Source organism: Oncorhynchus masou, chromosome 10, assembly GCF_036934945.1.
Source record: "Oncorhynchus masou masou isolate Uvic2021 chromosome 10, UVic_Omas_1.1, whole genome shotgun sequence".
Lineage (NCBI taxonomy): Eukaryota > Metazoa > Chordata > Actinopteri > Salmoniformes > Salmonidae > Oncorhynchus > Oncorhynchus masou.
In genome coordinates this window covers 37827-614542 of record NC_088221.1, presented here as the reverse complement: position 1 = coordinate 614542, position 576716 = coordinate 37827, and the positions used below count along the sequence as shown (strand labels likewise).

Here is a 576716-nt window from a genome sequence, read left to right as displayed (position 1 = left end):
ACAGGAAAACCAAATCAGGTTATTCCTCCCGCTCCTCTTTGTCCCATACCTGTCATAGGTGAACCATTCGAGCATGTGGTGGTTGATTGTGTCGGACCGTTACTGAAGACAAAATCGGGTAACCAGTTTTTGTTAACGATAATGTGTATGGCTAAGATACCCCGAGGCCATTCCTCTGAGAAGGATTACAGCCCCGGTAGTGAGTAAAGCCTTAATAAAGTTCTTCACGACATTCGGGTTACCTAGGGTGGTACAAAGCGATCAAGGTACCAATTTCCTATCCAAGCTCTTTAGGCAGGTGTTAAAATCATTGTCAATTACGCACCGTGTGTCAAGCGCCTATCACCCAGAGTCTCAGGGTGCACTTGAAAGATGGCATCAGACACTGAAGTCTATGCTACGTAAATATTGTTTGGAATCTGAGAAAGATTGGGATGAGGGAGTTCCTCTAGTTTTGTTTGCTGCTCGTGAAACTGTGCAGGAGTCCCTAGGTTTCAGCCCGGCTGAACTGGTGTTTGGTCCCACAGTGAGAGGACCAATGAAAGTCCTTAAAGAACAGTTTTTGTCCCAAGAGTTGTGGACCAGAGATGAGAATGTGTTGGACTACGTTAGTCGCTTTTGTGAGCGCCTACACCAAGCTTGTGCTCTCGCAAAGGAAGCTCTGTCTTCCTCACAGAGGAGCATGAAAAGACACTATGATAAAGAGGCTGTTTCTCGTCCACTACAGCCAGGTGACCAAGTACTGGTGTTATTACCTGTTCCAGGATCTTCACTGTCAGCTCGTTTCTCGGGTCCTTATTTAATTGAAAAGAAAATAAGTGAAACTGACTATGTGCTTCAAACTCCTGATAGACAACGCCAATCTTGTGTGTGTTACATTAACATGTTGAAAGCTTACCACACCCGACCCATCACACAGTTAGAGAGTTCAAAAACAGAGGAAGGTACTGCTGTCTCCTCTGCTACTACTGCTATGATAGTGGACTGTCATATTGATGATGTTGATGGCTTGGAGTTGCGCAATACTCAGCAGCAGTGTGTTAGATTGCCCAACTCAGAAATGCTGCTGTCTATCCAATCCGGTCTGGTTCATTTAACGGGTGAACAGGCCAATGATATTGTGAGGCTACTACACAGTTTTCCATGTATCTTTAATGACGTTCCTACTCGCACAAATGTGTTGGAACATGACATTAATGTTGGAAATGCTAAACCTATCAAGCAACACCCATATCGTATCAACGCTTCCAAGAGGAAGATAATGAGGGATGAGGTGAGATATTTGTTGGAGAATGACCTGGCTAAGCCAAGTTCAAGCCCTTGGAGTTCTCCTTGCATTTTGGTTCCTAAACCTGATGGTACGTCCAGGTTATGTACGGATTATCGAAAGGTAAATTCTGTCACAATGCCAGATTCGTTCCCATTACCCCGACTGGACGACTGTATCGACACTATTGGTGCTGCTAAGTATGTAACTAAGTTAGACCTCTTAAAAGGTTACTGGCAGGTTCCGTTAACTTCACGTGCTTCTGAGATTTCTGCCTTTGTGACCCCAGACAACTTCCTACAGTACTCAGTCATGTCTTTTGGGATGCGAAATGCACCAGCCACCTACCAACGACTGGTTAACTCCGTATTAGCTGGCGTTCCTAATTGTAGTGCATACCTTGATAACCTAGTGATTTATTCGTCTGAGTGGTCAGATCATGTTGACTCGCTAAGGGTAGTATGTGAACGGTTGGCAGCTGCTTCTCTAACCGTGAACATGGCAAAGTGCGAGTTTGGGAAGGCTACTGTTACCTATCTCAGTAAAGAGGTTGGCCATGGACAGGTGCGCCCTGTTGATGCCAAGGTCTTGGCTATAACTGCATTCCCTGCACCTACCACCAGACGAGAGCTACGCCGCTTTTTAGGGATGGTTGGCTACTACCGTAGCTTCTGTAAAAATTTCTCTGCGGTAGTTGCTCCATTGACCGATTTGCTTAGTCCGGCTAGATCATTTGTGTGGTCCCCTGATTGTAAGAGAGCTTTTGAATCAGCGAAAGCACTCTTATGTAGTACACCTGTACTTGCTGCTCCAGATTTTGAACAACCGTTCAAACTTGAGGTAGATGTTAGTGCCAGAGGTGCTGGTGCTGTTCTACTGCAACAGGACAAGAGTGGAGTGGATCATTTGTTATTTGGAGTTATCATTTGTTATCGTTTGTTATTTTTCACGTAAATTTAATAAATGTCAAACAAACTATGCGACAATAGAACAAGAAGCTTTGCTTTGTTGTTGGCTCTGCAATACTTTGAAGTATATATTGGTTCCAGTGCCCTACCCGTGATTGTATATACTGACCATAACCCCTTAGTTTTTTTCTCCACCGAATGTACAACCAGAACCAGCGCCTTATGCGTTGGGCGCTGATTGTACAAAATTATAATTTGGAGATCCGCCACAAAAAGGGTTCTGATAATGTGTTGGCAGATGCTTTGTCTCATGTGTGAAAATGATTTCTGTATGTTTTGCAAGGTTGTTGCTTTGTTGTGAGTATTCATTGAAATACTGTAGTCGCAACCCCTAGGGTTGCTCTTTTAAGGGTGGGAGTGTTACGAATATAGTTATCCTGTGTGTGTGTGTGTATCCTGTGTGTGTGTTTCTTTTCTCTCCTTCTCCCCTCACAGGTGAAAATCATCACTCCCCAATCAGTCAACAATCAATCATCAATCAGAAGACACACCTCCTCCTATTTCCTAACCTATCACAGTTCCTTCTCCATGGTTTAAAAACCCCATCATTTGTTTGTTCTAGAGCTCAATCTCTCTGTAAATGCCATGTCTGTAGGTCTTTGTGTTTCATTCTCGCTTTGTGTCTTAACCTCTCTTTTGTTTAAGCACCTCATAGCACTTTGTCATCACCTGTGAGTATTGTTTTTGGTTATGGTGTTTGTTTGTTGCTGGTGGGAAAAGGGGGAAACCAAGACAAGTCGCCCATGGGCATGCACTACCCGTAGGTGAACTTTGTTAAATACACTAGTTGGAACTGGGCGGACCACCCACTGTATTTTTGGTTAGTTAGTTAGCTGTTGTTAAAGTAGGCTAGTCTAGCTTAGGGGTGTTTTTGAATACTTATTGTTTCTTTCCTTGGGTCCAGCTCAGCCCCTTTTCCTGCTCCCCCCCATTACCGTGTGTTTATAAATAAACCTGGAGTTTGACGGTAGATTTCTGTTGTCGTGGTTATTTCGTTCACACTTTTACTTTGTCACAATAATAATTTGCATGAGTTATGTTACTGGTCTCATTACCATCCCCCCCTAGACTGTCGGGCCAAAAGGGATTCGTAACAATGGGAAACAGTGTTTAAAACCTGTTGAGTGTAAGGGGCAGTATTTTGATGTTTGGATGCAAAACATACCCAATTGAAACTGCCTATTTCTCAGGCCAAGGAAGCTAGAATATGCATATAATTGACAGATTAGGATAGAAAACTCTAAAGTTTCCAAAACTGTCAACATATTGTCTGTGAGTATAACAGAACTGATATTGCAAGTGAAAACCTGAGGAAAATCCAACCAGGAAGTGACTCTTATTTTGAAATCTCCCTGTTCAATTGCATGCCTTCCCTCCATTTAAAGGGTTATCAACCAGATAACCAGGTCCCTATGGCTTCCACATGGTGTGGACAGTCTTTAGACATAGTTTCAGCCATTTATTCTGAAAAATGAGCGAGAACGATCACATCGTGTCAGTGGATGTCTGGGTGCCAGCAGAGTTTAGCATGCTCCAACAGCTTGGTGTCAGGATTTGGCCAGGGTTGTTCCGGGTTTTGGTCACTAGATGCCCCCATTGTGCTTTTTGACCTTATGTTTTTTCCCTTGTTCCCCATTATTATTTGCACCTGTGCCTCGTTTTTCCTCTGATTGTATTTAAACCCTTAGTTTCCCTCAGTTCTGTGCTCTGTGTTTGTATGTTAGCACCCAGCCCTAGTGTTCTGTGTATTCTTGTCGATTCCGGTGGATGCTCTTGTGGAATTCTGTTTTTGTTTTTGAGTATCTCTTAAGGCTTTTTTGTGCTATTCCTACCACCTTTTGGATTTACCATTTTTGTATTGAAGGACTTCTCCTTTTTACTTTATTAAATACACCGTCTTAAGTACTGCTGTGTCTGCCTCATCTTCTGGGTTCTGCTGACTATTCGTGGCTCAGTTGGTTAAGTGACTGTTTCTCACTCCGGAGACCCAGGTTCGTAACCGGGTCCTGACAGAAACACAGAGCCATAAATGAACCCAGAGGTAGCCAGTTCCCAGGACCTTTTTGCCATGCTGTCCCACCACCAGGAGACTGTCCAACGCCACGAAGCCGCCCTGGTTCAGCAAGAGGCCTTAATGGCTAGACATTCTCATCTTCTGTCGGAGATGCTGACTTCCATTAAGCAAATATCTGATCGTCTTACCCCGGCAACAGTTCCCGTCCCAGTACCTCAGATTCACGTACCCATGGCAGTTAACCCCCTGGCTGAACCTCGTCTTCCACCTCCCCAACGGTTCTCAGGTGATCCAAGTGCTTGTAAAGGGTTTCTCACCCAATGTTCTCTCTCCTTTGAGCTACAACCCTCGTCGTTTCCCACCGACCGGTCTAAGATCGCTTATATCATCACCCTGCTGTCGGAAAAAGCCCTGGCCTGGGCTACTGCTGTGTGGGATGCCCATAGTTCCTGCTGTGCCAGCTACTCTGCCTTTGCTGAGGAATTCAAACGAGTGTTTCAAGGCCCAAGCAGTGATTCTGACTCAGCCAAACAGCTCCTGACTCTCCACCAAGGTTGGCGCAGCGTGACGGACTATGCCATCCAGTTCCGCACGGTGGCAGCAGCAAGTGGCTGGAACAACGAGGCGCTCACGGTGTGCTTTCTGAAAGGCCTTTCCGACACTATCCAAGATGAACTGGCCACTCGGGAACCACCGGACAATCTCGAGTCCCTGATCAAGTTGGCCTCACGCATTGACCAGCGTCTGAGAGAGAGAGAACTCAACCGTAGACCTCTAGCCCCTATCAGTCCCAGCTCCGCGTCCCCACCTTAATCCTCGCTGGCTCCATTGGAACCCATGCAGATTGGACGCATCTCCCAGGCTGAGAGAGACCGCCGGATGAGGGAGCGACGCTGTCTATATTGCGGCAAACCGGGCCATTTCCGTTCCACGTGTCCCGGGCTCCAGGGAAACACTCTGTCCCATACAGACCGGGGGGAACTGTAACGGGAAACATAACCTCCTCCCATCCGTCCAACTCCCGTCTGCTCATTCCAGTCACCCTCTCCTGGGACAACCACAAGCTTCACCTTCAAGCCTTGTGGTAGACTCTGGAGCCGCAGGTAACTTCATGGATGGTGTCTGGGGGGAAGGAGAATGGCGTTCCCTCTGAACCTCTAAGTGAACCCATGAGGGTCACTACATTGGATGGAAGCCCTTTGGGATCTGGACTTGTCACTCATGTCACTACCTCCTTGCGACTTTCAGTTTCACAACACCAGGAATTGATGAACTTCCATTTGATCTCCTGTTCCGAGTTCCCTCTCGTCCTTGGATACCCCTGGCTTCACAGCCATAACCCTCACATCGACTGGTCTGTGGGCACTATCAAGCAGTGGGGTCCTACGTGCCAAGCTACTTGTATTTTCCAGAATTCCCCGAGTTCTACTCCCGAGTCTTTAGAATCCATCGACCTGACCCGAGTTCCCGAGTGTTACCATGACCTCAAACTGGTGTTTAGCAAACAGAGGGCCACCATGCTACCACCCCATAGACCTTACGATTGCCCCATCGACCTGTTTCCGGGCACTTGCCCCCCAGGGGTCGGATCTTTTCCCTATCTCCACCCGAACGAGCTGCTATGGATACCTACATCAAGGACGCTCTGGAAGCAGGCCTCATGCGTCCATCCACCTCCCGGCGGGAGCAGGGGTTTTTCTTTGTGGCCAAGAAAGACGGTGGATTACGTCCTTGCATCGACTACCGGGGACTCAATGCCATAACCGTCCGTAACCGTTACCCGCTACCCCTTATGGCCACAGCCTTCGAGCTGCTCCAGGAAGCAGTTGTTTTCACTAAGCTTGACCTGCGGAACGCATACCATCTTGTGCGGATCAGACCTGGTGACGAGTGGAAGACCGCTTTCAACACGCCTACTGGTCACTATGAATACTTGGTGATGCCCTTCGGCCTGACCAACGCCCCAGCGGTGTTCCAAGCGCTCATAAACGATGTGCTTAGGGATATGCTTAACATATTTGTGTTCGTTTACTTGGATGACATCCTCATCTTTTCGAGCTCCCTTCAAGAACACACTAAGCATGTCAGACAAGTACTCAAACGCCTCCTGGACAGCCATCTGTACGTTAAGCCGGAAAAATGTGAATTCCATTCATCCCGAGTACAATTCCTGGGATTTGTAGTGGAACCCGGTCGAGTCCAAATGGACCCCAGGAAGGTAGGGGCGGTAGCGGATTGGCCCACCCCAAATCCGTTAAGGAAGTTCAGCGTTTCCTGGGCTTCACAAACTTTTACCGCAAGTTCATCAAGAACTTCAGCTTGGTGGCAGCCCCTCTCTCAGCTTTAACCAAGGGTGGCAATGCAAGGTTTTTGTGGGGAAGAGAAGCTGAGACGGCCTTCCAAGGACTCAAGCAGCGCGTTCTCTCTGCTCCCATCCTGATACTACCGACTACGGATGAACCATTTGTGGTGGAGGTAGACGCATCAGAGGTTGGTGTTGGAGCTGTCCTGTCTCAGAGGGGTGAAGACAAGAAGCTTCATCCGTGCGCTTTCTTCTCACACCGGCTTACCCCGACTGAGAGGAACTACGATGTGGGGGATCGTGAACTCCTAGCGGTTAAGATGGCATTGAAGGAATGGAGACACTGGCTCGAGGGGGCTTCTCACCCGTTTCAAGTGCTTACGGACCACAAAAATCTGGAGTATATCCAGCAGGCGAAGCGGTTGAACTCTAGACAAGCTAGATGGTCTCTTTTCTTCAATCGATTCCAGTTTATCCTCACCTATCGACCCGGGTCGAAGAATCTCAAACCGGATGCCCTGTCCCGAGTCTACGCTCCTGCCATTCGAGATGACACGGACATGCCTGTCCTTCCTGCTGCTAAGATTGTGGCTCCGATCTCGTGGCAAGTTGAGGATACCGTGAGACGTGCTCAAGCTAGCGAACCGGCCCTGAAAGGTGGTCCTACCAATCGGTTGTTTGTCCCCAAGGCAGTGAGGACTCAGGTCCTTCTGTGGGGGCACTCCTCTCGCCTCACCTGTCATCCGGGCGTAGGTCGCACCTTGGAGTTCATCCAGCGTAAGTTCTGGTGGCCTACCATAAGAGAAGACGTTGCCACTTTCGTCAATGCCTGTCCCGTGTGCTGCCAGGGCAAATCTTCTCACCTCCGCCCTCAAGGACTCCTTCACCCTTTACCTGTTCCCCACAGACCCTGGTCCCATATCTCATTGGACTTTATTACTGGACTTCCTCCATCCCATGGCAATACTACTATCCTAGTCATAATCGACAGGTTTTCAAAGGCGGCCAGGTTCATCCCTCTGACTAAGTTACCTTCTGCCAAGGAAACGGCTGAGTTGGTAATTAATCATGTGTTCCGAGTCTTCGGCATTCCTCAAGATATGGTTTCTGACAGAGGTCCCCAGTTCGCCTCAAGGTTTTGGAAGGCCTTCTGCCAACTCATGGGGGCTTCTGCCGGTCTATCTTCAGGGTACCATCCGGAGTCCAACGGCCAAACAGAGAGGATGAATCAAGAGCTGGAAACCACCCTCCGATGTATGACTCGTGACAACCCGTCCACATGGTCATCCTTTATTGTTTGGGCCGAATACGCGCACAACACCTTGCGCTCCTCCTCCACTGGTATGTTCCCGCACGAGTGTCAGTTTGGCTATGCTCCTCCATTGTTCCCGGACCAGGAGGCAGAAGTCAGAGTGCCTTCAGCCTTGAAGTTCGTCAGACGCTGTCGGCTTATGTGGAGGAAGACCCGTCTTAATCTTATGCGTTCCTCACAGAGGTACCAACAACAAGCCAACAGACGTCGCCGTCCCGGGCCTACCCTGCGCCCCGGCACTCCACAAGAGTCTGGCTCTCCACAAGAGACTTACCTCTACGGGTGGAGTCTCGCAAGCTGTCCCAAAAATACATCGGTCCCTTCAAGTTTGCCAGGAGAGTTAACCCAGTTTCTTATCGCCTACACTTACCCAGATCCCTTAAGATTAATCCCACATTTCACATTTCATTGTTAAAACCTGTTGTTTTTTCTCCCCTTGTCCCGGCAGACAGACCTCCCCCTCCGCCTCGTGTCATTGGAGGCCAGCCGGCTTATACCGTCCATCGGATACTGGATTCCCGCCGGGTGCAGCGGTCCTGGCAGTATCTGGTGGACTGGGAAGGCTACGGTCCCGAGGAGCGCTCCTGGGTTCCTGCCAAAGACATCCTGGACCCTGACCTCATTCGTCAGTTCAGGGCCCTCCACCCTGAGAGAGCTGGTAGGAACGTCAGGAGCCGTTCCTAGGGGGGATTCTGTCAGGATTTGGCCAGGGTTGTTCCGGGTTTTGGTCACTAGATGCCCCCATTGTGCTTTTTGACCTTATGTTTTTTCCCTTGTTCCCCATTATTATTTGCACCTGTGCCTCGTTTCCCCTGATTGTATTTAAACCCTTAGTTTCCCTCAGTTCTGTGCTCTGTGTTTGTATGTTAGCACCCAGCCCTAGTGTTCTGTGTATTCTTGTCGATTCCGGTGGATGCTCTTGTGGAATTCTGTTTTTGTTTTTGAGTATCTCTTAAGGCTTTTTTGTGCTATTCCTACCACCTTTTGGATTTACCATTTTTGTATTGAAGGACTTCTCCTTTTTACTTTATTAAATACACCGTCTTAAGTACTGCTGTGTCTGCCTCATCTTCTGGGTTCTGCTGACTATTCGTGGCTCAGTTGGTTAAGTGACTGTTTCTCACTCCGGAGACCCAGGTTCGTAACCGGGTCCTGACACTTGGAGCAGATATTTTCTCTCTCTCCTATTGAAAAAGCTACGGTCCGGTTGAAATATTATCGATTATTTATTGTAAAAACTACCTGAGGATTGATTATAAAAAAAATGTTTGACATGTTTCTACAAATTTTACGGATACTATTTGGAATTTTCGTCTGCCCCGTCGTGACCACTCGAGCCTGTGGATTTCTGAACAAAACGAGCCAACCAAATGGAGGTACTTTGGATATAAAATAATCTTTATGGAACAAAAGGAACATTTATTGTGTAACTGGGAGTCTCGTGAGTGCAAACATCCAAAGACCATCAAAGGTAAGGGATTTATTTTATTGCTTTTCTGACTTTTGTGAACAATCTACTTTGCTGCTAGCTGTTTGTAATATTTTGTCTGCTAAGAGAGATGTCCTTACATAAACGCTTGCTTTGCTTTAGCTGTAAAGCTTTTTTGAAATCTGACATGCCAGGTGGATTAACAACAAGCTGAACTGTGTTTTGCTATATTGCACTTGTTATTTCATGAAAATTAAATATTTTTTGTAATTTAGTTTGAATTTGGCGCTCTGCAAAGATCCCGCTAACGAGATGGGTACGCCAAGAAGTTAAACCCTTTGCAATAAAGATGAGTGAATTATTTGGATTTTTATGAATTATCTTTGAAAAACAAGGTCCTGAAAAAGGGACTTTTTTGTTGTTGCTGATACATACATAGTAGTTTAACAGAACAGTTGTCTGTGATCACAGATGTCAGTGCTCTCACTGGTTCATTGTTTACATCCCAAAGGACACCCTATTCCTTTCATACACTGAACAAAAATAGAAATGCAACATGTAAAACGTTGGTCCCATGTTTCATGAGCTGAAATAAAAAAATCTCAGAAATGTTCCATACGCACAAAAAGCATATTTCTCTCAATGTTGTGCACAATTTTGTTTACATCCCTGTTAATGAGCATTTCTCCTTTGCCAAGATAATCCATCCAGCTGACAGGTGTGCCATATCAAGAAGCTGATTAAACATGTTTTTTTTTTAAATTTTTAAAACAAACGTGTGCCTTGTGCTGGGGATAATAAAAGGCCACTTTAAAATGTGCATTCGTCACACAACATAATGCCACAGATGTCTCAAGTTGAGTGTGTGCAACTGCATGCAGGAATGTCCACTGAGAGATTTTTGCCAGTAAGTCCAAGTGCCGTTGCCAATTTGGCAGTACGTCCAAATGGCCTCACAACCACGTGTAACCACGCCAGCCCAGGACCTCCACATCAGTCTTCTTCAACTGCTGGATTGTCTGAGTGGGGGTGGTGTGGTGCTGAGGAGTATTTATGTCTGAGTTTCACCCCACAAGGGCTTTATACCAATCTAATTGGCTGGGCCTGGCTCTCCAGTGGGTGGGCCTATGCCCTCCAAGGCCCACCCATGGCTGCACCCCTGCCCAGTCATGAAACCCATAGGCCTACTTTTTTATTTCAATTGACTGATTTCCTTATGAACTAACTCAGTAAAATTTTGTAAGTGTGGTAGAGACGCTAAGGCAGGGGTGTCAAACTCATTCCACATAGGGCCGAGCGTCTGCAGGTTTTCCCCCTTCAATTAAGACTTAGACAACCAGGTGAGGGGAGTTCCTTAGTGACATTACATCAGCATCAGTGAAAACCCAGACACCCAGCCCTCCGTGGAATGAGTTTGACATGTGCAAAATGTGTTATCCCTTGCTCATGATCACCAGTGGTCTGGTCATTTAGGAATCACAAAAACTTATGATCGGATCCTTCGACATTTCTTTTGGCCGGGTTTAAAACAAGATGTGGCTCAGTTCTGTCGGACATGCCACACATGTCAGATAACAGGAAAACCAAATCAGGTTATTCCTCCCGCTCCTCTTTGTCCCATACCTGTCATAGGTGAACCATTCGAGCATGTGGTGGTTGATTGTGTCGGACCGTTACTGAAGACAAAATCGGGTAACCAGTTTTTGTTAACGATAATGTGTATGGCTAAGATACCCCGAGGCCATTCCTCTGAGAAGGATTACAGCCCCGGTAGTGAGTAAAGCCTTAATAAAGTTCTTCACGACATTCGGGTTACCTAGGGTGGTACAAAGCGATCAAGGTACCAATTTCCTATCCAAGCTCTTTAGGCAGGTGTTAAAATCATTGTCAATTACGCACCGTGTGTCAAGCGCCTATCACCCAGAGTCTCAGGGTGCACTTGAAAGATGGCATCAGACACTGAAGTCTATGCTACGTAAATATTGTTTGGAATCTGAGAAAGATTGGGATGAGGGAGTTCCTCTAGTTTTGTTTGCTGCTCGTGAAACTGTGCAGGAGTCCCTAGGTTTCAGCCCGGCTGAACTGGTGTTTGGTCCCACAGTGAGAGGACCAATGAAAGTCCTTAAAGAACAGTTTTTGTCCCAAGAGTTGTGGACCAGAGATGAGAATGTGTTGGACTACGTTAGTCGCTTTTGTGAGCGCCTACACCAAGCTTGTGCTCTCGCAAAGGAAGCTCTGTCTTCCTCACAGAGGAGCATGAAAAGACACTATGATAAAGAGGCTGTTTCTCGTCCACTACAGCCAGGTGACCAAGTACTGGTGTTATTACCTGTTCCAGGATCTTCACTGTCAGCTCGTTTCTCGGGTCCTTATTTAATTGAAAAGAAAATAAGTGAAACTGACTATGTGCTTCAAACTCCTGATAGACAACGCCAATCTTGTGTGTGTTACATTAACATGTTGAAAGCTTACCACACCCGACCCATCACACAGTTAGAGAGTTCAAAAACAGAGGAAGGTACTGCTGTCTCCTCTGCTACTACTGCTATGATAGTGGACTGTCATATTGATGATGTTGATGGCTTGGAGTTGCGCAATACTCAGCAGCAGTGTGTTAGATTGCCCAACTCAGAAATGCTGCTGTCTATCCAATCCGGTCTGGTTCATTTAACGGGTGAACAGGCCAATGATATTGTGAGGCTACTACACAGTTTTCCATGTATCTTTAATGACGTTCCTACTCGCACAAATGTGTTGGAACATGACATTAATGTTGGAAATGCTAAACCTATCAAGCAACACCCATATCGTATCAACGCTTCCAAGAGGAAGATAATGAGGGATGAGGTGAGATATTTGTTGGAGAATGACCTGGCTAAGCCAAGTTCAAGCCCTTGGAGTTCTCCTTGCATTTTGGTTCCTAAACCTGATGGTACGTCCAGGTTATGTACGGATTATCGAAAGGTAAATTCTGTCACAATGCCAGATTCGTTCCCATTACCCCGACTGGACGACTGTATCGACACTATTGGTGCTGCTAAGTATGTAACTAAGTTAGACCTCTTAAAAGGTTACTGGCAGGTTCCGTTAACTTCACGTGCTTCTGAGATTTCTGCCTTTGTGACCCCAGACAACTTCCTACAGTACTCAGTCATGTCTTTTGGGATGCGAAATGCACCAGCCACCTACCAACGACTGGTTAACTCCGTATTAGCTGGCGTTCCTAATTGTAGTGCATACCTTGATAACCTAGTGATTTATTCGTCTGAGTGGTCAGATCATGTTGACTCGCTAAGGGTAGTATGTGAACGGTTGGCAGCTGCTTCTCTAACCGTGAACATGGCAAAGTGCGAGTTTGGGAAGGCTACTGTTACCTATCTCAGTAAAGAGGTTGGCCATGGACAGGTGCGCCCTGTTGATGCCAAGGTCTTGGCTATAACTGCATTCCCTGCACCTACCACCAGACGAGAGCTACGCCGCTTTTTAGGGATGGTTGGCTACTACCGTAGCTTCTGTAAAAATTTCTCTGCGGTAGTTGCTCCATTGACCGATTTGCTTAGTCCGGCTAGATCATTTGTGTGGTCCCCTGATTGTAAGAGAGCTTTTGAATCAGCGAAAGCACTCTTATGTAGTACACCTGTACTTGCTGCTCCAGATTTTGAACAACCGTTCAAACTTGAGGTAGATGTTAGTGCCAGAGGTGCTGGTGCTGTTCTACTGCAACAGGACAAGAGTGGAGTGGATCATTTGTTATTTGGAGTTATCATTTGTTATCGTTTGTTATTTTTCACGTAAATTTAATAAATGTCAAACAAACTATGCGACAATAGAACAAGAAGCTTTGCTTTGTTGTTGGCTCTGCAATACTTTGAAGTATATATTGGTTCCAGTGCCCTACCCGTGATTGTATATACTGACCATAACCCCTTAGTTTTTCTCCACCGAATGTACAACCAGAACCAGCGCCTTATGCGTTGGGCGCTGATTGTACAAAATTATAATTTGGAGATCCGCCACAAAAAGGGTTCTGATAATGTGTTGGCAGATGCTTTGTCTCATGTGTGAAAATGATTTCTGTATGTTTTGCAAGGTTGTTGCTTTGTTGTGAGTATTCATTGAAATACTGTAGTCGCAACCCCTAGGGTTGCTCTTTTAAGGGTGGGAGTGTTACGAATATAGTTATCCTGTGTGTGTGTGTGTATCCTGTGTGTGTGTTTCTTTTCTCTCCTTCTCCCCTCACAGGTGAAAATCATCACTCCCCAATCAGTCAACAATCAATCATCAATCAGAAGACACACCTCCTCCTATTTCCTAACCTATCACAGTTCCTTCTCCATGGTTTAAAAACCCCATCATTTGTTTGTTCTAGAGCTCAATCTCTCTGTAAATGCCATGTCTGTAGGTCTTTGTGTTTCATTCTCGCTTTGTGTCTTAACCTCTCTTTTGTTTAAGCACCTCATAGCACTTTGTCATCACCTGTGAGTATTGTTTTTGGTTATGGTGTTTGTTTGTTGCTGGTGGGAAAAGGGGGAAACCAAGACAAGTCGCCCATGGGCATGCACTACCCGTAGGTGAACTTTGTTAAATACACTAGTTGGAACTGGGCGGACCACCCACTGTATTTTTGGTTAGTTAGTTAGCTGTTGTTAAAGTAGGCTAGTCTAGCTTAGGGGTGTTTTTGAATACTTATTGTTTCTTTCCTTGGGTCCAGCTCAGCCCCTTTTCCTGCTCCCCCCATTACCGTGTGTTTATAAATAAACCTGGAGTTTGACGGTAGATTTCTGTTGTCGTGGTTATTTCGTTCACACTTTTACTTTGTCACAATAATAATTTGCATGAGTTATGTTACTGGTCTCATTACCATCCCCCCTAGACTGTCGGGCCAAAAGGGATTCGTAACAATGGGAAACAGTGTTTAAAACCTGTTGAGTGTAAGGGGCAGTATTTTGATGTTTGGATGCAAAACATACCCAATTGAAACTGCCTATTTCTCAGGCCAAGGAAGCTAGAATATGCATATAATTGACAGATTAGGATAGAAAACTCTAAAGTTTCCAAAACTGTCAACATATTGTCTGTGAGTATAACAGAACTGATATTGCAAGTGAAAACCTGAGGAAAATCCAACCAGGAAGTGACTCTTATTTTGAAATCTCCCTGTTCAATTGCATGCCTTCCCTCCATTTAAAGGGTTATCAACCAGATAACCAGGTCCCTATGGCTTCCACATGGTGTGGACAGTCTTTAGACATAGTTTCAGCCATTTATTCTGAAAAATGAGCGAGAACGATCACATCGTGTCAGTGGATGTCTGGGTGCCAGCAGAGTTTAGCATGCTCCAACAGCTTGGTGTCAGGATTTGGCCAGGGTTGTTCCGGGTTTTGGTCACTAGATGCCCCCATTGTGCTTTTTGACCTTATGTTTTTTCCCTTGTTCCCCATTATTATTTGCACCTGTGCCTCGTTTTTCCTCTGATTGTATTTAAACCCTTAGTTTCCCTCAGTTCTGTGCTCTGTGTTTGTATGTTAGCACCCAGCCCTAGTGTTCTGTGTATTCTTGTCGATTCCGGTGGATGCTCTTGTGGAATTCTGTTTTTGTTTTTGAGTATCTCTTAAGGCTTTTTGTGCTATTCCTACCACCTTTTGGATTTACCATTTTTGTATTGAAGGACTTCTCCTTTTTACTTTATTAAATACACCGTCTTAAGTACTGCTGTGTCTGCCTCATCTTCTGGGTTCTGCTGACTATTCGTGGCTCAGTTGGTTAAGTGACTGTTTCTCACTCCGGAGACCCAGGTTCGTAACCGGGTCCTGACAGAAACACAGAGCCATAAATGAACCCAGAGGTAGCCAGTTCCCAGGACCTTTTTGCCATGCTGTCCCACCACCAGGAGACTGTCCAACGCCACGAAGCCGCCCTGGTTCAGCAAGAGGCCTTAATGGCTAGACATTCTCATCTTCTGTCGGAGATGCTGACTTCCATTAAGCAAATATCTGATCGTCTTACCCCGGCAACAGTTCCCGTCCCAGTACCTCAGATTCACGTACCCATGGCAGTTAACCCCCTGGCTGAACCTCGTCTTCCACCTCCCCAACGGTTCTCAGGTGATCCAAGTGCTTGTAAAGGGTTTCTCACCCAATGTTCTCTCTCCTTTGAGCTACAACCCTCGTCGTTTCCCACCGACCGGTCTAAGATCGCTTATATCATCACCCTGCTGTCGGAAAAAGCCCTGGCCTGGGCTACTGCTGTGTGGGATGCCCATAGTTCCTGCTGTGCCAGCTACTCTGCCTTTGCTGAGGAATTCAAACGAGTGTTTCAAGGCCCAAGCAGTGATTCTGACTCAGCCAAACAGCTCCTGACTCTCCACCAAGGTTGGCGCAGCGTGACGGACTATGCCATCCAGTTCCGCACGGTGGCAGCAGCAAGTGGCTGGAACAACGAGGCGCTCACGGTGTGCTTTCTGAAAGGCCTTTCCGACACTATCCAAGATGAACTGGCCACTCGGGAACCACCGGACAATCTCGAGTCCCTGATCAAGTTGGCCTCACGCATTGACCAGCGTCTGAGAGAGAGAACTCAACCGTAGACCTCTAGCCCCTATCAGTCCCAGCTCCGCGTCCCCACCTTAATCCTCGCTGGCTCCATTGGAACCCATGCAGATTGGACGCATCTCCCAGGCTGAGAGAGACCGCCGGATGAGGGAGCGACGCTGTCTATATTGCGGCAAACCGGGCCATTTCCGTTCCACGTGTCCCGGGCTCCAGGGAAACACTCTGTCCCATACAGACCGGGGGGAACTGTAACGGGAAACATAACCTCCTCCCATCCGTCCAACTCCCGTCTGCTCATTCCAGTCACCCTCTCCTGGGACAACCACAAGCTTCACCTTCAAGCCTTGTGGTAGACTCTGGAGCCGCAGGTAACTTCATGGATGGTGTCTGGGGGGAAGGAGAATGGCGTTCCCTCTGAACCTCTAAGTGAACCCATGAGGGTCACTACATTGGATGGAAGCCCTTTGGGATCTGGACTTGTCACTCATGTCACTACCTCCTTGCGACTTTCAGTTTCACAACACCAGGAATTGATGAACTTCCATTTGATCTCCTGTTCCGAGTTCCCTCTCGTCCTTGGATACCCCTGGCTTCACAGCCATAACCCTCACATCGACTGGTCTGTGGGCACTATCAAGCAGTGGGGTCCTACGTGCCAAGCTACTTGTATTTTCCAGAATTCCCGAGTTCTACTCCCGAGTCTTTAGAATCCATCGACCTGACCCGAGTTCCCGAGTGTTACCATGACCTCAAACTGGTGTTTAGCAAACAGAGGGCCACCATGCTACCACCCCATAGACCTTACGATTGCCCCATCGACCTGTTTCCGGGCACTTGCCCCCAGGGGTCGGATCTTTTCCCTATCTCCACCCGAACGAGCTGCTATGGATACCTACATCAAGGACGCTCTGGAAGCAGGCCTCATGCGTCCATCCACCTCCCCGGCGGGAGCAGGGTTTTTCTTTGTGGCCAAGAAAGACGGTGGATTACGTCCTTGCATCGACTACCGGGGACTCAATGCCATAACCGTCCGTAACCGTTACCCGCTACCCCTTATGGCCACAGCCTTCGAGCTGCTCCAGGAAGCAGTTGTTTTCACTAAGCTTGACCTGCGGAACGCATACCATCTTGTGCGGATCAGACCTGGTGACGAGTGGAAGACCGCTTTCAACACGCCTACTGGTCACTATGAATACTTGGTGATGCCCTTCGGCCTGACCAACGCCCCAGCGGTGTTCCAAGCGCTCATAAACGATGTGCTTAGGGATATGCTTAACATATTTGTGTTCGTTTACTTGGATGACATCCTCATCTTTTCGAGCTCCCTTCAAGAACACACTAAGCATGTCAGACAAGTACTCAAACGCCTCCTGGACAGCCATCTGTACGTTAAGCCGGAAAAATGTGAATTCCATTCATCCCGAGTACAATTCCTGGGATTTGTAGTGGAACCCGGTCGAGTCCAAATGGACCCCAGGAAGGTAGGGGCGGTAGCGGATTGGCCCACCCCAAATCCGTTAAGGAAGTTCAGCGTTTCCTGGGCTTCACAAACTTTTACCGCAAGTTCATCAAGAACTTCAGCTTGGTGGCAGCCCCTCTCTCAGCTTTAACCAAGGGTGGCAATGCAAGGTTTTTGTGGGGAAGAGAAGCTGAGACGGCCTTCCAAGGACTCAAGCAGCGCGTTCTCTCTGCTCCCATCCTGATACTACCGACTACGGATGAACCATTTGTGGTGGAGGTAGACGCATCAGAGGTTGGTGTTGGAGCTGTCCTGTCTCAGAGGGGTGAAGACAAGAAGCTTCATCCGTGCGCTTTCTTCTCACACCGGCTTACCCCGACTGAGAGGAACTACGATGTGGGGGATCGTGAACTCCTAGCGGTTAAGATGGCATTGAAGGAATGGAGACACTGGCTCGAGGGGGCTTCTCACCCGTTTCAAGTGCTTACGGACCACAAAAATCTGGAGTATATCCAGCAGGCGAAGCGGTTGAACTCTAGACAAGCTAGATGGTCTCTTTTCTTCAATCGATTCCAGTTTATCCTCACCTATCGACCCGGGTCGAAGAATCTCAAACCGGATGCCCTGTCCCGAGTCTACGCTCCTGCCATTCGAGATGACACGGACATGCCTGTCCTTCCTGCTGCTAAGATTGTGGCTCCGATCTCGTGGCAAGTTGAGGATACCGTGAGACGTGCTCAAGCTAGCGAACCGGCCCTGAAAGGTGGTCCTACCAATCGGTTGTTTGTCCCCAAGGCAGTGAGGACTCAGGTCCTTCTGTGGGGGCACTCCTCTCGCCTCACCTGTCATCCGGGCGTAGGTCGCACCTTGGAGTTCATCCAGCGTAAGTTCTGGTGGCCTACCATAAGAGAAGACGTTGCCACTTTCGTCAATGCCTGTCCCGTGTGCTGCCAGGGCAAATCTTCTCACCTCCGCCCTCAAGGACTCCTTCACCCTTTACCTGTTCCCCACAGACCCTGGTCCCATATCTCATTGGACTTTATTACTGGACTTCCTCCATCCCATGGCAATACTACTATCCTAGTCATAATCGACAGGTTTTCAAAGGCGGCCAGGTTCATCCCTCTGACTAAGTTACCTTCTGCCAAGGAAACGGCTGAGTTGGTAATTAATCATGTGTTCCGAGTCTTCGGCATTCCTCAAGATATGGTTTCTGACAGAGGTCCCCAGTTCGCCTCAAGGTTTTGGAAGGCCTTCTGCCAACTCATGGGGGCTTCTGCCGGTCTATCTTCAGGGTACCATCCGGAGTCCAACGGCCAAACAGAGAGGATGAATCAAGAGCTGGAAACCACCCTCCGATGTATGACTCGTGACAACCCGTCCACATGGTCATCCTTTATTGTTTGGGCCGAATACGCGCACAACACCTTGCGCTCCTCCTCCACTGGTATGTTCCCGCACGAGTGTCAGTTTGGCTATGCTCCTCCATTGTTCCCGGACCAGGAGGCAGAAGTCAGAGTGCCTTCAGCCTTGAAGTTCGTCAGACGCTGTCGGCTTATGTGGAGGAAGACCCGTCTTAATCTTATGCGTTCCTCACAGAGGTACCAACAACAAGCCAACAGACGTCGCCGTCCCGGGCCTACCCTGCGCCCCGGCACTCCACAAGAGTCTGGCTCTCCACAAGAGACTTACCTCTACGGGTGGAGTCTCGCAAGCTGTCCCAAAAATACATCGGTCCCTTCAAGTTTGCCAGGAGAGTTAACCCAGTTTCTTATCGCCTACACTTACCCAGATCCCTTAAGATTAATCCCACATTTCACATTTCATTGTTAAAACCTGTTGTTTTTTCTCCCCTTGTCCCGGCAGACAGACCTCCCCCTCCGCCTCGTGTCATTGGAGGCCAGCCGGCTTATACCGTCCATCGGATACTGGATTCCCGCCGGGTGCAGCGGTCCTGGCAGTATCTGGTGGACTGGGAAGGCTACGGTCCCGAGGAGCGCTCCTGGGTTCCTGCCAAAGACATCCTGGACCCTGACCTCATTCGTCAGTTCAGGGCCCTCCACCCTGAGAGAGCTGGTAGGAACGTCAGGAGCCGTTCCTAGGGGGGATTCTGTCAGGATTTGGCCAGGGTTGTTCCGGGTTTTGGTCACTAGATGCCCCCATTGTGCTTTTTGACCTTATGTTTTTTCCCTTGTTCCCCATTATTATTTGCACCTGTGCCTCGTTTCCCCTGATTGTATTTAAACCCTTAGTTTCCCTCAGTTCTGTGCTCTGTGTTTGTATGTTAGCACCCAGCCCTAGTGTTCTGTGTATTCTTGTCGATTCCGGTGGATGCTCTTGTGGAATTCTGTTTTTGTTTTTGAGTATCTCTTAAGGCTTTTTTGTGCTATTCCTACCACCTTTTGGATTTACCATTTTTGTATTGAAGGACTTCTCCTTTTTACTTTATTAAATACACCGTCTTAAGTACTGCTGTGTCTGCCTCATCTTCTGGGTTCTGCTGACTATTCGTGGCTCAGTTGGTTAAGTGACTGTTTCTCACTCCGGAGACCCAGGTTCGTAACCGGGTCCTGACACTTGGAGCAGATATTTTCTCTCTCTCCTATTGAAAAAGCTACGGTCCGGTTGAAATATTATCGATTATTTATTGTAAAAACTACCTGAGGATTGATTATAAAAAAAATGTTTGACATGTTTCTACAAATTTTACGGATACTATTTGGAATTTTCGTCTGCCCCGTCGTGACCACTCGAGCCTGTGGATTTCTGAACAAAACGAGCCAACCAAATGGAGGTACTTTGGATATAAAATAATCTTTATGGAACAAAAGGAACATTTATTGTGTAACTGGGAGTCTCGTGAGTGCAAACATCCAAAGACCATCAAAGGTAAGGGATTTATTTTATTGCTTTTCTGACTTTTGTGAACAATCTACTTTGCTGCTAGCTGTTTGTAATATTTTGTCTGCTAAGAGAGATGTCCTTACATAAACGCTTGCTTTGCTTTAGCTGTAAAGCTTTTTGAAATCTGACATGCCAGGTGGATTAACAACAAGCTGAACTGTGTTTTGCTATATTGCACTTGTTATTTCATGAAAATTAAATATTTTTTGTAATTTAGTTTGAATTTGGCGCTCTGCAAAGATCCCGCTAACGAGATGGGTACGCCAAGAAGTTAAACCCTTTGCAATAAAGATGAGTGAATTATTTGGATTTTTATGAATTATCTTTGAAAAACAAGGTCCTGAAAAAGGGACTTTTTGTTGTTGCTGATACATACATAGTAGTTTAACAGAACAGTTGTCTGTGATCACAGATGTCAGTGCTCTCACTGGTTCATTGTTTACATCCCAAAGGACACCCTATTCCTTTCATACACTGAACAAAAATAGAAATGCAACATGTAAAACGTTGGTCCCATGTTTCATGAGCTGAAATAAAAAAATCTCAGAAATGTTCCATACGCACAAAAAGCATATTTCTCTCAATGTTGTGCACAATTTTGTTTACATCCCTGTTAATGAGCATTTCTCCTTTGCCAAGATAATCCATCCAGCTGACAGGTGTGCCATATCAAGAAGCTGATTAAACATGTTTTTTTTTTAAATTTTTAAAACAAACGTGTGCCTTGTGCTGGGGATAATAAAAGGCCACTTTAAAATGTGCATTCGTCACACAACATAATGCCACAGATGTCTCAAGTTGAGTGTGTGCAACTGCATGCAGGAATGTCCACTGAGAGATTTTTGCCAGTAAGTCCAAGTGCCGTTGCCAATTTGGCAGTACGTCCAAATGGCCTCACAACCACGTGTAACCACGCCAGCCCAGGACCTCCACATCAGTCTTCTTCAACTGCTGGATTGTCTGAGTGGGGGTGGTGTGGTGCTGAGGAGTATTTATGTCTGAGTTTCACCCCACAAGGGCTTTATACCAATCTAATTGGCTGGGCCTGGCTCTCCAGTGGGTGGGCCTATGCCCTCCAAGGCCCACCCATGGCTGCACCCCTGCCCAGTCATGAAACCCATAGGCCTACTTTTTTATTTCAATTGACTGATTTCCTTATGAACTAACTCAGTAAAATTTTGTAAGTGTGGTAGAGACGCTAAGGCAGGGGTGTCAAACTCATTCCACATAGGGCCGAGCGTCTGCAGGTTTTCCCCCTTCAATTAAGACTTAGACAACCAGGTGAGGGGAGTTCCTTAGTGACATTACATCAGCATCAGTGAAAACCCAGACACCCAGCCCTCCGTGGAATGAGTTTGACATGTGCATTAAGGGGTCTACAGAGAATACGCAAAGAGGTCTGACAGTATATTGCAATGTAATTATGGACCCAAACGGCCTGGCTCCTTGGAAAGGAAGTCCCGCCCGTGTTTCTAGTATCCATGGTTGTTTAAACAAAGAGATGGACATTCTGCTACTTCGCTTCTACTACTTGCACGCTTCCTTTGTGCTTTTATTTCTCGATTTGTTACGCGCAATTATGTATGTCTGTCCAGTTTTTAGGAGTGTCTGTGCCATCATAGATTAGCAAGTTTAGTTCAAACATCTGAAAATAGACACTGGTGTGTTTACTCAATTTAACTGATTTCAATCTAATTAGCAAACATTTTAACTCAAAAAGGAGCCCATGGAGATGGTTTAAGAGTGCTTGCAATGTATCCACCATCTGATATTCCCTGAGGGCCCATCGACAGGTGGTTCATCACCTCCAGGCCCTTCTGACCAACAATCAATGCACCTTCCAAGCCCACCCTTGCCCTCTACCCTGCAACTCCATCAACCTCCGCCCCATCTCCCTGACCAGGCTCAAATGGCCAGAAGAGGTAGACTGGAGGATCCTTTGGACACTGACATTACAAAGCGGGTGGATGAGTTATTAAAGAAACAGCAGCGTCTGGTAAAGGCCATCTATGACATCATGGTACCTTGGATAGGGTCTATTCATGATACGGATTAACACTAGTAACCGGGATCCTGAGACCACTAAACATTTTCCCAAAAAATGTAATTTCCTCAGGTCATGTCATCACGACATTTTCACCCCAATGTCACACCAATGCAATTCAATGAAGTACATGTTTTATTTCACCTTTATTGAACCAGGTAGAGCAGTTGAGAACAAGTTAAACAAACGTACAGTCTAACACAATAGAAACATCTACGTAGATGACGTGGAGCCAGTGGGTTTGGCGACGAATATGCAGTGTAAAGGCCAAATCAAGACGATCCACAGAGATCATCCATATAGATAGCTTCAGAGTTATCCTCAGTGAAGATTCATATACACTGAACAAAAAATTCAACATGTAAAGTGTTGGTTCCATGTACTGAAATAAAAGTTCCCAGAAATGTTCAATGCACACAACATTTTCCATTTCTCTCAAATGTTGTGCACAAATGTGTTTACATCCCTGGTAGTCAGCATTTCTCCTTTGCTTGGATAATCCATCCACCTGACAGGTGTGGCATATCAAGAAGTTGCTTAAACAGCATGATCCTGACACAGGTGCACCTTGTGCTGGGGACAATACAGGCCACTAGAATGTGCAGTTTTGGCACAACACAATGCCACAGATGTCTCAAGTTGAGGGTGTGTGTAATTGGCATGCTGACTGCAGGAATGTCCACCAGAGCTGTTGCCAGATAGAGAAATTAACATTAAACTACCATAAGCCGACAACACTGTTTTAGAGAATTTGGCAGTATGTCCAACCGGCCTCGACTGCAGACCATGTGTAACCACGGCTAGCCCAGGACCTCCACATCTGGCTTCTTTATCTGCGGGATCATCTGAGACCAGCCACCTGACAGCTAATGAAACTGTGGGTTCGCACAACCAAAGAAAGTCTGGACAAACTGTCAGAAACTATCTCAAGGAAGCGCATCTGCGTCCTCATCCTCACCAGGGTCTTTACCTGACTGCAGTGTGGCATCGTAACTGACTTCAGTGGACAAATACTCACCCTTGATGGCCACTGGCCCACTGGAGAAGTGTGCTCTTCACGGATGAATCCCGATTTCAACTGTACCGGGCAGATAGTGTGTATGGCATCGTGTGGGTGAGCGGTTTGCTGATGTCAATGTTGTGAACAGAGTGCACCATGATTGCAGTGAGTTTATGGTATGGACAGGCATAAGCTACGGATAACAAACACAATTGCATTATCACGATGGCAATTTGAATGCACAGAGATACCTGTGATGAGATCCTGAGGCTCAATGTCGTGCCATTCAACCACCGCCATCACGTTTCAGCATGATAATGCATGGCCCCATGTCGCAAGGATCTGTATACAATTCCTGGAAGCTGTAATGTTTAAGTGACCAACAGACGCATATCTGTTAACGTCATTTAATTATTTCCAATATGTTTTCATTAATTGAATTCACTTAGTCTATTTTATGAGAATTTGTAAGATTATTGTTTGCATAAAATAGACGGAGACCAGTCTTATCAATAATAGATAACAGTATTTATTCTCGGAGCCCGCTACCATGTTACCACAAACAACAGTTTGTATACAAAATATGACGTCATTGGTGAATGAATCTCCTCCTCCCAACCAAGAGAGAGCAACTATAAAAGTTCATTCTGACCCACTAGCACACACACAGGACACACAACATAACTGAATTAACTCTTGACCCCTCACCATTATCAATCACCACTTAGCTGACAGTTCTTGTTAACAGATAACCTAGGAATGCACACACTGCCTTATCTAAAACACCCCAGAGCTAAGTTTCATCAGTTCAACCAAAGGTTAACGACCCTATCTGCTTACTTAACCCACAACCCGTTCCTCCCCAGACTAGTTGGAATGGTGTTCATTATGTTTAATTACTCCTTGTTCATGCCACATAATCCCCCTTCTTTATGAACTAACATGATTAATCAGATATTGTAAAACGGCGTATAGTTTACTTAGTTACAGTTCTATTTAAAATGGGGATGTTGTTTAGTCATTTATTCATAAAATTCCTAACAATATCTGTATTTCCAGTCATGTGAAATCCATTGATTAGGGCCTAATGAATTTGGGTGGGTAGGCCTATGCTCCCCTGACCAGTCGTGAAATCCATAGGCCTTAATTTATTTATTTCAATTGACTGATTTCCTTATATGAACTCTACCTCAGTAAAATCTTTGAAATTATACAGTATCCAGAGGACTGGGTGATACAATAATAGAGATACATTTTGGCCCCTCAGAGAGGGAATGGCCGACTCGTCCTTAGGTATAGTCCTTTGTGCTTTCCTTGTGTTCCTGGACCATTTTCCATGCAGCTCCAGGTGACCGAGCCTACACAGTCCACAAGCATCCTGTCAAAAGGTTTGTCAAAAGCAGGAATAGGCTGAACACGTGCAACCGGCACAGTTTGGTTTACCCGTCAGTTGGCAAGCGTGACAAGATTTACAGTAAACCAACATCCTGTTTCAGACCAGAAGAAGTTACGCCAAATACGGTCATATGTCTTTTTGACGCCATACTACCGTCGCGAGGTAACCTCAGTGTAACTGGAACATCACTGAGATGCACTGGGCCAATCGTCTTGCCAAGAAATGGCGTGTCAAAATAGTCAACACAAACTTAATCAAACGCCTCCGGACATACAGTATCTCAACAAAAAGAGTAGCTAGCTGTGCCACTAGAGATTCTGGGCTCGAGTCCAGGCTCTGTCGCAGCCGGGAGACCTTTATGTAGAATCTCAAGGAGGGTTTCCCACAAATGCAGCCAAATCAGAGTTCATCTTTAAGAAAAATTCACTGCTTCAGAGTAATTTTAGCATCTACAGAAAAAATCTGGGGCACAAGATCCTGGACAAGACCTCAATGTTTTTACACTCCCCAATAACAAACCCCAAATCATCTATCAACAGAAAAAAGGTAACTAGCAAATGAGTCACTAACAACCAAAACGAAACAGGTGGGGTTTTAAAATGGGTTGTCAAAAGCATCCATGGGGGTGCTGGCCAAACAAACTTGAGTTACTAACACCCACTAGATGTACCTGATATCAGACAAACTAAAGGGAAAGAAAACACCCACCAACTTTTTAGGGGATAAAAACAAAAATGAAAACACTTTCTTTAACAACTTAATTAGGACATGCTAAATAGCCTTGTAGCTCTTCCAACATCTCTCACGCCCCTTATTTCTTTAACACTGCAGGTCTTAAATATCACCTGTGCCAGCACAAACTAATGAGGCGACAGGTGCAACACATCCTAACCAACGAGGATGATTCCAATCAGTGCACGTCCATACTACTCATAGAGAGATATAGAGGACTCATCTTTGTATCTGTGCCATTATAGTGTCTTTGACAGCAAGGGCTCCATTTTAAAAGTAGTCAATTTTCTTCTTCACGATTGGCTGATCCCTCCTGGACACGATGCTAACAGGGTCACCAGGAGGGATCAGCCAATGAAGTTGGAAGTCCCACACAGTTGATTCCTCTTGATACTCCCCATCCCGGATCCGGGATCGTGAATAAAGCCTCAGGCTCATTAGCATAACGCAACGTTAACGATTTCTGAAAATCGCAAATAAAATGAAAATAATGCGCCTGCTCTCAAGCTTAGCCTTTTCTTAACAACACTCATCTCAGATTTTCAAAATATGCTTTTGAACCATAGCAAATCAATCATTTGTGTAAGAGTATTGCAAGCTAGCTTAGCATTTTGCGTAGCATTTAGCACGCAACATTTTCACAAAAACCAGATAACCAAATAAATAAAATCATTTACCTTTGAAGAGCTTCGGATGTTTTCAATGAGGAGACTCTCAGTTACATAGCAAATGTTCAGTTTTTCCTGAAAGAATCTTTGTGTAGGAGAAATCGCTCCGTTTTGTACATCACATTTGGCTACCGAAACGAACCGAAAATTCAGTCACCAAAACGTCAAACTTTTTCCGAATGAACTCCATAATATCGACCGAAACATGGCAAACGTTGTTTAGAATCAATCCTCATGGTGTTTTTTCACATATCTCTTCATTGATATTCAGTTCGTGGAAGCCTGCTTTCCCTCAGATTCGCATGGAAAAATAACAGCAGCTGAAAATGACGCACCAATTTCGACGGAGGACACCGGGCGGACACCTGGAAAATGTAGTCTCTTATGGTCAATCTTCCAATGATATGCCTACAAATACGTCACAATGCTGCAGACACCTTGGGGAAACGATAGATAGGGCAGGCTCATTCCTCTCGCATTCACAGCAATATAAGGAGACAATGGAAAACAGAGCCTCAAAAATCCTGCTGATTTCCTGGTTGCCATTTCATCTTGGTTTTGCCTGTAGCTCCCGTTCTAGGGCACCCACAGACAATATCTTTGCAGTTCTGGAAAATTCAGAGTGTTGTCTTTCCAAAGCTATCAATTATATGCATAGTCGAGCATCTTTTTGTGACAAAATATCTTGTTTAAAACGGGAACGTTTTTCATCCAAAAATGAAAACCCCCAATGGCACTAGAGGCCTCTATCATTCTCTATGGCTCAACTCAATTTCTCCTTTCACTCCCTCATGGCAGATCCTCTCTCTCTCCTCTCTCTCTCCATCTCTCCTCTTCTGTCTGCAGCTGGAGCCTTTGATTACTTACACTTGAAATGATAATGACATCATAAAAGAGCCCAGCTGCTCCATTTTGCACCGAGACATCACACAGCCCGATGTGTGTTAAAAACAGAAGAACGAAAGGGATTCTAACATCTCCTAAACATGTACATGTGGAGTGGCTGTGGAGCATGTAAAGTTTAATGCATGAGTTGAATCAGCTGTGGGGTTGTTCCCCCTAATGAAAGATGATCCATTCTCAGTGTTGGATACTGAGCCTATCAGTCAGAAACAAACTGGGCATAGGGCAGTTTGAGCAAATGCCAAAAAGACTGGTCCATCCCAGGCCGGGATGGACCTGGGATGGACCATTGATCTTGTAGACAATGCAGCTTGTAGCGGCAAAGTTGATCGCATTCAAGGTAAACACAGCAGGTGTTGGTTCAATTGGAAATTACTTTTAAATGTCAAGCACACTTTAAAGCGTTTCGGATTGAAACCAGGCCTTAAACCAAGCCGGCCTTTCTAAAAATATTAATCTGATATTTGCAAATGAAGGAGCATTGTGTGGATTAGGCATCCACAACACCAAAATCTGTTAATATTCATATCAGAGTGGGATCATGTCTTTATCCATCTGAACTTAATTAAATAACAGAACAGATTCCTCTCACTTTGCGCGCTAATAGCTTTTCAATCGGTGACGTCACTCGCTCTGAGACCTTGAAGTTGTTGTTTCCTTTGCTCTGCAAGAGCTGTGGCTTTTGTGAAGCGATAGGTAACGATGCTTCATGGGAGGCAGTTCATGTGTGCAGAGGGTCTCTGGTTCGAGTCCAGGGAGGAGTGAGGAGAGGGACGGAAGCAACACTGTTACATGTGCACTTGGTGAAAATGAAAATAAGTACAATATCAATCTGGAAACCCATTGCACTTATAGCCGATAATAACCCACTGCTTTGATAATGTGGTTTTCCCTCTAGGTCTCAGAGCTTTTTCCGTGGCATGGGGTAACCCAATGGGCACAGACGTCAGTTCTAAATCTAGTTTTCATTTTTTTTGATTGAGTTATCAACTAACATGAATCTAAGGGAATCAACAAAAATCTGAACCATATCATTTGATATAGGTTGTTTAGTGGAAGAAAGGCAAAAATTAGTAGTATGTTTTTGTTGAAATTATGTGGAAACAGCTTTCAAATCAAATCACATTTTATTGGTCACATACACATGGTTAGCAGATGTTAATGCGAGTGTAGTGAAACGCTTGTGCTTCTAGTTCTAACAGTGCAGTAATATCTAACAATTCCACAACAACTACCTAACACACAAATCTAAGTCAAGGAATGGAATAAGAATATGTACTTATAAGATGCAATAGATGGTATAGAATACAGTATATACACCACCTTTCCAAAATTTGGGGTCACTTAGAAATGTCCTTGTTTTTGAAAGAAAAAGCACATTTTTTGTCCATTAAAATAACATCAAATTGATCAAATGTATACAGTGTAGGCATTGTTAATGTTGCAAATGACTATTGTAGCTGAAAACGGCAGATGTTTTATGGAATATCTACATAGGCGTACAGAGGTCCATTATCAGAAACCATCACTCCTGTGTTCCAATGGCACGCTGTGTCAGCTAATCCAAGTTGATCATTTTAAAAGGATAATTGATCATTAGAAAACCCTTTTGCAATTATGTTAACACAGCTGAAAACTGCTGTTCTGCTTAAAGAAGCAGTAAAATTGTCCTTCTTTAGACTAGTTGAGTATCTGCAGCATCGGCATTTGTGGGTTGGATTACAGGCTTAAAATGTCCAGAGACAAAAAACTTTCTTCTGAAACTCATCAGTCTATTCTTGTTCTGAAAAACTAAGGCTATTCCATGCAAGAAATTGCCAAGAAACTGAAGATCACTCTCAACATCAACAGTGAAAAGGCGACTCCGAGATGCTGGCCTTCTTGGCAGAGTTCCTCTGTCCAGTGTTTGTGTTCTTTTGCCCATCTAAATCTTTTATTTTTATTGGCCAGTCTGAAATATGGATTTTTCTTTGCAACGCTGCCTAGAAGGCCAGCATCCCGGAGTCGCCTCTTCACTGTTGACGTTGAGACTGGTGTTTTGTGGGTACTATTTTAATGAAGCTGCCAGTTGAGGACTTGTGAGGCGTCTGTTTCTCAAACTAGACACTCTAATGTAGGGGTGGCAGCGTTGCCTAGTGGTTAGAGCATTGGACTAATAATCGAAAGGCTGCAAATTCAAATCTCCGAGCTGACAAGGTACAAATCTGCCGTGCTGCCCCTGAACAATGCAGTTAACCCACTGTTCCTATGCCGTCATTGAAAATAAGAGTTTGTTCTTAACTGACTTGCCTAGTTAAATAAAGGTAAAAACTGTACTTGTCCTCTGGCTCAGTTGTGCACCAGGGCCTCCCACTCCTCTTTCTATTCTGAATAGAGACAGTTTGCGCTGTTCTGTGAAGGGAGTAGTACATAGCGTTGTACAAGTTTTTCAGTTTCTTGGCAATTTCTCGCATGGAATAGCCTTTATTCGTCCTTTGTTTCTGCCCATTTTGAGCCTGTAATCGAACCCACAAATGCTGATGCTCCAGATACTCAACTAACATAATTGCAAAATAGTTTTTCTAATGATCAATTAGCATTTTAAAATGATAAACTGGAATTAGCTAACACAACGTGTCATTGGAACACAGTAGTGATGGTTGATGATAATGGGCCTCTGTACACCTATGTAGATATTCCATTAAAAATCTGCCGTTTCCAGCCACAATAGTAATTTACAACATTAACAATGTCTACACTGTACTTCTGATGTTATTTTAATGGGCAAAAAATGACCACAAACTTTCCAACGGTAGCGTACATATGAGATGAGTAAAGCAAGATATGTAAACATTATTAAAGAGGCATTATTTAAAGTGATTAGCAATACATTTATTAACGTAGCCAATGATTTTGAGTCTGTGTAGGCGGCAGCCTCTCTGTGCCAGTGATGGCTGTTTAACAGTCTGATGGCCTTGAGATAGAAGCTGTTTTTCAGTTTCTCGGTCCCTGCTTTGATGCACCTGCAATGACTTCGCCTTCTGGATGGTAACGGGGTGAGCGGGCAGTGCCTTGGGTGGTTGTTGTTCTTGTTGATCTTTTTGGCCTTCCTGTGACATCGGGTGGTGTAGGTGTCCTGGAGGGCAGGACAACAGAGTCAACCAGTCTGTTCCAGTGCAGAACTCACCCTTGTCACCAACATGATGAGAGAACATGAGTATGATTGGTGTTATAGGCTCTTATTATGGCTCTCCACAAAATGTAAAAGTAATGTATGTGATGTACAAAGTTTGAAAACTCTGCAATCGGATAGTAAAGAGATGTGATTCGGCAATGATTGATGCTGTTCAATGTGAAACGTTCTTTTTCATATGTGTATTCAGCGAAGGAACTTAAATGAATTGAAGGGAGTCATCTATACAGAATATTTGTATAGAAGAGAATCTTCTGATCATTCAAGAACATCTTTCGGAGGCAGAGATCATTTCTATGAAGTGACACACGAGTTCCCAACTTGACACACCACACATGACAGTCTGTCGCAGAGCAGCGACCCTTGAGCGGTTTTGGGGTTATGTACCTTGATCAAGGGCACAATGGCAGTAGGTGTCCCCTGGAATGCTGATCCTCACTCCCACCAGATTTCTCTCGACAGCCCTGTATTAGAACCTGCAACCCTCTAGGGGTAATGGTCCCTCTCTCTAGAAATGGTTAGGAAAGATCCAGCACAGTGTCTTCAGTCAGTGGTAAACTTAGCGTAGACAATATGTTCGAATTGCAGAAGACTTTATTTCAGTATCTGAACAAGTTAATTAACAACTATGCAACGCAACAAAACAAATGCATATTTTTGGGCAATCAGACTACTGTGGAATGAAGTAGAAAATACATTATTTGATAAAGCAAGCCTCGAATGAATGAATTACGCTGACTAAAATGCTGTAAAATCATACAATAATGTTCTGCCAAGTCTATACGCTGTTGTATTAACTTCATGGATCACAAAGTGGAGTCTGATGGGGGTTCATTTAACATTGTCATGCAAATTGAGACAGGGAGGAATGCTTTGATTGCCTAGTCTCGCACAGATAAATAACCCAATTTCATTACAACACCATTATTACTACAGGAATTTGCATTTGTCAGCTCGGCAGAGATGTGGTCTTAGTAGGCAAATAATGCAAGTTATTTCAGGTCAATATAGGCTCTGTAGAAGTTCTAGTACACAGAATAAAGTAGAAATACATGTATGTCTATTACTCTTGGACATTCAAAATCATCTCTTACATAAATCAACTCTATTTATTTTTTAACAAGACTGGATTCAGAAAACAACACTGAAGGTTACCAGTCAGTGGCAGGGAACCATGGTGACCGGTCTATGAAATAACTGAAAGGTGGCATGTATACAATGAGTGTATAAAACATTATGAACACCTGTTTTTCCATGACATAGACTGACCAGGTGATTCCAGGTGAAAGTTATGGTCCCTTATTAGTGTCACTAAGTCCACTTCTAATCAGTGAAGGGGAGGATACAGGTTAAAGAAGGATTTTTAAACATTGAGACAGTTGACACGTGGATTGTGTATGTGTGCCCTTCAGAGGGTGAATGGGCAAGACAAAATATTCAAGTTCCTTTGAATGGGGTATGGTAGTAGGTGCCAGGTGCACCGGTTTGTGTCAAGACCTGCAACACTGCTGGGTGGAAAATGCTCAACAGTTTCCCGTGTGAATCAAGTGCATGCGTATGTTTACATATTCCTATTGGTTGGTTGAATTTACATATCAATAAGGTGTTATGCCATTGGTCATGCTTGCAGATAGGATATTGTGAACGTCAATTCTTCCCAGTCTGATATTGCTATACAAGCAGTAGGTCACATTCTGAAATACTCTATCCTATTTTCATATTTACAATGTGTCTGGGTACACTATGTACATTTCTAGATAGATAGATAGATAGATAGATAGATAGATAGATAGATAGATAGATAGATAGATAGATAGATAGATAGATAGATAGATAGATAGATAGATAGATAGATAGATAGATAGATAGATAGATAGATAGATAGATAGAGTATACCAAACATTAGGAACACCTTCCCAATATTGAGTTGCACCCACCCTTTTGCCCTCAGAACAGCCTCAATTCGTCAGGGCATGGACTCTACAAGGTGTTGAAAGCATTCCACAGGGATGCTGGCCCATGTTGACTCCAATACTTCCCACAGTTGTGTCAAGTTGACTGTATGTTTTGTTTATTCCATGTGTAACTCTGTATTGTTGTATGTGTTGAATTGCTACGCTTTTTCTTGGCCAGGTCGCAGTTGTAAATGAGAACTTGTTCTCAACTAGCCTACCTGGTTAAATAAAGGTGAAATAAAAAATAAAATAAAAAAGTTGGCTGGATGTACTTTGGATTGTGGACCATTCTTGATACACACGAGAAACTATCGAGCATGAAAAACCAGCAGCGTTGCAGTTCTTCAAATAAAATAAAATAAAATAAAAAAAATCAAATTTGATTTGATTTTTGTGGACCATTCTTGATACACACGAGAAACTATTGAGCATGAAAAACCAGCAGTGTTGCAGTTCTTGACGCCTGGAACCTACTATCATACCCCGTTCAAGGGCAAATACATCCTTTGTCTTGCCCATTCACCCTCTGAATAGCACACATACACAATCCATGTCTCAATTGTCTCAAGGCTTAAAAATCCTCCTTTAATCGGTCTTCTCCCCTTCATCTACACTGATTGAAGTGGATTTAACAAGTGACATCAATAAGGGATCATAGCTTTCACATGGATTCACCTGGTCAGTCTATGTCATGGAAAGAGCAGGTATCCTTAATGTTTTGTATAATTAGTGTATATATATGTGTGTGTGTTACCTGTTAGATATTGAGGGCTTCCTGGGGTGTGCTTTTGTATGTTATTGCTGTAAGAGCAAGTTAGCTAGCATGCCCTATTTGTAATGGTCACATTAGCTCCCTGCTAATTCACAGTTATTTCCATGCTAAAAGACAAATCACTAATCTACAGCAATCAACATATTCTTGTCCGGCACATCTAATGTGCTCCTTTGTGTCTATCTTCAGAATAAACACCAATCTGGGATCGCTGGCTGGACAGTCCTTTCTTTACAAACACAACTCAAGAGATTTATCAAATATGACCCATCTTCTTGTCTTCATGGGACATCTGTTACATGTGCTTGTGTGTAAAATGTCATTAAATTCATTCATTCAATAGCCATCTCCACAAGGAAAATTAACATATGATAACATCCAGAATTCTATGTTAGTGTGTATTGACCTAGAGTCTGTGGCTATTTCCCATTAAATATGTAAAGAGATTTTAAATAATGACATTGAATAATATATGCTGGAGACAATGTCAAAGATCAAATATGCAGGCCCTATTCTCTATGTGGTAATTATGAGATGTGTATTTACACGAGTAAACACAAAACAGTAATTTTCTGTTGGCAGTGGGTGGGCTCAGGTGGTGACCATATTAACATTTTAGTCCCGACAGAACACATACTCGTTATAACTCGTCCAGATTTTATCCTCGTTTGGGTCATTGCTGGTGTAGGCGCATGTGCCCGTGGAGCTACAAGCTACCATGTGAAAGCCAACCTCGGTCAGCTTGTCAAACGCCTGCTCAAGGAAATTGAATTTCAGGTAGTAACGGGACGTATACCTCTCCGGTGGCCGGTCGGGGTCCCTGCTCTCATTCAAAGTGTCCCCGAACACTTCTTTGGCAAGGGAAGTTTTCCCGCATACCGTGATGCGCGCCACTCTCCTGAACTTGGCGTCGGTTTGGATATCTCTCCCTATAGTGTACGATCCCCGGTATCCAATTGTGATGTAGCCCGACTTTCTGGACTCCAGAGACTGGGAGCGAGCGCTGCTCATTGCAGTCATCATGCGCAAAGTTTCCATGCCAACGCCGGAGGACCCGGTGCCGCACTGAAGCGCACCCTCCTCGGTGTCGCTCTGGCAAATCTCCTCGTTGATGGAGTTCTCTTTGCTCATACTGGGGCTCAGGCGCTTGGACAGGTCCCGCAGCTGGAAAAACTCAGCCTCCCTCTGCAGCCGGCTTTTCTCGGGGAAATAATCAGGCAGCACCAGGTTGAGGTCCCGCAGGTAGTCTAAAATATAACGGAACAAGAAACCGTCCCTGTCCAAGAAGTAGCGCCCTTTGCCGTCTCGCGCCAGGTCCTTTGGAGCCTTCTTGCTGAACATGGTCCAGAGGAGCGAGTCTGGAACGGCGACCAAAGTTATGTGCCGTGTCACATACACCTGTCCCCCAACATTCAGTTCAATTATGTCAGAGAATGGGGACCCAGACTCGGCTCGATTTGAGCTCCCCCACTCTATGTCCGTCATTGCCATCTTTACGCGCAGTTCTGTGTACTGTCACCGACTGGAATCCCTATAATAATGAGACAGAAAGTCTAGCGGTTTGTTTATGTAATGCCGTGCTTGAGGGGGGAGGAGAGAGTAGACAGCTGATTTGAATGATGACTGTTAACTCTTTACCAACAATAGACCTACAGTAGGCCTAGTCTATGACTGCATTCTATGACAATGGTGAGACTAGGGAAGACAGGACCCAATGGGCACAGATGTCAGTTTAAAGTGTAGTTTTGATTTAAATTTGCTTTAATCTAACATGAATTCAATGTCAAATCAACGACAAATGTCACCATGTCATTGGATTTAGGTTAAACGTTGGTGGAAAACAAGACTAAATACCCGTGTATGTTGATGACTTTTTGCAAATCCAATTCGTTTTACATGTTGATTCAACATCCTCTTATTGATTTTGGGGGTTGAAATGACATGGAAACAAAGTTGATTCAACCAGTTTTTGCTCAGTGGGGATATTGTACCATCGTTTTCTCTATTAGCCTAGATCAGTCATGTTACAAGAAAGGTACATTGAATAAGTCATACATTTAAAGGGACAATATGTTTTTGCAGGTTATTGGCATTTTGGCTTTTAAAGGCAATGTTCCCACGTTTGCGGAGATCCCATTCACAGTATATATCATCTCAATTAAAAATGTCTGTTAAAAGCATCAATGCCGAGGCTATAACCCGTGATTGGCCTGAATCCCGGCCTAGGTCAGGTCACCATAGAAAATGTTTGGGTCACAATATTGATTTTAATCCACAGTCTGACATATTTGTACCTGTGAAAAATAGCCTAATTGTTTCTTCGTTTGCCTATTTGTTATTCTGAACATAACTGCAATATTTTACTGTAATAGACTACACTGTAATACTTTTCTGTAATTTCAACAGTAAAACGCTTTAGAATGCATCCTGATCGGTTGCATCACCACCTGGTATGGCAACTGTTCGGCATTTGACCGTAAGGCGCTACAGAGGGTAGTACGTATGGCCCAGTACATCACTGGGGCCAAGCTTCTTGCCATCCAGGACCTATATACTAGGCGGTGTCAGAGGAAAGCCCAAAAAATTGTCAGAGACTCCAGTCACCCAAGTCATAGACTGTTCTCTCTGCTACCGCACGGCAAGCGGTACCGGATCACCAAGTCTATGACCAAAAGGCTCCTTAACAGCTTCTACCCCCAAGCCATAAGACTGCTGAACAATTCATTAAATGGCCACCGGACTATTTACATTGACCCCCCCATTTGCTTTGTACACTGCTGCTACTTGCAGTTTATTATTTATGCATAGTAGAGGTCAACCGAGTAATCGGAATGGCCGATTAATTAGGGCCGATTTCAAGTTTTCATAACAATCGGAAATCTGCATTTTTTTGGACACCGATTTGGCAATTTTTTAAAATATATATATATATTTTTTACACCTTTATTTATCCTTTATTTAACTATGCAAGTCAGTTAAGAACACATTCTTATTTTCAATGACGGCCTAGGAGCGGTGGGTTAACTGCCTTGTTCAGGGGCAGAATGACAGATTTTTACCTTGTCAGCTTGAGGGATTCAATCTTGCAACCTTACAGTTAACTAGTCCAACGCTCTATCCACCTGATTACATTGCACTCCACGAGGAGCCTGCCTGTTACGCAAATGCAGTAAGAAGCCAAGGTAAGTTGCTAGCTAGCATTAAACTGATCTTATAAAACACAATCAATCAATCATAATCACTACACATAGTTGATGATATTACTAGTTTATCTAGCATGTCCTGAGTTGCATATAATTGATGTGGTGCGTATTCGCGAAAAAGGACTGTCTTGCTCCAATGTGTACCTAACCATAAGCATCAATGCCTTTCTTAAAATCAATACACAAGTATATATTTTTAAACCTGCATATTTAGTTAATATTGCCTGCTAACCTGGCTCGTGAACTCTGTGAAGACTATTTCTCTGTGAAGACAGCCAACTTCGCCAAACGGGGGATGAATTAACAAAAGCGCATTTGCGAAAAAAGCACAATCATTGCACGACTGTACCTAACCATAAACATCATTTTTTTTCACCTTTATTTAACCAGGTAGGCATGTTGAGAACAAGTTCTCATTTACAATTGCGACCTGACCAAGATAAAGCAAAGCAGTTCGACACATACAACGACACAGAGTTACACATGGAGTAAAACAAACATACAGTCAATAATACAGTATAAACAAGTCTATATACGATGTGAGCAAATGAGGTGAGATAAGGGAGGTAAAGGCAAAAAAAGGCCATGGTGGCAAAGTAAATACAATATAGCAAGTAAAACACTGGAATGGTAGATTTTCAATGGAAGAATGTGTAAAGTAGAAATAAAAATAATGGGGTGCAAAGGAGCAAAATAAGTGAATTGAATACAGTAGGGAAAGAGGTAGTTGTTTGGGCTAAATTATAGGTGGGCTATGTACAGGTGCAGTAATCTGTGAGCTGCTCTGACAGTTGGTGCTTAAACTTCTTCGATATAGGGGGCACTTTTAATTTTTTGATAAAAAAACGTTCCCGTTTTAAACAAGATATTTTGTCACAAAAGGATGCTCGACTATGCATATAATTAACAGCTTTGGAAAGAAAAAGCTCTGACGTTTCCAAAACTGCAAATATATTATCTGTGAGTGCCACAGAACTGATGCTACAGGTGAAACCAAGATGAAATTTCAAACAGGAAATGGCCCATATTTTGAAGGCGCTGTGTTCCAATGTCTCCTTATATGGCTGTGAATGCGCCAGGAATGAGCCTACACTTTCTGTCGTTTCCCCAAGGTGTCTGCAGCATTGTGACGTATTTGTAGGCATATCATTGGAAGATTGACCATAAGAGACTACATTTACCAGGTGCCCGCTTGGTGTCCTCTGTCGAAATTATTGAGTAATCTCGAGCGCATTTTTCCATTTTCTTCAGAAGAGAAACCCAACTGCCACGAATGATTTATCATCGAATAGATATGTGAAAAACACCTTGAGGATTGATTCTAAACAACGTTTGCCATGTTTCTGTCGATATTATGGAGTTAATTTGGAAAAAAGTTTGGCATTGTAATGACTGAATTTTCGGGGGGTTTTCTTAGCCAAACGTGATGAACAAAACGGAGCGATTTCTCCTACACAAATAATAGTTTTGGAAAAACTAAACATTTGCTATCTAACTGAGTCTCCTCATTGAAAACATCCGAAGTTCTTCAAAGGTAAATGATTTTGTTTAAATGCTTTTCTTGTTTTTGTGAAAATGTTGCCTGCTGAATGCTAGGCTTAATGCTATGCTAGCTATCAATACTCTTGGTTGAAAAGCATATTTTGAAAATCTGAGATGACAGTGTTGTTAACAAAAGTCTAAGCTTGTGAGTGAATATATTTCTTTAATTTCATTTGCGATTTTCATGAATAGTTAACATTGCGTTATGCTAATGAGCTTGAGGCTACGATTACGCTCCCGGATATGGGACGCAAGAAGTTAAAGCTAGTGAGGGAGATAAGTGTTTCCAGTTTCAGAGATTTTTGTAGTTCGTTCCAGTCATTGGCAGCAGAGAACTGTAAGGAGAGGCGGCCAAAGAAAGAATTGGTTTTGGGGGTGACTAGAGAGATATACCTGTTGGAGCATGTGCTACAGGTGGGAGATGCTATGGTAACCAGCGAGCTGAGATAAGGGGGAACTTTACCTAGCAGGGTCTTGTAGATGACATGGAGCCAGTGGGTTTGGCGACGAGTATGAAGCGAGGGCCAGCCAACGAGAGCGTACAGGTCGCAATGGTGGGTAGTATATGGGGCTTTGGTGACAAAACGGATTGCACTGTGATAGACTGCATCCAATTTGTTGAGTAGGGTATTGGAGGCTATATTGTAAATGACATCGCCAAAGTCGAGGAATGGTAGGATGGTCAGTTTTACAAGGGTATGTTTGGCAGCATGAGTGAAGGATGCTTTGTTGCGAAATAGGAAGCCTGATGTATACAGAGAAGAGAGTCGGTCCAAGAATTGAACCCTGTGGCGCCCCCATAGAGACTACAAAAGGTCTGTAGCAGTTTGGGTCAAGAGTGTCCCCCCCTTTGAAGAGGGGGATGACCGCAGCTGCTTTCCAATCTTTGGGAATCTCAGACGACACGAAAGAGTGGTTGAACAGGCTAATAATAGGGGTGGCAACACTTTCGGCAGATCATTTTAGAAAGAAAGGGTCCAGATTGTCTAGCACGGCTGATTTGTAGAGGTCCAGATTTTGCAGCTCTTTCAGAACATCAGCTGAACGGATTTGGTAGAAGGAGAAATGGGGAAGGCTTGGGCGAGTTGCTGTGGGGGGTGCAGTGCTGTTGACCCGGGGTAGGAGTAGCCAGGTGGAAAGCATGGCCAGCCGTAGAAAAATGCTTATTGCAATTCTCAATTATGGTGGATTTATCAGTGGTGGCAGTGTGTCCTATCTTCAGTGCAGTGGGCAGCTGGGAGGAGGTGTTCTGAGTTAGTGTTGCAGGAAGAAAATTTCTGCTTGAAAAAGCTAGCCTTGGCTTTTCTAACTGCCTGTGTATAATGGTTTCTAGCTTCCCTGAACAGCTGCATATCACGGGGGCTGTTCGATGCTAATGCAGAACGCCATAGGATGTTTTTGTGTTGGTTAAGGGCAGTCAGGTCTGGGGAGAACCAAGGGCTATATCTGTTCCTGGTTCTATATTTCTTGAATGGGGCATGTTTATTTAAGATGGTTAGGAAGGCATTTAAAAAAAAAATCCAGGCATCCTCTACTGGCGGGATGAGATCAATATCCTTCCAGGATACCCCGACCAGGTCGATTAGAAAGGCTTGCTCGCTGAAGTGTTTCAGGGAGCGTTTGACAGTGATGAGTGGAGGTCGTTTGACCGCTGACCCATTACGAATGCAGGCAATGAGGCAGTGATCGCTGAGATCTTGGTTGAAGACAGCAGAGGTGTATTTAGAGGGCAAGTTGGTTAGGATGATATCTATGAGGGTGCCCGTGTTTAAGGCTTTGGGGAGGTACCTGGTAGGTTCATTGATCATTTGTGTGAGATTGAGGGCATCAAGTTTAGATTGTAGGATGGCTGGGGTGTTAAGCATGTTCCAGTTTAGGTCGCCTAGCATCACGAGCTCTGAAGATAGATGGGGGGCAATCAGTTCACATATGGTGTCCAGAGCACAGCTGGGGGCAGAGGGTGGTCTATAGCAGGCGGCAACGGCGAGAGACTTGTTTTTAGAGAGGTGGATTTTTAAAAGTAGAAGTTCAAATTGTTTGGGTACAGACCTGGATAGTAGGACATAACTCTGCAGGCTATCTTTGCAGTAGATTGCAACACCACCCCCTTTGGCAGTTCTATCTTGTCTGAAAATGTTGTAGTTTGGGTTTAAAATTTCAGAATTTTTGGTGGTCTTCCTAAGCCAGGATTCAGACACAGCTTGAACATCTGGGTTGGCAGAGTGTGCTCTAGCAGTGAATAGAACAAACTTAGGGAGGAGGCTTCTAATGTTAACATGCATGAAACCAAGGCTATTACGGTTACAGAAGTCGTCAAAAGAGAGCACCTGGGGAATAGGAGTGGAGCTAGGCACTGCAGGGCCTGGATTCACCACTACATCGCCAGAGGAACAGAGGAGGAGTAGAATAAGGGTACGGCTAAAAGCAATAAGAATTGGATGTCTAGAACATCTGGAACAGAGAGTAAAAGGAGGTTTCTGGGGGCGATAAAATAGCATCAAGGTATAATGTACAGAAAAAGGTATGGTAGGATGTGAATACAGTGGAGGTAAACCGAGGTATTGAGTGATGAAGAGAGAGATATTGTCTCTAGAAACATCATTGAAACCAGGAGATGTCATTGCATGTGTGGGTGGTGAAACTAATAGGTTGGATAAGGTATAGTGAGCAGGACTAGAGGCTCTACAGTGAAATAAGCCAATAAACTCTAACCAGAACAGCAATGGACAAGGCATATTGACATTAAGGAGAGGCATGCTTAGTCGAGTGATCAAAAGGGTCCAGTGAGTAGAGAGGTTGGTTGGGGGTCACGGCAATTTAGACAGCTAGCCAGGCCATCGGTAGCAAGCTAGCATAGGATGGAGGTCTGTTATTAGCCACCTCTTGCGTTCCGTCAGTAGATTAGTGGGATTCCTTGTGGTGGAGGGGATTGATCCAAATCACACAACAAAAAAAAACAATAGATATAGTTATTGAGGCTCAAGAAGAAAAAATAATAACAATAATAATAAAAATAAATGAATAAATTGTCCGATTGTCTATTCAGATAGCAGCCGATAAGACAGCTAACGGTTAGCGGGCCGCAGATGGGCGTTCAGGTAACGTCGCGACAGAGGAGCCAGCCGGATAACTCCTTTGGGTAGATAACGTCGGCAGTCCAGTTGTGAAGGCCCAGTGGGGCTCTGCGTAGGCAGTAAAACGGGTCCGGATAGGTGATTGTAGCCCAGGAGTGATTGATGGAACCTTCAGCTGGCTAGCTCTGGAATAATTGATGTTTGCTCCGGAATCGACGAAAGCCGATAGTCACACGGATAGCAGCTAGCTAGCTGTGAGATCCAGGTATGACTGTCCAGAGTTAGCGGTTGAAATCCAGGGACATGGAGAGAAAAATTGGTCCGGTATGCTCCGTTCCGAGCCGCGCTGCGCCGTACAAAACTGGCGATAGATTTTCGAGCTAAATGATAGCTGATGACCACAAACCGTGGTTAGCTGAATACTAACGATTAGCCAGTAAAGAAGCTAACTACCTTCTGATTAGCTTCTGATTAGCTTCTGGATTAGCTTCTGGCTAGCTCCTGGCTAGCTTCTGGCTAGTTTCTGGCTCGCTTCTTGGAGGATTACAGATTTGAGATAAATAATACTTTTTTTATAAATATAAATTGGTGAGGCGGGTTGCAGGAGAGTGTTTTGAAGATGAGTTTATGGAAAATTAAAAAATATATATAAAAAGGTATGTGAAAAAAGTTGTAAATATATATATATATATACGGGACACAACAAGACAAGGACAAAAGACGTCTGAACTGCTATGCCATCTTGGAATCCAGGAGTGCCTTTCTTAAAATTAATACACAGAAGTATATATTTCTAAACCTGCATATTTTGCTCAAATAAATCCAGGTTAGCAGGCAATATTAACCAGGTGAAGTTGTGTCACTTCTCTTGCGTTCATTGCACGCAGAGTCAGCGTATATGCAACAGTTTGGGCCGCCTAATTTGCCAGAATTTTATGTAATTATGACATAACATTGAAGGTTGTGCAATGTAACAGGAATAGTTAGACTTATGGATGCCATCCGTTAGATAAAATACAGAACGGTTCTGTATTTCACTGAAAGAATAAACGTCTTGTTTCCGAAATGATAGTTTCCGGATTCGATGATATTAATGACCTAGTATTTCTGTGAGTTATTATGTTATAACTAAGTCTATGATTTGATAGAGCAGTCTGACTGAGCGATAGTAGGCACCAGAAGGCTCGTAAACATTCATTCAAACAGCACTTTAGTGCGTTTTGCCAGCAGCCCGTTGCTGTGCTTCAAGCATTGAGCTGTTTATGACTTCAAGCCTATCAACTCCTGAGATTAGGCTGGTGTAACCGATGTGAAATGGCTAGCTAATAGCGTTTCAAAAGTCACTCGCTCCGAGACTTGGTATAATTGTTCCCCTTGCTCTGCAAGGGCCGTGGCTTTTGTGGAACGATGGGTAATGCTGCTTCGAGGTGGCTGTTGTCGATGTGTTCCTGGTTCGAGCCCAGGCAGGGGCAAGGAGAGGGAAGGAAGCTATACTGTTACACTGGCAATACTATTAGGGCCTATAAGAACATCCAATAGTCAAAGGTACATGAAATACAATTCGTATAGAGAGAAATGGTCCTATAATTCCTATAATAACTACACCCTACAACTTCTTACCTGGGAATATTGATGACTCCTGTTAAAAGGAACCACCATCTTTCATGTGTTCTCATGTTCTGAGCAAGGAACTCAAACGTTAGCTTTCTTACATGGCACATATTGCACTTTTACTTTCTTCTCCAACACTTTGTTCTTGCATTATTTAAACCAAATTGAACATGTTTCATTATTTATTTGAGGCTAAATGGATTTTCATTGATGTATTATATTAAGTTAAATAAGTGTTCATTCCGTAATGTTGTAATTGTCATTATTACAAATCACATTTTTGTTAATCGTACGATTAATCACTTTTTTTTGGTCTTCCAATAATCGGTTTCGGCAATGAAAAATCAGAATCGGTCGACCTCTAATGCATAGTCACTTTACATCTACCTTCATGTACAAATTACCTCGACTAACCTGTACCCCTGCACATTGACTCAGTACCGGTACCCCCTGTATGTAACCTCGTTATTGTTATTTTATTGTGTTACTTTTTATTATCACTTTTACATTAGTTCATTTGGTAAATATTTTCTGAACTATTTCTTGAACTGCACTGTAGATTCTTGATTCTTGAACTGTAGATTCTGCATATTCAAATGATCCGTTTTAGACACCAACCTCATGCTGTCTGGAGAGACATATGAAGCTCAGACTATTTTAATAAATATCTTCTTGAAGTGGCAGTGAAGAGGAAAAATATTTTCAGTAGATGCTGGGTAGTTACCTTGACTTGTTTATAAGTATCTTTATTGTTAGCGAACATTGATAGTTTATCATGCCTCCCTCAGAGAGAGACACACTGCTTCATGTGAGATCTCATATCTTTCAACATGGTTTTTACAAAAGTATACATTTGGAGTTAGATAACTTGGATTTCTCTGTAGTTGAAGTCGGAAGTTTACATTCACTTAGGTTGGAGTCATTAAAACTCATTTTTCAACCACTCCACACATTTCTTGTGAACAAACTACAGTTTTGGGAAGTTGGTTAGGACATTTACTTTGTGCATGACACAAGTACATTTTCCAACAATTGTTTACAGACAGATTATTTTACTGTATCACAATTCCAGTGGGTCAGAAGTTTACATACACTAAGTTGACTGTGCCTTTAAACAGCTTGGAACATTCCAGAAAATGATGACATGGCTTTAGAAGCTTCTGATAGGCTAATTGACAATTTGAGTCAATTGGAGGTGTACCTGTGGATGTATTTCAAAGCCTACCTTCAAACTCTGTGCCTCTTTGCTTGACATCATGGGAAAGTCAAAAGAAATCAGCCAAGACCTCAGAAAAAAATTGTAGACCCCCACAAGTCTGGTTCATCCTTGGAAGCAATTTCCAAACGCCTGAAGGTACCATGTTCATCTGTATAAACAATAGTACGCAAGTATAAAAACCGTGGGACCATGCAGCCGTCATACCGCTCAGGAAGGAGACGCGTTCATTCTCCTAGAGATGAACGTACTTTGCTGCGAAAAGTGCAAATCAATCCCAGAACAACAGGCAAAGGACCTTGTGAAGATGCTGGAGGAAACAGGTACAAAAGTATCTATATCCACAGTAAAACGAGTCCTATATCAACATATCCTAAAAGGCCTCTCAGCAAGAAAGACATCACTGCTCCAAAACAGCCATAAAAAAGCCAGACTACGGTTTGCAACTGCACATGGGGACAAAGATTGTACTTGTTGGAGAAATGTCCTCTGGTCTGATGAAACAAAAATAGAACTGTTTGGCCATAATGACCATCATTATGTTTGGAGGAAAACAGGGGAGGCTTTTAAGCTGAAGAACACCATCCCAACCGTGAAGTACGGAGGTGGCTGCTTCATGTTGTGGGGGTGCTTTGCTGCAGGAGGGACTGGTGCACTTCACAAAATACATGGCATCATAAGGGTAGAAAATTACGTGGATATATTGAAGCAATATCTCAAGACATCAGTCAGGAAGTTAAAGCTTGGTTAAAAATGGGTCTTCAGAATGGACATTGACCCTAACCATACTTCCAAAGTCATGGCTCAATGGCTTAAGGACAACAAACTCACGGTATTGGAGTGGCCATCACAAAGCCCTGACCTCAATCCAATAGAAAATTTGTGGGTAGAACTGAAAAGGTGTGTGCGAGCAAGGAGGTCTACAAACCTGACTCCATTACACCAGCTCTGTCAGGAGGAATGGGCCAAAATTCACCCAACTTATTGTGGGAAGCTTATTGAAGGCTACCTGAAACGTTTGACCCAAGTTAAACAATTTAAAGGCAATGCTACCGAATACTAATTTAGTGTATGTAAACTTCTGACCTACTCGGAATGATGAAAGAAATAAAATCTGAAATAAATCATTCTCTCTACTATTATTCTGACATTTCACATTCTTAAAATAAGTGGTGATCCTAACTGACCTAAGGCAGGGAATTTGTATTAGGATTAAATGTCAGGTATTGTGAAAAAATGAGTTAAATGTATTTGGCTATGGTGTATGTAAACTTCCGACTTCAACTGTATATAAATCACCATTGGTCAATCTAAAAATAAATAGTGAAATAAGGTAAATGTAAACTTACTCTCCACATCATGGCCTTCGCTCCGGATCAGAACTCCTATAAACCTACAACCTAATTTTGTCCAAAATTAACTGGAGAGATTACTGCTTCCAAGGTTTTATTTTTCCAAGTTATACAGAGGGTGCTCTAGCAAACAAACAGCAGAGACCTGAGGACACCATCCAAACTGGATCTGAGCTCCCAAGCTTGAAAGGACAGACCAGATACACACTCAATTAGCACTAAGGTGTGAAGTAAAGGGCTTTGGGCCCAACAAGTGTCATGAGTCTTTGAAGCTTCCTCTGAAGCCCCCCTCCTGCTGTTCAAATACCATTCACTGGCATTTTCTACAAGAAATCTGCCTCCAGAAATAAAAGATTCTCCCAAGTGGGTGTGACACCTACTCCCGTTGCCTGCTACACTTCCACCTGGCGATCTGGAACCCTCTGTTCCCCCATGTCAGTTTGTGAGTAATTGTTTGTATGTAATACGGTCCGTGATGTGGGCTCGCTTTTTTGTGTTGTATTTGTCTGTTTTTGAATAAATTATGTTTATTCATATCTGCTGTTACGGTTTTCTTCTGGTGAAAGAGAGGAGGACCAAAATGCAGCGTCGTTATCTTTAATGAAAGATGAAAAATACGAACAATTTACAAAACAAGAAACGAGAAAAACCGAAACAGCCCTATCTGGTGCAACAAACACGGAGACAGGAACAATCACCCACGAAATACCCAAAGAATATGGCTGCCTAAATATGGTTCCCAATCAGAGACAACGATAAACACCTGCCTCTGATTGAGAACCACTCTAGGCAACCATAGACTTTCCTAGACTACTTAACTAAACACAATCCCATAAAACTACAAAACCCCTAGACAAAACAAACCACATAAATCACCCATGTCACACCCTAGCCTAACCAAAATAGTAAAGAGAACACAGAATACTAAGACCAGGGCGTGACAGCTGTCCTGCGCCTGACTCCTATACGCAAGCTATACACAGACCTCGTTACAGAATTACTCACCAAGAATAGAGTCAGCAGGAGCAGACGCCCTCCCTGTGGCAAGAGAGGAGCGCGTCCAGCAGCACGCGACCATATTGCAATGTCTGGGCACCGCCATGGATCGCGTGCTGCAGACGATGTATCGTTGGGAGAGAGGAGTAGGTCGTCCAGCGCCTCCACCAGCCCCACTACAGCGGGCCCCACTGTCCATCCCTCCTTCACCCGGCTACACACAGACCTCATTACATTTGTATTCATGTTGCCTGATGAAATTGCTGTACAATAGGATCTTGTTGCCATCTGATGGACATTCAGATGTCATAAATAAACACTGCAGAGCTCTCCCTGTCCTATGCCGTGCCTTGATTGTATTACTGTTGATGATATCTGGAAATTTGAATGTATACCCTGGCCCATCTATTGTTGCTATCCCCAATTCTGCTCTCGTAAAAGCCTGCATTTTCTGCACATTAACACTAGAAGCTTATTACCTAAAATGGATCAATTGAAAATGTGGGTTCCAATTCAGATGTGTCTGTCATTACTGAGACGTGGTTAAGGAAGAATGTTTTGAGTACTGACGTTAACCTTTCTGGTTATAACCTTTTTCAGCAAGACAGATCTTCCAAAGATGGAGAGTGGCAATCTTTACCAAGGATCACCTTCAGTTCCTGGTTGTCTCTACCAAGTCTGTCCCCAAACAATTTGATTTGCTGGTTTTAAGCATTAAACTTTCAAATAGCTCTTTGTTGACTGTTGCTGGGTTCTATCGCCCTCCATCAGCATCGGCCTGTACCCTACCGGCCCCTTACACTAAGTCTACATTTGTCCTGCTAGGTGACCTAAACTGGGACATGCTTAAACCACCTGACCAAGTCCTAAAGCAATGGGACTCCCTAAATCTTTCTCAGATTATCACCGATCCCACAATGTATGACACCAAACACCCAGAAAAGGCTACTCTCCTCAATGTTATCCTCACAAATAATCCTGATGGGTATCAGTCTGGTGTTTTCTGTAATTATCTTAGTGATCACTGTTTGACAGCCTGTGTTCGTAATGGCTGCTCAGTGAAACGACCTGTTCTGATTTGTCATTAAAAAAATTAATGAGCAAGCCATCCTTCATGAACTGGCATCTGTAAAATGGTATAGAATCAGCTTTATTCCCTCTGTTGAAGACGCTTGGACCTTCTTTTTTATATTTTCAGTGGTATTGTTTACACACACACCCCCCCATGAAGAAAATGAGAATTAAAAACAGATTCAGCCCCTGGTTCGACTGTGATCTTGCAGAGATACTCCACCTCAAGAATTGCATTTGGTGAAAGGCTCGGCACATGCATACTCAGGCTGACTTGCTCTAGTTCAGACAAATGAGAAATAAGTGCACTCAGGCTATCCGGAAGGCCACATTTAGTTACTTTAAGGAGCAGTTCTCTCTCTGTGGGTCTAATCCCAAGAAGTTCTGGAAAATGGTTAGACCTGGAGAATAAACCCTTCTCCTCATAGCTGCCCATGTCCCTTAAATTTGATGATGTGGTTGTTACTGACAAGAAGCACATGGCTGAGCTCTTTAATCACCACTTCATTAAGTCAGGATTCCAATTTTACTCAGCCATGCCTCCTTGCCAGTCCAACATTTCCTCATCTCCCACCCCTTCTAATGTGAATATCCCAGATGCTTCGCCCTCTTTTTCCCCTGCCCCGGAACAAAGTTTCTCCCTGCAGGCAGTCACTGAGTATGAGGTGCTTAAGGAGCTCCTTAAACTTGACCCCGGAAAAACATCTGGGTCAGTTGGTTTAGACCCTTTCTTCCTTAAGGTTTCTGCCCCTAACATCGCCAAGCGTATTGCCAACCTTTTTAACCTGTCTCTCCTTTCTGGGGAGGTTCCCATTGCTTGGAAGGCAGCCACAGGTTGTCCTTTATTTAAAGGGGAGATCAAGCTGATCCTAACTGTTATAGGACTTTTTTCTATTTTGCCCTGTTTATCAAATGTGTTGGAAAAACTTGTCAATAACCAACTGACTGGTTTTCTTGATATCTATAGTATTCTTTCGGGTATGCAATCTGGTTTCCGCTCAGGTTATGGATGTGTCACTGCAACCTTAAAGGTCCTCAATGATTTTTTATTTATTTTATTTTTATTTCACCTTTATTTAACCAGGTAGGCTAGTTGAGAACAGGTTCTCATTTACAACTGCAACTGCAAAAGATAAAGTAAAGCAGACACATACAACAACACAGAGTTACACATGGAATAAACAAACATACAGTCAATAATACAGTATAAAAAGTCTATATACAGTGTGTGCAAATGAGGTAAGATAAGGGAGGTAAGGCAATAAATAGGCCTGTGGTGGTGTAGTAATTACAATGATGCCACCATTGCCTTTGATTCTAAGCAACATTGTGTTGCACATTTTATTGACTTGGCCAAAGCTTTTGATACGGTAGATCATTCCATTCTTGTGGGCCGGCTAAGGAATATTGGTGTCTCTGAGGGGTCTTTGGCCTGGTTTGCTAACTACCTCTCTCAAAGAGTGCAGTGTATAAAGTCAGAAAATCTGCTGTATTGGCCACTGCCTGTCACCAAGGGAGACCCCAAGGCTCGATCCTAGGCCCAACGCTCTTCTCAATTTACATCAACAACATAGCTCAGGCAGTAGGAAGCTCTCTCATCCAGTTATATGCAGATGATACAGTCTTATGCTCAGCTGGCCCCTCCCTGGATTTTGTGTTAAATGCTCTACAACAAAGCTTCCTTAGTGTCCAACAAGCTTTCTCTACACTTAACCTGGTTCTAAACACCTCCAAAACAAAGGTCATGTGGTTTGGTAAGAACGCCCCTCTCCTCACATGTGTGAGACCTACCTCTGAGGGTTTAGAGCTTGAGGTAGTCTCCTCATACAAGTACTTGGGAGTATGGCTAGACGGTGCACTGTCCTTTGCTCAGTACATATCAAAGCTGCAGGCTAAAGTTAAATCTAGACTTGGTTTCCTCTATCGTAATAGCTCCTCTTTCACCCCAGCTGCCAAACTAATCCAAACTAAAGGTCCCCAAAGCACACACATCCCTGGGTCGCTCCTCTTTTCAGTTTGCTGCAGCTAGCAATATGAATGAGCTGCAACAAACACTCAAACTATACAGTTTTATCTCAAACTCTTCATTCAGAGACTCAATCATGGGCACTCTTACTGACAGTTGTGGCTGCTTTGTATGATGTATTGTTGTCTCTACCTTCTTGACCTTTGTTTCACGGCTCAATCGGGATACGTTATCAGAGTCGGTGCAGCCACCAGGCTCTCCAGAGGGTAGTGAGGTCTGCACAAGGCATCGGGGGAAAACTACCTACACCACCCAATGTCACAGGAAGGCCAAAAAGATCATCAAGGAAAACAACCACCCGAGCCATTGCCTGTTCACCCCGCTATCATCCAGAAGGCAAGATCAGAATAGGTGCATCAAAGCTGGGACCAAGAGACTGAAAATCAGCTTCTATCTCAAGGCCACCAGACTGTTAAACAGCCACCACTAACATTGAGTTGCTGCTGCCAATATACTGACTCATCTCTAGACACTTTAATAATGAAAAAATTGATGTAATAAATGTATCACTAGCCACTTTAAACAATGCAGCGTTATATAATGTTTACATACCCTACATTACTCATATGTATATACTGTACTCTATACCATCTACTGCATCTTGCCTATGCTGTTCGGCCATCACTCATCCATATATTTTTATGTACATATTCTTACTAATTCCTTTACACTTGTGTGTATAAGGTAGTTGTTGTGAAATGGTTAGATTACTTGTTAGATATTGCTGCATGGTTGGAACTAGAAACACAAGCATTTTGCTACACTCGCATTAACATCTGCTAACCATGTGTATGTGACAATTAAAATGTGATTTGATTTGATGTACAATGTAGAAAATAGTAATGAGTAGGTGTGTCCAAACTTTTGAATGGTACTGTATATACAGTGGTGCAAAAAAGTATTTAGTCAGCCACCAATTGTGCAAGTTCTCCCACTTAAAAAGATGAGAGAGGCCTGTAATGTTCATCATAGGTACACTTCAACTATGACAGACAAAATGAGAAAAAAATCCAGAAAATCACATTGTAGGATTTTTCATGAATTTATTTGCAAATGATTGTGGAAAATAAGTATTTGGTCAATAACAAAAGTTTATCTCAATACTTTGTTATAGTCTTCACAAGGTTTTCACACACTGTTGCTGGTATTTTGGCCCATTCCTCCATGCAGATCTCCTCTAGAGCAGTGATGTTTTGGGGCTGTTGCTGGGCAACACGGACTTTCAACTCCCTCCAAAGATTTTCTATGGGGTTGAGATCTGGAGACTGGCTAGGCCACTCCAGGACCTTGAAATGCTTCTTATGAAGCCACTCCTTTGTTGCCTGGGCGGTGTGTTTGGGATCATTGTCATTGTCAACCCAGCCACGTTTCATCTTCAATGCTCTTGCTGATGGAAGGAGGTTTTCACTCAAAATTTCACGATACACGATTCATTCTTTCCTTTACACAGATCAGTCGTCCTGGTCCCTTTGCAGAAAAACAGCCCCAAAGCATGATGTTTCCACCCCCATTGTTCACAGTAGGTATGGTGTTCTTTGGATGCAACTCAGCATTCTTTGTCCTTCAAACACAACGAGTTGAGTTTTTACCATAAAGTTATATTTTGGTTTCATCTGACCATATGACATTCTCCCAATCTTCTTCTGGATCATCCAAATGCTCTCTAGCAAACTTCAGACGGGCCTGGACATGTACTGGCTTAAGCAGGGGGACATGTCTGGCACTGCAGGATTTGAGTCCCTGGCGGCGTAGTGTGTTACTGACGTTGGGCTTTGTTACTTTGGTCCCAGCTCTCTGCAGGTCATTCACTAGGTCCCCTCGTGTGGTTCTGGGACTTTTGCTCACCATTCTTGAGATAATTTTGACCCCACGGGGTGAGATCTTGCGTGGAGCCCCAGATCGAGGGAGATTATCAATGGTCTTGTATGTCTTCCATTTCCTAATAATTGCTCCCACAGTTGATTTCTTCAAACCAAGCTGGTTACCTATTGCAGATTCAGTCTTCCCATCCTGGTGCAGGTCTACAATTTTGTTTCTGGTGTCCATTGACAGCTCTTTTGTGTTGGCCATAGTGGAGTTTGGAGTGTGACTGTTTGAGGTTGTGGATAGGTGTCTTTTATACTGATAACAAGCTCAAACAGGTGCCATTAATACAGGTAACGAGTGGAGGACAGAGGAGCCTCTTAAATAAGAAGTTACAGGTCTGTGAGTGCCAACAATCTTGCTTGTTTGTAGGTGATCAAATACTTATTTTCCACCATCATTTGCAAATAAATTAATTAAAAATTCTACAATGTGATTTTCTGGATTTTTCTCTTCTCGTTTTGTCTGTCATAGTTGAAGTGTACCTATGATGAAAATTACAGGCCTCTCGTCTTTTTAAGTGGGAGAACTTGCACAATTGGTGGCTGACTAAATACTGTTTTGCCCCACTGTATATATATATATATATATATATATATATATATATATATATATATATATATATATATACACACATATAAACATGTACAGTGTGTCAGGATTTGGCCAGGGTTGTTCCGGGTTTTGGTCACTAGATGCCCCCATTGTGCTTTTTGACCTTATGTTTTTTCCCTTGATCCCCATTATTATTTGCACCTGTGCCTCGTTTTTCCCTGATTGTATTTAAACCCTTTGTTTCCCTCAGTTCTGTGCTCTGTGTTTGTATGTTAGCACCCAGCCCTAGTGTTCTGTGTACTCTTGTCGATTCCGGTGGACGCTCTTGTGGAATTCTGTTTTTGTTTTTGAGTATCTCTTGAGGCTTTTTTGTGCTATACCTACCACCTTTTGGATTTGCCATTTTGTATTGAAGGACTTCTCTTTTTTACTTTATTAAATACACCGTCTTAAGTACTGCTGTGTCTGCCTCATCTTCTGGGTTCTGCTGACTATTCGTGGCTCAGTTGGTTAAGTGACTGTTTCTCACTCCGGAGACCCAGGTTCGTAACCGGGTCCTGACAGAAACACAGAGCCAAAAATGAACCCAGAGGCAGCCAGTTCCCAGGACCTTTTTGCCATTCTGTCCCACCACCAGGAGACTGTCCAACGCCACGAAGCCGCCCTGGTTCAGCAAGAGGCCTTAATGGCTAGACATTCTCATCTTCTGTCGGAGATGCTGACTTCCATTAAGCAAATATCTGATCGTCTTACCCCGGCAACAGTTCCCGTCCCAGTACCTCAGATTCACGTACCCATGGCAGTTAACCCCCTGGCTGAACCTCGTCTTCCACCTCCCCAACGGTTCTCAGGTGATCAAAGTGCTTGTAAAGGGTTTCTCACCCAATGTTCTCTCTCCTTTGAGCTACAACCCTCGTCGTTTCCCACCGACCGGTCTAAGATCGCTTATATCATCACCCTGCTGTCGGAAAAAGCCCTGGCCTGGGCTACTGCTGTGTGGGATGCCCATAGTTCCTGCTGTGCCAGCTACTCTGCCTTTGCTGAGGAATTCAAACGAGTGTTTCAAGGCCCAAGCAGTGGTTCTGACTCAGCCAAACAGCTCCTGACTCTCCACCAAGGTTGGCGCAGCGTGACGGACTATGCCATCCAGTTCCGCACGGTGGCAGCAGCGAGTGGCTGGAACAACGAGGCGCTCACGGTGTGCTTTCTGAAAGGCCTTTCCGACACTATCCAAGATGAACTGGCCACTCGGGAACCACCGGACAATCTCGAGTCCCTGATCAAGTTGGCCTCACGCATTGACCAGCGTCTGAGAGAGAGAGAACTCAACCGTAGACCTCTAGCCCCTATCAGTCCCAGCTCCGAGTCCCCACCTTTATCCTCGCTGACTCCACCGGAACCCATGCAGATTGGACGCATCTCCCAGGCTGAGAGAGACCGCCGGATGAGGGAGCGACGCTGTCTATATTGCGGCAAACCGGGCCATTTCCGTTCCACGTGTCCCGGGCTCCAGGGAAACGCTCTGTCCCGTACAGACCGGGGGGAACTGTAACGGGAAACATAACCTCCTCCCATCCGTCCAACTCCCGTCTGCTCATTCCAGTCACCCTCTCCTGGGACAACCACAAGCTTCACCTTCAAGCCTTGGTAGACTCTGGAGCCGCAGGTAACTTCATGGATGGTGTCTGGGCGAAGGAGAATGGCGTTTCCTCTGAACCTCTAAGTGACCCCATGAGGGTTACTATATTGGATGGAAGCCCTTTGGGATCTGGACTTGTCACTCATGTCACTACCTCCTTGCGACTTTCAGTTTCACAACACCAGGAATTGATGAACTTTCATTTGATCTCCTGTTCCGAGTTCCCTCTCGTCCTTGGATACCCCTGGCTTCACAGCCATAACCCTCACATCGACTGGTCTGTGGGCACTATCAAGCAGTGGGGTCCTACGTGCCAAGCTACTTGTATTTTCCAGAATTCCCCGAGTTCTACTCCCGAGTCTTTAGAATCCATCGACCTGACCCGAGTTCCCGAGTGTTACCATGACCTCAAACTGGTGTTTAGTAAACAGAGGGCCACCATGCTACCACCCCATAGATCTTACGATTGCCCCATCGACCTGTTTCCGGGCACTTGCCCCCCCAGGGGTCGGATCTTTTCCCTATCTCCACCCGAACGAGCTGCTATGGATACCTACATCAAGGACGCTCTGGAAGCAGGCCTCATGCGTCCATCCACCTCCCGGCGGGAGCAGGGTTTTTCTTTGTGGCCAAGAAAGACGGTGGATTACGTCCTTGCATCGACTACCGGGGACTCAATGCCATAACCGTCCGTAACCGTTACCCGCTACCCCTTATGGCCACAGCCTTCGAGCTGCTCCAGGAAGCAGTTGTTTTCACTAAGCTTGACCTGCGGAACGCATACCATCTTGTGCGGATCAGACCTGGTGACGAGTGGAAGACCGCTTTCAACACGCCTACTGGTCACTATGAATACTTGGTGATGCCCTTCGGCCTGACCAACGCCCCAGCGGTGTTCCAAGCGCTCATAAACGATGTGCTTAGGGATATGCTTAACATATTTGTGTTCGTTTACTTGGATGACATCCTCATCTTTTCGAGCTCCCTTCAAGAACACACTAAGCATGTAAGACAAGTACTCAAACGCCTCCTAGACAGCCATCTGTACGTTAAGCCGGAAAAATGTGAATTCCATTCATCCCGAGTACAATTCCTGGGATTTGTAGTGGAACCCGGTCGAGTCCAAATGGACCCCAGGAAGGTAGGGGCGGTAGCGGATTGGCCCACCCCCAAATCCGTTAAGGAAGTTCAGCGTTTCCTGGGCTTCACAAACTTTTACCGCAAGTTCATCAAGAACTTCAGCTTGGTGGCAGCCCCTCTCTCAGCTTTAACCAAGGGTGGCAATGCAAGGTTTTTGTGGGGAAGAGAAGCTGAGACGTCCTTCCAAGGACTCAAGCAGCGCGTCCTCCCTGCTCCCATCCTGATACTACCGACTACGGATGAACCATTTGTGGTGGAGGTAGACGCATCAGAGGTTGGTGTTGGAGCTGTCCTGTCTCAGAGGGGTGAAGACAAGAAGCTTCATCCGTGCGCTTTCTTCTCACACCGGCTTACCCCGACTGAGAGGAACTACGATGTGGGGGATCGTGAACTCCTAGCGGTTAAGATGGCATTGAAGGAATGGAGACACTGGCTCGAGGGGGCTTCTCACCCGTTTCAAGTGCTTACGGACCACAAAAATCTGGAGTATATCCAGCAGGCGAAGCGGTTGAACTCTAGACAAGCTAGATGGTCTCTTTTCTTCAATCGATTCCAGTTTATCCTCACCTATCGGCCCGGGTCGAAGAATCTCAAACCGGATGCCCTGTCCCGAGTCTACGCTCCTGCCATTCGAGATGACACGGACATGCCTGTCCTTCCTGCTGCGAAGATTGTGGCTCCGATCTCGTGGCAAGTTGAGGATACCGTGAGACGTGCTCAAGCTAGCGAACCGGACCCGAAAGAAGGTCCTGCCAATCGGTTGTTTGTCCCCAAGGCAGTGAGGACTCAGGTCCTTCTGTGGGGGCACTCCTCTCGCCTCACCTGTCATCCGGGCGTAGGTCGCACCTTGGAGTTCATCCAGCGTAAGTTCTGGTGGCCTACCATAAGAGAAGACGTTGCCACTTTCGTCAATGCCTGCCCCGTGTGCTGCCAGGGCAAATCTTCTCACCTCCGCCCTCAAGGACTCCTTCACCCTTTACCTGTTCCCCACAGACCCTGGTCCCATATCTCATTGGACTTTATTACTGGACTTCCTCCATCTCATAGCAATACTACTATCCTAGTCATAATCGACAGGTTTTCAAAGGCGGCCAGGTTCGTCCCTCTGACTAAGTTACCTTCTGCCAAGGAAACGGCTGAGTTGGTAATTAATCATGTGTTCCGAGTCTTCGGCATTCCTCAAGATATGGTTTCTGACAGAGGTCCCCAGTTCGCCTCAAGGTTTTGGAAGGCCTTCTGCCAACTCATGGGGGCTTCTGCCAGTCTATCTTCAGGGTACCATCCGGAGTCCAACGGCCAAACAGAGAGGATGAATCAAGAGCTGGAAACCACCCTCCGATGTATGACTCGTGACAACCCGTCCACATGGTCATCCTTTATTGTTTGGGCCGAATACGCGCACAACACCTTGCGCTCCTCCTCCACTGGTATGTCCCCGCACGAGTGTCAGTTTGGCTATGCTCCTCCATTGTTCCCGGACCAGGAGGCAGAAGTCAGAGTGCCTTCAGCCTTGAAGTTCGTCAGACGCTGTCGGCTTATATGGAGGAAGACCCGTCTTAATCTTATGCGTTCCTCACAGAGGTACCAACAACAAGCCAACAGACGTCGCCGTCCCGGGCCTACCCTGCGCCCCGGGCCAGAGAGTCTGGCTCTCCACAAGAGACTTACCACTACGGGTGGAGTCTCGCAAGCTGTCCCAAAAATACATCGGTCCCTTCAAGGTTGCCAGGAGAGTTAACCCAGTTTCTTATCGCCTACACTTACCCAGATCCCTTAAGATTAATCCCACATTTCACATTTCATTGTTAAAACCTGTTGTTTTTTCTTCCCTTGTCCCGGCAGACAGACCTCCCGCTCCGCCTCGTGTCATTGGAGGCCAGCCGGCTTATACCGTCCATCGGATACTGGATTCCTGCCGGGTGCAGCGGTCCTGGCAGTATCTGGTGGACTGGGAAGGCTACGGTCCCGAGGAGCGCTCCTGGGTTCCTGCCAAAGACATCCTGGACCCTGACCTCATTCGTCAGTTCAGGGCCCTCCACCCTGAGAGAGCTGGTAGGAACGTCAGGAGCCGTTCCTAGGGGGGGGATTCTGTCAGGATTTGGCCAGGGTTGTTCCGGGTTTTGGTCACTAGATGCCCCCATTGTGCTTTTTGACCTTATGTTTTTTCCCTTGATCCCCACTATTATTTGCACCTGTGCCTCGTTTTTCCCTGATTGTATTTAAACCCTTTGTTTCCCTCAGTTCTGTGCTCTGTGTTTATGTTAGCACCCAGCCCTAGTGTTCTGTGTACTCTTGTCGATTCCGGTGGACGCTCTTGTGGAATTCTGTTTTTGTTTTTGAGTATCTCTTGAGGCTTTTTTGTGCTATACCTACCACCTTTTGGATTTGCCATTTTGTATTGAAGGACTTCTCTTTTTTACTTTATTAAATACACCGTCTTAAGTACTGCTGTGTCTGCCTCATCTTCTGGGTTCTGCTGACTATTCGTGGCTCAGTTGGTTAAGTGACTGTTTCTCACTCCGGGGACCCAGGTTCGTAACCGGGTCCTGACAACAGTGGCTTGTGAAAGTATTCAACCCCTTGGCATTTTTCCTATTTTGTTGCCTTACAACCTGGAATTAAAATAGTTTTTTGGGGGTTCATATAATTTGATTTACACAACACGCCTACCATTTTGGAGATGCAGAATCTTTTTATTATTGTGAAACAAATAATAAATAAGACAAAAAAACGGAAAATTTGAGCATGCATAACTATTCACCCCCCCCACCACCCAAAGTCAATACTTTGTAGAGCCACCTTTTGCAGCAATTGCAGCTGCAAGTCTCTTGTGGTATGTCCCTATAAGCTTGGCACATCTAGCCACTGGGATAGTTGCCCATTCTTTAAGGCAAAACTGCTCCAGCTCCTTCAAGTTGGGTTCCGCTGGTGATCAGCGGAAGTCACACCACAGATTCTCAATTGGATTTGACTAGGTCCTTCCAAAACATTTAATGTTTCCCCTTAAACCACTCAAGTGTTGCTTTAGCAGTATGCTTAGGGTCATTGTCCTGCGGGAAGGTGAACCTCCATCCCAGTCTCAGATCTCTGGAAGACTGAAACAGGTTTCCCTCAAGAATTTCCCTGTATTTAGTGCCATCCATCATTCCTTCAATTCTGACCAGTTTCCCAGTCCCTGCCTCTGAAAAACATCCCCACAGGAGGATATTCTCGGGGTGGTGAGAGGTGTTGGGTTTGCATGGCCAAAAAGCTCAATTTTAGTCTCATCTGACCAGAGTACCTTCTTCTATATGTTTGGTGAGTCTCCCACATGCCATTTGGCAAACACAAACGTGTTTGCTGCTTTTTTCTTTCAGCAATGGCTTTTTTCTGGCCACTACCGTAAAGCCCAGCTCTGTGGAGTGCACGGCTTGAAGTGGTCCTATGGACAGATACTCTAATCTCCGCTGTGGAGCTTTGCAGCTCCTTCAGGGTTATCTTTGGTCTCTTTGTTGCCGCTCTGATTAATGCCCTCCTTGCCTGGTTCTTGAGTTTTGGTGGGTGGCCCTCTCTTGGCAGGTTTCTTGTGGTGCCATATTCTTTTCATTTTTAAATAAAGGATTTAATGGTGCTCTGTGGGATGTACTGATCTGTACTTCTCCACAACTTTGTCCCTGACCTGTTTGGAGAGCTCCTTGGTCTTCATGGTGCCACTTGCTTGTTGCAAACTCTGGGGCCTTTCAGAACAGGTGTGTATATATTCTGAAATCATGTGACACTTAGATTACACACAGGTGGACTTTATTTAACTAATTATGTTACTTCTGAAGGTAATTGGTTGCACCAGATGTTATTTATGTGTTTCATTGCAAAGGTGAATAAATATTGTATGCACGCACCACTTTTCCGTTTTTTATTTTGTCAAATTTTTTGAAACAAGTTCTTTTTTTCATTTCACTTCACCAGTTTCGACTATTTTGTGTATGTCCATTACATGAAATCCAAATAAAAATACATTTAAATTACAGGTTGTAATGCAACAAAATAGGAAAAATGCCAAAGGGGTGAATACTTTTGCAAGGCACTGTATGAATACTTTTTTTAGAAATCCCAAGTGCAACATACATCTCTATGTAAGGAATCATGTACAATGGAAATTAGGTTTCTAAGTCAAGTGGTTGAAGAGCCTTTGACGTTTGAAAATTGTGATCATGTACTTTTTTGACGGTCCCTAACAGGTTTTATTGAAGGTGCGCCAGGTTGCCTACACCATTGCTGTGTGAGTATGAAATTCAGGTCAGAATAGGACAAGGTGGCCCAGAGGAAGCAGCTGTTCTCAACCTCTACATCGCCCCCTTCTTCCAAGAGCTCACCGAGTTTGAATGAAGACCTCTAGGAAGGTAAGTACACACACACATACACACAATACCAGGTTGATATGTCCCTTGTCATCTGTCTTTTTATCCGCAGAGTAACAGCCCCGGTGCTCTCTGTCTCTCATTCTATTCTTTATTTTTCTATGCTTGTCCTAATTAAGGGTGAGAAGAGCTAACAATCAGAACTAAGGAGGAACACCTGATGCTTTACTGACTTCGTTCTCCTGTATGCTCTCCTTACCAAACTGTCCCGTTGTGTGTATTACCAGGCTCTAAACTGCCTTACCTCAAATAGAGTTGCCCCTAATCATATATATCTACTCTACCCAATCCCACCCAATTTTAAGTCTGTCTCTCTTTGACTCTTCTCCCCCACAACCCAGACACACAGGCACACAATATCGTTTTAGATTAGTGTTGTAATGATGGTCTTATTTGGTTATATACAATATATATAATTTGCTGTTAATGTTGTTACCAATTTGAATGCATTTATTTGATATACAAATGGGTAACCCTTTACTTGACACCCAGCACCATAACACGTTATGACACGGTCATAGCCATGTCAACACCTGTCATAATAAGGTCATAACCCTGTCATGACACATATTTAGACCTGTTGTGACATTTATTGCATTATTTATACATTGCCATATAAATGACATTATTGAATTATCATAGTATTTGCGCAGACATTGATGTCAGACATGTACCTACCCCAATTCTCTGTTGCTAATGACTGGGATGAATGCAGCAGCAGATTTCAGCAGCAGGACAAGACACCCTCTTCTTGACTCATTTCTATTTGTATTTATTAAGGATCCCCATTAGCTGCTGCCAAGGCAGTTCCTGGGGTCCAGCAACATTAAGGCAGTTATATACAATTTTGTCACGTTCGTTATAATAACTGGACCAAAGCGCAGCGAGATCTGGGTTCCACATCTTTTTATTTCTAAGTGAAACTCACAGCAACACCAAAACAATAAATCTCAAAACGAAACGTGAAACGTAAGTAATAGTGCTAACAGGCAACTATCCATAGTCAAGATCCCAAAAAGCACAAAGGGGAAATGGCTGCCTAAATATGATCCCCAATCAGAGACAACGATAAACAGCTGCTTCTGATTGGGAACCATACCAGGCCAACATAGATCATTATTCACCTAGATAACCCACCCTAGTCACTGTCACACCCCAACCAACATAGAGAATAAGCAACTCTCTATGGTCAGTGCGTGACACATTTAAAATATTACATTTCATAACACTTCTTACAGCACATTAAGTGTATTCCCTCAGGCCACTACTTTACTATCACATATCTACAATACAACATCCATGTGCAAGTGTGTGAAGAGTGTGTGTCTTATCATGTGTATGTGTGCCTGAGTGTGTGCCTCTTCACAGTCCCTGCTGTTCCATAAGGTGTATTTGATCTGTTTTTAAATATTCTATTGCTTGCTCAGTTATCAGATGTGGAATAGAGTTCCATTTAGCATTGCCATTATGTAGCACTGTGCGCCTCCCATGGTCTGTTCTTGACTTGCCAACTGTGAAGAGACGTAGTGATGTAGTGATGAAGTCAATCTCTCCTCCACTTTAAGCCATGAGAGATTTACATACATTATTTATGTTAGCTCTCCGTGTACATTTAAAACTTCTTAGGCATAGCCACCTTTTTTTAAATTGTCGCCTAAAATGACATAGCCAAATCTAGCTGCCTGTATCTCAGGCCCTGAAGCAAGGATATGCATATTCGGTACCATTTCAAAGGAAACACTTTGAAGTTTGTGGAAATGTGAATTGAATGTAGGAGAACATAACACAATAGATCTGGTAGAAGAAAATACAAAGGAAAAAACAAACGTTTTTTAAAAAGTTTATCCCATCATCTTTGAGATGCAACAGAAGGGTCCGAAATCTAGCCATCACTCTGGTAATTCCGATGGGGTCCACAAGAGGGCAGCAGTGTATGTGTAAGTTTCAGACTGATAACTTTAAGTATGAGCAATCTACATGACATTTGACAAAGTTAATCAAGTGAAGACCGCCCGTGTCAACATTGGGCCATGAAGGCTTTGCTCTCTGACCAAATTTGGTATCCTATAGGATATACTACACTCCTAATCATATAGTGAAGTCTGGCTACGTCCTGGATCTCTGGGGGAATAAATACAAACGTAATTTGACAGGTTGAAAAAACGTTTAGGGTTCACAGATTCCCATCTTTGCAAATTGAACAAGTGGAAATACAAATCGATCGTGCATGCTATATGGACCTTTTTAGGATATGAAAAAGGATTTTATCTAACAAAACAACACTTCATGCTATCTCTGGGACCCTTGGGATGATTAAACAGAGTAACATTTCAGAATGTAAGTACACATTTCACCTTCAGAGGTAAATTTATCAAACCTATCGTTGTAAAAAAACAATGTGTTTTGTTGTTAGGAGCTCTCCTCAAACAATAGCATGGTATTTTTTAGCAGTAATAGCTACTGTAAATTGGACAGTACAGTAATATTAATTTAAGCTTTCAGACGATATCAGACACTTATACTGTATGTGTTATGGCTTTACACCCCCTGCTAATTGTTTAACTGGAAGACCCATTTATTTGAGACCAAGCTTTAACTTCCTGACTCATGTCTTGAGATGTTGCTTCAATATATTCACATAGTTGTCCTGCCTCATGATGCCATATATTTTGTGCACCAGTCCCTCCTGCAGCAAATCACCCCCACAACATGGTGCTGCCACCCCCGTGCTACATGGTTGGGATGGTGTTCTTCCCCCTCTTCCCTCCAAACATAACGATGGTCAGTATGGCCAAACAGTACCATTTTTGATTTATCAGACCAGAGGATAAAAAGTATAATCTTTGTCCCCATGTGCAGTTGCAAACCGTAGTCTGGCTTTTTTATGGCGGCTTTGGAGCAGCGGCATCTTCCTTGCTGAGCGGCCTTTCAGGTTATATCGATATAGGACTTGTTTTTCCTGTGGATAGAGATACTTTTGTACCTGTTTCCTCCAGCATCTTCACAAGGTCCACTGCTGTTGTTCTGGGATTGATTTGCACTTTTCTTACCAAAGTACGTTCATCTCTAGGAGACAGAACGCATCTCCTTCCTGAGCGGTGTGACGGCTGCGTGGTCCCATGGTGTTTATACTTGCATACTATTGTTTGTACAGATTAACGTGGTACATTTTTGGCATTTGGAAATTTCTCCCAAGGATGAACCAGACTTGCGGAGGTCTACTATTTTTTTTTAGGTCTTGGCTGATTTCTTTTCACTTTCCCATGATGTCAAGCAACGAGGCACTGAGTTTGAAGGTAGGCCTTGAAATACATCCACAGGTACACCTCCAATTGACTCAAATTGTCAATTAGCCTATCAGAAGCTTCTACAGCCATGACATCATCATCTGGAATGTTCCAAGGTGTTTAAAGGCACAGTCAATTTAGTGTATGTACACTTCTGACCCACTGGAATTGTGATACAGTAAAATAATCTGTCTGCAAACAATTGTTGGAAAAATTACTTGTGTCAAGCACAAAGTAAATGTCCTCACTGACTTACCAAAACTATAGTTTGTTAACAATAAATGTGTGGAGTGGTTGAAAAACAAGTTTTAATGACTCCAACCTAAGTGTATGTAAACTTCTGACTTCAACTGTACGTTTTATCCATCAGCAGACTATGATTAGCAGGTCATTCTGCCCGACTAGGTGAAAAATCTGCTGATGTGCCCTTGAGCAAGGCACTTAACCCTTACCCAAGTCGCTCTGGATAAGAACATCTGATAAAATGACTAAAATGAAAAAAAAAAATGAGCCAGTTTCTAATCTTGGTAACGGATGTACTTTTGCTTCCCTCCAGGCCTGAGGGCACACCTTGTGGTAGGCTTAGATTGAAGATATGGTAAATAGGAGTGGCAATATCGTCTGCTATTATCCTCAGTAATTTTCCATCCAAATTGTAAGACCCCGGGGCTTGATAGACAACAATAATTTTTTCACTTCTTCCTCAGTCACTTTACAGAATTTGAAATTACAATGGTTGTCTTTCATAATTTGATCACTTTTACTTTTATGCGTAATGGCAGGATTTGTTGCTGGCATGTCATGCTTTGTCACACCATAATCTGTTTAATCTGTCTTTCTGCTTGTCTCCAGGTGTCGCCCATCTCCAGGTGTCGCCCAGTGTATTTATACCTGTATTCTCTGTTTGTCTGTTGCCAGTTCGTTTTGTTTGTCAAGCCTACCAGCATTTTTCCCCTTGCTTGTCTGTTTCTAGTTCCTGTTTTCTAGTTTTCCTGGTTTTCACCATTCTGCCTGCCCTGAGCCTTCCTGCCGTTCTGTACCTTTTGCATTATAATCTGGATTACTGACCTCTGCCTGCCCTTGACCTGTCGTATTGCCTGCCCCCTGTTCTAATATTAAACTTTTGTTACTTCAACACTGTCTGCGTCTGGGTCTTCCCTAAGACATGGTAGTACGAACTGGCCATGACTGACGCAGCAGACTCGTACCAGCTCCACAACACCATCTTCTCCCAAGAAGCCACCATTGGAAGGCACCAGGAGTTACTTTGTGATCTTATGGAAGGGCTCCAGACCTTCCCCGAATGCCATGACCGAGCATTGAACATATTGCTGGAGCAATTCCACGGATTGTCTGTTAGGCAGCCTTCCATGACGGTAACCTCCCAGCCCCTCAGTAACCGTCTGTTAGCAGCGCCGCCTCTCCGGCCACCCCGGTTTCCCAGGAACCTCCCCCGGAACGCTTCAATGGAGAGTCTCGCTCAGTGTTCCCTCATCATCGAGCTGCAGCCCTCCTCCTTCCACTCAGACCGAATAAGATAGAGTAAGAGAGAATAAAGTAGACGGCACGGGTCAAAACTTAGATTTATGGCCCTATGTCCAGATGACGCGTACATGTCCAAATATGAGCATCCGGCAAGGACATCCTGTTCCTGTTGTCACATGTTAGAGGGTGTGTTATTTTGTATCTATATTGCATGTTAGAGGGTGTGTTATTTTATATCTATATTGCATCTATTCCTTTGAAGTTGTCATGCTGATTGATGTCTAGGGACGTGGTTGCACTGGGGGGTCTGTGTTTGAACTTTTGAAAGAGTATGGCCCCACACCCCCTGTTTTATTGACCTTAGGGTTGCTATCTATGAAGCAGGAATGTCTGGGAGGGTGATTGTGTGTGTGTGTGTGTGTGTGTGTGTGTGTGTGTGTGTGTGTGTGTGTGTGTGTGTGTGTGTGTGTGTGTGTGTGTGTGTGTGTGTGTGGGCCATCTAGTTCAATTAATGTTGGAGCTGAGTACCTTAATTTGTCACGTCCATGTTTAGACGCTGTTCTTGTTTTGTATTGTTCAACATTCTTCGTCATTAAACTCACTAACTGCACTTGCTTCCTGACTCCCTGCGTCTACGTTGCATAATTGCCCCAAATGTCATTTAAGGTTTTCTACTATCATTCTACTATCATTCTATATATCATTTTTCTTTGTTTCACAGTATAGTTTCTTCTTCTTTTTATTCAGTTTAGTCACATGATTTCTCAATTTGCAGTTTGCCAATCGGTTGTGGAGCCAGACTTATTTGCGACTCCTATTGCATCATCCCTCTCAACAATACAATTTTTCAATTCCTCATCAATCCACAGGGATTAAACAGTTTTTACAGTAATGTTATTAATGGGTGCATGCTTATTCATGCTACTTCATGAATGTGTCAAGTGCAGCGTCTGGTTGCTCCTCATTACACACCACAGACCAACACATATTCTTTACATCAACGACATAGGATTCACTACAAAACGTATTCTATGACCTCATACAGAGTGGCGATCCGTCATTCACCTGTTTTGAGCTCCACCCACATCCGCAGCATGCATCAAATTGGGTGCAGTGCAAGAAAAACATCAGAGTAATCTGAAATAGGGGCATAATTCATGTTCAAATTCACAACATAACATACATAGGCATTTCATCATTAAGGCCTTTAGGTAATAATGTCTGGAGGGTGAAAATCCCAAAACATTCTCTTTTGCTTAGAGTATTATTTATATCACTCCCCTGTCTGATATCTTAACTTTCTCTATGCCACAAAATCTAAAGGTAGAAATGTCAAGCTTTAGGTCATTAAAATGTACTGCGACTGCATAATCCCTGTCGTTTCTCCTGATTTAACTTTTATGTTAACTAATTCTTTGTTTGAGAGAACGAGAGGTGTTACCTATATAACACAGCCCACATGGACATGGTAGATAAAATGGGTGGTGGAACACGTAATGTAATTTATTTGGAACCCTATTCCTGTATGTGGGTGGCAGAAATATTCACACTTCATCATAAGCAGTACAACAAGGCTACACAAAAGAAGAGAAACGATGTAGGAGAGGCAAGCGGTCAAAGATGGGATCAGGAACACAGACTGTGGACACGGAGCTACAGCAGGACTCGGTAATTAATGTCTCCAAAAAAGAGCTCAGTCTTATCTATTTTGGACCTACATGTACAGACAAAACATTTGATACGAAAGTAGCTCTGTTTAAATTATTTCGCAAGATTAAATTTAAGCATGTGTTTTCTCAAAACACTGTTTCTGGCTTAGAAACCCAACAAAGAACTGGTACCCATTTTAAGCCCAAAAGCAAATTCTGTCCTAGAGTTAATAACAACTCTTCAATTAATACCTATTGTAAGTTTGTCGAACACGAAGCCATGTCAGTGTATACGAGGAAAACAAACCACATTCAGAAGAACCTCACAAAGACAGAAGAACAGGCACTTAATGTACTAATGAAAGATTCATCTTTGGTTATCAAACCTGCAGACAAGGGGGGTGCTGTGGTTGTTTTAGACTATGAAAAATACAAAGAAGAGATTCAGAGCAACTCAGTAATGAATATTTCTATAGACAACAGAGCGTTGATCCCACACAGGTGTTCCAAAGGGATACATGCTCTCATCTCGAGCCCTATTAAACCACCATATCTCAAAACCTGAATATACCTTTGCTGCAAATGTGCCATACGTCCATGCCTGTACATAAATTACACAAACCTAAAACAAAACAATTATCCCAGCAGACCAATGGTTGCAGGAATAGGCTCATGCTAGAGCTATTGTCGAACTTCATAGACTCTATAGACTTCATAAACCAGACCTCACCAATAATGGGATTAATAGAAGTATTTTGGTCATATTAGATGTCGAGAGTCTATATAACAGCATTCCCCATATGTGGGCTGGCAGCCCCAGCTCATTATTTGAGAGAAAGAGATACTAACAAATACCCACCAACACACTTTATTCTAGAGCTGGCTGAATATGTTTTAAATGACATTGTATGATTTTTGATAATATGATGATGATGTATGATAATTAATTTGCATTTTATTGCATGACATAAGTATTTGATCACCTACCAACCAGTAAGAATTCCGCCTCTCACAGACCTGTTAGTTTTTCTTTAAGAAGCCTTCCTGTTCTCCAGTCATTACCTGTATTAACTGCACCTGTTTGAACCTGTTACCTGTATAAAAGACACCTGTCCACACACTCAATCAAACAGACTCCAACCTCTCCACAATGGCCAAGACCAGGGAGCTGTGTAAGGACATCAGGGTTAAATTGTAGACCTGCACAAGGCTGGGATGGGCTACAGAACAATAGGCAAGCAGATTGGTGAGAAGGCAACAACTGTTGGTGCAATTATTAGAAAATGGAAGAAGTTCAAGATGTCGGTCAATCACCCTCGGTCTGGGGCTCCATGCAAGATCTCACCTCGTGGGGCATCAATGATCGTGAGGAAGGTGAGGGATCAGCCCAGAATTACACAGCAGGACCTGGTCAATGACCTAAAGAGAGCTGGGACCACAGTCTCAAAGAAAACCATTCATTTTCAAACTACAAACCTACGCCGTCATGGATTAAAATTATGCAGCTCATGCAAGGTCCCCCTGCTCAAGCCAGCGCATGTCCAGGCCCGTCTGAAGTTTGCCAATGACCATCTGGATGATCCAGAGGAGGAATGGGAGTAGGTCATGTGGTCTGATGAGAAAAAAATAGAGCTTTTTGGTCTAAACTCCACTCGCCGTGTTTGGAGGAAGAAGAAGGATGAGTACAACTCCAAGAACACCATCCCAACCATGAAGCATGAAGGTGTCATTCTTTTGGGATGCTTTTCTGCAAAGGGGACAGGACGACTGCACCGTATTGAGGGGAGGATGGATAGAGCCATGTATCGCAAGATCTTGGCCAACAACCTCCTTCCCTAAGTAGGACCATTTGAGATGGGTCGTGGCTGAGTCTTCCAGCACGACAACGACCCGAAATACACAGCCAGGACAACTAAGGAGTGGCTCCATAAGAAGCATCTCAAGGTCCTGGAGTGGCCTAGCCAGTCTCCATACCTGAACCCAATAGAACATCTTTGGAGGGAGTTAAAAGTCCGTATTGCCCAGTGACAGCCCCGAAACCTGAAGGATCTGGAGAAGGTCTGTATGGAGGAGTGGGCCAAAATCCCTGCTGCAGTGTGTGCAAACTTGGTCAAGAACTACAGGAAGCGTATGATCTCTGTAATTGCAAACAAAGGTTTCTGTACCAAATATTAAGTTCTGCTTTTCTGATGTATCAAATACTTATGTCATGCAATAAAATGCAAATTAATTACTTAAAAATCATACAATGTGATTTTCTGGATTTTTGTTTCAGATTCCGTCTCTCACAGATGAAGTGTACCTATGATAAAAATTACAGACCTCTACATGCTTTGTAAGTAGGAAACACTGCCGATTTTGCAGGTTATCAAATACTTGTTCTCCCCACTGTATAAGGAGTTCCATGGCCTTATCCTTGAGCCATTGTGTGATATGTATAACCACTCATTTTCAAATGATCAGCTTTGTCAAACACTGAGAGAAGCCAACATACCACTTATTCTCAAAAAGGGAAAATGCCCAGTGTCTTGTTCCTCGTACAGACCCATTTCCCTTCTGAATGTGGATAGAAAATTGCTTTCTAAAATTCTAGCCACAAGATTAGAGGACTTGCCGAGCGGAAATGGAGGAAAACTCGCCTCCCTGCGGACCTGGCATCCTTTCACTCCCTCCTCTCTACATTTTCCTCCTCTGTCTCTGCTGCTAAAGCCACTTTCTACCACTCTAAATTCCAAGCATCTGCCTCTAACCCTAGGAAGCTCTTTGCCACCTTCTCCTCCCTCCTGAATCCTCCTCCCCCTCCCCCCCCCTCCTCCCTCTCTGCAGATGACTTCGTCAACCATTTTGAAAAGAAGGTCGACGACATCCGATCCTCGTTTGCTAAGTCAAACGACACCGCTGGTTCTGCTCACACTGCCCTACCCTGTGCTCTGACCTCTTTCTCCCCTCTCTCTCCAGATGAAATCTCGCTTCTTGTGACGGCCGGCCGCCCAACAACCTGCCCGCTTGACCCTATCCCCTCCTCTCTTCTCCAGACCATTTCCGGAGACCTTCTCCCTTACCTCACCTCGCTCATCAACTCATCCCTGACCGCTGGCTACGTCCCTTCCGTCTTTAAGAGAGCGAGAGTTGCACCCCTTCTGAAAAAACCTACACTCGATCCCTCCGATGTCAACAACTACAGACCAGTATCCCTTCTTTCTTTCTCTCCAAAACTCTTGAACGTGCCGTCCTTGGCCAGCTCTCCCGCTATCTCTCTCAGAATGACCTTCTTGATCCAAATCAGTCAGGTTTCAAGACTAGTCATTCAACTGAGACTGCTCTTCTCTGTATCACGGAGGCGCTCCGCACTGCAAAAGCTAACTCTCTCTCCTCTGCTCTCATCCTTCTAGACCTATCGGCTGCCTTCGACACTGTGAACCATCAGATCCTCCTCTCCACCCTCTCCGAGTTGGGCATCTCCGGCGCGGCCCACGCTTGGATTGCGTCCTACCTGACAGGTCGCTCCTACCAGGTGGCGTGGCGCGAATCTGTCTCCTCACCACGCGCTCTCACCACTGGTGTCCCCCAGGGCTCTGTTCTAGGCCCTCTCCTATTCTCGCTATACACCAAGTCACTTGGCTCTGTCATAACCTCACATGGTCTCTGCTATCATTGCTATGCAGACGACACACAATTAATCTTCTCCTTTCCCCCTTCTGATGACCAGGTGGCGAATCGCATCTCTGCATGTCTGGCAGACATATCAGTGTGGATGACGGATCACCACCTCAAGCTGAACCTCGGCAAGACGGAGCTGCTCTTCCTCCCGGGGAAGGACTGCCCGTTCCATGATCTCGCCATCACGGTTGACAACTCCATTGTGTCCTCCTCCCAGAGCGCTAAGAACCTTGGCGTGATCCTGGACAACACCCTGTCGTTCTCAACCAACATCATGGCGGTGGCCCGTTCCTGTAGGTTCATGCTCTACAACATCCGCAGAGTACGACCCTGCCTCACACAGGAAGCGGCGCAGGTCCTAATCCAGGCACTTGTCATCTCCCGTCTGGATTACTGCAACTCGCTGTTGGCTGGGCTCCCTGCCTGTGCCATTAAACCCCTACAACTCATCCAGAACGCCGCAGCCCGTCTGGTGTTCAACCTTCCCAAGTTCCCTCACGTCACCCCGCTCCTCCGCTCTCTCCACTGGCTTCCAGTTGAAGCTCGCATCCGCTACAAGACCATGGTGCTTGCCTACGGAGCTGTGAGGGGAACGGCACCGCAGTACCTCCAGGCTCTGATCAGGCCCTACACCCAAACAAGGGCACTGCGTTCATCCACCTCTGGCCTGCTCGCCTCCCTACCACTGAGGAAGTACAGTTCCCGCTCAGCCCAGTCAAAACTGTTCGCTGCTCTGGCCCCCCAATGGTGGAACAAACTCCCTCACGACGCCAGGACAGCAGAGTCAATCACCACCTTCCGGAGACACCTGAAACCCCACCTCTTCAAGGAATACCTAGGATAAGTAATCCTTCTCACCCCCCCCCTTAAATGATTTAAGTGCACTATTGTAAGTGGCTGTTCCACTGGATGTCAGAAGGTGAATTCACCAATTTGTAAGTCGCTCTGGATAAGAGCGTCTGCTAAATGACTTAAATGTAAATGTAATGTAAAAATTTTGAAAGGAGACCAAACTGGCTTCATTAACCTGATGGGGCTATGGGAAATACTGCCCCCTTTGGATGAATTGTGTGCCCAAAGTAAACTAAAAAAAAAACTGTCAAATTGCTAATATATGCATATAATAATTATTATTGAATAGAAAACACTCTAAAGCTTCTAAAACCGTTCGAATTATGTCTGTATGTAAAGCAGAACTCACAGGGCAGCCATTCTCCCAAACTCTCTCTCTCTCCTAAGAAAGTTGCTCCAACTTTGACGTCATCGCCCCCACCCTTCCCAACCAGCTATGGATCTGGGAACAGTTTCTATTTCTTCAGCGCGCTCTCGTCTTTCAATGAGACGTGGAACGGAGAAAATAGCACGAGCTTTGACTGCTTGGCGGGCAAAATACTGAGGTGTCACGAGTTTTCAGGAGCGCGCTCTGTGAAAAGGGACTTTTTTTCCAGTCTGGCTGAAGAGAGTTCGTTATGTTTGATTTAATCGCCAATTGTTTTGTACGTTAAAAACATCCTAAAGCTTGATTCTGCACTTAGTTTGACCAGTTTAGTCGACATATAATATGTAAATTTGAAGTTTTGATGCGCAATTTTCGTGATCAGAAGTCCTTTTTGGTGTAATTCACCTGAAGATGTTAGCTTTTGCTAATACAAAGACACACCAACAGCAACCAAACGTTATATTAGGTAAGTATAACTCCTTCCACGACATTCTTGTCGAAGACCATCAAAGGTAAGGGAATATTTATGTCATAAAATTGTATTTTTGTCGAATCCAACATAGTAGAGAAATAATGCTAATGACTGAGCGCCGTCTCAGATTATTGAATAGTGAACGAATTCTGTAACGTTAAAAATAAATGTAACACAGCGTTTGCATTAAGAAGTGTATATTTCTAAATATATGTAGAACATGTATATTTAGTCAAAGTTTATGATGTTTATTGCTGTTATCTGGCGTTAGCTGCCGGAGATATTTATAATTCCTCCGGTCATTTCTGCTGCATTTTTTGAACATGGCTCAGTGTAAATGGAGATTTATGGATATAAATTGCATATTATTGAAAAAAACATAAATGTACTGTGTAACATGTGCTATTACTGTCATCTGATGAAGATTTTCAAAAGGTTAGTGAATTATTTTTCTTTTAATCCTGCGTTTGTGATTGTGCTATTTTGCATAGCCATGTGGCTACATATTGTATGTTTCCCTAGTGGTGGTTTAACATAAATATGTGCTATGTTTTTGCTGTAAAACATTTTAAAATTCTGACATGCTGGGTAGATGAACAAGGTGTTTATCTTTCATTTAAGCTATTGGACTTGTTAATGTGTGGAGGTTAAATGTTTTTAAGAATATTTTTGCTTTCCCTGCGCCACCGTTTGTGCTGAAGGGGGGGGGTCCTAGTTGGGAACCCGTAGCCCCTTTCTAGCGCAGGAGTTCCGCTCGACAACATTCCGCTGAAAAGGCAGTGAGCGAAATTCAAAAATATTTTTCCGAAATTTTTACTTTCACACATTAACAAGTCCAATACAGCAAATTAAAGATAAACATCTTGTTGATCTACCCATCGTGTCCGATTTCAAAAATGCTTTACAGCTAAAGGACAACATGATTGTTAGATCACCGCCAAGTCGAAAAAACACTCATATCTCCAGCCAAAGATAAGAGTCACAAAAAGCAGAAATATAGATAAATATAGCCATTTGGTATCTGAATATGTACTCCAGTGCGTCGAGTGGTTTTGCCTCACTGTCCAGTCTCCTGCTCAAGACTTTGAGCTCATGACACAGATCTTTTGCGTTGATGTCCTTGGAATCCTCGTACGTAACGGCACTCTCCAGTGTTGCGCAGTCCCTGGTATAAGTGCTGCAATATCCATGTCCTTGAAGGTGGGGATGTTGTACATCATGCTGAAAACACTGCTGTGCTCTTCAAGCTGAGTAAAGCGCTTGTTGATGAACTGGATAGCAGAATCGAGAATCTGATTAAAGAAATGTACTTTGAATTTCTGCTGAGGGTCAGTCACAGGCTCATCCTCTCCCTTGCAGCCAAACAGACTATTTTCTTCCTGGGATGAACCGTGGGCTGCACTGGGAATCAGGGCTCAACACCCTTCTCCTCTGCCAGCTTTTTTGAGCTTGCTAATGCACCAGCGAAGTCTTGGAGGAATACCCTGGTTGAGTTCAATTCAGCCATTGCTAGTGAAAGGTTAAAACTCAATGCCTGCAAACTTTTACAAGTGATGTTCACTTCAAACAAGATGTTATGCCAAACGACCACTGCACATGAAGCCAAAGTTGTTCATCTTGGCGGCAATGCTAGTTTTAGCACCACAGCTGCCTGTGAGCTTGGTGTAGGTGACAACAGGGCATCATATATCTCCCCGAGTTGGTAACGTACATGTTTCACAGCCCCACCTGGCTCTCCCATCTCGTGGCCCTGAAGGGTTTCACTTTGAGTCCATCTTTTACATCATCATTCAGCACGTTGCAGCAGTATGTAGATCCAGATAAAAATGTATAAATCTCTTGGATGGTGTTAAAAAACTCTGCTGCCTCCAAGCAACACAAAGCTTTATTAGAGAGAACCAGGTTCAGTGTGTGCACGCTGCGTGGCACAATAAAGACCTCGGATTGATATCCTGCACTCTCTTTTTAACATTGCTCTGCCTCCCCCATATTCGCTCTGTTAGCATATTCACCCTCTCATGTTCATGATGAGCAATGCCATGTTTCTGTAGTTTTGAGATGAGCAGCTCGGTCATGCCTGCCCCATTGCTTCAAGCAGTTCACTAAACTCCAGGAAGTGCTCTCTCGTGGGCACTGACCCATCATTCTTGGTTGAAACAAAATGCACCACCATGGTCATCTGCTCTGTTTTGCTCTTGTCTTGTGTGCAGTCCAAAATTATAGAAAAATATGTGCCTGCTTTTAGCTTACTGCACACTGTCTGCTGGATCTCTTGTGCCAGCATGTCAATGATTTCATTCTGGATCCTTTTAGTGTACATGTGTTTCTTTCGCAAGCACTCTCCTTACATGCTCCTTCATGATTCCATCAAAGATTCCCAGAACTTCCACAAACTTCAGAAAGTTCCCATTATTTGGCTGGTTCAGCCTGTTGTTGGTCCCACGTAACGCAATGTTCTGGGAGGCCATTATGCGTATCAGGGCTATGAGCCTCTGGAACACTTGCTGCCAGTGGAGAGTCTCTGTCAGTAGCCTGTTGGGCTTGGGCATCGATAGTTTGCTTGGACACCAACCTGATCTCCAGCTTCTTCCACCTCTGGAAACTATCTAGGTGGTCATGTGACTTCTCATGCAAGCTGAGGAGGTGGCACAGGTTCTCCCAGTCCCTGGTTCCCTCCCTGACCAGTGCAGATTTGCACTCCATGTGAAAAAAGTTTGAGGCAAAAACAGAAGGCTGCATCGTTGTGATTGGAATAGACAAGCCATGGTCTCTCAGCTCTTTCCCCATTCGCCATACTCCTATTGTAGTAGGCGACCGAAAACTTTTGTTGGCCTTCATCTCTTGGGAAATGTCCCTCCTTATGTGGCTCAGCCTGCCCTGTAACCCGTAAAGATCCATTCCTATATTTTGACCACTCACCGGGATCTTTTATGTTTTTAGTCTGGGATCAGCAGCACCACCGCTGTCATCGGGGACGGGGAGCGAGTCCAGATCCAAGATAGTAAGTTCTTCGCCGGCATTGTTTGGAGGTGTGGCTAGGCCTGGTGCTACCACCTGTTCTTTTCCAGCTGGGGAGCTGTCATCGTTGGTGGAAGTACATGGCTTAGGCCGCTCCGGTTTGCCCTCTTCACTGCTGCTAGAATCTGTGAACAGGGGCTCGTTGTTCTTGGCGAATGAATGGCCTGTCCTCGGAGGCTTGTCATTCTCCACACCGGTTGATAGACATTGCTGCACGCTGATAGATTTCAGAAGCAAATTTCTTTGGTTTAGAAATCGTGCCTCTTTTATATTCTCTTTCCTGGTAGTTTTTGTCTTTTAGACATGGTAGCAAATTGTTTCAAATCTCTATAGCTTACTTTTAGCTGAAATTATATCCACTAGTAGTAGCTAGTTAACTTTAACAGGCTAGGTTAGGCTACTGCCTTAATCACTAATCGTGTTCATCACACACAAACATAAAAAATAATACAATCATTTAATTGGCAGATTCATTTTTATTAATGCTTCACAATTGGATAATCTGGTCTTGTCCTTTGGTAGAGTTGTAGTGCCAACCATTTCAACATGTAGCTACTGCTTCATATTTTCTGGTCTTAAAAATTCAACCATTTGCAACCTTAGCTTACACCGTGGTTTGCGTGATCTGGTGTGAATTTTGTCATGGGGGCTTTTGTACTTGGGTAGAATAGGGGCCATCTATTCATGTTTGTGCCCACCTGGGCGTGGCTACGAACTGTGCATAAATTCAAATCAAATGCATTTATTTATATAGCCCTTCTTACATCAGCTGATATATCAAAGTGCTATACAGAAACCTAGCCTAAAGCCCCAAACAGCAAGCAATGCAGGTGTAGAAGCAGGGTGGCTAGGAAAAACTCCCTAGAAAGGCCAAAACCTAAGAAGAAACCTAGAAAATAACCAGGCTATGAGGGGTGGCCAGTCCTCTTCTAGCTGTGCCTGGTGGAGATTATAACAGAACATGGCCAAATAATAATAATCACAGTAGATGTCGAGGGTGCAACAAGTCAACACCTCAGGGGTAAATGTCAGTTGGCTTTTCATAGGCGATCATTGAGAGTATCTCTGCCGCTCCTACTGTCTCTAGAGAGTTGAAAACAGCAGATCTGGGACCGGTAGCATGTCCGGTGAACAGGTCAGGGTTCCCTAGCCGCAGGCAGAACAGTTGAAACTGGAGCAGCAGCACGGCCAGGTGGACTGGGGACAGCAAGGAGTCATCATGCCAGGTAGTCCTGAGGCATGGTCCTAGGGCTATCTCTGAGAGAGAGAGAGAGAGAGAGAGAGAGACTAAATTCACACAGGACACTGGATAAGACAGGAGAAACACTCCAGATATAACAGACTGATGCAAGCCCCCCTGACACAAACTACTACAGCATAAATAAATAATAATTTACCATAAAACAACCAATTCTCATTTAGAAGACTAAATCACATTGGGTTTTTTTCAAAAGTATTCTTATACTTATTCAGTAATCTTATACAACATTCAGATGTGAACCTAACAGCTTCGAAATGTACACTTTAAAACCTCTTGGTGCTCGGGGGCAGTATTTTCATTTTTGGAAAAAAAAAACGTTCACATTTTAAACGGGATATTTTGTCAGGAAAAGATGCTAGAATATGCATATAATTGACAGCTTTCGATAGAAAACACTCTAACGTTTCCAAAAACTGTAAATAATGCTATGCTGGCTATGATAAACTTACACAAATGCTTGTCTAGCATTGGCTGTAAAGCATATTTTGAAAATCTGAGATGACAGGGTGATTAACAAAAGGCTAAGTTGTGTCTCAATATATTTAATTTGTGATTTTCATTAATAGAAATATTTTCTAGGGATATTTATGTCCGTTGCGTTATGCTAATTATTGTCAGGCGATGATTACGCTCCCGCATGCGGTTTTGGGAATATCAAGAGGTTTAAGAGATACAATAATGTGTGTTTCCTGAACTTCTGAACTTTTCTCCAAATGAAACATACTTGACATGACTGTCCCTTAAGTGTCCACGGACCATTTCCACATACTCAAAAATATAAATATTGTTTAATTCTCCCATTTTGGGGATTAGGAGTTTTGGCAAGAGAAGCACTTTGTTCTCCACAGACTCTCTCCCCCAGTACTGCATGGCAGTTTCTACCAGGTGTTTATGACTGTTGTAAAACCTGATGTGGGAGAGAGCATGAGAGAGGGGGTAGCCACGATTTACACCCCTAAAGGGCCATGTTGTGACATGCTGTAACACAACACATGTGGAAGGCATTTCCATCAGCTAGGCTAGCTATCTGTAGAGAACTATCGTACTCATCCTACTTGGCCTGGCCACAGAATTACTACTGACTGAAGCAGAAGGGTATATTACGATGCAAGCTAGATGTATCTACTCAGGCTCATCTAAAGCTATACAGCTTCAGTTAGCTTCACATTCCAGCTCAGTTTTCATCTGTGTTACGACAGTGGATATTGCTTGCCTGCAGGCATATAATTGTGCATGCATATCCACATGGCTCGTCGACCCCCAAACTCATCAGTGCCACATTTTCATTTGTGCTGAAATCAAAATGAAAGAAATATTTTCTTGTAAATTCAGCAGGCTTTCAGAAATAGTATTTTAGATGTGCTGTCTTTATTTTGGTAGCTTAGCGTTAATGCAGGCTTTGGTGTGCTCCAGGCGTCTGGCACAAACACCTTTTTTCCCGTACTCCTATCGAGAAAATAATTACAAAATATATCTTCCTCAAATGACGGGGGTGTAGGCGCAATCTTTGTGAGAAGGAGGGAATTTGATTTCATTGGTCCTCAACTCGCAGATCAGACGCTTCATTCAGGATCAATGGGAGTTAGCCCTGAGTTAGCCTGCCCTGGAGCAGGTTATTTGTAAAATAATTGTTTCCATAGAAATGTACATGACTTTCGTGGTACCAGTTATCCTGAGTTGACCAAAGTTACCTCATTAACTGATCTTCTGAACTTTCCAATACCTAATACCTAATCTAATGTAATTCAATCAGTTCAAACCACGCTGTCTTCAGATTGAAATACTGTCTAAAATTTGTCCCATTTTGGGAATTCTTGGTTGGTGAGTGGATCCCAGACCTCACAACCATGAAGGTCAATGGGTTCTATTACTGATTAAAGATTTTTAGCCTGACCCTAATTGGTATGGCAAATTTGATGTTCCTTTTGACGGCATATAAGGCCCTTCTTGCCTTGTTGCTCAGGTCGTTCACAGCTTTGTGGAAGTTACCTGTGGCGCTGATGTTTAGGCCAAGGTATGTATAATTTCTTGTGTGCTCTAGGGCAACGGTGTCTAGATGGAATTTGTATTCGTGGTCCTGGAACACCATTATTTTTGTCTTACTGAGATTTCCTGTCAGGGCCCAGGTCTGACAGAATCTGTGCAGAAGATCTAGGTGATGCTGTAGGCCCTTCTTGGTTGGGTACAGAAGCACCAGATCATCAGCAAACAGTAGACATTTGACATCAGATTTTAGCAGGGTGAGGCCGGGTGCTGCAGACTGTTCTAGTGCATTGCCAATTTGTTGATATATATGTTGAAGAGGTTGGGGCTTAAGCTGCATCCCTGTCTCACCACCCGGCCCTGTGGAAATAATTGTGTTTTTTGCCCATTTCAACCACTTTGTGTACATGGATTTTATAATGTCGTATGTTATTCCCTCAACATCACTTTCCATAAATTTGTATAGCAGGCCCTTGTGCCAAATTGATTCAAAATAATTTTTCTAATCAACAAAGCATAAGGAGACTTTGCCCATGTTTTGGTTGGTTTGTTTGTTTGTCAATGTGCAGGGTGAATAGGTGGTCTGTCGTATAATTTGGTAAAAAGACAATTTGACAATTTGCTCAGTACATTGTTTTCCCTGAAGAAATGTACAAGTCTGCTGTTAATGATAATGCAGAGGATTTTCCCAAGGTTGCCGTTGTGTCACGCCCTGACCATAGAGAGCCTTTTTATTCTCTATTTTGGTTAGGTCGGGTGTGACTAGGGTGGGTGATCTAGTGTGTTTATATTTATGTTGGCCTGGTATGGTTCCCAATCAGAGGCAGCTGTTTATCGTTGTCTCTGATTGGGGATCATATTTAGGCAGCCATTTCCCCATTGTGCTTTGTGGGATCTTGCTTGTGTGTAGTTGCCGGTGAGCACTGCTTTAGCGTCACGGGTCGTTTGCTGTTTATTGTTAAACATGTGGAACCCAAATCACGCTGCACATTGCTCTGAGTATATTTCCAGTTCGTTTGACAATCGTGACACGTTTATGCATATCCCATGGTAGCCATTGGGGTCAAATTTGTCTCCACTTTTGTGGATTGGGGTTATCAGTCCTTGGTTCCAAATATTGGGGAAGATGCCAGAGCTGAGGATGATGTTCAAGATTTTAAGTGTAGCCAAATGGAATTTGTTGACTGTATATTTTATAATTTCATTTAGGATACCATCAACACCACAGGCCATTTTGGGTTGGAGGGTTTGTATTTTGTCATGTAGTTCATTCAATGTAATTGGAGAATCCAGTGGGTTCTGATAGTCTTTAATAGTTGATTCTAAGACTTGTATTTGATCATGTACAGTTGAAGTCAGAAGTCTACATACACTTAGGTTGGAGTCATTAAAACACGTTTTTCAACCACTCCACAAAATTCTTGTTAACCTCTTACATCTATGGGGGCGCTATTTCATTTTTGGATGAAAAACGTTCCCGTTTTAAACAAGATATTTTGTCACAAAAAGATGCTCGACTATGCATATAATTGCTACCATTCGAAAGAAAACACTCTGACGTGTCCAGAAATACAAAGATATTCTCTGTGCGTGCCCTAGAACGTGAGCTTCAGGCAAAACCAAGATGAGATGGCATCCAGGAAATGACAAGGATTTTTGAGGCTCTGTTTTCCATTGTCTCCTTATATGGCTGTGAATGCGAGAGGAGTGAGTCAACCCTTTCTGTCGTTTCCCTAAGGTGTCTGCAGCATTGTGACGTATTTGTGGGCAGATCATTGGAAGATTGACCATAAGAGACCACATTTACCAGGTGTCCGCCCGGTGTCCTGCGCCGAAATTGGTGCGCAAAAGTCACCTGCCAGTATTTTTCCATGCGATACAGAGAGGAAAGCAAGCTTCCACGAACTGCATGTCAATGAAGAGATATGTGAAAAAACACCTTGAGGATTGATTCCAAACAACGTTTGCCATGTTTCAGTTCGATATTATGTAGTTAATCCGGAAAAAGTTTTACGTTGTAGGTGACTGAATTTTCGGTTCGTTTCGGTAGCCAGACGCAATGTAGAAAACGGAACGATTTCTCCTACACACCGACGCTTTCAGGAAACACTGCGCATTTGGTATGTAACTGAGAGTCTCCTCATTGAAAACATCAGAAGCTCTTCAAAGGTAAATGATTTTATTTATTTGGTTATCTGGTTTTTGTGAAAATGTTGCGTGCTACATGCTACTCAAAATGCTATGCTAGCTTTGCATACTCTTACACAAATTAGTCAATTTCTATGGTTCAAAAGCATATTTTGAAAATCTGAGATGACAGTGTTGTTAAGAAAAGGCTAAGCTTGAGAGCAGACGCATTATTTTCATTTTATTTGCGATTTTCAGAAATCGTTAACATTGCGTTATGCTAATGAGCCTGAGGCTTTAGTCACAAACTCTGATCCGGGATGGGGAGTTTCAAGAAGTTAACCTTTCTAGCGCAGCAGAACTCCTTGACAACATTCCGCAGAAAAGGCAGCGCACGTAATTCAAAAATATTTTTTTGAAATATGTAACTTTCACACATTAACAATCCAATACAGCAAATGAAAGATAAACATCTTGTTAATCTACCCATCATGTCCAATTTCAAAAATGCTTTACAGCTAAAGCACAACATATGATTATGTTAGGTCATAGCCAAGTCGAAAAAACACACAGCCATTTTTCCAGCCAAAGATAGGAGTCACAAAAAGCAGAAATATAGATAAAATGAATCACTAACCTTTGATGATCTTCATCAGATGACACTAATAGGACATCATGTTACACAATTCATGTAGGTTTTGTTCGATAATGTGCATATTTATATCCAAACATCTCAGTTTACATTGGTGCCTTACGTGCAGTAATGGTTTGGTTCCAAAACATCCGTTGATTTTGCAGAAATACTCATAATAAACATTGATAAAAGATACAAGTGTTATTCACAGAATTAAAGATAGACTTCTCCTTACTGCAACTGCTGTGTCAGATTTCAAAAAACTTTACGGAAAAAGCACAATCTGAGAACAGCGCTTAGAACCCAAAACAGCCAGAGGAATATCCGCCATTTTGGAATCAACAAAGTTAGAAACAACACCATACATATTCACTTACCTTTGATGATCTTCATCAGAAGGCACTCCCAGGAATCCCAGTTCGACAATAAATGACTGATTTTGTTCCATAAAGTTCCATCATTTATGTCCAAATAGCCACTTGTTGTTAGCGTGTTCAGCCCAGTAATCCATCTCATGAGACGCAGGCACTTCATCCAGACAAAAACTCTAAAAGTTCCGTTACAGTCCTTTAGAAACATGTCAAACGATGTATGGAATCAATCTTTAGGATGTTTTTAACATAAAACATAAACAATGTTCCAACCGGAGAATTCCTACATCTGAAGAAAAGCACTGGGACGAGAGGTAACTCTGTTGGCAGCGCGCGTCATGAGACCAAGGCTCTCTGCCAGACCACTCACTCAAAGAGGTCTCATGAGCTCCTCCTTTATAGTTGAATCCTCATTCAAGTTTCTAAAGACGGATGACTTGTAGTGGAAGCCATAGGAAGTGCAACTTTATCCATATCTCAATGTGTATTCGGTAGGCCAAGCTTTGAAAAACTACAATCCTCAGATGTCCCACTTCCTGGTTGGATTTTTCTCAGGTTTTCGCCTGCCTTATGAATTCTGTTATACTCACAGACATCATTCAAACAGTTTTAGAAACTTCAGAGTGTTTTCTATCCAATACTAATAATACTATGCATATATTAGCATCTGGGACAGAGTAAGAGGCAGTTCACTCTGGGCATGCTATTCATCCAAAAGTGAAAATGCTGCCCCGTGTCCCAAAAAGGTTAAGGGCCATAAGTCATGTAACAATGTCAAGCGGCATCTTAATTTAATTCCTACCAACGAAGTGCTATGGATGGTCTTGTGCTCTCCCTAGATGTTGAGAAAGCATTTGACCGTGTGGAGTGGTCTTACCTATTCTTTGCTCTAACTAAATTTGGTCTAGGGGACAACTTTATAAAATGGGTGAAAGTTTTGTATGATGATCCTCAGGCTGCTGTCCTTACTAACGGGCTAAGGTCAAATAGCTTCTCTATACACAGAGGCACCAGGCAGGGCTGTCCTTTGTCCCCTCTCCTATTTGCACTCGTTTTGGAACCACTGGCCGAGGCCATCAAGGTAACGCCTGCTATACAGGGGCTGCTCATTGGTGATGTTCACCATAAAATAAGCTTGTATGCTGATGATGTCCTGACATTCATCTCTAGTCCCGATACTTCAATTACATCTCTTAGTAATATTATTGAATTATTCAGCGAATTCTCAGGCTACAAGATTAACTTAACTAAATCAGAGGCTATGCTACTTGGCAACCTTCCCTCTGTACCTAATACTTCTCCCCCTTCCCTTTTAAATGGTCTCCCTCAGGTTTTACGTAACCGGGTATATTTGTAACTCCTATATTCCAGCAAATGTACAAAGCCGATTTTGTTCCCTTGTTTGATACAATAAGACAGGATCTGGAGAGCTGGAACTCTCTTCCGATTTCATGGTTGGGTAGAATATCTCTCTTGAAAATGAACATTTTACCTTGACTACTCTACAGAATCCCAGTATTACTCTCCAATAAGGTAATAAAGGATGTAAATGGATGGCTAAGTTCCTTTATATGGAGTAAACGCAAGCCAAGACTTAAAATGGCAATATTGCAGCTGCCAAGTTCTATGGGCGGCTTGGACCTGCCCAATATTAGGTTCTATCAGTGGTGTGCCCACCTATGTTATATTTCTGATTGGATCACAAATGATGAGTTCTCTATTTGGTTAGACATTGAGACTTCTCTTTCAAAATACCCCTTACAGGATATCTACTCTGTAACAGATCACTGCAATAATCCCATTACACTTAATAACACACTCAAAGTATGGAGGTCAGTTCAATTTTGGGGGGGAAGGTCCAAACCAACCTCTGCTCTTACCCCAATTCTAAACAACCCAGATTTTGGTCCAGGATTGCTGGATGCTGGCTTTAACTTTTGGCTTACAGTTTTTTTCAACTGCTTACACACACAATCTTTTCAAGTCACACGATTTTTGAAACCTCTCACTCAAAGTGCTAAACTACACACCAAATATCCAAAACTATAAGTTATTTCTCAGCCTTTGACTCAGTTGTCAATTGCATGAAACACTTTTTTCAAAACACTACACACAATTCTCTACCAAAAACACAAAAATCTAACAGGAAGTGACTTGCTTTCCTTTTCCAAACACAACCAATCAAAATGCTACACTTATTCACCAGGTGGTCCTCCATCACAATGCCACACTGGGTCTGTACAACACTGACCATATGCTCACTTTTCTGGATGCAATTTACACAATGCTTGTCCCTGATCCAGATCAGGAGCCTGCTAGATTTGTGGTTTTATGGGACAATGTTAGTTTTCACCAGGCTGTTCTGGTTTGCTACCCATCCACAGTTTGCCACCCATCCACAATTTGTAGTTTTGTACCTACCCCCATATTCACCTTTTCTAAATTCCATAGATGAATTCTTCTCAGCCTGGCGCTGGAAAGTGTATGATCGCCAACCCTATGCCCGCATGACGCTTCTCCAGGCAATGGTGGATGCATGTGGGGACATTGAGGTTGTCTCTGTCAAAGGTTGGATACGCCATGCTAGGAGATACTTCACTCAATGTCTTGCAAGAGAAAACGTATCTTGTGATGTGGACGAAGTATTGTGGCCAGACCCAGGCCGGAGAAGAGATGAAGCGTAGCTTAGCACTGGTGACTGCCCCCCCCTACAAATTCTAAAGAATATACTTTTGGTTTACATATGTTTATGGTTTTGTTGTATGCTACTCTATGCAACAGTAATGTTTGGCCTAATAAATATTTTATGTTTCTACATTGCATTGGTGTTTACAGTGTGCTTGTTACCCCTCTCAGCAGCATTACTTTCACTGTAGAACATTGTATTGAAATGTAGATAAGCCTATGAAAGACCAAAGAGCTTTAGATTTAGAACAACAGTGTTTACATGGTATATCCAAAAATGTACTATAATGAAAGCAGTGTTTGCCATTTGATGCAAATGCTTCATTCCGACATGTGTTTATGGCATTTTGAATGCAGTGTTACATTTGGAAGGAGATATGAGCCATTTTGCATTTTGTATGTGCAGTTTTGGGAACTGTGTGTAGAGTTTTGAAAAAAAGGAGACAGTTTTGAAAACTTGTGTAAGCAGTTGGAAAGAACTGTAATTTAAGGGCATACGCAGATTAAATTATTTATTTGCTGTTAAGATTGTATTGTCATTTGAGCAGATGGTTGAGAAATGCTGACTCCCAAAGCATAAATTCTTCCACTTTCTACAAGTAAGACATTATATTCTGAAGAGCACCATCTTAATTGGTAACCCTGATATGTCTGTCATTGAAAGAATGCTTTATTCCCCCACAAGGTAAATGTCTGTATGCTGATGCTTTAAGGTCATTTTCTGCTGTAGACACAGAGGGTGAAACAAGTGTATGTCACGACTCTGACCGAAGGTGGCTCCCCTTCACGTTCGGGTGGCGCTCGGCGGTCGTCGTCGCCGGCCTACTAGCTGCCACTGATTCTCTCCTCCCCCTCATGTGTTTATTGAGTACACCTGCTTTGTGTTGGGTATAATTAGGGAGGCTTTATTAGTCAGCCGGCCCGCCTGGTTCTTTGTGCGGGATTAATTATTGTGACCTTCTGTTTGGTAGTAGAGGAACGTGTTTGTTCCTGGTTGTGTATTTTTGGTTGTGAGCACACTGTGTTGCGTTTTGGTGCATTAAATAGCACAGCATCGCACTCTCTGTTTCCGGCGTCTGACTCCACACCCACGACACCTGGAGCGTTACAGTGTAGGAGAAAGAATTGTCTGTTACTATTGATGAAGAGACGTGGGAGGACATTTTGAGATGTGCAAAAACAATATCTATATGTAATCGTACTAGAGCAATCAAATTAAGAATAATACACAGATTGCATATATCCCCAAATCACAGACATGCTTTTAGCCCCTCTTCCTCTTCTCCTCGGTGTCTTAAATGCAAAACTGATACAGGCACCCTAACACATTGTTTATGGTCATGTACCGAAATACAAAAATACTGGTCTGGTGTTCTGCATGAAATTGAAAAGATCCTAGGGGTTGATCTAGAATTGGACCCAGTTTCTTTACTGTTAGGTCTCCCTAGTAGGCATGTTACTTCTGTGGGTAAGAGGAGGCTTTAGAACATTCTTACTGTCACAGCAAGGAAGAAATCATCTTACAGTGGATTAGTGATAAGGATCCTTCTGTTAACGATTGGCATAAGACAGTATTTGAATGGGTGCCACTGGAATATCTGACATGTACATTGCATTCTAAAACAGATTAGTTCTACAAAGTATGGGAACCTTATGTAAATTATGTTGAACCTGAGGTATCAGCTATTATGCTGCAAGGATTCTCTTAGAATGGTGGTGATCTATGTATTTCAGAATTACACTGTACGTTCCATGTGTGGAACCTAACTTATTTGTTTAAACTGAGCTTTTTTTGTTTAATTTCTGTTTGTATGTTTGTTTAAAATGTATGTATTGAGAGACAATGATGGGGATAGGGTGAGAAGCACCGAGCGGGGAGAGGAAGATTGTGTGTGTGGTGTGTGTAAGTGAGTGCTGTTTGTTGCTTTGTCTCTGTTGTTGTATCTCTTAATATGGGTGAAAATTGTATGTATTTATGTATGTATTTGTGTGGGTGGGTGGGTGTAAGTGAGTGCTGTTTGTTGCTTTGTCTCTGTTGTATCTCTTATTATGGGTGAAAATTGTGTGTGTGTAAATCTTCCGGCGCCGACAGAGATGGCCGCCTCGCTTCGCGTTCCTAGGAAACTATGCAGTTTTTTTACGTGTTATTTCTTACATTAGTACCCCAGGTGATCTTAGGTTTCATTACATACAGTCGAGAAGAACTACTGAATATAAGAGCAGCGTCAACTCACCATCAGTACGACCAAGAATATGACTTTCGCGAAGCGGATCCTGTGTTCTGCCTTTCACCCAGGACAACAGAATGGATCCCAGCTGGCGACCCAAAAAAACGACTTCGTAAAAGAGGGAAACGAGGCGGTCTTCTGGTCAGACTCCGGAGACGGGCACATCGTGCACCACTCCCTAGCATTCTTCTCGCCAATGTCCAGTCTCTTGACAACAAGGTTGATGAAATCCGAGCAAGGGTAGCATTCTAGAGGGACATCAGAGACTGTAACGTTCTTTGCTTCACGGAAACATGGCTCACTGGAGAGATGCTATCGGAGTCGGTGCAGCCAGCTGGTTTCTCCACGCATCGCGCCGACAGAAACAAACATCTTTCTGGTAAGAAGAGGGGCGGGGGCGTATGTCAAATGGCTAACGAGATGTGGTGTGATCACAGAAACATACAGGAACTCAAATCCTTCTGTTCACCTGATTTCGAATTCCTCACAATCAAATGTCGACCGCATTATCTACCAAGAGAATTCTCTTTGATTATAATCACAGCGTATATATTCCCCCCCAAGCAGACACATCGATGGCTCTGAACGAACTTTATTTGGCTCTTTGCAAACTGGAATCCATACATCCTGAGGCTGCATTCATTGTAGCTGGGGATTTTAACAAGGCTAATCTGAAAACAAGACTCCCTAAATTGTATCAGCATATTCATTGCGCAACCAGGGCAGGCAAAACCTTGGATCATTGTTATTCTAACTTCCGCGACGCATATAAGGCCCAGCCCCACCCTCCTTTCTGAAAAGCTGACCACGACTCCATTTTGTTTATCCCTGCCTACAGAAAGAAACTAAAACAAGAAGCTCCCACGCTGAGGTCTGTCCAACGCTGATCCGACCAATCTGATTCCACACTCCAAGACTGCTTCCATCACGTGCACTGGGATATGTTTTGTATTGCGTCAGACAACAACATTGACGAATACGCTGATTCGGTGTGCGAGTTCATTAGAATGTGCGTTGAAGATGTCGTTCCCATAGCAACGATTAAAACATTCCCAAACCGTGGATTGATGGCAGCATTCGCGTGAAACTGAAAGCGCGAACCATTGCTTTTAATCAGGGCAAGGTGACTGGAAACATGACCGAATACAAACAGTGCAGCTATTCCCTCCGCAAGGCAATCAAACAAGCTAAGCGTCAGTATAGAGACAAAGTAGAATCTCAATTTAACGGCTCAGACACGAGGTATGTGGTAGGGTCTACAGTCAATCACGGATTACAAAAAGAAAACCAGCCCAGTCACGGACCAGGATGTCTTGCTCCCAGGCAGACTAAATAACTGTTTTGCCCGCTTTGAGGACAATACAGTGCCACTGACACGGCCTGCAACGAAAACATGCGGACTCTCCTTCACTGCAGCTGAGGTGAGTAAAACATTTAAACGTGTTAACCCTCTCAAGGCTGCAGGCCGAGACGGCATCCCCAGCCGCACCCTCAGAGCATGCGCAGACCAGCTGGCTGGTGTGTTTACGGACATATTCAATCAATCCCTATCTCAGTTTGCTGTTCCCACATGCTTCAAGAGGGCCACCATTGTTCCTGTTCCCAAGAAAGCTAAGGTAGCTGAGCTAAACGACTACCGCTCCGTAGCACTCACTTCCGTCATCATGAAGTGCTTTGAGAGACTAGTCAAGGACCATATCACCTCCACCCTACCTGACACCCTAGACCCACTCCAATTTGCTTACCGCCCAAATAGGTCCACAGTCGATGCAATCTCAACCACACTGCCCTAACCCATCTGGACAAGAGGAATACCTATGTGAGAATGCTGTTCATCGACTACAGCTCGGCATTTAACACCATAGTACCCTCCAAGCTCGTCATCAAGCTCGAGACCCTGGGTCTTGACCCCGCCCTGTGCAACTGGGTACTGGACTTCCTGACGGGCCGCCCTCAGATGGTGAGGGTAGGCAACAACATCTCCACCCCGCTGATCCTCAACATTGGGGCCCCACAAGGGTGCGTTCTGAGCCCTCTCCTGTACTCCATCAGACTGTTAAACAGCAACCACTAACATTGAGTGGCTGCTGCCAACACACTGACTCAACTCCAGCCACTTTAATAATGGGAATTGATGGGAAATTATGTAAAATATATCACTCGCCACTTTAAACAATGCTACCTAATATAATGTTTACATACCCTACATTATCTCATATGTATACGTATATACTGTACTCTATATCATCTACTGCATCTTTATGTAATACATGTATCACTAGCCACTTTAACTATGCCACTTTGTTTAAATACTCATCTCATATGTATATACTGTACTCGATACCATCTACCGTATCTTTCCTATGCTGCTCTGTACCATCACTCATTCATATATCTTTATGTACATATTCTTTATCCCCTTACACTTGTGTGTATAAGACAGTAGTTTTGGAATTGTTAGTTAGATTACTTGTTGGTTATTACTGCATTGTCGGAACTAGAAGCACAAGCATTTCGCTACACTCGTATTAACATCTGCTAACCATGTGTATGTGACAAATAAAATTTGATTTGATGTAGGTGTGTATGCAGGTATGTATGCGTGTATGTATGTGTGTGTGTGTGTGTGTGTAGTGCCTTGCGAAAGTATTCGGCCCCCTTGAACTTTGCGACCTTTTGCCACATTTCAGGCTTCAAACATAAAGATATAAAACTGTAATTTTGTGAAGAATCAACAACAAGTGGGACACAATCATGAAGTGGAACGACATTTATTGGATATTTCAAACTTTTTTTAACAAATCAAAAACTGAAAAATTGGGCGTGCAAAAATATTCAGCCCCTTTACTTTCAGTGCAGCAAACTCTCTCCAGAAGTTCAGTGATGTCACGTCTAGTCAAGGTGGGTGGAATCAGGTGCAGAGAGCAGAATGCGATAATAACGTTTATTCTCCGGTGAACAAAAAACAAACAACAGTCAACCCAAAATACAGACAGGGTGAAATATCCAAAACAGGATAAAGACTAACCGGAGAAAAAACAAACAGCAAACACCGACAGACAAAACGAAATGACAAAATAAACAATCCCGCACAAAACAAGGGCGGGACAACCTACATTAAATACAGACACTAATTAACTAAACAACACACAGGTGAAACCAATTAGACAAAACCAACAGATACACGAAAAAGGGATCAGTAGTGGCTAATAGGACGGTGACGACGACCGCCGAGCACCGCCCGAATGGGCAGGAGAGCCAACCTTGGCGGAAGTCGTGACAAGTGAGGATCTCTGAATGATCCAATGTTGACCTAAATGACTAATGATGATAAATACAATCCACCTGTGTGTAATCAAGTCTCCGTATAAATGCACCTGCACTGTGATAGTCTCAGAGGTCCGTTAAAAGCGCAGAGAGCATCATGAAGAACAAGGAACACACCAGGCAGGTCCGAGATACTGTTGTGAAGAAGTTTAAAGCCGGATTTGGATACAAAAAGATTTCCCAAGCTTTAAACATCCCAAGGAGCACTGTGCAAGCGATAATATTGAAGTGGAAGGAGTATCAGACCACTGCAAATCTACCAAGACCTGGCCGTCCCTATAAACGTTCAGCTCATACAAGGAGAAGACTGATCAGAGATGCAGCCAAGAGGCCCATGATCACTCTGGATGAACTGCAGAGATCTACAGCTGAGGTGGGATCAGTCGTATATTGCACAAATATGGCCTTTATGGAAGAGTGGCAAGAAGAAAGCCATTTCTTAAAGATATCCATAAAAAGTGTAGTTTAAAGTTTGCCACAAGCCACCTGGGAGACACACCAAACATGTGGAAGAAGGTGCTCTGGTCAGATGAAACCAAAATTGAACTTTTTGGCAACAATGAAAACCTTATGTTGGGCGTAAAAGCAACACAGCTCATCACCCTGAACACACCATCCCCACTGTCAAACATGGTGGTGGCAGCATCATGGTTTGGGCCTGCTTTTCTTCAGCAGGGACAGGGAAGATGGTTAAAATTGATGGGAAGATGGATGGAGCCAAATACAGGACCATTCTGGAAGAAAACCTGATGGAGTCTGCAAAAGACCTGAGACTGGGACGGAGATTTGTCTTCCAACAAGACAATGATCCAAAACATAAAGCAAAATCTGCAATGGAATGGTTCAAAAATAAACATATCCAGGTGTTAGAATGGCCAAGTCAAAGACCAGACCTGAATCCAATCGAGAATCTGTGGAAAGAACTGAAACTGCTGTTCACAAATGCTCTCCATCCAACTTCACTGAGCTCGAGCTGTTTTGCAAGGAGGAATGGGAAAAAATTTCAGTCTCTCGATGTGCAAAACTGATAGAGACACCCCAAGCGACTTACAGCTGTAATCACAGCAAAAGGTGGCGCTACAAAGTATTAACTTAAGGGGGCTGAATAATTTTGCACGCCCAATTTTTCAGTTTTTGATTTGTTAAAAAAGTTTGAAATATCCAATAAATGTCGTTCCACTTCATGATTGTGTCCCACTTGTTGTTGATTCTTCACAAAAAATTACAGTTTTATATCTTTATGTTTGAAGCCTGAAATGTGGCAAAAGGTCGCAAAGTTCAAGTGGGCCAAATACTTTCGCAAGGCACTCTGTGTGTGTGTGTGTGTGTGTGTGTGTGTGTGTGCAGGTATGTGTGCAGGTATGTGTAAGTGAGTGCTGTTTGTTGCTTTGTCTCTGTTGTCGTATCTCTTAATATGGGTGAAAATTGTGAAATTCCAATAAAAATACTGTTACAAAAAAAAAATGAAAACGAAAATCCATTTTTGAATAAAATCCTGAAGTGGTATCGATATATTGACGAAATGTTTTGCATATGGGGAGGAACGGGAGAAGAGCTTTCAGACTTTATGGCATACCTCTATGACATTGAGCCCAATCTCAAATTCACTATTGAATGTGATACTAAACATGTTCATTACCTTAATATGTGGATTGAGAAATGAAATGGAACCCTGTTTACAACCCTGTATAGAAAAGAAACGGACAGAAATACTCTATTACAGCTTCCACCCTGAGCCATTAAAAAGAGGACTTCCACGAAGCCCGTTTTTCAGACTGCACCATATGTGCCACTCTCCACAGAGGATGATCTAGAAAAAACAGCGGAGATGTGCAATAGGTTTCTAAGAAGAGGCTATTCTCCACAATGTGTGGATGAAACTCTTCATTTGGCATTGGGGAAAACGAGAAGAACTGCAACAAAAAAAGACCCACTAAAGCTGAAGAGCACTCCGTAATGTTCATCACCACATATACATTGAACTCACGAAAAGTGGGAGATGCGGTCAAGAAACATTGGCATTTTTTATCATCAGACCCAGCTTTGCCAGCTGAATTTAAGACTCCACCACATATAGGAGAGGTCGCAATTTACAAGATTAATTGGTTCATGCCAACTGCCAGCCACAAAAGAAAATCAGCCAGGCTTTTTTACGCTCTCTTCTGAATGGTAGCTATAAATGCAGAGGTGGTGCGCAATGCAACAATATGGAGAAGTGTGAATATTTACGCCACCAACATACAGGAAAACGGTTCCAAATAAATGACATTATTACAGGCTCCACCACCCATGTTATCTACATTATTAAATGTCCATGTGGGCTTTGCTATGTAGGTAACACCTCTCGCTCTCTCAAACAGAGAATCAGTGAACATAAAAGTTAAATCAAGAGAATCGACAGGGATTATCCAGTCGCAGTATATTTTAATGACCAAAAATATGATATTTCTACCTTTAGATTTTGTGGCATAGAGAAAGTTAAGATCAGACAGGGGAGGTGATATTAATAATACTCTGAGTAAAAGAGACATTATTTTCTAAAGGGCTTAATGATGAAATGCCTATGTATGTTATGTTGTAAATGTGAACATGAATTAATGCTCCCATTTCAGATTACTCTTGACGTTTCTATTGCGCTGTACCAAATGATTTATGAAAACTTACCTGGTGGGTCGATGTCCTCATTGTGGTTTTACAGACGTGTTTAATACGTTTTATGTACACAATTTATTCGAATATTTATGAAATGCACATTGCTATATTTGGTAACACTTATTTTCCCTAGACTCCAACCCAATTTGATGCATGAAACGGATGTGGGTGGAGCTATGTCTACAATAGCTCTACAATAAACTCACAAAATCTCTGATTAAGGCCTTGAGGCCCATATGTCAAGCTTATTAAAGAGAAATGATACTATCAAGAGCAGTGTGCGAGAAACCTGTACACTGCTGTTGATAGTCTCACTGTTCTTTAATAAGCTTTACATATCTGCCTCAAGGCCTTCGTCAAAGCATTGGCTACATTTTCAAGGTTTTTCTTGAGTGGGCAGCTTGAAGATTCCAGTCAATATTTAAATCACCCAGAAAATATACCTCTCTGTTGATATCACATACTACATTATCAAGCATTTCACACGTTATCCAGATACGGAATTTTAGCAATTGGCGGTCTATAGCAGGTTCCCACAAGAATGGGGTTTAGGTAGGCAGATGAACCTGTAGCCATATTACTTCAACATTATTTAACATGAGATCCTCTCTAAGCTTCACAGGAATGTAGTTCTGAATCTAAGTGGCAACACCTCCACATTTGGCATTTCTGTCTTTTCTGTAGATGTTATGACCATGTATTGCTACCACTATATCATCAAAGGTATTATCTAAGTGAGTTTCAGAGATAGCCAGAATATGAATGTCATCTGTTAGTAGCAAATGATTGATTTCATGAACCTTGTTTCTTAAGCTACATATGCTAACGTGGACTATGTTTAGTACTTTTCAGGAATGCTTGATTGTTTTCATTGCTTTATTGTGAAGTTTAGCAAAAGTAGACATGCTCATGTTATTTATGTTAGTGCAGGGTGAGCTGCACACAGTGGACATATTAGAGCAGAGGGGGGGGGGCGAAATGACATAACAATCATAAAGAACTGAGGACAATGCACATGACAATACTCAAATATAAACACATAGACGATACAACACATTAGGACAAGACCATAAAAGGAATGAAATGTGGTACTAGCAATCAAAAAAGACAAGTAGAAGTAGAAACTGTCTTTGGTTGTCATGAGGGTTACCCCACCTCAGTAAGCATGCCTTGGTTTGGCCATTCTGGAAAGTTTGTAAACCAGCATTGAGAAAGGCCTTATGATATAAAAGGGATCCCTGGTCATGTACACAGCCAAAAGGCGACAGCGGATAGTAGAGGCGACACAATGCTACGCAAGGTTTCCCATCATGTCAGTGTTACACTAACAACTTTTAGTGTAATTTGTTTGGCACAAGATTCTGCAAGACAAAGGCATATTTGCAAAGTGGATCTCATGCTAGTAGTTAGATCGACAAAATGGATGTTACTTCCCTTGGGTTCTACAGTGAGAATAGCTACTATGGTTATAAGGGCTCCATGCTGTCCCCATTGATCCCCATTGATAAAACTCCTCTGTCTCTTCCAGAGTGTCACAGAGAGTTTTGGTGCGGCCATCTCCAGCCTCAACGCAGTTCACCTGACAGATACTGTGATCCACAGGAGTAAGAGGATGATGCTGGACACATTGGGAGTGGGGCTCTTGGGGACCAGTACAGCGGTCTTCAGCAAGGCTCTCCAGTACAGCCAGGTAAACTATACATAAGTAACCTACAGTACTGTACTTCACAACAGACAGGAAACAGGCAAGCAGCAGTGTATATGGCTCTGCTTGTGGCATTTCTGCGTGTAAACAGAAATGCCACGTGCCACAATGGGCACGTGCCTGTAAACTTTGATATCAATCTCGGCATATACTGTACAGTATGGTCATATTTTTACACCAAAATATGTTTGATTGTATATACTTTTTATTTTCAATTGTTTACATGTTTATAGTTATGTATGCCATATGCTACATACCATATATGCCATATGCCATTGCCCCTCCAGTTATTTTTCAACATTTGTGATATATAGACAATTGTGATATATAGACCAAAAAATTTCATCTAAAATGGGGACTTATATGGTTGACTAGAGGCAGGTTACTAATCGGTCCAACCTCAGAGTTTCTGATGCTGTTGATGGTGTGTGATCCTAGTTCTTCAAATCAGTGGAGAGGAGCAGTGTGTGGGGAAGATCAGGGATGACACTGCCACCCCAGTATGCTGCCTTCGTCAACGGCATAGCGGTAAGACAATCTCACATACAGTACACCCCCATATACTTATCAAGTGATATATATTTCAATGTTCCTCCTAATCTCATTATATTCCTATTCAAATCCCTCCCTTTGTCCTTATTTTTCTCTGTGGTAAATGTAACCTGTCTTTGAAAAAACAATTCAAATGTTGAGATTATGTTCACATTTTAACTGAGACTTGATTGACGCATTATACTCTGAAATGTTAATATTTATAAGATGTTAATATTAATAAGAGAATGCATTCTATTAAGTGTTCCGTTTTATCACAATTCCCCCTGTATGTTTCACTTCCTCAAGTTGTAAGTGACCTAATTGTTACGGCTTTCTATGTGTGAAGGAGAGTCAGACCAAAATGCGGCGTGTAGATTGCGATCCATGTTTAATGAACTGAAGAAACACGAATCAAAATACAAACACTACAAAAACAATGAACGTAACGAAAACCGAAACAGCCTAATACTGGTGCAAACTAATACACGACAGACATCAGTACAAAAGGACACTAAGGACATAAGGACAATCACCCACGAAACACTCAAAGAATATGGCTGCCTAAATATGGTTCCCAATCAGAGATAACGATAAACACCTGCCTCTGATTGAGAACCACTTCAGACAGCCATAGACTTATCTAGAACACCCCACTAAGCTACAATCCCAATACAAAACACACCACATACAAAAACCCATGCCACACCCTGGCCTGACCAAATAAATGAAGAAAAACACAAAATACTTAGACCAGGGCGTGACACTAATACTTGGGTCGGTTACTTTCTAAATGTAATCCGTTTACAGAACCTGTCCAAAATTGTGATCAATAACGTAACTTTTGGATTACCCAAACTCAGTAACGTAATCTGATTATTTTCAGTTACCTTACTTTCCCCTTAAGAGGCATTAGAAGAAGACCAAAAGGATCCATCAAATGCACTTGGTGTGTCATCATAGTGGTCTCTGACCTGTGATCAGCTCAGTTGGAAACAAGCTTAACCTTTTTAAAGGCTGACTTGAATGTCATTGATAAACAGAAAAGTGTCATAATGTATTTTTTTCTCGCTCCTATCTGCATTTAATAAGTAATCCAATAAGTAATCATCTAGTTTCTCAAAAGTATCTGTAATCCTGAACTGGGTTGTATTCAATAGAGCAAACCGTGGTAGCACATTTTGTATGTTCAAATTTTAACATTTTGTTCACTTCTGGAGCCTGTTCAGGAGGGTGCAATGTCACAGAACATTCAGACAGAAATACATTTAGTATGAGATATGCGCGTCTGTCATGTAGAATAGGTAATCGTATCAGCTCTATTCTATTTCTACCTTAACGTTTCACCTCTCTGAATGTACCTCGCCTCAGGTGCACTCTATGGACTTTGATGATACGTGGCACCCTGCAACACACCCCTCTGGGGCGGTGCTCCCTGCCATCCTGGCCCTGGCAGAGACTCTGCCCACCCAGACATCTGGCCTGGACCTGCTGCTGGCCTTCAACGCAGGCATCGAGGTGCAGGGGCAACTCATGAGGTTCTCCAAGGAGGCCCACAATATACCTAGCAGGTATAACTGAGAATGCATATAAATGTGTGGATTTGCATGCTTGCAATTTGTTTTTATTGTTTGTACAAATTATGTTGGCAGTTTGTTTTGTATTGCCAATATAATTACTGTATATTTGTAGTCACAAGTGCTTATTCAAATCAGATTTGTGAGTAGAGATCTACAGTACATGCATTGTACAGGATGTATTTTACACACATTAGCTTTTGCACTCAAATTTAAAATATCACATTTCTGGTTTCTGGTGAGCTTCTAATCCCAATCTTCTCCCAATCCTAAACTTTGGATTCTTCTCTCCCAGGTTCCACCCTCCTGCTGTTGTGGGAGTGATGGGCAGTGCAGCAGCTTCAGCTAAGCTCCTAGCCCTCTCCCCAGCCCAGTGTGTCCACTCTCTGGCTATCGCTGCTTCCTCCGCGGGGGCCCCCATGGCCAATGCAGCTACCCAGACCAAACCCCTCCACACTGGCAATGCCGCCTGCAGAGGCCTGGAGGCCGCCAAGCTCGCCCTGCTGGGGCTGGAGGGAAGTCAGGCCATCCTGGATCTCGAGTCTGGCTTCGGGGTCTTCTACTCAGACTATAGTCCCTCGGAGCTCCCTGGGACTAATGGTGGTTGTGGTGGAGGGTTTCGATGGGTTTTGGAGGAGCAGGACGTGGCCATCAAGCGCTTTCCGGCCCACCTGGGAATGCACTGGGTGGTGGATGCCGCCTTGGAAGCCCGGGCTAAGCTTGGAGCCTCCGGAGAACCTGACCTCTGTAAGGTCCAGAAGGTGGTGCTCCGAGTGCCTCCCTCCAGGTACATTGACTGCCCCTTCCCGGCCATGGAGCACCAGGCCAGGCATTCATTTCAGTTCAATGCCTGCTCAGCCCTGCTGGACAACCAGGTGTCCGTGAACTCCTTCAGCGGGCCTCAGATAGACAGGCCGGCCTTGAGGGAGCTCCTGGCCAAGGTCAGAGTCGAGAACCCCCAAGACAACCACCCCAGCTTTGACAAGATGTACTGCGAGGTGACAGTAGAGATGGAGCATGGGGAGAGTGTCACAGCCAGGTGTGATACCTTCTACGGCCACTGGAGGAAGCCATTGAGTCAGGAGGACTTAGTTGGGAAATTCGAGGCGAACGCCTCCACTGTGCTTAGCCAAGAAGCTGTGGAGAGTGTTTTGGACATTATAGGGAATATAGAGAAGTGCCCGGACTGTACGGTGCTGAGATCATATCTGCAGATGAGCAGGCCGACAACCCATCTCTTCAGAGAACACCTTGGCTAACCAAAATCCCAACACTCTCTCAAATCCCATTTGCATTATCCCTCGTCGAACAGCCGTGACAGGATTGCATTCCCCAACACAGGCCTTGAATTTATTGCAATCACACCTGGTATTAAAATGCATGCACTCTGGCTGCACTCTCTCTGCATTGTGTTCGGATCTCACTTTTTCCTCCCATTTATGCAACTTAGTTTGTGGTCACAATTCAAGAAGTAGACCTAAATTAAATATAGCCTATACATCACATGGTCTTGTGGTGCTTTCATTGTTTTTTCAGAGGCTCATTTCCATTTTATAATGCTTGGTGTGACTGTATCTGTACAGCAGATCATCGGATACAGTATATTCACCTCCCTTGGAGGCGTTACAAAGTAGGAGATATTTGTTATTTTTTGTCACTGATCTACACAAAATAACTCAATGTCAAAGCGAAAAGAAAATTGTATACATTTGTACAAATTAATAAAATGAATCATAAAAAATGTCTTTGTCATGTCAAGCCTAAATAAGTTCAGTAGTTATAATTTGCTTAACAAATCAAATAACAACTGTAATACAGTGCTTGACTTGGGCAGGAGCTCACTGGAGCTGAGTTACAGCACCTCACATTTTCTACTGATTGAGCTCCTGTTCCTCTTATAGAATATTAGCACAAAAGTATTGTGGAGCTTTTAATTTAAAGGATTTTCTTTTGTAATTAATACAAAACAAAAGCACCAAAAAAATAACAAAGAAAATGCTGCCAGGCATACGAAATGAAGTATTGCTTAAGCAAGAAATGGGACAAGAATAGAGCAGCAATGACAGTCACAACAACAATAAGCGTTATGGGTCAGTGTTCAGAGTCAGGCTCTGACCAGACGGTCCAGAAACGGACTCCAGTTTTCAAATTACATTTCAATTCTATATTAAAATTCAATGTTTATATATTTAGTTTCAATATGGTAGATATTGCATTCATTTTCTGTGTATCAAGTTTACCAATGTTTCATATATTCAATTTCTCAGATGCATTCAGATTCAGTTTTCAAATTCAGACTCAAAACTGCTCTAAACAACATCCTGGTACTTTGCCAGTCATGAAAAATAGAAGAACAAAGATAACTAACTCACTTCCAGCCAATCGCAAAGTAAAACAGGTTACCACCTGCCCTCATTAATGGCCATTGCGAAGACTGTCTTTCCTGGCAGAAGAAGCAAGAGACAGTAGTGACTGAGCAGTCATATTAACTAACTCTTCTAAGAAAGGAGTCGTAGCCAGGGGAAAATGGTGTCCCTTGAGAGGGCAAGAACAAGATGTATGTCAGGAGAAGTGCAGTATTATCATAAGGAGACGTGTACTAGGAGTACAGAGGAGGAATGGAAACTCTAGTCATTGGCGACTCCATTACCCGCAGTATTAGACTTAAAACGAATCATCCAGCGATCATACACTGTTTACCGGGGGGCAGGGCTACCGACGTTAAGGCTAATCTGAAGATGGTGCTGGCTAAAGCTAAAACTGGCGAGTGTAGAGAGTATAGAGATATTGTTATCCACGTCGGCACCAACGATGTTAGGATGAAACAGTCAGAGATCACCAAGCGCAACATAGCTTCTGCGTGTAAATCAGCTAGAAAGATGTGTCGGCATCGAGTAATTGTCTCTGGCCCCCTCCCAGTTAGGGGGAGTGATGAGCTCTACAGCAGAGTCTCACAACTCAATCGCTGGTTGAAAACTGTTTTCTGCCCCTCCGAAAAGTTAGAATTTGTAGATAATTGGCCCTCTTTTTGGGACTCACCCACAAACAGGACCAAGCCTGACCTGCTGAGGAGTGACGGACTCCATCCAAGCTGGAGGGGTGCTCTCATCTTATCTACCAACATAGACAGGGCTCTAACTCCTCTAGCTCCACAATGAAATAGGGTGCAGGCCAGGCAGCAGGCTGTTAGCCAGCCTGCCAGCATAGTGGAGTCTGCCACTAGCATAGTCAGTGTAGTCAGCTCAGCTATTACCATTGAGACCGTGTCTGTGCCTCGACCTAGGTTGCGCAAAACTAAACATGGCGGTGTTCGCCTTCGCAATCTCACTAGGATAAAGACCACCTCCATTCCTGTCATTATTGAAAGAGATCATGATACCTCACATCTCAAAATAGGGCTACTTAATGTTAGATCCCTTACTTCAAAGGCAATTCTAGTCAATGAACTAATCACTGATCATAATCTTGATGTGATTGGCCTGACTGAAACATGGCTTAAGCCTGATGAATTTACTGTGTTAAATGAGGCCTCACCTCCTGGCTACACTAGTGACCATATCCCCGTGCATCCCGCAAAGGCGGAGGTGTTGCTAACATTTACGATAGCAAATTTCAATTTACAAAAAAAAAAAATGACGTTTTCGTCTTTTGAGCTTCTAGTCATGAAATCTATGCAGCCTACTCAATCACTTTTATAGCTACTGTTTACAGGCCTCCTGGGTCATATACAGCGTTCCTCACTGAGTTCCCTGAATTCCTATCGGACCTTGTAGTCATAGCAGATAATATTCTAATCTTTGGTGACTTTAATATTCACATGGAAAAGTCCACAGACCCACTCCAAAAGGCTTTCGGAGCCATCATCGACTCAGTGGGTTTTGTCCAACATGTCTCTGGACCCACTCATTGTCACAGTCATACGCTGGACCTAGTTTTGTCCCATGGAATAAATGTTGTGGATCTTAATGTTTTCCTCATAATCCAGGACTATCGGACCACCATTTTATTACGTTTGCAATTGCAACAAATAATCTGCTCAGACCCCAACCAAGGAACATCAAAAGTCGTGCTATAAATTCACAGACAACACAAAGATTCCTTGATGTCCTTCCAGATTCCCTCTGTCTACCCAATGACACCAGAGGACAAAAATCAGTTAACCACCTAACTGAGGAACTCAATTTAACCTTGCGCAATACCCTAGATGCAGTTGCACCCCTAAAAACTAAAAACATTTCTCATAAGAAACTAGCTCCCTGGTACACAGAAAATACCCGAGCTCTGAAGCAAGCTTCCAGAAAATTGGAACGGAAATGGCGCCACACCAAACTGGAAGTCTTCCGTCTAGCTTGGAAAGACAGTACCGTGCAGTACCGAAGAGCCCTTACTGCTGCTCGATCATCCTATTTTTCTAACTTAATTGAGGACAATAAGAACAATCCAAAATTCCTTTTTGATACGGTCGCAAAGCTAACTAAAAAGCAGCATTCCCCAAGAGAGGATGACTTTCACTTTAGCAGTGATAAATTCATGAACTTCTTTGAGGAAAAAATTATGATTATTAGAAAGCAAATTACAGACTCCTCTTTAAATCTGCGTATTCCTTCAAAGCTCAGTTGTCCTGAGTCTGCACAACTCTGCGTGGACCTAGGATCAAGAGAGACGCTCAAGTGTTTTAGTACTATATCTCTTGACACAATGATGAAAATAATCATGGCCTCTAAACCTTCAAGCTGCTTACTGGACCCTATTCCAACTAAACTACTGAAAGAGCTGCTTCCTGTGCTTGGCCCTCCTATGTTGAACATAATAAACGGCTCTCTATCCACCGGATGTGTACCAAACTCACTAAAAGTGGCAGTAATAAAGCCTCTCTTGAAAAAGCCAAACCTTGACCCAGAAAATATAAAAAACTATCGGCCTATATCGAATCTTCCATTCCTCTCAAAAATCTTAGAAAAGGCTGTTGCTCAGCAACTCACTGCCTTCCTGAAGACAAACAATGTATATGAAATGCTTCAGTCTGGTTTTAGACCCCATCATAGCACTGAGACGGCACTTGTGAAGGTGGTAAATGACATTTTAATGGCATCGGACCGAGGCTCTGCATCTGTCCTCGTGCTCCTAGACCTTAGTGCTGCTTTTGATACCATCGATCACCACATTCTTTTGGAGAGATTGGAAACCCAAATTGGTCTACACGGACAAGTTCTGGCCTGGTTTAGATCTTATCTGTCGGAAAGATATCAGTTTGTCTCTGTGGATGGTTTGTCCTCTGACAAATCAACTGTAAATTTCGGTGTTCCTCAAGGTTCCGTTTTAGGACCGCTGTTGTTTTCACTATATATTTTACCTCTTGGGGATGTTATTCGAAAACATAATGTTAACTTTCACTGCTATGCGGATGATACACAGCTGTACATTTCAATGAAACATGGTGAAGCCCCAAAATTGCCCTCGCTAGAAGCATGTGTTTCAGACATAAGGAAGTGGATGGCTGCAAACTTTCTACTTTTAAACTCGGATAAAACAGAGATGCTTGTTCTAGGTCCCAAGAAACAAAGAGATCTTCTGTTGAATCTGACAATTAATCTTAATGGTTGTACAGTCATCTCAAATAAAACTGTGAAGGACCTCGGCGTTACTCTGGACCCTGATCTCTCTTTTGAAGAACATATCAAGACCATTTCAAGGACAGCTTTTTTCCATCTACGTAACATTGCAAAAATCAGAAACTTTCTGTCCAAAAATGATGCAGAAAAATTAATCCATGCTTTTGTCACTTCTAGGTTAGACTACTGCAATGCTCTACTTTCCGGCTACCCGGATAAAGCACTAAATAAACTTCAGTTAGTGCTAAATACGGCTGCTAGAATCCTGACTAGAACCAAAAAATTTGATCATATTACTCCAGTGCTAGCCTCCCTACACTGGCTTCCTGTCAAAGCAAGGGCTGATTTCAAGGTTTTACTGCTAACCTACAAAGCATTGCATGGGCTTGCTCCTACCTATCTCTCTGATTTGGTCCTGCCGCACATACCTACACGTACGCTACGGTCACAAGACGCAGGCCTCCTAATTGTCCCTAGAATTTCTAAGCAAACAGCTGGAGGCAGGGCTTTCTCCTATAGAGCTCCATTTTTATGGAACGGTCTGCCTACCCATGTCAGAGACGCAAACTCGGTCTCAACCTTTAAGTCTTTACTGAAGACTCATCTCTTCAGTGGGTCATATGATTGAGTGTAGTCTGGCCCAGGAGTGGGAAGGTGAACGGAAAGGCTCTGGAGCAACGAACCACCCTTGCTGTCTCTGCCTGGCCGGTTCCCCTCTTTCCACTGGGATTCTCTGCCTCTAACCCTATTACAGGGGCTGAGTCACTGGCTTGCTGGGGCTCTCTCATGCCGTCCCTGGAGGGGGTGCGTCACCTGAGTGGGTTGATTCACTGATGTAGTCATCCTGTCTGGGTTGGCGCCCCCCTTGGGTTGTGCCGTGGCGGAGATCTTTGCGGGCTATACTCAGCTTTGTCTCAGGATGGTAAGTTGGTGGTTGAAGATATCCCTCCAGTGGTGTGGGGGCTGTGCTTTGGCAAAGTGGGTGGGGTTATATCCTTCCTGTTTGGCCCTGTCCGGGGGTGTCCTCGGGTGGGGCCACAGTGTCTCCTGACCCCTCCTGTCTCAGCCTCCAGTATTTATGCTGCAGTAGTTTATGTGTCGGGGGCTGGGGTCAGTTTGTTATATCTGGAGTACTTCTCCTGTCCAATTCGGTGTCCTGTGTGAATCTAAGTGTGCGTTCTCTAATTCTCTCCTTCTCTCTCTCGGAGGACCTGAGCCCTAGGACCATGCCCCAGGACTACCTGACATGATGACTCCTTGCTGTCCCCAGTCCACCTGGCCGTGCTGCTGCTCCAGTTTCAACTGACCTGAGCCCTAGGACCATGCCCCAGGACTACTTGACATGATGACTCCTTGCTGTCCCCAGTCCACCTGGCCGTGCTGCTGCTCCAGTTTCAACTGTTCTGCCTTATTATTATTCGACCATGCTGGTCATTTATGAACATTTGAACATCTTGGCCATGTTCTGTTATAATCTCTACCCGGCACAGCCAGAAGAGGACTGGCCACCCCACATAGCCTGGTTCCTCTCTAGGTTTCTTCCTAGGTTTTGGCTTTTCTAGGGAGTTTTTCCTAGCCACCGTGCTTCTACACCTGCATTGCTTGCTGTTTGGGGTTTTAGGCTGGGTTTCTGTACAGCACTTTGAGATATCAGCTGATGTACGAAGGGCTATATAAATAAATTTGATTTGATTTGATTTGATTTGAAAGAGAGGCAGAGGAGGTCGAAGAGAGACAGGGAGGAAGAGGGTGAGCTTGAATCGGTTAAAAATGTCAGAAAAACTGTATATGGTTTGTTAAAGAAGAATGGTAGAAAGTGTAAGCAGAGTGAGCTGTATGCCGTATTGAAGACAGGGGGAGAAATGGAATTGAGTGAGAGCAAAGTATCTGAGGTCGTATGTGGTGAAGTTCTTGGAGCCTGAGGGCCAGGATAAAGACGGGAGGGTAAGAGGAACATTTTTGTAAAAAGTGGACCCTTGCCTTTTGCCTGATCCATTTGTGGTTTCAGAGTGGGTGAAAAAGGAGTTGGGTGATGTATAATCGGTGGAGGTAACCCAAAGTGGTCTTGAGATAATTGTTTGTGTTTCTGCTGGTCAGAGGGAGCAGGTGCTCTGTGTTAAACGAATAGGGACAAGAGATGTGAATTGTTTTGGTCTCAAGAAAAGGGCACAATTGAAAGGAGTCATTATTGGGGTAGAGGTAAATGTGAAAGTTGACCAACTGAGGCGGAAGATTCCCAGTGTTTGTGATGTTCTTCTTTTGGTGAGTTGTTGTCTGTTCTTTTGAGTTTTGAGTCTTTGCCCGACAAAGTGGATGTTAGGGTATATTCTGTCAATTATCCCGAACTAGCTTTTGTGCCTAATACATTATGTAGTTACAGGTGTTAAGCTCAATGGCATGTGGCAACAGTGTGTAGGATAGAGTTTACTAGGTCTGAGAAATGTGTAGAAGGGCCTGAGACAAAGGAATGTGAAGCATAGGGGGAAGTAGTGTCATGTGTTAATTGTAGGGATGCTCATGGTCCTGGGGATCAGAAATGTCTGCTGCGAGAGAGGCAAGTTGAGGTTTCCAGGGTTAGAGTAGTGCAAAAGCTGTCGTATGATGAGGCAGTGTAGAAACTACAGGAAAATGGGTCAAAGGCGAGGAATCCTGAGAGGAGTGTTGTGTATAGTAGAGTTGTACCAGTACATAGGGATAGGCCAACAAGTGATATATGTTTCAGCAAGATTGGATTTTTAGCATTTACAGCAATGGTTGTCAACTGTTCTGCAGGGATGGAACATAAGTAACAAGACAATTGAGGTTGTGGTGGCAGCTGCAGAGATGTATTTGGGTGTTCGAGACCTGACGTCAGAGTAGTTACAGGGTGTGATAAGTAGTGCTGCCCCATCCTTCCTGGCTGTCTGTCTGAGGCAGGACTAAATACTTAATTTTCATAGTGGAGTAGGGTTGTGGGGTTTTAGTGAGAGTAGAGTTAGATGATAGGGTATTCGTTAAATAATAAATGTTTTATTATATTTTTTTCAAGCAAAGTATACTCCAGTCTAGTAGGTGGCGGTAATGCAACATTTGTTGAATGCCAAACGCCGATAAACCTCGTCGAAGAAGAGGAAGAAGAAGCCCGCAACACGGAAGTACGTGGGAAACGTCTGCTGGTCTTCTGCGGTTAAAATAAGTGTCTTGAGATGAGACCAACGGTGGTTTTTACGTGTTCAGTCCTATTTTACAATTTGGAGATTGTACATTCCCGAGGTGACGATGGAAAGCAAGAATGGCCGATTCCTTACAGGTAGTTATGGCAAATGTTAAATTCTAAGAGGTTAAATAAAAGTAAGACCGCTGCTGCTATCCATGTTTAGCCAAAGTTGAGCTGTCTTCGACAACATGTCATGTGATACCTGTCTAGCTAAGAAAAAGTTTTTTACAAGACCTGTCAGTGTAGACAGATGAAATGGGCTAGTTATAAAAATCTTTGGTATAGATCTATATTTTCTAACCACTAACTCGCTACCAATCCGACCCTCTGTCACAAACTGTAATTGACATTGACAGGCGATTTGATTGTCGTCCCGCTGCGGACTCGTACTGTGAAGCCATGTTCCCCTTCTGTCCCACTGGCGACAGGGATGGCCGGATCCCCTACATGAATAACTGGGATGTCATCTCAGTATTTCGACTGCAAGCTCCAGTGTGGGAGTTTAAATATGGATCATTGCTGGGGAAAATGGTAAGTAGTGTGTTTCGTTTTTTTGGGGAAGTTGCACAGCTGTCATACTGTGTGTGTGTGTGTGTGTGTGTGACTCACACCAGGGTTTCTGTTAGCTGGTAAAACTTTCATTTTTTTTTACAAATAAATACAATTGGCATTGTCTGATTTGTTCAGGACAAAAAAAGAAAATGCGAGAATGCTTTTTAGCCTATTCATTGATACATATCAGATGATGGAAATACACTTAACAAAAATATAAACTCAACATGTGAAGTGCTGGTCCCATGAGTTGAAATAAAAGATCACAGAAGTGTTCCATGTGCACAACAAGCTTATTTCTCATTTTGTGCACAAATTAATTTACATCCCTGTTAGTGAGCATTTCTCCTTAGCCTAGATAATCCCCTCACCTGACAGGTGTGGTATCAACAAGCTGATTAAACGGCATGATCATTACACAAGTGCACCTTGTGCTGGGGGACAATTGAAGGCCACTATAAAATGTCCAGTCTTGTCGCACAACACAATGCCACAGATGTATAATGTTTGCGGGAGCGTTCATTTGGCATGTTGACTTCAGGAATGTCCTCCAGCACTGTTGCCAGAGAATTGAATGTTAATTTTGCTCCCATAAGCCGTCTCCATTGTTTTAGAGAATATGGCAGTACGTCCAACCGGCCTCACAACGTGCAACCATGCCAGCCCAGGACCTCCACATCCGACCTCTTCACCTGACCAATAGAATAGGTCAATATTTCCACCATGTGGGACAGTAGATTGACATCGGCTCATAGGCGGCGTGTACAGGTTAGGGGAAGCTTTCCCTAAGTAAATTGCGAAAATTATAGCCTACTCCTGTCTATACAGAAATAAATGAAACCATTCACAATAGGCTACTATTTTTCAATGATTGATCATTAGCTTCCCCTAGCCTTATAAAAAAATATATCTATATAATTGTGGATTTTTAAAAAATTGCATTGCCTACAGTCGGAAGGAAAGGCAGCAATTGCGCATGGGCAGATACCAGTTGTCGAGTTGCAACTGTCAGTGAAAAGTAGAGGCCCAGCCAGACATATTGCAATATTTCTAATTTGTATCGCAGGAAAACACACAGTAGTTTGGAAAGCAAATGGATATTACTGTAACGAGAAGACAATGAAAATACTAATGTAATTTTGTTATAAAACCTATTTGAGCGAACAACATCTTACTGGCACCAGTGAAGAGCATTGGCCATAACCCCGGTGAGTGCGCATATACACTTCATCATTGTTGGGTCAGTGCCGTTTAAGTTTGTTTCTGGACAATCTTTTTCTTCCCCAGTTTAGTTGGATGTCATTCTATTTGTGTATCCCCTTCTTGTAGGCCTATTATATGGACAATGTCGTTTTTAAAGATCTTTTTGTCAGAGTAGGCTACACTGTAATTTGTCCTATTAAAAAAATATTCTGCAGATGTCTCCAGTCATATACAAAGTGTAGTATATAATGGGTTTATCCTGTGCTCAGCCACCCAGGCCTCAGCCATGCATTGAATGGTCTTTTTTGCAAACAGTGAGTTCTTGTTAGCCTACTATTGTGATGAGTAGATTAGATAGCCTAAATGATGACTATCTCGCATATCTCTGCAGATGCATGGAATACTTTATTATAAATGTGCATGTTTGTTGAAAATTTGCTTCCCCAAACTTGAAACTCAAACACCGACTATGCATAGGCTAGTGATTTTGCTTTTCATTACTCATCTTGTTGGCCGACTTGATGTTCTGTTAAATAAAGATAAAATAATATTAACTAGGCAAGTCAGTTGTGAACAAATTCTTATTTTCAATGACAGCCTACCGGAGAACAGTGGGTTAACTGCCTTGTTCAGGGGCAGAAAGACAGATTTTTACCTTATCGAATCCCCGAGCTTACCTTAACCTTTCGGTTACTCGTCCAACGCCCTAACCACTAGGCTACCTGCCGCCCCAATTACCATCATCTAAATGTGATTTGTCATTCTGGGCACCGTTGGGTGGACGCCCTAATCAGGTTACACACCGAATGGATATGGGTCCAGTAAATTTCTCATGTCTGGTAAATTTAAATGTCTGCTACTACATTTTGTATAACAGAAGCCCTAATGTGTGTGTGTGTGTGTGCGCGCGCACACACACACACACACACAGATTCCTGGTGCATTACAAATCTCTAACTGATTTGATTCTCTCACTCCTAGCATATCATGCATGATGCCATTGGGTTCAGCAGTGCTGAAACGGGGAGAAACTACACCATGGAGTGGTATGAACTCTTCCAGCTGGGCAACTGCACATTCCCTCACCTGAGACGTGAGACTAACAACCCCTTCTGGTGCAACCAGGGAGCTGCATGCTTCTTTGAGGGGATTGATGACATCCACTGGTCTGAGAATGGTACCTTGGAGAAAGTGGGAGAGATCTCAGGTAACAAGACTGAGCAGACCAAGGGCAATGTGAAATCTGGTAGTATTGTCTTTTAGATCTTTTGGCAGCCTGGTTGATCCATTAGGATCGGCAGGTAGCCTAGTGGTTAAAGAGCGGCTAGTAGCCTAACGGTTAAGAGCTAATCGCCGAGTCGACTAGGAGTGAAATCTATCAATGTGCCCTGAGATTAACCCTAATTACTCTGTGTGTCTGCTAAATGTAAAAATGAGGGTGATGCACTTAACTTTGCCTGTCCTCAATGTGTTGCAGAAGACCAGACTTTGTCAAAGTCAACAAATAACTCCTCAATGGGGTTGGAATGTTAGGTGTAACCATCACCATATTGATTCCTTTAGATCTGCAATCACTGAAGGGGTAGGGCTTGTGGTTGCATTCAGACCGAGGCCATCTCTTTAGAAATGTTTTTTGTTATAGTGAGCTTGTGGTTCAAAACACTCCTTTACAGGGCTTAATGAAAAACACAGGTTTGACACCTGTTGCCCATCGTGAAGACATGTTAGTTTTGCAAAGCCAAACTCCTCTCTGGTATGATAAATAACGATTACTCTCTCCTTCTAGGTGGCCAGTTCAACGAGATGGCCTTGTGGGTCCAGGAGGACAACCAGACTGGGATTTATTATGAGACATGGACGGTCCGCTCAGACCCCGGCCCCAACGCCACCGTGTGGTTTGACTCCTACGACTGCTCTCAGTTCGTCCATCGCACCTACAGGTATCTTACGCAACAGCGGGCCAAGCTGTCCAGCCGATTCCAGACCAACTACACGAAGATCTACCTGTACAGTGGGGAGCCGACCTACTTGGGGGATGATGATTCTATCTTCAGGGAGCCTTCTGCGAAGACCCTGGCTGAAGACATCCGCAAGTTCTATCACCCTTTCCGACCACACCAGTCGTACATGGACTTTGTCCTCAGTCTCGCGGAGGCTTATCAGAAGGTGGTAGAGGAGAAGAGCTTCTACTTGTACTATAACTTTGAATATTGGCACTTACCCATGAAATCTCCATATGTGCAGATCACATATGAGGAAGTGCCTTTGCCGTAAAGTCACAATTTGTAATTGGTTTTTCAGCCAAACGGCAGCCGAGCCGCCACTTTGCATTAAAGCTGAGGAATGGGGCTGAAAAAAAATGTTACCACTCAGTCAGATGGAGCTATGGATCGAAGGACTATCGTTAATTGAACTTGCCATTCATTGAACTGCCATATTAAACTTTGTCACATGTGCCAAATAGATCAACTGTAGACCTTACAATGAAATGCTTACTTACAAGCCCTTAACAAACAGTGCAGTTCAAGAAAGAGTTAAGAAAATATTCACCAAATAAACTAAAGTAAAACAAAATAACGACGAGGCTATATACCGGGGCTACTGGTACTGAGTCAATGTGTGGGGTTACAGGTTAGTTAAGGTAATTTGTACATTGAGGTAGGGGTGAAGTGACTATGCATAGATGATCAACCGTGAGTAGCAGCAGTGTACAAAACAAATGGAGTCGGGGTCAATGTAAATAGTCTGGGTGGTCATTTGATTATTTGTTCAGCAGTCTTATAGCTTGGGGGAAGAAGCTGTTAAGGAGTCTTTTGGTCCTAGACTTGGTGCTCCGGTACCTCTTGCCGTGAGGTAGCAGAGAAAAGTCTATGACGTGGGTGACTGGAGTCTGACAACTTCTGGAGCTTTCCTCTGACAGCGCCTAGTATATAGGTCCTGTACTGGGCTGTATGCACTATCCTCTGTAGCTCCTTGTAGCGCCTTACGGTCAGATGCCGAGCAGTTGCATCACCGCCTGATATGGCAATCGGTCAGGATGCTCTTTAGCTCGATGCGGATGTTGCCTGTAATCCATGGCTTCTGTTTGGGATGTGGACGTACGGTCACTGGAGACAACGTCGTCAATGCAATTATTGATGAAGCGGTTGACTGAGGTGGTATACTCCTCAATGCCATTGGATGAATCCCGGAACATATTCCAGTTTGTGCTACAAAACAGTCCAGTAGCATCCGCGTCATCTGACCACTTCCGTATTGAGAGAGTCACTGGTACGTCCTACTTCAGTTTTTGCTTGTAAGCAGGAATCCAGAACTATTCCATATTGCGTCTTTTTAGGTAGAGACAGCGATGCACGAAGTAAACCGCAACAAGTAAGAATGTAAATGTTTTGGCCCTGCGACTATCTATAAGGGGCAGTGTAAAGTGCACATGCGCAAATATTTTTTGAGTGCATTTTCTTGCGTTGCGCTCATCTGCAATTCATCCTGCTGCTCGTGGCAATGTCATGTTGTTGAGCCTCTTAACTTTCCATTTGACTGGAATGTAGTGCAATTTATCAGTATGGGAGTGTTTGTTGAAAATGCGCTGAGAAAGGCCATTGCAAGAAGGGTTTTGGGTAGTAGACAGGATAATAGTGTTGCTATGCACAGTCCTGAGATTCTCATCAGGACTGTGTATAGCAACACTATCTTGTCAACTATGCAAAACTTTGCGGTCTAGATTCAATCTTTTCAAGCATGCATCTGCTATTCGTGGATTAACAACAGTGAATAACTGCGTTGGTGCTGTCAAACCCCTGAGTGGCTGCTCTTCTCATCATTGTCACAAACCCACACTGGTGGGTTTAAACCCACCAGCGTTAAATTAGAATGAGAAATTGTAGACTATAGAAATAAAGACATTAACAAAAAAGGATTGACATCAGCTTAATCGAGGTGTAGAATAAAAACAGTGTTCGAACTTGTAAGCTGCACTGTAAATCTACACGCAATAGTGCATAATGACAAAGCAAAAAAAACTTTTGTCTTTTAAGATACATTTACATAAGTATTCAGATCCTTTAATCAGCACTTAGTTGAAGCACCTTTTGCAGCGATTACAGCCTCGTCGTCGTGGGTATCACAGTACAAGCTTGGCACAACTGTATTTGGGAAGTTTCTCCCATTCCTTTAAGAATGATGGAGGCCACAGTGTCCTTGGTCTTTCAATGCTGCAGAAATGTTTTGAACCCTTCCCCAGATCTGTGCATCGACACAATCCTGTCACGGAGCTCTACGGACAATTCCTTTGACCTCATGGCTTGGTTTTTGCTGTGACAAGCATTGCCAACTGTGGGACCTTTTTTTAGATAGACAGGTGTGTTCCCTTACAAATCATGTCCAGGCAATTGAATTTACTACAGGTGGACTCCAATCAAGCTGCAGAAACATCTCAAGGATGATCAATGGAAACCGGATGCACCTGAGCTCAATTTCGAGTCTCCTAGCAAAGGGTCTGAATACTTAAATGAATAAGGTATTTGTTTTTTTATGTTTTTATTTGTTTTTATCTATAATTCATTTCTAAAAACCTGTTTTCGCTTTGTCATTATGGGGTATTGTGTTTAGATTGGGGGAAAAACAAGTGTTTAATCAATTTTAGAATAAGGCTGTAACGTAACAAAATGTGGAAAGTCAAAGGGTCTGAATACTTACAGTTGAAGTCGAAGTTTACATACACTTAGGTTGGAGTCATTAACTTGTTTTTCAATCACTCCACAAATATCTTGTTAAACTATAGTTTTGGGAAGTCCGTTAGGACATCTATTTTGTGCATGACACAAGTCATGTTTCTAACAATTGTTTACAGACATTATTACACTGTATCACAATTCCAGTGGGTCAGAAGTTTACATACACTAAGTTCACTGTGCCTTTAAAAGCTTGGAACATTCCAGAAAATTATGTCATGGCTTTAGAAGCTACTGATAGGCTAATTGTCATCATTTGAGTCAATTGGAGGTGTACCTGTGGATGTATTTCAAGGCCTACATTCAAACTCCGTGCCTCTTTGCTTGCCATCATGGGGAAATCCTCAGAAAATAAATTGTAGACCTACACAAGTCTGGTTCATCCTTGGGAGCAATTTCCAAACGCCTGAAGGTACCATGTTCATCTGTACAAACAATAGTACGCAAGTACAAATACCATGAGACCATGCAGCCATCATACCGCTCAGGAAGGAGATGTGTTCTGTCTCCTAGAGAAGAACATACTTTGGTGCGAAAAGTGCAAATCAATCCCAGAACAGCAGCAAAGGACCTTGTGAAGATGCTGGAGGAAACGGGTACAAAATTATCTACAGTGGGGCAAAAAAGTATTTAGTCAGCCACCAATTGTGCATGTTCTCCCACTTAAAAAGATGAGAGAGGCCAGACAGACAAAATGAGAAAAAAAATCTAGAAAATCACATTGTATGATTTTTAATGAATTTATTTGTAAATTATGGTGGAAAATAAGTATTTGCCCCACTATATATCCACAATAAAACGAGTCCTATATCGACAACCTGAAAGGCCGGTCAGCAAGGAAGAAGCCACTGTTCCAAAACCGGCATAAAAAAGAGACTACGGTAGGTAGGTTTGCAACTAAACATGGAGACAAATATCGTACTTTTTGGATAAATGTCCTCTGGTCTGATGAAACAAAAATAGAACTGTTTGGCCATAATGACCATCGTTATGTTTGGAGGGAAAAGGGGGAGGCTTGCAAGCAGAAGAACACCATCCCAACCGTGAAGCACGGGGGTGGCAGCATCATGTTGAGGGGGTGCTTTGCTGCAGGAGGGACTGGTGCACTTCACAAAATAGATGGCATCATGAGGGTGGAAAATTATGTGGATATATTGAAGCAACATCTCAAGACATTAGTCTGGAAGTTAAAGCTTGGTCGTAAATGGGTCTTCCAAATGGACAATGACCCCAAGCAAGTTGTGGCAAAATGGCTTAAGGACAACAAAGTCGAGGCATTGGTGTGGCCATCACAAAGCCCTGACCTCAATCCCATAGAAAATGTGTGGGCAGAACTGAAAAGGTGTGTGCGAGCAAGGAGGCCTACAAACCTGACTTAGTTAAACCAGCTCTGTCAGGAGGAATGGGCCAACATTTACCCAATTGCTTGTGGAAGCCTACCTGAAACATTTGACCCAAGTTAAACAATTTAAAGGCAATGGTACCAAATACTAATTGAGTGCATGTAAACTTCTGACCCACTGGGAATGTGATGAAAGAAATAAAAGCTGAAATAAATAATTCTTGCTACTATTATTCTGACATTTCACATTCTTAAAATAAAGTGGTGATCCTAACTGACCTAAGACAGGGAACTTTTTACTAGGATTAAACGTCAGGAATTGTGAAAAACTGAGTTTAAATGTATTTGGCTAAGGAGTATGTAAACTTCTGACTTCAACTGAATATTTTTTTTCTTGTTCATTTTGCTATTTGCCTTATGACTCCTGCATGCTTTGTTAACTAGGAACGTTCTTGTTTACCCTACCGTGGGACACACTGTTTGTTCCCACACTCGGGACTCTGACTCTCTATTGGCTGCACTGACTTTTGGCCTCCCATCCTATTCTAACAGGCATTGTATTCATGTTACCTGATAATTGTTGTATAATATGATCCTATTGCCATCTAATGTCATAAATCAACACTGCAGAGTTCTCCCTGTCCTCTGTCGTGCCTTGATTGTATTACTGTAGATGATATCTGGAAATGTGAATGTATACCTTGGCCCATCTACTGTTGCTAGCTCCAATTCTGACTTGTGCTCTGATATGTTTCACTGATTTCTGCTCTCGTAAAAGCCTGGGTTTTCTGCATGTTAAAACTAGAAGCTTATTACCTAAAATGGATGAATTGAAAGTGTGGGTTCACAGCTTCAATCCAGATGTGTTGATCATTACATTACTGAGATGTGGTTAAGAGTGTTTTGAATACTGATGTTAAACATTTTAGCAAGACAGATCTTGCAAAGATGGGGGAGTGGTAATCTTTACCAAGGATCACCTTCAGTTCCTGGTTGTCTCTACCAAGTCTGTCCCCAAACAATTTGATATGCTGGTTTTAAGCATTAAACTTTCAAATAGCTCTCCTTTTGCCATCAGCACCGGCCTGTACCCTACCTGCCCTAAGCTCTCTCCTGGCCTTTTACGCTAAGTGACCTAAACTGGGACATGCTTAAACCACCTGACCAAGTCCTAAAGCAATGGGACTCCCTAAATCTCTCAGATTATCACTGATCCCACAAGGTATGACTCCAAACACCCAGAAAAGGCTACTCTCCTCGATGTTACCCTCACAAATAATCCTGATGGGTATCAGTCTGGTGTTTTCTGTAATTACCTTAGTGATCACTGTTTTACAGCATGTGTTCGTAATGGCTGCTCAGTGAAACCACCTGTCCTGATTTGTCATAAACTTTAAAGAGCAAGCCTTCCTCCATGAACTGGCCTCTGTAAATTGGTATAGCTTGATGTGGTTGTCACTGACAAGAAGCACATGGCTGAGCTCTTTAATCACCACTTCCACAAGTCAGGATTCTTGTTTGACTCCGCTGATCCTAACTTTCCTGTCCAACATTTCCTCATCTCCCACCCTTTCTAATGCGACTAGCCCCGATGCTCCTACAGCTTTCCCCCCTGCCCCGCTACAACGTTTATCCCTGTAGGTGGTCACTGAGTCCAAGGTGCTAAAGGAGCTCTTAAAACTTAGCCCAAAAAAAACACCAGGGTCAGATGGTTTAGACCCTTTTAAGGTTGCTGCCCCTATAATCGCCAAGCCTCTCTGACTTCTTGTATATATATATTTTTTTTTAACCTGTCTCTCCTCTCTGGGTAGGTTCCCATTGCTTGGCAGGCAGCCACGGTTAGTCCCTTATTCAAAGGGGGAGATCAAGCTGATCCTAACTGTGATAGGACTATTTCTATTTTGCCCTGTTTATCAAAAGTGTTGGTGACAGGCAGTGTCAGGCCACTGCCTGTCACCAAGGGTGTACCCCAAGGCTCAATCCTAGGCCCCCACGCTCTTCTCACTTTACATCAACAACATAGCTCAGGCAGTAAGAAGCTCTCTCATCCATTTATGCAGATGATAGTCTTGCACTCAACTGGCCCCTCCCTGGATTTTGTGTTAAACACAAAGCTTCCTTAGTATCCAACAAGCTTTCTCTGCCCTTGTTCTGAACACCTCAAAACAAAGGTCATGTGGTTTGGTAAGAAGAACGCCCCTCTCCTCACAGGTGTGATTACTACCTCTGAGGGTTTAGAGCTTGCAAGTACTTGGGAGTATGGCTAGACGGTACACTGTCCTTCTCTCAGCACATATCAAAGCTGCAGGCTAAAGTTTAATCTAGACTTGGTTTCCTCTATCGTAATCGCACCTCTTTCATCCCAGCTGCCAAACTAATTCTGATTCAGGTGACCATCCTATCCATGCTAGATTACGGAGACGTAATTTGTAGATCGGCTGTTAAGGGTGCTGTCAAGCGACTAATGTTCTTTATAATTCGGCCATCAAATTTGCCACCAATGCTCCTCATAGGACACATCACTGCACTCTACTCTGTAAATTGGTCATCTCCAGTCGCAAGACCCACTTGTTGATGCTTATTTATAAAACCCTCATAGGCCTCACTCCCCCCGTATCTGAGATACATCCTCCACATTCTGTTAAAAGCCCCAAAGAGCAGATCCCTAGTTGAATGCCTTCAACTGAAATGTGTCTTCTGCATTTAACCCAGCCCCTCAGAGGTCTGCGGAGCTACCGTAATCCACGGCTTCAGCGCATGGGAAACAGTAGGTTAACTGCCTTGCTCAGAGGCAGAACGTTAAACGTTAAACCTTGTCAGCTCAGGATTAGATCCCATAACCTTTTCGGTTACTGTCCCAACGCTCTAACCACTAGGTTACTTGGACACATCCCTGGGTCTTTCGCTGCAGCTAGCAACTGGAACGAGCGGCAACAAACGCTCAAACTGGACAGTTTTATCTCAATCATGGACACTCTTCTTGACAGTTGTGGCTGCTTTGCATGATGTTTTGTATTGTCATGTGCTGCTGCCATGATGTGTTTGGTCCTATATTTTTAATCCCAGCCCCCAGGCCTTTTTGTAGGCTGTCATTGTAAATAAGAATTTGTTCTTAACTGACTTGCCTAGTTAAAGTGTGTGCGTGTGAGACACACAAAATATAAATGCTACATGTTTTAATGAGCTGGGGGGAAAAAAATCCCAGAAATATATCATACGCACAAAAAGCTTATTTCTCTTATTCTGTGCACATTTGTTTGCATCTTGTTAGTGAGTGTTTTCCTTTGCCAAGATAATTCATCCAACCAAGCCATGAGGCATATCAAGAAGCTGATTAAACTGCATGATCATTACACCGGTGCCTGGGACAAAATGTGCGGTTTGGTCACACAACGCAATTGCAGGAATGTCCACCAGCGCTGTTGCCAGAGAATTCAATGTTCGTTTCCCTGACGTTGTTTTAGAGAACTTGGCAGTATTTTTGTTTTACCTTTATTTTACTAGGCAAGTCAGTTAAGAACAAATTCTTATTTTCAATGACGGCCTAGGAACGTGGGTTAACTGCCTGTTCAGGGGCAGAACGACAGATTTGTACCTTGTCAGCTAGGGGATTCGAACTTGCAACCTTTCGGTTACTAGTCCAACGCTCTAACCACTAGGCTACCTATGTCCAAAAATCAAATCAAATCAAATCAAATTTATTTATATAGCCCTTCGTACATCAGCTGATATCTCAAAGTGCTGTACAGAAACCCAGCCTAAAACCCCAAACAGCAAGCAATGCAGGTGTAGAAGCACGGTGGCTAGGAAAAACTCCCTAGAAAAGCCAAAACCTAGGAAGAAACCTAGAGAGGAACCAGGCTATGTGGGGTGGCCAGTCCTCTTCTGGCTGTGCCGGGTAGAGATTATAACAGAACATGGCCAAGATGTTCAAATGTTCATAAATGACCAGCATGGTCGAATAATAATAAGGCAGAACAGTTGAAACTGGAGCAGCAGCACGGCCAGGTGGACTGGGGACAGCAAGGAGTCATCATGTCAAGTAGTCCTGGGGCATGGTCCTAGGGCCGCGGTTCAGTTGAAACTGGAGCAGCAGCACGGCCAGGTGGACTGGGGACAGCAAGGAGTCATCATGTCAGGTAGTCCTGGGGCATGGTCCTAGGGCTCAGGTCCTCCGAGAGAGAGAAGGAGAGAATTAGAGAACGCACACTTAGATTCACACAGGACACCGAATTGGACAGGAGAAGTACTCCAGATATAACAAACTGACCCCAGCCCCCGACACATAAACTACTGCAGCATAAATACTGAAGGCTGAGACAGGAGGGGTCAGGAGACACTGTGGCCCCACCCGAGGACACCCCCGGACAGGGCCAAACAGGAAGGATATAACCCCACCCACTATGCCAAAGCACAGCCCCCACACCACTGGAGGGATATCTTCAACCACCAACTTACCATCCTGAGACAAAGCTGAGTATAGCCCGCAAAGATCTCCGCCACGGCACAACCCAAGGGGGGGCGCCAACCCAGACAGGATGACCACATCAGTGAATCAACCCACTCAGGTGACGCACCCCCTCAGGGACGGCATGAGAGAGCCCCAGCAAGCCAGTGACTCAGCCCCTGTAATAGGGTTAGAGGCAGAGAATCCCAGTGGAAAGAGGGGAACCGGCCAGGCAGAGACAGCAAGGGTGGTTCGTTGCTCCAGAGCCTTTCCGTTCACCTTCCCACTCCTGGGCCAGACTACACTCAATCATATGACCCACTGAAGAGATGAGTCTTCAGTAAAGACTTAAAGGTTGAGACCGAGTTTGCGTCTCTGACATGGGTAGGCAGACCGTTCCATAAAAATGGAGCTCTATAGGAGAAAGCCCTGCCTCCAGCTGTTTGCTTAGAAATTCTAGGGACAATTAGGAGGCCTGCGTCTTGTGACCGTAGCGTACGTGTAGGTATGTACGGCAGGACCAAATCAGAGAGATAGGTAGGAGCAAGCCCATGCAATGCTTTGTAGGTTAGCAGTAAAACCTTGAAATCAGCCCTTGCTTTGACAGGAAGCCAGTGTAGGGAGGCTAGCACTGGAGTAATATGATCAAATTTTTTGGTTCTAGTCAGGATTCTAGCAGCCGTATTTAGCACTAACTGAAGTTTATTTAGTGCTTTATCCGGGTAGCCGGAAAGTAGAGCATTGCAGTAGTCTAACCTAGAAGTGACAAAAGCATGGATTAATTTTTCTGCATCATTTTTGGACAGAAAGTTTCTGATTTTTGCAATGTTACGTAGATGGAAAAAAGCTGTCCTTGAAATGGTCTTGATATGTTCTTCAAAAGAGAGATCAGGCTTCACAACCTTCACATCTGTGCGCATTGTGCTCACCCGAGTCTTGACATGCAGTTGGGCGTCGTAACCGACTTCAGCAGGCAAATGCTCACCTTAGATGGCCACCGGCATGCTGAAGAAGAGTGCACTTCATGAATGAATCCCAGGATTCTTGTTATTGCTATTTTATTAAGCTCCCCATTAGATGTTGCAAAAGCAGCAGCTACCCTTCCTGGGGTCCACACAAAACATGAACCAGAATGACAATACAGATCATCAATAGACCTAAACTCAAAGACGGAACTACATTTTTTTTTTTAAAGGCACACGGAGCCTATTCGTACACACAAACTATCGAGGTTTGCTGTTTATTTGAGGAATAAGGGCTGTATATAATACTGTACTCTCTTGAATTTGGGGACTGTGAAAAGACCCCTGGTGGGTGGTGTGTGTGTGTGTGTGTGTGTGTGTCAGCTGACTGTAAACCATTTGGGATTTTCAACACAATGTTTCTTATAAAAAGAAGTGATGCACCCAGTCTCTCTTCAGGTCTTAGCCAAGAGAGATGCATGCATGGTATTTATATCAGCCCTCTGATTTAAAATTAAGATCAAAGCGTGCCGCTCTGTTCTGGGCCAGCTGCAAAACTATCTTTTTGGCGAGTGGTGTCAAAAAAGCAGAGCATTATTTATTACGGCCAGACCTCTCCCCATCTTTACAACCCTTTAATCTATATGTAAACGGTCATGGTCAAAACAATCTTAAGTAACGCCAAGTAATTTAGTCTCTTCAACATGTTCAACAGCCACATCATTCATTACCAGATTCAGCTGAGGTCTAGAACTTAGGGAATGATTTGTACCAAATACAATGCTCTTAGTTTTAGAGATGTTCAGGACCAGTTTATTACTGGCCACCCATTCCAAAACAGACTGCAACTCTTTGTTAAGGATTTCAGTGACTTCGGTTGCTGATGCGTATATGGTTGACTCATCAGCAAACATGGACACATGCTTTGTTTAAGGTCATTGATAAAAAGAGAGAAAGCTGTCCTGCGGTACACCACACTTAACATGTTTGACATTAAAGAAAACCCTTTGAGTTCTAATAGATGAAGTCAGAAGTTTACATACACCTTAGCCAAATAAACTGAGTTTAAATGTTTCACAATTCCTTACATTTAATCCTAGTAAAAATTCCTTGTCTTAGGTTAGTTAGGCACACCACTTTATTTTAAGAATGTGAAATGTCAGCATAATAGAGTGATTTATTTCAGCTTTTATTTCTTTCATCACATTCCCAGTGGGTCAGAAGTTTACATACCCTCAATTACTATTTGGTAGCATTGCGTTTAACTTGGGTCAAACGTTTCGGGGAGCCTTCCACAAGCTTCCCACAATAAGTTGAGTGAATTTTGGCCCATTCTTCTTGACAGAGCTGGTGTAACTGAGTCAGGTTTGTAGACCTTTCTCGCACACGCCTTTTCAGTTCTGCCCACACATTTTCTACGGGATTGAGGTCAGGGCTTTGTGATGGCCACTCCAATACCTTGACTTTGTTGTCCTTAAGCCATTTTGCCACAACTTTAGAAGTATGCTTGGGGTTATTTGGAAGACCCATTTACGACCAAGCTTTAACTTCCTGTCTGATGTCTTGATGTTGTTTCAATATATCCACATAATTTTCCCTCCTCATGATGCCATCTATTTTGTGAAGTGCACCAGTCCCTTGTGGTGGCATATTTCTGCTTTACCAAATGAGGAGAGACAAACTACACACCAGTCAGTTATACTTAAACTACATCTTTAATAATACTAAGCTTTGCAATAGCATTTGACTTTCAACAATTCACTATTTCTAATGAACTGTTGACAAGTACCAACAGGAAAGTACAAAGATCTTTTATAGCCAAGATATACCCCTCTCAACTTACAAGACGAACCACAGATCTTAGGAACTGTTCACAAAGAAAGACTTTCTTGAGAAAGGAGTATCCCTTAGCCAGATAACATTCGCTATAAATTATCGTTTAGTTTGGTCCCTCAGACGAGGTTCTAATCTCATTCCTGGTACTTCGTAGTACAAAAACACCAACTCATCCAATATCAATTGTCAACTCTAGATACTCCCATCTCAAGTAAACCCCCTCTCCTGGACAAGCTCACACACTATCCAGGATAAGTGTAAGATCAGAGAGGACATACAATGGTTCCAGACACTGCCATATACCTCCCCCCAGTGGGAAGAGGAGGGAGTGACTGGCGCATGAAGGAGACAAGTAATTGGTTCCCCATTAATCACGCCATCCCTTCACATGGTTTATGAATAGGTAAAGACACATTCACATATGAAGACAATGTTCCATTCTGTCCTCTTCCCTTTCTGATATTCTGCATAGCACCAGGGACATGTGAAAGACAAGCCTGACCTCTCCCCTCTCTGGGCCCCAAGTGACTGAGACCTAACTGAGGGGAAACGTGCAACTGCCAACACTATAGTCCAAAAGGACAATGACAAGTATCTCACATAAGCATATTATGCAAATAAAACATCTTAATTATCCATGTTACCCAACTAATTTTGATTCATCCACCACACTCTCCTGCAGCAAAGCACTCCACCCCCTTGCTTCATGGTTGGGATGGTGTTCTTCGGCTTGCAAGCGTCCCCCTTTTTCCTCCAAACATAACGATGTTCATTATGGCCAAACAATTCTATTTTTGTTTCATCAGACCAGAGGACATTTCTCCAAAAAGTACCATCTTTGTCCTCATGTGCAGTTGTAGACTTGTGGTCTACAATTTATTTTCTGAGGTCTTGGCTGATTTCTTTTGATTTTCCCATGATGTCAAGCAAAGAGGCACTGAGTTTGAAGGTAGGCCTTGAAATACATCCACGGATACACCTCCAATTGACTCAAATTATGTCAATTAGCCTGTCAGAAGCTTCAAAAGCCATTACATTTTCTGGAATTTTCCAAACTGTTTAAAAGCAGTCAACTTGGTGTTTGTAAACTTCTGACCCGCTGGAAATGTGATACAGTGAATTATAAGTGAAATAATCTGCCTGTAGACATTTGTTGGAAAAATGACTTGTGTCATGCACAAAGTAGATGTCCTAACAGACTTGCCAAAACTAGAGTTTGTTATCAATAAATTTGTGGTGGCTGAAAAGCTAGTTTTAATGCCTCCAACATAAGTGTATGTAAACTTCCCACTTCAACTGTATACATATAGGTCAGTAACGGGTGTGGCTGAAATAGACATCCACATACTTTTGTGGGGGTAAATCATGGCCAAATGTTAACAGGTTATGGTCAATAATATCAAAATCTGCACTGATATCTAACAGTACAGCTCCCACCATCTTATCAATTTCTTTCAACCAATCATCAGTCGTTTGTGTCAGTGCAGTACATGTTGAGTGACAGCTTGTTTGGCGTTGTGTGGGCGAGCGGTTTGCTGACGTCAACATTGAACAGTGTCCCATGGTGGGGTTATGGTATGGGCAAGCATGAGCTACAGACAATGAACACAATTGCATTTTATCAATGGAAATTTGAATGCACAGAGATACCGTGATGAGATCCTGAGGCCCATTGTCGTGCCATTCATCCTCCTCCATCATCCTCCATGTTTCAGCAGGATAATGCACAGCCCCATGTCTCAAGGATCTGTACACAATTCCTGGAAGCTGAAAATGTTTCAGTTCTTCAATGGTCTACATACTCAAACATGTCACCCATTGAACATGTTTGGGATGCTCTGGATTGGCGTGTACGACAGCATGTTCTAGTTCTAGAGGATTGGGACAACAGGACACAATCAACAGCCAGATCAACTCTATGCGAAGGAGATGTTGCGCTGCATGAGGCAAATGGTCAAACAAGGAAACCATAGTATATTGTATACAAGAAACAGTTGCAGTGACATTCTCTTCTGTAAATACTTTAACCTGAAGATATGTTGCTATAGACCCATTATCGATGCTGCTAATTGTGTGCAAATAATCAACACTATTGCCTTCAGTGATCTAAGAAGCCAATGCTAGTAATGTGCATTGTGCCATATTAGTTTCTCCTCAACCTGTACTAGAACGTATTACAGTAACTTCCTACACAAATAATGCAATGTGTTTTAGTTGATGTCGTTTATTGTATGGTTAGACAAAAGGTTCTAGAGCAAATGTATGAAGGAAAAGAAGTCTATACACACAGAGTAATGAGTTTCAATATTTTAGCAATGAAGCCCTTTATCTCCACTGAAAAAAATATATAAAACGCAAGTGTTGGTCCCATGTTTCATGAGCTGAAACAAAAAATCCCAGAAAATGTTCCATACTCACAAAAAGCTTATTTCTTTCAAATGTGTTTACATCCTGTTCGTGAGCTTTTCTCCTTTGCCAAGATAATCCATCCACCTGACAGGTGTGGCATATCAAGAAGCTGATTAAACAGCATGATCATTACACAGGTGCACCGTATGCTGTGGACAATAAAGAGTCACTCTAAAATGTGCCGTTTTGTGACAACACAATGCTACAGAGGTCTCAATTTGAGGGAGTGTGCAATTGGCATGCTGACTAGGAATGTCCACCAGAGCTGTTGCTAGATCATTTCATGTTTATTTCTATATCATAAGCCACCTACAACGTTGTTTTAGAGAATTTGTCAGTACATCCAACTGGCCTCACAACCGCAGCCCACATGTAACCACCCCTGCCCAGTCATGTGAAATCCATAGTCGGGCCTAATGAATGTCTTTCTGTTGAATGATTTCCTTAAATTAACTGGACTCAGTAAAATCTTTGAAATTGTTGCATTTATATTTTTGATCAGTATACCTCCCCAGGGTCAAGATGAACTTGCAGATACCATATTTGTGTCTCTGCAGAAAGTTGCTGACTAGCGTTAACTAGTGGGGAAGTTGTTAAGTGGCTTCATTGCCAAGTATCCATTTAAAATCATGACTCGTGCTACCAGACCCTTCTGCGAGAGTTTGCACCAAAACCCTTTGATGCTCTGCATTCAACTAACTGTACACATTGGGGGATGCTTTCTCAGACAGAGATTAAAACTAGTCCTGGACGACAAAGCATGCAACAACAAAAACATCTGCTTAATCTGTGCCTGTAAAACTAACCCATAATATCATAGAACAAACCATTTAATAAATTACATGGAAACCATCTAGCAAAGGATAACTCTCGCATATACAGTTGAAGTCAAAGTTTACATACACCTTAGCTAAATACATTTAAACTCAGTTTTTCACAATTCCTGACATTTAATCCTAGTAAAAATTCCCTGCCTTAGGTCAGAATGGATCACCATTTTATTTTAAGAATGTGAAATGTCAGAACAATAGTAGAGAATGATTTATTTCAGCTTTTATTTCTTTCATCACATTTCTAGTGGGTCAAAAGTTTGCATACACTCAATTAGTATTTGCTAGCTTTGCCTTTTAAATTGTTTAACTTGGGTCAAACGTTTTGTGTAGTCTTCCACAAGCTTCCCACAATAAGTTGGGTGAATTTTGGTCCAATCCTCCTGACAGAGCTGGTGTAACTTAGTCAGGTTTGTAGGCCTCCTTGCTCGCACACGCCTTTTCAGTTCTGCCCACACATTTACTATAGGATTGAGGTCAGGGCTTTGTGATGGCTACTCCAATACCTTGACTTTGTTGTCCTTAAGCAATTTTGCCACAACTTTGGAAAACTTTGGGAGTATGCTTGGGGTCATTGTCCATTTGGAAGACCCATTTACGACCAAGCTTTAAATTATAAACTTCCTGACTGATGTCTTGAGATGTTGCTTCAATATATGCACAATTTTCCTGCCTCATAACGCCATCTATTTTGTGAAGTGCACCAGTCCCTCCTGTAGCAAAGCACCCCCACAACATGATGCTGCCACCCTCGTGCTTCACGGTTGGGATGGTGTTCTTCGGCTTGCAAGCCTCCCCCTTTTTCCTCCAAACATAATGGTCATTATGGCCAAACAGTTCTATTTTTGTTTCATCAGACCAGAGGTAATTTCTCCAAAAAGTACAATCTTTGTCTCTATATGCAGTTAGCCTATCAGAAGCTTATAAAGCTATGACATCATTTTCTGGAATTTTCCAAGCTGTTTAAAAGGCTTAGTCAACTTAGTGTATGTAAACTTCTGACCCACTGGGATTCTGATACAGTGAATTAAAAATAAAATAATGACTGTAAACAATTGTTGGAAAAATGACTTGTGTCATGCACAAAGTAGATGTCCTAACTGACTTGCCAAAACTATAGTTTGTTAACAAGAAATGTATGAAACTCCAACCTGAGTATGTAAACTTCCGACTTCAACTGTACAATACATGATCCATTGGGTTTTAAGGAAACTATAAAACCCTGACAGGAGAAATCATATCAAACACAGCATTTTATATAGACACACATTGGGACTTCCTTATCTCATACTGAATAGTAAATGGTAAACAATGGTACTGTATTGCGTATACTGTACTATTTAAGGTTATGCCATAAAAACTTCTCTCTCCTCTCGGTATGATGCAATCACTCACGCTAGACAGCAAGTTACGTGAATGAAGGGACAGGCATCCATAACAGAAAGCCAAGGATTAAAATCTAAAACAAATAGCAGAAAATACCAATTAAATCATTAATCCACGCTTGTGTGATCACATTCAAAAACTAAATGTGCACCTGAATCACTCTTGCTAGCTACATCAAAACAGATGGATCACCAGACCATGGTGCTCTCAATCTGCCCAACCCTCCTATCTCACTCCAAACACTTCTAACAAAGTTATTTTATTTCTACAATATATAAATATCCATATTTACACATTTTTGTATATATGTAATGTTACCTTTTTAAACTATATTTATTTATTTCCCATGTATTGCTTGATAAAATTGTAATGGTAGGTACATATCACACCACCTCAAATTTGGGGTGGGAAAAAATGCTTTGCGATCTGTACGGTTCAAATGAGAAAATATTAGCAAAAGGAGACATTCCATGATGAACTTGTGTAATGGCAACACGTTTTGTTTTCTGTATGAAAATAAATTACTTATGTTGGGGCATGGTGACAAAACCTCCAAAATAGTCCAACAACTGATATCTAGGAAATGTTACAACCCACTAAATCAACAGGCTTCATTCTTCCAACCAGTCACTTCCTCCCAACTAGTAGGCCAGCTCTTTATAATTTTGGTATACATTTAAGGTGCTTGCAACTAGAGGTCGACCGATTTAATCGGGGCCGATTTCAAGTTTTCATAACAATCTGTATTTTTTGGACACCGATTTGGCCAATTATTATTTTTTTAACACATTTATTTAATCTTTATTTAACGGGGCAAGTCAGTTAAGAACACATTCTTATTTTCAATGACGGCCTAGGAACGGTAGGTAAACTGCCTTGTTCAGGGGCAGAACGACAGATTTTTACCTTGTCAATCTTGCAGCCTTACAGTTAACTAGTCCAACGCTCTAACCACCTGATTATATTGCACTCCACGAGGGGCCTGCCTGTTACGCGAATGCAGTAAGCCAAGGTAAGTTACTAGCTAGCATTAAACTTATCTTATAAAAAACAATCAATCATAATCACTAGTTAACTACACATGGTTGATGATATTACTAGTTTATCTAGCGTGTCCTGCGTTGCATATAATCGATGCGGTGCGTATTTGTGAAAAAGGACTGTCGTTGCTCCAACGTGTACCTAACCATAAACATCAATACACAGAAGTATATATTTTTAAACCTGCATATTTAGCTCAAAGAAATCCAGGTGAGCAGGCAATATTAACCAGGTGAAATTGTGTCACCTCTCTTGCGTTCATTGCACGCAGAGTCAGTGTATATGCAACAGTTTGGGCCACCTAATTTGCCAGAATTTTACGTAATTATGACATAACATTGAAGGTTGTGCAATGTAACAGCAATATTTAGATTTATGGATGCCACCCGTTAGATAAAATACGGAACGGTTCCGTATTTCACTGAAAGAATAAACGTCTTGTTTTCGAGATGATAGTTTCCGGATTCTACCATATTAATGACCAAAGGCTCGTATTTCTGTGTGTTATTATGTTATAATTAAGTCTATGATTTGGTAGAGCAGTCTGACTGAGCGATAGTAGGCAGCAGCAAGCTCATAAGCATTCATTCAAACAGCACTTTTGTGCGTTTTGCCAGCAGCTCTTCATTGTGCTGTTTAGGACTTCAAGCCTATCAACTCCCGAGATTAGGCTGGTGTAACCGATGTGAAATGGCTAGCTAGTTAGCGGGGTGCACACTAATAGCGTTTCAAACATCACTCGCTCGGAGACTTGGAGTGGTTGTTCCCCTTGCTCTGCATGGGTAACGCTGCTTCGAGGGTGGCTGTTGTCGTTGTGTTCCTGGTTCGAGCCCACGTAGGAGCGAGGAGAGGGACGGAAGCTGTACTGTTACACTGGCAATACTAAAGTGCCTATAAGAACATCCAATAGTCAAAGGTATATGAAATACAAATGGTAGAGAGAGAAATAGTCCTATAATTCCTATAATAACTACAACCTAAAACATCTTACCTGGTAATATTGAAGACTCGTTCAAAAGGAACCACCAGCTTTCATATGTTCTCATGTTCTGAGCAAGGAACTTAAACGTTAGCTTTCTTACATTGCACTTTTACTTCTTCAACACTTTGTCTTTGCATTATTTAAACCAAATTGAACATGTTTCATTATTTATTTGAGGCTAAATTGATTTTATTGATGTATTATATGAAGTTAAAATAAGTGTTCATTCAGTATTGTTGTAATTGTCATTATTAAAAATACATATATATACACACATATATACACACATATATATACACATATATATACACATATATACACACATATATATACACATATATACACACATATATATACACATATATATACACATATATACACACATACATATAAATATATTATATATATAAAAATAGGCAGATTAAATCGGTATCGGCTTTTTTTGGTCCTCCAATAATCGGTATCGGTGTTGAAAAATCATAATCAGTCAGCCTCAACTTACAACGATAACTAACCTCCAGAAACCATTTCGAAACTGAAATTAAGGATTTGTGAATCTGACAGGAATATATATATATATATAAACAAAACTGTACACATTCACTGAACGCCCGGGAAACCTTCACTGAACACTTCAAGGTTTTCAGTTTTTGCTTTCTTTTGTACTCATCCTAACCTACGCTTTGGCTACCCAGTAAACAGCCAGTAACTAAGTTCACTGGACCAGAAGACATGCCTAGTCTGGCACTAGCTAGTGATAAGCTAATTTGCTGCATTCAAGAACCTGATTTCACCCTTGATGTTCTAGATCAGAATAGTCCCAAGGAAATTCCATTCTGGGAAACCAGTCAGGATCGACAACTGAGAATATATCTAAAGTTACCAGTCCATATAGGTGCATCATGAATGAGTACAAGTAGCTTCACATCCCCGATTGCCCTTAGTGTGAAATGTCTGATATAATTTTAAATTCAGATTTTGAATCACCCTTTCATCTGTTAAATACACAAACAATTGTGGCAACTGAAATTACTCAAACACCAACTATTTGTTGCAAAAAGTGCAGAGTTCCTGTCCAATTCTTAGACTTGTATCTTTTAGCTTATTCTGTTGTAGTGTCGGGTAGCATACCTTACAACATGCAGCTTCTAAATGTGGAAGACATTTCAGTTGAATGCATTCAGTTGTACAACTGACAAGGAATCCCCCTTTCCCTCCCCACCTCCACAAACCGTTAAAAGTGATTGAAAACCGACATACAAAACCGCAACATTTCTCAGAGGACAGAATATCATAGCCAGACTAAAAGCCAGTGACCCAATTTACACTTTTAAAACACACTGGCTTCCAGTCCAGTCTCCACCTTTTAATGGTCTTTGTATTGATTGTCCAATGGGCATATAACGGGTGTCTGAGCCACAAGTTGAGGACCAATGAAATCAGATATCCTCCCTCTCACAAAGTTTGTGTCATCAACCCCTTCATTTGAGGAAGACTGATAAAATAAATAATGAAAATATGTAAATGGTAAAATACCTTACACATTCAGTAATGACAGCATTTCCAAAATGTCCGTTTTTCACGAGATTGTATTTAGACATTTGTGAAAGGCAAACTGACAGCTGCAACCAACCATAGTCATATAATCCATAGATGGCTGTTCCCATTCAAGTCAAGACTGGAAACCATTGCACCCATGAGTTTAACAGTCACATTGCCAGGGTTAGAGGTTCAAAAAACTCTTCTATGGATTATATGTCTATGGCCGCAATGCAACAAGCTGTTCCACAGATAGAAGGAGCGAAAGGAGCGGGGGAAAAGATGCTCGTACAGTGATAAGCAAACCAAAGACACTTCTAAAAGCCTATTTCATGCCCGCAGAATTTCCCAGATAACTTTCCTTTCATTTTGATTTCGGCACAAATTAAAATGTGGCACTGATGGACATTTCAGCATTGTCTCAATGAAGAGTTTGACTAACCATGGGCAGTTACAAGCCTGCTAGAGTTAGCGGCAGGTGGACAAGCAATCGTAGTATGGATGAAGCCGGACCTGGAATGTGAAGCTAACTGAAGCTGGTTAGCTTTATAAAAGCCTGAGTAGATCTATACTGAACAAAAATATAAACGCAACATGTAAAATGTTGGTCTTATGTTTCATGAGCTGAAATAAAAGATCCCAGAAATGTTCCATACGCACAAGCTTATTTCCCTCAAATTATGTGCCCAAATTTGTTTAGATCCCCATTAGTGAGCATTTCTCTTTTGTCAAAATAATCCATCCACCTGACAGGTGTGGCATATCAAGTAGCCGATAAAACAGCATGATCATTACACAGGTGCACCTTGTGCTGGGGACAATAAAAGGCCACGTTTTGTCACACAACACCACAAATGTCTCAAGTTGAGGGAGCGTGTTTACAATCCTCAATCCCGCAACTGTGCTGCCCGCTCATTCTGATTGGATGGGCCTATGCCCACCCATGGCTGCAACCCTGCCCAGTCATGTGAAATCCATAGATTAAGGCCCAATTTATTTAAAGATTATATGACTGGTAACTCAGAAAAATTGTTTAAATTGTTGCATGTTGTTTATATTTTTGTTCAGTATAGCTGGCCTCATAGTACACCACTCAGGACAATTGGGACAACATCTAGGCTACCTCTTCTTAAGAAGGTGTGCTGCAGTACTGTGTAGTGGTGGCTGCGGTGGGAAGCAGGGGCTACAACCCTGGTCAAAACAGGGTTGGTGTTTTTTAACAGATGCGCTATTTCAATAAAAATCAGCCATAGCATAACTGTCTGTACCAAAAAAACAAAAAACTCCACCCTGTGTCCCTGACCAGTGTAGCCTCTTACGCCTGAGGAGGGGTGTGCTCCTCTACCACAAAGCCATACAGTACAGAGTTTGGAAAACTAGACGACATGTTGACGCAAAACATTCCATAATAAGAACTTAATACATTTCATGTGATCAATAGAAAATCTGGAAAATCAGTTTTGTCTGAGCTCTATGGGACAGGTCAGTTTTAAATATACTGAACAAAGATAAATGCAACAATTTCAAAGGTTATACTGAGTTACAGTTCATATAAGGAAATATGTCAATTTAAATAAATTCATTAAGCCCTAATCAATGGATTTCATGTGACTGGGAATACAGATATTAATCTGTTGGTCACAGACACATGTAAAAAAAAAAAGAAAAAAAAAAAAAGAAGTATATATATATAAATTAAAGCCATGGAAGAACTGGGAAGTTTTCAGCTTCCAGGAATTGTGTACTGATCTCTAAAACTACATTGGAGGCAGTTGCCGGTAGAGAAATAAACATAAAATTCTCTGGCAATAGGTCTGGTGGATATTCTTACAGTCAAACATGCTAATTGCACGTTTACTCAACCCTACCCCTAACATAACCCTAAGTTTACTGTGGCATTGTGTACTGTGACAAGACTGCACATTTTAGAGTGGCCATTTGTCCCCAGCACAAGGTGCACCTATGTAATGACCATGCTGTTTCATAACTTTTGGGATAGGGGGCAGCATTTTCACTTTTGGATGAAAAGCGTGCCCAGAGTAAACTGCCTCCTACTCAGTCCCAGATCCTAATATATGCATATTATTAGTAGTATTGGATAGATAACACTCGGAAGTTTCTAAAACTGTTTGAATGATGTCTGTGAGTATAACAGAACACATATGGCAGGCAAAAACCTGACAAAAAATCTAAACAGGAAATCTGAGGTTTGTAGTTTTTGAACTCAGCCCCTATCGAATACACAGTGGGATATTGGTTATGTTGCACTTCCTAAGGCTTCCACTAGACGTCAACCGTCTTTAGAAACCTGTATGAGACTTCTACTGTGAAGGGGGGCCGAATGAGAGGGGATTGAGTCAGAGGTCTGCCAGCAGCCTCGATCTCAGTCACGCGCATTCACGAGGTAGCTTTCATTCCATTGCTTTTCTACAGACAATGGACTTCTCTGGTTGGAACATTTATGATAAAAACATCATAAAGATTGATTCTATACGACCTGTTATAACTTCTTGAAACTTTTCGTCCGACGTTCGGCTGGACCTGCACTCGCGTTTTGGATTTGTTAACCAAACGCCCTAACAAAAGGAGGTATATGTACATAAATGATTAACTTTATGGAACAAATCAAACATTTATTGTGGAACTGGGATTCCTGTGAGTGCATTATGATGAAGATCAAAGGTAGGGGAATATTTATAATGCTATTTATGACTAATGTTGACTGCGCAACATGGCGGATATTTCTTTTGGCTGTTTTGGGCTCTGAGTGGCGTACTCAGATTATGCTTTTTCCGTAAAGTTTTTTTGAAATCTGACACAGCGGTTGCATTAAGGAGAAGAGGATCTAAAATGCCATGCATAACACTTGAATTTTCATCAACATTTATAATGAGTATTTCTGTGAATTGATGTGGCTCTCTGCAAAATCACTGCATGTTTTGGAACAACTTAGCATAACAAGCCAATGTAAAATGAGATTTTTGGATATAAATATGCACTTTATCAACCAAAACATACATGTATTGTGTAACATGAAGTCCTATGAGTGTCATCTGATGAAGATCAAAGGTTCTTTATATTTGTGCTTTTTGTGACTCCTCTCTTTGGCTGGAAAAATGGCTGGGTTTTTCTGTGACTTCGTGATGACCTAACTGTAAAGCATTTTTGAAATCAGACACTGTGGCTGGATTAATGAGAATTTTATATTTAAAATGGTGCCTAATACTTGTATGTTTGAGAAATTGTATTTATTAGATTTTTGCAGATTTGTATTTGGCGCCCTGCAATTTCATTGGGCGAGCGGTTATAGATAATCCATCCACCTGATAGGTGTGGCATATCAAGAAGCTAATTAACCTGTCTGGGAATAGGGTTCCGCTAGTGCTAGCAGAACCCCGTTCCCAGACAGGTGTAGTATATCAAGAAGCTGATTAACCTATCAGGTGGATGGATTATCTTGGCAAAGCAGAAATGCTCACTAACAGGGATCTAAACAAATTTGTGCACAAAATTTGAGAGAAATAAGCTTTTTATGCATTTGGAACATTTCTGGGATCTTTTATTTCGGCTCATGAAACAACACTTTACATGTTGCGTTTATATTTTTGTTCAGTGTATAGGAATGGAGTATACAGTGAGAAAAGTAGGAATTCCTGATTAATCAGGAAAAATCGCATCCCTGAAATTCGCATTTTAAGTAGAACACGATTATCTTCGGTTGTTCCTTCGCTGCCAACATGGGCGCTTCGGACAGAGTTTCAAGGTGGGAAAAAAGAGAAAAGTATGTCAAACTCTGTACAGTAAATCCACAGCCCCCTTCAACGGCTCTACCAGGTGGGCATCATGTCGGGGAACCAGACACGGCCGAGGTGCTTTGACACCTCCCAGTGGATTTCATCCAGGTTGTACTTATGGTCAGGAATCAGCACCTCCTCCATGATGGACAGCTGGGACAACCTCCGACCGCACATCTTCACGAATTCCACGAACGCGCTGCACGACACCTCACACTCCCCAAGGCCAATGGCCGACAGCTGGGTGCAGCGCTTGGCGATGCGGATTAGCTCCTCGTCCAGCGGCCGCAGCCCATTGGCGCACACCACCAACTCCACCAACCGGGGACAGTGGAGCCCCACTCGGCCCAGCACATCCTTACTGACTGAGCGACCAAAGTAGAGGTGGGTGATGGGGACTTCCTCCCTGAAGAAGGGGCCGAACTCGTCCTCGTAGAGGAAGAAGTACATGACCAGGTTGAACTTGGGCGAGTGGCGCAGCATAGCGTCCCAGCTGGACTTCCTGATGGTGTGGAAGTGCTGCCCAGGGTTCTCGCTGACCACATCAAGGCGGAGATGCTCCAGGTGCACGTGTTTCTCAGAGGAGAGGGCTAATAAGAGCTCGTCACTCAGCAGGTGGTAGTTCAGCGCAAGCTCCCTCAGGCCATGGCACTGGTCCGCCACACACAGGATACCTGCACACACAGAAAACTTGGGTTTACAAATATAGTCCTATTATTACTCCAATTATAACATATGTCCCAATTAATTGAAATTAGTTTAGCTTTAAATGGTGTAACACTAGAAGGGCCGAGACAGTCATGTTGACTGCATTTGAAAGAAATTGAACAGACAAAATGAGAAAAGAAATCCAGAAAATCACATTGTAGGATTTTCTATGAATTTATTTGCAAACTATGGTGGAAAATAAGTATTTGGTCAATTTCTCAATACTTTGATATATACCCTTTGTTGGCAATGACAGGGGTCAAACGTTTTCTGTAAGTCTTCACAAGGTTTTCACACACTGTTGCTGGTATTTTGGCCCATTCCTCCATGCAGATCTCCTCTAGAGCAGTGATGTTTTGGGGCTGTTGCTGGCAACACGGACTTTCAACTCCCTCCAAAGATTCTCTATGGGGTTCAGATCTGGAGACTGGCTCGGCCACTCCAGGACCTTGAAATGCTTCTTACGAAGCCACTCCTTCGTTGCCCGGGCGGTGTGTTTGGGATCATTGTCATGCTGAAAGACCCAGCCACGTTTCATCTTCAATGCCCTTGCTGATGGAAGGAAGTTTTCACTCAAAATCTCACGATACATGGCCCCATTCATTCTTTCCTTTACACGGATCAGTCGTCCTGGTCCCTTTGCAGAAAAACAGCCCCAAAGCATGATGTTTCCACCCCCATGCTTCATAGTAAGTATGGAGTTCTTTGGATGCAACTCAGCATTCTTTGTCCTTCAAACACGACGAGTTGAGTTTTTACCAAAAAGTTCTATTTTGGTTTCATCTGACCATATGACATTCTCCCAATCTTCTTCTGGATCATCCAAATGCTCTCTAGCAAACTTCAGACGGGCCTGGACATGTACTGGCTTAAGCAGGATTTGAGTCCCTGGCGGCGTAGTGTGTTACTGATGGTAGGCTTTGTCACTTTGGTCCCAGCTCTCTGCAGGTCATTCTTTACGTCCCCCTGTGTGGTTCTGGGATTTTTGCTCACCGTTCTTGTGATCATTTTGACCCCACAGGGTGAGATCTTGCGCGGAGCCCCAGATCGAGGGAGATTATCAGTGCCTTACGCATGCTGCAAGGAGGCATGAGGACTGCAGATGTGGCCAGGGCAATAAATTGCCTTGTCCATACTATGAGACACCTAAGACAGCGCTACATGGAGACCGGACAAACCGCTGATCGTCCTCGCAGTGGCAGACCACGTGTAACACCTGCACAGGATGGTTACATCCGAACATCACACCTGCGGGACAGGTACAGGATGGGAACAACAACTGCCTGTGTTAAACCAGGAACGCACAATCCCTCCATCAGTGCTCAGGCTGTCCGCAATAGGCTGAGAAAGGCTAGACTGAGGACTTGTAGGCCTGTTGTAAGGCAGATCCTCACCAGATATCAAACCCAAACCCACCGTCGCTGGACCAGACAGGACTGGCAAAAAGTGCTCTTCACTGACGAGTCGCGGTTTTGTCTCACCAGGAGTGATGGTCGGATTCGCGCTTATCGTCGAAGGAATGAGCGTTACACTGAGGCCTATACTCTGGAGCGGGATCGATTTGGAGGTGGAGAGTCCGTCATGGTCTGGGGCGGTGTGTCACAGCATCATCGGACTGAGCTTGTTGTCATTGCAGGCAATCTCAACATGGTGCGTTACAGGGAAGACATCCTACTCCCTCATGTGGTACCCTTCCTGCAGGCTCATCCTGACATGACCCTCCAGCATGACATGACCCTCCAGCATGACAATGTCACCAGCCATACTGCTCGTTCTGTATGTGATTTCCTGCAAGACAGGAATCCTAGTGTTCTGCCATGGCCAGCGAAGAACCCGGACCTCAATCCCATTGAGCACATCTGGGACCTGTTGGATCGGAGGGTGAGGGCTAGGGCCATTTCCCCCTCCCCAGATATGTCCCGGAACTTGCAGATGCCTTGGTGGAAGAGTGGGGTAACATCTCACAGCAAGAACTTGCAAATCTGGTGCAGTCCATGAGGAGGAGATGCACTGCAGTAATTCATACAGCTGGTGGCCACACCAGATACTGACTGTTACTTTTGATTTTGACCCCCTCTCCCTTTGTTCAGGGACACATTATTCCATTTCGGTTAGTAACATGTCTGTGGAACCTGTTCAGTTTATGTCTCAGTTGTTGAATCTTATGTTCATACAAATATTTACATGTTAAGTTCAATGAAAATAAATGCAGGTGACAGTGAAAGGACGTTTATTTTTTTTGCTGAGTTTATATAGCTGGCAAACAGTAGTGAATTTCATACAAGTGTAACTTGATCACCTCACTTAAGTTGCGCTGCATGAATGACTCGCCTCACAAAGCTCCCATTGTCCTCGTTGTGCTTCTTTGTAAATAAACACACTTGACTGGCTCAAACCGCTGTTTTGGAAAACTAGTACCGGTAAGCTTCATAAAAATAAGAAAAGGAAACATGCGATCTGCTTATCTATTATCTAGTGCATGTTGACTGCAGGTATTTACTTAAAGTACTAATATTCAAAAAAGTAACTTAACATAGTACTAGCAAATAATAAGGAATCCTCAAAGACAATGCTAAGAGCACATTGCAAACGTTTTGTACAGTTCCTGACCTAAACTATACAAGTAACTCAAAAACACTACTCAGTTTGCTGCACGCACAAAATGAATATTAGCCAGCAAGGCTCTTGATACAGGTGGGAATTCTCTGCTGTTACCAAGTGAATGCTTGATTATCGAAGAAGCTAATCATTTAACACTAAATTAGCAATCCAAATGCCCAACTTCTGAGCATTTAGCACATTTTAGACAGTTAACTTATAACTATCTCTGAATTAGAGAGGTGTGGGGGGCTGCCTTAAATCGGCATCCACGTCTTCAGTGCCCGGGGAACTGCCTTGCTCAGTGGCAGAACACTACACCAATGAGGGGGGTAGTGAGACCAGGCAGTTTAAGTGTTAATGAGGGCTTTCACTGTTGTGCCCAAGGTTTTTGGTTTGAAACTACAGCTATGAAGGCCTCAGATATGAGGCTGCCTCTCGAACTCACCGTCCCCTCCGTTCTCCCTCCCCCCATTGACAAAAAGGGGACACTGTCTTCCAGCTGATGGCAAAACTCAAGTCGCACTGCATTATTCCTGCTTCATGCACCAATTAATGTTAATCCAATGTCCAGATAAAGTGAAATATTACTCAATATAAAAAATGTAAAAAGGACAAGCCTATAATAATAACAAGCTTATCGAAACACTTTGCTATACTCATTCATTGCAGCTGCAGTGTTGGTTGTAGCACATTTTATGGCTTATAAACATGTTGACAGTGCTGAATAACAAACATAAAATGACTCAAAAACAGCAGTGCTTTGGTTTTAAAGTTTTGAAATCTCACAGTATCAACTTTGCTGTGCACTCAAGGCTTCATTTTTATTGTCTATGGCTGAAGGAAACTGTGCAGACACGGTGATCTGAGCTATTTGATTGGCCAGCGGTAGTCCTGTCGGTGCACTTGATTTGCTCAAGTGCACCTTCAGACACATGAAATGGTTCAAAATGTGAACACTTTGCCTTCCCGACACTACGGTTGCTGAATCAAGTGCACCTACCGCCAACAGCACGAAACAAATAAAACAAAAAATAGAAACTCCAAGGCTTAATCATTTTTAACAGAAATGTTTGGTGATTGACTAGGAATGCTTTGGAGATGGACCAGTCGATCGCTACCAATGGGTTGGCAACCACTGCTATAGAGGCTTCTTTTTTCTTTGACTTTGTGCAATTAACTTGCCAGCTATGAGACAAAAACAGCAGAAATACTTTGAAAACAGCTACTGCAGCATTTATTTTGCTATAAATGTGATCATACTTGACTATTTTTTTCACAAATGCAAGTGAAATGCTCGGACTGTGGAGCCCTGACCACCTGCCAAATAGACATACCCGCCAATGCAAAAATATTTCCGCATTTGGCATGTGGCTGGTGTTCATTTTAGGCCCTGCCGATGAATGCGTTTGTTTTCAGTATTTCTGTTTTGAATTTCCTATTTAAAGTGTATATTTTTGTAATTACAGGTCTCATCTGTAAAGAGGCCTCGGCGTCAGCATTTGGGGGGGGGGCAGGTCATACCAGGGATCATTTACCTATTTGATTTTGAATTTTAGGACCCCTTAAGGTATCAACCAAATTAATTAAAACATGTGTTAATTAAATACTTAATTTACTTGGCCTTATTACAATTAGCCCATGGAAATGCATTGAATAACGGCTTAATTTATGGATAAACATAGTCCAAAACATTTCTAAAGGAAGTCTGTTCTGAAGTGTCTATCGGAAAAATATAAGATCACATTTTTTTTTTTTTTTACATGTATTTAACCCCTCCTTTTAGCCACTAAACTGTCTCTATATACTTCCATTCATTTTTTAAACAGAGTTGACACTTATTTGAGTGCCTAATCAGGAGTCGACTGTATGGCGTTGCTCAGGGACCATTCAATGGAATAATCCATTCCAGGGATCATTCAATGACCATAAACTCAGACAAGCTACCTGCAGGGGAGACATGAGGGCAGCTGCTCATCTTCAACATCCTTAGCGTGTCGCTGTTGTTTGCCACCAGGACTTTCAGGGACGGGTCATCCACCGGTGTGTCGTCGATCTTCAGAGATGACAGGGACTTGGAGTTGACAAACACCACCGTCAGGGCCGAGATGAAATGAGACTAAAGGAGGAAAACAATCAGTCAACAGGTAAATAAAATGGATGATTGCAGGTGTAGGGTATAACAAAAGACCCAAAATCGTCAAAACATTGCACTAAATTCCAGAGCATCAATACACGGTGGACTGTTTAATGGAAGTGCCTTGAAAGAATGAATGGAGAATGTGTTCAGGTTGAACTGTCTGCACACCGCTCCATTGTGGAATTACAGGCTCAGTGTAAACTGTGGAATTTTGACCTTTAAAACGGGAGCCATAAGCTAATGGACAATCAAATCCTAGTTATAGAATAGTATTCACAATCAAGGTTACACATTAGAATACCAACCATTGTCATGGAACATTTGGTACCAACAGTTTCCTGAACACTAAATATACAGTGCAGTCAGAAAATATTCAGACCCCTTGCAGGATTATTCTAAATTGGATTAAATTGCCCCCCCCCCCCCATCAATCTACACAAAATAACCCACAATAACAAAGCAAAAACAGGTTATACGTTTTTGCAAATTTATAAAATTAAATCAAACAGAAATATGACATTTACATAAGTATTCAGACCCTTTTTAGTCAGTACTTTGTTGAAGCACCGCTGGCAGCGATTTAAACCTCGAGTCTTCTTGGATGTTACACTACAAGCTTGGCACACCTGTATTTGGGGAGTTCTTCTCTGCAGATCCTCACAAGCTCTGCACAGCTATTTTCAGGTCTCTCCAGAGATGTTCAATCGGGGTCAAGCCCAAGACTTGTCCTGAAGCTACTCCTGCATTGTCTTGGTTGTGTGCTTAGGGTTGTTGTCCTGTTGGAAGGTAAACCTTCGCCCCAGTCTGAAGTTTTGAGCAGGATTTCATCAAGGATCTCTACTTTTCTCCGTTCATCTTTCCCTCAATCCTGACTAGTCTCACAGTCCCTGCCACTGAAAAACATCACATCATGATGCTGCCACCACCATGCTCCGTAGGGATGGCGCCAGGTTTCCTCCAGACATGACACTTGGCATTCAGGCCAAAGAGTTCTTGGTTTCATCAGACCAGAGAATCGTGTTTCTCGTGGTCTAAGAATCCTTCAGGTGGGCTGTCATGTGCCTTTTACTGATGAGTGGCTTCTGTCTGGCCACTCTACATTAAAAAGCCTGATTGGTGGAGTGCTGCAGAGATGGTTGTCCTTCTAGAAGGTTCTCCCATCTCCACAGAGAAACTCTGGAGCTCTGTCAGAGTGTCCATTGGGTTCTCGGTCACCTCCCTGACCAAGGCCCTTCTCCCCTGATTGCTCAGTTTGGCCGAGCGGCCAGCTCTAGGAAGAGCCTTGGTTCCAAACTCCTTCCATTTGAGAATGGAGGTCACTGTGTTCTTGGGGACCTTCAATGCTGCAGACATTTTTTGTACCCTTCCCCAGGTCTGTGCCTTGACACGATCCTGTCACAGAGCTCTACGGACAATTCCTGCGACCTCATGGCTTGGTTTTTGCTCTGACATGCACTGTCAACTGTGGGACCTTATATATAAACACAGGTGTGTTCCCTTACAAATCATGTCCAAATCAATTTAATTTACTACAGGTGAACTCCAACCAAATTCGAGAAACATCCCAAGGATGATCAATGGAAACAGGATGCACCTGAGCTCAATTCTCTCATAGCAAAGGGTCTGAATACTTTAAATAAGGTTTCTGTTTTTTATTTGTAATACATTTGCAAACATTTCTAAAAACCTGTTTTCACTTTGTCATTATTGGGTAGATTGATGTCGAAAAAGTAATGGGGTCTGAATACTTTCCGAATACACTGTAAGGCCAATCTTTGGCTCTGGTTCCAACAGGCTGAGTGTAAGCTACCTTGGGCAACTCCATGAAGCTGGGTCTGGCCGTAGAGATGAGCCCTAGTGTCTTTAGTGAACAGTTCACCAGCTGGGAGAGAATGTCACAGGCTGCCTCTGCAGATTCCGTGCTGCTGTCCACCTAGAGATAAAAAATAACATTAAAATTAAAACAATATATACTTAAAAATAACACAAAATGTTGGTCCCATGTTTCATGGAAATAAAAGATCTCCGACATGTTCCATATGTACAAAATGTGTATCTCAAATTTTGTGCACAAATTTGTTTTACATCCCTGTTGGTGAGCATTTCTCCTTAGCCAAGATAATCCAGCCACCTGACAGGTGTGGTATCAACAAGCTGATTAAACAGTATGATCATTACACAGGTGCATCTTGTGCTGGGAACAAAAGACCACTAAAATGTGCAGTTTGTCACCAACACCACAGATGTCTCAAGGTGAGGGAGCGTGGCATGCTGACTGCAGGAATGTCCAACAGAGAATTTAAAATGTTCATTTCTCTATCATATTCAATTGACCAATTTCCTTATATGAACTCTAACGCAAACATTTTGAAATTGTTGCATTTATATTTTTGTTCACCCAACACTTGACCTCTGATGCCAATCATAAAATTAAATATTGATTTCGCATACCATTCTTAATCAAAAACAAACAATTGCAGATTCCCCTCAATTTCTTTTCAGCAGCGGTGGCAAAGTTGACATAAGTAGTCCGCATGAACAATGGCACTGTCTCCAACCAACATTTTAGAGGCCCAAATGTTCCTGTTTTGAAGCTCATTTCCTGCAATTCAGCATTTTAAAATGCTCATGACAGAAATGGTGCAGTTTAAAGCTAATTTCCTATGGTTTATGCCGTGTTCTTATACCATCTGTGTGACTCAAACATATCATGAATGGGGGCCCCATGCCATTCATTTTTATTTTAGATTATTTTAGTTATTGTTAGTTCTCAAAGATTATCTTATTTAAACGATTAATGGACAAAGAGGAAACACTGAATTCCCACTCACTTTGAAGCTGACATACTGCAGGTGGTTCGAATGCCTCTTGATGATCTGTTTGATTAGGTCTGGGTGTGTCGCCTTCAGGTAAGAACTGGCAGGCTGGTTCAGCTCAAACTCAAAGCACCTCCATAGCTCGGGCATGTGGAAAGCTTGGTTCCAGCCACGGCACACTTGCGAGGCATACGCCCGGTCCAGAAGAGGCAGGAATTGGAAGATGTTGAGCAGGATCTCCTGAGGGAGCAGTGCCCAGTCGAAGCCAAACTCGCAGAGATCTACATCAGTCTCTTCTTCCTCCTCCTCTTGATGCTTCTCTTTGCTTGACTGTAGCTTCCTCACCTTCTTGCAGGACTCGGTTGGGCCCTCGCTGGAAGAGCTGCAGGCGTCCTCATCTCCTTTCACCCTCTTCATCCTATAGGAGGAGACACACAATGAGGTTTGGTGGGAATAATACATCGCAAATCATTGGCCTGCTGGCAATTATAGTTTATTAAACATGGGATTTCGTACATTAAAATCACAGCATACAATGCCATAATTATAGAAGAATAACAGCCAGGTAACAATACAAAAAAAGGATCTTATTTTATTGCCTAATTGGAACTAATAACTGCTACTGCATTCCTAGCATACAACATTTTCACAATATTAGGCAGGGTAGGAACGTCAAAAGTTCCGGTTTGGACACTAGTGTAGAGCGCCTGGTTAAATTGTGTTTAGGAGCATTTTTTCAATCTCTAAAATGGCTAATACTATTGAGAAATGTGTGACTATTGAAAAAAGGCTGAGTTTGCTTTGTTTACTATAATCCTAAATTACGATATTTTATTATTTTGCCATATCTAATTACCAAAAATATTAAAGACACAACATGCAACAATTTCAATTATTTTGTCAATTGAAATAAATTCATTAGGCCCTAATTTATGGATTTCACATGACTGGACAAGGGTGCAGCCTGGGACAGCATATTTTTCCCCCCACAAAGGGGCTTTATTACAGACAGAAATACTTGTCAATTTTATGAACGGTCCAGATGGCTCGTCTCAAGACAATCCCACAGGTGAAGAAGCCGGATGTGGAGGTACTGGGCTGGCGTGGTTGCATGTGGTCTAGGGTTGAGGCCGGTTGGACCTATTGCCAAATTCTATTAAAAAAAACACGGAGGCAGCTTACGGTAGAAAAATGATCTTTGAAATCTTTGGCAACAGCTCTGGTGGACATTCTTGCAGTCAGTATGCCAATTGCATGCTCCCTCAAAACTTTACACATCTGTGGCATTGTGTTGTGTGACAAAACTGCACATTTTAGAATGGCCTTTTATTGTCCTCTGCACAAGGTGAACCTGTGTAATGATCATGCTGTTTGTTCTTTGGGGTAGGGGGCAGTATTGGGAATTTTGGATGAAAAGCATGACCAAATTAAGTTGCCTGCTACTCAGCCATAAAAGCTACAATATGCATATAATTAGTAGATTTGGATAGAAAACACTCTGTTTGAATGATGTCTGAGTATAACAGAACTCATATGCCAGGCAAAAACCTGAGAAAAAATCCAACCAGGAAGTGGTAAATCTGAGTTTGTAGTTTTTGAACTCAGCCCCCATCGAATACACAGTGGGATATTGGTCATGTTGCACTTCCTACGGCTTCCACTAGATGTCAACAGTCTTAAGAAACTTGTTTGATGCTTCTACTCTAAAGGAGGGGCTCATAAGAGCTCTTTGAGTGAGTGGTCTGGCAGAGTGCCACAGGCTCAGTCTTATCTTCTGGGGATGAGGAGCAGGCAGTTGAATTTGGGCATGCTTTTCATCCAAAATTCCTAATGCTCCCGCCTATCCTAGAGAAGTTAACCAACTCCAATGGCTCCGACTGGATGCCGTCGACTAACAGCCTGACTTCTATCCTTTAGATAGTCATGAAACCAACGACAGGCATCCAATCCCAGTCCTATTGACGACAGCTTACCCAAAAGTATTGCATGGTCTACAGTGTCAAAAGCTTTAGATTAATCTATGAACAAGGCGGCACAGTACTTTATTTTATCTAGGGCATTAGTAATGTCAGTAATAACTGTTATAGGCCTATTTCTATATTGCCCTGTTTATCAAAAGTGTTGGAAAAACCTGGTTTCCGCTCAGGTTATGGATGTGTCACTGCAACCTTAAGTTAAAGGTCCTCAATGATGTCACCTTTGCCCTTGATTCTAAGCAATGTTGTGCTGTTATTTTTATTGACTTGGCCAAAAGTTTTGACACGGTAGACCATTCAATTCTTGTGGGACGGCTAAGGAGTATTGGCGTCTCTGAGTGGTTCTTTGGCCTAGTTTACTAACTACCTCTCTCAAAGAGTGTAGTGTATAAAGTCAGAACATCTGTCTCAGCCACTGCCTGTCACCAAAAGAGTACCCCAAGGCTCGATCCTAGGCCCCACGCTCTTCTCAATTTACATCAACAACATAGCTCAGGCAGTAGGAAGCTCTCTCATCCATTTATATGCAGATGATACAGTCTTATACTCAGCTGGCCCCTCCCCGGATTTTGTGTGAAATGCTCTACAACAAAGCTTTCTTAGTGTCCAACAAGCTTTCTCTGCACTTAACCTGGTTCTGAACACCTTCAAAACAAAGGTCATGTGGTTTGGTAAAAAGAATGCCCCTCTCCCCACAGATGTGACTACTACCTCTGAGGGTTGAGAGCTTGAGGTAGTCTCCTCATACAAGTACTTGGGAGTATGGCTAGATGGTACACTGTCCTTCTCTCAGCACATATCAAAGCTGCAGGCTGAAGTTAAATCTAGACTTGGTTTCCTCATAAATCGCTCCTCTTCCACCTGTTGGGGAATAATCAGAATTAGTTGGTAACATAGGTAAGATGTTTTATATTCATTATATGTTTGTAAGTTACTTCTCATCAGAATGTTTATTTTTGTATAATACTGTGGCCGGGTTGCAGTCATCTGTTCTCTGTCAGGACGAAGTTACTTGGGCCGCAGAGAGGGGAGAGGTCAAGCGTGTATCTCTTGGCTCCACAATGTCTGTGTGCCAGTCACTGTGTCTCTGTGATCTTGTCAAGGAGGGGGCATTTGATATATGCCTGTTTATAGGTTTTGTTTTATGGTTCTGAGAGAGAAAAAACAACTTAGTTTAGGAGACAAAGCTGAACGATAATTTATGGCCAATGCTGTCTGGCTATGTGTGTCTTTGCTATAAAGGATCTCATTTGCAATGTGTAAGGACTCTCAGAGAATTCATTGAGAAACACTGAATTGATCTGAGAGTCACAGGGTTGTGATGGAGCTCATAAAATTAAAGATGGACTTTATGATAACTGACTTGTGTGTGGTTTGCTCTCATGATTTGGTAAATACAGGAAATTTCCACGACACACCCCAGCTGCCAAACGAACCCTAATTCAGATGACCATCCCACTCATGCTAGATTACAGAGACATTATTTATAGATCAGCTGGTAAGGACGCTCTCGAGCGGCTAGATGTTCTTTACCATGTTTTGTGCTGCTACCATCTTGTGTTGCTACCATGTTGTTGTCATGTTGTATTGCTACCATGCCTTGTTGTCATGTGTTGCTGCCTTGCTATGTTGTCGTCTTAGGTCTCTTTATGTAGTGTTGTGTTGTCTCTCTTGTCCTATATTTATATTATTATTTGTTTTAATCCCAGCCCCCATCCCCTCAGGAGACCTTTTGACTTTTGGTAGTCAGTCATTGTAACAAATAATTTGTTCTTCAATGACTTGCCTAGTTAAATAAAGGTTAAATAAACATTTTTAATACAATTTTAAAAATGGTAAGGGTAGGCAACAACGCTGATCCTCAACGCTTAGTCCCCTCCTGCACTCCCTGTTCACCCACAACTGCATGGCCAAACACGACTCCAACACCATCATTAAGTTTGCTGACGACACACAAGAGTGGTAGGCCTGATCACTGACAACGATGAGACAGCCCATAGGGAGACCTGGCTAGTGCCAGGAGAACACCCTCTCCCTCAATGTGAGAAAGACAAAGGAGCTGATCGTGTACTACAGGAAAAGGAGGGCCGAACAGGCCCCCATTAACGGAGCTGTAGTGGAGCAGGAGGAGGGTTTCAAGGTCCTTGGTGTCCACATCAACAAACTATCATGGTCCAAACACAGCAAGACGGTCATGAAGAGGGCACAACAACACCTTATCCCCCTCAGGAGACTGAAAAGATTTGGCATTGGTCCCCAGATCCTCAAAAAGTTCTAAACCTGCACCATCAAGAGCATCCTGAAGGGTTGCATCACCGCCTGGTATGGCAACTGCTCAGCATCTGATTGTAAGGCACTACAGAGGGTAGTGTTTTTTTTTTACACTGCTGCTACTCGCTGTTTATTATCTATGCATATTTACTTCACCGCTACCTACATGTACAAATTACCTCGACTAACCTGTACATTGACTCGGTACCGGTACACCCTGTATATATTTTTACTTTAGTTTATTTGGTAAATATTTTCTTAACTCTTTCTTGAATTGCACTGTTGTTTAAGGGCTTGTAAGTAAGCATTTCAGAGTAAGGTCTACACGCGCTGTATTCAGCGCATTTGACAATTCTTTTTGGGTTTTGGAAAGTGCAAGTTGATGACCTTGATGATCTTTTCCAATAAATATAGGGGTCTTATTCTGGTGACATGAGATCATCGATGCTTGGCTCCCATTTGACAAATAAAAATAATCAGTCGGGGTCTCAATTTACTGTAGAATAAACAAAGTGCAATTTCAAGACTTGGTTGAGATTCAAAAATTGTTCACTTGATATATCAGTCACTGATAGTCACTCAATTAGCCCATGTCAGCTAACTTTCTTTTAGATTGGAAAATTAGTCTAGTGGGCAACTATCTAAACTGGTAATAATCAAATTCAAGGTTGATTTTGTTAGTCTCACTCTGACAAAATACAGAGCAACTGGAGCCACTAATGATGAGGTAAGATATTTTGTGACCCCCACCGCCGATGTACACTACACATGCGCTCTAGCCAACAGCACGCAGTTACAGGACTGTATCTGCGCTTTGCTGGCTGGAGCACACATGACAATACCAGCACACTCGCTATACAAGATTTTTTGTGAGAAACCCATCAGCAGTTGAAAATGCGATGGAAACCAATTTATCTTGTATTGTTTATTCGGTAAATGAGAATTCTACCGCAAAAGGTATTTTTTATGTGCCCTACGTCATCTTTATCTGCAACAAGTCAATTTGATGGAAACATCTCTGGTGGGATAATAAACACGTTTGCTCCCTGTTCTATTGATTTTAATGTGATAGATAGAAGTAATTAACAGAAGTGTCCTCAAACCAGTGATGTACACATTTTTTAATGTGTTAATCGATGCGAGTGATTGAAAAAACAGTTTTTTGTAGCGAACAGTTCTGCAGGCTGTCATCTAACCATTGACGTAAAAAATATATCCAGTAACCATGTGGTTTTTGAGTTTAAACAGCGCATTGCAACTTGACAAAAACAGCGTTTTTGGAACGTGAAGTTTATAAGGTGCTCGTATAAAAAAAAATGATTACTATTGTTGTACATGCATGCTTTATCTTGGCCAGGTCGCAATTGTAAATGAGAAATTGTTCTCAACTTGCCTACCTGGTTAAATAAAGGTGAAATAAAATAAATAAATGTGTAAAAACTACATTTTATGTTTAGATGTTCAATATATCAAACGGTTTCTGCATATTGGCATTGGGCTATTTATAAACATTTTCTACTGTTAGCAAGAACAGCATCATTTTCAACTTACATTTTAGGAATATAAACATAACTAAACATTAATTTTCAATGGTATTGTTCTTAAATCAGGTAAAACGTTGTGATTTATTTATTTTGATGATATACCAGAAATCACCAAAACGGGTTTGCACTGCCTACTATGGGGCCATACAGCCATTGGAGCCAGAAGGGCAACTGTAACATTAACTACAAACTAGGACTATACAATGATGAGGAACCTAACGCAAGTTAGTTAGCCATTACAATAAAGTTATTTGACAACTACTTAGTTAAATTCATAGCTAGCTAGTTAGCATCCTTCCACGCACGAGGATACTATCTGGCCAAGTTTGCTGTGCCAAAGTTAACCTAAGTTATTTAATTAACTAAGTGGCAGCATTTTACGAGCTAGTCAAATTATTGGTAGATAACTAACCCCAACGTTAAACCGACAATCAAATTATATTATAGTTGACCCATCCCCTTACCTTATGTTTACACTTGACAGCTGGCTGGCTGTTGACATGAAAAAATCCGATCACTGGCAACTTCAACCGGCACTTGAACAACTCATTCACCCGAGCCAAATATCGCCACATTTACAGTTTCCTTTTAGATAATGTTCGTGTGTTGTGCTATATCTCCGGTGACGTAAATTACTTTGCGGGAGTTTCAGCTGACCCCCCATCCGTGAAATGGCGACGTGTTGTTGTGACAGTAGCGGTGCATTGTGGGTGATACTGTATGAAATGGCTTCCTCTTCTTCGGTGGGATTTATTCGCTGTTGGCATCCGACAGTAATGGTGCATTACCGCCACCTACTATACTGGAGTGTGGGCCAGAGAAAAGGAGAAACTAAATCCTACCTGCCAGCCCCGTTGCTCTTTAAAAAAATATATAAACAAATATTTGAGACTATATCTAATGATGTTCCACTCAATATTCTCTTTGAACTAATTTCCTGGTTCACCTTCTCCCTCCTACTAGATATCAGCCTCTCCCTTTCCTCTGATACTGCCCACACTGTAGCAATACACCCACATTGTAACAGCGCTCCCGGTTGGCGCAGTAGTCTAAGACACTTAGGGTTTGGCAGGCGTAGGCTGTCGTTAAATAAAGGTTCAAAACCATAATCATACATGTAAGGTCTTATTCAACACAGCTGGTTGTTCTGCCTAGATCAGTCTAGGGTCAAAGTATACCCCCAAGGGACCTGAAGGCCCCCACCCAATCCAAGTTTCTCCCATATAACCTCAAATGTACCTCATCTCCCACCTTCCTCCTGGTAAAGAACACTGTCGGAGTTCTCTTACAGAAATATAAATATTTAACATTCATGAAAATACAGCTTCACTTCTTGTTAATCCAGCCGCTGTGTCAGATTTCAAAAAGGCTTTACTGCGAAAGCACACATGCACATGCAATTATCTGAGGACAGCTCCCCGCATACAAAAGCATGAAAAACATTTTTCAACCAGGCAGGTGCGCCACAAAAGTCAGAAATAGCGATAAAATAAATGCCTTACCTTTGAAGATCTTCTTCTGTTGGCACTCCAAAAGGTCACAGCTACATCACAAATGGTCCTTTTGTTCGATAATGTGCTTTATATCCCCAAAAACTCAGTTTAGCTGACACGCTTCATTCAATAATCCACCGGTTTCCCTCCTTCAAAATGCATACAAAATTAATCTCATGCTTTACCAATAAACTTCTCCAAACAAGTCAAAGAACGTTTATAATCAAACCTCAGGTACTCTAATACATAAATAAATGATACAATTTAAGACGGAGAAGCCCTAAAAACTGCAATCTGGGAGGTTTTGCCTCATAATAAACACGACGCCAGGACAGCGGAGTCAATCACCACCTTCCGGAGACACCTGAAACCCCACCTCTTCAAGGAATACCTAGGATAGGATAAGTAATCCTTCTCACCCCCCCGCCCTTAATGATTTAGATGCACTATTGTAAAGTGGCTGTTCCACTGGATGTCAGAAGGTGAATTCACCAATTTGTAAGTCGCTCTGGATAAGAGCGTCTGCTAAATGACTTAAATGTAAATGTAAATGTAAATAATAATTATTTGGGATGGTTTATCCTCAGGGTTTTGCCATATCAGTTCTGTTATACTCACATACATTATTTTAACAGTGTTAGAAATGTTAGAGTATTTTCTATCCAAATCTACCAATTATATGCATATCCTAGCATCTGGGCCTGAGTAAGAGGCAGTTTATTTTGAGCACGCTTTTCATCCGTACATCAAGATAATGCCCACCCCTCTACCTCATCAAATGCTTTCTGTACCTTCCTGACTACGTATGGCACATTTCTTCCCCTCTTCCATAAGGCCCCATCATCTGCAAATAATGACCTCCCAATATCCGCCCGTACCTGAGAGTAAACATCATTGATCATGATTGAGATTGCTTTATGTGCTATATTGCTCTGTCTGCATGCTATGTCTTGCTTGTCCTATGTTGCTCTGCGTGTGCACACTTCTCATTGATTGTATGTATTGTAATTGTTTTTAATAACCTGCCCAGGGACTGCGGTTCAAAATTAGCCGGCTGGCTAACACCGTCACTTTTACTGAAACGTTGATTAATGTGCCAGTCCCTGTAAAAATAAAAATAAACTTAAACTCAAACTGTGGTCTAATCACGCTCCCCTGCGGTGTGCGGTTATCCACCAGCTAGCTGCCTGATAGAGACTTCCCCACCCTCACCTGGTTAGACCTTCCAAACAAGAAAATGTTATCCAGTTGTATGTTCTTCCTCCTATCCTATAATATCAAGCTTGATTAACAACCCCGTCATCCACATCACAAAATGCAGCTACAACAGTCTCCTTGCTCACCTGACCCTTCCATACTTCCTCTACCCTTCCTGAACCCACTCTGATGTGGCGATACTAGCCCACTGCTTTCCAGGAAGTCAGTTAGCCTCTCCTTAATCATATGATTCATAATCTTACATACATGTGATGTTAAAGCTATTGGCCGATAGCTTGTTGGCCTTGATGGATCCTTCCCTGGCTTTCGGATTGGTACCACTACTGGCTCAGAGCTGCCTGTTCTTAAATATAGATAAAGTTCTTCCGCACTTTATCTAACCTGACCTCAAATCAAATCAAATGTATTTGTCACACACACATTTTTTGGCAGATGTTAATGCGAGTGTAGCGAAATACTTGTGCTTCTAGTTCCGACAATGCAGTAATAACCAACGAGTAATCTAACCTAACAATTCCAAAACTACTTCCTTATACACACAAGTGTAAAGGGATAAATAATATGTACATAAAGATATATGAATGAGTGATGGTACAGAACGGCATAGGCAAGATGCAGTAGATGGTATCGAGTACAGTATATAGATATGAGATGAGTAATGTAGGGTATGTAAACAAAGTGGCATAGTTTAAAGTGGCTAGTGATACATGTATTACATAAAGATGCAGTAGATGATATAGAGTACAGTATATACAGTGGGGCAAAAAAGTATTTAGTCAGCCACCAATTGTGCAAGTTCTCCCACTTCAAAAGATGAGAGAGGCCTGTAATTTTCATCATAGGTACACTTCAACTATGACAGACAAAATGAGAAGAGAAAAATTCCAGATAATCACATTGTAGGATTTTATGAATTTATTTGCAAATTATGGTGGAAAATAAGGCCCGTCTGAATTTGCTAGAGAGCATTTGGATGATCCAGAAGAAGATTGGGAGAATGTCATATGGTCAGATGAAACCAAAATAGAACTTTTTAGTAAAAACTAAACTCGTCGTGTTTGGAGGACAAAGAATGCTGAGTTGCATCCAAAGAACACCATACCTACTGTGAACAATGGGGGTGGAAACATCATGCTTTGGGGCTGTTTTACTGCAAAGGGACCAGGATGACTGATCCGTGTAAAGGAAAGAATGAATGGGGCCATGTATCGTGAGATTTTGAGTGAAGACCTCCTTCCATCAGCAAGGGCATTGAAGATGAAACATGGCTGGGTCTTTCAGCATGACAATGATCCCAAACACACCACCTGTCCGTGATGTGTACGCCGAGGAACTTAAAACTTACTACCCTCTCCACTACTGTCCCATCGATGTGGATAGGCGGGTGTTCCCTCTGCTGTTTCCTGAAGTCCACAATCATCTCCTTTGTTTGTTGACGTTGAGTGTGAGGTTTCCTGACACCACACTCCAAGGGCCCTCATCTCCTCCCTGTAGGCCGTCTCATCATTGTTGGTAATCAAGCCTACCACTGTAATGTCGTCCGCAAACTTGATGATTGAGTTGGAGGCGTGCATGGCCACGCAGTCGTGGGTGAACAGGGAGTACAGGAGAGGGCTCAGAACGCACCCTTGTGGGGCCCCAGTGTTGAGGATCAGTGGGGTGGAGATGTTGTTGCCTACCCTCACCACCTGGGGGTGGCCCGTCAGGAAGTCCAGTACCCAGTTGCACAGGGCGGGGTCGAGATCCAGGGTCTCGAGCTTAATGATGAGTTTGGAGGGTACTATGGTGTTAAATGCCGAGCTGTAGTCGATGAACAGCATTCTCACATAGGTATTCCTCTTGTCCAGATGGGTTAGGGCAGTGTGCAGTGTGGATGAGATTGCGTCGTCTGTGGACCTATTTGGGCGGTAAGCAAATTGGAGTGGGTCTAGGGTGTCAGGTAGGGTGAAAGTGATATGGTCCTTGACTAGTCTCTCAAAGCACCTCATGATGACGGAAGTGAGTGCTACGGTAGTTGTTTAGCTCAGTTACCTTAGCTTTCTTGGGAACAGGGACAATGGTGGCCCTCTTGATTATGTCCGTAAACACACCAGCCAGCTGGTCTGCACATGCTCTGAGGACGCGGCTGGGGATGCCGTCTGGGCCTGCAGCCTTGCGAGGGTTAACACGTTTAAATGTTTTACTCACATCGGCTGCAGTGAAGGAGAGTCCGCAGGTTTTGGTTGCGGGCGTGTCAGTGGCACTGTATTGTCCTCAAAGCGGGCAAAAAAGTAATTTAGTCTGACCGGGAGTAAGACATCCTGGTCAGTGACGGGGCTGGTTTTCTTTTTGTAATCCACTGATTGACTGTAGACCCTGCGACATACCTCTTGTGTCTGAGCCATTGAATTGTGACTCTACTTGGTCTCTATACTGATGCTTAGCATGTTTGATTGCCTTGTGAAGGGAATAGCTACACTGTTTGTATTCGGTCATGTTTCTGGTCACCTTACCCTGGTTAAAAGCAGTGGTTCGCGCTTTCAGTTTCACGCGAATGCTGCCATAAATCCATGGTTTCTGGTTTGGGAATGTTTTAATCGTTGCTATGGGAACGACATTGTCAATTCACTTTCTAATGAACTCGCTCACCGAATCAGCGTATTCGTCAATGTTGTTGTTGGAAGCAATGCGGAACATGTCCCAGTCCTCGTGATCGAAGCAGTCTTGTAGCTTGGAATCAGATTGGTCAGACCAGCGTTGAACAGACCTGAGCGTGGGAGCTTCTCGTTTTAGTTTCTGTCTGTCGGCAGGGAGCAACAAAATGGACTCGTGGTCAGCTTTTCCGAAAGGAGAGCGGGGGAGGGCCTTATATGCGTAGAGGAAGTTAGAATAGCAATGATCCAAGGTTTTACCAGCCCTGGTTGCGCAAACGATATGCTGATACAATTTAGGGAGTCTTGTTTTCAGATTAGCCTTGTTAAAATTCCCAGCTACAATGAATGCAGCCTCAGGATATGTGGTTTCCAGACCTCCGCCCCAAATTACTCTCTCCTCCCCATAGTATCCCTGATGTCCAACAATAACATTCTGACAATGTAAATGTTCTACATTCCCCTCTCTCCCTCAGTGACATGAATAAGAATATTTCATATTTTCACATTTAGAAGTCAGAACCCATCACCTTCCTCCCCCACACTCTGTTGTACAACACCAATGCCTTAACCAGTGCCTCACTACTAAGATGGGCTCTCTGTGTCATTATTGAGATTCCAAAATGGAACCGTTGCTAGGTTACTCACTGACACAGTGCCAGAATGATGAGGAGAGAGAAGAACACACAACTTCTAAACTCAGCAAAAAAAGAAACATCCCGTTTTCAGGACTTTGTCTTTCAAAGATAATTTGTAAAAATCCAAATAACTTCACGGGTCTTCATTGTAAAGGGTTTAAATACTGTTTCCCATGCTTGTTCAATGAACCATAAACAATTAATGAACATGCACCTGTGGAACGGTCTTTAAGCCTCTCTAGGCTAGGTGGGACGGTAGTGTCCCACCTGACCAATATCCAGTCAAACTGCAGGGCGCCAAATTCAAACTACAGAATTTTAAATATTTAACATTCTTGAAAATACATTTACATTTACATTACATTTAAGTTATTTGGCAGACGCTCTTATCCAGAGCGACTTACAAATTGGTGAATTCACCTTATGACATCCAGTGGAACAGCCACTTTACAATAGTGCATCTAAATCATTTAAGGGGGGGGGGGTGAGAAGGATTACTTTATCCTATCCTAGGTATTCCTTAAAGAGGCGGGGTTTCAGGTGTCTCCGGAAGGTGGTGATTGACTCCGCTGTCCTGGCGTCGTGAGGGAGTTTGTTCCACCATTGGGGGGCCAGAGCAGCGAACAGTTTTGACTGGGCTGAGCGGGAACTGTACTTCCTCAGTGGTAGGGAGGCGAGCAGGCCAGAGGTGGATGAACGCAGTGTCCTTGTTTGGGTGTAGGGCCTGATCAGAGCCTGGAGGTACTGCGGTGCCGTTCCCCTCACAGCTCCGTAGGCAAGCACCATGGTCTTGTAGCGGATGCGAGCTTCAACTGGAAGCCAGTGGAGAGAGCGGAGGAGCGGGGTGACGTGAGAGAACTTGGGAAGGTTGAACACCAGACGGGCTGCGGCGTTCTGGATGAGTTGTAGGGGTTTAATGGCACAGGCAGGGAGCCCAGCCAACAGCGAGTTGCAGTAATCCAGACGGGAGATGACAAGTGCCTGGATTAGGACCTGCGCCGCTTCCTGTGTGAGGCAGGGTCGTACTCTGCGGATGTTGTAGAGCATGAACCTACAGGAACGGGCCACCGCCTTGATGTTAGTTGAGAACGACAGGGTGTTGTCCAGGATCACGCCAAGGTTCTTAGCGCTCTGGGAGGAGGACACAATGGAGTTGTCAACCGTGATGGCGAGATCATGGAACGGGCAGTCCTTCCCCGGGAGGAAGAGCAGCTCCGTCTTGCCGAGGTTCAGCTTGAGGTGGTGATCCGTCATCCACACTGATATGTCTGCCAGACATGCAGAGATGCGATTCGCCACCTGGTCATCAGAAGGGGGAAAGGAGAAGATTAATTGTGTGTCGTCTGCATAGCAATGATAGGAGAGACCATGTGAGGTTATGACAGAGCCAAGTGACTTGGTGTATAGCGAGAATAGGAGAGGGCCTAGAACAGAGCCCTGGGGGACACCAGTGGTGAGAGCGCGTGGTGAGGAGACAGATTCTCGCCACGCCACCTGGTAGGAGCGACCTGTCAGGTAGGACGCAATCCAAGCGTGGGCCGCGCCGGAGATGTCCAACTCGGAGAGGGTGGAGAGGAGGATCTGATGGTTCACAGTATCGAAGGCAGCCGATAGGTCTAGAAGGATGAGAGCAGAGAGAGAGTTAGCTTTAGCAGTGCGGAGCGCCTCCATGATACAGAGAAGAGCAGTCTCAGTTGAATGACTAGTCTTGAAACCTGACTGATTTGGATCAAGAAGGTCATTCTGAGAGAGATAGCGGGAGAGCTGGCCAAGGACGGCACGTTCAAGAGTTTTGGAGAGAAAAGAAAGAAGGGATACTGGTCTGTAGTTGTTGACATCGGAGGGATCGAGTGTAGGTTTTTTCAGAAGGGGTGCAACTCTCGCTCTCTTGAAGACGGAAGGGACGTAGCCAGCGGTCAGGGATGAGTTGATGAGCGAGGTGAGGTAATGGAGAAGGTCTCCGGAAATGGTCTGGAGAAGAGAGGAGGGGATAGGGTCAAGCGGGCAGGTTGTTGGGCGGCCGGCCGTCACAAGAAGCGAGATTTCATCTGGAGAGAGAGGGGAGAAAGAGGTCAGAGCACAGGGTAGGGCAGTGTGAGCAGAACCAGCGGTGTCGTTTGACTTAGCAAACGAGGATCGGATGTCGTCGACCTTCTTTTCAAAATGGTTGACGAAGTCATCTGCAGAGAGGGAGGAGGGGGGGAGGGGGAGGAGGATTCAGGAGGGAGGAGAAGGTGGCAAAGAGCTTCCTAGGGTTAGAGGCAGATGCTTGGAATTTAGAGTGGTAGAAAGTGGCTTTAGCAGCAGAGACGGAGGAGGAAAATGTAGAGAGGAGGGAGTGAAAGGATGCCAGGTCCGCAGGGAGGCGAGTTTTCCTCCATTTCCGCTCGGCTGCCCGGAGCCCTGTTCTGTGAGCTCGCAATGAGTCGTCGAGCCACGGAGCGGGAGGGGAGGACCGAGCCGGCCTGGAGGATAGGGGACATAGAGAGTCAAAGGATGCAGAAAGGGAAGAGAGGAGGGTTGAGGAGGCAGAATCAGGAGATAGGTTGGAGAAGGTTTGAGCAGAGGGAAGAGATGATAGGATGGAAGAGGAGAGAGTAGCGGGGGAGAGAGAGCGAAGGTTGGGACGGCGCGATACCATCCGAGTAGGGGCAGTGTGGGAAGTGTTGGATGAGAGCGAGAGGGAAAAGGATACAAGGTAGTGGTCGGAGACTTGGAGGGGAGTTGCAATGAGGTTAGTGGAAGAACAGCATCTAGTAAAGATGAGGTCGAGCGTATTGCCTGCCTTGTGAGTAGGGGGGGAAGGTGAGAGGGTGAGGTCAAAAGAGGAGAGGAGTGGAAAGAAGGAGGCAGAGAGGAATGAGTCAAAGGTAGACGTGGGGAGGTTAAAGTCGCCCAGGACTGTGAGAGGTGAGCCGTCTTCAGGAAAGGAGCTTAGCAAGGCATCAAGCTCATTGATGAACTCTCCGAGGGAACCTGGAGGGCGATAAATGATAAGGATGTTTGTTAAGCTTGAAAGGGCTGGTAACTGTGACAGCATGGAATTCAAAGGAGGCGATAGACAGATGGGTAAGGGGAGAAAGAGAGAATGACCACTTGGGAGAGATGAGGATCCCGGTGCCACCACCCCGCTGACCAGAAGCTCTCGGGGTGTGCGAGAACACGTGGGCGGACGAAGAGAGAGCAGTAGGAGTAGCAGTGTTATCTGTGGTGATCCATGTTTCCGTCAGTGCCAAGAAGTCGAGGGACTGGAGGGAGGCATAGGCTGAGATGAACTCTGCCTTGTTGGCCGCAGATCGGCAGTTCCAGAGGCTACCGGAGACCTGGAACTCCACGTGGGTCGTGCGCGCTGGGACCACCAGATTAGGGTGGCCGCGGCCACGCGGTGTGGAGCGTTTGTATGGTCTGTGCAGAGAGGAGAGAACAGGGATAGATAGACACATAGTTGACAGGCTACAGAAGAGGCTACGCTAATGCAAAGGAGATTGGAATGACAAGTGGATTACACGTCTCGAATGTTCAGAAAGTTAAGCTTACGTAGCAAGAATCTTATTGACTAAAATGATTGAAATGATACAGTACTGCTGGAGTAGGCTAGCTGGCAGTGGCTGCGTTGTTGACTTTGTAGGCTAGCTGGCAGTGGCTGCGTTGTTGACACTACACTAATCAAGTCGTTCCGTTGAGTGTAATAGTTTCTACAGTGCAGCTATTCGGGGGCTAGCTGGCTAGCTAGCAGTGTTGATTACGTTACGTTACGTTAAAAGAACGACAATAGCTGGCTAGCTAACCTAGAAAATCGCTCTAGACTACACAATTGTCTTTGAAACAAAGACGGCTATGTAGCTAGCTAGCTACGATCAAACAAATCAAACCGTTGTACTGTAATGAAGTGAAATGAAAATGTGATACTACCTGTGGAGCGAAGCGGAATGTTGACCGGGTAGTTGAAGTTCTATTCGGTAGACGTTGGCTAGCTGTTGGCTAGCTAGCTAGCAGTATCTCCTACGTTAAGGACGACAAATAGCTGGCTAGCTAACCTCGGTAAATTAAGATAATCACTCTAAGTCTACACACTCTAAACTACACAATTATCTTGGATACGAAGACAGCAAAGACAACTATGTAGCTAGCTAACACTACACTAATCAAGTCGTTCAGTTGAGTGTAATAGTTTCTACAGTGCTGGTAGACGGTGGACGTTAGCTAGCTGCTGGGCAGATAGCAGTGTAGACTACGTTAGGACGACGAAATACGATAATTACGCAATTATCTTTGATACAAAGACGGCTATGTAGCTAGCTAAGAAGAAATTGCTAAGATTAGACAAATCAAACCATTGTACTATAATGAAATGTAATGAAAAGTTATACTACCTGCGGACCGAAGTGTAGATGCGACCGCTCGCTCCAACCCGGAAGTTGTTCCTGTGACTTTAATTGCCTACCGTCTGTAAGCTGTTAGTGTCTTAAAACTTCTTTGGGATAGGGGGGAGTTTATTGACATCCGGATGAAAAGCATGCCCAAAGTAAACTGCCTGCTACTAAGGCCCAGAAGCTAGGATATGCATATATTTGGTAGATTTTGATAGAAAACTCTCTAAAGTTTCTAAAACTGTTAAAAACTGTTAAAAGGAGCATTTGTAATATAACAGACCTTTTGGAGTGCCAACAGAAGATCTTCAAAGGTAAGGCATGAATTATATCGTTATTTCTGACTTTTGTGTCGCCAACCTGCCTGGTTGAAAATGATTGTTATGCATTTGTATGGTGGGGTGCTGTCCTCAGATAATCGCATGGTTTGCTTTCACCGTAAAGCCTTTTTGAAATCTGACACCGCGGCTGGATTAACAAGACGTTAAGCTTTATTTTGACATATTCCACATTTAGTGGAATCCCTAGGAACTGAACTGCAATTCCGCCCTATTATAAAAGTGCCAGCCATTGAAATCAGTGGTAGGTTGAAAACATTTTTGGGGGATGGTTTGTCCTCGGGGTTTCCCCTGCCATTTCAGTTCTGTTATACTCACAGACATTATTTTAACAGTTTTAGAAACTTTAGAAAGTTTTCTATCAAAATCTACCAAATATATGCATATCCTAGCTTCTGGGCCTGAGTACCAGGCAGTTTACTTTGGGCATGCTTTTCATCCGGATGTCAATAAACTCCCCCCTATCCCAAAGAAGTTTTAAGACACTAACAGCTTACAGACGGTAGGCAATTAAAGTCACAGTTATGAAAGCTTAGGACACTAAAGAGGCCTTTCTACTGACTCTGAAAAACAATTACTGCCCGAGTTACACCAGGAACACCCAATCCCTCCATCAGTGCTCAGACTTTCCACAATAGGCTGAGAGAGGCTGGACTGAGGGCTTATAGGCCTGTTGTAAGGCATGTCCTCCCCAGACAGCATCAGCAACAATGTTGCCTATGGGCACAAACCCACCATTGCTGGACCAGACAGGACTGGCAAAAAGTGCTCTTCACTGACGAGTCGCGGTTTTGTCTCACCAGGGTCTGGTCTGATGGTCTGATTCACATTTATTATCGAGGGAATGAGCATTACACCGAGGCCTGTAACTCAGAAGTGGGAGAGAATTGGAGGTGGAGGGTCTGTCATTGTCTGCGGCAGTGTGCCACAACATCAGCCTGCAATGACAACAATCGCAGTCCATCTCAACGCTGTGCGTTACAGGGAAGACATAATCCTCCCTCATGTGGTACCCTTCCTGCAGGCTCATCCTGACATAACCCTCCAGCATGACAATGCCACCAGCTATACTGCTCGTTCTGTGCGTGATTTCCTGCAAGACAGGAATGTCAGTGTTCTGCCATGACCAGCGAAGAGCCCGGATCTCAATACCATTGAGCACGTCTGGGACCGGCAGGTTTTTCACTTTTGCGTAGTTGACTACTACATAATGGATCGGCAGCATCATGAGCCAAGCCGCTATCCTGCTGTTGTATACAGCACCCTCACGGATTCATTGGCTTTTCAGAAAAGTCACAGACTGGTGACATGTTTCTATGATCACATTTTGTCCGCCGACATAACTGGTGAAGTGTTTGACCGCCCAGAATGTCGACAGCAGCGCTTTTTCACAGTCTGAGTATTTGTGTTCAGCGGGGTTGAGTTTTTTCTCACGGAAGCAACCACACGTTTGTCTTGGTCATATTTTTGGTACAACCCAGCACTAAGGCAGTGCTCTGAGAAACCAACTTAAGAAAATAACTTTCTGATAAAGACGGGTCAAAGTCTTCGACAAGTCAGCGTAGTTTTTGATGAATTGACGGTAGTAGTTACATACTCCCAAGAAGCTGCGCACCTAGTGAAGGTTCATAGGTGTTTTGATGTTGCGGACTGCTTGGATTCGGTTAGACTGTGGCAGGATGCCCTCAGCACCCACCGGTAGTCCAACGTAGTTTACCTTGGTCCTGCACCATTGTCATTTCATGATGTCCATCCTAACCCCTGCCGTCCCGAGTTGGGTAAGAACATGGTCCATCTCGTTGAGGTGATGTGACCAAGTCTCACTTCTCATGAGAACGTCGTCCACATAGATTATCGTCCCCTGGAGGCTGCGTCCGGCATTGTCATGTGCAGGAAGATGTTGAACTCTGAGGGGGAGTTCACATACCTGAACGGGCAACGATTGAACGTGAAGAGCTTGTTCGAGAAAGAGAAAGCCAACTTGTGTTGGTCACGAGGGTCGACTGTCATGGTCCAGAAACCACTCGCCGCGACGACGGTTGAGAAGTACTTGGCGTTTGCCACCTTTGGCAATTCTTGGACGAGCTGTGTCATTGGCCAACGAGACAACGGAAACCAGTTTGTTGAGTTCTCTATAGTCAACGGTAAGACACCATTTACCCGTTGGTTTCAGAACAGGCCACACGGGAGCACTGTACATACTGTTACATTCCCTGATTATCCATTTAGCTAATAGGGAGTCGATAATCTCTTGTACCACTGCGTTTGCTGAGAGCGGAATTTTGTATTATCACAAACGTAGGAGCTGCTCCGGGTGGCGTAGGAATACGCACCACATGAATGCCCATAACAACGCAATCCAGTGAGTCTGTCAACCAGATCTCATTGTGTTTGTTAAACAATTCTCGCAACTGATGCCGTTCAGTGTCATTTACAAGTGCATCAGCCCCCGACAGTAGTTGTACTATCTGTGCATGGAAACCAGGATATGGTTCAACGACATTGTACAGGTCTTCATCGGGTGGTGAAGGTAAGTCAATAATGGGAGAATCATCGGTTGTTACCTCACAAGAGTGTACTTCACATGCAGAAGGAGATGCGATATCGTATATTAACAGATTGTCAGAATCGACATCCAGCCTGAAGGTCAATGTGTCGTCAAGTGGCAATACGAGAGTTATTGTGATTGCTTTTGAAGGACAAGTAAACAGCGAACCTCCCTCGACACCGAGGTCTAGGAAGGACAGAAGAGGCCCAATCATGGGAACAACTAGTTCAAAATCATGGAAGGAGTAATCGATCAATGTTCCTAGCTGAGTGTGCCGAGGAATGGAAATATCCGCTTGAGTCAGATTCTGTACCAGGAGGTAAGTGGATCTAGTGGTTAGTTCCAACAGCGGATTGCCATTGATAGTTAGCCCCAAGTCGAATAGTTGCGGCAAGGGTTGGAAGAACACAGTGGTGCCTTCCATCCAGTATCCGGGCGCCAGGTTTAGTCTTACAGAAACCTCTGTGGTTATTGCCGGAATCACGATGGCGGACTCAGTTAGCACCTTGCAAGCTTCAGGAATATGCCATTCGCACCGGTTCGAAAGACAAGGCATGTTTGTCTGGCTGCGCCAAAGACCAAAGAACTTGGTGTATGGTATTGAGTTTAACACCCAATCTTAACAAAATGTCCACTCCCACAAAAACTGTATGTGGGAGGTCCGCAACAACCAGTAGGTAGTGAGATACTTCCTTGGTTCCAATGCGGATTGATTGCGCACACACCCCTATAGCGGTGAGTGTTGTCTGGGGAGTCGTTCCCATTGGAAATCTGAAAGTTTTTGGCACAAGGGGACAGCAGTTAACCATTTTCGAAATTGCGTAGAATATTTCCATACTGATTGCGGATTTTTCCGACCAGGTTGCCAGTATGGCATTCTCAACCATAGTGTTGTTTAGGCACACGTCCCCTATCAGAGGAGGGCGGTAAGTGTCGGCTGGTGAATCACCAAAGCCATACAGGAAAACCTCATGTTCGGTTAAGTTCCGAGTTGAACTTGTCACCAATGGCGGACTCATGAACAAGTTCACCGGGTTTGCGTCAGATGCTGACATCGAAACCACGTCATTGCACAATGTATGGCATGTAGCCTTGGAAGAATGCAGTGAAGTCAACAGAGTTGGCATAGGTACTTGTGACCAGATTTGGTTGGTTTTCCAATCCATTAGTGGTATCAAACAATCAATTAAATCTATCCCAATCAGCATCTGTTTGATGTCAATGCTAGTCACGTACACAGGGTGGATCAGAGACACGCTTTCGAAGTTGAGATTAAGTAGGAGACACTTGGTTAGGGAGTTTGAGTGAAACCTCAAAGATTCGTGTCACAACGTTCTGTTTTCAACCAACGTTTTGCTGGGTCCACTGCCCTTTGAAGTTCATCCAGCAAAATTTCAGATATGAGGGAAATTGTCGAACCCAAATCTATCAGAGCATGACAGGTCAAACAGTCCCCCAGGACTGCTCTAAGGTATGGCCTGTTCAAGCTGTTTTTTTCTCGTCATATCCCCAACAAAATGGAGTGGGTTGGGAGAACGGAGCAGTTTGTAATCTGTGTCGATTTCCAAGACAGATACAGTGGGGAGAACAAGTATTTGATACACTGACAATTTTGCAGGTTTTCCCTACTTACAAAGCATGTAGAGGTCTGTAATTTTTATCATAGGTACTTTTCAACTGTGAGAGACGGATTCTAAAACAAAAATCCAGAAAATCACATTGTATGATTTTTAAGTAATTAATTTGCATTTTATTGCATGACATAAGTATTTGATACATCAGAAAAGCAGAATTTAATATTTGGTACAGAAACCTTTGTTTGCAATTACAGAGATCATACGTTTCCTGTAGTTCTTGACCAGGTTTGCACACACTGCAGCAGGGATTTTGGCCCACTCCTCCATACAGACCTTCTCTAGATCCTTCAGGTCTCTGGGCTGTTGCTGGGCAATACGGACTTTCAGCTCCCTCCAAACATTTTCTATTGGGTTCAGGTCTGGAGACTGGCTAGGCCACTCCAGGACCATGAGATGCTTCTTACGGAGCCACTCCTTAGTTGCCCTGGCTGTGTGTTTTGGGTCGTTGTCATGCTGGAAGACCCAGCCACGACATGAGCATCTTCAATGCTCTTACTGAGGGAAGGAGGTTGTTGGCCAAGATCTCATGATACATGGCCCCATCCATCCTCCCCTCAATACGGTGCAGTAGTCCTGTCCCCTTTGCAGAAAAGCATCCCCAAAGAATTTTGTATTTATTTATTTCACCTTTATTTAACCAGGTAGGCTAGTTGAGAACAAGTTCTCATTTACAACTGCAACCTGGCCAAAATAAAGCATAGCAGTGTGAACAGACAACACAGAGTTACACATGGAGTAAACAATAAACAAGTCAATAACACAGTAGAAAAAAAGAAAAGAAAGAGTCTATATACATTGTGTGCAAAAGCATGAGGTGGTAGGCGAATAATTACAATTTAGCAGATTAACACTGGAGTGATAAATGATCAGATGGTTATGTGCAGGAAGATGATGTGCAAAAAAGCAGAAAAAAAGCAGAAAAATATATAAATAAAAACAGTATGGGGATTAGGTAGGTAAATTGGGTGGGCTATTTACCGATAGACTATGTACAGCTGCAGTGATCGGTTAGCTACTCAGATCGCAGATGTTTAAAGTTGGTGAGGGAGATAAAAGTCTCCAATGATGTTTCCCACCTCCATGGTTGGGATGGTGTTCTTGGTTGTACTCATCCTTCTTCTTCCTCCAAACACAGCGAGTGGAGTTTAGACCAAAAAGCTCTATTTTTGTCTCATCAGACCACATGACCTTCTCCCATTCCTCCTCTGGATCATCCAGATGGTCATTGGCAAACTTCAGATGGGCCCGGACATGCGCTGGCTTGAGCAGGGGGACCCTTGCATGCTCGGCAGGATTTTAATCCATGACGGCGTAGTGTGTTACTAATGGTTTTCTTTGAGACTGTGGTCCCAGCTCTCTCCGGGTCATTGACCAGGTCCTGCCGGTGTAGTTCTGGGCTGATCCCTCACCTTCCTCATGATCATTGATGCCCCATGAGGTGAGATCTTGCATGGAGCCCCAGACCGAGGATGATTGACCGTCATATCTTGAACTTCTTCCATTTTCTAATAATTGCACCAACAGTTGTTGCCTTCTCACCAAGCTGCTTGCCTATTGTTCTGTAGCCCATCCCAGCCTTGTGCAGGTCTACAATTTAACTCTGATGTCCTTACACAGCTCTCTGGTCTTGGCCATTGTGGAGAGGTTGGAGTCTGTTTGATTGAGTGTGTGGACAGGTGTCTTTTATACAGGTAATGGGTTCAAACAGGTGCAGTTAATACAGGTAATGAGTGGAGAACAGAAGAACTTCTTAAAGAAAAACTAACAGGTCTGTGAGAGCCGGAATTCTTACTGGTTGGTAGGTGATCAAATACTTATGTCATGCAATAAAATGCAAATTAATTACTTAAAAATCATACAATGTGATTTTCTGGATTTTTGTTTTAGATTCCGTCTCTCACAGCTGAAGTATACCTATGATAAAAATTACAGACCTCTACATGCTTTGTAAGTAGGGAAACCTGCAAAATCGGCAGTGTATCAAATACTTGTTCTCCCCACTGTAACTCATCTTCATGACCCAGTGGGTCCTCTATTGGAATGGGAGATGAATCATCTGTTGCAAAGCTGCTTATCTTGTGCATCTCCACATCCCTATCCAAGTCTGTAGACAAAACCTGTGGGCTTGTGTCTAGAACAAGCGGTTCCTAGACAGGGATTTGTGTGAAGGCAAGGGTAATGGGGATGTTGATGTCTTCACAAATTGCGTGAGTTTCGGTGGGCTTGGTCCACAACAATTTACGCCTAGTCATAATGACTTATCCTTGTCCTCTTTCTCAAATGTATTCTGCTGCAGTGCATCTCTTATCAGAGCCTCTATATCATTTTGGTTAGCATTTAAGATCGTTGTTGAACACTTTGTTGCCCTTATTACCCTTGTGTCCTGACCCTTTGTGAGGGTTAGGCACGGGCACGAAGAGGCCAGGTTGATCTCTACGGGACCTGTTAGGTTGGGGACGTTCATTATAGCGAATGTTACTGCTGTGGTTATCGGTGTGGTAGTTACTTGGTAGCCACCCCCTTTGTGAGTCATATTTTACCACACCTGTCCCTGATGCTGCACCTTCTATTTGGAGTGATGGTTCCCGCCCGAGCTCGAAAATCAAGGTGTCCGGGCTTTTGATGCTTGCAAGCTCTCGGAGCGTCATGGGCAGTAGGGCCCAAACCAACATGGGCAGTACGGCCCAAGGAGTTGTTGAAGTTGGGAAACTGTTTGACAGAAACAGATGTTTGAAGGCTAGTAGGTCTTCCATTCCTGTTTCAGTGAGCATGCCAAAGTAAGCTGAACCAAGCCTATGATAGTAAGCTTGTGGGTGACCATTTCGAGCTTGTTTGATATTGTTAGCCAACGAGCTGTCATGTTTGCGAGTCGCAGAACCACTGAATTCTATTTTCAAAACCGTGTCTAGTTTAGCGTAGTCGTTTTGCACGTCTTGTAGACGGATGACCCTTGTCACGTATCTGTTGGATGTTCACTTCTATGGGTAGAGCCTGTCGGCATTCATAGCCTTCGGGTTGCCGTCCAAGGCGTCCTCTATGTCTGCTAAGAATGTCTCAGTGTCGTTTGGCTTACGTGGAACGGGGTCAAAGAGGCAGACGTTTGAGACGATTTTGTCCAGGCGATCCTCACCAAGTGCGCGGGGAGCATCTGCACTCACCCGTGGTGAATTGTGGGCCGAAATGCCAAGAGGAAAAGGCTGAAATCTCCTGTCATCTACATTCTCTCATTCCCTGAGCTCCGGGCGTGAGCTAGGTTGCTTGGTACGGTTGTCCCGCGATAGTGCGTGACTGTTCTGGAGTTCCTCCAGATGATACCTAAGGGTGGTGTTCTGCTGCATCGCAGAGTCCACCTGGGAGTTGAGGGTGTTTATTTTAGACACGTAGGTGTTGCACTTGCTCCGCTTGGCCTCATACTTACAGTGCCTTGCGAAATTATTCGGCCCCCTTGAACTTTGCGACCTTTTGCCACATTTCAGGCTTCAAACAAAGATATAAACTGTATTTTTTTGTGAAGAATCAACAACAAGTGGGACACAATCATGAAGTGGAAGTAATGTGGAAGTTGGTTATTAATTAACTTGCCAAGGCAGATTTAATTGATGAATCAATTTTAATGATAAATCAAACCTGTACAGGCTATTTGGGAATTAAACTTTACTTAACCTGAAAGAGTTGCTGTATTTATGTTAACGTGAAAAAGTTTAACGATGTCTCATTGTTGGAACACATCAGTTTGTGTATTATTCCAATAAACGACTTGGAAACGTAGTATGGTAATTTAATTTATGTATTAAATTGAACGAGAAAATGGCATCCAATCATTTGAGACTGGTTATATATCATTCAGTACAACCCGAATGATTTAAAATCAATTACTGCCGATTCTTCACCATCAGAGGGCACTGTTAACACAAGCTAAAATCGACAAGGTACCAGAAAAGGTGGAATTTCACAATGCTGTTAATGTCTCCCTAAACACCATTGAGCTGGTAAAAATGGATTTAATCGAATAATCGATTTGAATGATTAGTCAGCCCTGTATAGGCTAAAAGGAATTTACTTTAACTTGAAATCATTGCTTTATATAGGTTAAGAGTGGAAACGTTTAACAATGTCTCATTGGTTGGAACTAATCTGTCTGTATATTATCCCAGTACATGACCTGAAAAGGTAGTATGTCAACTTAACTTTGAATTGAACGTATTAAATTGAACGAGACAATGATATCCAATCAGTTGAGATTTGTTGGATATCATACAGTGTAACCTGAATTATTTACCAACAATTATTGGGAACTCTTCAGAGGTCACTGATAGCGCAAGCTGAAATCTCACGGGATTCCAACGCAGTGCGGGAATTCACTTTGAACAAAGGGGAAAACAAATATGGCTGCTCCCCTTCATTAGCTTAGCATCCCTTTGTTAGCTTAGCATTTGGCGCAATGCTTAGCTTTCCTTGCGTGGGATTTCCACTTCGCGCAAGGAAAGTTCCCTCCAACAAGGGAACAGGTTTACTAGTTGAGGTCTCACGTTCAACTCTTAAACTCTTAAACTCTACCTCTCACGTTACCAAACGTGAGAGGTAGAGAGATAAAATTACTTCGTTTTGGTCAAAAGAATATACCTACTCAAATTTCCGTAATGGCTGGCTCCTATGTCCTCTGCTCTAGAAATTGCTTATGACCGAGTCTGATCGCTCCTGAAAGCGATAGACAGAAATAACACTGTTGGGCCCAACTAGTATTATTCTCCAAATGCCTGCATCGGCTGGTACATATGCCCTAGCTCGAAGCATTCAGTAAAACCCCACACAAAACAGCGGTGGTTCTTTCCCTACCAGTATCTGGGTGAAAAGCAAAACCACACACACGCTCTTCTCAACAATAATCCTGCCTATATCTATTATTGGTATATATGTATCTTGCTACACAACTGGTCTGGAATTAACCCAAAAGTGTGACCGACTTTCATCTTAGATTCCTCACAGGGGGCGCCAATATGTTGTGACGTTGTATTGATTAATGTGACGACTGCTGATTGTCGAAAGATTAATGGTTTATAATTACGTGATCAAATTAATCAGGCAACTATTAACTCATTAACTTGGGGCACAATGGGAAGGTTTTATCTTTACTGAGTTTCTATTTCCCAAATGAACTCAAAGAATATCAGAATATCTATTTTACAACCGTCGCTAATTAATCAGTTTCCTCTACAGTCCCATTCTGAACGTCGCATAATCCGGGAATCTGCACAAACCCGAGTCTCATCAAATAAATCCTTACCACACCAATTAAGTTGATTATTTATTTGCTAACAAGATGATAATATAAGATACACATACAAAAACACACAGTCTAGGCTATTGATTAGAACGATAAAACAGGTCCCTAGTGGCCAACACAATATGACACAAAATGGGGATTTCAAAAGTGTGCACAAGAGAAAAAAACGCACTTGGGTGCATTTGTCAGCTATGCTTATTTTAACCCTAACCTTGCCTCGAACTGCCGCTCTTATGGGTCAGAATATAATGGTGTAATTATGCGTTGAAGGTCCCAGAGAAGGCGCCTCTGCTGTTGACTGGATTTCGACTTCTCTGATGATGGTCAGTCTTCGGTTACCGGGTGTAACTTTGTTTCTCCTCAAGATGTCAGTGTCCTTTCTCTTAGTGGTCTGTTTCCTCACGCTCTGAAAAGGGGTTTGCTGACCACTCAGACCTTGGCTGCAGCTCAGGGTCACTTCGTCTGCTATGTTAATTCTTAACTCACATGTTTTATACCCTCGGGTCAGAAATGGGTGTTTCCGCCTTTAGGGCAAGTTCTCTGGGCGTACCAAGTTACGAGGCAAGGGCTGGATTTTACTCAGATCTAATTTAGACAACTTCACATTTCATCTTTACAAAAACATTCTGTTTTATCTGTACATTTTCCACACAACGTACCATATACAGACATCAAGCACATATTAGGAAAACTTAAAGTTACAATATTTTCGTTATAAAGTTGTCCTTTAACTTTTAATAACATAATAAAAATGAAAATGTTCATATTCCATCTATCATCATTACCACCATTGTGGCTGACAAAACCTATTGTCCCAAAGTCCATTTATTGCATGTTAAAGTTCTGAGGCCGGTTCTCCATGGTGAGAGGACAGAGGAATTTTGTCTGCTGCCTTAAGATTTACAATGGGCATGAGGTGTCATAAAACCCCCATCTCCATACCTCTCCATCTCTTGCCCTCTGGTGGGTGTGAGAGATCTCTCTGTAGGATTGTGGTTCAAGGTAACCTGAACCGAGCAGGCCAGTCATGACAATATCTAGTGACCACAACCACATAATTACATAACACAACCACACAACTTCTGATTACACATTGAACTACTGTTAGGTCCTAAATAACACAGTAAGAAATTGACGGACACCATAAAAGCTCCAACCAAGTATATTCACCCAAAGGATCGAACAGCTGAACAGACACATTTTTAAAATTTATTTCACCAAGCCAGTTGAGAACAAGTTCTTTTTTACAACTGCGACCTGGCCAAGATAAAGCAAAGCAGTGCGACACAAACAACACAGAGTTACACATGGAATAAACAAACATACAGTCAATAATACAATAGAGAAAGTCTATATACAGTGTGTGCAAATGAGGTAGGATAAGGGGGGTGAGGCAATAAATAGGCCATAGTGGGGAAATTATTACAGTATGGCAAATTAAACACTGGGGTGCAGAAGATGCGTGTGCAAGTAGCGGTACTGGGGTGCAAAGGAGCAAAATAAATAACAATATGGTGATGAGGTAGTTGGATGGGCTATTTAAAGATTGGCTATGTACAGGTGCAGTGATCTGTGAGCTGGTCTGACAGCTGGTGCTTAAAGCTAGTGAGGGAGATATGAGTCTCCGGCTTCAGTGATTTTTGCAGTTCATTCCAGTCATTGGCAGCAGAGAACTGGAAGGATAGGCGGCCGATATATACCTGCTGGAGCTCGTGCTGCGGGTGGTTGCTGTTATGGTGACCAGTGAGCTGAGATAAGGCGGGGCTTTACCTAGCAACGACTTATAGATGACCTGGAGCCAGTGGGTTTGGCGACGGATATGAAGCAAGGGCCAGCCAACGAGAGCATTCTTGTCGCAGTGGTGGGTAGTATATGGGGCTTTGGTGACAAAACAGATGGCACAAATTGGATGGCACTGCATCCAATTTGCTAAGTAGAGTGTTGGAGGCTATTTTGTAAATGACCTCGCCGAAGTCAATGATCGGTTGGATAGTCAGTTTTACTAGGATATGTTTGGCAGCATGAGTGAAGGATGCTTTGTTGTGAAATAGGAAGCTGATTCTAGATTTCATTTTGGTTTGGAGATGCTTAATGTGAGTCTGCAAGGAGAGTTTACAGTCTAACCAGACACCTAGGTATTTGTAGTTGTCCACATATTCTAAGTCAGAACCATCCAAAGTCGTGATGCTGGACGGGTAGGTAGGTTTGGGCAGCGATCGGTTGAAGAGCATGCATTTAAGAGCAGTTGGAGGCCACGGAAGGAGAGTTGTATGGCATTGAAGCTCGTCTGGAGGTTAGTCAACACAGTGTCCAAAGAAGGGCCAGAAGTATACGGAATGGTGTCGTCTGCGTAGAGGTGGATCAGAGAATCACCAGCAGCAAGAGCAACATCATTGATGTATACAGAGAAAAGAGTCGGCCCGAGGATTGAACCCTGTGGCACCCCCAAAGAGACTGCCAGAGGTCCGGACAACAGGCCCTCCGATTTGTCACACTGAACTCTGTCAGAGAAGTAGTTGGTGAACCAGGCGAGGCAGTCATTTGAGAAACCAAGACTGTTGAGTCTGCTGATAAGAATATGGTGATTGACAGAGTCGAAAGCCTTGGCCAGGTCGATGAATAGGTAGGATAGATATAGATCTGTAACAGTTTTGGTATGGTGTCCAGGGCACAGCTGGGGGTAGAAGGTGGTCTTTTGCAAGTGGCAACGGTAAGAGACTTGTTTCTGGAGAGGTGGATTTTTAAAAGTAGAAGCTCAAATTGTTTAGGCACAGACCTGGATAGTAAGACAGAACTCTGCAGGCTCTCTCTGCAGTAGATTGCAACTTCACCCCCTTTGGCAGTTCTCTTTTGTCAGAAAATGTTAGGGATGGAAATTTCTGGGTTTTTGCTGGTCTTCCTAAGCCAGGATTCAGACACGGCTAGGACATCCGGGTTGGCAGTGTGAAACCAAGGCTTTTACGGTTACAGATGTCAACAATTGAGAGCGCCACGTAGGCCCTGTGTTAACCTCCACATCAGCCGAGGAACAGAGGAGGAGTAGGATAAGGGTACGGCTCAAGGCTAAAAGAACTGGACGTCTAGTACATTCAGAACAGAGAGTAATAGGAGCAGATTTCTGGGCACGGTGGAATAGATTCAAGGCATAATATACAGACATGGGTATGGTAGGATGTGAATACAGTGGGGGTAAACATGTGCATAGAGTGATGATGAAAGAGACATTGTCTCAAGAAATATAATTTAAACCAGGTGATGACACCGCATGTGTGGTAGGTGAAACTACTATAGATAATATTCTAATCTGTGGTGACTTTAATATTCACATGGAAAAGTCCACAGACCCACTCCAAAAGGCTTTCGGAGCCATCATCGACTCAGTGGGTTTTGTCCAACATGTCTCTGGACCCACTCACTGTCACAGTCATACTCTGGACCTCGTTTTGTCCCATGGAATAAATGTTGTGGATCTTTTTGGATCTGTTTTTCCTCATAACCCTGGACTATCGGACCACCGACTTTATTAAGTCGTGCTATAAATTCACCTACAACACAAAGATTCCTTGATGTCCTTCCAGATTCCCTCTGTCTACCCAAGGACACCAGAGGACAAAAATCAGTTAACCACCTAACTGAGGAACTCAATTTAACCTTGCGCAATACCCTAGATGCAGTTGCACCCCTGAAAACTAAAAACATTTCTCATAAGAAACTAGCTCCCTGGTACACAGAAAATACCCGAGCTCTGAAGCAAGCTTCCAGAAAATTGGAATGGATATGGTGCCATACCAAACTGGAAGTCTTCCGACTAGCTTGGAAAGACAGTACCGTGCAGTACCGAAGAGCCCTTACTGCTGTTCGATCATCCTATTTTTCAAACTTAATTGAGGAAAATTGAGGAAGAACAATCCAAAATTCCTTTTTGATACTGTCGCAAAGCTAACAAAAAAAAAGCTAACTATCAAGAGACGCTCAAGGGTTTTAGTACTATATCTCTTGACACATGGCCTCTAAACCTTCAAGCTGCATACTGAACCCTATTCCAACTAAACTATTGAAAGAGCTGCTTCCTGTGCTTGGGCCTCCTATGTTGAACATAATAAACGGCTCTCTATCCACCGGATGTGTACCAAACTCACTAAAAGTGGCAGTAATAAAGCCTCTCTTGAAAAAGCCAAACCTTGACCCAGAAAATATGAAAAAAAACTAAAATCGGCCTATATCGAATCTTCCATTCCTCTCAAAAATCTTAGAAAAGGCTGTTGCTCAGCAACTCACTGCCTTCCTGAAGACAACAAATGTATATGAAATGCTTCAGTCTGGTTTTAGACCCCATCATAGCACTGAGACAGCACTTGTGAAGGTGGTAAATGACCTTTTAATGGCATTAGACCGAGGCTCTGCATCTGTCCTCGTGCTCCTAGACCTTTTTATTATTTTTTATTTTTTTATTTTACCTTTATTTAACCAGGCAAGTCAGTTAACCTGTTGATGCTCTGGGGGCGCTATTTCATTTTTGGATGAAAAACGTTCCCGTTTTAAACAAGATATTTTGTCACAAAAAGATGCTCGACTATGCATATAATTGCTACCGTTCGAAAGAAAACACTCTGACGTGTCCAGAAATACAAAGATCTTCTCTGTGCGTGCCCTATAACGTGAGCTTCAGGCAAAACCAAGATGAGATGGCATCCAGGAAATGACAAGGATTTTTGAGGCTCTGTTTTCCATGGTCTCCTTATATGGCTGTGAACGCGAGAGGAGTAAGTCTGCCCTTTCTGTCGTTTCCCCAAGGTGTCTGCAGCATTGTGACGTATTTGTAGGCAGATCATTGGAAGATTGACCATAACAGACCACATTTACCACGTGTCCGCCTGGTGTCCTGCGCCGAAATTGGTGCGCAAAAGTCACCTGCGTGTATTTTTCCATACGATACAGAGAGTAAAGCAAGCTTCCACGAACTGCATGTCAATGAAGAGATATGTGAAAAAACACCTTGAGGACTGATTCCAAACAACGTTTGCCATGTTTCGGTCGATATTATGTAGTTAATCCGGAAAAAGTTTTACGTTGTAGGTGACTGCATTTTCGGTTCGTTTCGGTAGCCAGACGCAATGTAGAAAACGGAACGATTTCTCCTACACACAGACGCTTTCAGGAAACACTGCGCATTTGGTATGTGACTGAGAGTCTCCTCATTGAAAACATCAGAAGCTCTTCAAAGGTAAATGATTTTATTTATTTGGTTATCTGGTTTTTGTGAAAATGTTGCGTGCTACATGCTACACAAAATGCTATGCTAGCTTTGCATACTCTTACACAAATTAGTCAATTTCTATGGTTCAAAAGCATATTTTGAAAATCTGAGATGACAGTGTTGTTAAGAAAAGGCTAAGCTTGAGAGCAGATGCATTATTTTAATTTTATTTGCGATTTTCAGAAATCGTTAACGTTGAGTTATGCTAATGAGCCTGAGGCTTTAGTCACGATCCCGGATCCGGGATGGGGAGTTTCAAGAAGTTAAGAACAAATTCTTATTTTCAATGACGGCCTGGGAACAGTGGGTTAACATGAACTTGTCAGCTCGGGGGTTTGAACTCGCAAACTTCCCGGTTACTAGTCCAACGCTCTAACCACTAGGCTACCCTGCCGCCCACCTTAGTGCTGCTTTTGATACCATCGATCACCACGTTTTTTTTGGAGAGATTGGAAACCCAAATTGGTCTACACGGACAAGTTCTGGCCTGGTTTAGATCTTATCTGTCGGAAAGATATCAGTTTGTCTCTGTGAATGGTTTGTTCTCTGACAAATCAACTGTATATTTCGGTGTTCCTCAAGGTTCCGTTTTAGGACCACTATTGTTTTCACTATATATTTTACCTCTTGGGATGTCATTTGAAAACATAATGTTAACTTTCACTGCTATGCGGATGACACACAGCTGTACATTTCAATGAAACATGGTGGAGCCCCAAAATTGCCCTTGCTAGAAGCATGTCAGACATAAGGAAGTGAATGGCTGCAAACTTTCAACTTTTAAACTCGGACAAAACAGAGATGCTTGTTCTAGGTCCCAAGAAACAAAGAGATCTTCTGTTGAATCTGACAATTAATCTTAATGGTTGTACAGTCGTCTCAAATAAAACTGTGAAGGACCTCGGCGTTACTCTGGACCCTAATCTCTCTTTTGTAGAACATATCAAGACCATTTTAAGGACAGCTTTTTTCCATCTACGTAACATTGCAAAAATCAGAAACTTTGTCAAAAAATGATGCAGAAAAATTAATCCATGCTTTTGTTACTTCTAGGTTAGACTACTGCAATGCTCTACTTTCCGGCTACCCAGATAAAGCACTAAATAAACTTCAGTTAGTGCTAAATACGGCTGCTAGAATCCTGACTAGATCCAAAAGATTTGATCAGTGCCAGTGCTAGCCTCCCTACACTGGCTTCCTGTCAAGGCAAGGGCTGATTTCAAGGTTTTACTGACAACCTACAAAGCGTTACATGGGCTTGATCCTACCTATCTCTCTGATTTGGTCCTGCCGTACATACCGACACGTACGCTACGGTCACAAGACGCAGGCCTCCTAATTGTCCCTAGAATTTCTAAGCAAACAGTTGGAGGCAGGGCTTTCTCCTATCGAGCTCCATTTTTAATGGAATGGTCTGTCTACCCATGTAAGAGACGCAAACTCGGTCTCAACCTTTAAGTCTTTACTGAAGACTCATCTCTTCAGTGGGTCATATGATTGAGTGTAGTCTGGCCCAGGAGTGGGAACGTGAACGGAAAGGCTCTGGAGCAACGAACCGCCCTTGCTGTCTCTGCCTGGCCGGTTCCCCTCTTTCCACTGGGATTCTCTGCCTCTAACCCTATTACAGGGGCTGAGTCACTGGCTTACTGGGGCTCTTTCATACCGTCCCTAGGAGGGGTGCGTCACTTGAGTGGGTTGAGTCACTGATGTGGTCTTCCTGTCTGGGTTGGCGCCCCCCCTTGGGTTGTGCCGTGGCGGAGATCTTTGTGGGCTATACTCGGCCTTATCTCAGGATGGTAAGTTGGTGGTTGAAGATATCCCTCTAGTGGTGTGGGGGCTGTGCTTTGGCAAAGTGGGTGGGGTTATATCCTGCCTGTCTGGCCCTGTCCGGGGGTGTCCTCGGATGGAGCTACGGTGTCTCCTGACCCCTCATCTCAGGGCTAGGGTCAGTTTGTTATATCTGGAGTACTTCTCCTGTCCTATTCGGTGTCCTGTGTGAATTTAAGTGTGCTCTCTCTAATTCTCTTTCTCTCTCTCGGAGGACCTGAGCCCTAGGACCATGCCTCAGGACTACCTGACATGATGACTCCTTACTGTCCCCAGTCCACCTGGCCGTGCTGCTGCTCCAGTTTCAACTGTTCTGCCTTATTATTGGACCATGCTGGTCACTTATGAACATCTTGGCCATGTTCTGTTATAATCTCCACCCGGCACAGCCAGAAGAGGACTGGCCACCCCACATAGCCTGGTTCCTCTCTATGTTTCTTCCAAGGTTTTGGCCTTTCTAGGGAGTTTTTCCTAGCCACCGTGCTTCTACACCTGCATTGCTTGCTGTTTGGGGTTTTAGGCTGGGTTTCTGTACAGCACTTTGAGATATCAGCTGATGTATGATGGGCTATATAAATACATTTGATTTGATTTGATACTAAAGTGTTAAATAAGGCGTATTGAGCAGGGATAGAGGCTCTACAGTGAAATAAGGCAATAATTACTAACCGAAACAGCAATGGACAAGGCATATTGATGTGGCATGCGTAGCCGAGTGATGATAGGAGTCCAGTGAGTGGCTTTAGGCATCTGGCGGGCCAGGGCTAGCAAGCTAGCAGAAGGGCCTTTGAGGGACGTTATGACGGAATAAAGTGTGTTGTGGCCCCCTTGTGCTGTTACGTCGGCAGACGGATCAGCAGGGCTCCATGTGGTAAACCAGGCCAATTGGCAAAATAGGTATAGTGGCCAAAGAATTTGTTTGATGTCACCCTGGACAGCTAGCGGGCCGTGGCTAGCAGGCTAGCGGATGGGCATTCAGGGGAAGTCGCAACGGAGGAGCCAGTTGAGAGACACCCTCGGGCGAATCACGTTAGGAGTCCAGTCGTGATGGGTCGGTGGGGGTCCAGGCCAGTTGGCAAAATATGTATTGAAGCCCAAGGAGTGGCTGATGGACCTCTACGGCTAGCCGGGAGATGGGCCTAGCAAGGCTAGCTCCAGGCTAATTGGTTCTTGCTTCGGGACAGAGACGTTAGCCAGGATTGGCCACATGGATAGCAGCTAGCTAGCTGAGATGATCCAGGTCAAAAAAACGAGCTAGTAGCTAGTTAGCTGGCTAGCTTCTGTTGGGCGTTCCGGTTCAGAGGACGGATCAGCAGGGCTCTGTGTGGTAAACCAGGCTAATTGGCAAAATAGGCATAGTGGCCAAATAATTTGTTTGATGGGCCTCTTAAGCTAACAGTCCGATGTGCTCTGGACAGCTAGCGGGCCACGGCTAGCAGGCTAACGGATGGGCATTCAGAGGACGTCGTGACGGAGGAGCCCGTTGAGAGTCCCCTCGGGCAGAATTACGTCAGTAGTCCGGTCCAATTGGCAAAATAGATATTGTAGCCCAAGGAGCGGCTGATGGGCCTCTTCAGCCATCTGGGAGATGGGCCTAGCAGATGAGCCTAGCAATAGTTAACTGACTACAAGCTAGCTTTTGATGGGGGTTCTTAAATATATAAAATAGAGGATCAGTACCACATTGGGTGAGGTGGGTTGCAGGAGAGTATGTTCAGTCTGTAGATGGAAGGTGATATTAAAATATATACGAGGTATATACGGAAAAAACAAGGCAAAACGGTATTTACACGGGACAGGATGGAACAAGACAAAACACACCTCCGACTGCTGCGCCACACATTTCCTTCAGTGGTAGTATATATACACCCCAATTTGGGTGGAGTATCCTCCTCCTCTCTAAACATTACATCTTTAGTGCTAGGCAGGAAGTTAAGTGATACAGGCAATAAACTGTTCCTTCTCCCTTAATGTGACCTTACTTGACCTCTACCCCCTTCCTCACTAAACCCAATCTCTCCACACTTATCAGTTCCTGCCATGTGTGATTGCCTTTCCTTCACTCAATACATTCCAAGCTTAATTGCCTCCACCATATACATTCCTCCTACAGATAACCATTAACAACTGGTGTAGACCCTAGACTATAGCACTCAATATTTCAATAAGATACCTGATAATTAACAATATTCCAAGTTTAGGAGTCAGAACCCAGAATCCATCACTACCGACCATAGCCACATAACTACTGAACCACAACCGCACAACTTTTGACCACATTTAGTGACCACAACCACACAACTCCTGACCTCAACCACACAACTGCTTACCAAATCTAGTGACCACAACTACACAACTATTGACAACAACCACACAACTGCTTACCAAATCTAGTGACCACAACGACACAACTATTAACAACCACCACACAACTTCTGACCATAACTACTGACCACAACCACACAGCTGCTGACCACATCTAGTGACCTCAATCACGCAACCACATCCAGTGACCTCAATCACTAAATGTCTGACCACAACCACACAAAGATGTACACAGAGAGCTAACATTAATAATCTGCATGTCAATCTCTCCTGGCTTAAAGTGGAGGAGAGATTGACTTCCTCACTACTTGTATTTGTGGGAGGTAGTGACATGTTGAATGCACCGAGCTGGCACACAGCTAGGACCCCCATGCATACCCCACAAGACATGCCACCAGAAGTCTCTTCACAGTCCCCAAGTCCATAACAGACTATGGGAGGCACACAGTACTACATAGAGCCATGACGACATGGAACTCTATTCCACATCAGATAACTGATGCAAGCAGTAGAGTCAGATTTTAAAAAACAGATAAAAATACACCTTATGGAACAGCAGGGACTGTGAAGCAACAAACATAGGCACCGATACATGCATATACACAGACACATTGATTTTGTATCGTAGATGTGGTTGTGGTGGAGTAGGGGCCTGAGGGCACACAGTGTGTTGTGAAACCTGTGAATGTATTGTAATGTAAATAAAATGTCTAACTGCCTTAATTTTTCTGGACCCCAGGTTGAGTACATAGTAAATGAATGACCACAACTGCTGACCACAACACAATTACTGACCGCAACCACACAACTACTGACCACAACCACACGACTACTGACCACAACCACACGACTACTGACCAAGCACACGTGTGACCAGAACCACAACTATTGACCACAACCACACAACTACTGACCACACGCACACACACACTGACAACAACCACACAACTTCTGACCACAACCACACAACTTCGGACCACCTCTAGTGACCATAACCCACAACTATTGACCAACCACACAATGTGTGACCAGAACCACACAACTACTGACCACACACACACAACTACCACGCAACTTCTGACCACAACCGATGACCACATCTAGTGACCACAACCACACAACTATTGACCAACCACACAATGTGTGACCAGAACCACACAATGTCTGACCAGAACCACACAACTACTGACCACACACACACACACAACTACTGACCGCGGAGCAAAAGTATTGTATATATGTGGTAGTGTTGGAGTAGGGGCCTGAGGGCACACAGTGTGTTGTGAAACCTGTGAATGTATTGTAATGTTTTTAAAATTGTATAACTGCCTTAATTTCGCTGGACAAACAGGAAGAGTAGCTGCTGCTTTGGCAGCAGCTAATGGGGATCCATAATAAATAAATAAAACTAATGGCCACACAACCTCTGACCACATCCAGTGACCACAACTATACAATATCTGACCACAACCACACAACTGCTGACCACAACACAAATACTGACCGCAACCACACATCTAGACAGTAACCACAACTACTGACCACAACCACACAACTAGACAGTAACCACACAACTCCTGACCACTCAACTGCTAACCACAACCACACAATATATTGACCACATCGAGTTACCACAACCACACAATATCTGACCACAACCACACAACTTCTGACCAGAACCACACAACTTCGGACCACATCTAGTGACCACACCCACACAATATCTGACCACAACCACACAACTTCTGACCACAACACAACTACTGACAACAACCACACAACTAGACTGTAAACCGCACAATGACTGACAACAACCACACGACCTCTGACCACATATAGTGACCACAACCACACAACTTCTGAGCACAACTGACCACAACAACTGACCGCAACCACACTAGACCATAACCACACAACCTCTGACCACAACGACACAACTGCTGACCACATCTAGTGACCAACCACACAACTACTGACCAAAGTTAACATTTATTTGTGGGGCTTGCGCATCAAAGGCCCCAGCTTTAATCGTCAACATACTTATTATTGTGAACAAAATGTGAGAGAAATAAAGGTTTTTGTGCAAATGGAACATTTCTGGGCTCTTTTATTGCAGCTCACTTTTACATGTTGTGTTTATATTTTTGTTCGGTGTAAAAAGCATAACCACAACATTTACCTTCATTTGCTTCCTCTGCAAACGCCATCATGACTGGGTGGTTGTTGCTGAGGATCATTGGTAACAATTGATAATTAAAAAGACTAACAGGCTAATTAAATCGATGCATGGCGGTTGTTGGCTGTGTCCTTACACAGCTCCATGGTTAGTGCCGGCAATACGAGGGCATCGCCTACAGTACTATTGTACACTATTATAATTCTATTTACACTAATCTTCCAACATTAGCATGGGTAATGAATCAAAACACTACTTTTGATTAATCAGTATATTTTGAGTGTAAACTGTTTAAAAAAAAATGATTCATACATTCTTTCCTAACCCTAAAATGTCCCTCAATCTACAAGATCAGAATATTTTTAAAACTACCAGTTGGTGTTGAAATGGAGAGGAATATGCATATATTTAGACAGACTTCTTTCATTGATCCCTATTTTATGAACCGGTCTCGAAACACATACTGAATTTTAGATATGTTTCATATTAGGTGACAGTAGTACAGTCACCTTTTATTGTTGCCCAACAGGAACTGAATGGTGACTAATGCATAGAGTCAGTTTAATTTAAAAGTATGAAAGAGGTTTCTGGACACTTCCAAAGGTACAAATCCCCTAAGCTCCCACTATTGGTGAGAGGTTGGAATGTTTTGCTGTAACCTCTAACCTCACTATTCTGATTCATTCATGATTTTTCTTCATCATGGCATTATCAGGATTCATTTAGTAGTGTTCCAAAACATGTTACTACTCAGAAAGAAATTACTCCAATCATCATTCACCATTCAGTTATTATTGGGCAAAACTTAACCAAAAACACAACCAAAACACACTACCAATGCATTCAACGAGTTTCTAGAGTTACAAGCTTGATGTGGTTAGTCATTGCATACAAGGTATATGGGATCAAATACTAAACTTTGGTCTACAGATATTAATTAAAATATGGTCTGTACTGTCACCTCAAATGAAACATTTGATCTCAAAGTGCAGGAGTATTTAAACATTTTATATTTTACCTTTATTTTGCTAGGCAAGTCATTTAAGAACAAATTCTTAATTACAATGACGGCCTGCCGGGGAACAGTGGGTTAACTGCCTTGTTCAGGGGCAGAATGACAGATTTTTACCTTCTCAGATCAGGGATCTGATCCAGCAACCTTTCAGTTACTGGCCCAGCGCTCTAATGACTAAGCTACCTGCCGCCCCAAAGTATAGATCCAAAAAAAAAAAAAAATCTTGACTTTCCAAATACATATGGTGTTGACTTGTATCAGCAGGATACAATTATTTCGTTACTTGCATTGGTGTGGTAAAACCAAGTGACATAAACACAACTGTCCTCTTAAATGTACCTTGCGAAACAGAGAACCTGGTTTATTTCCATTCAAATCCATTCACCACAGATATTTCAAGTAATAAGCTTTTATAACAACAGCCGTTTGTTTTTTCTCAGACCCCCATGTCCCCCCTGCCTCCTACTGATGGAAAAGCATCACGGATATTCACAATTGTTTTTATTATTTGGTTCTGAAGACTGGCCCTCCAACACGTTGAGTTACCGCACATTTACAATCGAATGGTAGCCTACAGCATAGTCACCTTCTGAGTCGTTAAAAGAAAACACAGAAAAAAGGGTTTGTACCGCAGTGTCATTTTTCTGATTGTGGAGCAGAAAAAAGTGTTCACATCAATCAACCTTCATACACCGCAGACGCTGGGCTCCTCATCATTTTCAGAAAACAGAAGTGATCTGACATTTTGAGTTGGAGGAATACGACTGTTTATCGCCGTATAAAAATGTACAGTGGCTTTTATCGACATACATTCCATAGGATAAACTGCTGCAAGATAGGAGGCACACCCAGTATTGCACTTCATTAAAAGTTCTGGCTCAAAACATAAACCAGAATATCAAACACAATTGAAGTTTAGAGCAGCAACTTCAGAAAACATCATTATATACAGGATTAGATCAATTGCACACTATTTTCCTCCAAAACATATTCTTAAGTCTTTTTCACCACCTTCTTGTCTGTCAACCCACAATGCACTCGACAGTGGAGAGAATAATGTACAGGATTACAAAAAAAATCTGTTTACAGACAACAATATTTTCAATTCATTGTTAGGAAGTTGGAAATACAACCCGTCTCATATTTTGTCATTGTATATATCCGCTCTGGATAAGAGCGTCTGCCAAATGACTTAAATGTAAATGTAAATATCCCATGTTCATCCTAATTGCCTTAAGCAAAAAAAAACAATATTCAATACATTGTTACACTTCAGTGATCGGGAGGTGTGCAACTTCTATGGAAGGCAAGGGGTCACAACGGCCACATGCAAACAGGTCACAAGTTTAATTATTATATATTAGAGTTTCCTCTGGAATGCACATAGAGCCTCAACTCTCTGTGTGTTTTGTAGTAGCCTCAAAGACTCTGGTCAACTTCTATGGAAGCCAAGGGGTCACAACGGCCACATGCAAACAGGTCACAAGTTTAGTTATTATATATTAGAGATTCCTCTGGAATGCACATAGAGCCTCAACTCTCTGTGTGTTTTGTAGTAGCCTCAAAGACTTTGGCTGGTAGGTCGAAGAGCACAACTTGGGACTCTTAGGTACGGTAGAAAGCCTGATCCAGTGTCCAGGGCCATCTGACAACATGAAAGCCAACACGAGGAGATACTTGACAGGCTGGGCTCAGGCTGCAGCCAACATCCTGCAGTCCCAGTAGGAGGAGTGTTCGGTACGTGTCTCTCAGTTTTCAGACCTGGGTATTTTTTAGAAGCTATGGGCATTCCTGCACACTCCACAGCCCAGGGCAAACTCCTCGCCGGTGGGTGGGTGAACCACATGTAAGGGGCAATCTGTCCCCTCCAACTGCTTGCCTTTTGGACCTGGGGATGCAAGGAGAACAAATGAGGAGTTTGGCTTGATTCTACCTAAGTCATGCATTGATGTCAATGGGAGACAAATTGAAAATTTTCCCGTTTGAGACTACAGTTGACAGTTTGTCATGATTTGTGATTTGATAAAATAGTTTGTCATTCCATTCATTGTATTTGAAGAACCTCTGTTGGTTCCCAGTCACTGATATAGATGTGGAGGCCAGAGGTCTGATTCTGGCCAATCAATGATATTGACTGATCAATCAAGTGCCAACAGGGTCAAATCAGCAGACGATGTTGCGGCCCTCAATGACTTGAGCTAAGCACTGAGCTGCACCTCTGAACTACAGTATGTCAAAGAGCATCGAACAACATCAGCTTGGAATTAAGATGACATCACTATTTTAACAGACCTTCGAAACACACAGATCCCTTGGTCTGAATGATTCAAATGGATCATTTTTATTTCCCATAGGGAGCCACCAAATCATCCCCTGTCACCAACTGGCTCATTCATCCCTTCTCTTTTCCATTCTAACTCTTCCCCGGGTTGCTGTTGTAAACCAGTGGTTTTCAAACTTCTTTGTGAACCTTATTTTTGCTCTGCCTGAAGAACCGGGTCAGCTTAACCCCAGGTTAAGAACAAGAAATCAACTTTCCTGGTTGAAGAAAATAACTGGTAAATAAATAACAGTGGATAAATAGGGGATTGTTCCGGTTGCATGCCTGGTGCTTCAACTGCTGCGGCAAGGAAAAACTTTCCCCGTACCGAGTGAAGTGGAACACATTTGTCAATGGCCTGATATGCTCCTTAAAGGAGCCAAGGGCATAAAGGTATACTACACTCAAAAGCAAAGCCCCTTTAGCAATGTTTACATAGTGTTTTACACATTTCATACAGTATTGTAGTATATGAATACCTCTCACAAATACAAGTAGTGATGAAGTCAATCTCCCCTCCACTTTGAGCCAGGAGAGATGCATATTATTAATCTTAGCTCTCTGTTTACATCCAAGGGCCAGCCGTGCTGCCCTGTTATGAGCCAATTGCAATTTTCACTTTTTGTGGCACCTGACCACACGACTGAACAGTAGTCTAGTGACAAATGTAGGGTCTGTAGGACTTGCCTTGTTGATAGTGTTGTTAAGGTAGAGCAGCTTTATTAACGACAGACTTATCTCCATTTTAGCTACCTCTGTATCAATATGTTTTGACCATGACAGTTTTACAATCCAGGGTTACTCCAAGCAGTTCAATTTCCACATTATTCATTACAAGACTTAGCTGAGGTTTAGGATATAGTGAATGATTTGTTCCAAATACAATGCTTTCTGTTTTAGAAATATTTGCCAGTGGCATGTTGTTAGCAAAGATTTTAAAAAGTAAGGGGCCTAGACAGCTGCCATTGGGAATTCCTGATTCTACCTGCGTTATGTTGGAGGCTTCCATTAAAAATCACCCTCTGTGTTCTGATAGAGAGGTATCTCTCTATCCACAGTAATGCAGGGGATGTGAAGCCATAACAATTAAGTTTTTCCAGCAGCAGATTATCATCCGTAATGTCAAAAGCCACACTGAAGTCTAACAAAACAGCCCCCAAATCTTTTTATCATCAATTTCTCTCAGCCAATCAGTCATTTGTGTAAGTGCTGTGCTAGTTGAATGTCCTTCCCTATAAGCATATTGAAATGCTGTTGTCAATTTGTTTACTGTGAAATAGCATTGTATCTGGTCAAACACTATTTTTTCCAGAAGTTTACCAAGGCTTGGTAACAGGCTGATTGGTTGGCTATTTGAGCCAGTAAAGGGAGCTTTACTATTCTTGGGTAGCGGAATGACTTTTGCTTCCCTCCAGGCCTGAGGGCACACACTCTCTAGTAAGCTTAAGTTGAAGATATGGCAAATAGAAGTGGCAATATCATCCACTATTTTCCATCCAAGTTGTCAGACCCCGGGGGCTTGTCATTGTTGATAGACAATTATTTAACCTCTTCCACAGTCACTTTACGGAATTCAAAATTACAATTCTTGTCTTTCATAATTTCATCAGTTATACTTGGATGCGTAGTGTCAGCGTTTGTTGCTGTCATGTCTAAGTTTGCTAATCTTGCCAATGAAAAAAAATATTTAAGTAGTTGGCAATATGAGTGGGTTATGTGATGAATGAGCCATCTGATTTAATGAATGTTTGCCCTTTTCCCCAAAATGACATTTAAGGTGCTCCCAAGTGTTTTACTATCAGTCTTTGTCATTTATCATTGTTTCATTAGGTAGTTTCTTCTTTTTATTCAGTTTAGTCACCAGATTTCTCAATTTGCAGTACGTTTGCCAATCGGTTGTGCAGCCAGACTTATTTGCCATTCCTTTTGCCTCATCCTTCTCAACCAGTTTGTACAGACATTTTCTTACTGGGTGCCCTTTAGTAACTGGAATAAGCAATTTCATAAATGTGTCGAGTGCAGCTTCTGGCTCCTCCTCATTACACACCACGGACCAACAAATGTTATTTACATCATCAACATATGAATTACTACAAAACTTATTGTATGACTTCTTATACACTATATTAGGTCCAGCCTTTGGAACTTTGGTTTTCCTAGATATGGCTATTATATTGTAATGCAGGGGTGTCCATCCCTGTTCCTGGAGAGCTACCTTCCTGTATATTTTAACTCCAACCCTGTTCCCGGAGAGCTACTTTCCTGTATGTTTTAACTCCAACCCTGTTCCTGGAGAGATACCGTCCTGTATGTTTTAACTCCCACCCTGTATGGTTTAACTCCAACTTTGTTCCTGGAGAGCTACCTCCCTGTATGTTTTAACTCCCACCCTGTTCCTGGAGAGCTCCCTCCCTGTATGTTTTAACTCCAACCCTGTTCCTGGAGAGCTACCTCCCTGTATGTTTTAACTCCAACCCTGTTCCTGGAGAGCTACCTCCCTGTATGTTTTAACTCCAACCCCAGTTGTAACTAACCAGTTTATCAACCAGCTAATTCTTAGAATCAGGTAGATTAGTGTTGGAGCGAAAACCTACAGGACCGTAGCTCTCCATGAACAGGGTTGGAGCCCTGTTGTAATGTATATGGAAATTTAAAGCACATTGTTGCAGCATTAGTAAAGATGTGATCAATACATGTTGATGATTTCATTCCTGTGCTGTTTGTAACCACCCTGGTAGGTTTACTGGTAACCTGATCCAGGATGCAGGCATTGGTTACAGTTTGAAGCTTTTTCTTGAGTGGGAAGCTTGATGATAGCCAGCCAATATTTAAAAATCACCCAGAAAATATACTTCTCTATTGACATCACATATATTATCAAGCATTTAATACGTTATCCAGATACTGACTGCACTTATTGGTCTATAGCAGCTTCCCACAATAATGGGCTTTAGGTGAGGCAGATGAACCTGCAGCCATATTACTTCAACAGTATTTAACATGAGATCCTCTCTAAGCTTCACAGGAATGTGGTTCTGAATCAAAATGGCAACACCCCCACCTTTGGCATTTCTGTCTTTTCTGTAGATGTTACAACCTTGTATTGCTACCACTGTATCAAAGGTATACCGTATAAATCTGGTTCATAGACACATGATTACTGCATACAATATCTGTAGGATCAGCAGAGGCATTCAGGGCAGTTATAGGAACATTTAATGACATTATGATGTCATTAAAACCCACATGGACTACGATATAATCGATTTCCATGTCCTGATGTAGTACATTCGGGAGCAGCTTAGCAATGTAATTTTCTCAAACTCTGGGATAGGACATTGTTTTTGCACCAGAAATGGTTACTTACATTGTGTCTACCAACGCCCTTGGTATAATGTACATTTTCTAAAGCATTATGATGACTCAGCAACACAATGGTAGGCATTAACTGAGCTGGGCTTGGGTCATTGATAAGTTATTGTCTCAACGCAGCCTCATAACGCGGTGTAAGGATCCAGGAATCCAAATGATTTGGGTGGATCTCATCCTCCTTATGAAACGCGTTTTGTTTCCAAAAGGTATCGAAATTGTCAATAAAAGTTACATCCACTGAGCTGCAATAATCACGTAGCCAGTTGTGAAGACAAAGAATCCTGCTATAGCGTTCAAATGTCACGATTCAGAGAGGACACAGGGCCAGATATGTTGGGTCTTGTATTAGTCAGTCAGTCAACCAGGTTCAACTGTTCAGAGCTGCTCTTCATAATGTCATTAAAACCCACATGGACTACGTTATAATCAATTTCCATGTCATGATGTAGTACATTCGGGAGCAGCTTGGCAATGTAATTCTCTCAAATTCTGGGATAGGACATTGTTTTGGAACCAGAAATGGTCAACATTTCTTTCCGTGGAGCTGCCCAAAATCATGCTTGGCTGGAAAGACGAGGAAATCCACCCACTGCCACGCTTTATAGGATTAGGAGAACCCTTTATGGACGGGTGAGAGGCTGGATAACTTGAGCCCGTTTCTCCCAGTACCTAACCCTCCGACAGATGGAGAAGCCTCGCTCGATCCAGAGCAGGGACAGAAAATTGCCGACGCCGACTATGAAAACCTATTTTCGCTTTGTTATTATGGGTTATTGTGTGTACATTGATGAGGAAAATGTTTTATTTAATCAATTTTAGAATAAGGCTGCAACGTAACAAATTGTGGGGTCCAAATACTTTTCGAATGGTCCGTACATATAATGTATTTGACATTGCTGGACTGAGGTCGCTGGTTCGAATCCCCAAGCCGGTAAGGTGGAAAAATCTGCCATTCTCCCCTTGAGCAAGGCAGTTAATAGCAACCGCTCCCCTAGGAGCCGATGATGTGGACTTCCATTAAGGCAGCCCTCCGCACCTCTCTGATTCAGAGGGGCTGGGTGTCCGAGCGGTCTGTCTGAACTCGGGACACCCATGCATACCCCACAAGTCATGCCACCAGAGGTCTCTTCACAGTCTCCAAGTCCACAACAGACTATGGGAGGTGAACAGTACTACATAGAGCCATGACTACATGGAACTCTATTCCACATCAAGTAACTGATGCAAGCAGTAAAATCAGATTTAAATAACAGATAAAATACACCTTATGGAACAGCGGGGACTGGGAAGCAAACACAGGCACAGACCCACACACACACAATATTTTGTACTTTTGTACTGTAGATGTGTGATTGTGGTGGAGTAGGGGTCTGAGTTTCACACAGTGTGTTGTGAAATCTATGCATGTATTGTTTTTAAATTGTATAAACTGCCTGTCAGCAGTCAAGTTTTCAAGATGGAGCACTTTCAGTACAAAGCAAAAACTGCCATGGTTATGCATTATGCACAGTACGTCTGTACCTGCAGGACAGTGAGGCAGCTCCTCCTTGGGCACACTGGTCATCCTCTGGAAGTCATCGTGGCAGGCGTTACAGAAGTGAGTGGTGCCGAAGCAGAAGAACACAGCCACCGAGCAGCAGTACCGGCATTTGTACTCCAGAAAGTCTGTCCCGTGCTTGGAACACATCTGCAGATGGAACATGGATATGTTATACTACATTGGGAAAGGATGATCAATAGAAACAGGATGCAATCGGAAAGTATGCAGAACCCTTGACTTTTTCCACATTTTGTTACGTCAAAGCCTTATTCTAAAATAGATTCAATCGTTTTTTCCGTCATCAATCTACACGGAAAACCCCATAATGACAAAACGAAAACTAAAATATCAGATTTACAGTGCATTCGCAAAGTATTTATACCCCTCAACTTTACACATTTTGTTACGTTACAGCTTTATTCTAAAATGGATTAAATAAAAACATTTTTCTTTATAAATCTACACACTATACACCATAATGACAAAGCGACCACAGGTTTTTAGACATTTTTGCAAATTTATAAAAAATTAAGAACTGAAATACCTTTTTTTGCCACTGTATGTAAATAAGGTATGTGAACCCTTTGGAATTATTTGGATCTCTAAATAATTTGGTCATAAAATTCACAACAGACAAACACAGTCTGCTTATACTAATAAAACACAAATTATTGTATTTTTATTGTCTATATTGAATACATCATTCAAACATTCACAGTGTAGGTTGGGAAAAGTATGTGAATCCCTAGGCTAATGACTTCTCCATAAGCTAATTGGAGTCAGGAGTCAGCTAACCTGGAGTCCAATCAATGAGACGAGATTGGAGATGTTGGTGTGAGCTGCCCTTTAAAATAAAAAACTCACAAAATTTGAGTTTGCTATTCACAAGAAGCATTGCCTTAAGTGAACCATGCCTCAAACAGAAGTTCTCAGAAGACACAAGATTAAGAATTGTTGACTTGCATAAAGCTGGAAAGGGTTACAAAGTATCTCTAAAAATCAGTCCACGGTAAAACAAAATGTCTCTAAAATGTAGAAAGTTCAGCGCTGTTGCTACTCTCCCTAGGAGTGGCCATCCGGCAAAGATGACTGCAAGAGCACAGCACAGAATGCTCAATGAGGTTAAGAAGAATCCTAGAGTGTCAGCTAAAGACTTACAGAAATCTCTGGAACATGTTGACGAGTCTATGATATGTAAAACACTAAAAAAAAGGTGTTCATGGGAGGACACCACAGAAGAAGCCACTGCTGTCCAAAAACAACATGGCTGCACATCTGAAGTTCGCAAAAAAGCACCTGGATGTTCCACAGCGTTACTGGTAAAATATGTGGGCAGATGAAAATAAAGTTGAGTTGTTTGCAAGGAACACACAACACTATGTGTGTAGAAAAAAGGCACAGCACACCAACATCAAATCCTCATCGTAACTGTAAAGTATGGTGGATAGAGCATCGTGGTTTGGGTCTGCTTTGCTGCCTCAGTGCCCGGACAGCTTATCATTTGATGGAAAAATGAATTCCCAAGTTTATCAAGACATTTTGCAGGATAATGTATTGCTATCTGTCCGCTAATTGAAGCTCAACAGAAGTTGGGTGATGCAACAGGACAGTAGTTCCCAAACTTTGTATTAGAGGTCGACCGATTAATTGGAATGGCCGATTAATTAGGGCCGATTTCAAGTTTTCATGGAAATCGGTATTTTTGGACACGATTAAATTTGTAATTTTTTTTTTTACACCTTTATTTAAAGGTGTAACAGCATTGCGCTATTTATTTAACTAGGCAAGTCAGTTAAGAACACATTCTTATTTTCAATGACGGCCGAGGAAACGGTGGGTTAATTGCCAAGTTCAGAGGCAGAACGACAGATTTTCACCTTGTCAGCTCCGGGGAACCAATCTTGTAACCTTACAATTAACTAGTCCTTGTGCACCCCACAAGGAGACCGCCTGTTACACGAATGCAGTAAGCCAAGGTAAGTTGCCAGCTTGCATTAAACTTATCTTATAAAAAACAATCAATCATAATCACTAGTTAACTACACATGGTTGATGATATTACTAGATATTATCTAGCGTGTCCTGCGTTGCTGGAGCGGTGACTGAGCGGTGGTAGGCAGAAGCAGGCGCGTAAACATTCATTCAAACAACACTTTAGTGCATTTTGCCAGCAGCTCTTCGTTGTGCGTCAAGTATTGCGCTGTCTATGACTTCAAACCTATCAACTCCCGAGATGAGGCTGGTGTGACTGGAGTGAAATGGCTGGCTAGTTAGCGCGCGCTAATAGTGTTTCAAACTTCACTCGCGCTGAGCCTGTGGTTGTTCCCCTTGCTCTGCATGGGTAACGCTGCTTCGAGAGTGGCTGTTGCCGTTGTGTTGCTGGTTCGAGCCCAGGGAGGAGCGAGGAGAGGGACGGAAGCTATACTGTTACACTGACAATACTAAAGTGCCTATAAGTACATCCAATAGTCAAAGGTTTATGAAATACAAATGGTATAGAGAGAAATAGTCCTATAATTGCTATAATATCTATAACTTACCTGGGAATATTGAAGACTCATGTTAAAAGGAACCACCAGATTTAATATATTCTCATGTTCTGAGCAAGGAATTTAAAGTTAGCTTTTTACATGGCACATATTGCACTTTTACTTTCTTCTCCAACACTTTGTTTTTGCATTATTTAAACCAAATTGAACATGTTTCATTATTTATTTGAGGCTAAATTGATTTTATTAAGTTAAAATAAAAGTGTTCATTCAGTATTGTTGTAATTGTCATTATTAAAAATAAATAAATACATAAAAAATAAATAATAATATATTTTTTTAAATCGTCCAATTAATCGGTATCAGCTTTTTTTTGGGGTCCTTCCTATAAATCGGTATCGGTGTTGAAAAAACAATAGGGTCGACCTCTAGTTAGGGGAAAAACCAAAACGTGCACCATCTGGGTTCCTAGAGGAATCAGTTTGGAAAACACTGCCCTAAGGCCATCTCTGGACCTTTCCCTCGACCCACCTGTGCCCTGGACACATCTGAGCATGCTCCACAGATCAACTCGCTGGGGTCGTAGTCGTCTCCCTGTCCTGCCTCCGCGTCACAGCGCGCCTCTCCCCCAAAGTACGCCTGCAACAGAGGAAGGAAGGGAAGGGGTCAGGGGATAAGCCTCCCAAATAAGTAAATTAGAGACAAGTGAAACTGACTGGCAGACATCTGTGAAAGATATCACTTCCAAAACATTCCATGTAGGAAAATGTAGCCTGCTGCACCTGTGTTCCCAAAGGTATAGCTCACTATTGAAGTTTTTGTTATTTTTTAAATTCACACGACAACACTCTTGCTAAATCGACAATAAGTTTAATCTTAAAAAATCCCTATAAGGAAAACATAATTTCTATGGTCCCGCTTTAAACGACGTGCAGCTTATAAATAATAAAGCCTTCATAAACACTACATAAATGTGTAACAAATCATACTTTATAAAGTCTTTATAAATGTGGCATAACTGTGACATATCCACCAATGTCAAATATGACATAACCCGAGTGAAGCAGCGGTCCAAGGCAATGCATCGGAGTTCTTGAGGCTTCACTACAAACTTGGGTTCGGTCCTAGGCTCTGTCGCAGCCGGCCGCGACCCGGAGACCTATGAGGCAGTGCACAATTGGCCCAACGTCATCTGGTTTAGGGGAGGGTTTGGCCGGCCGGGATGTCCTTGTCCCATCGCGCTCTAGCGACTCCTGTGGTGGGCCGGGAGCATACACTCTAACACGGTCGCCAGTTATAAAGTGTTTCCTCCGACACATTGGTGAGGCTGGCTTCTGGGTTAAGTGAGCAGTGTGTCAAGAAGCAGTGCAGCTTGGCAGGGTCGTGTTTCTGAGGACGCATGGCTCTCGACCTTTTTGCAGCGATGGGACAAGACTAACTACCAATTGGATATCATGAAATTGGGGAGAAAAAGGAGTATAAAGTAAAACAAAAGTTCCCTCCGCAAAGGGGAGGAGGGAACTGGAGTGGGGGTTGACACCTCACACCCTGTCGTAAATTAAAGTAGAAGAAGACTCTCTCCCTCCCTCTTCAAATGCGCTGAGCAATGTGCCTTTGTTTTGCAGACAGTCTTCCCACCGAAACTCTAACACGTTCTAACGCCAATACTGGAATAATATTTCTAACATAAGAACATGGGGAATGGTCAGAGAGTATGTATAGAAAACTAATGTCAAAATGGTTTTTATTTTGTGTTCTCATTAAAAAGGTTATTAAGGAAATACTGCAACTTGAAAAGTATTTACACTACAGGTATGAAGTCTTCATCCTTAACGTTGTATATGAAATATGAAAAATGACTGAAGTATTTTTGTGAAGATAGGAATGTGATTTTAGGAGGTACAGTGGAGCAAAAAAGTATTTAGTCCGCCACCAATTGTGCAAGTTCTCCCACTTAAAAAGATGAGGCCTGTAATTTTCATCATAGGTACACTTCAATTATGACAGACAAAATGAGAAATAAAATCCAGAAAATCAGATTGTAGGATTTTTAATTAATTTATTTGCAAATGATGGTGGAAAATAAGTATGAAATGTGGTTAGAACTTTGAACCTCAACACGAGGTGAAGAAAATCAACTCACCCCCCAGACTATATCAGAAAGACGGCGGTGGTCGAATCCTGATTACCAAACGAGGGGGAAAAGTTCCCCTCTCAGACAATCACTGGTACAGTTAATTAGCTGTCGTGAGTCAAATATCTAGAAAAGCAAACTCTTCAAACCATCCTACCACTCTTGCCAAATCACCGTATTACGCTACTCTCATCAACCCACTGGGAACCATCGACACGGCAGGCTAGCCTATCTTCACAGAAGCTGCTTCAGGAGCGAATGGAACAGAGTGAACTCTGAAGTTCTGTTCAGGACTATACGACACGACAGACAAAGACATTCACACGTAAATACATTCATGATTTCCTATTCCAAATGGGCGGCGGTTCATGTGCAAAATATTTGATTACTGTGAGAATAGTTTCAAAAATGTATTGACGATAAGTCTATTGCCAACGCAACAATATACATTGTAAACAATTATAAAGAATAACAAATATAAAATGGTAGTAAATAGTAATACTACAAAATGAAAAAATTATAAAATACTAATAGTAGAAATGTAATAAATATAAAAAGCTAAACATGGAAAATGAAACTCATAACTAAATAACTGCTATCTTCATTATTACATCAGTGCTACAACTACCATCATCATTACTACTACTACAACCATCATTAAACTGCTATCATTACCATACTACCCATACCACTACTATATGGAATGATAATCACAACAACAATAATATTAATAGTAATATCAATAATAATAAGTAGGTTACTGTTTACTATGCATATGTTATTATTCAGTGTCCCTCAGGCTATGGCAGGCAAATACATATTTGGCTTCAAGAGGAGCCATTGCTCCTTCGCCAATGAGTATTTTTAGTTTTAAAATTTAGAATAAATGCGGTCATTTCTGTGAATAATGAATATCTTGGTAAGGAATATTTCTCACAGTAAAGGAGAAAGTGCATCTCTCTCTAACTCCCCTGTCGTGCCGTGACCACATACACGCTCCTCTTTGGGTAGCCATGTCTTTTTATGTCTGCCGGTTTCTATTGCCAATTGGTGGTCACTCAGCCTGTACTTGGTAAGGATCTGTCTCTGCTTCATATCTCTGACAGAGTATAGATAATGAGCCAATTCATATTCTCTGTTTAGGACCAGATGGCAATTCAGTCGGTTTTGGGATTTTGTTTCGTTTTTTCAACGTTGTAAATAAACTCAGCAAAAAAAGAAATGTCCTCTCACGGCCAACTGCGTTTATTTTCAGCAAACTTAACATGTGTAAATATTTGTATGAACACCAAAAGACAAACTGAACAAGTTCCACAGACATGTGACAAACATAAATGGAATAATGTGTCCCTGAACAAAAGGGGGAGGGTCAAAATCAAAATTAACAGTCAGTATCTGGTGTGGCCACCAGCTGCATTAGGTACTGCAGTGCATCTCTTCCTCATGGAGTGAACCCGATTTGCCAGTTCTTGCTGTGAGATGCTACCCCACTCTTCCACCAAGGCATCTGCAAGTTCCCAGACATTTCTGGGGTGAATGGCCCTAGCCCTTACCCTACATTCCAACAGGTCCCAGACGTGCTCAATGGGAATGAGATCCGGGCTCTTCGCTGGCCATGACAGAACACTGACATTCCTGTCTTGCAGGAAATCATGCACAGAATGAGCAGTATGGCTGGTGGCATTGTCATGCTGGAGGGTCATGCCAGGATGAGCCTGCAGGAAGGGTACCACATGAGGGAGGAGGATGTCTTCCCTGTAACGCACAGCGTTGAGATTGCCTGCAATGACAACAATCGCAGTCCGATGATGCTGTGACACACCGCCCCAGACCATGACCGGCCCTCTACCTCCAAATCGATCCCGCCCCAGAGTCCAGGCCTTGGGTGTAATGCTTATTCCTTCGACGACAACCACGAATCAGCCATCACCCCTGCTGAAACAAAACCATGACTCGTCAGTGAAGAGCACTTTTTGCCAGTCCTGTCTGTACCAGAGACGGTGGGTTTGTGCCCATAGGTGACGTTGTTGCCGGTGATGTCTGGTGTGGACCTTGCTTACAAGCCCTCAGTCCAGCCTCTCTCAGCCTATTGTGGACAGTCTGAGCACTGATGGAGGGATTGTGCATTGGTGTAACTCGAGCAGTTGTTGTTGCTATCCTGTACCTGTCCATCAGGTGTGATGTTCAGATGTACTAATCCTGTGCAGGTGTTGTTACACGTGATCTGCCACCGCAAGGACGATCAGCTGTCCATCCTGTCTCCCTGTAGCGCTGTCTTAGGCATCTCACAGTACGGACATTGCAATTTATTGCCCTGGCCACATCTGCAGTCCTCATGCCTCATTGCAGCATGCCTAAGGCACGTTCACACAGATGAGCAGGGTCCCTGGGCGTCTTTGTTTAGTTGTTTTTCAGAGTCAGTAGAAAGGCCTCTTTCGTGTCCTAAGTTTTCATAACTGTGACCTTAATTGCCTATCGTTTGTAAGCTGTTAGTGTCTTAACGACCGTTCCACAGGTGCATGTTAATTAATTGTTTATGGTTCATTGAACAAGCATGGGAAACAGTGTTTAAACCCTTTACAATGTTATTTGGATTTTTACAAATTATCTTTGAAAGACAGGGTCCTGAAAAAGGGATGTCCTTTTTTGCTAAGTTTATAAGTCCTTTGATGGTTCATGATTTTGTTTATTAGAATTCTTTCTTTTGAAGCAGTACTGGTGTCTGCTTGTTTGGTTTGGTTCAACACCAGCTCACTGAGAAAGCTCGTTTCTGGGCTCAGCTCTTAGGTTTGAAGTGCTTTAAATTGCAGACTTGAATTTAAATGTTGCCAAATGTTTTTGGATCTTTTCTGTATGTCCATTACCACTGGAAAGCGGCCCTAATTCTACCCAACATGGATTAGTTGGTGTATTTCTCTGGACTTGTTGAATTTTCCGACAGAATTCTGCAGGCAGAGCTTCAATTGGATGTTTGTCCCACATTTTAAAGTCCAATTTATTGAGTGGCCCCCAAACCTCACTTCTGTAAAGACCTATTGGTAGGACTACACTATCAAATATTTTGGTCCAAATTCTAATTGCGATGTTTATTTTTAACAATTTCATTTTTATTGTATACAATGCTCCGCGGGCTTTTTCTTTGAGTGTATTCACTGCCATATTAAAGTTTCCTGATGCAGATATGGTCAGACCAAGGTATGAGTCATTTTTAGTGTGTTCAATTATGGTGTTGTTCAAGGTGAATTTATATTTGTGCTTCTGACATCTGTTTTTTTAGGGGATTTACTGACAGGGCCCAATTATGGCAATATTTCTCTAGAATATTAAGGTTCTGTTGAAGACCTTCTTTGGTTGGTGATAGAAGAACCAAATCATCAGCATATAGCAGGTATTTTACCTCTGTGTCAAATAGTGTGAGTCCTGGTGCTGGAGAATGGTCCAACATGTCTGCTAATTCATTTATATAAATGTTGAAAAGGTTTGGACTCAAACTGCAGCCTTGTTCCACACCTCAACGTTGTGAAAATAATTATGTTCTTTGGTTTTTGATTTTTATTGCACACTTGTTTTCTGTGTACATACATTTTATTAAAATCATACACCTTACCACCAAGCCCACTTTAGAAACTGTTGTAGAATAGCCCTTCGTGCCAAATAGAATCAAATGCTTTTTTTAAATCGATAAAGCAAGCAAAGATTTGCCCTCTTTTTTTGTTGGTGGACGTGTTGATTAATTACTGTGTGTAAGGTGTATATATGGTCAGTAGTGAGATGATGTTTATTAATTAGTGTGTGTAAGGTGTATATATGGTCAGTAGTGAGATGATGTTTATTAATTAGTGTGTGTAAGGTGTAAATATGGTCAGTAGTGCGATGGTTGGGGAGAAAGCCAATTTGACATTTTCTTATTACATTTTTTTTCTTGAAGGTTTGAATTCAAAATGCTACAGAAAACCTTTCCCAAGTTGCTGTCTACACAAATTCCCCTGTAATTGTTGGGTCGGAGTTGTCTCCACTTCTGTGGATAGGGGAGATGAGCCCCTGGTTCCAGACATCAGGAAAGCAGACAGAAGTTAATACCATGTTGAACCATTTAACGCAGCATTTTGCAACTGAGGTATGCTGTTTTTCAGCATTTCATTTCTGATGTTATCTAGACCACAAGATTTCTTTGATTTTATAGATTTGAGCTTTTCATTTAGTTCCTGTTGGGTTATTGGGTAATCTAATGGATTTTGGTTGATTTTAATAACTGATTCAAGGATGTTACATGTTTTGTGAATTTCTAATTGGTTCTGTTGTAAGTCTTTTTGAGGGAGGTTTTTGTATAGATTATCAAAATAAGTTTTCCAAATTCCTTCATCTTGTATCGCTAATTCGTGCGGCTTTGTCGTGCTTAAATTGTTCCACATGTCCCAGAACTGATTTTGGTCAATTGCGTTTTCAATTTCATCAAGTGTCTTACTGGTATAATTCAATTTATTATGTTTCAGTGTATGTTTATACTGTTTCAGAGTTTCGAAGTATTCATAGCCTAGCTCTGGGTTGTTTTGCTGCTTATGTTTTTCATTTGACATTTGTCTTAGGTGTTTTCTAATTATTTTACATTCGTTGTCAAAACATTTTTCAGAAACATTTCGTTGTTTGTTTCTGATGTTGCATTGCTTTGGTTCTCTCAAATTCGCTTTTGATGCAGCTTTTTGGAATATGCAGTTGATGTTTTGAGTAGCCGAATTGACACCATCTTTATTGTTTTGGTATTGTGAGTTATTGAAGAACTGTATAGAGTTCATAATTTCATTTGAGTTCAATGTTTCAATGAATCTCTCTGCACTGTTGGGAGCCCATCTCTACGATTGGTCTATGTTGTAGAGTTTATTGGGCTGTTTTTTTTTTAATGAGTATTGCTGGTTAATTTTTTCAGAAACACGTTGATCTAACTGTGATCTGACAGTGGTGTCTGTGGTCTGACAGTGAATGCACTAATGGAGGAAGGGTCAATGTCAGTGATGGCATAATCGACTACACTTGTCCCAAGAGCTGAGCAGTAAGTAAACCGACCTAAAGAGACCCCTCTGATTCTACCATTAAGCATGTACAGCCCTAAGGCTTGACAGAGATGCACTAACTCCTTCCCATTTTTGTTCAGTATTTGGTCAGGACTGTTTCTATTATTTATAATAGGGCTACTGTACAAGGAGGGGTGTTCAAATATGTGGTGGTTACCTCCCACATCAGTGTAGTCAGGCTCAGAACCTGTTCTTGCATTGAAATCTCCACAAAGAAGCAGTTTACCCTCTGCCTGAAATGTCATGATTTCTGTATGGAGATCGTCAATAAACTGATCATTGTAATATGATGAATCTGGTCAATGCACCCTGTGTTGCACTTCCTACAGATGGATGGACCTCCAGGGCTACAGAGAGCTAATTTACAGTGACAGTTCAACACATTACCCCAGAGTGGGAAATGAGAAGTACCGTGCCTATTTTTCTCTTTCTAAGAAAACATTATAGCATATACAATGTCTGAGACATGTTTACATATTGCTTGCACACGCATACTGCACTTTATTTTAGTGTTGCTGTTGATGAGTAATCATATGTTCTCATCAGGAATTATATGACTCATGATCATATATGTAATCAGGAATACCAACATTTAGCATTTTCTTAGATAAACAAAAATTAACTACAGTAACTGTTGGCATTTCATATCGAAACCGAACCATGACCCTAAAACCACAATATGTACCAAACAATAGGTTTGGTGAACCGTTCCACCCCCAGTGCCTACCTTTTGGCACTTGTAGCAGACGTAGTAGGCGTATCGATTCATTGCGAAGCCGGCCGGGTCGTTGTGGAAACGGGCACCGGGCGTGGTGATGGCCTCGCTCTTGTGCAGCCCCTCGTACTCCATCCTCATCAGAGCCTTCCTCCGTACGTCCTCAAACAGCTCCTTGATAGGGTCCAGCAGGTCCTTGATGACTGAGTGGTTGATCTTGTTCTGGGAGGAAAAACGCAACAGCCCTGTCAAGTAAGAGTCTGAGTCAATTCTATCTCCTTTTTTAAACTCGGTTGGCATAATGTTAGTTAGTTCAAACTCAGTCAGAGCTGTTATGATCCAAGCAAGTTACATTGAAAATCATGAAGATAGGAATCTTTGCAAGGTCAATTGGTAAACTCTACATAACACAATTCATTGCCACTCATTGGAACTTTTGCTTTATTTTATTGACCAGATAGGACAGTGAAGAGCAGAAAGTAAAGGTCGGAGGAGTGCGAGTCAGAAGGGCAGTAGGTTGGATTCGAACCAATGCAATTCCTGTGAGTGCTGAGGTCAAAGGCACTAACCGTTAGACCACAGGCCACATGATCTCTGTTAAACCTATTCATGGTTATGTATGTGTTTTATAGTGTGCCTATTGCCCTAATCCCGAAGTTTTTCAAAGGTAAATGATTTTATTTGAATGCTTTTCTTGTTTTTGTGAAAATGTTGCCTGCTGAATGCTAGGCTTAATGCTATGCTAGCTATCAATACTCTTACACAAATGCTTGTGTAGCTATGGTTGAAAAGCATATTTTGAAAATCTGAGATGACAGTGTTGTTAACAAAAGGCTAAGCTTGTGAGTGAATATATTTCTTTCATTTCATTTGCGATTTTCATGAATAGTTAACGTTGCGTTATGCTAATGAGCTTGAGGCTATGATTACGCTCCCGGATAAGGGATTGCTCGACGCAAGAAGTTAAATAACTTGCACAGAATTTGAAAGATCTTGCAATTCTCTGGTGAGAAAAGTTATTGAAAAGGATAAGGCTCAACGCTTGCTCACTATTAAAAACTACATTTTATTTAAGTAATAGTTAAAACCTTCACTTTCAGCCTTCATCAAGTGATTTCATCTGAAACAATGTAAGTATAAGCACTCATAATTTGCATTGCCATAAAATAATAACTGGCGGGTTATCTAGTTAAATTTGGAGCACAACAGATTGCAAATATCCGAATGTTATCTACATAAAAACATTTCTGCACCGTTTCTGTCTTTTGCCATTGGTATTCTGTGTCTAACAACATTGCCCTTTCAAGCATTGATCTTCGATTGAAAAGAAATACAGCCTGTATGGAGAACGATCATGAGATAGTCTAATAAGCTAGTCTAGCTAACCCGCCATGTTACGTTTCCGGGAATGTTAATTATGCTAACGTCGGCTTCCAAGTGCTTATATTATGTGAAAACGACACATTTAGTTCTTATTTAATTATGGTTTTGCTTGTGTGACAATGGGCCGGATGTTGAAAGACAACCGCTTTCGAAATGGCTAGGGTCAAGTGGGCGGGGCTACATAAGTTAAATAGTACCTTGCAAATGGGGCAAGACATGAAGCCGAAGGTGATCCTGGGCCCGAGCCAGCGGTTCTCCAGAACACGACGGGTACACTGGAGGTGGAACACATGACTGCAGTCCAGCTGAGGAAAAGAACAGAAACCACACATAGAACATTTGGAACCTGACCTCGAACACATCTATGGCCTAAAGACAAACAAGGTCCTTGGTTCAAATAGAATTTGTATTATTTTCAAACACTTTAGCTAAACATGATTGAACCCGCCTGGGGCGTTGAAACTAATATAACAGTCCCACAAGTTCAAATTCCACCAATCTGGCACTCCAGGCAGGTAAAAAACCCCTCAAAAGTAATTGAAAGAAAACAGATTCTAATAAACCCAGGTGTGATTCACTGTCTGAATCAAGCTAGTATCATAGTATTTGTATCGTCTATATACTGTAAATGCAGCTGCCACAGTATTGAAGCCATTGGATGCAGTTTATCATAGCGCATTGTGCTTTAGTGAGGGCGATAGGTTCAGTATACACAATTTTGCATTTTATCAGAAGGTTGGCTTGCCCTCTGAGGTAGCGTAGATCAATGCAGTGCTCTCGGTCTATATAGCCCTCTTGCCTAAACTTCTGCCGTACCTTACGTCATTGTTAAGGCACTATAGACACACGTACACATGGATTTTGTATTGTAGATATGTGATAGTAGAGCAGTGGCCTGAGGTCACACACTTAATGTGTTGTGAAAAGTGCTATGAAATGTAATGTCACGTAATATTTGAAATTGTATATCACTGCCTTAATATTGCTGGACCCCAGGAAGCGTAGCTGCGATCCTTAATAAATACAAACTTGTTCAGCTTCAGACATAAGATCGCAGACCCGGAATCAGGGATGGCTAACCCTGGAGATCCACAGTTAGGTGGGTGGCAGGGGCGGCACGGTAGCCTAGTGGTTAGAGCGTTGGACTAGTAACCGAAAGGTTGCAAGTTCAAACCCCCGAGCTGACAAGGTACAAATCTGTCGTTCTGCCCCTGAACAGGCAGTTAACCCACTGTTCCTAGGCCGTCATTGAAAATAAGAATTTGTTCTTAACTGACTTGCCTAGTAAAATAAAGGTAAAAAAAAAAAATCTGCTTACATTTTTTTATTAATATCAAGCAGATTTTTCTAACTCAGGGGAGATGTCCAAAATTCCTTAAAGTTGGTGCCTCGACCGCAATTCAGTCCAATTCAGGGCCTTTTTACTGTTTGTTTCACATGATTGTGTTTTGCTTTCCGTGTTTTGTGTGTGTAATTTCATGCATTGTGTAATTTGATGTTTATTGATGCGTTCATGCAAGGCTCATCTGCAAAAGAGACCGTGGTTTCAGCATGACTCCCTGTTTAAATAAAGGTGAAATAAAATGTAATTCTGTGTACCTGGACAGCGGGAGCGGCAGAGAGCGCCTCAGTGAAGCAGATCATGCACATGTCGTCTGCGTCCTGTTTCAGGCAGCCTGCGCTCTTGTTGCAGCCGTGCAGACAGGGCAGGCAGCTCTTCTCATTCCTCACCCCGCCACAGAGGTGGCCGCATGCTTGGGTCTTACTGCACGCCAGCTTGGCATACTCCTACAGAGGGCACGGAGGAGAGTGAGGGTCAGACGATGGGCTTTATCGAATACATTTAATCAAATCCACTTTATTGAAAGTGCATTTACAATAGCAACACCCTTTGCAGTGCAATACTGTACAGCAGAGTCGGGGGTCAAAATGAGTGAGTTACAAGGAATTCAATTCATGAATTGTAGAATTTAAAATATTTTTGTATGTGTGTATAAAACAATACAACACTGGTAGCCAGTTGCCATTGTATTTGAGCTTCACCTTTTACTATGTCCAGTTGGTTTTATATATGCATTTACTTGTGTACAAATAATTCAACTAAATAATATATATTGAACAAAAATAAATGCAATATGCAACAACTTCAGCGATTTTACTGAGTTAGAGTTCATAGAAGAAAATCAGTTAATTGAAATAAACAGGACCGAGTTTGAGTAACCCTGGCTATGGACGGTAGCCATTCAAAAGGTAGTGTTCCTCCTCTACAGAGGGGTTTCTGTTTTTTAGTAACCCAAAAGTAAATGTAACATGTTACTTTCCATAGTAAGTAATGTTGTAATTACTTTTAAAGTAATGTTGCCCAACATTGTCCCTAACTGTCAAGCTTTCATTTCAGAGATTATTAACGAGCTGCACACAGTCAAGAAACTGAATGATCCATTTATCATTTTTACACAGTTTAGATTTGGTTTTAGTCGTTTTAAAGTATATTAAGATCGACCTGCGAGCCTGGACCCCCTCGAGGATGTGCCTTTTCACTTTTCTGAAACATAACAAATATATAGATATATGAAAAGTTAAATTTAAAAAATTGCACAAGAGAAAAAATAATGTTCTCAAGTTTCCAATAAAGACAGATCTTCCTCTCTGATTATGGCTGAACTATGTCTCTTTTAGTCTCCACAAGAGGCTACAATTTCTGTAATAGGTCGCTAGGTGTTGAACTAAGGTAATTTTAACAAGAGGGTCCACTTTTTTATTTTTATCAAAACATTTTTGCTCACCTCTCTTTAAAAATGTTTTTTTTATTTTTTTTAATCAGTTAAACATTATATTTGTGGGGCTTCCAGAGTGGCGCAGTGGTCTAAGTCACTGCATCACAGCGCTTGAGGCATCACTAGAGACTCAGGTTAGATCCCGGGCTGTATCACAGCGGTCTAAGGCACTGCATAACATTGCTCGAGGTGTCCCTACAGACTCAGGTTCGATCCCGGGCTGTATCACAACTGGCCGTGATCGGGAGTCCCATAGGGCGGCACACAATTGGCCCAGCATCATCCGAGTTAGGCCGTGGGGAGGGGGCTTTACTTGGCTCATCGTGCTCTAGCGACTCCTTGTGGCACCTCAGGCTGACCTCAGTCGTCAGTTGAACAGTTTCCTCCGACACACTGGTGCGGCCGGCTTCTGGGTTAAGAGGGTGGGTGTTAAGATGTACGGTTTGGCGGGTCGGAGGATGCACGACTCGACCTTCGCCTCCCGCTCCAGGTGGGGAGTTGCAGCGATGAGACAAGATCAAAATTGGGGGTAAAAAAAGGGGGTAAAATACAAAAAAAAAAATATATATATAACTGTATGTCCTAAGTGTTGAACACTGAAAAGAGCTAGCTATATAGATCCAATCTGTTACTATAATCATTTTGACTATGTTGTTAGTGGTTGGTACTAGAGGTCGATTAAGTAATCGGAATGGCCGATTAGTTAGGGACGATTTCATAAATCGAAAATCGGTATTTTTGAACACCGATTTGGACAATGTTTTTTTTTGTTTTTACACCTTTATTTAACTAGGCAGGTCAGTTAATTAAGAACACATTCTCATTTTCAATGACGGCCTAGGAACGGTGGGTTAACTGCCTTGTTCAAGGGCAGAACGACAGATTTTAACCTCGTCAGCTCTGGGATTCAATCTTGCAACCTTACAGTTAACTAGTCCAACGCTCTAACCACCTGATTACATTGCACTCCACGAGGAGCCTGCCTGTTACACGAATGCAGTAAGAAGCCAAGGTAAGTTACTAGCTAGCATTAAACTTACCTTATAAAAAACAATTATAATCACTAGTTAACTACACATGGTTGATGATATTACTAGTTTATCTAGCGTGTACTGCGTTGCATATAATCAATGCGGTGGCATTCGCGAAAAAGGACTGTCGTTGCGCCAACGTGTACCTAATCATAAACATCAATGCCTTTCTTAAAATCAATACACAAGTATATATTTTTAAACCTTCATATTTAGTTAATATTGCCTGCTAACATGAATTTCTTTTAACTAAGAAAAATGGTGTCACTTCTCTTGCAACAGAGTCAGGGTATATGCAGCAGTTTGGGCCGCCTGGCTCGTTGCAAACTGTGTGAAGACTATTTCTTCCTAACAAAGACAACCAACTTCGCCAAACGGGATGATTTAACAAAAACGTATTTGCTAAAAAAGCACAATCGTTGCACGACTGTACCTAACCATAAACATTAATGCCTTTCTTAAAATCAATACACAGAAGTATATGTTTTTAAACCTGCGTATTTAGCTAAAAGGAATCCAGGTTTGCAGGCAATATTAACCAGGTGAAATTGGGTATGATTCAGTTTGGGCCACCTGGCTCGTTGCGAACTAATTTGCCAGAATTTTACATAATTATGACATAAAATTGAAGGTTGTGCAATGTAACAGGAATATTTAGACGTATGGATGCCACCCGTTAGATAAAATACGGAACGGTTCCGTATTTCACTGAAAGAATAAACGTCTTGTTTTTGAGATGAGAGTTTACGGATTCGACCATAGGACCAAAGGCTTGTATTTCTGTGTGTTATTATGTTATAATTAAGTCTATGATTTGATAGAGCAGTCTGACTGAGCAATGGTAGGCAGCAGCAGGCTCGTAAACATTCATTTAAACAGTACTTTTTGTGTGTTTCGCCATCAGCTCTTCACTGTGCTTCAAGCATTGCGCTGTTTATGACATCAAGACTATCAACTCCCGAGATTAGGCTGGTGTAACCGATGACGAATGGCTAGCTAGTTAGCGGGGTGCGCGCTAATAGCGTTTCAAACGCCACTCGCTCTGAGACTTGGAGTAGTTGTTCCCCTTGCTCTGCATGGGTAACGCTGCTTCGAGGGTGGCTGTTGTCGATGTGTTCCTGGTTCGAGCCCAGGCAGGGGCGAGGAGAGGGACGGAAGCTATACTGTTACACTGGCAATACTAAAGTGCATATAAGAACATCCAATAGTCAAAGGTATATGAAATACAAATGGTATAGAGAGAAGTAGTCCTATAATAACTACAACCTATAACTTACTTGGGAATATTGAAGAATCATGTTAAAAGGAACCACCAGCTTTCATATGTTCTCATGTTCTGAGCAAGGAACTTAAAGTTAGGTTTTTACATGGCACATATTGTACTTTTACTTTCTTCTCCATCACTTTGTTTTTGCATTATTTAAACCAAATTGAACATGTTTCATTATTTATTTGAGGCTAAATTGAATTTTATTGATAAGTGTTCATTCAGTATGGTTGTAAATGTCATTATTACAAATAAAAAATAAATACAAAAATTGCCCGATTAACTTCTTATGGCTGCAGGGGCAGTATTGAGTAGCTTGGATAAAAAGGTGCCCTCCTCAGTCTCAGTTATATGCATTTAATTATTAGTATTGGATATTGGATTAGTATTGGACTAAAGTTTCCAAAACTGTCAAAATATTGTCTGTGAGTATAACAGAACTGATATTGCAGACGAAACCCCGAGGAAAATCAAACCAGGAAGTGGCTTCTATTTTGAAAACTCCATGTTTCATAGCCTCCCTTTGCTCCATTTAAATGTATATCAACCAGATACCTTTTCCTATCGCTTCCTCAAGGTATCAACAGTCTTCAGACATAGTTTTTTTTGGTCGCATGAGTTTTGCTCGTGCAACAGTTTGGACAGGCATTGCCTTTCCCTCTCCTACTGATAAAGACATTTGCAGTTGATATATTATTGATATTTTAAAAACAACCTGAGGCTTGATTATAAAAAATGTTTGACATGTTTCTGTGGACATTACTATTTAGAATTTGTCTGCGTTGTCGTGATTGCTCTTTCCTGTGGATTTCAGAACATAACGCGCCAAACAAACAGAGGTATTTTGGATTTAAAAATAATCTTTAAGGAACAAAAGGAACATTTATTTTGTAACTGGGAGACTCGTGACATCCAAAGATCGTCAAAGGTAAACGATTCATTTGATTGCTTTTCTGATTTTCATGACCAAGCTACTTGATGCTAAGTGTACATTATGTTTTGTCGAGCGATCGATAAACTTACACAAATGCTTGGATTGCTTTAGCTGTAAGCATATTTACAAAATCTGACACGACAGGTGGATTAACAAAAGGCTAAGCTGTGTTTTCCTATATTGCACTTGTGATTTCATGAGTATACAGTGCCTTGCGAAAGTATTCGGCCCCCTTGAACTTTGCGACCTTCTGCCACATTTCAGGCTTCAAACAAAGATATAAAACTATTTTTTTGTGAAGAATCAACAACAAGTGGGACACAATCATGAAGTGGAACGACATTTATTGGATATTTCAAACTTTTTTAACAAATCAAAAACTGAAAAATTGGGCGTGCAAAATTATTCAGCCCCTTTACCCCCAGTGCAGAAAACTCTCTCCAGAAGTTCAGTGAGGATCTCTGAATGATCCAATGTTGACCTAAATGACTAATGATTATAAATACAATCCACCTGTGTGTAATCAAGTCTCCGTATAAATGCACCTGCACTGTGATAGTCTCAGAGGTCCGTTAAAAGCGCAGAGAGCATCATGAAGAACAAGGAACACACCAGGCAGGTCCGAGATACTGTTGTGAAGAAGTTTAAAGCCGGATTTGGATACAATTTTTTTATTTTTTATTTTACCTTTATTTTACCAGGCAAGTCAGTTAAGAACAAATTCTTATTTTCAATGACGGCCTGGGAACAGTGGGTTAACTGCCTGTTCAGGGGCAGAACGACAGATTTGTACCTTGTCAGCTCGGGGGTTTAAACTCACAACCTTTCGGTTACTAGTCCAACGCTCTAACCACTAGGCTACCACTAGGCTACTAAGCTTTAAACATCCCAAGGAGCACTGTGCAAGCGATAATATTGAAATGGAAGGAGTATCAGACCACTGCCGTCCCTCTAAACTTTCAGCTCATACAAGGAGAAGACTGATCAGAGATGCAGCCAAGAGGCCCATGATCACTCTGGATGAACTGCAGAGATCTACAGCTGAGGTGGGAGACTCTGTCCATAGGACAACAATCAGTTGTATATTGCACAAATCTGTCCTTTATGGAAGAGTGGCAAGAAGAAAGCCATTTCTTAAAGATATCCATAAAAAGTGTTGTTTAAAATCTGCCACAAGCCACCTGGGAGACACACCAAACATGTGGAAGAAGGTGCTCTGGTCAGATGAAACCAAAATTGAACTTTTTGGCAACAATGCAAAACGTTATGTTTGGCGTAAAAGCAACACAGCTCATCACCCTGACCACACCATCCCCACTGTCAAACATGGTGGTGGCAGCATCATGGTTTGGGCCTGCTTTTCTTCAGGAGGGACAGGGAAGATGGTTAAAATTGATGGGAAGATGGATGGAACCAAATACAGGACCATTCTGGAAGAAAACCTGATGGAGTCTGTAAAAGACCTGAGACTAGGATGTAGATTTCTCTTCCAACAAGACAATGATCCAAAACTTAAAGCAAAATCGACAATGGAATGGTTCAAAAATAAACATATCCAGGTGTTAGAATGGCCAAGTCAAAGTCCAGACCTGAATCCAATCGAGAATCTGTGGAAAGAACTGAAAACTGCTGTTCACAAATGCTCTCCATCCAACCTCACTGAGCTCGAGCTGTTTTGCAAGGAGGAATGGGAAAAAATTTCAGTCTCTCGATGTGCAAAACTGATAGAGACATACCCCAAGCGACTTACAGCTGTAATCGCAGCAAAAGGTGGCGCTACAAAGTATTAACTTAAGGGGGCTGAATAATTTTGCACGCCCAATTTTTCAGTTTTTGATTTGTTAAAAAAGTTTGAAATATCCAATAAATGTTGTTCTACTTCATGATTGTGTCCCACTTGTTGTTGATTCTTCACAAAAAAATACAGTTTTATATCTTTATGTTTGAAGCCTGAAATGTGGCAAAAGGTCGCAAAGTTCAAGGGGGCCGAATACTTTCGCAAGGCACTGTATATATTTTTAGTAATATTCATTGAATGTGGCACTATGCAATTCAGCGGTTGTTAATGGGATTGCAGCCATAACAAGTTAATCGTTATCAGCTTTTTTTGATCCTCCAATAATCGGTATCGGCGTTGAAAAATCATAATCGGTCGACCTCTAGTTGGTACCTGGCAGTCTGGGTCAGAGCAGACACTGCCCACAGCCGAGAGTTCGGTGATGTTCCTGGTGCCACAAAACCTGCAGGCATCTGAGCTGCTGGAGGCTGGTTTCCCTGCACACAGAGGCAGAGCATTAGCTATGCACAAGAAGGCTAGAGAAGGAATACATCACCTTGTAATAAAAATCACACGACAGATGCTATACACAGTCATGACAGTCTGTGACGTCTTATGATTGTAAAAAATTAGAAAGGTAAAAACAAAGTAGTAGCTCCACTCCACTCCACTAACTTCTAAATGTCATCATTGCTTACATCTATTCAGTCCCTCTAGGGGTAATGGCTAGCTAGGGGTTGTTTCTTGATTACATCTATCCAGTCCCTCTCAGATCAAAAACAAGTGTCTAGGGGGTAATGGCTAGCTAGGGGTTGTTTCTTGATTGCATCTATCCAGTCCCTCTCAGATCTACACAAGTGTCTAGGGGGTAATGGCTAGCTAGGGGTTGTTTCAATATTACATCTATCCAGTCCCTCTCAGATCTACAGAAGTGTCTAGGGAGTAATGGCTAGATAGGGGTTGTTTCTTGATTGCATCTATCCAGTCCCTCTCAGATCTACACAAGTGTCTAGGGGGTAATGGCTAGCTAGGGGTTGTTGTAATAAAAATCACACGACAGATGCTATACACAGTCATGACAGTCTGTGACGTCTTATGATTGTAAAAAATTAGAAAGGTAAAAACAAAGTAGTAGCTCCACTCTAACTTCTAAATGTCATCATTGCTTACATCTATTCAGTCCCTCTAGGGGTAATGGCTAGCTAGGGGTTGTTTCTTGATTACATCTATCCAGTCCCTCTCAGATCTACACAAGTGTCTAGGGGGTAATGGCTAGCTAGGGGTTGTTTCTTGATTGCATCTATCCAGTCCCTCTCAGATCTACAGAAGTGTCTAGGGAGTAATGGCTAGATAGGGGTTGTTTCTTGATTGCATCTATCCAGTCCCTCTCAGATCTACACAAGTGTCTAGGGGGTAATGGCTAGCTAGGGGTTGTTGTAATAAAAATCACACGACAGATGCTATACACAGTCATGACAGTCTGTGACGTCTTATGATTGTAAAAAATTAGAAAGGTAAAAACAAAGTAGTAGCTCCACTCTAACTTCTAAATGTCATCATTGCTTACATCTATTCAGTCCCTCTAGGGGTAATGGCTAGCTAGGGGTTGTTTCTTGATTACATCTATCCAGTCCCTCTCAGATCTACACAAGTGTCTAGGGGGTAATGGCTAGCTAGGGGTTGTTTCTTGATTGCATCTATCCAGTCCCTCTCAGATCTACACAAGTGTCTAGGGGGTAATGGCTAGCTAGGGGTTGTTTCAATATTACATCTATCCAGTCCCTCTCAGATCTACAGAAGTGTCTAGGGGGTAATGGCTAGCTAGGGGTTGTTTATTTATTGCATCTATCCAGTCCCTCTCAGATCTACACAAGTGTCTAGGGGGTAATGGCTAGCTAGGGGTTGTTTCTTGATTAGATCTATCCAGTCCCTCTCAGATCTACACAAGTGTCTAGGGTGTAATGGCTAGCTAGGGGTTGTTTCTTGATTGCATCTATCCAGTCCCTCTCAGATCTACACAAGTGTCTAGGGGGTAATGGCTAGCTAGGGGTTGTTTCTTGATTAGATCTATCCAGTCCCTCTCAGATCTACACAAGTGTCTAGGGGGTAATGGCTAGCTAGGGGTTGTTTCAATATTACATCTATCCAGTCCCTCTCAGATCTACAGAAGTGTCTAGGGAGTAATGGCTAGATAGGGGTTGTTTCTTGATTACATCTATCCAGTCCCTCTCAGATCTACACAAGTGTCTAGGGGGTAATGGCTAGCTAGGGGTTGTTGTAATAAAAATCACACGACAGATGCTATACACAGTCATGACAGTCTGTGACGTCTTATGATTGTAAAAAATTAGAAAGGTAAAAACAAAGTAGTAGCTCCACTCTAACTTCTAAATGTCATCATTGCTTACATCTATTCAGTCCCTCTAGGGGTAATGGCTAGCTAGGGGTTGTTTCTTGATTACATATATCCAGTCCCTCTCAGATCTACACAAGTGTCTAGGGGGTAATGGCTAGCTAGGGGTTGTTTCTTGATTGCATCTATCCAGTCCCTCTCAGATCTACACAAGTGTCTAGGGGGTAATGGCTAGCTAGGGGTTGTTTCAATATTACATCTATCCAGTCCCTCTCAGATCTACAGAAGTGTCTAGGGGGTAATGGCTAGCTAGGGGTTGTTTCTTTATTGCATCTATCCAGTCCCTCTCAGATCTACACAAGTGTCTAGGGTGTAATGGCTAGCTAGGGGTTGTTTCTTGATTGCATCTATCCAGTCCCTCTCAGATCTACACAAGTGTTTAGGGGGTATTGGCTAGTTAGGGGTTGTTTCTTGATTACATCTATCCAGTCCCTCTCTGATCTACACAAGTGTCTAGGGGGTAATGGCTAGCTAGGGGTTGTTTCTTGATTACATCTATCCAGTCCCTCTCAGATCTACACAAGTGTCTAGGGGGTAATGGCTAGCTAGGGGTTGTTTCTTGATTACATCTATCCAGTCCCTCTCAGATCTACACAAGTGTCTAGGGGGTAATGGCTAGCTAGGGGTTGTTTCTTGATTACATCTATCCAGTCCCTCTCTGATCTACACAAGTGTCTAGGGGGTAATGGCTAGCTCGGGGTTGTTTCTTGATTACATCTATCCAGTCCCTCTCAGATCTACACTGACATGGTCAGAAAAGGGTCTGGATAGGTTCTGTTACCTGTGTGTTCCCTGAACTCCACCATGGCCTTCATGGTCTTGGAGTCGGCCAGAGCCATAAGCCAGAAGAGCTTTGTCCTCCCACAGCCCTCGTGGAGGTCCACCTTGATTGCCTCCTCCTCCTCCTTAAACACCTGGAGAGAAACAGCAGGGAGACGAGGGATACCGCCATGTCAAATTACACATCATGCCTGCCAGAAAGGGATGAGTTGGATTTTAGAGTCTGTAAGATGTTTAAGACATATTTTCTGAATTAATGGTAATATTGAAAAACATCTTGACTAGGGTTAGGCAATATCCAGATTTTCATAACTTTATAGTACCATACCGGGGTATATGGTATTACTGGGGTCCAGTAAAATCAACTTTGTAGCACTCCACTTAGAGGGTGCGTTGTCAGGGATAGGAGCGTTGCGAGATGACGCACAACAAAGTAACTAAAGTACATCACCAGCGTAACGACTACCGCTACAATCAACGTGATCGCTACGTTCCTGCACTCAACCCACACAAAGTGTCAGGTAACAAGTGTAACAATGGGTTCAATGATGATCACAACGTAAACTGATGCTCTCTAGAAGTTCTGCTAAGAGAAGTACAAAAGCGCCAAAAATTTGAGAAAAAGATAAGTCACCATGACTAGGCGTGGAATTGCAGTAGAACAGGTCTGCCAAAATAAACATTTGCGAGGACGTAAACAATCAACTTACCCCAGCTCTCACTTGAAACCATAGCCAGGGCCCGCTCGAATCAAGCAACAAGCCCATGGGCTTGGACTATCCACTCAGATACAAATGTTGCGACGCACAAGGTAAACACCATCGCAAAAGCCAATTCCACTCAAACTAAGATACGTCGATTTGTTTAAACCATGAACACAAATGACATCACACCGTTGAAAACAACCACTCCACTTTGTGGAGAATATGAGAACATAACACAACTCAGAGGCCATACCTCAAAACAGTCCTGGAGGACTGCTTAACCTGTGATGCGTTAATTGATTCAGGCTCGACAATATCACTCATCTCTCAAACATTGTTCAATGATCTCAAAAGGGCTTTGAACCCAGCTAAACGTTGGTTAAATACGGAACGATGCAACACTAACCTTTGAGTTTTCACTTAGACTACCTCGCCTCTCACATTGAGACTCATGCTGAAACTATACTTCCAAGACATATCGCTTTTGTTACTAGGAGCAGACTGATGGATCGTGTGGTCCCACTGATGGAAAAAACCAAATGTGGTCACAGGTGCCGTCTCCACTGACCACACTGTCTTTTCCTTATGCTGGATGCAACACAGTCATCCACAAGGAGTATCTGTTGAAAGGACCCCTTGGGAAAAAGACGTTGCAACACCTCTTGGTGCAGACTCTGACTCAAGCAGATATTACGATCTCGTCACATTCAATCATCAAACCTGATTGACTATTCTTTTCATGATTTCGAGCCAGCAGTCTGAGTGATTAACTTCCCTCGTCCTTCAGACACTTCCGCAAGCACCGTGGGAGTCTTAGGAAACAGATGGAGAGATGAATCAAGCTTCACCAAATCTGGGTTTGGCGGATGCCAGGAGAACGGTACCTGCCCCAATGTAAAGTTTGGTGTAGGAGGAATAATGGTCTGGTGCTGTTTTTCATGGATCGGGCTAGCCCCCCACGCCCCCCCCTTGTATTTTGAGTGGAACATCCCTTTAACATTTATACGCGGTCAGGTCTTCACGAATGGGCGTATATACACCAGGGTTTCTGTTTGCCGGTAATTGCCGACTTTTGGCGAAAACTAAATAAATTAAAAGCCGATAAATTGGTGCTGGAAATTATCAGGGAGAAGAAAAAAGTTTAACACTGCACGTGAGGTCCTCATAAGGGACTTCAGCAACGTGTACCCGGACTGGGCAAAATTGCCTAATGTTGCATTGATTATCCCTGTTCCAGTGCGTCCGCCGAGAGGGGATTCTCGCTCCAAAACAGAGTGATCACACCTTCTTGAGAACTATGTAACAAGTCAAAAGCGCATTGCAAGCTGCTCCACAGAGTTGGACAGTTTCGACTTCCCAGCAGCAGCGGCTCACTTTGAGCAGTCCAAAGTGCGCCACAAAGGCAAGTAAATGATTGTGTTTGCAGACAGCGATGTTTGTTATTTATTCATTTAAATGTTTATGCCAAGGCTAAATTCAATTAGATTGTATTAGAAAACAGATGTGTTTTGTTATTTATTAAAATGTACATAAATATCCTATAGGACAGGTCGTCACAAATTAAATTACACAAATATATTTAGATGTGTTTTCTGAACTAAATACATTCTTTAAACGATATTCATCTAAGATGGCGCCGGAGAAGAAGGCAGACGTTTTACGTGCCCCCAACCGATTGTATTTTTTCTGTTTGTTTATTTGCACCGTTTCTAACTTTCTTAAAAACGTATTTTGTACATAATGTTGCCGCTACCAACTCTTATGACCGAAAATAACTTCTGGACATCGGGACTGCGATGACTTTTTACCTTTAAAGATTCTGACGAGGCCGATGCGAACGATATACTGCTTCTTGGGAACAGGCCCAGATACCCGTGAATTGCGTGAAGAGGTGGAGAAAAAGGGCCGGCGGCCAGGCTGCCTTCTGAGAATTCGTAGGCAATCAAATAAACACCCACTTCCTTCCAATCTGCTAGCAAAAGTGCAATCTTTGTACAATTTTTTTATCCAGGTAGGCCAGTTGAGAACATGTTCTCATTTACAACTGCGACCTGGCCAAGATAAAGCAAAGCAGTGCAACAAACAACAACAGAGTTATACATGGAATAAACAAAAGTACAGTCAATAAGACAATAGAAAAATATCTATATACAGTGTGTGCAAATGAGGTAAGATTAGGGAGGTAAAACAATCAATATGCGATAAATAGTCAGTAGTGGCGAAGTAATTACAATTTAGCATTTAAACACTGGAGTGATAGATGTGTAGAAGATGAATGTGCAAGTAGAGATAAAGGGGTGCAAAGGAGCAAAAAATAATAATAATATGGGGATGAGGTAGTTGGGTGTGCTTTTTACAGATTGGCTGTGTACAGGTACAGTGATTGGAAAGCTGCTCTGACAGCTGATGCTTGAAGTTAGAGAGGGAGATATAAGTCTCTAACTTCAGTGATATTTGCAATTCGATCCAGACATTGGCAGCAGAGATCTGGAAGGAAAGGCAGCCAAAGGAAGTGTTGGCTTTGGGGATGACCAGTGAGATATACCTGCCGGAGAGCGTACTACAGGTGGGTGTTGCTATGGTGACAACTGAGCTGAGAAGGCGGGGCTTTACCTAGCAAAGACTTATAGATGACCTGGAGCCAGTGGGTTTGGCGACAAATATTTAGTGAGGGCCAGCCAAAGAGAGCATACAGGTCGCAGTGGTGGGTAGTATATGGGGCTTTGGTGCCAAAACGGATGGCACTGTGATAGACTGCATCCATTTTGCTGAGTAGAGTGTTTGAGGCTATTTTGTAAATGATCTCGCCGAAGTCAAGGATCGGTAGGATAGTCAGTTTCATGAGGGTATATTTGGCAGCATGAGTGAAGGATGCTTTGTCGCGAAATAGGAAGCCGATTCTAGATTTCATTTTGGATTGGAGATGCTTAATGTGAGTCTGGAAGGAGAGTTTACAGTCTAACCAGACACCTAGGTATTTGTAGTTGTCCACATATTCTAAGTCAGAACCGTCTATAGTAGTGATGCTGGACGGGTAGGCAGCGATCAGTTGAAGAGCATGCATTTAGTTTTACTAGCCTTTAATAGCCGTTTGAGGCCACGGAAGGAGAGTGGTATGGTATTGAAGCTTGTCTGGAGGTCCAAAGAAGAGCCAGATGTATACAGAATGGTGTCGTCTGCATAGAGGTGGATCAGAGAATCACCAGCAGCAACAGCGACATCATTGATGTATACAGAGAAGAGTCGGCCCGAGAATTGAACCCTGTGGCACCCCCATAGAGACTGCCAGAGGTCCGGACAACAGGCCCTCTGATTTGTCACACTGAACTCTGTCTGAGAAGTAGTTGGTTAACCAGGCGAGGCAGTCATTTGAGAAACCAAGGCTGTTGAGTCTGCAGATAAGAATGTGGTGATTGACAGAGTCGAAAGCCTTGGCCAGGTCGATGAATACGGCTGCACAGTATTGTCTTTTATCGATGGCGGTTATGATATAATTTAGGATCTTGAGAGTGGCTGAAGTGCACCCATGACCAGCTCGGAAACCAGATTTCATAGCGGAGAAGGTACGGTAGGATTCGAAATGGTCTGTGACCGGTTTGTTAACTTGGCTTTCGAAGACCATAGAAAGGCAGGGTAGGATAGATATAGGTCTGTAACAGTTTGGGTCTAGAGTGTCTCCCCCTTTGAAGAGGGGGATGACCGCGGCAGCATTACAAACTTTGGGGATCTCAGACGATACGAAAGAGAGGCTGAATAGGCTAGTAATAGGGGTTGCAACAATTGCGGTGGATAATTTTAGAAGAGGGTCCAGATTGTCTTGCCCAGCTGATTTGTAGGGGTCCAGATTTTGCAGCTCTTTCAGAACATCAGCTATCTGGATTTGGGTGAAGGAGAAATGGGGGAGGCTTGGGCAAGTTGCTGTGGGAGTTGCAGGGCTGTTGACCGGGGTAGAGGTAGCCAGGTGGGAAGCATGGCAAGCTGCAGAAAAATGCTTAATGAAATTCTGAGGATGCGGTGCTCTTATTCTCCATAAACAAGCGGTAACGGTGAGAGACTTGTTTCTGGAAAGGTGGATTTTTAGAAGTAGAAGCTCAAATTGTTTGGGAACAGACCTGGATAGTATGACAGAACTCTGCAGGCTCTCAGTAGATTGCAACTCTGCCCCCTTTGACAGTTCTATCTTGTCGGAAAATGTTAAAGTTAGGGATGGAAATTTCAGGATTTTTTGTTGGCTTTCCTAAGCCAGGATTCAGACACGGCTAGGACATCCGGGTTGGCAGAGCGTGCTAAATCAGTGAATAAAACAAACTCTTCTAACGTTAACATGCATGAAACCGAGGCTTTCATGGTTACAGAGGTCAACAACTATTGTTGGTTAGGGGCTCGTAAGTCAGCATTTCACTGTATTTATAGTAGGGATGAAGACAATAACACCGTTCATGTTTGTCCATGTTGGTATAAGAACATCGTTCTACTTTATTACAACTTTACAGGCTCATTTCTATTTTGTTAAAATGAATTACCATAACCAAAATGTGATTTCTGCATTTCTAAGCACCGTGAGTATACATTTACATTTACATTTAAGTCATTTAGCAGACGTATACCCTATAATGGGTTACGCTCCGAATGCATACTGATGTCTGGTAAAATTCTCAAATGTCTAGTAAACTTCAATCTTGTCCGGTGGCAAATTTTCCTAATGGAAACCCTGGTATACACATTGCAGGTGGTACCAATGTGGAAAGAAGCATTGACACTTCGACAGGCTCCCAGAGTGCCCCCTACAGGTGAATGTGGATACTACTGACCTGTCTCTGATGGGAGCGAGTGCGTCGGTGCAGGTGGAGGAAGCGGTCACAGTCGGTACACAGGTTACCACACATGTTACACAGGATGATGGCTGCTGTCTCGCCGTCATCATGGTTATCGCACATGGGCTGTGGACGGGAGCACAACGAGACTTTACGGTTATGACCTGAACACCTCGAGACAACTTTCCCTCATTTCATCCACCCAGAACAGTAAAATGCGTATAGCTAAATGTACAATTGTTGGATTTGTAAGGAATGTGATTTGGAGTGCTATAAATAAAATCCATTAATTTATGCATAATCTCAACAGATTACAATTGAGAAAAAAAAAATAGTCTTGAGTCTATATTGCTCGTGTTCTATGAGGCTAATAAGTTACCATCTGTCTCTGCTGTCCGTCTTTGCCCATCCAGCGGCCTGAGGACAGCCTGTCCACATGATCCTGGTCCAGCACACACAGAGAGGCCAGAGCAAGCCACAACTACAGTACAGAGAGAAAGGACAGAGGTTAAAAATGTACTCACACACACACACACGCACTAACCTAACACACGTGCATATACAAACATCCGTCACACACAAACACCAGACCTGGGTTCAAATACATGTATTTTCATTATTTGTTATTTTAATACACTTACATTCCAACATTTAACTACTTGTATTTTCCAAAAATGAATCTGAATACTATGAAATGTGAAAGTAATGAAATTGCATTTGAACCCAGGTCTGCTAAACACACACACAATATGGTCGTGTGATATGAGAACAGCCGTACCCGGCTGGTGGCGATGCAACGGACTGGCGAGCGATGCTCCTCCTCCATCTTGGTGAGGGCGATGATGGTCTCAGCGATGGCGTTCTTCGTCACACGAGACCAGGCGTCCGACAGGTGTCCGGCAGCCATGTCTTTGACCAGCTTGATGATGATCTCAGCGATCTGAGGGGGAGTGGATCCCTTCATCCACCAGTGGCTCTCCCCCCGGTGAATGTAGCTGAACATGGAGAGAGGCAGTGACCAATGTGTTCATTATGGGACACAATACTACAGAGATCAGCAAAACAAGTACTGTATATATAGGCCAATTCCAGGAATGTATGAATACAAGAGAATGTCAGTAAAATGTATAATGGGCTTTATAAATACATTTGAATGACATTATATTGAAAATTCCTGTTCAATCAGGAGAAATCACATCTGACAATTGGTTGGAGAATATCTCAAAATGACTCAAAAAAAGTCATGAATTGTTTTTGTGAGATGACATGGGTCATCTCACGTCTTGCAAAGTAAAACAAAAGCAAGCTTTTCTTATTGGACAAGTCCACATAGTCATAGTTCACAACTTTTTGGACCATTTAAAAAAAATATTGTGCCTCATGAAGGTAAATCACAAAGTTGTGGTCTCACCTGGAGTTGAAGATCAAGGGCAGCGTGACAGTAGTGATGCCTTTGCCTGCTGCCATGCCCACCGTACCGGCAATGGTGGTTCCCTTGGCCTTGAGTTGCACGGTGAGTGCCTTGGCAATGCAGCCCAGGAACATGTCCAGGATGCCAAGCTTGTTCCAGTCACCCTTCTCGGTCGAGTGGATGATGTCACTGATATCGGCAGGCGGCAGGGCCTTGATGCCGATGATGCTGGCCAGGCGCATGGGTGTGACCTCTGGGAGGACACGACGGAGGAGAGAGGTCACCTGGGAAAGACGGGTGAAGGGTTAGAAAGGATAGCCATGTAGTCAATGTTATTAAATGGCTGGAGTGATATACATCATGCAGAGACTCTCTTCAGCTTTACGGATGTTAAAGTGGGGCTGACCTCACTGATTTAGCCTTGTTTAAAAAATAAACAAACACTAGAAGCCATAACTGACGCAACAGTTTGAAGTGTGTCATTTTTGCTAATTGTGTACTGTTCTGTGTCGCGTGTAGCTCAGTTGGTAGAGCATGCAGCTTGCAAGGATTGTGGGTTCGATTCCCATGGGGGACTAGTACGAAAAAAGTATGAAACTCTACGCACTAACTACTGTAAGTCGCTCTGCATAAGGGCACCTGCTATATGAGTAAACTGTAAACGTAAAATATGTGATCCACTTTACTTGAAATATCCAAACAGCCACCGAAAGAACGTATGACAACATGAATGTGATTGGTCAAGAATCCCAAGTTCCGAGCATTTCCCTATCTTTGATGACAGTTATGTTTGTGACGCTAAAGTTCTCTCACAAATGTGAGGATGTTTGAGTTGGAAAAACCCAAGCCTTTTATAACGAACAAGTCTCATCAAACTAGTCCCGAGACGCTGTGTGTTAATGATTCAATTGGTTAGCTCTGCTGTATGTAAAGAAAAAGGGCGGACTATAGGTTAGTTGGGTGCTGCCAGACGTGGGCAGGATTCAGATCTTAACCCAAGAAAAAATGATGTACCTGAGATTGATTAAATCGCGCAAATCTCAGTTTTGGAAGATACTAACTTTGTGACCTAAGTTCTACCACTTTTGCAACAGGTACAATTGTTTAGTTTGGAGTCATTATAAGTCATTTTTCAACTACTCCACACATTTCTTGTAAACAAACTATAGTTTTGGCAAGTTGGTTAGGACATCTACTTTGTGCATGACACAAGTCATTTTTCTAACAATTGTTTACAGACAGATTTCACTGTATCACAATTCCAGTGGGTCAGAAATGTACATACGCTAAGTTGACTGTGCCTTTAAACAGCTTGGAAAATTCCAGAAAATGATGTCATGGCTTTAGAAGCTTCTGATAGGCTAATTGGCTAAGTTGAGCCAATTGGAGGTGTACCTGTGGATGTATTTCAAGGCCTACCTTCAAACTCAGTGCCTCTGATTGACATCATTGGAAAATCAAAAGAAAATCAGCCAAAAAATTGTAGACTTCCACAAGTCTGGTTCATCCTTGGGAGCAATTTCCAAACGCCTGAAGGTACCACGTTCATCTGTACAAACAATAGTATGCAAGTATAAACACCACGTTCTGTCTCCTAGAGATGAACGTACTTTGGTGCTAAAAGTACAAATCAATCAAAGAACAGCAGCAAAGGACCTTGTGAAGATGCTGGAGGAAACAAGTACAAAAGTATCTATATCCACAGTAAAACGAGTTCTCATAACCTGAAAGGCCGCTCAGCAAGGAAGAAGCCACTACTCCAAAACCACCATAAAAAAAGCCAGACTACCGTTTGCAACTGCACATGGGAACAAAGATCGTACTTTTTGGAGAAATGTCCTCTGGTCTGATGAAACAAAAATCGAACTGTTTGGCCATAGTGACCATTGTTATGTTTGGAGGAAAAGGGGGAGGCTTGCAAGCCGAAGAACACCATCCCGGGGGTGGCGGCATCATGTTGTGGGGGTGCTTTGCTGCAGGAGGGACTGGTGCACTTCACAAAATACATGGCATTATGAGGTTGGAAAATTATGTGGATATATTGAAGCAACATCTCAAGACATCAGTTTAAAGCTTGGTGGCAAATGGGTCTTCCAAATGGACAATGACCCCAAGCATACTTCCAAAGTTGTGGCAAAATGGCTTAAGGCCAACAAAGTCAAGGTATTGGAGTGGCCATCACAAAGCCCTGACCTCAACCTTATAGAAAATTTGTGGGCAGAACTGAAAAAGTGTGTGCGAGCAAGGAGGCCAACAAACCTGACTCAGTTACACCAGCTCTGTCAGGAATGGGCCAAAATTCACCTGAAGCTTGTGGAAGGCTACCCAAAACATTTGACCCAAGTTAAACAATTTAAAGGCAATGCTACCAAATACTAATTGAGTGTATGTAAACTTCTGACCCACTGGGAATGTGATAAAAGAAATAAAAGCTGAAATAAATCACTCTACTATTATTTTGACATTTCACATTCTTAAAATAAAGCTGTGATCCAAACTGACCTAAGACAGGCAAATATTTTTGGGATTAAATGTCAGGAATTGTGAAAAAAACAGTTTAAATGTATTTGGCTAAGGTGTATGTAAACCTCCGACTTCAACTGTAAATAAATAACTATTGTTATACGTTGAGTGTTTTTGTGGGTACACCCCACCTGTCTCTGGATACGGGGCGAGGCCGTGTGCAGCAGCGAGAACAGGTCCTGCATCAGTGTCAGCTGCTGGGCCAGGTACTGGCGGCCCACGTTGGAGCCGCTCAGCGCCAGCACCATGGAGAGCAGCTCGAAGCAGTAGGCGTCCGAGGAGGTGTCCGAGGAGGCGTCGTCGTCGCTGGGCTGCGAGTTGGCGTTTTCCTTGCTGGAAATGGCATGCTCCCACTCCTCGCGCACCCGGGTCGCCTCCATGCGGATGGCCTGGACGATGTGGGCGCACACCTGGAGGGGGAAGGAGGGGAAAGCGATAAAGGGATATGAAGTCAATTCCAAGTGTGAAGATAACAGACAGGGGAAGCAGAGTCAGGGGCTTGAACCCTTAAAGCCTTCTACTGAGGATTACTGTAGCCAGATATCACATTTAGTTGTATTGTACTATTTTAGTTAATTGTACTTTATTGGCCAGGTATTCCACAGACAACTGACCTGTTTCTGCAGGTTGGTCAGCTTGCTCCGGCTGAAAATGATGCCCACCATGTGTTCCTTCAGGTCTGCGTCTGACGGCGCCTGATGACAGGTAAACAATAACATATGTTTGTTTTCTGGTCTTTATTTGTAAAACGACAGTATGAAATAGGGGGTGGTTGAAAAAGGTTGGGAAACACTGGTATACACTACGACCCCTGACCTTGTCCTCCCCCTCTGGTGATGACAGCAGGTTCTTCTCCTCCTGTTCAGGGGTTGGTTCAGCATCTCCGCAGATTAGCTTCCCAAATACCTACACACACAACACATGCACACCAAGGGTAAAGCTTGAACCTATCCAATTCTATTAGACCTAAAGTGGTAGAGAAAGAAAACATTAACATTTTGGCCCCATAGTGACTGACTGGCCAACCGACCAGTGAGGTAATATTATGAGTGATATACAGGTGAACGGTCCTATGAGCTCATAGTACGATTGATTGACAGGTGAACCGACCTGTGAGGTGATGAGGCGGAAAACACGGAGTGTCTCGGCCTCGCAGTTCTTCTGCTGGGCCACGCTGGCCGAGATCTGCCCTGCGATCTTAATGCTCTCGCCAGCCTTCCAGCCCAGCACCTTGACCTGGCGCACCCGCAGCGTGTTCTCGAGCCCCTTCAGCTCCACCTTGATCACATGGTGGTCTCCCCCAGGAACCTCGCTGGTCACCCAGCCTATGTGACGCGAATCAAGGTCCATCTGGAGAGGGGAGATGGAAGGGATTGGTCAGTGAAGGTTGCGTTGATGTCAAGGTGAATCAAAATGTTTAGTACTGCTTCTCCTTTTTCTTCTGAAAATGGCTTTTATGAACATACAGTAAATTGCAATACAAATTGCACAGAAGGGCTTCAATTGCTGTAAGTTTGCCATATCCTGTGGTTAGCTACATGTAGTAATCTACTTTTAACCAGAGGCTTTTGACCAGTGCCCCATGTGGTTTGGGTCAAATGTAATGCACTGGGGAGTAGAGAGAATCCTTCCTTATTCAAAAAACCCACTCACTCAGATGCCTGGAGCTGGGCTATAGAAATAAGAGGCCAAACCTGTTTGATTCTGCAGAGGTCCTCCCCGGCTTTGCCACACAGGAACGTCATGGAGGTGACTTTGTTCTGTGGAGTTAGAGAAGAGTGCCTTTAATATCAATGAAACAGACAGTTTTCCATGAATTTTAGATTGTGGCATCTGACAAATGTGATTTTGGAGTGCACGTCCCTAAGTCCAGAATAGACTATGGGAGGCGCACAGTACTACATAGACTATGACTACATGGAACTCTATTCCAATTCATGCAAGCAGTAACATTTAATTTAAAAATACACCTTATGGAACAGCGGAGACTGTGAAGCAACACAAACAGTCACAGACACATGCACACACACACACATGATATCATACACACACGTACAGATGGATTTTGTGTTGTAGATATGTGGTCGTAGAGTAGAGGCCTGAGGGCACACACTTAATGTGTTGTGTATGTATTGTAATGTTTTTAAAATTAATTAATTCAATTTTGCTGGACCCCAAGAGGAGTAGCTGCTGCCAAGGCAATAAATAAATACAAACCCAAATGTCCCTTTAATCCCTCCCTACTCACCCCAATGTCACGGGAGTTGTCCACGTGCACAGTGATGTTAGAGGCATTGATGCCTTTGACGCAGCTGATGGTAATGCACTTGGTCTTGTTCTTGTCCTCATCGCCCGACTCCCAAAAGGTCTCAGTTGAGCCATCCGTCAGGCTGCCGATCATGGCCGAACGGCTGGACGTCTTGATGTCCACCACACTGGTAAGGTCCTTCAGACAGGTCACCAAGCACAGGTCCTGGAAGATCAAATGACGTTCAACATCGCCCAGCTATATAGATAGATACGATTTGATTGGACAATATAGAAATGTCAATTTCAGGCGCACAAGTGGATACATTGCATTTAAAATCATATAGGATAACAGACAAGGTTTTACAATCTAAATGTTATTTTAGGGATATGTGACACAGCTCACTTGCCAGCTATGGTCCCAGCAATTTTAAGCCCTATAGGCAATATCAAATGCACAGAAATAACTAAAGAATTAGGTTCAATTACTAAAAATTCTCACGTGGCCCATTACAAACTCAGCAAAAAAAATAAACGTCCTCTCACTGTCAACTTTGTTAATTTTCAGCAAATTTAACATGTGTAAATATTTGTATGAATATAACAAGATTCAACAACTGTGACAAACTGAACAAGTTCCACAGACATGTGACTAACAGAAATGGAACAATGTGTCCCTGAACAAAGGTGGGGGGGTCAAAATCAAAAGTAACAGCCAGTATCTGGTGAGGCCATCAGCTGCATTAAGTACTGCATTGCATCTCCTCCTCATGGACTGCACCATATCTGCAAGTTCTTGCTGTGAGATGTTACTTAACTCTTCCACCAAGGCACCTGCAAGTTCCCGGACATTTCCGGGGGGGAATGGCCCTAGCCCTCACCCTCCGATCCAACAGGATCACTGGGATTGAGATCCGGGCTCTTCGCTGGCCATGGCAGAACACTGACATTCCTGTCTTGCAGGAAATCACGCACAGAATGAGCTGTATGGCTGGTTGCATTGTTATTAGAGGTCGCCGATTATAAATTTTCAACGGCGATACCGATACAGATTATTGTAGGACCAAAAATGTTGATGCCGATTAATCAGCCGATTAAAAAAAAAAAAAAAAATGTAATAATGACAATTACAACCATACTGAATGAACACTTATTTTAACTTAATATAATACATCAATAAAATACATTTAGCCTCAAGTAGATAATGAAACATGTTCAATTTGGTTTAAATAATGCAAAAACAAAGTGTTGGAGAAGAACGTAAAATTGCAATATGTGCAATGTAAGAAAGCTAACGTTTCAGTTCCTTGCTCAGAACATGACAACATATGAAAGCTGGTGGTTCCTTTTAACATGAGTCTTCAATATTCCCAGGTAAGAAGTTTTAGGTTGTAGTTATTATAGGACTATTTCCCTCTATACCATTTGTATTTCATTCATTAACCTTTGACTACTGGATGTTCTTATAGGCACTTTAGTATTGCCAGTGTAACAGTATAGCTTCCGTCCCTCTCCTCGCTCCTCCCTGGGCTCGAACCAGCAACACAACAGCCACCACATCAAAGCAGCGTTACCCATGCAGAGCAAGGGAAACGCTATTAGCGTGCGCTGACTAGCCAGCCATTTCACTCCGGTCACACCAGCCTCATCTTGGGAGTTGATAGGCTTGAAGTCATAAACAGTGTAATGCTTGACGCACAACGAAGAGCTGCTGGCAAAACGCACGAAAGTGCTGTTTGAATTAATGTTTACGCGCCTGCTTCTGCCGACCACCACTCAGTCAGATACTTGTATGCTCACTCAGATTATATGCAACGCAGGACACGCTAGATAATATCTAGTAATGACCCACTGGGAATGTGATGAACACACCTGAATGTCACACACCTGAAACCCCACCTCTTCAAGGAATACCTAGGATAGGATAAGTAATCCTTCTCACCACCCCCCCCCCCCTTAATGATTTAGATGCACTATTGTAAAGTGGCTGTTCCACTGGATGTCAGAAGGTGAATTCACCAATTTGTAAGTCGCTCTGGATAAGAGCGTCTGCTAAATGACTTAAATGTAAATGTAATGTAAATGTAGTAATATCATCAACCATGTGTAGTTAACTAGTGATTATGATTGATTGTTTTTTATAAGATAAGTGTAATGCTAGCTAGCAACTTACCCTGGCTTACTGCATTTGTGTAACATGCAGTTTCCTTGTGGAGTGCAACGAGAGAGAGGCAAGTTGTTATTGCGTTGGACTAGTTAACTGTAAAGTTGCAAGATTGGATCCCCCAAGCTGACAAGGTGAAAATCTGTCTTTCTGCCCTGAACTAGGCAGTTAACCCACCGTTCCTAGGCCGTCATTGAAAATAAGAATGTGTTCTTAACTGACTTACCTAGTTAAAGATTAAATAAAGGTGTTAACCTCTTGAAACTCCCCATCCCGGATCCGGGATCATGACTAAAGCCTCAGGCTCATTAGCATAACGCAACGTTAATGATTTCTGAAAATCGCAAATAAAATGAAAATAATGCGCCTACTCTCAAGCTTAGCCTTTTCTTAACAACACTGTCATCTCAGATTTTCAAAATATGCTTTTGAACCATAGCAATTGACTAATTTGTGTAAGAGTATGCTAAGTTAGCTTAGCATTTTGAGTAGCATTTAGCACGCAACATTTTCACAAAAACCAGATAACCAAATAAATAAAATAATTTACCTTTGAAGAGCTTTGGATGTTTTCAATGAGGAGACTCTCAGTTACATAGCAAATGCGCAGTTTTTCCTGAAAGCGTCTGTGTGTAGGAGAAATCGCTCCGTTTTGTACATCACATTTGGCTACCGAAACGAACCGAAAATTCAGTCACCTACAACGTCAAACTTTTTCCGAATTAACTCCATAATATCGACCGAAACATGGCAAACGTTGTTTGGAATCAATCATCAAGGTGTTTTTTCACATATCTCTTCATTGATATATCGTTCGTGGAAGCCTGCATTCTTCTCTGAATTCTGTGGAAAAATACTTGCAGCTGACTTTTGCGCACCAATTTCGGCACAGGACACCGGGCGGACACCTGTTAAATGTGGTCTCTTATGGTCAATCTTCCAATGATATGCCTACAAATACGTCACAATGCTGCAGACACCTTGGGGAAACGACAGAAAGGGCAGACTTACTCCTCTCGCATTCACAGCCATATAAGGAGACAATGGAAAACAGAGCCTCAAAAATCCTGCTCATTTCCTGGATGCCGTCTCATCTTGGTTTTGCCTGAAGCTCACGTTCTAGGGCACGCACAGAAAATATCTTTGCAGTTCTGGAAACGTCAGAGTGGTTTCTTTCCAAAGCTACCAATTATATGCATAGTCGAGCATCTTTTTGTGACAAAATATTGCGCTTAAAACGGGCACGTCTTTTTATCCAAAAATGATATAGCACCCCTAGAGTTTCAAGAGGTTAAAAAAAAAAGAAATCAGCGCCCAAAAATACTGATTTCCGATTGTTATGAAAACTTGAAATCTGCCCCAATTAATCGGCCATTCCGATTAAACTGGTCGACCACCAATTGTTATGCTGGAGACTCATGTCAGGATGAGCCTGCAGGAAGGGTACCACATGAGGGAGGAGAAGTTCTTCCCTGTAACGCACAGCGTCGAAATTGCCTGCGAAGACAACAACCTCAGTCCGATGATGCTGTGACACACTGCCCCAGACCATGACGGATCCTCCACCTCCAAATCGATCCCGCTCTAGAGTACAGGCCGCGGTGTAACGCTCATTCCTTCAATGATAAACGCAAAACCACAACTCGTCTGTGAAGAGCACTTTTTGATAGTCCTGTCTGGTCCAGCGATGGTGGGTTTGTGCCCATAGGCGGAGTTGTTGTGATGTCTGGTGAGGACATGCCTTACAACAGACCTACAAGCCTTCAGTCCAGCCTCTCTCAGCCTATTGCGGACAGTCTGAGCACTGATGGAGGGATTGTGCGTTCCTGGTGTAACCCGGGCAGTAGTTGTTGCCATCCTGTACCTGTCCCGCAGGTGTGCTGTTCAGATGTACCGATCCTGTGCAGGTGTTGTTACACGTGGTCTGCCACTGCGAGGATGATCAGCTGTCCGTCCTGTATCCCTGTAGCGCTGTCTTAGGCGTCTCACAGTACGGACATGGCAATTTATTGCCCTGGCCACATCGGCAGTCCTCATGCCTCCTTGCAGCATGCATAAGGAACGTTAACACAGATGAGCAGGGACCCTGGTTATCTTTCTTTTGGTGTTTTTCAGAGTCAGTAGAAAGGCCTCTTTAGTGTCCTAAGTTTTCAGATGTGTGACCTTAATTGCCTATCGTCTGTAAGATGGTTCCGACCTAGAATATGTGGACATCTATAAGTACCTAGGTGTCTGGCTAGACTGTAAACTCTCCTTCCAGACTCATATTAAACATCTCCAATCTAAAATCAAATCTCGAGTCGGCGCTTTCTATTCCGCAACAAAGCCTCCTTCACTCACGCCGCCAAACTTACCCTAGTAAAACTGACTATCCTACCGATCCTCGACTTCGGCGATGTCATCTACAAAATAGCTTCCAATACTCTACTCAGCTCTACTCAGTCCATGCTAGGTAAAGCTCCGCCTTATCCCAGTTCACTGGTCACGATGGCAACACCCACCCGTAGCATGCTCTCCAGCAGGTGTATCTCACTGATCATCCCTAAAGCCAACACCTCATTTGGCCGCCTTTCCTTACAGTTCTCTGCTGCCTGTGACTGGAACGAATTGCAAAAACCGCTGAAGTTGGAGACTTTTATCTCCGTCACCAACTTCAATCATCTGCTATCTGAGCAGCTAACTGATCGCTGCAGCTGTACATAGTCTATCGGTAAATAGCCCACCCAATTTACCTACCTCATCCCCATGCTGTTTATATTTATTTACTTTTCTGCTCTTTTGCACACCAGTATCTCTACCTGTACATGACCATCTGATCATTTCACTCCAGTGTTAATCTGCAAAATTGTAATTATTCGCCTACCTCCTCATGCCTTTTGCACACAATGTATATAGACTCTCTTTTTTTTCTACTGTGTTATTGACTTATTAATTGTTTACTCCATGTGTAACTCTGTGTTGTCTGTTCACACTGCTATGCTTTATCTTGGCCAGGTCGCAGTTGCAAATGAGAACTTGTTCTCAACTAGCCTACCTGGTTAAATAAAGGTTAAATAAAATAAAAAAATAAGCTGTTAGTATCTTAACGACCGTTCCACAGGTGCATGTTCATTAATTGTTGATGGTTAATTGAACAAACATGGGAAACAGTGTTTAAACCCTTTACAATGAATATCTGTGAAGTTATTTGGATTTTTATAAATTATCTTTGAAAGACAGGGTCCTGAAAAAGTTCAGTTTCTTTATTTGCTGAGTTTATTAGGCTACTTGTATTACTGGGCTATATCAGCGAATATGCTAGATGTAATTTGAAGAGAGCATAGTTCGAGTTTCTCATGAGCTATTTTTATAGCCTACCTTTTAGGAGTGGGATGATTTTCAAACAGAAATACGGGTGATACATTTTTATTTCTAGGCAATGTAGTAAACTATAGTCTTCGGAAGTACATTTCCTTGGAAAGATAACTGCTCCGTGCTTTTCCGCACCTGATCTCGCACGTATGGTTACTGAACTTGAAGCAGCAAGAATGATGACAGCGACACTTGCTATGTTTTGCATACAGGATATAGCCTATTTTTTAGGAGGACGATTTGCAGGCAGACAAATAAATGGGTAATCAATACTGAAACGGAAAAGGCACAATGCTCGCTCACCATAGTAGCCTTACCTACAGATTTAGCATTTTCCTTTTCAATGATGATTACATTTTTTGATTGCACCTTGACTCTTTCCGCCATCAATATTTATTTACAGACACTGTAGTAAACTAAAGTCTAATCAGTACATTTCCTATTTGAGTAAACTGCCATGTGATTCTCTGCCTATGTGGGCAAGCTACTCTATTTCAATGATACCACATCTACTAAGCGCACTTGAATTCTCACACCCAACTAGGAAAGGTTGGAAAGGTAGGCTACCGTTAAAGCAGCGAAAAATGTGTGCTTTGAACACAATAGGTAGGCTTAGGCTAATGCATACAAAGTAGAAAGACAAATGTTTCGAAATAGTCTGCGGGACCCGCAGTGTGAAAAATGCTAACCACATAGCAGCAATGCAACCTCTGATTTCAGCCACACAAGTGGATACAATGCATTTACAATCATCAAGGATAACAGAAAAGGTTTAACAATGTCATAACTCCTAAACCTAGTCCAATATAAAAACAATAATTTCATCAATAATGCACAAGTATCAGACGTTCCAGGGTCAAGTTCATTATGCACTAAATGGAATAAAACGGACTGAATAAAAAAGGTTAAAAACAGCTTTCCGTTGCATCCCCTAATGAACACAACCCCGGTATCTGTTGGTCTGCACTTGGGTCTCAGACAGCTTCTGTGGTCTCACCTAGTCTCTTTTCTACCAACCTTCATAAGGTCGAACTGCTACCACAAAACGTAATGGGCCAGATCTAGCTTGAACCTAGTTCTGGTTTAAAAATCATTCTCCATTTAAATAAACCTTATTAGTCCAGTACTAGGCTTAATATAATATGGGTCCCGGGAAACGGCCCTATCTCCTATGGGATTTAGTCTCACTTGGCTCATGGCCTCGTAGCCAGACTGCACACTGATGTTGAAGCTCTCCTCGCTGTCGCCGTCATCTGACTTGGACAGGATGTTGTTGATGTGGTGGAACACATTGCTCTGGTGCAGGAACTGATGGTCAGACTGCTTGAACTTCAAACTCCAACACCTGATAGATAGATGGGGAAAGACTCCAGGTCAAGGGTGAATTACACGCTCACATTGATCAGTAAAGTGGTAACTAAGTTGGAGGATTTTTTAAAACATTTTTTTTTTTAACCTTTTATTTAACCTTTATTTAACTAGGCAAGTCCGTTAAGAACAAATTCTTATTGACAATGATGTCCTACCCCGGCCAAACCCGGACGACGCTGGGCCAATTGGGACTCTATGGGACACCCAAACACCGTTGCGTCACTCGGGAGCCCGAGTGGAGGATGGTGCTAGCAACACCAGGGTTGTGGGTTAAATTTCTGCATGGGCCATGTATACTGAATATCTGTGTCACATGTTGGCCACTATGAATAAAAGAGTGTCTGCTAAAAGACCATAAACCAAACCTATTCAATCAGACACTGGAAGAGAAGTTCATGACGTCTTTTGCACAGGTGCTTTTTTGCCGTTTTTTGTGGGACTGAAAAATAGCTCGGAATGTGAAAGAACGTTATTAAAAGGATCTGACACTTTTTTTCAATTTTCGCCAAAAATTATATACCCAAAACTAACTGCCTGTAGCTCAGGACCTGAAGCAAGGATATGCATATTATTGATACCATTTGAAAGGAAACACTTTGAAGTTTGTGGAAATGTGAAATTAATGTAGGAGAATATAACACATTATATTTGGTAAAAGATAATACAAACTAAAAAATCATGCGTTTTCAATGCGTTTTTTGGTTCCATCATTTTTGAAATTCAAGAGAACGGCCACAATATAATATAGGAGTCAGGGTGCAATTTAGATTTTGGCCACTAGATGGCAGGAGTGGGTGCAACGTTTCAGATCGATCCAGTCAAGCATTGCAACACTGCACAATATTTTCTATCTGCCCAAATGTGGGCAGATAAAAATGGATTTAATCAAACAAAACTGTTACATTTTATCTTTGGGACCCTCAGGATGACAAATCAGAGCAACATTACTGAATGTAAGTACATTATTTACCTTCAGAGGTGAATGTATCAAACCATTAGCCCGTGAAAAGTTGTTGTTGTTCACTCTCCTCAAACAATAGCATGGTCTTTTTTCACTGTAATACCTACTGTAAATTGGGCAATGCAGTTAGATTAACAGGAAGTTAAGCTTTCTACCCATATAAGACATGTCTATGTCCGAGAAAGTTTGCCGCTACTTACGTCATTCTAGTCACATTAGCATCAACCGTCTCGGCATAGGGAAATCGATCACGTAGAGGTTAAAAAGTGAAAAAAGCGGTGGTGAATATTATAGGGCCTTATTCATATATATACAGAAAGACATTTGACCTTTTAAGAAATCTTCCCTTAGTTTTAGTCTTATTACAAGATAATATGCTCTGTTCCAAGTGTATGGTGGATAATAGGGTTAAATCATTTAGGGCAGGTTTGAGTTGAAAGTGGAGGTAAACTTTGAGCAACAGGGCCATCATACCTGAGGGCCATCTGCTGCAGGGAGCTGCCACTAGGAAGTGACATCATGAGGTCGGAGATGGTCTGGAGGAGGCGGTGGAAGGTGTGGGGGAGGGGGTGGGCGGCCTCCCCGGCAATCACAATGTCAGACAGCGGGTGCTCACACACAGCCAAGTCTCTCTCCTGTGTGTACGAAGAAAACATAATGGAAAATAAGCTAAAAGCACAGGGACGCAATGACTACAAACGTACATGTATACTTAACAAACACAAACGCAATATGAAACAATTTCAAAGATTTTACAGAGTTACAGTTCATATAATGAAATAAGTCAATTTGAAATGAATTAATCAGGCCCTATTCACAGTCATTTCACATGACTGGGAATACAGATACAGTATACATCTGTTTTAGTTGAGTTGACAAAAAAAACATCTGAATATTTTGTACTGGTACCTCAAAAGCCTTTTTTATTCAGGTTTGTCTCATTGAGATGATCTATTTAGCAAGATAGCGGCAATAAAATTAACCTCCCCCCACCACTTCGCTCCTGAATTCTTAATCAAACATCACCTGCTCCATCACCATTTTCTTGTTCCCGGGGGCTTTGTTTTCTTCCTCCTCCTCTTCCTTGGGTTCAAAGGGTGACGGGGTGAGGGAGGCGACAAAGTGCCACAGGATGTCGTGCAGCGAGGTGGTCTGGATCACGTTACACAGCAGCCAGTTGAACGCCTGAGGAGGGGGAGTGGCTTTCACTCACTGCAGAAAACAGTCCTTTACATTTCAAAGACCTGAAGCAATGTATTAATTTACTTTCATATAAAAGTACCAAAAAACAACCATGTACAAAGGTTGACCCATAACCTAACCTTTTAAATATATATATTGTTTTTAATTTAACTAGGCAAGTCAGTTAAGAACAAATTCTTATTTACAATGACGGCCCGGACGACACTGGGCCAATTGAGCGCTGCCCTATGGGACTCCCAAACACGGCCGGATGTGAAACAGCCTGGATTTGAACCAGGGATTGTAGTGACGCCTCTTGCACCAAGAGAGAGCAACCTTAACAATACATTTTCAGATCAGTTTCTCATCTCAGATACTACACTTTTGTCCTTTCTAACAAGGCCATCTAGCGACTACTGAGGTACCTCAAAAGGAGGCTAATCACGTTAGGATTTGAGGTAATGCTAACTGTTGAATGCTAATGTAAGCATGAACTTGGCACTTCAGGCAGCGTGACACATTTTCTGATGGGAAATGCTAAAATGCCAACTGTTATGTGTATGAGTATCTCTTTGACGGACATTACCTCCATGGCGAAGACCCTGCAGGCGGACTTGCGCAGGGCGTGCCTCATGGCAAACTCCAAACCCTCCAGGTCATGGTGCTGAATGACGAAGGCCAGGACAGGCCACTGGAAGTTCCTCTCGCCCTTACTGAGGGATCCGTGGGCCGAGATGAGACGGGACAGTTCCGGGGAGGGGTGGCGCAACAGAGAAGAGCCCACATCTGGAGGGGAGGACAGTGCTACAAATATATCAAATTAAAGCAGCAAGCAGCAATGCCTTGGTTCAAGCTGTGGGCCAACTGTGCCACAATCAGGACAAATTGGACACATTGCCCTAGGATTAGCTAATTCTGTACTCCAAACCACACTTGACAAATATCCAAACTCCTAATCAAACAATTTGCAATGTGCCTTTGATGTATTTTAGACAATTTGCAGTGATGTTAACTCCTTCAAATGTCTTTCTCCAGGAGCGGAGTGGTGGTCGTTTGACCGCGGACCCATTGCGCATTCAGGCAATGATGCAGTGATAGCTGAGATCCTGGTTGAAGACAGCAGAGGTGTATTTAGAGGGCAGTTCAGTCAGGATGATATCTAAGAGGGTGCCCATGGTTACAGATTTAGGGTTGTATAACTTGTATGAAAATGAGGGCATCTAGCTTAGATTGTCGGACGGCCGGGGTGTTAAGCATATCCCAGTTTAGGTCACCTAACAGTACAAACTCTGAAGATAGATGGGGGCAATCAATTCACATAGTGTCTAGGGCACAGCTGGGGACTGAAGGGGTTTATAAGAAGTGGCAACGATTTTTAAAAGTGGAAGCTCAAATTGATTGGGAACAGACCTGGATAGTATGACAGAACTCTGCAGGCTCTCTCTGCAGTAGATTCAAACTCCGCCCTCTTTGGCTGTTCTATATTGTCGAAAATGTTACAGTTAGTGATGGAAATTTCATGATTTTTGGTGGCTTTCCTAAGCCATGATTCAGACACGCATAGGACATCAGGGTTGGCGAAGTGTGCTAAAGCAGTGAATAAAACAAACTTAGGGAGGAGGCTTCTAATGTTAACATGCATGAAACCAAGAGGTCAACAAATGAGAGCGCCTGTGGAATGGGAGTGGGGCTAGGCACTGCAGGGCCTGGGTTAACCATTACATCACCAAAGGAGAAGTAGGATGAGGGTAAAGGCTATAATAACTGGTTGTCTAGTACATTGGTACTGGGTGCAACAGGGGTTAACCTCTACATCACCAGAGGAGGGGTAGGATGAGGGTAAAGGCTATAAGAACTGGTTGTCAAAGTTTTGTCTCTGAAGGCACTAGTTAAACCAGGGGAGGTCACCGCATGTGTGGGGGGTGGAACAAAAGGGCTATCAAAGGTATATTGGGCAGGGCTGGGGGCTCTACAGTGAAATAAGCCAATAATCACTAACCGAAACAGCAATAGATGAGGCATCTTGAAATTAGGGAGAGGCATGTGCAGCTGAGTGATCATAGAGTCCAATGAGTAGCACTAGATGAAACAGGGAGCCAATTCAGTGGTCGTTACTACGCTTTGGCGAGCTGGAGACACGGCGATTCAGACAGCTTGCGGGCCGGGGTTAGCAGATGGGCACCTGGCGACATCGCAACTTAAGAGCCCGTTGAAACCCCCTCGGATGGTTACGTCGGCAGACCAGTCGTGATGGATCGGGGGGCTTTGTGTCAGCAGTCAAGGGGTCCAGGCCAATTGGCAAAAGAGGTATTGTAGCCCAAGAACTCCAGCCGACACTTGGCACGCTTGGCATTGCACATGCTGATCTTAGGCTTGTGTGCGGCTGCTCGGCCATGGAAACCCATTTCATGAAGCTCGGTTCTTGTGCTGACGTTGCTTCCAGAGGAGGTTTGGAATGTGGTAGTGAGTGCTGTAACTGAAGAAAGATGCTTCATTCTGTGAGCTTGTGTGGCCTACCACTTTGCGGATGAGCCGTCGTTGCTCCTGGATGTTTCCACTTCATAGTAACAGCACTTACACTTGACCGGAGCAGCTCTAGCAGAGCAGAAATGTGGCAAACTGACTTGTTGGAAAGGTGGGATCCTATGATGATACCACGTTGAAAGTCACTGAGCTCTTCAGGAGGGCCATTCTACTGTCAATGTTTGTCTATGGAGATTGCATGGCTGTTTGCTCGATTTTATATACCTGTCAGCAACAGGTGTGGCTGAAATAGCCTAATCCACTCATTTGAAGGGGTATGCACATACTTTTGTATGTATAGTGTATTTTGGACCATTTCTAATGATGGACTGGACGGCCCCACATTTTGTTTGTAGCATTAATGGACAGAGGAGTAGCCTTTTGAGTGTTTTTAAAAATATTCAAAATGGTGGAAATTCATCATGGTGTACCTTATGGGTTCTTGAGGTAAATTTGGTCCTTGTGAGAAGTGGGACCTACACACTGAATTTTCAGGACTCTAGGTCATAAGGGGTGAGGGGCACAACCTTTCAAAGTTTCCATTTCAATCGCCTGTTGGAGCACCACCTTGTGGCTAATTGTTATGGCATCGCATGAAAGGGTGTTGACTAAGGGCCTTTACTATCATGTCAAGTTGCACCCTCCTTGGCCTTACCATCTCACAGGAATTTGCATGTGAATTTTCTTGGCAAGAAGAACCGGTATAATAATATTAATAAGAATCCAGAAGAAACACAATAGGGCAGTGGTCATCAAACATTTCTGATGCAAGATCTACTTAATACAATGTCATGCAACATTAACCTGTTAAAAACAGAACTGCAGCAAATCAGGTTTGTGCAGTAGGATATAGACCAAATACATTATCACCGTATAGTGATTTTGCTTGAATTTCCCTGCCAATGCATTGTTGTTTGGACCATTTTTCAAACATATTTAAAAGTAAAAAATTGGTAGGCTATATGAACAGTTGTTGTATTACTTGTGAGGTACAGCTGAGTGAGCATACATCTAAATAATTAGCTTTTTATTTTACTGGGCTACTCGTGCCTGCATCTGATGGTCTCAACGGATGGAGAGAGCAGCAGACTGAGGGTCCGTCTCTCAACATCCCTCCGCTCTCCCTTTCCTCCACTGACCCCAAAATGACAGTCTTCCAGCTGATGGCAAAACTCGAGTTGCACCGCATTATTTCTGCCTCATACACAAATTCATGTTGTTACTCCTATTAACATATTCGCTGCTGAACCCCTAATAATAATAATAATAATAAGGGCCCAAAGCCCTCTGGTTTGGTGGTTTAGGGGAAAGTTTACCCACCTGCATCCCCACTGTGGACTCCGCGTCTGGGCACGGCTTTGACCCTGGCTGGAGAGGCCAAGTGTTTCTTGTCATACTCAGAGGCCACTACAGAGTAAGACCTCTGGAACACTGTCCTCTTGGACAAGTCACTATCTGTGATTGGGCTGGTCTCTAGACTGCAAGACATGAACACAGAAATGTTGACCATCTGTTTCACACTGATACAAGTCCCCCCTCGCACACAGATATGACATACACTACAACCACATATAATAAACACAAACATAATCAGTCTGCTCATCTCTACTCTCAAAAAGAGGTGTGTGTGTTACCTGGGTGGCATAGACTTCATGTTGCTCTTGGGCTCCACGAACACATTGGGGCAGGCGTCGGGGGTGACTGAGATGTAGGGTGCAGGGACAGACGTGGAATGTAGGTACCTCATCTCATCCTGAAACAGGTTGTCATCCTGGTACCCACCAAAGTTCTCTGTGTGTTGCCTGGAAGAGGTGAGACAGGTTTACGTACCAATCTAGTTTAAATATTTTGTGTTTATTCATGTGGATGCTGCCTCAAAGCAAATAATTCCATGACTGTTTTCACTGTGTAACATTTCCATGAGATATGGATAAGACACTATACACAACCAAAATGCATAATCATCATCACTTCAACTAACGTTGCCACAGCGCTTTAAGTGTAATGCCATCCCAAAGGGCATAAAACCAAAAGAGAAGGAGACTGTCTGGGAGGCAAAAATAAAAAGAGATTACCTTACATTTCTTCCCTCCCAATATTTCCAGTGCTTTTCAATTTGATCATCATCACAATAGCTATCATTTACCTGGCCAGCATCTGCAGGTAGAGGCAGCCCATGTTGTTGGGCTTCTCGTCGGAGACGCCCTCCTTGAGGCTGGGCAGCAGGGAGTGAAGCGGGCGAGGCGGGTGGTGGCACAGCAGGCTGGGCTTGGCGGCGCTGCTTAGGGAAAGCAGGAAAAGGGCGTTGGCACGGATCACCTGGTGGGCTTCCATGGTGGGCAGCGCCCGCGGCATCTTCAACTGCAGGGGCTTCTTCCTCGACTGCTTCACCTCGATGGGTAGGGAGAGAGATTCAATTTAAGTGGTGGTTAAGAGGTCGAAGTTTGGGGAAACATAATGCATTGTATGACTTGTCACGAGCATATTACCAAGGTTGTTTATGAAAGCACATGGTTGAGTAAGGTTATCCTTTGAACTTTTACAGTGAGAAATAAATACATTGAGCATAATATGTTAGTGTTAAATCCTGATTGTTAAGGGATTATGTTCGTTAACTATCCAAGTATTTGTTAAGTTCCCATAAGCTTGAAGAATTTTATGAAATTATTAACTGTACCAATACCAAATGTATTAAATTATTATGCATGTGTAAAGATGCAAAACATCTATTGAAGCGTTGAGCAGTACAGTACCTTTTCCCTGGCAGCAGTCTGCTTGTCTCTCAGGTACTTCTCCCTGCAGCGGTCACACACCAGGTACCAGGTACTTCCACCGATCCCTCCGTCTCCACAGTTTCCTGCCCAGCCCCCACAGAAGTGGCCGATACTGTTGTAGCCCTGGCCTCCCGCGTAGCGACCACAACCTGCCCAAAACACACCAGATGATGCTAAGATCCACAGACTTAAATAGAACACAGACACATGCATCGTATGCTAAGATCATATTGAGTAGTGCTGCTGTACGAGCAGAGCTACAGTGTATACGGTGTCATGGGGTTAGCCACCATCCGCCTCGGTATGAAGACATGTTCAGCTTTCTTTGAAACAAAATAGGATTTTCATGTCTGACTTCTATATGTGAGAGGTAGGCTAACCTCGCACAGTGACATGGCATGTGTATTTCTAAACGTATGGAATAAAAGCAAACCCAACATTGTTGATCTTACCTGGGTGGGCCTGCCTCATGTGGTAGGTGACAGGGTAGGGGTGCGACTCCCCACACAGCTCACAGATGGTGTCCTTCTCTGGTCCCCCGATGGCCAGCTGGGCCATCTCCCCAAACAGGTTCCCCCTGGGGCGCATCTCCGCCTGATCTCTTTTCTTCTTCTCCTTCTTGGACTTCTTAGTGTCCTTCTCGTTCTCCTTTTTCTTCAGGATGGCGCTGGAGCCCGGGCTGGGGAAAATCATGTTCTGGGTGGCTGCCTTGATGGTCGCCATGGAGATGTCCTCCCAGAATGCAACAAGGTGCTGGAGTGTGAGCGGCAGGATGGACTTGGCCCTCATGAAGGGATGAGTGGCCACCTCGTGGGAGACGGGCTCCCCCTTGCCGTCCTCGCACTTCTCGGTCAATGGTGGCTCTTTGAGCATGGACAGGACCTTGTTCTTGTTGATGCTGCCCATCTTGGAGATGTCGGGCCCGTGTGGGGCAATGTTGAACATATTGAGGGCCGAAGATATCTCCAGCGAGTGGCGGTTCATCAGCTTGCTCTCCTTCTCCTCTTGGCCGCCCTGGCCACCCAGCGAGCTGCGGATGGGCGCGTGCTCCTTGGTCAGCTCCGGGTTGAACTTGAGGAACGAGGAGCAGGCCATGGCGTCGTGGACAATGCCCTCGTGCCAGAGGAACGCGGCGAAGACCGACCGGGCGCACTCTGCCACCGAGGGCGACATAGCCTGCTTGGTGGTCTCGGTGAGCCCTGATGAGCTCTCGCCCTTGAAGAGCGGGCCAGACTTGTCCTTCTTGGGGCGCACGTGGCGGCTGGAGGTCTTGCGGCTGACTTTTGCCGACGAGCGACTGCTCTCCAGCTCATCCTTGATGGGCACCTTGCAGATGCTGAAGTGCACCTTGGAAGAGCCCTCCTCTGTGTTGCTCACATCAATGTTCTCATCATTTCCTTCATCATCGGAAAGAAGAGCAATAGACGTACACATCACCACCTCCCTGTGGAGGTCCTCCTGGGTCACATGGGGTGATGGGCTGCGGTTCTCCATGTTCATGTCACCTCCTTTGCTGCACCTGTCCTTGGGAGATGGTTTGGGTTTAGGCGAGGTGGACCTTCCCCTCAGTGGCTCCGAGGAGAGAGGGACCTTTTTCCGTAGGGTGTCCGGGTCCAGTGTATACGAGTCCGACTTGGATCTCTCTCTGGGCGGGTCCAGAAGAGAGGTGGAGGGGCTGACTTTGGGAGGGAGGTTCTGGTCATGCTGGGGGGAGGAGGACCACGCCAAGGAGGTGCTAGAGGGGCTATACTTCCCCGAGGAGGAGGACAGGACCTTCTGCTTGAGTGAAGAGGAGCGGGAGCCAGGGTTGGGAGATTCGGCGCGCAGCCCGGTGGAGTCACAATCACGCACTTCGGCCTTCCGCGCCTGCTGGGTGTTATGGTTGGGCGAGTGAGAGCGGCTATGAGAGTCTGACCGCAGCTTGGCCGTGTCTGACCTCAGGATCAGTGCCTCGCTGGCCGACAGGTCTTTGCTTTTGGAGTTGTCCGAGGAGCGTCCACCCTCCTGTCTTGGGGAGTGGCTTTTCTGTCGTTGTTTAGAGGCTAGTAGATAGGCACAAAATAGAAACAGTTATACTATAACTCATTGAGGTTTAGTGTAAAAGGCAGCACATCCAGTTTACTCAGAGTACAACACTCAACATCTAAGGGTCAAAACAAAAGGGATTATGAAAGGGAAATAAAATGAAACGAATGGGAGGAAATGAAGAGAAGTCTGAATTCTTTTTTAAATAAGAAGCCTCAGACTGTGGAAAGTTGTCGACCAATTCACTTTAGAAAGTGACTGCAGTTCAGAAGAGCCTTGAATGGCCTTGAAATAGTGACATAAGTTTTTTAAATGATCTAAAATCAACCTATGCATGTCTGAAAAGTCTGTCTATCTATTCACTGAAGGCCCCTAACATGGACAGAGGTAGCATGGTGCAACAAATGAGAAAAGCACAGACCAACACTGTCCCCCAGGCTAGGTATTATATAATTGGTCTTTAGAAAGTGTTCAGTCTGAAGGACTCATGCATTCTGTATGTTACCCACCCTTTTGCCTGAGAGAGAGAGATGAGAGAGCAGAACCATGCCCAGCCGCGGACATACTGCTTTTGTGCATACACTCATGAGAAGATGCAAGGCTGTGTGATGAAGAACCATCTACAGCGTAAAACACAGGACATGAATACAGGGACACCATCACAGTGAGAAAGGAGGAGGGAGAGAGAACAGGTAAGGAAACACCACAGGAGGAGAAAGGAGGAGGGAGAGAGAACAGGTAAGGAAACACCACAGGAGGAGAAAGGAGGAGGGAGAGAGAACAGGTAAGGAAACACACCAGGAGGAGAAAGGAGGAGGGAGAGAGAACAGGTAAGGAAACACCACAGGAGGAGAAAGGAGGAGGGAGAGAGAACAGGTAAGGAAACCCCACAGGAGGGGAAAGGAGGAGGGAGAGAGAACATGTAAGGAAACTCCACAGGAGGAGAAAGGAGGAGGGAGAGAGAACAGGTAAGGAAACACACCAGGAGGAGAAAGGAGGAGGGAGAGAGAACAGGTAAGGAAACACTACAGGAGGAGAAAGGAGGAGGGAGAGAGAACAGGTAAGGAAACACACCAGGAGGAGAAAGGAGGAGGGAGAGAGAACAGGTAAGGAAACACACCAGGAGGAGAAAGGAGGAGGGAGAGAGAACAGGTAAGGAAACACACCAGGAGGAGAAAGGAGGAGGGAGAGAGAACAGGTAAGGAAACACCACAGGAGGAGAAAGGAGGAGGGAGAGAGAACAGGTAAGGAAACACACCAGGAGGAGAAAGGAGGAGGGAGAGAGAACAGGTAAGGAAACACCACAGGAGGAGAAAGGAGGAGGGAGAGAGAACAGGTAAGGAAACCCCACAGGAGGAGAAAGGAGGAGGGAGAGAGAACAGGTAAGGAAACACACCAGGAGGAGAAAGGAGGAGGGAGAGAGAACAGGTAAGGAAACCCCACAGGAGGAGAAAGGAGGAGGGAGAGAGAACAGGTAAGGAAACACCACAGGAGGAGAAAGGAGGAGGGAGAGAGAACAGGTAAGGAATCACCACAGGACTAGAAAGGAGGAGGGAGAGAGAACAGGAGAGTCAGAACGACAGGCAGTTGGAGTTAAGATAGCTATAAGAGAACAGAAAAAAAAGGTAGTAAGAGATGCATGAACATGCATGAAGGCTGGGGGACAGCAGTTTGAGCCAGGGGCTGGGATAATGGAGTGAATAGAAACATATTGATACATGTTATACTTTATTGATACTTAATAGTACGTAATATTAGTAATATGCATGTCAATATCTCCTGGCTGAAAGTGGAGGAGAGATTGACTTCATCATTACTTTTATTTGTGAGAGGTATTGACATGGTGAATGCACCGAGCGGTCTGTCTAAACTACTGGCACACAGGTTAAATTAGATTTAAAAAAACAGATTCAAAAACATCTTATGGAACAGCGGGGACTGTGAAGCAACACAAACATTGGCACAGACACATGCATAGACACACGATAACATACGCAATATACATACACATGGATTTTGTAATGTAGATATGTGGTAGTGGGGGCCTGAGGGCACACAGTGTGTTGTGAAATCTGTGCATGTATTGTAATGTTTTAAAATTGTATAAACTGCCTTAATTCTGCTGATGCCCAGGAAGAGTAGCTGCTGCTTAGGCAGCATCTTTTGGGGATCCATAATAAATACAACATACAAATAGTAAGGAGAATATCAACTAATTTGACCATGTCTCTCATTAGAGCACCACGTGTGCTGCACGTTAAGGTTAGTAAGTCTGGTCATATTGACACATCTTCTACGCATTTAGTTCGGAGTTTTAGAGATCCAGAAAGAAAAACAATGAATGCATGTGGTAAACTAATACAGTAACTCGAACACAAAATGATGCTTCCTAAATTCATATCTGATAGATGACACAAAGGTAGTCGACATTTGTGCAGCCCTGGGCTGGTTGAGAGTTCTAAGCAGGGATGGGAGCTATAGAGCTCATGTTTAAAAGTAGAATCAGTGATGCGTTTACCAAGAGAAGCGGGTTGACTTCCCAGCAAATAGGGGACGTCGATCCCATTGGTTCACTTAAGGGCTGCGGCGTGACTTTATCCCACTGACATACTGAGAACATTTTAAGAACGTTGCGTGATGGTCTCAAGAGAGCGTTCTCTGGGGGAACTTTCACAGGAAGTCACTGAGGACCATGTCAGGACTTTTTTAGGATGATCAAGACTTATTTTAATAGTCCTTAGGACATCGCACGATGGCCCCAAGGGAACTTTCTCAGGGTGACCTTTGTATAGTTCCCGGTTAGTCCCATTTTGGGAGGTCCACTAAAAGTCCCCAGAATTTTCTTGGGATGTTGTGGAGGTTTTGTCTAGTTCCTAGTTTGTCTCGGTGACATCCCAGAGGACGTTTTTAGGATGCTCTTGGGACATTGTGTCATGGTCCCCTGAAGGTCCCCTGAACGTTCTTGGGATGTTGTTTCATGGTCCCCTGAAGGTCCCCTGAACGTTCTTGGGATGTTATGTCATGGTCCCCTGGAGGTTGCCACATGATGGTCCCAGATGTCTCAAACCATTATAAGTAAAGGGGGTTACAAGGTAAGTGGAACGCTGTTCAGCTAAAATAGTGTAAACATCTATAATCAATGACAATATGATTACATTTGACATGATGATTTAAGGGTGGCGAGTAGCCTAGCAGTTAGTGTTTAGCCAGAAACCGAAAGGTCGCTGGTTCGAATACCCGAGCCAACAAGGTGAAAAATGTGTCGATGTGTCCTTGAGAAAGCCACTTAACCCTTATTTGCTCCAGGGATGCCATACTACTAAAGCTGACCTTGTAAAACATCACATCCTACTGTGACAGTAAAACACACACACATATACACATATACATACATACACATATACATATACACACACATACATATATACACATACACATATACACATACACACACATACATATATACACACACATACATATATACACATACATATATACACATACACACACATATATATACACATACACACACATATATATACACATACATACACACACACACACACACACACACACACACACACACACACACACACACACACACACACACACACACACACACACACACACATATATATATACACATACATACACATGCACACACACATACATACACATACACAAACATATACATACACATACATACACAAACATATACATACATACATACACAAACATATACATACACATACATACACAAACATATCCATACATACACATACATATATACATGTATACAGCAAGTCCCCGAAGCAAATGTATCAACATCTAACGGAAATCCTTCCCAGAAGAGTGGAGGCTGTTCAAGCAGCAAAGGGGGGACCAACTCCATATTAATGGCCGTGATTTTGGAATGAGACGTTCAACAAGCAGTTGTCCACATACTTTAGGCCGTGAAGTGCATAATAGTTTTTCTTCCGTGTATTTTAAAACAGAGCTGAGATTTAGGAACAGGCCTACAGGTGAAATCAGTCACTGATACAGACATGGTGGTGTAGCAGGAATATCGGAATGAGAGTTCAAATCCCAGGTGAGAACATGTTAAATAATAACGACTGTATGAATAAACATACACAAAGTAATCATGTATGTCAGTGTGTCAAATATGTAAGTTGAAAATACAATGGTAAAAGCACTGTGTGTGTGGGTATACCTAGCATTGTCAAAAGACAGAGCTGTGACTGGATCAGTGGTTCACCAATCAGAGCCTTGATAGGCAGTAACAAGGGCTGATGTGTAGTGAAACTATGCGTGTGCCCTGGGTAAAACTCATTTTTGGGGGGGAGAACGTTTCTTTGCGACCATCAGGTAACAAGAACTAGATAACCTCCAGCGGATCATGACAAAGTCCCAAGAACGTTCAGGGGACGTCCTAACAACTCATTATTGTTTGCAGGGTTCTGACACAAACAAAGACAGTGTGAAGGCATAGGCTGCACTCATCAACATTTGTTGTCAGGCAGCTATAACATTGCAGGAGAAATAAGCAAAAAATGTGCATATGCCATTATCTGTATGGGTGCTGACGAGTGCAGCCTCACTCTCTTGACAATATCTCTGGGCGGACTGCTGCTTGTGATCACTTCATATCGCTGAGTCTCTGTTTAAAATCAGGGATGAAGATGACGAAAAGCAGAGAAAGACCACTGGTATATAAACAAACAAGTACAGACAAGGTAAGCAGCAGTCAGAACATAACAGCAATGTTGTCATTGGTCCTCCACACCCAAAAAATATATCAGAAATAAGCTAAACAAATAGGCATGTAAAGTAAAAATCCAAAACGAGTGATAAGCTAAGGAAGAGTTAAGATGGGACCAGGCAGCACCTGTGCAAACAAGCGCCAACACTGTCAGACAGACTCGGAAGCAGTGGCTGAGACACGTGGGAACTGGGGCATTGTCCAACCACAAATGGGCTGTGGACAAGGGAGGAGGAGGAAAGATGGGCGGCTTGCCCGGCTTGTTCTGGATAGGGAAATTTACAAGTTCATTGATTCAGGTGTGAGTAATTCTGGGCGACAAAACATTAGGAACACCTAATGAACTGCAACGCTGCTGGGTTTTCCACGCTCAACAGTATCCCGTGTGTATCAAGAATGGTCCACCACCCAAAGGACATCCAGCCAACCTGACAACTGGGGGAAATATTGATGTCAACATGGGCCAGAATCCCTGATGAAAGCTTTGGACACCTTGTAGAGTCCATGCCCCGATGAATTGAGGATTTTCTGAGAGCAAAAGGGGGCGCAACTCAATATCAGGAAGGTGTTCATATTTTTTTAGTACACTCAGTGTACTAACTCTATGGAAAAACATAAATGGTAAGCCAGTTCTGAGTCAGGCACCCTTCCAGACCTATTCTATTGATTCATTTACCAGGTAATAGTGCTGACTGATTTGTGCTTTTTGAGGTCAGTTATTAAAATTAATCACAGTTATCAGTTGCGAAAAAAAACATTGTTTTACATTAAATGCATTATGAAATAATGACAATTATTTTTAAATGATTTTAGAGCTTTTTCATGGAAATTCCAATGGCAAAAATAGTGAACAATTGCCAAAACAAAGAAAATATTATATTGTCTCAGTCAGATCCACATTGGGTAGACATCAACAGAAAAATAGGAAATTACTATGAAAAGAAATCGAACATTTCAGGTGTATAATACTTAGTTTCTATTTGCTGACTTTATTTACTTATTTTAATCCTTATAGGGGAATGGAAACACTTTTGGAAGTAAATCTAAGCAAAGACACTAAACATAATACTAAACATCTCATCTCAACATAATACTAAACATGTGCATTCAACACAAAAACATCTCTATATTTAGGATTTTGATCGCCGACAAGGGCTGCAGTCCAAACACTTAAAAGACACACCCTATCCCCTCAGCCATCAAATTAAGCGGACAATTCAGATTTCATATCATGACGTCGGATGAGTATACACTTGCAGGGCAAGGGGTAAGGAATGATTTTTAAAATGGGCTGATAATTAGTCACTAGTTCATCCTGCGATGATTGTGGTTTCAGCTACCGGTAGCATGCTCTATACAATTGAAGTCGGAAGTTTACATACACTTAGGTTGGAGTCATTAAAACTCGTTTTTCACCCAATCCACAAATTTATTTTTAACAAACTATAGTTTTGGCTAGTCGGTTACGACATTAATTTGTGCATGACCAGTAATTTTTCCAACAAATGTTTACAGACAGATTATTTCACTGTATCACAATTCCAGTGGGTCAGAAGTTTACATACACTAAATTGACTGTGCCTTTAAAAAGCTTGGAAAATTCCAGAAAATTAAGTCATGGCTTTAGAAGCTTCTGATAGGCTAATTGACATCAATTGAGTCAATTGGAGGTGTACCCGTGGATGTATTTTAAGGTCTACCTTCAGACTCAGTGCCTCTTTGCTTGACATCATGGGAAAATCAAAAGAAATCAGCCAAGACCTCAGAAAAAAATTGTAGACCTACACAAGTCTGGTTCATCCTTGGGAGCAATTTCAAAATGCCTGAAGGTACCAAGTTCATCTGTACAAACAATAGAACGCAAGTATGAACAACATGGGAACCACTCAGCTGTCATACAGCTCAGGAAGGAGACTCATTCTGTCTCCTAGAGATGAACGGACTTTGGAAAATCAATCCCAGATCAACAGCAAAGGACCTTGTGAAGATGCTGGAAGAAACAGGTACAAAAGTATCTATATCCACAGTAAAACGAGTCCTATATCAACATAACCTGAAAGGCCGCTCAGCAAAGAAGAAGCTACTGTTCCAAAACCGCCATAAAAAAGCCAGACTACGATTTGCAACTGCACATGGGGACAAAGATCATACTTTTTGGAGAAACGCCCTCTGGTCTGATGAAACAAAAATAGAACTGTTTGGCCATAATGACCATCATTATGTTTGGAGGAAAAAGGGAGAGGCTTACAAGCCGAAGAATACCATCCCAACTGTGAAGCACGGGGGGTGGCAGCATCATGTTGTGGGGGTGCTTTGCTGCAGGAGGGACTGGTGCACTTCACAAAATAGATGGCATCATGAGGGTGGAAAATTATGTGGATATATTGAAGCAACATCTCAAGACATTAGTCAATGACCCCAAGCATACTTCCAAAGTTGTGGCAAAATGACTTAAGGACAACAAAGTCAAGCAAGGAGGCCTACAAACCTGACTCAGTTACACCAGCTCTGTCAGGAAGAATGGGCCAAAATTCATCCAACTTATTGTGGGAAGCTTGTGGAAGGCTACCCGAAACGTTTGACCCAAGTTAAACTATTTAAAGGCAATGCTACCAAATACTAATTGAGTGTATGTAAACTTCTGACCTACTGGGAATGTGATAAAATAAAAGCTGAAATAAAGAATTCTCTACTATTATTTTGACATTTCATATTCTTAAAATAAAGTGGTGATCCTAACTAACCTAAGACGGGGAGTTTTTAATAGGATTAAATGTCAGGAACTGTGAAAACCTGAGATTAAATGTATTTGGATAAGGTGTATGTAAACTTCCGACTTCAACTGTAAATATAACCTATTGAGCACTGACACGTCCAATAAATACAGGAACCTCTGACTTGATCTAATACAGCCACCATCCGCTGGGATTTTGTGCTGTATTGCCACTCTCTCTCTACAACACACTCTAGCCACTACCTGGCAGCATCCCCACTCACACCAGTTTGTTTGCCTATGCCGACCCTCTCGCTGAGGTGTTTCAGTCGGCATATCTGTGTTGTTACTGCTACGAGATCAAACTCTGATCTGGGGCAATGATCGGCTCAAACATGAACGGTTTCAGTAGGTTTATTGGCTCCCTAAATAACATTATTTCATTCCCTGTAATAATATCAAACTCGGATCTACTCTGTAAATTCAGCCATTTTTGGGAGTTCCAAACTGTTCTCTCCTGGTAGTGACACAACAATGCCAATATGGCAATTTACAGTTAGCTGGCGTTCGAAATCCTAGTGTTTCCATTCCCTTTTAAAGTCAAAATCTCATCTCTGCTCAGGTAGCAGCAGACCATCAAATGTGTTCTCTGTGCTCCCCGTACTGTATGTAGTCATCCTATTTAGCTTGGCTAGCCTGCCTAAGTATGCTGCAGAGCTGTCTGACAACAACATTTTAATAGTTATTCAAAGTAGATAAGGCATAATTTCACGAACTGTCCCTTTCCTTCTTGTCATTGTGTTGTGTACATTCCTCTTTCATGCAGTCTACGCAGTCTGTGTGTATCTAACCTAAAGTAGCAGGCGTAAAACTGTATCGGTCTCTGTCCGAGCCGGGAAAAAAGGGCACAATGGATTATGGTCATTGTAGTTAATTAGTTTCTGCACTGAAATAGGTTGAATATTTGCTTAATGAAATGTACAACTACCTTCAGCCCAGAGTCCCACAGTCCTTGACTTGATTCCACTCATGAATGAAACAACTCAAAACAAAATGCTATTCAACCTATGTCAGTCAATTAGTTGGTTAATATATCCCCCCCCCCCCCCCAAAAAAAAATCCCTCAGCACCACCAGGTAAGAAATCATTCTCACTACAAAACAAATAAGAAAAACTTGGAGGGGATTTGGAGAGGAAAGGGGTCCGATGTAGCTGTGGGGGTGATTCCGATTTGGTCAAGTTGTCTAGGGACGTATGAGTGGCCAAGTTGGGGAGTATAACCAGGACACCACTTCTAGTTGGGGAGAACTATTGAACACTAGTGTTGGGAAGGAATTCCAGATCCCATCTGACCTTGCAGAAGCACACTGCACATAGACCATGCACAGACACAGAGACATTATGCTTGAACTTAGCAGTGATGTTAGGCATGATATACACATACCGTGAAACACAATGAGACATGCACAATTTAAAAAAAGGACAGAGAATTCGTGACTATTGACAGCCCCTGCGGCCTTGGAGGGTCAACTTAATCCAGCATGGGGAAAGAATACCGCTTTGGGCCACTACCCCGCTTTCACAAGGCTTATGAGTGCACCGCGAACTGATACAGTCCATTTCCATTAAATCTTTTTTATTTAACCTTTATTTAACTAGGCAAGTCAGTTAAAGAACAAATTCTTATTTACAATGACGGTCTACCGGGGAAATGTGGGTTAGCTGCCTTGTTCAGGGGTAGAATGACAGATTTTTACCTTGTCAGTTTGGGGATCCGATCCAGCAACCTTTCGGTTACTGGCCCAACGCTCTAATCACTACGCTTCCTGCCGCCCCATACGTCCTTTAGCATTGCTATAGTCTCCAAAAATGCTAAATAACCAAATAAAATAAAAATTGGTTTGGACAAAATGATAACACCCTAGGTATGTTGAACATAAATTACTATTCCGTTAAGATTTTGCTAATGCTTTGGTCTTTCCACTATTCCCCCAAAACTACATGTTAATTTTACATCAACATTCCAGTTGTGCACAAGAACAATTTAATAATAATTTTCTATTTCTTGAAATGCATTGTTGGTTAAGGGCTTGTAAGTAAGCATTTCACGTAAGGTCTACAACTGCATGTGACAAATACAATATGATTTGATTTGTTTTAAAATGCTTTGCAACAGACAACGAAAACTAGGATTTCCTAGTTCAGATACACTACCTGCTCATTTCACTCCATGTTTGACCATTTTACCAAGTTTTATGCCTGATGACCATGACCAAGGTTCTGCTTCAGGCAACAATTTAGGAGTTTCCTAAAGCAGAAGCAGCTGTAGCTACCAAGCCCCAAGTGCATGCATACTGTTTGTACAAAACATCAGGAACACCTGCTCTTTCCATTACAGACTGACCAGGTGAAAGCTATGATCCTGTATTAATGTCACCTTCAAATCAGTGTAGATGAAGGAGACGGGTTACAGAAGAATATTTACGCATTGAGACATGGATTGCGTATGTGTGCCAGAGCGTGAATGGGCAAGACAAAATATTTAAGTGCATTTGAACGGGGTATGGTAGTAGGTGCCAGGCGCACCGGTTTGAGTTTTTTGAGAACTGCAATGATGCTGGGATTTTCACGCTCAACAGTTTCTTGTATCAAGAATGGTCCACCACCCAAAGGACATCCAGCCAACTTGACACAAATGTGGGAAGCATTTGAGTAAACATTGGCCAGAATCTCTGTGGAATGCTTTTGAAACCTTGTAGAGTCCATGCCCCGAATAATTGAGGCTGTTGAGGGCAAATGGGGGTGCAACTCAATATTAGGAAGGTGTTCCTAATGTTTAGTACACTCAGTGTAGGCATCCCTCACCCACCCAGCCACGTATCCACGTCCCCCGGATGGCCTCACCTTTGTTTTTTGAGATGCCATAGTTGAAGCCCTGTGTCCCGTAGGCCCCAATGGCTCCAGCAGCACTGTTGAAGGCCTGGACAGAAAAGGGACTAGTTGGGGGGGTCTGGGCCCCATGCTCTAGCAGGGTTTGTTCTGTTGGTAGAGAAGACAGAGCTGGACCACATTGGCTCCACCAAGAAGAGCAACCAAATCATCCATTCATATCCATGTTAGATTCTTTAAAACCTCTTGGAACTCTAGGGGCACTATTTCATTTTTGGATAAAATAACGTTCCCGTTTTAAACAAGATATTTTGTCACGAAAAGATGCTCGACTATGCATATAATTGATAGCTTTGGAAAGTAAACACTCTGACGTTTCCAAAACGGCAAAGATATTATCTGTGAGTGCCACAGAACTGATGCTACAGGCGAAACCAAGATGAAACTTCAAACAGGAAATGAGCAAAATTTTTGAAGCGCTGTTTTCCAATGTCTCCTTATATGGCTGTGAATGCGCCCCCACGAGCCTACACTTTCTGCCGTTTCCCCAAGGTGTCTGCAGCATTGTGATGTATTTGTAGGCATATCATTGGAAGATTGACCATAAGAGACCACATTTACCAGGTGTCCGCCCGGTGTCCTGCGTCGAAATTGGTGCGTAATCTTCAGCTGCAAGTATTTTTCCATGTGATTCAGAGGAGAAAGCAGACTTCCACGAACGATATATCAATGAAGAGATATGTGAAAAACACCTTGAGGATTGATTCTAAACAACGTTTGCCATGTTTCAGTCGATATTATTGAGTTAATTTGGAAAAAAGTTCTGCGTTTTGATGACTGAATTTTATGGGTTTTTTTGGTAGCCAAACGTGATGTACAAAACGGAGCGATTTCTCCTACACAAAGAATCTTTCAGGAAAAACTGAACATTTGCTATCTAACTGAAAGTCTCCTCATTGAAAACATCTGAAGTTCTTCAAAGGTCAGTGATTTTATTTGAATGCTTTTCTTGTTTTTGTGAAAATGTTGCCGGCTGAATTCTAGGCTTATAGCTATGCTAGCTATCAATACTCTTACACAAATGCTTGTTTAGCTATAGTTCAATAGCAATTTTGAAAATCTGAGATGACAGTGTTGTTAACAAAAGTCTAAGCTTGAGAGCAAATATATTTATTTCATTTGCGATTTTCATGAATAGTTAACGTTGCATTATGCTAATGAGCTTGAGTCTATAAATAGGATTCCGGATACGGGATTGCTCGTCGCATGAAGTTAGTGTCCAGTGAAAATCTCACTTTTAAAAGTTAATATGTTGACTCATACCCAAATAGTGCTGCTGACTTGTACTATACTCGTCATTGTGGCCAAAGCAATACAAATAAAAAGTTACACTACCGTTCAAAAGTTGGTGGTCACTCCAACACCATCATTAAGTTTGCTGATGACACAACAGTGGTAGGCCTGATCAACGACAACGATGAGACAGCCAATAGGGAGGAGGTCAGAGACGTGGCCGTGTGGTGCAAGGAAAACCTCTGCCTCAACGTGATCAAGCCAAGGAGATGATTGTGGACTATAGGATAAGGAGGACCGAGCACAACCCCATTCTCATCGACGGGGCTGTAGTGGAGCAGGTTGAGCGCTTCAAGTTCCTTAGAGTCCACATCACCAACAAACTACCACGGTCCAAGCACACCAAGACAGTAATGAACAGGAGACTGAAAAGATTTGGCATTGTTCCCCAGATCCTAAAAAGGTTTTACAGCTACACTATTGTGAGCATCTGACAGGTTACATCACTGCCAGGTATGGAGACTGCCCGGCCTCTGACAGAGGGTAGTGCGTATGGCCCTGCTTCTACACCCAAGCCATAAGTCTCCTGAACAGCTAATCAACTGGCTACCCAGACTATCTGCATTGCCCCCCCCCTCTACTCAGCTGCTACTACTCTATTATCTATGCATTGTCACATTAATAAGTCTACCTACATCTAAATATTACCTCAAATACCTCGACACCGGTGCCCCCGTACATTGACTCTGTCCCGGTACCCCTGTATATAGCCTCCACATTGACTCTGTACCGGTGCCCCCTGTATATAGCCTCCACATTGACTCTGTACCGGTGCCCCCTGTATATAGCCTCCACATCGACTCTGCACCGGTGCCCCCTGTATATAGCCTCCACATTGACTCTGTACCAGTGCCCCCTGTATATAGCCTCCACATTGACTATGTACCGGTACCCCTGTATATAGCCTCCACATTGACTCTGTCCCGGTACCCCTGTATATAGCCTCCACATTGACTCTGTACCGGTGCCCCGTGTATATAGCCTCCACATTGACTCTGTACCGGTACCCCCTGTATATAGCCTCCACATTGACTATGTACCGGTACACCATGTATATAGCCTCCACATTGACTATGCACCGGTACACCCTGTATATAGCCTCCACATTGACTATGTACCGGTACAACCTGGATATAGCCCCGCTATTGTTATTTACTGCTGCTCTATAATTATTTGTTATTCTTATCTCGTACTTCTTTTTTTTTAGGTATTTTAAAACTGCATTGTTGGTTAAGGACTTGTAAGTAAGCATTTCACTCTAAGGTCTACACTTGTATTCGGCGCATGTAACAAATAAAATTTGATTTGCTTTTAGTTTTTGTTGTCTTAAAGCAGGATTCCTAGGAACTGTTGAGCTGCTTTGTGAATATGGGCCCTGGTCTACAACGATTACAGAGGTCTCAAAGCAGTAAGGTAAGTAAAAAGGTAATTATAGGGGCTCTTACCTTCCCGTTGGCGTAGGTACTGGTTTCCCCCAGGATCTCGGGCCAGAGACCAGGCCTCTCCTTTGTTGCTCTCGCAGAACTCCACCACGCTATTCTTGTCCAGCTGCACCCACGTCCCCTCTGTGTTGATCACCTGATGGACAACACAAGGCTCTTTATCCCTCTACACACACATGCTAGTTCTCTCACACACGCAGCACCATCCTCACAAATATCATCCCATCCCCTTATACAAAATGTACATCATTCCTACAGAGCAATTTCATACTGCATTGTAGCTAGAGTTTACTGTATAAAGAGAATACATTTAAGAACTTACTCTGAAAGTCAATCATATTGAAAGTTAAATGCATGTTTGTTTGTTTTGGTTTAGTAAAAGTCCTGAAAGAAAATCACCACTTTAGACATGCAGATGGAAAGTGTAAATGTTAATACAGTGGGGCAAAAAAGTATTTAGTCAGCCACCAATTGTGCAAGTTCTCCCACTTAAAAATATGAGAGAGGCCTGTAATTTTCATCATAGGTACACTTCAACTATGGCAAAAATCCAGAAAATCACATTGTAGGATTTTTAATGAATTTATTTGCAAATTTTGGTGGAAAATAAGTATTAATAAGTTAATCCCACCAGTGTCCGATTTCAAATAGGCTTTACGGCGAAAGCACCACAAACGATTGTTAGGTCACCAGCAACTCAGAAAAACACAGCCATTTTTCCAGCCAAAGAGAGGTGTCACAAAAAGCACAAAGATATAAAATGAATCACTAACCTTTGATGATCTTCATCAGATGACACTCATAGGACTTCATGCTACACAATACATGTATGTTTTGTTTGATAAAGTTCATATTTATATAAAAAAATCTCAGTATACAATGGCGCGTTACGTTCACTAGTTCCAAAAACATCCAGTGATATTGCAGAGAGCCACATTATTTTACAGAAATACTCATTATAAATGTCGATGAAAATACAATTCTTAGACATGGAAATATAGATATACCTCTCCTTAATGCAACCGCTGTGTCAGATATCAAGCAAACCATGCAATAATCTGAGACGGTGCTCAGGAAAAACATTTTCTCCGCCATGTTGGAGTCAACAGAAATCAGAACTAACATTATAAATATTCCCTTACCTTTGATGATCTTCATCAGAATGCACTCCCAGGAATCCTAGTTCCACAATAAATGTTTGATTTGTTTGATAATCAATTTTTTTGATAATGTCCATTATTTATGTCCAAGTAGCTACTTTTGTTAGCGTGTTAAGTACACAAATCCAAACGCTCGTGCAGGTCCAGCCGAACGTCGTACGAAAAATTCAAAAAGTTATACAGGTCATAGAAACATTTCAAACTAAGTATAGAATCAATCTTTAGGATGTTTTTAATCATAAATCTTCAATAACATTCCAACTGGAGAATTCCATTGTCTGTAGAAAAGCCATGGGACTCAGGTCGCTATCATGTGAAATGTGCGTGACCAGAACCTGGCTCTCTGCCAGACCACTGACTCAAAGAGCTCTCATCCCCACATCACAGTAGAAGCCTCATTCAAGTTTCTAAAGACGGTTGACATCTAGTGGAAGCCTTAGGAAGTGCAACATAACCAATATCCCACTGTGTATTCAATAGGGAATGAGTTGAACATCGACCAACCTCAGATTTCCCACTTCCTGTTTGGATTTCTTCAGGTTTTCTCCTGCCATATGAGTTCTGTTATACTCACAGACATTATTCGAACAGTTTTAGAAACTTCAGTGTTTTCTATCCAATACTAATAACGTGCATATATTAGCAACTGGGACTGAGAAGCAGGCCGATTACTCTGGGCACCTTTCATCCAAGCTACTCAATACTGCCCCTGCAGCCATAATAAGTTTTAAAAAGTAGTGAAGGATAAAAAAAATGTAAACCTCAGAAATATCTAATCTGTTTCCAATGATGAATAAATTAAGATAATTGTATATAGTTAAATAAAAAAACTAAAATGTATAAACGCAAAATGCTGTAGCCATTGGTGTGTGTTAATTAAAGAAAGGAGCCACCACACTGAGAATTGACAGAGCACACACCCAGAGGCATTTTGTGTATTCACCTTTTCAATAGCAAAGTACAGTGCCTTCAGAGAGTATTCACACCCCTTGACTTTTTCCACACTTTGTTGTTTTACAGCCTGAATTAAAAATGGCCTACACAACGTCAAAGCTACTGGCCTACACACAACGTCAAAGTGGAATTATGTTCTTTGCATTTTTTACAAATTAATAAAAAATGAAAAGCTGCAATGTCTACAGTCAATAAGTATTTAACTCCATTGTTATGACAAGCCTAAATAAGTTCAGGAGTAAACATTTGCCTTTAAAGTTGACATAAGCTGCATGGACTCACCGTGTGCAATAATAGTGTTTAACATTATTTTTTTTTGAATGGCTACCTCATCTCTGTACCCCACACATACAATTACCTGTAAGGTCCCTCAGTTGAGCAGTAAATTTCAAACACAGATTCAACGACAAAGACCAGGGAGGTTTTCCAATGCCTCACAAACAAGGGAACCTATTGGTAGATGGGTAAAAAAAAAAAGCAGCTGCCACTGACTATCCCTTTGAGCATGATGAAGTTATTAGTTACAATTTGGATGGTGTATCAATACACCCAGTCACTACTGGTGGTTCTAAACTTGAAATATGAAATATCCTTATTGATGTTACTGAGGGAGAGAGGAGAATGCAGAACATTTACATTCTGCCGGAACATGTTATTGTTAGACCTCAGGGATCCTATGGAAAGGAGAAGGGCCACAGTCCGGTACAAGTCAACAGGACAGCCATGAGTTGGGGAGGAGTGAGGAATTTAGGCCGAGGTCAGGTCAGATGAAGTGAGAAAGAACAGGCATCACTAAAGTCCTATATAGCAGATATGTATTGGCTGTCCATATGTATAAGGAGGAGACTCAGCATAAGAGGGTTTAAATACCAATGCTTGTGTAAACATGTTTTTGTCTCATGCAGCTGTGTGACCCAGTGGGTGAATAAACTTGGTTTGAGCTTTACTAGTCGTCCGTGAGTTTTTACCATGTTTATTTAGTATCTAACCACTACAAAGATAAAGGTGTCCTTTCTAACTCAGTTGCCAGAGAGGAAGGAAACCGCTCAGGGATTTCACCATGAGACCAACGGTGACTTTAAAACAGTTACACAGTTTAATAGCTGTGATAGGAGAAAACTGAGGATGGTTCAACAACATTGTAGTTACTCCACAATACTAACATAACTGGCAGAGTGAAAAGAAGGAAGCCTATATGGAATAAAAATATTCCAAAACATGCAACCTGTTTCCTTCAAGGAGCTGAGGTAATACTGCAAAAATGTGGCAAAGCAATTAACTTTTGTCATGAATACAAAGTGTTATGTTTGGGGCAAATCCAATACATGTTATGGGTCCGTCTCTCAACATCCCTCCGCTCTCCCTTTCCTCCACTGACCCAAAAAGGACAGTCTTCCAGCTGATGGCAAAACTCGAGTCGCACCGCATTATTTCTGCCTCATGCACAAATTCATGTTGTTACTCCTATTAACAGAGAAAGTGAAATATTATTTGATATTAACAAAGACCCAAGCCGCTAATAACAACGCAAGCCTATAGATCCCCTTTCCTCCTCAATCATTACTGCTGCACTGCTTGTTGTAGCGCTAAGTGGAAATAGGAAGAACGCATATTTTATGGCTTATAAAAGTGTTGACAGTGCTGAGTAAGAACTTAAACATGAACTCACTCAAAAACAGCAGCTCTTTGCTGTATTCGTATTCTTTAGTCATGGTTTTGAAATCTCACAGTATCAATTTTGCCGTAGCTTTTTTTTATGCCTGCTAAGTTACTGCAGACTGGGTCATCTGAGCCATCTGATTGGCCTTTTTCAAAACATGTTTTCATTTAGTCATTATGGGTTATTGTGTGCAGATTGGTTGAGAGAAAAACATGTATTTCATTAATTTTGAATTCACACTAACAAAACAAAATGTGGAATAAGTCAATGGGTATGAATAGTTTCTGAAGGCAAAACAAGTCAACCAATTTACAAGCAAAAGGGCGAGCAAACTAAACGCATTACAACGACTTCGGTCTGTGTTAGCAAAGAGAGCAAGGTAGAGGGCAACAAAAGAGACAGGCATAAGAACAACTGCGCTGTAGTTCTTATGCCCATTCTTTTAGTTATATAGATATTATGCTCGTTTGTGTTGCCCTTTTCTACTCCTCTACTTTGACTGGAAATATTTTTATAGATAAATTATAATCTTTCAGCAGCCACTATAAATCATTTAAGTCACACATCATACCTCGCCTACTGCCTTGACCTTGTTCCCAAGTACTAACATTCCAATGTGGATACTCCTAAGGTTTGGGCAGCTTCTGATGTTGTGACCCGATGGGCCCGTCTTCACTACCTTATAAAGGCCAGGGCCGCTGCCGCCCTGCCCTACCTCACCCTGTCCTGCTCCCGCATGGAGGGGCCCGTCTTCACTACCTTATAAAGGCCGGGGCCGCTGCCGCCCTGCCTCACCCTGTCCTGCACCCGCATGGAGGGGGCCTCCTGGGAGGGGCGGCCGCTGGCGCTCACTACAACACACTGCTCCAATTGGCCCCTGGCCTCCTGCAAGAGGGAATTGACTAGCATTAACACCAGTCAGGCTAGGTTAGGTTAGAAGACCAGTCAGTGGGCGAGTAGTAATGGATTTGTCTGATGCGATGACATAGTTTCATCCTGATTCCTTATAACTCTGTGTCATATGAGAGAGGATGTGACGTGACCAGTGTTTCAGATTATCGAATGAACAAAGTTCCAGCATAGCGGTTACAGCTTTACAGTACTGACCACAGAGCTATCAGTTCAACAAAACCAGTAGGATCCACTCTCTCTAACAAATGTTGACATAGAGCCTAACGTTTACTTAAATATTGCAGAAATGACTAACACATTTTCGAGGACACCCTGTGAGTATCAAGTGCACAGCTGGTTGTTGGGCTGATACTGTCTCAATGGCATGAAGTGGACAAGAACACAGGCTTCATTAACAACACCTGAACACCACAAAAAAGTTCTCCAAAAGTGTGATGACAAAGTATGATAAATGCATAAATAAAAATGATGTATCACTTCATACTGCACAGGCTTGAAGCATGTTTCAACTGTCCATTTACCTAACCATAAACATTGAACATGTGTGAAGAGTACAGTGAAAGTAAACCTCAAGATTTAAAACAAATTGCTAGTAATACTATGAATTTGATATTCTACATGAACTCAGCAAATTGTTGCATCAATATTTCTCTAAAATAGATATGCCCAAAAGGAAATGGTCGATTCAAAAATGTTATCAAGAAAATGCAGTGTTGGTAAGGCATGCTCTAACACATGGGCCCACAGAACTAGACACATACAATAGGCAATATATGTCATCTACCTTCTACAAATGCCACATGTAACTTACTGACATCAATGTCATTATGTTATCAATTTTCATCAATGGCTCGAATTTCAAGTGAAATGAGAAAAGTTATCACAGCACAGACAGCATAACAATTTAACCTTAAATGGTGGTTGAAGATATCCCTCTGGTGGTGTGGGGGCTGTGCTTTGGCAAAGTGAGTGGGGTTATATCCTGCCTGTTTGGCCCTGTCCGGGGGTATCATGGGATGGGGCCACAGTGTCTCCTGACCCCTCCTGTCTCAGCCTCCAGTATTTATCCTGCAGAAGTTTTATGTGTCGGGGGCCTAGGGTCAGTTTGTTATATTTGGAGTACTTCTCCTGTCTTATCCGGTGTCCTGTGTGAATTTAAGTATGCTCTAATTCTCTCTTTCTCTCTCTCGGAGGACCTGAGCCCTAGGACCATGCCCCAGGACTACCTGGCATGATGACTCCTTGCTGTCCCCAGTCCGCCTGGCCGTGCTGCTGCTCCAGTTTCAACTGTTCTGCCTGCGGCTATGGAACCCTGACCTGTTCACTGGACGTGCTACCTTTCCCAGACCTGCTGTTTTCAACTCTGAGACAGCAGGAGCGATAGAGATACTCTGAATGATCGGCTATGAAAAGCCAACTGACATTTACTCCTGAGGTGCTGACTTGCTGCACCCTCGACAACTACTGTGATTATTATTATTCGACCAGGCTGGTCATTTATGAAAATTTGAACATCTTGTCCATGTTCTGTTATAATCTCCATCCGGCACAGCCAGAAGAGGACTGGCCACCCCTCATAGCCTGGTTCCTCTCTAGGTTTCTTCCTAGGTTTTTCTCCTTTCTAGGGAGTTTTTCCTGGCCACTGTGCTTCTACACCTGCATTGCTTGCTGTTTGGGGTTTTAGGCTGGGTTTCTGTACAGCACTTTGAGATATCAGCTGATGTAAGAAGCACTATATAAATACATTTGATTTGTTGTGAATTGTTAGATATTACTGCACTGTTGGAGCTAGGAACACAAGCATTTCGCTAAACCCGCAATAACATCTGCTAAATATGTGTGACCAATACATTTTGATTTGAGCGTGAGAAACAGGGAAAGAAAAAGCATCAATGTATTTATTTGGAATAAATGTTTTTTTGGGGGTTCTTCAGCAATTTTATCTGTTCTTAAGTTATTTTGTAATTGAACTTGAGAATAGGGAGCTGTCACCAATTTTGACGGGGTGACCAAATAGGCTTTGTACTCGAACAATCGTGAAGGAATGGCAAAATGTTGTGAAGGATTCAGAACATTGACAAAGTCTGTCAAATATTAGCTTCCTTCCTGTGAAGTGTCATGGTGAACATTTTGTTATTTTGGGTGGGAAGGGGTTGGGGAGGCATTTTTAAACCCACTTTTGGGTTACTGGTAATAGTGAAACGATCATATTGAGCTAAGATTTTTTTCTTTTCTTTTTTCAAGTATTTTGAAGTTTAAAAAAAGACAGAAAAATAAATCTTCCACATACAGGATGTAGTGTGTCATGCTGTTCTTGACAATGCCCTTACGTAGAAGCCTCTGAACCTTACAAGCCTCAGCAGCCCAATGCATAGGCAGAATTGTAGAGTGGTAGAGGCACAATTTCCATATTAAGTGGCGTTGGGGACAAATTATTGCTTCATGACAGAACACAGTTATTCTTAAAATTGATGGTCAATACATAGGCAATGCCATTTAATTAATTAAATAATGTAAACACTTTCTAATCTATCCAACCATGAAGTCCCTGATTAGACAGGGCTAGTTTCCTGGTCCCAGATTAAGCAGAGTACTGGACTAAAAAGCATGCTCAAATAAAAAAGACAATATAAAAATAGTTTTTTTTAGGCAAGGACTAGGCTTAATCTGCGTCTAAGCAACCAGCCTTCAGAGTTTTGAGGTTGTTTGTGTCATGGAGCAAATATGTTATTTCAAAACGTTTTTTATTTTGCTCTGATGTGCCTGTGCTTGTGAAGTTTGGGGGAGACAAAAGCAATGAGGAAGAGGTGAAGATAATCGCAGACAGCGCAGCTAATACCATTTAAAACTAAACACTGAAATGGCTCATCTACTACCTCTATCTTTTTGGTCAATAACTGCATTGGGGATTACTTCAATGCATTAAACATGTATTAACTGATCATGCAGTTTTTTTTTCAAGAGCCATGTCCAACCGAACACATTCTAGTAACATTAAAGTGAACCTTTTTCTCATCCCCTCAGACATGAGTTAAGGCATGCATGTTGCCCTTACGCTGCCATTTGTGAAGGGTCTCATGATCTGTGATGCTTTCCCCAAAAGAGCAGCATAGGGTGGTAGACTACCCTGCTGTCATACAGACTGACTGACTGACTGATCGTCATTTTACTTACGTCGGCAGGGACCAGCAGGCTCCTGCCCATGTGCTGGTTAAAAGAGAGGCACCAGGCTTCAGTGTACCTATTCATGTTGGGCACATAGTTCTTTACTGTCTCGTCATTCAGTCTGAGCCAAACACCATCATCATTGTGGATCTATGGGAAAACAAGCAACAGGGGGAAGAGAGCAAAATCATACCTCCCTTCTGTCACTATGGAAACAGAGTCAACTGGGTTGAATGGCTCCAGAACCCCAGAATCAACAAGGAAGGCAGAGTTAGCTATACTGAGTGGTGCAAAATGTAAAACCCAGGTGATAAACACCTAAATTGGAACGCAGTGGCTGTACAGTAACATACTATACATGACGTCAGAGCTCTGGCTCTGCGCTTCACAGCACTGTATGGGTTTTGACTGACAGCTGTTCTGAACTTGTGTTGCCCCTCCCACACAGTTTTGTTGTCTGATTGAGGGAAATGCTGAGACGTTGAGGATTATAATAAATACCGCTTTGATGTCACACATGCAAGTCATACACCCACGAATCCAAAAGTACACTTTACATTTCCATATCAGAAAACTCAAGTCAAATACATTGTCAACATTTATGATCACTATGTTTGATGTACAGTTACCAGATGACATGGTGTCATACCCTGGGTTGTTCTGATCAGAATGAGCCTGGTTGATGTACAGTTACCAGATGACATGGTGTCATACCCTTGGTTGTTCTGAACAGAATGAGCCTGGTTGATGTACAGTTACCAGATGACATGGTGTCATACCCTGGGTTGTTCTGAACAGAATGAGCCTGGTTGATGTACAGTTACCAGATGACATGGTGTCATACCCTGGGTTGTTCTGAACAGAATGAGTCTGGTTGATGTACAGTTACCAGATGACATGGTGTCATACCCTGGGCTGTTCTGAACAGAATGAGTCTGGTTGATGTACAGTTACCAGATGACATGGTGTCATATCCTGGGTTGTTCTGAACAGAATGAGCCTGGTTGATGTACAGTTACCAGATGACATGTTGTCATACCCTGGGTTGTTCTGGACAGAATGAGTCTGGTTGATGTACAGTTACCAGATGACATGGTGTCATACCCTGGGCTGTTCTGAACAAAATGAGCCTGGTTGTTGTACAGTTACCAGATGACATGTTGTCATACCCTGGGTGGTTCTGAACAGAATGAGTCTGGTTGATGTACAGTTACCAGATGACATGGTGTCATACCCTGGGTTGTTCTGAACAGAATGAGTCTGGTTGATGTACAGTTACCAGAAGACATGGTGTCATACCCTGGGTGGTTCTGAACAGAATGAGCCTGGTTGATGTACAGTTACCAGATGACATGGTGTCATATCCTGGGTTGTTCTGAACAGAATGAGCCTGGTTGATGTACAGCAGGGGTGTCAAAGTCAAATGGACGGAGGGCCAAATAAAAAATTTAGCTACAAGCCGAGGGCCGGACTGTTCGAATGTTCATTGAAAAATTTTTAAATGACGCATATAGTCTAGTGAACCTAATTGAACCTACTGAAAACCTAACAAATATATTCCAATATGATCAGATAAATAAAGCAATATTTTCTTATGGCTCTGTCAGTAATCTTTAATTTTCAACAGACACAAAAGACAAATTTCCTTTATATAAAAATCCCCATAACATGAACATTAAATGAAAGAAACCGGTATTCAAGGCACCATCAGTAGCCTATATTTTCTATTTTAGCAAAAGTGGGCTAAATTTACTTCAAAGAAAAAAACAATAATAGCAATTTTCTATCATCCACTCAACTGAAATATTTTTAAAATATAATTGGATTGAAATACAATAAAATAAAGTGCAAAAATCTATTAATCAGGAGAAGTAACATGCAGTGAAAACAAATATTAAACTTTAACTTTTAAACTTGAACTGAGTAAAAACTCTAAATATGTGATTGCACAGTAATGTTCACTTGTTTGAGGTTGAGGGTGATACTTGGTGGTGTCCCATCTTTTCCACAAGTTCATCAATGTTCGGGGTAAGGCTCTGAGCTGAGGAAATCCTCAGAATTGAGTGGAGGTGTTCAGCAGTAAGTCGACTTCTGTGTGATGTTTTGTTCAGGTTCATCAAAGAAAAAGTTGTTCACACAGGTATGTGCTGCCAAACATAGACAACGTTTGAGCAGCCTGGATGCGCAGCTGGGGCATTGTGTCGGGGAGGAAACGGGCGAACTCCGCAGCACCCACTGCCGCATATTTTGCCCTCAGTGCATCATTGCATTGGAGGTCAATCAACTCCATTTGGAGGTTTGGTGGTGAGCTTTCCACGTCAACAGCAAATGGGTTACCGAGCAGTTCCAACCTGCTTTTTTGTGCTTCAAAGTCAGCAAATCGGCGTCGAAAGTCAGCGGCAAGCATACCTATTTTATCAGCCAACTGTGCGCTCGGGAACGCACTGGTAGAGAGCTTCTCTTTCATGGTCTGGCAGCTGGGAAAGTGGCTCAAATTTTCTTTCCGCATCTGCGTCTCCCACAGAGTCAGTTTGGTTTTAAATGCCTTCACTGTACTGTACATATCAGAGATGACATGATCCCGACCCTGCAGCTGCAAGTTCATTGCATTCAGATGACTCGTAATGTCACACAGAAAAGCCATTTCACACAGAAACATTTCGTCTCGGAGTTGTGTTGTGTCTTTCCCTTTGCTGTCCAAGAACAGACAAATCTCCTCACGAAGCTCGAAACATCTTTGAAGCACCTTTCCCTGGCTTAGCCATCGCACCTCTGTGTGATAAGGCAAATCACCATGCTCCGTTTCTAACTCCGTCAGAAATGCCTTGAACTGGCGGTGATTCAAACCTTTGGCTCTGATAAAGTTAACTGTGCGCGTGATGATGCTCATTACATGCTCCATTTTCAAGGCTTTACCGCACAACGCTTCCTGGTGTATGATACAATGATAAGCTGTCAGCTCACCTGTCGCGTTTTCCTCTTGCATCTTTTCCCGTATCTTCGCCACCAGTCCGCTCCTGTGTCCACACATCGCAGGTGCTCCGTCGGTTGTCAAACCCACGAGTTTTTCCCAAGGCAGCTCCATCTCATTTACACATCTTGACACCTCTTCATACAAATCATGCCCCGTAGTTGTGCCATGCATAGGACGTAAAGCCAAAAACTCCTCTGTCACGCTTAGGCTGGAGTCCACTCCGCGGATGAAAATTGACAACTGGGCAATGTCAGAAATGTCGGTGCTCTCATCCACAGCCAAGGAATATGCAATGAAATCTTTTCCCTTTTTCACAAGCTGCTCTTTTAGATTGATGGACAACTGGTCTACTCTCTCGGCAATGGTGTTTCTGCTCAGACTCACATTTAAAAAGAGTTGCCTTTTTCTGGGCAAACTTCGTCACAAACTTTAATCATGCCGTTTTTGATGAAATCCCCCTCCGTAAATGGCCGGGCTGATTTAGCGATCTCTTCTGCCAAAATAAAACTGGCCTTGACAGCAGCCTGGCCTTGTGATTTGGCTTTTTTGAACAGAGCCTGTCGAGATTTGAGGCCTCGTTTTAATTCCTCTGCCTTTTGTAGCCTTTGTTCCATGTCCATATTCTTGTTTTTGTCCGCGTGTTTCGTTTCATAATGTCGTCTCAGATTATACTCTTTCAGTACCGCCACACTTTCTCCACACAGAAGACACACAGGTTTTCCAGCTACCTCCGTGAACATATACTCCGACTCCCACCTTGTTTGAAACCCCGGTTCTCAGTGTCCACCTTCCGTTTTGCCATTTTTGATGGGTATCTGAAAGTTAATTTTACTGTGATGCTGACGACTGCTGTGCCAATAAATATTGAAATGAAGCAGCCTACTGCTCGGTGCGTCACCGTTGCATTGTGGGAAATGTAGTATTGGTGCGTGTAAAAGATCTGCGGGCTGCCGGCTTGCTGCGGTCTGCGGGCCGGTTCTAATAATAAATCAAGATCATCCCAGGGGCCGTAAAAAACCTTCTCGCGGGCCGGATGTGGCCCGCGGGCCTTGACTCTGACATATGTGATGTACAGTTACCAGATGACATGGTGTCATACCCTGGGCTGTTCTGAACAGAATGAGCATGGTTGTTGTACAGTTACCAGATGACATGGTGTCAAACCCTGGGTTGTTCTGAACAGAATGAGTCTGGTTGATGTACAGTTACCAGATGACATGGTGTCATACCCTGGGCTGTTCTGAACAGAATGAGCCTGGTTGATGTACAGTTACCAGATGACATGGTGTCATACCCTGGGTTGTTCTGAACAGAATGAGCCTGGTTGATGTACAGTTACCAGATGACATGGTGTCATACCCTGGGGGGTTGTTCTGAACAGAATGAGTCTGGTTGATGTACAGTTACCAGATGACATGGTGTCATACCCTGGGTTGTTCTGAACAGAATGAGTCTGGTTGATGTACAGTTACCAGATGACATGGTGTCATACCCTGGGGGGTTGTTCCGAACAGAATGAGTCTGGTTGATGTACAGTTACCAGATGACATGGTGTCATATCCTGGGTTGTTCTGAACAGAATGAGCCTGGTTGATGTACAGTTACCAGATGACATGGTGTCATACCCTGGGGGGTTGTTCCGAACAGAATGAGTCTGGTTGATGTACAGTTACCAGATGACATGGTGTCATACCCTGGGTTGTTCTGAACAGAATGAGCCTGGTTGATGTACAGTTACCAGATGACATGGTGTCATATCCTGGGTTGTTCTGAACAGAATGAGCCTGGTTGATGTACAGTTACCAGATGACATGGTGTCATACCCTGGGGGGTTGTTCTGAACAGAATGAGTCTGATTGATGTACAGTTACCAGATGACATGGTGTCATACCCTGGGTGGTTCTGAACAGAATGAGCCTGGTTGATGTACAGTTACCAGATGACATGGTGTCATACCCTGGGTGGTTCTGAACAGAATGAGTCTGGTTGATGTACAGTTACCAGATGACATGGTGTCATACCCTGGGTTGTTCTGAACAGAATGAGCCTGGTTGATGTACAGTTACCAGATGACATGGTGTCATATCCTGGGTTGTTCTGAACAGAATGAGCCTGGTTGATGTACAGTTACCAGATGACATGGTGTCATACCCTGGGGGGTTGTTCTGAACAGAATGAGTCTGATTGATGTACAGTTACCAGATGACATGGTGTCATACCCTGGGTGGTTCTGAACAGAATGAGCCTGGTTGATGTACAGTTACCAGATGACATGGTGTCATACCCTGGGCTGTTCTGAACAGAATGAGCATGGTTGATGTACAGTTACCAGATGACATGGTGTCATACCCTGGGCTGTTCTGAACAGAATGGGCCTGGTTAATGTACAGTTACCAGATGACATGGTGTCATATCCTGGGTTGTTCTGAACAGAATGAGTCTGATTGATGTACAGTTACCAGATGACATGGTGTCATACCCTGGGCTGTTCTGAACAGAATGAGCCTGGTTGATGTACAGTTACCAGATGACATGGTGTCATACCCTGGGTGGTTCTGAACAGAACGAGTCTGGTTGATGTACAGTTACCAGATGACATGGTGTCATACCCTGGGTGGTTCTGAACAGAATGAGTCTGGTTGATGTACAGTTACCAGATGACATGGTGTCATACCCTGGGCTGTTCTGACCAGAATGAGCCTGGTTGATGTACAGTTACCAGATGACATGGTGTCATACCCTGGGTTGTTCTGAACAGAATGGCCCTGGTTTGTCTAATATGAAGAACATTTGCCACGGCACACGCACCTGAATGCACTCATGACTTCTTTCTGTGTGCACCAAAATGATGATCCGCATTGTCAAAGCCTTATACTAATATCCTATTTCATAGGTTAGCTAGAAAAGCTCAACAAAATTTTTTTTATAGTTGAAGACTGAGTCATAAAAGTCACTGAAATAACTTAGGAACTGTGCTGACTTTGGAAAGGTGTGTGGCTACTTGGAGACACCAGTTAGTCCTCTCACTCAAACCCTTGTCATTTCTTTGTCTTATGTTGTACCTACCCCAAGTTTACCATGAATATTCTTATCTTACTGAATTTTACAGAGTATTTTCTGATTTTATTTATCAACACATGCGGCGAAAAGTACAGTAAATGTAAAATGCACATAAAATCAACAGTGTAATATTTGGATTCAGTCTTGTGTCAGGTGGAATGTTGTGCCCTCACCATTTGTCTAAAAATAATCTACAAACGGTTACCTTTCAATTAAAACCATGCTTATGCATACGCTTTTCATATTTCTTCTGTAGGAAACATTTCAATTTAGTCCTATTCATACAGGCTAATTCCCAAGAGTGTAAAGGGTTAATGTTACACACTTGGATCCCAAGTTAGGATTCAGTCCAAGTTAATTCAAATAAAAAACAAAATTAAGGAAAAAACGGACAACAAACCAGAAAAAGGTCAAAGAAAAGAGTAAAGCTATGACATGATCAAATCGCCTGGTCTAGATCAGTTTACCTCATCAATGAAGGTGATGGTGCCATTGACTTGCACTATGCCTATCTGTTCGCTCTGCAGGGAGGGGTGACTACGCACGCGGAGGCCTGCACTGTCCTTGGACACAAATTTGCGGACCTGAGAGAAGCAGAGGAGAGACAGGGAGACAGTGAGCTGCAGGAACCTCAGGAGGGGAAAGAGAAAAGGAAGTGTCAGCAGAGGGGAAGAGGACAGACACACACACAGCAGAGACAGACATACAAACAATCTATACATTCACATACACACACATAGGCATGCTCACAAAGCAAAATAGTGGGAGAAAGCGTAGAAGTACTCCATTCGGGAGACACTGCTGGTTGGTCAGTCCAAACCCAGGGTTGACTTGAAACAAGAGCTGTTCATCTCAATAAAAATTCCCTGGTTAAATAAAGAACTAAAAATATTCAAACAATAATAAACCCTACCATCCACCCAGTTCTCTGATGGTGCTGGATATGATCCACTGTACACAAGATCAGAAGGAGCTACAAAGAGCTGATTGGAAATGTGCAGTTTGTTTCCCCATTGTCTGTTTGATAATAGTGAGCTCCAAAAACAATGATACAGAACATGGTTTGTGACAGTAGAAAATATTCACTGCATTAAACATATAATCCTCACACAACAAAATTTTCTTCATTATAAATGTCCACACAGATAAGCACCAGTTAGAATGAGAGTGAACAAGACGTGAAAACAATTATCCTATGGACTCCACCCAGACAACACCTGGAGTAAACAACAGAGGACCCGATACAAAACAGTAAATTAACACACAACAGACACTACTGGCTGTGACGGTGTGTTTTCAGGTTCTTTGGTCTGTTCTCAGATGAGCATGTGTGGAGTCAGGTGTGTCGGTCTCACCTTGCTAGGTTGGGGCTCGGCCTTGGGTTTAACCATCTGTGTGCCAGGTGGGATCATGCCTTTAGGAGGGTCTTTCACCTCCACCTCCATACCAGCATCTAGTGGGTTAAACACACACATAGTCAACACTCAGCTAGCAGATAACTTTCATTAATATTAACAACTAATATATGTTGAAAACATTGTATTAACTAATACATTTATTTTCTCTAATCTTAGACTAAACACAATACCAACGTAAATTTTTTGAGTGCTTGTGCCAAACCTTCAATTAACAGAAACTAAAAAATTACACATTGACACAAGGTATGTTGACCTGACTTGACCTCGAGTCCAATTTCAATAGAGGAAATGGGAAATGGGAACTGGAAATGGAATTTCTGTTCACTTATTACAATGTAATGACTGAATATAATTAGACCCCAACCCTGGTCTGGTTTACCGATCTCGATGCTGTCGATGGTGACATGGATGGTATAGAGGCCCACAGCCCCGGGGGTCCAGTTGGCGCTGTAGGTCCCGTCTGTGTTGGCCCAGATCAACATGTTCTCACTGGGCCTGGCGGGGGAGAGGCACAGGGATGAAAAGGTTTAAATCCAAATCCACTTCGACCTCACTTTTCATGTCATCAAACCTAGGTTCAAATGGTGTACGAAAATGTATGCACTCAAGTCGCTCTGGATAAGTGTCTGCTAAATGACTCATCTGTAAATGAGTTTGTTTACATTCAATTACTTTTGCTGCACTTGATTGAACTTTCTCATCCATTACCTCTTTGGAGAGGGCGAAGCAAAGCGAAGCTCCTCGAACGAGTAGTTCTCATAGGCCTGGACAAAGAGGATAAACAGTGTCAAAAACATAATACAGGTTGGTTACGCTCTAAAAACAAACCACTTCTCGATCATTTCACAAGGAAACACGGTGAGCAACAGCTTCACCTAGGTTCTGCCATGTTGCTTTCCCCTCCAGATTTAGAAGATATGTGGAGGGAGGTGAACAAGGGTCCAGGTAGAAAATACAAATTCACATACAAGCTAATACATTCATTTCAATTTGTAAGTCGCTCTGGCCAATTTGTAAGTCGCTCTGGATAAGAGCGTCTGCTAAATGACTTAAATGTAAATGTAATTTCAGTCCAATGCATAAAGATAAAACATTCATTTTAATATAAACATCTAAACAAATCTGTTTGATCTCTAAGGTCACAGGTTTATGGTTGTCGAACCTTCATCATTGTGATGGCGATGTAGCGCGCCTCCTTGACGATCATGGGCTCGTAAGTGGCGTCCAGCTTGGGCATGGGCAGGCCCCCGAAGGTCAGGTCAGGAGTGCCCGAGGAGGAGGGGTTGTTGCTGCCTGGGAGACGCTGCAGCTTCCTCATGCACTCCTGCTGCATGGACTTCTTCTGGGAGACGGGCACCGCCTTCACCTCCACCTGGGGGAGAGGAGAGGGAGAGACATGGGATGCCTTCAACAAGGTGTACAGTTCGCAAATGTTAGCTAACATATTCTATTTCTTTTATGTTCACAATGAACATCTGATAACATTACAGTGGATTCAAATCTGGTGAGGCTATCAGTGATCTAGCTACCAGCAACCAGTCATTTTCCATGCACACAAGGGGACACTCAGCGACTTAATGGTCGGCAACTAGAGAGCTTGTGACCAGAGTTGAAAATGTCCCAAATTAAAGCAAATTTCAGTGGCTTGGTAGCCAGTCTGAATGGCAGGTTAGTTAACATTCTGAATAGGTAGTGTGCGGCAAACATAAGTGTATGTTTTGGGTCTGATCTGTCACTACAAACAATCATGTGACGATGTAGGCTTTCTATGACATGAAGTAAGAACAGAACAATTCAAAACCCTGACCTTCATGTTGGGCACATGCACCACGTCTCCGTACTGATCTTTGGTCTGGACGGCCACTGTGGTGGGCCAGCCGCAGCAGATGTGGTCCTTGTTCAGGATCAGAGACGTCTTCTCGGGGTCCGCGTAGGAGTCCGGTTGCAGCCACCTGGGGGGGGGGGTACATTTCTTTATTCATATATAGAAATATACCACAAAGTGAGAATATTCATAGCTGTTCTTCACAGCTTACTGGCTATGTGCTGAGCTTGGTTTCACGCAGTGTGTGTACGTGGGCATGTGTGTTTGTGTCTACATGCCGTCTCCATCTCTCTCACCTGGCCAGGCGTCCTCCGCTGGAGTTCTGCACACAGGTAATGAAGTCCTCCAGGAAGGAGTGCTCGTTGGTCTGCAGGTGCAGGGGCAGGTTGCCCTCCAGAGCCTCGAGGATTGTGGGGGAGTGGGACAAGGCCAGACCCTTCCCCAGGATACCTGAGTGGGCCTTACACACCTGGAGTGAGAGTGGGAGGGAAAGGGAAGTACAGTCTTGCTTTAAAGTATGAGAACCCTACAGGGCTGGTCATTAATTTGCTATAAATATTAACATAAACCCCAATTCATAATAAAGACATTCCAAGTAAATGACAGAAACAAAAATATATTAGATATTTTCATTGTTTATTTAACAAAAGTGGTTTATTTAACCGAAAGATTTGATGTGTGCAAAACTATGTGAACCCCAATAGTTTGAGGAACCTACATCAGCAGCGATAACTTGGAGTAAACGTCTCCTATAGCCAGTAATCAGTCTCTGACATATGTTTTGAGGGATATTTGCCAACTCCTCCTTACAGACCTCAATTCAAAATCAAATTTTATTTGTCACATACACATGGTTAGCAGATGTTAATGCGAGTGTAGCGAAATGCTTGTGCTTTTAGTTCCGACAATGCAGTAATAACCAACAAGTAATCTAACTAACAATTCCTAAACTACTGTCTTATACACAGTGTAAGGGGATAAAGAATATGTACATAAGGATATATGAATGAGTGATGGTACAGAGCAGCATAGGCAAGATACAGTAGATGGTATCGAGTACAGTATATACATATGAGATGAGTATGTAAACAAAGTGGCATAGTTAAAGTGGCTAGTGATACATGTATTACATAAGGATGCAGTCGATGATAGAGTACAGTATATACGTATGCATATGAGAAGAATAATGTAGGGTAAGTAACATTATATAAGGTGGCATTGTTTAAAGTGGCTAGTGATATATTTACATCATTTCCCATCAATTCCCATTATTAAAGTGGCTGGAGTTGAGTCAGTGTCAGTGTGTTGGCAGCAGCCACTCAATGTTAGTGGTGGCTGTTTAACAGTCTGATGGCCTTGAGATAGAAGCTGTTTTTCAGTCTCTCGGTCCCAGCTTTGATGCACCTGTACTGACCTCGCCTTCTGGATGATAGCGGGGTGAACAGGCAGTGGCTCGGGTGGTTGATGTCCTTGATGATCTTTATGGCCTTCCTGTAACATTGGGTGGTGTAGGTGTCCTGGGGGCAGGTAGTTTGCCCCGGTGATGCGTTGTGCAGACCTCACTACCCTCTGGAGAGCCTTACGGTTGAGGGCGGAGCAGTTGCCGTACCAGGCGGTGATACAGCCCGCCAGGATGCTCTCGATTATGCATCTGTAGAAGTTTGTGAGTGCTTTTGGTGACAAGCCGAATTTCTTCAGCCTCCTGAGGTTGAAGAGGCGCTGCTGCGCCTTCTTCACGATGCTGTCTGTGTGAGTGGACCAATTCAGTTTGTCTGTGATGTGTATGCCGAGGAACTTAAAACTTGCTACTCTCTCCACTACTGTTCCATCGATGTGGATAGGAGGGTGTTCCCTCTGCTGTTTCCTGAAGTCCACAATCGTCTCCTTAGTTTTGTTGACGTTGAGTGTGAGGTTATTTTCCTGACACCACACTCCGAGGGCCCTCACCTCCTCCCTGTAGGCCGTCTCGTCTTTGTTGGTAATCAAGCCTACCACTGTTGTGTCGTCCGCAAACTTGATGATTGAGTTGGAGGCGTGCGTGGCCACGCAGTCGTGGGTGAACAGGGAGTACAGGAGAGGGCTCAGAACGCACCCTTGTGGGGCCCCAGTGTTGAGGATCAGCGGGGAGGAGATGTTGTTACCTACCCTCACCACCTGGGGGCGGCCCGTCAGGAAGTCCAGTACCCAGTTGCACAGGGCGGGGTCGAGACCCAGGGTCTCGAGCTTGATGACGAGCTTGGAGGGTACTATGGTGTTGAATGCCGAGCTGTAGTCGATGAACAGCATTCTCACATAGGTATTCCTCTTGTCCAGATGGGTTAGGGCAGTGTGCAGTGTGGTTGAGATTGCATCGTCTCTGGACCTATTTGGGCGGTAAGCAAATTGGAGTGGGTCTAGGGTGTCAGGTAGGGTGGAGGTGATATGGTCCTTGACTAGTCTCTCAAAGCACTTCATGATGACGGAAGTGAGTGCTACGGGGCAGAAGTCGTTTAGCTCAGTTACCTTAGCTTTCTTGGGAACAGGAACAATGGTGGCCCTCTTGAAGCATGTGGGAACAGCAGACTGGTATAGGGATTGATTGAATATGTCCGTAAACACACCAGCCAGCTGGTCTGCACATGCTCTGAGGGCGCGGCTGGGGATGCCGTCTGGGCCTGCAACCTTGCGAGGGTGAACACGTTTAAATGTTTTACTCACCTCGGCTGCAGTGAAGGAGAGACCGCATGTTTCCTTTGCAGGCCGTGTCAGTGGCACTGTATTGTCCTCAAAGCGGGCAAAAAAGTTATTTAGTCTGCCTGGGAGCAAGACATCCTGGTCCGTGACTGGGCTGGATTTCTTCCTGTAGTCCGTGATTGACTGTAGACCCTGCCACATGCCTCTTGTGTCTGAGCCGTTGAATTGAGATTCTACTTTGTCTCTATACTGACGCTTAGCTTGTTTGATAGCCTTACGGAGGGAATAGCTGCACTGTTTGTATTCAGTCATGTTACCAGACACCTTGCCCTGATTGAAAGCAGTGGTTTGCGCTTTCAGTTTCACGCGAATGCTGCCATCAATCCACGGTTTCTGGTTAGGGAATGTTTTAATTGTTGCTATGGGAACGACATCTTCAACGCACGTTCTAATGAACTCGCACACCGAATCAGCGTATTCGTCAATGTTGTTATCTGACGCAATACGAAACATGTCCCAGTCCACGTGATAGAAGCAGTCTTGGAGTGTGGAGTCAGCTTGGTCGGACCAGCGTTGGACAGACCTCAGCGTGGGAGCTTCTTTTTTTAGTTTTTGTCTGTAGGTAGGTATCAGTTGTGGTCAGCTTTTCTGAAAGGGGGGCGGGGCAGGGCCTTATATGCGTCGCGGAAGTTAGAGTAACAGTGATCCAAGGTTTTTCCACCCCTGGTTGCGCAATCAATATGCTGATAAAATTTAGGGAGTCTTGTTTTCAGATTAGCCTTGTTAAAATCCCCAGCAACAATGAAATCAGCCTCCGGATAAATGGTTTCCAGTTTGCAAAGAGTTAAATAAAGTTCGTTCAGAGCCATCGATGTGTCTGCTTGGGGGGGATATATACGGCTGTGATTATAATCGAAGAGAATTCTCTTGGTAGATAATGCGGTCTACATTTGATTGTGAGGAATTCTAAATCAGGTGAACTGAAGGATTTGAGTTCCTGTATGTTTCTTTCATCGCACCATGCCTCGTTAGCCATAAGGCATACACCCCCACCCCTCTTCTTACCAGAAAGGTGTTTGTTTCTGTCGGCGCGATGCGTGGAGAAACCCGTTGGCTGCACCGCTTCGGATAGCGTCTCTCCAGTGAGCCATGTTTCCGTGAAGCACAGAACGTTACAGTCTCTGATGTCCCTCTGGAATGCTACCCTTGCTCGGATTTCATCAACCTTGTTGTCAAGAGACTGGACATTGGCAAGAAGAATGCTAGGAAGTGGGGCACGATGTGCCCGTCTCCGTAGTCTGACCAGAAGACCGCCTCGTTTCCCTCTTTTTCGGAGTCGTTTTTGGGTCGCTGCATGCGATCCATTCCGTTGTCCTGTTTGTAAGGCAGAACACAGGATCCGCGTCGCGAAAAACATATTCTTGGTCGTACTGATGGTGAGTTGACGCTGATCTTATATACAGTAGTTCTTCTCGACTGTATGTAATGAAACCTAAGATGACCTGGGGTACTAATGTAAGAAATAACATGTAAAAAAACAAAAAACTGCATAGTTTCCTAGGAACGCGAAGCGAGGCGGCCATCTCTGTCGGCGCCGAGGTTTGATGGGGGTCTGGCATGAACTGCCTAATTCAGGTCCTGCCACATCTCAAATTGGATTTAGGTCAGTACTTTGACATGGCCAATCCAAAACACAAATCTTCTTTCTCCTGAGCCATTTTTTGGTAAATTTATTTGAATTTTGTGTCGTTGTCTTGATGGAAGACCCATTTTCGACCCAGCTTTAGCTCCTTGACTGATGGCCTGACGTTCTGTTCTAGAGTCTCCTGGTGTACCTCAGAACCCATGGTTCCCTTAATGATGTGGAGTCGTCCAGGTCCAGCGGAGGCAAAGCAGCTCCAGATCTTGACATTCCCACCACCATCCTTGACTGTTGGGATATGGTTATTTGGTGGTAGGCAGTGTTGGGATATCGCAAAATGTAGCGGTGTTGATTGTGAACAAAATAGTATATTTTGGACTCATCGGTCCAGAGAATGGACTTCCAGAAACCTTCAGGTTTGTCCAGGTGGTGGCCTCCCGAGTGGCACAATGGTCTAAAGCACTGCATCGCAGTGCCAGCTGTACCACTAGAGATTCTGGGTCCAGGATCTGTTGCAGCCGGTCGCGACTGGGAGACCCATGAGGCGGCGCACAATTGGCACAGCATCGTCCAGGTTAGGGGAATGTTTGGCCGGCAGGGATGTCCTTGTCCCATCGTGCACTAGCGGGCCGGGCACAGTGCGCACTGACACGGCCACCAGGTGTACGGTGTTTCCTCCGACACATTGGTGCGGCTGGCTTCCAGGTTAAGTGGGCATTGTGTAAAGAAGCAGTGCAGGGCTCTCGACCTTTGCCTCTCGAGTCCGTACGGGAGTTGCAGCGATGAGACAAGACTAACTACCAATTGGATACCACAAAATTAAGGAGAAAAAGGGGTATTAAAAAAAACACGTTTGTCCAGGTGGTCTCTGGCAAAGATAAGACGGCAGTTTGGTTCTTTTTTGACAGCAGAGGCTTCTTCCTAGCAACCCTCCCATGAATGGCATTTCTATTCAATGTTCTTCTTACTGTTGAAGCATGCAAAGTTACCGGAGATGCAGCAAGGGAGGTCTGCATCTCCAGATGAAAAATGTGGGTTTTAACCTGATGTATTATTGTTCTTGTGGCTCTTGGGGATATTTTGGAAGGGCGTTCACTTCTAGGCAGAGTTGCTGTCATGTTAAATGCTCTCCATTTGTAAATTATTTGCCTCAGTGGACTGATGGAGCTCAAATCTTTTTGAGATGATTTTATAGCCTCCGCAGACTGTGCTCTCACAAGCCTTGTCCTGATGTCCTCTGAGATCTCCTTTTCTCTCGGCATGGTGTGCTTTGCATTCACCTGAATTGGTAACACCAAACTGACCAGGTTTCTTATCTATTTATCAGAGTACCAGCCAAACTCTTTCTGAAAGATCTCTCCTTTGATTGGTTCATTTGGTACCCAATTATTAACCCCCCTGACTCTACTTACCACTTGATTTAACCAATGCAACTTGGTGTTCACTTATTTTTGAACCTGCAGTAATTCCTTTTTACATGTGTTTTTCAACCACAGGCATGATTCCTCTACACCAACAAATGGTATTGGTAAATGTAAACCTGTTATGTCAGATCAAAAAGGCAGAAATACTTTCAAGCAGCAGTGTATGTCATCATTACATGCTGACAGAGGCTTGATGATACGTTTGAGGACTGGCCGTCTTCTTCAGACCTCCTGCTTACACACTTAAGAGCTTTCGTTACGTCACAATGTGATTATGAAAAAGTCAAATGGCATCAGAATACCTGGAGAGAGGCCTCTTCAAGAATCTCAAGGTCCTCGTCAAGTTCATTCCCTGGAAAAAAGCAGAGGATAAAATATGATATGCCATTAGTGGCAAATTATAATCATACATGCACATACAGTTGAAGTCAGAATTTTACATACAGTTTAGTCAACTACATTTAAACTCAGTTCACAATTCCTTACATTTATTCCATGTAAAATTACCTGTCTAAGGTCAGTTAGGATCACCACTTTATTTTAAAAATGTGAAATGTCAAAATAATAGCAGAGTAATTTCAGCTTTTATTTCTTTCATCACATTCCCAGTGGGTCAGAAGTCTACATACACTCAATTAGTATATGGTAGCATTGCCTTTAAATTGTTTAACTTGGGTCAAACGTTTCGGGTAGCCTTCCACAAGCTTCCCACAATAAGTTAGGTGAATTTTGGCCCATTCCTCCTGATAGAACTGGTGTAACTGAGTCAGGTTTGTAAGGCCTCCTTGCTCGCACACACTTTTTCAGATGGCCACTCCAATACTGTGACTTTGTTGTCCTTAAGCCGTTTTGCCACAACTTTGGAAGTATACTTGGGGTCATTGTCCATTTGGAAGAACCATTTGCGACCAAGCTTTAACTTCCTGACTGAGGTCTTGAGAGGTTGCTTCAATATATCCACATAAATTTCCTTCCTTGTGACGCCATGTATTTTGTGAAGTGCACCAGTCTCTCCTGCAGCAAAGCACCCCCACAACATGATGCTGCCACCCCTGTGATTCACGGTTGGGTCGGTGTTCTTTGGCTTGCAAGCCTCCCCTTTTTTCCTCCACACATAACAATCGTCATTATGGCCAAACATTCCAATTTTTGTTTCATCAGACCAGAGGACATTTCTCCAAAAAGTCCAATCTTTGTCCCCATGTGCAGTTGCAAACCGTAGTCTGGCTTTTTTTAAGGCGGTTTTGGAGCAGTGGCTTCTTCCTTGCTGAGCTGCCTTTCAGGATATGTCGATATAGGACTCATTTTACTGTGGATATAGATACTTTTGTACCCGTTTCCTCCAGCATCTTCACAAGGTCCTTTGCTGTTGTTCTGGGATTGATTTTCACTTTTCGCACCAAAGTATGTTCATCTCTAGGGGACAGAATGAGTCTCCTTCCTGAGCGGTATGACAGCTGCGTGGTCCCATGGTGTTTATACTTGCTTACAATTGTTTGTACAGATGAACGTGGTACCTTCAGGCATTTGGAAATTGCTCCCAAGGATGAACCCGAGTTGTGGAGGTCTACAAAACAATTTCTGAGATACTGATACTGGCTCCCAAAGATGAACCAGACTTGGAGGAATTTATATCTGAGGTCTTGGCTGATTTCTTTTGATTTTCCCATGATGTCAAGCAAAGAAGCACTGAGTCTGAAGGTAGGCCTTGAAATACATCCACAGGTACACCTCCAATTGACTCAAATTATGTCAATTAGCCTATCAGAAGCTTCTAAAGCCATGACATCATTTTCTGGAGTTTTCCAAGCTGTTTAAAGGCCCAGTCAACTTAGTGTATGTAAACGTCTGACCCACTGGAATTGTGATACAGTGAATTATAAGTGAAATAATCTGTCTAAACAATCGTTGGAGAAATGACTTGTGTCATATACACAGTAGATGTCCTAACCGACTTGCCAGAACTATAGTTTGTTATTAACAAGAAATATGTGTGTGGTTGAAAAACAACTTTTAATGACTCCAAGTGTATGTAAACTTCTGACTTCACCTGTATACAGTTGCAGTCAAATATAAATTGATTAAATTGAAAAAAAAAAAACGTTTGGTGATAACAAGTGTATTTGTATGATTTACAATTGCACAGGACCAAGAAAAAAATGACATTTAGAATTTTCCCTTTAAAGTCACAAAATGGCCTGAAGTAATTATGAACCAGTTGTGAAAAGAGAAAACAGAAAATTCTGCTCCATTGTGTAAAGGTGCAAATATATTTTACTGCAACTTCAATAATGAGAACAAGCACCTGGTACTTGTATTGAAAGAATATGAGTTGATACAGTAAATGGTCAATATGAGTTCTCCTGTGTACCCATCGGTTTTGCCATGTTTTATGATCTCCCTCACCAAGAGCCAGATCCTTCTTCATCAGAGCAGCAGCACACACACTGCCCAAGTATGCCAGCTCCTTCTCCAGCTGGATAATACCCTGAAACGTGTGCGCGCACACACGCACACACACGCACACACACACACATATAATTTGTTGTAAAAACATGTATTTGCCAACAAATTAAAGTACAATAGGAAAAGTGGGTAAATCTTGTTTTTGGGTAAACTACCCTTTTAACATAGCAAAACAAAGTTCCCCCTTACCTCCTCTGGTCCGGGGTTGAATTCGTAACCCACGGCAACACACTTGAAGCCGTAGAAACAGGCCTTCTCGTCTTTTACGTAGTCAGAGGCAGTTTCTAAGGAGAACAGGGCCTCATTTCCTGGGATCCCAAAGGAAGAACAGAAGGGTGATGCTGTGATATTGTCAGCAGGGAGGATAGGGGGGCTACTTTATTGTCGGTCAGCTGAGAATAATTAAAGTAGCTGTGGCAAGTGGCTTAGCAGAGCTGTCCATTAAAGAGATAGAGCTGCCCTGATCAATAACCTAACCTTTGATTGGTTCAAATGACTTGTTTCCTTGCGTGTCATTTGACTTAGCTAGTCAAATGCCTTCCTACTGAAACAAAACACCCTCACCCAGCGGGCAAATCGGTTTGAAATTAAGTAATTAAGCGTTGGACCACTTTTATTTTACCTGGCAGCACTAGGACAGTGGTGGGCCAGCCATTGGAGCCAGAGATCTTCTTGAGCTCCACCCAGGTGTTGATGGTGTCGTGGGCCAGGTGCTTGGTGCTCAGGCTGGACAGGTGGAGCGAATGGCTGGGGATGAGCAGGCGAAGGACATCCTCTGGCTGGGCTGTGCCACACTGGGGGTCAAACTCGATGGTGGTCCACCGCACGCAGTCTGGGAATGACACCTGAGGAGTAAAGGGGGAGAGGATGGTTAAAACAATTATGCGTAGGAAGAGTAACTGATGCTTCTGCAAAGGTTAATGGGGATCCACATTTTTAAAAAGTCCTGGTTCATACAATACGTCCAGTTCTGCTAGATATATACTTTTCTTTACCCTTGACTAAGAATTCCTATGTTGGGAACAGTCCCACTTCACCATGTGTGTGTGTGCGTGCTTTACCATATACTGTGTGACTCCGGCCTGCTTGTAAGGGTGGTCACTCTCTATTATAGCATAGTGACTGGAGGTGGTGCATGCCGATAGGCCCTGCTCCAGCTGGTTGCCCGTGGTGCTGTCTGTTGATTGGTTGGGGTTGAAAGCCAGTGGGGCATACTTCTGGTTCAAAGCGGAGACAGCAGGAAGTAACTCCTGGACCAGACCCAAGACTTCCACTGCGGCCTGATTGGGAAAAAAACATGATCAAATGAATCACACTGGTTCCGTTTCCCTTAAAAGGTACAATTAGATGGTATTGTTATCTGTAAGCAGGAAGTGTATGGTCTTGAATCACGTTTACATCTAAACATATAGGGGTAATAGTAATGGGCACCTACATCTCTTGCTCTCCCCCTTTCAAGTTAACATGATAAGAGTTATCAATGGAAAACGATAATAATGATAGCCAGGGATGTAGGGGAAATACCATTGGTGGGTAAGAAAGGAAAAAGGCAGGAGACAAGGAAACATTCATGAAAAATAGCTACTTTTGCATTATAAGTGTATAATCGCTATTCATAAAATAAAATGGTGAGTCAACAGCATCGATACAGGTTTAGCCTACACTACATCACCGGTGCTGGCTTACTGATACGTCACCTTTACTCATACAGTTTTAGGAAGATTTTACTTTTATATCTTTGTATATTTTTGTTTGTTTATGGCTTTCTTATTCAGTGGCCTTCTAATGGTGGGCCACTTTCCAATTTAGTGAATATTATGATAGTCTTATTGGATTCGAGAGTTCTCTGATGCCAGTGTGTATTTTCCCCTTTGAGGAATGAAGATTAACCTTTTCACGCACGAGTTCCAAATATCTCTCTGTCCCCCCGAGGTCAGTTCTTACGCGCAGTTCCACAATTGTATTGTTACGCAACAGGTCAGTTAACATGCCCTGCCCTCAAACCAAGGTAAGATGCCTGCTAATTATCTATAGGCTGTTTCAACTGATCAATTGTACATGATTTTCTAACAACAGTTTGAAATGAGGTGTGTTAATTCACATACAAGTAGTCCATTTCACAATGGCGGACATTTTATGTTTGAGGCATGCAATGCCAAAGGTGAGGATGAGCTGGACAAACTTCTCTCTTCGATGAGAGCCCAAGCACTCCCCCAGGGTTCCCTTAGGTCAAGATCTCCAGTCAGAACAGTACCTGCTCTAAAGTTTTGCCCCTGGTGCATTTTCCAGCTGGTACCCGCATTGCCGCCATTGTTGTTGAAATGTTCTATTAGTTCTGTAAAACAATGCTAATGCTGTCAAATAAGTATTAACCTGTGTTGTATCCTTTCAAGCTGCTCTGGCCTTATCATTGCATTGGCCTGTGTATTCATTTGGCTTGTTTAGCATAACTCTGCCCCTTTGGGGAGCCTTTGAGCTCTTCAGTTATTATGTTACCTCATTGTAATATTGTCTCATTGCTATATGCTAATATTTTATTATAATTACTAATAATTCCTCGTTATTGTGTACTTTCTGAAACCACACAGTATGGGAAAAAAAAATTTGGTATGTTTTAATATTCAATAATACTTGCAGTGAAGCTGCTCAACATTTACATTACATACAGTAATCTAACAAACTCCTATCCAAAGTGACCCACAGAAGCAACCAGGGTCAATGCCCTGCTCAAGAACACGTCGACAGATCTCTCAAGGTCAAAAATAGGGATATGAACCAGCAACCTATCAGCCACCGGCCCAAGCTCCCAAAGGCCAGGCTACCAGCCTTCCAAGATCTCCCCCCCCCCCACAGTTCCCCGAGAGCTGCCCCTTAACCATCTGAGACCACCTCCCACCACTGAAAAAAATAGAATACAATATAATAATTCCATTCCCCCAAGCCCCCATCCCCCTATGCAATGTGACGTTTAATATACCATTTGAATGTAATCTAATAGAATCCACAGATTGCGAGTTGAAGAAAAATGTTTTTATTATGAGTATTAGTATATAAGTAATTGACTGACCCAGTCTCTCCAGATCTCCCAAAAATGCTATTTCTAGTGTCAATTTTAGAACAATGTTATGCTTTTTCAGCCATTTCTGAACCTGAGACCAGAAACAGGCTACCTGAGGGCAATACCAAAATAAATGGTCTATTGGTTCTGTATCCTCACAACAAAATCTGCAGAGCTGTGATGACTGTATGCCCCAAATATTCAACATTTTGTTGGTGGCAAGAATTCTGTACAATAATTTTAGCTGAAAAGAGCAAAGTCTTGAATAATTCATACACTCTTTACCATGAAATCGGGACATCAAAAATCTCTTCCCAACTATTTTGCAATATGTACGGCACAGCTGTCAACATTGTGGTCCTCAAATGAAACTGGTATACAATTGAAGACCGATGTTTACGTACACCTTAGCCAAATTAATTTAAAGTTATTCACAATTCCTGACATTTAAACCTAGTAAAAATTCCCTGTCTTTTTTATTTCACCTTTATTTAACCAGGTAGGCCAGTTGAGAACAAGTTCTCATTTACAACTGCGACCTGGCCAAGATAAAGTAGAGCGACACAAACAACAGAGTTACACATGCAATAAACAAATGTACAGTCAATAACACAATAGAAAAAAATTAAGTCTATATACAGTGTGTGTAAATGGTATGAGGTGGTAAGGCAATACATAGGCCATAGTAGAGAAGTAATTACAATTTAGCAAATTAACACTGGAGTGATAAATGTGCAGATGTGCAAAAGAGCAAAAAACTAAATAAAACAATATGAGGATGAGGTCGGTAGATTGGATGGGCTATTTACAGATGGGCTGTGTACAGCTGCAGCGATCGGTTTAGCTGCTCAGATAGCTGATGCTTAAAGTTAGTGAGGGAGATATGTCTCCAACTTCAGCAATTTTTGCAGTTCGTTCCAGTCATTGCCAGCAGAGAACAGTAAGGAAAGGTGGCCAAAGAGGTATTAGCTTTAGAGATGACCAGTGAGATATACCTGCTGTAGCAAGTGCTACGGGTGGGTGTTGTTATCGTGACCAGTGAGCTGAGTTAAGGCAGAGCTTTACCTAGCAAAGACTTATGACCTGGAGCCAGTGGGTCGAGTGACGAATATGTTGCGAGGGCCAGCCGACTAGAGCATACAGGTCGCAGTGGTGGGTGGTATATGGGGCTTTGGAGACAAAAAGGATGGCACTGTGATAAACTGCATCTAATTTACTGAGTAGAGTATTGGAGTATTTTGTAAATGACATCACCGAAGTCAAGGATCAGTAGGATAGTGCTTTTTACAACGGTATGTTTGGCGGTATGAGTGAAAGGAGGCTTTGTTGCAAAATAGAAAGCTGATTCTAGATTTAATTTTGGATTGGAGGTGTTTAATGTGAGTCTGGAAAGAGAGTTTACAGTCTAGCCAGACACCTTGGTATTTGTAGTTGTCCACATATTCTAAGACAGAAATGTCCAGAGTATTGATGCTAGTAGGACGGGCGGGTGCGGGCAGCGATCAGTTGAAGAGCATGCATTTAGTTTTACTAGTGTTTAAGAGCAGTTGGAGGCCATGGAAGAAGTGTTGTATGGCATTGAAGCTCGTTTGGAGGTTTGTTAACACAGTGTCCAAAGAAGGGCCAGATGTTTACAGAATGGTGTAGTCTGCGTAGAGGTGGATAAGGGATCTGGGATAATATGAAAGAGGTTGAACAGACTGGTAATAGGGGTTGCAACAGCGGATAATTTTAGAAAGAGAGGTCAGTTAGGATCACCACTTAATATTAAGAATGTGCAATGTCAGAATAATAGTAGACAATTATATATTTCAGCTTTAATTTCTTTCATCACATTCCCAGTGGGTCAGAAGTTTACATACACTCAATTAGCATTTGGTAGCATTGCCTGTTTAACTTGGGTCAAACATTTCGGGTAGCCTTCCACAAGCTTCCCACCTATATTTTAGCCCAAACAACTACCTCTTTCCCTACTGTATTTTATTTATTTATTTTGCTCCTTCGCACCCCATTATTTTTATTTCTACTTTGCACATTCTTCCATTGCAAATCTACCATTCCAGTGTTTTACTTGCTATATTGTATTTACTTTGCCACCATGGCCTTTTTTGCCTTTACCTCCCTTATCTCACCTCATTTGCTCACATCATATATAGACTTGTTTATACTGTATTATTGACTGTATGTTTGTATTACTCCATGTGTAACTCTGTGTCGTTGTATATGTCGAACTGCTTTACTTTATCCTGGCCAGGTCGCAATTGTAAATGAGACCTTGTTCTCAACTTGCGTACCTGGTTAAATAAAGGTGAAAATAATAATAATAATAATAATAATAATAATAATAATAAGTTGGGTGAATTTTGGCCCATTCCTCCTGACAGAGCTGGTGTAACTGAGTCAGGTTTGTAGGCCCTCCTTGCTCGCACACGCTTTTTCCAGTTCTGCCCACAGAATTTCTATAGGATTGAAGTCAGGGTTTTGTGATGGCCACTCCAATACCTTGACTTTGTTGTCCTTAAGCCATTTTGCCACTACTTTGCAAGTATGCTTGGTGTCATTGTCCATTTGGAACACCCATTTGCGACCAAACTTTAACTTCCTAAAATTTGTGCGGCCTTTTAAGCATTCTAGAACCGTTAAATAGTTCAATAAAAGAGTTACCACTGGGAATGTGATGAAAGAAATAAAAGCTGAAATAAATCATTCTCTATTATTCTAACATTTCACATTCTTAAAATAAAGCGGTGATCCTCACTTACCTAAGACAGGGAATTTTTATTAGGATTAAATGTCAGGAATAGTGAAAAACTGAATAGTGTATAGTGAAAAACTTCCGACTTCAACTGTACTTATTTCACTGTACAGTCTTACCTATGGATTGTGGATCAATGACATGGGGTATCAGTCTACTCAGTGACACCCAGAGAACATTAGCGTCGTAGCTCTTATTGTGGGACTCAAAGAACTGTGAATTGAGACATTTACTGTCAACCTATGTGTATTGAATAGGGTTGTACATTTTTGGGAGTATTCAGAGGTGGAAACTTTCCGTGGGAATTAACAGGAATATATGGGAATTAACAGAAATATGCAAATTAATATTAATAACATTTAAAATGCAGATTTACCATATCGGGAGACAAAAACATAAACCTTTTACCTTTTCATTAGTAGACATAATTGCAAATGATAAAATCCTTCCAATAAAAATTTAAAAAACTACTTAGTTACTAATTCAACTTTAATTAATGAGTTGACATGGGATGATTTCACTGAACATGAAAAGGGAATATTGAATGATCCATCACATCTCCCCAAAACATCATCTGTAAAATGATAGTCTAGAAACTAAAGCTTTGGTTGTCTTCCTCTCAGGCTTCCATGTCCTCTCCCTGGACCTTCATGTCCACCTCTTGAACATCAGGCTCTGAGGCCTCATCTTCACTGTCACTTTCCAACCTTGTTGAGGATGGTTCGTTGATAGGCTCAAAAAGCCTCAAATTTGCCTGGATGGACACCAATCTTTCAACCTGTTGTGTGCTTTGGTGTGCGAGTTCCCAAACAATGACCATTTGCGCTCTGTGGCGGCTGATGATGGTGGGATTTGGAGGATGATTGAGGTAATAGGGGAAAGAGCCTCAGATCCACAAAGTCTCTTCCACCAAGTGGCTGATGAGATATGTTGGCACGACTGCCATATTGCATCTTTATTCCAAAGCCCTTGCTTGGAAATGTACTTCGCCAGACTGACAAGAACCTTGCCCTCATCCAGGCCAAGGTGGCGAGACATGGTAGTGATGACAACATAGGCCTTGTTGATCTCTGCACCAGACAGGATGCTCTTGCCAGCATACTTGGGGTTCAACATGTATGCTGCGACGTGTATTGGCTTCAGGCAGAAGTCTTCGCTTTGATGTATTTCAAAACTGCAGTTTCCTCTGCTTGGAGAAACAGTGAAGTGGGCAGGGCAGTACGGATTTCTTCTCTTACATCAGAGAGGATGACATCGTCTCCCTCAATCCGTGCAATGGCTACTGCTATAGGTTTCAGCAGTTTCAGGCTGCTTACCACTCTCCCAAAATACATCATCCAGGAGGATCCTCTTGATGGGGCTGTCCACATCGGCGTACTGTGATATGGCCATTTCTTGGAGACTCCTTCCCCTCCAGGAGACTGACAAACGTGATGGCAACACCACCCCAACGGGTGTTGCTGGGCAGCTTCAATGTGGTGTACTTATTCTTCTCACTTTGCTTGGTGAGGTAGATTGCTGCTATAACTTGATGACCCTTCACATACCCAGCCATTTTCTTTGCTCTCTTGTAGAGTGTATCCATTGTTTTCAATGCCATGATATCCTTGAGGAGGAGGTGATTCAATGCATGAGCAGCACAGCCAATGGGTAGGACTCCTTTCGACCAAGCAGCCTTCAAGTTTGCAGCATTGTCTGTCACCAATGCAAATACCTTCTGTGGTCCAAGGTCATTGATGATGGCCTTCAGCTCATCTGTTGTCCCTTGTGTCTGTGCTCTTGTAGAATACTGGTTGAGAGGTGCAGATGTAGTTAATTATTCCATGTCCACAAATATTTGACCACCCATCAGAGATGATTGCAATACAGTTTGCTTTTCCTATGATTTGCTTGACCTTCACTTGAACTCTTGAACTCTGCATCCAGCAAATAAGTAGATAAAGCATGTCTGGTTGGAGGGGTGTATGCTGGGTGAAGAACATTCAGAAATCTCTTCCAATACACATTGCATGTGAGCATCAGAGGTGAACCAGTTGCATACACAGCCCGAGCAAGACATTCATCAGCATTGAAAACAATGCAAAAAACATCTGATTCCAGGAGGACCATGAGCTGTTGCTGTCGATAAGGTTTCTTATTCATCATGTTAAGCTCAAATAGAAGTAGAGGGACTTTTGCCAGAGGTTGCTTGCTGTGAGAGCTGTGGGAACTTTATGCACTTGGCCAGATGATTCTGCATCTTTGTTGCATTCTTTACATATGATTTGGCACAGTATTTGCAAATGTACACAGCTTTTCCTTCTACATTAGCTGCAGTGAAATGTCTCCACACATCAGATAGTGCTTGTGGCATGTTCCTGTAAAGATTAGATTTTTTTTTTGTAAAAATAACCCAAATACAATTCCACGTACAGATAAATAGTTAAGCAGTTAGAGTAAACAACTCCTTTGTAAGAAATTTTTTAAAATGAAACATGTATGAAAACAGGTGAATTAACACTCCTCAGTTAGCAGGCTCAAGCAAGCTAAAACCCACATGGTAGCAAAAACTAACTATCAGAAATTGTTAACAAGTTAGAAATTATTTAAACATACTTTGCTGCAGGCTACTATTTACTAGGTGCCTATTTACTAGTAGCCTATTCACTACTATTTAAAATATATTCACCCAGTACTGTAATCAAAACTTACCAGGAAGCATGTTGTCCTTGGTTCAGACAGTGAAGTATTGTGGGCTCAATAGCATCTCATTAGTGTGCAAGATCTTGAGAATCAGCTGTACATGTGATGGAAGAGTGCACTGTGCATGCAGAGGGTTGCAATTCCATTGAATCGGGGATAGTTGAACCGAAATATGTCACAATACCTAGACTTGCCTTATGTGTATCCCACAAAAAAGGTTCACTGTTATAGGATACGTTTTGACGAATTTAATACAAATTCTGGAAATTTACCAGAAAGTTGACAACTCTAGTATTGAACACTATTGCCAATAAAAACAATACTGCGTGAATGTTTGAGTCTGATAACTGAGGAGGACTTTGGGAAAAAATGTCTTAGGTATTGAGTAGACTGATACCCCATTTCATTGATCCCCAATCCTTAGGTAAAGCTGTACAGTGCAATATGAATGTCAATACACACAATAGGCTGACTGGGGAGGTGATTTCACACAGTCACAGTCCCTTGTTAAGAGCTACAATGCTAATATTTGTGTAAACTCTTCACAGTTGTGTTATGCGGGTGTCACCGAGTAGACTGACACCCCATTTCATTGCTTCACATTCCAACCTTGATTAACATTATCAAGTCTATATATGGCATAATGTCACCAATTGTAACCTTCTGCATCACATTCAAAGAGGTACTTTTATTTTGAAGGCAAATGCCAAATTCCACTATTGTGCCTAATCCTTATTGTGGCTATCTTCACAACACATAACCCGGTCCGGTCGAGGCTCACTAGCCAGATGAAGCTAGCTGGCAGCTTATAACATTAGCTTTGGGCAACAGGGTTAAGTAGCTGGCTAGCTATTTATTTTCATGAACTGAAGTTCAATTTCAATGAGTGAAAAACAAGTGGCAATCTAGCTAATACTTACTCACAATAATTCCTAAATCATTGCTAAGAATAATGAAAATGACAGCAGTTTCTACTGGTCATTGTTTTCAGGCTGGTTGGATTGGAGCTAGCTAAGTATTAAGCTAAAGCTAGCTACCCCAGAAGTTGAAGTTGAACAAATAATGCTTTATTACCAACGCGGTACTGTAAACACATCGTTCGTGGCCAGTGTTTGCAGACTTTATTTGTACAGCATTGACAGTGCTACTGATAGTAGTGGTGGAGCTTGGCTTGCACGTGCAAATTCAGAACACACAACATTCTATAATAGAACTGTGTTATTTGACGTGTCAAATTAAAAGCTTATTTAATGCGTCAAATAGTGTCATTGTCAAATAGTGTAATTTGACGTGTATCTTTTTTGACATGCAAAGACCCAAACGGCGTTCCATAGTATGTCGTGAAGCTAATAGCAGTGACGCTATTACTGTGTAACTCCAGTAGGGCAACATCTGCAAAATAGCGCACTTGGTAGTGTGTACCGGTGCTCGACCACCCACGACATTGTCAAGGGCAATGAATTTTACTATTTTGGCGTTAAAAAACAAAGTCTAGAATTCCAGTCATTCAAATAAATAATATACCCCTTGATCTTCAAGAATAGGACTTGGAAATATGGAAGTATCCAAATAGTTTTGGGGTCATGCTCAGGTTAAACAAAGGACCTATTAACCAGCCCTACCCTGTTGTTTTTGATTTTGTTGTCATGCAGGACTAATTGGGCTCATTGATTTGAGTTGAAAAATAAATGCTGCGCTCATGGAATGGCATGATTTGAACACTACTGAAAAGTGCTATTTAAATGTGAAAAATTAATGCCATATGCTGCATTTGCTATAAGCCTTATTGTTTGGTAGATTTGGATAGAAAACACTCAAGTTCCAAAACTGTTAAAATAATGTCTTGATATGGCAGGCAAAAAACCTGAGGAAAATCCATCCAGGAAGTGGGATTTTTTTTGATGTGGGTATTTTCAATTGAATGTATATAGAGTACCTAATGGGTTAGGATCCAGATTGACATCTAGTGGAAGCCATAGGAACTGCAGTCTTTAGACAATGTTTCAGGCTTGTTTTCTGAAAAATGAAAGAATGAAACCTTTCTGTCAGTGAACTAAGGTAGAATGCAGAGCTGGTTGGTGCGCGTGACCGAGTGCTCGGCCTTTGTTATTTTTCCTTTCTGTTGAATACACTATTGTCCGGTTGAAATATTAGCAATTATTTAGACAATTGACAACCTGAGGATTAATTATAAACATCATTTGACATGTTTCGATGAACTTTACCGGTAATATTAGGATGTATTCTTCTGCATGTTTTGACCGTCTTTGAGCCAGTGGATTACTGAGCAAAACGCGTCAAACTGAGTTTTTGGGATATAAATAGGGACTTTATCGAACATTTATTGTGTATCTGAGACTCTTGTGACTGCAACCATATTAAGATCTTCAAAGGTAAGTGATTAAGTTTCTCTATTTCTGACTTTTGTAATTCCTTTACTTGGTTGTAAAATGTGTGTATGCTTTTGTAAGCGGGGCGCTGGCCTCAGATAATCGCATGGTATGCTTTCGCCGTAAAGCCTTTTTGAAATCTGACACAGCGCCTGGATTAACAAGAAGTTCATCTTTAAACCGATGTATAACACTTGTATTTTTTATGAACGTTTATTATGACTATTTTTAATTTGGCGCTCTGCAATTTCACCGGATGTTGTCGAGGTGGGTCGCTAGCGGAACTCCTGCGCCAGAAAGGTTATTGGATTTCGCCTTGGAGTCTCGGTGAAATGTTCTTACTCTTCCAAATGACTGCTGGACTTGTTGAATGCTCGATCCATACAGCAGACAATGTGAGCTAAGTTACGAATGCTGTGTTGCACGTGTAGCGCAACATTTTACGTGGCGTTATCACATCATGTACCTACATTACATAGGTATGCACGTTAGCTTTGACATTCGTTTTGCACATCATAGTAGACTTTGGGCCGATACCAAAGTCAGCATTTTTAGCTAATAACGTCCAATTCCAATATGCACCGATATATTGTGCATCCCTAATGCATAGTTTTAGGACTATAATTTCCTCCTCAAATTGTAGCCTACAATATGTGCATCTCCACACACCTAGATCTAGGCTATTGAATATTCAAGACAAGGTCGTTTTTATTGATCTCAGATTCTCAGTGTCAAAGTATCCTGTCATTTCAAGAAAAAATATTCTGACAGTCTAATCATACAAAATGATTAGAATTGCAATGAAATGTGTTTATAAAAGGCTAAATGTTCCTAGGCCACTAAAATGTTCCCCCCCATGTGTGCAACTTCTTAGTGCCTCTACTCTACTTCTCTATGCAAATGTGATATGCATGCAATGCTTTATTATAATTTATAATTTTATTTTTATGTATGCGTTCTGGTACCTCAGAATACTGGTACCCTAGCTAGGTCACCCCACTCACACGTTTTGTTCCGGCATCTCCCGATTTACAAATTAAGCAATGTATGACATAATTGTATTGGATGATAAATAAAAGCTATCTACTATAGCGAGAGTCCCCTTGGTTGGTTGCCGTCTCTCCCGCAGCACAGTCCCTGCTAGAGCAGCAACCTCTCTCTCTCTCGCTTTATCAGCTCTGGTTAATAAAGTAGCTTAAAATGTACTTTTCTGCTGCTTCCCTCATTCGGATCGGACCGGGTCTGATACGTCCAGGTCTATACAGAAGGGGTCTAGTTATCCCCGGGCCTTTTCAGAACAAGTCTCTATATTAATTTGTTTATGCATTTTTGGTGGGAAAGCCCCAGGCCCACTTTGAAACGGGTGTAACCTTTTGGATCCATAAAGACCTCTATAAAGTAGTTTAAATGAATGAGGAGATGGGGGCCATGGAGAAGGAGCACAACGACTTGCAGCAGCACATTTCTCAAACTGGGGTATAGGACGTCCCTTCTCACCAGAGCTGAGGAGAAGATGTCATGTTACTTCATCAGTGTGAGCCTCCTGCAAAAGGTGTGACTTCAAGAACAGCCGGAAGAGCATAACCAGGTAGCTCACAGGGCTTCAGGCACTGCACAGGAAGATAACCAACTTTTTCCCCTCCTTGAAAAAAGTCAAGCTGCCCTCCATCAGTTAACTGCCATTCAAATCTGTTGACCAAATAATCCTCAAGTAGGCAAAAAAAAAAAATCAGCTCAATGCTAAAATGCCGACCGACGAGCGGATGTGTCAGAGCTAGGCGCTCTATGCCTTCCTTAGCCCCTCTCCGGAGCACCTGAAGGTCACTTCCTGAAGACAATGGCTGCCTGGAGACTTGTTATCCTACCAAGAGGATGACAGTGACCGGTGACTATGATGATGAGACGGATAGGAAGAGCGGGGCATGACCCTTCTTCATTCTCATAGGGGAGATCTTTGAGCACAGAGGCATGTTCAAGAGGGTTGGGGGAACACTCATTGGAGAGAGCCCAACAGAAGCTACTCAACATTCCAGATGAATTACAGTACAGCAGAAAGCCAGATATGGCAGCATCAAGGTCTTCAACACACTTCAGAAGACTAGTGCCAACAAGCGTCTACCTTCCATCCTCCTGCAAAGGTTCCTCAAAGAGCTATGTCCAGAGCTCAATGTAGAGATGGTCCAGATCTGAGTCATGTCACCCCAGGAAAGCACCCACTTGTTGTGTGTGATTATTGACAGTTGTTTTGGGTTTGCTTTGACCATTGATAAACAAAAAGCTAGCTTCAAAAAGAGTGCTATGCTGGATCAATGTGCTTCATCTAGAAAAAACAAACAAACACCTTGCTCTCACCTTGGGGATCTTTGACGAGATACAGCAGTAAAAAAAATGTAAAGCCTATTTCACAGATATTTTTACCACATCTCACCTTGGGTACTGAGGCAGCCACAGGGCCGATGTAGGCCAGGATGAGGGGGAGCAGTATGGAGAACAGGCTGGAAGAGCTCAGCAGCTCAGGGATGTCCTCTGCTTCAGACAGGAGCACAGGTTTTAATAGCAAAGACATATAGGGATGGTTTTCTTTTTGTTTTAAACATTATTTATACAGGGAATCCCAGTTGAGAGCAGTCTCTTTTTCAATGGTGCCCTGTTACAGAAATCAACAGTTGAAACAGATACAATGACATATGACAGATCAGAATTATTATACTTTACAAGTGCAGTCCACAATGAATATGTCCTGTAAAGTCTTAAAGTGACCTAATGAGACCAGGTCTAATATATCCAGCTGTTATATATTCTGGAGGTCATTTCAGGAATGAGGAGCACAATAACTAGTCGGTTATCCGCTGAAACAAATGCAACCAATTCTAGGTTCATTTGAATAATGTAGTGGAATTAAAATTGGCACATGTATTTTTGTACATTTATCACATGTCCACCGCACAAAGAGCCTATAGTTTGACTGGAGTATCACCTGTCAGGCAGCGACAGCATGCAGCTCAAACAGCTGGTTGCTGAGTGGAGTGATATTTCTGTAACCCCGGTTCTCTGATATTAAGAGAGAGACATCTCACTAGTGGAATTCACCAGAATCTCCTTAGTAGGTCAAACAGCTGAGTGGAGTGATATTTCTGTAACCCTGGCTCTCTGATATTAAGAGAGAGACATCCCCTCTAGTGGAATTCACCAGAATCTCCTTAGTAGCTCAAACAGCTGAGTGGAGTGATATTTCTGTAACCCCGGTTCTCTGATATTAAGAGAGAGACATCTCACTAGTGGAATTCACCAGAATCTCCTTAGTAGGTCAAACAGCTGAGTGGAGTGATATTTCTGTAACCCTGGCTCTCTGATATTAAGAGAGAGACATCTCACTAGTGGAATTCACCAGAATCTCCTTAGTAGCTCAAACAGCTGAGTGGAGTGATATTTCTGTAACCCCGGTTCTCTGATATTAAGAGAGAGACATCTCACTAGTGGAATTCAACAGAATCTCCTTAGTCGCTGAAACAAATCATATAGTGGGGCAAAAAAGTATTTAGTCAGCCACCAATTGTGCGAGTTCCCCCACTTAAAAAGATGAGAGAGGCCTGTAATTTTCATCATAGGTACACTTCAACTATGACAGACAAAATGAGAGAAAAAAAATCCAGAAAATCACATTGTAGGATTTTTTATGAATTTATTTGCAAATTATGGTGGAAAATAAGTATTTGGTCAATAACAAACGTTTCTCAATACTTTGTTATATACCCTTTGTTGGCAATGAGGGAGTTTAAACGTTTTCTGTAAGTCTTTACAAGGTTTTCACACACTGTTGCTTGTATTTTGGCCCATTCCTCCATGCAGATCTCCTCTAGAGCAGTGATGTTTTAGGGCTGTTGCTGGGCAACACGGACTTTCAACTCCCTCCAAAGATTTTCTATGGGGTTGAGATCTGGAGACTGGCTAGGCCACTCCAGGACCTTGAAATGCTTCTTACGAAGCCACTCCTTCGTTGCCCAGGCGGTTTGTTTGGGATCATTGTCATGCTGAAAGACCCAGCCACGTTTCATCTTCAATGCCCTTGCTGATGGAAGGAGGTTTTCACTCAAAATCTCACGATACATGGCCCCATTCATTCATTCTTTCCTTTACACGGATCAGTCGTCCTGGTCCCTTTGCAGAAAAACAGCCCCAAAGCATGATGTTTCCACCCCCATGCTTCACAGTAGGTATGGTGTTCTTTGGATGCAACTCAGCATTCTTTGTCCTCCAAACACGACGAGTTGAGTTTTTACTAAAAAGTTCTATTTTGGTTTCATCTGACCATATGACATTCTCCTCCCATCTTCTTCTGGATCATCCAAATGCTCTCCAGCAAACTTCAGACGGGTCTATGACTCGGGTGGCTGGAGTCTTTGACAGTCACCCTTACAGCTAAGCTAGCCAAGTCTCTGCAGCTAGCCGTGTGACGTTCGTGGTGAAGCAAATTCCTACCCCAATAGAAAACGTTTCATTTTGATAAAATCACCCAACACAAAATAGAAGTGCTGATAAACACTGCGCTTTGCGGTGAACAGTTAAACAGGAAAACAGATCAAGTAGTGCTGACGATCAGAAGGCAGGCGGGTAGCTCTTTACTGTGAGGGGAGGGGCTCCCTCATTTGCCACTCGACCAGTCTGACAGATAGGTATAATTAGTTCTTCATGCTACTTAGGAGATTATGGTGAATTTCACTATTGAAATGTTTAACAAATAATTGAAAGAGAACATAATATGTTCTTATAAGCCCAGTCATTGCGCAAAATGTTTAATACAATCGAGTGTGAAAACACAGTTTTGATAGTTACTATTGAAAAGGAATCCCAGCTTTCCATTGCTACTATATGTATTTCTTATCTCCTAATATTAAGCTAATTGTGAAAGCCATGCAATTAGTTTCAAGTACAAGAAAGTAAATGTGACATTAAAAGTTGAAACTAATTGTACTGAAATCCCCTATGTGGAAAGTTGGGATGAAAAAGGAACCGCGTGCATTGGCTATTAGGTAGGGTTATCAGACAGAAGGCAGCATGTGTAATGTTATCGCTCTGAAAATATACTTTTTTTTTTGCTACAATTATTGGTTTTATGCTACAATATGTGTGTACAATGTGTTGGAACGCTCGCCAGGCGGGCATTTTCGTACAGAGGCCCATATGCTACAATGTGTGTGTACAATTTGCCAATAGGCTATAGTTCGATGTCCCTCCTGTCATACGTCACTTATTATGAAAATAATATTGACAGATTTTGCCTTGTTCACAGGGAGCTCTCAGATCTTACCATCGACAGTGAACGCCCTGTGAAGGAGATCCTTGGCAGCTCTGACCACTGCACTGACCACTGCGAGAGCCCTGCTGCAGTTCTTGTCCTCCTCATTGGCTTTGTTCAGCAGCTGGGACTGCAGATCTCCGTCATACTCACTCCTACGGGAAAAGACACACACACCCGCATGTGTTAGCACTACCAATGGTTGTTAGCATTGGGAATGGCATTTGTATTTTTACTAGGGATCCCCATTAGCCAAGGAAGCAGCTACTCTTCCAGGGGTACAAACACATTAAGACATGTATATTACACATACGTCAAAAGATAAAAATGTACATATAACACTGTTACACCACCACAAATGCACAAAACAAAACGTATGATACCACTATATAACAATATTACAATGCACATTTGTGTAGCGTCCTGTGTGGCTTAGTTGGCTGAGCATGGCACTTGCAACGCCAGGGTGGTAGGTTTGATTCCCACAGGGAACCAGTACAAGTGAAAATGTAACCACCCACTACTGTAAGTCGCTCTGGTGGATAAGAGTGTCTGCTAAATGACGTACACGTAGAGTGCGTGTGAGTTTGCGTGTCTGTACCTGTGTGTGTCTCTTCACCAGTGCCCGTGGTTCCATAAGGTGCATTTGAACTGTTTTTCAATCTGATTCTACTTCTTGTATCAGTTACTTGTTGTGGAACAGAGTACCATGTAGTCATGGCTCTATGTAGTACTGTGTGCCTCCCATAATCTGTTCTGGACTTGGGGGTTGTGAAGAGACCACATGGCATGTTTTGTGGGGTATGCATCGGTGTCCAAGCTGTGTGCTAGTTGTTTAAACAGACAGCTCGATACATTCAGCTTGTCAATACCGCTTACAAAAACAAGTAGTGATGAAGTCAATCTCTCTATTTTGAGCCATGAGAGATTGACATGCATATTATTATTTATTTTATTTAACTAGGCAAGTCAGTTAAGAACAAATTCTTATTTACAATGACGGCCTAGGAACAGTGGGTTAAATGCCTTGTTCAGGGGCAGAACAACATATTTTTACCTTGTAAGCTCAGGGTTTCGATCTAGCAACCTTTCGGTTACTGGCCCAACGCTCTAACCACTAGGCTACCTGGCAGAATTCATTTTAGCTCTCCATGTACATTTAAGGGCCAGCCAAGCTTAGGTCCCTCTTTGTGGCACTTGACCACACGACTGAACAGTAGTCCAGGTGCGAAAAAACTAGGGCCTTTAGGACATGCCTTTTTGATAGTGTTGTCAAGACGGCAGAGCAGCATTTCATTATGGACAGACTTCTCCCCATCTTAGCTACTGTTGTATCAACATGTTTTGACCATGACCTCAACTTAGTCAATTTCCACAATATTTATTACAAGACTTAGTTGAAGTTTAGTGAATGATTTGTCCCAAATACAATGCTTCTAGTTATATAATTATTTAGGACTAACTTATTCCTTGCTACCCTTTCCGAAACTAACTGCAGCTCTTTGTTAAGTGTTGCACTCATTTCAGTTGCTGTAGTAGCTGATGTGTAGTGTTGAGTCATCAGCATACATAGACACACTGGCTTTACTCTAAGCCATAACGGAAGGAAAGGCGGTCAAAGTAAGTGATGGCTTTGAGAATGACCAGTGGAATATACCTGCTGGAGCATGTGCTACGGGTGGGTGTAGCTATGGTGAGCTGAGCTAAGGTAGGGCTTTACCTAGCAAAGACTTATAGCTGACTTGGAGGCAGTGGGTTTGGCGACGAATACGAATACGTAGTGACGAGAGCATACAGGTCGCAGTGGTAGGTAGTATATGTGGCTTTCGTGATAAAACGGACGGAACCGTGATAGACTACATCTAGTTTGCTGAGTAGAGTGTTGGAGGCTATTTTGTAAATGACATTGCCGAAGTCAAGGAGCGGTAGGATCATCAGTTTTACGAGGATATGTTTGGCAACATGAGTGAAGGAGGCTTTGTTGTGAAAAAGGAATGCCGAATCTTGATTTCATTTTGGATTGGAGATGCTTAATGTGAGTCTGGAAGGAGAATTTACAGTCTAACCAGACACCTAGGTATTTGTAGTTGTCCTCATATTCTAAGTCAGAACCGTCCAGAGTAGTGATGCTAGTTGGGCGGGAGGATGCGGGCAGCGATCGGTTGAAGAGGTTGCACTTAGTTTTACTAGCATTTAAAAGCAGTTGGAGGCCATGGAAGGAATGTTGTATGGCATTGAGGTTTGTTAACACAGTGTCCAAAGAAGGGCCAGATGTATACAGAATGGTGTTGTCTGCATAGAGGTGGATTAGAGAATCACCAGCAGCAAGAGCGACGACATTGATATATACAGATTAAAGAGTCGGCCCAAGAATTGAGCCCTGTGGCACCCCCATAAAGACTGCCAGAGGTCTGGACAACAGGCCCTCCAATTTGACACAGTGAACTCTGAGAAGTAGTTGGTGAACCAGACGAGGCAGTCATTTGAGAAGCCAAGGCTATCGAGTCTGCCGAAAAGAATGTGATGATTGACAGAGTCGAAGGCCTTGGCCAGGTCGATGAAGACTGCTGCACAGGGCTATATTTTATCGATGGCCGTTGTGATATCGTTTAGGACCTTGAGCGTGGCTGAGTTGTACCCATGACCAGCTCGGAAACCAGATTGCATAGTGGAGAAGTTACGGTGGGATTCGAAATGGTCGGTGATCTGTTTGTGAACTTGGTTTTCGAAGACCTCAGAAAGGCAGGGCAGAACGGATATAGGTCTATAACAGATTGGGTCTAGAAGGTCTCACCTTTTGAAGAGGGGGATGACCGCAGCAGCTTTCCAATCTCTTGGGGATCTCAGACAATACGAAAGAGAGGTTGAATAAGCTCGACAATTTCGGCAGATAATTTTAGAAGAGGGTCCAGATTGTCTAGCCCAGCTGATTTGTAGGGATCCAGATTTTGCAGCTCTTTCAGACATCAGCTGTCTGGATTTGGGTGAAGGAGAAGTAAGTTGCTGCAGAGGGTGCTGAGATGTTGGCCGGGTTAGGGGTAGCCAGGTGGAAAGTATGGCCAGCCGTAGAAAAATGCTTATTGAAATTATCGATCGTAGATTTATCGGTGGTGACAGTGTTTCCTAGCCTCAGTGCAGTGGGCAGCTGGGAGGAGATACTCTTATTCTCCATGGACTTTAATTCCAAAAAGTTTTGGGACACTGTAGTGATACAGGATGCCAATTTCTGTTTGCAAAAGCTAGCTTTAGCTTTCCTAACTGACAGAGTATATTGGTTCCTGACATCCCTAAAAAGTTGCATATCGCGAAGGCTATTCGATGCATATGCAGAACGCCACAGGATATTTTTGTGCTGGTCAAGGACAGTCAAGTCTGTGGTGAACCAATGGCATTATCTGTTCTTAGTTCTATATTTTTTGAATGGGGCATGCTTATTTAAGATGGCGAGGAAAGCACTTTTAAAGAGCAACCAGGCATCCTCTGCTGAAGGGATGTCAAAATCCTTCCAGGATATCAGGGCCAGGTCGATTAGAAAGGCCTGCTCGTTGAAGTGTTTTAGTGAGCGTTTGACAGTGATGAGGTGTGGTCAAATCGGTCGGACCGATTACGCACGCAGGCAATGAGGTAGTGATCGCTGAGATCCTGGTTGAAGACAGCAGAGGGTTATTTAGAGGGCAAGTTGGTCAGGATGATATCTAAGAGGGTGCTCATTGTTACGGATTTAGGGTTGTACCTGGTAGGTTCCTTGATCATTTGTGTGAGATTGAGGGCATCTAGTTTAGATTGTAGGGCGGCTGGGGTGTTAAGCATGTCCCAGTTTAGGTCACCTAACAGTACAAACTCTGAAGATAGATAGGACACAGCAGGGTGTTGAAGGGGGTCTATAACAAGCAGCACCTGTGATAGACTTATTTCTGGAAAGGTGGGTCTTTAAAAGTAGAAGCTCGAATTGTTTGGGCACAAACTTGGATGACAGAACTCTGCAGGCTAACTCCACCCCCTTTGGCAATTGTTATAGTTAGAGATGGAAATTTCAGGATTTTTAGTGGCCTTCCTAAGCCAGGTGGGCAGAGTGTGCTAAAGACGTGAATAAAATAAACTTCGGGAGGAAGCTTCTAATGTTAATATGCATGAAACCATGGCTTTAACAGTTACAGAAGTCAACAAATGAGAGCACCTGGGGAATGGGGGTGGTGCTGGGGGCTGCAGGGGTTAACCTCTACATCCCTCGACGAACAGAGGAGAAGTAGGATAAGGGTGCGGCTAAAGGCTATAATAACTGGTCATCTAGTGCATTCGGAACAGAGTAAAAGGAGCAGATTTCTGGGCGCGGCAGAATAGATTCAAGGCATAATGTACAGACAAGGGTATGGTGGGATGTGAGTACAGTGGAAGTAAACCTAGGCATTGAGTGAGGAGAGGTTGCGGGCTGGGGCTAGCAGATGGGCATCCGGGGGACGTCACAATGGAAGAGACCGTTGAAACCCCTTTTGGACGGTTACGTCGGCAGATCAGTCGTGATGGATCGACCAAATGGCAAAAGCGGTATTGTAGCCCAAGAAATGGCTGATTGACTTCTTCAGCTGCCCGGGAGATGGGTCTAGCTCGAGGCTAACTGGTGCTTGCTTCGGGACAGAGATGTTAGCCAGGAGCAGTCACTCGGATAGCAGCTAGTTAGCTGCGATGAGCCGGTGTAGAGGTTCAGAGCATGCGGTTGGAATCCAGAGATGTGGTAGAGAAAAAGCAGTCCGATATGCTCTGGGTTGATATCGCACTGTGTTGATGTCCAAGTTAACGGTGATGACTGCGAGCAGTGGCTGCCTGACTACTAGCTAGTAGCTCGTTAGCTACTGATGGGGGTTCTGGTTCTAAAGTATAAAAAAAATTGCAGATTCGTACCACATTGAGTGGGGCGAGAGTATGTTCAGTCCATAGATGGAAATTGAGATTAAAAATATATGCAAAGAAAAATACGTATACATTGACAAAACAGACGTCCGACTGCTACGCCATCTAGGAAAAAGATAATCCACCTTGATGGATAATGTCAAAAGCCACACTGAAGTCTAGCAAAACAGCCCCCCCGATCTTTTTATCATCAATTTCTCTCAGCCAGTCATTTGTGGAAGTGCTGTGCTTGTTGAATGTCCTTCCCTATAAGCATGCTGAAATTCTGTTGTCAATTTGTTTACTGTGAAATAGCATTGTATCTGGTCAAACACAATTTTTTCCAAAAGTTTACTAAGGGTTGGTAACAGGCTGATTGGTCGGATATTTGAGCCAGTAAAGGGGGCTTTACTATTCTTGGGTAGCGGAATCACTTTGTACCCTCAGAGGCCTGGGAGTGGCAGTATCGGAGTGGCAGTATCATCCGCTATCATCCTCAGTCATTTTCCATCCAGGTTGTCAGACTCCGGTGGCTTGTCATTGTTGATTGACAACAGACATGATTTCACTTCTTCCACACTCACTTTACAAAAATCAAAATTACAATGCTTGGCTTTCATACTTTTATCAATAACCCTTGGATGTGTAGTGTCAGCATTTGTTGCTGGCATGTCATAGTTTGGTAATCTTGTAAATTAAAAAATCCTTTAAGTAGTTGGCAATATCAGTGGTTGTTGTGATGAATGAGCCAATGGATGATATAGCTGAGTTTGCCTCTTTGACCATAATTGAATTTAAGGTGCTCCCAAGTGTTTTACTATCACTCTTTATGTCATTTATCTTTGTTTCTTCTTTTTATTCAGTTTATTAACATGATTTCACAATTTGAAGTATGCCTCATCCTCTCAACCATAACATTTTTCAATTCCTCCTCAATCCACAGGATTTTAAGCATTTTTACACTCATTTTCTTAATGGGTGCACGCTTATTAGTAACTGGGATAAGCAACTTCATAAATGTGTCAAGTGCAGCGTCTGGTTGCTCCTCATTACACACCACAGACTAACACATATAATTTACATCAACAAGATAGGAATCACTACAAAATGTATTGTATGACCTCTTATACACTATTAGGCCCAGCCTTTGGTACTATATTATGATCACTACATCCAATGGATTTGGATACTCCTTTAAAACAAAATTACTGCAGCATTAGTAAAGATGTGATCAATACATGATTTCATTCCTGTGCTGTTTGTAACTACCCTGGTAGGTTGACTGATAACCTGAACCAAGTTGCAGGCACTAAGTACAGTTTGAAGTGTTCTCTTGAGGGCAGCCTGATAAAAGCCAGTCAATAATTAAAACACCAGAAAATATACCTCTGTTGAAATAACATACATTATCAAGTACTTCACACGTTATCCAGATACTGACTGAACTTGGTGGTCTATAGCAGCTTCCCACAATAATGGGCTTTAGGTGAGGCAGATGAACCTGCAGCCATATTACTTCAACAGTATTTAACATCATATCCTCTGTCTGTGCACGTGTCTGTGTGCGTACCTGTAGTACAGCATCTGTGGTATTTGTCCTCTAGTCTGGTTTGTCCCGTTGCTGCTCAGGCTACAGGTTCGGAAGGTAAAGGCCAAGCCATCGGAACACTGAACCGTGGTCATCCCTCCATCCCCATTGGCCGTTCGGCTGCCATAGTTACGCAGGCGGACAGCATATTTCACACCCTCCTGTAGAATGTAAACAGGATTGTGCAACATATATTGTTTTCATATCATAAGTTGCATAGAGTCTGTGGTATAAAAAAATACTAAAGAAGAATGATGCATGCATACATATATGGTTAGACTGATGAATAGATATGTCTGCAGAGCAGGTTGGGAATTGCCAGGTACCTCATGTTGCGATATTATCATGATACAAACATATCTGATATGTAATTGCACTTCGGATGATTCTGTATGCCTTGAGATTCGATACAGCGACTTTATTGAGATTTGAAGTTCCAAACATATTGCTCACTATCTTTCTGCTTCATAGAGACAAGAGCATGAGTAAACGAGTTTGGATCAGGGAAATAAAAGAGATGAAAACATGTTGGCTAACAATTTAAAAAGATGTAGATCAAGCTATAGGATGTAAAATACCGGAGTTTTGGCGCAGGTAAAGCAGACAAGCACTAGCTAACAGTAAAAAAAAAAAAAAAAAACAGATTTGAATTTATTTACAAATCGATACTTGAGTCAAATTTCAATTTGAATTATTCCCCCAAAAATTACATTTTGTAACTATCGATTTTCCCCCCATATCACTACTGAATAGGGCACATAATTCTCGTCCTGTGTACCTTCAGTGGCACGGCCTTATCGAGGCGTATCTCGGCAATGTCGCTGGGAGAGTCATCGGTGCTGTAGGTTCCCTTGACCAGCTCCAGAGACGTCCACCTGTGGGTGTGGACCGAATCCCCAGGGTGCTCCGTCTGGGCCTGGAGGGGGAGAAGGGTAGAGGGGAAAGAGAGAAAGTACTGAAGTGGTGAGAAACAAAAAGTTAAGAATTCCTAGGGAAGCTTAAATACCTCCAGCAATTGTTGAACTTTGACTGTTGAAAAGCGATAGTAGCGAACTGTAGCGAACTGTGACTATAGGAGCTAGTTCAGAGGGACCTAAAATCTTCCAATACGTTGTATCAAACAAAATAATAAGAAAAATAAAAAATAAAACTGAATGACAACGACATATCTTCTGTAGTCAGACCATTCTACTGTGTCTCCTGGAAAAACGTCACTTCCTATGGTACGCGGAACGAGGACGAGCTCGGGTTATGTTGTTTGGAAAGTTTGTTGTTTAAAAGTATATTGGAAAGTTATTGGTGGCTACCTAGCTTCTTATGTTGAATCCCACAAAGCATCAGTTGCTGGGACTGCTTACAGTTGAAGTTGGAAGTTCACATACACCTTAGCCAAATACATTTAAACTCAGTTTTTCACAATTCATGACATTTAAACCTAGTAAAAATTGCCTGTCATAGGTCAGTTAGGATCACCACTTTATTTTAAGAATGTGAAATGTCAGAATAATAGTCGAGAGAATGATTTCAGCTTTTATTTATTTCATCACACTCCCAGTTGGTCAGAAGTTTACATACACTCAAATAGAATTTAGCAGCATTGCCTTTAAATTGTTTAACTTTGGTCAAACATTTCAGGTAGCCTTCCACAAGCTTGAAAATAAAAGAGAGCTGCACACTCTAGCTCAGATGCAAAAATGTAATACCAACGTTTCGACAGCCAAGCTGTCTTCATCAGGGTATGCCTTCCACAAGCTTCCCACAATAAGTTGGGTGAATTTTGGCCCATTCCTCCAGACAGAGCTGGTGTAACAGACAGGTTTGTAGGCCTCCTTGCTCGCACATACTTTTTTAGTTTGGACCACAAATGTTCTATAGGATTGAGGTCAGGGCTTTGTGATGACCACTCCAATACCTTGACTTTGTTGTCCTTAAGACTTTTTTTCCACAACTTTGGAAGTATGCTTGGGGTCATTGTCCATTTGGAAGACCCATTTGCAACCAAGCTTTAACTTCCTGACTGATGTCTTGAGAAGTTGCTTCAATATATTTACAGAATTTTACCTCCCCATGATGCCATCTATTTTGTGAAGTGCACCAGTCCCTCTTGCAGCAAAGCACCCCCACAACATGATGCTGCCACCCTCGTACTTCACGGTTGGGATTGTGTCTCCGGCTTGCAAGCTTCCCCTTTTTCTTCCAAACATAACGATGGTCATAATGGCCAAAGTTCCATTTTTGTTTCAAAAGACCAGTGGACATCTCCCCATGTGCAGTTGCAAACCTAAGTCTGGCTTTTATGGAGGTTTTGGAGCAGGGGCTTCTTCCTTGCTGAGAGGCCTTTCAGGTTATGTCGATAAAGGACTCGTTTTACTGTGGATATAATTACTATTGTATCCGATTCCTCCAGTATCTTCACAGGGTCCTTTGCTGTTGTTCTGGGATTGATTTGCACTTTTCGCACCAAAGTACGTTCATCTCTAAGAGACAGAACGCGATTCCTTCCTGAGCGGCATGACGGCTGTGTGTTCCCATGGTGTTTATACTTGCATAATATTGTTTGTACAGATGAACGTGGTACCTTCAGGCATTTGGAAATTGCTCCCAAGGATGAACCCGAGTTGTGGAGGTCTACAATTTTTTTTCTGAGATACTGCCGATCTCTTTTGATTTTCCCATGATGTCAACCAAGGAGGCACCGTGTTTGAAAGTAGGCCTTGAAATACATGCATAGATACACCTCCAATTGACTCAAATGATGTCAATAAGCCTTTTCCAAGCTGTTTAAAGGCACAGTCAACTTAGTGTATGTAAACTTCTGACCCGCTGGAATTGTGATACAATTCACTTTAAGTTAAATAATCTGTCTGTAAACAATTGTTGGAAAAATGACTTGACATGCACAAAGTAGATTTCATAAGTGATTTGCCAAAACTATAGTTTTAATGACTCCAACCTAAGTGTATGTAAGTTTCCGACTTCAAATGTATATCTTTCCAGTGATCCTGCCGACCAAGGACGGGTCTGAGGAGCTATTTAGTGTCGCAGTTAGCCTAGCTGCTAGCTAGCTGGACACCAAGCTTGCGAGGTGTTCTTGAACGCAGCCCGCGACATTGTGGCTTGGACCGCAGATTGTCCCGGGTTTGTGGCTGTTTTCCCTGCTGTTTGTTGATTTAAATTTTCCCAGTGACCTGCCCTGTCTGGAACTGCGAGGAGTAAAAGCCTAACATATGTTGCTACCATGACAAAGACCAAAGCCGGTGGGAGTACCGTTGAAGACAGTGCCAGTGGTTTCTCTCGATCACACGAGAAGGATCTTTTAAATGAACAAAAAGAGACCTACAAGCAGTTGTTACAACAAGAAAATAGCTTCCAAGTGTTTTGTCCAAATACTCATGGATTCTACTAATAAAAGAATGGACGACCAAACCAGAGGTCCAGGACCGGAAGAACAGTTTGCAGTTCTCCCAGTGTCAGCTCGACGAGATTAAACAGGAGAACGGCAAGATGACAGCAATCTGTATGTCATTGAGAGATGACATCAGTTCTGTTTGTGAATCCATGATAACAATGACAGATAAAAATCAGACTCTCTTAAGGGACAATCAAAGCGAAACATGGTTGTGGACAGAATTGGAGAATCTTCACGAGACCTGGATGGAGTCTGAGAACAAAGTGAGGGAAATGATCTGAGAAATTGAAGATGGACCACAGGAAGATTGAGGTGGAGCGCACCCACCTGACTGGACAACCCACCACCGGCCCAGGTGATAGACCCAGGCCGATAGTGGTCAGGATCCTGAGGTTCAAGGACAAGGTAGCTGTTCTGGAAAGAGCCAAGAACTTGAGAGGAATGATTCCAGCCATGAAAGCTGCCAGAGTGCGTGGGGACATTGCATACATCCTCTGACAGGCTCAATGTCCACCCTCCCTCCCAGAAGCCTGGAAGGGATGAGAGCCAAGTCTATGGGATTAATGTGCTGCTGAATGTATTTTTTTTTCTCTTGCTTTGTCTGCTCTTTTCAAAAATATGTATATCTCTGATAAGCTACCCAGGAAAGGGCTAAAAATATCCCATATTAATATATGTAGCCTTAGAAATATGGTTCATGAAATCAATAACTTGCTAACATCAGATAACATTCATATATTAGCCATTTCTGAGACTCACTATATAATTATTTTGATGATACATCAGCAACAATACAAGGATATAACATTTATAGAAGAGACAGAAATACTTAAAACCTCGTGAAGCTAGGGGGCACTTTTTTTATGTTTGGAAAAATAACGTTCCCAAACTAACCGGCCTATTTCTCAGGACTAGATGCTAGAATATGCATATAACTGACAGATTATGATAGAAAACACTAAAGTTTCCAAAACTGTCAAAATATTGTCTGTGAGTATAACAGAACTGTTATTGCAGGCGAAACCCAGAGGAAAATCCAATCAGGAAGTGCCTCTTATTTTGAAACCCTTCTGTTCCTATCCTCCATTTAAAGGGATATCAACCAGATTCCTTTTTCTCTGGCTTCCCTAATGTGTCAACAGTCTTTGGACATAGTTTCATGCATTTATTTTGAAAAATGAGAGCGAAATATCACATTGTGTAAGTGGATAGGTGGGGGCTCCTAGAGTACTGGGACTGTAACCACCAGCTTCTATCTATGGTGCTACCTGTTCCAGGGTTAGGACTGTAACCACCAGCTTCTTTCTATGGTGCTACCTGTTCCAGGGTTAGGACTGTAAACACCAGCTTCTATCTATGGTGCTACCTGTTCCAGGGTTAGGACTGTAACCACCAGCTTCTTTCTATGGTGCTACCTGTTCCAGGGTTAGGACTGTAACCACCAGCTTCTTTCTATGGTGCTAACTGTTCCAGGGTTAGGACAGTAACCACCAGCTTCTATCTATGGTGCTACCTGTTCCAGGGTTAGGACTGTAACCACCAGCTTCTATCTATGGTGCTACCTGTTCCAGGGTTAGGACTGTAACCACCAGCTTATATCTATGGTGCTACCTGTTCCAGGGTCAGGACTGTAACCACCAGCTTCTTTCTATGGCGCTACCTGTTCCAGGGTCAGGACTGTAACCACCAGCTTCTTTCTATGGTGCTACCTGTTCCAGGGTTAGGACTGTAACCACCAGCTTCTTTCTATGGTGCTACCTGTTCCAGGGTTAGGACTGTAACCACCAGCTTCTTTCTATGGTGCTACCTGTTCCAGGGTTAGGACTGTAACCACCAGCTTCTTTCTATGGCGCTACCTGTTCCAGGGTTAGGACTGTAACCACCAGCTTCTATCTATGGCGCTGCCTGTTCCAGGGTTAGGACTGTAACCACCAGCTTCTTTCTATGGTGCTACCTGTTCCAGGGTTAGGACTGTAACCACCAGCTTCTATCTATGGTGCTACCTGTTCCAGGGTTAGGACTGTAACCACCAGCTTCTTTCTATGGTGCTACCTGTTCCAGGGTTAGGACTGTAACCACCAGCTTCTTTCTATGGTGCTACCTGTTCCAGGGTTAGGACTGTAACCACCAGCTTCTTTCTATGGTGCTACCTGTTCCAGGGATAGGACTGTAACCACCAGCTTCTTTCTATGGTGCTACCTGTTCCAGGGTTACGACTGTAACCACCAGCTTCTTTCTATGGTGCTACCTGTTCCAGGGTTAGGACTGTTACCACCAGCTTCTATCTATGGTGCTACCTGTTCCAGGGTTAGGACTGTAACCACCAGCTTCTTTCTATGGTGCTATCTGTTCCCCCCAAAAAATAAAAGTAAAATTTGTGTACTAAAAAAGAGAATGCGTTTTTGAAGAGCATAAAACCATGCCGATAACCATCTGTGGAGATCAGTGGACAAAGGGCTATTTCGCAACAAAGCATCCTTCACTCATGCTGCTAAACATACCCTCGTAAAACTGACTATCCTACTGATCCTTGACTTCGGCAATGTTGTTTACAAAATAGCCTCCAAAACTCTACTCAGCAAATTGGATGCAGTCGACCACAGTGCCATCCGTTTTGTCACCAAAGCCCCATACACTACCCACCACTGTGACCTGTACGCTCTCGTTGGCTGGCCCTCGCTCCATACTTGTCGCCAAACCCACTGGCTTCAGGTCATCTATAAGTCTTTGTTAGGTAAAGCCCCACCTTATCTCAGCTCACTGGTCACCATAGCAGCACCCACCCGTAGCGCGAGCTGCAGCAGGTATATTTGACTGGTCACCCCCAAAGCCAATTCCTCCTTTGGCTGCCTTTCCTTCCAGTTCTCTGCTGCCAATGACTGGAATGAATTCCAAAAATCACTGAAGCTGGAGACTCCTATCTCCCTCACTAGCTTTAAGCACCAGCTGTCAGAGCAGCTCGCAGATCACTGAACCTGTACATAGCCCATCTGTAAATAGCCCATCCAACTACCTCAACCCCACAGTTATTTGTTTTGCTCCTTTGCACCCCAGTATCTCTACTCACATTACTCTTCTGCACATATATCACTCCAGTGTTTAAATTGCTAAATTGTAATTATTTTGTCACTATGGCATATCTATTGCCTTACCTCCCTTATCTTACCTCATTTGCACACACTGTATATAGACTTCTCTATTGTGTTATTGACTGTATGTTTGTTTATTCCATGTGCAACTCTGTTGTTGATGTCACACTGCTTTGCTTTATCTTGGACAGGTCGCAGTTGACACTTAAATAACGTGCCATATAATTCTGTGACACCATGCAAGCTGGGCTCCGGTACGCTGCAACTTTTAAAGGACAAACTGTAATCACCTGTGAACAGGTTAGGCAACTCAGGTGTCTACACTTCAACAGCAAAGTCAGACAAGACGGAAGTTTATGAAGTAGAACCTTGTCGCCAAAAAGGGTGTAATGTAGACATCTATGGGTCTTTAGCGAAGTCCAGCCAACCTTTTGATACAGGATGCAGTGATGAGTATGAAAACTGTCCCCTGTAACCATTTTTTCATCATTTGTTTGTAAAATGTAACCTTCATTTAACTAGGCAAGTCCATTAAAGAACAAATTCTTATTTACAATGATGTCCTACCCCGGCCAAACCCGGACGACATTGTGCGCCGGAAGATGTCATCCAAAGGGTTAAAGGTATTAGCAGCTTGTTAATAGAATTATATGATTAGAATGATGAGAATATTACCCTCTGAAACCATAACTCTGGAACCATATGATGGTATGACATTGATTAGAAAATTAGACTATTTTAATGCTGCGTGTGATTTAGTCAGTAGAATTATATCTGAGAGTGCAATTCGTAGTCAGAATTAATGTTTTGGTGACAATATATCTAGTATCTTGATAACGGACTGTCTGAGCAAGATTCGGGGCCGACCTTGGCTGGGGCACTGAGAACTGCCAGGGTCGGAGGGGTAGCAGGACAGTGTGGGCGTAATGTTTTGTATGGAAGTATGTGTGTCACTATAAAATGAAGGTCTTTGTACTGTGCACGCCAGAACGTTGAATAAACCTTTTTGACTATTCTAGCTGGGCCTCTGTCTGTTTCATTCGTCCAGGATCTTACAAATTATGGTTTGCAGACAGAGTAATATAATTAAATTGGGTTATGTAAATGGAGAACATAATTCTCTTATCACAGCTGCACTTTGATAAATAATAACACCATAATTAAGAACAGATAAAAAGGTTGACTGAATAATCTGCTTCCTACTGCTTAGAGAAAGACGATGTTTCTGAAGATAAAGCAAACTTTAAATCTTAGTAACTTAACCAGCTCACCTATATTTTTTAAAACATCAAATCCATATAAAACCAAATGCCTAAGTATTTATATGCGGGAAAACTTTTGAGTGGAGGACCATCTAATGAGTAAACATGTAGTTCATCTGATACATTTGTATCACATTTCGCCCATATTAAGCACAAGTTTTAAATCAGCAAAGGATTGGTATTTGTTTTTTTTTTAGGATCCCCATTAGCTGTTGCAAAAGCAGCAGCTACTCTTCCTGGGGTCCACACAAAACATGAAAAATAATGACAGAATGATATAATACAAAACATCAATAGACAAAAAAAGCTCAAGGACAGAACTACGTATGATTTCTTTTAAAGGCACACGTAGCCTACATATCAATGCATACCCACAAACTATCTAGGTCAGATAGGGGTGAGGCGTTGAGCCGTGAGGTGTTGCTTTATCTGTTTTTTGAAACCAGGTTTGCTGTTTATTTGATCAATATGAGATGGAAGGAAGTTCCATGCAATAAGTGCTCTATATAATACTGTACGTAGTCTTGAATTTGTTCCGAATTTGGGGACTGTGAAAAGACCCCAGGTGGCATGCCGAGTAGGATAAGTGTGTGTGTCAGAGCTGTGTTTAAGTTGACGAGTCAAGTTTAGCCAACCTTTTGATACAGGATGCAGTGATGAGTATGAAAACTGTCCCCTGTAACAAAACAAAGGGCACGAAATAGATTCTTGCATAACTATAAAATCTGACTGTAATTTTGACATAGCCAGATCAACAGTCGGGGCAATAGCATACATAAAGTATCATGGGCATATAGATGAAGTTTCCCATTTTTTATAGATTGACCAATGGCTATCAGACTGTATACCTGTCCTGTATAACTGCCCGTACAAACCGCCAGTGAAACGCCACTCTACCCACTGCTATCAGACTGTATACCTGTCCTGTATAACTGCCTGTACAAACCGCCTGTGAAACGCCACTCTACCCACTGCTATCAGAATGTAAACCTGTCCTGTATAACTGCCCGTGAAACACCACTCTACCCACTGCTATCAGACTGTATACCTGTCCTGTATAACTGCCCGTACAAACCGCCTGTGAAACGCCACTCTACCCACTGCTATCAGACTGTATACCTGTCCTGTATAACTGCCCGTGAAACACCACTCTACCCACTGCTATCAGACTGTATACCTGTCCTGTATAACTGCCCGTACAAACCGCCTGTGAAACACCACTCTACCCACTGCTATCAGACTGTATACCTGTCCTGTATAACTGCCCGTACAAACTGCCTGTGAAACGCCACTCTATCCACTGCTATCAGACTGTATACCTGTCCTGTATAACTGCCCGTACAAACCGCCTGTGAAACGCCACTCGACCCACTGCTATCAGACTGTATACCTGTCCTGTATAACTGCCCGTGAAACACCACTCTACCCACTGCTATCAGACTGTATACCTGTCCTGTATAACTGCCTGTACAAACCGCCTGTGAAACGCCACTCTATCCACTGCTATCAGACTGTATACCTGTCCTGTATAACTGCCCGTACAAACCGCCTGTGAAACGCCACTCGACCCACTGCTATCAGACTGTATACCTGTCCTGTATAACTGCCCGTGAAACACCACTCTACCCACTGCTATCAGACTGTATACCTGTCCTGTATAACTGCCCGTACAAACCGCCTGTGAAACGCCACTCTACCCACTGCTATCAGACTGTATACCTGTCCTGTATAACTGCCCGTACAAACCGCCTGTGAAACGCCACTCTACCCACTGCTATCAGACTGTATACCTGTACTGTATAACTGCCCGTACAAACCGCCTGTGAAACGCCACTCTACCCACTGCTATCAGACTGTATACCTGTCCTGTATAACTGCCCGTACAAATCGCCTGTGAAACGCCACTCTACCCACTGCTATCAGAATGTATACCTGTCCTGTATAACTGCCCGTACAAATCGCCTGTGAAACGCCACTCTACCCACTGCTATCAGACTGTATACCTGTCCTGTATAACTGCCCGTACAAACCGCCTGTGAAGCGCCACTCTATCCACTGCTATCAGACTGTATACCTGTCCTGTATAACTGCCCGTGAAACACCACTCTACCCACTGCTATCAGACTGTATACCTGTCCTGTATAACTGCCCGTACAAACCGCCTGTGAAACGCCACTCTACCCACTGCTATCAGACTGTATACCTGTACTGTATAACTGCCCGTACAAACCGCCTGTGAAACGCCACTCTACCCACTGCTATCAGACTGTATACCTGTCCTGTATCACTGCCCGTGAAACACCACTCTACCCACTGCTATCAGACTGTATACCTGTCCTGTATAACTGCCCGTACAAATCGCCTGTGAAACGCCACTCTACCCACTGCTATCAGAATGTATACCTGTCCTGTATAACTGCCCGTACAAACCGCCTGTGAAACGCCACTCTACCCACTGCTATCAGAATGTATACCTGTCCTGTATAACTGCCCGTGAAACACCACTCTACCCACTGCTATCAGACTGTATACCTGTCCTGTATAACTGCCCGTACAAATCGCCTGTGAAACGCCACTCTACCCACTGCTATCAGAATGTATACCTGTCCTGTATAATTGCCCGTGAAACACCACTCTACCCACTGCTATCAAACTGTCTACCTGTCCCGTATAACTGCCCGTGAAATGCCTCTCTACCCACTGCTATCAGACTGTATACCTGTCCTGTATAACTGCCCGTACAAACCGCCTGTGAAGCGCCACTCTACCCACTGCTATCAGACTGTATACCTGTCCTGTATAACTGCCCGTGAAACACCACTCTACCCACTGCTATCAGACTGTATACCTGTCCTGTATAACTGCCCGTACAAACCGCCTGTGAAACGCCACTCGACCCACTGCTATCAGACTGTATACCTGTCCTGGATAACTGCCCGTACAAACCGCCTGTGAAACGCCACTCTACCCACTGCTATCAGACTGTATAACTGCCCGTGAAACACCACTCTACCCACTGCTATCAGACTGTATACCTGTCCTGTATAACTGCCCGTACAAACCGCCTGTGAAACGCCACTCTACCCACTGCTATCAGACTGTATACCTGTCCTGTATAACTGCCCGTGAAACACCACTCTACCCACTGCTATCAGACTGTATACCTGTCCTGTATAACTGCCCGTACAAACCGCCTGTGAAACGCCACTCTACCCACTGCTATCAGACTGTATACCTGTCCTGTATAACTGCCCGTACAAACCGCCTGTGAAACGCCACTCTACCCACTGCTATCAGACTGTATGCCTGTCCTGTATAACTGCCCGTGAAACACCACTCTACCCACTGCTATCAGACTGTATACCTGTCCTGTATAACTGCCCGTACAAATCGCCTGTGAAACGCCACTCTACCCACTACTATCAGACTGTATACCTGTCCTGTATAACTGCCTGTACAAACCGCCTGTGAACCGCCACTCTACCCACTGCTATCAGACTGTATACCTGTCCTGTATAACTGCCCGTACAAACCGCCTGTGAAACGCCACTCTACCCACTGCTATCAGACTGTATACCTGTCCTGTATAACTGCCCGTACAAACCGCCTGTGAAACGCCACTCGACCCACTGCTATCAGACTGTAAACCTGTCCTGTATAACTGCCCGTACAAATCGCCTGTGAAATGCCACTCTACCCACTGCTATCAGACTGTATACCTGTCCTGTATAACTGCCCGTGAAACACCACTCTACCCACTGCTATCAGACTGTATACCTGTCCTGTATAACTGCCCGTGAAACACCACTCTACCCACTGCTATCAGACTGTATACCTGTCCTGTATAACTGCCCGTACAAATCGCCTGTGAAACGCCACTCTACCCACTGCTATCAGACTGTATACCTGTCCTGTATAACTGCCCGTACAAACCGCCTGTGAAACGCCACTCGACCCACTGCTATCAGACTGTATACCTGTCCTGTATAACTGCTCGTGAAACACCACTCTACCCACTGCTATCAGACTGCATACCTGTCCTGTATAACTGCCCGTACAAACCGCCTGTGAAACGCCACTCTACCCACTGCTATCAGACTGTATACCTGTCCTGTATAACTGCCCGTACAAACCGCCTGTGAAACGCCACTCTACCCACTGCTATCAGAATGTATACCTGTCCTGTATAACTGCCCGTACAAACCGCCTGTGAAACGCCACTCTACCCACTGCTATCAGACTGTATACCTGTCCTGTATAACTGCCCGTGAAACACCACTCTACCCACTGCTATCAGACTGTATACCTGTCCTGTATAACCGCCTGTGAAACGCCACTCTACCCACTGCTATCAGACTGTATACCTGTCCTGTATAACTGCCCGTACAAACCGCCTGTGAAACGCCACTCTACCCACTGCTATCAGACTGTATACCTGTCCTGTATAACTGCCCGTACAAACCGCCTGTGAAACGCCACTCTACCCACTGCTATCAGACTGTATACCTGTCCTGTATAACTGCCTGTATAAACGCCTGTGAAACGCCACTCTACCCACTGCTATCAGACTGTATACCTGTACTGTATAACCGCCCGTGAAACACCACTCTACCCACTGCTATCAGACTGTATACCTGTCCTGTATAACCGCCCGTGAAACACCACTCTACCCACTGCTATCAGACTGTATACCTGTCCTGTATAAACGCCTGTGAAACGCCACTCTACCCACTGCTATCAGACTGTATACCTGTCCTGTATAACTGCCCGTGAAACACCACTCTACCCACTGCTATGAGACTGTATACCTGTCCTGTATAACTGCCCGTACAAACCGCCTGTGAAACGCCACTCTACCCACTGCTATCAGACTGTATACCTGTCCTGTATAACTGCCCGTGAAACACCACTCTACCCACTGCTATCAGACTGTATACCTGTCCTGTATAACTGCCCGTACAAATCGCCTGTGAAACGCCACTCTACCCACTGCTATCAGAATGTATACCTGTCCTGTATAACTGCCCGTACAAACCGCCTGTGAAACGCCACTCTACCCACTGCTATCAGACTGTATACCTGTACTGTATAACTGCCCGTACAAACCGCCTGTGAAATGCCACTCTACCCACTGCTATCAGAATGTATACCTGTCCTGTATAACTGCCCGTACAAATCGCCTGTGAAACGCCACTCTACCCACTGCTATCAGACTGCATAACTGTCCTGTATAACTGCCCGTACAAACCGCCTGTGAAACGCCACTCTACCCACTGCTATCAGACTGTATACCTGTCCTGTATAACTGCCCGTACAAACCGCCTGTGAAACGCCACTCGACCCACTGCTATCAGACTGTATACCTGTACTGTATAACTGCCCGTACAAACCGCCTGTGAAATGCCACTCTACCCACTGCTATCAGACTCCATACCTGTCCTGTATAACTGCCCGTACAAACCGCCTGTGAAACGCCACTCTACCCACTGCTATCAGACTGTATACCTGTCCTGTATAACTGCCCGTACAAACCGCCTGTGAAACGCCACTCGACCCACTGCTATCAGACTGTAAACCTGTCCTGTATAACTGCCCGTGAAACACCACTCTACCCACTGCTATCAGACTGTATACCTGTCCTGTATAACTGCCCGTACAAAACGCCTGTGAAATGCCACTCGACCCACTGCTATCAGACTGTATACCTGTCCTGTATAACTGCCCGTGAAACACCACTCTACCCACTGCTATCAGACTGTATACCTGTCCTGTATAACTGCCCGTACAAACCGCCTGTGAAACGCCACTCGACCCACTGCTATCAGACTGTATACCTGTCCTGTATAACTGCCCGTACAAACCGCCTGTGAAACGCCACTCTACCCACTGCTATCAGACTGTATACCTGTCCTGTATAACTGCCTGTACAAACCGCCTGTGAAACGCCACTCTATCCACTGCTATCAGACTGTATACCTGTCCTGTATAACTGCCCATACAAACCGCATGTGAAACGCCACTCTACCCACTGCTATCAGACTGTATACCTGTCCTGTATAACTGCCCGTGAAACACCACTCTACCCACTGCTATCAGACTGTATACCTGTCCTGTATAACTGCCCGTACAAATCGCCTGTGAAACGCCACTCTACCCACTGCTATCAGACTGTATACCTGTCCTGTATAACTGCCCGTACAAACCGCCTGTGAAATGCCACTCTACCCACTGCTATCAGACTGTATACCTGTCCTGTATAACTGCCCGTGAAACACCACTCTACCCACTGCTATCAGACTGTATACCTGTCCTGTATAACTGCCCGTACAAACCGCCTGTGAAACGCCACTCTACCCACTGCTATCAGACTGTATACCTGTCCTGTATAACTGCCCGTACAAATCGCCTGTGAAACACCACTCTACCCACTGCTATCAGAATGTATACCTGTCATGTATAACTGCCCGTACAAACCGCCTGTGAAACGCCACTCTACCCACTGCTATCAGACTGTATACCTGTACTGTATAACTGCCCGTACAAACCGCCTGTGAAATGCCACTCTACCCACTGCTATCAGAATGTATACCTGTCCTGTATAACTGCCCGTACAAATCGCCTGTGAAACGCCACTCTACCCACTGCTATCAGACTGCATAACTGTCCTGTATAACTGCCCGTACAAACCGCCTGTGAAACGCCACTCTACCCACTGCTATCAGACTGTATACCTGTCCTGTATAACTGCCCGTACAAACCGCCTTTGAAACGCCACTCTACCCACTGCTATCAGACTGTATACCTGTCCTGTATAACTGCCTGTACAAACCGCCTGTGAAACGCCACTCTATCCACTGCTATCAGACTGTATACCTGTCCTGTATAACTGCCCATACAAACCGCCTGTGAAACGCCACTCTACCCACTGCTATCAGACTGTATACCTGTCCTGTATAACTGCCCGTGAAACACCACTCTACCCACTGCTATCAGACTGTATACCTGTCCTGTATAACTGCCCGTACAAATCGCCTGTGAAACGCCACTCTACCCACTGCTATCAGACTGTATACCTGTCCTGTATAACTGCCCGTGAAACACCACTCTACCCACTGCTATCAGACTGTATACCTGTCCTGTATAACTGCCCGTACAAACCGCCTGTGAAACGCCACTCTACCCACTGCTATCAGACTGTATACCTGTCCTGTATAACTGCCCGTACAAATCGCCTGTGAAACACCACTCTACCCACTGCTATCAGAATGTATACCTGTCATGTATAACTGCCCGTACAAACCGCCTGTGAAACGCCACTCTACCCACTGCTATCAGACTGTATACCTGTCCTGTATAACTGCCCGTACAAACCGCCTGTGAAACACCACTCTACCCACTGCTATCAGACTGTATACCTGTCCTGTATAACCGCCTGTGAAACGCCACTCTACCCACTGCTATCAGACTGTATACCTGTCCTGTATAACTGCCCGTGAAACACCACTCTACCCACTGCTATGAGACTGTATACCTGTCCTGTATAACTGCCCGTACAAACCGCCTGTGAAACGCCACTCTACCCACTGCTATCAGACTGTATACCTGTCCTGTATAACTGCCCGTGAAACACCACTCTACCCACTGCTATCAGACTGTATACCTGTCCTGTATAACTGCCCGTACAAACCGCCTGTGAAACGCCACTCGACCCACTGCTATCAGACTGTAAACCTGTCCTGTATAACTGCCCGTGAAACACCACTCTACCCACTGCTATCAGACTGTATACCTGTCCTGTATAACTGCCCGTACAAAACGCCTGTGAAATGCCACTCGACCCACTGCTATCAGACTGTATACCTGTCCTGTATAACTGCCCGTGAAACACCACTCTACCCACTGCTATCAGACTGTATACCTGTCCTGTATAACTGCCCGTACAAACCGCCTGTGAAACGCCACTCGACCCACTGCTATCAGACTGTATACCTGTCCTGTATAACTGCCCGTACAAACCGCCTGTGAAACGCCACTCTACCCACTGCTATCAGACTGTATACCTGTCCTGTATAACTGCCTGTACAAACCGCCTGTGAAACGCCACTCTATCCACTGCTATCAGACTGTATACCTGTCCTGTATAACTGCCCATACAAACCGCATGTGAAACGCCACTCTACCCACTGCTATCAGACTGTATACCTGTCCTGTATAACTGCCCGTGAAACACCACTCTACCCACTGCTATCAGACTGTATACCTGTCCTGTATAACTGCCCGTGAAACACCACTCTACCCACTGCTATCAGACTGTATACCTGTCCTGTATAACTGCCCGTACAAATCGCCTGTGAAACGCCACTCTACCCACTGCTATCAGACTGTATACCTGTCCTGTATAACTGCCCGTACAAACCGCCTGTGAAATGCCACTCTACCCACTGCTATCAGACTGTATACCTGTCCTGTATAACTGCCCGTGAAACACCACTCTACCCACTGCTATCAGACTGTATACCTGTCCTGTATAACTGCCCGTACAAACCGCCTGTGAAACGCCACTCTACCCACTGCTATCAGACTGTATACCTGTCCTGTATAACTGCCCGTACAAATCGCCTGTGAAACACCACTCTACCCACTGCTATCAGAATGTATACCTGTCATGTATAACTGCCCGTACAAACCGCCTGTGAAACGCCACTCTACCCACTGCTATCAGACTGTATACCTGTACTGTATAACTGCCCGTACAAACCGCCTGTGAAATGCCACTCTACCCACTGCTATCAGAATGTATACCTGTCCTGTATAACTGCCCGTACAAATCGCCTGTGAAACGCCACTCTACCCACTGCTATCAGACTGCATAACTGTCCTGTATAACTGCCCGTACAAACCGCCTGTGAAACGCCACTCTACCCACTGCTATCAGACTGTATACCTGTCCTGTATAACTGCCCGTACAAACCGCCTGTGAAACGCCACTCGACCCACTGCTATCAGACTGTATACCTGTACTGTATAACTGCCCGTACAAACCGCCTGTGAAATGCCACTCTACCCACTGCTATCAGACTCCATACCTGTCCTGTATAACTGCCCGTACAAACCGCCTGTGAAACGCCACTCTACCCACTGCTATCAGACTGTATACCTGTCCTGTATAACTGCCCGTACAAACCGCCTGTGAAACGCCACTCGACCCACTGCTATCAGACTGTAAACCTGTCCTGTATAACTGCCCGTGAAACACCACTCTACCCACTGCTATCAGACTGTATACCTGTCCTGTATAACTGCCCGTACAAAACGCCTGTGAAACGCCACTCGACCCACTGCTATCAGACTGTATACCTGTCCTGTATAACTGCCCGTGAAACACCACTCTACCCACTGCTATCAGACTGTATACCTGTCCTGTATAACTGCCCGTACAAACCGCCTGTGAAACGCCACTCGACCCACTGCTATCAGACTGTATACCTGTCCTGTATAACTGCCCGTACAAACCGCCTGTGAAACGCCACTCTACCCACTGCTATCAGACTGTATACCTGTCCTGTATAACTGCCTGTACAAACCGCCTGTGAAACGCCACTCTATCCACTGCTATCAGACTGTATACCTGTCCTGTATAACTGCCCATACAAACCGCCTGTGAAACGCCACTCTACCCACTGCTATCAGACTGTATACCTGTCCTGTATAACTGCCCGTGAAACACCACTCTACCCACTGCTATCAGACTGTATACCTGTCCTGTATAACTGCCCGTGAAACACCACTCTACCCACTGCTATCAGACTGTATACCTGTCCTGTATAACTGCCCGTACAAATCGCCTGTGAAACGCCACTCTACCCACTGCTATCAGACTGTATACCTGTCCTGTATAACTGCCCGTACAAATCGCCTGTGAAACGCCACTCTACCCACTGCTATCAGACTGTATACCTGTCCTGTATAACTGCCCGTACAAATCGCCTGTGAAACGCCACTCTACCCACTGCTATCAGACTGTATACCTGTCCTGTATAACTGCCCGTGAAACACCACTCTACCCACTGCTATCAGACTGTATACCTGTCCTGTATAACTGCCCGTACAAACCGCCTGTGAAACGCCACTCTACCCACTGCTATCAGACTGTATACCTGTCCTGTATAACTGCCCGTACAAATCGCCTGTGAAACACCACTCTACCCACTGCTATCAGAATGTATACCTGTCATGTATAACTGCCCGTACAAACCGCCTGTGAAACGCCACTCTACCCACTGCTATCAGACTGTATACCTGTCCTGTATAACTGCCCGTACAAACCGCCTTTGAAATGCCACTCTACCCACTGCTATCAGACTGTATACCTGTCCTGTATAACTGCCCGTGAAACACCACTCTACCCACTGCTATCAGACTGTATACCTGTCCTGTATAACTGCCCGTACAAATCGCCTGTGAAACACCACTCTACCCACTGCTATCAGACTGTATACCTGTCCTGTATAACTGCCCGTACAAACCGCCTGTGAAACACCACTCTACCCACTGCTATCAGACTGTATACCTGTCCTGTATAACCGCCTGTGAAACGCCACTCTACCCACTGCTATCAGACTGTATACCTGTCCTGTATAACTGCCCGTGAAACACCACTCTACCCACTGCTATGAGACTGTATACCTGTCCTGTATAACTGCCCGTACAAACCGCCTGTGAAACGCCACTCTACCCACTGCTATCAGACTGTATACCTGTCCTGTATAACTGCTCGTGAAACACCACTCTACCCACTGCTATGAGACTGTATACCTGTCCTGTATAACTGCCCGTACAAACCGCCTGTGAAACGCCACTCTACCCACTGCTATCAGACTGCATACCTGTCCTGTATAACTGCCCGTACAAACCGCCTGTGAAACGCCACTCGACCCACTGCTATCAGACTGTAAACCTGTCCTGTATAACTGCCCGTGAAACACCACTCTACCCACTGCTATCAGACTGTATACCTGTCCTGTATAACTGCCCGTACAAAACGCCTGTGAAACGCCACTCGACCCACTGCTATCAGACTGTATACCTGTCCTGTATAACTGCCCGTGAAACACCACTCTACCCACTGCTATCAGACTGTATACCTGTCCTGTATAACTGCCCGTACAAACCGCCTGTGAAACGCCACTCTACCCACTGCTATCAGACTGTATACCTGTCCTGTATAACTGCCCGTACAAACCGCCTGTGAAACGCCACTCGACCCACTGCTATCAGACTGTATACCTGTCCTGTATAACTGCCCGTACAAACCGCCTGTGAAACGCCACTCTACCCACTGCTATCAGACTGTATACCTGTCCTGTATAACTGCCTGTACAAACCGCCTGTGAAACGCCACTCTATCCACTGCTATCAGACTGTATACCTGTCCTGTATAACTGCCCATACAAACCGCCTGTGAAACGCCACTCTACCCACTGCTATCAGACTGTATACCTGTCCTGTATAACTGCCCGTACAAACCGCCTGTGAAATGCCACTCTACCCACTGCTATCAGACTGTATACCTGTCCTGTATAACTGCCCGTGAAACACCACTCTACCCACTGCTATCAGACTGTATACCTGTCCTGTATAACTGCCCGTACAAATCGCCTGTGAAACGCCACTCTACCCACTGCTATCAGACTGTATACCTGTCCTGTATAACTGCCCGTGAAACACCACTCTACCCACTGCTATCAGACTGTATACCTGTCCTGTATAACTGCCCGTACAAATCGCCTGTGAAACGCCACTCTACCCACTGCTATCAGACTGTATACCTGTCCTGTATAACTGCCTGTGAAACGCCACTCTACCCACTGCTATCAGACTGTATACCTGTACTGTATAACTGCCCGTACAAACCGCCTGTGAAATGCCACTCTACCCACTGCTATCAGAATGTATACCTGTCCTGTATAATTGCCCGTGAAACACCACTCTACCCACTGCTATCAAACTGTCTACCTGTCCTGTATAACTGCCCGTACAAATCGCCTGTGAAACGCCACTCTACCCACTGCTATCAGACTGTATACCTGTCCTGTATAACTGCCTGTACAAACCGCCTGTGAAACGCCACTCTATCCACTGCTATCAGACTGTATACCTGTCCTGTATAACTGCCCATACAAACCGCCTGTGAAACGCCACTCTACCCACTGCTATCAGACTGTATACCTGTCCTGTATAACTGCCTGTGAAACACCACTCTACCCACTGCTATCAGACTGTATACCTGTCCTGTATAACTGCCCGTACAAACCGCCTGTGAAACGCCACTCTACCCACTGCTATCAGACTGTATACCTGTCCTGTATAACTGCCCGCGAAACACCACTCTACCCACTGCTATCAGACTGTATACCTGTCCTGTATAACTGCCCGTACAAATCGCCTGTGAAACACCACTCTACCCACTGCTATCAGACTGTATACCTGTCCTGTATAACTGCCCGTGAAACACCACTCTACCCACTGCTATCAGACTGTATACCTGTCCTGTATAACTGCCCGTACAAACCGCCTGTGAAACGCCACTCTACCCACTGCTATCAGACTGTATACCTGTCCTGTATAACTGCCCGTACAAACCGCCTGTGAAACGCCACTCTACCCACTGCTATCAGACTGTATATCTGTCCTGTATAACTGCCCGTGAAACACCACTCTACCCACTGCTATCAGACTGTATACCTGTCCTGTATAACTGCCCGTACAAACCGCCTGTGAAACGCCACTCTACCCACTGCTATCAGACTGTATACCTGTACTGTATAACTGCCCGTACAAACCGCCTGTGAAACGCCACTCTACCCACTGCTATCAGACTGTATACCTGTCCTGTATAACTGCCCGTACAAACCGCCTGTGAACCGCCACTCTACCCACTGCTATCAGACTGTATGCCTGTCCTGTATAACTGCCCGTACAAACCGCCTGTGAAACGCCACTCTACCCACTGCTATCAGAATGTATACCTGTCATGTATAACTGCCCGTACAAACCGCCTGTGAAAGGCCACTCTACCCACTGCTATCAGACTGTATACCTGTACTGTATAACTGCCCGTACAAACCGCCTGTGAAATGCCACTCTACCCACTGCTATCAGAATGTATACCTGTCCTGTATAATTGCCCGTGAAACACCACTCTACCCACTGCTATCAAACTGTCTACCTGTCCTGTATAACTGCCCGTACAAACCGCCTGTGAAACGCCACTCTACCCACTGCTATCAGACTGTATACCTGTCCTGTATAACTGCCTGTACAAACCGCCTGTGAAACGCCACTCTATCCACTGCTATCAGACTGTATACCTGTCCTGTATAACTGCCCATACAAACCGCCTGTGAAACGCCACTCTACCCACTGCTATCAGACTGTATACCTGTCCTGTATAACTGCCTGTGAAACACCACTCTACCCACTGCTATCAGACTGTATACCTGTCCTGTATAACTGCCCGTACAAACCGCCTGTGAAACGCCACTCTACCCACTGCTATCAGACTGTATACCTGTCCTGTATAACTGCCCGTGAAACACCACTCTACCCACTGCTATCAGACTGTATACCTGTCCTGTATAACTGCCCGTACAAATCGCCTGTGAAACACCACTCTACCCACTGCTATCAGACTGTATACCTGTCCTGTATAACTGCCCGTGAAACACCACTCTACCCACTGCTATCAGACTGTATACCTGTCCTGTATAACTGCCCGTACAAACCGCCTGTGAAACGCCACTCTACCCACTGCTATCAGACTGTATACCTGTCCTGTATAACTGCCCGTACAAACCGCCTGTGAAACGCCACTCTACCCACTGCTATCAGACTGTATATCTGTCCTGTATAACTGCCCGTGAAACACCACTCTACCCACTGCTATCAGACTGTATACCTGTCCTGTATAACTGCCCGTACAAACCGCCTGTGAAACGCCACTCTACCCACTGCTATCAGACTGTATACCTGTACTGTATAACTGCCCGTACAAACCGCCTGTGAAACGCCACTCTACCCACTGCTATCAGACTGTATACCTGTCCTGTATAACTGCCCGTACAAACCGCCTGTGAACCGCCACTCTACCCACTGCTATCAGACTGTATGCCTGTCCTGTATAACTGCCCGTACAAACCGCCTGTGAAACGCCACTCTACCCACTGCTATCAGAATGTATACCTGTCATGTATAACTGCCCGTACAAACCGCCTGTGAAAGGCCACTCTACCCACTGCTATCAGACTGTATACCTGTACTGTATAACTGCCCGTACAAACCGCCTGTGAAATGCCACTCTACCCACTGCTATCAGAATGTATACCTGTCCTGTATAATTGCCCGTGAAACACCACTCTACCCACTGCTATCAAACTGTCTACCTGTCCTGTATAACTGCCCGTACAAACCGCCTGTGAAACGCCACTCTACCCACTGCTATCAGACTGTATACCTGTCCTGTATAACTGCCCGTGAAATGCCTCTCTACCCACTGCTATCAGACTGTATACCTGTCCTGTATAACTGCCCGTACAAACCGCCTGTGAAACGCCACTCTACCCACTGCTATCAGACTGTATAACTGCCCGTGAAACACCACTCTACCCACTGCTATCAGACTGTATACCTGTCCTGTATAACTGCCCGTACAAACCGCCTGTGAAACGCCACTCTACCCACTGCTATCAGACTGTATACCTGTCCTGTATAACTGCCCGTACAAACCGCCTGTGAAACGCCACTCTACCCACTGCTATCAGACTGTATGCCTGTCCTGTATAACTGCCCGTGAAACACCACTCTACCCACTGCTATCAGACTGTATACCTGTCCTGTATAACTGCCCGTACAAATCGCCTGTGAACCGCCACTCTACCCACTGCTATCAGACTGTATACCTGTACTGTATAACTGCCCGTGAAACACCACTCTACCCACTGCTATCAGACTGTATACCTGTCCTGTATAACTGCCCGTACAAACCGCCTGTGAAACGCCACTCTACCCACTGCTATCAGAATGTATACCTGTCCTGTATAACTGCCCGTACAAACTGCCTGTGAAACACCACTCTACCCACTGCTATCAGACTGTATACCTGTCCTGTATAACTGCCCGTACAAACCGCCTGTGAAACGCCACTCGACCCACTGCTATCAGACTGCATAACTGTCCTGTATAACTGCCCATACAAACCGCCTGTGAAACGCCACTCTACCCACTGCTATCAGACTGTATACCTGTCCTGTATAACTGCCCGTACAAACCGCCTGTGAAATGCCTCTCTACCCACTGCTATCAGACTGTATACCTGTCCTGTATAACTGCCCGTGAAACACCACTCTACCCACTGCTATCAGACTGTATACCTGTCCTGTATAACTGCCCGTACAAACCGCCTGTGAAACGCCACTCGACCCACTGCTATCAGACTGTATACCTGTCCTGTATAACTGCCCGTACAAACCGCCTGTGAAACGCCACTCTACCCACTGCTATCAGACTGTATACCTGTCCTGTATAACTGCCCATACAAACCGCCTGTGAAATGCCTCTCTACCCACTGCTATCAGACTGTATGCCTGTCCTGTATAACTGCCCGTACAAACCGCCTGTGAAACGCCACTCTAACCACTGCTTTCAGACTGCATACCTGTCCTGTATAACTGCCCGTACAAACCGCCTGTGAAACGCCACTCTACCCACTGCTATCAGACTGTATACCTGTCCTGTATAACTGCCCGTACAAACCGCCTGTGAAACGCCACTCGACCCACTGCTATCAGACTGTAAACCTGTCCTGTATAACTGCCCGTGAAACACCACTCTACCCACTGCTATCAGACTGTATACCTGTCCTGAATAACTGCCCGTACAAACCGCCTGTGAAACGCCACTCTACCCACTGCTATCAGACTGTATACCTGTCCTGTATAACTGCCCGTACAAACCGCCTGTGAAACGCCACTCTACCCACTGCTATCAGACTGTATACCTGTCCTGTATAACTGCCCGTACAAACCGCCTGTGAAACGCCACTCTACCCACTGCTATCAGACTGTATGCCTGTCATGTATAACTGCCCGTGAAACACCACACTACCCACTGCTATCAGACTGTATACCTGTCCTGTATAACTGCCCGTACAAACCGCCTGTGAAACGCCACTCTACCCACTGCTATCAGACTGTATACCTGTCCTGTATAACTGCCCGTGAAACACCACTCTACCCACTGCTATCAGACTGTATACCTGTCCTGTATAACTGCCCGTACAAACCGCCTGTGAAACGCCACTCTACCCACTGCTATCAGACTGTATACCTGTCCTGTATAACTGCCCGTGAAACACCACTCTACCCACTGCTATCAGACTGTATACCTGTCCTGTATAACTGCCCGTACAAACCGCCTGTGAAACGCCACTCTACCCACTGCTATCAGACTGTATACCTGTCCTGTATAACTGCCCGTGAAACACCACTCTACCCACTGCTATCAGACTGTATACCTGTCCTGTATAACTGCCCGTACAAACCGCCTGTGAAACGCCACTCTACCCACTGCTATCAGACTGTATACCTGTCCTGTATAACTGCCCGTACAAACCGCCTGTGAAACGCCACTCTACCCACTGCTATCAGACTGTATATCTGTCCTGTATAACTGCCCGTGAAACACCACTCTACCCACTGCTATCAGACTGTATACCTGTCCTGTATAACTGCCCGTACAAACCGCCTGTGAAACGCCACTCTACCCACTGCTATCAGACTGTATACCTGTACTGTATAACTGCCCGTACAAACCGCCTGTGAAACGCCACTCTACCCACTGCTATCAGACTGTATACCTGTCCTGTATAACTGCCCGTACAAACCGCCTGTGAACCGCCACTCTACCCACTGCTATCAGACTGTATGCCTGTCCTGTATAACTGCCCGTACAAACCGCCTGTGAAACGCCACTCTACCCACTGCTATCAGAATGTATACCTGTCATGTATAACTGCCCGTACAAACCGCCTGTGAAAGGCCACTCTACCCACTGCTATCAGACTGTATACCTGTACTGTATAACTGCCCGTACAAACCGCCTGTGAAATGCCACTCTACCCACTGCTATCAGAATGTATACCTGTCCTGTATAATTGCCCGTGAAACACCACTCTACCCACTGCTATCAAACTGTCTACCTGTCCTGTATAACTGCCCGTACAAACCGCCTGTGAAACGCCACTCTACCCACTGCTATCAGACTGTATACCTGTCCTGTATAACTGCCCGTGAAATGCCTCTCTACCCACTGCTATCAGACTGTATACCTGTCCTGTATAACTGCCCCTACAAACCGCCTGTGAAACGCCACTCTACCCACTGCTATCAGACTGTATAACTGCCCGTGAAACACCACTCTACCCACTGCTATCAGACTGTATACCTGTCCTGTATAACTGCCCGTACAAACCGCCTGTGAAACGCCACTCTACCCACTGCTATCAGACTGTATACCTGTCCTGTATAACTGCCCGTACAAACCGCCTGTGAAACGCCACTCTACCCACTGCTATCAGACTGTATGCCTGTCCTGTATAACTGCCCGTGAAACACCACTCTACCCACTGCTATCAGACTGTATACCTGTCCTGTATAACTGCCCGTACAAATCGCCTGTGAAACGCCACTCTACCCACTGCTATCAGACTGTATACCTGTCCTGTATAACTGCCTGTACAAACCGCCTGTGAACCGCCACTCTACCCACTGCTATCAGACTGTATACCTGTACTGTATAACTGCCCGTGAAACACCACTCTACCCACTGCTATCAGACTGTATACCTGTCCTGTATAACTGCCCGTACAAACCGCCTGTGAAACGCCACTCTACCCACTGCTATCAGAATGTATACCTGTCCTGTATAACTGCCCGTACAAACTGCCTGTGAAACACCACTCTACCCACTGCTATCAGACTGTATACCTGTCCTGTATAACTGCCCGTACAAACCGCCTGTGAAACGCCACTCTACCCACTGCTATCAGACTGTATACCTGTCCTGTATAACTGCCCGTGAAACACCACTCTACCCACTGCTATCAGACTGTATACCTGTCCTGTATAACTGCCCGTACAAACCGCCTGTGAAATGCCTCTCTACCCACTGCTATCAGACTGTATACCTGTCCTGTATAACTGCCCGTGAAACACCACTCTACCCACTGCTATCAGACTGTATACCTGTCCTGTATAACTGCCCGTACAAACCGCCTGTGAAACGCCACTCTACCCACTGCTATCAGACTGTATACCTGTCCTGTATAACTGCCCGTACAAACCGCCTGTGAAACGCCACTCTACCCACTGCTATCAGACTGTATACCTGTCCTGTATAACTGCCCGTACAAACCGCCTGTGAAACGCCACTCTACCCACTGCTATCAGACTGTATACCTGTCCTGTATAACTGCCCGTACAAACCGCCTGTGAAACGCCACTCTACCCACTGCTATCAGACTGTATGCCTGTCATGTATAACTGCCCGTGAAACACCACACTACCCACTGCTATCAGACTGTATACCTGTCCTGTATAACTGCCCGTACAAACCGCCTGTGAAACGCCACTCTACCCACTGCTATCAGACTGTATACCTGTCCTGTATAACTGCCCGTGAAACACCACTCTACCCACTGCTATCAGACTGTATACCTGTCCTGTATAACTGCCCGTACAAACCGCCTGTGAAATGCCTCTCTACCCACTGCTATCAGACTGTATACCTGTCCTGTATAACTGCCCGTGAAACACCACTCTACCCACTGCTATCAGACTGTATACCTGTCCTGTATAACTGCCCGTACAAACCGCCTGTGAAACGCCACTCTACCCACTGCTATCAGACTGTATACCTGTCCTGTATAACTGCCCGTGAAACACCACTCTACCCACTGCTATCAGACTGTATACCTGTCCTGTATAACTGCCCGTACAAACCGCCTGTGAAACGCCACTCTACCCACTGCTATCAGACTGTATACCTGTCCTGTATAACTGCCCGTACAAACCGCCTGTGAAACGCCACTCTACCCACTGCTATCAGACTGTATATCTGTCCTGTATAACTGCCCGTGAAACACCACTCTACCCACTGCTATCAGACTGTATACCTGTCCTGTATAACTGCCCGTACAAACCGCCTGTGAAACGCCACTCTACCCACTGCTATCAGACTGTATACCTGTACTGTATAACTGCCCGTACAAACCGCCTGTGAAACGCCACTCTACCCACTGCTATCAGACTGTATACCTGTCCTGTATAACTGCCCGTACAAACCGCCTGTGAACCGCCACTCTACCCACTGCTATCAGACTGTATGCCTGTCCTGTATAACTGCCCGTACAAACCGCCTGTGAAACGCCACTCTACCCACTGCTATCAGAATGTATACCTGTCATGTATAACTGCCCGTACAAACCGCCTGTGAAAGGCCACTCTACCCACTGCTATCAGACTGTATACCTGTACTGTATAACTGCCCGTACAAACCGCCTGTGAAATGCCACTCTACCCACTGCTATCAGAATGTATACCTGTCCTGTATAATTGCCCGTGAAACACCACTCTACCCACTGCTATCAAACTGTCTACCTGTCCTGTATAACTGCCCGTACAAACCGCCTGTGAAACGCCACTCTACCCACTGCTATCAGACTGTATACCTGTCCTGTATAACTGCCCGTGAAATGCCTCTCTACCCACTGCTATCAGACTGTATACCTGTCCTGTATAACTGCCCGTACAAACCGCCTGTGAAACGCCACTCTACCCACTGCTATCAGACTGTATAACTGCCCGTGAAACACCACTCTACCCACTGCTATCAGACTGTATACCTGTCCTGTATAACTGCCCGTACAAACCGCCTGTGAAACGCCACTCTACCCACTGCTATCAGACTGTATACCTGTCCTGTATAACTGCCCGTACAAACCGCCTGTGAAACGCCACTCTACCCACTGCTATCAGACTGTATGCCTGTCCTGTATAACTGCCCGTGAAACACCACTCTACCCACTGCTATCAGACTGTATACCTGTCCTGTATAACTGCCCGTACAAATCGCCTGTGAAACGCCACTCTACCCACTGCTATCAGACTGTATACCTGTCCTGTATAACTGCCTGTACAAACCGCCTGTGAACCGCCACTCTACCCACTGCTATCAGACTGTATACCTGTACTGTATAACTGCCCGTGAAACACCACTCTACCCACTGCTATCAGACTGTATACCTGTCCTGTATAACTGCCCGTACAAACCGCCTGTGAAACGCCACTCTACCCACTGCTATCAGAATGTATACCTGTCCTGTATAACTGCCCGTACAAACTGCCTGTGAAACACCACTCTACCCACTGCTATCAGACTGTATACCTGTCCTGTATAACTGCCCGTACAAACCGCCTGTGAAACGCCACTCTACCCACTGCTATCAGACTGTATACCTGTCCTGTATAACTGCCCGTGAAACACCACTCTACCCACTGCTATCAGACTGTATACCTGTCCTGTATAACTGCCCGTACAAACCGCCTGTGAAATGCCTCTCTACCCACTGCTATCAGACTGTATACCTGTCCTGTATAACTGCCCGTGAAACACCACTCTACCCACTGCTATCAGACTGTATACCTGTCCTGTATAACTGCCCGTACAAACCGCCTGTGAAACGCCACTCTACCCACTGCTATCAGACTGTATACCTGTCCTGTATAACTGCCCGTGAAACACCACTCTACCCACTGCTATCAGACTGTATACCTGTCCTGTATAACTGCCCGTACAAACCGCCTGTGAAACGCCACTCTACCCACTGCTATCAGACTGTATACCTGTCCTGTATAACTGCCCGTACAAACCGCCTGTGAAACGCCACTCTACCCACTGCTATCAGACTGTATATCTGTCCTGTATAACTGCCCGTGAAACACCACTCTACCCACTGCTATCAGACTGTATACCTGTCCTGTATAACTGCCCGTACAAACCGCCTGTGAAACGCCACTCTACCCACTGCTATCAGACTGTATACCTGTACTGTATAACTGCCCGTACAAACCGCCTGTGAAACGCCACTCTACCCACTGCTATCAGACTGTATACCTGTCCTGTATAACTGCCCGTACAAACCGCCTGTGAACCGCCACTCTACCCACTGCTATCAGACTGTATGCCTGTCCTGTATAACTGCCCGTACAAACCGCCTGTGAAACGCCACTCTACCCACTGCTATCAGAATGTATACCTGTCATGTATAACTGCCCGTACAAACCGCCTGTGAAAGGCCACTCTACCCACTGCTATCAGACTGTATACCTGTACTGTATAACTGCCCGTACAAACCGCCTGTGAAATGCCACTCTACCCACTGCTATCAGAATGTATACCTGTCCTGTATAATTGCCCGTGAAACACCACTCTACCCACTGCTATCAAACTGTCTACCTGTCCTGTATAACTGCCCGTACAAACCGCCTGTGAAACGCCACTCTACCCACTGCTATCAGACTGTATACCTGTCCTGTATAACTGCCCGTACAAACCGCCTGTGAAACGCCACTCTACCCACTGCTATCAGACTGTATAACTGCCCGTGAAACACCACTCTACCCACTGCTATCAGACTGTATACCTGTCCTGTATAACTGCCCGTACAAACCGCCTGTGAAACGCCACTCTACCCACTGCTATCAGACTGTATACCTGTCCTGTATAACTGCCCGTACAAACCGCCTGTGAAACGCCACTCTACCCACTGCTATCAGACTGTATGCCTGTCCTGTATAACTGCCCGTGAAACACCACTCTACCCACTGCTATCAGACTGTATACCTGTCCTGTATAACTGCCCGTACAAATCGCCTGTGAAACGCCACTCTACCCACTGCTATCAGACTGTATACCTGTCCTGTATAACTGCCTGTACAAACCGCCTGTGAACCGCCACTCTACCCACTGCTATCAGACTGTATATCAGACTGTATAACTGCCCGTGAAACACCACTCTACCCACTGCTATCAGACTGTATACCTGTCCTGTATAACTGCCCGTACAAACCGCCTGTGAAACGCCACTCGACCCACTGCTATCAGACTGCATAACTGTCCTGTATAACTGCCCATACAAACCGCCTGTGAAACGCCACTCTACCCACTGCTATCAGACTGTATACCTGTCCTGTATAACTGCCCGTACAAACCGCCTGTGAAACGCCACTCTACCCACTGCTATCAGACTGTATACCTGTCCTGTATAACTGCCCGTACAAACCGCCTGTGAAATGCCTCTCTACCCACTGCTATCAGACTGTATACCTGTCCTGTATAACTGCCCGTGAAACACCACTCTACCCACTGCTATCAGACTGTATACCTGTCCTGTATAACTGCCCGTACAAACCGCCTGTGAAACGCCACTCGACCCACTGCTATCAGACTGTATACCTGTCCTGTATAACTGCCCGTGAAACACCACTCTACCCACTGCTATCAGACTGTATACCTGTCCTGTATAACTGCCCGTACAAACCGCCTGTGAAACGCCACTCTACCCACTGCTATCAGACTGTATACCTGTCCTGTATAACTGCCCATACAAACCGCCTGTGAAATGCCTCTCTACCCACTGCTATCAGACTGCATACCTGTCCTGTATAACTGCCCGTACAAACCGCCTGTGAAACGCCACTCGACCCACTGCTATCAGACTGTAAACCTGTCCTGTATAACTGCCCGTGAAACACCACTCTACCCACTGCTATCAGACTGTATACCTGTCCTGAATAACTGCCCGTACAAACCGCCTGTGAAACGCCACTCTACCCACTGCTATCAGACTGTATACCTGTCCTGTATAACTGCCCGTGAAACACCACTCTACCCACTGCTATCAGACTGTATACCTGTCCTGTATAACTGCCCGTACAAACCGCCTGTGAAATGCCTCTCTACCCACTGCTATCAGACTGTATAACTGCCCGTACAAACCGCCTGTGAAACGCCACTCTACCCACTGCTATCAGACTGTATACCTGTCCTGTATAACTGCCCGTACAAACCGCCTGTGAAATGCCACTCGACCCACTGCTATCAGACTGTATACCTGTCCTGTATAACTGCCCGTACAAACCGCCTGTGAAACGCCACTCTACCCACTGCTATCAGACTGTATACCTGTCCTGTATAACTGCCCGTACAAACCGCCTGTGAAACGCCACTCTACCCACTGCTATCAGACTGTATACCTGTCCTGTATAACTGCCCGTACAAACCGCCTGTGAAACGCCACTCTACCCACTGCTATCAGACTGTATACCTGTCCTGTATAACTGCCCGTACAAACCGCCTGTGAAACGCCACTCTACCCACTGCTATCAGACTGTATACCTGTCCTGTATAACTGCCCGTGAAACACCACTCTACCCACTGCTATCAGACTGTATACCTGTCCTGTATAACTGCCCGTACAAACCGCCTGTGAAACGCCACTCTACCCACTGCTATCAGACTGTATACCTGTCCTGTATAACTGCCCGTGAAACACCACTCTACCCACTGCTATCAGACTGTATACCTGTCCTGTATAACTGCCCGTACAAACCGCCTGTGAAACGCCACTCTACCCACTGCTATCAGACTGTATACCTGTCCTGTATAACTGCCCGTACAAACCGCCTGTGAAACGCCACTCTACCCACTGCTATCAGACTGTATACCTGTACTGTATAACTGCCTGTACAAACCGCCTGTGAAACGCCACTCTACCCACTGCTATCAGACTGTATACCTGTCCTGTATAACTGCCCGTACAAACCGCCTGTGAAATGCCACTCTACCCACTGCTATCAGACTGTATACCTGTCCTGTATAACCGCCTGTGAAACGCCACTCTACCCACTGCTATCAGACTGTATACCTGTCCTGTATAACTGCCCGTGAAACACCACTCTACCCACTGCTATCAGACTGTATACCTGTCCTGTATAACTGCCCGTACAAACCGCCTGTGAAATGCCACTCTACCCACTGCTATCAGAATGTATACCTGTCCTGTATAACTGCCCGTACAAATCGCCTGTGAAACGCCACTCTACCCACTGCTATCAGACTGCATACCTGTCCTGTATAACTGCCCGTACAAACCGCCTGTGAAACGCCACTCTACCCACTGCTATCAGACTGTATACCTGTCCTGTATAACTGCCCGTACAAACCGCCTGTGAAACGCCACTCTACCCACTGCTATCAGACTGTATACCTGTCCTGTATAACTGCCCGTGAAACACCACTCTACCCACTGCTATCAGACTGTATACCTGTCCTGTATAACTGCCCGTACAAACCGCCTGCGAAACGCCACTCTACCCACTGCTATCAGACTGTATACCTGTCCTGTATAACTGCCCGTGAAACACCACTCTACCCACTGCTATCAGACTGTATACCTGTCCTGTATAACTGCCCGTACAAACCGCCTGTGAAACGCCACTCTACCCACTGCTATCAGACTGTATACCTATCCTGTATAACTGCCCGTACAAACCGCCTGTGAAACGCCACTCTACCCACTGCTATCAGACTGTATACCTGTCCTGTATAACTGCCCGTACAAATCGCCTGTGAAACGCCACTCTACCCACTGCTATCAGAATGTATACCTGTCCTGTATAACTGCCCGTACAAAACGCCTGTGAAACGCCACTCTACCCACTGCTATCAGACTGTATACCTGTCCTGTATAACTGCCCGGGAAACACCACTCTACCCACTGCTATCAGACTGTATACCTGTCCTGTATAAACGCCTGTGAAACGCCACTCTACCCACTGCTATCAGACTGTATACCTGTCCTGTATAACTGCCCGTGAAACGCCACTCGACCCACTGCTATCAGACTGTATACCTGTCCTGTATAACTGCCCGTGAAACACCACTCTACCCACTGCTATGAGACTGTATACCTGTCCTGTATAACTGCCCGTACAAACCGCCTGTGAAACGCCACTCTACCCACTGCTATCAGAATGTATACCTGTCCTGTATAACTGCCCGTACAAACCGCCTGTGAAACGCCACTCTACCCACTGCTATCAGACTGTATACCTGTACTGTATAACTGCCCGTACAAACCGCCTGTGAAACACCACTCTACCCACTGCTATCAGACTGTATACCTGTCCTGTATAACTGCCCGTACAAATCGCCTGTGAAACGCCACTCTACCCACTGCTATCAGAATGTATACCTGTCCTGTATAACTGCCCGTACAAACCGCCTGTGAAACGCCACTCTACCCACTGCTATCAGACTGTATACCTGTACTGTATAACTGCCCGTACAAACCGCCTGTGAAATGCCACTCTACCCACTGCTATCAGAATGTATACCTGTCCTGTATAACTGCCCGTACAAACCGCCTGTGAAACGCCACTCTACCCACTGCTATCAGAATGTATACCTGTCCTGTATAACTGCCCGTGAAACACCACTCTACCCACTGCTATCAAACTGTCTACCTGTCCTGTATAACTGCCCGTGAAATGCCTCTCTACCCACTGCTATCAGACTGTATACCTGTCCTGTATAACTGCCCGTACAAACCGCCTGTGAACCGCCACTCTACCCACTGCTATCAGACTGTATACCTGTCCTGTATAACTGCCCGTACAAACCGCCTGTGAAACGCCACTCTACCCACTGCTATCAGACTGTATATCTGTCCTGTATAACTGCCCGTGAAACACCACTCTACCCACTGCTATCAGACTGTATACCTGTCCTGTATAACTGCCCGTACAAACCGCCTGTGAAACGCCACTCTACCCACTGCTATCAGACTGTATACCTGTCCTGTATAACTGCCCGTACAAACCGCCTGTGAACCGCCACTCTACCCACTGCTATCAGACTGTATACCTGTCCTGTATAACTGCCCGTACAAACCGCCTGTGAAACGCCACTCGACCCACTGCTATCAGACTGTATACCTGTCCTGTATAACTGCCCGTGAAACACACCTCTACCCACTGCTATCAGACTGTATACCTGTCCTGTATAACTGCCCGTACAAACCGCCTGTGAAACGCCACTCTACCCACTGCTATCAGACTGTATACCTGTCCTGTATAACTGCCCGTACAAACCGCCTGTGAAACGCCACTCTACCCACTGCTATCAGACTGTATACCTGTCCTGTATAACTGCCCGTACAAACCGCCTGTGAAACGCCACTCTACCCACTGCTATCAGACTGTATACCTGTCCTGTATAACTGCCCGTACAAACCGCCTGTGAAATGCCACTCTACCCACTGCTATCAGACTGTATACCTGTCCTGTATAACTGCCCGTGAAACACCACTCTACCCACTGCTATCAGACTGTATACCTGTCCTGTATAACTGCCCGTACAAACCGCCTGTGAAACGCCACTCTACCCACTGCTATCAGACTGTATACCTGTCCTGTATAACTGCCCGTGAAACACCACTCTACCCACTGCTATCAGACTGTATACCTGTCCTGTATAACTGCCCGTACAAACCGCCTGTGAAACGCCACTCTACCCACTGCTATCAGACTGTATACCTGTCCTGTATAACTGCCTGTATAAACGCCTGTGAAACGCCACTCTATCCACTGCTATCAGACTGTATACCTGTCCTGTATAACTGCCCGTACAAACCGCCTGTGAAACGCCACTCTACCCACTGCTATCAGACTGTATACCTGTCCTGTATAACTGCCCGTACAAACCGCCTGTGAAATGCCACTCTACCCACTGCTATCAGACTGTATACCTGTCCTGTATAACTGCCCGTGAAACACCACTCTACCCACTGCTATCAGACTGTATACCTGTCCTGTATAACTGCCCGTACAAACCGCCTGTGAAACGCCACTCTACCCACTGCTATCAGACTGTATACCTGTCCTGTATAACTGCCCGTACAAACCGCCTGTGAAATGCCACTCTACCCACTGCTATCAGACTGTATACCTGTCCTGTATAACTGCCCGTGAAACACCACTCTACCCACTGCTATCAGACTGTATACCTGTCCTGTATAACTGCCCGTACAAACCGCCTGTGAAACGCCACTCTACCCACTGCTATCAGACTGTATACCTGTCCTGTATAACTGCCCGTACAAACCGCCTGTGAAACGCCACTCTACCCACTGCTATCAGACTGTATACCTGTCCTGTATAACTGCCCGTGAAACACCACTCTACCCACTGCTATCAGACTGTATACCTGTCCTGTATAACTGCCCGTACAAAACGCCTGTGAAACGCCACTCGACCCACTGCTATCAGACTGTATACCTGTCCTGTATAACTGCCCGTGAAACACCACTCTACCCACTGCTATGAGACTGTATACCTGTCCTGTATAACTGCCCGTACAAATCGCCTGTGAAACGCCACTCTACCCACTGCTATCAGAATGCATACCTGTCCTGTATAACTGCCCGTACAAACCGCCTGTGAAACGGCACTCTACCCACTGCTATCAGACTGTATACCTGTCCTGTATAACTGCCCGTACAAACCGCCTGTGAAACGCCACTCGACCCACTGCTATCAGACTGTATACCTGTACTGTATAACTGCCCGTACAAACCGCCTGTGAAATGCCACTCTACCCACTGCTATCAGACTGTATAACCGTCCTGTATAACTGCCCGTACAAACCGCCTGTGAAACACCACTCTACCCACTGCTATGAGACTGTATACCTGTCCTGTATAACTGCCCGTACAAATCGCCTGTGAAACGCCACTCTACCCACTGCTATCAGACTGTATACCTGTCCTGTATAACTGCCCGTACAAACCGCCTGTGAAACGCCACTCTACCCACTGCTATCAGACTGTATACCTGTCCTGTATAACTGCCCGTGAAACACCACTCTACCCACTGCTATCAGACTGTATACCTGTCCTGTATAACTGCCCGTACAAACCGCCTGTGAAACGCCACTCTACCCACTGCTATCAGACTGTATACCTGTCCTGTATAACTGCCCGTACAAACCGCCTGTGAAATGCCACTCTACCCACTGCTATCAGACTGTATACCTGTCCTGTATAACTGCCCGTGAAACACCACTCTACCCACTGCTATCAGACTGTATACCTGTCCTGTATAACTGCCCGTACAAACCGCCTGTGAAACGCCACTCTACCCACTGCTATCAGAATGTATACCTGTCCTGTATAACTGCCCGTGAAACACCACTCTACCCACTGCTATCAGACTGTATACCTGTCCTGTATAAACGCCTGTGAAACGCCACTCTACCCACTGCTATCAGACTGTATACCTGTCCTGTATAACTGCCCGTGAAACACCACTCTACCCACTGCTATCAGACTGTATACCTGTCCTGTATAACTGCCCGTACAAAACGCCTGTGAAACGCCACTCTACCCACTGCTATCAGACTGTATACCTGTCCTGTATAACTGCCCGTACAAACCGCCTGTGAAACGCCACTCGACCCACTGCTATCAGACTGTATACCTGTCCTGTATAACTGCCCGTGAAACACCACTCTACCCACTGCTATCAGACTGTATACCTGTCCTGTATAACTGCCCGTACAAACCGCCTGTGAAACGCCACTCTACCCACTGCTATCAGACTGTATACCTGTCCTGTATAACTGCCCGTACAAACCGCCTGTGAAACGCCACTCTACCCACTGCTATCAGACTGTATACCTGTCCTGTATAACTGCCCGTACAAACCGCCTGTGAAACGCCACTCTACCCACTGCTATCAGACTGTATACCTGTCCTGTATAACTGCCCGTGAAACACCACTCTACCCACTGCTATCAGACTGTATACCTGTCCTGTATAACTGCCCGTACAAACCGCCTGTGAAACGCCACTCGACCCACTGCTATCAGACTGTATACCTGTCCTGTATAATTGCCCGTACAAACCGCCTGTGAAACGCCACTCTACCCACTGCTATCAGACTGTATACCTGTCCTGTATAACTGCCCGTACAAACCGCCTGTGAAACGCCACTCTATCCACTGCTATCAGACTGTATACCTGTCCTGTATAACTGCCCGTGAAACACCACTCTACCCACTGCTATCAGACTGTATACCTGTCCTGTATAACTGCCCGTACAAACCGCCTGTGAAATGCCTCTCTACCCACTGCTATCAGACTGTATACCTGTCCTGTATAACTGCCCGTACAAACCGCCTGTGAAACGCCACTCTACCCACTGCTATCAGAATGTATACCTTTCCTGTATAACTGCCCATACAAACCACCCGTGAAACACCACTCTACCCACTGCTATCAGACTGTATACCTGTCCTGTATAACTGCCCGTACAAACCGCCTGTGAAACGCCACTCTACCCACTGCTATCAGACTGTATACCTGTCCTGTATAACTGCCCGTGAAACACCACTCTACCCACTGCTATCAGACTGTATACCTGTCCTGTATAACCGCCTGTGAAACGCCACTCTACCCACTGCTATCAGACTGTATACCTGTCCTGTATAACTGCCCGTGAAACACCACTCTACCCACTGCTATCAGACTGTATACCTGTCCTGTATAACTGCCCATACAAACCGCCTGTGAAACACCACTCTACCCACTGCTATCAGACTGTATACCTGTCCTGTATAACTGCCCGTGAAACACCACTCTACCCACTGCTATCAGACTGTATACCTGTCCTGTATAACTGCCCGTACAAACCGCCTGTGAAACGCCACTCTACCCACTGCTATCAGACTGTATACCTGTCCTGTATAACTGCCCGTACAAACCGCCTGTGAAACGCCACTCTACCCACTGCTATCAGACTGTATACCTGTCCTGTATAACTGCCCGTACAAACCGCCTGTGAAACGCCACTCTACCCACTGCTATCAGACTGTATACCTGTCCTGTATAACTGCCCGTGAAACACCACTCTACCCACTGCTATCAGACTGTATACCTGTCCTGTATAACTGCCCGTACAAACCGCCTGTGAAACGCCACTCGACCCACTGCTATCAGACTGTATACCTGTCCTGTATAATTGCCCGTACAAACCGCCTGTGAAACGCCACTCTACCCACTGCTATCAGACTGTATACCTGTCCTGTATAACTGCCCGTACAAACCGCCTGTGAAACGCCACTCTATCCACTGCTATCAGACTGTATACCTGTCCTGTATAACTGCCCGTGAAACACCACTCTACCCACTGCTATCAGACTGTATACCTGTCCTGTATAACTGCCCGTACAAACCGCCTGTGAAATGCCTCTCTACCCACTGCTATCAGACTGTATACCTGTCCTGTATAACTGCCCGTACAAACCGCCTGTGAAACGCCACTCTACCCACTGCTATCAGAATGTATACCTGTCCTGTATAACTGCCCATACAAACCACCCGTGAAACACCACTCTACCCACTGCTATCAGACTGTATACCTGTCCTGTATAACTGCCCGTACAAACCGCCTGTGAAACGCCACTCTACCCACTGCTATCAGACTGTATACCTGTCCTGTATAACTGCCCGTGAAACACCACTCTACCCACTGCTATCAGACTGTATACCTGTCCTGTATAACCGCCTGTGAAACGCCACTCTACCCACTGCTATCAGACTGTATACCTGTCCTGTATAACTGCCCGTGAAACACCACTCTACCCACTGCTATCAGACTGTATACCTGTCCTGTATAACTGCCCATACAAACCGCCTGTGAAACACCACTCTACCCACTGCTATCAGACTGTATACCTGTCCTGTATAACTGCCCGTGAAACACCACTCTACCCACTGCTATCAGACTGTATACCTGTCCTGTATAAACGCCTGTGAAACGCCACTCTACCCACTGCTATCAGACTGTATACCTGTCCTGTATAACTGCCCGTGAAACACCACTCTACCCACTGCTATCAGACTGTATACCTGTCCTGTATAACTGCCCGTACAAAACGCCTGTGAAACGCCACTCGACCCACTGCTATCAGACTGTATACCTGTCCTGTATAACTGCCCGTGAAACACCACTCTACCCACTGCTATCAGACTGTATACCTGTCCTGTATAACTGCCCGTACAAACCGCCTGTGAAACACCACTCTACCCACTGCTATCAGACTGTATACCTGTCCTGTATAACTGCCCGTACAAACCGCCTGTGAAATGCCACTCTACCCACTGCTATCAGACTGTATACCTGTCCTGTATAACTGCCCGTACAAACCGCCTGTGAAACGCCACTCGACCCACTGCTATCAGACTGTATACCTGTCCTGTATAACTGCCCGTACAAACCGCCTGTGAAACGCCACTCTACCCACTGCTATCAGACTGTATACCTGTCCTGTATAACTGCCCGTACAAACCGCCTGTGAAACGCCACTCGACCCACTGCTATCAGACTGTATACCTGTCCTGTATAACTGCCCGTACAAACCGCCTGTGAAACGCCACTCTACCCACTGCTATCAGACTGTATAATAACTCTAGCTCTTATAATAACTCTAGCTCTTATTATAACTCTAGCTCTTATTATAACTCTAGCTCTTATAATCATATTTTAATATTTACATTTCCATCATGAAAAATATCCTGTAATGTTTTCAACTGTTCAATATTCTATTTATGTCACATATTATGTCTTATGTATTTTAAATGAGTGTTTTACAATTATTAGTAAAGTAAATTCCGCATTTTTTCAGTTTCATCTGTGAGCAAGAACAAATAAACTCAATGTCTCCTCTCTTTTACTTTCATATTGACACATGCTGATCTGATCACATGAGTAGCCAGGTATGCTGTTACCACCCTCGGGGTCTGTAAATATTGATCTGATCACATGAGTAGCCAGGTATGCTGTTACCATCCTCGGGGTCTGTAAATATTGATCTGATCACATGAGTAGCCATGTATGCTGTTAACATCCTCGGGGTCTGTAAATGTTGATCTGATCACATGAGTAGCCAGGTGTGCTGTTTACCACCCTCGGGGTCTGTAAATGTTGATCTGATCACATGAGTAGCCAGGTGTGCTGTTTACCACCCTCGGGGTCTGTAAATGTTGATCTGATCACATGAGTAGCCAGGTGTGCTGTTTACCACCCTCGGGGTCTGTAAATGTTGATCTGATCACATGAGTAGCCAGGTGTGCTGTTACCATCCTCGGGGTCTGTAAATATTGATCTGATCACATGAGTAGCCAGGTATGCTGTTACTACCCTCGGGGTCTGTAAATGTTGATCTGATCACATGAGTAGCCAGGTATGCTGTTACCACCCTCGGGGTCTGTAAATGTTGATCTGATCACATGAGTAGCCAGGTACGCTGTTACCATCCTCGGGGTCTGTAAATGTTGATCTGATCACATGAGTAGCCAGGTGTGCTGTTTACCACCCTCGGGGTCTGTAAATATTGATCTGATCACATGAGTAGCCAGGTATGCTGTTACCATCCTCGGGGTCTGTAAATGTTGATCTGATCACATGAGTAGCCAGGTATGCTGTTACCATCCTCGGGGTCTGTAAATGTTGATCTGATCACATGAGTAGCCAGGTGTGCTGTTTACCACCCTCGGGGTCTGTAAATATTGATCTGATCACATGAGTAGCCAGGTATGCTGTTACCATCCTCGGGGTCTGTAAATGTTGATCTGATCACATGAGTAGCCAGGTATGCTGTTACCACCCTCGGGGTCTGTAAATGTTGATCTGATCACATGAGTAGCCAGGTGTGCTGTTTACCACCCTCGGGGTCTGTAAATGTTGATCTGATCACATGAGTAGCCAGGTGTGCTGTTTACCACCCTCGGGGTCTGTAAATGTTGATCTGATCACATGAGTAGCCAGGTGTGCTGTTACCATCCTCGGGGTCTGTAAATATTGATCTGATCACATGAGTAGCCAGGTATGCTGTTACCATCCTCGGGGTCTGTAAATGTTGATCTGATCACATGAGTAGCCAGGTATGCTGTTACCACCCTCGGGGTCTGTAAATGTTGATCTGATCACATGAGTAGCCAGGTATGCTGTTACCACCCTCGGGGTCTGTAAATGTTGATCTGATCACATGAGTAGCCAGGTGTGCTGTTACCACCCTCGGGATCTTAAGGACATCACTGTTATTTACCCACCTTGTACGGTTATGACGGGGAGAAAAAATTGTGTAACCTGCAGCCAGCTTTGTAGCCTATGATTACACATGGGGTACTATGGTTGTAATATGTCACAATAGAAATATTGCCAGCTAAGATATAGCAGGGGATTGTAGTTGGACAAGATTATCTGAATGTGCACATGATGGGAGTTAGAGGTCAATCTGAAGAGGTAATATAGAGAAGAAGAAAAAATGCATTGACTAAAATCACTGACTAAAAGTGTGTGGACTTAGTTTTTGTTATTAGTTGACTCTAAGACTGATGAAATGACTAAAATGTGACTAAGACTAAAAGTTATTAGTCAAAAGACAAACTAAATGTAAAATATCTGCCAAAATTAACACAGAAGTAAAGGCAGATCTAAAACTCTTACATCATCAGCCAGCACCTCCAACTCGTACTCATGGATGCCTCCGCCGCCGTAGACACAAAAGCCCACCAGCACCACGCCAGGCTTGTCCACTGTCAGACAGATGGCATCTGGAGAGCCATTGCCTGTGTTCCAGCTGCGGCCCTGGCTCGTCTTGGTGAAGCGGTTGGGAGTGGACTTCACAGAGTGAAGCGAGTTCAGACCGTCCACCTGGGACAGAAGAAGAGACCAGTCATTATGGTGTCTTTTAAATCGTTTTTATGTGTTCATGTACTGGTTGTATATTAAAGTCATTTTAGCAACCAGAAAAATTTGTATTTATCTGGTTGTAATCTGAACAGGCAATACCCTAAATATTTTTCACGCCATCCTTGATCTTTTCATGAAAAATATATGTCTTTACCTGGTTTTAACAGAGACTAATTGGTTCTAATCTGGTTACATGATGTCTTGTCAAACAGAAAACCAGTTAACAAAAAGTTAATTACATCATTAAGACTATGTGCCAAATGTGTGTTATTTATGAGCTTTATAATTCCACCAGGTGGTAGTACTGAGGAGAATAAACATGAGGGACTTTTCATTGTTATTGTACAAGTCAATGAATGATACAACCTCATGACCATGACGTCAGCCAGAAACATTACTATGAGGATGTCCTGATCTATGTAGTGTGGTTAGCATTAGTCACCTTGATATTTATGCAACACCTATTTGGCCAGAAAGCCTGCCTGTTGTTGTTACAAGGATATCCAGGGCCCAAAATGGAACAATAGCAGTTTCCTTGACAACATAAACTATGGTTTTTGAAAAGCAGCTGGGGCTGTTGTCATGATGACAGGTTGCCAGAGTGATTGAGACTGTTGAGAATGCAACCATTGGCCGCTGGGTACAGCGAAACAGACGGAAATGTGGTTGGACAGAGAGATGTCACTCCCCCAAGGGACTCAGTGTCTTGTAAACAAGATAAGTCATTCTGACGGTTTTTTTTCGGTTCTCTGTTTTGTTATTATAATTTTCAAGCTATATATTGAGTGCAGTTTAACATTTGATGAACATTTTATTAAATTAATATTAAATTGCAATGAAACAATACTGTAAATGGTGGATATCAAAGCTGAAAGACAACCCCAACAGAGCACTATATTTGTACTGGAGTCAGGTCTAAACTTGATTTAGACTAAATTGGGGAAGGCTGATTCAATTATGAATACAGCCAACCCAGCAAAAGGAATAGGACTAGATTTGTAAAAATGCAGACAATATCAATGTCCTGTATTGTTCTGTTCAATCCCTGAATAGACAGAACCTGGTAATGAATTAAATCCCAAACACAAACCTTGAGCTCTCTCTTTACACATAAACCACATATAGAATGTGTGTGGAGTGCACATGCGCATGTGTATGTTCTTTACCTCGGAGCCCAAGGCAGAGGCGGTGAGCTCAGAGACGATGCTGACCAGCAGGCCACAGGTGTTGGAGACCAGGTGGGGGGAGAAGACCTCCACCTCCTTCCTCAGGCTTTTCCTCACCGGTAGCACCACGATCACCAGCATCTTCTCAAGAACCTCCCGGAAACTGGCCATCCCCATCAGGTTCTCCTCCCTCTGAAAGGCGAGAGGAGAAAAGGAGAGAAAGAAAGCTAAAGGTCAGCAATAGTGTCTTCTCTGATTGTATTTAAATGACAATTAAATCTATTTCAATGATAACACATTTTAATAAGAGTGTGTTACAACAGTAAAAACAGGACAAGATAGGTTGCCAACCCCTGCGCTAGATATGGGATATTCACAAAAAGTCTCAGAGCAGGAGTGCTGACCTAAGTTGAGCTTTTTAGATAATAATGAAGATTACATAGACCTGGGAAACTGAACCTGTACCAACACTCCAACTGGGAGATGCTTTTTGAATACAGGTCCTCATTGGTCACACATTGTGTTGAAATTTTGCTTTCACTCACATGGCTGAGTTTCTCCATGTGCTCCACCAGCAGGGGGAAGCGGTGTGCGAGCGCCGAGTCATTCTCCGTGCTGACCTGTTTGACCAGCGAGCGCAGCAGCACTTCGCCGTCGTACGCAATGGGCAAGATGGATGACAGCTTGACTGATGTGTTGCACAGCGCAGACATCACCGCTGCCAACAGTCGGCTGCTCGATGTGCGGAAGTTGGCCTCGGCGATGTCCTGGTGAAAGGGAGAGGGGAAAGAAGGGTGGGTGAGGTGGCAAGTGCCAGATAACATGAGCCAGAATACATTCTAACCTAAATGATCACTAGCTGTGTCTTTCTTTTAGTTCATTTTGGTACACAAAAGCTTAGAGGAGCCATTGTGACAGCAACCAAGACACTGGCCATTTTGCAATTGTTTCTAGTCGACATCAGATGACAGTATATTTCCACAACCGCAAAAAAATAAATCAAACATTATTCATCACTACCTTACAAGTTCTACTCAATAATACATAGTTTCACTACTTATTTACGACATACATGAATGGTAAGTCAGTACTGATGAATTTGAGTAGTGGTGAGCAGAGTTTTGGGACATACCTACTACACAATTCCATCTTAATTACTGTTTTTATTGGGAATTTGGGAATCCACTACTTAATAGCTAGGAAAACACGTCTTGCTTCCGACTGGCAGCTTTATTGTCAGAGGTTGAGAGAAGGGCGGGTGGCCCGTGAATGAGGCAATTGACAAAAAAGCTCTGGAGGTTGTTACAAAGAAAAAGCCACTATTTGTTCATTTTGGTACAGTGCGTACCTCAGCTGTTGAAAACTACAATTGTGTCTCGATAAACAACTCTTCCTCAATAGGGTGCATCGAATTCTACTGTGAAAAGCCAAAATGAGTATGATGTCCACGCACTTAAAGCATACAAAAGAAACTACAAAATGGTATTTTATTGCATACACAAAATGCCTACTATTTAGAAAGCAAGTACGGTATTAAGAGGACCACAGTATATGCCATTTAGCAGACGCTTTTATCCAGTGTCTTACCGTCATGCATGCATTAATCTCTCGTGGACAGACAGGTACCATGTCTGTCAACAGACTGTGGGACACAACTACGGAACGTTGTTCCGGTGTGCCGTTTGTTCCTCACTGATCATTTGGATAGATCACGTTTTCACAGGTGTTCGAATCTTTCGAATTTCGGGAAGGGGACATTTGGCACATAGACTTTCCTGTATGCAACTAGCAATGAGAGGATGGAGCATCCTCGTTTTATATTGTTTCCTACGTCTGTCCCCAGAAGCTCCCTTCCACTCCTCGTTTTAGTATCGTTTCTCACGTCTATCCCCAGAAGATCCTTCCGCTCCTCGTTTTATATCGTTTCTCACGTCTGCCCTCAGAAGATCCTTCCGCTCCTCGTTTTATATCGTTTCTCACGTCTGTCCCCAGAAGCTCCTTCCGCTCCTCGTTTTATATTGTTTCCTACGTCTGTCCCCAGAAGCTCCCTTCCACTCCTCGTTTTAGTATCGTTTCTCACGTCTGTCCCCAGAAGCTCCTTCCGCTCCTCGTTTTAGTATCGTTTCTCACGTCTGCCCCCAGAAGCTCCTTCCGCTCCTCGTTTTAGTATCGTTTCTCACGTCTGCCCCCAGAAGATCCTTCCGCTCCTCGTTTTAGTATCGTTTCTCACGTCTGCCCCCAGAAGCTCCTTCCGCTCCTCGTTTTAGTATCGTTTCACGTCTGCCCCCAGAAGCTCCTTCCGCTCCTCGTTTTATATCGTTTCTCACGTCTGTCCCCAGAAGCTCCTTCCGCTCCTCGTTTTAGTATCGTTTCTCACGTCTGCCCCCAGAAGCTCCTTCCGCTCCTCGTTTTAGTATCGTTTCTCACGTCTATCCCCAGAAGATCCTTCCGCTCCTCATTTTAGTATCGTTTCTCACGTCTGCCCCCAGAAGCTCCTTCCGCTCCTCATTTTAGTATCGTTTCTCACGTCTGCCCCCAGAAGCTCCTTCCGCTCCTCGTTTTATATCGTTTCTCACGTCTATCCCCAGAAGATCCTTCCGCTCCTCATTTTAGTATCGTTTCTCACGTCTGCCCCCAGAAGCTCCTTCCGCTCCTCGTTTTATATCGTTTCTCACGTCTGTCCCCAGAAGCTCCTTCCGCTCCTCGTTTTAGTATCGTTTCTCACGTCTGCCCCCAGAAGCTCCTTCCGCTCCTCGTTTTAGTATCGTTTCTCACGTCTGCCCCCAGAAGCTCCTTCCGCTCCTCGTTTTATATCGTTTCTCACGTCTGCCCCCAGAAGCTCCTTCCGCTCCTCGTTTTAGTATCGTTTCTCACGTCTATCCCCAGAAGATCCTTCCGCTCCTCATTTTAGTATCGTTTCTCACGTCTGCCCCCAGAAGCTCCTTCCGCTCCTCATTTTAGTATCGTTTCTCACGTCTGTCCCCAGAAGCTCCTTCCGCTCCTCGTTTTAGTATCGTTTCTCACGTCTGCCCCCAGAAGCTCCTTCCGCTCCTCGTTTTATATCGTTTCTCACGTCTATCCCCAGAAGATCCTTCCGCTCCTCATTTTAGTATCGTTTCTCACGTCTGCCCCCAGAAGCTCCTTCCGCTCCTCGTTTTATATCGTTTCTCACGTCTGTCCCCAGAAGCTCCTTCCGCTCCTCGTTTTAGTATCGTTTCTCACGTCTGTCCCCAGAAGCTCCTTCCGCTCCTCGTTTTAGTATCGTTTCTCACGTCTGCCCCCAGAAGCTCCTTCCGCTCCTCGTTTTAGTATCGTTTCTCACGTCTGCCCCCAGAAGCTCCTTCCGCTCCTCGTTTTATATCGTTTCTCACGTCTGCCCCCAGAAGCTCCTTCCGCTCCTCGTTTTATATCGTTTCTCACGTCTGCCCCCAGAAGCTCCTTCCGCTCCTCGTTTTAGTATCGTTTCTCACGTCTGCCCCCAGAAGCTCCTTCCGCTCCTCGTTTTAGTATCGTTTCTCACGTCTGCCCCCAGAAGCTCCTTCCGCTCCTCGTTTTATATCGTTTCTCACGTCTGCCCCCAGAAGCTCCTTCCGCTCCTCGTTTTATATCGTTTCTCACGTCTGCCCCCAGAAGCTCCTTCCGCTCCTCGTTTTATATCGTTTCTCACGTCTGTCCCCAGAAGCTCCTTTCGCTCCTCGTTTTAGTATCGTTTCTCACGTCTGCCCCCAGAAGCTCCTTCCGCTCCTCGTTTTATATCGTTTCTCACGTCTGCCCCCAGAAGCTCCTTCCGCTCCTCGTTTTATATCGTTTCTCACGTCTGCCCCCAGAAGCTCCTTCCGCTCCTCGTTTTAGTATCGTTTCTTACGTCTGCCCCCAGAAGCTCCTTCCGCTCCTCGTTTTAGTATCGTTTCTCACGTCTGCCCCCAGAAGCTCCTTTCGCTCCTCGTTTTAGTATCGTTTCTCACGTCTGCCCCCAGAAGCTCCTTCCGCTCCTCGTTTTATATCGTTTCTCACGTCTGCCCCCAGAAGCTCCTTCCGCTCCTCGTTTTATATCGTTTCTTACGTCTGCCCCCAGAAGCTCATTTCACTCTACTGTTCAGATATGGAACTGCCTCCCAGGTCACATTGTTGGCGGGATCACCTATTCGGCTCTTCACGCCTTCAAAATGTAGAGCTCATGGACATCTCCTAACATCACCACTTACCTTGTAGACTGTGTTTGAGGTGCAGTGAACCATTGTTTGAGCCAATTGGATGTACTGATGTCTGATATTTAAAATTGCATCCAATAAAAAAAATATATACATTTATTTTTTTATACATAAAACACTTAATTGAGCATCTGACGCAATTCCGCAATATTTTTGTTCTGGGTTTCCTAGATTTTTGACATGACAAGCCTTGAGATGTAAACAATTTGCATTGATAATAAAGTATGACTTATTACATGCAGGGGGGACTTTAGTCCTGTGTGGCTCAGTTGATACAGCATGGCACTTGCAACGCCAATGTTTGTGGGTTTGATTCCCGCTGCATGAATAAATTATTTTGTATTAGTGGCCATAGCGGGAATCAAACCCACGAACATTGGCATTGAAGTGCCATGCTGTATCAACTAAGCCACACAGGACTAAAGTCCCCCCTGCATGTAATAAGTCGTACTTTATTATCAATGCAAATTGTTTATATCAAGGCTTGTCATGTCAAAACTCCCTCTAAACAGTATCAAGCGTGAGTGACATCACTACACAATACAAACAGATGTGGTCAAATAAATTGGCATCTTCGCATGGTTCACTAGGTCTTAAAAAAGGTTTATATTGAAAAATGATTTTTTTGTTTACACAGGTTTTTGTTTGGTTACAACTGCACAGGACCAATGAAAAAAGACATCAAAACTGAAATTTAGATTTTTCACTTCAAGTAAAAAAAACAGCTTGAATTATTCTAAATTAAATTTGTTTGGAGGAAATGATTCGTATTTACTGTGTAATTTGTCTCAACTGTGGTAAGTTGCAGGTGCCTACAAAAAAACTAAACATTCTGCTCCGTTGCACTACATTGTAAAGTGGCCCATATATTTGACCACATCTGTAAGTCTATGCAGTCTGTGTGGGAACTGAACAAACAACCTTAATGTTGAACCCACAATCTTGGTCAACAATGCTCCCTCTCTCTTTGACCAACCTGGTCGAGGCAGTTGAGCAAGTCGCAGAGGCAGGCCCACTGCAGAGCAGGCTTGGGGTAGAAGGAGTGGAAGCAGGAGGTAAAGGTGTTGTGGCACTCCTGCAGCACGGCCTCCAGCAGGGTGAGGGGCTGGGAGAGGTAGCCCTGAGGGTCGTTGTCCAGATTGGTTAGGCAGTTGTCCATGCCCTCCGAGAGGATCTTCTTGAGCAGGCTACGGGTGTTGCCGACCCACTCCACCAGCTTGCTGGACTCTTCCACCACCGCCTTGGCGCTGGCTGGAGAGGAAGAGGGAAGAACACTAATAGGACAGAGGACTCGGGGTTTAGCCAGGGACCATGTGATGCTGTTACATTCAGTTGAAAATTCAGAAACTTTACCTAACACTAGAACCGCTGGGACTTGAGGGACCCCCCTTAAAATTAATGTGCAGTCATTCAGATTTCATGTATGCTATCGCAAAAATAATTTGGTTGTGTTTATGAAGGCCTTTGGAAACAGAATAGCATTTTTCATTTATGCTATTGTAAGCTACATGTAAAAGCAAAAAAACAAATATTCAAATGTTCAATCAATTTTATTCATGGCGTGCCATTGTTATAACTATGAAACAGAAAGCATGTGTTTTGGAACACAGTAACAGCTTATTTTTAATAAAAAAATACCCCAACCACCAAGACACACAGTCAAGACATGTTTTCAAATGATGAAAACATCAGTAGCCTTATAAGCGCCAAGTGGCCTTAATAAATAGTCAAACACAGCACAAAAGCAAATCATATTTTATTGGTCACATATACATATTTAGCACATGTTATTGCAGGTGTAGCGAAATGCTTGTGTTCCTAGCTCCAACAGTGCATCTAACAATTCACAACAATACACAAATCTAAAAGTAAAAGAATGGAAGAAATATAAATATTAGGACAAGCAATGTTGGAGTGGCATTGACAAAAATACAGTAGAATAGGAAACACTATATACATGAGATGAGTAAAGCAGAATGTAAACATTATTAAAGTGAATAGGGTTCCATTATTAAAAAGTGGCCAGTGATTCCATGTCTACGTACAGTACCCGTCAGTACCAGTACCAGCACAACATCTCAACATCAACTGTTCAGAGGAGACTCGAATTGCTGCAAAGAAACCACTACTAAAGGACACGAATAAGAAGAAACTTGCTTGGGCAAAGAAACAAGAGCAATGGAGATTACCGGTGGAAATCTGTCTTTTGGTCTGGAGTCCAAATTGGAGATTTTTGGTTGCAACCGCTGTGTCTTTGTGAGATGTAGAGTAGGTGAACGGATGATCTCCGCATGTGTGGTTCCCACCGTGAAGCATGGAGGAGGAGGAGGTGATGGTGCTTTACTCATGGCACTGTCAGTGATGTATTTAGAATTCAAGGCACATTTAACCAGCATGCCTACCACAGAATTCTCCAGTGATATGCATTCCCATCTGGTTTGCACTTAATGGGAATATCATTTGTTTTTCAACATGACAATGACCCAACACACCTCCAGACTGCGTAAGGGCTATTTGACCAAGGAGAGTGATAAGTGCTGCATTAGATGACCTGGCCTCCACAATTACCAGAGTGAAGGAAAAGCAGCCAACAAATGCTCAGCATATGTGGGAACTCATTCAAGACTGTTAGAAATTAACGCCAGGTAAAGCTGGTTGAGAGAATGCCAAAAAGTATGCAATGCTGTCATCAAGGCAAAGGGTGGCTATTTTGAGGAATCTCACACACTTTTTTGGTTACTACATGACTCCAAATGTGTTATTTCATAGTTTTGATGTCTTCACTATTATTATACAATGTAGAAAATAGCAAAAATAAAGAAAAGCCCTTGAATGAGTAGGTGCTCTAAAACTTTTGACTGGTAGTATATATCTACACACACACTGCTCAAAAAATAAAGGGAACACTAAAATAACACATCCTAGAACTGAATTAATTAAATATTCTTATTAAATACTTGTTTCTTTACATAGTTGAATGTGCTGACAACAAAATCACACAAAAATGATCAATGGAATCAAATTTATCAACCCATGGAGGTCTGGATTTGGAGTCACACTCAAAATTAAAGTGGAAAACCACACTACAGGCTGATCCAACTTTGATGTAATGTCCTTAAAACAAGTCAAAATGAGGCTCAGTAGTGTGTATGACCTTCCTACAAAGCCTGGGCATGCTCCTCCCAGACCTGGACTAAAGCATCCGCCAACTCCTGGACAGTCTGTGGTGCAACGCGGCGTTGGTGGATGGAGCGAGACATGATGTCCCAGATGTGCTCAATTGGATTCAGGTCTGGGGAACGGGCGGGCCGGACCATAGCATCAATGCCTTCCTCTTGCAGGAACTGCTGACACACTCCAGCCACATGAAGTCTAGCATTGTCTTGCATTAGGAGGAACCCAGGGCCAACCACACCAGCATATGGTCTCACAAAGGGTCTGAGGATCTCATCTCGGTACCTAATGGCAGTCAGGCTACCTCTGGCGAGCACATGGAGGGCTGTGCGGCCCCCAAAAGAAATGCCACCCCACACCATGACTGACCCACCTCCAAACCGATCATGCTGGAGGATGTTGCAGGCAGCAGAACGTTCTCCACGGCATCTCCAGACTGTCACGTGCTCAATGTGAACCTGCTTTCATCTGTAAAGAGCACAGGGCGCCAGTGGCGAATTTGCCAATCTTGGTGTTCTCTGGCAAATGCCAAACGTCCTGCACGGTGTTGGGCTGTAAGCACAACCCCCAACTGTGGATGTCGGGCCCTCATACCACCCTCATGGAGTCTGTTTCTGACCGTTTGAGCAGACACTTGCACATTTGTTGCTTGCTGGAGGTAATTTTGCAGGGCTCTGGCAGTGCTCCTCCTGCTCCTCCTTGCACAAAGGCAGCGGTAGCAGTCCTGCTGCTGGGTTGTTGCCCTCATGGCCTCCTCCACGTCTCCTGATGTACTGGCCTGTCTCCTGGTAGCGCCTCCATGCTCTGGACACTACGCTGACAGACACAGCAAACCTTCTTGCCACATCTCGCATTGATGTTCCATCCTGGATGAGCTGCACTTCCTGAGCCACTTGTGTGGGTTATAGACTTCGTCTCATGCTACCACTAGAGTGAAAGCACCGCCAGCATTCAAAAGTGATCTAAACATCAGCCAGGAAGCATAGGAATTGAGAAGTGGTCTGTGGTCCCCACCTGCAGAACCACTCCTTTATTGGGGGTGTCTTGCTAAATGCCTAAAATTTCCGGCCAGTGATGGATATTTAACAGTCTGATGGCCTTAAGATTGAAAAACAGTTTCTGTCTCTCGGTCCCCGCTTTGATGCACCTGTACTGACCTCGCCTTGTGGATGACAGCAGGGTGAACAGGCCGTGGCTCAGGGGGTTGATGTCCCTCAGGATCTTTTTGGCTGTCCTGTGACAATCTGGTGCTGTAGCTGTCCTGGAGGACAGGCAGTGTGCCCCCGGTTATGTGTTGGGCAGACCGTACCACCCTCTGAAGAGCCCTGCGGTTGCGGGCGGTGCAGTTGCTGTACCGGGCGGTGCAGTTGCTGTACCAGGCGGTGATTAATTCCAACAGGATACCCTCAGCTGTGCATCTGTAAAAGTTTGATGGTCATAAGGGCCAAGTCACATTTCTTCAGCTTCCTGAGGTTGAAGAGGCGCTGTTGTGCCTTCTTCACCACACTGTGTGGGTGGACCATTTCAGATTTTCAGTGATGTGTACGCCAAGGAACTTAAAGCTTTCCACCTTCTCTACTGCTGTCCCGTCGATGTGGATTGGGGCATGCTCCCTGTTTACTCAAGTCCACCATCAGCTCTTTCATTTTGTTGAAGTTGAGGTATTTTTGTGGCACCACTCCTCCAGGGCCCTCACCTCCTCCCTGTAGGCTGTCTTGATGGTTGAGTTGGAGGTGTGCATGGCCAAGCAGTCATGGGTGAACAGGGAGTACAGGAGGGGGATTTATAATTCATTATTGTCTGTAGACCCTGCCACATACGTCTAGTGTCTGAGCTGTAGAACTGCGACTCCACTTGTGTCTCTGTACTGGACGTTTCACCTGTTTGATTTCCTTACGGAGGGAATAACTACACTATTTTTATCCAACAATATTCCCAGACAACTTGGCGCGACTGCTGCCATCTATCCACGGTTTCTGGTTTTAATAGACACCGCTATACACTTCCTGATGATCGCAGGCACCGTGTCAATGTTAACATTATTCTCTGAGGCTAACCGGAACATATCCCAATCCGTGTGATCACAACAATCTTGAAGCATGGATTCTGACCGAACGGTGTTGAGACTTTAGCACAGGTACTTCCTGTTTGAGTTTCCGACTATAGGAAGGGAGGAGCAAAAGGGAGTGGTAATCTGATTTGCCGAATGGAGGGTTCGGGTAGGCCCTTGTAGGCGTCTCAAAAAGGCGAGTAGCAGCTGATAATGTTTTCCCAAAGCGTTATGTCATTATAATGCGGGGTAAAATAGTTACTTATTGTCAGCTCGTGCACGTCTTCACGCAATGGCATCAGTTGCATTTCATTTAGCTCTTATCCCTTGTGCTAACAGCTGACCATTTTTGTTACTTTCACTTGCTTGACACATTTTGGTTGTAATGCCTAATAGTCTCCGTTTTTCTCATTGTGTCCCGTCATCTTGTCATCCTTCAGCATCGTTGTGGAGTACAACAGCTGTGCCGGTGCCTTATTTTGCGCAGAGGGAGGGAGCTCACATCTCACTTTGTTCTTGGTGCTGGCCAGACTTGTTTTCTTCGCAAACAACTTGTTACAGTGAATTACAGCGAAGTGAAGAAATTGTCCATGGTGAAATGTCTCCCCTTGCCAAGGTTCCACAAGGCTCATCACCACATTCTCCGACACTTAATCACCTGCTGCCCAATGTGGATATTTTCCCAGATATTGAAAGTCGTTCAGCAAGTACAATTATGCACGCTCTCACTGTGTAGCCTACTCGAAGTTGGACCGAGTAGGCATGACTTAAAATTAGCAGTCAAAATGACTGTTTTAGCGGTTCTATTGTTAAAGCTGACAGGTATAATGGTTTTATTAATTGCTATGAGCCTTTAAAATGTAAGGCTAATAATGTGTTTGGTCTCTCTATGTAGTAAAATCCTTGGCATCAACTTGGATTTTTGTGTGTGTGTGTGTGTGTGTGTGTGTGTGTTCGAGCATGCTTCCGTGCCTGCATGTGTGCGCGTTTGTGCATCTTTGTAACCCTACCAGATATGGGGAAGATCTCACAGATGTAGACGCGGAGCAAGCGCAGGCAGCAGGTCCCTACAAAGCGCAGGCGCTCCAGGTCCAGCAGGGTGGCCGTGTACTGGAAGCCTTTCAGGGCCCTCAGCTCCTCCACCCCCAGCACCAGGGTGGTCCAGCTCCAGTGGAGGATCCTCAGCAGGGACTCAAAACACTCCTACAGGGAGAGGGGGGGAGGACAACTTTACAGCATGTTTATTACATGTTAACTACAGCTTTACAACCTATTCATGAAAACTTCACTAGCAACATCCTAACTACTACTGTATAACACTCCAGCGTGATGTTCATTATGGCGTGCAATTGAAAATGTTTTAAAACATTTTGCAACTGAAAACTAAAACGAGTGTTTCTTATTGTACAAGTCCAGGTAGTCCCTCCCTGTTTAACTACATTTTATTCTGTTTGGTGACTGATGAACACAATTCAGGAGTTAAATTGGTAATTCCTAAATAAGACAGGCATGTGTATTGATTCTATTGATTTCTCTGTGGCTTTCCTGGGAACAAGTCTAGCTTGGGGAAACACAGGCGTACGGTTCATACCACTGAAACGGTCCTGGCGAAGGAGCGTTTGAGGATGTGAACCGGCTCACTGGTCTGCTGTTTCCCTTTGGCTACGATGCCATCGTTCGACGGAAGCCTAGAATAGTAAAACAACCAAATCACATTCCCATTACAAAGCTGGTTACTTGAAGTTCATCAATATACATTTCATGGGTCACTATTTCAGACATGAGAATGATGGTGCAGACAGACATGGCAGCTCTGCTTCTAACTCCTAAGCAACTTTTGCTACACCCGCAATAACATCTGCTAAATATGTGTATGTTATCAATAAAATGTGATTTGCATGTAGGAAAATGACTTGCCTGTACAAGAGGTGAGGTATTTGACCTGCGTTCACATCGGTACCGTTGTTTGACTTCTTGGAGCTCTTGAACTGAAAGACCACACTGCAAAAGAGTGTCGGTCGACATTATTCACAATGACAATGAGGATATCTTTTGAAGTAATTGTATTTCTACGAACTACAATAGTAACCTGTCATCTGTGGTGATGGTGGCCTGTCCGTGGGAGCCACAGTCTGAGCTGGGCCCAGACACCTGGGCCCATGCCACGTACCACCAGCCCAGCTGCAGCAGCACCGGTTCGTCAAACATCATGGCGTACTTCTCCCTGGCAGCGCAGTCATAGGCCAGTACGTCAGTCTCAGCCAGGAGGTCCCCATCCGTCTCATGGTCTCCACCATCAGGCCCCAGCTCTAACAACTGCACAGTAACAACAACAGTCAGCCTTACTAGCAGAACTTGAATAGACCTCTATTCGGGCTGTGGTATAATATAATAATATATAATATATATATAATATAATATAAACTATTTGCTAATGTGTTCAATATCACAGAACCTAGCAATATAAAGATTACATTAATACATTGATAAATAAATAAACAGTTGACACTAGTATACCTACTAACCTTGATATTTGAAGTGTACTCAAACAACTGAGATTACATAGGTTAAATATAAAGGTATTGTAACTACCAAAATAAAGGAAACACTTGAGTCGGTGTTCGTATAGACCGCGGCAAGTCAAATTCAAGGCCCTTTTCAAGCACTAATATTTATTTTCAGGACCATCAATTTGTAATAGTTCATATTATGCATTATTTTCAGGACCATCAATTTGTAATAGTTAATATTATGCAATTGTTTCTAGTCGCCACTAGATGGCAGGATATTGCCACAACCGCATGAAAAAAATAACTTAGTATTTATCACTACCTTACAAGTTCTCCTCCGTAATAGGTAATTTCACTACTTATTTAAGACGAGTGGTAAGTCATGATCATTTGGTAATTTGAGTAGTGATTAGCAGAGTATTGGCACATGCCTACTGATGAAGACATTTCTTATTTGCATTAAAATACAATTCCTATTTGTATTAATACACAATTGCAGCTTAATGACTGTTTTTATTGGGCATTTGGGAATCTACTATTTAACAGCCACGAAAAAGCTTCTTACTGGCAGCTTTAGTGTCGGAGGTCGTGAAAAGAGCGGGTGGGCTGTATTTGTATTTATTTAATGGGATCCCCATTCGCTGCTCTCTTCCTGGGGTCCAAACACACCAAAGCACCCACATTACATAGAAAAGAAAATATAAAACAGTTAACTATGTTTGTACTGGATGAGCTAAAGATAAAACAGTACATCCTATAACATTCCTACAACACCACATATCCACAACACGTTCAATACCACCACATATCCACAACACACGTCCAATACCACCACATATCCACAACACACGTCCAATACCACCACATATCCACAACACGTTCAATACCACCACGTATCCACAACACGTTCAATACCACCACGTATCCACAACACGTTCAATACCACCACGTATCCACAACACGTTCAATACCACCACGTATCCACAACACGTTCAATACCACCACGTATCCACAACACGTTCAATACCACCACGTATCCACAACACGTTCAATACCACCACGTATCCACAACACGTTCAATACCACCACGTATCCACAACACGTTCAATACCACCACTTATCCACAACACGTTCAATACCACCACTTATCCACAACACGTTCAATACCACCACGTATCCACAACACGTTCAATACCACCACGAATCCACAACACGTTCAATACCACCACATATCCACAACATGTTCAATACCACCACATATCCACAACACGTTCAATACCACCACATATCCACAACACGTTCAATACCACCACATATCCACAACACAACGCGTTCAATACCACCACATATCCACAACGTGTTCAATACCACCACATATCCACAACACAACGCGTTCAATACCAACACATATCCACAAAACAACATGTTCAATACAACCATACAACAATATCACAATATGTGCGCATGCATGTGTCTCTACCTTTGTTTGTGTCTCTTCACAGCCCTGTTGTTACATAGTGTTTTTTTTAGCTGCATTTGAAATCTGATTCTGCTGCTTGCATCAGTTACCTGATGTGGAATAGAGTTCCATGTAGTCATGGCTATATGTAGGAAAGTGTGCTTCCTATAGTCTGTTCTGGAATTGGGGACTGTGAAGAGAACACTGGTGGTATGTCTTGTGGGGTATGCATGTGTGTCAGAGATGTGCGTGTATTTTAAAACAGACAGCTTGGTACATTCAACACCTCTTATAAAAAAAAAGATGGAAGTAATGATGGACTTCATCTCTGTTCAACTTTGAGCCATGAGAGATTGACATGCATGTCATTATGGTTAGCTCTCCGTGTACTTTTAAGGGTTAGCTGTCGCTGTAGTAGCTAACGTGTATAGTGTCGAGTCATCCGCGTACATAGACACATTGACCTTACTCAAAGCCGGAGGCATGTCGTTGGTAAAGATTGAAAAATGCAAGGGGTCTAAACAGTTACCCTGGGGAATTCCTGATTCTACCGAGATTATGTTCGAGACGCTTCCATTACAGAACACCCTCTGTGTTCTGTTAGGCAGGTAACTCTTTATCCACATTATAGCATTATAGCCATAACACAAGTTTTTCCAGCAGTAGACTATATCATGTCAAAAGCTGCACTGAAGTCTAACAAGACATCCCCCCTCATTTTATCATACATACATTGGTCATTTGTGTAAGTGCTGTGCTTGTTGAGTGTCCTTCCCTATAAGCGTGCTTAAAGTCTGTTGTCAATTTGTTTATTATATCTGGTCAAACACTATTTTTTCCAGAAGTTTACCAAGGGTTGGTAACAGGCTGATCGGTCAGCTATTTGAGCTAGTAAAAGGGGGCTTTACTATTCTTGGGTAGTGGAATGACTTTAGTTTCTCTCCAGTGCCTATTAAGACACTGTGTTGGTGTTTCTTTTATTTTGGCAGTTACATTTCGATTGGTGATAGCTTTCGGGTGTGAGAACTGTGTGGCAGAGGTCAGTGCTGTGGGTACTACACCATTGGTGGTAAATGGGATAAATTACCATCTTACAATGTCAAACATGTACAGACCTAGCAAAAAGAGCAAGAGGAAATGCAGTCCATTTGCTAGTGTCCCTCCCTGCCACTGACCTTGAGCTTTGCAGTGTACTCCCCACGGCCCCCGAACAGGCCCAATCCCCCCAGTAGGATGTCCGCATCAGAACAGAAGCGGATGGCCTCCACCGAGTGGGCAGAGTAACCCCAGCCACCCCCGTGACCTATTACATTACACATGAAGTTGCAATGACTCAGGCTCTGCAGCATCATCATCTGTGCTCATAACAATACAATGAGGTTAGTTTTATTAGAAGTGCCCAGTCACTGCAATATTATATAATGAAACACGAGGTACTCAGCTGTTGAAATACTTTTCAATGCGTCCTTGAATTATAATATGGGTTATCATTTTTTGTAGTAATCCTTGATTTTTTTTATGTATCACTGGTGATAAAGTATATGTAATGTTGTCTCTGGCTGGAATATCATGTCACAAATCAATCAAACCAAAATCAGGAAAAAGGGATATGAGGAATAGCTGTGAGTGTGACAAATACTGTAGAACAGGGATCAACTAGATTTAGCCGCAGGCAGATGTTTTGTTGAGCAGATGGTCGGGGGGCCGGAACATAATTACAAATGATTTGTAGACTGCAAATTGAATGCAAGAAGCCCAAACAGATAATATTTTACTAAAACAATCATTTTAAGTATTGCTCACATTTGCATATGAAACACATGAGTGACTGAGTGTGTGGACTCACTCTCGAAGCGGTTGACCACGCTGTAGTCCTCCTTGGAGTAGACCTTCATAACAGCACGAGTCTCCTCCTCTGTGCTGGCCACGCCCTTCTTCAGCTCTTGCATGGCCGCCAGCGTATCCAGGCAACCTGGTCACAACACACACAGGGCACTTCTTGTTTGTGGTTAACATTATCATCAGACGAATGGACACACTTCTGTTTATCGTTTTGTCTGTTTCTGGTGTGCGTTTGTAAGTGCTTGACAGTACTTCTGTAAAAGCACTGTGCTAACGTAGTACAGAAAAATGAATGTTCTTATTAGCTAGGCCTTTCTGCAAATAGAGATTAATAATTTATTTTTGAAGGGGAAAAACAAGGACAGGGAGAGCAGCAAAATAGCCTCGAACATTTAGATAATGGCTGCCGTTTTACAAGCTCATAATCAACTGAGCTATTTTGTTTGTTTTTTCACATTGTTTGTAAATTATTTTGTACATAATGTTGCTGCTACCGTCTCTTAGGACAGAAGAGAGCTTCTGGAGATCAGGAACAGCAATAACACACCTCAAACTGGACAAAGATTTTTTCTTTAATGAGTCCGACGTTACTCTACACAGACAGATGCATACAAAGCTCTCCCCCGCCCTCCATTTGGCAAATCTGACCATAATTATATCCTCCTGATTCCTGCTTACAAGCAAAAACTAAAGCAGGACGTACCAGTGACTCGCTCAATACCGAAGTGGTCAGATGGCACGGATGCTATGCTACAGGATTTTTTTGCTTGCCAGACTGGAATATGTTCCGGGATTCATCCAATGGCTTTAAATGAGTATACCACCTCAGTCACCGGCTTTCATCAATAAGTGCATTGACGACGTCGTCCCCATAGTGATCGTACTCACATTTCCCAACTAGGGCTATTGCGGTGAACCACCACCACACCGGCGGTCACGAGTCTCGACCGCAGTCAAATTCCACGTGACAGTTCAGTCACGGTAATTATGGTTCGCCAAGCTTTGATGCTGCTGACGGTCATTGGTATGCCTACCAAACTTGCTAACTGCCTGGTACTCAGCACTCTATTGCCACTCTAATCACTCTGACATCAATACAAATGTATTTGAAAATCTAATCAAACACTTTATGAGAGCACATGAGCTCATGTTGCGCAACATTTCAATATGCTATGCAATTGAGTGAGAAAACAGAGTTTTGGCCTCTACTGAAAAAAGGAGGATCAGCTTTCTATAGGCTAGGCCTACTTTATTTATCAACATTACTAATATTAAGCACATTGTTTATATTTACAACAGGAGTATAGCTTATCTGGCTGGCATGAAAATGAACCACGGGAAAAGCATCCTCCATTTATGTGCACAGATGGCAGGTATTTTTCCCCCGCATGCCCCTGTTTCAATACAGGGGCATGATAATGGTCCATTCTAAATCAAAACAAATTTCACACATATAGTATTTAGCTTTTGTAAAGACAAGATTAAATCAAGAAGTCTGATGAGTGACAATATTAGCCTGTGAATTATATATTATCACATGTGAATGATGCCCTGCATAAGAAACAATTACTTTTTTTGTGACTTTCGAATTATAGTCACACACCTCATGTAGCCTAGCCCATAGGCCTATATGTTTTAATAAGGTTTGTATCACAATTAAAGTGGCCAAATAGCTTCTTAAAATTAAGCACATTAATCCACTTTACAAGGGGTGTAGAGCCTAACTGGCATACATACACAGCACGTGAGTTTCAAGTTTCGGGAAGATAAATTACAATAAAAATGCACCTTTATAATAAAAGCATGATAAGGGTGGGGGAATAATCAGAATTAGTTGGGTAACATAGATAAGATGTTTTATATTCATTATATGCTTGTGAGTTACTTCTCATCAGAATGTATTTTGTTGTACTATAGTGGTGGCCGGTTGCAGTTATCTGTTCTCTGATATGGGGTCAGTTACTTGGGCCGCAGAGAGGGGAGGGGTCAATCTTGTCTTCATATGTAAACATATCTTTTAAACCAATTATCTCTTGGCTCCACAATGTCTGTGTGCCAGTCACTGTGTCTCTATGATCTTGTCCATGAGGGGTGCATTTAATATATGCCTGTTGATACAGGTTTTGTTTTATGGTCCTGAGAGCGAGATAAGAACATAGTTTAGGAGACAAAGCTGAACGATAATTTCTAGCCAATGCTGTCTGGCTATGTGTGTCTTTGCTATAAAGGATCTCAGTTGAAATGTGTAAGGACTCTCAGAGAATTCATTGATAGACACTGAATTGATTTGAGAGTCACAGGGTTGTGATGGAGCTCATATAATTAAAGATGGACTTTATGATAACTCTGACTTGTGTGTGGTTTGCTCTCATGATTTGGTAAATACAGGAAATTTTCACTACACAAGTCCAACGCTCTAACCACTAGGCTACCTTCCACCCAATTTGTGCTTATAGCCTACTACCATGTGTGCATTGCTGCACTGATAATGTGAAGAAATAGCCTAATTAGTTGATCAACATTTTAAGCTAAACGTTTTGATCTGCTGCATCAGTCACATAGCGTAAAACTGTGTTTTTGATGCTAGTGGTTGTATTAATTGGGATCTATCACATCCAACAACTGTCCCAGACTGTGTTTGGAATATTTCTCTCTCACACATAGTAGGTCATCCTTTGTACTATGGGGGATAGTAGATTGATATAGGCTAGTGCTTTGCTGTTCGTTAGGCCTACTCATCTTGTTGGCTGACAAAAAGTAAAATGTGGACAGATCTTCCAATATCTTCAATATGCACCTCGGAATTGGATAAGGACGCGTGCATTTGCGTCCCTGATGTGTCTGTCTAAACTTGTAGCCTGTGAGAAAGACTGATCACGTGATGGGCCGCACAGCACTCAGCTAGAATGGCACAATGGTCACTAGCAGCAAAAGGCATGGATTTTTTTAGGGTGCGTTACGGCCACACAAAGGGGATGCCACCGTGAAACTCTCGGCCTTGTCAAATTGTGAATAATAGACTGATGTGTGTGCAGCCTGCTTAAAAAACAAAGCAAAGATGATGCTATTCAAGCAACTTTTTTCAAAATCATCATTAGAGTTGCAATGTTTAAAAACAAGATATTTTGTCACGAAAAGATGCTTGACTATGCATATAATTGACAGCTTTGGAAAGAAAACACTAACATTTCCAAAACTGCAAAGATATTATCTGTGAGTGCCACAGAACTGATGCTACAGGCGAAACCAAGATGAAACTTCAAACAGGAAATGAGCTAAATTTTTGAAGCACTGTTTTCCAATGTCTCCTTATATGGCTGTGAATGCGCAAGGAGAGAGCCCACAATTTCTGCCGTTTCCCCAAGGTGTCTGCAGCATTGTGACGTATTTGTAGGCATATCATTGGAAGATTGACCATAAGAAACCACATTTACCAGGTGTCCGCCCGGTGTCCTGTGTCGAAATTGGTGCGTAAACCTCAGCTGCAAGTATTTTTCCATTTAATTCAGAGAAGAAAGCAGACTTCCACGAACGATATATCAATGAAGAGATATGTGAAAAACACCTTGAGGATTGATTCTAAACAACGTTTGCCATGTTTCAGTCGATATTATGGAGTTAATTTGGAAAAAGGTTCGGGGTTTTTGTGACTGAATTTTCGTGTTTTTTTTTTGTAGCCAAAAGTGATGTACAAAACGGAGCGATTTCTCCTACACAAAGAATCTTTCAGGAAAAACTGAACATTTGCTATCTAACTGAGAGTCTCCTCATTGAAAACATCTGAAGTTCTTCAAAGGTAAATGATTTTATTTGAACGCTTTTCTGGCTTTTGTGAAAATGTTGACCGCTAAATGCTACGCTAAATGCTACGCTAGCTATCAATACTCTTACACAAATGCTTGTTTTGCTATGGTTGAAAAGCATATTTTGAAAATCTGAGATGACAGTGTTGTTAAGAAAAGGCTAAGCTTGAGAGCTAGCATATTTATTTAATTTCATTTGCGAGTTTCATAAATAGTTAACGTTACGCTAATGAGCTTGAGGCTATAACTGGATACAGGTTTTTTTCGTAGCCAAACGTGAACAAAACGGAGCGATTTGTCCTACACAAATAATATTTTTTGAAAAACTGAACATTTGCTATCTAACTGAGAATCTCCTCATTGAAAACATCTGAAGTTCTTCAAAGGTAAATGATTTTATTTGAATGCTTTTCTTGTTTTTGTGAAAATGTTGCTGGCTGAATTCTAGGCCTATAGCTATGCTAGCTATCAATACCCTTACACAAATGCTTGTTTAGCTATGGTTGAAAAGCATATTCTGAAAATCTGAGATGACAGTGTTGTTAACAAAAGTCTAAGCTTGAGAGCAAATATATTTATTTCATTTCATTTGCGATTTTCATGAATGGTTAACGTTGCGTTATGCTAATGAGCTTGAGGCTATAAATAGGATCCCGGATCCGGGATTGCTCGTCGCATGAATTTAACCACTCAACGAGGGTTGCAAAGGGTCGGAAAAATTCTGGTAAATTCCCTGAAACCTATAGCAGTTGCCATTGCACGGATTGAGGGAGACAATGCCATTCTGTCTGATGTTCAGACTCTGCTTGCAGAGGAAAGATAATAAATCCTTACTGCCCAGCACACTTCACTGTTGCTCCATGCAGAGGAAACTGCAATTCTGAAATACATCAAAAGGCGTGAAGACCACTGTCTGAAGTCCATACAAGCCACGGCGTACATGTTGGACCCCAAGAATCCTGGCAAGAGCATCCTGTCTGGTCCAGAGATCAACAGGGCCTATGATGTCATCACTACCATGTCTCGCCACCTTGGCCTGGACGAGGGCAGGGTTCTTGGTAGTCTGGCGAAGTACATTTCCAAGCAAAGGCTTTGGAATTAAGATGCAATATGGCAGTCGTGCCAACATATCTCATCAACCACCAGGTGGAAGGGACTTTGTGGATCTGAGGCTCTTTGCCGTTGCATCCATCATCCTCCAAATCCCACCAACATCAGCCGCCTCAGAGAGCAACTGGTCCATGTTTGGGAACACACACACCAAAGCATGCAACAGGCTGACTAATACAATGGTTGAAAAATTGGTGGCCATCCAGCCAAAATGAGGCTTTTTGAACCTTGACAACAAGCCATCCTCAACAAGGTTGGAAAGTGATAGTGAAGATGAGGCCTCAGAGCCTGATGTTCAAGAGGTGGACATTAAGGTCCAGGGAGGAGACATGGAAGCCTGAGAGAAAGACAACCAAAGCTTTAGTTTCTAGACTATCATTTTATGTATGTTGAAAATGTTTTTGGGAGATGCGATGGATCATTGGGGATCATTAAATATTCCCTTTCTTTTGTTGTTCAATGAAATCATTCCATGTGAGGAGTCAACTCAATTAAAGTTCAATTCATAACTAAATTGTTTTTTTAAAATTTATATTGGAAGGATTTAATAATTTGCAATTATTTGACTTATGATAAGGTGTAAGGTTTATGTTTCTGTCTACATATGAAACGGTAAATATTTCTACATTTAAATGGTATTAATATTAATTTGCATATATTCCCGTTAATTCCCATATATTACCGTTAATTCCCACAGAAAGATTCCACCTCTGAATATTCCCCAAAATGTGTAACCCTACGCTCAACACAATGGCAGTGTGGCACGCCCTCAAATCGTTTGGAGGAAATATCCTTTCCATTTTATTCAGCTTTGCTCAATTGTATTCTTCATACTATAAAATAATGCCACGGAATTATCAGGACCTAACATGAGGACAACTCAGAGAATGCTTTGAGTTCTTATGAAATAGACGACATTATCTTAATATCATGCTTCTTTAGACTTGTCTAAAATAATGCATTTATTGTGTAGGCTATATTACATGGCTTAATTCGACTTTTTAAAATGTAGATGTTCCAAAGGTCTGCATCAGTGGCTTGTAGGCTCCTGGAAGCCAGGAGACGCTAAATGTGTTTATGTTAATTAACGGTCATTTACCGTGATACCGACAATCCCCGGGCTGACAAAATTTTGTGACCGCCACAGCCCTAATCCCAATCAGAAACCATGGATTACAGGCAACATCCGCACCGAGCTGAAGCTGACAATTTCAAGTAGCGGGACCCTAATCCTACTACACCAGCTCTTACACTCGTCGGATGTGGCAGGGCTTGCAAACAGTTACGGACTACAAAGGGAAGCACAGCCACGAGCTGCCCAGTGACGTGAGCCTACCAGATGAGCTAAATGCCTTCTATGCTCGCTTCGAGGTAAGCAACACCGAAGCATGCATGAGAGCACCAGCTGTTCTAGACGACTGTGTGATCACGGTCTCAACACTATAGCACCCACAAAGCTCATCAGTAAGCGAAGGACTAAACACCACCCTCTGCAACTGGATCCTGGACTTCCTGACGGGCCGTCAACAGCTGTAGTGGAGCGGGTCGAGAGTTTCAAGTTACTTGGTGTCCACATCAACAAACTATCATGGTCCTAACAAACCAAATAAATCAAGAAGATGGAAATACAATATGTTTCCCCACTCGGGAGACTGAAAAGATTTGGCATGGGTCCCTAGATCCTCAAAAAGTTCTACAGCTGCACCATCGAGAGCATCCTGACTGAGCATCCTCACCGCCGGGTAAGGCAACTGCTCGGCAGAGGGTAGTGCGTACGGCCCAGTGCATCACCCAACTCATAGACTGTTCTCTTTGCTACCGCACAGCAATCGGTACCGGAGCGCCAAGTCTATGTCCAAAAGGCTCCTTAACAGCTTCTATCCCCAAGCTGAACAATTAATAAAACAGACTATTTACATTGACACTCCCCCCTTTGTTTTTACACTGCTGATACTCGCTGTTTATTATCTATGCATAGTCACTTTACAACCCTACATGTACATATTAACTACACTAACCTGAACCCCCACACATTGACTCAGTTGTGTTACATTTTTTTATTTCCTTTATTACTTTAGTTTATTTAGTTACTTAACTCATTTCTTGAACTACATTGTTGGTTACGGGCTTGTAAGTAAGCATTCGGCACATGTGACAAATTAAATTTGATTTGAAAATTTGAATAGCCTAGCGATCTAGCTGGCTAGCTAACATAGCTGGCTATCTTAGCTAGCTTCTTTACATTGATTTGATGCAGTAAAAACGGGCACTGCCAGATGGGATGATAACCTAGATAACCTATGGTATTTACAGGTTTGTCTAACTGAAGTAAAATATTAACGGAGTATGAATCAAATAGCCGACTAATTCCTAGCCAACATGGCTAAAATACGGGTTAACTAAATTGCTATGGATCATCTTGCTTAATCAGGGCTTGCTTAATCAGGATCATATTCATTAGTGCAAACCAAAGCAAATCGTAAGAATTAATTTTGCAACAGAAAACAAAAAAAGATAACCTTATTGGACAAGTTCAGGTAGTCCCTCCCCGTTTTAGCCAAACTGCTTCCGTTTCGTTCCTAGTGAATATGACCCTGTACTTGCTACCATACGATTCCACACTAAATACCAGCAGAAACAGGTCCATAATATTAATATTATCATTGTGGTTATACCTAGTATGTGCAGGGCTCCGTGGGAGCGGGTGGTGCGTGCATGGGCTCCATCGGGCAGTGCCAGCTCTGGGCTGAGGATGCTGCAGCGGGCCTCTCGGTCCGTGGCCGATGGCACATGGCCATCTGCTATAACTGCGTTGTAGCAACACATCTCCTTTGACGCCGGCTGAAACCTACAGGTGAGAGGACAGGGAAGTTGAAAGGTCAAATAGAGGGTATTAAAGGATGCGAGGTAAAAGAAAGTTAGTGCATTCGGAAAGTATTCAGACCCCTTCCCTTTTTTCACATTTTGTTACATTACAGCCTTATTTAAAATTGATTGAATAGAACATTTTACTCGTCAATCTACACACAATACCCAATAATGACAAAGTAAAAACAGGTTTTATATATATTTTTGCAAATAAAAAAAATTGTATTTACATAAGTATTCAGAGCCTTTGCTATGAGACTTGAAATTGAGCTCAGATGCATCCTGTTTCCATTTATCATCCGTAGAGCTCCGAGACAGGATTGTGTTGAGGCACATATCGGGGGAAAGGTAACTACATTTCTGCAGCATTTAAGGTCCCCAAGAACACAGTGGCCTCCATCATCCTAAAGCCCAGCTCTACAATTATCTGTGTTAAAGTGTTAAACGTTGAAAAATAAGATCCTGATCAATTATATTCTTGTATTTTTTAATCAAAACACAAACTACCTCTCACTGTTTGATACTTTCTCCAGTACTCTTCTTTACAGAGGGAGAAAGCGCTTATGAATATGGGTTTTTAAAATTCCTGTCTGTCACATTTACAAGGAGATTAAGTAGGGACACCTTACTCCCAATATAGTTCATGCTCGATTCACACTATAGGGCCGACTGATCTGGCTCTACTTTTTATTTTCCCATTGTCCTTTACAGCAATTATGGTAAGCAAATTACATTTCAGCTCGGTAGTGTGAAAACGGTAATAGTGCACTATATGGAGAATAGGGTTTGCTACAAAGATGCAGCTAAACTCAGAGGGGGAAAGAGGGAGGGAGACGAAGCGCGCGAGAGAGAGTGTGATAAAGATTCAAATAAATTGAGTCTGACCTCCAGATGACGTTGTAGACGGGGTCGAGACAGAGGCCGAAGCCCTGCAGGTCCTCCTGCTCGGAGTCGTTGAAGGTGCGGCAGCTGCCATCTAGCTTGTTGATGAGCAGGCATTTAAAGGGAGGGGGCTCCGATACAGAGGTGGGGACTAAGCCTGGTCGTCGGACACAAAGAAGAAAGGTTCAGGCTAATGCACTATTTTCGTGCATCTAAATATATCATATTTTGTGAAATATCTTCATAAGACATTTCCACAGAGGTTTTGAGTGAAGGACCAATCCTAGCTGGCATGGGAATCATACATTTATGTCAATGGAAGTTTGCTCAGGGCCTGTATTCACCAAGCATCTCAGAGTAGCAGCGCTATTCTAGGATCAGGTCCCACCTGTCCATGTAATATAATCCATTAAGATCTACACTTCTAGATCAGCATTACTAATTTGAGACGCTTTATTAATGTGAGTCCTGATCTCAGGTTAAGGTTAGGACCTTAGAGCAGAAGGCTTGCAACTTACCGATGATGTCTTTGCTAGCGAAGATCTCGGAGGTAGCCAGGACGTGTGAGTTGATCAGGGCCTCGTCTATTCTCAGGAAGGTCTGGTCGCCGCTGGCCCCAATCCAAGTGGCCTTGCGGCCGTACTTGACACCAATGTTGGGCATGGGGGAGGGCTTGGCGTTCCAGTAGGGCATGTCCAGGATTGGCCGACCCAGCTGCCCTTTCTGCAGACATTTATTTAATTTCAGTCCATACGTTTCAGTCATTTTAGTCATTTTGTCATGTCAGTCATCTTATTTAGAATGCCTTACAAATCACTGCATTCAACAAAAGTAGGTAAAACAACCACGATCAGACAAGAGAAGTCAGTATCCTTATTATGTGGTCCCCCACATTTCAAATACGATATAATACTCATCTCTATGCATTCAATAAAAATTTCAGCAATGGATAAAGTAACATTGTGAAGATTTGACCATTACAAAAAGGTCAATAGGGAACATTTGGAATTCTGGTTTGGAGTTAGATACAATTCAATGGTTCTCGTTAATCAGGAAAACAAAGTCAGAGAAAAATTACATCTGTGTAAAAGACATTGAACCCGTAGGGGCATAAAGTTGCATGGCGTACCGAGAAGCTGCCGAAGGTGAAGACCTGTCCGCCCATGAGGAGCACTGCCGTGTGGTTACTACCAGCTGTCACCTGGACACTCGGACCTGGGAGAGCCTGCACCAGTGTGGGAGATCCCCTGCACAGAGAGAGTTAAAACCCAGCTTCGTGGACAGGCTTTACCCCCAAACATCAAGGGGACTAAATGATTGTACTGCATTATAGATTAAATGTATCTCTTTATCGTCTGTTTACTAATCATTTGTGTGCGTGCGTGTCAGTGGTTACCTTGAGTTGACATCTCCGTGTCCAAGCTGGCCATGCTGACCGTAGCCAAATGTATAGACATCCCCATTCTCCAACAGCACCACTACAGCACCAAAGAATAACCCATTTCATAACGTCATCATTACATATTAAATACCACATAATATCACTTAGCGCAATGTGTTGTGTACATTCAGCATATTCAGATGCCTATCAACCTGAAGGTGCCCAAACATAGGCAACCATTCTTGATAGTGAATAAACTATTGTAAATTTTAATTGTATGTAGAAATATGCTGAACAAAAATAAACGCAAACATGTAAAGTGTTGGTTCCATGTGCTGAAATAAAAGTTCCCAGACATTTTCCATACGCACAAATGGCTTCTCTCTCTCTCAGATCTTTTCATCAAATTTGATTACATTCCTTTTAGTGAGCATTTCTCATTCGCCAAGATAATCCATCTGGTTCTAGTTACAGCTTCTTTAGACAAGTAGAAACTAAAATGATGATCAAATAATAGAACCAGCCAGGTGACAGGTGAAATGATTTGCAGTATTACTAAACAAAAGCACTTGTGCATGAATTATAAAAGATAAATTGCATAAATATATTCATGACAAAATACAATATAAAACAGACTTATTGATCAGTTGGCTCTGTTCGGTTTTTTCTGCTGTGAGGCTCAGGCATCGGAGGCAGAGGTTCAAAGTCAACATCAGAATCAGATGAAGACTTACAGTGCCTTGCGAAAGTATTCGGCCCCCTTGAACTTTGCGACCTTTTGCCACATTTCAGGCTTCAAAATTAAAGATATAAAACTGTATTTTTTTGTGAAGAATCAACAACAAGTGGGACACAATCATGAAGTGGAACGACATTTATTGGATATTTCAAACTTTTTTAACAAATCAAAAACTGAACAATTGGGCGTGCAAAATTATTCAGCGCTCCTTAAGTTAATACTTTGTAGCGCCACCTTTTCCTGCGATTACAGCTGTAAGTCGCTTGGGGTATGTCTCTATCAGTTTTGCACATCGAGAGACTGAAATTTTTTCCCATACCTCCTTGCAAAACAGCTCGAGCTCAGTAAGGTTGGATGGAGAGCATTTGTGAACAGCAGTTTTCAGTTCTTTCCACAGATTCTCGATTGGATTCAGGTCTGGACTTTGACTTGGCCATTCTAACACCTGGATATGCTGATTTTTGAACCATTCCATTGTACAGTGCCTTGCGAAAGTATTCGGCCCCCTTGAACTTTGCGACCTTTTGCCACATTTCAGGCTTCAAACATAAATATATAAAACTGTATTTTATTGTGAAGAATCAACAACAAGTGGGACACAATCATGAAGTGGAACGACATTCATTGGATATTTCAAACTTTTTTAACAAATCAAAAACGGAAAAATTGGGCGTGCAAAATTATTCAGCCCCTTTACTTTCAGTGCAGCAAACTCTCTCCAGAAGTTCAGTGAGGATCTCTGAATGATCCAATGTTGACCTAAATGACTATTGATGATAAATACAATCCACCTGTGTGTAATCAAGTCTCCGTATAAATGCACCAGCACTGTGATAGTCTCAGAGGTCCGTTAAAAGTGCAGAGAGCATCATGAAGAACAAGGAACACACCAGGCAGGTCCGAGATACTGTTGTGAAGAAGTTTAAAGCCGGATTTGGATACAAAAAGATTTCCCAAGCTTTAAACATCCCATGGAGCACTGTGCAAGCGATAATATTGAAATGGAAGGAGTATCAGACCACTGCAAATCTACCAAGACCTGGCCGTCCCTCTAAACTTTCAGCTCATACAAGGAGAAGACTGATCAGAGATGCAGCCAAGAGGCCCATGATCACTCTGGATGAACTGCAGAGATCTACAGCTGAGGTGGGAGACTCTGTCCATAGGACAACAATCAGTCGTATATTGCACAAATCTGGCCTTTATGGAAGAGTGGCAAGAAGAAAGCCATTTCTTAAAGATATCCATAAAAAGTGTCGTTTAAAGTTTGCCACAAGCCACCTGGGAGACACACCAAACATGTGGAAGAAGGTGCTCTGGTCAGATGAAACCAAAATTGAACTTTTTGGCAACAATGCAAAACGTTATGTTTGGCGTAAAAGCAACACAGCTCATCACTCTGAACACACCATCCCCACTGTCAAACATGGTGGTGGCAGCATCATGGTTTGGGCCTGCTTTTCTTCAGCAGGGACAGGGAAGATGGTTAAAATTGATGGGAAGATGGATGGAGCCAAATACAGGACCATTCTGGAAGAAAACCTGATGGAGTCTGCAAAAGACCTGAGACTGGGACGGAGATTTGTCTTCCAACAAGACAATGATCCAAAACATTTGGCTCCATCCATCTTCCCATCAATTTTAACCATCTTCCCTGTCCCTGCTGAAGAAAAGCAGGCCCAAACCATGATGCTGCCACCACCATGTTTGACAGTGGGTATGGTGTGTTCAGGGTGATGAGCTGTGTTGCTTTTACGCCAAACATAACGTTTTGCATTGTTGCCAAAAAGTTCAATTTTGGTTTCATCTGACCAGAGCACCTTCTTCCACATGTTTGGTGTGTCTCCCAGGTGGCTTGTGGCAAACTTTAAACTACACTTTTTATGGATATCTTTAAGAAATGGCTTTCTTCTTGCCACTCTTCCATAAAGGCCAGATTTGTGCAATATACGACTGATTGTTTTCCTATGGACAGAGTCTCCCACCTCAGCTGTAGATCTCTGCAGTTCATCCAGAGTGATCATGGGCCTCTTGGCTGCATCTCTGATCAGTCTTCTCCTTGTATGAGCTGAAAGTTTAGAGGGACGGCCAGGTCTTGGTAGATTTGCAGTGATCTGATACTCCTTCCATTTCAATATTATTGCTTGCACAGTGCTCCATGGGATGTTTAAAGCTTGGGAAATCTTTTTGTATCCAAATCCGGCTTTAAACTTCGTTACAACAGTATCTCGGACCTGCCTGGTGTGTTCCTTGTTCTTCATGATGCTCTCTGCGCTTTTAACGGACCTCTGAGACTATCACAGTGCAGGTGCATTTATACGGAGACTTGATTACACACAGGTGGATTGGATTTATCATCATTAGTCATTTAGGTCAACATTGGATCATTCAGAGATCCTCACTGAACTTCTGGAGAGAGTTTGCTGCACTGAAAGTAAAGGGGCTGAATAATTTTGCACGCCCAATTTTTCAGTTTATGATTTGTTAAAAAAAGTTTGAAATATCCAATAAATGTCGTTCCACTTCATGATTGTGCCCCACTTGTTGTTGATTCTTCACAAAAAAATACAGTTTTATATCTTTATGTTTGAAGCCTGAAATGTGGCAAAAGGTCGCAAAGTTCAAGGGGGGCGAATACTTTCGCAAGGCACTGTATACTGGTAGTGGTGGAGAGTCTAAAGTGGAGTATATATACTGGTAGTGGTGGATAGGAGGAGGGGTGTCTAAAGTGGAGTATATATACTAGTAGTGGTGGAGAGTCTAAAGTAGAGTATATATACTGGTAGTGGTGGAAACATGTCTTGGTCTGAATACAGTGTCGACCCTTTGGGAAGAATTAAACTTCCGTGAGTTATTTACTCATTAGAACCTAACACTAGCCACACTAAAAACTTCATTTTACCAAGTTCCTGTGAAGCAATTGTAAGTCTGCCACAACATGCCCAAGACTCATTAGCAATGGTTAGTTTTTGTTTAATTTCATTGAGAACCAAAACACAAATCTCTCAAATAGTTTGAATGGGGAATTGAGCTTCCCGGGAAAATGTTGACCACGGAAACAACAGTAACAATAGGGGCGGGGCTTAGTAAAGGGTCAATTCCTTTAACTGTTTCTATTGAAATACCTTTATGACCTGTGGCTATTTGATATGTGGCCAGAAGACACTCATCAACACAAACAGTCTTCCTCTTGAGATCAAACACAACCGAAAAAGATATCAAAGAAGCAAGAAGTGAATGACAGGAAGTGGCCAGGGGACCTACCTGAATGGTGGAGGCCGCAGCTGACCTGCACAGCTGTCATCTCGCAGTCGAAAAGCACCGCCCCCGGGGGGTAAGTGGTTATCTTACTGGCGACCTTCTCCCCTCGCTCGCTGCTCCCGTCTGCAAAGGTGAACAGGCCGTCAGTCAGGTGGAGAGAGGGAAGGATGGAGCAGGCAGGAGAGAGACAGAGGGGGTAGGGGTTAAGAAAGACGGAGAGAACTGTTTGCAGCTTCAGAGGTGGGTGTCTCAGTACCGGAGAACTGACAGTCCTGGGGAAGCTGAAATTAACAAGTGATTCCGAGAAAAAAAGGAGATAAGGAAGAAAAGGCAATGAAAGCATGTGAAAAGGTAAAAAAGGTAAAACCTCAAAATCTCAAAAAGGGCAGGACATTGGGGGTTAAGATTGCTCCATGTTCAATTTCAATGTGGTGTATCACTTGTAGGTGCTTGTGACACCGAACTACACAGCAACAGAATCCAGGGCTTAGTCCAGTTCTTTCCAGCTGCATTTACTTAGTTCTGAAAATACTGTCATACCGGTTCTGTCTAGAAGTTGAAACTAACTTTACTTTAGTTTCAAGAGGAGTGCAAAATAGGGGTACAAGAACACACCATCTCCCCTTGATGCTTTACCTATATAGTAGCATAATATCCTATATTTGACCTTCAAAATCAAATTTAATCAAATGTTATTTGTCACGTGCCGAAAACAACATCTGTAGAAGCCCTTAACCAACAAAGCAGTTTAAAGTAAAAAGTAGATAATTAAAAAATAAAAAATAAAAATAATTAAACAGCAGCTGTAAATAACAGTAGTGAGGCTATATACAGGGGTTACCGGTACAGAGTCAATGTGGAGACTATATACAGGGGTTACCGGTACAGAGTCAATGTGGAGACTATATACAGGGGTTACCGGTACAGAGTCAATGTGGAGGCTATATACAGGGGTTACCGGTACAGAGTCAATGTGGAGACTATATACAGGGGGTACCGGGTACAGAGTCAATGTGGAGACTATATACAGGGGATACCGGTACAGAGTCAATGTGGAGGCTATATACAGGGGTTACAGGTACAGAGTCAATGTGGAGACTATATACAGGGGTTACCGGTACAGAGTCAATGTGGAGACTATATACAGGGGTTACCGGTACAGAGTCAATGTGGAGGCTATATACAGGGGTTACAGGTACAGAGTCAATGTGGAGACTATATACAGGGGTTACCGGTACAGAGTCAATGTGGAGACTATATACAGGGGATACCGGTACAGAGTCAATGTGGAGACTATATACAGGGGTTACCGGTACAGAGTCAATGTGGAGACTATACACAGGGGTTACCGGTACAGAGTCAATGTGGAGACTATACACAGGGGTTACCGGTACAGAGTCAATGTGGAGACTATATACAGGGGTTACCGGTACAGAGTCAATGTGGGGACTATATACAGGGGTTACCGGTACAGAGTCAATGTGGAGGCTATATACAGGGGTTACCGGTACAGAGTCAATGTGGAGACTATATACAGGGGGTACCGGGTACAGAGTCAATGTGGAGGCTATATACAGGGGGTACCGGTACAGAGTCAATGTGTGGGGGCACAGGTTAGTCGAGGTAATTGAGGTAATATGTACATCAAATCCAATTTTATTTGTCACATACTCCGAATACAACAGCTGTAGACCTTAAAGTGAAATGCTTACTTACAAGCCATAACCAAAAAAACTAAAAGAAAGTCAGAGATAAGAAAAATAATTAAAGAGCAGCTGTAAATAACAATAGCGAGGCTGTATACAGGGGGTACCGATACAGGGGGTACCAGTACAGACTCAATGTGCGGGGGCACAGGTGCCAATGTAATTGTCACAGTTGAAGTCGGAGGTTTACATCCACTTAGGTTGAAGTCATTAACACTAGTTTTTCAGCCACTCCACAAATTTCTTGTTAACAAACTACAGTTTTGACAAGTCGGTTACGACATCTACTTTGTGCATGACACAAATCATATTTCCAACAATTGTTTACAGATCGATTATTTCACTTATAATTTACTGTATCACAATTCCAGCGGGTCAGAAGTTTACATACACTAAGTTGACTGGGCCTTTAAACAGCTTGGAAAATTCCAGAAAATTATGTCATGGCGTTAGAAGCTTCCGATAGGCTAATTGACATCATTTGAGTCAATTGGAGTTGTACCCGTGGATGTATTTCAAGGCCTACCTTCGAACTCAGTGCCTCTTTGCTTGACATCATGGGAAAATAAAAAGAAATCAGACAAGACCTCAGAAAAACATTGAAAAAGATTGTCGAGCTCCACCCTTGGGAGCAATTTCCAAACGCCTGAAGGTACCACGTTCATCTGTACAAACAATAGTAGGCAAGTATTAACACCATGGGACCACGCAGCAGTCATAACGCTCAGGAAGGAGACACGTTCCGTCTCATAGATATTTAAACAAATATTTCACCTTTATTTAACCAGGTAGGCTAGTTGAGAACAAGATCTCATTTGCAACTGCGACCTGGCCAAGATAAAGCAAAGCAGTTCGACACATACAAAAACAGAGTTACACATGGAATAAACAAACACACAATCAATAATACAGTAGAAAAATCTATATACAACATATGCAAATGAGGTAGGATAAGAGAGGTAAAGCAATAAATAGGCCATGGTGGCGAAGTAGTTATAATATAGCAATTAAACACTGGAATGGTGGAATGTGCAGAAGATGAATGTGCAAGTAGAGATACTGGGGTGCAAAGGAGCAAGATAAATAAATAAATACAGTATGGGGATGAGGTCGATTGGATGGGCTATTTACAGATGAGCTATGTACAGGTGCAGTGATCTGAGAGCTGCTCTGACAGCTGGTGCTTAAAGCTAGTGAGGGAGGTAAGAGAGTCTCCAGCTTTAGTGATTTTTGGAGTTCGTTCCAGTCATTGGCAGCAGAGAACTGGAAGGAGAGGCGACCAAAGGAAGAATTGGCTTTGGGGGTGATCAGTGAGATACACCTGCAGGAGCGTGTGCAGCTATGGTAACCAGTGAGCTGCGATAAGGTGGGGCTTTAACTAGCAGACACTTGTAGAGGACCTGGAGCCAGTAGGTTTGGCGACAGATATAAAGCGCGGGCTAGCCAACGAGAGAGTACAGGTCGCAGTGGTGGGTAGTATATGGGGCTTTGGTGACAAAACAGATGGCACTGTGATAGACTGCATCCAATTTGTTGAGGAGAGTGTTGGAGGCCATTTTGTAAATTACATCGCCGAAGTCGAGGATCGGTAGGATGGTCAGTTTTACGAGGGTATGTTTGGCAGCATCAGTGAAGGATGCTTTGTTGCGAAATAGGAAGCAAATCATATATTTAATTTTGGATTGGATATGTTTAATGTGAGTCTGGAAGGAGAGTTTAGTGTTGTATTTTTTTATTTATTAATTTACCCCTTTTTCTCCCCAATTTCATGGTGTCCAATTGTTTAGTAGCTACCATCTTGTCTCATCGCTACAACTTCCGTACGGGCTCGGGAGAGACGAAGGTTTAAAGTCATGTGTCCTCCGATACACAACCCAGCCAAGCCGCACTGCTTCTTAACACAGCACGCATCCAACCCGGAAGCCAGCTGCACCAATGTGTCGGAGGAAACACTGTGCACCTGGCAATCGTGGTTAGTGCTCCAGTGTTGCTTGCCTCGAAGCGAGCATAAAAGTAATTCAGCTCATGTCACTGGGCAGCTCGCGGCTGTGCTTCCCTTTGTAATCTGTAATAGTTTGCGAGCCCTGCCGCATCCGCCGAGTGTCGGAACCGGTGTAGTACAATTCAATCTTAAGTGACATGCTTCAGAAAATCCATCCAAAGTCAATACCTAGACATTCCCCTGCTCTCAACCTCAGAACCATCAATTGAGGGGGAGAAATTAGGGTAGAAGAGGGAAAGATCTTAGTATAGAATTATCTGAATGGGTAAACCAGTTTGACATATTATTAATCCTGATTAAGAATAGAGGGATGATTCTCTTTTACATCTTCCATCTGTATTTTCCTCTTAAAGCTGCAATGTGTAATTTTTTAGGCTACCTGACCAAATTCACATAGAAATGTGAGTTAAATATTTGTCATTCTCATTGAAAGCAAGGACCGGTGGATCTATTCTATGTGCACTATTTATGTTTCCAGTTACAGGTAGTTTTTGCGTCTTTTAGTTTTGGTTTTGTACACCAGCTGAAAATACAAAATATTTAGTTACTGAAAATATACAGTATTTCACAGGGTTTTAGCTGATACAATGATTATCTACACTATAGATTGCTTGTTTTGTCAAACTAAAATTAGGAGAACTACTAGAATTTGAACAAAATGGAGCATATTGCACCTTTAATTTGTTTCTTCCAAATACAACCACAAGGAACAGACAATCTATTTATACCAATTAGTTATTATCCATGAAGGATATTTTAAAATGTGCCCTGTTCAGATAAAATAAAAATACTGAATTATTTAATTTGTTACTATAAATACTAATTTGAAAGCCTGCACAGATCAATGTCTAGGATAACATAAAATAGGCACAATTGGTGTCGGAAGTCTAGCCGTCACGTCTCTTCTCTCCTCTCTATTCTATCCCATAATAGTCTGCTTGTTGTTTGAGGCTAGGCACTTTGACAACGCCTGCTGTTTCACATGCATCTAATTCTGCTGTATCAGTCAACGGCCACTGTAAGAAATCTACTCTGCTGCTTAGAGAGTTGTTCAATCGAGTTGGACTGTGATATAGATTTTTCTTTAACAAAAGTAGTGTCGCCGTCCAAGGACTCTAGTGCCAAAGCAGTAGAAGAATTAACATAGACTCCCAATTGTTTCTTATTCTCTGCACCAGAGATGCCCCAGAGAGAGGAAACCTATTTAGAACGGGTCTTTAATTACAAGGGGCAGATCAAATTCATAGACAGAGCTATGGATGCATGGACTGACCATTCCTGAGATCAAAATTATAGTCCTAACCATGTTTTGAAGCTATACAGTGTTAGTTTACAATTGCATCGTTTACAAACAAGTAGAAAAAGCTTATATTTTCAGTTCTGATGAGGTTAGACAAATTATGCATTTATAAGTTGATTCTTGAAGAATATAATGGCTATACACTGCATATCATGAATTTAAAATAAAGTTTTTTTGTAGCAATCGCATTGTTGCAATCACAATTAAAGGAGCTGTCCTAGAGAGGAAATGCACATTTAGGTTCCAACTCCAAAGAATGATGAAGGCATCTTGTACATATTCACAAATTGGGTGTAGAAATGTCTACGTGGCGTTGATAACATCAACAAATAGGGCACTGACAGGTGTCAGCGTAGCTAACTAGCATGCTAACCTTATCTACATTTGGGAAGTATTCAGACACCTTGACTTTATCCACATTTTGTTACATTACAACCTTATTCTGAAATTGCTTAAATTGTTATACCCCCCCCCTCATCAATCTACACACAACACCCCATAATGACAATGCACATTTTTGTTTACATCATGTACAGTTTGGCAAAAAAGTATTTAGTCAGCCACCAATTGTGCAAGTTCTCCCACTTAAAAAGATGAGGCCTGTAATTTTCATCATAGGTACACTTCAACTATGACAGACAAAATGAGAAAAAAAACATCCAGATAATCACATTGCAGGATTTTAATGAATTTATGTCCTGCGTTGCATATAATTAATGAGTTGCCTGTTAATTTATCATTGAATCACAGCCTACTTCAACCTCGCCAAACGGGTGATTTAACAAAAGAGCATTCGCGAAAAAAGCACAATCGTTGCACCAATGTACCGAACCATGAACATCAATGCCTTGAAAATCAATACACAAGTATATTTGTCACTTCTCTCTCACTTCGCAGAGTCAGGGTATACACAGCAGGCCGAATGGTGCACAGAGCTGTTCATGACTTCAAGACTATCAACTCCCGAGATTAGGCTGGCAATACTATGTGCCTATAAGAAAATCATATAGTCAAAGGTATATGAAATACAAATGGTAGAGAGAGAAATAGTCCTATAATTCCTATAATAACCACACCCTAAAACTTAACTGGGAATATTGTAGACTCATGTTAAAAGGAAACACCAGCTTTCATATGTTCTGAGCAAGGAACTTAAACGTTAGCTTTTTTACATGGCACATATTGCAGTTTTACTTTCTTCTCAAACATTGTGTTTTTGCATTATTTAAAACAAATTGAACATGTTTCAATATTTATTTGAGACTAAATTGACAATTTTATTTATGTATTATATTAATTTAAAATTAAAATTGTTCATTCAGTATTCAGTATTGTTGTAATTGTCAATAATACAAATATATATATTTGTAATATTGACAATTACAACAATACTGAATGAACACATATATATATATATATACACACACACACACACATACATATATATATACACATATATACACACATATACACACACACATATATACACACACACATATATACACACACATATATACACACACACATATATACACACACACACATACATTCATACATACATACATACATACATACGGGCAGCAGGATAGCCTAGTGGTTAGAGCGTTGGACTAGTAACCGGAAGGTTGCAAGTTCAAACCCCTGAGCTGACAAGGTACAAATCTGTCGTTCTGCCCCTGAACAGGCAATTAACCCACTGTTCCTTGGCCGTCATTCAAAATAAGAATTTGTTCTTAACTGACTTGCCTAGTTAAATAAAGGTTAAAAAATTATATACATACGTATATATGTATATATATATATATATATTTACATATGTATATATATAGGCCGATTAATCGGTATCGGCTTATTTTGGTCCTCCAATAATCGGTATGGGCGTTGAAAAATCATAATCGGTCGTCCTCTACTGTCAACTGTGGGACCTTATATAGACATGCCTTTCCAAATCATGACCAATCAATTGAATTTACCAAAGGTGGACTCCAATCAAGTTGTAGAAGCATCTCAAGGATGATCAATAGAAACAGGATGCACTTTTGAGTCTCATACAAAAGGGTCTGAATACTTATGTAAATAAGTAAAACCTGTTTTCACTTAGTCATTATGGGGTATTGCGTGTAGATTGATTAGGAAAACATTTAATTTAATCAATTTTAGAATAAGGTTGTAACGTAACAAAATGTGGAAAAGGACTAAGGGTATGAATACTTTCCGAATGCAATGATGCTATCTTGCTAACCTTATCTTTGATGCATTTTTTTTATACAGCCTATTCAAAAGACGAGCCAGCTGGCTTCATGGCTGGTTCTGGAGCTGGATTTGTCACAAGCATTGATTTAGAGAAAACTTTGCCACATATAGAAACCACTGCCTAGAAGGCCAGCATCCCGGAGTCACCTCTTCACTGTTGACGCTGAGACGGGTGTTTTGCGGGTACTATTTAATGAAGCTGCCAGTTGAGGACTTGAGGCGTGTGTTTCCCAAACTAGAGACTAATGTACTTGTCCTTTTGCTCAGTTGTGCACCGGGGCCACTGAATATAATGATTTTTGTGTCATATCATAGGAAAAGACACCGCATTCACACGTACTTGCACAAAGTGGGCTGTTTGGATTTGTCACTTCAAGCTCAAATATATGATACTTTGACTAAAACATTGACTTATTGACTTAAATCGTTGCGCAACATCATGGGTAAGCTCTGGCCATCATCTTTCAGCTCAAAAAGTGGATCACAAAAGGCACAATAACAAAATATGGGAAACAGGGTCAGAGTACTGAATGGTCTATTGAAAATAGAAGAAAGAGTGAGTTCTGAGTTCCATTCCACTGTCTTCCCCTGCCCGTATTCTTCATAGCCCCACACAGCTATCATACCAATCAGGTCACTCCCCCAATCAACATACACACACACATACCCTCAACCACCACTGTAACCATGCTCAATATTTGATCCTCTGCATTTTCTGCTCTCCAAACAAACAAAAAACACACACACACACACACCTTCCCCTAACCCCTCCTAGCCCAAACCTTGTCCCTCCTCCAGCCGGTGTCGACGGTTGGTCCGCTGGCGTTTCTCCTCCTGCCGGATCTGGATGTGCTCCTGGATGTTGACTCCTGGTGGGGGAGGGACAGGCACAGCTGAAACACACACACCAGAGAGAGAACCAGGTGGAGGAGACAAAACATAACATGGATGAATGATGGCAGGAGGAGACATGGAGAAGCGATGCGTCTGTACATTTGCCTTGAAACTGATATGAGGTTATTTTACTGTTTCAATAGACTCAAAATCCTAACCAAATCCGACTTTCTCACTATTTTTTCACATGACTAATTCAGTGTGGCATTTTACATTTACATTTAAGTCATTTGGCAGACTCTCTTATCCAGAGCGACTTACAAATTGGCATTCCTCCTAATAGAAAGGCACCTGGCCCGGGTAAAAAATCCTCCCAGAAATAACTTCAATTTAGCATTAACACTGGAGTGATAGATGTGCAGATGATGTGCCGGTAGAGATACTTTGGTTCAAAAGAGCAAAAAACAAATATGGGGATGAGGTAGGTTGGGTGGGCTATTTACAGATGTGCTGTGTACAGGTGCAGCGATCGGTGAACTGCTCTGACAGCTGAAACTTAAAGTTAGTGAGGGAGATATGAGTCTCCAGCTTCAGTGATTTTTGCAATTCGTTCCATCCATTGGCAGCAGAACACTGGAAGGAAAGGAGGAGTTGGCTTTGGGGATGACCAGTGAAATATACCTGCAGGAGTGCGTGCTACGGGTGGGTATTGCAATGGTGACCAGTGAGCTGAGATTAGGCAGGGTTTACCTAGCAGAGACTTATAGCTGACCTGGAGCCAGTGGGTTTGGTGACTAATATGAAGCAAGGGCCAGCCGACTAGAGCATACAGGTCGCAGTGGTGGCTAGAATATGGGACTTGTGTGACAAAACGGATGGCACTGTGATCGACTGCATCCAATTTGCTGAGTAGAGTGTTGGAGGCTATTTTGTAAATGACATCGCCGAAGTCAAGGATCAGTAAGATAGTACGTTTTACGAGGGTATGTTTAGCAGCATAAGTGAAAGAGGCTTTGTTGCGAAATAGGAAGCCGATTCTAGATTTAATTTTGGATTGGAGATGCTTAATGTGAGTATGGAAGGAGAGTTTACAGTCTAACCACACACCTAGGTATTTGTAGTTGTTCACATATTCTAAGTCATAGCTGTCCAGGGTGGTGATGCTTGTCAGGCGGGCGGGTGCGGGCAGCGATTGGTTGAAGAGCATGCATTTCATTGTACTAGCATTTAAGAGCAGTTGGAGGCCACAGAAGGAATGTTGTATGGCATTGAAGCTCATTTGGAGGTCAGTTAATACAGTGTCCAAAGAAGGGCCAGAAGTATACAGAATGGTGTCGTCTGCGTAGAGATTGCCAGAGGTCTGGAGAAAAAGCCTTCCGATTTGACACACTGAAGTCTGTCTGAGAAGTAGTTGGTGAACCAGTCGAGGCAGTCATTTGAGAAACAAAGGCTATTGAGTCTGCCGATAAGAATGCATTGATTGTCGAAAGCCTTGGCCAGGTCAATGAAGACAGCTGCACAGTACTGTATTTTATCGATGGCAGTTATGATATCGTTTAGGACCTTGAGCGTGGCTGAGGTGCACCCATGACCAGCTCGGAAACCAGATTGCATAGCGGAGAAGGTATGGTGGGATTCGAAACTGTCAGTGATCTGCTTGTTCACTTGGCTTTCGAAGGGCAGAATTGATGTGAGTCTAACAGTTTGGGTCAAGAGTGTCTCCCGCTTTGAAGAAGGGGATGACCGCAGCAACTTTCCAATCTTTAGGGATCTCAGACGATACGAAAGAGAGGTTGAACAGGCTAGTAATAGGGGTTGCAACAATTGCAGCAGATAATTTTAGAAAGAGAGCGTCCAGATTGTCTAGCCCAGCTGATTTGCAGGGGTCCAGATTTTACAGCTCTTTCAGAACATCAGCTATCTAGAATTGGGTGAAGGAGAAGCGGAGGGGGCTTGGGCAAGTTGCTGTGGGGGTGCAGAGCTGCTGGCCGGGGTAGGGGAAGCAAGGTGGAAAGCATGACCAGAGGTAGAAAAATGCTTATTGAAATGACCAACTATCATAGATTAATTGGTGGTGACAGTGTTTCCTATCCTCCGTGCAGTGGGTGGGCAGCCCCAAATTTCTGTTTGAAAAAGCTAGCCTTAGCTTTCCTAACTGACTGCGTATATTGGTTCCTAACTTCCATGAAAAGTTGCATATCACGGGGAATATTCGATGCTAATGCAGTACACCAAGGGATGTTTTTCTACTGGTCAAGGACAGTCAAGTCTAGAGTGAACCAAGGGCTGTATAAGTTCTTAGTTCTACATTTTTTGAATGGGGCATACTTATTTAAGATGGTGAGGAAAGCACTTTTCAAGAGCAAACAGACATCCTCTACTGACAGGATGAAGTAGTTGGATACCCGGGCCAGGTCGATTAGAAAGGCCTGCTCGCTGAAATGTTTTAGGGAGCGTTTGACAGTGGTGATGGGTGGTCGTTTGACCGCGGACGGGTTACGGGTGCAGGCAATGAGGCAGTGATCACTGAGATCTTGGTTGAAGACAGCAGAGATGTATTAAGAGAGCAAATTGGTCAGGATGATATCTATGAGGGTGCCCGTGTTAATGGATTTAGGGTTGTACCTGGTAGGTTCCTTGATAATTTGTGTGAGATTGAGGGCATCTAGCTTAGATTGTAGGATGGCCGGGGTGTTAATAAGCATATCCCCGTTTAGGTCACCTAACAGTATGAACTCTAAAGATAAATGGGGGCAATCAATTCACATATGGTGTCCAGGGCACAGCTGGGGGCTGAGGGGGGTATATAACAAGCGGCAACAGTGAGACTTGTTTCTGGAAAGGTGGACTTTTAAAAGTAGAAGCTCTTACTGTTTGGGCACAGACCTGGCGAGTATGACAGAACTCTGCCGGCTCTCTCTGCAGTACATTGCAACTCCACCCCCTTTGGCAGTTCTATCTTGACGGAAAATGCTGTAGTTGGGGATGGAAAAATGTAATAATTTTTTGTGGACTTCCTAAGCCAGGATTCAGGCAGGGCTAGGAAATCAGGGTTGGCGGAGTGTGCTAAAGCAGTGAATAAAATAAACTTAGGGAGGAGGCTTCTGATGTTAACATGCATGAAATCAAGACTTTTACCGTTACAGAAGTCATCAAATGAGAGCGCCTGGTGAATAGGTGCGGTACTGGGGGCCACAGGGCCTGGATTAACCTCTACATCACCAGAGGAAGAGTAGGATAAGGGTACGGCTAAAGGCTCTATGAACTGGTCGTCTAGTGCGTTGGCAATAGAGAATAAAAGGAGCAGACTTCTGGGCGTGGTGGAATAGATTCAAGGCATAATATACAGACAAGGGTATGGTAGGATGTGAGTACAGTGGAGGTAAACCTAGGTGCTGAGTGACGATGAGAGAGGTTGCATCTCTGGGGACACCAGTCTCTGCATGTGTGGGGGGTGGGACAAAAGAGCTATCCCAGGCATGTTGAGCAGGACAGTGGGTTCTACAATGAAATAAAACAATGACAACTAACCGAGAAAGCGGTAGACAAGGAATATTAACATTAGAGATGGGCATAAAGCAATCACGGGTGTTGATCGGGAGAGCAAAGACAACAACGGGAAAATGACAATGAATGGACAAGAGCGTGTCATTTGGTACATACAGGGCCTGAGTTCGAGGCTGAGGCCGACAGATAAACCAAAAGAGGTACCGCGTTAGTGAACAGTCCAGCAGGCATCAGCTATGTAGCCAAGTGATCATAGGGTCTAATGAGCAGCAATATGGAAGTCAGGGAGCAGTTCAGCAGTCGCTACTACGTTAAGCACGCAATAGACAGCGTTCAGAAAGCTAGCGGGCCGGGGATGGAGGATGGGTCTTCGGCAGCACCGCAACGGAAAAGCCAGTTGAAACCACATCGGACGATTACGTCTGCAGGCCAGTCGTGATGGATCGGCGGGGCTCCGTCGACAACGAAGGGTCCAGGCCAATTGGCAAAAGAGGTATTGTAGCCCAAGAATTAGCTGGTATATGGGCCTAGCTCAAATCTAACTCAAGGCTAACTAGTGCTCGCTTCGGGAATGAGGCGTTAGCTAACAGTAGCCACTCAGTGGCAGCTAGCTAGCTGCGATGATCCGGTGTAATGGCCCAGAGCTTGCAGCAGGAATCTGGCGATGTGGTAGGGAGAAGCAGTCCGATATGCTCTGGTTTGATATCGTGTGCAGACTGTCAGGTATTGTCCAAGCTAAAGCTGGCAGGTGTCCGAGCTAAAGGTGAAGGCCGCTAGCCATGGCTAACAACAACTGATCACTAGTAGCTAGTTAGCTGGCTAGCTCTTGATGAAGTTTCCAGTTATAAGGAATAAAAATAGCATATCCGTACCACATTGGGTGAGGCGGGTTGCAGGAAAGTATATTTAGTTTGTAGATAGAAAGTGAGATTAAAATAAGTATACGACAACAACAACAAAAACTATTTAAACAGGATAAGACAAAGACAAACACACTGCTACGACCATCTTGGATACAAATGTTGCAATTATATGACGAGAACATTCCAATCTTTTTTATAGTCAATATTTCCATTTTGCCCATACTTTTGATGAATAATATTAATAAGCTCACTGTTTTGACACCACAAAATCAACCAAATTTGCTAAATAGCACTGCTAATAGCTCAATTGAAAATACTGCGATGGAAGAAATGTCTTTATAACTTTCTACCACTTCTTAACTGGATTTAGACCTATATTATCAATCAATAAAAAATATATATAGTCTATGAACTAAGCAACCGACTACATGTTTTTTAACTAACCCACTCCTGGGTTAGTTAAATGTGCTGACATGGAATGACCGAGACAAAATATAAATAAAAGAAGCAGACAACATTGATGCCTTGTGGGTCATGACTATTTGCAAATGAATACATCAAACCGGAACATGCAGATAGACTACATATACAAATGTATGTGGACACCTCTACAAAATAGTGGATTCTGCTATGCCAGGAGAACACTACCTGCCCCAATGCATAATGCCAACTGTAAGATGTGGTGGAAGAGGAATAATGGTCAGGGACAGTTTTTCATGGTTCGAGCTAGGCCCCTTAGTTCCAGTGAAGGGAAATCTTAACGCTGCAGCATACAATGACATTCTAGACGATTCTGTGCTTCCAACTTTGTGGGAACAGTTTGAGCTAAGGCCCTTTCATGACAATGCACCTGAGCACAAAGCAAGGTCTATACATGAAGGTTTGTCGAGATCAGAGATCAGTGGATAAATTGGAACGCCGACTGCGAGCCAGGCCTAATCCCCCATCATCAGTGCCCGACCTCACTAATGCTTGTGGCTCAATGGAAGCAAGTCCCTGCAGCATTGTCCTAACATCTAGTGGAAAGCATTCCCGGAAGAGTGGAGGCTGTTCTAGCTGCAAAGGGGGGACCAATTCCATATTAATGCACAAGACTTTGGAATACGATTTTCGACAAACAGGTGTTCACATACTTTTGGTCATGTGGTGTATATTGAGCAACTGTTATTGTTATTGCGTGTTATACCTAGTAGCAGGTCTAGTGGTATCATCTCCTTGACAGCGTCAAAGATGCCCCTCTGTCTGGCCTCCTGTCCATCCAGCTCCCTGGCGCAGGCCTTACAGCAGCCACACGCTGAGCAGCCAGACTCCCCCGAACCACAGCCACAGATACTGAGAGGGAGAGAGAGATACACACGCACATACAGAGAGACAAACATCAAAATAAACACAAGCAAACTCAGACATCCACAAAGACACAAGACAAACAAAATCATACAAACACATAGAGAAACAAATATTAGTGCATCTGATCAGCATTCTGACTCTGCAATACTGCTTAGTAAAGACAGATCACTGAGCACTAGAAATAGCAAATAGACTTAACCATTAACTTAGACTAGGGCTGTCCCAACAAAAAATAAAATATTGGTTGAAATATTCAAACGTGTATTTTCCCATATATAGACACTATGTTTGAATAAAATCAACTATATATAGACTACTGAGCTTGTCTGATGCTTTAAGCACTGCGATAAAAAATTAAGACAAATTACTAGAGGGATAGCCTAACCAGAAGAACCTGTTCCCGACCCTCATCCCCCTGCTGCTGACCTTCACAGATTCTGCCATTATGCTCCTGAAGTTGCCAGTAATAGGCTACACCAGCAGTCAGCAACCTTTTCCATTTGGAGTGCCAAGTTATCCTACCATTTCTACTGCCAGTTATGGTTTTCATATGCACAATTTCATGGAACAGTTTAATTACATTTTTAATAACGTCTTCATATCTCAACATCAATGTCATGTGATTAATCAAAATTCTATCTAAATGAAATTGTTACAAATCTAAAAGTAACTTCCACTACCATTACCAATATGTAAAAATAGCCTCAATACATAAAGCCAACAAATAAAAACATAGCAGCCCGCAGATAGAAAATATACTGCTAAAAACAAATATCCTAATAATGACATTGCATGGCCTGTCTGCAAGAAACTTGAAACATTGCATCATCTATTGTATTAACTTGGTCTGGCCCGAAACTCCTGCTAGCAAACTTGCAACAAATATTCTTGGCCCTCAGAGTTTCGCGCTAGTGAATCTCTGTTGACCAACAGTCTATCGACCAAACAATCAACCAGTCGACTAAATGGGGTCAGCCCTAACTTAGACCCAAACAAATGTACGTTCTCTTAACAAAGATACCGCAACTAATGACGGGATTGGGAAAGGCTTGCCAATAGCCAGTGAGCTCTCAGCATGTGAGACTAAAACAATGACGACGAGGAGGAAAGCCACAGCACGTGTGGACCGAGGTGATGGAGGACAGGTTGGCGGAGCTGTGGCGAGAACGCAGCTGCGTCGCTCCATGACACAAAAAAGATAATTCTATAAAATCATATCCATATTCTGCGCCTCCGTCTCTGCACATAATTATAGTAGCACACTGTTTGCATTTTCTTCCTACGACAACCGAGAAACCTGGGATAGACGTACTGAAATATGTGTGACATCCGGAAATGTGAGCATGTCCAAGTTGTTAAGATTTTAGAAGTCATGTAGTTTATGCTCAGCATTACCCTCCGGGTACTCTGTCGGGCCGTCCGCTGCTGACACAGCCAGCTCCGTAGCCGGTGCAGTCTCCACACACAGTGCACACCATGCACTGGTCCAGCTTCCACTTGTGCACGCCTGACTGGCACATCATGCTCTTCTCCTCCTTCTCCTCCAGCTCATCCTCCAGGTCCTCATCCATGGCGGTCGCCATGCTCTCAATGCCAAATGCTACTTGGTGTATAGAAGATATATTTATTATATTTAAAGTGCGTTTTTGATATGATACATGCAAAATACAGAAAATATACATGCCCCAAATGTTTGGGTCTGTGTTGATGTGTGCATATGGTATAGTAAAGTATGTTTGCATTGGGGGGTATTTTGTGTGCTCGTGCGTGAATCTGTGTATGCGTGTGCATAGTGTATGTGGTTCCATCATGCATGTTACCTTTCCCTGCCTGGTTCATGGCCCCTGTTTCTCGGCCACACTGGCCCTTGTTGTTGACCCCAAACGTCCAGACCTCTCCACTCTTAGTCAGGACACAGGTGTGGGCCTTCCCCATGGCTACCTGGGTTACAATGTGACCCTTCAGATCTGACACCTGGCCTGGAAGGGGCACAAGAGAGAGCAGAACACATTGCTACTGTACTGCTACTGTAAAAGACCTAGCCTAATCCCAACTCAATCATCATGCTACGTTACACTTAACGGAGCAGAATTCAGTCTGAATTTCCAGGCTATAAAAGACCATTATCAAACCAACAAGGCTTTTATAAAGCTGTCTTTGATAGACACATTGCAATATGTCAGCCTAATATTTTTCCATTTGTGAACATTTGCACGAATGAACACTACCCAGACAAAGCTTCTCTTTCCCACTCAAGCTCATCAGCATCACTAACGCACATTAACAATTGTGAACATTTGCACTAACCAACGCAACTCAAAATAAACCTCTTCCACTGTCTCTACCCCACTCACAGGTGCTGTCGCTGTAGATGGCGTCCTTGCCGAACATATAGAGCTCTCCATCTTTGGTGACTATGCCGCTGCTGCCGTTGTTGCAGGCCGTGTTCACCGCCGTCTTGGTCTCCAGCTTCATCATCTTCTTGGGCTTGTAGGGCTTCGGTTGGCGCCGGCTTTTGGCTGGAGAGTAGACCGTAGAGATAAATCAGATGTCTCCAAGCAAAAGACAACACTGGTGAAGTGGTAGATAACAATGTGATAGTTGCAATTTATTCTGAATACTGTGCTTTTCTCATTGAAGACTGACTTACCAAATGAGACAATGTTATTTTTCTGGTTGTATGTGTGTGAAAGCGATGTCTGTTCTCATCCATGTGTGTTCTCGTCTGTGAAGGTGTCAAATATAATTATTTTTAAATGTATTTGTCCCATGAGCCGAATACAAGGGGTGTTGACTTCACAGTGAAATGCTTGCTTACGAGCCCTTACCAACAAAACAAATATTAACACAAGAGGAATAAAATATACCAGGATGGTGCTGTGTATGGGGACTTTTATTAACCTTTATTTTAACAGGGTGTCATGTTGAGCCCAAGCCTCTTTTTCAAATGAACCCTGCTCAATACAAACACACAACTACTAAAAGACTAAATTACAAAACATGATCATAAAAAATACATATTCCACTAACATCCCCACTAATGTTTTAAAATCCCGAAAGGTCAACAGGCATTCAAGCCTGACCCTCCCAGCAACACATTCCACATTTGTGGAAGATAAAAACCAAAAGCAGCTCTAAAGCCACCCTTGGAACCTTTAGCACTATCCAATATTGTGCTCTTGTCTATTGTTTTGACCTTCACAAGTGTTTCTGCAGGAGAGCTTTGTAAATACACCAAGCTACCTTTTGAAACAATACACAAATGGTGAGTTCTACAATTATCACCAGTAATTAATCAAAGGGCACAATGGAAAACAGCATTTAGAGGTTTTGTGTGGAAGCTTCTGTGGCCTATTGAGTACCAGATCAATGTGTAGGGGTAAGAGGTATTTGTGGTAGATTTGCACATGAAGGCAGGGTAAAGTGATTAGTCATCAGGATATATAATAATACGAGTAAAATAAAGAATAGAGCATCAGCTTATAATGAGAGTAAAAGTGTGTTTGTACACTACCGGTCAAAAGTTTTTGAACACCTACTCATTCAAGGGTTTTTCTATATTTGTACTATTTTTAACATTGTAGAATAAGTTAAGACATCAAAACTATGAAACAACACATATGGACACATGTAGTAACATAAAGTGTTAAACAAATCAAAATATATTTGAGATGTGAGATTATTCAAATAGCCACCCTTTGACTTGATGACAGCTTTGCACATTCTCTCAACCAGCTTCACCTGAAATGCTTTTCCAACAGTGTTGAAGGAGTTCCCACATATGCTGAGCACTTGTTGGCTGCTTTTCCTTCATTATGCAAACCGACTCATCCCAAACCATCTCAATTGGGTTGAGGTCGGGGGATTGTGGAGGGCAGGTCATCTGATGCAGCCTTCCATTATTGTCCTTCTTGGTCATATAGCCCTAACACAGACTGGAGGTGTACTGGGTCATTGTCCTGTTGAAAAGCAACTGATAGTCCCACTAAGCGCAAACCAGATGGGATGGCGTATCACTGCAGAATGCTGTGGTAGCCATGCTGGTTAAGTGTGCCTTGAATTCTAAATAAATCAAAGTGTCACCTGCAAAGCACCCCCACACCATCACACCTCCTCCTCAATGAGGGAAATACACATGTGGAGATCATCCATTCACTCGCACTGCGTCTCCAAAAACACGGAGGTTGGAACTAAAAATCTCCAATTTGGACTCCAGAGCAAAGGACACATTTCCACCGGGCTAATGTCCATTGCTTGTGTTTCTTGGCCCAAGCAAGTCTCTTCTTCTTACTGGTGTCCTTTAGTAGTTTCTTTGCAGCAATTCAACAGTTGATGTTGAGATGTGTCTGTTACTTGAACTCTGAATCATTTGTTTGGGCTGCAATTTCTGAGGCTGGTAACTCTAATGAACTTATCCTCTGCAGCAGAGGTAACTCTGGGTCTTCCGTTCCTGTAGCGGTCCTCATGAGAGCCAGTTTCAGAGTGCTTGATTTTTGTTACTGCAATTGAAGAACCTATCAAAGTTCTTGACATTTTCCGGATTGACTGACCTTCATCTCTTAAAGTAATGATGGACTGTCGTTTCTCTTTGCTTATTTGAGCTGTTCTTGCCATAACATGGACTAGGTCTTTTACCAAATAGGGCTCTCTCTGTATACACCCCCCCCCCCACACCTCACCTCACCTTGTCACAAAACAAATGATTGGCTCAAACGCATTAAGGAAAGAAATTCCACAAATGAACTTTTAAGGAGGCAAACCTGTTAATTGAAGTGCATTCCAGGTGAATACCTCATGAAGCTGGTTGAGAGAATGCCAAGCAAAGCTGTCATCAAGACAAAGGGTGGCTATTTTCTGTAGATGTTATGACCATGTATTGCTACCACTGTATCAAAGGTATTATCTAATTGAGTTTCAGAGATATGGTGTCATATGTTACAAGAAAGTTATTGACTTCATGGACCTTGTTTCTTGGGCTATGTTAATATGGGCTATTGTTCGCACTTTTCCGGGCTGCTTGATTGTTTTTAATGCTTTACTGGGAAGCTTATCAGAGGTAGACTTACTCATGTTATTTACATTGGAGCTGATAGTGCAGGGTGATCTGCATAAAGTGGTCTTCCTACTATTGCACACCGCCTTAGTGCTAACAGTGTAACTCTGGTTTATAGGCTGATCATTACTGCTTACAGTAGCTGTAGGATAAGCAAATGTATTCGGTGCAATTAGGGGAACATAAACTAAATCACTTACATTGTTTGCCAATGCCCTAAGATCATGTACATTTGATGCAGCATTATGATGACTCATTGTCACAACGGTAGGGATTAAACTGAGCTGGTCTTGGATCATTTACCAGTCATTGTTTCAACGCAGCCTTGAAATGCGTGGAGAATCCAGGAACCAAGATGATTTGGATGGACTCAGTCATTCCTGTAGAGTATCTTCTGTTTCCAGAAGTTATCAATAAAAGTGACTCCAGCAGAGGTTCAGTATTCTTTTAGCCAGATGTGTAATGCCAGCAGTCTGCTGAATCTTTCACAACCGCAGCCCAACAATGATACTGGACCAGAAATTATTGGTCTTTTTTTTTTTGTCTTTTAAGTTCTTAGTGTTGTGGACACAGAGGAACTTCAAGGCCTTCTAACCCTAACACCACAACAGCCCCATTGATGTGGATAGGGGAGTGATCTCCCCTTTCTTCTGCAGTCCAAGATCAGCTTCTTGGGCTTACTGGCGTTGAGGGAGAGGTTGTTGTCCTGGCACCACACTGCTAGGTCTCCGACCTCCTCCCTGTAGGCCGTCTCATCGCCGTCTGTGATTAGGCCTACCAACGTTGTGTCGTCAGCAAACTTGATGGCACCGAGCTTTATTCTGTAAATAGCATTCTTACGTAGTTATTTCTCCTCTTGTCCAGATGGGAAACAGCAGTGTGAAGTGCAATTGAGATTGTGTCATTTGTGGATCTGTTGTGGCGGTATTAAATTGGAGTGGGTCCAGTGTGTTTGGGAAGATGGTGTTGATTTTTGTCATGTCCAGCTTTTCAAAGCACTTCATAATTACAGATGTGAGCACTACAGGGTGATGGTCATTTAGCCAGGTTAACTTAGAGTTATTGTGAACAGTTTAAAACTGGTTGGGTTTACAGACTGGAACAAGGAGATATTGAAAATGTCAATGAAGACACTCACCAGCTGGTCTGCCAATGCTTTGAGAACGTGCCCTGGTATAACGTCTGGCCCGGCGGCATTGCGAGCGTTAACCTGTTTAAAAGTTGTACTCACATTGGCCAAGGAGAGCGGGATCATAGTCATTTGTACTCACGACTGGGTTTCCCTTTGTAATCCGATAGGACCTGCAAGCCCTGCGTCAGAGCCGGTGTAATTAGATTCCACCATACTCCAATATTGTACTTTAGCATGTTTGATGTCTCGGAGGTCAGAGCGGGCTTTCTTGCATGTGTCCATGTCCCGTTTCTTGTAAGCAGTAGCTCTAGCCTTTGGCCCAGCGCGGATATTGCCTGTAATCCATGGTTTTTTGTTTGTTTTTTCACCTTTATTTAACCAGGTAGGCTAGTTGAGAACAAGTTCTCATTTGCAACTGCGACCTGGCCAAGATAAAGCATAGCAGTGTGAACAGACAACACATAGCAGTGTGAACAGACAACACAGAGTTACACATGGAGTAAACAATTAACAAGTCAATAACACAGTAGAAAAAAAGATATCTATATATACGTCTATATACGTGGTGTGCAAGAGGTAGGCAAATAATAACAATTTTGCAGATTAACACTGGAGTGATAAATGATCAGATGGTCATGTACAGGTACAGGTAGAGATATTGGTGTGCAAAAGAGCAGAAAAGTAAATAAATAAAAACAGTATGGGGATGAGGAAGGTAAAAATGGGTGGGCTATTTACCGATAGACTATGTACAGCTGCAGCGATCGGTTATCAGCTTAGATAGCAGATGTTTGAAGTTGGTGAGGGAGATAAAAGTCTCCAACTTCAGCGATTTTTGCAATTCGTTCCAGTCACAGGCAGCAGAGAACTGGAACGAAAGGCGGCCAAATGAGGTGTTGGCTTTAGGGATGATCAGTGAGATACACCTGCTGGAGCGCGTGCTATGGGTGGGTGTTGCCATTGTGACCAGTGAACTGAGATAAGGCGGAGCTTTACCTAGCATGGACTTGTAGATGACCTGGAGCCAGTGGGTCTGGCGACGAATATGTAGCGAGGGCCAGCCGACTAGAGCATACAGGTCGCAGTGGTGGGTGGTATAAGGTGCTTTAGTAACAAAACGGATGGCACTATGATAAACTGCATCCAGTTTGCTGAGTAGAGTGTTGGAAGCTATTTTGTAGATGACATCGCCGAAGTCGAGGATCGGTAGGATAGTCAGTTTTACTGGGGTAAGTTTGGTGGCGTGAGTGAAGGAGGCTTTGTTGCGGAATAGAAAGCCGACTCTAGATTGATTTTCGATTGGAGATGTTTGATATGAGTCTGGAAGGAGAGTTTACAGTCTAGCCAGACACCTAGGTACTTATAGATGTCCACATATTCAAGGTCGGAACCATCCAGGGTGGTGATGCTAGTCAGGCATGCGGGTGCAGGCAGCCAACGGTTGAAAAGCATGCATTTGGTTTTACTAGCGTTTAAGAGTAGTTGGAGGCCGCGGAAGGAGTGTTGTATGGCATTGAAGCTCGTTTGGAGGTTAGATAGCACAGTGTCCAAGGACGGGCCGGAAGTATATAGAATGGTGTCGTCTGGGTAGAGGTGGATCAGGGAATCGCCCGCAGCAAGAGCAACATCATTGATATATACAGAGAAAAGAGTCGGCCCGAGAATTGAACCCTGTGGCACCCCCATAGAGACTGCCAGAGGACCGGACAGCATGCCTTCCGATTTGACACACTGAACTCTGTCTGCAAAGTAGTTGGTGAACCAGGCACGGCAGTCATCAGAAAAACCGAGGCTACTGAGTCTGCCGATAAGAATATGGTGATTGACAGAGTCGGTGGCGGTTATGATATCGTTTAGTACCTTGAGCGTGGCTGAGGTGTAACCGTGACCGGCTCGGAAACCAGATTACACAGCGGAGAAGGTACGGTGGGATTCGAGATGGTCAGTGACCTGTTTGTTGACTTGGCTTTCGAAGACCTTAGATAGGCAGGGCAGAATGGATATTGGTCTGTAACAGTTTGGGTCCAGGGTGTCTCCCCCTTTGAAGAGGGGGATGACTGCGGCAGCTTTCCAATCCTTGGGGATCTCAGACGATATGAAAGAGAGGTTGAACAGGCTGGTAATAGGCGGCGGATAGTTTCAGAAATAGAGGGTCCAGATTGTCAAGCCCAGCTGATTTGTACGGGTCCAGGTTTTGCAGCTCTTTCAGAACATCTGCTATCTGGATTTGGATAAAGGAGAACCTGGAGAGGCTTGGGCAAGTAGCTGCGGGGGGGGCGGAGCTGTTGGCCGAGGTTGGAGTAGCCAGGCGGAAGGCATGGCCAGCCGTTGATAAATGCTTGTTGAAGTTTTCGATAATCATGGATTTATCGGTGGAGACCGTGTTACCTAGCCTCAGTGCAGTGAGCAGCTGGGAGGAGGTGCTCTTGTTCTCCATGGATTTCACAGTATCCCAGAACTTTTTGGAGTTGGAGCCACAGGATGCAAATATCTGCCTGAAGAAACTGGCCTTAGCTTTCCTGACTGACTGTTTGTATTGGTTCCTGACTTCCCTGAACAGTTGCATATCGCGGGGACTATTCGATGCTATTGCAGTCCGCCACAGGATGTTTTGTGCTGGTCGAGGGCAGCAAGGTCTGGAGTGAACCAAGGGCTATATCTGTTCTTAGTTCTGCATTTTTTGAATGGAGCATGCTTATCTAAAATGGTGAGGAAGTTACTTTTACAGAATGAACAGGCATCCTCAACTGACGGGTCAATGTCCTTCCAGGATACCCGGGAAAGGTCGATTAGAAAGGCCTGCTCACAGAAGTGTTTTAAGGAGAGTTTGACAGTGATGAGGGGTGGTCGTTTGACTGCGGCTCCGTAGCGGATACAGGCAATGAGGCAGTGATCGCAGAGATCCTGGTTGAAGACAGTGGAGGTGTATTTGGAGGGCCAGTTGGTCAGGATGACTTCTATGAGGGTGCCCTTGTTTACAGATTTAGGGTTGTACCTGATGGGTTACTTGATGATTTGTGTGAGATTGAGGGCATCTAGCTTAGATTGTAGGACTGCCAGGGTGTTAAGCATATCCCAGTTTAGGTCACCTAACAGAACAAATTCTGAAGCTAGATGGGGGGCAATCAATTCACAAATGGTGTCCAGGGCATGGACCTGGAAAGTATGACATTACTTTGCAGGCTCTCTCTGCAGTAGACTGCAACTCCTCCCCCTTTGGCAGTTCTATCTTGATGGAATATGTCATAGTTAGGTATGGAAAATCTCCAAATTTTGGGTGGCCTTCCTGAGCCAGGATTCAGATACAGCAAGGACATCAGGGTTAGCAGAGTATGCTAAAGCAGTGAGTAAAACAAACTTAGGGAGGAGGCTTCTGATGTTGACATGCATGAAACCAAGGCTTTTTCGATCACAGAAGTCAACAAATGAGGGTGCCTGGGGACATGCAGGGCCTGGGTTTACCTCCACATCACCCTCGGAACAGAGGAGGAGTAGTATGAGGGTGCGGCTAAAGGCTATCAAAACTGGTCGCCAAGAGCGTTGGGGACAGAGAATAAAAGGAGCAGATTTCTGGGCATGGTAGAATATATTCAGGGCATAATGCGCAGATAGGGGTATGGTGGGGTGCGGGTACAGCGGAGGTAAGCCCAGGCACTGGGTGATGAGAGAGGTTGTATCTCTGGACATGCTGGTTGTAATGGGTGAGGTCACCGCATGTGTGGGAGGTGGGACAAAGGAGGCATCAGGGGTATGAAGAGTGGAACTAGGGGCTCCATTGTAGACTAAAACTATGATAACTAACCTGAACAATAGTATACAAGGCATATTGACATTTGAGAGAGACATACAGCGAGGCATACAGTAATCACAGGTGTTGAATTGGGAGAGCTAGCTAAAACAGTAGGTGAGACAACAGCAGCTAGTCAGCTAGCACAACAACAGCAGGTAAAATGGCGTTGACTAGGCAGGGAGGGTCGGATTAACTACACACAGAGCCTGAGTGCGGCTGGGGCCGACAGATAAAACATAAACAAGCAGAATGGAGTACCGTGATTAATGGACAGTTCAGCATGCAACAGCTATGTAGCCAAGTGATCAGTGTCCAGGGGGCAGCGGTGGATGGGGCAGGGAAGCTAGACTGGCGAGTATTATCCAGGTTTAAAAAAACTGGCTGGCTGTGCAGAAGGTAAAAGCCACTAGCAGTGGCTAACAATGACTAAATAGCTTGTAGCTAGTTAGCTTCTGGAGGTTCTTGAATGTGTTCTAAAAATTAAAAATAATAGCGATTCCGTATCACATTGGGTGAGGCAGGTTACCGGAAGGTATAATCGAATAAAAAAAATGAAAAGAAAATGAAAGTAAATGGGTCCAGTGAGTGGTTGGGCTGGCTGGGGACGCGGCGATTCAGACAGTTAGCAGGCCTGAGCTAACAAGCTAACAGTTAGTAGGCCGGGGCTAAACAAGCCAGCAGTTAGCAGGACGAATTAGCAAGCAAACAGATAGCAAGGGCTAGAAAGTTAGCCTTTGGGGGACGTCGCAATGGGGTGAGTCTGTTTATGCCTCTTCATGCGGTGACATCGATAGACCGGTCGTGGGTCCGGATAATGTAGCCCAGGAGTATGCTTCGGTGGTAGCACAGGAGCTCTGGCCGGGCTAGCTTCAAGCTAAGTGGATGGAAACGCTAGCCAGGAGTAATCATCCGGGGTTGCGGTTAGCTAGTTAGCTAGTTGTGAAGATACAGCTGAAAATGTTCCGTTTGCGGTGGGAATCCGGGGATAAAAATAATAGGTCCGTTATGCTCTGGTTAGAGTCGCGTTGTTCGAACTGGCAAGAGCTTTCCGAGCTAAAGGTTAGCTAATGACCGGTTAGCTGATGACCGCTAGCAATGGTTTGCTGACTGATAGCTGGTAGTCAGCTGGCTAGCTTCAGTTGAGGGGTTCCGGATCCGAAGTAAATATAAATACTTTAGAAAAAAAAGCAGATCCACGCTACATTGGGCGAGGAGCGTTGAAGGAGAGTATTTAGATGTTGAGGTTTAGCAAAATGTTTTAAAAGATATGCGAAGAAAAATATGTTTTTTAAAAAACGATATATACAAAGGGACAAGACACGACAAGACGTCTGACTGCTACGCCATCTTGGATCAGTTCAGTGGTTTGGATATGTTTGTATAGTCACTGTGGGGATGACGTTGTCTATGCACTTGTTAATGAAGCCTGTGACTGATAAAGTGATAAATTCCTCAATGCTATTGGGTGAGTTCTGGAACATATCAAATCAAATGTATTTATATAGCCCTTCTTACATCAGCTGATATCTCAAAGTGCTGTACAGAAACCCAGCCTAAAACCCCAAACAGCAAGCAATGCAGGTGTAGAAGCATGGTGGCTCAGAAAAACACCCTAGAAAGGCCAAAACCTAGGAAGAAACCTAGAGAGGAACCAGGCTATGAGGGGTGGCCAGTCCTCTTCTGGCTGTGCCGGGTGGAGATTATAACAGAACATGGCCAAGATGTTCAAATGTTCATAAATGACCAGTCTGTACTAGCAAAACAGTATTGTAGCCTTGCGTCTGCTACATTGGACCACTTTTGTATTGAGTGCATCACTAATACAACCTGTTTGAGCTTTTGTTTGTGAACAGGAAACAGGAGAATAGCGTCCTGACAGATTTGCTGAAAGGAGGGCCTTGTATGTGTTTCTGTGGGGAGAATAAAAATGGTATAGAGTTTTAGTACCCGTAGTGGCTCAGGAGATGTGTTGGTAAAAGTGAGGTACAACGGTTTTAAGTCTCCCAGCTTTAAAGTCTCCACCCACCAGAAACATTGCCTCTGGTTGTGTGGTTTTGTTTTTTTATGGCCCTATATAGTTTGTTGAGTGCCTTAGCAGTGTAGGTTCTATGAGGGATTTAGACATTCGTGAAAATTACAGACGACAACTCTTGGTAGATTATGCAGCTTACCTAGAGGTATTCTTTATCAGGTGAGCAAAAAGATTTTTCACAGCGGAAGCATCGCACTAGTTGTTGTTTATGAAGAGGCACACCCAACCCCCTTTGGACTTGCCCGAGGCCGCCTTTGTCCAATCATGCCGCTGCATGGAGAAACCACTGAGTTCTATGTATAGTCATCCATCCACATCTCTGCAAAACATACAATATTGTAGCTTTTCAAGCTTGTCTGATGGAAGAGCTTTGTTCGAGAGCTTCTTATCTTATTCTCGATTGACTGGACGTTTACAAAAGAACAGAGGGGAGTGCCAGTCGATTTTCTCTTCGTCTCAGTCTCACAAGGAAGCCGGCTCGTCTATGGCGTCTACACCTGCAGCGTTTTGGTAGCCCATAAAACAAAGGCATGAACAAGGGAACATCTGAGTCGATGTTGAATTCGAAATCAAGGTTACCAACTGTCGATCTGATGTCCAGAAGTACATGGTGGTCATGTGATAATAGTATGAACTTTCTGTACAAAAAAGTAAAGATGAACATGAAAAAAAGTAACTCAATAGCCATATCCGTCAGCGCCATCTTGAATCACATCCATGCGTATTCTCGTCTGTGTAGGTGTGTGTTCTCATCCATACTTACTGGACTCTCCATCCTCTCCCTTGCTGGCAGAGCCGGTGAAGAACACGCTGCCATCCTCGGCCACAAGCAGGGCGTGTGAGCCGTCATGGCCCACCGAGAACTGGATGATCTTAGGGGACTTGGTGACAGGCAGCTCCACCCATTTACCTGCTGACGGACCACCTTGCTTGATGCCGAGGCTCTGATACTTCCCTGTGTAGTAGATCTGAGAAGGGAGGGGCAGGGTGGAGAGGGAGGGGTAGAGAGAAAATATTTTTTAAAGGAACGGTCGTTAAAAACTAACTTTAACGGTTGACAACCGGTTGACAACTTTACCATGGTCTCAGACCTTTTCGGCTGAAAAGGAGTGTTATGATGTTAAGGGATTTTTGATCAATAATGACTAATTATGTAAACATTTCAATCAGGACAGAATAATCAGAATACTATTATGTTACTGTATAGATGTATGAATTTTCTTTTAATCCTAGTACTGAATATAATGTGTGTAAATATAATCAAGAATTAGAACAATGACTGACTGTTCCTTGGTAGAAATGAATTAACTTATCGTCAGACTGGCTAGAATGCTTATCTACACAGGAAGACTTATATTATATTAAATTGGTGGGACGATGTGGGAAGGCTTGAGATACTGCCTTTGTACCAGGGTGAAGAAGAGATGGGACAGTTCGAAAAACTAATGACGTCATTGTCAGTGTATAACCTGTGGTAAACTGTATCATGTTCAGTACTCTCGAGAATAAACGCTGCTGATTGATTTTGAGACTGGTCTCTGTCCATTTTATGCATATAAGAGTCTTACAAATTCCTAGAAGTGGACAGAGTGTTGAATTTAATTGGGTATTAAAACATGTAGGAATTTAATTCTTATAACATCTGATTATCATTACATCAGTGAACCACAAAAGCAAGTTGGCTAGCTTACTACTACCTCCAGCCACAAATGAGAGAAAACCTCACTTGACCACTTTACTTGCTTTAGACTGTTTAAGTTGTTTAGACCAGTGAGTGACTGTTTCCAGAGAGAATGTACGAGCACATCCCACCTGCGAAGACACACACAAGAAACACACATCAAAGCACGCCTCCAAGTCTCAAATCGTCTTTTCAGTTGCATTTCTTAATGACGAGGAGGAAAACTGAGGCCAAAATCAGCCAATTCAGCCAAAATCACCTTAACACTCGTGGGAATTGGCCGATTTGGATGAGGCTAAATTGAAATGTTTCTTACAGGAAAGAAATAAAGAGCATATCCACAACCATTGTAGCAATTGAAAGGGAACAGTTTGGAGATAATGGGGAAATTATTAGACCAAAGTTGGACATAGCAGTTCACCTGACACAAGACAATCCAAATATGACACTGCTGATTTTTTCATCTCCTGTACTTTTCACATATTTGTTGATAAAGAAACCAGAATACACTCTGGATTCATTCAGTAACATGATAAGACGACTCCTGGAAAATGTGGTGTAGGTGCAAGTTGCCACACACCTCACTAAAGTATACATAGTTCCCCAAGCAATTTTAATGCACTTATGACTCAAAGAAGAGTCTTCAACTATAAGGTACTTTGAGCTCTACGAGCTGTGCCATTGAGAAACTAGAGCAGACACACAGTACTTGGTAACACTGTCATAACCGCTAATATAACTTGGCATAACAAGGTTAGAACTAGAGGTCGACCGATTAATCTGAATGGCTGATGAATTAGGACCGATTTCAAGTTTTCATAACAATCAGAAATCGGCCGATTTCTATTTTATTTTTTTACACCTTTATTTAATCTTTATTTAACTAGGCAAGTCAGTTAAGAACACATTCTTATTTTCAATGACGGCCTAGGAACAGTGGGTTAACTGCCTGTTCAGGGGCAGAACTACAGATGTTCACCTTGTGAGCTCGGGGGATCCAACCTTGCAACCTTAACTAGTCCAACGCAATAACGACCTGCCTCTTTCTCGTTGCACTCCACAAGGAGGCTGCCTGTTATGCGAATGCAGTAAGCCAAGGTAAGTTGCTAGCTAGCATTAAACTTATCTTATAAAAAAACATTCAATCATATCACTAGTTAACTACACATGGTTGATGATATTACTAGATATTATCTAGTGTGTCTTGCGTTGCATATAATCTCACTGAGCATACAAGTATCTGACTGAGCGGTGGTAGGCAGAAGCAGGCGCATAAACATTAATTCAAACAGCACTTTCGTGTGTTTTGCCAGCAGCTCTTCGTTGTGCGTCAAGCATTGCGCTGTTTATGACTTCAAGCCTATCAACTTCCGAGATGAGGCTGGTGTAACCGAAGTGAAATAGCTAGCTAGTTAGCGCGCGCTAATAGAGTTTCAAGCGAGCGAGGAGAGGGACGGAAGCTATACTGTTACACTAGCAATACTAAAGTGCCTATAAGATCATCCAATAGTCAAATGTTAATGAAATACAAATGGTATAGAGGGAAATAGTCCTAAAATAAATACAACCTAAAACTTCTTACCTGGGAATATTGAAGACTCAAAAATAAGTGTTCATTCAGTTTTGTTGTAATTGTAATTATTACAAAAAAATAAATACAAATTCTAAAAAAAAGTCAGATTAATCGGTATCGCTTTTATGGTCCTCCAATAATCATGATTTATTTAGACCTGTTGTGACAGGCCTTATTGTATGGCTGGTTATGACCTACATGAGAGTGTCAAAACCCATAGAACCTACCACAGAAGGCAAAACATTCCATTACACCAGTGCCTACTTGTTAACAGTATGTTCATGCTATATAACATTTTATGAACCATAAGACAATATTACATGATCATAGTAATTGCACACACATTGATGTCAGAAGTGCATCTACCCCAATGCTCTATTGCTGATGAATAGGATGAATAGGATGAATGAAGAGAAAGATTTAAGAAGCAGGACAAGACACCCTCTTGTTGACTGATGACTGACTTAAGGGCATGTACGTGATAGGCCTATCTGATTTATATGTTTATGGTGGTCATAATGCTTCTTGACACTGTTATAAAGTGGATTTTCTTAGTCCAAGAAAAGTGACACAGGATGGTCATCATTTTTTATGACTGAAATAAAGTCTATTATCTACAAGTTATTTAAAATATGCTGAAAAAAATACAAAAAGTAAAGTGTTACCCTGTTTTTTAGTTTGGAACACAACCCTGCATCCCCCATCACAAAAGTATTAGTGCAAAAACATTCCATTATAAATCCCAATCTGGGTCAGGTGGGCATGATTTGAAAGCTTGTTCCATTTCCAACATGACTAGCTAAGTTATGAAATACCTTCTTGCAATGTTTTAGGCTTTCACAAAGCAATTCAGAGAAATGGATCGAAATGTTGGTGCACATAGAAAGGAGTCATGAGTGCATTCACATGCAGCAGCTGAGTTTCTTATAAACAAACATTCTGTTCAAAGCAAACCAGGGTATTGTGATCATAAAAGTTGACACTATATGACATGAGTTTTGTGATCTGGAAATGTGAAGTGCACATTTGGATTCACAGATGCTTGGCTTATAACATCAAAGTGGTATTTATTATAATCCTCAACATCTCATCTTTCAGAATACATTGAGTTCTCTTAATTTACAGCATTTCCCTCAGACATATTTTTTTTTGGTGCAAAAGTTGCCCGATTACCGGGAGGGATGGGACTTTAAGATAACTGTGAATTCAATGTTGCATGTGGACCAATACCCCCGGGTCACCTCTGGATGACATGTTTTGCTGCACTAGCTGGTGGGAAACACTTCAGTAAAACAGGCTTACCTGCAACTACTTGTTTAAAAGAGCTCCAAACAGTACCTGACAAACACACACAAAGATCTATACAGGTATAACCGTCTGGTTTTTGGCATTTCATCAGCCCCAGCCTTTTGGCAATGCACTATTGACCACATCCTTCAAGGAATCCCAGGAACCCAATGTATCCTGGATGACATGATCATAACAGGATGCAGACACAAAGATCACATGGCTAACCTGGAAAAGGTCCTGAGAAGACTGAAAGAGTATGGACTACAGGCAAACTTTACACAAGTAACAATACAGTCTTATGTGAACATGAAATCGACCGCAATGGATTGCACAAAACATAGGACAAAGTTTATCACAGAGGCCAGTGCCCTTTGCGTCACGAATATTGAATGGTGCAGAGAAGAACTATTAAAAAATCAACAAATAAGTCCTGGCACTAGTGTGGGGCATCAAGAAATTCCAAGCATAACTATATGGCAAGCATTTCAAATTGGTTATGGATTACCAACCACTGCTTTCCATTTTCAGTCCACAGAAAGGCATTCCGGCAATGACAGTGGCCAGGTTACAGCTATACGCCTCGCTCCTTGCCGGTCATATGAAAGACATTGGGTTTAGGCCGTTGTCCCTCCACACAAATGCAGATGGTATATACAGACTGTACAAGCGACAGACAAACAAGTGTGGATGCAGTGGATATTTTCCATACCTACCTGTCAAACACTATTACCAACCAGGAGACAAGGAAAGCTGTGACATTGTCAAAAGTATACACCTACACCATGTCAGGATGGCCAGCGACAGGCAGAAATAATCTGACAACGTATTTCCAGCGGAGAAACAAAACTACAACGTACCAAGGATGTTTGACGTGAGGAATGGAAGTCCCGATAACCTGATGTTGGCATTTCTGGGGTTTGCTGCAACTACATGAAGGGCATGTTGGAATTGTCAAAATGAAGCTGCTCGCGAGGAGCCACTTCTGGTGGCCAGGTCTGGATCAACAGATAGAAAATATGGCGAAGAACTGTAGAGGATGTTTGGAAACCCTCCACAGGCCTGCTCCTGTCCCCGAGAATCCATGTGGACGACGCCAGCCGCTTTGAAAAAAGCACATTTACATTACATTTAAGTCATTTAGCAGACGCTCTTATCCAGAGCGACTTACAAATTGGTGAATTCACCTTCTGACATCCAGTGGAACAGCCACTTTACAATAGTGCATCTAAATCATTAAGGGGGGGGGGTGGTGAGAAGGATTACTTATCCTATCCTAGGTATTCCTTGAAGAGGTGGGGTTTCAGGTGTCTCCGGAAGGTGGTGATTGACTCCGCTGTCCTGGCGTCGTGAGGGAGTTTGTTCCACCATTGGGGGCCAGAGCAGCGAACAGTTTTGACTGGGCTGAGCGGGAACTGTACTTCCTCAGTGGTAGGGAGGCGAGCAGGCCAGAGGTGGATGAACGCAGTGCCCTTGCTTGGGTGTAGGGCCTGATCAGAGCCTGGAGGTACTGCGGTGCCGTTCCCCTCACAGCTCCGTAGGCAAGCACCATGGTCTTGTAGCGGATGCGAGCTTCAACTGGAAGCCAGTGGAGAGAGCGGAGGAGCGGGGTGACGTGAGAGAACTTGGGAAGGTTGAACACCAGACGGGCTGCGGCGTTCTGGATGAGTTGTAGGGGTTTAATGGCACAGGCAGGGAGCCCAGCCAACAGCGAGTTGCAGTAATCCAGACGGGAGATGACAAGTGCCTGGATTAGGACCTGCGCCGCTTCCTGTGTGAGGCAGGGTCGTTTCTGGTTATAGATGATGCCCATTCCAAATAGCCAGAGATGTTTCTCCTCCACCTCAGCTCAGACAATAGTGTGTCTCAGAACAACATTTGCACGCTTCAGATTGTCTCCGCAGCTGGTAAGCAGCAACACGCAAGCTCTCGTAAGTGACAAGTTTACAAGATTCATGTCAGTAAATGGAACCAAACAACCTCAGCTCAGTACCACCCTGTCACCATGCAAACCCTAAAGCAAGGACTCTTGCAAATGGACTTTGCAAACAATACCGGCCAAGTTCCCGGCCTCCTACCGAAACACCCCACAACAAATAAAAGCCCTGCAGCACTGATGTTCAGGCGGCCTCTCGGCACACAGCTGTATTCCACCCCTATTGATACATACATTGAGATTACAAAACATTAAGAACACTGCTCTTTACGTGACAGACTGATCAGGTTAAAGCTATGATCCCTTATTGATGTCACTTGTTAAATCCACTTCGATCCATGTAGATGAAGGGGAGGGGACAGGTTAAAGGATTTTAAAGTCTTGAGACAATTGTGACATGGATTGTGTATGTGTGTCATTCACAGGGTGAATGGGCAAAACAACATTTAAGTTCCTTTGAACAGGGTATGGTAGTAGGTGCCAGGCTCACCGGTTTGTGTCAAGGACTGCAATGTTTCTGGGTTTTTCTATGCTGAACAGTTTCCCGAGACATCAAGAACAGTGCACCACCCAAAGGACATCCAGCCAAATTGACAACTGTGGGAAGCATTGGCATTACCATGGGCCAGCATCCTTGTGGAGTCCATGCCCTGACAAATTAAGGCTGATCTGAGGGGAAAAGGGGGTGCAACTCAATATTAGGAAGGTGTTCCTAATGTTTGGTATACACAGTGTATATGTACTAATTATTGTTGTTTGGGGGGTGGGGGCACAATTATACATGGCATTTAAACCAACTCATTGACTAGATTTCAGTTGATTTGGTATCAAATACTTTAACACTGCACAGTTCCCCTTATCTCTGAGCTGTGGATTATAGTATTGTCATGACTCTCGCTCCTGGGTGAGGATCAAAGATGGCTCCAATGAGCTTACTCCCACAGTACTGATCCAGTATTGACGGACGTCCCGCCTTCATGGGAATCCCATGTGGTTTCAGCCTCAGGGATAAGTGACCCTGCTGGTGAATGTATAGTCACATTTCAACTACTGGTTACACTTATGATATCCAGTCAATCTCAAATGATTGGATATCGCTGTCTCATTTAATTTCTGAGACATTTGAAACTTTTTCACATTAACCTGGATGCAGCAATGCTTTCAGGTTAATTAAAGTTTATTTCCCAGATAGCCTATACAGGTATGATTAATCATTAACGTTGATTAATCATTTAATCGTCATTGGCTTTTGCAAATTCATGCACATTCAACATTTCTGATCCAGTAATGTTGGTCCATTAACGTCTTAAAATAGATTTAAAATCATTTTGTTTGCAGCTTCCAATGACTCAAACCCCCAACTTTGAAAAAAATGTAAATGATAATGTGCAAGCTATCAGAGGGGGTGGTTCCCAGTCTCCCACTAATTAGTGAACCCTCACCCATAAAAGGAGTGATCACTGACCTCAGCAGCAATACAAACTAACTATGCCATTAGAGGAAAAACAGCAGAAATTGAGACAAATGCTCTCCAAAATCAACCATCAGGCGCAGGCCTTGTAAAGGTTCTCTCCATTTTAGCCCTGATGTATCGCCATCAGAAATTGCCATCGGTCCAGTAACGCAGTGCTCAGCAGAAGCACAAGCAAGAAATGGCTGATATGAAGGGACAGGGGAGAGAAGCGAGCAACAAATTATGAAAGCAGGAAAGGTAAACATTCTGCTAGCCGAGGAACTGCGTTTGAAAACTGAACAAATAATAGCAATTGAAAACTTGGCAATGAACGAGCAAACTCTTCAAAAAAATTGTTTTCAACAGGAACAACTCAATTTAGCCAAAACTAAATACAATGTAGACCACTCCAAACTAGATACATCTGTCGAGTTATCTACAAACCGGAGAGCAGAATTTGATAACATGCATGCAGTTTTGATGAACTTTACTCAAAGCTATGATGTTCTAGTCATAATGCTGCAGACCAAAGACAATCAGTTAATGAACACAATAACATGCATGCAGTTTTGCAGACTCTGCTATGCAGCAGAATACCACCCTTAACTTCTTTGGGACTGCGGGGAAGTATTGAGTAGCTTGGATAAATTAGGTGCCCAGAGTAAACTGCCTGCTACTCAGGCCCAAAAGCTAGAATATGCATACAATTAGTAGATTTGGATAGGAAACACTGAAGTTTATAAAACTGTTTGAATCATGTCTGTGACTATAACAGAACTCATATGGCAGGCAAAAACCAAAAAAATCCAACCCGGAAGTGGGAAATCTGAGGTAGTTTTTCAAGTCATTGCCTAACGAAGATAGTGTCCATGGGGTCATATTGCACTTCTTAAGGCTTCCACTAGATGTCAACAGTCTTTAGAACCTTGTTTGAGGCTTCGACTGTGAAGGGGGAGAGAAAGAGAGCTGTTTCAACCAGGTGTCTGGCAGAGTGCCATGAGCTGTTCATGCGCACTCCCAAGAGAGTTAGCTTGCGTTCCATTGCATTTCTAAAGGAATTCTCCTGTTGGAACATCATTGAAGATTTATGTTAAAAACATCCTAAGATTGATTCTATACATCATTTGACATGTTTCAACGAACTGTAAAATAACTTTTTGACATTTCGTCTGAACAAGTGATCGCGCAATTATGCATTTGCATTAGTGGGCTAAACGTGTGAACAAAAAGGAGGTATTTGGACATAAATTATGGACTTTATCGAACAAAACAAACATTTATTGTGGAACTGGGATTCCTGGGAGTGTATTCTGATGAAGATCAAAAGTAAGTGACTATTTATAACGCTATTTCTGACACCTCTCCTTCTTTGGAAAATGACTGGATATTTTTCTGTGACTTGCGCTGACCAAACGCAAGGTGTGCTTTCGCCGTAAAGCCTTTTTGAAATCTGACACAGCGGTTGCATTAAGGAGTATTTCTGTAATTTGATGTGGCTCTCTGCACTTTCACCAGATGTTTGTTTGAGACAATGCATTTCTGATCATAACACACCAATTTCAAAAGAGGTTTTTGGACAAAGATTAACTTTATCGAACAAAACACACATTTATTGTGTAACATGAAGTCCTGTGAGTGCCATCAAAGGTGCTATTTCTGATTTTTGTGAGCTCTCTCCTGGAAAATGGCTGTATGGTTTTCTGTGACTTGGTGCTGACCTAACATAATTGTTTGGTGTGCTTTCGCCGTAAAGCCTATTTGAAATGTGTGGCTGGATTTACAAGAAGTTTATCTTTAAAATTGTGTAAAATACTTGTATGTTTGAGGAATTTTAATTGTGGGATTTCTGTTTTGAATTTGGCGCCCTGTTGGCGAGGTGGGACGCTACCGTCCCACATAACCCAGAGAAGTTAAGTACCATCTGGAGGAATTCAGCGTGTCTACCCAACCAAGCAACCAGAGCTCTGTACTCAAAGGAGTGAAGACGAAAGGTTTCAGACTTTGCCTCTCTCACGTGTCCCTCAGTCTTCTCCCCTTGGCCATCCGGCACAGAGTAATATGGTGCCTCTTCGCCAAACAAAGCCAAAGCTTGGATTCTCCTCTTAGGTTTTTGGCCGCAATCTCCCCACAGGATGAAGCCAACCCTAACCTCCCGCCTTGACAAACTCGTCAAAACCTTCCGCACCTTTGACCCCGTTCTAAGGTAAGCCAAATGACACTGAGACGTTCCTGGGCAGACACAGAGGACACATTGGATGGCTACCCGAACACTACGGGTTCTGACAGGCTTTACCTGTTGAAGCAAACTTCGAATAGACACGTGACAAGGTTAATTAGGGAACGCACGTCAGCTTTAACATCAGTTTTGCACATTGCCGTTAAAATAGACATCGGGTCGATGCTGCCGTTTTTAGCTAATATTCCGATTTGAACATGCTCACCAATATATCGTGCATTCCTAATTGAGTGCACCATACAACAATGCTGCACTCAATCATACCAATTACATGCAATGCAGAGTCTAAAAAACAAACTTAAGTTTAAACGTTACAACAACTTAACCCTGTTTTTGTTAATTGGTGTTATTTAATACTGTTTGATTAGGGTAAGCATAGTAGCAAAAGCAGGACAAATATTTATATATTTTGTTTTAAAATGCTTTCTACAGCATTCTATGTAAATAATTGCACATTAATAAAGGAGCATATTATTTTTTTACAAAACAATGGCCAGTTTCGTCTGAGTTGTATGTTTTGTAAACAAACATAATAGGCTATGTCTGGCGTGCAAATTCGATGTGTTCTTTTAATATGGCCAGTGCACTGACTAAGTTTGACACCCCTGACCTAGTCCTTGCCGATGACAAGCATACCCAAAACATGATGCAGCCACCACAATCGTTCAAAATATGACGAGTGGTACTCGTTGATGTGTTGTGTTGGCCCCAAACATAACACTTTCCATTCAGGACATAAAGTTAATTTCTTTGCCACATTTTTTACAGACTTACTTTAGTGTCTTATTACAAAGAGGATACATTTTTATTCTGTACAGGCTTCCTTTTCACTCTGTCATTTAGGTAAGTATTCTGGAGTAACTACAATGTTTTTGATCCATCCTCAGTTTTCTATCACAGCCATTAAACTAACAGTTTTAAAGTCACCATTGGCCTCATGGTGAAATCCAAGAGCGGTTTCCTTTCACTCTGGACGGCTGTATCTTTGTAGTGACTGGGTATACTGATACATCATCCAAAGTGTAACTAATAACTTCCCCATGCTCAAAGGGATATTCTATGTCTGCTTTTCTTATTTTTACCCATCTACCAATAGGTGCCCTCCTTGGTGAGGCATTGGAAAACCTTATTGGTCTTTGTGGTTGAATCTGTGTTTGAAATTCCCTGCTCGACTCTGGGACCTTACAGATGATTGTGTTAAGCACTATTATTCCACATAGAGTGATTGCATGTACTTACGTGACTTTGTAGGCATATTTTTACTCCTGAACTTATTTGGGCTTGCCATAACAAAGGGGTTGAATACTTATTGACTGAAGACTTTTCAGATTTACATTTGTCAATATTTCTAAAAACATAATTCCACTTGACATTATGAGCAAGTGTGTGTAGGCCGGTGACAAAATTTGATTTTAATCCATTTTAAATTCAGGCTGTAACAAAAGGTAGAAAAAGTAGAAGGGGTGTAAAAACTTCCTGAAGGCGCTGTACATATCCCAACCAGAAGCAATGGATTACAGGCAACATCCGCACCTAGCTAAAGGCTTGAGCTGCTGCTTTCAAGGAGCAGGACTCTAATCTGGCGGCTTACAAGAAATCCCGCTACGCCCTCCTTTAAACCCCCAAAAATGCAAATCGTCAATACAGGACTAAGATCGAATCATACTACACCAGCTCAGCATGCAAACTATCACAGATGAAGAGGGAAACACAGCCGTGAGCTGTCCAGTGACGCGAGCATACCAGATGAGCTACACTGAACAACAATATAAATGCAACATGTAAATTGTTGGTCCTGTGTGTCATGAGGTGAAATAAAACATTACAGAAACATTCCATTCGCACAAAAAGCTTATTTCGCTCATGTTGGTGCACAAATGTGTTTACATCCCTGTTTGTGAGCATTTCTCATATTGCCAAGATAATCCATTCACCTGACAGGTGTGGCATATCAAGAAGCTGATTAAAACAGCATGATCATTAAACAGGTGCACCTTGTGGTTGGGACAAAAAAAGGCCACTCTAAAATGTGCAATTTTGTTACACAACACAATTCCACAGATGTCTCAAGTTGAGGGAGCATGCAATTGGCATGCAGACTGCAGGAATTTCCACCAGACCTGTGGCCAGATAATTTAATGTTAATTAAGGCTGCGATCCCTGTACAGGGATCAACATCAGGGGAAATTTCAGAGTGACAACAAAAAATACAACATCGTAACATTAAACATTCTTGAAAAAGCAAGTGTCATACATCCTTCAAAAGATTAGAATCTTAATAATCAAACTATGTTTTCCAATTTAAAATACCTATTACAGAGAACAAATACCATGCTTTTGTTTGAGAAGAGCAATCAACAACAAACATGTTCCGCCAGGACAGTTTTTACACATTCACATCTGAAGGTAAAATTATGACTTACATTCTGATATCTTGCTCTTATTTCTCTTCCTGAGGGTCCCAGTGATCAAATGAAGTGCTATTTTCTTTGATAAAATAAATTTTTATAGCCTAAATCAAAACATTTTGTAAACCGTTTGTGCCGTGAATTCCATCTATCAATTTTTTACGGAGCATTCGACGTAATTACACACGGTAAACCATCGTTTATCTAGTCATGGTTGGTTTCAGTGCATTCCTCTGGATGTTTGCAACACAGCCAAACGTCATTGAGGGGAGTATTGACCGAAGTGAACTGATTTCAAGACAATGAGCAATGACTACCTTACGCACCAATAATTTTAGCGTAGCTTCATTGATTGACTGTATTTCTGCCCAATGACCACTGATCTTCTTGAAATCTAGCTGGGTAGATAGCCAATGAGCTGAGGTAAACGGCAGTATGTAATGGTTTTGGGTTGGACCAACATTCCTTGTTTGTAAATGCACGCGTAAGGAACTCCATTCTCGCCTTGACTATCAGAGGACTTGCTGGGACGCTTGTTACGCGCAGCAGTATTTCGGGAAGTTGTATTTTCAACGATTTCATTTAAGATATCATGGCGAATAAATCAGGAAAAGCAAAGCAGATTTTTTGTTTGAGGAATCTTTGAGTGTTATGATTCAAACAGGAACTAAGGAGCTGTTTCTGCAAGGACAGGACATACTTCTGGACGGGTAAGTGCTAATGCCGTTTTATGAAATATAAATATATATATATGTATTTTTGAAATATATATATATTTTTCAATTTGCAATGAAATGTGTGTGTGTGTGTGTGTGTGTGTGTGTGTGTGTGTGTGTGTGTGTGTGTGTGTGTGTGTGTGTGTATATATATATATATATATGTATATATACTGCTCAAAAAAATAAACACTTAAACAACATAATGTAACTCCAAGTCAATCACACTTCTGTGAAATCAAACTGTCCATTTCGGAAGCAACACTGATTGACAATACATTTCACATGCTGTTGTGCAAATGGAATAGACAACAGGTGGAAATTATAGGCATTTAGCAAGACACCCCCAATAAAGGAGTGGTTCTGCAGGTGGGGACCACAGACCACTTCTCAGTTCTTATGCTTCTTGGCTGATGTTTTGGTCACTTTTGAATACTAGAGGTGCTTTCACTCTAGTGGTAGCATGAGACGGAGTCTACAACCCACACAAGTGGCTCAGGAAGTGCAGCTCATCCAGGATGGAACATCAATGCGAGCTGTGGCAAGAAGGTTTGCTGTGTCTGTCAGCGTAGTGTCCAGAGCATGGAGGCGCTACCAGGAGACGGGCCAGTACATCAGGAGACATGGAGGAGGCTGTATAAGGGCAACAACCCAGCAGCAGGACCGCTACCTCCGCCTTTGTGCAAGGAGGAGCAGGAGGAGCACTGCCAGAGCCCTGCAAAATGACCTCCAGCAGGCCACAAATGTGCATGTGTCTGCTCAAACGGTCAGAAACAGACTCCATGAGGGTGGTATGAGGGCCCAAAGTCCACACGTGGACAGCCCAAGACCGTGCAGGACGTTTGGCATTTGCCAGAGAACACCAAGATTGGCAAATTCTCCACTGGCGCCCTGTGCTCTTCACAGATGAAAGCAGGTTCACAATGCGCACGTGACAGAGTCTGGAGACGCCGTGGAGAACGTTCGGCTGCCTGCAAAATCCTCCAGCATGACCGGTTTGGCGGTGGGTCAGTCATGGTGTGGGGTGGCATTTCTTTGGGGGGCCGCACAGCCCTCCATGTGCTCGCCAGAGGTAGCCTGACTGCCATTAGGTACCGAGATGAGATCCTCAGACACCTTGTGAGACCATATGCTGGTGCGGTTGGCGTTGGGTTCCTCCTAATGCAAGACAATGCTAGACCTCATGTGGCTGGAGTGTGTCAGCAGTTCCTGCAAGAGGAAGGCATTGATGCTATGGACTGGCCCGCCCGTTCCCCAGACCTGAATCCAATCGAGCACACCTGGGACATCATGTCTTGCTCCATCCACCAACGCCACATTGCACCACAGACTGTCCAGGAGTTGGCGGATGCTTTAGTCCAGGTCTGGGAGGAGATCCCTCAGGTGACCATCCGCCACCTCATCAGGAGCATGCCCAAGCATTGTAGGGAGGTCATACAGGCACGTGGAGGCCACACACACACTACTGAGCCTCATTTTGACCTGTTTTAAGGACATTACATCAAAGTTGGATCAGCCTGTAGTGTGGTTTTCCACTTTAATTTTGAGCGTGACTCCAAATCCAGACCTCCGTGGGTTGATAAATTTGATTTCCATTGATAATTCGTGTGTGATTTTGTTGTCAGCACATTCAACTATGTAAAGAAAAATTAATAAGAATATTTCAATCATTCAGATGTAGGATGTTTTAGTGTTTCAATTGGCCCAGTGTCGCCCGGGTAAGGGGAGGGTTTGGCCACGGGGGGGGGCTTTACTTAGCTAATCGCTCTAGTAATCTCCCTTGTAGCATTCATAGTGAAGTGTCCAGAAGAGAAATGTACTTTTTCTGATCCAGAGCAATTCACACATCAACATCTTTGAAAATGTCAAACACAAAGCTCTAACGGAAATGCGAATAGTTTACTGTCATTCCAGGTGCTGAAGTTGGCTTGCTAGCTAGCAAGTGAAATTAACTTTACTCAGCCTGCATAGAAACCACTCGTGAACAGATGACTAGACCTTTTGCATAACAGAATTAATGACTGATCTCGTCTGTGGCAACATGACTAAAAGAACCAACAACCAGATGTTTTACCAGACTATTTCCTCTAGCAGAAGAATGAAAGTGTGTGAATTTACTTATCGAAATAATGGTTTTAGTGAAATTTGAACTGAATGTTGAGCCATATGTCTGTGTGTTCGTTTAAGAAATTAGGCATAAGAGGCAGTGCACCAAATAAAATATAGCAACGGGTAACGCTTTGCAACGGAAAAGTATTGGACAATTCCATGTTAGTCTATCCATGTTTCGCCTCCATTTGGTTCTTAGTATATACACTGGTGGTCACGTGACTGAACTTAACTTCAAGCAGATGTGTTAGGGAGCGTTCAATAACAGATGGAGGTTAATGGACTTGTGTGAGGCAGAAGGATGGTGTGTTTGTGTTTATAATGAGGAAGAACAGACCAGGCAGAGCCCTCGTGTTGCTGGTCACATCAGAATAGAATGACGATTGCCTGCTTCTCGAATTCAATCTTCTTTGCACGCACAGCAACGGTAACACACATGCATCTCAGTTTGTACAGTTCTGGTGTTCTTACCTTTCCTGAGGCAGTTTTCATCAAAGCAAATTCCCTGCCTGCTCCCAGCAATGCTGCCTCCTCGTCAAACCCTGTACCTTGAAAACACATTTTGATATGAGAAACAGACGCACAAATCCACACACCCAGAAATATATTACAGAAACTCACACATGGAGACCGGTGCATTGCAATCCCTGGAACGGAATGAATAGAAAGGTATGGTGGTTTGCGTTTATTCCATTCCAGACGTTACAATAAGACCATCCTCTGATTCAGTGACAACAGTCTCTACCTAAAAACACAAATGGTTATGCCTTATGCCAATATTTGACAGAGTGAGACGGTGAAGTTTCCCTAGACACAGATCTTGGGTCAGTTTAGCATTTCCCCCGCTAATGGTTAAGGTTAGGATTGGGGGAAGGGAAGCTGACCATAGAACTGTACCTAGGGTAAACTTTACCTGAGCGCATAGTCAAGTAGGACTCACTGATGATGTGAAGGTCTTTCTCCAGGTCAAACAGAGAGATGCCGCAGGCATGGAGACACTTCCTGGCCAGTTTCAGCTGAAGCTCCTGCTGCAGTGCTGGGTCTGTACTGGTTGCGTAGATCCGCACCACAAACCCATCCTGAGGGAAACATGGCAATGGCTTATTTAGTTCCACATTGAAATATAACAAGCATAAAGGATTCAAATATGTTTGAAGTCATACAGAAGCTTGGACTCAATGAGTGGGGTTGCACAATTTCAGTAACTTTTTCTCAAAATGTCCAGGTTTTCCAGAAATCCTGGTTGGAAGATTTCTAGAATCAGGAGAAAATAAGCAGGAAATCCAGAATCTGTTCACCCAGGATTTCTGGAATACCTGAGAGTTTTAAGGAACATTACTGGAATTTTGAAAACCTAGTCTTGAGTTACACACACAAGAACACGCAAAGTCAGGTATTCCTGACATGCAAAGAGATTTAGATGATGATTTTGAACAACCATGCACTGTGCGTGTTTGTGCATGGAGCATGGAGCATTGTGGCATCAGGCCACAACATACCAGTTGGGTTGGACCCTGGCTTAGGTTTGTGCAATATTGTATGTTTTGAGAGCAGTGCATGGCCGTTGCTGTGGGGAGAGAAAAGTGTGTGCTTGAGATTCTATTTCTATGATCTCTCTCCCACTCTCTGCTCTGATAGTGTTACAGGCTCATGTCTATCTCCATCATTGCGCTTCATTACTTATTCAAAATTATTTGACCATTAGTCAAAAATGTAAAACAAATCCTTAAAGAATTATACTGTTTAGATAGGAGACAGACACACAAAATGTGGACGCCTCTGCGAATTAAATTCAGCTATTTCAGCCACACCCGTTGCTGACAGGTGTATAAAATCGAGCACACAGCCATGCAATCTCCATAGACAAACATTGTCAGTTGAATGGCCTTACTGAAGAGCGGCACCGTCTGTATGCCACCTTTCTAACAAGTCAGTTCCTCAAATGTTTACCATGCCAGCTCTAGCAGGGCAATTAATAAGTGCTGTTATTGTGAAGTGTAAACATCTCGTAGCACCAACGGCTAAGCCGCGAAATGGTAGGCCACACAAGCTCACAGAACAACAGTGTTGAAGCACGTAAAAATTGTCTGTCCTCAGTTCCAAACTTCCTCGAAGCAACGTCAGCACAAGTGTTCGTCGGGAGCTTTATGAAATGGGTTTCCTTGGCAGAGCAGCTGCACACAAACCTAATTTCCCCATGAGCAATGCCAAGTGTCAGCTGGAGTGAAGTAAAGCTTGCCGCCATTGGACTCTGGAGAATTGGAAACGCATTTTCTGGAGTGATGAATCACGTTTTACTCTGGCAGTCCGATGGACAAATCTGGGTTTGGTGGATGCCAAGGGAACGCTACCTGCCCCAAGACTGCGTGGCCAAGTACGACTCTAACACCGCCATTAAGATTGCTGACGACACAACGGCGGTAGGCCTGATCACCGACAATGATGAGACAGCCTATAGGGAGGTCGTCAGACACTCCGTGGTGCCAGGACAACAACCTCTCCCTCAATGTGAGCAAGACAAAGGAGCGGATCGTGAACTACAGGAAAAGGAGGGCCAAACTTTAACATCGACGGGGCTGAAGTGGAGCGAGTCTAGAGTGTCCACATCACCAACGAACTATCATGGTCCAAACACACCAAGACAGTCCTGAAGAGGGCATGACAACACCGTTTCCCCCTCAGAAGACTGAAAAGATTTGACATGGGTCCCAGATCCTCAAAAAGTTATATAGCTGCACAATTGAGAGAACATCTAATTCATTCAATAATAATCTTCAATCCGATCAGAAACATCTTGGTCACAGCTCATCTTTCCTAAATGGTGTAGGCTGACATATTTACATCAGAATTCCTTTGTACATTTGCAGTAAAAAATTATAAGAGAAGGCTACACCATAACCTGGCCCCTCTGCGAAACGATAACATTTTATGCACTTGTGAAATGTAGGCTAAGCACCATTGAAATCAATCATTTGTCCCAATTGACAATCGAACACACTGTGGCCACAACAACACTGTGCCAGCGCAATGATTAAGAAATGTACATCCTGCCTCTATACAAAGAAAATGTATAATCTATATGAATAGGCATACACAATTATGAGTAGGCCTAGACAAGGCAATTTGATTTATCATTTCATGATCATGGATCATCTGGAATGGGGAAATTATTTTCAAAGGGTCTGCAGTCAGAAATTCACTTACGGACGGAAAGGTAGACTAATGAAAAATAAAGGTAGGGAATAGATTTGTTTCTATAAATAGAAAAACCCTTTAGCCTATACTAATGTGTCACCCTGTGAAATTGACATTGCTGCACAGCCTCATACAAATTTATTTTATTTTCATTGAAAATCTTTTCAGCCACCAGTGTGACCCCAGCATAGAGATGAATAGCTAGATGGCACACTTATCACTAGACAGTGATGACCTCTATGGGCTTTGCTTTCACAGAATATATCAATGGCAAAGATCAGAGGGGAACCCTCTATACATTTTTATGGACAGCTGTCATGACAATTCCCCAAAACAGCTTTCTTCGCTCGCTCGAGAACTAAATGAGGAAATAAGTTGCTTCATTTCATAACGGGATGCTATCTGAAATAAAGTTTATAATGGGAGGATATTCATTCAACTTCGGCAACAAATTTGCATGTTTGTTGTAATTAAAATGATTTCAGAAACTATTGCGTCAACTTAGATTATTATTCTTTTTTTGTGCAATCCTAAAACGCTATTTTCGTACTTAGTTATTTTCCCGGCCCCTTGGTTATGCCCTGTTTACATCCCGAATTTGTCGTCTGTTGCGTTTCTGAGTCTACAACGAAGTGGCATCGCAGGGCCACCTTGCATCCGAGGCTTCGTTGAGAAAAGCAAGGCACTTTTTTTTTCCTTTACATTTTGTGCACACATTTGTTTGCATCCCTGTTGGTTAGCATTTCTCCTTTGCCAAGATAATCCATACACCTGACAGGTGTGGCATATCAAGAAGCTGAATAAACACCATGATAATCACACAGGTGCGCCGCGCCAGCCCAAGACCTCCACATCCAGCTTACCCCTGCGAGATCTTTTGAGCTGAGGAGCATTTATGTCTGTAATAAAGCCACTTTGTGGGGAAAAACTCATTCTGATTGGCTGAGCCTGGCTGCCAAGTGGGTGGGCCTCTGCCCTTCAAGTCTAACAGCTCCATTCAAGCCTACTGCCCAACGGCTCCACTCAAGCCAACTGCCCAACAGCTCCACTCAGGGCTTTACTGACAGAGGAAACACATGTTTACAAGCCAACTGCCCAACAGCTCCACTCAAGCCAACTGCCCAACAGCTCCACTCAAGCCAACTGCCCAACAGCTCCACTCAAGCCAACTGCCCAACAGCTCCACTCAAGCCAACTGCCCAACAGCACCACTCAAGCCAACTGCCCAACAGCTCCACTCAAGCCAACTGCCCAACAGCTCCACTCAAGCCAACTGCCAACAGCTCCACTCAAGCCAACTGCCAACAGCTCCACTCAAGCCAACTGCCAACAGCTCCACTCAAGCCAACTGCCAACAGCTCCACTCAAGCCAACTGCCAACAGCTCCACTCAAGCCAACAGCTGATGAACATTAGCCATTTTCATTGCTTATGACCGATCTTTCGTTAACTGCTGCCAAGGCAACTCTTCCTGGGGTCCAGCAAAATTAAGGCAGTTACACAATAAAATGTAGGCCTTGAAGTAAATAAAACATTATTTCTCATAGATCATAGCTTAGGCTACCTGTTTGAGTTGCCCGGCTACGCTGGTGTCTTGTGTTTTCTCATGCGTTCCGTTACCTCAGAGCCACCCAGGTCACTCCCCAACCCCTCTCCCCTCTTGTGATCACTCTGCGTTTCGGTACCTCCCGATCTACAAATCAAGCAGTGGGAATAGGGATGGAGGCTAGCCTAGGGCTAGTGCTGGGGCTGAGCCATGATAGACAGCAGCTGGGCGGGGCCCATGGTGTGATGCTGCACTGTGTGATGATTTCACACTGATTCCTGCTGAGCACATGATCCTCTCTCCCTCCCCCTTCTCCCATTTCCGTAGCCTATCCACTGCCTAGCACCCCCTCTTCCCACCTTCCCTCTCTTTGTCAATACCATTCCCCCTCCCTCTGTCTCTCTCCTCCGCGGGAGGTAGGTTGCCGGTACACGGAAGGCTGCTCTTTACCAGTACTGCTGATCTCAATTAAATTAAATTCAAAAGGGCTTTACTGACAGAGGAAACATGTTTACATTGCCAAAGCAAGTAAAATGGATAAAACAAAAGTGAAAGAAGCTATCAAAATTAACAATAAACATTACCGTTTCAAAGGAATAGAAACATTTCAAATGTCATTATGGCTATGTACAGCATAATAACAATGTGCAAATAGTTAAAGTAGAGAAGGGAAAATAAATCAACATAAATATGGCTTGAATTTACAATGGTGTTTGCTCTTCACTGGTTGCCCTTTTCTTGTGGCAACGGGTCACAAATCTTACTGCTGTGACAGCAGTATTTCACCTAGTAGATATGAAACTTTATCAAAATTGCATTTAAAAAAAATATATATTTGTGGGTATGAGTAATCAGAGGGAAATATGGCTCTCTAATATGGTCATACATTTTGCAGGAGGGTAGGAAGTGCAGCACAGTTTCCAACTAATTGTGTGGGCAGTGTGCACATATCCTGTCAACTCATGAGAGCCAGGTCTGCCTCCCTCGATAGCAAGGCTATGCTCACTGAGTTAGTACATAGCCAAAGCTTTCCTTAATTTTGGTCAGTCACAGTGGTCAAGTATTCTTCCCACTGTGTACTCTCTGTTTAGGGCCAAACAGCATTACTGTTTGCTCAGTTTTTTGGTAATTTTTTGGTAATTATCTTTTTGTTTTTTACTCATGACTTGGTTGGGTCTAAATGTCTTGCTGTTGCTGTCCTGGGGCTTTGTGGATTATGTTTGTGAACAGAGCTCCAGGTCAAGCTTTCTTAGGGAATTATTCTCTAGGTTAATCTCAATAGGTGATGGCTTTGTAATGGAAGGTTTGGAAATCACTTCCTTTTAGATGGTTGTAGAATTGAATGGCTCTTTTCTGGAAATTGATCATTAGCGGGTATCTACCCAATTCTACTCCGCATACTTTATTTGGTGTTTTAAGCTGTGCACAGAGGATATTTTTGCAGAATTCTGCATGAGTCAATTTGGTGTTTGTCCCATTTTGTGAATACTTGGCTGGTGAGCAGACCCCCAGACCTCACAACTATAAAGGGGAAAGAGTTCTGTAACTGATTAAATCATTTTTTTGCCAGATCTTAAATTGGTATTTCAAATTTTATGTTCCTTTTGATGGCATAGAAAGCCCTTCTTGCCTTGTCTCTCAGATCGACAGGTAACTTCCACAAAGCTGTGAACGTGCTGATGTTTAGCCAGAGGAATGTATAGTTTTTGTGTGCTGTAGGGCAACAGTGTCTAGATGGAATTTTTATTTGTGGTCCTGGCAACTGGACCTTTTTTGGGACACCATTATTTTTGTTTTACTGAGATTTACTGTCAGGGCCCAGGTCTGATAGAATCTGTGCAGAAGATCTAGGTGCTGCTGTTGGACCTCCTTGGTTGGGGACAGAAGCACCAGATCAGCAAACAGTAGGCATTTGACTTCAGATTCTAGTAGGGTGAGGCCAGGTGCAGACTGTTTGAGTGCCCTCGCCAATTCGTTGATATATATGTTGAAGAGGGTGGGGCTTAAGCCGCGTCCCTGTCTCACCCCACGGCCCTGTGGAAAGAAGTGTTTTTTTGCCAATTTTAACAGCAAACTTAGTTTGTGTACATGGATTTTATAACGTATGTTTTTCCCCCATCACCACTTTCTATCAATTTGTATAGCAGACACATGCCAAATTGAGTCAAAAGCTTTTTTGTAATCAATAAAGCATAAGACTGCCTTTGTTTTGGTTTGTTTCTTTGTCAATTAGGGTATACAGGGTAAATACGTAGTCTGTCGTACTGTAATTTGGTAAAAAGACATTTTCTCTCTCCCACACCGCTCTACAACCCTACCTCCCACTTTTATCCAGGGACTGATCTGATACATGTGCGGCTTCAGAGGCAGATGTATGAATTTCACGTCCTTTCCTCCACCCTCCCCATTATTTCTGCTTACTACTCATGCATATATAGGCCTGCATCTGCCTGGGAGGATTCACCATGAAGATAATGGTCACATGCTGGTTTCACTAGCCCTCTCTCCTCAAGGACACACATCTGTGACAAAGCTGTGGGGGGCTCAGCTAAGAGAGATGACAGAGTGACACTTCTGAGTGAGGCTGGCTGCCTGAGAAGGTGGCTGGCATACATCACCGTACCGGACTCAACATTGTTTAAATAACTACGGGTTTGTGATTTACAGGGCAAGTAGGTGTTAGATCAGAGGTGGGCAAACTTTTTGACTCGCGGGCCACAATGGGTTCTAAAATTTGACAGAGGGGCCGGGCCAGGAGCATTTGGAGGGAGTGTTTGGGCCGGATATGCTAAAGCATTAAATGTAGTGTGTGCAAACCTCATAGCACAGTAAGAACACTACAACCCAATTTATTAACTGTCTTTCAAATGTGAAAAATAGCCCTTATCAGTTAATAAATTTGTCTCAAGGAATATGCAAGATATGGCATTTACATACTATTTCGGAGATACTGGGAGGAGGAAATGTAAATAGATTAAAATAACATACGCACTGTGATTTATCAAGATTAGGTCTGTTTTTAATAAGTTTCAATCGAAGGTGCAAAGTTAAAGAAATCAACATTTATAGAAAAATGGAATCACTTTCAACATTTAAAACTTATTATTACACAACGAAATACTCAAGCTCAATAATATCTACTTGTGTTAAACTCCGCAAAATCATGGATGGATTGTCCTGACCGCGCGCTCTACAAACTCGCCACGGACGCCCTCGCCTTCACGCGCAAACAGTACACGTGAATCGTTGCCAAGCACACAGACATAGGCTGTATTAAATATCAGCTGAAAATTTAAATTTAAATTAAGAGCGATGTGCGGCATGTTAATTAAGCTACTGTACCGCTGCTGTGCGTAAATGCGCATTGCTCTTAATTAAAAGACGCACTTCCAAACTTTCCATATGCATTTTTTCATAACACAGCAGAAAAACTCACCATTTCAGTGGGAACAGTGTTCAGGCTTGCTAGCCTTTGCTAATTTGAATACCAGCAAATAACTTTCCTTGGTACTTGACTCTTGAATTGCAGTTTGTCGGTGAAAAAAGTTCTGTTGACTCTAAATTAGCTGCCAACCTCTGAGCAGTAGCCGCCCGTTCTTGTGTTGACTGCTTGCTAGCATAGTTTGCATGCTTCGTGGCAAAGTGACGGCTGATATTGTACTCTTTGAAAACCGCAACAGCTTCTTGGCATATCAGACATACAGCCGTTGATCGGACTTCAGTGAAGAAGTATTTTGTTGTCCACTCCTTATTAAACACTCGGCATTCGCTGTCCACTTTCCTTCTATTTGGTCCACTCATTTTCACAGAAGGGCTTAATGGTGACGTGAAACGAAGTGAAAATTAAAGTGAAATAAAGAGAAATACGCGCCACTCCAACAACGGTCAATGTGTTTTGAGTGCGCCATCTATTGGGGAAACGTGGACATTGCAGGGAAAGGGGAAAAAAGGAGGTTTTTACTATAATTTGGACAAGTTCGGCGGGCCGGATTAAAAAGCCTAACGGGCCGTATGTGGCCCGCGGGCCGTAGTTTGCCCATGTCTGTGTTAGATAGTGTGTGTGCATATGTGTGTGAGAAAGTATAGCATGAGAGCGCAAGAGTGAGAATATTCTGCCCTGTGAATTTGAACAAAGTAGCCACCATCACTCCTGAATGACATAGTCTTGTATGTAGAAAAGCTAAACAATATATTTAGGGGAACAAGTACAGTACGTGAAAGTCCCACAATGTAATTTTAGGTGTATGTATGCTTTGCAGCCCCTGTCCCAGCTATTTTGCTGCCCTATGCAAGATACAAATTTCCATAAATAGCATTAGAAATACGTTAAACTGCCAGAGAATCTCACGTGGCCCATTCGGCTGTATTATGTTATCGGTAGACTATTATTGTGCCATATCAGCCAATAGACTGGATGTAGATTGAAAAAGCCAGAGTTGGGGCAAAATTGAACAGGATAGCAGACACTTTAGCTACGTTTTGCTTTACTTTTAGGAGCAGGACGATTTGCAGGCAAAGATGGATGAATGTGTTATCAATATTTATTTCCAGTCGATGTAGCAGCCTACACTATATTTGGGAAGTTAATTTCCTTGAAAAGACAACATGCCTTGTGCTTTTCTGCCCATGCATACTACATGCTAATTAATTATAGGCCACAGATATGGCACACTTGATCATGCGCGCCCAACAAAAGAGACGAGGTAAGCTACTGAACTTGAAGCAGTAAGAATTTCAAACACACCTATTAGTGTGTTTGAATAAGGCGACAAAGAGGTGCCTTTAATATAATAGATAATCCATACAATTCAAAAAGACTACAAAAAATCTGAGAAATAAAAAAACATTTTTATCCCAAAGTTGACTGTCTGCAAGAAGCATGAAAAATGCAGACCGTGCATCGGGGTCTGCAGGTCCGGCAGGAATGACAACATTATAGTATAATAGCAATCTCTCTCCTACATTAGGCACAGGGCTTCAGTCTGTACCCATCCACTCCTCTCTCTCAAGATAAATACAAATAAAACACATTTAGCGCCAGTGCAGCAGATTAATGTGAGTGTGAATGGAGACTCACGTCTTTGCAGGCAGTGATTTGGTTGATGTATTCTCCGTCAGTGAAGACTACGCTCTGGCCGTCTGTCTGTAGGCCTGTGAAAAGGACACAGTTCAAATGATAATTTATAATATCCAAAGAATAGGGAGATGAATTTGTCATGCTTTTGACAAAGGAATTCAGCCGAAACACTGTGCATTGGCCTCTGTCCGTCCATGATATGGTACATTTTATTTATATTTTTGAAATGAATATTAACATAGCATACTGTAAAACAAATAACAGGGCTAGCTAGACAGAGATTTAGTTCTCAATATCCTGAAGAAGTGCGTAAGTGTCTGCACATTGAATCTATTAAGCTATGTAGGCATCTTTGTCCTGTGGCCATGTTTCAATCCTTTCCTAGTTTAATCAGGATTAATTTCTGGATTTCTGGATGCGGAATCCATTAGTTATGATTATATCGAAATATTATGAATATTGAAAACATTGTAGTTACAAGCCTTAGTGTAGAGTATATTAATGATATGGTTGGCTAAAAGGTTTGGTCTATTGTCAATCACCGGGCGAGAGGTTTAAAAGCGGCCAGAAGTTTATGAGCATTAAATATTAAATGTTTCCAAGTTAATCTAAAAAATACCATATTTATTTTCACAGGCCAGGTTCATCGGTTCAAGACAACAGTAAGTAAACAGATGATTACAAAAATAAAAACACACTAGCTTACAAACAGGTACATGAAAAAATTAATGCATTGTTTATTATAACACACACTATTGGGAAGAAGGATATGTTACTGTGTGTTATCATGTACCTGGCATAGTGATGGTTCCCTCATGCTCCAGAGTCTCTGGGTCGATCTTGATGGCCGATGTACTGTGGTTGTTACTCATATCCCGGTACAACAGGCAGCCCTGCGCGCACAAGCATCAATTTGTCAATATTTGTATTTATACACTTTTAGGACTGCATTTGTCACAACTCACAAAAGCAACACAGTCATTAGAGAGTTAGAATGTGTAGCATATTGGAAAGGAATACAAACAAGACCAAGACTGCAAATTCATAGGTAACTGCCCTGTCCCGCCACCTTGGATCACTTTTCCCCCAGAGCTGAAGATCTGAATAACTGCGCGAGATTTTCTTTACGCTGTACAATATGGGCAAATAATATGACGGCAATTTTTTTAACAAATATTCCAAATGCAATTTTACTTGTGATTTAGATCAAAAACTTTGTCGGAATCATATAAATAAAATGTGTATTCTGATTCTATGATTGGTGTTTGGCATGAAAAGGCCAGATACAGTAGAAGTTGTGACAGGGTAGGAATCAAAGTGTTGGTCAGACTTTCACAGGGGACTCTTACATTTGAATATTACATTCATGTTGTTTAAAAAAAATTGCAGCCTCGTGATATGGATTTGTGCAGACCTGCTGTACACACAAATTTTTGTGGTCTTCTCTCTGACAATCGTGAGTGATAATTCAAGTTTCACCAGTTTAACATCGATGCATCATCTCCATGCCAACCATTTGATCTCAATCAGTTTCATGGGGATATGCGTTTAGATCTTCTTGAGTTATACAGTGTTGTTTGGAAGTAGCCTACAGTGTATTTATTATGGATCCCCATTACTGGGGTCCAGCAAAATTAAGGCAGTTTTTTTTTTAAATTTTAAACATTACAGTACACTTACAACAGCTTTCACAACATATTAAGTGTGTACCCTCAGGCCCCTACTCTACTACCACATATCTACAACACAAAATCCATGTGTACGTGTGTGTATAGTGCATATGTTATTGTGTGTTTGTGTGTTACTGAACAGTAGTCTAGGTGCGTCAAAACTAGGGCCTGTAGGACCTGCCTTGTTGATAGTGCTGTTAAGAAACCAGAGCAGCGCTTTATTATGGACAGACATCTCCCCATCCTAGCTACTGTTCTATCAATATGTTTTGAACATTAGTTTACGATCCAGGGTTACTCCAAGCAGTTTCTCCTCAACTTGCTCAATTACCACATGCATTACAATATTTAGCTGAGGTTTAGAGATTGATTTTTACAATGCTTTTAGATTTAAATATTTAGGACTAACTTATTCCTTGCCACCCATTATGAAACTAACTACAGCTCTTTGTTAAGTGTTGCAGTCATTTCAGTTGCTGTGGTAGCTGACGTGTATAGAGTTGAGTCATCCGCATACAAAGACACACTGGCCTATACTCAAGGCCAGAGGCATGTTGTTTTGTAAAGATTGAAAAAGCAAGGGGCCTAGACAGCTGCCCTGGGGAATTCCTGAATCTACCTGCATTTTGTTGGAGATGCTTCCAATAAAGAACACCCTCTGTGTTCTGTTAGACAGGTAACTCTTTATCCACAATATAGCAGGGGGTGTAAAGCCCTAACACATACATTTTTCCAGCAACAGACTGATTGATAATGTCACACTGAAGTCTAATAATCCAGCCCCCACAATCGTATCATCAATTTCCCACAGCCAACCATCAGTCATTTGTGTAAGTGCCTTGCTTGTTGAATGTCCTTACCTATAAGCCTGCTTAAAATATTGTCAATTTGTTTACTGTATCTGGACAAACAATTTTCTCCAAAAGTGTTTCATTTTTTATTTATTGAATATCCAAAACATACATTATACTTGCAGTGAAGCCGCTCAACAACTACAACAACTATCATACCAGCCATCCAACAGATTTCCATTCAGAGCGACACACAGAAGCATCCAGGGACAAAGGACAGATCTACCACCAGGCCAAAAAACGTGAACCCGAACCCTCCATGATCCCCCATAACTGTCCCTCAACCATTCGAGACACCTCCCACAGTCACCCCCAATAAGAAAAAAAATACAATTAATTCCATTCACCACCCCCAAGAACCCCCCCCCCCCCCCCCAATGCACCATCAACCAAGAGAATGAACTAAAGAGAAAAAAGTTAAAGACAAGAAAACAGCAAACAAGGCAAAAAAATAAATGTAAAACAAAGGACATGAACGAACCGTAAAGGTAATATCTCTACAAACTATCTGTATTGGAGATTCAGGAAAAATTGTGTTCCTTTTTCTCCATATTCCATCCAGTTTGCTTTATTTGTGTAATAGATTACATTAGACCGTTCTTTGAATAAGTTCCTCAAGTTCTTTTTGTTTTTCCTCTAACTTATTTTGTCTCTCTATAGTAGCGTTTTTATTGCTATCTACCTGTACTATTAGTTCATGGATTTCCCTTAGTCTTTATGGCCTTCCTGTTTGTCGTGTCTCTTTAGCCAGAACTGCTTTTTGATTATTGATGAATATTTAATTGAATGAACCCTGAAGGTAGTACATTTAAAAGGTATCCCAAACAATAAAGGGGATTTGCTGAACCTATATTATACTGGAAAATTTCAGTTATAAATTATTTTGTCTTCGTCAAAAATAAGTTGTCCTCCAGTAAACTTCGTAAAAAAAAATATTCTCTTTGTAACACAGTAAACTTATACATCTCCAATATCCCTGTCCATGTGGAAAATGTATGTGTTATGTGAATGCCAATTAGTTGATGATCCGATCGCAATCTCTTATTAAAACTTTTTTAATCTTTTACGCAAGAGACAAGAAAGTAGTCAAGACGTCTAGCTTGATTAAGCCTCCTCCATGTGTATCTCACGAGGTCAGGGTTTTTAGTCTCCAAATATCCACTATTTATAATTTCCTTAAAGGGCACAGTGATGATAGTTTGAAGAGTTATTACCTTTACGATTCATAGAGGTAGTTAACACTGTTTTAGTCTCCTACCATAATGATTAGATCATTTGCTGCCTGTAAATTCAATAAATTGGTATAAATGTCTTCGATCATCCTGATTTGGACCAGCATGGTCATCCTGATTTGGACCATATAGAATAATGAGCAAAATCACTTTGTCCACTTTCATATTCAAAAGGATCCACCTTCCTTGCAAATCATTCCTGATAATTTTCACATTCAGATCGACATTTTTGTTAATTAATATCATTTAGTTCCTTTGTCCATGACAGAAAATTATTTCACCCCGTTCCCTTTTCCATGCAACTTCATCTAAGGATGTAGAGTGAGTTTCCTGTAAACAGTAGATGTTATATTCATTTTCTTTTAGCCATGTAAAGACTCATCTTTTTTTATAATTGCTAAATTATGAGAATGAAAACTAATATTGAGGATCTATCTAGATTTTTCACATTTAACCGAATGGGTTGTGTGATTAGCTGGGTCAGATTAAGATCAAAATCGAATCAAATTTATTTGTCACATACACATGGTTAGCAGATGTTAATGCGAGTGTAGCGAAATGCTTGTGCTTCTAGTTCCGACAATGCCGTAATAACCAACGAGTAATCTAACCTAACAATTCCAAAACTACTACCTTATACACACAAGTGTAAGGGGATAAAGAATATGTATATAAAGATATATGAATGAGTGATGGTACAGAACGGCATAGGCAAGATGCAGTAGATGGTATAGAGTACAGTATATACATATGAGATGAGTATGTAAACAAAGTGGCATAGCTTAGTGGCTAGTGATACATGTGTTACATAAAGATGCAGTAGATGATATAGAGTACATTATATACATATGAGATGAGCAATGTAGGGTATCTAAACATTATATTATGTAGCATTGTTTAAAGTGACTAGTGATATATTTGTACATCAATTTTTATCAATTCCCATTATTAAAGTGGCTGGAGTTGAGTCAGTATGTTGGCAACAGCCACTCAATGTTAGTGGTTGCTGTTTAGCAGTCTGATGGCCTTGAGATATAAGCGGTTTTTCAGTCTCTCGGTCCCTGCTTTGATGCACCTCTACTGACCTCGCCTTCTGGATGATTGCGGGGTGAACAGGCAGTGGCTCGGGTGGTTGTTGTCCTTGATGATCTTTATGGCCTTCCTGTGACATCGGGTGGTGTAGGTGTCCTGGAGGGCAGGTAGTTTGCCCCTAGTAATGCGTTGTGCAGACTGCACCACCCTCTGGAGAGCCTTTGCGATTGAGGGCGGAGCAGTTGCCGTACCAGGCTGTGATACAGCCCGACAGGATGCTCTCGATTGTGCATCTGTAAGTTAGTCAGGGTTTTGGGTGACAAGCCAAATTTCTTCAGCCTCCTGAGGTTGAAGAGGCACTATTGCGCCTTCACCACACTCTGTGTGTGGGTGGACCATTTCAGATTTTCGTTGATGTGTAACCTAAGAAACTTAAACATTCCACTTACTCCACTGCTGTCCCTTCGATGTGGATAGGGGGGTGCTCCCTCTGCTGTTTCCTGAAGTCCACAATAATCTCCTTTGTTTTGTTGACGAGAGGTGAGAGGTTGTTTTCCTGACACCACACTCCGAGTGCCCTCACATCCTCCCTGTATGCTGTCTCGTCACTGTTGGTAATCAAGCCCACTCCTGTTGTGTCGTCTGCAAACTTGATGATTGAGTTGGAGGCGTGCATGGCCATGCAGTCGTGGGTGAACAGAGAGTACAGGAGGGGGCGGAGCATAAACCCTTATGGGGCCCCAGTACTGAGGGTCAGCGAGATGGAGATGTTTCCTACCTTCACCACCTGGGGGTCGGCCACGTTAAAGTCCAGGACCCAATTGCACAGGGTGGGGTTGAGACCCAGGGCCTCCAGCTTGATGAGCTTGGAGGGTACTATGGTGTTGAATGCTGAGCTATAGTCAATGAACAGCATTCTTACATAGGTATTCCTCTTGTCCAGATGGGATAGGGCAGTGTGATGCGATTTCCGTTTGGTGCGAATGCTGACATCCATCCACGGTTTCTGGTTAGGGTGGGATTTAATACACACAGTAGGTAAAACCTATCCAATGCACTTCTTTATAAATTCACTCACCAAGTCAGCGTATAGGTCAATGTTATTCTCTGAAGCTGACTGGAACATATCCCAGTCCGCGTGATCAAAACAATCTTGAAGCGTGGATTCTGATTGGTCAGATCAGTATTGGTTCTAGTCACTGGTACATCCTGTGAGTTTCTGCTTATAAGACGGTAGGAGCAAGATGGCGTCGTGGTCGGATTTGCCAAAGTGTGTGTGGGGGGGCTTTGTATGCATTGTGGAAGTTAGAGTAGCAGTGGTCGAGTGGATTATCCCCGGGCGTAGTGCAATCAATATTCTGATAGAATTTAGGTAGCCTTGTTCTTAGATTTACTTTGTTAAAATCCCCAGCTACAATAAATGCAGCCTCAAGATATATGGTTTCCAGTATACATAGAGTCCAGTGAAGTACCTTTAGGGCCATCTTGGTGTCTGCTTGAGGGGGAGCGTAAACAGCTGTGACGATAACTAACGAGAAATCACTTGGAAGGTAATATGGCCGGCATTTGACTGTGAGGAATTCTAGTTCGGGTGAGCAGAAGGACTTGAGTTCCTGTATGTTGTTATGATTATGCCATGAGTCGAATACATCATGAACCATACACTCCCGCCCTTCTTCTTCCCAGAGAGGTGTTAATCTCTGTCGGCTAGATGCATGGAGAAGCCCGGTGGCTGAAATCATTCCGACAAAATATCACGAGAAAGCCGTGTTTCCATGAAACAAAGAATGTTGCAATCTCTGATGTCTCTCTGGAAGGCAACCCTTTTTCGAACTTCGTCTACCTAGATGTCAAGAGACTGGATATTGGCAAGTAGTACACTCGGTGGGCGATGTGCACGTCTACAGAGCCTGACCAGGAGGCCGCGCCTTCTGCGGTGCCGTCGTCTTGGGTCGGCTTCTGGGATTAAACAGACGCCTCAACGGTCACCTCTTCACTGTTGACATTGAGACTGGTGTTTTGCGGGTACTATTTATTGAAGCTGCCAGTTGAGGACTTGTGAGGTATCTATCACTCAAACTAGACACTAATGTACTTGTCCTCTTGCTCAGTTGTGCACCGGGGCCTCCCACTCTCTCTATTCTGGTTAGAGCCATTTTGCACTGTTCTGTGAAGGGAGCAGTACACAGCGTTGTACGAGATCTTCAGTTTCTTGGCAATTTCTTGCATGGAATAGCTTTCATTTGTCAGAACAAGAATAGACTGACGAGTTTCAGAAGAAAGTTATTTGTTTCTTGCCATGTTGAGCCTGTAATCGAACCCACAATTGCTGATGCTCCAGAAACTTAACAGGTCTCAAGGGCAGTTTTATTGCTTCTTTAAATCAGAACAGTTTTCAGCTGTGCTAACATAACAGCAAACGGGTTTTCTAATGATCAATTAGCTTTTTATAATGATAAACTTGGATTAGCTAACAACATACCATTGGAACACAGGAGTGATGGTTGTTGATAATGGGCCTCTATAAACCTGTAGCCATATTACTTTAACAGCATTACAAGAATGTGGGTCAGAATATGAACAGCCAAACCTCCACCTTTGACATTTCTGTATTTTCTGTTGATCTTATAACCATGTATTGCCACCACTGTATCAAAGGTACTATCGAAGTTACTTTCAGAGAGTGTCCGAAAAGATCATCAGTTAAGCTACATTGGTAAACGTGTGATATTTTTTACACTTTTCTGGGAAGCTTAGCAGAGGTAGAGATGCTTGGGTTATTTATGTTAGTGCAAGGTGATCTGCACACTGGACTTCCTGCTTGGGCACACCACCCCAGTGCTAACAGTATAACTCAGCTTCATAGGCATATGACTACTGCATACAACAGCTGTAGGGTCAGCAGAGGCATTCAGGGCAGTAAGAGGGACATAAACGCCCCTGGGATAATGTGCATTTACTGAAGCATTATGACAACTCAGCGACACAATGGGAGGGATTAGATGAGATGGGCCTGGGTCATTGATAAGTCTGTCTCAACGCAGCCTTATAATGCCGAGAAAGGATCAAGGAATGCAAATTATTTGGGTGGATCCCAGTGTTTTGAATGAAGTACAGTGAGGGAATTTTAGAGCAGATGATGTTAAACTGTAGGATATGATTTGCCTCGTAGTGTACCCTGTTGAGTTATGGCCACCTGAGACAAAAGCGACCATTTGCACAATCATCCTCATAAGAAATTAGGTGGCGTTTGTCTTTCCGTAACGCTACACTACGCTATTATATTCAGTTCTGTTGCAGATGTAGGATCTTAATTTGGCAACACTGTTGTTTCTGAGAAATGTCCTGCGCTGGAGGGAATTCAGAAGAGTGTCGTGATTTACATTAATTCACAGAAAGCCTGCACTAACACATGGTTATATAAACAGTATTACACTTTTCATTTTCATGTAACCAAATTATGCCCAGCTAATAGCCGAACCACCGATCAAGCAACATTAGGAACTAAATGTTCAAATCCTGATGTTGCAGGATTATTTTGCTGCGACAATACTTGTCAAATTAACATCCTGCATCTGTATATAGAATACTATAATTATGTGATCTTGCAGACATTGATTCAGATCTGATCTAACATCGCAAAACGGGCACCATTCACCAGAGTCACCTGTTCTCTGAGCTGCCGAACGAAATAGGTGTAAAGTAGACGATCCCGCACAAGCAGGAACTCCATACAAACAAACAGTGTCTCATCAATAAATGTAATTTTGGGGGTAAAAACCTATTCCTTCTTAACCCCTAAAGGGATTCAGTAGGAGCAGAATCGTTATCAACTTAAGCATTTACTGCATACAGATCAGCAACCATGCTTATTGGGTCAAATAGGGGGTGATACAAATCTATGCAGTCAGCCAACAGCATTGTACGACTATAAGACAACCATAACTAGAGATGAAATAGAATTCCAAGATCCCTATAGTCTCATGTTTTCGTCATATGGAATCAAAATGAAGATTAACACAAAAATTGAAGTTAAATTACCTGAGCGAAGCCCAACCATGATCTCTTCTCCATCCGATTCCTGAAGCATGATGTGGAATTATACACATGGCCCTGGAATACACACACTGATCCAATGTTAGAGTGCAATCCCAAACGCATAGCCGAATGTTCCCTTTCCAGATGATTCGATATGTACAGTTCATTCGGAAAGTATTCCGACTCCTTGACATTTTACGTTACATTTTTTTTCACCTTTATTTAACCAGGTAGGCTAGTTGAGAACAAGTTCTCATTTACAACTGCGACCTGACCAAGATAAAGCAAAGCAGTGCGACAAAAACTGAGTTACACATGGAATAAACAAAACGTACAGTCAATAACACAACAGAAAAAAATAAAGTCTATATGCAGGGTGTGCAAATTGCATGAGGTGGTAAGGGAATAAATAAGCCATAGAAGCGAAGTAACTGTTTAAAGTTAGTGAGGGAGATGTGTCTCGAACTTCAGCGATTTTTGCAATTTGTTCTGTCATTGGCAGCAGAAAACTGGAAGGAAAGGCAGCCAAAGTAGGTGTTGACTTTGGGGATGATCAGCGCGTGCTAGGGGTGGGTGTTGTTATCGTGACCAGTGAGCTGAGTTAAGGCAGAGCTTTACCTAGCAAAGACTTATGACCTGGAGCCAGTGGGTCTGGTGACGAATATGAAGCGAGGGCCAGCCGACTCGAGCATACAGGTCGCAGTGGTGGGTGGTATATGGGGCTTTGGTGACAAAACGGATGGTACTGTGATAGAATTGTCTATCACAGTATTATTCTAAAATGTATTAAATCGTTTTTTCCCCCCTCAATCTACACACAATACCCCATAATGACAAAGCACAAACAAGTTTTTTTTTTTTTATTAAAAATAAAATAGCATTCACAGCCTTTGCTCAGTAAATTATTGAAGCATCTCTGCCAGCGATTACAGCCTAGTCTTCTTTGCGTATGACGCTACAAGCTTGGCACACATGTATTTGGGGAGCTTCTCCCATTCTTCTCTGCAGATCCTCTCAAGCTCTGTCAGGTTGAATGGGGACCGTCACTGCACAGCTATTTTCAGGTCCCTTCAGAGACGTTCGATGGGGTTCGGGCTCTGGCTGGGTCACTCAAGGACATTCCAAGACTTGTCCCGAAGCCACTCATGCTTTGTCTTGGCTGTATGCTTAGGGTTGTTGTCCTGTTGGAACATGAACCCTCGCCCCAGTCGAGATCATGAGAACTCTGGAGCAGGTTTTCATTAAGGATCTCTGTACTTTGCTCCATTCATCATTCCCTCAATCATGACTAGACTCCCAGTACCTGCCGCTGAAAAACATCCCCACAGCATGATACTGCCACAAACATGTTTCACCGTAGGGATGGTGCCAGGTTTCCTCCAGATATGACGCTTGGCATTCAGGCCAAAGAGTTCAATCTTGATTTCATCAGACCATCGCCTCCTGTGTCTCATGTTCTGAGAGTCCTTTAAGTGCCTTTTGGCAAACTCCAAGCTGGCTGTCATGTGCCTTTTACTGAGGAGTGGCTTCCATCTGGCCACTTCAATAAAGGCCTGATTGGTGGAGAGCAGCAGGGATGGTTGTCCTTCTGGAAGGTTCTCCCATCTATACAGAGTAACTCTGGAGCTCTGTCAGAGGGACCATCGGGTTCTTGCTCATCTCCCTGACCAAGGCCCTTCTCCCCCGATTGCTCAGTTGGTGGTTCAAAATTCTTCCATTTAAGAAGAGCCCACTTTGTGCTTGGGGAGCTTATATTATCAAATACATTCTCTGTGTGTAATTATTAAATGAATCACGGAATTGTAATTAACTAGGAAGTTGGGGCACCATTTGAAAATGTTTATTAGAGTTGCAATTTCCCAAATGTAACTCTTCAGATATTTTATTATCTTATCAATTCCTGAGCTTTGCAAACCCTTGGATATCAGCACGATACCTAGCATCATAAATCATCGATATACAAATTAGCTTAATTATTGATTTACTAACTAACTAATCAATCACAGAACTACATACAGACTAGTTATTCATTGGTTACTGACATGATACACTGAAAAGTCCCTAGTGGGCTAAGCCGATATGACGGCTTAGTCGACAAAGGAAAGGGGTGGGGCTCAAGAGCGGGTGGAGCCCATAAAAAACACTACACTCATGGAAATGCTTATACTTTGAACATGAACAACCGCTCATTCGACAATAAATTGCAATTTACTTTTTGTGTACTACTTTCAACCCTTTTTCATGATGTCCAATTGGTAGTTACAGTCTTGGAACCCCTGACCAAATCACAGTGACAAGCAGGAACACCAGTAGCCATAAACAGATTACACCAAAGTCTAGAACTGAACGGTAAAGGAGGTCACCAATGCCATATTTCTGCTCATTGATTAATGAGTAGCTTTAAGACCGCAGTACATTATTGATTAACATAGATACACACACACAAATAATATATACACAGTTTGGGGTTAGGTGAGGAGCAGGGTCACAGTTGAAGTCGGAAGTTTACATACACTTAGGTTGGAGTCATTAAAATTAATTTTTCAACTACTAGTTTTGGCAAGTCGGTTAAGACATCTATTTTGTGCATGACAAGTCATTTTTCCAACAATTCACTGTACCAATTCCAGTGGGTCAGAAGTTTATGTACATTAAGTTAACCGTGCCTTTAAACAGCTTGGAAAATTCCAGAAAATGATTTCATGGCTTTAGAAGCTTCTGATAGGCTCATTGACATCATTTGAGTCAATTTGAGTCAATTTGGTATACCTGTGGATGTATTTCAAGGCCTACCTTCAAACGCAGTGTCTCTTTGCTTGACGTCATGTGTATCTTGTATGCTCATGGATTAGTTTGTATTGACTGCTATACGAGTGTAATAAGTCACACTTGAAAAAAGCACTCAAGTACACACCCACATGTCATCCCACCCTACCTACCCTGACGGTGCCACTGTAGCCGGAGCCCACTTTGTAGAGGCCATCCTTGCAGAGCAGGTAGAGGAAAGAGCCGTCGGTCTGCAGCAGGCAGCGCTCATCCTCATTGACGGTCACCTCCTTCAGTACCCACTTGTTCATCAGTGACGCCCGCTTGATGCCGTTGCCGAACCAATCTTGGATCTGGATCTTGCCCACCAGCACGGCCTGCACGCTCCTCTGTAGCGCGTTCAGAATGGTCGGCACCTGGGACGAAGGTGAGGGAAGAATAAAGATTAAGAATTAAGAATTCATGGAAATTAACTAGAAGAGAAAATGAAAGGAACGTTTTGGCTGCTTTAAGTGTGGAGTGTTTTGGTCTGGTTTGAAATCAGGGCTCCAGAGTGCAACCATTTTAGGGTTGACTCCCCAAAAAATGTATCTAGGTCGACCAAGAGTCGTCTGTTCTTTCGACCAATCGATTGGTCTGCATTGTTAAACGTGTATTTTTCATATATTCACACATCCTATGTGTTTTAATCAATTCAACTAAAGTCAGCAAAAAAAGAAAGTTCCACAGACATGTGACTAAACAGAAATGGAATAATGTGTCCCTGAACAAACGGGAGGGTCAAAACCAAGAGTAACTGGTGTGGCCAGTATCTGTGTGTGGCCACCAGCTGCATTAAGTACTGCAGTGCGTCTCCTCATGGACTGCACCAGACTCTTCTCGGGCTCTTCTCTGGCCATGGCAGAACACTAACATTCCTGTCGTGCATGAAATCACGCACAGATTGAGCAGTATGGCTGGTGGCATTGTCATGCTGGAGGGTCATGTCAGGACGAGCCTGCAAGAAGGGTACCGCATGAGGGAGGAGGATGTCTTCCCTCTAATACACAGCGTTGAGATTGCCTGCAATGACAACAAGCTCAGTCTGATGATGCTGTGACACACCGCCCCAGACCATGACAGACACTACACCTCCAAATCCATACCGCTCCAGAGTACAGGCCTCGGTGTAACGCTCATTCCTTCAACGATAAACGTGAATCCGACCATCACCCCTGGAGAGACAGAACTGCGGCTCGTCAGTGAAGAACTTTTTGCCAGTCCTGTCTGGTACAGCAACGGTGGGTTTGTGCCAATAGATGACGTTGTTGTCAGTGATGTCTGGTGAGGACCTGCCTTACAACAAGCCTACAAGCCCTCAGTCCAGCCTCTCTCAGCCTATTGCGGACAGTCTGAGCACTGATGGAGGGATTGTGTGTTCCTGCTGTAACTCGGGCAGTTTTTGTTGCCATCCTGTACCTGTCCCACAGGTATGATGTTCGGATGTACCGATCCTGTGCAGGTGTTGTTACACGTGGTCTGCCACTGCAAGGACGATCAGCTGTTCATCCTGTCTCCCTGTAGCGCTCTCTTAGGCATCTCACAGTATGGCATTGCAATTTATTGCCTTGGCCACATCTGAAGTCCTCATGCCTCGTTGCAGCATGCCTAAGGCACGTTCACGCAGATGAGCAGGAACCCTGGTTATCCTTGTTTTGGTGTTTTTCAGAGTTAGTAGAAAGGCCTCTTTAGTGTCCTGAGTTTTCATAAGTGACCTTAATTGCCTACCGTTTCAGCTGTTAGCGTCTTAATGACCGTTCCACAGGTGCATGTTCATTCATTGTTTACAGTTCATTGAACAAGCATGAGAAACAATGTTTAAACCCTACAATGAAGATCTCAAGTTACTTGGATTTTTACAAATTATCTTTTAAAGATATGGTCCTGAAAAAAGGGATTTTTTTATTGCTGAGTTTATATTCACTGAGCTTGTCTATTGCTTTAAGCACACAGTTTGATTAAATAATTAAGACGCACAAATGACGAGGGACTCCGAACAGAAATTAATTTGATTGTGCTGGGCCAGACTCAGACTTTGTGCGCTGTGTAAAAATAAATAAAGACAGTGAGTGAGTGACTGACAGTGAGTGAGTGACTGACTGAAATCTCGCTTCTTGTGACGGCCGGCCGCCCAACAACCTGCCCGCTTGACCCTATCCCCTCCTCTCTTCTCCAGACCATTTCCGGAGACCTTCTCCCTTACCTCACCTCGCTCATCAACTCATCCCTGACCGCTGGCTACGTCCCTTCCGTCTTCAAGAGAGCGAGAGTTGCACCCCTTCTGAAAAAACCTACACTCGATCCCTCCGATGTCAACAACTACAGACCAGTATCCCTTCTTTCTTTTCTCTCCAAAACTCTTGAACGTGCCGTCCTTGGCCAGCTCTCCCGATATCTCTCTCAGAATGACCTTCTTGATCCAAATCAGTCAGGTTTCAAGACTAGTCATTCAACTGAGACTGCTCTTCTCTGTATCACGGAGGCGCTCCGCACTGCTAAAGCTAACTCTCTCTCCTCTGCTCTCATCCTTCTAGACCTATCGGCTGCCTTCGACACTGTGAACCATCAGATCCTCCTCTCCACCCTCTCCGAGTTGGGCATCTCCGGGGCGGCCCACGCTTGGATTGCGTCCTACCTGACAGGTCGCTCCTACCAGGTGGCGTGGCGAGAATCTGTCTCCTCGCCACGCGCTCTCACCACTGGTGTCCCCCAGGGCTCTGTTCTAGGCCCTCTCCTATTCTCGCTATACACCAAGTCACTTGGCTCTGTCATAACCTCACATGGTCTCTCCTATCATTGCTATGCAGACGACACACAATTAATCTTCTCCTTTCCCCCTTCTGATGACCAGGTGGCGAATCGCATCTCTGCATGTCTGGCAGACATACCAGTCTGGATGACGGATCACCACCTCAAGCTGAACCTCGGCAAGACGGAGCTGCTCTTCCTCCCGGGGAAGGACTGCCCGTTCCATGATCTCGCCATCACGGTTGACAACTCCATTGTTTCCTCCTCCCAGAGCGCTAAGAACCTTGGCGTGATCCTGGACAACACCCTGTCGTTCTCAACTAACATCAAGGCGGTGGCCCGTTCCTGTAGGTTCATGCTCTACAACATCCGCAGAGTACGCCCCTGCCTCACACAGGAAGCGGCGCAGGTCCTAATCCAGGCACTTGTCATCTCCTGTCTGGATTACTGCAACTCGCTGTTGGCTGGGCTCCCTGCCTGTGCCATTAAACCCCTACAACTCATCCAGAACGCCGCAGCCCGTCTGGTGTTCAACCTTCCCAAGTTCTCTCACGTCACCCCGCTCCTCCGCTCTCTCCACTGGCTTCCAGTTGAAGCTCGCATCCGCTACAAGACCATGGTGCTTGCCTACGGAGCTGTGAGGGGAACGGCACCGCAGTACCTCCAGGCTCTGATCAGGCCCTACACCCAAACAAGGGCACTGCGTTCATCCACCTCTGGCCTGCTCGCCTCCCTACCACTGAGGAAGTACAGTTCCCGCTCAGCCCAGTCAAAACTGTTCGCTGCTCTGGCCCCCAATGGTAGAACAAACTCCCTCACGACGCCAGGACAGCGGAGTCAATCACCACCTTCCGGAGACACCTGAAACCCCACCTCTTCAAGGAATACCTAGGATAGGATAAAGCAATCCTTCTCACCCCCCCCCTTGAATGATTTAGATGCACTATTGTAAAGTGGCTGTTCCACTGATGTCAGAAGGTGAATTCACCAATTTGTAAGTCGCTCTGGATAAGAGCGTCTGCTAAATGACTTAACTGTAAATGTAAATGACTAGCACCCGTTGTCGCTCTCTCCTCCCTGCTGCAGCAACCACCACAGATCAAAGTGTTTATTCCTCTGTCCGTGCTGCTGAAGCTACAACATAATTACAGCCATTTAACTTTTCCCCCCCTATTTTACCAGGTAAGTTGACTGTGGACACATTCTCATTTACAGCAACGACCTGGGGAATAGTTACATGGGAGAAAAGGGTGGATGAACAATCCAATTGTAAGCTGGGGATGATTTGGTGACCGCGATGGTATGAGCGACAGATTTTGTAATTTAGCCAGGACACCAGGATTTTATTTTTATTTCAACTTTATTTGACCAGGTATGCAAGTTGAGAACAAGTTCTCATTTACAATTGCGACCTGGCCAAGATAAAGCAAAGCAGTTCGACACATACAATGACAGAGTTACACATGGAGTAAAACAAACATACAGTCAATAATACAGTATAAACAAGTCTATATACGATGTGAGCATATGAGGTGAGATAAGGGAGGTAAAGGCAAAAAAAGGCCATGGTGGCAACGTAAATACGATATAGCAAGTAAAACACTGGAGTGGTAGATTTGCAGTGGAAGAATGTACAAAGTAGAAATAAAAATAATGGGGTGCAGAGGAGCAAAATAAATAAAATAAATACAGTCGGGAAAGAGGTAGTTGTTTGGGCTAAATTATAGGTGGGCTATGTACAGGTGCAGTAATTTGTGAGCTGCTATGACAGCTGGTGCTTAAAGCTAGTGAGGGAGATAAGTGTTTCCAGTTTCAGAGATTTTTGTAGTTCGTTCCAGTCATTGGAAGCAGAGAACTGGAAGGAGAGGCGGCCAAAGAAAGAATTGGTTTTGGGGGTGACCAGAGCGATATACCTGCTGGAGCGCGTGCTACACGTGGGTGATGCTATGGTGACCAGCGAGCTGAGATAAGGGGGGACTTTACCTAGCAGGGTCTTGTAGATGACATGGAGATGGTGGGTTTGGCAACGAGTATGAAGTGAGGGCCAGCCAACGAGAGCGTACAGGTCGCAATGGTGGGTAGTAGATGGGGCTTTGGTGACAAAACAGATTGCACGGTGATAGACTGCATCCAATTTGTTGAGTAGGGTATTGGAGGCTATTTTGTAAATGACATGGGATTAACAGGATTAATGGGATTAACACCCTACTCTTACGTTAAGTGCCATAGGATCTTTAGAGACCACAGAGAGTCAGGACACCCGTTTAACGTCCCATCGGCAAGATGCCCTGGGGCATTGGGATAAAAAAATAAAAAAAATTAAATTGACCATAGGAAAGGGTGCCTCCTACTGGCCCTACAACACCACTTCCAGTAGCATCTGGTCTCCCATCCAGGGACTGACCAGGACCAACCAATCTTCGCTTCAGAGGCAAGATAGCAGTTGGATGCAGAGTGGTATGAAGCTGACTGAAAAGTTCTGTAACCAAAATCCTTAAATTTGTTTTGGAAAAACATTCCCTATTCCTAAAACCTGTGCTCTCTTTAAAATGTACAGTGGTTCTTCCTTTAAAAGTTGAGTCATACTGCAGCACAACTTGCGGCGTAATTGTATGGCATGTTAGCATGCTTAACGTCATATTTTACGGTCAGCAATTGTTGCCATTAATGCTAGTTTGACCACTAGAGGGCATCTTTGAGCAGTTATTGAAATGACACAGCTGTAGGCCTAAGAATCCTGATTACTGTAGATGTTCTAGCATAACTTACTTATTGGAATAAAGAACTACTACAATATACAGTAAGTATATCAATCAATGATTCATCTGTGCATGTCATCACACAGCATACAAATCATCCATGTCTTTAAATACAGTCAAGCATTTTAGTTAAACTAAATAAAGGAAGCATTTAATTAAACTATGAATAAACCTCAACATCTCGGCGACAGCGATTGAATTCACAAATGCAGTTGTCTGTTTTAAATATTGGCTGTACTAGAGACTAAAACTTTTGGTATTAATGTTCCTTAATATTATGGTGTTTTTATTCGAGGTAGACTGATACATCGGAATGGCCGATTAATTAGGGCCGATTTCAAGTTTTCATAACAATCAGAAATCAGTATAATTGGACACCTATTTGGCCGTTTATTTTTTTTATTTTTTAAACCTTTATTTAACGAGGCAGGTCAGTTAAGAACACATTCTTATTTTCAGTAATGGCCTAGGAATGGTGGGATAACTGCCTTGTTCAGGGGCAGAATGACAGATTTTTACCTTGTCAGCTTGAGGGATTCAATCTTACAACCTTACAGTTAACTAGTCCAACGCTCTAACCACCTGCCTCTCATTGCACTCCACGAGGAGACTGCCTGTTACGGGAATGCAGTAAGTCAAGGTAAGTTGCTAGCTAGCATTAAACGTATCTTATAAAAAAACATAATCTATCATAATCACTAGTTAACTACACATGGTTGATGATATTACTAGTTTATCTAGCGTGTTCTGCGTTACATATAAATCGATGCGGTGCGTATCGTTGTTCCAATGTGTACCTAACCATAAACATCAATGCCTTTCTTAAAATCAATACACAGAAGTAAATATTTTTAAACCTGCATATTTAGCTAAAAGAAAGCCAGGTTAGCAGGCAATATTAACCAGGTGAAATTGCAACAGTTTGGGCTGCTTTCACGTAATTATGACATTGAAGGTTGTGCAATGTAACAGCAATATTTAGATTTATGGATGCCACCCGTTAGATAAAATACAAAACGGTTCCGTATTTCACTGAAACAATAAACGCCTTATTTTCGAGATGATAGTTTCCTTATTCGACCATATTAATGACCTAGTATTTCTGTGTGTTATGTTATAATTAAGTCTATGATTTGATAGAGCAGTCTGACTGAGCGATGGTAGGCAACAGCAGGCTCGTAAGCATTCATTCAAACAGCACTTTCATGCAATTGCCAGCAGCTGTTTATGACTTCAAGCCTATCAACTCCCGAGATGAGGCTGGTGTAACCGATGTGAAATGCCTAGCTAGTTAGCGGGGTGCGTGCTAATAGCGTTTCAATCGTCACTCTCTGAGACTTGGAGTAGTTGTTCCCCTTGCTCTGCAAGGGCCACAGCTTTTGAGGAGCGATGGGTAACGCTGCTTCGAGGGTGGCTGTTGTTGTGCTGCTGGTTCGAGCCCAGGTAGGAGCGAGGAGAGGGACGGAAGCTATACTGTTACACTGGCAATACTAAAGTGCCTAGAAGAACATCCAATAGTCAAAGGTTAATGAAATACAAATGGTATAGAGAGAAATAGTCCTATAATAACTTCAGCACTTCATTATGGACAGACTTCTCCCTATCTTAGCTACTGTTGTATCAATATGTATTGACCATGACAGTTTACAATCCAGGGTTACTCCAAGTAGTTCAGTGACCTCAACTTAATACATTTCCACATGATTCATTACAAGATGAAGTTGAGGTTTAGTGAATGAATGGTCCCAAATACAATGCTTTAATTTTGGAAATTGTATCCAATTGGTAGTTACACTCTTGTCCGTACAGGAGTTGCAGAGGTGGGACTCGTGAGAACGGAAGAGCAGTGCGTCCTCAGAAACACAACCCAGCCAAGCCGCACTGCTTCTTGACACAATGCCCACTTAACCCAGAAGCCAGCCGCACCAATGTGTTGGAAGAAACACAGTACACCTGGCGACCGTGTCAGTGGTTTGGGATTAGTGGGACTATCATTTGTTTTTCAACAGGACTATGACACAACACACCTCCTGGCTGTGTAAGGGCTATTTGACCAAGAAAGGGAGTGATTGAGTGCTGCATCAGATGACCTGGCCTCCACAATTCCCGACCTCAACCAAATTGAGATGGTTTGGGATGTGTCGGATCGCAGAGTGAAGGAAAAGCGGCCAACAAGTGCTCAGCATGTGTGAGAACTCCTTCAAGACTGTTGGAAAAACATTCCAGGTGAAGCTGGTTGAGAGAATGCTGGCTACTTTGAAGAATATAAAATAAAATATATTTGGATTTTTTTAACACTTTTTTGGGTTACTACATGATTCCATGTGTGTTATTTATTCACCTGGAATGCTTTGGGGCGGCAGGTAGCCTAGTGATTAGAGTGTTGGGCCAGTAACCTAAAGGTAGCTAGGTCGAATCCAAGAGCTGACAAGGTAAAAATTTGTCGTTCTGCCCCTGAACAAGGCAGTTAACCCACTGTTCCTAGGCAGTCATAGTAAATAAGAATTTGTTTTAACTGACTTGCCAAGTTAAATAACATTTCATAGTTTTGATATCTTCACTATTATTCTACAATGTATAAAATAGTAAAAATAAAGAAAAACCGTTGAATGTTCTAAAACTTTTGACCGGTAGTGTATCTGGCTCTCCAGGCAGGCTCAAGCTAATACTCAAAAGTATTTGAAAGAAAATAAGTACTATTTAAACACAGCTCTGTGCCCCTGCTAAACTGCTAAATATTTAGTCCGGGTAGCTATTGGTTAACTATTTTACTATCTGCATTGACCCTTTTTGAACTAACTCTTTTGACTCATCACATACGCTACTGTTACTGTTTGTCTATCCTGATGCCTAGTCACTTTATCCCTACTTATATGTACATATTCACCTCAATTACCTCATACCCCTGCATATCGTATAAAGCCAAGTTATAATTCCTCATTGTGTATTTATTCCTTATTATTTTTCTATTGTTTCTCTTTTTTTCTCTCTGTTGTTAGGAAGGAGCTGCAAGTAAGATGTTAGTTTACGAAGCGTGCAAAATGTGATTTGTAGCCGACGTGAAATGGATAGCTAGTTTGAGGTGCACGCGAGTCGCATTCACTTGGCGACTTCATCCCTCTGAGACCTTGGAAGTAGTCAATTCCCTTCTACAGATTTTATGGAGCGATAGCTAACAATGATTCATGTGTGACAGTTGTTGATGTTTAATTTATTCCTTATTTTACCAGGTGAGTTGACAGAATAACGTCTCATTTACAGCGACCTGGGGAAAGATACAAAACATAGTAGAAATACATATATAACAAATTTGTAAGCAAGCAAAAAATATATAAAACAATGAAGAAAATTTAAAAAATGATGCATAGAATCATAAGAAACAAACATTCTTCCTTGAAAAGGTCCTCATACAGATGTGTTCAGTGTCCCTAGTTCATACACAGGTTGGGGCAAGGATTGGGATAGAAATAACGCTCTGCCAGGAAGTCTTGTTTAGTGTTGATTGTGCATAGGTGTGGGCAATTAGGGATGTTTGTAGTGGTGATACAGCCCTTTGGTGTTATTATACTTTTGAAAAACAATTAGCTGGTAAAACTTACCTATTAAGCCCACTACTATATTTTTTATTTATTTATAATAACTTTACTGTTTAATGTTTCAACCAATTCATCTGCATGTTATTGACAGTGTGTAAGTTCCCACTTACACACTGTCAATAAGTTAGACAGTGTGTAAGTTCCCACTAGTGGCCAATTTCAAAGCTGCAACAAAACTTGTGTTGAGGCAACCCGCAGATAAAGTCTTCTGAATTTTTTTCTGAACTATCGTCATACTTTATGTAAGATTATGAGATGCACATGATAGCATATTTCATTGCATTAATTACTATTTCTTGCCAATTTGAAAGATGGGTTTTTCATGCTTGCAGCTAGCATGCCACAGTCACAACATAACTTGGTGAACTAGTTTGAGACATTCACTTACATTTTTTTATGCATTGTCTTATTTTACTGTTAAATGAACCTTTGTACACTAAGTGTACAAAACATTAAGAACACCTGCTCCTTCCATGACAGACTGACCAGGTGAATACAGGTGAAAGCAATGATCCCTTATGTCACTTGTTAAATCTACTTCAATCAGTGTAGAAGGGGAGGAGACAGGTTAACACTAAAACCGCTGGGCCTCTATGGAACCCCCCTTCAAACCAATGAGCAGTCATTTTGACTGCAACAATCAAACAGAGTAATTAATAAATGTCATATACAGTGGGGAGAACAAGTATTTGATAACTTGCACAATCGGCAGGTTTTCCTACTTACAAAGCATGTAGAGGTCTGTCATTTTTATCACAGTTTGGAAGCACATCAGTGCGCTGTTGAATTGGAGCCTTTTCCTAGACCATGTTGCTGTGTGCATAATAGCAAGATTAACCAACATATTGGTGTTGAGAACAATGCCGGGGGCAGCAGCAGAATGTGGAAATTTGAAAAATGCCTTTGCCTTATTGTCTACGAAAAGTGAGTAGAGAGGAAACCTGAACTTAATTAGGCCTATAATCAATAACCTAACTGTTAAATGTGCATCGCTTTTTAAAACATCAATGAATTTTCAAAAATAAGACCGATCCTACTTCTGTTGCCTGTTTGAGTGTTTGTTTAACAGTGCAGTTAGAAAGCAAGAATTTAAGCGGTCTGCCAATATCAGATATGTCTATGTCCTGGGAAATGTTCTTGTTACTTACAACCTCATGCAAATTGCCTACGTTAGCTCAACACCCCGCAGGGGACCCACCGATTCTGAATAAGTTTTAAAGAGCCATCTCATATTAGACAATTATGTGACCCGATTCAGGAAACTAGGTGTATGTCACAGCAAGTCACAACTTCATAGGAGAGCCGTTTGAAAGTAAAAAATATTTATCAAAATGCGTTTTTTGGCTGAAATGCCTTCTTGACTATGTGAACTTTCATGTGCCTTAATAACAAACTTGTATCCCATCAGTAAATACAATTGTTGGTTAAGCCACAGAGAAAGCGAGCAACCTTCCCACTAGCCAGGATTGGCTGAGATAATGAGTGGGCTGGACATGCCGAGAGAGGACTTTGGATTGGTCTGCCATAGAAGCTCGTCAGTCTGTGTGGATAATTCTGTCGAACTCGGCTTTTAAAAAAAATACTTTCTGGAGGATCAAGTTTTGAAATTAGTGGAATTAGAGTATGATAGCTGAAGAGATGGAGAAAACACCTGTCTCCGGATTACGTCTTCAAGCTAAGGGCTACCGTGGCATGACATTCCTGACAGGGAGACGCGTCCATGCACGATGATGTATATAGGTAAGATAGCTAGCTACCTTTTCTGATATTACACATTTTCTAATTTTGACAGTGGTTTCATTTCAAGCTAAAATGTACTGTTAGCTAGCTAGCTAACGTTAGCTGGCTGGCTCCCTAGCTGATATAATTTGTTTCCAGAGACGTTTGCTGTTCTAGTTAGCTAACATTAAAACATGGTTGGTTAGCTCCCAGCACTGTGGCACTGTTCATTGTTGTTTAACTAGCTAACGTTAGCTGGCTGGCTCGTTAGCTAATATTGTGACGTGTGTGAACTTACACTTTGTTTACCAAGCTAGCTATAAGTCTTATTCTAAAGTATACTGTTAGCTAGCAAGCTAGCTAATGTTAGCTGGCTGGCTCCCTAGCTGACGTTATTATTCGTTTCCCAGAGCCGTGTGCTGTTCAAGTTAGAGCCTAATGTTAGCTAGCTAACATTGAACATGGTTGGTTAGCTCCTATTGTTGACACTGCTCATTGTTTAACTAGCTAATATGGCCGGTGTCAGTAAACATCTGCAAAAAAAGCTTAATGAAATTGTTGCCAGCAGAGCTGGTTAGGCTGTTTTCATGCTATCCAAAGGTAAACAATTCACCGGCCAGAGCGTCAAATGGGCTCTTTAAGAGAGAAACAAGATTGGTGGGGCTAATGCTGAATGGGTGTAGACAAAGAAGAGCTCTTCACTACAAAGCAAAACATTCTAAAGGCAATTTTACAAGTTGATCAACTTTCAAAGCAGAAATACTTTCCCATTGTTCCTCAAATGCAATGTATGCTATACCATTTTGTAGCTCTGAGTCTACTTCTTTCTAATGTAAAAAAAAAAACACTATTTCAAATGTTGCTACATAAGACCGAATCCAGGTGATGAGTCACACTGGCTTCTCCCTGAATCCACACATCCGTCTGAAGGTGACTTTATCCGCCGTGTCTGGTCCCAGGCTCACAGCTGGCTTCTCCCTGAAACCACACATCCATCTGAAGGTGACTCTTTATCCACTGTGTCTGGTCGCAGGCTCACTGCTGGCTTGTCCCTGAAACCACACATCCATCTGAAGGTGACTCTTTATCCACTGTGTCTGGTCGCAGGCTCACTGCTGGCTTCTCCCTGAAACCACACATCCATCTGAAGGTGACACTATCATTTGGAACCACACAATTACCGGGTGGACAGTAGACCTCTAAAAGCAAGAGAGGAAATCAACAAGATCCACAAGCTGGCAGCTGATTTACTTGCATGTCGCAGGGCTCGATAGGAGAGTGACTGAAACAGGACTGCAATGGGAGAGAGTGACAAACATTCACACCTCCATTAATTTAGACAAGGATAGTCTAATAGCTCAGCTAGGTGTGAACAATCCCCCAATTTGTGCCACAGTTTAGACTACCGATAGATGCTGCGGGTCAGTCAGAGTTGAGTCTGATTGTAAAGTGTAGCTTAATGCCAAGAAAGGGCCAACTTGCAATGTTTCTGATGCTTAAGTACTATAAAGTTGTACATTTCTAACTCAATATCAAGCAATGTGTCTTTAACTCTGCATTATAATACAACTTATTTTTAACGAAATCCAGGAATGAATAGAGTGATGTTCCTGCTTCTGTTGCCTATTTCAGTGTTTATTTAATATCGTACCGATTCTGTAATCACCAAACCTGATGCAACAGCAAAAGGTCTAATAAAGCAATTTCACAAATCCGTCTGCTTTTAAACTTTGCTATGGGAGTGACAAAATGTATTACAATTAAGGTTGCACATTTTGGGGAATATTCAGAGGTGGAAACTTTCCGTGAGAATATATGGGAATTAGAGGGGAAGATATACAAATTAATACCATTTAAATATAGATGTTTTTTGTATTGGATATATTTACAATATATGGAAACAGAAACAGAAACCTTATCATAAGTAGACATCATTAAATCCTTACAATATGAATAAAAAAACAATTTAGTCACAAATTGAACTTGAATTAAATGAGTTGACTCTTCACATGGGATGATTTCACTGAACAACAAGAGAAAATTGAATGATCCATCGCATCTCACAAAAACATTATCAACATACGTTGCTTTGCGAAAGTATTCACCCTCCATTGGCATTTTCCCTATTTTGTTGCCTTACAACCTGGAATTAAAATATATTACACAACATGCCTACCACTTTGAAGACTCAAAATATTTTTTATTGTAAAACAAACAAGAAATAAGACAAACTGAAAACTTGAGTGTGCTTAACTTTGGTTGTCTTCCTCTCAGGCTTCCATGTCTTCTCCCTGGACGTCAATGTCCACCTCTTGAACATCAGGCTCTGAGGCCTCAGCTTGACTGTCACTTTCCAACCTTGTTGAGGATGGCTCATTGTCAGGCTCAAAAAGACTCAAATTTGCCCAGATAGCCACCAATTTTTCAACCCTTGTATTGGTCGGCCTGTTATGTGTGCGTTCCCAAACAAGGACTAGTTGTGCTTCGTGGCCGCTGATGTTGGTGGGATTTGGAGGATGATGGAGGCAACGGGAAAGAGCCTCAGATCCAAAGTCCCTTCCACCAGGTGGCTGATGAGATATGTTGGCACGACTGTCATATTGCGTCTCCATCCCAAAGCCCTTGCAAAATTCCAGTGTAACATCCTATGGAAATTGTCATGAAAAATTCCAGAAATTTACCAAAATGTTTGACCCTTTGCAAACCCTAATTACAATTGAATTTGAATTAACTGAATGATGGGGGATGAGGAAGAGTGACAATTTAAAACAATGCTCTTCCTCTGTCTAGCGTGCACACTTTTCTACGTTGTCAGAAGAAGCTGTAGCTGGACCATGGAAGACGCATATAGACACATAATACAGTATTTGTTCATAAAATAATTAACTCTTTCAAAATGCAGATGTTTATTTCAACTACATCTCAGTTACATTTCAGTTGCACTTCCCCCCCAGCTCCATGACCCCGGGTAAAACCTTGCTGAGATGATCAATGTATTTGTTGCGTTGTTGTATCGTCAGTTTCTCGATCCAAAACGGCAGGCAGCATTGGCGGAGAGTCAGATGGAGAAGGATGCGTTGTGTCTGAGATGTGGTGTGGGTGAATGGATGGATGATCTCCGCATGTGTATTTCCCACCGTAAAGCATAGAGTTGGTGGTGTTATGGTGTGGGGGTGCTTTGCTGGCGACACGGTTTGTGATTTATTTAGAATTCAAGGCACACTTAACCAGCATGGCTACTACAGCATTCTGCAGTGATACGCCATCCCATCTGGTTTGCGCTTTGTGGGACTATCATTTGTGTTCAACAGGACAAAGATCCAACACACCTCCAGGCTGTGAAGGGCGGGGTCGTACTTCTAGGATGCGTGTGTTGTCTCACCTATATGGGGTGCTATGGGTAGGTATAGCCTATGTCTAACCTGTGTGAGTTGGGTTGTACGTATAGGATGTGTGCTGTGTTAACTTAAATGCATGGAGAGGTATGGGGCAGGTTTAACCTGTGTCTAACCAAGTCTAACCTCAGTGGGGTTGTATAGGAAGTGTGTTGTGTCGTTTAGTGTTGTGCCACGTTGTCTCACCTGGATAGTTTGGCAGGTGTGACTGCTGTTGTTGGTGAGGATGGCGGAGACGGCCTGCAGGGTCTTGCCCGTGTCTCCCCAGGACACCACCAGGCTGAAGAGGCAGGCGCAGGAGAGTGCGGTGAGGGCCTGCCCCGTGGGGTCATTCATCCCTGTGCTGCGCACCGTTGTCTCCAGCAGCAGGTGAAACAAAGACTCTGTAGTGAGGAGACGGAGGGTTAGAAAAAGCTGTGTGTGCATACCTATGTCTGCAATGTGTGTGCATACCTATGTCTGCACAAGTGAGTGTGAGTGGGTGTCTATTTAGTAGTAAAAGATGGTAAATTCTCCCTCGTTGGGACATTTCCCATGTCCCCATGAGGACAAAGGCTATTTTTTAAGGTTTAGGGTTACAATTAGGGTTACAATTAGCATAAGGAGTTAGGTTTAGGGGTTGGGTTACGGAGTATGTTTAGGGAAAATAGGAAATTCATTTTAGGGCCTCACGAGGAGTGAAAAAACCTACCGTAATGATAAGCCTTCTAGAAACCTAAGGCCCACTAATAATACAAATACTTCATAAAAATAACCTGCCTTTTTGCAGCAATCACTGATCTGGCTTTCAAGTCATTCTATAAAAATGCCACTTCTGTTACTAATGTAACCAGAACCATGCATAATACACATCCACTAATAACTCAAGCAACATGTGAATGAAGAAAATTAACTCAAACTTTCTCTCAAGCACAAGCCCACATGCTAGTGAGTTGCCATTTAGTCTTCATATCTCAAGTCTTGGCAACTTGGATCTATTAGCTAGATAACAAGGTAGAATAGTTTAACTTATGAACACACTGTCTATCTCCGCCTGTTTGAACATAATAAAAAGTGTGTTCGAGGCTCATTAGCCGTTCTCAGCTGTTAGAAGTCTTGAACTGGCATTAACAGACGATTGCCATAATCTTTTGAAGTTCCACCTCTGTTATTACATTCAACAAAGCAAACATTGATATACCGTTATAGAATGTAAAGAAGAAAATCCAAACTGGTCTGTGCGTCAATACCAGTATAGTAAAATACAGTTTTCTGCCCAGCCCTAGCATTGGGCTCCCGACTGGCGCAGAGGTCCAAGGCTCTGCATCTCAATACTAGAGGCATCACTACAGACACCATGGTTCACAAACGGCTGTGATTGGGAGTCCCATAGTGCGGCGCACAATTGGCCAAGCCTTGTACAGGGTTTGCCTAGGGTAGGCCGTTTTTGCAAATAAGAATTTGTTCTTAACCGACTAGCCTAGTAAAATAAAAGGTAAAAATAAATAAAATAAATATAAAGCATGTGTGCGCTAGTACTCACCCAGTACATCAGGAGGTTCGGTTTGGAAGCCCTCTGGTTGTTGTCCCTGCAGCATGTCCAGCAGGGCCTGTAGGCTGCGCAGGCACAGCGAGGGGTGGGAGAACAGAGTCTCCTTGATCAGCTCAAACACCCCACACAGACCAATGCCAATAATCTAGAGAGAAAACACAAACAATTATCAGATATCTCCTAACCTGCCTAAATAATTACCACCCCGTAGCACTCACATCGGTAGCCATGAAGTGCTTTGAAAGGCTGGTCTTGGCTCACAACAGCATCCTCCTGGATACGAAAGACCCACTCCAACTCGCATACCGCCCCAACAGATCCACAGAATGCAAATCACTCTATAACACTCCACACTGCCCAATCCCACCTGGACAAAAGGAACACCTATGTCAGAATGCTATTCATTGACTACAGCTCAGCTTTTAACACCATAGTGCCCTCAAAGCTCATCACTAAGCTAAGGAACCTGGGACTGATGGGCCCGCCCCCAGGTGGTAAGGAACACATCCGCTACGCTGATCCTCAACATGTGGGCCACTCAGGGGTGCCTGCTCAGTCCCATCCTTCACTCCCTGTTCACTCATGACTGCACGGCCAGGAACAAATTAAACACCATCATTAAGTTTGCTGATGACAACAGTGGTAGACCTGATCACCGACAACGATGAGACAGCCTATAGGGAGGGGGTCAGAGACCGTGTGGTGCAAGGACAACAATCTCTCCCTCAACGTGATCAAGCCAAAGGAGATTGTGGACTACAGGAAAAGGAGGAAAGAGCACAATCCCCATTCTCATCGACAGGGCTGTAGGGGAGCAGGTTGAGTGCTTCAAGTTCCTTGGTGTCCACATCACCAACAGATGAACATGGTGCAAGCACACCAAGACAGTCGTTAAGAGGGCACGACAAAACTTCTTCCCCTCAGGAGACTGAAAAGATTTTGCATGGGTCCTCAGATCTTCAAAAGGTTCTACAGCTGCACCATCGAGAGCATGGTTGCATCACTGCCTAGTATGGCAACTGCTCAGGCCACCGACCGCAAGGCACTACAGAGGGTAGTGCATACGGCCCAGTACCTTAGCTTCCTGCCATCCAGAACCTCTATACCAGGCGGTGTCAGAGGAAGGCCCTAAAAATTGACTCCAGCCACCTTAATCATAGACTGTTCTCTCTGCTACCGCACTGCAAGCGGTACCGGAGCGCCAAGTCTAGGTCCAAGAGGCTCCTAAATAAATTATGGCTTGGGGGGTACAAGACTGAATAGCTAATCAAATGGCTACCCAGACTATTTGCATTGCCCCCCCCCCCCATCTCTGGAACGCTGCTGCTACTCTGTTATTATCTATGCATAGTCACTTTAATAACTCTACCTACATGTACATATTACCTCAATTATAGACGCTTCTGTCTATAACATGAGCTGGTAAATATGTGTAGGTATCTTTTGAAAGATATCACGTAGCAGAAATGCAAAAGTTTTGCTCTCCACTTTCTGGAGGACCGAGTTTTTAAAATAGTGGAATTAGAGCATGATAGCTCAGGAGATGGAGAGCATTCTTAAACTGGATTGAAAATAAGCAGAGGGAGAACATACAGAAGGCTGTTGTATAAAACACCTGTCTCCGGATTACATCTTCAAACTGAGGAAAACCATGGCATCCGTGATAGTGGGAGAAACGTCCATCCATGTCTCGCTAGCTACATTTTCAGATATTATACGGTTTAATTTTGTCAGTAAGTCATTTTCATTTCAAGTTGAAGGGTACTGCTGGCTAGCTAGCTAGCTAACATTAGCTGGCTGGCTCTCTACCTGACGTTAAGTGTATGATCTGTGTAGTAATACTAGTCTTTTCTCAGAGCAATTTGCATTGCTAGGTATAGCCTAATGTTAGCTAGCTAACATTGAACCTGGTTGGTTAGCTACCTGCAGATTCATGCAGGGTAGTAACATGAGTTGGGATTATGGTTCATTGTTTAGCTAACTAGCTACCTACCTACCAGGCTACACAAAAGACTCCGCTACACAAGTAACCATTTCACTACACCTGTATCCTGTGTATGTGACAAATAAACCGATTTTATTTTATATGTGTTTACCAGTGACAGTAATGTGAAGAACGTGACCTGCACCAAAGTCAAATTAAGATAATAGGTGTGTTCTTAAATTCAATCTGGATGCTTTGGCCAAGGAGTAGGGTTATTCTGAGCATTCTGACCTCACACCGGCAGTCAAGCACCCAAGGTAACGTTGGCTTGCTTGCTAGCTACTCCCAGACACAAATGAGAGAACGCCTCACTGACCATTTTACTCGCACTAGCAGAGCTGGTTAGGCTGTTTTCATGATATCCAGAGCGTTGTTGATGAACTGTGCTGGTGGCAACAATTTCATTAAGCTTTTTTGCACACAGTTACTGACACCGGCCATATTCAACAGGTGTTGAGCGTTCGCAAAGTCATCAGTTAGTGCTAAAATTCTCTGATAAATAAAAGCAGGGCATTCTGTCACACTCACAACCGTAAGCCATTTTCTGTAATTGGCTCGCCATTAAATAATGATCTTGTTGAGAGTTTATTTTCCTGTAATAATGAAGACACATTAGCTAAAGTATAGATGTTGTCAGCTATATGATATGGTCATTATTTGAATTGGCTCGTCAGCTAACAAGCTAGAAACAAAAAAGGTTGCTTTTAGTTTGCTAGGTTGACATATACAACATTTCATTTTAAACAGGTGGGTTTATTGGTGTTAACATACACTAGTTATGCTATTTTGGACTACCATGCTGCTGTCGTCATGCAGACTGTAGTTTTTGTTTAGTGACAATGACAATAACAACAATGACAAGTTTGAGGTTGGACGATTAACCTCTAGTGACACCCCATCCCGTGAACGGGGCAGTTGTCATCATCTGACACTAATTAGCATAACGCAACGGACATAAATCTTCCTAGAAAATATTCCTATTCATGAAAATCACAAGAGAAATATATTGGAACACAGCGTAGCCTTTTGTTAATCACCCTGTCATCTCAGATTTTCAAAATATGCTTTACAGCCAAAGCTAGACAAGCATTTGTGTAAGTTTATCGATAGCCTAGCATAGCATTATGCCTTGCTAGCAGCAGGCAACCTTGTCACGAAAATCAGAAAAGCAATCAAATTAAATAGTTTACCTTTGATGAACTTCGGATGTTTTCACTCACGAGACTCCCAGGTAGATAGCCAAAGTTCATTTTTTCCAAAATATTATTTTTGTAGGCGAAATAGCGCTGTTTGTTCTTCACGTTTGGCTGAGAAATCGACCAGAAATTGCGGTCACGACAACGCCGAAAAATATTCCAAATTAGCTACATAATATCGACAGAAACATAGCAAACGTTGTTTATAATCAATCCTCAAGGTGTTTTTCAAGTATCTATTCGATAATATATCAACTGGGACAATTGGTTTCTCAGTAGAAGCGATTGGAATAATGGCTACCTCTTTATTTTATGCGAGAATTTCTCTGGGAGCATCAGGTGACCACTTGTGCAATGAAGCCGCCTACGGGTATTCTTCAACATAAATGCGTAAAACTACGTCACAATGCTGTAGACACCTTGGGGAATACGTAGAAAGCGTAATCTGGTTGATAGGGCATTCACAGCTCAATAGGGACGCATTGGAACGCAGGGCTTTCAAAAGATGAGTCACTTCCGGAAGTGACTCTTCTCAGGCATTCGTCTAACATCAGTTCTGTTATACTCACAGACAATATTTTAACAGTTTTGGAAACTTGTAGTGTTTTCTATCCTAAGCTGTCAATTATATGCATATTCTAGCATCTTGTCCTGACAAAATATCCCGTTTAATTTGGGAACGTTATTTTTCCAAAAATGAAAATACTGCCCCCTTGTACCAACAGGTTAAAGAATGTTCATGATGTTACTGCGACAACTGTCGATAGACGTAGTATAAACAAGCCTTTACTTTTGAAATATTTGGTTGTTTAGTGCATGGCCTCACATGTGAATGCTTAAAGAGATGGGTGGGGTTAAGGTTAAGGTGTGAAAGATGCTGAATGGGTGTAGACAAAGAGCTCTCCACTAGGTGTACCAAAACATTCAAGGGTCATTTTCTCAAAAGAATGTATCCGTTATTTTACCAGGTGAGTTGACTGAGAACACGTTCTCATTTACAGCAACGACCTGGGGAATAGTTACAGGGGAGAGGAGGGGGGACAAATGAGCCAATCGTTATCAACTTTCTAAGCAGAATTACTTTCCCATTGTTCCTCAACTGTAGTGTATGATATACCATTTTCTTGCTCTGAGTCTATACTTTTAGCCAAGAGTAAAAATAAAAAAACAAATGTTGCTACATGAGACCAAATCGAGCCGGTCGGTCACATGATGTGCAACTAGAGCAATGATCCCTCTAAGCTACCAGCATGCAGGCAGCACTCATGCAGCTCCCAGGGAATGCCAGGCAAAATAAATAAATCAGCCTTCAAAGTTTTCCCCATTAGTTAACACTATAAACATTACCCTTTACTGTGGGAATTGTGATCGAGTCAATGCAATATTAGCCACTTTCAATACAACATAAAACAAAAACTATGTAAAGGCTTAGCATGCAAAACAAACTATGCAAAAGAGTTTGTATTAGGCAGAGCGCATCAGAGTAAGATTCTATTGCAGGCACGACTCGGGCCTGTACTCTACACAGACCGGTGCGCCATAAACAATCAGAGCTGTAAGTAGGCCTATATGCAAACAGACCACTGCCATATATATATGCCTTTCACTTTGAATTACACTGGTTTACAGCATGAGTGGCCGCAATTATTATGCCCTTGTTTTGAGATCAAAGCGAGAGCTGCATGTAGTCAGTAATGTGGGAGTGATTGCATCCTACAAGAGTACCAAACCTGTCCATTTCTAGCCATCTTTGAAAAGTGAGTTAGGTAAAAGAGCTTTTTTTTTACATCGTAAAAGGCAACAGCAGCCATCAATTAGCCATCGATGAAAGGCTAATTGCAGTCTGCAAAAGAAGACTGATCTGGCTCCCAGGCTAGCCCATTCCCTGTTGTCACATGGGCTGCAGCCAAACTCTTAGATTTTTTACACTAATTGGTATTTTAACCAATCATATCAGATCTTTTTCAGAGCAGATCTGATTGGTTAAAAGAACAACTAGGGGAAAAAAGCTGAATTGGGCTACCTGTGTAAACACAGCCAACAATGAACAGTGAGCAATTGTACTCATGCATAAACAAACTAATAATGAAAGAAAAGCAAGTTTGAATTTTGTAAAGCTAGTGTGGGAGAGGTGGTAAAATTGTTATCGATCAATAATTACAAACTTCCCAGCATGGTCAATTGACTCTATAGCCACTCCTATCTGTCATATCTTTAATCTAAGCCTAGAGGAAAGTCTTTGTCCTCAGGCCCAGAGGGAAGCCAAAGTCAGTCTGCTACCCAAGAGTGGTAAAGAGGCCTTTACTGGTTCTAACAGCAGACCTACAAGCTTGCTGCCAGCTCTTAGCAAACTGTTGGGAAAAAATGGTGCTTGACCAAATGCAATGCTATTTCTCGAAGTAACAGACTTTTAGTATGCTTACAGAGAAGTGCACTCAACATGTACTGCACTGACACAAATGACTGATGATTGTTTGAAAGAAATTGATAATAAGATGACCTGTCAGATTTCAGTGTCAGCTTTGGTATTATTGACCATAACTTATTGTTGAGAAAACTTGTGTGTTATGGCCTTTCAACCTCTGCCATATTGTGGATTCAGAGCTACCCATCTAATAGAACGCAAAGGGTTATCTTTAATGGAAGCGTCTCTAATGTCAAACGTGTGGTGTACCGCAGGACAGCTCTCTAGGCACTCTACTCTTTTCTATTTTTACCAATGACCTGCCACTAGCATTAAGCAAAGCATGTGTGTCCATGTATGCTGGTGTTACGACCATATCCGCATCAGCAACCACAGCTAATGAAGTCACTAAAACCCTTAACAAAGAGTAGCAGTCTGGTTTGGAATTGGTGGCCAGTAATAAACTGGTCCTGAACATCTCTAAAACTAAGAGCATTGCATTTGGTACAATGGTATCATTCCCTAATAAATTCCCTAATTTAAATCATAGGTACACTTCAACTGTGAGAGACGGAATCTAAAACAAAAATCCAGAAAATCACATTGTATGATTTTTAAGTAATTAATTTGCATTTTATTGCATGACATAAGTATTTGATAACCTACCAACCAGTAAGACCTTGAGATAATTCTTACGGAGCCACTCCTTAGTTACCCTGGCTGTGTGTTTCGGGTCGTTATGCTGGAAGACCGAGCCACGACCCATCTTCAATGCTCTTACTGAGGGAAGGAGGTTGTTGGCCAAGATCTCGCGATACATGGCCCCATCCATCCTCCCCTCAATACGGTGCAGTTGTCCTGTCCCCTTTGCAGAAACGCATCCCCAAAGAATGATGTTTCCACCTCCATGGTGTTCTTGGGGTTGTACCCATCCTTCCTTCAAACACGGCGAGTGGCGTTTAGACCAAAAAGCTCTATTTCTCTCAGACCACATGACCTTCTCCCACTCCTACTCTGGATCATCCAGATGGTAATTGGCAAACTTCAGACGGGCCTAGACATGCGCTGGCTTGAGCAGGGGGACCTTGCGTGTGCTGAAGGATTTTAATCCATGACGGCGTAGTTTATTACTAATGGTTTTCTTTGAGACTGCGGTCCCAGCTCTCTTCAGGTCATTGACCAGGTCCTGCTGTGTAGTCCTGGGCTGATCCCTCACCTTCCTCATGATCATTGATGCCCCACAAGGTGAGATCTTGCATGGAGCCCCAGACCGAGGGTGATTGACCGTCATCTTGAACTTCTTCCATTTTCTAATAATTGCGCCAACAGTTGTTCCCTTCTCACCAAGCTGCTTGCCTATTGTCCTGTAGCCCATCCCAGCCTTGTGCAGGTCTACAATGTAACCCTGATGTCCTTACACAGCTCCCTGGTATTGGCCATTGTGGAGAGGTTGGAGTCTGTTTGATGTGTGGGCAGGTGTCTTTTATACGGGTAACGAGTTCAAACAGGTGCAGTTAATACAGGTAATGAGTGGAGAACAGGAGGGCTTCTTAAAGAAAAACTAACAGGTCTGTGAGAGCCGGAATTCTTACTGGTTGGTAGGTGATCAAATACTTATGTCATGCAATAAAATGCAAATTAATTACTTATCATACAATGTGATTTTCTGGATTTTTGTTTTAGATTCCGTCTCACAGTTGCAGTGTACCTATGATAAAAATGACAGACCTCTACATGCTTTGTAAGTAGGAAAACCTGCAAAATCAGCAGTGTATCGAATACTTGTTCTCCCCACTGTAGATTCAAGGGTTGTAAAGATAGGGAGATTTTTTTGACACCACACACCACAAAGCAAGTCCTGCAGGCTCTAGTTTTACCTTATCTTGATTATTGTCTAGTAATATGGTCAATTGTTGCAAAGAAATAACTAGTTAAGCTGCAGCTGGCCCAGAACAGAGTAGCAAGTCTTACTCTTCATTGGGCTAACTCTTGGATAAGAGTGGAGGAAAGACTGATTGCGTCACTTCTTGATATTAGAAGACACATTAAAGTGGTAGATACTCAAAATAGTTTGCATAGTCAACTTACACACAGCACTGGCACACACACTTACCTCACCAGACATGCCACCAGGGGTCTTTTTCCCAGTCCCCAGGTCCAGAACAAATTCAAGAAAACATACAGTAATATACAGAGCCATGAGTGCATGGAACTCCCTTCCATCTTATATAGTGCAATTGAACAGCAAACCTGGTATCAAAATACAAATAAAGCAATGTCTGTCATATTCTATTTCTACCTTTCCACCAACCCTGTTCTCATCACTCTGCTTTTGAAGTAACATAACAGATGGAATTGGTTACCTTGGGAAGCTTGATGGCAGGCTCACGGAACTCGTCCTCCTCGCTGTCCGAGTCGCCGCTCTGCACAGAGCTCCTGGAGGCCAGAGCCAGGGACGCCTCCCGCTGCTGCCATTCCAGCACGCAGTGGCGCACGTTGCAGTACACGTTGAATGCCGATGGGTTGCTATGCAGCTTGATTTCCGGCATGCAGAAGACCCCATCAAAGTTCTTTGTCTGTGGAAGAGAGTGTGTGAAAAATACAGCCATGACTCGCAAATAAACGTACTACGATTTTTTTCTCAGCAGTCACAATGGAGGAGTGTTGGCCATCATAAAAAAAAAGAAGTTGGGGCTTTTTACCTGGAAATGGCCCCATGAGCACTTCAAATGTGGAGTCAAATAAAAGCGAAGTCCATTTTTTTTATGAAGGCATAACCATTTTCTATCCCCCCCAAACAATTGTGGTCAAATAGAGGGAAAGGGTGTCTTAGAAAACATCTAGCACAAAAAGTCTTAAAGGTACTAGAAATACATCAACACAGCAATGTTGAAGTAAAGACCCCTGCCAACTAATATATTTTGTTTTGCAGAACTTATTTGCCTTCTCTAAGTTTAAGAAATATTGCCTAAGGTCTTATAATTATGTTACCAAAAACCCACATCTTTTAAACTCTCTGGTATAAGTGGGACGGTAGCGTCCCACCTCAACAACAGACAGTGAAATTTTAGGGCACCAAATTCAAAACAACAGAAATCCCATAATTAAAATTCCTCAAACAAACAAGTATTATACACCATTTTAAAGATAAACCTCTTGTAAATTCAACCACAGTGTCCGATTTCAAAAGGCTTTACGGAGAAAGCATACCATGCGATTATGTTAGGTCAGCGCCTAGTCACAGAAAACCACAGCCATTTTCCAGCCAAGGAGAGCGCTCACAAAAGTCAGAAATAGCGATTAAATGAATCACTAACCTTTGATGGTCTTCATCAGATGGTACTCACAGGACTTCATGTTACACAATAAATATGTGTTTTGTTCGATAAAGTTAATCTATGTCCAAAAACCTCAGTTGAAATTGGTGCGTTTATGTACAGTAATCATCGTCTCAAACAAACATCCGGTAAAAATGCAGAGCCACATCAAATTACAGAACTACTCATCATAAACATTGATGACAGATACAAGTGTTTAACATAGGCTTAAAGAAAACCTACTCCTTAATGCAACCTCTGTCAGATTTCAGAAAGCCTTTACGACGAAAGCACACCACGCGACTACACAGAAAACCATACAGCCATTTTCCAACCAAGGAGAGGTGTCACTAAAGTCAGAAATAGTGTTAAAATTAATCACTTACCTTTGATGATCTTCATCTGGTGGCACTCCCAGGTCTTCAAGTTAGACAACAAAATGTCAGTTTTGTCCAAAGGCACAATGCGCGCTCTCAACATAAAGATGAAAAGTTTTAAAAAGTACAATAAATGTTAGTAGAAACATATCAAACAATGTTTAAAATCAAAATCAGGTTGTTTTGTCATAAATAATCAATAATATTTCAAACGGACAAAAGCTTTGTCAATAGAAAAGGAGAAACTGCCTCCCGGGTGGTGCAGTGGTCTAGGGCACTGCATCGCAGCGCTAGCTGTGCCACCAGAGACTCTGGGTTCGCGCCCAGGTTCTGTCGCAGCCGGCCGCGACCGGGAGGTCCGTGGGGCGACGCAATTGGCCTAGCATCGTCCGGGTTAGGAGGGTTTGGCCGGTAGGGATATCCTTGTCTGATTACGCACCAGCGACTCCTGTGGCAGGCCGGGCGCTGTGCACGCTAACCAAGGTCGCCAGGTGCACGGTGTTTCCTATGACACACCAGGTTGAATGCGCGCTGTGTTAAGAAGCAGTGTGGCTTGGTTGAGTTGTGTTGGGGAGAAAGGGGGGGTAAAGAAAAAAAAAAGAAAAGGAGAAAGGAGCGTTCCTGATCATACACAGGACTCATGTCTGGAAATTTCCACTGTCCACTCATTGACAGTGCTGTATCTCCCTCATTTTCAGAGTAAAAGCCTGAAACAATGCCTGAAGACTGGCCACATGTAGAGGAAGCCATAGAGATCGTGAACTGGGTCCTAAGTCTTTGTTTGGTGGATAGGCTTTCAATGGAAAAACAGCCTTTCAAAATAATAGTACTTCCTAGTTGGATTTTCCTCAGGTTTCCTCTCTCACGAGAGAGAAAAATTAAAGTTCACAGAACTAACAACTGAAGGTTGACTTAACAATTCCTGTTTTTAATGATGACAACTTGGTTTATAATTTAAGTGTTTAAAACACAACGTTACCAAATCAGTAACCGAATGACTGCAACTGAATTGGCAACAATGGAAATTCATAGTAGTCAAACTACAGTTGAGTCACCTGTTACTGTACTCCCTTGCACTGGCATACTGTTATGTTCAGCTCATAACTGATTTCTTTGTCATTCTGTCGCATGGTTGTCAAAGCAAGAGTGTTAAAACAGTCTGGACAACCCCTCTCTCTCTCCAGTTAATGTCACCACTCCTGGCTCTTACTGACACCATCCCATGTGCAATTTACTGTACTCTACTAAACTATTTACACTTGACTGTACTATAGTTCATCCCCAATTAATTGAGGTTGTTCTGAGGGCAACTCAATATGATAAAGTTAATGTTTCGTACACTGTGCATCTATATAACTTATTATTAGATTATTTATTCAGGGAAAACCCATTGAGACGATGGTCTCATTCCCAAGGGTGCCCTGATCACAACAATCAATACAACAAACAAAACAGCAATCAATACAAAACACAAATGTATGAAAAACCGTTACAGTCCTCAGCCACTAGGTCCTCAATGAACACCCTAAACTGCACAAGTGACAACCAGAACATCTAATTGTAATGAGTTCCGAAAATGTATCCAGCAGTGAGGTGCATTAAAACAAAAGCGGATTGCCGAATTCGGCGGAGACCCGACGGACCTCAGGAGTTAACCAACCCTGTGACTGGGCTTGGTAACGCATGTCTTTATACCTCAACAACAAAGTTAGGTAGGTCGGAAGCTTCTGGACTTCCCCAAAAAGGGAATAGTGACGTGCTCCACATTAGTGGTTCCCAAACTGTGGGGTGTCCCCATGGGTCCACAATTTATTATTAAGAAACTTGAAAGTTGTAATAACAGAATGTACAAGGTGCAATTTCAAAATTGGGTAGTGCATCATCAGTTTCTCTTGTCATGTTAGTCATTGCATTTAATCAACAAGTCCAGGTCAGCTTTGTTTTATTTAGTTTTTTTTAGCCCATAGATAGTCATTTTTTGGTCACTCAAATATCACATGAACATACATTAGACATAGCAAAATGTATAGAGAATTGCAGGAACATTTGCTTTAAAACTGCAACATTCACTATGCACCCCATGACAAAATGTGTAGAATTGCAGAAAGCTTTAAACCTGCAAAACTCTCTCCACGAACAAGAGGGGTGTGAACGGTTTGTGTCATGAACAGTGCTTGTGGCCATAGAAATAGATAAGGCACAAGCAGTGGGGGGGCAGGACATTCCCCAATGCTCTATTTTACAAAAAGGCCACTTTAAATCTTAGCTTTTTAACTAGCTCATCAGTATGTCTTTTTAAACGTTAAATCCTTGTCAATCCAAAAGCCCGGATATTTATAGAAGGGAACCCGATCAATGGGAGAACCTTTGAATGAATAAATATCTAATCCATCTGAAAAACACACGAGAATTGGAGAACATGTATTTTGTTTTGCCAACATTAAGTACAGGTTTTAAACCAACCAGGGCATTTTGTAAGGCAACAAAGTAAGATTGCAGCTCTACAACACCTGGTCCACAATTGGGGCAATGGCATACATAACAGTATTGTCTGCATACAAATGAACAATTAAAAGTTAACAGATAGCCCAATATTATTTATAAAAATAGTCAAGAACAGGTTCCAATACCCACCCATAATATTGAGGAATCTAGACTAAACACCATCAGAAATCACACTGTTCTGACAGATAATTCTCAAACCTTTGAATGAGTGTATGATTGTCAACAGTTTCAAAGGCCTTGGAAAGCACAATGATTATTATTATCCAAATCAATTTAACATCTAAAACAAGCATAGCCGTTCTAAAACCGGATTGGTGCACATTAAGAAGTGTGAGAGAAGTTAGTTATTCGCTGACAGTTGGCCAAGGATTCTACAACTTTGGAAAGGCAAGATCATTTGGAGATTGGACACTAGTACCTAAATCAGAAGGATCTTGTCCTTTATGTAGGGGGAAGACAGGTGTCGCTTTCCAGATCTTGGGGATAACACCAGAAACAATTGTAACATTAAAGATATACAGTACCAGTCAAGTTTGGACACACCTAGTCATTCCAGGCTTTTTATTTATTTTTTACTATTTTCTACATTGTAGAATAATAGTGAAGTCGTCAAAACTCTGGAACAACACATATGGAATCATGTAATACCCACACAAATATGAGATTCTTCAAAGTAGCCACCCTTTACATTGATGACAGCTTTGCACACTCTTGGCATTCTCTCAACCAGCTTCATGAGGTAGTCACCTGGAATGCATTTCAATTAATAATATATTTATTAGCAAATTATGGTGGAAAATAAGTACTTGGTCAATAACAAAAGTTTCTCAATACTTTGTCATTGCCAACAAAGGGTATATAGCAGAGGTCAAACGTTTTCTGTAAGTCTTCACAAGGTTCACACCCACTGTAGCTGATATTTTGGCCCATTCCTCCATGCAGATCTGCTCTAGAGCAGTGATGTTTTGTGGCTGTTGCTGGGCAAAACGGACTTTCAATTCCCTCCAAAGATTCTCTATGGGGTTGAGATCTGGAGACTGGCTAGGCCACTCCAGGACCTTGAAATGCTTCTTACGAAGCCACTCCTTCGTTGCCCGGGCGGTGTGTTTGGGATCATTGTCATGCTGAAAGACCCAGCCACGTTTCATCTTCAATGCCCTTGCTGATGGAAGGTGTTCACTCAAAATCTCACGATACATGGCCCCATTCATTCTTTCCTTTACACGGATCAGTCGTCCTGGTCCCTTTGCAGAAAAACAGCCCCAAAGCATGATGTTTCCACTCCCATGCTTCACAGTAGGTATGGTGTTCTTTGGATGCAACTCAGCATTCTTTGTCCTCCAAACACGACGAGTTGAGTTTTTACTAAAAAGTTCTATTTTGGTTTCATCTGACATTCTCCCAATCTTCTTCTGGATCATCCAAATGCTCTCTAGCAAACTTCAGACGGGCCTGGACATGTACTGGCTTAAGCAGGGGGATACGTCTGGCACTGCAGGATTGAGTCCCTGGTGGCATAGTGTGTTACTGATGGTAGGCTTTGTTACTTTGGTCCTAGCTCTCTGCAGGTCATTCACTAGGTCCCCCCGTATGGTTCTGGGATTTTTGCTCACCGTTCTTATGATCAATTTGACCCCACGGGGTGAGATCTTGCGTGGAGCCCCAGATCGAGGGAGATTATCAATGGTCTTGTATGTCTTCCATTTCCTAATAATTGCTCCCACATTTGATTTCTTCAAACCAAGCTGCTTACCTATTGCAGATTAAGTCTTCCCAGCCTGGTGCAGGTCTACAATTTTGTTTCTGGTGTCCTTTGACAGCTCTTTGGTCTTGTCCATAGTGGAGTCTGGAGTGTGACTGAGGTTGTGGACAGGTGTCTTTTACACTGAAAACAAGTTCAAACAGGTGCCATTAATACAGGTAACGAGTGGAGGACAGAGGAGCCTCTTAAAGAAGTTACAGGTCTGTGAGAGTCAGAAATCTTGCTTGTTTGTAGGTGACCCAAAACTTATTTTCCACCATAATTTGCAAATAAATTCATTAAAAAATCCTACAATGTGATTTTCTGGATTTTTTTTTCTCATTTTGTCTGTCATAGTTGAAGTGTACCTATGATGAAAATTACAAGCCTCATCTTTTTAAGTGGGAGAACTTGCACAATTGGAGGCTACTTTTTTGCCCCACTGTATGTGTGCGTGTATGCGTGTGTGTGTGTGTGTATGCGTGTGTGTGTGTGTGTGTGTGTGTATGTATGTATGTTATGTTATGTTATGTTATGTTATTTATTGTATGTATGTATGCATGCATGCATGCATGTATGTATGCGTGTATGTATGTATGTATGTGTGTGTGTCATTTTTTTACTGCTCGACTTAATCTCGGGTCAAACAGCCTAACGACCAAAGAATCGACTAATTGGGGTCAGGCATTACACAGACATACTCTACACACACTTGGATTTTGTATTGTAGATATGTGGTTCTAGAAAAGTGGCTTGAGGACACGTGTTGTGAAAAGTGTTAAGTAATGTAAAATAAAATGTATTGTATATAACTGCCTTAATGTTGCTAGACCCCAGGAAGAGTGGCTGCTGCCTTGGCTACTGGGGATCCTCAATAAATACAAAAATACAAATATGGCAGGGATCATCAAGCATATTTATTTTTGGCAGATGTTCGGGGAGGCGGAACATAATTCCAAATCATTTCCAGACTGAAAATTGACCACAAGAAGCCCAAACAGAAATATTTTGACTAAAACATAATAATTTCAAACCTTACTTACATTGGCATTTTAGTCATTTAGCAGACTCTTATCCAGAGCAACTTAAAGTGCATTCATCATAAGATAGCTAGGCGGGACCAACATATCTCAGTCATTTTAGTAAGTGCTGCTTTGGGATTATTTAAGATACACCCTACCTCTTCAAGAGTCAGATGTTTTTGGAAGATGGGCAGGTACTCCGCTGTCCTAGTTTCATGGGTAAGCTGGTGCCAGCACAGAGAAGTGCTTTGACTGGGCTGAACTTACATTTGTATACCAACACGTCTCTGTATTATGCGTGGGAATACTTGGGAACAGATTCCCAAAGTCTTCATTGTAAAAAAAAAATAATAAATTTGCTCAGAAAAAACTTTGTGAGGGGCCAAATAAAACCCAACACGGGCCAAATTCTCAGGTTGGGATCAGTCGTTTCCCATATAGTGCCTTCTGGTGGAGAAGTTGATCACTTTCGAATCAAGGACACTGAACAAAGCAGAAAGTAACAGGCAGAACCAGAAGCCTTAACTTCTTTGGGGTACCCCCCCTTTTTCTCAATTTCCACCTAAATACATACCCTTATCTAACTGCCTGTAGCTCAGGCCCAGAGGCAAGGATATGCATATTCTTGGTATCATGTGAAAAGAAACACAATTTTGTGGAAATGTGATTTAAATGTAGCTTCGCTGAAAGATCCATCTTCCTGAAGCAACTCGGTCTCGCTGTCTATCTATTTCCTCTATAATTTGGGTTAAATCTGTATACCTAGACTTTGTTTTAGCTTTTCCTGATTTATTCGCCATAATTTAAATATGAACTTGTTGAAAATGCTATTGAACCTGTACTGCTATGCGTAACACTCGTGGCTCCGTCAAGTAGAATTTGCAATGGCGAATTAGCCTCTTTTACGCCAGCGTTTACGACAAAGGCTGGTCTTCGAACGTATAACCATTACATATTGTCGTTCACCTCAGCTCATTTGCCATCTTCCATGCTAGATTCCAAGATGATCAGTGGTCATTGGGTCAAATTACAGTCAATCAACGACAGACCGGTCCTACCATTGGTGCGCAATGAGGTCATTGATTGGTGTCTTCAAATCGGTTTGTTTTGGTCAATACGTCCCGGGAAAAGAACCATCAAGTATGATTGTGTTAGTAACAACCAGAGGATTGCAATAAAACCAACCATGACTGGATAAACGTTTGTTGTGTGTGTGTGTAATTACCACGAACGCTTCATCCAAAGTTGAATGAGACGGAAATCACGACGCAAGCGGTTTACAAATGAAGTACCCATGGCTGCTGCGTGCATTGAACGGTGGCTTCACGTCAGTTTGAAGATTTCAAAGTGTTGGAAAATGACATGCTGTTGGATTCCTCTCCCACTGACTTGCAACTTGAGCTTATCGATCTTCAGTCTTAATGCAGTGATTGGATAACTAGTCAAAACAAATGTCACTGACGAGGTTCTATGCATCTCTCAATTAACTAAACATTCCAAAGATTAGGAGTCATGCTCAGAAGATGTTCGTACTGTGTGGGTCAAACTATATACTTGAACACACATTTTCAGTGATGAAATATAACAAGTCAAGGCACAGATCATCTCTCAGCGCATAGTGACGTCAGAAACTATACCTGAGTTCACTGCTCTAGTCAATGCCCATCAGAGACATCACTCCTCACACTGATTGAGTAGTTTAAATGTTAATGTTGAGCTCCTCCTCTTTGTGTTTTTGTGCATAATTCTGTTAACGAGAATTCTGTCCGTGGTGCTGAATGCAGTGTACTTTTCCCCTCCGTGTAGTTCATTGCATGTTTAATAATGAAAATACCTACCAAAAAGGAGAACATGGATGTGGTTTATTTCTGTGCATTTAAAAAGTTAAGTAGCATATCTGGATGTGATTTACAGTAGATATATCTGTCAACACAGTCATACACATGATGTGTAATCCTGTAATATGATTCTGGCCAGCGATGGCAAAAATATATTCTAATGTGGCCCTCCATGGAAAATAATTGCCCAGGCCTGGTATAGGGTTACTACACAGTCCTCCAACCTCCGGATGGAGAATGTTTCATGCTATTGATTGTTTTCCCCTTGCCTTGCTGCGTTGTCATGTTTCTGGCATCGAAGCTACTGACGGACGGTGATGTCATACATTTAGGAAGGAGCGGTCCTTCATTTCAGTGTACAACACCAGGGAGAGTTATCCACTTCTTTCCTCAGGGCGGGTAACACTCCCGGCAGCATAGCTAAGGCATTCAGCATGGGACACACTGTGCCTGTATAAAGAGCTTAGCACTATTTACCAGAGAAATAAGGATATAATATGCCAATAAGGCTTCAAAAGAGAGAGAAAATGGCTGTTTGGGAAAGGAGCACTAAAAGAGGAGGAAAAGGAGGAGTGGAGACAGAAATAGTGTAACTTTTCTATTTTCTAATAAAATTAGATTGAGAGAGGAGCGTGTTGGGCTCTCACTGATCCTAGAGCTAAAGAGATTCATAATTCACTTAAAAAGGATTCGCGCTGTAGTCAGGACAATCTGTCGGCGGAAGATTTTTTTGCCCACTTGGCAATGGTGACAATACAGGCAGGTGGGCACCAAAAGCACCAGGGAAGATTAGGCTATAGTCTCATCAGTCACCAGATATTCTATTTTTTGTGCTCCCATTAGCATCACTTACAGTGGCTTCGGCGAAGCTACTTTCTGCCTGCACACCTCTAATACCGGAAATATCACAGTAGACAGTTTGGAAGAATGCCATGCGAGCAGCAATTCTCATCAAACCATTACATAGCTTTTTTGCCATTTCTTTATATCTGAGAGGTGTTGCCAGTATCAAAGTCGAAACTTATTTCCACCAACCGACATAGCCAGTAAAGTTCTGCCTACGGCATAGTAGAAATGTAGCCGTAATGACGAGGCGGCCTGGCACGCATTAAATCATGAACATTCTATTGTTGTCCGACATCAAACTTCACCTTGTCAATCACATAAATGCATTTATTCTCTCAATTTAAATTGCCTTCAGAAAGTATTCACACCCATTGACTTTTTCAACATTCTGTTAGAAAGTAGAAACTCTGTGGAAGAAAGTAGAAAATAAAACACTGAAATAAATTGATTAGATAACTTTTCAACCCCAAGTCAATACAATCTCCTTTGGCAGCAATTACAGCTGTGAGTCTTTCTTTCTGGGTAAGTCTCTGTCACACCTGGATTGTACAATATTTGTCCATTATTCTTTACAAAAATTCAAGCTCTGATAAATGCAATGTTCAACAACCAACTTAAGACAGACATTTAAGTCTTGCAATAGATTTTCAAGCCAACATAAGTCTAACTGTAACTAGGCCACTCAGGAAGATTCAATGTCTTTATGGTAAGGAATTCCAGTGTACAGTCGTGGCCAAAAGTTGAATGACAAATATTAATTTCCACAAAGTTCGCTGCTTCAGTGGCTTGAAATATTTTTGTCAGTTACTATGGAATACTGAAGTAAAATTACAAGCATTTCATGTGTGTCAACGGCTTTTATTGACAATTACATGAAGTTGATGCAAAGAGTCAATATTTGCAGTGTTGATCCTTCTTTTTCAAGACCTCTGCAATCCGCCCTGGCATGCTGTCAATTAACTTCTGGGCCACATCCTGACTGATGGCAGCCCATTCTTGCATAATCAATGCTTGGAGTTTGTCAGAAATTGTGGGGTTTTGTTTGTCCACCCGCCTCTTGAGGATTGACCACAAGTTCTCAATGGGATTAAGGTCTGGGGAGTTTCCTGGCCATGGACCCAAAATATCAATGTTTTGTTCCCCGAGCCACTTAGTTATCACTTTTCCTTATGGCAAGATGCTCCATCATGCTGGAAGAGGCATTGTTCGTCACCAAACTGTTCCTGGATGGTTGGGAGAAGTTGCTCTCGGATAATGTGTTGGTAACATCCTTTATTCATGGCTGTGTTATTAGGCAAAATTGTGAATGAGTCCATTCTCTTGGCTGAGAAGCAACCCCACACACGAATGGTCTCAGGATGATTTACTGTTGGCATGAAACAGGACTGATGGTAGCGCTCACCGTGTCTTCTCTGGACAAGCTTTATTCTGGATGCCCCAAACAATCGGAAAGTGGATTCAGAGAAAATTTACCCCAATCCTAAGCAGTCCAATCCCTGTACCTTTTGCAGAATATCAGTCTGTCCATGATGCTTTTCCTGGAGAGAAGTGGTTTCTTTGCTGCCCTTCTTGACACCAGGCCATCTTCCAAAAGTCTTCACCTCACTGTGCATCCAGATGCACTCACCTGTCTGTTGCCATTCCTGAGCAAGCTCTGTACAGGTGGTGCCCTGATCCCGCAGCTGAATCAACTTTAGGAGACGGTCCTGGCGGTTGCTTGACTTTCTTGGGTGCCCTGAAACCTTCTTCACAACAACTGAACCGCTCTCGAAGTTCTTGATGATCCGATAAATGGTTGATTTAGGTGCAATCTTACTGGCAGCAATATCCTTGCCTGTGAAGCCCTTTTTGTGCAAAGCAACGATGACGGCACGTGTTTCCTTCCAGGTAACCATGGTTGACAGAGGAAGAACAATGATTCCAAGCACCACCCTCCTTTTGAAGCTTCCAGTCTGTTACTCGAACACAATCAGCATGACAGAGTGATCTCCAGCCTTGTCCTCGTCAACACTCACACGTGTTAACTTCTTATGGCTGGGGGGGGGGCAGTATTGAGTAGCTTGGATCAATAAGTTGCCCAAAGTAAAGAGCCTGCTCCTCAGTCTCAGTTGCTAATACATGCATATTATTAGCAGTATTGGATAGAAAACACTAAAGTTCCTAAAACTGTTTGAATGATGTCTGAGTATAACAGAACTCATATGGCAGGCAAAGGAGGAGAAATCAAAACAGGAAGTGAGAAATCTGGGCTCTGAAATCTGGAAATCTGAGTCCCCAATGAAATCCCCTTGAGATATGATGTTGCAATGCCTAGGTGTTCAACTAGGTCAACCATCAATAGAAATGTGAATGAGACTTCTAAGTTGTTGTGGGAGTGAATGAGATCAGAATGTATCAGGTGTCTATCAAGCAGCCATTTTCTGATCACGTTTATTCCTCATGTTACCCACTTCCATTGATCATGAAGAAACGAATGAATACTCCGGTTGGAACTTTATTGAAGCTATATGTTAAAAATCCTAATGATTGATTCTGTACTTAGTTTGAAATGTTTCTTCGACCTGTAATATAACTTCAAGTTTTTGTCCGATGTAACGCTGACCAGAATGAGCGTTTGGATATGTATACCAAACACGCTAACAAAAGAAGGTATTTGGACATAAATAACGGATATTATCGAACAAAACAAACATTTGTGGACCTGGGATTCCTGGGGTGCTTTCTGATGTATATCATCAAAGGGAATATTTATCATATCATTTATTTTTTTGAAATCTGACACAGCAGTTGCATTAAGGGGAGGTATATTTATAATGCCATGTTTTTAACTTGTATAATCATCTATATTTATGATGAGTATTTCTGTTGAATGATGTGGCTATGCAAAAATCACTGGATGTTTTTGGAACTAGTGAATGAAACGCGCATATTTTGATAAATATGAACTTTATCAAACAAAACATACATGTATTGTGTGACATGAAGTCCTATGAGTGTCATCTGATGAAGATCAAAGGTTTGTGATTAATTGTATCTCTATGTGTGGTTTTTGTGACTCTGGCTGGAAAATCTTCGGTTGGAAAAACTGCTGTGTTTTTCTGTGGCTATGTGGTGACCTAACATAATAGTTTGTGGTGCTTTTGCTGTAAAGCATATCTGAAATCGGACACTGGTAGGATTAACAACGAGAATAGCTTTAAAATGGTATAAGACACATGTATGTTTGAGGAATTTTAATTATGAGATTGATGTTTTGAAATTGGCGCCCTACACTGACTGGCTGTTGTCATATCGCTCCCGTTAATGGGATTGCAGCCATAAGAAGTTAACGAGAGAATCACTGACATGATGTCAGCTGGTCCTTTTGTAGCAGGGCTGAAATGCAGTGGAAATGTTTTTTTGTGGATTCAGTTCATTTGCATGGCAAAGAGGGACTTTGCAATTAATTGCAATTCATCTGATCACTCTTCAAAGCATCTGGAGTATATGCAAATTGGCATCATACAAACTGAGGCAGCAGACTGTGAAAATGTATATTTGTGTCATTCACAACTTTTGGCCACGACTGTATATTTGTGTTTTAGGTAATTGTCCTGATGAAAGATGCATTTGTTTCCCAGTGTCTGTTAGAAAGCCAACTGAACTAAGTTTCTCTTCTAGGATTTTGCCTGTGCCACAAACATAATTTGTATTCCGTACAAAAGGTTTATTTCTTTGCCACATTTTTTGTAGTATTACTTTAGTGCCTGGAAAATGGATGCATGTTTTGGAATATTTGTATTCCAACTTCTTTTCACTCTGTTATTTATGTTAGTATTGTGGAGTAACTACTATGTTGTTGATCCTTCCTCATGTAAGGTGCCTTCAGAAAGTATTCACACACACCTAGACTTTATCCACCTTTTGTTGTGTTAGTCGGAATTTTAAATGGATTAAACTGAGATTGTGTTTCACTGGCCTACACACACACACAATACCCCATAATGTCAAACAGATACAAATACAGAAAACAGATTTTTTTAAATAACACCTTACGAAACAGCAGGGACTGAAGACACACACACAGTAATATTGTTGTACGGTGGTATTGTACATTTTGTATTGCAAATATGCACTGGTGTAATAATGTTCTATGATGTACTGTTTTATCTTTGGCTGTGTGTGATGTATGTGAATTAATGTGTTTGGAACCCAGGAAGAGTAGCTGCTGCCTTGGGATTCCTAATAAACATAAAATGTTTAGAATGTTTTACAAATGAAATAAAAAGCTTCAAATGGTGTTGATTCAATCCCTTTGTTACGGACAGCCTAAATAAATTCAGGAGCATACATTTAATTACAGTACTAGTCAAAAATGTTCAATGAGGTGTGTCCAGGTTCTCCATTTTTACTATTTTTGTCCTGACAACAAACACCACTAACCTATTTTACCACCTACGCAAGAATCATTTGGAACCTAACGGAGAGAGTCTACAAATGAGACCCAAAAAAGTAGTTGAGTGCTCAAAACAAACCCCCGAATCAAATTTTGCTTTTGCCCACAGCAAACCATATGGCAACAAATCACGAAGATGGAGGGAGAGAACAGCTGCCGTAAAAACTGTAAAGACATGGCCCCAATTTACACCGTTGAGGAACGGGGGTTACGTGAGTAGGTGCTAACACTCAACCCAAGGTACCAAATGCAAATTGATATGTGACACGTATTAATGCCAAAATAACATGCAAAACAGGCAAGCCCCCAAAAATATATATATTTTAAGCCTATATTTATTTTGTTAGGAACTATAGTTAGTGTTTTTTTTATTTACCTTTTTAGAATTTATACATTCATATTTTGTTACATGCTTAATTGAACACTTGCACAGGTTCTAAATAAATAATCAAATATCAGTAAGTACCTTATTTGTTAAGTAGAATTCAAAATGTAATAAGAAATAGGCCTTTACATGTGGTCATTTTATATAAACTATTTACAAATTTAATTTACAGAAAATGTGCTATATCGTGACATGCATCATTATCGGGATAGGAAATTACCTATATCGAGATATGAGATTTTGGCCATATCGCCCAGCCCTATGACAAAGTAATGATGGATTGTCGTTTCTCTGTTTATTTGAGCTGTTCTTGACATAATATGGACTTGGACTTTTACCAAACAGGGCCATCTTCTGTATACCAACCCTACCTTGTCACAGCACAACTGATTGGCTCAAACGCATTAAGGAAATAAATTCTACAAATTAACTTTTAACAACAGATTCCAGGGGACTACCTCATGAAGATGGTTGAGAGAATGCAAAGAGTATCCAAAGCTGTCATCAAAGCAAAGGGTGGTTACTTTGAAGAATCTAAAATATACTTTTTAAAATATATTTTATACTTAAAATATACTTTGATTTTATACTTTGATTTGTTTAACCATTTTTTTGCATCACATGATTCCATAGTTTTGATGTCTTCACTTTTATTCTACAATGTAGAAAATGGTCAAAATAAAGAAAAACCCTTGAATGAGTAGGTGTGTCCAAACTTGACTGGTGTTGTAAGTCACATATGTTGCATGGACTCACTCCGTCTGCAATAAGTGTTTACATGATATTTGAATGACTACCTAATCTCTGTATGCCACACATACAATGATCTGTAGGGTCCCTCAGTTGAGCAGTGTATTTTAAGCACAGATGCAACCACACCAACCAGGGAGGTTTTGCAAGATGAGCATAAACCTTGTTGGCCACTAATTCTAATTGCTAGTTAGCTGGTCGGCTAGCTAGCTAATAAATGTACTGACCAAATGTAATTAGCTATACAGCTTGATGTACACCAGTGATGGTGTAGACCAATATCAGCATGTTCATGCAACAGTATCTTCTAAATCAAAGAGTAACACGCAAAGCATGAATATGTAAACTACATGAAGTAGCTAAGAGAAAACAGATGAAGCTAAAGATTATTGGGTCCCCTCGGAAAAACGCTTTGTGTTCCTACCCTGTCACAATAACTCCTCTCTGGCATTTTCTTCATTGTCACGTTAAGGGATTGTAAAGTAAGCATTTCCCCTGGTGTATTCGGCGCATGTCACATATACAATTTTATTTGGTGAATCGGTGTTTGAATTTCACTGCTCGGTTGAGGGACCTTACAGATAATTGTATGTGTGGGGTACAGAGATGAGGTAGTCATTCAAAACTCATGTTAACCCCTTTATTATTATTATTATTATTATTATTATTATTATTATTATTATTATTATACAGAGTGAGTCCATGCAACTTATGTGACTTGTTTAGCTAATGTTCAGTACTGAATTTATTTAGGCTTGCCATAAGGGGTTGAATACTTACAAGACATTTCAGCTTTTCATTTAATTTTTTAATTTTTTTTTTACTTAAAAATGTTTTATAATTCCACTGACATTATGGGGTACGTTATTGGAGGACCAAAAAAAGCTGATAATTAAAATCAGACTATTTTTAACATACATATATACACATATATAAACACACACACAATTACAACAATACTGAATGAACACTTATTTTAACTTAACACATCAATAAAAATCAATTAGTCTCAAATAATGAAACATGTTCAATTTGGTTTAAATAATGCAAAAACAAAGTGTTGGAGAAGAAAGTAAATGTGCAATATGTGCCATGTAAGAAAGCTAACTTTAAGTTCCTTGCTCAGAACATGAGAACATATGACCATATGAGTCTTCAATATTACCAGGTAAGAGGTTTTAGGTTGTAGTTATTATAGGACTATTTCTCTCTATACCATTTGTATTTCAGATACCTTTGACTATTGGATGTTCTTATAGGCATTATAGTATTGCCAGCCTAATCTCGGGTGTTGATAGGCTTGAAGTCAAACAGCGCTGTGCTTCAAGCATTGCGAAGAGCTGCTGCAAACACAGGAAAGTGTTGTTTGAATGAATGCTTACGAGCCTGCTGCTGCCTACCACCACTCAGTCAGACTGCTCTATCAAATCATAGACTTAATTGTAATAAACATACAGAAATACGAGCCTTAGGTCATTCATATGGTCAAATCCAGAAACTATCATTTCGAAAACAAAACATTTTTACTTTCAGTGAAATACAGAACCGTTCCTTATTTTATCGAACGGGTGGCATCCCCTAGTCTAAGTCTGTTACACTGCACAACCATCCATGTTGTCATAATTACGTACAATTCTGGCAAATTAGTCTTTGTTAGGAAGAAATGGTCTTCACACAACACAACATCCTGTGGCGGACTGCAATAGCATCGAATAGTCCGCACGATATGCAACTGTTCAGGGAAGTCAGGAACCAATACACGAAGTCAGGAAAGCAAAGGCCAGCTTCTTCAACCAGAAATTTGCTTCCTGTAGCTCTAACTGCAAAAAGTTCTGGGACACTGTAAAGTCCATGGAGAACAAGAGCACCTCCTCCCAGCTGCCACCTGCACTGAGGCTAGGTAACACGGTCACCACCGATAAATCCATGATTATCGAAAACTTTAACAAGCATTTCTCAACGGCTGGCCATGCCTTCCTCCTGGCTACCCCAACCTCGGCCAACAGCCCCCCCCCCGCAGCTACTCGCCCAAGCCTCCCCAGCTTCTCCTTTACCCAAATCCAGATAGCAGATGTTCTGAAAGAGCTGCAAAACCTGGACCTGTACAAATCAGCTGGGCTGAACAATCTGGACCCTCTATTTCTGAAATTATCTGCCGAAATTGTCGCAACCCCTATTACCAGCCTGTTCAACCTCTCATATCGTCTGAGATCCCCAAGGATTGGACAGCTGCCGTGGTCATCCCCCTCTTCAAAAGGGGGAGACACCCTGGACACAAACTGTTACAGCCCTATATCCATCCTGCTTAGCCTAAGGTCTTCGAAAGCCAAGTCAACAAACAGATCACTGACCATCTCAAATCCCACCGTACCTTCTCCACTGTGCAATCTGGTTTCCGAGCCGGTCACGGGTGCACCTCAGCCACGCTCAAGGTACTAAACGATATCATAACCGCCATCGATAAAAGACGGTACTGTGCAGCTGTCTTCATTGACCTGGCCAAGGCTTTCGACTGTCAATCACCATATTCTTATCTGCAGGCTCAGTAGCCTCGGTTTTTCTAATGACTGCATTGCCTGATTCACCAACTACTTTGCAGACAGTTCTGTGTGTCAAATCGGAGGGCATGTTGTCCGGTCCTCTGGCAGTCTCTATGGGGGTGCCACAGGGTTCAATTCTCGGGCCGACTCTTTTCTCTGTATATATGAATGATGTTGCTCTTGCTGCGGGCGATTCCCTGATCCACCTCTACGCAGACGACACCATTCTGTATACTTCTGGCCCTTCCTTGGACACTGCTATCTAACCTCCAAACGAGCTTGAATGCCATACAACACTCCTTCCGTGGCCTCCAACTGCTCTTAAAAATAAAAAAAATAAAAAAATTAAAAAATTAAAAAAAATCGCTGAAGTTGGAGACTTATCTCCCTCACCAACTTCAAACATCTGCTATCTGAGCAGCTAACCGATCGCTGCAGCTGTACATAGTCTTATCGGTAAATAGCCCACCGATTTACACCTCCCTCATCCCCATACTGTCTATATTTATTTACTTTTCTGCTCTTTTGCACACCAGTATCTCTACCTGCACAAGACCATCTGATCATTTATCACTCCAGTGTTAATCTGCAAAATTGTAATTATTCACCTACCTCCTCATGCCTTTTGCACACAATGTATATAGACTATTTTTTCTACTATGTTATTGACTTGTTTATTGTTTACTCCATGTGTAACTCTGTTGTTGTCTGTTCACACTGCTATACTTTATCTTGGCCAGGTCGCAGTTGTAAATGAGAACTTGTTCTCAACTAGCCTACCTGGTTAAATAAAAGGTGAAATAAAAAAAAATATATAAAACAAAATGTGGAAAAAGGGGTGTAAATACTTTGAATGCACTGTATGCATAGGGTGTTGAACATATAACATATTCAAATAGTACACACATTTCAGTGACTATTTTTGGCTAAAAAGTATACAAAATAAGTACCAGAGTTAATTTGATAGAGGGAATAACCAACTAAGCAAGATTGTGTCCATGCATGCATATAGCTTAGGGAGTGTAGTTATGCAAATTAGTTGTACCTTGCAATTAGATGCTTTGATAAAGGTGAGGCATTCGAAGAACATTTAAAATATTATATATTTTCTTCTCAGTTTGAGATTCTCAAAATAGTCGTAGTAGCCCATCTTAGACCAAAAATAACTGAAGCAACAAATTTGCAATGAATCTATTATATTATTCTGAGAAAAATTGAGTGACTCAAGGTCAGGTCCCTCTGGTACCAAGAAAATGTATCTTACCTTTGTTCCTGTTTTGACTTTTGACTTCAACTTTTGCTGCCGTTTCAGCTTCTTCTTGTTGAAAGCTTTCTTTCCCCTGAAACACATTGTAAAAAAGACATTAGCAAATCCAGTAACCGCTGGGCCTATAGCCTATCACAACTGTTAAGATTGTAACACATTGACCCCCCAAAATTTTTTAGAATACAAATAGTACAATGCCATACCTTTATTTTGAAGGCTAACCCCCCCACTCCTCTTTTTACGCTGCTGCTACTACTCTCGGTTTATCATATATGCATAGTCACTTTAACTATATATTCATACTACCTCAATTGGGCCGACCAACCGACCAATAAGCATACTATATACTCAATTCACATCACAAATAGTATGGTTAGTACGAGTATTCGAACACAGCTTATAACTGGCTTCGAAGTCCAGATTTGAATTTGAGAGCCCTATGGGTATGGCACAAGGAAGTGACATACACACGAAAGCTTCTGTCCACAACCTAACTGACTTGGCATTTGGATGGCGTAAGTGTATGTATTCACTTGCTCCAGTGAGCAGGGGATCATCCACACCACAGAGATCCTATTTAAGCAATACAGCACCTCAGGGGTTTGTGGTATATGGCCAATAAACCACGGCTAAGGGCTGTTCTTATACACAACGCATCATGGAGTGCCTGGACACAGCCCTATTGCTATTATAAGCTGGTTACCAACATAATTAGACCAGCAGAAATAAAAGTTGTGTCATACCCGTGGTGTACGGTCTGATATACTACGGCTGTCAGACAATCAGCATTCAGGGCTGGAACCACAGTTTCTAATAACATTTATATCCTATTAATAATAGTTCTATGTAATTATTTGATTCACACACCCTTCCTATCCAAAATATGATAAGTGATATGCTCTAATGTCTTAATACAATAATAAGTTAATGGTTTGAGCAAATAAGTCTTGCTAGCATAACCGGTGTGAAATGGCTAGCTAGTTAGCAGGGTGCGCACTAATAGTGTTTGAAAATCAGTGACGTCACTTGCTGGGACCTTGAAGTAGTTTCCCTTGCTCTGCTTTTGTGGAGTCCATGGGTAACTTGTCGATGTGTGCAGAGGGTCACTGGATCGAGACAAGGTAGGAGCGAGGAGAGGGATGGAAGCAACACTGTTACACTAGCACTAACTAGCTAGATGAGTGACATGATTCTCACTGGATTTGAATTCAGATATACAGTCAAAAGTTTGGACACCTACTCATTCAAGTCTTCTTTTTTTTACTATTTTCTACATTGTAGAATAGTGAAGGCATCAAAACAATGACATAACACATATGGGATCATGTAGTAACCAAAAAAACATAAATCAAAATATGTGTTATATATTCTTCAAAGTAGCCCCCCTTTGCCTTGATGACAACTTTGGAGACTCTTGGCTTCATGAGGAATGTTTTTCCAACAGTCTTGAAGGAGTTCTCACATATGCTGTGCACTTCTTGGCTGCTTCTCCATCACTGTGGTCCGACTCATCCCAAACCATAGCAATTTGGTTGAGGTCGGGGGATTGTGGAAGCCAGATACTCTGATGCAGCACTCCATCACTCTCCTTCTTGGTCAAATAGCCCTTATACAGCCTGGAGGTATGTTGGGTCATTGTCTTGTTGAAAATGAGTTGATAGTGGGAATAAGCGCAAACCAGGTGGGATGGTGTATCGCTGCAGAATTGTGGTAGCAATGCTGGTTAAGTGTGCCTTGAATTCTAAATAAATCACAGACCGTGTCACCAGCAAACCAATCCCACACATCCTCCATGCTTGGTGTTTCAAAGACACGGCAACTGGAAACAAAAATCTAAAATTTGGACTCCGACTAAAAGGAGATATAGATACACACACACACACAGTTGAAGTCTGAGGTTTACATACACCTTCACCAAATACAATTAAACTCAGTTTCACAATTCCTGACATTTAATCCAAGTAAAAATTCCGTTTTAGGTCAGTTAGGATCACCACTTTATTTTAAGAATGGGAAATGTCAGAATAATAGTGGAGAGAATGATTTATTTCAGCATTTATTTATTTCATTACATTTACATTTAAGTCATTTAGCAGACGCTCTTATCCAGAGCGACTTACAAATTGGTGAATTCACCTTCTGACATCCAGTGGAACAGCCACTTTACAATAGTGCATCTAAATCATTAAGGGGGGGGGGGGGGTGGTGAGAAGGATTACTTATCCTATCCTAGGTATTCCTTGAAGAGGTGGGGTTTCAGGTGTGTGACATTCAGGTGTGTTCATCACATTCCCAGTGGGTCAGAAGTTTACATGCACTCAATTAGTATTTGGTACCATTGCCTTTAAATTATTTAACTTGGGTCAAATGTTTCAGGTAGCTTTCAACAAGCTTCCCACAATAAGTTGGGTGAATTTTGGCCCATTCCTCCTGACAGAGCTGGTGTAACCGAGTCAGGTTTGTAGGCCTCCTTGCTCGCACACACTTTTTCAGTTTTGCCCACAGATTATCTATAGGATTGAGGTCAGGGCTTTGTGATGGCAACTCCAATACCTTGACTTTGTTGTCCTTAAGCCATTTTGCCACAAATTTGGAAGTATGCTTGAGGTCATTGTCCATTTGGAAGACCCATTTGTGACCATGCTTTAACTTCCTGACTGATGTCTTGAGATGTTGCCCCAACACATCCACAATTTTCCCTCCTCATGCATCCATCTATTCTGTGAAGTGCACCAGTCTCTCCTGCAGCAAAGCACCCCCACAATATAATGCTGCCACCCCCGTGCTTCACGGTTGGGATGGTGTTCTTTGGCTTGCAAGCCTCCCCCTTTTTCCTCCAAACGATGGTCATTACAACCAAATAGTTCTATTTTTGTTTCATCAGACCTGAGGAAATTTCTCCAAAAAGTACCGTCTTTGTCCCCATGTGCAGTTGCAAACCGTAGTCTGGCTTTTTTATGGCGGTTTTGGGGCAGTGGCTTCTTCCTTGTTGAGCGGCTTTTCAGGTTATGTTGATATAGGACTAGTTTTACTTTGGATATAGACTTTTGTACCCGTTTCCTCCAGCATCTTCACAATGTCCTTTGCTGTTATTCTGGGATTTATTTGCACTTTCCGCACCAAAGTACATTCATCTCTAGGAGACTGAACGCGTCTCCTTCCAAAGCAGTATGACTGCTGCGTGGTCCCATGGTGTTTATACTTGCGTACTATTGTTTGTACAGATGAATGTGGTACCTTCAGGCATTTGGAAGTTGCTCCCAAGGATGAGCCAGACTTGTGGAAGTTTACTAGTTTTTTTCTGAAGTCTTGGCTGATTTCTTTTGATTTTCCCATGTTGTCAAGCAAAGAGGCACGGAGTTTAAAGATAGGCCTTGAAATACATCCATGGGTACACCTCCAATTGACTGAATTGATGTCAATTAGCCTGTCAGAAACTTCTGAAGCCATGATTTTCTGGAATTTTCCAAGCTGTTTAAAGGCACAGTCAACTTAGTGTATGTAAACTTCTGACCTACTGGAATTGTGACACAGTGAATTATAAATTAAATAATCTGTCTGTAAACAATTGTTGGAAACTGTACTTGTGTCATGCACAAAGTAATGTCGTAACCGACTTGCCAAAACTATACTTTGTTCACAAGAAATTTGTGGAGTGGTTGAAAAACTAGTTTTAGTTTTAATGACTCCAACCTAAGTGTATGTAAACGTCTGACTTCAACTGTGTATATATATATATAGGCTATGGTTATCTGGGAATATATCCCAGATACACACACTGTTCGATACAAACACTGTTCGATACAAACATATCTAGCTAAACTGGCTAGTCAAAATTCAGCAGCTACTAACGTCTTATTTGTTTATCTTTCCGAATTTGCAGATTAGCTTCCTACATATATATCACCCAAAAGCAACCCCATACGATGAGTAACTCTGACCTAGTTACCAACCTTGTAACGTTACACCGCGTAAAAAAACACCAACACAACGAAGCTAGCGAGGAAATGTAGCTAACTAACGCACTAGCTACAGGTTAGCTAGCGACTCATTAGCTGACGTTAGCTAGCCAAGTTACCGATATAACTAGGTAGCACTATTGACGGGTTTCTGCAAACTAACCTACCCATAACGTTACCCCACAGTAAAAGTATTATCACGACTGGACACTAACAGCGATCATGTGGCTAACTAGCTGTGTGAGCATGCAGTCCAACACTAGTGATGTGAAAACCATGCAGGTTGTTGGGCTAATTAACGTAGCAAGTTAGCTACGAAGGCTGCAAACTAGCTCAGACAAGCCTGCAATTTAGAAATTTCACAATTCCAACCTACCTTCCTTGGTTTATCCCTTGCTCCTTGTCATTGATAGCCGTGGAATAAATCCTCCTGTATCTTTCCGCTAAAGCTCGCCCAGAGAGTAGAAGTTGGTATCGACTTCGGCAATCCGACTGGGTTCCCGGTGTTTGACAAGAACCCATTCCCGAACCAAAAGAGGAGAAATCGTCCCCAACTCCAGAAATGACGCTGATGCCCAGCCGCATCGAATGTAATGGGGATGGCACAATCCCTCCACCACCGACTGCTGCAGCAGCACACATCATCGTTTTGGAGAACAATGCATATATTGCATCAAAAAATATAACAGCTACCTAGATAGCTTGCCGTTATATCACAACTGTCATTCGAAAATCATACACCACGTCATTTGTCCATCCTGAAATGCAGCTACATCCAGTGTATCTCCTAAAACGGTACAAACGGAGTCAACGCAGGGCAACTGCGAAATAGGCTTCCAATTCCAGACCGTGGAATCGCCACTTGTTTCCCTGAATTCCGAATCTCAAGCCATTTTGTCTTTGGAATTAATAATGCAATACTCTTTTTTAAAGTGTGTCTTCACTGTGTAGTATTTCTTTACTCCGAATAGGCAGCACTTTCAAATGTGTTGTCATCTTAGCTTCTTCATCATCATCATCCTTCTTCTTCTGTGGGTTTTATGGTGGACTAGACACAAAAAGGTGTATTGCCGCCTCCAACTGGACGATTTGAAACCAAAATATATCCATGCATAATAGTGAAACTAACTTAATCTACCCTAATAAAAAATAGTGCATTCTTTTAGTTCTCCATATCTCCCTTCTCAGGCTCTAGGACCTGAGACGGTGGCTTGTGCCAATATTGCATGTAACTCCTTTGCTGAGAAATGTTTCAGCCCCAGGAACCGCTCCGCCGCAATTACTATGATTTATATCTTCCTGGACCTTCTTTCCACGACAGTGCCATTTATTACCATAGCGATAAATTCTACAAAGTCCACCTTCCGAACCTTTAAAATGTCAGGATCCTGCTGGTGAAAGGCAACCCCTGCAGTGTAGGCCTATCCACTACCATGGACTCTTCTTGTGCACCATTCAAACCCTCAACCCATTTCACAGCTGCTGCATATGAAATGCTCTGTACAACCCTGACTTTTGCCACCTCATTCTCGTTCACCCTTGTGGGGCATTCGGAAGATGTAGCTTCATGGTTCGCAACATGTCACATATTCATCACTTTCATAACACATAATAAGATGCTTCATCATCCTTCCCTGCTGCTCATTACTAGTTTATTTATTTATTTTTATTGAAAATGTCTGGGATCTTTTATTACAGCTCATGAAACACTTTACATGTTGCTTTTACATTTTTTTGTTCAGTATATCTCAATCTCAAAAATAATTAAATATATGGAAAGTTGTAGTTAAAAAAATCAAGACTTCTCTCAAACCTGTATGGCAGATTGAGGGCAAAAGGATGGTCAGTTTGTCAAGGCCGATAATAACCTTTTAACAAAAAAATATTTTATTATCATTATTCATAATACAAAAATCTACTTACATTGCTACATCAAACATGTCTAACGAAACAAAACACAGGTATTAACAAGAAAATACTCAAACCTACAAAAAATGTATTCACTCTGAAAAAATCTTATTATAATGATTTAGAAAGATGTTATTCTTGTTGTTATTCACTAGGGTTAATGTTTTAATAAGATAGTTGAATTCAATCAGAAAAATGTGTAATTTTGGTATAGAATTTGGGAATTTTGTTTGAAGTATTTGACAACAAGAATAAAAACATGTACAATCATTTCAGTGGTCTTGTTATCATCGCAGTAGTAACATACTATATATTTTATGTCAAAAACAAAGGCAGTGTTCATAATGGTAAATATGTATGTTTCAAGGTTTTCCCAAAATTCTGACACAAATTTACATTCAAAGAACAAATGAGACAGATTCTCACCTTCTTTTTCACAGAAAACGCAGATATCATCAATACCCACAAATTTGGATATCATAGAATTACATGGATATATCTAATGTAAAATTTTGAAGTGCACTTCCTTAACATTGTTTGGTATACAGTATTGCTCACTGCTCGTTACTAGTATTATGCTAGCAGCACAAATGATGACGTCAAGTAGTATGGTAAAGACGAAAACTTCAAAATAAAAGCCTGCATTGCAAAACTGCAATGTGGATAACTCATTCAGAAGACATTGAATTTTAATCAATGACCACTTTTTTGTACCAACAAGAAAAGACAATAGGTAATTTATGAGGGGGAAAAAGTATAATATGACACTGGTATGTTGCGCATGTTGGGCTGTAGAGAGAACACTGTTTTCAGTTAAGTGGGGTGGAAAATACTCATTAAGGTCTTTACTAACCAAATGTGTAGTTTTGGAGGGGGGCTGTGTCATACATATCCAGCAGCACCCCCTCCATAGCCCACAATACAATATACTGCAATAGACTGTACATAGGATACATAATGGGATGTAGAGAGAACTTTATATATTGGTTTATATATTTGGTTTGTAGAGACCCTACTGAGTATTTTCCACCCCACCTTAGCTGAGACAGGTAGAAAAGTTCTCTATCTACATGCCAATATGTATCCCATGTACAGTCTATTACAGTGTATTGCATTTGAGGCTATGGAGGGGGAATAGTGAAAAGCCAGGAGCAGGCTGTGTGACACAACCAGTGATATGAGGAAAACATATTCATAATTTTATTTGTCACTGCAATGCTGTGAAATGTGTGCTGTGCAGTTTGATTTTATAACATAGCCATGTACGCACACATGCACTTCAATGGCTATGTTGTAAAATCAAGCTGCACAGCACATGTAGCTTATTAGCTCCGGGCCAATGAGGATAGAGGGAAAGGATTTTACATTTTCAAAGCAACCTAGGAAGCATCCCTAAAAACCCAGGCAATGTAACTACACGTGTCAAATCAAATTGTATTGGTCACATACACATATTTAGCAGATGTTATTGGGAGTGTAGCAAAATGCTTGTGTGTGTGTGTGTGTGTAAAGTGATGATGCTTGGAGACAATTCTCTCTCCATGTCCGTGGGTAGAAGGTTGCAGAGAAAGAAGTGAGAGAGATAGAGTGGGAGAGAGATATGACATTTGAAATGTCTTTATTCTTTTGGTACTTTTGTGAGTGTAATATTTACTGTTCATTTTTTATTGTTTATTTCACTTTTGTTCATTATCTGTTTCACTTGCTTTGGCAATGGAAACATATGTTTCCCATGTCAATAAAGCCCCTTAAATTGAAATGAAATAGAAAAATGTTGATAGAGAAAAAGAGAGAGATTGTCTTCTGATGAAGCCAAACATTACCAATGGGTCTCCATTTAACCCCTGTTAGCCTCAGCTCTGCTTCAGGGATGGTTGAAGTATGGAGGGATGCTCAGTCAAGAGTGACGAAATGATGAGCTGGATTGGGATGAGATGACAGGCAATTACCATCAACACTTCCAGGAGCTGGGCTTTATATGGTTGTGTCCTCTATGGTTGGATTGGCTGCTTTACTGCAATGTCAGTGATGCCACCACAAGTGGTGAGTGACAATAATCCAGTTTGCTTCCATTCTGCTCATGAGGTGCATGTGCAGCTTTTGTTCCATCCCAGTATTTTAATTCAACATCGTAATATTAAAGTTAAGGTTGCAAAGGGTGGGAATACCACTGGCCACTTTCTAAATGTAAAAAACTACCATCTTTTTGGGAAACATTTCATGTAAAATATTACAATTAAAAATGTTCTATCTGAAAAATAAATTCCCAAAGTAAAGCATTATCCTAAATATAACTCCTCAACTTAGTGAATACTGTTGCTGTAATATGAGGGTTACAGAATAGAATATACTTGATATTTTTGTTTTTTTAAATAATTTTACTATGCCAATATTAACCATGTACAACCATCCAGAAGTCTCTTGAGTGTGTGCAATCAGTCTGTTATATGAGACTATATAAATATGGGTGCATTCCATTGCTGACACATGCTAGATCTTACAACGCCTGGATAGGTATTTTACGTATCAGCTAACCACATCATATGTTATAGCAATCTGGTGCTCGACGGCACAGTCGATGACGTGGCACGCAACCATTGGTTGTTGCATGCAATGTCTGAGCAAGTAAACATGACCAATGATTGCGTGCAACTTCGTCGACTGTGCAGTCGGGGCACCAGATTGCTATAACATGGTTAGTTTATACGTAAAATTCCAATCCAGGCATTTTAAGATCAAGCATGCGTCAGCAAAATCTGATCAGGGGAACATAACCAAGATGTTAAAGTAATCTAGTGCATGCAAAATTTGAGAAGGAAACACGACCAATGGTTGTGTGAAGAATCTAAGGGAACGCGCCCTTTCTCTTTGTTGGAAATGTTTTGGGGCCTAACTGGTGGCTGTTGTGAAAAATGTCGATAGTTGGAAGAGTTGGATGACGTCATTATTGATTCAATGTTTTTTATTTTATTAATGGTCGTCGGCTATTTTCTCCTGAAACATACACTCAATGGTCAGTTTATTAGGTACACCCATATAGTACCGGGTCGGATTCCCCTTGCCTCCAGAACAGAACTGGGTGTTTTTTGTTTGTCGCACAATTCTCTGTAAACCCTAGACACTGTCGTGTGTGAAAAGCCCAGGAGGCCGGCTCTTTCTGAGATACTGGAACCGGGACGCCTGGCATTGACGAGCATACCACTCTCACTGGTGTACCGGACACCTCCGCAATGCGGGGGGGACCATGAGTTATGTTGGCCCGTGCGCCTGTCATCGATTAATGCGCCTGGACAGTCAATAAATTGGCAGATGCAAACAGATTGTCATCTTCAGCAGAAACAGTCCTTGAGGGCTTGAACAAAAATATTTGTTTTCGATTTAGTTTGTGCTGGTGAACAGGCGTTTACAGTCCCTTATCTCTGGTGTATCACGGCATACATCATTTAAGACTAAGTTTAAATTGTGTGCAGTGCAAAGGACATATTATGCACAATGTCTCAGGAAAGACTGTTTGGGTTGGCAATACTCAGTATAGAAAACAACCCGCAACCTGGATGTACAGTGATGAAAACATTTGCACACAAAAAAGGACTTCAGGACACCAGGGGAGTCTCTCAAGTTGGATTTAATAACATTTACCTTGAATTTTGCAGTCCATCTGTGTAGGCTATTAGCTTGCTGAGTTCAACAATAAATAGTGGCTGCATTTATCTTCAAGCTGACAAATTTTTCCCACATTGTTAGGCTATTTGATGTGTCATATTTATACAATTTTATAAATAGCAGATAAATATGGTATATAGTTATATATAGTACACTGCATAATGAAACAATCTTTTACAAGCTATTTTTTTGAGGGTGGGCTGACAGTATTATTTGGCATTAATTGACTGGTTTGCGTACACCTTTCCATCCAAGCTGGGAGACAGCGTGAGAACGGCTCGTGTCATGCAGGTTCAGGTAGCCTATACAGAACAGTTCTATATTCAAAAAAAATGACTCTGACCTTGCGGGGGGTCCAGAGAAAGAGCTTTACGCCAGTGACCATGCTCAAAGTTGCTTAGATCACTCGTTTTGCCCATTCTAACGTTCAATCGAACGGTAACAGCATTCAACACCATAGTACCCTCCAAGCTCATCATCAAGCTGGAGGTCCTGGGTCCAAACCCACCCTGCGCAATTGGGTCCTGGACTTTCTGACGGGCCGCCCCCAGGTGGTGAAGGTAGGAAACAACATCTGCACTTCGCTGACCCTCAACACTGGGGCCCCACAAGGGTGCGTGCTCAGCCCCCTCCTGTACTCCCTGTTCACCCACGACTGCATGGCCATGCACGTCTCCATCATCAATCAATCATCAAGTTTGCAGATGACACAACAGTAGTGGGCTTGATTTTAAAAGCATTTATTTAATTCATAATATTTAGTACTAACCATTTAAAACATGTTATAATTAGTTAAAACATTTTACTATTTCTTTCTTACCGATAAAGGTTATAGGTTTATACACCCATCCGTTTCCAATTCCCCATGGTCAAGACAGGCTCTCTTGCTCGCTCCAGCATGGTTCCGTAAGTTTTCACTCCATGGATAGATCAAACGTTTTGCATGTAGACCCTGGGTATGTCTTAAGAATAGAAGCGGCCAGCGACGTAATTGTTCACAATTTTGGAAAAGATTGTCCAGATTATTCATCATGGTTATGAATATATGGTAATCACACCATTTAAAGCTACACACTGGCATAAAATAGTTTACATCCTTGCAGGCTTTGGAAAATACATATGAACTGACAGATTTTGTCGCATTTGTACTATCATATTGTTCACATGCTAAAATTGTCACTTTGGAGTCAGGGCTACACGCCATTGAAGTGATTCTTATGGCTTTCAAATCATCGCGCACGCACACCAACTCTTCACACCTGCCTGGTGTGTTCCTTGTTCTTCATGATGCTCTCTGCGCTTTTAACGGACCTCTGAGACTATCACAGTGCAGGTGCATTTATATGGAGACTTGATTACACACAGGTGGATTGTATCTATCATCATTAGTCATTTAGGTCAACATTGGATCATTCAGAGATCCTCACTGAACTTCTGGAGAGAGTTTGCTGCACTGAAAGTAAAGGGGCTGAATAATTTTGCACACCCAATTTTTCAGTTTTTGATTTGTTAAAAAAGTTTGAAATATCCAATAAATGTCGTTCCACTTCATGATTGTGTCCCACTTGTTGTTGATTCTTCACAAAAAAATACAGTTTTATATCTTTATGTTTGAAGCCTGAAATGTGGCAAAATGTCGCAAAGTTCAAGGGGGCCGAATACTTTAACAAGGCACTGTATATACTACATTTTATATCATCTATTGCACCTTGCCTATGCCGCTCGTCCATCGCCCATATACTTACATGTACATATTCTCATCCACCTCTTTAGATTTGTGTGTATTAGGTAGTTGTTGGGGAATTGTTAGATTACTTGTTAGATATTACTGAACTGTTTGAACTAGAAGCACAAGCATTTTGTTATACTCGCATTAGCATCTGCTAACCATGTGTTTATGACAAATAACATTCGATTTGATAACGGAATGCCTTGATGCCTGTCTGTCTGATTTACAGTGCATTCGGAAAGTATTCAGACCCCTTGACTTTTTCCACATTTTGTTGCGTTACAGCCTTATTCTAAAATGGATTAAATAGTTTTTTTAAAACATATATCTTCACACAATATCCCACAATGCAAAGCAAAAACAGGTTTTTAGAAATCTTTGCAAAATGTATTAAAATAAAAAAATATCACATTTACATAAGCATTCAGACCCTTTACTCAGTACATTGTTGAAGCACCTTTGACAGCGCTTACTGCCTCGAGTCTTCTTGGGCATGACGCTACAAGCTTGGGACACCTGTAATTGGGGTGTTTCTCCTATTCCTCTCTGCAAGTCTGAGGTCCTGAGAGCTGTAGAGAAGTTTTAAAAAATCAAGGATCTTTCTGTACTTTGAACGGCGGTTCATCCTTCCCTCGATCCTGACTAGTCTCCCAGTCCCTGCCGCTGAAAAACATCCCCACAGCATGATGCTGCCACCACTATGTTTCACAGTAGGGATGGTGCCAGGTTTCCTCCAGACGTGATGCTTGTCATTCAGGCCAAAGAGTTCAGTCTTGGTTTCATCAGATCAGAGAATCTTGTTTCTCATGGTTTGAGTGTCCTTTAGGTGCCTTTTGGCAAACTCTAAGCGGGCTGTCATGTGCCTTTTACTGAGGAGTGGCTTCTGTCTGGCCACTCTACCACAAAGGCCTGATTGGTGGAGTGCTGCAGAGATGGTTGTCCTGGAAGGTTCTCCCGTCTCCCTTGAGGAACTCTGGAGCTCTGTCAGAGGCACAATCGGGTTCTTGGTCACCTCCCTGACTAAGGCCCTTCTCCCCTGATTGCTCAGTTTGACCAGGCAGCCAGCCAGCTCTAGGAAGAGTCTTGGGTGGTTCCAAACTTCTACAATTTAAGAATGATGTAGGCCACTGTGTTCTTGGGGACCTTCAATGCTGCAGAAATGTTTTGGTGTCCTTCCCCAGATCTGTGCCTCGACACAATTCTGTCTCGGAGCTCTAAGGACAATTCCTTTGACCTCATGGCTTGGTGTTTTGCTCTGATATGCACTGTCAACTGTGGGACCTTATATAGACAGTTGTGTGCCTTTCCAAATCATGTGAAATCAATTGAATTTATCACAGGTGGACTCCAATCAAGTTGAAGAAACATCTCAAGTATGCACCTGAGCTCAATTTCGAGTCACATAGCAAAGGGTCTGAATACTTACGTAAATAAGCTAACCCTGTTTTTGCTTTGTCATTATGGGGTATTGTGTGTAGATTGATGAGTAAAACATGTATTTAATCCATTTTAGAGTAAGGCTGTAATGTATCAAAATGTCGAAAAAGTCAAGGGGTCTGAATACTTTCCGAATGCACTGTGTATAGCAAGCCAACGCCACGTTATCCACGGTCAGTAGGAGTTAACCATTTTTGTGTACCTAATAAACTGGCCGCTGAGTGTATCTACATTAAATCTACTAGAAACTCATGGACAACATGGACACAGATAGAGATATGGGAAAAAAAATCATAAATATTTTTTAAGATTATAACAAATGTATTACCATTATTCCATAGATTTCCCAAATGTCTGAAAATGTCAGTAACTTTGATAAATTAGTTTTGCAACCCTAATCAAAGTGTTAGTAATGATAGACACTATTTCTATTCATATCATGGATGGATTAAACTCATAGGGTTGTGTACACTTGTGTTCCAGCCCAGTACTTATTCAGTACCATAATATTGATATCTACTATCTTTATTCATAACATGGATGGATTAAACTCAAAGGGTTGTGTGATATGGTATGGTGTATCGATGATGATTTTGGTAAAAAGGTGTGAAATTAACTTAAGATGTGGTAATGGAATATAATGTCAAAGGTGTTTATACGTGTAGCTGTTAGCTGATACAAGGTGTGCTGTTTCCAAAGGGGATTTCTTCACACTCTTTATTGTAAAAGAAGGCTTTGGACTATGACAACTCGTCAACACACTGTTTTTATTGGTCAATAAATGAGATCACCTGAGATCATCTAGTGCTGAGGAATTATGTGATACGCTACTGTAAGATACCTATGATTAATGTTTTCATTTTTATATGATGGCACCATCTAGTGTCATTTATGCACTTTTGGGAAACATATTCTGAGAAACTTTGAGAATTTTTCATTACTTATCTTTCGTAGATTATTAATTGGGAGCATTTGAAGTGAGATAGCTCCCTGTCATAGTTACTTTGAGTTACTCTGAGTAGAAGTTGCATAAGGACAAAAATCTAACTTACCCTTCACAAAATCCTGACCTCAAATTTAGGGAGGAGACAAAATGACCTGAGATCAGTATCTAGGAGCAACTGATTAATACTCAGTCAAAGTTCGCCCTGTGCCTCTACAATAAGACAGCTGTTTACAGTTAGTGCATTCCTCTGGCGTCGTCCATGGTTACGCTATGGGAGGGTGCACTACAAATCACGTCCTGTCCTCTGTCACACCCTCCCGTGCTATGCACTTTTCTTCATACCTTCCGTCTGCTTCAAAAGGCACTTGAGGCACTCCCAACAACCAAGCTAACAATGAGTGACGTGCATTTCATTTCAACGATCAAGTCTGACTCTGCTTTTCACCTGAATGTGTCTTTCCCATGAGTGTCTAAAAACCACACCTAACAACCTTCATTCCTGTCTGATTGTAAGATCTTTGAACTTTTACTGTCCTAACACAACTTGTGTCGTGGAATTACAGTGCCTTGCGAAAGTATTCGGCCCCCTTGAACTTTGCGACCTTTTGCCACATTTCAGGCTTCAAACATAAAGATATAAAACTGTATTTTTTTGTGAAGAATCAACAACAAGTGGGACACAATCATGAAGTGGAACAACATTCATTGGATATTTCAAACTTTCTTAACAAATCAAAAACTGAAAAATTGGGCGTGCAAAATTATTCAGTCCCCTTAAGTTAATACTTTGTAGCGCCACCTTTTGCTGCGATTACAGCTGTAAGTCGCTTGGGGTATGTCTCTATCAGTTTTGCACATCGAGAGACTGAAATTTTTTCCCATTTCTCCTTGCAAAACAGCTCGAGCTCAGTGAGGTTGGATGGAGAGCATTTGTGAACAGCAGTTTTCAGTTTCCACAGATTCTTGATAGGATTCAGGTCTGGACTTTGACTTGGCCATTCTAACACCTGGATATGTTTATTTTTGAACCATTCCATTGTAGATGTTGCTTTATGTTTTGGATCATTGTCTTGTTGGAAGACAAATCTCCGTCCCAGTCTCAGGTCTTTTGCAGACTCCATCAGGTTTTCTTCCAGAATGGTCCTGTATTTGGCTCCATCCATCTTCCCATCAATTTTAACCATCTTCCCTGTCCCTCCTGAAGAAAAGCAGGCCCAAACCATGATGCTGCCACTACCACGTTTGACAGTGGGGATGGTGTGTTCAGAGTGATGAGCTGTGTTGCTTTTACGCCAAACATAACGTTTTGCATTGTTGCCAAAAAGTTCAATTTTGGTTTCATCTGACCAGAGCACCTTCTTCCACATGTTTGGTGTGTCTCCCAGGTGGCTTGTGGCAAACTTTAAACAACACTTTTTATGGATATCTTTAAGAAATGGCTTTCTTCTTGCCACTCTTCCATAAAGGCCAGATTTGTGCAATATACGACTGATTGTTGTCCTATGGACAGAGTCTCCCACCTCAGCTGTAGATCTCTGCAGTTCATCCAGAGTGATCATGGGTCTCTTGGCTGCATCTCTGATCAGTCTTTTCCTTGTATGAGCTGAAAGTTTAGAGGGACGGCCAGGTCTTGGTAGATTTGCAGTGGTCTGATACTCCTTCCATTTCAATATTATCGCTTGCACAGTGCTCCTTGGGATGTTTAAAGCTTGGGAAATCTTTTTGTATCCAAATCCGGCTTGAAACTTCTTCACAACAGTATCTCGGACCTGCCTCGTGTGTTCCTTGTTCTTCATGATGCTCTCTGCGCTTTTAACGGACCTCTGAGACTATCACAGTGCAGGTGCATTTATACCGAGACTTGATTACACACAGGTGGATTGTATTTATCATTATTAGTAATTTAGGTCAACATTGGATCGTTCAGAGATCCTCACTGAACGTCTGGACAGAGTTTGCTGCACTGAAAGTAAAGGGGCTGAATAATTTTGCACGCCCAATTTTTCAGTTTTTGATTTGTTAAAAAAGTTTGAAATATCCAATCAATGTCGTTCCACTTCATGATTGTGTCCCACTTGTTGTTGATTCTTCACAAAAAATACAGTTTTATATCTTTATGTTTGAAGCCTGAAATGTGGCAAAAGGTCGCAAAGTTCAAGGGGGCCGAATACTTTCGCAAGGCACTGTATATATATATTTTTGGCAGTGAAACAAAGCTACTCAGGCGAGAAAAAACTCACCCAAATGTATAGCCCCTTTGGAAAATATTAATGGACTGTTTGAAAATGTGAAGAAAAAAAAGTTTTTCAAAAGTACAAAAAAAAAATGGAAATCGCATTTTTTATTTGGCGTACCATCGAAGGCATTGCACGTACCCCAGTTTGGGAATACCTAATCTAAGGCATTTGTAATATCATTTACCACAAACATGGTAGCCGTAGTGGTGGTATGTTTAGGTCTGAATCCTGATTGATTCATATTAAGAATACATTTTACAAATAGAAAATAACGCAACTGTTTTAAAACCAACGATTCTGGTATTATTGGTAGACAAGGGAGCCTGGAAATAGGTTGTTAATTATCAAGATCCCTACTATCCCTGCCATTATGGAGTGGTAGCAAAAAATCTGCTTTCCACACTTTTGTAAGATTTCTTGATGCTAAAAAAAATGAGGTGCGCTGCATATTTAAGCAAAGACTGGTTTCAATTGTCAGCCCCTAACTTCTTGGTGTCAATAGCTAATAAGGCATCAAGAATGTCTGTTTCTGTGAGTTGCCAAAAAGGATAATCCTGACTACCATTTCCCAAGTCACATGACGTTGACTGATCATCCATCGAGGCAACTGGAGGCTGTGTGTGGGAAGAACAGTCAACTGACTGACCAAGACCAGTATGACCACCATTTCTTTACATTTGGGAACCAGCTGAGGAAAAAAATAATAATTAAAATTAGCACAAATCTTAACTACAGCCCTATTCATTTGAGCCGGAATACACTGAAGAGGAGTTGAGACAGTGAGAACAAGAATTGTGGACCAGCAAGCAGCTGTCGCCGCCGCCGACCGATCCTGGGGAGCCACGGTCAGACTCCGACTGGTGGTGCAAATGCGGGTGCTTTCTAGCCATGCTGACAGAAGAATGTCTGTGCTGCAATTAATTAGATTGGGGACCGTTGTCACTGGAGAGGGTCACTGCAGACCCCATGGATTGTGTGTGTAACAGACCATCGAAGTTTCAAAGCACATATGTATAGAGGGGTGCTGTAGACGTTTTTCAGAACCTCAACAATCACCTGGCGGCTGCAGCTTAGATCCACTGGACCTAGAGGGCAAACTACATACAAGTAAGTGGTTTTGCTGTTGGTAGCTATCTAGCAATATAAGCTGACTATCACAATGAATCAAAATGAATTGATCCAGGAGTTGAAATAAACATTTTATTTGTTTATTGGAGTCACTTGACTCATCTAGTCAGTACATTAAAAAGTATTATATAAAACTCCATTATATACATATGTACAAGAGTTAGCAATATCTATTTCACAGTGCAGTTGCGAGCATACAAGGTATTCTATATTATACTACAACATCTGTCTAACTGAATATGGATGTTGTGTTGGCTGAACGTTCCAGTCAGGGTCCTGAATGTTCTTCAGCCGGTGAACCTCGTCTTGTGTTGAAGGGGTGGGTTTTGGGCTCGTACACTTTCTTCACTACCCACTGCCTTGACCTCTTGTATAACGTTTGTTTGTACTGCAAGTCTCCAGGAAAGACATGAAGACAGACCATAAGGATGTGTTAACATACAAGAAACCATGTTAATGGTTGTGTATGTGTTTTGTTACACTCAAGGGTCAATGATTGAGATGGGCTGTTAGCAAAGGTGTGAAAAGTTTGAGGTTGGCTTAACTTGTAGAGGGTTAGGGTTCACTTGTAGACAGTCTAGTCATGAAGGGGTGGCAGGTAGCCTAGTGGTTAGATCGCTGGACTACTAACCGAAAGGTTGCAAGATTGAATCCCCGAGTTGACAAGGTAAAAATCTGCCGTTCTGCACCTGACTGTTCCTAGGCCGTCATTGAAAATAAGAATTTGTTCTTAACTGACTTGCCTAGTTAAATAATGGAAAAATAAATGTATTGTTGTGTATGAGCACCTACAGTTGTAATGTTAAGTACCCAAGCACTGGTAACAATAGAAAGAAGGGATCGGGAGACAGGCACAGGAATGCGTAATAGTTTTAAAAATGTTTTTACCCAATTACAGCGTGCCATGTAAAGGCACGGGGACAAAGACCAAGCAAACACGTGTACAAAACACAGGGTTGAGACCCAAACAAAAGAGCGAGGAGTACCTCGAATAAATACACCGGCACCGAGGACGATCACAGGAATGCAGTGCGGGTTGATCAGGATCTGATGCAGCTGCTGAAGTTGCATCGTTGTCGGAAGGGCCAGTTGCTGCTGTCGAAGTTGCAGTGCATCACTGCAGTCGCCCAAACAGTGTAATGAAAACCTGAAGCAAGGCACCAGCCCTATGTACTGCATTACATACAGTAGATATAAGTAGTAAGTAGCCTTGCACAAGCCTTGGCTGCCTCCTTTTCTGTTGTGTGAGGCAGCTTGATGTATACATTCACCACCTGGACAGAACACTAGTCTATCGCAGGGTCTATTACATAGATATAGTAAGGAATTATTATCCTACAAAGAATTGATGCTAGTGCCACTACTAACACAGAACATATCTGGTATCTGTATTTCTTGCCTCACAAGATAGTTAATTTAGTTGATGACAGGTGTTCAAATATCTTGTATGATATAAAACATGAAAAATGGCCCATAGACACACACATCCACTGTAGGGCTATGCTTCTCATACATTCCTGTTGAAGCAAAAGCTGGTGTCCCTCCTACTCTACTCCACCTAGCTGATTCCATTCTCTGTGAAACCCCAAACAATACATACAGCAATCAGTGGCGTGCGAAGATGACGAAAGAAAGAGAGAGAGAGAAAGAGAGATGTCTCTGAGGCCACACCCTCGGGTGCCATTGGCCAGTTTGGTGTCCCCTCCCTGGAGGTTAAAAACATGGATAGAGAATAAAGAAAGGCGTAATAACAAGTGACTAAACTAGTGACTGATAGACTTGTAAGAGTACCTAGGCGCTAGTAAAACCTTTGAATATCTGTTGTGTGAGTGGACCAGCTTTCAGCTTCCAGGGGTATGTAGCCTGTCTCTCTGCCAAATCATATATGCAAAGTCAGTGTTTTTGATTTAGTATCAGAAGAAGGCTAGAGGTGTGTAAAGACAAACGTATGTTTCGTTTTTAGTTTTTCGTATTTCTCATATCAGAGAGGGTTTGAATGTATGTTGTTCGTTGTAACATAGGCTGTTGTGTTAATTAAGATAATGTGCTATGAGACAGAAGTATGTTGTATTGAATGAGTAAGAATTGAATGTATTGAATGAATATGTTCACAAAATGATCTGCATGTGTGAATGTATTTGTCAGAGCATTTAAATGGGTTATGAGATTTCTGTCATGAATAGGATCTTATATACTGACTATAAATAATGATATATATATTTTTACATTGACATGAAATTTGAATATAGTCTAATTTCTTAAAATCATCTATAGATAATGCCTATTGCAAAGCTTTAAAAAAAACTCAAATATTCATAATGTGAGCTGTTAATCAATCTCAAATCGTAGCAGCAGTCTGCTCTTGCCTTAGGTAAAATGTAGAATGGGAGGCAACAGGGATATGACAGAGTTAGAGCATTCTTTGTGACCTGGTCCCTGATCTGTCTGTGATACTGTCTTGCCAGGCATGACAATCACCATATGAGTTGGCAACACAGCACAAGCAGGATACTTTTTCTGTCTAAAGTTATGAAGCACAGCTGTAGTCCTTTGCTAGGAATCAAACTGATTATGCATTAGAAATGAGTAACACAACATAATCTACTCTGGATCTCAGTGCCACCTCTAGATTGACATTAGCTGTATGAGTTACAATAACCAATCCATCAATCACTATTCAATAATTAGTGGTTAAAAAAAGACTAAAAGTAGTTTTTATTTATTTATATTCCTGCTCTATAGGCAGATACAGAGCCATATATAGAGAATTATATGGCTCTGGGCAGATACTGTACTTCCCAGCTCAGATACTCAGGCCTGCTAATACAAGGCTTGCTAATGTTTTGTCAAGGTTGTGCTCGCACCGAATAATGTGGGTGTTATTGGGAGAGAGTATAGTCCTTATCATGAATGGCCCGAGGAATGTTGCTTATGTGCAGCTCTGTGTTCTTCTGCCAAAGGTGTGTATAGGAAAGGTGTGTCGTTGAGGGTGTGTCTGTGTCTCACTCTTTGGGGACAGAGCAAGACAGACAGGTTTGCGGGCTTAACTGGTGAGTCAGGGATTAGAGAGCACTGGCAGTTGGCACTGTTGGTACAACAACATAATGTGGACAAGGGTTGTTATCTGAAGAGCAAATTCTGCCTATGTTGACATACTGCAGTACAGACAGATAGTTTGGTCTGTCGTGTGTGGGTGTTGTGTCGTTGGGCTGCGTCATGTTACAGCAAAATGAAAAATGTCCATTGTCTCTGGGTCATTCTTGAATTGGAGTGGCATTTGCATCCATTTATGAAACTCCTCAGTTAGCAAAAATCTGAAAAAATGACCTTGATCTTGGTTTCGTTTCCAGTGGCATGCATTGAAACATGTGGCTTGCTCATGGCTTTTTTTTGCAAAATAACAATGAATTAGAAGACCTATTTTAAAATAGTTATCAACATATAACACTATATTAAGTTATTACAAGGAACAACTAGCAGCTCTATTTCGCTCCAGCAGCTAGCATAATCTGTCCATTCACAATTCACCTGTGGAACATGGCACCTCTCAACACCCGACAACAGAAAGAGTTGGCTACTACTATTTGAAAGATTGCTACTTCTCTTTCCAAAGTCAAGACAGAACTTAATTTATTGATAAGACAGAGAGCACAATTTACCACTCAGGCCTGCTAATGAAGACTCATCCATTAATTTCACGATAATCGTCCTAGTCGTTTACTGACCATCAAGCTACACAGTAATGATCAATTAGTTGATAAAGCAACCATTGAATCTGAAACAGGAGAATTATTATCAGTTTTTTAATTCTCTGAACAGCATATTGTTAGAATGAACTGAATTCCATCTGGTTATTGGTACAGACATGAAGGCCATTTTGGCATTCAGTCATAATCACATCATCAGGGCATCCTTACGGTAGAACGTTTGTGTTTTCAGAAGCGTGAAAGCATTCTCACCCACCTGGAGATCTGATCTGAGTGTATTATCAGTCGTCACGCTAAGATGCTGGTTTTCCTATCCTTGTTGTTTAAAACTGGGAATGTTAAATGTACTGACCTGGTCCCTGATCTGTCTGTGATACTGTCTTGCCAGGCATGACAATCACCATATGAGTTAGCAACACAGCACAAGCAGGATACTTTTTCTGTCTAAAGTTATGAAGCACAGCTGTAGTCCTTTGCTAGGAATCAAACTGATTATGCATTAGAAATGAGTAACACAACATAATCTACTCTGGATCTCAGTGCCACCTCTAGATCGACATTAGCTGTATGAGTTACAATAACCAATCCATCAATCACTATTCAATAATTAGTGGTTTAAAAAAGATTAAAAGTAGTTTTTATTTATTTATATTCCTGCTCTATAGGCAGATACAGAGCCATATATAGAGAATTATATGGCTCTGGGCAGATACTGTACTTCCCAGCTCAGATACTCAGGCCTGCTAATGAAAGGCTTGCTAATGTTTTGTCAAGGTTGTGCTCGCACCGAATCATGTGGGTGTTATTGGGAGAGAGTATAGTCCTTATCTTGAATGATCTGAAGAATGTTACTGATGTGCAGCTCTGTGTTCTACTTTCAAAGGTGTGTATAGGAAAGGTGTGTCGTTGAGGGTGTGCCTGTGTCTCAGTCTTTGGGGGCAGAGCAAGACAGACAGGTTTGCAGGCTTAACTGGTGAGTTAGGGATTAGAGAGCACTGGCAGTTGGCACTGTTGGTACAACAACATAATGTGGACAAGGGTTGTTATCTGAAGAGCAAATTCTGCCTATGTCGACATACTACAGTACAGACAGATAGTTTGGTCTGTCGTGTGTGGGTGTATTGTCGTTGGGCTGCGTCATGTTACAGCAAAATGAAAAATGTCCATTGTCTCTGGGTCATTCTTGAATTGGAGTGGCATTTGCAACCCGTTTATGAAAATCCTCAATGATCTGAAATGTGACAAAATGACCCTGATCTTGGTAGCTGATTTGCTTGATCCCTTTCTACTGCAGCTTTCTTCCCCCCTCATTGGAGAACCTTGGACGCACATTTTTTACTTAAACATTGCTTCCGGGTCCCTAAGATCTGGAAGGCGGAGCATGTCCTCTCCCTTTACTAAGGTGGGGATCCTTCTGACCTAGATAACTACCATCCAGTTTCTACACTATCTTGCCTTGCAAAAATATTAGAATCACTGGCAAACTTTTTAAACTTCAAATGATATTGTTACCAGTCTGTTTTAGACCTGGACATAGAACCGTTTCAGCTGCTATGCTTGTCTTAAATTTTATATAAAATTGCTTAGATCATAGGAATCACTGTGATGCCATATTTATAGACCAATCCAAGGCCTTTGATACTGTTGACCATCACCTGGTCATTCAAAGATTGTCTGAAATGGACCTCGACCAGGCGTCTTGCAAGTGGTTTGGGAACTATTTGTCAGATTGGACACAGTGTATGCTTTCTGATGGTGTCAAGTCAAATTACCTTGATATTACTAAAGGTGTCCCATGGGGGTCGATTTTGGGACCTGTCCTCTTTACTATTTATATAAATAATATTGGTCTATCTGCAAAAATCTGTTACATTAATCTATATGCAGATGACACTGTTTTGTACGCTATTGCCCCTAAGGCTGACCAGGCTATGTAGAAATAGATAATGCCTCTCCCTGAATAGTAGGAGGCAGATTGTACAGGCAACTTTCCTGTGTTACGTCCGTCATTAGATGAATGAGACCAAAGCACAGCGTGGAAAGTATTCATGATTTTTAATAATGAACTCCGACAAAACAACAAAATACAAACCCGAACGTAAAGTTCTGCAGGGCTAGACAGCAACTATTCAAAAACAAGGAAAAAGGGCTGCCTAAGTATGATCCCAATCAGAGACAACGATAGACAGCTTCCTCTGATTGGGAACCATACCCAGCCAACAAAGAAATAGAAAATCTAGAATTCCCACCCAACTCACACCCTGACCTAATCAAATAGAGAAATAAAAAGGCTCTCTAAGGTCAGGGCGTGACATCCTGCTAGTTCTTGACTACGGGGACACCATTTATTGGAATGAAACAGCCACTACTCTTAAACCTTTGGATGCCATGTATCATAACATCCTTGGCTTTATCACAGGTGATAGCTTAATACGCGTCACTGTATCCTGTATCCAAAGGTTTCTGGTCCTCCACCACACTAGGTAAATCCGCTTTTAGTTTTAACATTCCACGTTTTTGGAATCACAAAATGAATTACATTTGAATTCCCTGTTGCCATTATGGCAGTTTTAAAACCCTGATGATAAATCAGTTCACCGAGGTGTGAATTGTTTTGATTGATGACTTGAATAGTTTGTTTATGATGCCTGTGATGTTTGTGATGTTTTAATGTAATGTACTTGTTATTGTATCTTGTATCGTGTAGTTTATTTTTCAATTATATGTCCTCAGGGCACCAGTGAAAATGAGACCCTGGTCTCAATTGGTTTCCCCTGATTAAATAAAAGTGAATGAATAAACTACTGAACCATCCAATGATGGCTCCTGAAAGGACTGATCTCTATAATATATAAACAACTTTTGGAAAGTTAGCCATTAAAAAAGTATGGTCTACAGATCTAATTGAATCTAAACAATCCTTTAAAACTGGAACAGAACATGGAAAAATATGACCTTGGCATCCCGTAATCCGAATCACCAATTTATATATTTTAAGTTTGTTCACAGACTATTTAACACCAAGGAAATGTTTTACAATGAAATTGGCCCCAACTCCCAACTGTTCACGGTGTCCCCTAAATCAGGTAGGCACATTCTGTCATATGATGTGGGAGTGCCCTGCAGTTGAATGCTTCTGGGGCATAGTTACAAAATTCATTTTGAAGTGCATGAATTTAAATATTCAATGCTTTGCATCTATTATGTTACTTATCGATGATAGCCCCTTGAATCTCTCAATCTATCAACATGGGAAACATGGTTTCCGGGTGGGAAGGGAGGATGGGGACTGAGGGCTAGGCTAATGGTTTTGGTTAAACTTTGTATGCATTTCTTTGATCGTTTCTGTACCTGTAACACCCCCCCCCCCAACAAAAAGAGACCAAAAAAGTACATAATTGGTTACCAAAAAAAAAGCTCAAATTTGTCATTGGTGTTACCGTCATTGGTGTTACTACTCCTACTTGTGGGACAATGTTATCAAGATGGTAGACCGTTTTTAAAGCAAGTCAGCTGTCATAATAGTTGATTTAGGATGGGAAATACATTTACAAAATATAACTCTAAAGACTTAGGATTTTGTGTAGGAGTTGGATATATTTCTCTATAACAAGACAGTTGTTACATAAGATGACAGGTGACATGTCCTGGTCACCTCAATGCTATAGTTTCTCTGAATGTATATATTACCCCAGTAGAGTGGCTTACCTTGTTCTTGAACACAGCTCCTTATTGTCATACAGTAACAGTATTGTGACCAATAGCACCACCCTGTGGATGAATGATGGTTACTGAATTTAGAATATTTCCCTTTTTTCCAGATTCAACAAACGTGACAATATCAACATGTCTTATTCCTACTCCAAGAGGTCTTATTCTACCAGTACAGGTAAGTAACCATGTGCCTAGTGAAAGTCTACGCACCCCTTGCACAGTTTTCACATTTTGCTGCCTTCAGTTTTAATATGAAAAGGATTAAATCAATATTTTCTCACTACTGATGTACACAACCTACTTCACATTTTTTTAAAGTTAAAAAAAACATACATATATATATATAGCAAAATTCTTGGTTGTGAAATGGCTCATTACTCATTGCTAAGAAGCTATTTTTGTTTATTTTTGACCATATTAATTTAAAACAACCACAATAAGGTACTTAATTGTTACCCAGAAATATTTTGAAATTGAGATAAAAACATCTGCATTGGACCTATAAGCATCATAGTGATATCTCTGAGCAGTTTCCATTCTCCCTCACAGCTTACTTAGGAAGGATGGCCATATCTTTGCAGTGTCTGGGTGATATGATACACCATCCACAGATGAATTACCATACTTGACAAATACTCAAAGGGATATTCGGTGACTTGGAATTATTTCGTAACCTCCCCTGATCTATGCCTGTCTGAAAAATGCATCCCAGACATGCTTCTAAAGATCATTGGTGGCTCTGAGGTTAAATCATTGTTTAAAATGCACTATCCAACTGAGGGACTTTACACTTTACAGAGACAGGGGAAGTTAGTCTTAAATAATGAGAACCATTTATTTTGCAAACGGATGGACCTCATTCAACAATTTGTGGGATTTTCCATGAACATATTTTTACCTGAACTTATTTAGGTGTGCCACAAGGGGTTTGGAGACTTTTGCAATCAAGACTTCTTTGTTTTAAATTTTGTATTAATTGCAGAACATTTCTATAACTGTGGAGTAGGCTGTGGAAAAAAATCCCAATGTAATAACTTTCTAGATTGAAATTTAAAGAAGCAAAATGTGAAAACTGTGCAAGCTGTAGACTTTTGCTAGGCACTGTATACAGAATAACACAGCATATGAGCATTATCCGTGCCACACAGCTGGAATTTCACATTCCTAACAGCAATGAGGTAGACATATGATTTTCACAAAGGCTGTCTGTTTTTACTGTTCTTATACACCCAGTGTTCACTCCTCCATTTGTCCATTCATTCAGCCATGTTTTGTGTCCCAATCCAGCCCTAAGCTTTGTTAATGGAGCAAAAGCAGAATGGCCGTTGTGTGAGGACTGAACAGCAATGGCACTAGTTAAATATTAGGGGCGGGTAAGAGTACCTAACTCCTCGGTGGATTTTGACAGAGGGTGCGGTTTCACAGTGTCATAACCTCACAAAGGGGTCAGCATTGTAACCGGTGTTGAGTAACCAGAATGACTGGATCAGGTGAAAGACAAAGACCGTCCCTGAGTTAGATGTACTAATAGGACAACAGTAATAGTTATGCACTTTCAATTGTGATAATTATGTCATTATTATGTAGTACTGCTTTTGTTCAGTCAATTGCAATATTTTATATAAGATCAATGTATAGGTCAGTTTGTCAGTGTTTTGTGTCTGTGTGTGGTGTTGTGGTGGTTGTAGCTAAGAGCAGCAGTCCCAGCCAGGCGATTGAGGACCCCAAGAAGAAGACTTCTCTGCTAAAGGACAGAAGTTGGATCAGGAGCAACGCAGATCAGGACGAAGCAGTCGAGTGAGACACTAGCATCACACAACAAACACACCACACGAACAAACATACAAACCACACACACACACCTCCACCGATCATCTGAATGGAACATTACTGTAGGGTGTGGTAGAAGTTTAGGATGTGACTAAACATGGCTGCTGTGTCATTACTGTTAAAATAAAAAAAATATTAGTAGTGGTTGCTCAAATAACAAGAAACTGCCTCTCAACATGTTCTCTTCTTTTCTCTCATTTAGCCAAGATCCAAACTTTGGCAGAGTGGTTCTGAACAAATACCGGTCCAATGAGGCTCTTGACAGGTAAAGATTCTTATTTCCTGATACTGTATCTCCCGAAGTCCCTTCCCTCATATATCTCCTCATCTTGGCTTCAACTTGTATATAGATCCATGAAAACCCGAAGCACTCTAATAATACACATTTTCATGGATCTTTCATGAATACTTACTGAAAAAACAGCAGCCTCCTTCGAGATAATGAAATGAAAACATCTGATCATTACTGAAAGATTGTGGTCTACTTACTACATCATGAGTGTTATTATCCAAGGTTCAATATAATCATAGTTGCTCTCTTTGACCTATGGTTTTAACAAACGTATTCATTCACAGTGCTGAGCCTGCAGACTCAAAATCCCCTCAAACGACAACCACCAAGACATTGTCCTCCGTAGAGGCACTAAAAAAGAGGTATCAATATCACTGTACAACACACACTGTCATCCTCCTCAGAAACCAATATGTGTCCTATACCTAAAGTGCATATCATAAATATTCACTCCCCTTGGATTTCTTCATATTTTATTTTGTTACAAAGTGAGATTAAAATAGATTTAATTATACGTTTTTGTCAACGATCTACACAAAATACTCTGTAATGTCAAAGTGGGAGAAAATTGCTAAAAAAAATATGTATTCATGAAAAATAAAACACTAATATATATATTGATTAGTAAGTATTCACCGCCCTGAGTCAATACCCCAGCAGCGATTATGGCTGTGAGTCTTTTTGGGTAAGCTTGCATTGTACAATACTTGGCAATTATTATTTTTAAAGTTATTTATGCTCTGTCAAGTTGGTTGTTGATCATTGTTAAACAGCCATTTTCAAGTCTTGCCATAGATTTTTATACAGATTCAAGTCAAATTTGTGAGGCCACTCTGGAAAATTCACTGTCTTCTTGGTAAGGATCTGCAATAGAAACTCAGCAAAAAAAGAAACGTTCTGAACAAAATGGAGGGGGGGATGTCAAAATCAAACGTAACAGTCAGTATCTGGAGTGGCCACCAGCTGCATTAAGTCCTGCAGTGTGTATCCTCCTCATGGACTGCACCAGATTTGCAAGTTCTTGCTGTGAGATGTTACCCCACTCTTCCACCAAGGCACCTGCAAGTTCCCGGACATTTCTGGGAGGAATGGCCCTAGCCCTCACCCTCCAATCCAACAGGTCCCAGACGTGCTCAGGTGATTGAGATCCGGGCTCTTCGCTGGCAATGGCAAAACACTGACATTACTGTCTTGCAGAAAGTCACGCACAGAACGAGCGGTATGGCTGGTGGCATTGTCATGCTGGAGGGTCATGCCAGGATGAGCCTGCAGGAAGGGTACCACATGAGGGAGGAGGATGTCTTCCCTGTAACGCACAGCTTGGATATTGCCTACAATGACAACAAGCTCAGTCCGATGATGCTGTGACATACTGCCCCAGACCATGACGGACCCTCCACCTCCAAATCGATCCCACTCCAGAGTACAGGCCTCGGTGTAATGCTCATTCCTTCGACGATAAACGCGAATTCAACCATCACCCCAGGTGAGACAAAACCGCGACTTGTCAGTGAAGATAACTTTTTGCCAGTCCTGTCTGGTCCAGCGACGGTGGGTTTGTGCCCATAGATGACGTTGTTGCCGGTGATGTCTGGTGAGGACCTGCCTTACAACAAGCCTACAAGCCCTCAGTCCAGCCTCTCTCACCCTATTGCGGACAGTCTGAGCACTAATGGAGGGATTGTGCGTTCCTGGTGTACCTCGGGCAGTTGTTGTTGCCATCCTGTACCTGTCCCGCAGGTGTGATGTTCGGATGTACCGATCCTGTGCAGGTGTTGTTACACATGGTCTGCTACTGCGAGGATGATCAGCTGTCAGTCCTGTCTCCCTGTAGCGCTGTCTTTGGCATCTCACAGTACAGACATTGCAATTTATTGCCCGGGCCACTTCTACGGTCCTCATGCCTCCTTGCAGCATGCCTAAGGCGCATTCACGCAGATGAGCTGGGACCTTGGGAATCTTTCTTTTGGTGTTTTTCAGAGTCAGTAGAAAGGCCTCTTAGTGTCCTAACTTCCGGCGCCGACAGAGATGGCCGCCTCGCTTCGCGTTCCTAGGAAACTATGCAGTTTTTTGTTTTTTTACGTGTTATTTCTTACATTAGTACCCCAGGTCATCTTAGGTTTCATTACATACAGCCGAGAAGAACTACTGTATATAAGATCAGCGTCAACTCACCATCAGTACGACCAAGAATATGTTTTTCGCGACGCGGATCCTGTGTTCTGCCTTACAAACAGGACAACAGAATGGATCGCATGCAGCAACCCCAAAAAACGACTCCGAAAAAGAGGGAAACGTAGCGGTCTTCTGGTCAGACTACGGAGACGGGCACAACGTGCACCACTTCCTAGCATTCTTCTTGCCAATGTCCAGTCTCTTGACAACAAGGTTGATGAAATCCGAGCAAGGGTAGCATTCCAGAGGGACATCAGAGACTGTAACGTTCTGTGCTACACGGAAACATGGCTCACTGGAGAGACGCTATCCGATGCGGTGCAGCCAACGGGTTTCTCCACGCATCGCGCCGACAGAAACAAACACCTTTCTGGTAAGAAGAGGGGTGGGGGTGTATGCCTTATGGCTAACGAGGCATGGTGCGATGAAAGAAACATACAGGAACTCAAATCCTTCTGTTCACCTGATTTAGAATTCCTCACAATCAAATGTAGACCGCATTACCTACCAAGAGAATTCTCTTCGATTATAATCACAGCCGTATATATCCCCCCCAAGCAGACACATCGATGGCTCTGAACGAACTTTATTTAACTCTTTGCAAACTGGAAACCATTTATCCGGAGGCTGCATTCATCGTTGTTGGGGATTTTAACAAGGCTAATCTGAAAACAAGACTCCCTAAATTTTATCAGCATATCGATTGCGCAACCAGGGGCGGAAAAACCTTGGATCACTGTTACTCTAACTTCCGCGACGCATATAAGGCCCTGCCCCGCCCCCCTTTCAGAAAAGCTGACCAGACAAAAGCTAAAAAAAGAAGCTCCCACGCTGAGGTCTGTCCAACGCTGGTCCGACCAAGCTGACTCCACACTCCAAGACTGCTTCCATCACGTGGACTGGGACATGTTTCGTATTGCGTCAAATAACAACATTGACGAATACGCTGATTCGGTGTGTGAGTTCATTAGAACGTGCGTTGAAGATGTCGTTCCCATAGCAACGATTAAAACATTCCCTAACCAGAAACCTTGGATTGATGGCAGCATTCGTGTGAAACTGAAAGCGCAAACCACTGCTTTCAATCAGGGCAAGGTGTCTGGTAACATGACTGAATACAAACAATGCAGCTATTCCCTCCGTAAGGCTATCAAACAAGCTAAGCGTCAGTACAGAGACAAAGTAGAATCCCAATTCAACGGCTCAGACACGAGAGGCATGTGGCAGGGTCTACAGTCAATCACGGACTACAGGAAGAAATCCAGCCCAGTCACGGACCAGGATGTCTTGCTCCCAGGCAGACTAAATAACTTTTTTGCCCGCTTTGAGGACAATACAGTGCCACTGACACTGCCTGCAACGGAAAAATGCGGTCTCTCCTTCACTGCAGCCGAGGTGAGTAAAACATTTAAACGTGTTAACCCTCGCAAGGCTGCAGGCCCAGACGGCATTCCCAGCCGCGCCCTCAGAGCATGCTTAGACCAGCTGGCTGGTGTGTTTACGGACATATTCAATCAATCCCTATACCAGTCTGCTGTTCCCACATGCTTCAAGAGGGCCACCATCGTTCCTGTTCCCAAGAAAGCTAAGGTAACTGAGCTAAACGACTACCGCCCCGTAGCACTCACTTCCGTCATCATGAAGTGCTTTGAGAGACTAGTCAAGGACCATATCACCTCCACCCTACCTGACACCCTAGACCCACTCCAATTTGCTTACCGCTCAAATAGGTCCACAGACGATGCAATCTCAACCACACTGCACACTGCCCTAACCCATCTGGACAAGAGGAATACCTATGTGAGAATGCTGTTCATCGACTACAGCTCGGCATTCAACACCATAGTACCCTCCAAGCTCGTCATCAAGCTCGAGACCCTGGGTCTCAACCCCGCCCTGTGCAACTGGGTACTGGACTTCCTGACGGGCCGCCTGACCTCAACACTGGGGCCCCACAAGGGTGCGTTCTGAGCCCTCACCTGTACTCCCTGTTCACCCACAACTGCGTGGCCACGCACGCCTCCAACTCAATCATCAAGTTTGCGGACGACACAACAGTGGTAGGCTTGATTACCAACAACGACGAGACGGCCTACAGGGAGGAGGTGAGGGCCCTCGGAGTGTGGTGTCAGGAAAATAACCTCACACTCAACGTCAACAAAACTAAGGAGATGATTGTGGACTTCAGGAAACAGCAGAGGGAACACCCCCTATCCACATCGATGGAACAGTAGTGGAGAGAGTAGCAAGTTTTAAGTTCCTCGGCATACACATCACAGACAAACTGAATTGGTCCACTCACACAGACAGCATCGTGAAGAAGGCGCAGCAGCGCCTCTTCAACCTCAGGAGGCTGAAGAAATTCGGCTTGTCACCAAAAGCACTCACAAACTTCTACAGATGCACAATCGAGAGCATCCTGGCGGGCTGTATCACCGCCTGGTACGGCAACTGCTCCGCCCTCAACCGTAAGGCTCTCCAGAGGGTAGCGAGGTCTGCACAACGCATCATCGGGGGCAAACTACCTGCCCTCCAGGACACCTACACCACCCGATGTTACAGGAAGGCCATAAAGATCATCAAGGACATCTACCACCCGAGCCACTGCCTGTTCACCCCGCTATCATCCAGAAGGCGAGGTCAGTACAGGTGCATCAAAGCTGGGACCGAGAGACTGAAAAACAGCTTCTATCTCAAGGCCATCAGACTGTTAAACAGCCACCACTAACATTGAGAGGCTGCTGCCTACACACTGACACTGACTCAACTCCAGGCACTTTAATAATGGGAATTGATGGGAAATGATGTAAATATATCACTAGCCACTTTAAACAATGCTACCTTATATAATGTTACTTACCCTACATTATTCATCTCATATGCATACGTATATACTGTACTCTATATCATCGACTGCATCCTTATGTAATACATGCATCACTAGCCACTTTAACTATGCCACTTTGTTTACATACTCATCTCACATGTATATACTGTACTCGATACCATCTACTGTATCTTGCCTATGCTGCTCTGTACCATCACTCATTCATATATCCTTATGTACATATTCTTTATCCCCTTACACTTGTGTGTATAAGACAGTAGATTAGGAATTGTTAGTTAGATTACTTGTTGGTCATTACTGCATTGTCGGAACTAGAAGCACAAGCATTTCGCTACACTCGCATTAACATCTGCTAACCATGTGTATGTGACAAATAAAATTTGATTGATTGATTGATTGATTTTCATAACTGTGACCTTAATTGCCTACCGTTTGTATGCTGTTAGTGTCTTAACGACCTTTCCACAGGTGCATGTTCATTAATTGTTTATGGTTCATTAAACAAGCATGGGAAACCGTGTTGAAACCCTTTACAATGAAGATCTGTGAAGTTATTTAGATTTTTACGAATTATCTTTGAAAGACAGGGTCCTGAAAAAGGGATGTTTCTTTTTTTGCTGAGTTTAGATTTGGCCTTGTGTTTTAGATTATTGTCCTTTCTTTGATCACATTCCCAGTGGGTCATAATCTGTCTGTAAACAATTGTTAGAAAAATGACTTGTGTCATGCACAAAGTAGATGTCGTAATCGACTTGCCAAAACTATAGTTTGTTAATTAACAATACATTTTTGGAGTGGTTGAAAAGGAGTTTTAATGACTTCAACATAAGTGTATGTAAACTTCCGTCTTGAACTGTAGATTTGCAGATGCTATCACAGGGGCAGCGAAATGGTTGTGTTTCTAGCTCTAATTAGTGCAGTAATACCCAAAAATACATACATAATCCAAAAAGTTAAAAAAAAAATACAAATAAATAAATGATGCAGCCATAAACATGCTTGAAAATATGGGGAGTGGTACTCAGTGATGTCTTGGAGAATTACTTTAGTGCATTGTTGCAAACACAATGCATGTTTTGGAATATTTTTTATTCTGTATTGGCTTCCTTCTTTTCACTTAGTCCTTTAGGTTGGTATTGTGGAGTAACTACGATGTTGTTGATCCACACTCAGTTTTCTCCTATCACAGCCGTTAAACTCTGTAACTATTTTAAAATCACCATTGGCCTTATGGTGGAGTTCCTGAGCGGTTTCCTTCCTCTGCATCAACTCAGGAGGAACGCCTGTATCTCTGTATTGACAGGCTGTATCGGTACACCATCTAAAGCCTAACTAATACCATGCTCAAAGGGATATTCAGTCTCTGCTTTTTATTTTTTTATTTTTTTTATCGGTGCCCTTCTTTGTGAGGCATTGGAAAAGCTCCCTGGTCTTTGAGGTTGAATCTGTGCTTTAAATACACTGCTCGGCCGAGGGACCTTACAGATAATTGTATGTGTTGGGTACAGAGATGAGGTAGTCATTCAAAACTCATGTTAACCCCTTTATTATTATACAGAGTGAGTCCATGCAACTTATTATATGATTTGTTAAGCACATTTTGACTCCTAAACTTATTTAGGCTTGCCATACCAAGGGGGGTGAATACTTACATAACCAAGACATTTTAGTTATATATTTTGTATTCATTTGTAATCATTTATATAATTATTTATAGAAATACATCACAAATAAATCCAATTCAATCCCACTTTGTAATGCCCAAAAAATCCAAGGGGGGTGAATACTTACACTGACTGATGACATGCACTCTAAAAGTCATCTGATTGCAGATTTGGTGGGAGTCAGGATGAATTGAGCAAGGGCAGGTCAGTAGGCTTTTCTCCTCCTTTACAGAACTCACACCTTTACTTGTTGCAGTAATATGTTCCCAGTCGACAAAATTGCATGAAAAGACGCAATGGTCAGGTTGTAAACTCGAAAAATATGTCTTTACCTGGTTATAATCTGGTTAGCTGACATCACTTTAACCAGAAAAACAGATTCCAACCAGAAAATTACACAATTATGACACCCATGCCCAAATTTTGTCCACTCAGTGAGCAGTTATATTATTGTTAATAAAATGGAATTTCCCCTTTTGATGTAGCACCCTGCCTTCAACTTATGGACGTACTAGCACATCCTACACAAAAAGGTAATGTTCGAATATGAACAGAATTGTTTTGTAAGTGGATATTTAGCTGTTGTGAAAGAGATTATCTCCAAATGCTGTCTTTTGTTTGTTACAGTACCTCACCACCGAAGTCAGATTTTCTCAAGGCGTAGGTGACCCTATATGATCATGAATTCCAGTTGTGCTTGTAGTAGTTTGTGTAATAAAATGTATTGTCCATGAAATGTCTCATATTCAGCCCCTACTAATGTAATGTCATTACAGAACCACTGTCTCTAAAACAACAGTCACAGAGGAACCTAAGAAAACAAGGTAGATCATTAGTACACTTGAAAAATGTGTGCTTTTATTCTGTTTAAATGTTTCCTTTTTTTGGAGTGGGGGGGGGGACAAGCTAGTCATCTATTATGCAAGGGAGCCGTGGCCAAGTTTATTCACCACCTTTATAAACGTATTGCTATCAAAGGTGACACAGTAACATTTAAATGTTTTGATATTCTGTTGAATTCATTCCTTCAGCACCACAACAACTACCACCACCAAAGGTGGAACAACTACTGAGACTACCATCTCCACAAGCCAGCGTGTGAGCAGGTATGGCATTTACACACACCTGGTTTATCTTTACTATTCCCCATCAAAGGATGTACATAAACATTCTCCTGTTTACAGATCCCCAGTTGTGAAATCGCCCACCACCAACACTGAGAGCTTCACCGACCGAGTCTTCAGCTCCAGAAAAGGGTAAAACCACACCCTTTGAAAATAGGGGTGGCAGATAGTCTAGTGGTTAGAGAGGCGAGCAAGGAACGGGAGGGTTGCCAGTTTGAATCCGGGTCGGAAAAATCTTTCGGGAAGTGAGCTGGCAAAGGCTTGCTGTATCAAAATCCTATATGCTATTTTGTGCCCTTGAGCAAGGCACTTAAACCCCCACAACTACTGCTCCACGGGTACCCAGTGTGGCAGCCCTCTGCTCCAACCTTTTCAACCTGTATGTGGCGGTGTCTTTCGGAGGGGTTGGGACAAGTCAAAATTTGGTTTGACCTTGTGTACAATTGACAAATTAAGTAATCTTAATACAACACCGTATTAAAACATCTATGGCCTGTACTATAAATAACCATGATGCTATATATGATAAGCTTGTGATAGGCCTGTGAGGGATTGCAGGGAGTGCTGGCAGAGGACCTAGACAGGCCCATTGATCATACAATCATGTTCCTGCTGCAGCTTCCCACACAGAGACATATATACGAGCATACATACTTTTTCTTTTTACCCCCAGTGGTATTTTATTTTCCCTGCTGCATCCAATAGGATGTCTTATCATGTCAGTGGTAGGCAGACTGGTGACACAGCTGGCAGCAGGGCTGTAGACTGACATGCAACTTGTTGAGTGAAGCTTTGAAGTACCATTCTGTAGTGTTTGCGTAATTGCGTTTGATGCACGATTTAGTTCTGGGGGAGATGTGTTAGACAAGCGAAGTAGTGTCCTCTCTAACACTCTAAACAAAAACTTTCAGCCCGTTTTTGGTGAGTCTATGGGCCAAATGCCCCCTTCCGAAATTCAAAAGATGTGAGCACCTGTGAAATCATGATTTGTCCAAATTAATTACATAGGACACCCTACTCACCACTTTCAAGGCCATGCTGAGAATGTTGTTGCTGTTAATTAAAATACACATATTTTTGAAATACAAAATACTTGTATTTAAATTAAATAAATATATTTTGTAGTTTATTTTCGTACACTTGATCTTTACATTATTTGGTAATTGTATTTTGTCAAAGAAGTCAAAGTGACCTCCCCCAAAGTGTAAGATCAGTCTTGACAAGGCTCGTAATGACATAATAATTATCCCCCTTATAGTCTATTGACGCACCGGCGCATCAATCTAAGTAACACAATAAGAAATTCCCCATCAAAATCCGTCAATTTAATCTAGAGATACTGTATCTGTTTTTTTGCATGGACTGTGTCTCAATCTACCACATCCATCTATGGTGGCCTTTCGCATGTGAGGTGGAAGGTGGCCAAGCTACAGCAGTGTTTGTCAGACCATGAAAATGTGTCTTCTCATGAAACGTCTGTAGCGTCGATATGCCAACTTCTTTTTGTAGCGTCCGAACCGTTTGGGTTACAAACTACTGGGACCCCACTGTGGAAAGGGGAGATTCTCACGAACACGAAACGTCTGAAGGTAATCAGTACCAGTAAAAAAATGTAATGCAGGTAGTTTTATGCCTAACCCCAAAAAATGTGTAAAATATGTGTAAAAAAAATCATATATCAAATTTCTGGACTATTAAGCACACCTGAATATAAAAAAATATGTATTTTGTACATAAATAAGCCACACATGTCTATAAGCCGGCAGGTGCACACCGGTACATTGAAACAAATTAACTTTACACAGCCTTTAAACGAAACACGGCTTGTAACAAAAATAAATAGGCTTTTAAACTAAACACGGCTTGTAACAAAAATAAATAGGCTTTAACGAAACACGGTTTGTAACACAAATTTAAAAAATAGAAGTAAACAGTAGCCTACCAAGAAAGTCATCTTCCTCCTCCTGTGCACTGAAACCACTGAAGTCATCTCCTTCAGTGTCGGAGTTGAATTCATCCGGAGGCAAATTCCCCGCTGAGCTCATGCTGCCCTCTTCAACACGCAGCAGTTCAGCCTTTCGAAACCTGTTGATGATAGTGGATTTTTTGACAATGCTCCACGCTGTCAGGACCCACGGGCAGACTTGACCATAAGTTGCTCTTCGCATGCGGCCTGTTTTAGTGAAGGATTTCTCCCCACTTGTCATCCAAGCCTCCCACTGAACACAGAGTGCAACCTTAAATGCAAAATTTATACTGATGTCGAGTGGCTGCAAATACTTTGTTGTGCCCCCAGGAATCACAGCTGGAATTGAGTTTGTCCTCTTGATGGCTTCTTTCACAGAATCTGTTATGTGGGCCCTCATGCTGTCCAACATGAGCAATGCCTTGTTCTTGTGAAAGAATCCTCCCGGTCGCTTGCGGTAACACTCCGTATGCCATTCATGCTTTAGGCCTTCTGTCATCCATCCTTTCTTGTTGACTTTCATAACAATTCCTCTCGGGAATTTTTCTTTTGGCATCGTCATGCGTTTAAAAATCAACATCGGTGGAAGCTTTTCTCCCGATGCCGTGCAGCTCAGAACACAGGTGAAGTTGTTGCTGTTTCCAACGTCTTATCATCGACTCATTAAGGCCAAGCTCCCGTGCAGCAGCTCTATTTCCTTTTCCAACAGCCAGATCGATCGCCTTCAACTTGAAAGCTGCATCATATGCATTTCTCTGTGTCTATGCCATGATGAGGGTGACAAAATGACTACCGTAATCAGAATGATGGAATGTTTGAGCGTGCTCGATTTCCGTCACATTATGTGAGGGTGCTCAGTTTTTTGGCGGCATGAATCTTGTGAAAGCGGGAAAAATCCATAAATTAGCCGCGTCATTGTATAAACCGCGAGGTTCAAAGCCTGGGAATAAAGTAGCGGTTTATAGTCCGGAAATTACGGTATATATATATACACTACCGTTCAAACGTTTGGGGGCACTTAGAAATGTCCTTTTAAAAAAAAAAAAAAACGCAGTTTTTGCACATCAAATTGATCAGAAATACAGTGTGGACAGGACATTGTTAATGTTTTATGGAATATCTACATAGGCGTACAGAGGCCCATTATCAGCAATCATCACTCCTGTGTTCCAATGGCACGTTGTGTCAGCTAATCCAAGTTGATCATTTTAAAAGGATAAGTGATCATTAGAAACCCCTTTTGCAATTATGTTAACACAGCTGAAAACTGTTGTTCTGATTAAAGAAGCAATAAAACTGGTCTTCTTTAGACTAGTTGAGTATGTGGAGCATCAGCATTTGTGGGTTCGATTACAGGCTCAAGATGGCCAGAAATAAAGACCTTTCTTCTGAAGCTCATCAGTCAATTAACCTTTATTTGACATGGCAAGTCAGTTAAGATCAAATTCTTATTTACAATGACGGCCTACCCGGTCCAAACCCGGACGACGCTAGACCAACTGTGTATATATATATATATATATATATATATATATATATATATATATATATATATATATATATATATATATATATATCCAGAGCTTTCTTATATCTCCTAGATATAGGACAGACACTCCAAAACCATAGACCTTAAGATGTTTTAGCCATTTATGAATTTGTTAACCTCTTGAAACTCCCCATCCCGGATCCGGGATTGTGACTAAGCCTCAGGCTCATTAGCATAACGCAACGTTAACGATTTCTGAAAATCGCAAATAAAATTAAAATAATGCGTTTGCTCTCAAGCTTAGCCTTTTCTTAACAACACTGTCATCTCAGATTTTCAAAATATGCTTTTGAACCATAGAAATTGACTAATTTGTGTAAGAGTATGCAAAGCTAGCATAGCATTTTGTGTAGCATGTAGCACGCAACATTTTCACAAAAGCCAGATAACCAAATAAATAAAACCATTTACCTTTGAAGAGCTTCTGATGTTTTCAATGAGGAGACTCCCAGCCACATACCAAATGCGCAGTGTTTCCTGAAAGCGTCTGTGTGTAGGAGAAATCGTTCCGTTTTCTACATTGCGCCTGGCTACCGAAACGAACCGAAAATGCAGTCACCTACAACGTGAAACTTTTTCCGGATTAACTACATAATATCGACCGAAACATGGCAAACGTTGTTTGGAATCAATCCTCAAGGTGTTTTTTCACATATCTCTTCATTGACATGCAGTTCGTGGAAGCTTGCTTCTCTCTCTGTGCCCCATGGAAAAATACTGGCAGGGGACTTTTGCGCACCAATTTCGGCGCAGGACACCGGGCGGACACGTGGTAAATGTGGTCTCTTATGGTCAATCTTCCAACGATCTGCGTACAAATACGTCACAATGCTGCAGACACCTTGTGGAAACGACAGAAAGGGCAGACTCATTCCTCTTGCGTTCACAGCCATATAAGGAGATCATGAAAGACAGAGCCTCAAAAATCCTTGTCATTTCCTGGATGCCAAGTCATCTTGGTTTTGCCTGAAGCTCACGTTAAAGGGCACGCACAGAGAAGATATTTGTATTTCTGGACACGTCAGAGTGTTTTCTTTCGAACAGTAGCAATTATATGCATAGTCGAGCATCTTTTTGTGACAAAATATCTTGTTTAAAACGGGAACGTTTTTCTTCCAAAAATGAAATAGCGCCACCATAAGTGTAAGAGGTTAATCAATGCATTATGGTAGTGAAGGCCAAATTCAATATTTTATCAAGTCATTTGTTTACTTTTTTTTTATACCTAAAGGGGTCCTAGAATTCTAAATCAAATAGCTGAATGATCCATTGTATGACCATCTTAAAACCATTCCACATGTCAGCTTAGAACCCCCCTCCCCAGCTGTAGTAAATCTGGCAGAGATTTAACAGTAACAGTAACAATGCAACAGGAACAGTAATGTAACTTCAATGGTAACGGTTAACGGTAGCGGTAACAGTAACATATTCCATACATAGAACACCACCTTCAAAGCCAAAAGTGAGCGAGAAGTCAAAGTGACCAACCCCGACGTGTAAAATCAGGCTTGACACGTGACACAATAACATAGGATGTGTAACATGTGCTATACTGTATGTCTGTATAATCACCAAACAATAGAATCAATTCAATCCATGAAGAATCTGGGTAATAATAAATGAGTTACTGTTGTCTTGGCAGGACTGAGGATCAGTTAGCCAGTAGTCTGATACCAACATCCGTCAAAACTGAATACTTGATCCCAGACAGGTAAGATCTTTGTTTAACCATTTTTTCATCAATAGATAAACATTCACATTATTTTTAAGATTTTAGAAGGCGATTAAAAAACTTTCTCATACTTGATTTGGTCGTGTCCACATTCACCAATGAACTAGTGTAGGAATATTGATGAATATTGGTCAACATATTGATCCATTTCTTCCATGTTTCTCAAGCACGACAAGTGTCTCCAAAACAGACACTGTGACACTGAAAACCACTAAAAAGGAAAGCACTTCCGGGTGAGTTTGAGCAGCGATATGCACTAAACACAAACACACAATGTGAACAACTTTTGCAAAACCGTAATGAAATGCTATATTTCCCTAAAAACACATTCCTTTTCATTCAGAGATGTCAGCAAGAAACCCCCCACTATCCCAAAGGGGACTTCCTCAAAGTAAGCATACTGACCTTCAATTGAAGGCCTTGGATTGGTCCATTATTTTCATATTGTCCCTTCTGTCAAATATGTTTTGTGCAAAAATCCATTTAGCTAACGATAATGACTTCGGTGTTCAAATTGATATAAGGGTGTTGACATTGAACATCATTTAATAATGTATCTAATTACAGTATAATTATAATCTTCACAGGATCGAGGATGACCTCTTTGATACTCTCCTGCCGACAACCATGAATGCTCGCTACTCCTCCCCTGACAGGTAAGGTCTCCCTTAGGGAGGTGTTCATGTTTTTCCAGATACTGCAGGATACTGCACTCTGTATTGAACTTGAAAGGTTCACTAAGAAGTCTGTTGAATCCAATAAACTTCTACAGTACCTGTGTAATATAATGCATTTAATTCAGTACGAGCTAGAATAATCTATATTATTCAATATTGAGACGTGATGCTGCGAAGCAAGGTGACTGTCTGAAAGGAGCCTCCCGAAAAAAACCTCCCAATTTCATCAAAGTTCGATAAAATAGTCAATTTAGTATCATTGTTTTTGAGGGGAAAGTTATTTTTATTTGTTTTATCAAAGTATTTCAACAATGTCTGTGTTGAATTCAGCTTCAGCACGTACACGTAGCACAATCGCTAGTGCAGCGTCTAAAAGGGCTAGCTTTGTTGCTAGCACTTCGGCTAGCATGACCTTGAATATGCAGAACATAGAACCCAGCTCGTTGTCGGCCTTGCAATCATCCCTACAGAAGGCCATGGAAGAAATGGGTAGAGTCAGCACCATTCTCGAATCGAATGTTCCTCAGGTTATGCAATCTCAGATGGATTTGCAAGAAGATGTATTGGGCGCATTTACAGAGGCTAGATGAGGCAGAGGGTTGGATATCAACGCTGGAGGATGACTGATTAAGAAAGCCGAGAACAACGGCAAACTGTATGAGGATCTCCACAGAAGCGTGCAAGACACAGCTAACTGAGACAGGCGCCTTAATTTGAGTTTTGTCATGTTAAAGCAACATAAGGATGAGAAAGGAAAGATGTGTGTTGAATCACTGGTAAATGGTAATAAGGTTAATTTGTGTAATAATATTTATGCACCAAACAAGAAGGATCCTGGGTTTTTCCATAAGGCCATGGGAAAAATAAATAGTGGCGGGACACTTTAACCAGGTTCAAGATGGTATCCTTGATGAAACTACTTATTGTAAAACTGTACCAAGGAACAGAGCAGCAATACACCTATTAATGAGGGATCTTGGTCTGGTATATATATATGGTGACGTGTAAATCCTAGGGAGAAGGAATATACATTTCATTCACATAACCATAAATCTCATTCCAGGATAGATTACTTCCTAATTTCCAAGAGTATGACTAAAGATGTGTAAAATAGGGGTTATTGCTTTGACTGACCACACAACAGTGTGATTATGTATAGTAGTTGAGGCTGATATGGCTAAGAAAAGCATTAGATGGAGGATGAATACGTCCTTATTCCAAGATGAAACATTTCATATTTCCCTCCACAATCTCAATTGTTGTTTTTTTTCAAACAAACATTATTTCCACTGACAAATGGATTACGGTGTTGGAGAATTCTGAAGCTTATGTTTACGTGCAAAATAATAGCACACACCAGTAGAAAGAAAAGGGAAGATAGAGTTGAAATACTCGTCTCAAATTGAAGAGTTGGGAAAAATAGTTCTCCAAGAAAAATATTGAGTCACTATTGAAAAGTCTGTCATCTGACGATTCAATTACATGAGATCTATAACAAAAAGGCTGAATATGCAATGTTTCGGCTGAGGACAAACTTTTATGAAAGTGTTGAAAAAGCAGGTAAATTATTGGTTAGACAATTGAAACAAAAAGATGCCAGATTTGTAATACCAGCTATCAAAAATGGAAGTGGGGAGGTACTGACTGGTACAAAATATAATAACAATGTGTTTTGTGACTTTTATTCAACTCTTTGTATGTCTGACTGTAACTTAGACCCAGCTAAATTGAATTCCTTTTTTTCAAAGATAGAGTTTCCAGGGGTGTCCCCAGAACAAGTAAAACATTTGGATGCTCCTATAATAGAATCTGAGATAAGAACAGCCATCATATCAATGAAGTCTGGAATGTCACCAGGATTAGACGGCTTGCCGGTTGAATATTACAAGAGGAACATTGACATATTAGCTCCTATATTAACACGGCAGAAGCTCTGGAACTGGAGCAGCTACCTGACGCTGTTGATAAGGCACTAATTTCATTCATTCTCAAGAAGGATAGAGACCCCACTGACCCAGGGAGTTTTTTTGCTTTCAAAAGTACTAGCCAGGTTGAAAAAGGTTTTGCCTCATATTATTCACAGAGATCAGGTTTGTAAAAAGTAGAACCTCCACAGACAATCTTAGAAATGTGCTTCACCTCATGTCAAAAAGAGTACTCAGCCTTTTACCTGGATGCAGAGAAGACATTTGATAGGGTGGACTGGGGCTTTTTGACAAATAGCCTTAAAGTTTTGCTAAGCCCTGGATTTATCAAGTGGGTTAAGGTATTGTACTCCAATCCAATATGATCGCTTCCTTTTTTTAAATTTGTCGAGGGGAACACAGCAGGGTAGTCCTCTCACCTCTCCTTTTTACTACATTTATGGAACCCTTGCTAAACATTATCATCCGAACACTCAAGTGGTCCACAGTATATAACATTTCTGATTATAAAAATTGGTTTCATCATGTGATATTTGTAGATCAACTCAAACTGAGCATATAATTTCCATTGTTTATACTTACAGTACTACAACCATCACCAATAAAGAAGTTGTCACTGTGGACAGCCCCAAAGGGTAAGTTTTACTGATTTAATCAAATCAATTTCAGCAAAATACTTCTCAATATCAGTAACGGTTCATTATCTGTGTGTGAGGTGAGTAGCCAAAATGTATCCCATCTTTGTTTCCATTTAGGGATGTCAAAACTGTGAAATCTCCGACCTCTACAACTAGGACCATCACCAGGTAAACATAATAACCTCTAAACAAGAACCAGTAGTTAATTATATATTCTTCTTCAACAATGTTGTATTTACAACTTATATGATCAACAGTTACTGTCCTTCATGCAACTTAACTATAGCTTTCTAGGGATTGCGTATTGGATAGTTGACATCAAATTATAACATTTCTGTTGTCATTTCAGTCAGATTTCACAATAACACAGCCATCTTCCTTAATATCGCGTTCTCTGTCTCCCATTCCAAACTGCTCCTACAGTAGGAGTGACGATATCTCCTCTACCAGGTCCTCTCCCTACACAATCAGCTCCATGCCAAGGTAATGGTTGTAGATTAGTGTACTACAAAATGCTCTGTACAATGGCCCCTGACTAATATATGGGCACGTTCGAGAGCATCAAATTTGTGATGTGGGTAAATGCCCACTGAGTAAAAACTAGAGGTCGACCGATTAATCGGACTGGCCGATTAATTAGGGCCGATTTCAAGTTTTCATAACAATCGGAAATCGGTATTTTTGGGCGCCGATTTGACGATTTTTTATAAATATATATTTTTAAATCTTTATTTAACTAGGCAAGTCAGTTAAGAACACATTCTTATTTTCAATGACGGACTAGGAACAGTGGGTTAACTGCCTTGTTCAGGTGGCAGAACGACAGATTTTCACCTTGTCAGCTCGGGGGATCCAATCTTGGAACCTTAACTAGTCCAACGCAATAACGACCTGCCTCTTTCTCGTTGCACTCCACATGGAGGCTGCCTGTTATGCGAATGCAGTAAGCCAAGGTAAGTTGCTCGCTAGCATTAAACTTATCTTATAAAAAACAATCAATCATAATCACTAGTTAACTACACATGGTTGATGATATTACTAGATATTATCTAGTGTTTCCTGCGTTGCATATAATCTGACTGAGCATACAAGTATCTGACTGAGCGGTGGTAGGCAGAAGCAGGTGCATAAACATGAATTCAAACAGCACTTTCGTGCGTTTTGCCAGCAGCTCTTCGTTGTGCGTCAAGCATTGCGCTGTTTATGACGTCAAGCCTATCACCTCCTGACATGAGGCTGGTGTAACCAAAGTGAAATGGCTAGCTAGTTAGCACGCGCTAATTGTCGATGTGTTCCTGGTTCGAGCCCAGGGAGGAGCGAGGAGCGGGACGGAAGCTATACTGTTACACTGGCAATACTAAAGTGCCTATAAGAACATCCAATAGGCAAAGGTTAATGAAATACAAATGGTATAGAGGGAAATAGTCCTATAATTCCTATAATAACTACAACTAAAATCATAATCGGTCGACCTCTAATAAAAACTGGTTCAATCAACACTATTTCCATCCCATTTCAACCCCAAAAATATATATGACATTGAATCCACGAGGAACACTCAATGGATTTGCAAGAACTCATCAGCATAAGGGCATTTAGTTTTCCCCCACTTTTAACCTAAATCCAATGACATGGTAAAATGTTTTGTTGAATTCACAACAGTTGACAACTCAACCAAATTTCAATCAAAATTAAAAGTTGAAGTGACGTCTACGTCCAGTAGGTGGTGTCAGACTGACTGATGTACAGATAATAATGATTCGTTTTTTAGGATGAATGGTGATGACGTACTGGAAATCAGTAAGTCTGCTATCGCAGACTGCAATGCAATCATCTCGAGAACAATCTATTAGAGACGGGTTTCACAGCCCATAAATCCTCACAAGACTTTGAAAATAACCTACAATCCCACCCTATTTCCTCACACACAGTGAGGACTACACCTCAACCAACACCCGTAGAAGCTACTCCAGCAAGCCAGACAACAGGTACGTAATGCCCTTTAAATAAATCTGATGAAATGATTAATGGCATCATGCCTGGGATTGTATTTATCTTTATCACGAAACATAGTTTTAAAGCCAATGCCGCTCACAAAGCAGGCAGTACGCTTGACCTCATCTTTACTAGAGTCTGTTCGACCACTACTCTCACTACCCTCCAGGTCTATGATCACTATTTTGTTTCCTTTTCTGTCTCCCTTTCCTCCAACCCTAGCCACTCAGCCCCTACCCAGATGCTCATGTGCTGTTGCAATCTTCACTCTCTCTCTACCACTACTCTCTCCTTTTCTATTTTACCATCTCTCCCTTCTGCTAAATCCTTCTCTCTCCTGTCTCCTGATTCTGCCTCTTCAACCCCAAGTTTCTCCTATTCTGTATCCTATGACTCCCTCCATCATCCTCCCGGCCTAGTCCCCCCCCTCCGGCTCTGTAGCTGATTGACTCATTGTGAGCTTACAGAAAAGGTCTGCGGACAGCTGAGCGAAAATTTGGGAAAACTAAACTTCCCAGAGGACCTATCATCCCTCCTCGTCAAACAGGAAGCGGCCCCGGTCCTAATCTAGGCAATTGTCCAGGCATCTCTTGTCTGGACTACTTCAACTGGATGTTGGCTGGACTCCACTGGACTCCACATCAAACCCCTGAAATTCATTCAGAACACTATCGCCCGCCTGGTGTTCAACCTTCCCAAGTTCTCCCATGTCACCCTGCTCCTCTTCACACTCCACTGGCTTCCAGTCTAAACTCACATCCACCTCAAGACCATAGTATTTGTCTACGGAGCAGCAAGAGGAACTGCCCCTCCCTATCTTCAGGCTATGCTCAAACCCTACACCCCAACCCGAGCACTCCATCTGGTCTCTAGTCTCTTGGCCCTCCCACCCAGATGGGAGGGCAGCTCCCGCTTTGCCCAGTCCAAGCTCTTCTCTGTCCTGGCAGCCCAATGGTGGAACCAGCTTCCCCCTCAAGCTAGGACAGCAGAGTACCTGCCCATCTTTTGAAAACTTCTTCAGAGTATTTTAAATAATCCCAGTGCACCCTCTTCTCACCCCAACCCCCCTCACCCAAAAAAGGCTTTTGTGAACTCTTGCACTTGACTTTTTCCCCGCCTTACTATCTTGACTTTTCTGATAGCTACTTTATTGAGAAAACATTTACTATGACTGATATGTGGTTGTCCCACTTAGCTATCTCAAGATGAATGCACTAACTGTATGTCGCTCTGGATAAGAGCGTCTGCTGAATGACAAATGTAAATGGTTGTGATTTTTCTTATGTGCACCTATATGACAATATATATTATGTTACTACAACAGTGTCAGTGTCACCAGCCCCATTGTCTACACCACGTCTACTACCTACAAGGACAGCAGGTACGGTAGTATTAATCGGCTCCTACCTGGCAGTGATTTGCATGTAAATTAACTAGACCACCTCTAGGCCACCATCGACATCCATTTTGAAGAATACATGTAACAAACTGTATTTGAACGATTCCATTCTCATCTTCAGCCGGGCTGAGGACAATCTGTTCGATTCTCTCATGTCAAAACCCACCAAGACGGTGTATTCTACTCCTGAAAGGTGAGATTGCAGGAATGCATATCATCTCATATGGGATTCCTGAAAGACAGGACAAGTTCTACTTTTGGTTGTTGTTGATAAACCAAAGTATTAGCGATTGCACCATATAAAGGAACAACCTCCTAATTATTTATTTTTTCAAAAAATGATTGTCAACTCCGTCAGACACCACAAAAGGCATTACATTTTTTTATTGTCCAACAAGTGTTTAAAGGCCTTGATTATGTCATTCTAACATTATATTATTTAAATATGTAATACACATTTTCAAACATGTATACTATATATTTTTTTTATAGGACAATATAATGCTCCATGGCTAATTTCATGAGCACAAGGATTGTCCCAACTTTCAAGAATCCCGTCATCTATGTCATGATGATCATGCTTTCAAACTGTGCTATTTATATCCATGTTTTCCTCTGACTGTGCATATGATTAAGACATCACATGTACAAACAAAATCATGTATTTTATGTTTATTACATATAACAGTTGTAACAGACCAGTAACATAGTTAAAACATAGTTATCTAGCCACAAATAAAAAGGTGCTGATGGTTTTGATAAAATAACTCTCCTATCTGATGCAGTCTGGCCTTGCATGCTCTCTCATACAGCCATGTGATGATAAGTCCCTCTAGGACTGTTTTGGAGAGAGACCTGTGCTCTTACTGCCGTAAGCCCATGAGTTCCGACCCCAAGATGGTGCTGGAGGATATGAAGATCAACTGCCACACTACCTGCTTTAAGGTAAACTATTGAAATACTATATTCTAGTATCCATGCCTGAGTGTGTGTACAGAGGCCTCTGTCTTCTTATCAGATCTGCAATATTGTGATATAAATATGTTACATTTGCACCACTACATCCAATAATTGATTGATTAGATTACATCCAACCATCTTCTCATTGAGATTATCGGACTCTGTGTCTGCCTTGAGATGTAACAATCAGTACACATGCACCATGATCGTCTTCTTCGCCTAATGAGAGTATCTGACATTGTGTGTCTCTGTGTTCTCAGTGTGAGGTGTGTAGCAGTGACCTGGGCCATCTCAAGGCAGGGGACAGTATGTGGGTCTACAGACGCACTGTCCACTGTGAGCGCTGCTTCGAAGTCACCAGAGGTAAGCCCATTTAGAAACACGCACAACTGGAGCTCATACTAATGATTTACTGTATAGACTGTATCAATATTTCACAAATGATGGGTCAAAATTTACTGTCTTTCAATTGATTTGCTTAATTTTGGGGGCATAAGATCTCCAAACCTATGTTGGGTCACTGTGAGGTAACACATATTTTATTTTACAGAAAAATGGCATCGTTGAACCTCAAGTTCACGTGGATGAAGATGGAGTCTTTATTCTATGGCCGTTTAAATAGATTGAAGTTTTGAATTACATTTTGGTGAAATGGGTCCTCCTTATATAGGTACGGAAATGTATAGAGGTTGAAAAATAGCATATTTTTCAGAATTGGGTATGAATTCTTGTGTTGTAAAATGGAGAGGATATTAATATTTTACATAACCCTTGACAGTTAATGTTTTCATGCATGAATATACTATATGGGATATGTAATCATTGTTATTATCTGTTATTTTTACTTTTACTAACCTATAATTACTTGACTCTGTTTCTGAATCATGATAGGTTAAACGTCCACAGTAAAATGCATGTAAGCCAAACGTTTTTTTTTTTATACCTGTCTCAGCCAGCTGTTTGTCTCCATAATCAACATATTTCACAGGCATTCAGGCTACCAAAATAGGCTTACGGTAAGATATCCATATGGTGCAATAATTAGGGCCGGGGGTTGGTTGTGTGTGCAATACAAAACTATTAAGCATTCTTTATTAAAATTTTGACAGAAGTTACACAAAACAGTTTGTTTTCTTTAAAGTACGGTATTTGTATGCATTTTGAGTAAACATACCGCTCAGTACAAAGCGTAACGCAATCTAGCAAACGCTCAAGCGAACTGAACGCACCCCAATGTAAGGCTCGACTCTGGAGACAGGAAGCACGTACATGGAGTAGACATTTAACTAAACCAACGGACATGGAACAGGACAGGAACACACAACGACATTATACGGGGAACACACAGAGGCAACAGACAGATAAAGGGGAGGCAATCAAATAATGGGTTCAGGTGAGTCCAATGATTCCCTGTTGTGCGTGATGGTAACCGGCGATGAAGCGCAGGTGCGCTTAACGAGGTGCGTAGTGAAGACAGTTTGGCGCCAGAGAGGGAGAGCGGGAGCAGGCGTGACACCCAAAGCATGCGCCAAATATCCCCTCCCCTTCCGAAGTTGATCTTGCAACGCCTGGACAGGTATTTTACCTTACCTGGTTGATGCATACAACGTCTAAGCAGTGGAATGCTTAAATAACGATTTGTCCAAATGATCAGGGACAAAAAAATCTGTGCACGGGGACAACATTCTTTGTTAGTCGTCGCATCCCACAGCCTGTTGACAGACATTACCATACCATCCTATGTTAAGTGCGTCTCTCCACGAAAGATTAATTCAACCCCTAATGCTGTGGTTTATATGGAACAGAGGATTCAAGGGGACTGCGGCTTGCTGGTCACGCACTGTTTTGAAGCAGCAAGACATTTTAGAAGTTTAAGAAATGCATAATTAATGCCTACATTTGTTTTTGCCAAGTGTATTTTATTAAAGACACCTTAATGCATACTTAATATATTATGCGAACAAAACATTTATATATTTACAGTTGAAGTTGGAAGTTTACATACACCTTAGCCAAATACATTTAAACGCAGTTTTTCCTGTTTAGGTCAATTAGGATCACCACTTTATTTTAAGAATGGGAAATGTCAGAATAATAGGAGAGAGAATGATTTATTTCAGCTTTTATTTCTTTCATCACATTCCCAGTGGGTCAGAAATTTACATACACTAAATTAGTATTTGGTAGCATTGCCTTTAAATAGTTTAACTTGGGTCAAACGTTTCGGGTAGCCTTCTACAATCTTCCCACAATAAGTTGGGTGAATTTTGGCACATTCTTCCTGACAGAGCTGGTGTAACTGAGTCAGGTTTGTAGGCCTCCTTGCTCGCACACGCTTTTTCAGTTCTGCCCACACATTTTCTATAGGATTGAGATCAGGGCTTTGTGATTGCCACACCAATACCATGACTTTGCTGTCCTTAAGCCATTTTGCCACAACTTTGGAAGTATGTTTGGGGTCATTGTCCATTTGGAAGACCCATTTACGATTAAGCTTTAACTGATGTCTTGAGATGTTGCTTCAATATATCCACATCATTTTCCTGTCTCATGATAACATCTATTTTGTGAAGTGCACCAGTCCCTCCTGCAGCCATGCACCCCCACAACATGATGCTGCCACCCCCGTGCTTCACGGTTGGGATGGTGTTCTTCGGCTTGCAATCATCCCCCTTTTCCTCCAAACATAACGATGGTCATTATGGCCTAACAGTTCTATTTTTGTTTCATCAGACCACAGGCCATTTCTCCAATTGACTCAAATTATGTCAATTAGCCTATCAGAAGCTTCTGAAATCATGACATCCTTTTCTGAAATTTTCCAAGCTGTTTAAAGGCACATTCAACTTAGTGTAGGTTAACTTCGGACCCACTGGAATTGAGATACAGTGAAATAATCTGTCTGTAAACAATTGTTGGGAAAATTACTTGCGTCACGCACAAAGTAGATGTCCTAACCGACTTGCCAAAACTAGTTTTTAACAAGAAATTTGTGGAGTGGTTGAAAAATGAGTTTTAATGACTCTACCCTAAGTGTAAGTAAAATTCCGACTTCAACTGTATATATATATATATATATATATATATATATATATATATATATATATAAGTACACACAGTACCATTGTAGAATAATAGTGAAGACACAATCCTGTAGTAACCAAAAAAAGTGTTAAACAAATCAAGTTCTTCAAAGTAGCCACCCTTTTCCTTGATGACAGCTTTGCACACTGTTGGCATTCTCTCAACTAGCTTCATGAGGTAGTCACCTGGAATGCATTTCAATTAACAGGTGTGCCTTGGTAAAAGTTCATTTGTGGAATTTCTTTCCTTCTTTTTGCGTTTGAGCCAATCAGTTGTGTTGTGACAAGGTAGGGGTGGTATGTAGAAGAAAGCCCTATTTGTTAAAAGACCAAATCCGTTTTATGGCAAGAACAGCTAAAATAAGCAATGGAAAAAATGAAGGTCAGTCAATTAGGAAAATGTGAAGAATTTAACACATGCGAGGCCATGTGTTAAACAGAGTGAGTATGGTAGTATACTTAACCACCAAAGATTTATAGAGTAAAGGCTGGTTTATATTACGTCTATCGACATGTCTGTAGACAGTTGTCATAGTGACATCATGAACATTCTATTGTCGTCCGACATCAAACTTGTTGTTGTAGTTATGAATACATTTGTATAAACACAAAAACGACAGGCTGCATGACATCAGCAGCCTGGTGGTCCAACATAGCATAACTGGTGTATTTTAACACAAATTATCCCATCCTTTTAAAAATTAATGTCAATCTAGCAAAAAGCAACTTTCTAAACAATGTTTGCTGGCTAGCCAGTTCAAATAATGCCATATCATAGCTAATAACGTCTTAATTTGTATTAATTATTACAGGAAAATAAACAATATAATTATTTACAAGTTAATGGCGAGCTAATTACAGAAAATAGCTTATGGTTGTGAGTGTGATGAAATAAAAGCAGGGCATTCTGACTGATAATGTTTTTATTTGGACTCTCTCCAGTTGGCCTGAAGTTATATCCTATCGACTTTGGTGCAGGTCATGTTGTTCTTCACATTACCGTCTCTGGTAAACACACACTATATCAAGTACAATTGTATTTTTCACATGCACAGGATACAGAAGGTGTAAATGGTACAGTGAAATGGTTACTTGCATAGTATTTTGTTTAGACATGTACAGTAGCTAGGTAACCCTAACCCTAGCTAAATAATGAATCATAATCCCAAATCAATGTTACTACCATGCATGAATCTGCATGTAGCTAATGCTAACCAACTAGGTCCAATGTTAGCTAGCTACCTAACATTAGGCTATAACTAGCAATACAAATGGCTTTCTGAGATATAAATTATATTACTACACAGATCATACAAACAGCACAGAAATGAAATCACCAACATGTATACCCAAGAATAGTAAAACCCTCTTTACTGGCTCAAATAGCCAATCATTCAGCTTGTTACCAACCCTTAGTCTTTGGAAAAAAATGTGTTTGACCAGATACAATGCTATTTTAGTGTAAAATTGACAACTGACCTTCAGTACGCTTATAGGGAAGGATATTCAATGTGAACGGCACTTAAACAAATGACTGATGATTGGCTGAGAGCAAATGATGATAAAAAGATTGTGGGAGCCATTTTGTTAGACTTCAGTAGATCATAGTCTGCTGCTGGAAAAACGTACTGTATGTGTTATTGCTTAACACCCCCTGCTTTGAGTAAAGCCAGTGTGTCTATGTATGCGAATGACTCAACAATATATACATCAGCTACTATAGCGAGTGAAATCACTGCAAATCTTAACAAAGAGCTGCAGTTAGTTTCAGAATAGAATAAGTTAGTCCTAAATATTTAAAAACTAAAAGTATTGTATTTGGGACAAATCATTCAATAACCTTAGACCTCAACTAAATCTTGTAATGAATAATGTGGAAATTGAGCAAGTGACTAAACTGCTTGGAGTAATCCTGGATTGTAAACTGTCATGGTCAAAACATATTGATACAGCAGTAGCTAAGATGGGGAGAAGTATGTCCATATTCAATTGCTGCTCTGCCTTCTTAACAACATTATCAACAAGGCAGGTCTTACAGGCTCTAGTTTTGTCGCACCTGGACTACTGTTCAGGTGCAACAAAGAGGGACTTAGAAAAATTACAATTGGCTCATAACAGGGCAGCACTGCTGGCCATTAAATGTACACAGAGAGCTAACTTTAATAATATGCATGAACATCTCTCATGGCTCAAAGTGGAGGAGAGACTGACTTCATAACTACTTGTTTTTGTTGACATGCTGAATTCACTGAGGTGTCTGTGTAAACTACTACTACACAGCTCGGACACCCATGCATACCCCACAAAACATGCCACCAGTGGTCTCTTCACAACCACCAAGTCCAGAACAGACTATGGGAGGCACACAGTACTACATAGAGCCATGACTACATGGAACTCTATTCCACATCAGGTAAATGATGTCACCTGTAGAATCAGATTCCAAAAACAGATAAAAATGCACCTTATAGATACACACACGCACACGCACACACATGCTAGCACACAAACTCTACACACACATACAGTGTAATATTGTTGTGTGGTGGTATTAAACATTTTGTATTGTAGATATAGTGGTGTAATGATGTTATATAATGTACTGTTTTATCTTTAGTTTTATGTGTGATTCAAGTGCCTTAAAACCTCTTAAGGATTAGCCCCTTTTTAAACTTTTCTCCTAAAATGAGGAAACACTTAGAAGTTTATGGAAATGTGAAAGGAATGTAGTATAATATAACACAATAGATCTGGTAAAAGAATATATAATGAATAAAAACAACTGTTCTTTTGTATTTTTTTTTACCATCACATTTGAAATACAAGAGAAAGGCCATAATGTATTACTCCAGCCCAGGTGCAATTTAGATTTTGGCCACTAGATGGCATCAGTGTATGTGCAACGTTTTAGACTGATCCAATTAATCATTGCATTTCTGTTCAAAATTTAGTATCAAGACTACTCAAATGTGCATAATTTGTTTATTAATAACTTTTCATGTTCAAAATTGTGCACTCTCCTCAAACAATAGCATGGTATTCTTTCACTGTAATAGCTTCTGTAATTGGACAGTGCAGTAGATTAACAAGAATTGAAGCTTTCTGCCAATATCAGATATATCTATGTCCTGGGAAATGTTCTTGTTACTTACAACCTCATGCTAATCGCATTAGCCTACGTTAGCTCAACCATCCCGTGGAAGGGACACCGATCCCGAAGAAGACTCCAGGAAGAGAAGCTGCTAATGCGGATCCCTAATAAAATACAAAGTAACGTTAGCTAGCGAGCTAGCCAGATAAAGTTAGCTTGCTAACAATACTCTTTAACTTGCAATAAAAATGACTTTCTGAGAAAATTACAAGGTATACTATCTGAAAATGTAGCTAGCTAGTCTCTCTTACCTGTATACATGGATCAATGCTTCTCCCGCTCTGTCAGGGATGCCAAGGTTGCCCTTAGTTTTTAGATGTAATCCCGAGACAAGTGTTTTATACAACAGCCTTCTGATGCTTCTGAGCTCAATTTTGAGTCTCATAGCAAAGAGTCTGAATATTTAGGTAAATATGGTATTTCTGGTTTTATGTTTAATACATTTGCTGACATCTGTTTTTGCTTTGTCATTATTATTGTGTGTAATGTCATGAGGGGAAAAAAATAATAATACATTTTAGAATAATGCTGTAACATAACAAAATGTGTAAAAAGTCAAGCGGTCTGAATTCTTTCCAAATGCACTGTATTACTTTCACAATGCAACTTGTTTATTATAATATTAATAATAATAATAATAGGCCTTTAAACTTTTACATTCACTGATAAAATATCTTGCCGGTCAAATTTTGTGAATTTTATGTAAACAATTTCTGAGACTCCGTGGATGGTGGTCATAGAGCTTTAGATGGTAATTTGATGGTCCCTGGAACAGAAAAGGTTTGGAAACGTTGCTCTAACGTGATTCATGTACTGTAGTAGTTCACCAAAATCCAAGTAATTTACAGGTTGATATCTGGTGTTACCAGGCCATTTCTGCCACTTAAGACAGGTTATTTCTGAAATATAATGGCATATTATTGAAGATCCACTACTCACAAATACACATTGTTGTTTTTATATATGGCACTGAAAATCCAATAATAATATCTACTTTCCAAATTCTGATTCAGTATTTGGTCGGCCATATTGGATTATGCATCAAGAAAATGTTGGCTCGCTCTTCTAATATCAATTTATTTATCCCAAAGAGCATCTCTACCAAATTTGATGTTTTTATCTGGCGTGTAACGGCTTCATAAATTTGTCGGTAAGACCCAACTTATTTCTTTTACTTTCTAGCTTACTTACAGTGTAGGTAGCTAGTGTGCCAGCTAGCATTGTTGCTATGGATTGTGCACCTTACATTGTTTCGCTAAGTAGCTAAACAACTAGCTGCTGGTTGATGTTTTCCTTTTTTCAACCAGGGCAGACAAAACAATCACCTGCACAAACTTTCCACTTAATTTAAAGCAGATATGTTCCTTAAAATGTTTTGTGTAACTGACTTAAAGTTAAGGAATCTTAAGATGTTTTATGCAACCGGGCGCAGGAATACATGGTGTTTTATTGAATTACAGTTTAACATTGAAAACTGTAATACAAGTGTAAGTATGGATTTATAGGAATTTATATTTTAAAAGTAAAAGTCCATAGAAGTGTTGGAATTAATTTTATTAGCTGTATTTATCAGAACGAATGGCACTTATTTCTAGTACTGTTATTGTTACAGACAAATGATCAGAATTATTTCAGAAAATGTTGCATTCATAATAGCTCAAATGTAGCTCTGCACCTCTTTCTCTTCATTATCATTACTGTTTACAGTGCAGCTCTTTTAATGTTCATACTGAGTAACATTTGCACATATAGGGGAGTTGAGTCCTTTTCTATAACACACTGTGTTGAAAAGGAATGACTGCATTTTACAATGTAAATGTAAGCTTTACAAAATAATGCCCATTGTCCTACACATTTAAAGGAATTGAATGCATTCCGTCATGTCTCTTTCCATCATTTGTGAAAACCCGTATTGCTGAAACAAAATAATTATTTTGTTCTATGCTGGAAATCAACAGCAGGGTTGTTTTATATAAAATAAAAGATAGAGAAGAACGGTAATATATTTGAAACAACAGTGGGCTGACATGAAACACGTATGTTTCATTTTAAATTCAATATTTCCCAACTCTAGTTCATATTGTGATAGTTTTGCTCTATATCTTGGCTGTTGGTACTGATCTAATCTGAGTGAACCTCTGCTTACAGTAGTTTACATGGTAGGAGGCCCAATTCTCTGAAATTAATAAGGTGGAACAGAGTCACTGAGGCTAAAAAGCTTAATTTTTAACAGGATTGAATGTTGTTGATGAATCTCTAAGGCAACATTCCCATTGAACAGCTATGAGGTGAAAAAGCCTTTTCAGTTTTATTTTAGATTGTTATTTTCCAGAAATGTCTCAAAAATAGGCTCGTAGCTATTGTTGACTTGGTTGAAAGTACGAAAAAACAGCAAAACAGATAAGCTGGTGAAGACTGAGTAGATATTATTGTTGTATCTTTCTTTTGGGAAAATAGCCCAATAATTTAAGCAATTCTTTTTGAATTTGTATTGGCAAATCAACAAAAGTGTGGCTGCTGTGCCTTGTGTGGAGCCGAGACGTCACAATGCCAAGTAAAGCACAAGAGGTAAGTCAATGAGCAAGTTGGAAAGTTTGTTGAAAAAAGCAAAATAGCAGGAAGTTCACTGTACCTGTGTAATGTGGTTTAGAAATTATGCATGTATAATGCTTTTGTAAAAAGCCAAGTCCTTTATATTCTCACAATGCACAACATGTAATAAAAATATTTATTAAGTAATATTCTACTTGGAAATGCATTTTCTTCCTCCAGGTCATCTTCATTAAAGTTGTTTGATGCGGTTTACCAGCACACTTTGTGTTACTACTCGGGGCGACAGGTTCAGGTTCATCATTACATTCTTTACAAGAAAGTAGGCCGAGCCTCTTTGAAGTAACTTACTGTAGATCAATTCATTGCTCTCTTTTTTTTAACAAAAATATAAACGCAACATGCAACAATTTCAAAGATTTTACTCAGTTACAGTTCATATAAGGAAATCAGAAATACATGCCCTAATCTATGGATTTCACATGACTGGGAATACATATTTGCATCTGTTGGTCACAGATACCTTAAAAAAAATAGGTAGGGGCATGGATCAAAAAACAGTCAGTATCTGGTGTGACTGCAACACATCCCCTTCGCATAGAGTTGATCAGGCTATTGATTGTGGCCTGTGGAATGTTGTCCCACTCCTCTTCAATGGCTGTGTGAAGATGCTGGATATTGATGGGAATTAGAACTAGTTGATCCAGAGCATGCTCAATGGGTGAAATGTCTGGAGAGTAATGCAGGCCATGGAAGAACTGGGACATGTTTAGCTTCCAGGAATTGTGTACAGATCCTTACATCATGGAGCCGTGAATTATCATGCTGAAACATGACTGATGGCGACGGATGAATGGCATGACAATGGGCCTCAAGATCTAATCACTGTATCTCTGTGCATTCAAATTGCCATCAAAAAAATGCAATTGTGTTTATTGTTCATAGCTTATGCTATCGCCACCATGGGGCACTCTTTTCACAATGTTGACATCAGCAAACTGCTCGCCCACATGACGCAATTTGCATTGTCTGCGGTTGTGAGGCCGTTTGGACGTACTGCCAAATTCTTTAAAATACGTTGGAGATGGCTTATGGTACAGAAATTAACATTAAATTCTCTGGCAGGAGCTCTGGTGGACATTCCTGTCGTCAGCCTGCGAATTGCATGCTCCCTTAAAACTTGAAACATCTTTGGCATTGTGTTGTGTGACAAAACTGCATATTTTAAAGTGGCCGTTTATTGCCCCCAACACAATGTGTAACGGTCATACTGTTTAATTAGCTTGCTGGTATGCCACAGCTGTCAGGTGGAGGGATTATCTTGGCAAAGGAGAAATGCTCACTAACTGGGACGTGTACAAAATTTGAGATAAATAAGCTTTCGTGCATTTTTCAGCTCATGAAGCATGGGACCAACACTTTACAAGTTGCGTTTATATTTTAGTTTTAGTGTATTTAAAAAGCTCTTTTACAAAAACTGCCGCTGACCTAACATCAATTATTAACCTTTAGACGTACGAGTTACCATACCCGGTCGCGGGGATGGCCAACTCTAGAAATCCCTTCAGTCTCCTCAGAGTTCGGTAAATCAGCATTTAGTTTCTTTGCACCCCATGTATGGAACAATCTACAGAGTTTCCGACAACTGGATGTATTGGTGCCTTTCTGGCAGGTTAAAATTACGAATGGGGACCTCTGCTGAGGAATTGATCGTTTTGAATTTTGTGTATTTGTATTATTTTGTCAATTGTGTGCATGCAGGGCTCCCTTGCGACAGGGATCCCTCAATGGGACTGACAAAGGTAAATAATAATCAAACAAAGGTAAATCATCACAAATGTAGCCTTCACTTAGATTTTGTCTTTGGCACACCGTAGCAAAACATTTTGCAATGAAAAACAGCCGTTTGAACAATTTTAGATTTCGGTCCCTCAATTTCAGTCCACCTCCGCCACATTTTGAGCCTATTGTGTTTTCTAGGATGCTGTGATCAACCTGAAGTCTGTCCAGGAGATGTCCAGGGAGCTGGGGTTTGAGTGGACTGTTCTGGCCTACGAGCTGGGCTTCTCCAGGACTGAGGTTCATCAGTTCCATACCACATCCACAGAGAAGACGGTCCAGGCCAGAAGCATGCTAGAGTGCTGGTGAGTGAATGGCCCCGTTTGAATAGCTTTCCAATGCATCCTTCTTTCCTCCTGTCCTTGATATAATCACAGATATAAGATGACTGGATTGGTTGCTTTGACCTATCCATATCACGTACAGATCCGTGACTAGGAAAGGAACGGTCAAGGGGATGCATTTTTGGAGGGTTCGAACAGGGCCTCTGTCATGGAATATTCCCTAATGTAATGTGGAAGAAATGTCTTGTAAAGATCTGACATGAATCTTTATTCTATGTCAGAGGGGCATTGTCTTTGTTCTACACACAGGTAATACCATAATAGGTTTATATCATAATGTACCCTGTTGAACTCAGCCTATGTCTCAATAGAGGGCTGCATTGTGTGTGTATAAGAGAGACAGATGATTACTGATCATTCTTGTGCTATTAACACATGATTGTATTTATTCTGTAAAACAGATGTATTTATGATCAACAGCATAGATACTAACATCACAAGAACAACACTTGAAATGTACATAGTCATAACATTCATTGATTATAGAAAATATTAATTTCCAATGCAGAGACATAATGTTAAACCCTCTTCCCCTCGCTCTATTCCTCTATCAATCTATTCCTGTATCTCCCTCCTGTCCCAGGTATGAGAGATCTTGGGACAAGTCCAACAAGACCAAGTTGCTGCAGAACGGTTTGGAGCGTGCCGGGCGCCGCGACCTGGCTGAGAGGCTGCGTTGCCTCCACTGGGGCCACCAGAAATTGAGCAGCAGGGTGGAGCTGCCCTCCGCCTTCCCCTTCCTCATCACTGTCCACAGGACCATCGAGAACCGTGACGGCCTCCGCCGGATCAATGACCTCAGCCGCAGATTCACCTGAGGCATGAGAAAATATGCCTTGATACACCTGAAAACACATGGACATACAGATATACACATTCTCTAAGCACATGCAAACACACACAATCAGACATCTATTGATCTATCACTGATGAGATGGATGTCTGTACGGCCACTTCAAATAACTGATTGGATTCACATTCAAAACAGTCTTTGTAAAATATAGACAAATAAACAGATTTTAGATAATGGATTTCAGTGCGTCTTCTTTTTTGAAAACACTGCACTAGTGAAATAAAATTCAGAAAACCAGCAACATGCAGTATTACTGTAAATAGCCGGTAATAAATAGCCGGTAATAAATAGCCAGTAATAAATAGCCAGTAATAAATAGTCAGTAATAAATAGCCAGTAATAAATAGCCAGTAATAAATAGTAATAAATAGCCGGTAATAAATAGCCAGTAATAAATAGCCAGTAATAAATAGTAATAAATAGCCAGTAATAAATAGCCAGTAATAAATAGTCAGTAATAAATAGTAATAAATAGCCGGTAATAAATAGCCAGTAATAAATAGCCAGTAATAAATAGTCAGTAATAAATAGCCAGTAATAAATAGCCAGTAATAAATAGTAATAAATAGCCGGTAATAAATAGCCAGTAATAAATAGCCAGTCACAAATAGCCAGTAATAAATAGCCAGTAACAAATAGCCAGTAATAAATAGTCAGTAATAAATAGCCAGTAACAAATAGCCAGTAACAAATAGCCAGTAATAAATAGCCAGTAATAAATAGTCAGTAATAAATAGCCAGTAATAAATAGCCAGTAACAAATAGCCAGTAATAAATAGTCAGTAATAAATAGCCAGTAACAAATAGCCAGTAACAAATAGCCAGTAATAAATAGCCAGTAATAAATAGTCAGTAATAAATAGCCAGTAATAAATAGCCAGTAATAAATAGCCAGTAACAAATAGTCAGTAATAAATAGCCAGTAACAAATAGCCAGTAACAAATAGCCAGTAATAAATAGCCAGTAACAAATAGCCAGTAATAAATAGCCAGTAACAAATAGCCAGTAATAAATAGTCAGTAATAAACAGCCAGTAACAAATAGCCAGTAATAAATAGCCAGTAACAAATAGCCAGTAATAAATAGTCAATAATAAATAGCCAGTAACAAATAGCCAGTAATAAATAGCCAGTAACAAATAGCCAGTAATAAATAGTCAGTAATAAATAGCCAGTAACAAATAGCCAGTAATAAATAGCCAGTAACAAATAGCCAGTAATAAATAGTCAGTAATAAATAGCCAGTAACAAATAGTCAGTAATAAATAGTCAGTAATAAATAGCCAGTAATAAATAGCCAGTAACAAATAGCCAGTAATAAATAGCCAGAAATAAATAGCCAGCCCTCCATAGAGATCAGAGGTAGTTTCTCTGGGTTCAAGTAGTGAACTTCAAAGTATCCTTTCCTCCTGAGGATGTGAAATGAACTCAATTATTTTGAGTTCGCGATCTAGCTAACGACTTCCTCAGGTGTTGAATGAGCACCAAATTAATTTAGCCCATTTGATATTAGTGCCCAAAAAGATGTAGACAAATACGAAAGTTCAGGAACCCTATTTTGACAGTAAATAAAATTAACCATTTCCTGACTGTCTAACCCAAAAGTCATGAAAATAACTGGTTTAGGTTGCACATCCAAATATCTGGAATCATGTATTCCTGCTTGGACAATTTATTTCTAGAATCATAACATCCACTACACTTAATGGAGCACTTTGAATTACTTTATAAGATGATTAGGACACTCATATTTTCCATTGCCTGACCGCAACAAAATGTTGGTGCAACCAAATCATTGGCTCGTGCCCCAAATTAAATGCTAGTATGGAGCTCTTTGACTATGCTTTCAGACATAAGCTATAATTCACATAATCTATATTATATTTAGGACCATTATGCTCTAACACAATTCGCAATTTGGAAATAGTTATCATGACACAAGGCGAGATCCAGATGCAGACACAGGAGGCAGATGGTTGGAGTCTTACAATGTTTAATAATCAAAAAGGTCGTGGACAGGCAAAAGGTCAAATCCAGATCAGAGTCCAGGAGGTACAGAGTGGCAGACAGGCTTGTGGTCAAGGCAGGCAGAATGGTCAAGGAAGACGGGTACAAAGTACAGAAACAGGCAAGGGTCAAAACTGGGAGGACTAGAAAAAGGAGAATAGCAAAAAGGAGTGCGGGAAAACCGCTGGTGACTTGACTAAACATACAAGACGAACTGGCACAGAGACAGGAAACACAGGGATAAATACACTGGGGAAAATCAGCGACACCTGGAGGAGGTGGAGACAATCACAGGGACAGGTGAAACAGATCAGGCCATGACAAATAGTAATGATACTAAATTAAATAATGCTATATAAGAACACGTTTTAAAAACTTTTTACAATATGTCTGCGAGTTACAAGTGAAAGTAATCAGATTACATTATTCCACAGGATTAGGTCACTGATTTTCCTACTTTATTCATCAAGTAGGCTAACTGTAATCAGTAACATCAGCAAAATGCTCGCCCACATGACGCCATACTGTAATGGTTTTCTTGTGGGGAAAGAGGCGGACCAAAATGCAGCGTGGTTAGTTTTGTGCATCTTTAATAAAGATGAAAGTACTACAATCTACAAAACAGGTGCCACAAACACAAAGACAGGAGCAATCACCCACAAAACCCAACACAAAACAGGTTACCTAAATATGGTTCCCAATCAGAGACCATGACTAACACCTGCCTCTGAGAACCATATCAGGCCTAACAGCTCACGTCCTGACCAACACTAAAACAAGGAAAACACACACGAACGATGGTCAGAACGTGACAGTACCCCCCCCTCCCCCCCAAGGTGCGGACTGCGAACGCACAACCTAAACCTATAGGGGAGGGTCTGGGTGGGCGTCTGTCCGCGGTGGCGGCTCTGGCGCTGGATGTGGAACCCACTCCATAATTGTCTTAGTCCCCCTCCTTAGCGTCCCTTGAGTGGCGACCCTCGCCGCTAACCTTGGCCTAGGAACCCTAACAACGGGCCACACTGGACTGAGGGGCAGCTCGGGACTGGGGGGCAGCTCGGGACTGGGGGGCAGCTCGATGAATCGAGCAGATCCTGGCTGACTGGCGGTTCCGGCAGATCCTGGCTGACTGGCGGATCCTGGCTAACTGGCGGATCCTGGCAGTTCTGGCGGATCCTGGCTGATCCTGGCTGACTGGCGGATCCTGGCTGACTGGCGGATCCTGGCTGAATGGCGGATCCTGGCTGACTGGCGGATCCTGGCTGACTGGCGGATCCTGGCTGAATGGCAGATCCTGGCTGAATGGCAGATCCTGGCGGATGCTGGCTGACTGGCGGATCCTGGCTGACTGGCGGATCCTGGCGGATCCTGGCTGACTGGCAGTTCTGGCGGATCCTGGCTGACTGGCGGATCCTGGCTGACTGGCAGATCCTGGCTGAATGGCGGATCTGGCAGATCCTGGCTGAATGGCGGATCCTGGCTGAATGGCGGATCCTGGCTGAATGGCGGATCCTGGCAGATCCTGGCTGACTGGCAGTTCTGGCAGATCCTGGCTGACTGGCGGATCCTGGCTGACTAGCGGATCCTGGCTGACTGGCAGTTCTGGCAGATCCTGGTTGATCCTGGCTGACTGGCAGTTCTGGCAGATCATGGCGGATCCTGGCTGAATGGCGGATCCTGGCTGAATGGCGGATCCTGGCTGAATGGCGGATCCTGGCTGAATGGCAGTTCTGGCAGATCCTGGCTGACTGGCGGATCCTGGCTGACTGGCGGATCTGGCAGATTCTGGCTGAATGGCGGATCCTGGCTGAATGGCGGATCCTGGCTGAATGGCAGTTCTGGCAGATCCTGGCTGACTGGCGGATCCTGGCTGACTGGCGGACGGGCGGCACTGGCGGCGCTGGGCAGACGGGCGGCGCTGGGCAGACTGGCGGCGCTGGGCAGACGGGCGGCGCTGGGCAGACGGGCGGCACTGGCGGCGCTGGGCACACTGGCGGCGCTGGGCAGACGGGCGGCGCTGGTGGCGCTGGGCAGACTGGCGGCGCTGGGCAGACGGGCGGCACTGGCGGCGCTGGGCACACTGGCGGCGCTGGGCAGACGGGCGGCACTGGCGGCGCTGGGCACACTGGCGGCGCTGGGCAGACGGGCGGCACTGGTGGCGCTGGGCAGACTGGCGGTGCTGGGCAGACTGGCGGCGCTGGGCAGACGGGCGGCACTGGCGGCGCTGGGCACACTGGCGGCGCTGGGCACACTGGCGGCGCTGGGCACACTGGCGGCGCTGGCGGCACTGGACTGAGGGGCTGTGGACTGAGGGGCTCTGGCGCCTCTGGACTGAGGGGCTCTGGCACCTCTGGACTGAGGGGCGGAAACTCTGGTAGCGCCGGACAGGCGGGAGCACCTGTGTTGATAGGACGGAGAGACAGCCTTGTGCGGGGTGCCGGCACTGGTGGTACCGGGCTGGGGACACACACCTGAGGGTGAATGCCTTGCATACTACGCCAAATCAACTCCTCTCGCTCTTCACACTCCCCCAATTCTATTAACACCTCCTCGAGTGTCTCCTCATCTCCCATCCGTTCACTCTCCTCCATTCTCTCCAATAACTCCTCGAACCTCTCAGATTCAGCCCTCAGCTTCGCCGATAGCTCCGATAACATCCATGGCTCCTTACGGTTAACAGGGGGAGTTGGCAGGTCTGGCTCCTGACTCTGCCACACTCTCCCTGTGTCCCCCCCCAAGAAATTTTTGGGGGTGCCTCTCGGGCTTCCAGCCGCTCTGCCGTGCTAGCTCCTCATAATGCCGCCTCTCTGCTTTCGCTGCCTCCAGCTCGGCTTTGGGGCGGCAATATTCCCCTGGCTCTGCCCAGGGTCCTTTTCCGTCAAGGATCTCCTCCCAAGTCCATTCTTCCAAATAGTGCAGCCTCTCCCACTGCTGCTGCTGCTGTTGCTCCTGCTGCCTCTGTTGCTCCTGCAGCACCTGTCGCTTCTCCTGCTGCTGCTTCTCCTGCTGCCTCTGTTGCTTCTCCTGCTGCTGCTTCTGCTGCTGTTGCTTCTGCTGCACCTGTCGCTTCTCCTGCTGTTGCTGTTGCTGCTGCCTCTGTTTACCACGCTGCTTGGTCCTTGGTTGGTGGGTGATTCTGTAATGGTTTTCTTGTGGGGAAAGAGAGGCGGACCAAAATGCAGCGTGGTTAGTTTTGTGCATCTTTAATAAAGATGAAAGTACTACAATCTACAAAACAAGAAACGTGAAAAAACCAAACCAGTCCTATCTGGTGCCACAAAGACAGGAACAATCACCCACGAAACCCAACACAAAACAGGCTACCTAAATATGGTTCCCAATCAGAGACAATGACTAACACCTGCCTCTGATTGAGAACCATACATAGAAATAGAAATGGACAAACCAGACACACAACATAGAATGCCCACACAGCTCACGTCCTGACCAACACTAAAACAAGGAAAACACACACGAACGATGGTCAGAACGTGACACATACCCGTTGTCTGCCATCTGCCCGGTACAGTTGAAAATTGGATTCATCTGTGAAGAGCATACTTCTCCAGCGTGCCATTGAGTTATAATTCCAAACTACAGTCAGGTCAAGACCCTGGTGAGGACGATGAGCAAGCAGATGAGACGTTTTCTGACAGTTTGTGCAGAAGTTCTTCAGTTGTGCAAACACAGACTTTCAACAGCTGTCCAAGTGGCTGATCTCAGACGATCCTGCAGGTGAAGAAGCCAGATGGAGGTCCAGGCTGGCATGGTTACATGTGGCCTGCGGTTGTGAGGCCGGTTGGACGTACTGCCAAATTCTCTAAAATGATTTGGAGGTGGCTTATGGTAGAGAAATGAACATACATTTTCTCTGGCAACAGCTCTGGTGGACATTCCTGCAGTCAGCATGCCAATTACATGCTCCCTCAAAACGTGAAATATCTGTTTCATTGTGTTGTGCTGCACATTTTAGAATGGCCTTTTCTTGTCCCCAGCACAAGGTGCACCTCTGTAATGATCATGCTGTTTAATCGATGGATTATCTTGTCAAAGGAGAAATGCTCTCTAACAGGGATGTAAACAAATTTGTGCACTTGAGAGAAATAAGCTTTTTGATCTTCTCTGGGATCTTTTATGTTTTTGTTCAGTATACATTTTTCAAGTAGGCTTGTTTCAGGTTCTTTCAATCGCATTCAACTCATACTACACCTGTCTGCCTATTTGTCTGTCTTGAGCTATCGCTAGTGAAATTGTATCAATTGGGTCCAGCTCGCTAGCGAGCTTGCAACACTGATTCAACTGGGATCTGGAATCAGGAGGAGACACAGTTCCAAGAGGAAACCAGAACAAACTACTTGTTACATCTTCGGTCGTTGTGGGAAAACATTTGTAACTGCTGCTTGCAGTTCTGAGCCAAACTAGATACTAAGGAGATCCTGAGGGATATCGACGAGCATTAACAGTTTTATGTTAAGTAGGAAAAACATACTCCATCGTGGAAAGATCCGGCTGCCTCACAAAATAACACTAAACCGACAAAAAGAATAAAGACAGATTCATCTACACACACGGACAATTTACTTACCATTGAGGTAGAGGCTAGTGCTCTAGCTGGAATCCATGAAACACTTGAAAAGTTGTGTGAGGAGGTAGCAGGGCAGAGGGGGAGCTTGGAATTTAGCCAGAGTGAAATTCTCCCGCTTCAAGGAGAGAACAAGGCACTCACAGCCAAAGTAAAAAGCCTTGATTCCAACATGGATTGTCTACTCGGGTAAAACAGGGTGATGAGGGAGTCGATACTAGATATACAAACCCGAAGCGTCCAATTATCCAGAGGGGAGACTGTAAAGAAGGTTTCTGTGCATATTTGTAAACAACAGCCAGTGCGCGAAATCTAAGGAAGTCTCTAGATTTTGCTGACCTGAAATATAATCTTTTTTTTTATTGGAGGTCTTGTATCGAATCTTTTCCATATGTATTATATTCCCTAAATCCCGTAACCACATTTCAAAGGTAGGTACAGTCTCCAATTTCCAAAATTGCAATATGAGCCTTTTGGCTAATAGAGTACAAAGAGAGACAGCTTTCCCTTCCCAGTTATTCCCATCAACTGTACCAAACAGAGCAATGGCTCTAGATAAGTAATCAAAAATGAGAGCCCATTAAACATGTAATTTAGGACATGTCCAGAATAAGTGGGTCAACGTCCCCTCATCCTGCTTGCACCTCTCACACAGTGGTGAGGTGTCCTGGAATATTTTATGCAGTTTTACTTTTGAGTAATGCAACCTGTGTATCACCTTAAACTAAACATGGTTGTGTCTGGCATTCACTGAACTGTGGTTTATATTCCTGAGTCCTCATCTGAGATTTCTGAACCAAGTTCTTGTTCCCAAGCCCACTTTAATGGTGTCTGTGGATACCTCTATGTGGGCCTGTAGCACATCATATAGTCTAGAGACCGACCCTTTTGAATGGGGGTTGACAAGGATCAAGCTATCTAATGTAGGACTATTTGGCTTCATGCCATACTGTAGGATATGTGTCCTTATGAAATTCCTGATTTGGAGGTATCTGAAAAAATCTGTTGTTGGCATGTTGAACTTTCCCTGTAATTGTTGAAATGAAGCTAACTGACCATCCCATGTATAAATGACCAATTGTTGTGAGCCCCTTCTCCCTCCACTGTGAAAACACCACATCATCCAATGCAGCGTGGAAAGCATGTTAAGAAAATACCTAATCTGTTTCCAGATCCTAAGCATATGACAAATGACTGGGTTAGAGTCATAAGTGGATTTTTTTTTAGATGGGCTATTAACAAGTGTAGGGAGTGAAGAATGTTGACAGGAGGCCTGCTCAATCAAAAGCCATGAAGGCATATCCTTCTGTCTCATTGCAGGTAAACTTTCCCTCCAGAAAGACACAATGTTCAGATTAGCAGCCCAATAATGCAGTAGAAAGTGAGGAAGGCCAAAACCCCCTTCTATCTTGTACTTGCATAAATGCTTCTTTGAAATTCTGGCTGCCTTGTTATCCCATAAAAATGGAGTTACTATTGAATCCAGTTTCTTAAAATAGCTTTGTGGTATGAAATTGGGTAGACATTGGAAGAGGTAAAGAAACCTGGGTAGGACAACCACTTTAATAGCATTTATACAATCAACCAAGGAGATCTATATTTTGTTTAAGCTGATATATTTTCATGTCCCAATTCGCTTTCAATAGCTGATCAAGGTCTCTTGTCACTACAATGCCAAGGCTTGTGAACTTGTCCATCACTGTTCTAAATGGGGTAGATTGCAGAAATTGCATATACATACACAGGCCGTGATATTGGCATCAACTCACTTTTTTGCCAGTTTATCTTGTAGCCAGAGAAGGAGCCAAATGTGTTTATCAAGTTAAGTAAGGGTGGAATAGAAGTTTTAGGCTTGGACAAAAACAAAAGAACATTGTCTGCATATCGGGAAATTTTGTGCTGTGTGTCCTTTATTTTAACAGAAGCTATATCGGCACATGCCTGAATGCGAGTAGCAAGGGGTTCCATGGCTATAGAGAAGAGAGCAGACGAAATAGGTCACCCCTGTCGGCACCCCTTGAACAAGCGGAATGACTGCGACATTTCCTTTCTTTCTAACTATGAGGATTTCAGGTTTTGGATCATCCACCTGAAGGGAGAGCGGAGGGGGAAAGCTTGTTTAATCTCAATCAGGGGATGAGGAGCGCACAAGACTTTGCACTGGACTTTTGAACTCTGGCCACCGGTGCGGAATGGAATGAACGGGCCCTGATTGACCACTACAGGTGTAGTCTAGTCAAGGACGTTTATCGGGAGCTAGCCTGCAGGGACACCACCCTTACATTTCACCAGCTGGTGGACATATCCATCCGACTGGATAACCTGTTGGCCCCCCGTGGACATCCGGATCGGGGATCGTCAGTTCCATCCCGCAGCATCTCCGATCCAACACCTAGGGAGCTAGGGGGTGCTGCTATGAGGGGGACCGGAGGGGGGGCCATTCCTTGCACCATCTGTGGCCGCAGAGGGCACACTGCTGGTCGGTGCTGGGGAGGTTCCTCAGGGAGTCGAGGTAGCAGGCAGAGCACTGGTGGATCATCCCAGGTCAGTAGGCAGCCGACTCACCCAGAGCTCCCTGTTGCTCACATGTTTGTGTTCATAGAATTTCCTGAGTTTTCCCCGCATTCCCAGCACAAGGCGCTAGTAGATTCAGGCGCAGCTGGGAACTTTATTGATCGTTCATTTGCACATAGTTTAGGGATCCCTATTGTTCCTGTTGATATGCCCTTCCCTGTGCACACCTTAGATAGTCGACCATTAGGGTCAGGGCTGATTAGGGAAGCCACCGCTCCCCTATGCATGATTTTATCTCCCTCACCAACTTCAAACATCTGCTATCTGAGCAGCTAACCAATCGCTGCAGCTGTACATAGTCTTATCGGTAAATAGCCCACCCAATTTTACCTACCTCATCCCCATACTGTTTTAATTTATTTACTTTTCTGCTCTTTTGCACACCAATATCTCTACCTGTACATGACCATCTGATCATTTATCACTCCAGTGTTAATCTGCAAAATTGTAATTATTTGCCTACCTCCTCATGCCTTTTGCACACAATGTATATAGACTCCCTTTTTTTCTACTGTGTTATTGACTTGTTTATTGTTTACTCCATGTGTAACTCTGTGTTGTCTGTTCACACTGCTATGCTTTATCTTGGCCAGGTCGCAGTTGTAAATGAGAACTTGTTCTCAACTAGCCTACCTGGTTAAATAAAGGTGAAATAAAACAATAAAAAATAACAAACGCAGGAGGGTCATGAGGAGAGAATTAAACTCTTCCTTATTGATTCTCCTGCATTTCCCGTGGTGCTGGGCCTACCCTGGTTGGCCTATCATGAATCCACTATTTTGTGGCAACAGAGGGCTCTCAAAGGGTGGCCACGTAAGTGCTTGGGAAGGTGTGTAGGTGTTTCCATCGGTGCAACTACGGCTGAAAGTCCAAACCAGGTCTCCACCGTGCACATCCCCTCTGAATATGCCGATTTGGCTCTCGCTTTCTGCAAAAAGAAGGCGACTCAATTACCACTCCACCGACGGGTGGATTGTGCGATAAATCTCATGGTAGACGCAGCACTTCCCAGGAGTCACGTGTATCCTCTGTCACAGGAGGAGACGGCGCGCTATGGAAACATATGTCTCCAAATCTCTGGGGCAGGGATACATTCGGCATTCCACTTCACCTGCCTCGTGGTGTATATTGATGACATTTTGATATACTCCGCTACACGCGCCGAGCATGTGTCCCTGGTGTGCAGGGTTAGGGTCGACTGATGACCTGTACGTCAAGGCTGAGAAATGTCTGTTCTTTCAACAGTCCGTCTCTTTCCTAGGGTACCGCCTTTCCGAGTCAGGGGTGGAGATGGAATGTGACCGCAATTCAGCCGTGCGTAATTGGCCGACTCCAACCATGGTAAAGGAGGTGCAGCGGTTCTTAGGGTTTGCCAACTACTACCGGAGGTTTATCCAGGGCTTTGGTCAAGTAGCGGCTCCCATTACCTCATTACTGAAGGGGGGACCGGTGCGACTTCCACCGAAGTTGGTGCCTCTCCTTGTTCGGGCGGCGTACGGCGGTTGTCGTCACCCCGCTTTTTAGCTGCCACCGATCTACGTTCTTTTTCCATTTGTTTTGTCTTGATTGTACACACCTGGTTCCAATTACGTTATAATTATTTCCCTATTTAACCCTCAGGTTCCCATTATGTTTTGTGCGTGATTGTTCCTTGTTGAGTGTTAGTCTTCTGTGTCATGGTGTGTTTTTCCCTGCGTGGAATGATTGTTTATTTTTCGAGCAAAGTACGTTATTTTACTCAGTTCTGTGTCCTGCGCCTGACTCCGTCCTCACCTCTGCACACTGACACTTGACAAGTTGGGTCTACTCTTCATTATAAAACTATTTGTTGAATGGTTTAAAATCCATCAGAAGCTGCTATCAATTCATGGTGGCTCTGAATAAGTCTTGACGGAGACAGAGCTTGTTTTGCCAAGGAAAGTGAAAAGGACTGAGGGAAAGTAAAATGGAAAATACATGGAAAGGAACATGGAAGAACCTCAAAGAACATTGCATTTTCAAGATCATGTAACATCAAACATAACATCAAAATGCATCTTATATTCCTACCCTGATAGAAAAACCACATGACTTCAACTTACATTTTATGTGAAATCATGTGAAAACATGTTTTGGAACACAACGTGATCACATTTTCACATATGTAGTTTAATGTAATCACATGTTGCTTTACATGTTATCACATTATCTTCACATAAGATGACATGAAAACATGTTCACATGTGAAATTCATGTGGTTTTTGCATAAACGCCCTGCAGTTCCACACTCAATGTTCTTAATAATGCTTTAAAATGCACATGTACGATTGTGCATGTGTAATGGGTTGAAAACAAAGTCACTAAAAACAGACACCCATTTATTATTTATCCCCCCCCCCCCATTTGTTTAAGTGTTTGTCTTAATGAATCTAAATGGTATTTTCAATATACTTTCGCGTCAGCAGTCCATCAGGCCAATAGATGGCGCTGTTGCACTGTTGTAGCAGGAGAAACAGCAAGTTCAGGCCAAGCGCTCACCATTCTGCAGAATAAGGACCAGAACTTTACAGAGGTAAACTGTGTCTGTTCTTTTACTATTACAGGTATGTAACAGAACTTCAAACGGTCAAATATATACACAATATGTAATAACATGCTATTTAACAGCGTTGTCCAGATATTATAACGTTAGGAAAGGTTTTGTTTTGCCTTTGTGTCGAACTGAGTGAGAAGAACGTGATTTACATTGAGTGAGAGTATATGTTAGCTTGATGCTAGCTGAGGTAAAAAAAACAAAACATTTACGAGTCACAGAGACTTTGTTTACTGAGTAGCTTACTTGTACTGGATTTAGTCTAGGAGATTTTTTTAATCAAGAATCCGTTTGTTAGGGATTTCTGCGTTGGTTTTAGATGTTATTGGTTGTTTTGTGTAAAATTGTGCTCACTAGCTGGTAAAGTGGCCGAGCACGCTCAGTCTGGTGGACTTTTAGTGCATACAGTGAGAGAGAGACGATTTTCTGGAGGTGCCACTATCTTAAAGCTGAATGTAATTATTGTCACTTTTCTATAGAGGTAGCGGTATATAGAGAAACATTAAGTTATTTATGGTTTCATATATAGGTGTTTCTATTGTATGAATGTGAAATACATTGTGGTTTTCATGTGAAACCATACACTAAGACAGGGTTATTTGTGGAACATTTTTGAATACTACTTTAGGTAAAGTGCATTTATGTTGTGTAATTTAAAGTGTGCACTTGTTTGATGTGAATATTTTCAAAGTACGAACAAGAAAATAAGAGAAAAAAAAGCATTCTTCAGAATAAAGAAAGCGCCAGAACTTTGTAGATTGCAGGCCACCTCAGCTACACATGTACTCTGTCTGCACACGCATCCACGCATGCACATACACACGGACAAACACACACTAATGTTCTCTCTCTTGTGTTTGTCAGCAGGTCATCGTGGCCACTTTGACATGTCCAGCTCTCTCATCAGACTCATAGACGGCAGCTTTGAGATGGGTATCAACAATAACATTGAGTTGCTTGAGAATTCATGTAGTAAAAACCAGATACAGACTACAGTATGATCGATTTTTCTTGTGGTTCAATCAGAGTCTGCTCTCAATACTGTCCAGTTTTATAGTTGTTCCTATTAATTGATTGACTGACGTTTGTCCATGACTCTACTGTCAACCTCTAATATTGTTTCATTTGATGCTGTGTTGTTGCAGCCTGGTATACAAACTGATATGCCATTTTTAGTTTAAAAAATAACTATGTTTACAATTTGCGATTCCTGACTACTGTAGTGTTGTGGTTTCTTGCAGGTAACCTGCTGTTCCTGGCTGTGGTCAGCCATTTGGGGGCGAAGGTGCACCGGCCCAGGCTCATTGCTATGGGCTGTTTCCTCATGGCTGTAGGATCCTTCCTCACAGGCCTGCCACACTTCTTCATGGGACGGTAAAACAACTGAAATTAAACTTGTACTTGTAGAGATACTCCAATGCGGAGGATAGTTTCACTTTAGAAATAAAGAAATGTATCCAGTTTTTGATTAATCTCAGGTAACTTCGAACTAAAGTCTTGCGTAATTGGTCAGCTGCTTGATTATGTTTTGGGGCCATACATGTTAAGAGAAGGGATTAAGAGATGCTATAACTGAAGTGGTAAGGTTTGACCCAGGTGCAGAGAAGAGACCAGAAGATGAAGCAGTGGTTCCAACCAGTGTCTCCACTGCTCAAGGGCCCACTTAACTGCCAAAAGCTCCCAGTTGTATACATCGTAGTTGCCTTCCGCTGGCGAGACCTGCTTGGAGTGAAAGGAGCATGGGTGCAGTTTCTTGTCCTCCTTGTTCCACTGTGAAAGGACCACACCAGCTCCGGTGTCCGGGGCGTCCACCTCTACCACAAAGGGACGAGTAGGATCAGGATGAACGAGGATGGGTTCGGAGGTGAAACGTCCCTTGAGCTCTATGAATGCCCTGTCAGCCTCGGGATTCCTGCAAAAACCTGCTTGAGTGAGGTGGGACAGGGTCGTAAATGTTCCGGAGGGGTTTTTGGAGAAGATCGGGATGTCGTCAAGGTGAACAAAGACGAACCGGTTCAACATATCCCTAATGATACTCTTATCATTGATCAATGCCTGAAAGACTGCTGGTGAGTTCAATATTCAATATTCAATATTCCAAAGGTCATGGCTAAATACTCATTGACCACTAGGGGTGTTAAAGGACATTTTCCTCTCATCTCCCAGATTTTAAGCGTTGCGGAGGTCCAGTTTGGTGAAGAATTGGATTCTTAGTGCCAACTCCGAGGCGGCGGACATCGGGTAGGGGGTAACAATTCTTGATCGTAATCCTTTTCAGCCCTCTGTAATCGATTCAAGGACTGAAGTTTGGGTCAGAGACAGAGAGACAAGGGATGCGATTAGACATGCAGCCCAATTATGATATTTTTTCCACTAATTGGTCTTTTGACCAATCACATTAGATATTTTCGTATCAGCTCTTTTTCAGGGAATATCTGATTGGTCAAAATACCAAATACTCAAAACAAATGACTGAATTGGGCTGCCTGTCTCAACGAATCCATAGAAACCTGGACATGCTCCAACTGAAATGTTCCCTCCTGTCAGTACTGATGTTGAATGGCATTAAATACACTTTTTTTGTTCTCTCCCATCCCCTGTAGGTTTGTTGAACATGAGTGGAAATGAAACTCCAGCACACTGGTAGCACTAAAGATGTGTGAGTATAACTTTTCCAGGTGAGTTGAACCTGCCTGTGGGTGCAGTGGGGATATTCCTGGGAGGTCTACTGATGAAGAGGTATAAGCTCGGCGTTGTGTCTGGATCCCAGATGTCTTTTGTCATCTCCTTCATGGCCTACCTCCTCCTCCCTCTGCAGTCTGGCACTAAGTGTGACAACGTTCAGGTGGCTGGTCTGACCCTGTCCTATAACGGGTAAATATGACATCTGATTGGTTGGTTGGTGGGTTGATAAAAACAAAAGTTTTGATCAGTGGAATATGAGGGAGAGTTTGAACAAAACACACATGGGCTTGTGCCGGGGCTCCCTCTTGTGGGAATATACAGTATGGTTGTTACTGAGCCAGGATTCCTGGCTGTTTTGTCACTGTGCCTGTGTCAATGATAGTTCAGCAACAATTATTTAAACATCATTATTACCAGCCATTTTCTCTGTCCCCCGGGTCCCCTGGTGTACGATGGCAGCCTGTTGTCAGAATGTAACAGAGACTGCTCCTGCTTAGGCTGGGAAGTGGGACCCTGTGTGTTCAGACAACGGCATCACCTACACCCCCAGCCTCGCAGGCTGCTCCAGCTTTACAGGTTACGGCAAGAACACGGTACCAATACTATTAATGTACTGAGAGTACAAAACATTCCCAGGGATGCCGGCCCATGTTGACTCCAATGGCTCCCACATTTGTGTCAAGTTGGCTGTATGTCTTTTGAGTGGTGGACCATTCTTGATACACACGGGAAACTGTTGAGCGTAAACAACCCAGCAGCGTTGCAGTTCTTGACACAAACTGGTACCCCTGGCACCTACTACCATGCCCCGTTGAAAGGCACGTAAATATTTTGTCTTGTCCATTCACCCTCTGAATGGCACACACACACAATCCATGTCTCAATTGTCTCAAGCTTTACAATATATTTTTTAAACCTTTCTCCTCCTCTTTATCTACACTGATTTAAGTGGATTTAACTAGAGACATCCATAAGGGATTATATCTTTAACCTGGATTCACCTGGTCAGCATATGTCATGGAAAGAGCAGGTGTTCTTAATGTTTTATACACTCAGTGTAACTCATGGCACTGACATGTACCTCTGCATATACATTCAGGGTATTTTTCCTGGAGGGCCACAACTTTCAACTGTTCTGCCTGCGGCTATGGAATCCTGACCTGTTCACCGGACGTGCTACCTGTCCCAGACCTATTATTTGACCATGCTGGTCATTTATGAACATTTGAACATCTTGGCCATGTTCTGTTATAATCTCCATCCGGCACAGCCAGAAGAGGACTGGCCACCCCTCATAGCCTGGTTCCTGTCTAGGTTTCTTCCTAGGTTTGGCCTTTCTAGGGAGTTTTTCCAAGCCAACGTGCTTCAAGACCTGCATTGCTTGCTGTTTGGGGTTTTAGGCTGGGTTTCTGTACAGCACTTTGAGATATCAGCTGATGTACGAAGGGCTATATAAATAAATTTGATTGGATTTAAATTTGTCCGTGATGTGTACGCCGAGGAACTTAACTTTCCACTTCTCCACTACTGTCCTGTTGATGTGGATAGGGAGGATGCTCCCTCTGCTGTTTCCTGAAGTCCACGATCATCTCCTTTGTTTTGTTGACGTTGAGTTTGAGGTTATTTTCCTGACACCACTCCCGAGGGTGTAGCATAAGAACAGCTTCATTGGCACAATGGACAATAACCTTGCACGATGTTCTAATCTAACATTCTAATCTATATCTGCTTAATTTGTAAATTATGTCAGTGTTGGAGCCCCTGGCTATCCATAAATGAAAAAAAAACAAGAATATGGTGCCGTCTGGTTTGCTTATTAATATAAGGAAATGTAAATTATTTATTGATTTATAAGTATCAAAAATGTATATTTAAAGCCAAATACTTTTAGACTATTGCTCTAGTATTTTACTGGGTGACTTTAACTCTAAAGTAAAGATACATTAATAGAAAATGACTCAGTAATGTATAACAATTGGGTAATTTTTCCAACACTGCACAGGTTCTGTGTATAAGCCATTTAGTAATAACTTTTACCCAAAGCGATTTTGCTACGATCATGTTTGCTTCGTCCCGCAAATTATTGTTCCGAGAGATACTGAATATGCCGCTGTTTAGTGGAAACGTTATTTTCGTTTGAGTTGGTTGATCAAGGACGCAAGACTCCAGTAAGGAAGATAATCTGCAACGAGTCGTATGTATCAACAATAGTTCGTTGTGGGACAAAGCAATGTCCATACACATGGGTGCTTCCGGGAAGCGAACCCATAATTCTTGCGTTGCAAGCGCCATGCTGTACCAACTGAGCTACAGGACCACAGACAACAATAGCCAAGTTTACGTTTCTCAAGATTAGAATACTTGTGTTGTAGCTTCACAGTAACACGTGAGTTAACGTGCTAGCCACAGTAGCTAGCCAGGGCTACAGTTTGCACCCATGACATACTTGTGACATACAGTTAATTCACGTTTAGCTCATGTCATTTGTAATAACTGTCTCTCTGAAGTTTATTTTGCTGCCACCACGGTGAACCACGCGTATTTCTGCGTGCGCCACCATCTTTTCTCATTTCAACTATGACCCTTCGCCTCTGACCCAACAATACATGGCATGCTTCTGTCCTCGTTTATTCAAAACTGGTTCGTAGTCGCCCTCAAGAGTTCTTCTCAAATTACTGCATTTGATTTGTTATTTAAAAAAATGATTTTACCTTATTTAACGAGGCAAGTCAGTTAAGAACACATTCTTATTTACAATGTTATCTATTGCTCATCATTGGTGTCATTACTTATTTATTTGTTGTCTCATCACATTATTGTACAAAAAAACGGAAACGGAGCTAATACACCAGTATTTATTGTTTCGAGTGGTCTTTTTAGTGGTATGGGGATCCAGTATTGCGTCGCTGATTGCATTGATTGACAGATCTTCCCTGAAGTTGTTTTATTACGTCAAAGTGCATTCACATTATGACGTTGGCTGAGTTACCGTATAAAATGCGGTAGTTTATCTCTTTGGTAATCACTTGGTAAAGTTTTACATGATGGGAACATAGGCTCCAGCCATAGACTTTAACCATGGAGGATAATAAGGTAAGCCTATGAATTTGCAGAGAAGCCCCATGCAGTGGTGCAGGAACCGCTGCACCGTCTTTTTTTATGTTGCGGCAGGAACCACAGGGTACACAGTCCATGCCGATAGGGGTGCCGCAAGTAGTGGCAGCTGGTTGGCGGTGTGGGCTAACGTTAATGTGCCGCTAATATTATCATTTTTAATATTGTAAAAAAAAATATGCATGAAAATAACCTATGGGACTTGTTATACATCAAACCGTGCTTCTACACCTGCATTGCTTGCTGTTTGGGGTTTTAGGCTGGGTTTCTGTACAGCGCTTTGAGATATCAGCTGATATACGAAGGGATCTATGAATTGATTTGATTTGAAATATGATCCTTGCAAAGATAAGAGCAGTAGGCTATTTATCATAATTCTACCTAAACTATAATAATAATAGGTGACTCCATAACATATTAATTACGAATCTTGATATCAGGCAATAGGATCTATGTGTATTTATAGCGAAAACCTGTTCTGTAAAAAAATGTATATAATTGGCCATTATAAACTGGGTGTTTTGAGCCTTGAATGTTGATTGGCTGAAAGCTGTGGTATATCAGATCGTATACCACGGGTATGACAAAACATTTATTTTTACTTTTCTAATTAAGTTGGTAACCAGTTTATAATGACTGTGCGTTGTGTCATGTGTAAGAACAGCTCTTAGCTGTGGTATATTGTCCATATCCATGAGCATTTAAAGAATGGTCTAATTTCTTCCAGAGTTTAAACGAAGATGATCCACATGATCATCAACGTTTGGAAGGTCAAGTCCAGAAAATGAAGAATGATATCCTGGGTTTAAACTATCCAGAAGATAGTGAAGTGAAGGATCCCCTGCCTCAGATCGAGCTCAAGGCTGTGACAAGGAGAAAAGTTAAGGTGAGAGACTAGACTGAGGAGAGAAAGGGAAATCTGGGGACTTACCTGTCCACACTTTAAACCTGTCCAATACGCCATATCACATGTTGTGAGGTTGGAGGATAAATTGTCCTTACAACAGACTTCCATCTCTTAATATTCAATCACCAATTGTTTACTGTAGCTCTTCTCAAAGGCCTGTATACCAACGGCAACATACAGTATGTCATTGACTGTATTGTCTTTTTAGACCAAGAGGAAGACCAGTGCCAACAGGTCCACAGTTGAACAGAGCACTGATACTGATGCAGCTGAGAGAGATTTTGTTGATAATCAGAATGATGAAGAAGAGGATGAGGTGAAGAAGGATCCTCTGCCTCAGATGGAGCAGGATGCCGTGAAGAGAAATAAAGTCAAGGTAAGGGAATAGATTGAGCAGAGATGTGGATATTTGTGATATCTTTCATATCTATAACCTGCCCCTACAGCATGTTGTTCTGAGGAAGGTAAATTGCCCATGCAATACCCTTTTATCTCCTAATAGTAAATCTAGGGCTGACCCCATTTGTTCGACAGTTTGGTCAATAGGCTGTTGGTTGACTGGGATTTCTTAAGTCGAGCAGTTGCAAAAGTTTTTTTTCTTCATGGTGCACATGGACACCTGTCTGATTTGCACCTGTCTCAGTTGACTAATCTATTGCCGAGGCCACAGGGATGGCACAGTCCATCACGCTAAGACGTGATACTGAAATTGTATATGGTTATATTATGTTAAAATAATGGTGCAACACTAATAAATCAAATATTATTTTATAACAAATGCGCTTTCTCCTGCATTGGATACGGTCGCTGTCCGTGGTTCTGAAACATAATCTTCAGTGCTCCGGAGAATTGCCGCCCTTTCCTATGTTGCTATGTGCATAATAACAAAGTTAACCACTATATTGGGATTGAGAACAATGCTGCAGAGGCAGCAGCAGCAGCAGAGATGGGGAAACAGCCCTGGCCTTAGCCTAATTGTCTAAGAAAATTGAGGAGATAGGAAAACCCAACTAAATTAGGTCTATAATCAATACCCTAATTGTTAAATGTTACTGGCTTTGTAAATCATCCATATATATATTTCCAGTCAAAAGGTTTTTTCTTTATTTTTACTATTTTCTACATTGTAGAATAAGACATCAAAACTATGAAATAACACATATGGAATCATGTAGGTATCAAAAAAATCTATTTTATATTTGAGATTCTTCAAAGTAGTCACCCTTTGCCTTAATCACAGCTTTGCACACTCTTGGCATTCTCTCAACCAGCTTCATGAGGTAGTCACCTGGAATGCATTTCATAAATTAACAGGAATTTAACAACTGCATAGGGATATGTTTTGGATGACTGGCTGCGAATGTTTATTGAATTGTTTTATTTCTGCCTTTTCTATTCCAGACATTCTGAAATTCACTAAAGCATCCCATGTATGTAACTTTAGTCTTTCACTTTTCAATGATTGTTAAAAATTAAGTATTAAGTAAAGTAAGTAAAATTAAGTAAAGGAATTTCTTTCCTTCTTAATGCATTTGAGCCAATCAGTTGTGTTGTGACAAGGTAGGGTTGGTATACAGAAGATAGCCCTATTTGGTAAAAGACCAAGTCCATATTATGGCAAGAACAGCTCAAATAAGCAAAGAGAAACAACAGTCTGTCATTACTTTAAGACATGAAAGTCATTCAATCCGGAACATTTCAAGAACTTTGAACGTTTCATCAAGTGCAAAAACCATCAAGCGCTATGATGAAACTGGCTCTCATGAGGACCGCCACAGGAAAGGAAGACCCAGAGTTAACTCGGCTGCAGAGGATAGGTTCATCAGAGTTAACTGCACCTCACATTGCAGCCCAAATAAATGCTTCACAGAATTCAAGTCACAGACACATCTCAACATCAACTATTCAGAGGAGACTGCGTGAATCAGGCCTTCATGGTCAAATTGCTGCGAAGAAAGCACTACTAAAGGACACCAATAAGAAGAAGAGACTTGCTTGGGCCACATCTCCAGGCTGTGTAAGGGCTATTTGACCAAGAAGGAGTTTGATGGAGGGCTGCATCAGATGACCTGACATCCACAATCACCCAACCTCAACCCAATTGAGATGTTTTGGGATGAATTGGACAGCAGAGTGAAGGAAAAGCAGCCAATAAGTTCTCAGCATATGTGGGAACTCATCAAGACTGTTGGAAAAGCATTCCAGGTGAAGCTGGTTGAGAGAATGCCAAGAGTGTGCAAAGCTGCCATCAAGGCAAAGGATGGCTACTTTGAAGAATCTCAAATATAAAATATATTTAGATTTGTTTCACACTTTTTGGTACCTACATGATTCCATATGTGTTATTTCATAGTTTTGATGTCTTCACTACTATTTTACAATGTAGAAAATAGTAAAAATAAAAAAAAGCCTTGAATGAGTAGGTGTGTCCAAACCTTTGACTGGTACTGTATACATATATACAGGAGTAAGACAGATATAGCTTCTGTTGCCTGTTTGAGTATTTGTTTAATAGCCTACTGATTCTGTGAGCACCAAGCCTCATGAACCGCCAAAATGTTGAATTAAGCAATTTCACAGATTCGGCTGTTTTTAATCTTTGCTATGCTGTAATAATACAGTGTCACCATCGGGCTCTTTCTTGAGTCATTTGTGTGTCTTAATTATTTAATCAAACAGTGGGCTTAAAGCATCAGACAAGCTCAGTGCCTATGTAGGTGATTGCATTCAAACACATAGGGTGTGTCTGATATGGAAAAATACATTGTAACATTAGAACAGGAAGTCTCTCGGTCTATCAATAATTGATTTCGTCAGGGACAGCCCTATAATCATTCTTACCCTTGCTCTACTCAAAGGGCTGTATTGGAATGGCTTCATACAGTATCTACGTGTATATCATTGACTGTATTGTTTTTTTAGACCAAGAGGACCAAGAGAAACAAAGTGGAGCAGATTACTAATACAGATGCAGGTCATAAATTAAACTCTAATTTCACTGAATGTAATCCTTTTGCATGTAAATGTGATTTAGTATGGACATCTATTGAGCAGAGGACTAATAGCAGAGTGCATAATCCTTTCTTGGGTACTTAACTTCACAAAGTACACAAAATTGGCTAATACATACTTGCCTTAGAAGGATACATGTTTTCTGACTTCTTTACCTTGGTGAATGCTGCTTTGCACACAGGTCCCTCTACATCTGTGGAATTCTCTGGGATGGCAGTACAGGGAACATCTCACCAGGGACAATCTAATGAAAAGATCCTAAGTGAGTGTGTCTCCAGGGCCTGTCAGACCAGGGCTCTTGACCTCCCGCCAATCGATCCGGATGCTTTCAACCCGATTATCATCCGGTTTCTGGAAAAACTTACTGAGGAGTATGTCCAAACTTCTATTGTAGTATTTGAATGCAATGTCATCTGAAGGATTTTATAAATTGTATGTGTGTTGGTGTGCCTTTTGGTGCTAAAAACATCTAATTATCTCCTGTAGGCAATGGAGGCAGTTAAGCATTGGCAGGATGGACCCTGTAAGTCCCTTAACCTTGAAAATGATTCATAGATATATTAATAGATGTTTCAAGAAAATTAGATACAAGCCTTTTATCTATCTACAGTATCATCCACATTATCACAAACAGTTATATATAAAGAGCTTTTTAGTAGCCTACTGCTTTTCATGCTTTCCAATGTATGCCACTTTCATGATTCTCATGAACATATGTGAGATTGTTGGTATCTCTTTGAGGAGCTTGGTTTCAGAGCCCGGTTATGAGTAATCTACCTACACTGTTTCGGTCCTACAGGTGATGAGGGCATTGCTTGCAGAGATGTGCCTGCAGATTGTGCGGTTTGTATCTGAGGCCATCCTGGAGGTCATCATCCCTGCAATTTTCCGTTTTGTACGGATATACAGCCATGTGTCTCCAGTATCCGGCAAGTCTCTGACAGAATCAGAGAGATCCTCTAGCACAAACCTGAAGGTTCGCAAGAGAGGCAGCAGCAAATCCTCAAGGTCTTGCACGGCCAAATCAAGCTCCTCTCGTAATGGGTATGTTCAGTCATTCCTAAAGTAACCGGTTTCACCTAACTATTCATAACTCATTTTGTGAAAATATGTTTTGTTATCTGTGTAACAGTTTACTCTTAATGACCAATTTAATTGATTACTGAATTATGCATTGATGTGACTACCGTGTCTACTATTGATTATGGAATGTTGTATTGTTTGCTTTGTATTCTCAAAGGTCTCAGACAGTGTTGCCAAATACTCAGGGAGATGGTGAGTCTATTTCATCTGAGCCACTCAGTGACTTTTTTGGGATCACTGAGGACAGTCTCCTCACTGGTGTCCAGGATTCCTTCAAAAAGTCACTGAACAATGTCCTCTGTATCCAAAGAGAGGGCCAGGTAGACACTCAAAGTCTATCCCGGGTTATTGTTGGAGAAGTGTCAAAGAAGGTCAATTCCATAATCTCTGTGGCCATCCAAACTCCCATCTCTGGGCGAATGTCCCCTGTCATTTTTGCCAGTGGTGGTGTCTCCAGCACCAAGGTGGTTGAGGAGATGGTGTCTGGCATTTCCAACATACTTCAGATGTACATTAATGGGAAGAGTGTTGAGCAGAGTGTTGTTCTCATAGAGGATGGTGTTGAGGTGGATATGACACATTTAACAGGACAGGTCATGACAGCCCTCAGTGGCACTGTTTTGAACTTCAGCAATAAGGAGGAAAATGAACCCGACAAGAGGGAACTGCTTTGTGTTGTTGCTGACCACATGAAGATGCTTGAAGCTTGTAAAAGTCCCGAGGAGATGCTAAAACAAGGAGAGAGCAACCTAAATATCAAAGGTGCCAAATCTAGTCTTCGTCTGTCAACACAAAGTATGGACAGACTACTCACTGAGGAGTTTCAGACCGCCATTGAATCGATCCGGGAGATCGTTAAAAGATTCAGGGGTTGTACATCATGTTGTTCTGGCACTACATCATCTAGTCCAACTCCTAGGATAGGTGAGATCAGAGACCTTATGATTGACCCTGAGGCTTCTGAGTTGGTAAGTACCTTTGTTTCAGACATGGACAATCTTACCCAGTCTATCAGGGCATCCTGCTCCCCTGCACAGGGTGAGCAGATCCTTCTTGAAAACCATCAAAGTAAGATCTGGTCTTACACTGTTGGTTGTTACTACGACATGAAAAATACGCTGAAGAGGCTTCTTACCTGTCCAGAAAAGGGGATCTCGCAAGTACATTTGTGGAGAGCACCAAAGATTCTTTCACAATGGTTCCAACTTTGTGCCTGGACGTCGGTCATTCCAGTAATGGTGAGGCTGACACATCAGACTCCATTTTTTGTAAACCACTTTTAATAACCCCCTCATCTATGAATGAACAAAAAGGACAAAGTGAGACCCCAAAACCTCTCTTGGCTCTCAAAAAGTATTTGCAAGACCAAGTCCTCCTTGACACCACAAAAGCGATTGCCAGCCAGGTTCTAGTCTTGTATAAGACTGAGGTGATGGAGAAGTTCTCATCTTCTGTTGGAGAGTGTGATTCTGAAGAGTCTCTGGAGGCCATTCTATTTGTGGATGGCATCATGTCTGACTTGAATGATTTCACCAGTTCTTGTTCCGCCTCACCATCTGAGTTGTTAGACAGTGAACAATGTCTCTCCCATCTCACTTTTCCACTTGGTCTGCAGGACAGCACCACCAACAGTGAATCTACCCAGAGTCTTCCAGTTATAAATATGACAAAACTCTCCAGTGTGTCTTTCCAGACAAAGGCTAGAAAGGCAGTGAGTGAAGCTCTGAGATCTGTCAACCCCTTTACAAACAGCTTACTGGGAGACTCTGAAGCATCTAAATTACTGGACACTTTTGTAACAGATGTGGAGACTATTGTTCAGTCCATGCAGGCACATGAATCTGAAATTCTCAGAATTTCAAAAGTGAGCACCCTTTCTGCTGCTCGTATTATATATCATAGATTTCGAGAAATGCTGAGGCGTTTTCTCACTTCCTGCCAAGACTCTGTAAAGGTCATCGATGGTGTTACACCAATATATGATGAGACTCTCAAACAGGCTCCTAGTGAAAGTTTAGATTCTCAGGTGACTTGTAATAGGGATTCTCTTGAAATCCAAGCGGACCTTCAAACCTGTACCAAGGAGGTCATTAGTCAGATCCTCACTGTGTATCACTCTGAGGAATCCATGGAGGAATGCCTCTCTAGCCTAAAAGGAGATACAGAAGACCTGTCCAAGCTTTTGGATGCCGTTGTTTCTCAGATTGACGTCCTTGCCGCCTCCAAATCATATTTATCTGTTGATGACTATGCTGTCAATACACAGGACAATTTGCATGGTGAGATCAACAATGATGAGGAGGAGGCATCCTCTAGAAGTCTTAAATCCACAGCCTTTGACAAACTATGTACTGATGAATTTCAAACTAAAGCCTCACATATGGCTGGTGGGATCCTTCAATCAGGGTTAATTGGTATTGTAAATACCAGCAATGATGGTAGAAGTGCAGACATTTGTGCAGAGTCCAGTAATGATGGTGATGATAGAGATGTCAAAATCCTTCAGAAGAGTGGAACTCCATCTTTATTCACCTCTTCACTGCACACCAATTCTGCAGCATCCAACATCGTCAGAAGCATCACTAAAGACGTTAATAGCTTCACCCAGATGACTAAAATGTCTGATGCTTCAGTGTCTGGCCAGTTAGAGAGATCCCTGTCAGCTTCAACCCTTCCTGTCAGTGTTCACAACGGGGCCAATGTGAAAGGAAAGATCATTTGGCCAGGCACTGTTAACCTGTTCAACAATGTGTTCACCAAGGTCAAGGATTTTTTTGCCCAGCAACAACCGGTCCTCCTAGACAATGTGGTTGAGGCCCCCAAACATGCCGAATCCATATGCAGAACAGCTACTTCTACACAAATGATTTACAGTGTACATGAAGGCAGCCAGACCAGCATGGCAAATTATTCCAAAGCCTTAATTAGTCAGACTCTGATGACAATCCAGAGGAGAGTGTCTATGTCAGAGAGGATGAGCACCTCAGAGAAAGGCCTCTTGACTCGTTCCATCGTGGGCTCCATGTTGGAGGATGTTGACATGGTGAGAACTGATAGACACGAGATACACCGGCCATCCTCCTCAAAGTCCTCCCTGTCCATCACCTCTGCCATGACCAGAGGGTCTCAGAGTGATTTTACAAATTCTCTTCCAGGCACTCCAGTCCCCAATGAGTGGCCTGTTGAAATATATTGTCCTATCATTAGGAGTTCGGTCATTGATATGAGTGACTCCTCAACTCATTCACAAGGGTCAACAAATTACACAAGGCAAACCATCTCTGCCATAGTTGACACTGTTATGGAGGTCATTCCAAGAGAAGATACGGAACACATAGCCACTGCAGATGATGTCACTTCTTTTACAAGAAGACTTGCGAGACTCAGCCCCAGGGACGGTCTTCAGAACTTCTCACATGAGCTCACTGACAAAGTTTATGAGCTCATAAAAAGTCACAACACCCCCCAGGCTCTTTTTGTGCCAGCTGGCAAGAGCGTGTCTGACTCTATTCTTTTGAAGCTGAAGACAGGATTGAATGCTTCTGAAGAATCCAGGGAGTTCCCATCTGACCTTGTGTACTCCTTTGCTACGGAGTCAATAAAACGTCTGCTACAGCAGATTGTCTTCTGGCTTCCTCCACCATCACAAGGATCCGATTTCTGCCAAACTATCATCTCTGATGGTTCTCTGCAGGAAACAAGTCAGCTTATCCCGAACTCTTCTGCCACCTCCATTAGTTCCACACAGGTTTACTGTGACACAAAGAGCCTTTTCACCAATATAATGGTCAATCAGGTCATGGATACCTGTTCTGTGGCCTCCAATTCATCAGAAGAATTATCAGAGTTGATGAACATAATCAATGGGTTGTCCCCAACTGATGCTGGAACACTTGACTCTGACAGCCCGGCTCTCATGACCACTAGCCGTCAGTCTAGTGCCAAATCATTTCCTAAACCCTCTCTCTCTGGCAGCAGCACACACAATGGTGGAACTGTGCATATTCAAGTTTTAGGAGAGGTGGAATCCAAGATGGACAACAAAGATCTGGAGATGTCTAGTGTCTCTGTGCATCCATCAACTTCATCAGCCATGGACTCTGATACACATGCATTATTTGACTCCACTAGCAATGACTACACCTCTTTGGTACTTTTACTGATTGTTAGATTGCTGTCAATGATCACCCCTATCACATTACTGGAATCCTCCGACATTGGTGAAACATCAAGAGTTCTCACAAAGAGGATTCTGTCTGAGTTCTGCGGCACCTCAGGCCCTGAACAAACTCAAGCCTACCCCCAGAATCTGAAATTCAAAGAGATTTTCAAGGCTGTCTACATGGGGCTTCTTCAAGAATTCGGGTCAGAGAAGATGCTCCAGGTTGCAATGAAGTCAACGGATTATGCATTTGACAATGCCCTGGTCAAATCATTAACTAGGGAACTACTAGCTAAATGCAATGAGGCTAGCTCTTCACCTCCCTCCATGACCCAGTTGTCATCACACAATGCACTTGGCAGTGACGAGGTAGGTCATTCTGGGCTTCCAACAACTGGTAGAAAGGAAAAGAAGAGAGGAAGATTCAGCGCTCTCTGTGGACTCAACCCAAAGGTACATATGTCATCAAAATACAAATGATAAAGATTATTTTTATTCATTACGTACAGTATGATGGTAAACACTGATACCCTTTGTGTGCAATTTCTCCTACTGTATAAATGACTGTTTGTTACCCAGTGTACAAAGAAGGACAACAAGAAGAACCACTGCACTCCAACACCTTCCCAGAACCAGACCCCTGCCGTCAGTGAAACAGGTAAGTCAATACACTCAAATGTGTACTGAACAAAAATATAAACGCAACATGCAACAATTTCAAAGATTTTATTGAGTTTCAGTTCATATATGGAAAGCAGTCAATTGAAATACGCTCATTAGGCCCTTATCTATGGATTTCACATGACTGGGAATACAGATATGCATATGTTCATCACAGATACCTTAAAAAAAAGGTAGGGGCGTGGATCAGAAAACCAGTCAGTATCTGGTGTGATCACCATTTGCCTCATGCAGCGTGTCACTTCTCCTTCGCATAGAGTTGATCAGGCTGTTGATTGTGGCCTATGGAATGTTGTCCCACTCCTCTTCAATAGCTGTGCGAAGTTGTTGAATATTGGTGGGAACTGGAACACGCTGTTGAACACGTCAATCCAGAGCATCACAAACATGCTAAATGGGTGACATGTCTGGTGAGTATGCAGGCCTTTCGACATGGGTCCATGCATTATCATGCTGAAACATGAGGTGATGGCGGTGGATGAATGGCACGACAATGGGCCTAAGGATCTCGTGACGGTATCTCTGTGTATTCAAATTGCCATTGATAAAATGCAATTATGTTCGTTGTCCGTAGATTATGCCTGCACACACCATAACCCTACAGCCAACATGACGCCATATACTTGGTCTGTGGTTGTGAGGCCGGTTGGACATACTGCCAAATTCTCTAAAACGACATTGAAGGCGGCTTATGGTAAAGAAATAAACATTCAATTCTCTGGCCACAGCTCTGGTGGACATTCCTGCAGTCAGCATGCCAATTGCACGCTCCCTCAAAACAAGTCAACCAGCGTTTTTCCTTGCTCCTATTTTTCTCAGTCTCTGTCTCTGAGACATCTGTGGCATTGTGTGGTGTGACAAAACTGCACATTTTAGCGTGGCCTTTTATTGACCCCAGCACGAGTTGCACCTTTGTAATGATCATGCTTTTTAACCCACAAGAGTCTAAGCCCTGTCTGGGCCGAGGAGTTTGTATCGGCCTTACTGCTATTTGCCCATACAAACGCATTGAATAACAGATTCACTACATGGAACTGAAGTGTCTGTCCTAAATCTGAGAGATATAAGAAAGTTGACAAATATATATTTATATTCATATGTATATATATCATTTTAAATGTTTTTATCACCTTCTTTTTGGCACTAAACAGTCTTAAGCCCTGGGGGGGCCTATGTAACACTTCTGCGTTAAATAGGCGGATTGAGACTGCGAGGCTACCTGCCGCCCTACATTTGTAAATAATGTAGAACATTACAATTTAAATAATAATAATGCAATAGTAATTCTTCACACCAACTAGGGTCAGTTAAAGAAAATGTTATATTTACATTTTTTTTTTTCAGCTATTGTCAATGATCAAGAATCCTGCCGAACAGAGAGTGTATGCTCCACCAAGAAGAAACCAAGGAAGCGTTCGCTCATTTCCAGGATGTTTTCAGCTATAGGCAAAGCCTTGTCCAGTCCCTTTACTTCCTGCTATAAAAAGAAGAGCACCTAATCTATATTTCAAAATAAATATTTGAAATTAACATAATTGTATTAATTCTTCATGTTGAGTGTTTTTCATTATATATTATTGGATGATATAAAGGGTAGTAGTAGTAGTAGTAGTAGAAGTTGTATAGTTGACTATATTACTTTTACTTTTAAGATACATTTAAAAAAAAAATAAGAATAGTGTGTACTTCTAGGTACAGTTGAAGTCTGATGTTTACATACACCTTAACCAAATACATTTAAACTCAGTTTTTCACAATTCCTGACATTTAATCCTAGTAAAAAAATCCCTGTCTTAGGTCAGTATGGTCCCTGCAGTAGGACTACATGCTGGCCATGAGGTTCTCCAAGTGGTACTCCAGGAGGGTGGAGAGCTCAGTAACCAGAGACTCTGGGTTAAAGTACCAGGCCAGCTGCTGGCCAAACATGTCATCTAGCAGAGCCATCAGCCCGTCTTGAAGAGAACACCACACAACACATTGAAAATGGCTCTGAGTTACTAGCTTATCAAGAGGAGAGAGACAATTAGAAATACTCCCCCTAAAATGGCATTGAAACCTGGTTAACCATGAATAAGGAAGTAAACAGGAAGTAACCTCTTGACTCTTACATTGAGCAGCAGCAGGTATCTGTCAGCCTCTGGCTCCATGTTGGCAGCAGTGGGCAGGAAGGAGTACAGGAGAGCGTGCAGACGCTCCACGAACCCACCAGGGTGCTAAGGGAAACAAAGGAGGAGAAAAGAGGAGAGAAGAGAAGAGGCATTTAAGTGAAACTGCTAATAGAGAGAGATCAAAACATGTACCAGTGAGATGCTACTTACCACCATCAGGGACTTCTGAGCTGTCATCATCCCAAACAGCACCAGCTCAAAGAGGACATCTATCATGTTCACATGATGGATCTAGGACAAGAAAACACATTAGGAGAAAATAGGAATGATTTCATATAGATCAGCTACTGTGATGTATAAAAGTGATGTATAAAAGACATGCATGTGGAAGAACTCAGTGAGACTTGAAAGAGTTAATGAACTCACCTTTGCCTCAGCCAGCTCCCTCTCAATGTCATTCCGCTTGGAGGGGTCACTCAGGTAGTCCACAAAGTCGTTATAGGTACGGATGAATTTGGCCTCGTCCTATGACAATGAAAATAGCATCTTAGTGAACAGAACACATTTCCCCTCAGGGATGCTCTAATTCCCTTGAAAGAGAATGAGTTAGTGAGTTACCATGTGGTTGGCCTGAACCAAAGCGCCCAGGAGGACCTTTCCCGCCACAAACAGATGGTTCCTGCTCAGGGTGGAACCAAGCAGGGTCTAGGAAAGAGGGAAGAGTTAGGGTGAGACATCTTCCTCTAGGAGACAGAACAAGAAATCACAGAGAGAAAAAGAAAAGTGGGTCCACTCACAGTGAAGGCCTGGCGCAGGGAGACGAGCCTCAGGGCGATGTCCTCCACTCTCTTGGTGGTAAGGTAGAGGCTGTGAAAAGGGAGGGAATGGAGCACGTCAACCATTAGAGTCAATGGGGGATAACAGCATTATGACCACTATCCTTCAGCATCTGACAAGCCCAGACGACACAGACATTTAGAGGAACTCACTTTAGCAGAGGAACCTCCCTCTCCTCAGGCAGCAGGTCCTCCTCCCAGCCCTACGACAAAACAAGCATTCAAAATCAATGACCAATGCAATGACATAAAACAATCGGTCAATGGAAGGATCTTAATGATCCTAGTCAATAGTATGTGTGTGTAACGTCTGACCTCATACCAGTTGTGGCCCTCAGGCTCTGGGCCAGTGAACTGCTGAGTGGTGGGCGTAGAGAAGGAGGCAGCCTCCGACCACGCTGAAGAGGAGAGAAGCCCGTCCAGCCCCATGTGGAGAGTGGCGTACACCACTGAGACATCAGTCTGCTGCTCAAAACACACACAACACACCTGTTTACCACACACACGTTATTAGAAAACACACCAAATCTAATGTAAAAATGCCCAGTAATGTCTAGTCTATTTACATAGGAAATCGTTTATTTACCTGGTAGCAGCTAAGCATCACGTCCACAGACGTCTCGTGGCGGAGGTGAGACGCATAGTGGGTCACCCTGCCAGCCACACGCTGACAGAGAGAATACATGTTAAGGCCAAATGGAAAAAGTGAAGAAAAAACTAATCTAATACTATTTCAGTAGTATTTACTTCTTACCTGGATCCAAGTGTTGGACTGCACTTTGGTGGCACAGTAGGGGATGCCCTCAGGACTAAGCCTGGCTGTGGCACACACCAGTTGAGTCTCCAGGCCTCTCACCCTACTCACGTGGTGCATCCTCACCACCACCTGCTGTTGAGATAAACAACAAGACAACATCAACAAAACCACTTCAGCAATGGCTGTGACACATTTCATCAAGATCAAATGACTGACAATGTAGATTAGGATTAGCTAGTTACAAAGACACATACCTGGGATCCCCCACGCATGTAGGTGATGATGGGGCTGATGAACTGGAAAGTTCTCCAAGCTTTAACCACCGGACCGGCATTGTTCTGCACATTACAATACATTCATGTTGGAAACAGTAAACATTGTAACCGTGATGTGACTGTGTGTGTGGGGGTCCATGTTTGTGTCCGTACTCTGAGGTGTGTTTGAATATGAATGAGCAGCAGTGTTGTGATGTGTCCTATCCCGTCCTTCCAGAGGGATCTTTCTTGGCCTCATCACATGTCTCAGTGGCTGGGTGTTTGGAGGGAGGAGGACACCACCACGGGACAGACCCCACAGTCATCGCTAGAAATCGAACTTCAGACTCCCTCCAAAACCACTGAACCCCTCAACACACAAAGAGATTACGGTGCACACCCTTAGAGGAAGTCGGAACAGGATAACTCCCTCCAAACTCACAAAGACACAGAGGAGGAGGAACTATCCAACACCCAGTGAGAGAGAACAAGTCAGAAAGAGGAGGTGGAAGAGGCGTTAGATAGAGGAGGAGGTTACCCCAGAGGCCATTCCTCCTGTTCATGTGAGCAAGAAAGAGCAGAATGCTTCTGATCAGCCAAATGGCAGGTAGAGGGAGAGGTCATAGTGATTCACACCAACAGAGAAAGACAACCCACACAACCTCTTGGATGAGATGAACCACACAGAGGTAGAGGCAGAGGGCCTTCAGGGCTAGCCAGTCAGCCTGCCTGCTCTGATCCTCAAGTCAATTGTATTTAAATTCATGTTCATTGAAGATTTTTATTCAAGAATAGACAAGTCCCATTTATTTAATGATCATTTTTCACTGTTTTCAACCCTCAAGAACCAGGGTGAGTCTGGGTCACCCTTTTCCTGGGCAAACACAACTTGCATATCATCATAGACTAGGCCGAAACGTTAAACTTTAAACCTTGCCTGAATAAAACAATGCATTTTTTTTATAGTGAGCAAGTGTTGCGCTATTTCCTTTTCTATGATGATTCAAATTTTTGGTTGCACTTCAACTCAACATTGGTTGAGCGCCCTTCTGTTTTTTTGTTGTCAAATAATACATTTGTTTTTAAATGTACAAGTAAATTATTAAAAGCATTAAAATTGCGGACCTGGCATATTTACACAACCTCCTCTCTACATTTTGCCTCTGTTCTCTGTTCTGAAATTAACTTAAACCACTCTAAATTCCAAGCATCTGCCTATAATTTAATGGTCTATGGCCACCATTTCTGAAGGTCTGATGAATAATTAATATTGTTCCCCCTCCTCCTCCTTCTGCAGATGACACACTGCCCTCCAAATTTTGCAAAATAATCGGCGGACTCCGATCCCTTTCCTAGCTCAATGGAACATCCAGTGTTCTGCTCACACTGCCCTACATCCTGAGATGACCTCTTTCTCCCTCTCTCTCCAGATGAAATCTCGCTTCTTGTGACGAATGCCGCCCAACAACCTGCCCGCTTGACCCTATCCCCTCCTCTCTTCTCCAGACCATTTCCGGAGACCTTCTGGCAGAGTGGCGGAGACGGCCAGTCCTTTCTTTAGTCCTTTGCTCACCTCGCTCATCAACTCATCCCTGACCGCTGGCTACGTCCCTTCCGTCTTCAAGAAGAGCGAGTTGCACCCCTTCTGAAAAAACCTACACTCGACCCCTCCGATGTCAACAACTACAGACCAGTATCCCTTCTTTCTTTGGATGTCCAAAACTCTGGCAGAACGTGCCGTCCTTGGCCAGCTCTCCCGCATCTCTCTCAGAATGACCTTCTGATCCAAATCAGTCAGGTTTCAAGACTAGTCATTCAACTGAGTCTGCTCTCTCTGTTACGGTGATGCTCAACATTCAGGTGGAAAGAACTCTGCCTCCTCTGATGTCTCATCCTTCAGGTGGAAGAATCGGCTGCCTTCGATACTGTGAACCATCAGATCCTTCTCCACCCTCTCCGTGTTGGTGATGTCTTCAACGGCCCACGGTGGATTGCGCCCTACCTGACAGGTGTTCCTACCAGGTGGCGTGGCGGAATCTGTCTCCTCGCCACGCGATGTCTTCACCACTGGTGTCCCCCAGGGCTCTGTTCTAGGCCCTCTCCTATTCTCGCTATACACCAAGTCACTTAGCTCTGTCATAACCTCACATGGTCTCTCCTATCATTGCTATGCAGACGACACACAATTAATCTTCTCCTTTGCCCCCTTCTGATGACCAGGTGGGAATCGCATCTCTGCATGTCTGGCAGACATATCAGTGTGGAAGACGGATCACCACCTCTGTGTTAAGGTGAACCTCGGCAAGACGGAGCTGCTCTTCCTCCCAGGGGAAGGACTGCCCTCTGTTCCATGATGTCTCGCCATCAGGTTGAAACTCCATTGTGTCCTCCTCTGTGAGCGCTGAAGAACCTTCAGGCGTGATCCTGGACAACACCCTGCTGGTTCTCAACTAACATCATGGCGGTGGCCCGTTCCTGTAGGTTCATGCTCTACAACATTCAGGTGGAAAGACCCGGATCTGCCTCAGGTTAGCGGTGAGGTCCTAATCCAGGCACTTGTCATCTCCCGTCTGGATTACTGCAACTCGCTGTTGGCTGGGCTCCCTGCCTGTGCCATTAAACCCCACAACTTCATCCAGAAGCCGATCAGCCCGTCTGGTGTTCAACCTTCCCAGGTTCTCTCCGTCACCCCGATCTCCTCCGTCTTCCACTGGCTTCCAGTTGAAATCCGCTACAAGACCATGGTGCTTGCCTACGGAGCTGTGAGGGGTGATGTCCACAGGACCTCCAGGCTCTGATCAGGCCCTACACCCAAACAAGGGCACTCAGGTTCATCCACCTCTGGTTGGTGATGTCTCCCACCACAGGAGGAAGTACAGTTCGGATCTGCCCAGTCAAAACTGTTCGCTGCTCTGGCCCCCCAATGGTGGAACAAACTCCCTCACGACGCCAGGACAGCGGAGTCAATCACCACCTTGGAGGGGTGAACCCCACCTCTTCAAGGAATACCTAGGATGGATAAAGTAATCCTTCTCACCCCCCCCCCCCACTTAAATGATTTAGATGCACTATTGTAAATTCAACAATTTGTAAGTCGCTCTGGATAAGAGCGTCTGCTAAATGACTTAAATGTAAATGTTAAATGATTTGTTTTTAAATGTACAAGTAAATTATTAAAAGCATTAAAATTGGGATGTTTCCCACTTATTTACACAACCTACTCCACACTTGCAAAGTGAAAGTTTATAGAAAAGTTCTGAAATTAAGTAGTAAACAGAAGAAAAGCAGAATTGAGTCCAATTATAATTTAATGGTCTATGGTTCAATCCCATTTCTGAAGGTCTGATGAATAATTAATATTGTTCCTCCTCTTCCTTGTGGCAGGCGCAGCAGCACACTGCCCTCCAAAGCCTGCAAAATAATCGCCGGACTGCCCCTTTCCTAGCTCTGCATGGAACATCCAGTGTCACGTCCTTGGTGACGTGTGGGGTGACATCCGAGATGACCACAGCAACATCCCCTGGAAATGGAAAAAAGAGGAACAGAATGTAAACAAATGCAAACCGTAGCTTCTTAACACTGGCCAGTTGAAAGGTTCTACTAAGATGTCATGACAAACGGCACCTGTCAGAGTGCTCTCTAAGTGTTACTCACCTGCTTGGATGTCAGCTGGCAGAGTGGTGGAGACGGCCATCGTGAGAGCCCTTTCTTCAGGTGTGACGTCCACAACCTCCAAGAGGGAAGAGATGGGCTCTGCCTCTGTATTAGGGGTGATGTCCACCACATTCAGGTGGGAAGAGGGGTGATGCCAGGTGGGAAGGGTCTGCCTCTGTGTTAGGGGTGATGTCAACAACCTTCAGGTGGAAAGAAGCCGGGTCTGCCTCTGTGTTAGAGGTGATGTCCACAACCTTCAGGTGGGAAGAAGCCGGGTCTGCCTCCGTGTTACTGGTGATGTCTTCAACATTCAGGTGGAAAGAAGCCGGATCTGCCTCTGTGTTAGGGGTGATGTCAACAACCTTCAGTTGGGAAGAAGCCGGATCTGCCTCTGTCTTACGGGTGATGTCCACAACCTCCAGGTGGGAAGAATCCTGATCTGCCTCTCTGTTAGGGGTGATGTCCACAACCTCCAGGTGGGAAGAAGCCGGGTCTGTGTTATGGGTGACAACAACAATCCTGATGAGCTCTACTACTACAAGGCACCAAGATGTCATCAGAGCAGGTGTCTGTCAGAGTGCTCTCTATCATTGCTACTCACCTGCTTGGATGTCAGCTGGTAGTGTGGTGGAAACGGCCACCGCGAGGACAGGGGGAACTGGTAGGGTGGCTGCAGGGGGCTGGAAGCAGCTCTGCACCTCGTCCGCCACAAAGGCACAGACAGAGCTCATATAAAAAGGGCTCTGCAGGTCATCGGTGGAGAAGGACTGACTGATTCTCCCGAGGATCGACTGCACAGAGTCAAAAGCAGCAGCCCTGGAGAAAGGGATGTGAGGGGAAGGGTCCTTTAACATGCAGGATAGCTTCTCCACTACGGCCGCCACCATGCCCACGGCCATCCCGCTTATTAGGATTGGGTGCTCTGAATGGCCTTCCTCTGGCTGAAGCCACAGGGCCAGGAGGAGCCTGGGCACCACCTCCACCACCACCTGAGATGGGCTGAGCAGGTTGCTATGGGGCTCATTGGACTGCTCGCCCAGAATGCTCCTCACAGCTCTTTCCACGATGCTGTGGACCTTAGGATCGCTGAAATCAACAAAAAGGAGAAGACAAAGCTAAACGATGTGCAATGTGCTCACAGAGAACACTGTCTTAGTCTGTTTCTGCATAGTTACAGATGTGTAGATAAATGGATCAAGTCATATGCAGGGCAGTACATGGAACTCACATGTCAGCTGGCGAGGTGGGGTGCATGGAGCGGCGGAGCTTGCAGAAAGCCTCATGCTCTATGTTCATCATTTTTAGGCAAGTGTTTACTTCCCAGGCCTGCAGTATGAAACAGGAAGTCCCATTAGTCTAATTTCACAACAGATCTATTCTGCTGTGCTAACTCGTTGTTGAAAGGCCAGTAAAGAGCTCACTAACTTGTAGTATGTCTCTAACTCTCATTCTCTTACCAGCTGAGCGAGGTTGTTTCCTTCCTGCAGGGTTTCCTTCCACACCCTTCAAATAAAACACAGAGTTATTCAAGTTTCCTGGCTTCTGATTTTTCTGTTGTTTATTTTACCCACACCTCCTGGAGTGCTGCTGGTGGCAGGGAGTGGCAGTGAAGGTGAGTGCTGACGTGGTACTCACCTCTCCCTAAGGGATTTTTTGCTCTGAGACACCAGCCAGTTGCTCATGTGCTCTGTGGTGACATGGGGCGGGACCTGGCCTTGACTCTGGAGCAGCAGATAGTGGACCATGAGCTTCTTCTGCAAGATGAGGTAAGGTGTGAGACCGTGCCACGAAATACCATATCATGTGCTTTCAGAAGGGCCTCACGCAACATTTCACAACTGCTCATGCCTCACAATTTGCAAGTGATATTAAGAACTCTTATGATCACCTTCTCTAAACTGTCTTGAAATACAACTCTCTTTCTGTTGTTTATGTTGTTGTGGGATGAATCTTACCTGTTTATTGTAATATGTTTCCTCCCAGCAGGCCTGCAGAGTCTGAAAATAAAGGCTGCTTCTACAGAATTCCTTTGAAGATAATGAAAATAATGATGCTTTGTTATGCACATTATGCACCGGCATTTACAGTATGCTAAAATTAATTTCTCCTAAGTTTACCTTTGTGGGACCATAAGTGAACTCCGGAATGCACCAGACCCTATCCATGGTAAGATGAGGAAGAAATGCAGCGCTATAGATATACGGGATGCTCTAGAGATAACAGGAATGACTTAAAGTCGCGAATGATCAATGACTGTGGAGTCGTCCAATATGCTGCACTTAGAATTGAGTTGTAGGCGATGTTTGGCGCAAAATAGAATGTTTACATTCTATTGCCATGGAGAAATAGAATGTGTAGAACCTGTATAAATGGGTAAGCTTCTATGTCTTTATTTCGTGAACGATTAAACTCTTTATTATGTCATAATGTGTATATGAGGATGTAGGAGCCCGTCCCGATTCATGACGCTATTATCCAGGTGCATGTTGCTTCGACCAACTAATCCAACCTTGGTTTACAAGTTAAATACATTGTTTATATATGCCTATACAAATCTATCGACCACATCTATTTAAAGCAATGATTGTCAATTGAAAATGTGGTTGTTATGTTCTCCTGTTTTGCGCCTTGAGAGTCCTCTTAATCACATTATTACAATATTTTTGAATTGACACAAGGAACATATTTGCAAATATATTCGGTTAAAAATAAGAGTATGAATGACAATAAACGTATGACTTGGATTGTATGCATAATAGTGTCGTAAACAGTATCGCTCAGCGTGGGAACTTTTGGTGTTAGGAAAGTGTCCGTTATAAGTCTCCATGACACGTATCACTTTGTTGTCTTGTTGGTAATAGTAAAAATGCATGACAGTCCGCATTGTAATGGTCTAACAGGTGTTTTTCATTTTGTTTCTCACATTAATCAGACATTTGAGAACGGACCTCAACACCCAATCTACTCACTCGCGCAAATACTCACATTCAGACTCATACATACAGCTGTCCTTCTCTCCCCTTACCTTCGTTGGCCTCTATTTTTTACATTTGTCAGAGAAAATGACCATTTTCGTGGTGTTGCTTTGTGCACTGACTTTACTGAACTCTGGAGAAAACGAACATTGCCGCTGTGTGAGGACATCTGACAATGTCCTCTCCCATTCATTAGACATTTTGTCTAAAGGAACTCGCTCTTTTTCACTCGGTCCACTCGTCCAAGTGCCGATGTTTTTGTGGCATGATGTGAACAGTACGAAATTGTGTCACTACCAAGGTCGAATGGTTTTAAATGACTGTTTTGTATTGTCGGGAAACTCACTTGTAGATTTCGCTTGCAGTAGGTCTCTTAAAAAAGAAGCCGTGCAAGGTTATTAAACCGAGGTGCCTAGTTATTCTTCTTTTGTTGATATCAGGTAACGTGCAACCTAACCCTGGCCCTGATATGCAATGTCTCCAAACCCCCTCTGATTTTAAATCAAGATCTGGTTTTGGTATTTTTTTATTAAATGTACGCAGCCTGTTGTCAAAAATTGATGGGGTTAGGATTTGGGCGAAATCAACTGATGCTGATGTAATTGTGTTTTCTGAAACCTGGCTCAGCAAGTCTGTTTTTGTGGTTACAACGTTTATCGCACTGATCCGGTTAAGAAAGGTGGGGGTGTGGCTATATATGTAAAAACTACATTTCCTGTAAGTGTGCAAAGTCTGAAACTATATATTAACAGTTGGAATTTCTTGCTTTGAATATTGAGGTTTCAAAGGGTCTCTCTATAACTCTCTATAACTATTATAGACCCCCCTGTGCTCTTGGTGATGCATTTTCGTCTTTGAGTCACCTAATGTCTAAACTTCTTTACAGTGAAATGATCTTGATTGGTGATCTCAACTGGTGTTGGTTAAAGCCTGTGTCTGATGATTTAAAAATGTTTTGTAATTCTATGAATCTTACCCAGTTGATTAACTCAACCACTCGCCCAAATCTTAAATGCCCAGATCAATCTACCCTGATTTATTTGATATTGACAAATGTTCCACATAAATATTCTGCGGTTGGTGTTTTTTGTAATGATTTAAGTGACCATTGTGCTGTTGTTGCTGTTAGAAATACGAAGGTTCCTAGAACAAACCCACGTTTTATTCGTAAGAGAAATTTGAATTGTTTTAATGAGCAGGCTTTCTTTCATGATTTGTTTTATTTTGACTGGTGTGAAAACTGCCTGGAAATTCTTTCACGAGGGTTTTTTCCAAATAGTAAACAAACATGCCCCATTCCGCAGGTTCAGGGTTAAAGGGCGGGTTACTCCATGGTTTTCTTCTGAGCTGTCTTGTATTATTCACAACTGTAATCTGGCCTGGTCTTAAGCAAGGAAATCATGTTCTGATGCTGATTGGCTTATTTTTAGGCAGTTACGAAACAAGTGTTCTTTTCTTCTCAGGAAGACCAAGTCTGAATATTGTATGCCTGTTACCTGTTACAGCAGCCATGAAAGTTTTAAATGATATCGCTGAAGCCCTTGACAAAAAAACAGCACTGTGTCTCACTTTTTATTGATCTCTCTAAGGCCTTTGATACAGTTGATCATGCTATAGTAAGGCAGAGATTGTCGAGTGTAGGTCTTTCGGAGCGTGCAGTTGCATGGTTTGCTAACTATCTGTCTGATAGAACTCAGTACACTCAATTTGTTGGGCTTATGTCTGTTAAATTGTCTGTCTTTAATGGTGTGCCCCAAGGATCTGTACTTGGTCCTCTCTTACTCACTATATATATATAAATGATTTAGAAAATAATGTCCACAATGCACAACTTTTTTATGCTGATGATACTGTTATTTACTGTTGTGCCTCGTCTCTTACAAAAGCTTCCCAGAACTTGCCAACTGCTTTTTATACTGTTCAACATACCTTGTGTCAATTGAAGCTTATCCTCAATACTGACAAAACTAAACTCATGGTGTTTTCTAATGCAAGTTATAGACCTTTCACCTATTACTACCTGTCAGGGCAAGGAGATTGAGGTTGTAACCTCATATAAATATCTTGGAATTTTAAATGATGACGGCTTCTCTTTTAAATTGCATATTCAACAACTTACAAAATAATTGAAGCTGAAATTGGGATGTTATTTTAGGAATAAGTTCTGTTTTTCTTTTGAAGCCAGAAGGAGGCTAGTACCAGCTACATTTATGCCTTTACTAGACTATGGGGATATTTTATATATGAATGCTTCCACTCAGTGTTTGAGATCAATTGACACCCTTTACCATGGCACTTTGAGATTTATTTTAAACTACAAAACCCTTACGCACCACTGCACTTTGTATACCAGGGTTGGCTGGCCTTCTCTCTAGTCACTCGTAGGCTCAGTCACTGGTATACTTTTTTTTACATAGCCGTTTCGGGTTTACTATCTCTTTATTTGGGCATTTTTATTGTTCAGAAATGTGGTGGGTACTCTCTTCGTTCGCTGGACTTTATCCTGCTAACTGTTCCAAATGTCCAAACTGAATTTGGTAAAAGGGCTTTTATGTGCTCTGCGCCATCGTCTTGGAACGCCTTACAAAATACTTTTAAACTGGAAGAACTTGTCCCGATTGGTATTTTTAAATCACTGATGAATGATCTTGAGATTGATTCTCTGACTTGTCAATGTTTTTAATTTGCTGTTTTTGATTTTGTTATACTCTTGTGAATTCTATGGGTTTTACTAGATTACTTGTTGTTTTTGATGCTGTTTGTCTGTAATTTTTGTAATGACTTGGTGCTGCCTATCTTGGCCAGGACGCTCTTGAAAAAGAGGTTAAATAAAGGTTAAATAAAATAAATATTGCACAGACACACTAAAGCTGTACAGTGTAGTTTGATAAGTCTGTTTCAATTATTTGCAGATGTATTATTCCCTATTATTTACAAATTGAAAGATGTAACATTTGAAATGAATGTGGCAGAACAGTTTAGCATAGAGTTCCTGTGGGTGTCTTCTCCTTCAGTCTTTTTGCCGCCTGGACCTCGTTTCTCATTACATGGAATTTCCCCAGTGCCAACTTCACATGAGATGGCCGCTGTCTACTGTCATGTGCTGCTGAAAGACAGATATCGCTATACCGATATCGCTGCTGTCCATGGTCCTGAAATATACAATCTCGGCTATTTGCATATGTACGACCGTCCAAACTTGACCCCACACACATTGATGCTAATCTCTCACACTTTTGAACATTGCACAACCTGCAACAAGACACTGAAAGAGCATTTTATTCCAAGTGTGTTTGTGTTTGAATAAAGACCCGAAGAAATAAATCAATGTGTGGATGTTGATTGGACAATGTATATGTGCTTTGCAGAAGCACATTTTTTTTTTGCATTCCCTGTAGCGTGTATTTTACTGGAGTATGATCAGATTGCTTTGTTTATACCAGAATTAAGATTTGGTCTGAGAAACTATGCCGATTACAGCATGATACCTATTTTTTTTAAACAAGGCAATGTATAAATGACCCCCTTGAGTCGCTCATTTATCAATTTCTTGCAGATATACGGTGCCTTCAGAAAGTGTTCATACCCCTTAACTTTTTCCTCATTTTGTTTTCTTACAGCCTGAATTCCAAATGGATAAAATTATATATATTTTTTTGTCATCTCACCCAGCTGCAGACAATAACCCATAATGACAAAGAGAAATCATGTTTTTCATTTTTTCTCAAATGTATTGAAAATGAAATACAGAAATATCTCATTTACATAAGTATTCACAATACTTACACAATACACAATACTTCGGCGATGTCATCTACAAAATTGCTTCCAACACTCTACTCAGCAAACTGGATGCAGTTTATCACAGTGCCATCCGTTTTGCCACTAAAGCACCTTATACCACCCACCACTGCGACCTGTATGCTCAAGTCGGCTGGCCCTCGCTACATATTTGTCGCCAGACCCACTGGCTCCAGGTCATCTACAAGACCATGCTAGGTAAAGCTCCACCTTATCTAAGTTCATTGGTCACGATGGCAACACCCACCCGTAGCATGCGCTCCAGCAGGTGTATCTCACTGATCATCCCTAAAGCCAACACCTCATTTGGCCTCCTTTCGTTCCAGTTCTCTGCTGCCTTTGACTGGAACGAATTGCAAAAATCGCTGAAGTTGGAGACTTTTATCTCCCTCACCAACTTCAAACATCTGCTATCTGAGCAGCTAACCGATCGCTGCAGCTGTACATAGCCTATCGGTAAATAGCCCACCCAATTTTACCTACCTCATCCCCATACTGTTTTTATTTATTTACTTTTCTGCTCTTTTGCACACCAATATCTCTACCTGTACATGACCATCTGATCATTTATCACTCCAGTGTTAATCTGCAAAATTGTAATTATTCGGCTACCTCCTCATGCCTTGTAACGGCGTTCTTCGTTTGTTGGAAGAGAGTCGGACCGAAATGCAGCGTGGTGGTTACTCATGTCTTTAATGAATGAATCGCGGTACATGAAATAACTGATACAAAATACAAAAACAACAAAACGGAACGTGAAACCTAATTACAGCCTATCTGGTGAAACTACACAGAGACAGGAACAATCACCCACGAAATACACAGTGAAACCCAGGCTACCTAAATACGGTTCCCCATCAGAGACACCTGACTGATTGAGAACCGCCTCAGGCAGCCAAACCTAAACTAAACACACCCCTAATCAACCACAATCCCAATGCCTACAAAAACCCCAATACAAAACCCCAATAACATAAACCCATGTCACACCCTGGCCTGGCCAACTAATTAACTAAAACACAAAATACTAAGACCAAGGCGTGACATGCCTTTTGCACACAATGTATATAGACTCCCCTTTTTTTTCTACTGTGTTATTGACTTGTTAATTGTTTACTCCATGTGTAACTCTGTGTTGTCTGTTTACACTGCTATGCTTTATCTTGGCCAGGTCGCAGTTGCAAATGAGAACTTGTTCTCAACTACACTAGCTGGTTAAATAAAGGTGAAATAAAAAAATAAAAAAAATAAAAAAATAAAACATGTTAGAATCACCTTTGGCAGCGATTAAAGCTGTGAGTCTTTCTGGGTAAGTCTCCAAAAGCTTTGCACCCCTGGATTGTACCATATTTGCAATATCACAATATTTACAGTACCTGTCAAAAGTCTGGACACACCTACTCATTTAAGGGTTTTTCTTTATTTTTTTTTATTTTTTTTAACATTTTGAATAATAGTGAAGACATCAAAACTATGAAATAGCACAATTGTAATCATGTAGTAAGCAAAAAGTGTTAAACAAATCCAAATATATTTTATATTTGAGAATCTTCGAAGTAGCCATCCTTTTCCTTGACTACTTTGCACAGTCTTGGCATTCTCTCAAACCTTTTCATGAGGTAGTCACCTGGAATACCTGGAAACAACCAATAGGTTGTTTTGTGACAAGGTAGGCATGGTGTACAGAAGATAGCCCTATTTGGTAAAAGACCAAGTCCATATTATGCCAAGAACAGCTCAAATAAGCAAAGAGAAACAAGTCCATTGTTACTTAAGACAAGAATGTCAGTCAAAACGGAAATATTCAAGAACTTTTAAAGTTTCTTCTCGTGAAGTCGCAAAAACCATGAAGCGCTACGATGAAACTGGCTCTCATGAGGAAGACCCAGAGTTACCTTTGCTGCAGAGGATAAGTTCAGTAGAGGTAACTGCACCTCAGATTGGAGCCCAAATAAATGTTTCACAGAGTTCAAGAAACACACACATGTCAACATGCACTGTTCAGAGGAGACTGCGTGAATCAGGCCTTCATGGTCGAATTGTTCCATTGAAACCACTACTAAAGGACGGACACCAATAATAAGAAGAGACTTGCTTGGGCCAAGAAACACGAGCAATGGACCGTTAGACTGGTGGAAATCTGTCCTTTGGTCTGATGAGTCCAAATTTGAGATCTTTGCCCTTCAATGTGTGTGTGTAAAGAATAAAGTATGTTTAGTTGGGTCTACTCTTCATTATAAAACTGTTTGTTGAATGGTTTAAAATCCATCAGAAGCTGAATAAGTATTGACGGGGACAGAGCTTGTTTTGCCAAGGAAAGTGAAAAGGACTGAGGGAAAGTAAAATGGAAAATACATGGAAAGGAACATGGAAGAACCTCAAAGAACATTGCATTTTCAAGATCATGTAACATCAAACATAACATCAAAATGCATCTTATATTCCTGCCCTTACAGAAAAACCACATAATTTCAATTGACATTTTATGTGAAAA

The 576716-nt window shown here is 42.9% G+C and overlaps 8 protein-coding genes and 1 long non-coding RNA gene across 25 annotated transcripts; 6 read left to right on the top strand and 3 right to left on the bottom strand.

The window, feature by feature from the left end:
* Window positions 1-33463: 33463 nt before the first annotated feature.
* Window positions 33464-34339, bottom strand: kctd12.1 (potassium channel tetramerisation domain containing 12.1). Its single transcript, XM_064975467.1, has one exon. It carries the CDS (start codon window positions 34337-34339, stop codon window positions 33464-33466), a length of 876 nt encoding a protein of 291 aa, XP_064831539.1.
* A 57505-nt stretch (window positions 34340-91844) lies between these two features.
* acod1 (aconitate decarboxylase 1) lies at window positions 91845-96086 on the top strand. The gene is made up of 5 exons (XM_064975466.1): window positions 91845-91903; window positions 92120-92281; window positions 92735-92824; window positions 94199-94398; window positions 94700-96086. The coding sequence occupies exons 1-5, from the start codon at window positions 91880-91882 to the stop codon at window positions 95661-95663; spliced, it is 1440 nt and encodes a 479-aa protein (XP_064831538.1). The 5' UTR covers window positions 91845-91879; the 3' UTR covers window positions 95664-96086.
* Window positions 96087-103135: 7049 nt separating this feature from the next.
* Window positions 103136-111673, top strand: cln5 (CLN5 intracellular trafficking protein). Of its 2 annotated transcripts, none has more exons than XM_064975631.1 (4): window positions 103136-103305; window positions 103641-103743; window positions 105949-106174; window positions 106754-111673. In XM_064975631.1, exons 1-4 carry the CDS (start codon window positions 103202-103204, stop codon window positions 107239-107241), a joined length of 921 nt encoding a protein of 306 aa, XP_064831703.1. In that variant the 5' UTR covers window positions 103136-103201; the 3' UTR covers window positions 107242-111673. The 2 variants fall into 2 exon arrangements, with proteins under 2 accessions (XP_064831703.1, XP_064831702.1); XM_064975630.1 differs by having other exon boundaries at window positions 103569-103743.
* Window positions 111674-118144: 6471 nt separating this feature from the next.
* On the bottom strand, window positions 118145-145010 carry fbxl3a (F-box and leucine-rich repeat protein 3a). 3 transcript variants are annotated; one of them, XM_064975629.1, is made up of 7 exons: window positions 144783-145010; window positions 141471-141653; window positions 141215-141364; window positions 138543-138945; window positions 137522-137644; window positions 135519-135690; window positions 118145-130939 (listed from the first exon to the last, which is right to left on the bottom strand). In XM_064975629.1, the coding sequence occupies exons 3-7, from the start codon at window positions 141247-141249 to the stop codon at window positions 130299-130301; spliced, it is 1374 nt and encodes a 457-aa protein (XP_064831701.1). In that variant the 5' UTR covers window positions 141250-141364; window positions 141471-141653; window positions 144783-145010; the 3' UTR covers window positions 118145-130298. The 3 variants fall into 3 exon arrangements, with proteins under 3 accessions (XP_064831701.1, XP_064831700.1, XP_064831698.1); XM_064975628.1 differs by lacking the exon at window positions 141471-141653; XM_064975626.1 differs by lacking the exons at window positions 141215-141364; window positions 141471-141653.
* A 32400-nt stretch (window positions 145011-177410) lies between these two features.
* Window positions 177411-478459, bottom strand: mycbp2 (MYC binding protein 2). Of its 11 annotated transcripts, none has more exons than XM_064975618.1 (80): window positions 477772-478459; window positions 473434-473509; window positions 454777-454989; window positions 446821-446974; window positions 445485-445681; window positions 431216-431458; window positions 428280-428351; window positions 420247-420346; window positions 419454-419527; window positions 410577-410715; window positions 410108-410184; window positions 395001-395205; window positions 384585-384749; window positions 384051-384209; window positions 383626-383833; window positions 382070-382215; window positions 376462-376572; window positions 368422-368541; window positions 364434-364515; window positions 364167-364284; window positions 363556-363760; window positions 363041-363194; window positions 361963-362135; window positions 354379-354504; window positions 353708-353835; window positions 350653-350879; window positions 350481-350564; window positions 350155-350251; window positions 349574-349766; window positions 344316-344590; window positions 339674-339895; window positions 339129-339320; window positions 337717-337923; window positions 297052-297189; window positions 296256-296434; window positions 289811-289953; window positions 286931-287031; window positions 274679-274897; window positions 274240-274462; window positions 273807-273925; window positions 273558-273639; window positions 271454-271503; window positions 265709-265881; window positions 265395-265539; window positions 264750-264959; window positions 264296-264351; window positions 263952-264082; window positions 263525-263622; window positions 262637-262753; window positions 256145-256285; window positions 252818-252943; window positions 248288-248420; window positions 245505-245639; window positions 233553-235142; window positions 233080-233249; window positions 232473-232711; window positions 231961-232128; window positions 231647-231804; window positions 228390-228589; window positions 227648-227806; window positions 227096-227256; window positions 225478-225634; window positions 218776-219000; window positions 218222-218287; window positions 217638-217877; window positions 217344-217433; window positions 217142-217222; window positions 216659-216937; window positions 214005-214288; window positions 213372-213588; window positions 212973-213074; window positions 212591-212719; window positions 207077-207209; window positions 204276-204379; window positions 197696-197884; window positions 196294-196401; window positions 194726-194935; window positions 187327-187434; window positions 184288-184453; window positions 177411-178962 (listed from the first exon to the last, which is right to left on the bottom strand). In XM_064975618.1, the coding sequence occupies exons 1-80, from the start codon at window positions 478038-478040 to the stop codon at window positions 178847-178849; spliced, it is 13779 nt and encodes a 4592-aa protein (XP_064831690.1). In that variant the 5' UTR covers window positions 478041-478459; the 3' UTR covers window positions 177411-178846. The 11 variants fall into 11 exon arrangements, with proteins under 11 accessions (XP_064831690.1, XP_064831686.1, XP_064831691.1 ...); XM_064975614.1 differs by having other exon boundaries at window positions 232473-232717; window positions 477772-478458; XM_064975619.1 differs by having other exon boundaries at window positions 232473-232717; window positions 263967-264082; window positions 477772-478458.
* A 13720-nt stretch (window positions 478460-492179) lies between these two features.
* On the top strand, window positions 492180-521760 carry scel (sciellin). 3 transcript variants are annotated; one of them, XM_064975613.1, is made up of 24 exons: window positions 492180-492297; window positions 497972-498039; window positions 499553-499661; window positions 499897-499959; window positions 500271-500348; window positions 506842-506877; window positions 507159-507206; window positions 507301-507333; window positions 507450-507497; window positions 507705-507779; window positions 507858-507929; window positions 512955-513023; window positions 513212-513277; window positions 513388-513435; window positions 513632-513700; window positions 516231-516281; window positions 516402-516452; window positions 516708-516767; window positions 518216-518272; window positions 519604-519660; window positions 519800-519871; window positions 520515-520623; window positions 520899-521001; window positions 521189-521760. In XM_064975613.1, the coding sequence occupies exons 2-24, from the start codon at window positions 497997-497999 to the stop codon at window positions 521203-521205; spliced, it is 1434 nt and encodes a 477-aa protein (XP_064831685.1). In that variant the 5' UTR covers window positions 492180-492297; window positions 497972-497996; the 3' UTR covers window positions 521206-521760. The 3 variants fall into 3 exon arrangements, with proteins under 3 accessions (XP_064831685.1, XP_064831683.1, XP_064831684.1); XM_064975611.1 differs by having other exon boundaries at window positions 520491-520623; XM_064975612.1 differs by having other exon boundaries at window positions 492181-492297; window positions 520506-520623.
* Window positions 521761-529419: 7659 nt separating this feature from the next.
* wu:fc50b12 (uncharacterized protein LOC103911624 homolog) lies at window positions 529420-532423 on the top strand. The gene is made up of 3 exons (XM_064977032.1): window positions 529420-529440; window positions 531403-531566; window positions 532189-532423. The coding sequence occupies exons 1-3, from the start codon at window positions 529420-529422 to the stop codon at window positions 532421-532423; spliced, it is 420 nt and encodes a 139-aa protein (XP_064833104.1).
* Window positions 532424-544119: 11696 nt separating this feature from the next.
* On the top strand, window positions 544120-545775 carry LOC135547041 (uncharacterized). The gene is made up of 3 exons (XR_010456665.1): window positions 544120-544203; window positions 545058-545126; window positions 545435-545775. It is a non-coding gene; the product is annotated as an uncharacterized LOC135547041 (long non-coding RNA).
* A 3137-nt stretch (window positions 545776-548912) lies between these two features.
* LOC135547040 (uncharacterized) lies at window positions 548913-561372 on the top strand. Of its 2 annotated transcripts, XM_064975610.1 has the most exons (10): window positions 548913-549971; window positions 550720-550878; window positions 551108-551275; window positions 553822-553873; window positions 554093-554282; window positions 554398-554434; window positions 554711-554955; window positions 555152-555186; window positions 559736-559814; window positions 561182-561372. In XM_064975610.1, exons 1-9 carry the CDS (start codon window positions 549957-549959, stop codon window positions 559807-559809), a joined length of 975 nt encoding a protein of 324 aa, XP_064831682.1. In that variant the 5' UTR covers window positions 548913-549956; the 3' UTR covers window positions 559810-559814; window positions 561182-561372. The 2 variants fall into 2 exon arrangements, 1 of the variants encoding a protein (XP_064831682.1); XR_010456664.1 differs by lacking the exons at window positions 548913-549971; window positions 550720-550878; window positions 551108-551275; ... (3 more) ...; window positions 554711-554955; window positions 555152-555186 and having other exon boundaries at window positions 555831-559814; window positions 561182-561202.
* Window positions 561373-576716: the final 15344 nt, after the last annotated feature.

What these genes read in the sequence shown, in the direction of transcription:
- kctd12.1 (XM_064975467.1), bottom strand. Translation starts at nt 34,339, where the DNA reads ATGGCAATGACGGACATAGAGTGGGGGAGCTCAAATCGAGCCGAGTCT.
- acod1 (XM_064975466.1), top strand. Translation starts at nt 91,880, where the DNA reads ATGCTACGCAAGGTTTCCCATCAT. An exon ending in TACGCAAGGTTTCCCATCAT is followed by an intron (nt 91,904 to 92,119) that starts GTCAGTGTTACA and finishes TGTCTCTTCCAG; the next exon opens with AGTGTCACAGAGAGTTTTGG. An exon ending in GCCCACAATATACCTAGCAG is followed by an intron (nt 94,399 to 94,699) that starts GTATAACTGAGA and finishes CTTCTCTCCCAG; the next exon opens with GTTCCACCCTCCTGCTGTTG.
- cln5 (XM_064975630.1), top strand. Translation starts at nt 103,202, where the DNA reads ATGAGACCAACGGTGGTTTTTACGTGTTCAGTCCTATTTTACAATTTG. An exon ending in GAATGGCCGATTCCTTACAG is followed by an intron (nt 103,306 to 103,568) that starts GTAGTTATGGCA and finishes TGACATTGACAG; the next exon opens with GCGATTTGATTGTCGTCCCG. An exon ending in GATCATTGCTGGGGAAAATG is followed by an intron (nt 103,744 to 105,948) that starts GTAAGTAGTGTG and finishes TCTCACTCCTAG; the next exon opens with CATATCATGCATGATGCCAT.
- fbxl3a (XM_064975626.1), bottom strand. Translation starts at nt 144,820, where the DNA reads ATGTCAACAGCCAGCCAGCTGTCAAGTGTAAACATAAG. An exon ending in GCTTCATGGAGTTGCCCAAG is followed by an intron (nt 135,691 to 137,521) that starts GTAGCTTACACT and finishes TTCCTCCTTTAG; the next exon opens with TCTCATTTCATCTCGGCCCT. An exon ending in CCCTCATGTCTCCCCTGCAG is followed by an intron (nt 130,940 to 135,518) that starts GTAGCTTGTCTG and finishes CTGTGTGTGCAG; the next exon opens with GTATCCTGTGTGTGGCGGAC.
- mycbp2 (XM_064975614.1), bottom strand. Translation starts at nt 478,040, where the DNA reads ATGATGTGTGCTGCTGCAGCAGTCGGTGGTGGAGGGATTGTGCCATCC. An exon ending in GGGAGAGGATGGAGAGTCCA is followed by an intron (nt 384,750 to 395,000) that starts GTAAGTATGGAT and finishes TCTACTCTCCAG; the next exon opens with CCAAAAGCCGGCGCCAACCG. An exon ending in CTGCAGCAGATGGCCCTCAG is followed by an intron (nt 225,635 to 227,095) that starts GTATGATGGCCC and finishes TCTATCTATCAG; the next exon opens with GTGTTGGAGTTTGAAGTTCA.
- scel (XM_064975611.1), top strand. Translation starts at nt 497,997, where the DNA reads ATGTCTTATTCCTACTCCAAGAGGTCTTATTCTACCAGTACAG. An exon ending in GTCTTATTCTACCAGTACAG is followed by an intron (nt 498,040 to 499,552) that starts GTAAGTAACCAT and finishes TGGTGGTTGTAG; the next exon opens with CTAAGAGCAGCAGTCCCAGC. An exon ending in GTGTATTCTACTCCTGAAAG is followed by an intron (nt 519,872 to 520,490) that starts GTGAGATTGCAG and finishes TCTCTCATACAG; the next exon opens with CCATGTGATGATAAGTCCCT.
- wu:fc50b12 (XM_064977032.1), top strand. Translation starts at nt 529,420, where the DNA reads ATGCCAAGTAAAGCACAAGAG. An exon ending in TGCCAAGTAAAGCACAAGAG is followed by an intron (nt 529,441 to 531,402) that starts GTAAGTCAATGA and finishes TGTGTTTTCTAG; the next exon opens with GATGCTGTGATCAACCTGAA. An exon ending in AGAAGCATGCTAGAGTGCTG is followed by an intron (nt 531,567 to 532,188) that starts GTGAGTGAATGG and finishes CTCCTGTCCCAG; the next exon opens with GTATGAGAGATCTTGGGACA.
- LOC135547040 (XM_064975610.1), top strand. An exon ending in CTGGAAAAACTTACTGAGGA is followed by an intron (nt 554,283 to 554,397) that starts GTATGTCCAAAC and finishes TATCTCCTGTAG; the next exon opens with GCAATGGAGGCAGTTAAGCA. An exon ending in GCCAAATACTCAGGGAGATG is followed by an intron (nt 555,187 to 559,735) that starts GTGAGTCTATTT and finishes TTTGTTACCCAG; the next exon opens with TGTACAAAGAAGGACAACAA.